The sequence below is a fragment of the Zophobas morio genome, unplaced genomic scaffold, assembly GCF_036711695.1.
Source record: "Zophobas morio isolate AGI-343-1 ecotype UQ-CSIRO unplaced genomic scaffold, CSIRO_AGI_Zmor_V1 ptg000021l, whole genome shotgun sequence".
NCBI lineage: Eukaryota > Metazoa > Arthropoda > Insecta > Coleoptera > Tenebrionidae > Zophobas > Zophobas morio.
Window position 1 is genome coordinate 25,527,263 of NW_026972126.1, and position 547,547 is coordinate 26,074,809.

General features: G+C 33.5%; 34 protein-coding genes and 1 long non-coding RNA gene across 49 annotated transcripts; 18 read left to right on the top strand and 17 right to left on the bottom strand.

The window, feature by feature from the left end:
- Nucleotides 1–23,891: 23,891 nt before the first annotated feature.
- Nucleotides 23,892–25,565, bottom strand: LOC135132606 (26S proteasome regulatory subunit 7). Its single transcript, XM_064060748.1, has 5 exons — nucleotides 25,378–25,565; nucleotides 25,278–25,315; nucleotides 24,911–25,224; nucleotides 24,689–24,857; nucleotides 23,892–24,638 (listed from the first exon to the last, which is right to left on the bottom strand). The coding sequence occupies exons 1-5, from the start codon at nucleotides 25,448–25,450 to the stop codon at nucleotides 23,928–23,930; spliced, it is 1,305 nt and encodes a 434-aa protein (XP_063916818.1). The 5' UTR covers nucleotides 25,451–25,565; the 3' UTR covers nucleotides 23,892–23,927.
- Nucleotides 25,566–31,576: 6,011 nt separating this feature from the next.
- F (forked) lies at nucleotides 31,577–125,885 on the top strand. Of its 4 annotated transcripts, none has more exons than XM_064059858.1 (11): nucleotides 31,577–31,893; nucleotides 56,956–57,135; nucleotides 83,973–84,156; nucleotides 91,767–91,949; nucleotides 92,005–92,109; nucleotides 92,362–92,531; nucleotides 92,582–92,727; nucleotides 101,239–101,847; nucleotides 112,710–113,338; nucleotides 113,387–113,583; nucleotides 125,344–125,885. In XM_064059858.1, the coding sequence occupies exons 1-11, from the start codon at nucleotides 31,685–31,687 to the stop codon at nucleotides 125,591–125,593; spliced, it is 2,862 nt and encodes a 953-aa protein (XP_063915928.1). In that variant the 5' UTR covers nucleotides 31,577–31,684; the 3' UTR covers nucleotides 125,594–125,885. The 4 variants fall into 4 exon arrangements, with proteins under 4 accessions (XP_063915928.1, XP_063915929.1, XP_063915931.1 ...); XM_064059859.1 differs by lacking the exon at nucleotides 31,577–31,893 and adding an exon at nucleotides 32,572–32,770; XM_064059861.1 differs by lacking the exon at nucleotides 31,577–31,893 and adding an exon at nucleotides 47,959–48,883.
- LOC135132782 (uncharacterized) lies at nucleotides 121,784–122,528 on the bottom strand. The gene is made up of 2 exons (XM_064060979.1): nucleotides 121,901–122,528; nucleotides 121,784–121,818 (listed from the first exon to the last, which is right to left on the bottom strand). The coding sequence occupies exons 1-2, from the start codon at nucleotides 122,526–122,528 to the stop codon at nucleotides 121,784–121,786; spliced, it is 663 nt and encodes a 220-aa protein (XP_063917049.1).
- Nucleotides 125,886–125,928: 43 nt separating the features above from the next.
- Nucleotides 125,929–138,855, bottom strand: LOC135131976 (HUWE1-associated protein modifying stress responses). Its single transcript, XM_064059862.1, has 4 exons — nucleotides 138,588–138,855; nucleotides 127,471–127,548; nucleotides 127,223–127,415; nucleotides 125,929–126,997 (listed from the first exon to the last, which is right to left on the bottom strand). The coding sequence occupies exons 1-4, from the start codon at nucleotides 138,763–138,765 to the stop codon at nucleotides 126,742–126,744; spliced, it is 705 nt and encodes a 234-aa protein (XP_063915932.1). The 5' UTR covers nucleotides 138,766–138,855; the 3' UTR covers nucleotides 125,929–126,741.
- Nucleotides 138,856–139,236: 381 nt separating this feature from the next.
- LOC135131826 (zinc finger protein 90-like) lies at nucleotides 139,237–140,536 on the bottom strand. The gene is made up of 3 exons (XM_064059676.1): nucleotides 140,504–140,536; nucleotides 140,335–140,425; nucleotides 139,237–140,269 (listed from the first exon to the last, which is right to left on the bottom strand). Exons 1-3 carry the CDS (start codon nucleotides 140,534–140,536, stop codon nucleotides 139,251–139,253), a joined length of 1,143 nt encoding a protein of 380 aa, XP_063915746.1. The 3' UTR covers nucleotides 139,237–139,250.
- Nucleotides 140,537–145,654: 5,118 nt separating this feature from the next.
- On the top strand, nucleotides 145,655–178,066 carry Stv (starvin). Of its 4 annotated transcripts, none has more exons than XR_010281035.1 (3): nucleotides 145,655–146,122; nucleotides 146,630–146,685; nucleotides 172,226–172,318. XR_010281035.1 is itself a non-coding variant. In XM_064060587.1 (3 exons), exons 1-3 carry the CDS (start codon nucleotides 165,583–165,585, stop codon nucleotides 177,494–177,496), a joined length of 1,677 nt encoding a protein of 558 aa, XP_063916657.1. In that variant the 5' UTR covers nucleotides 165,397–165,582; the 3' UTR covers nucleotides 177,497–178,066. The 4 variants fall into 4 exon arrangements, 3 of the variants coding, with proteins under 3 accessions (XP_063916655.1, XP_063916656.1, XP_063916657.1); XM_064060587.1 differs by lacking the exons at nucleotides 145,655–146,122; nucleotides 146,630–146,685 and adding exons at nucleotides 165,397–165,669; nucleotides 177,176–178,066 and having other exon boundaries at nucleotides 172,226–173,494; XM_064060585.1 differs by lacking the exon at nucleotides 146,630–146,685 and having other exon boundaries at nucleotides 145,745–146,122; nucleotides 172,226–174,256.
- On the top strand, nucleotides 174,295–175,265 carry LOC135132476 (methylglutaconyl-CoA hydratase, mitochondrial-like). Its single transcript, XM_064060590.1, has 2 exons — nucleotides 174,295–174,584; nucleotides 174,630–175,265. Exons 1-2 carry the CDS (start codon nucleotides 174,317–174,319, stop codon nucleotides 175,229–175,231), a joined length of 870 nt encoding a protein of 289 aa, XP_063916660.1. The 5' UTR covers nucleotides 174,295–174,316; the 3' UTR covers nucleotides 175,232–175,265.
- LOC135132478 (phosphomannomutase-like) lies at nucleotides 175,216–175,988 on the bottom strand. The gene has a single exon (XM_064060592.1). The coding sequence runs from the start codon at nucleotides 175,978–175,980 to the stop codon at nucleotides 175,252–175,254; it is 729 nt and encodes a 242-aa protein (XP_063916662.1). The 5' UTR covers nucleotides 175,981–175,988; the 3' UTR covers nucleotides 175,216–175,251.
- LOC135132475 (methylglutaconyl-CoA hydratase, mitochondrial-like) lies at nucleotides 178,055–179,075 on the top strand. The gene is made up of 2 exons (XM_064060589.1): nucleotides 178,055–178,394; nucleotides 178,440–179,075. The coding sequence occupies exons 1-2, from the start codon at nucleotides 178,127–178,129 to the stop codon at nucleotides 179,039–179,041; spliced, it is 870 nt and encodes a 289-aa protein (XP_063916659.1). The 5' UTR covers nucleotides 178,055–178,126; the 3' UTR covers nucleotides 179,042–179,075.
- On the bottom strand, nucleotides 179,026–179,808 carry LOC135132477 (phosphomannomutase-like). Its single transcript, XM_064060591.1, has one exon. The coding sequence runs from the start codon at nucleotides 179,806–179,808 to the stop codon at nucleotides 179,062–179,064; it is 747 nt and encodes a 248-aa protein (XP_063916661.1). The 3' UTR covers nucleotides 179,026–179,061.
- Nucleotides 179,809–179,841: 33 nt separating this feature from the next.
- Nucleotides 179,842–181,701, top strand: LOC135132473 (N-sulphoglucosamine sulphohydrolase). The gene is made up of 4 exons (XM_064060584.1): nucleotides 179,842–179,938; nucleotides 180,121–180,541; nucleotides 180,582–181,299; nucleotides 181,346–181,701. The coding sequence occupies exons 1-4, from the start codon at nucleotides 179,842–179,844 to the stop codon at nucleotides 181,634–181,636; spliced, it is 1,527 nt and encodes a 508-aa protein (XP_063916654.1). The 3' UTR covers nucleotides 181,637–181,701.
- Nucleotides 181,702–182,336: 635 nt separating this feature from the next.
- Nucleotides 182,337–182,987, top strand: LOC135132479 (small ribosomal subunit protein mS33). The gene has a single exon (XM_064060593.1). The coding sequence runs from the start codon at nucleotides 182,581–182,583 to the stop codon at nucleotides 182,920–182,922; it is 342 nt and encodes a 113-aa protein (XP_063916663.1). The 5' UTR covers nucleotides 182,337–182,580; the 3' UTR covers nucleotides 182,923–182,987.
- Nucleotides 182,988–187,897: 4,910 nt separating this feature from the next.
- Nucleotides 187,898–302,466, bottom strand: LOC135133085 (inactive rhomboid protein 1-like). Of its 3 annotated transcripts, XM_064061343.1 has the most exons (15): nucleotides 301,975–302,466; nucleotides 301,822–301,918; nucleotides 279,617–280,210; nucleotides 273,595–274,641; nucleotides 231,788–232,231; nucleotides 231,508–231,730; nucleotides 217,356–217,509; nucleotides 203,855–204,095; nucleotides 203,560–203,802; nucleotides 203,336–203,513; nucleotides 195,932–195,952; nucleotides 195,792–195,880; nucleotides 195,483–195,741; nucleotides 194,299–194,553; nucleotides 187,898–189,684 (listed from the first exon to the last, which is right to left on the bottom strand). In XM_064061343.1, exons 3-15 carry the CDS (start codon nucleotides 280,177–280,179, stop codon nucleotides 189,250–189,252), a joined length of 4,152 nt encoding a protein of 1,383 aa, XP_063917413.1. In that variant the 5' UTR covers nucleotides 280,180–280,210; nucleotides 301,822–301,918; nucleotides 301,975–302,466; the 3' UTR covers nucleotides 187,898–189,249. The 3 variants fall into 3 exon arrangements, with proteins under 3 accessions (XP_063917413.1, XP_063917414.1, XP_063917412.1); XM_064061344.1 differs by having other exon boundaries at nucleotides 203,855–204,077; nucleotides 301,822–302,466; XM_064061342.1 differs by having other exon boundaries at nucleotides 301,822–302,466.
- Nucleotides 302,467–308,938: 6,472 nt separating this feature from the next.
- Nucleotides 308,939–310,382, top strand: LOC135132205 (mitochondrial uncoupling protein 4-like). 2 transcript variants are annotated; one of them, XM_064060213.1, is made up of 3 exons: nucleotides 308,939–309,319; nucleotides 309,417–309,797; nucleotides 309,856–310,382. In XM_064060213.1, exons 1-3 carry the CDS (start codon nucleotides 309,223–309,225, stop codon nucleotides 310,332–310,334), a joined length of 957 nt encoding a protein of 318 aa, XP_063916283.1. In that variant the 5' UTR covers nucleotides 308,939–309,222; the 3' UTR covers nucleotides 310,335–310,382. The 2 variants fall into 2 exon arrangements, with proteins under 2 accessions (XP_063916283.1, XP_063916284.1); XM_064060214.1 differs by having other exon boundaries at nucleotides 309,236–309,319; nucleotides 309,398–309,797.
- A 16,396-nt stretch (nucleotides 310,383–326,778) lies between these two features.
- LOC135133091 (small ribosomal subunit protein uS2-like) lies at nucleotides 326,779–328,448 on the bottom strand. Of its 2 annotated transcripts, none has more exons than XM_064061351.1 (4): nucleotides 328,359–328,448; nucleotides 327,739–328,083; nucleotides 327,357–327,583; nucleotides 326,779–327,185 (listed from the first exon to the last, which is right to left on the bottom strand). In XM_064061351.1, the coding sequence occupies exons 2-4, from the start codon at nucleotides 328,052–328,054 to the stop codon at nucleotides 326,823–326,825; spliced, it is 906 nt and encodes a 301-aa protein (XP_063917421.1). In that variant the 5' UTR covers nucleotides 328,055–328,083; nucleotides 328,359–328,448; the 3' UTR covers nucleotides 326,779–326,822. The 2 variants fall into 2 exon arrangements, with proteins under 2 accessions (XP_063917421.1, XP_063917422.1); XM_064061352.1 differs by lacking the exon at nucleotides 328,359–328,448 and adding an exon at nucleotides 328,255–328,279.
- Nucleotides 328,449–328,559: 111 nt separating this feature from the next.
- LOC135133093 (growth factor receptor-bound protein 2) lies at nucleotides 328,560–330,365 on the bottom strand. Its single transcript, XM_064061353.1, has 5 exons — nucleotides 330,280–330,365; nucleotides 330,132–330,229; nucleotides 329,957–330,076; nucleotides 329,433–329,598; nucleotides 328,560–329,383 (listed from the first exon to the last, which is right to left on the bottom strand). The coding sequence occupies exons 1-5, from the start codon at nucleotides 330,355–330,357 to the stop codon at nucleotides 329,210–329,212; spliced, it is 636 nt and encodes a 211-aa protein (XP_063917423.1). The 5' UTR covers nucleotides 330,358–330,365; the 3' UTR covers nucleotides 328,560–329,209.
- A 475-nt stretch (nucleotides 330,366–330,840) lies between these two features.
- Nucleotides 330,841–333,801, top strand: LOC135133090 (mitochondrial uncoupling protein 4). Its single transcript, XM_064061350.1, has 3 exons — nucleotides 330,841–330,931; nucleotides 331,191–331,301; nucleotides 331,733–333,801. The coding sequence occupies exons 2-3, from the start codon at nucleotides 331,205–331,207 to the stop codon at nucleotides 332,593–332,595; spliced, it is 960 nt and encodes a 319-aa protein (XP_063917420.1). The 5' UTR covers nucleotides 330,841–330,931; nucleotides 331,191–331,204; the 3' UTR covers nucleotides 332,596–333,801.
- An 84-nt stretch (nucleotides 333,802–333,885) lies between these two features.
- On the top strand, nucleotides 333,886–347,391 carry LOC135133089 (sodium-independent sulfate anion transporter). The gene is made up of 7 exons (XM_064061349.1): nucleotides 333,886–334,153; nucleotides 339,639–340,031; nucleotides 340,085–340,624; nucleotides 340,744–341,046; nucleotides 341,096–341,241; nucleotides 341,346–341,513; nucleotides 347,107–347,391. Coding segments are annotated over exons 1-7 (1,773 nt in total). The 5' UTR covers nucleotides 333,886–334,152; the 3' UTR covers nucleotides 347,329–347,391.
- On the bottom strand, nucleotides 347,319–391,750 carry LOC135133086 (regulatory-associated protein of mTOR). The gene is made up of 13 exons (XM_064061346.1): nucleotides 391,455–391,750; nucleotides 391,303–391,405; nucleotides 391,013–391,254; nucleotides 390,585–390,964; nucleotides 390,439–390,539; nucleotides 389,869–390,386; nucleotides 389,745–389,819; nucleotides 383,287–384,398; nucleotides 383,059–383,220; nucleotides 382,859–383,006; nucleotides 372,588–373,081; nucleotides 372,422–372,541; nucleotides 347,319–348,112 (listed from the first exon to the last, which is right to left on the bottom strand). The coding sequence occupies exons 1-13, from the start codon at nucleotides 391,608–391,610 to the stop codon at nucleotides 347,917–347,919; spliced, it is 3,807 nt and encodes a 1,268-aa protein (XP_063917416.1). The 5' UTR covers nucleotides 391,611–391,750; the 3' UTR covers nucleotides 347,319–347,916.
- A 103-nt stretch (nucleotides 391,751–391,853) lies between these two features.
- On the top strand, nucleotides 391,854–393,672 carry LOC135133088 (DNA polymerase alpha subunit B-like). The gene has a single exon (XM_064061348.1). It carries the CDS (start codon nucleotides 391,869–391,871, stop codon nucleotides 393,645–393,647), a length of 1,779 nt encoding a protein of 592 aa, XP_063917418.1. The 5' UTR covers nucleotides 391,854–391,868; the 3' UTR covers nucleotides 393,648–393,672.
- A 21-nt stretch (nucleotides 393,673–393,693) lies between these two features.
- Nucleotides 393,694–397,188, top strand: LOC135133087 (vacuolar protein sorting-associated protein 11 homolog). The gene is made up of 6 exons (XM_064061347.1): nucleotides 393,694–393,793; nucleotides 393,843–393,911; nucleotides 393,961–394,134; nucleotides 394,215–394,411; nucleotides 394,466–394,724; nucleotides 394,771–397,188. Exons 1-6 carry the CDS (start codon nucleotides 393,779–393,781, stop codon nucleotides 397,144–397,146), a joined length of 3,090 nt encoding a protein of 1,029 aa, XP_063917417.1. The 5' UTR covers nucleotides 393,694–393,778; the 3' UTR covers nucleotides 397,147–397,188.
- On the bottom strand, nucleotides 397,135–397,842 carry Mrps21 (mitochondrial ribosomal protein S21). The gene is made up of 2 exons (XM_064061354.1): nucleotides 397,378–397,842; nucleotides 397,135–397,324 (listed from the first exon to the last, which is right to left on the bottom strand). The coding sequence occupies exons 1-2, from the start codon at nucleotides 397,522–397,524 to the stop codon at nucleotides 397,208–397,210; spliced, it is 264 nt and encodes an 87-aa protein (XP_063917424.1). The 5' UTR covers nucleotides 397,525–397,842; the 3' UTR covers nucleotides 397,135–397,207.
- Nucleotides 397,843–400,016: 2,174 nt separating this feature from the next.
- On the top strand, nucleotides 400,017–415,239 carry LOC135131986 (ubiquitin carboxyl-terminal hydrolase 16/45). The gene is made up of 4 exons (XM_064059884.1): nucleotides 400,017–401,153; nucleotides 401,387–402,567; nucleotides 402,619–402,817; nucleotides 414,249–415,239. The coding sequence occupies exons 1-4, from the start codon at nucleotides 400,677–400,679 to the stop codon at nucleotides 414,927–414,929; spliced, it is 2,538 nt and encodes an 845-aa protein (XP_063915954.1). The 5' UTR covers nucleotides 400,017–400,676; the 3' UTR covers nucleotides 414,930–415,239.
- A 6,367-nt stretch (nucleotides 415,240–421,606) lies between these two features.
- On the bottom strand, nucleotides 421,607–423,243 carry LOC135131897 (actin-related protein 2/3 complex subunit 2). Its single transcript, XM_064059752.1, has 5 exons — nucleotides 423,055–423,243; nucleotides 422,812–422,905; nucleotides 422,397–422,765; nucleotides 422,006–422,346; nucleotides 421,607–421,954 (listed from the first exon to the last, which is right to left on the bottom strand). Exons 1-5 carry the CDS (start codon nucleotides 423,126–423,128, stop codon nucleotides 421,927–421,929), a joined length of 906 nt encoding a protein of 301 aa, XP_063915822.1. The 5' UTR covers nucleotides 423,129–423,243; the 3' UTR covers nucleotides 421,607–421,926.
- A 65-nt stretch (nucleotides 423,244–423,308) lies between these two features.
- On the top strand, nucleotides 423,309–424,840 carry LOC135131898 (EKC/KEOPS complex subunit Tprkb-like). The gene is made up of 2 exons (XM_064059753.1): nucleotides 423,309–423,503; nucleotides 423,576–424,840. Exon 2 carries the CDS (start codon nucleotides 423,632–423,634, stop codon nucleotides 424,136–424,138), a length of 507 nt encoding a protein of 168 aa, XP_063915823.1. The 5' UTR covers nucleotides 423,309–423,503; nucleotides 423,576–423,631; the 3' UTR covers nucleotides 424,139–424,840.
- Nucleotides 424,841–424,921: 81 nt separating this feature from the next.
- Nucleotides 424,922–444,215, top strand: LOC135131895 (S-adenosylmethionine decarboxylase proenzyme). 2 transcript variants are annotated; one of them, XM_064059749.1, is made up of 7 exons: nucleotides 424,922–425,155; nucleotides 425,308–425,394; nucleotides 442,297–442,735; nucleotides 442,785–442,877; nucleotides 442,943–442,963; nucleotides 443,018–443,173; nucleotides 443,226–444,215. In XM_064059749.1, the coding sequence occupies exons 1-7, from the start codon at nucleotides 425,046–425,048 to the stop codon at nucleotides 443,361–443,363; spliced, it is 1,044 nt and encodes a 347-aa protein (XP_063915819.1). In that variant the 5' UTR covers nucleotides 424,922–425,045; the 3' UTR covers nucleotides 443,364–444,215. The 2 variants fall into 2 exon arrangements, with proteins under 2 accessions (XP_063915819.1, XP_063915820.1); XM_064059750.1 differs by lacking the exon at nucleotides 442,943–442,963.
- Nucleotides 444,216–447,658: 3,443 nt separating this feature from the next.
- On the bottom strand, nucleotides 447,659–448,804 carry LOC135131828 (inversin-like). Its single transcript, XM_064059677.1, has 3 exons — nucleotides 448,729–448,804; nucleotides 448,113–448,688; nucleotides 447,659–448,071 (listed from the first exon to the last, which is right to left on the bottom strand). Exons 1-3 carry the CDS (start codon nucleotides 448,802–448,804, stop codon nucleotides 447,659–447,661), a joined length of 1,065 nt encoding a protein of 354 aa, XP_063915747.1.
- A 67-nt stretch (nucleotides 448,805–448,871) lies between these two features.
- LOC135131829 (fatty-acid amide hydrolase 2-like) lies at nucleotides 448,872–451,638 on the bottom strand. The gene is made up of 3 exons (XM_064059678.1): nucleotides 450,168–451,638; nucleotides 449,204–450,123; nucleotides 448,872–449,156 (listed from the first exon to the last, which is right to left on the bottom strand). The coding sequence occupies exons 1-3, from the start codon at nucleotides 450,502–450,504 to the stop codon at nucleotides 448,872–448,874; spliced, it is 1,542 nt and encodes a 513-aa protein (XP_063915748.1). The 5' UTR covers nucleotides 450,505–451,638.
- A 5,191-nt stretch (nucleotides 451,639–456,829) lies between these two features.
- On the bottom strand, nucleotides 456,830–463,921 carry LOC135131569 (uncharacterized). The gene is made up of 2 exons (XM_064059380.1): nucleotides 463,681–463,921; nucleotides 456,830–460,397 (listed from the first exon to the last, which is right to left on the bottom strand). The coding sequence occupies exon 2, from the start codon at nucleotides 460,385–460,387 to the stop codon at nucleotides 456,893–456,895; it is 3,495 nt and encodes a 1,164-aa protein (XP_063915450.1). The 5' UTR covers nucleotides 460,388–460,397; nucleotides 463,681–463,921; the 3' UTR covers nucleotides 456,830–456,892.
- Nucleotides 463,922–464,007: 86 nt separating this feature from the next.
- LOC135131571 (uncharacterized) lies at nucleotides 464,008–465,204 on the top strand. The gene is made up of 4 exons (XM_064059383.1): nucleotides 464,008–464,113; nucleotides 464,171–464,374; nucleotides 464,428–464,777; nucleotides 464,826–465,204. The coding sequence occupies exons 2-4, from the start codon at nucleotides 464,330–464,332 to the stop codon at nucleotides 465,001–465,003; spliced, it is 573 nt and encodes a 190-aa protein (XP_063915453.1). The 5' UTR covers nucleotides 464,008–464,113; nucleotides 464,171–464,329; the 3' UTR covers nucleotides 465,004–465,204.
- A 99-nt stretch (nucleotides 465,205–465,303) lies between these two features.
- On the bottom strand, nucleotides 465,304–510,259 carry LOC135131570 (frizzled-4-like). The gene is made up of 4 exons (XM_064059382.1): nucleotides 509,652–510,259; nucleotides 490,090–490,364; nucleotides 474,227–474,393; nucleotides 465,304–466,315 (listed from the first exon to the last, which is right to left on the bottom strand). Exons 1-4 carry the CDS (start codon nucleotides 510,216–510,218, stop codon nucleotides 465,732–465,734), a joined length of 1,593 nt encoding a protein of 530 aa, XP_063915452.1. The 5' UTR covers nucleotides 510,219–510,259; the 3' UTR covers nucleotides 465,304–465,731.
- Nucleotides 466,567–467,927, bottom strand: LOC135131572 (uncharacterized). The gene is made up of 2 exons (XR_010280923.1): nucleotides 467,737–467,927; nucleotides 466,567–466,666 (listed from the first exon to the last, which is right to left on the bottom strand). It is a non-coding gene; the product is annotated as an uncharacterized LOC135131572 (long non-coding RNA).
- Nucleotides 510,260–529,663: 19,404 nt separating the features above from the next.
- LOC135132404 (fatty-acid amide hydrolase 2-A-like) lies at nucleotides 529,664–532,011 on the top strand. Of its 4 annotated transcripts, none has more exons than XM_064060482.1 (3): nucleotides 529,664–529,804; nucleotides 530,270–530,663; nucleotides 530,712–532,011. In XM_064060482.1, exons 2-3 carry the CDS (start codon nucleotides 530,333–530,335, stop codon nucleotides 531,905–531,907), a joined length of 1,527 nt encoding a protein of 508 aa, XP_063916552.1. In that variant the 5' UTR covers nucleotides 529,664–529,804; nucleotides 530,270–530,332; the 3' UTR covers nucleotides 531,908–532,011. The 4 variants fall into 4 exon arrangements, with proteins under 4 accessions (XP_063916552.1, XP_063916553.1, XP_063916551.1 ...); XM_064060483.1 differs by having other exon boundaries at nucleotides 529,664–529,800; XM_064060481.1 differs by lacking the exon at nucleotides 529,664–529,804 and adding an exon at nucleotides 530,011–530,217.
- A 3,061-nt stretch (nucleotides 532,012–535,072) lies between these two features.
- On the top strand, nucleotides 535,073–536,691 carry LOC135131830 (fatty-acid amide hydrolase 2-A-like). The gene is made up of 2 exons (XM_064059679.1): nucleotides 535,073–535,092; nucleotides 535,639–536,691. The coding sequence occupies exons 1-2, from the start codon at nucleotides 535,073–535,075 to the stop codon at nucleotides 536,585–536,587; spliced, it is 969 nt and encodes a 322-aa protein (XP_063915749.1). The 3' UTR covers nucleotides 536,588–536,691.
- Nucleotides 536,692–540,674: 3,983 nt separating this feature from the next.
- LOC135132038 (fatty-acid amide hydrolase 2-B-like) lies at nucleotides 540,675–541,717 on the top strand. Its single transcript, XM_064059957.1, has one exon. The coding sequence runs from the start codon at nucleotides 540,705–540,707 to the stop codon at nucleotides 541,611–541,613; it is 909 nt and encodes a 302-aa protein (XP_063916027.1). The 5' UTR covers nucleotides 540,675–540,704; the 3' UTR covers nucleotides 541,614–541,717.
- The last annotated feature ends 5,830 nt before the right edge of the window (nucleotides 541,718–547,547 follow it).

A 547,547-nucleotide genomic window follows, 5' to 3' on the forward strand; every position in this document is an offset into this window, starting at 1 on the left:
GAAAAAATTGAAAACTGACAAATTTGAAAAAGAAATCAAAATCGAAAAATTTGAAATTGAACATTCAAAAAAAAAGTAAAATGTTGAAAAATTAAAAATCAAGAAACTCGGACGTCGAAAATTTAAAAATTGGGAAACTTAAAAAACAAAAATTAAAAATCAAAAAACTAAAAAATTTAAAAGTTGAAAAATTTAATTCAAAACTGGAAAATCTGTAAATCTGAACACTAAAAACTCTAGAAATTAAGAATCTCGAAACTGAAAAATCGGAAATCGAAAAATTAAAAAACAGGAAAAATGAAAAAAAAAAGAAAAACTTAAAAAATCAAAAGCTGGAAAATCCAAAAGATTGAAAACTGCAAAATGAAAAACTGGAATAAACATAAGAAAGCAAAAATTAAAAAGCGAAAATCTGAAATTGGATACTCGAAAACTTGAATCGAAAAACCAAAAATCGAGAAAATAACTCACAAAACTAAAAATGGGAATTTTGAAAGAACACAAAATTATGTTAAATAAAAAAAATTAAAATTTAGAAACTAAAAAATCGGGCAGTTTCAAAAATGAAAAATTAAAAACCAAAAAACTGAAAAAATTGAAATTCAAAACTCGAAAAACTGTAAAATCAAAAGCTGAATATGTACTTGAAAAAGCGTAAAATTGAAAAATTAAAAATTATAAACTGGATATTCGAAAACTGTAAATCGAAAAGACAAAAAAGAGAAAATAAAAATGGTCAAACTCAAAAACCGAAAATTTAAAAAAATTCCAAAGCCGAAAAATCTAAAAATTGAAAAATTGAAAGTTGAACATTAAAAAACTCACATTTCGAAAAAGTAAAAATCGAGAAACATAAAAAACGAAAATTAAAAATTAAAAAACTGAAAAATTTTTAAGTTTAAACTCGAAAACTTGTAAATCCGAACACTGGAAGCTCGAGAACTTTAAAATAGCGAAACTGAAAAAATCAGGAATTGGAAAATCTAAAAATTTAAAAACGGGAAAAATAAAAAAATATATCGAAAAATTAAAAAAAACAAAAACTGAAAAATCGAAAAAAAAATGCAAATTGAAAATAAAACATTCGAAAAATTGAAAACTAAAACTGGAATATCGAAAATTTAAAAACCTAGAAACTGGAGAATCAAAAACACGAAATCGGGAAACATAAGAAAAAAAATTAAAAACGAAAATCTAGAAAAACCAAAATTTCAAAAACGTAAAACTAAAAAATTTTAAATTAGATACTCGAAAACTTAAATCGAAAAACCAAAAATCGAGAAAATAAAAGAAACCGAAAAATGGAATTTCCAAAAAATTAAAAATTGTATTAAAACAAAATTGAAAAAAGTAAAGTTGAAAATCGAAAACTGAAATATCGAAAAATTCAAAATCTAGAAACTGAAAAATCGGAATTTAAAAATTAGGCAATTTTAAAATGAAGAAAAAAAAACTGGGCACTCGAAAACTCAAAAAAGTGAAAATTAAGATCGTGAGACTGAAAAACTGAAAATTGAAAAAACGAAAAAATTGTAAAATCGAAGAACTGCAAATCAAGAAATTTAAAAAAATTCCAAAGCCTAAAAATCGAAAAATTAAAAAATGGCAAAAAAATGAAAAAATTAAAATTGTATCGAAAAATAAAAAAAATCAAAAGCTGAAAAAACGAAATAATTTAAAATTGAAAGTGAAACATTCGAAAAACTGAAAATTTAAAAACTGGAATATCGAAAAGTTAAAAACTTAGAAACTAAAGAATCGAAAAAATGAAATCGAGAAACATAAGGAACGAAAAATTAAAAAACGAAAATCTGAAAAAAACCAAATATAAAAAACGTAAAATTGAACATTTTAAACTGGTTACTCGAAAACTTAAATCCAAAAACCAAAAATCGAGAATATAAAAACAACGAAGCTGAAAAATCGTATATTGGAAAATCAACAAAACTGAAAAACGAAAATATTCAAAAAACAAAAAATTGCATAAAAAAAATTGAAAAAAATTAAAGTTGAACATTGAAAAATTGAAAATCCAAAATTGAAATATCGTAAAATTTAAAATGGAGAACCTAAAAAATCGGAAGCAAAAAATTGGGCAACTTTAAAAATGAAAAATAAAAAACCGAAAAATTGAAAAAATTAAAATTCAAAATTCGAAAAACTGAATAGTTAAAAAATTAAAAATTTAAAACTGATACTCGAAAAGTTGTAAATCGAAGAATCAAAAAAGCGAAAATAAAAATTGTGAAACTAAAAAACTGAAAAATGGAAAAACCAAAAACTGTAAAAATGTAGAGCAGCAAATCAAAAAATTTGAAAAAAATTCGGAGTCGAAAATTGCAAAAATGAAAAATTGAAACATTAAAAAACCTAAAAGTAGCAAAAACTGAAAACTAAAAAAATTGAAAAACAGAAAATTGTAAAATCGTGCAATTGCAAATCGAAAAATTTGAAAAAATTCAAAATTTTAAAAATCAAAAAAAAGAAAATTTTGAAATGTAAATCTGAACATTCGAAAAATTTGAAACTCAAGAAACTGAAAGAAACGAAACATTAAAAAATCAAAAAATTGAAATATTTAAAATATAAAACCGAAAAACTTTGTGTAAAATTGAAGAAATGTAAATCGGAAAATTTGAAAAAATTCTCAAGTCGATAAATCGAAAAATTGAAGATGGGGGAAATCGGAAAAATGAAAAATTGTAAAATTGAAGAATTACAAACAAGAATTTGAAATAATTCAATTTTGAAAAATCGAAAAATTGAAAATTTTAAATTTGAACATTCGAAAACGGAAAAAAAACAAATTTGAAAAATCAAAAAAGTTTAAATATTTTAAATTTTTACAATGAAATTTTTTCAGTTTTGAGAAATTTAAAATCAAGAAACTGTAAAATTGAAAACTGAAAAATGCACAAATCGAAAAAAAATGAAAAATCGAAAAATTAATAATTGAAAAATAATGGAAAAATCCAAGAATTTGAAAAATTTTAATTTGAATATTCGAAAAATTGAAAATCCAAAAACTGAAATATTGAAAAATAAAAATCGGAAAACTCAAAAACGAACAACCAAAATTTTAAAAATTGAAACAATTAAAATTCAAAACTGGAAAAACTTAAAAATTCAGATTCAATGTATTTAAAAAACGTATAATAATTGAAAAATTAAAATTTTCAAATCGGATACTCGAAACCTTGTAAATCAAAAAATCAAAAAAGAGAAAATTAAAAAGGGAAAAAATTAAAAAATAATGGAAAACTGAACAAAACGAAAACGTGTAAATTTGAAGAACTGAAAATCGAAAAATATGAAAAAAAAATCTAAAAGTCGAAAAGTCAAATCTCGAAAAAATTAAAAATTGAAAGCTGTACATTCGAAAAATTTAAAAAATAACATATAGAAAGATTAAAAGGCGGGAAAGCTGAAAGTTGAGAAAAAAGAAAAATTGAAAAAAAGAAAAATTCTAAAATCGAAGAAATGTGGCTCGAGAAATTTTAAGATTTAAAATTTGTAAAAAAAAAACGAAATTTTGATGCACAAAATTCAAAAATTTAAATTTGAACATTCGACAAATTGAAAATCGAAAAACTGAAAAATTCAACTGAGAAAAGCGAAAAATTGAAAAATCAAAAACTGAAAAGTCTAAAATTTGTGCAATGAAAAACTGAAAAGAATGACACTCTCAATTTTGAAAAATTGAGGAATTAACAATCAGGAAACTGTTAAATCAAAGACTGAAAATAGAATAAATAAAACCGAACATTGAAAAATTTGGAAAAACGAGAAATTCTAAAATTGGAAAATTTGAAAAAATTTCAAAAGTCGAAAAATCGAAACACTTAAAAATTTCAAGTTGAACATTCCAAAAACTGACAGTCGAAGCTTGAAAAAACGAAAAATTGAATTATAGAAAAATTAAAAATCAGGGAATCTGAAAAATGAAAAAATTAGAGAAAAAAAAAATTGTAAAATCGAAGACTTGCAAATTGAGAAATTTCCAAAGAATTCCAAAGTCGAAAGTCAAAAAAATCCAAAAATTGTAAAAACGAAATATAGAAAAATTAAAAGGCGTAAAAGCTAAAAAAATTAAAAAAAAAACTGTAAAATCGAAGAAACGCAAATCAAGAAATTTTGAAAGATTCACAATTTGGAAAATCATTGAATTGAAATTTTGAATCTGAATTGAAAAACGTAAATTTGAACATTCGAAAAATTGAAAATGCAACTAAAACAAACGAAAATCTGAAAATTCAAAAATTGAAATATCTAAAATTTCAATGAAAAATTGGAAATAAAATAATTCTCTTTTGAAAAATTGAGGAATTAAAAATCAGGAAACTAAAATCGAAAATTGAAAAATCGAATAATTAAAAATTGGCAAAACTGAAAATTGAAAAATTTGGGAAATCGAAAAATTGTAAAATTGAAGAACTGCAAATTGAAAAATTCCAAAGTCGAAAAGTCAAAAAATCGAAAAATTGAAAAAATAAAATATAGAAAAATTAAAAATTAAAAGGCGGAAAAGCTGAAAGCTCAAAAAATTGAAAAAATGCAAATCGAGAAATTTTGAAAGATTCAAAATTTGGGAAACACATTTAAAAATTGAAAAATCTAAATTAGAACATTCGAAAAATTAAAAATCAAAATTGAAATTGATAAAATTTCAATGAAAAATTGCAAATAAAATAATTCAATTTTAAAAATTGAGGAATTAAAAATCAAGCAACTGTAAATCGAATAATTGAAAATTGGCAAAAACGAGAATTGAAAAATTTGGAAAAACAAAAAATTGTAAAATTGGAATATATTTGAAAAAATTTGAAAATCGGAAAATTGAAAAAAATTAAAATTTCGAATTGAATATTCATAAAACTAGAAGTCGAAAAAATTGAATTATCGAAAAATTAAAAATCAGGAAATCTCAAAATGAAAAAATAAAAAAAAGATAAATTTTAAAATCGAAGAACTGCAAACTGAAAAAGTGGAAAACTGAAAATCGAAAAATGAAAAATTGGAACATCGAAAAATTAAAAGTCGGGAAAGCTAAAAACTGAAAAAATTGAAAATCTGAAAATTGTAAAGTCGAAAAATTTGGAATATAACATTCGAAAATTTGAAAAATTTAAATTAGAACATTCGGAAAATTGAAAACAGAGAAACTGAAAATAGAACTGAAAGAAACAAACAATTGAAATATTTAAAATTTGTATAATGAAAAATTGAAAATCTAAAAACTCAGTTTTGAAAAACTGAGAAATTAAAAATCAGAAAACCGTAAAATTTTAAATTGAGAAATTGAATAATTAAAAATCGACAGACCTGAAAAGTGAAAAAAAAAATCGAAAAAACAAAAATTGCGAATTAAAAAATTTGGAAAAATTAAAAAATTCGGAATTTAAGAAAACCAAAAATTAAAAATCGAAAAAATTGAGCATTTTAAGGGCTGCAACACCTGGAAAAAACGCAAAAAATCTAAAAACTCAGAAATTTGCAAAATCGACAAATTGGAAAACCAAAAAGTTAAAAAAAAGACTCGAAAAACAGAAAAATCAAAAAATAGAAGAAACGAAAAATTGAAAAATCGGGAAATTGGAAAAAATAAAAACTGAAGAAAAGAAAAGTTTAAGCATCTACAAATTAAAAAAATACCAAAAGCTACTTGTAATTTTTAGGCAAATGTAACAAATTCTGAATTGACATTTGTATTTCTTAACTTTCACAACTTAATAAACATTTTAACACTTTTTTTGGGTTTTTGGAATTTGATAATTTTCCCATATTTGACGTCTTTCAAAAAATATGTTTTAAGAATGAATTCACCTTGGCACTTATTTTAATGCAAATGGGCCTATTGTATTTCCACCAGCATAAAATAACTTGTATGCAGTTATCATTAATTTGAACAATATTGCATTTATTTGTCGTATGTAGTAATTACTCATGAAGGACAACTTCAGTTGTTTGTGACGTGTCAGGAGCTTCGCTCTGTCACATTTTGTTCAAAAAAAACCCTCAATTTACAGTAAAATGCATACCACCAGCCACCACATTATCGAATAAATTTATCTCCGGAGAAAACCGCGAACAAATTATGAAACATTACTTCCTAAAAACCACACAATATTCAAATCACTGATGGAAAAGTACTAAACTCTGCCAAACCTGCCTAACCCCAGACCGAAGAAAGTCTTCCCGAGATTACGTAAGCATCAATATTAGAAAACCGTGTTCCTTTCGAAGAATCGCAAGAACCTCAAACTAGGTTACACAATCCGCACACCGTATCTTCGTAACCCGGCGTCCATGAATCCGTTCCATAAGATCAAGGTGCCCCGGCACCCATAAAACCTCGTTTCTATGCACGCTAATGCACATTCGACGTACTCCCATCCATCGAACCCATCGCGCCCGCCCATAAATAATCCTCATTGTTTACCGCGCGAAATAAATCGTCCGCAACTCGAATCCCGCAATTTATGAGACAAGCATCGAGATCAACAAGCCATTAATCCCGAAGTTTGTTTAAAAAATCGCACAAATCACGGGCCCCCGAACGCAAAGCCCCTCAATCAAACGCATTTATAATTAAACCCACATTTTTAATAAATCTAAAAATATGCCAGTCAGCAGACAACGGATATGAGTATGAGTTCCCGCTAAATTTATCCAGCGAATCCGCCATTTTGCGTGCCGGAAATTCGCGTAAAGTACGAGAATGCGGCCGATTTACGCGCAAGAATGCGATAAAAATACGCGAAATCTGGATTCTTGCAATCAAGGACTCGAGGGCAAACAATGCGGCATGAATGGAGGACGCGAATAAACCGAAGAGGCGGCTGAATTCTAAATTCACGGGCGGTCATATTTATTTTTAATTACCCAATTATCCCGAAAATGCGGTCAACTGGAGTTTTCGAAAAAAGTTTAGCAGGCGCTGAAGGTCGATTTGCTGGAGTGTGCAGTGCTGCCAACTTGAAGGAAAATCCCTTGAAGTAGGGGGGAATATTTGAAAAAATCCAAAATTGAAAAATTTAAAATTTAAAACTCGAAAACTTGTAAATCCAAAAATCAAAAAAGTGAAATTCAAAATCGTGAAACTGAAAACCGGAAAATTAAAAAAACGAAAAAACTGCAAATCGAACTGGAATTTTCAAAATTTTCCTAACTTGAAAAATCGAAAAATTGAAATAATGGAAATTAATTGAAAACATGAAAAATTGAGATGTAAAAGAAAAATTAAAAGTGCGAAAAACTAAGAACCGAAAAAATTCAAAATTTTAAAATCAAAAAATTGAAAAATTTAAATTTGAACATCCGAAAGCTTGAAAATCGAGAAACTGGAAAACTGAAAGAAACGAACATTGAAAAATAAAAAATTTGAAATATTTAGAATTCGTACAACGAAAAACTTAAAACCGAGAAACATTTTTTGAAAAAATTGGGGAATTTAAAATTGAAAATTTCGAAAAACGAAAATTGTAAAATTGAATAGATGTAAATCACAAAAGTCTAAGAAATTCAAAAGTCGAAAAATCAAAAATCAGAAAACCTGAAAAATGAAAACACTGAAAGTAAAGAAAAATTATAAAATCGAAAAATTTTTAAAAATTCCAAAGTCAAAAAATCTAAAAACTGAAAATCGAAAAGTGAAAAGATGAAAAATTGAAACAGGAAAACTGAAAAAATTGAATTGAAGAATCACAAATCCAAGAATTTGAAAAAAATCAAATTTGTAAAATAGAAAATTAGAAAATTTAAATTTGCACAGTCGACAAACTGAAAAATTTTAATTGAAACATTTGAAAACGAAAAAATCGGGAAGTTGAATATTTGAAAAAATCCAAAATTAAAAAATTTAAAATTTAAAAGTGGATACTCGAAAACTTGTAAATCCAAAAATCAAAAAAGTGAAATTAAAAATCGTGAAACTGAAAACTGGAAAATTAAAAAAACGGAAAAGCTGCAAATTCGAAGAACTATAATTTTCAAAAATTTCCCAACTCGAAAAATCGAAAAATCGAAATAATGGAAGTTGAAAAAATGAAAAATTGAGATGTGAAAAAAAAATTAAAAGTGAGAAAAACTAGAAACCAAAAAAATTCAAAATTTCCAAAATCAAAAAATTGAAAAATTTAAATTTGAACATTCGAAAACTTGAAAATCGAGAATCTGAAAAACCGAAAGAAACGAACATTGAAAAATCAAAAACTTGAAATATTTAGAATTCGTACAACGAAAAACTTAAAACCGAAAGACATTTTTTGAAAAAATTGGGGAATTAAAAATCGGCCTAATGAAAATTGAAAATTTGGAAAAATGAAAATTGTAAAATTGAAGAAATGTAAATCACAAAAGTCTAAGATATTCAAAAGTCGAAAAATCAAAAATCAGAAAACCTGAAGAATGAAAACACTGAAAATAAAGAAAAATTATAAAATCGAAAAACTTAAAAAAAATTCCAAAGTCAAAAAATCTAAAAACTGAAAATCGAAAATTGAAAAGATGAAGAATTGAAACTGGAAAACTGAAAAAATTGAATTGAAGAATCACAAATCGAAGAATTTGAAAAAAATCAAATTTGTAAAATAGAAAATTAGAAAATTTAAATTTGCACAGTCGACAAACTGAAAAATTTAAATTTAAACATTCGAAAACGAAAAAATCGGAAAGATGAATAATTGAAAAAATCCAAAATTAAAAAATTAAAAATTAAAAGTGGATACTCGAAAACTTGTAAATCCAAAAATCAAAAAAGTGAAATTAAAAATCGTGAAACTAAAAACTGGAAAATTAAAAAAACGAAAAAAACGCTGCAAATTCGAAGAACTGCAATTTTCAAAAATTTCCCAACTCGAAAAATCGAAAAATCGAAATAATAAAAATTGAAAAAATGAAAAATTGAGATGTGGAAGAAAAATTAAAAGTATGAAAAACTAAAAACCGATAAAATTCAAAATTTCAAAAATCAAAAATTTGAAACATTTTAATTTGAACATTCGAAAACTTGAAAATCGAGAAACTGAAAAACTGAAAGAAACGAACATTGAATAATCAAAAACTTGAAAAATTTAGAATTCGTACAACGAAAAACTTAAAACCGAAAGACATTTTTTGAAAAAATTGGGGAATTAAAAATCGGCCTAATGAAAATTAAAAATTTGGAAAAACGAAAATTGTAAAATTGAAGAAATGTAAATCACAAAAGTCTAAGATATTCAAAAGTCGAAAAATCAAAAATCAGAAAACCTGAAGAATGAAAACACCGAAAATAAAGAAAAATTATAAAATCGAAAAACTTAAAAAAATTCCAAAGTCAAAAAATCTAAAAACTGAAAATCGAAAATTGAAAAGATGAAAAATTGAAACAGGAAAACTGAAAAAATTGAATTGAAGAATCACAAATCGAAGAATTTGAAAAAAATCAAATTTGTGAAATAGAAAATTAGAAAATTTAAATTTGCACAGTCGACAAACTGACAAATTTAAATTTAAACACTCGAAAACGAAAAAATCGGAAAGTTGAATAATTGAAAAAATCCAAAATTAAAAAATTAAAAACTAAAAGTGGATACTCGAAAACTTGTAAATCCAAAAATCAAAAAAGTGAAATTAAAAATCGTGAAACTAAAAACTGGAAAATTAAAAAAACGAAAAAAACGCTGCAAATTCGAAGAACTGCAATTTTCAAAAATTTCCCAACTCGAAAAATCGAAAAATCGAAATAATAAAAATTGAAAAAATGAAAAATTGAGATGTGGAAGAAAAATTAAAAGTATGAAAAACTAAAAACCGAAAAAATTCAAAATATCCAAAATCAAAAAATTGAAAAATTTAAATTTGAACATTCGAAAACTTGAAAATCGAGAATCTGAAAAACCGAAAGAAACGAACATTGAAAAATCAAAAACTTGAAATATTTAGAATTCGTACAACGAAAAACTTAAAACCGAAAGACATTTTTTTAAAAAATTGGGGAATTAAAAATCGGCCTAATGAAAATTGAAAATTTGGAAAAACGAAAATTGTAAAATTGAAGAAATGTAAATCACAAAAGTCTAAGATATTCAAAAGTCGAAAAATCAAAAATCAGAAAACCTGAAGAATGAAAACACTGAAAATAAAGAAAAATTATAAAATCGAAAAACTTAAAAAAATTCCAAAGTCGAAAAATCTAAAAACTGAAAATCGAAAATTGAAAAGATGAAAAATTGAAACATCGAAAAATTAAGAGTTGGGAAAATTGAAAAAATTGAATTGAAGAATCACAAATCGAAGAATTTGAAAAAAATCAAATTTGTAAAATAGAAAATTAGAAAATTTAAATTTGCACAGTCGACAAACTGAAAAATTTAAATTTAAACATTCGAAAACGAAAAAATCGGAAAGTTGAAAATTTGAAAAAATCCAAAATTGAAAAATTAAAAATTGAAAGGTGGATATTCGAAAACTTGTAAATCCAAAAATCAAAAAAGTGAAATTAAAAATCGTGAAACTGAAAACCGGAAAATTAAAAAAAACGAAAAAGCTACAAATCGAAGAACTGCAATTTTCAAAAATTTCCTAACTCGAAAAATCGAAAAATTGAAATAATGAAAACTGAACAAATGAAAAATTGAGATGTGAAAGAAAAATTAAAAGTACGAAAAACTAAAAACCGAAAAAATTCAAAATTTCAAAAATCAAAAAATTGAAAAATTTAAATTTGAACATTCGAAAACTTGAAAATCGAGAATCTGAAAAACCGAAAGAAACGAACATTGAAAAATCAAAAACTTGAAATATTTAGAATTCGTACAACGAAAAACTTAAAACCGAAAGACATTTTTTGAAAAAATTGGGGAATTAAAAATCGGCCAACTGAAAATTGAACTACAATACAATTTTTCAAAAATTTCCCAACTCGAAAAATCGAAAAATTGAAATAATAAAAAATAGAAATGTAAAAGAAAAATTAAAAGTGCGGAAAATTGAAAACCGAAAAAATTTTTAAAAATTCAAAATTTCAAAAATCAAAAAATTAAAAAATTTAAATTTGGACATTGCAAATTTGAAAATCGAGAAACTGAAAAACTGAAAAAAACGAACATTGAAAAATCAAAAATTTGAAATATTTAGAATTCGTTCAACGAAAAACTTAAAACCCTAAAAATTTTAAGAAATTCAAAAGTCGAATAATCAAAAATTTTAAAAATTGAAAGTTGAACGCTCAAAAAACTCACAGTCGAAAAGACGAAAAATTAAAAATCAGAAAACTTGAAAAATGAAAAACTGAAAATTAACAAAAATTATAAAATCGATAAACTTAAAAAAATTCCAAAGTCAAAAAGTCTAAAAACTGAAAATCGAAAATTGAAAAAATGAAAAACTGAAAGATGGAAAAATTAAAAGTTGAATTGAAGAATCACAAATTGGAGAATTTGAAAAAATTCAAATATGAAAAAAGAAAAATTAAGACATTCTAAAACGAAAAGTCGAGAAACTGAATATTTAAAAAACGAAAAACCTGTAAAATCGAAAAATTGAAAATCGGAAATTGAAAACGTGAAAAATTGAGATATTAAAGATAAACTAAAAGTAGGAAAAATTGAAAACTGAAAAAATCGTAAAAAAGAAAAATCGTAAAATCGCACAAATTGAAAATTCAAATTTTCATCAATCAACACATTGAAAATTTTGAATCCGAACATTCAAAAAAGTGAAAAATTTAAATTTCAACATACGAAAACTTGAAAATCCAGAAATTAAAAAATCCGACTAAAAAAAATGCAAACATTGAAAAATCCAAAAATTGAAATATTTAAAATTTGTACAACGAAAACCTAAAAATCGAAAAACTCAATTTTGAAAAATTGAAGAATTAAAAATGGACCAACTGAAAATTGAAAATTTGGAACAATGAAAACTGTAAAATTGAAAAAACGTGAATCGAAAAATTTTGAAAAAATTTGCAAGTCGAAAAATCCAAAAATTTAAAAATCGAGGGTTGAACATTCAAAATTTATATCAAAAATTAAAAATCAGGAACTCCGAAAAATGAAAAAACTGAAAATAAAGAAAAACTAAAATCGAAAAACTTCAAAAAATCCCAAAGTCGAAAAATCGAAAAAATGAAAATCGAAATTTGAAAAAATGAAAAATTAAAACATCGAAAAATGAAAAATCGGGAAAACTGAAAACTGAAAAAATTGAAAAATGAAAAATTGTAAAATTTAAGAATTACATATCGAAGAAATTTGAAAAAATTCAAATTTAAAAAACGAGAATTGAAAAAAAAACGAAAAACTGTAAAATCGAAAAATTTGAAAAAAAATCCAAAGTCGAGAAGTCAAAATATCGAAAAAATTAAAAATTCAAAGCTAAACATTCGAAAAATTGAGAAAATGAAATATAGACAGATTAGAAGTCGGGAAATTTTGAAATTTTGCATCTCCACATTCGAAAAATTGAAAATGGGGAAAATGAAAAGTCCAACTTAAAGAAAAGAAAATTTGAAAAATCAAAAATTGAAATGTTCAAAATTTGTACAAAGAAAATTGAAAACAAAAAAACTCAGTTTTGAAAATTAAGGATTTAAAAACCAGGAAATGTAAGATGGAAAATTGAAAAATCGAATAATTAAAAGTCGACAAAACTTAAAATTGAAAACTTTGGAAAAACGAGAAATTCAAAAATCGCGAATTATCAAAAATTAAAAATCAAGAAATCTGAAAAATGAAAAAATTGAAAAAAAAGAAAAATGGTAAAATCGAAGAACTGCAAATGGAAAAATTTCAAAAAAAAAACAGTCAAAAAGTCAAAAAATCGGAAAATTGAAAAATGAAATAGAAAAATTAAAAGATGGGAAATCTGAAAGTTGTAAAAACCGAAAAAAAAATACAATTGACAATGTAAAAATCAGATACATAATTGTAATTTACATAACTGAATAATCAATCGAAATTTTTAAAAATTTGGATAATTGAAAAATCAATATTTTACAAACGAAGAATTATAAATCTGAAAATTGTAAAAGCAATTCCTTAAAAACCTGAAATATAAAACTGAAAAATCTAAAAAATGCAAAAATATGAAATCGAAAATCGGATAATTTTAAAATTAAAACTTCAGATAATTATGAAAATGAAAAATTACAAAACTTAAAAACTGCAAAGTTGCGAAATTATGAAACTGAGAAATCAAGAGCTTGAAAAATTGAAAATCAAAATTTTGAAAAATTAAAAATCAAAAAAATTGGAAACTAATCGGAAAAATTTTAATAACGAAGAATTTTGGAAATTTAGAACAATTAAAATTCAAAATATTGAAAAATTTTAAAATTACACAATTAAGAAATTGGATAATTGTATATTGGAACATTTATAAAACTGTAAAAATAAAAAAAATCCAAGGATTCCAAAACCAAAAAATTAAATATTCCAAGTAGCAAAACTCAAAAATTGAATAATTGGAAAAATAAAAACTTTTATAACATGAACAACTATAAAATTTAAAATCGAATAATTTTAAAATGAGATTATTACGAAATGGAAAAATTACAAAACTTAAAAACCGCAAAATTGTGAAATTTTAAAACTCAATCAAGTACTTGAAAAATTGAAATTCGAAATTTTGAAAAATTAAAAATCAAAGAAATTGGAAACTTGAAAACCGAAAAATTGCAAATCGAAAAAATTTAATGCTTAACTGAAAAATTAAAAGTGAAATTTTGAACAATTAAAATTGAAAAATGAAAAATTGTGAAATTACAAAATCGAAAAATTGGAAAATTATTAACTCGAAAATGTATTCAACTGTAAAAATCAAAAATAGCAAAACTATAAAATTGACAAATCATAGATTGACTACATAATTAAAAAAAGAAAAACTTTTAAAAAATAAACAATTATAAAATTTAAAATTGAGAAATTGTCTAAAATTGAAAAATCTAAAAAAATGCAAAAATAAAATTGAAAATCCAATAATTTTAAAATTGAAAGTTCAGATAATTATGAAATGGAAAAACTGCAAAGCTGCGAAATTATGAAACTGAAAAATCAAAAGCTTGAAACACTGAAAAATCAAACAAGGGAAAATCGAAAAATCGGATACATTTAAAAAGAAAAGTTGTAAAATGAACTATTAAAATTCAAATAATTTAAAAATTGGATAACTCGAAAATTTATTAAACTACGCAAATTGCAAAATTATTAAATCGAAATTGAAAAATGGAAGGATTCCAGAACCAAAAATCGAATAATTGAATAAATTAAAATTTATAATGCACAAAAAATATATCAGGACTGAGATAGGGTGGGTGTGCGGGGCTTATAGTTTGCTTTTTTTTCTTAATATACATAGCCATCTTTTCACAACAAGAAACTAAAACATGGTTAAAATGTTACATTTTTGCAGGAATATACGGATTTTGTAATTAAGCCCCGCCCCTAGATCTGACAACCAATGAAAAATTCATCACAATTATTGAGAATTGAGATCGAGGCGGGTATGGGTGGGGCCTAAATTTTGGCTTTATTTTTTTCTTAGTATTCTTTGAACAACACGATACTAACAACATGTTTTTAATTTGCAGTTTTGCAGTTAAGCTCCGCCTTCTTGGCTCACGACGAATAAAAAAAATCATCACAATTGAGACAGGGTGGGTGGGCGGGGCTACAATTTTTTATTTTTCTTAATATATGTAGATTTATTTCAACAACAAGAAACTTAAAACATTAAAATGGTAAATTTTTGTATTAATTAAAAGTTGAACACCAAATTTACAATTGGCTCGGGCGCAACCTCGCGCACTCGTGCGAAAAGCGGCTCTTTGTTAAACACATTGTTTACAACCGATCCCGTTAGTAGCAAAAAACTGCCGCGTGGGAAAACCCGACCTGGTTAACACCTTCTGATTTACCGCTGCGAGGACAAATCGTCGAAATGTTATTATTTTCGGACGCCACCTTCATTTATTTTCATATTCACGTCATTATTCAGATATTCATTATCGTGCCCTTCTCGTCCCCGCTGTCGGTGCTCATTTCAAACACATTTTGAACAGCGCCCACGCGAATAACGTGACTTTTCCGTCACTTATTTATAGACGTGATTTACGGCGGTTATCTCAATTTTTTAACTATTATTAGTTATTTGAGAAAAATTCATGGCGTTTAATTAGAGCTATTAGTCATGATTTCGGTACTCTGCGTTTTTTCGCTTGTTACAAGGGAATCACCTTCTCGAAATAGCTCAGGTAGGTGTTCGAAAAAACAGCGGTTTCGCGCCCAATTTTGTAAGTACGTTCGGAAAACGCCGGGATTTACTTTTCTCAAGGTAAATATTTACGTTCGGGATGTTTATGCCAGTTGGATGTGACAGTTGGTGAGTAAACATTGCCCGATTTGGAGTAAGATGAGTTACAATGTTGGCAACACGGTTTCGGCGCCAAGGCCAATCAGAAATGTCCACCTGGCGTAGATGCAGTGGAATGAACACATATAAGGAATTTTTTGTACAATCTAATTGGTAGATTGCTTAGACAAAACTTTCCTCGTGTCTGAAGTATTCATCAAACACGTCTAGTTTTTTCGAAAAAAATTGATAAAACTAGTGACAGTGTAAGGAAAAAAATGGCAGATAATCAGATAAATTTTGGTCAACGTTTTAATATCTGCACGCTTTTCCTGAAATGCATATTAAATTTGACAGTCTGGTAGATGATACGAAAAATTGATAACTGAACTATTGAAAATTTTAAAAATCCGAAAATCGGAATATCAAAAAATTGAAAAATCGAAAATTGTAAAATTTAAACACTCTAAAATTGAAAAATCAAAAATACGGAAAACAATGGAATCGAAAAATATAAAATGTAAAAAATCTAACAACTGAAAGATCAAAAAACTGAAAAAACGAATCGACACATGAAAAAATTGGAAAACGTCGAAAAATCGAAAAATCCAAAAATTTAAAGAATTCATAGTTCGAAAATCAAAAGTGAAGAATTTTAAATAAAGGAAAAAAATCGAAAAATGGGAATATCGAAAAATCGGGAAATTGAACAATCGAATAATAATCGAAGCATCGATAAATCAAGAAATCGAAAAACTGAACAACTTAAAAATCGAAAACTGAAAATTCTAAAATTTGAAATATTGAAAAATAGAAAAATCGTAAAACTGAAAAATCAAGACATCGAAAATTGAAAGCGTCAAGAAGCTGAAGAAAAATTTAAAATTGAAAAATCTAAAATCGAGAAGTCGAAAACTCAAAAGACCAAAAAAATTAAACATCTAAAACTTTGAAAATTGGAAATATTGAAAAATAAAATAGCGTATGAACTGAAAAATCGAGAAATCGAAAATTGAAAATATTGAAAAACTGAAGAATCGAAAAACTGAAAAATCGAGAAGTCGAAGCGCCACAAAATCGAAAAATTGAAATATTTAAAATCGAAAAATATAAAATTTAAAAAATCGAAAAATTGAAAAGCCGAGAAATCGAAACCTTAAAAAATTAGGAACTGAAGAACCGAAAAACCCAACACTGAAATATGGAAAAATTGAAGAATCAAAAACCTGAAAAATCGAAAAATCAAAAACACAAGAAATAAAGAAATCGAAAAATATAAAATGTAAAAAACCTAAAAATTGAAACATCAAAGAAATCGAGAAATAGAAATAGTCCAAAATCGAAAAACTGAAAAACTTGAAATTGAACCAATCGAAAAATTGAATAGAGAAATGCAACGATCGAAACTAATTGAAAAATTGAAGGATCGAGCAACTAAAAAATTTGAAATATTGAAAAATAAAAAAAGCGAAGAACAGGAAAATCGAGACATCGAAAACTGAAAATGTCGAGAAACTGAAGAACCGAAAAATTGAAAATTGTAAAATTTTGAAAACTGGAAAGATTGAAAAATAGAAAAATCTATGAACTGAAAAATTGAGAAATCGGAAACTGAAAATATCGAGAGATTGAAAGTCTGGAAATCGAGAAATGAAATATTAAAAAATTGGAAAACCGAAAAATAGAAGAATTTAAAAATCGAAAATTTAAAAAACCAACCTTTTAACAATAATCGAAAAATTGAAAAACCGGAACATCTAAAATACAGACGTTGAAAAATCAGAATATCAACAAATTTAAAAATCTAATATTTTGAAAAAGAAATATTGAAAAATAGAAAAATCGATGAACTGAATAATCAAAAAATCGAGAAATCGGATTAAAAGTATCGAAAAATTGAAAAATTGAGAAATCGAAGTAATCGAAAAATCGTAAAATTTAAAATCGAAAACTTGAAAAATCGAAACTTCGAAAAGTGTGGAAATCGAGAAATGGGAAATAAAAAAATCGAAAGATCGAGAAATCGAAAACTTGTAAAAACTTGAAATTAAACCAAACGAAAAATTGAATTGAGAAATGGAACGATCGAAACTAATTGAAAAATTGAAGGATCGAAACACTAAAAACTCCTAAATTTGAAATATTGAAAAATAAAAAAATCGAAGAACTGGAAAATCGAGACATCGAAAACTGAAAATGTCGAGAAACTGAAGAACCGAAAAATTGAAAAATTTAAAATTTTGAAACTGGAAATATTGAAAAATAGAAAAATCTATGAACTGAAAAATCGAGAAATCGGAAATTGAAAATATCGAGAGATTGAAAAACCGAAAATCTGAAAAATCGAAAAGTCTGGAAATCGAGAAATGAAAAATTAAAAAATTGGAAAACCGAAAAATAGAAGAATTTAAAAATCGAAAATTTAAAAAACCAACCTTTTAATAATAATCGAAAAATTGAAAAACCGGAACATCTAAAATCCAGAAGTTGAAAAATCAGAATATCAAAAAATTTAAAAATCTAATATTTTGAAAAAGAAATATTGAAAAATGGAAAAAGCGATGAACTGAATAATCAAAAAATCGAGAAATCGGATTAAAAGTATCGAAAAATTGAAAAATTGAGAAATCGAAGTAATCGAAAAATCGTAAAATTTAAAATCGAAAACTTGAAAAATCGAAACTTCGAAAAGTGTGGAAATCGAGAAATGGGAAATAAAAAAATCGAAAGATCGAGAAATAGAAAACTCAGAAAAACTTGAAATTAAACTATTGAAAAATTGAAAAATAGAGAAATTGATCAATCGAAACGTTAATCGAAAAAGTGAAGAATTTAAAAATTAGAAAACTAAAAAACCAAAAATTTTAAAACTGAAAAACTGAAAAATCAACCTTTTAATAATCGAAAAATTGAAAATCCGAAAAAAAAATCGAGAAGTCGAAAAATCAGAAGATCAAAAAATTGCAAAATCTGAAATTTTGCAAATTGGAGATATTGAAAAATAGAAAAATCAATGAACTGAATGAAACATCAAAAAATCGAGAAATCGCAAATTGAAAATATCGAAAAACTCAACAACGAAAAACTGAAAAATGCGGAAATCGAAGCATCAAAAAATCCAAAAATCGAGAACCTAGAAATGCCAAAAATTAAAAAATTAAAAAACCGAAAAATTGATGAATCGAAAATTGAAAAATCGTAAAAGTCAAATATCAGAAAATTGAGAAATTCAAAAATCGGGGAGCAAAAATCGAAAAATTGAAAAACTTGCAATTAAAACATTCGAAAAATTCAAAAAGAGAGAAATTGAACAATCGAAACGTTAATTGAGAAGTTTATGAATTTAAAAATCAAAAATTAAAAAATGGAAAAATTTAAAAACCAACTTTTTAATAATCGAAAAATTGAAAAACCGGTAAATCAGAAAATAGAAATTGGAAAATATAAAACTTTGAGAATTGGAAATACTGAAAAATATAAAAATCGATGAACTGAAAAATCTAAAATTTGAAATATTGAAAAATAGAAAAATCGAAGAACTGAAAAATCGAGACCTCGAAAATTGAAAATATCGAGAAACTGAAGAATCGAAAAATTGAAAAATCGTCAAATTGAAACATCAAAAAATTGAAAAATCTAAAATTTTGAAAACTGGATATATTGAAAAATAGAAAAATCGATGAACTGAAAATTTGAAAAATCGCAAACTGAAAATATCGAAAGACTGAAGAACCGAAAATCTGAAAAATCGAAAATTCTGGAAATCGAAAAATGAAAAAATTGAAAAACCGAAAAATTGAAGAATTTAAAAATCGAAAAATTTAAAAACCAACGTTTTAACAATAATCGAAAAATTGAACCGGAAAATCTAAAAAAAATTAAAAAATTGAAAAACCCAAAAACTGAAGAATTTAAAAATCGAAAAATTTAAAAATCAACCTTTTAATAATCGAAAAATTGAAAAACCGGAAAATCTAAACTCCAGAAGTTGAAAAATCAGGAGATCAAAAAATTGAAAAACCTAAAATTTTGAAAATTGGAAATATTGAAAAACAGAAAAATCGGGGAACTGAAAAATCGAAAAATCGAGACACTGGTAATTGAAAATATCGAAAAACCGAAGAATCGAAAAACTGAAAAATCAAGAAATTGAAGCGTCAAAAAATCGAAAAAATGAAAGTCGAAAAAATCTGAAATTCGGCAAATCAAAAACTTGAAAAATCGAAACTTCAAAACGTGTGGATCGAGAAATGAAAAATCAAAAAAAGGAAACACCCAGATATCGAAAACTCGAAAACTGTAAAATATCGAAAAACGGAAGAACCGAAAAACTGAAAAAGCGAAGCATCAAAAAATCGAAAAATTTAAAATTTAAAAAGTCGAAAACATGAAAAATCAAAACTTTGGGAAATCGAGAATTGGAAAATCAGAAAATCTAAACATCGAGAAATCGAAAAATTGAAAACTTAGACATGCCAAAAATAAAAAATTGCGAAAACCGAAAAATTGATGAATCGAAAATTGAAAAATCGTGAAACTGAAATCCCGGAAAATTGAGAAATCGAAAAACAGGGAAGAAAAACATTGGGAAATCGAAATAGCCCACAATCGAAAAACTTGTAATTACAACAATTAAAACATTGAAAAATAAAGAAAATATAAGAAATCGAAAAATTTAAAAAACAAAAATTAAAAAACTATCTTGTAATAATCGAAAAATTGGAAAATTTAAAATTTTGAAGATTGGAAATATTGAAAAATAGAAAAATCGATGAACCGAAAAACCGAAAAATCGAGAAATCGGAAATTGAAAATATCGAAAAACTGAAGAACCGAAAAACTGAAAAATCGAAAAGTGGAAGCGTCAGAAAATCGAAAAATTGAAAAATTTTAAATCGAAAGATAAAAATTTTAAAAATATGAAAATTGAAAAACCGAGAAATCGAAATTTCAAAAATTTAGAAATTGAATCGAAAAACTCAAAACTAAAATATGAAAAAACTGAAGAATCAAAAACCCAAAAATCGAAAAATTGAAGAACTGAAAAACTGGAAAATCAAACACCGAAAAGTCTAGAAATTGAGAAATGGGAAAATCAAAAAGTCGAAAAAATGAAAAGTTAAACACAGAAATGCCAAAAATTAAAACATTGAAAATGTAAAAATCGAAAATCGAAAAATCGAAAACACGACTAATAGAAAATGTAAAAAATTAAAAAATTGAAACATCAAAAAATTGAAAAATCGAAAACGGACAAGTCGAAAAATCGAAAAATACAAAAAATTCGGAAAACAGATACATCGAGAAATCGAAACATGAAAAGACCGAGATGTCGAGAAATCGAGAAATTAAAAATTGAAACATTTTAAATTAAAAAAAATAGAAATATCGAAAAATCGGGAAATTGAACAATCGAATAATAATTATTATTACAATCGATAAATCGAGAAATCAAAAAACTGTACAATTTAAAAATGGAAAAACCCAAAAATCTAAAATTTGAAGTATTGAAAAGTACAAAAATCGAAAAACTAAAAAATCGAAACATCGAAAATTGAAAATATCGAGAAACTGAAGAAGTGAAAAACTAAAAAATCGAAAACTCAAAGCATCTAAAAATCGAAAAAGTTAAAATTGAAACCGAACAATCTAAAGTCGAGAAGTCGAAAAATCAAAAGATCAAAAAATTGAAAAATCTAAAATTTTGAAAATCGGAAATATTGAAAAATGGATAAATCGATGAATTGAAAAATCGAAAACTTGAAATTAAAACTATCGAAAAAATTGAAAAATAGGGAAACTGAACAATCGAAATGTTAATTGAAAAATTGAAGAATTTAAAAATCAATACCTAAAAAATCGAAAAATTTAAAACCGACAATTTAAGAACTGAATAAGTGAAAAGCCAACCTTTTAATAATAAAAAAAATTGCAAAATTTATAATCTTGAAAATGGAAATACCTATTGGAAAATAGAAAAATCGATGAATTGAAAAATCAAAATATAGAGAAATCGGAAATTGAAAAACGAAAAAATCGCGAAGTCGAAGCGTCAGAAAATCGAAAAATTGAAGAATTTAGAATACAAAAACATAGAATTTTAAAAATAGAAAAGTTGAAAAACCGAGAAGAAGTGAAATGCGGGAAAACTGAAGAATCCAAAACCGGAAAAATCCAAAATTGAAAACTTACAAATGCCAAAAATTAAAAAAGTATGAATCAAAAATTGAAAAATCGGACAACGAGAAATAAATAAATAAATCAAGAAATCGAGAATTTGAAGATTCGAGAAATGGAAAAGCTGAAAATCGAAAATTTTAAAAATAATTGTTATAGAGTTTTGACCATTTTCCAAAAATCTCAATCTCCAGGATAAAAATGCAACACTAATTCATGAACCACAATATTCGACAAAATCACAAGCGTTGATGATTGTCTTCAACTCCAAGAAGATATCAATATATTAATTAACTGGTGCTTAAGGAATCGACTCACTCTTAATATCCTAAAATGCATTGTCATGTCTTTCACACGAAAATTAAAACCTATCGTCTTCACGTACACAATGGGAACTTCGAAGCTTAAAAGAACAGATATCTATAAGGATCTCGGTGTCATATACGATACGAAACTTAGCTTTGTGAACCACATACAGGATACTGTTGCAAAAGCATTTAAAACCTATGGATTCATCTATAGGAATTGCAAAGAGTTTACGAACATTCGGTCTTTATCAGCTTTATACTATTCTCTAGTTCGCTCTAGGCTGGAATATTGTGCGTGTGTATGGTCTTCGATTTACGAAATACATATTAATCATGTTGAATCTGTTCAGAGGAAATTTCTGAAGTTTTTAAGCTTTATTGTTGATAGGACATATCCCCCACGTGGCACTGATCATACGTTGTTACGTGAAAGATTTCAGTTCACATCACTTAAAATTCGTAGAATATCATACGGCATTTCGTTTCTGTGGAAACTTTTGAACAATCGTGTAGACTGCACATCGCTTCTACAAAAGATCAACTTTTTAGTCCCCAGAACTCAGCATACTCGTCAAGTTTTTACATTTTATACACACCCCTGCAGAACAAATATTTTATGCAAGTCACCATTGCATGTAATATGCAATAATTTCAACAAAATTGCTCGGAACTGCGACATCCATCATGACGCTATTACAAAAATTAGACACTGCATCGTAACTTATTGGGACAATGAAAGTTAACTTAATTTATCATTAATTTTTTTTTTCCTTCTTTTTATTTTTATTTTAAGTAATTTCAACGTGTCATTTAACTAGCATGACTAATGTATATTTTCTGTAATTGGGTATAATACCTGTAGAAAATAAAGGTTTATTTATTTATTTATTTATTTATTTATTTATTTAAAAATTGTAAGATGGCATGATCAATTAACAATTTACAATACTTCCTATAATCTTGAAACGTTTGTAAGAGTTCAAAGCATTCGATTTTGCAATTTCAAAGTTAAATTGTAAAATGTTGTTTCAGTTTTGTTTTTCTTTTCCAAAAATGTGAATGCCTGGGGTAAAAACTAAACACGGATTCACAAACCACAAGTGGAGGAGTACGTTATTTTAGTAAAATTAAATTACATTTACTATTGTAAAATTTTGATTTTTGTCCACTTTAGACTAGCCAAGTGGCTATGGAATTATGAGAATCCGCAGAGAGGAGACAATTTTCGTTCAAAATGCCGTTCATGTGGTAAACTGTAAACTAAAGACTAACTTCATTTTTAAAAGCAACCAGTGTTTCTCCTTATGGCCGGACCCGCCTTAAACCGCGATGAAATCATGAACGACTTGGCAAAACGCACACTTAAAACCTCATAACACAACATTAAACCGGCCATAAATTATCCAACCGCTGCATCCATTGTCGCTTTTTTTCGGGCCATCTTGGCAGTGTTGCCACCAACGCCGACCAAAACCACCAGCTTAATTGTTCGAATTAAGCAAACGACCGGTGAAATTAAACGTCAATTACGCAACCATCTGCGCATTCCCCTTCATTTATTATTTTCCTAACTTAGGACGACACACGGAATTTTATTTTTTTGCTTTATTGTCTCTCCCTTGCCAAAACCATCGCAAAAACAACAATAATGACGTCAAACGCCTGCAATAAGTTAATATTCATTCTGTATTTTTGCGTGCGGAATTTGATTAATTCGACACATCTGCTCCCGACGATGATTTAACACATAATCCCCTGGTGACAAATATAATGCGCCGCTATTATTTACGAAATTGCCGCGTTGTCCATCGAAACATAGTCGAACCATCCGATAATTAAGTACATAATTCTAGCGCATCCGAGTCAAAAATACTCCGTATAGCTGTTTGCACCTGCGCTATTTTTGGAACATAATAATTAGGTTGTAGTCGAGTAGGCACATTTTTCTTCCGACAAGCCATTATACAACGTGAAAAATAAAAATTCAAGGGTCCGCACTCACACCGCAAACTTTCTCCCCTTTTGCGAGTGATCACCCAAATCCCGATGAAAAGGTCAGGTAAATAACACAACTTCGAAAAAATTATATTTAGAGTCACTAAAAAAAACCTAATTGTAAGTCATGTACCTCGGCGTGGCCGAGAACTTCGCATACGACTTGATAACCTTATTAACGGCCTCTAGAAAATCCTTCTCCGTCGCCACCTTCCTCCTCGCCCTAATAGCAAACATCCCCGCCTCCGTGCACACGCTCCGGATCTCCGCCCCCGTGGAGTTCGGGCACAGTCTAGCCAACAGCTCAAACCGAATATCCCTCTCCACGCTCATCGACCGCGCGTGGATCTTAAAAATGTGGGTGCGCCCCTCCAGGTCCGGTAACCCGAACTCCACCTTCCGGTCCAAGCGCCCGGGGCGCATGAGCGCGGGGTCCAAAGTATCGGGACGGTTAGTGGCCATTAAGACCTTGATATTCCCTCTGGGGTCGAACCCGTCCAGCTGGTTAATCAGCTCCAGCATGGTCCTCTGGACCTCGTTGTCGCCCCCAGCTCCATCGTCGAACCGCGCCCCCCCAATAGCGTCGATCTCGTCAAAGAAAATCAAACAAGCTTTCTTAGAGCGGGCCATCTCAAACAACTCCCGGACCATTCGGGCGCCTTCGCCGACGTACTTTTGCACCAGCTCGGAGCCGATGACGCGGATGAAGCACGCGTCGGTGCGATTAGCCACGGCGCGGGCGCAGAGGGTCTTGCCGGTACCTGGAGGCCCGAACAGAAGAACGCCTTTTGGGGGCTCAATCCCAAGCTTGACGAATTTCTCGGGCTAAAAATTGATCATTACTGAGGGAAACATAGTGTGAGAGTGAGTATTACGTGGAGTAGGGGGGTTTCCACGACTTCGCGCAACTTCTCGATTTGCTCCTTGCAGCCCCCCACATCACTATAAGTGACGTCAGGCTTCTCCTCCACTTGCATCATAGTGACAGTGGGGTCGATTTTCGGGGGGAGGGGGATGTGGATTTGGTACTTGTTGCGGTCCACCCTGAAACAATTTTGTCCAGTCAAACAAAAACCCAGGTCAAGGACTGGTCTTACCCAACTCTCATGCCTTCCTCAATATCCGTGGGGGCCACCGAATCCGCCAAATCCACCACAAACTTGGCGAACTGCTTCACGTTGATGATGTACTTGGGGTCGTCGGTGTCTGCATTGATAATTTTAGTGCACCGAGCCACCTGCAGCGGTTGTTCATTCTGCAGGGTTTGTTTATCGGCTGCCAAGTCCCATAACGCCGGTGGGGCTAAGCCCGTATCTGACTCTTTTATTCCCGTGAGTTCGTTCACCCGTTTAATTATAGTCTGGATGTCGTCCTCGACGGTTTTTATGGTTTTGGTGTATTGACCCTGGCCCTAAACATCGCCAATTTAGGGAAACTTAAACACACAGACGTCGACGTACTTACGTATGACTTCAAAAGGGCGATGTCGCCTTCGTCGAGGGCTGGAATTGGACAGTTTTTGTGAAAGTAGGCTATGACGACAGGTTAGGTTGAATGTACTCACATTTAATTTCCTTCTCGGGTTCTTCTTTGTCGGTTTTGACTTTTCGCATGTCTTCTCCTAAGTGGTCAGGCATTTTTGCGACTTTTCGGGTGTTTTAACACAACTTGAATTGTCTTGACGATTACAAGCAAAATTTTCAGGATTGACGTTTGTGGGGTTGTTTTGGTGGGTTTTGCGGTGCCAACTGTCGGGCGCCAACGATTGGTAGCGAAATCACTAACACAAAATGGACAGGAAAGTCACAAAAAAACGAAAAATCATGTTTTATAAACTTCAAACAGAAAAAGTTGTGTTGAAATTAAAACAACAATTTTAAAATGTAAATATAATTCGGGAAATTTAAGTCACTTATGCTGTTTCAACGGTTAGATGATTGTGTATTGCTGGTTGCATAACCGACGCGTACTAAAATTAAAGTAAACACAACAAAGAAATAGTTCTGTCATACGTTCTAATTTGTGGAAAAGTAAGCATTACAATGCGCATTTTTAATAAATAGGATTTTGAGATGACGTCATCAATTTTTTGATGGGAATAAATAAACATTCTTTTACTAGTGTCTTAAGGAAGAGGCACTATATTGTATTTCTTTTTTTCTATGATCAAATTATATTAATATTACAACAAACTGCAGTTTTTTTTATTGTCTAAACCCCTCTCAGTGAGAGCGAAAAATATCGTAAAAAAAGCACCATAGTCTTTCTAATTTATGACGACAAAATCGATTTTGTATATATACAAACTGTCCCGGAAGAATGAATGCTATTGTTCCGATTATTATATCAGTAACTGGTAGATTTGGAGTTATACCGGGTGTCTGAAAAATGGCGGATTAACTTTTCAGTACGTTATGTACAGGGGTATAGGGTTACTTTCTGATTTTTTAGTAACGATGGTGATTTAAATCCAACTTTTATTTTTTTAAAACAATAACCTTAACTAAACACTAGAGAAGACGTTAAAAATTCCTGCCTTGTGTATATAACTAAGCTCGTAATGTTTCCAAATTTTGATCATTTTTTGTAAAAGTTAATCATCAGTACTTGGTAAGATAAAACTGATTTTGGCAATGACATATATTCTAAGAAAAGAGAGGGTGGGTGTGCGGGGCTAGTACCTGCTAAGAAAAGACTGATTTTGGCAGATGAGATATCCTATAAGAAAAGAGAGGGTGGGTGGGCGGGGCTAGTACTTGCTAAGATAAGAGTGATTTTGGCAAATGACATACCTTCTAAGATAAGAGAGGGTGGGTGGGCGGGGCTAGTACCTTCTAACACAAATCTTATTTTGGCACATGAGATACTCTCTACGAAAAGAGAGGGTGGGTGGGCGGGCCCATGGTAGAAGGAAACATGGTATAGGCATCCGATGTACCAATTTAAAAATGGTCTGCGCATCCATTTGTGACGTTAGGTGGCATCAACGACCTTGTGACTCTTGTGAGCTTCGCTAGGGAAGTCTAGGGAATTTCAGATTGAGTTGTCAGTGCTCTGTCCAATACGTCAATTAGTTGTCGGATAACGAATTGTATTTTAAATTTCGCGCTAATTTCACCCCACTTGACGTCACACCCGATGCGTATGCCTATACCATGTCTCCTTCTACCATGGGCGAGCCTACTACTTGCTAAGATAAGAGTGATTTTGGCAAATGAGCAAATGACATACCCTGTAAGAAAAGAGAGGGTGGGTGGGCGGGGCGAGTACCTTGTAAGATAAGAGTGATTTTGGCAAATTAGATACTCTCTAAGAAAAGAAAGGGCGGGTGGGCGGGGCTAGTACCTGCTAAGATAAAAGTGATTTTGGCAAAGAGGTACCTTCTGAGAAAAGAGAGGGCGGGTGGGCGGGGCTAGTCTCTTCTAAGACAAAACTTACTTTGGCAAATGAGATACTTTGTAAGAAAAGAGAGGGTGGGTGGGCGGACCTAGTACTTGCTAAGGTAAAGAGTGATTTTGGCAAATAACATGCCCTGTAAGAAAAGAGGGGGTGGGTGGGCGGGGCGAGTACCTAGTAAGATAAGAGTGATTTTGGCAAATTAGATACTCTCTAAAAAAAGAGAGGGTGGGTGGGCGAGGCTAGTACCTGCTAAGATAAGACCGATTTTAGCAAATGACATATCCTCTAAGAAGTTTTATTAAATTATTATAAAAAAAAATACACTATACTGCGTACGGTGAGAGATTGAGTGACAGAAAAGTCACAAAATCTACGCGAAGAAAAGTGTACCCTCCGCGCGAAATTTGAAATTTCAAAAACATTCTAATCTTAAGCGCTACAAAACATAAGTTTTACATTATCTACTAGAACATTCATCTTTATTAGGGTACGTGTCCACTGGAGAGCAACTCTCACGAGAGTTCTGGTTTTGATTTTATACTATCTTTAGTTTTAAGAAACCCTGGGCAAGCGATACGCTTACCCAGTTGAGAGCAGGCCCGAGCATGGCCTTACGGGCTGATCTTGGGATTATTATTCGCAAGCGCCCTCTCAAATGGACACGTACCTTAAAGGAGCACTGGAGATGAGAGTCAGAAAAGTGACCTAACCTTAGTAATGGAACTTTCAGTAGTTTTAGATTTGTAACAGAGACAGTGACAGCCAGTTTTGAGTGACAGCGTAGGAATTTCAGTATATTTTATAGTGTTAGGTTGCTGCCAACTTACATCTCAACTGTCAAAATATCCCAATCTCTCGCCGGAATCACTATACTAGAGGTTTCAAAGCACTTTCAAATTCTTTCCAAATAGGAATACCTAGAACTTCAAAATTTTTTTAAATTGAAAAAAAAACGGGTCACAAAATTAACTCCAAACAGGTCAGGTCAGAATTTTCCAAAAATAGACCATCAAAGTCCTCTATTTTCTTAGAGAATATCTCATTTGCCAAAATCAGCTTTATCTTAGCAGGTACTGACCCCGCCTACCCACACTCGCTTTTTTTAGAGAGTGGGGGAACTAGGGGCTTGTTGTAACATTTTCTTATAAGGATTTCATTTGCCAAAATGAGCCTTATCTTAGCAGGTAGTAACCACGCCCACCCGCCCTCTCTTGTCTTAGGAAGTATCTCATTTGCCAACATCAGCTTTATCTAAGCAGGTACTAGTCCCTCCCACCCGCCCTCTCTTTTCTTAGAGAATACCTCATTTGCCAAAATCAGTTTTATTTTAGCAAATACTAGCCCCGCCCTCTATTTTCTTAGAAAGTATCTCATTTGCCAAAATCAGTTAAACTTATTAATACATTATTTGCTTTAGATGTTATCATAACTAACCAAAAAAATCTAATAAATTTTCTTCAATGATCAATCACCTACACTAAACTAAGTTCTCTTCTTTCAAATCCAAAACCAAATAAGTTTTATCTTAGCAGTACTAACCCCGCCCACTCGCCCTCTCTTTTCTTAGAGAATACCTCATTTGCCAAAATCAGTTTTATCTTAGCAAATACTAACCCCGCTCTACACCCTCTCCTTTTTTAGAAATTATCTCATTTGCCAAAATCAGTTTTATCTTAGCCCCGCCCTCCCACCCTCTCTTTCCTTAGAGAATATCTCATTTGCCAAAATCAGTTTTATCTTAGCAAGTACTAGCCCCGCCCTCTATTTCCTTAGAGAGTATCTCATTGGCCAAAATCAGTTAAACTTATTAATAAATTATTTACTTCAGATGTTATCATAACAAACCAAAAAAATTAAATAAATTTTCTTCAATGATCAATCACCTACACTAAACTAAGTTCTCTTCTTTCAAATCCAAAACCAAATAAGTTTTATCTTAGCAGTACTAACCCCGCCCACTCGCCCTCTCTTTTCTTAGAGAATACCTCATTTGCCAAAATCAGTTTTATCTTAGCAAATACTAGCCCCGCCCACCCACCCTCCCCTTTTTTAGAAAGTATCTCATTTGCCAAAGTCAGTTTTATCTTTGCCCCGCACGTCCACCCTCTCTTTCCTTAGAGAATATCTCATTTACCAAAATCAGTTTTATCTTGGCAAATACTAGCCCCGCCCTCTATTTTCTTAGAAAGTATCTCATTTGCCAAAATCAGTTAAACTTATTAATAAATTATTTACTTCAGATGTTATCATAACAAACCAAAAAAATCTAATAAATTTTCTTCAATGATCAATCACCTACACTAAACTAAGTTCTCTTCTTTCAAATCCAAAACCAAATAAGTTTTATCTTAGCAGTACTAACCCCGCCCACTCGCCCTCTCTTTTCTTAGAGAATACCTCATTTGCCAAAATCAGTTTTATCTTGGCAAATGCTAGCCCCGCCCACCCACCCTCTCCTTTTTTATAAAATATCTCATTTGCCAAAATCAGTTTAATCTTAGCAGATGCTAGCCCCGCCCACCCACCCTCCCTTTTCTTAGAGAGTATTTCATTTGCCAAAATCAGTCTTATCTTAGCAACTACTAACCCCGCCCACCCACCCTCTCTTTTTTAGAATGTATCTCATTAGCCAAATTCAGTCTTAACTTAGCAATTACTAGCCCCGCCCACGCACTCTCTCTTTTCTTAGAGAGTATCTCATTTACCAAAATCAGTCTTATCTTAGCAGTTACTAGCCCCGCCCACCCACCCTCTCTTTCTCATAGGGTACGTCCTTAGTAAAAATGAAACAGTATTTAATTAATTTTTCTGGTCGATCAGCAACTAAGATTACTGGGGTGCGATTTTGTTTCTCGATCGAAAAAAACTCGATAGCGATAAAATCTCGTTTGCTGATTGGTTGAGAGGCTGAGTTGGTGAGACATTTCTGTCACATTTCTCGATTCTGTCACGAAATCAAGTCTTCATGGAGTGATATTTTCTCGATAGCTCTGAATGAAGTGATAAATTTTTGAGACATAACCTCGAAATTTATGTCAAAATAGAAGTTCAAAATCGTAATTCTGAGTTATAAGTTCTTAAAGTTAAGGTAATTGTAAACTTTTGAGCATTTAATAAGCTTATATGCAAAGAATAAATGCAAACTTTGCATTTAAAAGCTACGCAATGACATTTATCGCAAGTGATAATTTATCACTTCGATCAAGAAACAAAATCCCACCCCTGATCCCAGAAAGCAAGTGTTAAATGTCTAGTAACTTTAAGTTTCTATGTCATAATTATCTAAAATATTAAACCATAATATCGTTACGAAAGGAACCCATACGCCTATGGGTCTTCTAGTGTTCGTTCTGGTAAGTACGGCGGTGATGACTCATCGGCTGGGCGGCGCGGCGTTCGCTGACGAAAAGCCTGGAAGCGGAAGTCGCGATGGGCAACCCAGAAAACCCTCGAAGCGGCGTTCTCGAGGTTTAAATCGAGTTCACGAGAGCACAGTCAAGTTGCGCCGGAATTATTTTGTACATAATCGCTGTGTGATAATCAGTCGTTGCAAATCTGATAAAAGAGTGTCGTGTTAATAAACCGAGAGGTATGTCGACGAGCTGAATTTTTTCAGTCTGTAGAAACTTCATTATTTGTGAAACTACAAAAAAATGGAAAATAAAACTCTTCAATAACAACTAATTACAACTCGTCTGTAATAAATAAGAGCACCATACATGGCTGGGTTGTAGAAAGTGCGTAACAAGAATCGAAAAAAATTACGATTAATGAGTGACAAGATGAAATAACAGTTTGAAAAACTTATTAATAAATTATTTATTTCAGATGTTATCACGACAAACCAAAAAAATCTAATAAAATTTCTTCAAAGATCAATCACCTACACTAAACCAAGTTGTCTTCTTTCAAATCCACAACCAAATCACCGTCTCCGCTCTTCCCCCTTTCATTTTACGTCCTCGAAGATCGATTAAACTGATTATAATTTAATTCCAAAGACAATTTAAATGATCAACACCGACCATAGAAAGTCGCCATCTGCCACTCAATCACCTCCACATCACAAACACCTGAATTAGACTTCGCCAATTTCCTTTCGATCTCTCGACACACATCCGAAGAGTTTTCGACCACTTTCGTCCGTTACGCCATCCTCAAAATTCCGCCTCAAAAATCTCCGATTTGGCTCGCTCTCGCCGCTATGACGCAACACCACAATACAAGGAAAACCGATCCATGCCAAACCGCACTTTTTCCCCCGAACCGTCGTCGTCACGCTCAACCAAAGCAGTACTTTCCTCCATTGGTCCAGTGGTACTTTCTTCAATTGTCGTTTTTTGTCCCAACATTTCGTGCGGAAATAATGGGCCAACTGGTGTCACTTGCTGTAACAGGAACCAGTCCCGAGGAAGATGTGCGCGACGGCGGTACCACCAGTACCCGGTCTTTGACACCCAAATTACGCGAAGATGTGTCTACTAGAACTGTTCCGACTTCACGTCACGCACAAGGCGATCAAGAGCCAGAAGTACCACCAAGCGAAGATCAGTACCCTTTATCCGGAGTTCATGCTACTGAAGGTGGGCGAGGAGAGTCTCGAAACGACGTCAACGAGTCTGCAGGAGTCGATCGATTCGCATGATTGTCTACATGTGCGGGTGCAGGGATATGAGCGAAGGTGAGTAGTGTCGCAATGTGGGTGTCGAGGGTATAATTTGTGGACAATTGCTCAACGTTGGTTGGGTACTTATAGGTAAAATTGGGTGTGTTGGTGCGTGAATGATGGGTACTAAAGGCGATGATTTTAAGCGACGTGCAATTGTTTGTGTGGTGGTACTTATCGAGTACCATGAGCACCAAAAGCAAAGATAGCGCCAAGTATGTGAGGTACGCGCGCAAAACGGGGTGCGTGGGGTTCGTGGGGGCCAAAGGCTGGCGCGGTGGTACCGAGACGCTGGACGTACCCTTGAGCGACGTCGAGATTTTGAAGTACTTTGTAGAGACGAGCAATTGGTTTCTGTTCAGGAAGGAGGACGGGGTTGTGGGCTTGATGGATATGTACCTCAAGTAAGTGTCGATTTACTGGTACTTCTTCAACTAGAACCAATCTCCAACCATACATCACACTCCAAAACTATCTCCCCCCCCCGAGTACCCACTGCGAGACACAATTGCTCACTCATAAGGCCGCTAATTGTTAAATAAGTACAGAATAAGTAAATTTTTAATCAGTGTGTATCAATTATGGGCTCTCTCGCCCCACTTGCCTGACCCACATTTTCCAATGTCATTGGCACGGCCACCACATCTCCACTCTCCGTCAGAAGAAAGGCTTTCTCGTGTTCTCGTGATAACTCTTCGGCCGATGCATCATTCGAGATTTATTAATCACTGCGTGAATTTCGGTCGATCGTCGTGTGCTTGTCGCTGCGGTGTAACCGAAAGTGCTCGGTCGTACTGTGGGTACTGTCGGTACTGTTTGTTTTGGTGGTTGCGCTCGATTGGGTCGAGGACGTTCGGGCTAGACGGGAGACGGGGTTCTGGAGGTGGTGCAGGTGAGGAGGGTTGTTGGGGGTGGTGGCGGTTTGGTTTCGGTACTGAAAGATGTGTGAGTCGAAAGTGGTCCTGGTTGTGGGGTTTGAGAGATTAGTACTGAGAAGGTTGAGATTCGCCAGAAAGTATTCGTAGTAATTAGTGTTCTTTGAGTTATGTACGGTACTTCTGCAAATGGTGTGTGAAAATTAACACCAAAATTTGCCCAGTAGTTTATTAGTAGCAACATCTGTGCACGAAGTTTTTGTTCCGTGTTACAAAGAAAGTTTTAAATAAGACTCCAGGTTGAAATACATAAAATATTGTTAAGTCGTTAATTTTTTAAGGTCGTGATAGAAAATAGTACTAAAGTAGTACTCAAATGTACATATAAATCGCCATTTCTGGTTAAATTAAGTAAATACAAAAGAAGTACATACGGTACTTCTTTTGTATTTATTTTAGTATATCTCAAGATTTTGGTGGTACCATCGTTGCAAAAATAAGTCTTCTATTACAATTCACAATAGAATTTTTGCATAAGTTTTCAAGTTATATTTTTCAAATTTTCAGAAAATTACATAAGAATTATTCTTAAATCGTAATTTTATAAAGTACTGCTGTAGTTCCTGTAAATATGAAAAGTCTCGAAAACACTCAAAGCACCAAATTAGTACTACCTCTGTATGGTTGGAATCTGGCGATAGTTTTTGAGTCATAAAAGTAAAAAATTTTGGAAATTGCGTACTACAGAAGCTTGATTTTTAGTACCACTTGCTTAAAAATAAAACTTCTGCCTTCAGAGGGAATTCGGAAAATCCTGAATGTTTAATGATGGAAAGCTTAAAACTGAGTAAGTTTATTATAAAGCAAAACTAAAAAAATTTAAAACCATGAAAATCTGATATCACTAAGGTACTATTTAAGTGTACATATTAATTGTCGTTTTTCGTTATATTAGATTGGGTACTTCTTCAAATAGTTTGTGAAAATCAACTTCAAAATTTTTTCCTGAAAATTATATCTCTTCAGATTTTGGTAGTACCATCTGTGAACATAAAGCTTCTGTTACACTTCACAATGAAATTATCACACAAGTTTTCAAGTAAAATTTTGCAAATTTTCAAAAAATTACAAAATAATTATTCTAAAATCGTATTATTTTTTAGTATTGCTGTAGATCGTATAAATATAGAAAATCTCCAAAGTATTTCAAGTACGATATGAGTACTATCGCTGAATAGTAGTGATATAGCAATTGTTTTTGAATCATAAGAACCAAAAATATTGAAAACTACGTACTACAAAAGCTTGATTTTTAGTACCACTTGCTTAAAAATAAAACCTCTGCTTTCAGAAGGAATTTGGAAAATCCTGAATGCTTAATGATGAAAAGCTTGAAACTGAATAAGTTTATTATAAAGCAAAAATAAAAAAATCTAAAAACCATGAAAAACTGATATCACTAAGGTACTATTTAAGCGTACATATTAATTGTCGTTTTGCGTTAAATTACATTGGGTACTTCTTCAAATTGCTCGTGAAAATCAACTTCAAAATTTTTTCCTGAAAATTATATCTCTTCAGATTTTGGTAGTACCCTCTGTGAAAATAAAGCTTCTGTTACACTTCACAATGAAATTTTCACACAAGTTTTGAAGTTAAATTTTTTCAAATTTTCAAAAAGTTACAAAATTATTATTCTAAAATCGTATTTTTTTTAAGTACTGCTGTAGATCCTATAAATATAGACAATCTCGAAAGCACTTTAAGCACGACATGAGTACTATCTTTCAATAGTCGCGATATAGCAATAGTTTTTGAGTCATAACAACCAAACATATTGAAAACTACGTATTACAAGAGCTTGATTTTTAGTACCACTTTCTAAAAAATAAAACTTCTACCTTTATACGAAGTTGGAAAATCCTGAATGCTTAATGATGAAAAGCTTAAAACTGAGTAAGATTATTATAAAGGAAAACTAAAAAAATCTAAAAACCATGAAAAACTGGTACCACTAAGGTACTATTTAAGTGAACCTATTAAATGTCGTTTTTCGTTAAATTACATTGGGTAGTTCTTCAAATAGTTTGGGAAAATCAATTTCAAATTTTTTCCTGAAAATTATATCTCTACAGATTTTGGTAGTACCATCTGTGAAAATAAAGCTTCTGTTACGCTCCACAATAAAATTTTCACACAAGTTTTCAAGTTAAATTTTGCAAATTTTCAAAAAATTACAAAATCGTTATTCTAAAATCGTATATTTTTTAAGTACTGCTGGAGATCCTATAAATATAGAAAATCTCGAAAGCACTTTAAGCACGACATGAGTACTATCTTTCAATACTTGCGATATAACAATAGTTTTTGAGTCATAACAACCAAAAATATTGAAAACTACGTACTACAAAAGCTTGATTTTTAGTACCACTTTCTAAAAAATAAAACTTCTACCTTTAGAACGAAGTTGGAAAATCCTGAATGCTTAAAGATGAAAAGCTTAAAACTGAGTAAGATTATTATAAAGGAAAACTAAAAAAATCTAAAAACCATGAAAAACTGGTACCACTAAGGTACTATTTAAGTGAATCTATTAAATGTCGTTTTTCGTTAAATTACATTGGGTAGTTCTTCAAATAGTTTGAGAAAATCAATTTCAAATTTTTTTCCTGAAAATTATATCTCTACAGATTTTGGTAGTACCATCTGTGAAAATAAAGCTTCTGTTACACTCCCCAATAAAATTTTCACACAAGTTTTCAAGTTAAATTTTGCAAATTTTCAAAAACTTACAAAATCGTTATTCTAAAATCGTATATTTTTTAAGTACTGCTGGAGATCCTATAAATATAGAAAATCTCGAAAGCACTTTAAGCACGACATGAGTACTATCTTTCAATAGTCGCGATATAGCAATAGTTTTTGAGTCATAACAACCAAAAATATTGAAAACTACGTACTACAAAAGCTTGATTTTTAGTACCACTTTCTAAAAAATAAAACTCCTACCTTTAGAACGAAGTTGGAAAATCCTGAATGCTTAATGATGAAAAGCTTAAAACTGAGTAAGATTATTATAAAGGAAAACTAAAAAAATCTAAAAACCATGAAAAACTGGTACTACTAAGGTACTATTTAAGTGAACCTATCAAATGTCGTTTTTCGTTAAATTACATTGGGTAGTCCTTCAAATAGTTTGAGAAAATCAATTTCAAATTCTTTTCCTGAAAATTATATCTCTACAGATTTTGGTACTACCATCTGTGAAAATAAAGCTTCTGTTACGCTCCACAATAAAATTTTCACACAAGTTTTCAAGTTAAATTTTGCAAATTTTCAAAAAATTACAAAATTGTTATTCTAAAATCGTATATTTTTAAGTACTGCTGGAGATCCTATAAATATAGAAAATCTCGAAAGCACTTTAAGCACGACATGAGTACTATCTTTCAATAGTCGCGATATAGCAATAGTTTTTGAGTCATTACAACCAAACATATTGAAAACTACGCATTACAAAAGCTTGATTTTTAGTACCAATTTCTAAAAAATAAAACTTCTACCTTTAGAACGAAGTTGGAAAATCCTGAATGCTTAATGATGAAAAGCTTAAAACTGAGAAAGATTATTATAAAGGAAAACTAAAAAAATCTAAAAACCATGAAAAACTGGTACTACTAAAGTACTATTTAAGTGAATCTATTAAATGTCGTTTTTCGTTAAAATACATTGGGTAGTTCTTCAAATAGTTTGAGAAAATCAATTTCAAATTCTTTTCCTGAAAATTATATCTCTACAGATTTTGGTAGTACCATCTGTGAAAATAAAGCTTCTGTTACGCTCCACAATAAAATTTTCACACAAGTTTTCAAGTTAAATTTTGCAAATTTTCAAAAAATTACAAAATCGTTATTCTAAAATCGTATATTTTTTAAGTACTGCTGGAGATCCTATAAATATAGAAAATCTCGAAAGCACTTTAAGCACGACATGAGTACTATCTTTCAATACTTGCGATATAACAATAGTTTTTGAGTCATAACAACCAAAAATATTGAAAACTACGTACTACAAAAGCTTGATTTTTAGTACCACTTTCTAAAAAATAAAACTTCTACCTTTAGAACGAAGTTGGAAAATCCTGAATGCTTAAAGATGAAAAGCTTAAAACTGAGTAAGATTATTATAAAGGAAAACTAAAAAAATCTAAAAACCATGAAAAACTGGTACCACTAAGGTACTATTTAAGTGAATCTATTAAATGTCGTTTTTCGTTAAATTACATTGGGTAGTTCTTCAAATAGTTTGAGAAAATCAATTTCAAATTTTTTTCCTGAAAATTATATCTCTACAGATTTTGGTAGTACCATCTGTGAAAATAAAGCTTCTGTTACACTCCCCAATAAAATTTTCACACAAGTTTTCAAGTTAAATTTTGCAAATTTTCAAAAACTTACAAAATCGTTATTCTAAAATCGTATATTTTTTAAGTACTGCTGGAGATCCTATAAATATAAAAAATCTCGAAAGCACTTTAAGCACGACATGAGTACTATCTTTCAATAGTCGCGATATAGCAATAGTTTTTGAGTCATAACAACCAAAAATATTGAAAACTACGTACTACAAAAGCTTGATTTTTAGTACCACTTTCTAAAAAATAAAACTCCTACCTTTAGAACGAAGTTGGAAAATCCTGAATGCTTAATGATGAAAAGCTTAAAACTGAGTAAGATTATTATAAAGGAAAACTAAAAAAATCTAAAAACCATGAAAAACTGGTACTACTAAGGTACTATTTAAGTGAACCTATCAAATGTCGTTTTTCGTTAAATAACATTGGGTAGTCCTTCAAATAGTTTGAGTAAATCAATTTCAAATTCTTTTCCTGAAAATTATATCTCTACAGATTTTGGTAGTACCATCTGTGAAAATAAAGCTTCTGTTACGCTCCACAATAAAATTTTCACACAAGTTTTCAAGTTAAATTTTGCAAATTTTCAAAAAATTACAAAATTGTTATTCTAAAATCGTATATTTTTAAGTACTGCTGGAGATCCTATAAATATAGAAAATCTCGAAAGCACTTTAAGCACGACATGAGTACTATCTTTCAATAGTCGCGATATAGCAATAGTTTTTGAGTCATTACAACCAAACATATTGAAAACTACGCATTACAAAAGCTTGATTTTTAGTACCAATTTCTAAAAAATAAAACTTCTACCTTTAGAACGAAGTTGGAAAATCCTGAATGCTTAATGATGAAAAGCTTAAAACTGAGAAAGATTATTATAAAGGAAAACTAAAAAAATCTAAAAACCATGAAAAACTGGTACTACTAAAGTACTATTTAAGTGAATCTATTAAATGTCGTTTTTCGTTAAAATACATTGGGTAGTTCTTCAAATAGTTTGAGAAAATCAATTTCAAATTCTTTTCCTGAAGATTATATCTCTACAGATTTTGGTAGTACCATCTGTGAAAATAAAGCTTCTGTTACGCTCCACAATAAAATTTTCACACAAGTTTTCAAGTTAAATTTTGCAAATTTTCAAAAAATTACAAAATCGTTATTCTAAAATCGTATATTTTTTAAGTACTGCTGGAGATCCTACAAATATAGAAAATCTCGAAAGCACTTAAAGCACGACATGAGTACTATCTTTCAATATTTGCGATATAGCAATAGTTTTTGAGTCATAGCAACCAAAAATATTGAAAACTACGTACTAAAAAAGCTTGATTTTTAGTACCACTTTCTAAAAAATAAAACTTCTACCTTTAGAACGAAGTTGGAAAATCCTGAATGCTTAATGAAGAAAAGCTTAAAACTGAATAAGGTTATTATAAAGGAAAACTAAAAAAATCTAAAAACCATGAAAAACTGGTACCACTAAAGTAGTATTTAAGTGAACCTATTAAATGTCGTTTTTCGTTAAATTACATTTAGTACTTGTTCAAATAGGTTGTGAAAATCATCTTCAAAATTTTTTCCTGAAAATTATATATCTACAGATTTTGGTAGTACCATCTGTGAAAATAAAGCTTCTGTTACACTCCCAATGAAATTTTCACATAAGTTTTCAACTTAAATTTTGCAAATTTTCAAAAAATTCCAAAATCATTATTCTAAAATCGTATTTTTTTAAGTACTGCTGTAGATCGTATAAATATTGAAAGTACTTAAAGCAGACTATGAGTACTACCTATAAATGTTTGCGATATAGCAATAGTTTTTCAGTCAAAAAATCTAAAATTTTGAAAACTGCGTATTATAAAACCTTAATTTTCTAGTACCACTTGCGTAAAAAATAAAACCTGTGTCTTAAGAGGGAATTTCAATAATCCTCAATGCTTTTAAAATTTTGGAATTTAATGAAGGAAAGTTTAAACCTTATTAAATTTATTATTACGCAACATTAAGAAAATCTAGAAATAATGGAATCTAATACCATAAGGTACTACTTAAGTGTACATAGTAATTGTCGTTTTCGTTAACTGACTTACGATAGTTCTTCATACACATAGTGTGTATAAATTAACTTCAAAATTTGTCCTGTAATTTAAAGATCTTCAGACTTTGGTGGTACCATTTGTGCAAAAATAAGGTTTTCAAGTTAAATTTTAAAAATTTTCAAAAAATTACCAAAGAATTGTTCTTAAATCGTAATCGCTAAGTATAAATAAAAAATTCCATATGGGTACTACTTTTTAACAGTTTCGATAATTATAAGAGTTCTTTGTTTCCTTGAAACAGTCTAGTTCAAACTTTAGTACCACTTCTTCAATGATCTTAAAAACTTGGAGTTTAGTGGAGAAAAGATTGAGAAGTGTACATATTAATTAGCGCTCTTGATTAGACTGGATACGGTACTTCTTTAAAAAGCGTGAAAATTAATATCAAAATTTCCCAGTTATTTGTTGCGCTCAAACTTCAGTAGTACCATCTGCACAAAAACAAAGCTTCCATTTCACTTTAAAGAGAAAGTCTCAATGTTTTAAATTTTTGAAGCATCTGTAGATCACGTAAATAAAACAGTTCTCGGAAATATTGAAAGTACGATTTGGGTACCACTTAGAATATTTATACAATGGTGACAGTTCTTTGTTTGCTTCGGTAGAAACAATGTGTTATTTTTCATCTTCAAACCACTGATCCACCTGAATATTCCAATATATCTTTTATTCGAATTATTTGAAACCTATACAACGTTACACTACTTAAAACCCAAAAATTGTTATACAACACTCATAAAACCTCTTCACCGCCTGTCATAACCCCAGCAATAAAATCCTCGACACCATGTCAAAGGTCTGCCTCAACCCGGACTATAATAGCTTTTTTCCTCCTAGTCTCTCCATTTAATTCGACCATAACTGTTATTAAAAGCATATTTTACGACAGCGATGATTCTCATAACGATCTAATTAACACACGACCCAATGGTACACTAACTGTAAAAACTACCGTTTACAACAAAATTAATCGCCGATCATGCTCGACTTGCCCATACACCACGACTCCACCACCATCATTTCCTCGCCCGTTTTCCTCCAAAACAAGCACTTTCACCCATTTCCGAATAATTAATGTAACAGCTCGTAATCCGAAGATTCTCACGTACGCCACACAAACTTGCACTGTTCAAAAATTAATACGCACTATAATACTGTGAGAAGCCGGGACCCAGCTTTCGCTTACGCTTCATTGTTTAATTGTCGGTTTCTGTTATCAGTTCTTTAATTGCCAGAAAAGGAAAAACGCTCTCGGGGAAAACTTTTACTGGAAGAGTTTTCGCGGCAGCTGAAAGAAATTCGAGAGGAAAGTCGGCCCGAGGCCAGGTATTTCACCGCCCGTCGAGTTTTTAGATGGGTGTGGCAGGGCTTTTCGCATATGGTTAAAAGTGATTAATTGGTCTGGGCGATGGGAAGCTTGCTTTCGAATGTAGCGACAAGTGTAAAACGAATTTACAAATTTTTTGCGCACCAGAACGTTTTTTTTTATTTTTTTACGTTATTACATTATTAAACAATGACAATTTCCAAACCCGGTATTGGAAAGCGACTGCTCCTATCTCTGCCCATCATCAACCTTCACGATCCGGCCGGCACAGCGTGAAGGCTTTTCACGCTAGTGCGAGTCATTAGCCATCGCCGGGTACCGTCATGTGCATGTCGATTTTCGTTTTCTTCGATTGTCTCTGGTCGCCGTTGCCGATCATGTGTGAGAGTCTGTCTCATCTACTTTCGTCCGATTTCTCCGCATGTAGGTCTCGAACAGCCTCTGGCCGGCTCCGCAAGAACAAGACATCCTTAATCAGATGAACCAATTACGCAACTGAAGAATTCAGACAACACACTGACACCCTTCCTGGTTTTAGGTGAAGAAGTAAAGGGAAAAAAAGGATGATGGATGGCGTGAGCGTGAATGTGTGTAATGAGGTTTTAGTTAAGTGGGGTTTGGTTATTTTGAAACACAGCTACCGATTACACGGCTGTAAAGTTTTATTGCTGCTTCAAAAACCTGAGATTGTGAGGTGTTAAAACTTATATGAATTGAAATGATGGACGATGAAAGCTAATACGAACGCATTAAATGAGGCTTTCTATATAAAGGTGCGAAATTTTTCGAAAATTTGCAAATTTTCGGAAAATTATAATTTTTTTCTGTAATTTTGTTCGTTTTTTTTCATTGCGCTTATTACTCTAGTTATGACAGTTCGAGAGGATAGTTATCATAACACTATTATTTAGTATTCAATATATTATTAAACCTGGCTTTTTCATTTCCCTACAGGTTTTCAAAATCCTCAAATCCCAAACCCTCAAAATCCTCGAAATCCTCAAATCACCAAATCCTCAAAATCCTCAAATCCTCAATCCTCAAATCCTCAAAATAATCCAATCCTCAAAATCCTCAAATGGTCAATCATCAAATATTCAGATCTTCCAATTCATCAAATCACCAAATGCACAAATCGTTAAATTACCAAATCCTCGAAATACTCAAATCATCAAATTCTCAAATACTCGAAATCCTCAAATCACCAAATCCCCAAATTGTCAAATTATTAAACCCCCAAAATCTTCTAAATCCCCAAAGCACCAAATCATCAAATCACCAAATCCCCAAATCCTAAAATCCTTAAATCACCAAATCCTCAAATCATCAAATCCTCAAATCCACGAGTTGCGAAATTCTCAAATCTTCATCCTCAATTTCTCAAATCTTCGAAATACTGAAATCACTAAATCCTCTTATCCTCAGTTTCTCGAAATCCTCAAATCACCAAATACTCAAATTCTCAACAACAAACCTTCAAATTACCAATTCTTCAGACCTGAAATCACCAAATCCTCAAATCCCCGTAATCTTCAAATCATCAAATCCTCAAATTGTCAAGTCATCAAATCCTCAAATCATCGAAATCACCAAATCATCAAAGCCCCAAATCATCAAATAGTCAAGTAATCAAATCCTCAAATCTTAGAAATCAGCAAATCCTCAAATTGTCAAATTATTAAACCCTCAAAATCTTCGAAATCCCAAAATTACCAAATCCTCAAGTTGCGAAATTCTCAAATCTTCATCCTCAATTCCTCAAATCTTCGAAATACTCAAATCACTAAATCCTCTTATCCTCAGTTTCTCGAAATCCTCAAATCACCAAATACTCAAATTCTCAAATCAACAAACCTTCAAATTACCAATTCTTCAGACCTCAAATCACCAAATCCTCAAATCCCCGAAATCTTCAAATCATCAAATCCTCAAATTGCCAAGTCATCAAATCCTCAAATCATCGAAATTATCAAATCACCAAATCCTCCAATCTTCGAACCCACCAAATCATCAATTCCCCAAATCCTTAAATAGTCAAGTAATCAAATCCTCAAATTGTCAAATTATTAAACCCTCAAAATCTTCGAAATCCCCAAATTACCAAATCCTCAAGTTGCGAAATTCTCAAATCTTCATCCTCAATTCCTCAAATCTTCGAAATACTCAAATCACTAAATCCTCTTATCCTCAGTTTCTCGAAACCCTCAAATCACCAAATACTCAAATTCTCAAATCAACAAACCTTCAAATTACCAATTCTTCAGATCTCAAATCACCAAATCCTCAAATCCTCGAAATCTTCAAATCATCAAATCCTCAAATTGTCAAGTCATCAAATCCTCAAATCATCGAAATTATCAAATCAACAAATCCTCAAATCTTCGAACTCACCAAATCATCAAATCCCCAAATCCTCAAATAGTCAAGTAATCAAATCCTCAAATCTTAGAAATCATCAAATCCTCAAATTGTCAAATTATTAAACCCTCAAAATCTTCGAAATCTCCAAATTATCAAATCATCAATTCACCAAATCCCCAAATACTAAAATCCTCAAATGCTGAAATCATCAAATCCTCAAATCTTCATCCTCAATTCCTCAAATCTTCGAAATACTTAAATCACTAAATCCTCTTATCCTCAATTTTTTGAAATCCTCAAATCACCACATGTTCAAGTCCTCAGATCAACAAATACTCAAGTTTTCAAATCAACAAACCTTCAAATTACCAATTCCTCAGACCTCAAATCACCAAATCTTCAGATTCGCAAATCACCAAATCATTAAAAATCCAAATCTTCAAATCCTTAAATCCCCGAAATCTCCAAATCACCGAATTATTAAGTCTATCCTCGAAATTTTCAAATCAACAATTCCTCAAATCCTCGAATCTCCAAATCATCAAATCATCAATAGATCCCCGAAATGCACAAATCTTCAAATCCCCAAATCCTCCTCAAGATTCGCACATCCTCAAATATTCAAATCCACAAATCTTCAAATCCTCGAATCTTCAAAATCCTGAAATCACCAAATCCTCAAATTCCTTAAATCACCAAATGCTCAAGTCACCAAATCCACAGATTCTTAAATCACCAAATATTTAAATCTTCAAATCATAAAAGTATCAAATCCACAAATCCTCGAGTTACCAAATTCTCATCATCATTATCGTCGATTCTTCAAATCTTCGAAATCCTCAAATCACGAAATTATCTTAAGCTCAAATTCTTGAAATCCCCAAACCACCCAATCAGAAAATTCTCAAATCACCAATTGATCAAATCACCAAATTCTCAAATCCTCAAAATCCTCAAATCAACAAATCCTCAAATTCTTGTCATCAAATTCTCAAATTTTCAAAATCACCAAATCACCAAATTCTCAAATTTTCTAAGTACCAAATCCTCAAATTTTCGAAATAACCAAATCCTCAAATCCTCAGATCAACAATTTTTCAAATAGTCAAGTAATCAAATCGTCAAATCATCAAATCCTCAAATCTCAAAATTACCGAATCCTCAAATACTAGAATTCACCAAAACCCCAAATCCTAAAATCCTCAAATCACCAAATTTTCAAATCCTCAAATCCTCAAATCCTCGAGTTACCAATTCCTCAAATCACTAAATCCTCTTATCCTCAAATTTTCAAATCAACAAACCTTCAAATTACCAATTCCGCAAACCTCAAATCACCAAATCCTCAAATCACCAAATCTCAAGTTCTCAAATCACCAAATCGTAAGATCCTCAAATCTCAAACCACGAAATCATTTAAAAATCCAAATCTTCAAATCATCAAATCCTCGAAATTCCTAAATTGCAACTCCCCAAATCCTCAAGATCCTCAACTCAACTAATCCTCAAATCCTTCTCCGAAATCCTCCAATCGTCAAATCCTCGAATCCCTAAATCACCAAATCAACAAATTCTCGAATCTCTAAATCACCAAATCAAATCTATCATCGAAATCCTCACATCATCAAAATCTTCAAATCACCAAATCCTTAAATGGTTATATCATCAAATCACCAAATCTTCAAATCGTCAAATTACCAAATCCTCGAAACCTCAAATCACCAATTCCTCAAATCCCAAGTTCCTCAAATCGTCAAATTACCAAATCTTCAAATCTTCGAAATCCTCAATTCAACAAATCATCAAACCATCTAATCCTCAAATCACTAAATCTTCTTATCCTCAAATTCTTAAAATTCTCATCTCACCAAATGCTCATTTCCTCAAATTACCAAATCCTCAAATTCTCAAATCAACAAAGCTTCAAATTACCAATTTCTCAAACCTCAAATCACCAAATCTCAAGTCCTCAAATCACCAAATCCTCAGATCCTGAAATCCTCAAATTCCCGAAACCCTCAAATCACCAAATAATCAAGTCCTCAAAACCTCAAATCCCCAATTCCTCAAATAACCAAATACTAAAACACTCAAATTATCAAATCCTCAAATACTTAAACACCAAATCCTCCAATTATCAAATCCTCAAATTCTCGTGGTACTAAATCCTCAAATCCTCAACTTTTCATCATCAATTCACAAATTTTCGAAATGCTCAAATCACCAAATCCTTAAATCCCTATATTACCAAATCCTCAGATCACCAAATCTTCAAATTTTCAAATCCTCGAAATCTTCAAATCACCAAATCCCCAAATTCTCAAATTGTCGGGTTACTAAATTCTCAAATCGTCAACTCTTCATCTTCAATCCACAATTTTTCGAAATAATCAAATCGCTAAATCCTTAAATCACCAAATCCTCAAATCATCAAATTTTCGAGTTAATAAATCCTCAAATCCTCAACTCTTCATCCTCAAATCACCAAATGCTCAAATCATCAAATTCTCATATTCTCAAGTTACTAAATCCTCAAATCCTCAACTCCTCATCCTCAATTCACAAATTTTCAAAATACTTGAATCAGCAAATCCTCAAATCCTCAATTCACCAAATCCTCAAATCCTCAAACTTTTGAGTTACTAAATCCTCACATCCCCAACTCTTCATCCTGAATTCGCAAATTTTCGAAATATTCAAATCTTCAAATTCTCAAATCCTAAATCATCAACTCCTCAAATTCTGAAGTTACTAAATCCTCAAATCCTCAATTTTTCATCCTCAATTCACAAATTTTCGAAATACTCAAATCACCAAATCCTCACATCCTCAAATCACCAAATCCTCAAATCAACAAATCCTCAAATTGTCAAGTCATAAAATCTTAAAATCTTTCTAAAACATCAAATCCCCAAATCCCCAAATGCCCAAATCCTCAAAATCTTCAAATCAACAAATCCTCAAATTGTCAAATCATTAAATCCTCAAATCATCGAAATCACCAAATCCTTAAATTGTCAAATTACTAAATCCTCAAATTCTGAAAATCAAATCATCAAAACCTCAAATCACTAAATCCCCAAATCCTCAAATTTTTTAAACCATCGTATCACCAAATTCTCAAATCGTCACATTACAAAATTCTTAAATTCTCGAAACCACCAAATCACCAAATCAATAAATCCTCAAATAGTCAAGTCATCAAATCCTCAAATCTTCTAAATCCTCAAATCCCCAAGCTACCAAATCCCCAACTCATCAAATCACTAAATCCTCTTATCATCAAATTGTTGAAATCCTCAAATCACCAACTCTCAAGTCCTCAAATCACAAAATCCTCAAGTTCTCATATCAACAAACCTTCAAATTACCAGTTCTTCAAACCTGAAATCACAAAATCACCCAATCTCAAATCACCAAATTTTCAGATCATCAAATCCTCAAGTCACCAAATCATTAAAAATCCAAAACTTCAAATCCTCAAATCCTCAAATATTCAAATCTTCGAAATTCTCGAATCACCAAATCCTGAAGTGCTCAAATCAACAAACCTTCAAATTACCAGTTCCTCAAACGGCGAATCACCATATCCTCAAATCACCAAATCTCAAGTTTTCAAATCCTCAAATCACCAAATCATTAAAAATCCAAATCCTCAAATCCTCGAAATCCTCAAATATTCAATTCCTCAAATCTTCGAAATCCTCAAATCACCAAATGGTCAAGTCACCAAATCCTCAAATAGCCAAATATTTAAATCTTCAAATCCTCGAATTCTCAAATCACCACATTCTTAAATTGTCAGATTCTTCAAAACTTCAAATCCTCAAATCACTAAATCCGTTCCAGATTCCTATATTATTATATACTTATATTAATGAAATGGGCGCAGACTTGTGTTTCTTGCGAAAATTTCCTATAAAATATCTATAGATATAGAAGAATAAAAACGGATATAGAAGGATATAGAAGGATATAGATGGACATGGGAAAATTCAGACAGAAATAGAGGAAAGGACGGATATAATAGACGGGTATAGACAGATGTGGGAAAATGTAGATGGAAATAGAAGGATATAGAAATATATATAATGTGATACAAGGATATACAATAGATAGAGGGATATGGAACGATATAGAAGATATAGACGGATATGGAAAGATATAGAAAAGATGCGGACGAATATAATAGATTGATATGAAAGGATATAGAAAGATACAGAGCGATTTAGAAGAACATCGATTGATACCGACGCCTATTAACAGATATAGATGGATATGGAAGGAAACAGACGGATATAGAAAGGCATAGAAGCACCAATTTTTGGGTCTGAGAAAATTTCTGATGAGATAGACGTCTTTCCAGACCGATTTGAGTACTTTTAAGAAGACGATAAAAAGCAAACAAAAAAGTTCAAAAAAGGAGGGCACGAAACAAATGACAAAGAAATTGATTAAAAAAGACGGTTAAAAAGAGCACAAAAATTGACCACAAAAAATGCACCAAAAAAAGATGAAGCAAGAAACGACGAGAGAAAAAAAAAGAAAAAAAAGCCAAAAAAAACATTAAAAGCAAAAGATGACAAAAAATAAAAAAGGGAGCTAAACAAACAAAATAAGTGGCGAAATATATTTCCAAAAAAATCACTAAAAGAGTGAAAGAAAGGCGACAAGAAAGGTGATTAAAAAAGGGAACAAAAACAGCGACAAAAAAGGGAACAAAAGAAAAAAACGAAGAAAAGGGGGACTAAATAAACGACAAAAAATATAAGGCTGAAAAAACTGTGTAAAAAAAAAAACGAAAAAAAAAGCAACCCAAACTTGAACCCAACCCGAGCATTTTTTCAAATCTATGCAAACTCGACCCTCGTTCCACTTAGTCGGCACCGACATAAACAAAGAGAAAAAACGCCATTGAGTCACAATAGGTGCCACATGAGTGAACAACCCATACCGAATATCCGTCGCACGTCCAGTAAAAACCCATCCGCGCCATGACAACCATGCCGATCCTGTCCGACATTCTGCGCTTTCTGTGCCTGTGCGTGGTGATCGAAAAGGGATCATGGACGCCCGCCAGGACCATCCCCACCAAGAAGAAGACGCCCATCAAGCCCGAGTGGCTCAAAGAGTGGACCATCAGCAAGGGCTGGGTGCACAACCGGTCGCACCTGCTCACCCTCGGCCAGGACAAAAAGGACGAAGAGAGCAGCTCCGTCTCGACGGACGACATCGAAGAGCTGATCTCCTTGGAGCATCAAGACGAAGAGGAAGATCTGAGTCTGGTGTTCCACCAAGTGTCCGAAAACTACCGCGAGAATTTTCCGGAAAACCCGGCCAGGTACACCGATCTCCAGCTCCCCACGATCTACAAAGAGCGTCTTCTTCTGGCGAAGGAAGAAAGCTACTTGAGCCGGATGTGGAAGATGCTCAAACCCAAGAAGAAGACCAAGACGTATGAGTGCAAGTTCACGGTGAACCAGTTGTACGAGCCCCAGAATTTCCGCACCAAGACGGAATCGTCAAAGAAAACCCGGACCAACACTTTGGGGAAAAATATAGCTCTGTACAACACGCTGAACTCCAAGACGAACTTGCACGAAGAGCCGATCTACGAGTGTTCGGAGGAGAGTATTAGTGTGTACAACAACCCCATCTACGCCCCCTTGACTCGCTACTACGACTTCCACTCCAACCATCTGCCCGAGTCCTGTTTCAACTACCAGAGGCATTCCGTGCGGAAATCACGTCTTCGGACCGAAAAATACATAATAAGGCATATCAAAGTCAGAATAATGTTGTCGTTGCGAATTGGTAATTTCAAGAAACGCTACAAGAAGAAGGGCGACGAGGTGGCACGGACTCACGACGAACAAAGGAGGATCGGTAATGGACGGACTTCGATTAAGATACAAAATCTGAGGTTAGGTTTGTTTTAACTGTAAGTGCGAGTTTAATTTAACAATTGGGTGGGCACGGAGCGGAACTGCTTCCGTTGGTGGGGGGGTGGGGGGTGATGGTAATTTCTCTCGACGTGTGTTGGGAAATGGGCTGAAAGTGGGGCGCTGCGGAGATGGTCGAGGTGTTGTTTAATTAGGAAAATTGCGACAGGTTGAGGATGCAGCTAATTGAATTATATTTAGTAGTATGGTAGTACCAAAACCATAAAAAATGGTTCAAGGTTATTTCGACAGAACTTCCCTCGCTCTTGAAGTATACACCCCAACTTTGAAGAATTCTAAATTGATATAAAAATTTAATTACGCCTCAAAACTAACACCAGTTCCTAATTGGCAATTATCCGGCCTCCGCCACCGGCTTATTCACCGCCGATCGCAACCGCCTCTTAGCTCGGCATTCATATGCACGAAGGCTGCGTTTGGATTTCCTAATTAAGTCGGATGCCTGTGCCGTTACGAGGCTTCTGTTTCTGTTTTCGAGATGCAGTGTACCATCGACCGGCCCATGGAACGGTTCGATGGTGGTTTCCGAGAGCGCGAGTGCAAGAGCACCATGAGTGATGCGTAAGCGTACCATGTGTTCGTGTTGGCATCTACCGTTGAGATCGCCAAGAGAAGTCACGGTATGTTGGGGGTGGGTTGGGGTTTTGCCACCTGTGGGTGCTTGCGGAGTTAATTATAAATAAATAGAAGGAACGGAGTTAATTACGGAATTTTCCGGGTGATTGGATGCCGTGGCGTGTTGAGGTATGAAGTGAAACATGTGTTGGGTGATGTTGATGAGATGGCGAATAGGAAGACGTTCGTGATAATTGAAGGTCACGGAGAATTTTTTGTTGAGTTTTTTTGAGTTGGGTCGAAATCGGTTGATGGGTTTCTAGTGGTAACAGTAGTAACAGGCTTCAGGATACGACAAATAAATGTGAAAAATAAAATTGAATCGATAATCGTTATAATAAAAATTTTTCCAATTTTGAAAAAGTAAAATTACAGTTATATTTATTTGGAAACTTGAAGAAACATGATGGTAAAAATTATTTCTAGACTTAAAAATGTTGATAGATTCGTCGATAATTCATTTTCCTGTTTTCAAAATTGCCGATTTTAAGTGCCGTAAACACAACTTACTATCAAAATTTTTCGATTTTACAATTTTTCAATTTCTTGTAACCCAAGTTTTCAAGTTCGTGATTTTGATTTTTCAATTTCTCGATTTTTTAATTTTTATTTTCTCGATTTTATGTCATAAATTTTCATTTTTTCATTTCCTTTGTTTTTACAATGTTTTTTCGATTCGTTTCTGCAGTTTTTCAAATTTTTTATCTTTGATTTTTCAATTCCTCGATTTTTCATTTTTAAAATTTTCAGTTTTAAAATTTTTGGATTTACAATTATCCGATTTCCAGATTTCTTTAATTTTCAATTCGATTTTAATTTTCTCAGTTTATAATCTTTCGATTTTTCAATTTTTTCTTTGTTCAGTTAAAAAAAAATTGTAAAAATAAAAATCGAAAAACTGAAAAGTCGAATAAATGGAAACATTTTTAAATCCAATAATTGAAAAATTCGAAAATCGTAAAATTAAAAACTGAAAATTTTAAAAATGATTATATTAATGAAAACTAGAAAAATTAAAAATCACAAAATTGAAGAAAATTTCACGTTGATAAAAAGAAAAATTATAAATCAGGGCACTGAAAAATCGAAAAACTGAAAATAAAAAATTGCAAAAAGATTGTACCAGTTTTAAATAACCAAAATTTCAATTACATTTTTAATAAATTTGGAAACTCGAAATGACAAAAAAAATGTTTAAACTTTAAAAAGTTGAAAAGTAGTCGTAGTCCATAATTGATTTTCCTATTTTCAAAATCGCTGATTTTAGGTGCCACAATTTTTCAGTTTCGCAGTTTTTCTGTACCTATTACAATTTTTCAATACTTCGATTTTTTGTTACTTCAATTTTTCAAGTTATTGATTTTGATTTTTCATTTTATCGAATTTTTAATTTTTATTTTCTCGATTTTATGTCACAAATTTTCGTTTTTTCATTTCCTTTATTTTTTTATGTTTTTTCGATTTAATAATTATTCATTTATTTAGTTTTTCAATTCCTCGATTTTTAAAGTTTTCAATTTTAAAATTTTTGGATTTCCAATTATCCGATTTACAGATTTCTTTAATTTGCAATACTTCGATTTTACAATATATATTTCGTTTTTTCGGTTTTTATTTTTCCCAATTTTTAATATTTTCAATTTTTTCTGTATTCAGTTTTTGGATTTTTCGAAGTTTTCATTTTACAGTTTTTTTTTTTATAATTTTTAAACTATAAATTTACAATTTTGTAATTATTACATGTTTGAAATGAAAATTAGGAAAAATTGCAAAACGAAATTGAAAAATTAAAAATCGAAAAACTGGAAAGTCGCGTAAATGAAAAAGTTTTTAAATCCAATAATTGAAAAATGAAAAAATTCAAAAATCGTGGAATTCAAAAAGTGAAATTTTTAAAAAAATATTATATTTATTACATATATAAAATGAAAACTAGAAAAATTGAAAGTCTAAATTGAAGGAATGAAAAGTTGAAAGATCATGAAAATGAAAACTTTTAAATTGAAAAAAAAAAACTAATAATTAAAAAATCTAAAAGTTGAAAAATTTCACGTTGATGAAAAGAAAAATTATAAATCAGGGCATTGAAAAACCGAAAAACTGAAAACAAAAAGAAAATAAAAAATCGAAACGAATAATTGCAATTTTTCGATTTTACAATTTTTCATCTTTCACTTTTCAAGTTTCACAATTTTTCGTTTCATCAATTTTTCAAGATCTGGATTTTTTTCATATTCCTCATATTTTTATTTTAATTTTCTCGATTTTATATAACAAATTTTCGTTTTTTCATTTCCTTTATTTTTTGATTGTTTTTTCGATTTTATAATTATTGGTTTATTCAGTTTTTCAAATTTTCAATTTTAAAATTTTTGGAATTCCAGTTATCCGATTTCCAGATTTCTTCAATTTTCAGTACTTCGATTTTTCAATACATTTTCCGTTCTTTCGATTTTTAACATTCACAATTTTTAATCTTTCGATTTTTCAATTTTTCCTTTATTCAGTTTTTACAGTTTTCGAAGTTTTCATTTTACAGTTTTTCTTTTTTTAATTTTTGGACTTTCAATTTTACAATTTTGTAATTATTACATGTTTGAAATGAAAATTAGAAAAATTGCCAAAGCCAGAAATTTTCAAATCTTGAAATCGGAAATCGAAAAATTGCAAAATTGGAAATTTTAAAATGGGTGAAATTGCAAAATCTAAAAATTAAAACACCCAAAAGTTGGAAAATGGAAAAACTGAAAAATTTTAAAATGAAAACTCGAAGGGTTGCTTGAAAACTAGAAAAATTGAAAATCAAAAAGTGAAGAAACGAAAAATTGAAAAATCATGAAACTGAAAAATCTGAAATTGAAAAAATAAATAATTAAAAAATCTAAAAGTTGAAAAATTGAAAAATTGAAAACCGAAAAATTGCAAATCGAAAAATTGAAAAATCCAAAAATTGAAAAATGTCATTAAATGAAAAAGTTTTTAAATCCAATAATAATTGAAAAATGGAAAAATTCAAAAATCGTAAAAGTGAAAATTTTTAAAAATAATTATATTTATTAGATATTTAAAATGAAACTGGAAAAATAAAAAAAAATGAAGAAACGAAAAGTTGAAAGATCACGAAACTGAAAAATCTAAAATTGAAGAAAGGAACCATTAAAATTGAAAAATCCAAAAATTGAAAAATTTTACGTTGATAAAAAGAAAAATTATACCTCAGGGTATTGAAAAACCGAAAAATTGAAAACAAAAAGAACATAAAAAATCGAAACGTATAATTCCAAAAAAATTGTTCCAGTTTAGAGAAAACAAAATTTCAATTACATTTTTAATAAATTTGGAAACTCGAAATGACAAAATAAAAGTTTAAACTTAAAAAAATAAAGTAGTCGATATTGATTTTCCTATTTTCAAAATTGCTGATTTTAAGTACCACAAGAGAACTTTGCAATTTCGTCGATTTTCAAATTTCACAATTTTTCAATTTTTCGTTTTATCAATTTTTCAAGATCTGGATTGTTTTTCATATTCCCAACTTTTTTATTTTCATTTTCTGGAATTTATATATGCACCACAATTTTCCGTTTTTCCATTTTTTTTCATTTTTCATTTTTCAATGTTTCGATTTCATAACTTTTCGTTTTTACAACTTTGGTTTTTAAAATTTTTCCATTTTTCGATTCGCAATATTTCAAGTTTTTGATTTTGGTTTTTCATTTTCTCGAGTTTTTAATTTTTATTTTCTCGACTTTATATTACAAATTTTCGTTTTTTCATTTCCTTTATTTTTTCAATGTTCTTTCGATTTTATAATTCAGTTTGTCAAATTTTCAATCTTTGATTTTTCAATTCCTGGATTTTTTAATTTTTTAAATTTTCAATTTTAAAATTTTTTGATTTCCAATTATCCGATTTTCAGATTTCCTTAATTTTCAATACTTCGATTTTACAATACTTATTTCGGTTTTTTCGATTTTTAATTTTCTCAATTTTTAATCTTTCGATTTTCCAACTTTTCCTGTATTCAGTTTTTGGATTTTTCGAAGTTTTCATTTTACAGTTTTTCTTTTTTTAATTAATTTTACAATTTTGTAATTATTACTGTTTGAAATGAAAATTGGAAAAATCGAAAATTTTTGCAACTCGTGAAATTGCTAATCGAAAAATTGCAAAATCTAAAAATTAAAACACCCAAAGTTGGAAAATGGAAAAATTGAAAAATTATGAAGTCGAATAAATGAAAAAGTTTTAAAATCCAATAACTGAAAACTGGAAAAAATCAAAAATCGTAAAAGTGAAAAATTTTAAAAATGATTATATTTATTACACATTTAAAATGACAACTAAAAAAATTGAAAATCAAAAATTAAAAACTTAAAAAAAATTGAAAAAGTAGTCGATAATTGATTTTCCTAATTTCAAAATTGCGGATTTTAAGTGCCACAAACAGAACTTTTTAATTTTTCAGTTTCGAAATTTTTCGACTTTACAATTTTTCGTTTCATCAATTTTTCAAGTCTGGATTTTTTTTCAAATTCGAGATTACAGTTTTTCGTTTCGATTTTTGAATTTTTCGTTAGCTCAATTTTTCAAGTTTTTGATTTTGATTTTTCATTTTCTCGATTTTTTTATATTTATTTCCTCGATTTTGTATTACAAATTTTCGGTTTTCATTCAGTGATTTTCAATTTTATTCGTTCATTCAGTTTTTCAAATTTTCAATCTTTGATTTTTCAATTCCTTGATTTTTGGATTTTTGGATTTTTGGAATTCCAGTTATCCGATTTTCGGATTCCTTTAATCTTCAATACTTCGATTGTTCAATATATTTTCCGTTCTTTCGTTTTTTAATATTAACAACTTTTAATCTTTCGATTTTTCAATTTTTCGTTTATCCAATTTTTAGATTTTTCAAAATTTTCAGTTTACAGTTTTCCTTTTTTTAATTTTTTAACTAAATTTTACAATTTTGTAATTACTACATATTTGAAATGAAATTTAGAAAAATTGCAAAATCTAAAAATTAAAACACCCAAAAGTTGGAAAATGGGAAAACTGAAAAATTTAAAAATGAAAACTCGAAGTGTTGCACGTCGTAAAACTGAAGAAACAAAAAAATGAAAAATCGAAAAATATAAAATTTAAAAATCGAAAAATTGAAAAACCGAGGAATCGAAATTTCAAAAAATTAGACATTGAAGATTCGAAAAAGCCCAAAACTGAAAAATGCAAAAACGTAAGATCGAAAAGTCGAAAAATCAAAATCAGAATCGCAATACTGGAAAATCCCAAAACTGGAATGTGGAAAAATTGAAAAATCGGAGAAAAATTGGATCATCGAAAAATTGAAAAATCGAGGTATCTAAACATAAAAAAATTGAAAAACTGAAGAATTGAAATATTGAAAAATTCCAAATCAGAAACATCGAAAATTGAAAACTCTAGAAATCAAAGTCAAAAAATCGAGAATGTAAAAACAGAAAATTTTAAAATCAAAAACCTAAAAAATCGAAAAATTGGATAATTGAAAAACTGGAAAACCAAAAATCGAGAAATGGGAAAATCAAACAATCGGGAAAGCGAAAAGTTGAAAACTTAGAAATACCAAAAAATAAAAAATTGTAAAAGTGATGAATCGAAAATTGAAAAACCGGAAAAAGAGAAATACATAAATCGAGAAATCGAAAAATTGAAAAGTCGAATAAATGAAAAATGGAAAAAATCAAAAATCGTGAAATTAAAAAAGTGAAAAATTATAAAAATTATTATATTTATGACATATTTAAAATGACAACTAGAAAAATTGAAAATCAAAAATTGAAAAAACGAATAAGTAAAAAATTGAAAAATTAAAAACGGAAAAATTGCAAATCGAAAAGTCCAAAAATTGAAAAATTTCACGTTAATAAAAAAAAATTATAAATTAGGGCATGCTGCAAACCGAAGTTATAATTAAATTTTTTACGATTTTAGAAGACCATAAACTTCAATTACATTTTCAATAAAAATGGAAACTGGAAGAAACATGTTGAACAAGTTCATTTTAAATTTATAAAATTGAAAAAGTCCTAAATAGTCAATTTTTCTATTTTCATAATTGTTGATTTTAAGTGCCGCAAACAGAGCTTATAATTAAAATTTTTCCAATTTCCAAAGATCATAATTTTAATTACATTTTTAATAAATGTGGGAACTGGAAGAAACATGATAACAAAAAAAGTGTTTAAACTAAAAAAAGGTTTAGTGCTGCATTTTCGTAACTCTAAGTTCGCGACAAGTTTACAAAAGAAAACAAAATAACAGCGTTCCACTACATTTCCCCCACTAAAAACGCAACCCATAAACTCAGTTAAACCCATGCAAATCCTGCCGGAAGCCGCATTTCTCGTCCAGCGACAACTTAATTACACTCCAGACACCACGCTTATGACAGCATTTCCCCACATAAAATACGACTCCGCAACATCACATTCCACTTATCCTCCTCAACTCGTACAAATTATCGACTAATCCCCGTTAGCACCCACTAACCATCACGACCCATTAAAACTTAACGACCCGGAACGGCCGGAGGATCCACGCTGGCTTGCGACCTTCGCACCGCATAAACAACGCAACACTCTAATCTGCCCTTACCCAACTTCCAAACCCACATTTCACAAACCCCGTCCAATTAGCACCCAAACGCCGCACCTCGACGCCACAAACCGAACCCAGAACTAAAACCGTTGCAGAACCGGTAAAAATGATTAATTCCGTAAAATATCGCGAAAGCCGATCATCTCGGCTTGCGAAACAGGTGGTTAGTTGGTTTAGTAATCGGGATTAGCTTCTGATGGTAATTGAAGACGTAGCATTTACCATTGTGGGTCGCCGAGATGGAGAAAGCGCACTGGACGCTAATCTAAAGGCCGTAATCTCGATTCGGCATTGTTGGGAGGTCCGAATGGGTTTAGAAAGCCGGGAAAAGTGCAGGATTTTTCTGCCGGGTTTTTGCTGGGCGAAATGGGCAACAGTCGGGAATGAAAGAAAGAGTTTTGAGTGAAACTGAGTCGGGATTTTTGTGGCGAGGTACCGTAAGTAATTTGCATTGCTTATCTGCACTTTCGTTGAAAGGTACTTTGTGTTGGAGGACTATTAATTATCGTTGAGAGCGTTTGTGGCGAATATTCTCAAGATTATTAATGGAATTTATAATGTGTCGAGCATGTGTCTAATAAATAACGTTATGAAAGGAGAATTTACCGAAAGTGAACGTTTTTAACTGTGGCGTGGCTGAAATAATAATGATTTAAAACTAAAACATTACTAAGTTTAAATTTTTCAGTTTTTTTTTTAATCTCAAATCTGCGAATTACTAGTGTTTAATAATTCGGGAGTCGGCAACCAGTAATACACCGGTGCGTATTCGTTGCAGATACGGCCGCCTCAACGTGCTCCGCTGGCTGCTGTGGGAGTCCGAGTTCCGCAACAGCGACAACATGCCGGCGCTGGAGCGCGCCGCCCCCAACAGCACGACGCTGGCGCTGCACTACGCCGCCGCCAGGGGCTGCCTGGACTGCGTCCGCCTCCTCGTGGACTCGACTCCGGAGCTGAGGTAGGCCGGAGTTTCTCCGTTATGCTCTGAATGTGGTAGTTGGGTCTTCGCGCTCGAGATGGGATTCGTTCGACTAATTGGCGCTGTTACCGCCAATTACGACGGATTTATGAGTGTGTGCGATGGCGAGGTGTTGCGTCACAAATGGGATTTTTATTGCGTGCTGATTATGTTGTTTATTGGGACTTCTTGGGCGGCGACGGGCTCTGGGAAGTCGAGTGATGTGGAAACTGGTTGTTAAGAGTCGGGGAAATTGATGGGTTCGTCAATGACATAACTGAATGGAGTAATTTGGTTTTGTAAGGTTGTGGGAAATTGTAGGCTGGGGGCTGGTGGTGCGTGGAAATGGGGAATTCGGACGTGCGGTGTGCGGGGTAACCTGGTTAAAGTTTGGCTATCATAAACCTAGAATAGATTTTCAAGTTAAATAAGTTCAAAAATCAAGAGTCACTGTTGCTATAATTTTTTAAATCATTTTCCAAAAATTTTCAAAAAAAAAAAATTTTAAACGGGCTCTGTTCAAATGGTAAAATGCATTAATTAAGTTAAGGACAATTCTTCCTAGAATGCTTATTAGAAACTAATGTTATTTTTGATACAATTTTTCACCTAATCGAGAAATAAAAGAAAACATATTTTCCAAAATTTCCTCCTCAAGAATGTTAAAATGGCCTTTATTTGAATGAGAAGAAAGTATCAAATTAAGGAGAATTTTTCGTAGGCTGCGTATCTGATATCATTTTTGCTTAACTCCCTCATAACAACTGAGAAAAACTGGAAAACAATTTTTCAAAATTTTTCAAAAAATATTAAAACGGCCCCTATTCCAATGGAAGAAGATTCTAGTTAAAGAAAATTTTTAGCAAATTGAGAATCGGAAGTTATTGCTGCTATAACTCTTCCAACTACCAAAAAAAAAAACGAAAAGCCATTTTCCAAAAATCTTCAAAAAAATTTTTAACCGAGCTCTGTTCAAATGGAAAAATGCATTAATTAAGTTAAGGAGAATTCTTCATAGAATACTTATTAGAGACTAATGTTATTTTTGATACAATTTTTCACCTAATCGAGAAATAAAAGAAGAAATATTTTCCAAAATTTCGTCCTCAAGAATGTTAAAATGACCCATATTTGAATGGGAAGAAAGTATCAAATTAAGGAGAATTTTTCGTAGACTGCGTATCTGATATCATTTTTGCTTAACTCCCTCATAACAACTGAGAAAAATTGGAAAACAATTTTTCAAAATTTTTCAAAAAATATTAAAACGGCCTCTATTCCAATGAAGAAGATTCTAATTGAAGAACATTTTTAGCAAATTGAGAATCGGAAGTTATTGCTGCTATAATTCTTCCAACAACCAAGAACAAAACCGAAAAGCCATTTTCCAAAAATCTTCAAAAACATTTTTAAACGAGCTCTGTTCAAATGGAAAAATGCATTAACTAAGTTAAGGAGAATTCTTCCTAGAATGCTTATTAGAGACTAATGTTATTTTTGATACAATTTTTCACCTAATCGAGAAATAGAAGAAGAAATATTTTCCAAAATCTCGTCCTCAAGAATGGAAATGACCTTTATTTAATTGAGAAGAAAGTATCAAATATAGGAGAATTTTTCGTAGGCTGCGTATCTGATATCATTTTTGCTTAACTCCTTCATAACAACTGAGAAAAACTGGAAAACAATTTTTCAAAATTTTTCAATAAATATTAAAACGGCCTCTATTCCAATGGATGAAGATTCTAGTTAAAGACAATTTTTAGCAAATTGAGAATCGGAAGTTATTGCTGATATAATTCTTCCAACTAGCAAAAAAAAGAAAAGCCATTTCCAAAAATCTTCAAAAAAATTTTTAAACCAGCTCTGTTCAAATGGAAAAATGCATTAATTAAGTTAAGGAGAATTCTTCCTAGAATGCTTATTAGAGACTAATGTTATTTTTGACACAATTTTTCACCTAATCGAGAAATATTCAATTTTCCAAAATTTCGTCCCCAAGAATGTTAAAATAACCTTTATTTGAATGAGAAGAAAGTATCCAGTTAAGGAGAATTTTTCGTAGGCTGCGTATCTGATATCATTTTTGCTTAATTCCTTCATAACAACTGAGAAAAACTGGAAAACAATTTTTCAAAATTTTTCAAAAAATATTAATAACGGCCTCTATTCCAATGGAAAAAGATTCTAGTTAAAGAAAATTTTTAGCAAATTGAAAATCGGAAGTTATTGCTGATATAATTCTTCCAACTACCAAGAATAAAACTAAAAGCCATTTTCCAAAAATCTTCAAAAAAATTTTTAAACGAGCTCTGTTCAAACGGAAAATGCATTAATTAAGATAAGGAGAATTCTTCCTAGAATACTTATTAGAGACTAATGTTATTTTTGATACAACTTTTCACCTAATCGAGAAATAAAAGAAGAAATGTTTTCCAAAATTTCGTCCTCAGGAATGTCAAAATGACCTTTATTTGAATGAGAAGAAAGTATCAAATTAAGGAGAATTTTTCGTAGATTGCATATCTGATATCATTTTTGCTTAACTCCCTCATATCAACTGAGAAAAACTGGAAAACAATTTTTCAAAATTTTTCAAAAAATATTAAAACGAACTTTTTTCCAATGGAAGAAGATTCTAGTTAAAGAAAATTTTTAGCAAATTGAGAATCGGAAATTATTGCTGATATAATTCTTCCAAGTACCAAGAAAAAAACGAAAAGCCATTTTCCAAAAATTTTCAAAACAATTTTTAAACAAGCTCTGTTCAAATGGAAAAATGCATTAATTAAGTTAAGGAGAATTCTTCCTAGAAAGCTTATTAGAAACTAATGTTATTTTTGATACAATTTTTCACCTAATCGAGAAATAAAAGAAGAAATATTTTCCAAAATTTCGTCCTCAAGAATGTTAAAATGACCTTTATTTGAATGAGAAGAAAGTATCAAGTTAAGGAGTTTTTTTTGTAGGCTGCGTACCTGATATCATTTTTGCTTAACTCCCTCATAACAACTGAGAAAAACTGGAAAATAATTTTTCAAAATTTTTTAAAAAATATTAAAACGGCCTCTATTCCAATGGAAGAAGATTCTAGTTAAAGAAATTTTTTACCAAATTGAGAATTGGAAGTTATTGCTGCTATAATTCTAGCCACAACCAAAAAAAAAAACGAAAAGCCATTTTCCAAAAATCTTCAAAAAAAATTTTAAACGAGCTCTGTTCAAATGGAAAAATGCATTAATTAAGTTAAGGAGAATTCTTCCTAGAATACTTATTAGAGACTAATGTTATTTTTGATACAATTTTTCACCTAATCGAGAAATAAAAGAAGAAATATTTTCCAAAATTTCGTCCTCAAGAATGTTAAAATGACCTTTATTTGAATGAGAAGAAAGTATCAAATTAAGGAGAATTTTTCGTAGGCTGCGTACCTGATATCATTTTTGCTTAACTCCCTCATAACAACTGAGAAAAACTGGAAAACAATTTTTCAAAATTTTTCAAAAAATATTAAAACGGCCTCTATTCCAATGGAAGAAGATTCTAGTTAAAGAAAATTTTTAGCAAATTGAGAATCGGAAGTCATTGCTGCTATAATTCTTCCAACAACCAAAAAAAAACGAAAAGCCATTTTCCAAAAATCTTCAAAAAAATTTTTAAACGAGCTCTGTTCACATGGAAAAATGCATTAATTAAGTTAAGGAGAATTCTTCCTAGAATACTTATTAGAGACTAATGTTATTTTTGATACAATTTTTCACCTAATCAAGAAATAAAAGAAGAAATATTTTTCAAAATTTCGTCCACAAGAATGTTAAAATGACCTTTATTCGAATGAAAAGAAACTATCACATTTTTCGGAGATTGCCTATAAGATATCATTTTTACTCAACTCTTTCAAATAACTGAAAAAAGCTGGAAAACAATTTGTCAAAATTTTTCAAAAAAATGTTTAAACGAGCTCTATTCGAATTGAGGAAAATTCTAGGTTAAAGAAAATTCTTCGCAGATTGAGAATAAGACGTCGTTCTTGATATAATTCTTCAAATTACCCTGAAAAATGAAAAATGTTTTTTTTAAATTTTCAAAAAAAAAAAAATTAAACGATCTCTGCTTAAATGGAAAAACGCATTAATTCGGCTAATGACGATTCTTTCTAGTTTAAGAATCTAGTGTTATTTTTGTTACAATTCTCCAACTAATCGAAAAAAAAAAGAAAAAATATTTTCCAAAATTTTTCTCCAAGAATGTTAAAGCGGACTTTATTCGAATTAAACAAAAGTATCAAATTTAGGAGAATTTTTCGTAGATTGCGTACGTGATATCATTTTTGCTAAACTCCCTCATAATAACTGAGAAAAAATGGAAAACAATGTTTCAAAATTTTTCAAAAAAAAATGTTAAAACGAATTCTATTCCAATTGAGGAAAATTCTAGGTTAAAGAAAATTCTTCACAGATTGAGAATCAGACGTTGTTCTTGATATAATTCTTCAAATTACCCTGAAAAATAAAAAATATTTTTCTTAAATTTTCAAAAAAAAAAGTTAAACGATATCTGTTCCAATGGAAAGACCCATTAATTCGGCTAAGGACAATTCTTTCTAGATGAAGAATCTAATGTTATTTTTGTTACAATTCTCCAACTAATCGAAAAAAAAAAGAAAAAATATTTTCCAAAATTTTTCTCCAAGAATGTTAAAGTGGACTTTATTCGAATTAAACAAAAGTATCAAATTTAGGAGAATTTTTCGTAGATTGCGTACGTGATATCATTTTTGCTAAACTCCCTCATAATAACTGAGAAAAAATGGAAAACAATTTTTCAAAATTTTTCAAAAAAAAAATATTAAAACGAGTTCTATTCCAATTGAGGAAAATTCTAGGTTAAAGAAAATTTTTCACAGATTGAGAATCAGACGCTGTTCTTGATATAATTCTTCAAATTACCAAGAAAAATGAAAAATATTTTTCTTAAATTTTCAAAAAAAAATAAAATAAACGGTCTTTGTTGCAATGGAAAAACGCATTAATTCGGCCAAGGACAGTTCTTCATAAATTAAGAATCTAATGTTATTTTTGTTACAATTCTCCAACTAATCGAAAAAAAAAGAAAACATATTTTCCAAAATTTTTCCCCAAGAATGTTAAAATGAACTTCATTCGAATTAAATAAAAGCATCAAATTGGGGAGAATCTTTCGTAGATTGCGTACGTGATACCATTTTTGCTTAACTCCCTCATAATAACTGGGAAAAAATGGAAAACAATTTTTCAAAATTTTTCAAAAAAATTTTAAAACGAGCTCTATTCCAATTGAGGAAAATTCTAGGTTAAAGAAAATTCTTCGCAGATTGAAAATCAGACGTCGTTCTTGATATAATTCTTCAAATTGCCAAGAAAAATGAAAAATATTTTTCTTAAATTTTCAAGAAAAAAAAATTAAACGGTCTGTGTTCCAATGGAAAGACATATTAATTCGGCTAAAGACAATTCTTTCTAGACTAAGAATCTAATGTTATTTTAGTTACAATTCTCCAACTAATCGAAAAAAAAATAAAAAATATATTCCAAAATTTTTCCCCAAGAATGTTAAAATTAACTTCATTCGAATTAAATAAAAGTATCAAATTGAGGAGAATTTTCGTGGATTGCGTACGTGATACCATTTTTGCTAAATTCCCTCGTAATAAGTGAGGAAAAATAGAAAACAAGTTTTCAAAAATTTTTCAAAAAAATGTTTAAACGAGTTCTATTCCAATTGAGGAAAATTCTAGTTTAAATAAAATTTTTCGCAGATTGAGAATCAGACGTCATTCTTGATATAATTTTTCAAATTATATTATATTATTAAAATAAAAAATATTTTTCTTAAATTTCAAAAAAGAATTGAAAATTAAACGATCTTTGTTCAAATGGAAAGACGCATGAATTCGGCTAAGGACAATTCTTTCTAGATTACGTATCTAATATTATTTTTGTTACAATTCTCCAACTAATCGAAAAAAAAGAAAACATATTTTCCAAAATTTTTCCTCAAGAATGTTAAAATGAACTTCATTCGAATTAAATAAAAGTATCAAATTGAGGAGAATTTTTCGTAGATTGCGTACGTGATACCATTTTTGCTAAACTCCCTCATAATAACTGAGAAAAAATGGAAAACGATTTTTCAAAATTTTTCAAAAAAATGTTAAAACGAGCTCTATTCCAATTGAGGAAAATTCTGGGGTAAAGAAAATTTTTCGCAGATTGAGACTCAGACGTTGTTTTTGACATAATTCTTCAAATTTCCAAGAAAAATGAAAAATATTTTTCTTAAATTTCCAAAAAAAAAAAATTTAACGATCTCTGTTCCAATGGAAAGACGCATTAATACGGCCAAGGACAATTCTTCCGAGATTAAGAATCTAATGTTATTTTTGTTACAATTCTCCAACTAATCGAAAAAAAAGAAAAAATATTTTCCAAAATTCTTCTCCAAGAATGTTAAAGTGGACTTTATTCGAATTAAATAAAAGTATCAAATTGAGGAGAATTTTTCGTAGATTGCGTATGTGATACCATTTTTGCTAAACTTCCTCATAATAACTGAGAAAAAACGAAAACAATTTTTCAAAATTTTTCAAAAAAATGTTAAAACGAGCTCTATTCCAATTGAGGAAAATTCTAGGTTAAAGAAAATTCTTCGCAGATTGAGAATCAGACGTTGTTCTTGCTATAATTCTTCAAATTACCAAGAAAAATGAAAAATATTTTTCTTAAATTTCAAAAAAGAATTGAAAATTAAACGATCTTTGTTCAAATGGAAAGACGCATTAATTCGGCTAAGGACAATTCTTTCTAGATTAAGAATCTAATGTTAGTTTTGTTACAATTCTCCAACTAATCGAAAAATAAAAGAAAAAATATTTTCCAAAATTTTTCCCCAAGAATGTTAAAATGAACTTCATTCGAATTAAATAAAAGTATCAAATTGAGGAGAATTTTTCGTAGATTGCATACGTGATACCATTTTTGCTAAACTCCCTCATAATAACTGAGAAATAATGGAAAACAATTTTTCAAAATTTTTCAAAAAAATGTTAAAACGAGCTCTATTCCAATTGAGGAAAATTCTAGGTTAAAGAAAATTCTTCGCAGATTGAGAATCAGACGTTGTTCTTGTTATAATTCTTCAAATTACCAAGAAAAATGAAAAATGTTTTTCTTAAATTTTCAAAAAAAAAAATTAAACGATCTCTGTTCAAATGGAAAGACGCATTAATTCGGCTAAGGACAATTCTTTCTAGATTACGTATCTAATGTTATTTTTGTTACAATTCTCCAACTAATCGAAAAAAAAGAAAACATATTTTCCAAAATTTTTCCTCAAGAATGTTAAAATGAACTTCATTCGAATTAAATAAAAGTATCTAATTAAGGAGAATTTTTCGTAGATTGCTTACGTGATTCCATTTTTGCTAAACTCCCTCATAATAACTGAGAAAAAATGGAAAACAATTTTTCAAAATTTTTCAAAAAAATGTTAAAACGAGCTCTATTCCAATTGAGAAAAATTCTAGGTTAAAGAAAATTCTTCGCAGATTGAGAATCAAATGTCGTTCTTGCTATAATTCTTCAAATTACCAAGAAAAATGAAAAATATTTTTCTTAAATTTTCAAAATAAAATAATTAAACGATCTATGTTCAAATGGAAAGACACATTAATTCAGCTAAGGACAATTCTTTCTAGATTAAGAATCTAATATGTTATTTTTGTTGCAATCCTCCAACTAATCGAAAAAAAAAAAGAAAAAATATTTTCGAAAATTTTTCCCCAAGAATGTTAAAATGAACTTCATTCGAATTAAGTAAAAGTATCAAATTGAGGAGAATTTTTCGTAGATTGCGTACGTGATACCATTTTTGCTAAACTCCCGCATAATAACTGAGAAAAAGTGGAAAATAATTTTTCAAAATTTTTCAAAAAAATGTTAAAACGAGCTCTATTCCAATTGAGGAAAATTCTAGGTTAAAGAAAATTCTTCGCAAAGTGAGAATCAGACGTTGTTCTTGCTATAATTCTTCAAATTACCAAGAAAAATGAAAAATATTTGTCTTAAATTTTCAAAAAAAAAAAAAAAATTAAACGATCTCTGTTCAAATGGAAAAACGCATTAATTTGGCTAAAGACAATTATTTCTAGATGAAGAATCTAATGTAATTTTTGTTACAATTCTCCAACTAATCGGAAAAAAAAGAAAAACTATTTTCCAAAATTTTTTCCCAAGAATATTAAAATGAACTTCATTCGAATTAAATACAAGTATCAAATTGAGGAGAATTTTTCGTAGATTGCATATCTGATATTATGTTTGCTTAACTCCCTCATAATAACTGAGAAAAACTGGAAAACAATTTTTTTAAATTTTCCAAAAATTATTAAAACGGCGTCTATTCCAATGGAGGAAGATTTTAATTAAAGAAAAATTTTAGTTGATTGAGAATCAGAAGTTACTGTGGCTATAACTCTTCAAACGACCAAGAAAAACCAAAAGCCATTTTCCAAAAATTTTCAAAAAAATTTTTAAACGAGCTCAGTTGAAATAGAAAAAGGCATTAATTAGGTTAAGGAGAATTCTTCCTAGAATATTAGAGACTAATGTTATTCTTGGTACAATTTTTCACCTAATCGAAAAATAAAAGAAAAAATATTTTCCAAAATTTTTTCCCCAAGAATGTTAAAATGCCCTTTATTCGAATGAAAAGAAAGTAACAAATTAAGGAGAATTTTTCGTAGATTGCGTATCTGATATTATTTTTGCTTAACTCCCTCATAATAACTGAGAAAAACTGGATAACAATTTTTTTAAATTTTCCAAAAATTATTAAAACGGCGTCTATTCCAATGGAGGAAGATTTTAATTAAAGAAAAATTTTAGTTGATTGAGAATCAGAAGTTACTGTGGCTATAACTCTTCAAACGACCAAGAAAAACCAAAAGCCATTTTCCAAAAATTTTCAAAAAAATTTTTAAACGAGCTCAGTTGAAATAGAAAAAGGCATTAATTAGGTTAAGGAGAATTCTTCCTAGAATATTAGAGACTAATGTTATTCTTGGTACAATTTTTCACCTAATCGAAAAATAAAAGAAAAAATATTTTCCAAAATTTTTTCCCCAAGAATGTTAAAATGCCCTTTATTCGAATGAAAAGAAAGTAACAAATTAAGGAGAATTTTTCGTAGATTGCGTATCTGATATTATTTTTGCTTAACTCCCTCATAATAACCGAGAAAACTGAAAAACAATTTTTCAAAATTTTTCAAAAAATATTAGACCGGCCTCTATTCCAATGGAGGAAGATTTTAGTTAAAGAAAAATTTTAGTTGATTGAGAATCAGAAGTTACTGTGGCTATAATTCTTCAAACGACCAAGAAAAACCAAAAGCCATTTTCCAAAAATTTTCAAAAAAAAATTTAAACGAGCTGTGTTCAAATGGAAAAAGGCATTAATTAGGTTAAAGAGAATTCTTCCTAGAATATTAGAGATTAATGTTATTTTTGATACAATTTTTCACCTAATCGAAAGATAAAAGAAAAAATATTTTCTAAATTTTTTCCCCAAGAATGTTAAAATGACCTTTATTCGAATGAAAAGGAAGTATCAAATTAAGGAGAATTTTTCGAAGATTTTGTATCTGATACCATTTTTACTCAACTCCTTCATATAATTGAGAAAAACGAAAACAATTTTTCATAATTTATAAATTCTAGGTTTAGTTTAATGTGCATTGAGGATATTTAATAATTCTGCAATTATGACAATAAAAACAACACTGTGAGAACTTGATAAGACTGTAGATTTTCTCAAATATTTCGATTAATAAACACTTTAACCTCAGGAAGTAAAGGAAAACCTTTCACAAACGGGCACTCAATTTCCTGCCCATCTTTGCAAATTACCACCATATTAATAACCCTAACTTTTCCGGTGGAAGTACATTCTACGACATGCAAACAAAGCAAAACCGCATTAGCATATCCCCGCTAATAACAACAACACAATTAAAAAAATCTCGTCATTGTGCGCTCCCAACAAGCAATTAATCCTCCATTAACAACCAAAAGAAAACTCGCCAAACCCGCACCTAACCACAAAACGATGTCTTCAAAGCCCAAGACATCAACCATTGTTGTAGTAGAAATCGCAAGTAAAGATAACAAACAATTTTGATCCAAATCTGAAACTGAAAAGTAGATCTTACTTTCGTTCCGGCACTTTCTATCGCGTTGACAATAATTCGCACCGCGATAAATCAGTACGAAATAATAAAACCGTCCAGTGGTAAAGGGCGCTAAGTGGTACATCCGCATGCAAAGCCGTCATTAAACTAATTAATTCGAGTCTCCATACTCTGATTCGCTTTTATTGGAAACGCACGAAAAAGAAAACCGCTAATTAATTATTAAACTCGGCATTGAACTTGCGTTTAAGGTAAATTCGGAGAAATTACCCAACGTCACGCAACTTTACCTTGACAGTGAAACATGTCCGAGCTTCCGAAAACCCAAAACCGACAGAGAAAGCGCAAAAGCACTCCATTTCGGATCTAAGCCATAAAACATCGCGGGATATTTAATTAAACGACGTCTCAATTTCTTCGTACGCTTTCCCTCGTATTTATTAATGTCATATCTCGTCTTTTCACAAACACCAGACGAACACAACGATGCGTTAAGCATACGCTTTAAATTAAAAGTACACTTAATAAGGCACAAAAAGTGCCGCGGAATCGCTGATCCGAATACGGTAAAAAGCGGCACTGATGTTTCGCTTCATTACGCGGCCGCTTTTTCCGCTGGGGGCTTTGATGGGCCGGGATTCCGTCCTGGGACAGTTGTAATGGGCGACTTTTTTTGTGATGGATGAGGCAATGGACGCCCCTCCAAGGATTACTTATAAACCGTGAACATTTCGTTGAAAGGTGAAAATGTAGTTTCGTTGCTTGACAGCGGCGGAATTTACGACACTAATGGAATAAAGAGTTGGAATCTAAAAGCATTTCAATTAAAATTATTATCTGCGTTATCTGTGTTAATTAAATGCTGCTTGCTTTTGAAAAAATCAACAAACGTTATAAATAATGCAAAGTATGGCTGTGAGCGAAAGGATTGTGATTATTTATGAAAGTACGCGTAATAGGTTTTTTAACTTTGGCGGGTATTTTCCAGACTGATAAAAGGTTTGTGACTGGTTTTAATTTTTCATTTGTGAACATAAACTATTCAATTATTCAAGGAATGTAGGAAAACGATTCACATTCTGTATATTTAATGAAGAATTTTCTACAACCAACCACTTCTAACATTTTTTTTTTTGGAAAATTTTTGGAAACTATTTTTCATTTTTTTGCTTATTTAAAGAATTATAGCAACACGAACGTCTGATTCACAGTCTGACAAGATTTTTCTTTAGCATACAATCTTCTTCCATTGGAAGAGAGTTCATTTTTGCATTTTTTGAAAAATTTTGACAAACTGTTTTCCAGTTTTTCTCGGTTGTATGAGGGAGTTTAGCAAAAATGAGATGAGATACGCAATATACCAAAAATTTTCCGTAACTGGGTGCTTTTTTTCATTCGAATAGACTTAGTTTTAACATTTTTTCGATTAGTTGATTTCCATTTGAACAGAGTTCGTTTAAATATTTTTGAAAATTTTTGGAAATTATTTTTTGTTTTTTTTTTGATTCTGTGAAAAATTATAGCAAGAGTAATGTCTGATTCTCAATCTGCGAAAAATTTTCTAAATAAATAAAGCCGATTTCATTTTTTCATAAATTTGTATTTAAATCTCCGAACGGTTGATGTATCATCATCAATTTTAAAACTGATATCTATCAACTCAGATTTAGATCTCCAGATTTATAGACTTATTCACTTTTTCAGAAATCTCAATGAAAATCTCTGAACAGTTGATGTATTATCATCAATTTTGTAATATCTATCAATCCATAGTTAGATCTTCAGATTTATTGATCGAAATATTTCAGAAAATATGCAGTTTTTAATCATATGTCCGCTATTATTTTTACTACGGAGCTTCAGATCTTAAATCAGATTATGTAAGTATTGACATATCGTTATTTCCAACTTTAGATCTTTTGTATTTGTTCTTTATTGTATAATATATTAAAAGATATAATTTTAGTTCATCATTTTCTAAAAAACATAATGATGATATTTATATTATAATTATAATTCCACTATTACAGAAATTTCAATCTAAATTTACAAACGGTTGACGTATTATCATCAATTTTAAATTTCATATCTAAATCAGATTATGAAAGTCTTAATAAATCGTCATTTCTAAAATTAAAAGATCCAAATTTATATTACACTTTTAGAACATTTTAGAAGATCTAGTTTTCGTTCCTAATTTTCTAAAAAACACAAAGATAATATTTATTTAATAACTCTAATTCCACTGTTACAGAAATTTCAATCTAAATTTACAAACGCTTGATGTATTATCATCAATTTTAAATTTGATATCTATCAACCCAGATTTAGATCTTCAGATTTATTGATGGAAATATTTCAGAAGATCTGCAGTTTTATCACATTTCATGTTTCTTTTTAACAACAGATACGATATCATCAATATTATTTTTATTATCGCAACTTCAGATATTAAATCTGTTTAATCAAATTAATAATTATCCTGAATCCAAATTAAACCAAAGCAGTCTTAAATTAGATTACGAAAGTCTTAATAAATCGTCATTTCCAAAATTAGAAAGTCCAAATTTATTATATATTCCCAATATTTTAGAAGATCTCATTATCGTGCCTCATTTTTGTAAAAAAAACAAAGATGATATTTATATTATAACTTTAATTCCACTATTCGAGAAATTTCAATCTAAATCTACAAACGATCGATGTATTATCATCAATTTTAAATTTGATATCTATCAACCCCGATTTAGATCTTCAGATTTATTGATCAAAATATTTCAGAAGATCTGCAGTTTTATTACATTTCATGTTTCTTTTTAACCACAGATACGATATCATCAATATTATTTTTACTATCGCAACTTCAGATATTAAATCTGTTTAGATCAAATTAATAATTACCCTGAATCCAAATTAAACTAAAGCGATCTTAAATCAAATTATGAAAGTCTTAATAAATCGTCATTTTTAAAATTAAAAAGTCCAAATTTATATTACCTCCCAATATTTTAGAAGATCTAGTTTTCGTTCCTGATTTTCTAAAAAACACAAAGAAGATATTTATTTTATAACTCTAATTCCACTATTACAGAAATTTCAGACTAAATTTACAAACGGTTGATATATTATCATCAATTTTAAATTTGATGTCTATCAAGTATCAATCCAGATTTAGATCTTCAGATTTATTGATGGAAATATTTCAGAAGATCTGCAATTTTATCACATTTCATGTTTCTTTTTAATCACAAATATGATATCACCAATATTATTTTGATTATCGCAACTTCTAATATTAAATCTGTTTAGATCAAATTAATAAATATCCTGAATCCAAATTAGACTAAAGCAATCTTAAATCAGGTTATGGAAGTCTTAATAAATCGCCATTTCTAAAATGAAAAGGTCGAAATTTATATTACATTTCCAACATCTTAGAAGATCTAGTTTTCGTTCCTCATTTTCTAAAAAACACAAAGATGATATTTATTTAATAACTCTAATTCCGCTATTACAGAAATTTCAATCTAGATTTACAAACGGTTGATACGTTATTATCAATTTTAAATTTGATATCTATCGAGTATCGACCCAGATTTAGATCTTCAGATTTATTGATGGAAATATTTCAGAAGATCTGCAATTTTATCACATTTCATGTTTCTTTTTAATCACAAATATGATATCACCAATATTATTTTGATTATCGCAACTTCTGATATTAAATCTGTTTAGATCAAATTAATAAATATCCTGAATCCACATTAGACTAAAGCAATCTTAAATCAGATTATGGAAGTCTTAATAAATCGTCATTTCTAAAATTAAAAGGTACAAATTTATATTACACTTCCAACATTTTAGAAGATCTAGTTTTCGTTCCTCATTTTCTAAAAAACACAAAGGTGATATTTATTTTATAACTCTAATTCCACTATTACAGAAATTTCAATCTAAATTTACAAACGGTTGATATATTATCATCAATTTTAAATTTGATATCTATCAAGCATCAACCCAGATTTAGATCTTCAGATTTATTGATGGAAATATTTCAGAAGATCTGCAATTTTATCGCATTTCATGTTTCTTTTTATAATCACAAGTATGATATCACCTATATTATTTTGATTATCGCAACTTCTGAAATTAAATCTGTTTAGATCAAATTAATAAATATCCTGAATCCACATTAGACTAAAGCAATCTTAAATCAGGTTATGGAAGTCTTAAGGAATCGTCATTTCTAAAATTAAAAGGTCTAAATTTATATTACACTTCCAACATTTTAGAAGATCTAGTTTTCGTTTCTCATTTTCTAAAAAACACAAAGATGATATTTATTTTATGGCTCTAATTCCACTATTACAGAGATTTCAGTCTAAATTTACAAACGATTGATATATTATCATCAATTTTAAATTTGATATCTATCAAGTATCAACCCAGATTTAGATCTTCAGATTTATTGATGGAAATATTTCAGAAGATCTGCAATTTTATCACATTTCATGTTTCTTATTAACCACAGATACGATATCATCAATATTATTTTGATTATCGCAACTTCTGATATTAAATCTGTTTAGATCAGATTAATAAATATCCTGAATCCAAATTAGACTAAAGCAATCTTAAATCAGATTATGGAAGTCTTAATAAATCGTCATTTCCAAAATTAAAAGGTCCAAATTTATATTACACTTCCAATATTTCAGAAAATCTAGTTTTCGTCCCTAATTTTCTAAAAAACACAAAGATGATATTTATTTTATAACTCTAATTCCACTATTACAGAAATTTCAGTTTAAATTTAGAAACGGTTGATATATTATCATCAATTTTAAATTTGATATCTATCAAGTATCAACCCAGATTTAGATCTTCAGATTTATTGATGGAAATATTTCAGAAGATCTGCAATTTTATCACATTTCATGTTTCTTTTTAATCACAAATATGATATCACCAATATTATTTTGATTATCGCAACTTCTGATATTAAATCTGTTTAGATGAAATTAATAAATATCCTGAATCCACATTAGACTAAAGCAATCTTAAATCAGATTATGGAAGTCTTAATAAATGGTCATTTCTAAAATTAAAAGGTCCACATTTATATTACACTTCCAATATTTTAGAGGATCTAGTTTTCGTTCCTCATTTTCTAAAAAACACAAAGATGATATTTATTTTATAACTCTAATTCCATTATTACAGAAATTTCAGTCTAAATTTACAAACGCTTGATATATTATCATCAATTTTAAATTTGATATCTATCAAGTATCAACCCAGATTTAGATCTTCAGATTTATTGATGGAAATATTTCAGAAGATCTGCAATTTTATCGCATTTCATGTTTCTTTTTATAATCACAAGTATGATATCACCTATATTATTTTGATTATCGCAACTTCTGAAATTAAATCTGTTTAGATCAAATTAATAAATATCCTGAATCCACATTAGACTAAAGCAATCTTAAATCAGGTTATGGAAGTCTTAAGGAATCGTCATTTCTAAAATTAAAAGGTCTAAATTTATATTACACTTCCAACATTTTAGAAGATCTAGTTTTCGTTTCTCATTTTCTAAAAAACACAAAGATGATATTTATTTTATGGCTCTAATTCCACTATTACAGAGATTTCAGTCTAAATTTACAAACGATTGATATATTATCATCAATTTTAAATTTGATATCTATCAAGTATCAACCCAGATTTAGATCTTCAGATTTATTGATGGAAATATTTCAGAAGATCTGCAATTTTATCACATTTCATGTTTCTTATTAACCACAGATACGATATCATCAATATTATTTTGATTATCGCAACTTCTGATATTAAATCTGTTTAGATCAGATTAATAAATATCCTGAATCCAAATTAGACTAAAGCAATCTTAAATCAGATTATGGAAGTCTTAATAAATCGTCATTTCCAAAATTAAAAGGTCCAAATTTATATTAAACTTCCAATATTTCAGAAAATCTAGTTTTCGTCCCTAATTTTCTAAAAAACACAAAGATGATATTTATTTTATAACTCTAATTCCACTATTACAGAAATTTCAGTCTAAATTTAGAAACGGTTGATATATTATCATCAATTTTAAATTTGATATCTATCAAGTATCAACCCAGATTTAGATCTTCAGATTTTTTGATGCAAATATTTCAGAAGATCTGCAATTTTATCACATTTCATGTTTCTTTTTAATCACAAATATGATATCACCAATATTATTTTGATTATCGCAACTTCTGATATTAAATCTGTTTAGATCAAATTAATGAATATCCTGAATCCAAATTAGACTAAAGCAATCTTAAAGCAGGTTATGGAAGTCTTAATAAATCGTCATTTCTAAAATGAAAAGGTCCAAATTTATATTACACTTCCAACATTTTAGAAGATCAAGTTTTCGTTCCTCATTTTCTAAAAAACAAAAAGATGATATTTATTTTATAACTCTAATTCCACTATTACAGAAATTTCAGTCTAAATTTACAAACGGTTGATATATTAACATCAATTTTAAATTTGATATCTATCAAGTATCAACCCAGATTTAGATCTTCAGATTTATTGATGGAAATATTTCAGAAGATCTGCAATTTTATCACATTTCATGTTTCTTTTTAATCACAAATATGATATCACCAATATTATTTTGATTATCGCAACTTCTGATATTAAATCTGTTTAAATCCAATTAATATAATACATATAACTCCAATTTCATTCGTTCAAAAATCTCAATTTACGTAAATTTCTAAACGATTGATGTATTATCAATTTTAAATTTGATATCTATCAAACCAGTTTTAGATCTTCAGATATTTTGAGCAAAATACTTTATATCTGCAGTTTCAAAAATTTTCATGTTTATTGACCATAAATATTATTTTAATACGTATTATTTTAACAGGTGCAACTTCAGATCTTCAAATCTATTTGATGATCAAACCGTCTGGACCATCTTCAAAATGAAACGATCTTAAATTTGATTATGCCGATGTTACGACATTTAAACTTGTGTATTTATTCCGATCAAACAAAATTCTAACTTCCTATTCTGTAACACCCATCATAAAATTTACTAACACCTTTACATTTAACTAAACCTCTAATTGCTAAATCAAACCCCGTTATAAGGACGTGATATTTGCACCATCATTAAAACCTCATCCGCATTGCAGCCCGCTAACATAAATTCATTAACTCCACAATAAATAATTATCCGTACTATTTCATCCTCTAATTTACCTTAAAAGTCACTCATGTAACACCCGTCCAGTTACAATAACGCGACTCCTAATTACAATCACGCTCCAATCTCCTAACCAAATCGACCAATTAAACCAATTTTTCCCCGCAGTACCACCCCGACCAGTTCCAACTTTTCCCCCATTTTCCGGTACTGCCCAACGACACCAAAAACAACAAACACTCCGTTCCGCGCTAATCGATCCCCACCATCCGAAGATCAAACTTTCTTCTTTACGAGTTCCTCTGAGCATTGTAATGGCAGTACCGTACTAACTGTCGGCACGATCCGGAGAGTACCGGTAATGACAGCTGAGTGACATGTGATGCGCGTAAACAAAGACTCCGACTGAGATTAAAGTGGTACGCGTAAAATGGGAAGTGTCCATCGGGCCGCCTGCAGGAAGCGGCACAGAAACGCCGGATCCAAAATCAGGTACCACCCGACTTTATTTTAATTTTCCAAATGTAGTACCGCTGAAGAAAATTCAGATAATTTAGTCAAATTTGGGTGGCTAAACGGTACCACGTCGTGTTTATGTTGAGACCGAGTAGTACCAAGAGTCCAAGAAAGTTTTCAGGGGCAACCACCGGCTTACTAGTGCATATAGCAACAAATTCTTAATTGCGGCTAATTATGGGACGCTACAGTCACGTGCTCGCTCTTGTCCAAGCACGCTCTGTTGGCTCCAAATCTGCACAGTACCGGTGACGTTCGCACCGAAAACCGTAACAAAGCAGTGAAAGTGCCGCATCTTGGTTATTTCGGATGGTTTTTTTGATTCTTAGTTAGAAAGTCGTGCGTAATTTCCATATTATTTGAATTTCGTTTGATTTTTTATATATCGGGTGTTATGCTTTCTGAGCTTTGTCGCTTCCTTGTGCGAATCGTGAAAAATAATTGCCCCAATTGACCGTGTTTATGGGTTCGGTGCATGCAACGAAATGCACTGATTGAGTAACTTGATGGTAAAATTGATGGGTTGGTGATTGGTGGGGGTAATTGAGTGTGGTGGTTGCATGGGCAGATACTCGTATATCCCGATAATGATCATAGTTTTCACTTTTCGACTTGAAATAATAAGTGCAAAAAATGCGATTACACACAATCTTTGTCGAATCAAAGTGAAAATGCGCTAATTTGGTCGTTTCGAGTTAATTGTAGAAAACAAAGGTTTCGTGGGTTTATCTAGCGGTTATTTTAATTGGTTTGTCACACGATTCAATTTTTGAACATGTAACGTTTTTGACGATCTCAGAAGGCCGGATTTGCTTCCACACTTGCAATTTAATCGGAAAAAAAATCAGAATTTTAATAAACCGGTGAAAGAACAAAGAAACGCAATTCCAGCAATGCATAAACAATTAATAATTTTTTGTTTCACTAAGTGACAGTTATACTGCGAAAATTAGCATAAACACACTTGATTTATATGCCACCAGTTTCTAACTTTCAATTAATAAATGCAAAAACAGATTGACTCATTAATAAAAATCTCGTTTAGCATAATTTCGCAATGTTGAATTCGCAACGCATCAGATAAATCCCGTTGACATAACTTCTGCAAACAAAAAAACCGAAAGTCGTTGAACCAAAAACAAAGCTTTGTCAGAAATTGGCGCGAAATTTGACACACTTATGCTCCAATAACAGAAAAATTATGAAAACTTGTCGCCTGACGTTTTTTCAGCGACTTAGATTATCCACTTGGAGCAAAAAATGCATAAAACATAAACCAGAAAACCACTTAACACGTAATGCGCAACGCTAGTTCCGTAACAGTTAGACATTTAAGCGAACGCCATTGTCAGAAGTCGAGTTTTCTCCGTCGAGTGTGATAAATCTTGCGAGGAAAGTGGCAAGTGCGTCTGGATTTTCTTGTTTACGGGAGCGCTTCACAGGCTAAGTTGTGGTGTAAGTAGGAAAATAATTGTCGGGTTTGGTTGTCGTGGAGTGCGGTCGGTGGCGACAGTTATTGATGTAAAGTGGGTTTAGGAGGTGATGTGTGGAGTGTGTTCTAGGTAAATGGGACGTTTGCTGGGTAATTATAAACTTGTTCGGATTTGTCACTTTGTTGTTTATGTGAGTTTTACTTCCCGAGCGTGAGTTAGTTTTTTTCATGTTTTCATAGGTGTCATGTAGGTTGTGATTTATGAATCCGTGTTGAGTTTACCTTAGGCATCCAGATTTTTGGAAAAAAAATTAAAGTTGTATAACAACATTTTACAAGTTAACTTTAAAATTGCAAAATCGAGTGCTTTTAAACCTTGGAAACGTTTTAAGAGTATCGAAAATATGGTCAATCGTTGATCAAAATGTATCCGTTCATGCTTCCTCAGTAATTGATGATGTCATCTTACAGTTTGGTCGAATAAATGATATTTAAATGTTAAAAAATCACATAGTCCTGAACTCGTTTATGAATTTTTATCCTAGACGCCAAAAAATTGAAACTGTAGAGATACAACAATTTTTCGATTTTTCAATTTTTTTAATTTTCGATTTTTCGGTTTCGATTCGATTTCTCGTTTTGTCAAATCCCGATTTCTCAACTCTTTGGTAATTCAGTTTTGGGTTTTTGATTCTTCATTTTCTCGACTTCTGATTTTTGACGTTACTAAATTTTCGATTTTTCGATTTCTCAATTTCTCGATTAATCGGTTTTTTGGATTGTAGACTTTCAGAGTCTCCACTTCCCGAGGTTCTGGATTTTTCCATTTTTCAGTTTTTCAGTTCTTCAATTTTGCAGGTTTTTGATTTTTCAATTTTTCGATGTTTCAGCTATGATATTTTTCGATTCTTCGATTTTTCAATTTTTAAATTCTTCTATTTTTGACGATCAAACGATTTTTTGGTTTCTGGAACCTATTCTCGACTTATCGATATCTCAATTTTTCCATTTTTAAGTATTTTAATTCTTCTACTTTTCAGGTTTTTGGTTATTCAATTTTTCGATTTCTCAATTTTAAGATGTTCCAGTTTTGGGATTTTTTAATTTTTCAAATCTTCAATTTTTCTTTGATTCTTCAATTTTTCGACACCTGTTTTGAGATTTTTCAACGTCTCGTTTCTTCCATTTTTCGATTTTTTGAAGTTTCGATTTCTCGATTTTTCAATTTTCCGATTCTTCAATTTTCTTCGATTTTTTAATATATCGATTCTTTGAGTTTTCGTTTTTTCCACTTTTCGGTCTATATTTTCCGATGTTTTTCGATATTTCAATTTTTCAATTTTTGGATTATTCGATTTTTAATTTTGCGATTTTCAGTTTTTCCATTTTTGACGTTTCTCAATTTCTCAACTCAGCAATTGTTTGGTTTTTCGATTTCCCGATTTTTCGATTTTTCAGTTTTTTCAATTTTACAATATTTCGACATTTCGACTTTTTTGGTTTTTGTTTTTTCAATTTGTCTCTTTTTTAAATTTTAGATTTCTCGTTTTTCTGAGGTTTCAGTTTTACGATTTTTCAATTCTTCGATTTTTAAATTTTTCAATATTTGACATTCCTAAAGTTCCAATTTTTCGATTTCTCAATATCTCGATCAATGGATTTTTTTATTGTTGAGGTTTTCCAATTTCTTGACTTCTCAATTTCTCGATTTTTCATTTTTCAGTTTTTTTAATTTTCAATTTTTCAGGTTTTTGCTTCTTCAATTTTCCGATTTTTCAGTTTTGGGATTTTGAGATTTCCCAATATTTCGGCACTTCAATTTTTGACTTTTCGGCTTTTCGATCTTACGATTTGTCGGATGTTTTAATTTTTTGATTTTCAAATATTCGATTTTTAATGTTTCGGTTTTTCAACTTTTCAATTTTTCAATTTTAAACTTTTTGGTTATTCGATTTTTAAATTTTTTTTATTTTTTATACTTCTCGACTTTGGTTTCTAGATTTTTCGATATTTTATGTTTCGTTTCTCCGTGTTTCAGTTTGTCAAATTTTCAATTTTTTGACTTTTCAGTTTTTAAATTTTTCGATTTTTACATTTTTGATTTTATTGTTTACGAATTTTAGATATTTCAATTTTTCGTTTTTCCAATTGTTCGAATCCACAATTTGCCAATATTTTAATTTTTCAATTTTTTTAAATTTGGATTTTTCGATTTCTCGATATGTCCTTAAATTTAAATTTTTCAAATTTTTCAATTTTTCGATTTTACGTTTTTAGATTTCTCAATTTTTCAAGTTTTCGACTTTTCAATTTTTCAAAATTCAATTTCTGGATTTTTAAATATTTCGATTTTTTGTTTCCTTGCTAGATCTTACGGTTTTTCGACTTCTCGGATTTCGTTTCTCAATTTTTCGATGTTTTAATTTTTCGATTTTTATTTTTTTCATTATTTCTAATTTTCAAATTTCCGAGTTTTCAATTTTTTGTGTCGACTTCTCAGTTTTAGATTTTTCGATTTTTCAGTTTTTTATATTCTTCAATTTTTCGATTTTTCTGGTTTTTCATCTTTCAATTTTTGTGTTTTTTAAATTTTTCGATTTTTTGACTTTTCGATTTCGCGATTTTTCAATTTTTCGATGTTTCAGAGTTAAGATTTTTCAATTTTTTGATTCTTCAGTTTTTCTTCGATTTTTCAATTTTTCGAAATTCCAGTTTTGGAATTTTTCAATATTTCGATTTTTTGATGTTTCGAATTCTCGATTTTTTATTTTCTCGATTCTCTAATTTTTCTTCGATTCTTTAATTTTCGATATTCTAGCGTTGAGATTTTTCAATTTTCTTCAATTTTTATTTTTTGGACTTCTCGATTTTTCTACTTCTCGACTTTTCAGTTTTTCAGTTTTTAACTTTTCAATATTTCGGTTTTTCGATTTTTCAACTTCTCGATCTTTTGTTTCGTTTTCCACACTTCAGATTTTTAATGGTTACGACTTTTTGTGATTTCAATTTCTCGATTTTCCAATTTTTCGAATTTTTGATTTTCAATATTTTAATTTTTCAGTTTTTTAAATATTAGATTTTTCGGTTTCTCGATTTTTCGGTTCTTCGATATGTATTTCAAATTCAATTTTTCCAATTATTAAATTTTTGATTTTTCAATTTTTCAATTTTTTGATTTCCCAGTTTTTCAACGTTTTAATTTTTGGATTTTTAAATATTTCGATTTTTTCCCTGCTAGATCTTACGATTTCTCGACTTTTCGGATTTCGTTTCTCGATTTTTCAATTTTTCGATATTTTAATTTCTCGATTTTTCTATTTTTCGTTATTTCGAATTTTAAAACTTTCGATTTTCCCATTTATTTATTCCATTTTTCGATTTCTCAGTTTTAGGTTTTTCCATATTTCATTTTTTTGATTTTTAAAATTTTTGATGCATATATTATTATCAGCTTTGCTGTAATCTGAAATTTTGTTCTATAGTGTATATTATCCTTATAGAACAATAAATGACTTATTATTATTATGTATTATTATTACTATTTTTTACTTTTTGAGGTTTCTAATTTTTGATTTTTAGATTTCTATATTTCTAGAATAATCGATTTTTCAAAATTTCAGTTTTTTATATTCTTCAATTTTTCAATTTTTGTGGATTTTGTTCTTTCGATTAATGTTTTTTAGATTTTCTATTTTTTGACATTTCGATTTTCCAATTTTTCAATTTTTCGGAATTCCAGTTTTGGAATTTTTCAATATTTCGATTGTTCAATTTTTCGATTTTTTTGATGTTTCGAATTCCCGATTTTTCAATTTCTCGATTCTCTAATTTTTCTTCGATTTTTCAATTTTCGATATTCCAGCTTTGAAATTTTTTAATATTCTTCAGTTTTTGATATTTCGACTTTCCAATTTTTCAATTTTTAACTTTTCGATTTTTCGTTTTTTCGATTTTTCAACATCTCGACTTTTTGAGTTCTCGATTTCTCGATCTTTTGTTTCGTTTCTCATAGTTTAAATTTTTAATGTTTACGAATTTTTGATATTTCAATTTCTCGATTTTCCATTTTTCGAATCTTTGATTTGTCAATATTTTAATTTTTCAGTTTTTTAAATTTTAGACTTTTCGGTTTCTCGATTTTTCGAGATTTCGGTTCTTCGATATGTATTTCAAATTCAATTTTTCCAATTATTAAATTTTTGATTTTTCGATTTTTCAATTTTTAGATTTCCCAGTTTTTCAACGTTTTAATTTTTGGATTTTTAAATATTTCAATTTTTTCCTTGCTAGATCTTACGATTTCTCGACTTTTCGGATTTCGCTTCTCGATTTTTCAATTTTTCGATATTTTAATTTCTCGATTTTTCTATTTTTCGTTATTTCGAATTTTAAAACTTTCGATTTTCCCTTTTTTTTATTCCATTTTTCGATTTCTCAGTTTTAGGTTTTTCGATATTTAAGGTTTTTGATTTTTAAAATTTTTGATGCATACATTATTATCAGCTTTGCTGTAATCTGAAATTTTGTTCTATAGTGTATTGTATATTATCCTTATAGAACAATAAATGACTTATTATTATGTATTATTACTACTATTTTTCAATTTTTGAGGTTTCTAAATTTTCGATTTTTTGATTTCTATATTTCTAGAACAATCGATTTTTCAAAATTTCAGTTTTTTATATTCTTCAATTTTTCGAATTTTCTGGATTTTGTTCTTTCGATTAATGTTTTTTAAATATTCTATTTTTTGACATTTCAATTTTCCAATTTTTCGATGTTTCAGATTTAAGATTTTTCAGTTCTTTGATTCTTCAGTTTTTCTTCGATTTTTCAATTTTTCGAAATTCCAGTTTTGGAATTTTTCAATATTTCGATTGTTCAATTTTTCGATTTTTTGATGTTTCGAATTCCCGATTTTTCAATTTCTCGATTCTCTCATTTTTCTTCGATTTTTCAATTTTCGATATTCCAGCTTTGAAATTTTTCAATATTCTTCAGTTTTTGATTTTTCGACTTTCCAGTTTTTCAATTTTTAACTTTTCGATTTTTCAACTTCTCGACTTTTTGAGTTCTCGATTTCTCGATCTTTGTTTCGTTTCTCACACTTCAGATTTTTCATGTTTACGAATTTTAGAAATTTCGACTCTCGATTTTCCAGTTTCCCGAATTTTTGATTTGTCAATATTTGTTTTCAGTTTTTTAAATTTTAGATTTTCCGATTTTTCGATTTATCAGTTGTTTGTTATGTCTTTCAAATTCAATTTTTCGAATTATTAAATTTTTGGTTTTTCAATTTTTCAATATTTAGATTTCCCAGTTTTTTTACATTTCAATTTCTGGATTTTTAAATATTTCGATTTTTTATGTTTCCCTGGTAGATCTTACGATTTTTCGACTTTTCGGATTTCGTTTCTCGATTTTTCATTTTTTGGTTTTCATTTTTCGACTTCTCAGTTTTAAATTCCTCGATTTGTCAGTTGTTTTATTTTTAAAGTTTTTGATTTTTCAATTTATATATATGATATATCAGCTTTGCTGTAATCCGGAATTTTGTTCTATAGGGTATTATCCTTATAGAACGATAAATGACTTATTATTATTATTACTATTTTTCAATTTTTGAGGTTTCTAAATTTTCGATTTTTTGATTTCTATATTTCTGGAATTTTTGGAATTTTTCAATATTTTGATTGTTCAATTTTTCCATTTTCGAATTCTCGATTTTTCAATTTCTCGATTCTCCAATTTTTCATCGATTTTTTCATTTTTCGACCTTTCGATTTTCCGAATTCTTACTTTTTCACTTTTTTAATTTTTACATATCAAATTTATCAATTTTTCGATTTTTATCTTTCTATTTCTCGACTTTTCAATTTCTAACTTTTGATTTTTCGGTTTTTCGATTTTTAAACTTCTCAGATTTTTCATTGTTTGCGAATTTTTGATATTTCAATTTCTCGATTTTCCAATTTTTCGAATCTTTGACTTGTTAATATGTTAATTTTTCAGTTTTTTAAATTTTTGATTTTTCGATTTTTCAATTTTTAGATTTCCCAATTTTTCAAGTTGTCGATGTTTTAATTTTTCAGCATTTCAATTTCTAGATTTTGAAATTTTTCGATTTTTTGATGTTTCTATTCTCGATCCTACGATTTCTCGGTTTTTCAAGTTTTCGATTTCTCAAGTTTTCAATATTTCAATTGTAGAACATTTCAATTTGTGGATTTTCCAATTTTTCGATGTTTAATTTTTGATTTTTCGGATTTTTTGCCTTGTCAGAATAGGAGTTTTCAGTTTCTCAATTTTTGAATTTATCGGTTTTTAAATTTTTTTAATTTCTCGTATTTCGATTTTTTTATATTTGTAAGACCCACAACTGACCCGGAAATAACCGGCATTCAGGCAAGACTTCTATCATTACGGGTATTAAGACCTAGTAATGATATGCATTGATTATTACTATTAACTACATTTTATTTCTTTATTTATTTATTTCTTGAAATGAATTAAAATCGCCATAAATTCAGACGTTTAAAAATTCTCAATAAATTGTCATTCATTCATGCTGCGGTTTGACCGAAAAACCGTCATTCAAATCTGCCTACGTTGCATTACAAAATCACAAAGTCATTTTCCGATTATTCCAATCCAGCCACTTTTTGCCTAATCGCTCGTTTCTCAGCAAACGGCAATGAAGAAATAAATACTTCCTACAGAATGCAGTCCACTAACAACAATTATTTGTTTTCTTTGAAAAACCGCCGCAAAAACCTTGCCTAAGTACCAACTAAACCCATTACGTCGACTTTTATTCCTCCGAGCCAATCCAGCGCGACCTTTCCAACAATTTTTCTTCTTTCACAAGGAAACGAATTCGTTTTTGCTTTAGAAAATTACGCAAACAAAATCGAAAGTCCCACAACCAAAACACCACGAATTCTTGCGTTTCTTCTAATATCTTCTAACAGTACTTAAACCGCGACATCTGCCATCAATCGCGCAATTCTCGTTCACGCGCTGACCTCCTTGTCAAAGGTACAAACAGGTTCATTTTTGCGCAAGGAAACGCCTTTCTAAAAAATGGCAAGCCTAGAAAATAATAGAACCTGTTGCGACACTGCCCACGGTTTTCGGGACAGGTGCTCGAGCGCACGGCCGAGAGCTCTTGCGCGCCGAAAAATGCGCTAAGTACGGATTGCGTAAATCCTCCAATTACGCGGCACCTATACTTGTAATTACGTTGTAAAATAAAGTCATATATTGATTAGTAGTTGTTTCGCAAAGCCAACCTTCTAAGCGGCGCTTTCGACCGTGCAGTTGCATTAATTAATATCGTTTACTTCCATAATGGCAAGTGTCGAAACGGAATCTTGAGGAAATCTTCGAAATGTCAAAACTGGTGGCGTTTCTTCACAAGTTGTTCGATTGTTTTAGTGCCAATACGCAGATGGACAATGACGTCACGCCGGTGTACCTAGCGGCGCAGGAGGGTCACCTGGACGTGCTCAAGTTCCTGGTTCTGGAGGCCGGGGGGTCGCTGTATGTGCGAGCCAAGGACGGGATGGCTCCCATACATGCGGCGTCGCAGATGGGATGCCTTAACTGTGTCAAGTGGATGGTGAGTAGTTGTGGTGGAGGGGGATTGAGGCGATTTTGTTTATATACTTTTGTGAACGACGTGTGTTAGTGAGGTGTAAGTGTACCAAAGTTTACAGTTAAAAATTACTGCCAATTTTTTTATTATTATTTATTTTTTTTACTTTTTTGAACTTTCGATTTCTTCTATTTTTTTAAAGTGTACGTCATTTTCTGTAATCAGTCTTATTTGGGCAAGTACTAGCTAAGATGAGACTGATTTTGGCAAATAACATATCTTCCAAGGAAATAGAGGGTGGGTGGGCGGTACTAGTCCTTGATAAGATAAGACTGCTTTTGGCCAGTGACCTCCTCTCTAAGAAAATTGAGGTGTTCATAAAATTTTAAACAGGTTGCCAACTTGTCAAAAAAATAACAAACATTAAAAATCGAAAGATCGTGAAATCGGAACATCAGAAAACTGACAAATGCTAAACAATGAAAAATCTCAAAACTGAAATATCGAAAAATTCAGGAATCCAAGAAATGAAGAATAGAAAAAGTGCAAAATCAAAAGAACGATTAATCGAGAAATTGAAAAATCCACAAATTTAATCGAAAAACTGGAAATTGATAAACTGAAAAAGTCGAAAAACTGCAGAATAAAAAAGTGAAAAATCCGAAAATTGATATATTAAATATTCAAAAATTTACCACCCTGCCTTAAAACGCCTGGAAGATTTCAAAGTATTCTATGTTGCAATTTCAAAGTTAAACTGTAAAATGTTATCAAATTTGATTTTTTTGCCAAAAATTTGGATGCGTTAACCTGAGCTGACCCGCCATGACCTCACAAGCATCAGGTCACCGCTCTGAGTACTGTATAAATTCTTTAGACCATTTTTTTTAAACATTTAGGTAGGCTATTTTCAACAAGACGGGACTACAGCGCATTCGCCTAGGACCACAATAACAACATAAATAATAATTGAGAGATGTTGAGGCAGGTGATATCTTAATAAAAAAATAAAAAAGGTTTTCCAAGGAGGACTCTTTTACAAATTATGTTGGACTTTAATTATTTAAATTTAATTTTTCGATATTTTGATGCTTTAATTTCTCGATCTTTCAATTTTTCGATTTTTTAACTTGTTTTCGATTTTTCAATATATTGATTCTTCAATTTTTCAGTTTTTGACTTCGATTTTGGGTAATTTCGACTTCTTAATTTTTCGATTTTTCGACTCCTGGACTTTTTCGTCGATTTCTTTTGATGTTTCGTTTTTCGACGTTTCAGTTTTTCAATTTTTTGATGTTTGAATTTTCAATTGGTCAATTTTTTTGGAATTTTTCAGTTTCTCGATTTTTCAATTTTTCGATTGTTCAATTTTCCCATTCGATTTTTCAAATTTTGAATTTAGCTGTTTTTCGATTTTTGGAATTTTTGATTTTCCGATTGTTTAATTTTTAGGTTTATCAATCTTTCAATTCTCGACGTTTCCAAAGTTCCGATTTCTCGATTGATCGATTTTTCGGTTTTTCGACTTTTTGATTTTAGATTGTCGGGTTTTTAAGTTTTTTGATTCTTGAATTTCTTGATTTTTCAAATTTCCGAGTTCTCGATTTTGTTATTTTTCGAATTCTCAATTGTCCGATGTTTCGAGTTTTCAATTTTTCAATTTTTGAGGTTTCTAAATTTCCGATTTTTCGATTTCTCAATTTCTCGATAAACGATTTTTTGGTTTTACAACTTTTTGATTTCTCGATGTCTCGACTTTTCGATGCTTCAGTTTTTCAGTTTTTCAGGTTTCTAATATTTTTCCGGTTTTAGATTTTTCGACTTCTCGATTCTCGATTTTTTACTTTTTCGATCTTTAAAGAGTAGATTTTTCAATTTTTCGATGCTCCAATTTCAAGTATTTTTTTTCATTTCTTCAATTTTTTTCGATTTTTCAATTTTTCGATATTAAAGTTTTGGAATTTTGCAATATTTCGATTCTTCAGTTTTTCGATTTTCCGATTTTTTGTTTTTTGGACTTTTTTTTGATCTTTCGATTTCTGTATTCTTCAATATTTTAATTTTTCAATTTTTTAAATTTTGCGATTTTTCGACTCTTTAGTTTCCCGTTCTTTTGATGTTTCGTCCCCCGATGTTTCAGTTTTTTCAGTTTTCGATGTTTGGATTTTTCAATTTGCCGATTTTTCGTTATTTCAGCTTTGTAATTTTTCAATTTTTCAATTCCTCGTTTTATCGAAACATTCATGTTTCAATTTTTCGAATATATTCAACTTCTCGATTTTTTTATTTTTATTCTCGATTTCTTAATTTTTGACTTTTCAATTTTGGGCCGTTTCGATTTTTTGACCACTCGACTTTTTTTCGATTTTTGATTTTTCGGTGTTTCGATTATTCAATTTTCTGATTTTTCATTTTTTGAATTTCAAATTTTTCAACTTTTGACGTTTCTAAAATTTCGAGTTTTCAATTTCTCGATTAATCGATTTTCCGTTTTTTCGACTTTTTGATTTTTCGACTTCTCGGCTTTAGATTTTACGGTTTTTGAATTTTGTGATTATTCAATTATTTGATTCCCCAATTTTTCAATTTTTGTGGTTTCTAAATTTGATTTTTTTCGATTTCTTAATTTGTCGATTAATCGATTTTTTGGGCTTACGATTTTTTGACTTCTCAACTTTTTGATGCTTTTTTCAATTCTTCAATTTTTCGGTTTTTTAAATATTCGATTTTCCGATTTTTCGAATTTTCGGTGTTTAAAATTCTTCAATTCCTTGATTCGTCAAATTTTCAATTTCTCGATTTTTTCATTTTTCGAGTTCTCAAATTTCCGATGTTTCAGTTTTACGACTTCTTAATTTTTTTTTAATTTTTCAATTTTTCAATTTTTGAGGTGTCTGAAATTCAGTTTTTTCGATTTCTCAACTTTTCGATGCTTCAATTTTTCCATTTTTAAATTTTAGATTTTGATGGCCCGATTTCTCGATTTTTCAGTTTTTCGATTCTTCATTTTTCGATTTTTTCAATTTTGGATTTTGCAATTTTTCAACTTTTAACATTTCTGATTTTCCGCTTGTTCAAATTTTACATTTTAAAATTTTTCAATTTCTCAATTTCTCGATTAACCGATTTTCAAGTTTTTCAACTTCTCAGTTTTAGAATTTTCGGTTTTTCAATTTTTCGATTCTTCAGATTTTCAATTTCCCGATTTACTCATTTTTCGAGTTCTCAATTTTCCGATGTTTCAGTTTTTCGTTCTTCGATTTTTCGATTTTTCAGGTTTTTGATTTTTCAATTTTTCGATTTTTCAAATTTCAAATTTTTTAAATTTTTTGATATTTCGATTTCTCGGTTTTTCAGTTTTTTTAATTCTCCAATTCCTTGATTCCTCAAATTTTCGAGTTCTCAATTTTTTTATTTTTCGAGTTCTCAATCTCCGACGTTTCAGTTTTACAATTTTTCAATTTTGTTATTTTAAAATTTTTCAATTTTTCAGGTTACTAAATTCCAGTTTTTTCGATTTCTCAATTTGTCGATGAATCGATTTTTTGGTTTTAGGACTTTTTGATTTTTCGACTTCTCGATTTCTCAAATTTTTGATGCTTTTTTGAATTCTTCAATTTTTCGGTTTTTTAAATATTCGATTTTCCGACTTTTCGAATTCTTCGTGTTTCAAATTTTCGATGTTTCAGTCTTGGGATTTTTCAACTTTTCGATTTCTCGATCTTTTACTTTTTCCATTTTAAAATTTTAGATTTTTAAGTTTTTCGATTTTTTTAAACTCCAATTTCCCAATTTTTCAGTTTTTCAATTCCTCGATTTTTTAAATTTTGGATTTTGCAATTTTTCAACTTTTAAAATGTTTGATTTTTCGAATTTTCAGGTTTTTGATTTTTGAATTTTTCGGTTTTTTAAATTTTCGATTTTTGGACTTTTCGATATCTCTTTTTTTCGATGTTTCAATTTTGGGATTTTTAAATTTTTTGATTTTTCGATTCCCTGATTTTTTATTTTTTCCATTTTTAAATTTTAGATTTTTCAATTTTTCGATTATTTTGTGCCCCGATTTCTCGATTTTTCAGCTTCTTGATTCTTTAATTTTCCAATTTTTAACATTTTTGATTTTTCGATTGTTCAAATTTTAGATTTTTAAATTTTTCGATTTCTCAATTTATGGACTAATCGATTTTTTGGTTTTAGGACTTTTTGATTTTTCGACTTCTCGATTTCTCAACTTTTTGATGCTTTTTCAATTCTTCAATTTTTCAATTTTTTTGTTTTTTAAATATTCGATTTTCCGACTTTTCGAATTCTCCGTATTTCAATTTTTCGATGTTTCAGTTTTGGGATTTTTCAACTTTTTCTCGATCTTTTACTTTTGCCATTTTAAAATTTTAAATTTTTCAATTTTTCGATTTTTTTAAGCTCCAATTTCCCAATTTTTCCGTTTTTCAATTTTTCAATTTTTTAAATTTTGGATTTTACAATTTTTCAACTTTTAAAATTTTTGATTTTCGACTTTTCAATTTTCGATTCTTTAGATTCTTGATTCTTCAGATTTTAGATTTCCCGATTTTTTCATTCTTTGTGTTTATCAATTTTCCGATGTTTCAGTTTTTCAATTCTTCGATATTTCAGGTGTTTGATTTTTGAATTTTTCGGTTTTTTAAATTTTCGATTTTTGGACTTTTCGATAATATTTCGGTTTTCTGATTTTTCGATGTTTCAATTTTGGGATTTTTTAATTTTTTGATTTTTCGATTCCCTGATTTTTTGTTTTCTATTTTTAAATTTTAGATTTTTCAATTTTTCGATTTTTTTGTGCTCCGATTTCTTGATTTTTCAATTTTTTGATGCTTCAGTTTTCCAATTTTTAGCATTTTTGATTTTTCGATTTTAGATTTTTAAATTTTTCATTTCTTCAAGCTTCCGATTTGTAATTTGTCGTTTGTTCCGATTTTATAATTTTTTGTTTTTCAATTTGTTTTATTCAATTTTTTGAATTGCAGTTTTTCGTTTCAGGTTCTTATTTTCATTATTTTTACAAAAATTTGATTTTGCAACGTTTCGATTTTATAATTTTGTTTTTCAAGGCGAAATTTTTCAGTTTTTGGATTTATCAACTTTTCGATTTTTTAATTTTTCTTTTTTTCCATTTTAGATTTTTCAAATTCTCGATTTTGAATGTCAAAATCATTTTAAATTTGTAATAATAGTTACAATTTCTAAAATTTTTATTTTTTCAATTTTGCGATTTTAAAATTTTTCCATTTTTCGTTTATTTCACTCTAACAGTTTTTCGACTTTAGAATTAGAATTTATCAATTTCACAATTTTTTACGCGTTCGCATTTTTTTTTTTTTTTGGATGCATTATTTTTTTCGATTTTTTAGTGTCTAGTTTTTTGTTTTTCATTGTTTTGATTTTTGTTTCTTCAGTTCTTCGATTTGCAATTTTCCGATTGTAAACTTTTTTGATTTTGAAATTTTTGGTTTTTGGAATTTTTCGATTTGACTTTCTCGGCTTATCTTTTTTAACTTTTCGCGATTTTTAATTTGTCATTTCTTTTTTTTTCTTTGTTTTACCAGTCATTCGATTTTTCAAATTTTTGTTTTTCAGTTTTAATTTTCGCAGTTTTTCGTTCAATTTATAAATTTTGCAATTTTTTAATTTTTCTTTTCTTCAAATTTTCGAGTTGCAATTTTTCGTTTGATCCGATTTTCTAGTTTTTTGTTTTTTAAATTTGTGTTTTCAATTTTTCGTTTCTTCAATGTTTCGATTTGCAATTTTTTGTTTTAAGTTTTTATTCATTATTTTTACAAAAATTCGATTTTTCAACGGTTCGATTTTACAATTTTGTTTTTCAATGTGACATTTTTCAGTTTTGGGATTTTTCAATTTTTGAATTTTTGAATTTTTAATTTTTCGTTTTTATAATTTAAGTTATTCAGTTTCTCGATTTTTCAATTTCTCGTTTCTTCAATGTTCTCAATTTTCATTTTAAATATGTAAAAATAATTATAAAAAATTTTTACTTTTTCAATTTTACGATTTCAGAATTTTTCCATTTTTCAATTGAAAAAGTTTTTCATTAATTCGATTTTTCAATTTTTCAATTTCTCAGATTCTCATTTTTTTTTGTATTTTCTATGTTTAAGTTTTTGGATTTTCCTATTTTTCTTCGCTTTGTCCATTTTTTGTGTTTTGTTTTACAGAATTATCACTTTTTGGATATTTCAATTTTAGAATTTTTCAATTTTTCTAGTGTTCATTTTAAATTTGTAATAATAGTTATAATTTCTAAAATTTTACTTTTTCAATTTTGCGATTTTAAAATTTTTCCATTTTTCGTTTATTTCACTCTAACAGTTTTTCGACTTTAGAATTTTGGCGATTCTACAATTTTTCACTTTTACATTTTTTTACGCTTTCGCATTTTTTTTTTAATTTTTGGATGCATTATTTTTTTCGATTTTTTAGTGTCTAGTTTTCTGTTTTTCATTGTTTTGGATTTTGTTTCTTCAGTTCTTTGATTTGCAATTTTTCGATTGTAAACTTTCTTAATTTTTCAATTTTTTTATGCTTCAGTTTTGCAATTTTTAACATTTTTGGTTTTTCGATTTTAGATTTTTAAATTTTTGGATTTCTCAATTTCTCGATTAATCGATTTTCTGGTTTTTCGACTTTTTGATTTTTCGATTTCCCGATTTTTCATTTTTCGAGTTCTCAATTTTCCGATGTTTCAGTTTCTCAATTCTTCAATTATTTAGATTTTTCATTTTTCAAATTTTCGGTGTTTTAAATTTTCGGTCTTCGGTCTTTTCGATTTCTCGATTTTTCAATTTGTTTTTGACTTTTCGATTTTTCAATTATTCGACATTTCTATTTCCAATTTTTCGAATTTTTAAATTTTATTACTTCCTAAGTTCTTCCTAAAGTATTTTCAGTCTACAAGAGTTCCATCGACTTTAATGATCACAGACATTTTGAATTTCACTTTTCTTTGAAATAAAATTGTTGTTATTTTTTGTCTCCCCTGTATTCTTAACTAAACCCATCCGGACGGTTTTACGTCCATTGCAACTTTTTATTGTCGTGTTCTTCTCAAAATATTTCCACTCTAATTTTTAACTAACCATTAAAAAATTACTTCAAACTTAACAGTTTTATTAAATTATTGACAATTGATTTATTTCGCTTAACTATTAATTGCTGTTAAAACATCACTTAACTATCATCCGTTTTATTTCTACGGCTAAAAATTAATTAGAGCATTACTTAAACTGTTACCTAACTATTTTCACTAATTCAAACATTAAAAAAAATATGGGTAACTTTGTTAGCTTCACTGGTAAAAATATCAGTTATAGTTAATCAACGGTGGCAACATTTTGAACCACCCGGAACCTATCACTCGTATAAATATAACTTTTATGGTTTCAGTTATTATTGTTGATAATCCCGGTAGTTTGGTTAATCAATATTAATTAAAGCGGCGAGGTGTTAAATTTGCATGACCCATATATTTATCAAACCAATTAACTTATTTGCCAAATATCACATTATTTCAACTAGAGTAGTTATAAACAACGGTTAAATCTCCAATTCTTGCTACAATGTAGCTTTTTAACCGCCAGATCCAGGAACAAAGCGTCGACCCCAACCTGAGAGACGGCGACGGCGCCACCCCCTTGCACTTCGCCGCCTCCAGAGGCCACCTCGAGACCGTCCGCTGGCTGCTCAAGCACGGCGCTCGCCTCTCCCTCGACAAGTACGGCAAGAGCCCCATCAACGACGCCGCCGAAAACCAGCAAGTCGAGGTAAACATCTGCGAAAGCCAAGTTTAACGACAAGTTGAGTTATCGTCCTTTCCAGTGTTTGAACGTCCTGGTGCAGCACGGAACCACTCCGGACTACAAGGAAGGCGAGCGGTCGTCCAAATCGTGCTCTTGCACTCGCAAAAGTGAACAATTGAAAAGGGTGAGTGCGTTTATATAACCGATAATCAACAAAATAGACTTCAAGCTTTAATTCGATCAATTAATAGTAACGAGCGATTATTAGAAAATATTCTAATGGTACCGTTCGGTTTTGAAACCGCAATTATAACCCGGAGAAATTGGTCCGATTTTGCTAAAACTAAACAGTTCGTTCGACATCTCCGCCATGGTGGGTTGTAGTGTAGCACTTTGGGGTAGGCGGAAGTACTGAGGAAGCGCTTGTCGGTTGCAGGGCAACAGCGTGGGCAGCGACTGCTCTACCTGCAAGCCGGTGCAGAGCAACGAGAATAATAATTCCGAGCCGTTCTACCTCCACCCGCCCTTGAACTCCAGGTCTATGGAGGCGCCGCACGCCCCCCAGGATGGCCTCTACATCAATCCGATGAACACGCACAGGCACAGGTGATCTATTAATGTTGGCGTTATCTCGTGTTCGATTGATTCGGTTGCAGCGCGTCGAGTGGCTCGGAAAGCAGTTCGAACGAGAGCGTCAACGGGGAGTCGTTCTATTTGCACAACCCGGAGGAGGTTATCTACAATAGAGTGAAGGATTTGTTCGAGGCGGCGCCGCAGAGGCAGCCTCTCTCTGCCCTCACAGGTGAGTCGAGGGATGAGGCGAAATTTTTGATCTTCTCCAAGGCACCTCTGAAAATTAAACTATAATAATAAATCAACAATTGGTCGAACTTCCCTTGTCTCTGAAGTGCAGCCCAACATTTCCGCTTCTTTGAAAAATTCTAAAATTTGTTTGTTTTTTTTTCTAACCAGCGACGTAAATAACACTCTCTCATCGTTTTTGAGATGAATTTTTCAATTATTCAATTTTAAATTTTTTTGTTTCTTCAGTTTTTTCCATCTGTGATTTTTCAATTTTTTATTTTTTAGTTTTTTCTTTTGCAATTTTTCGATTTACATATAATTTCTCGAGTTTTCAAATTTTTGATTTTTCATTTCTTCAATTTTTCATTTTTTTGTTGTTTTTTCATTTTTAAATTTTTCAGTTTTCGATTTTACGTTTTCTGATATGTCTGTCTAAATCGATATTTTGTTTTTGTAAGTGAACGTCAAATTGACAAAGAATTTTTTTACACCCGTGTAAAATTTTTATCCTAAACATCGAGATTTTTGCGAAAAAATCAAAATTGTGTAACAATTTTTGAATTTTCCGATTTTTCAAGTTTCGATTTCTCAATTCTTCGATATTTCAGTTTTGGAATTTTTCAGTTTATTGATTCTTCAATTTTTCAATTTTTTTTTTGTGTTTCAATCTTGGGATTTTCCAATTTTTCTTTGATTTGAATTCTCGATTTGATTTATTGAGATTCTGATGTTGCAATTTTTCGATTTTTCGATAGTTCGATTTTTCAGTTTTTTCTCGAACCTAGACTTGTGAATTTAATCATGTTTCATTGAAATGGTCGGTCATATTTTGAACACCTTGTATAATTTTTCAATTTTAAAATTTTTATATTTTGCAATTTTTCGATTTGGGTTTTTCGAGTTTTCAATTTTTAATTATTCGATTTGTAATTTTTCGTTTCTTTTTTTATGTTCTTTATTTTTTCAATTATTCGTTTTTTCAGTGTTGCGATATTATAACATTTTGCTTTTCAATTTGTCATTTTTTTTTCAGTTTTTAGATCTTTTTAGTTTTTTTATTTAAAGTTTCTCAAGTTTTCGATTTTTAATTTTTCGTTTCGATTGTTCATTTTGTTTATTTTTATAATTTTTCGATTTTGCAATGTTCCGATTTTTTTTTTCAATTTTTTGTTTTTTCAATTTTACAACTCTTCAAGTGTTCATTTTAAATTTTTCAGTTTTTCGATTTTCCAATTTTTGGATGTTTCAGTTTTTAGATTTAGCAATCTTTCGATTTGAGATTTCAATGTTCAACTTATAATTTTTCAGTTTTACGGTTTTTTATCTTCTGATTTTATAATTGTTCTTTTCTTCAATGTGAAATTTTTAAATTTTTCGTTTTTTCGACTCAAAATTTCTTAATTTTTCGTTTTTTTCAATTTTTGATTTTTCAATTTCTCGTTTCTTCAATTTTCTTAATTATCATTTTAAATATGTAAAAATAATTATCGTGTTCAAAAATTTTTACTTTTTCAAATACACGATTTCAGAATTTTTCCATTTTTCAATTATTGGATTTTAAAAGTTTTTCATGAATTCGATTTTTCAATTTCCCAGATTCATTCTCAATTTTTTTTTGCATTTTCTATGTTTCAGTTTTGGGATTTTCCAATTTTTCTACGATTTGTCAATTTTTTGGGTTTTGTTTTACGGAATTATCACTTTTTGGATATTTCAATTTTAGAATTTGTCAATATTTCGTTTCTTAAATTTTTGTACTTTTCGTTTTTTCGATTTCTCAATGTCTGCTTTTTCGATTATTCAATTTTTCGATTTTTTAAATTTTAGATTTATCGATTTTTCAGTTTTTCGATTATTCCAGTTTTCGATTTTTCAGTTTCCCGATCTTTTAACTTTTCGATTTTTCGACTTTTTAAATTTCAGATTTTTTGATTTGTCAATCTTTCCATTTTTCGACTTTTGATTTTTCAGTTCTTAATAATTTAGATTTTTCGATTTCTCAATTTTTCGACTTTTTACTATTTCGATTTTTTGATTTTTCAGTTTTTCCATTTATCGATTTTTTTAATGTTTTGATTTCTCAATCTTTCGACTTTTGGACTTATCGGCTTTACAATTTTTCGATTTTTTAAATTTTAGACTTTTCGATTTTTCAATTTTTCATTTTTTTTGGTGTTTCGATTTATCGATTTTTCAGTTTTTCGATTCTTCCAGTTTTCGATTTCTCAGTTTCCCTATCTTTTAACTTTTCGATTTTTCGACTTTTTAAATTTCAGATTTTTTGATTTTTCAATTTTTCCATTTTTCGACTTTTGATTTTTCAATTCTTAATAATTTAGATTTTTCGATTTCTCAATTTTTCGACTTTTTACTATTTCGATTTTTTGATTTTTCAGTTTTTCCATTTATCGATTTTTTTAATGTTTTGATTTCTCAATCTTTCGACTTTTGGACTTATCAGTTTTACAATTTTTCGATTTTTTAAATTTTAGACTTTTCGATTTTTTAATTTTTCATTTTTTTGGTGTTTCGATTTATCGATTTTTCAGTTTTTCGATTCTTCCAGTTTTCGATTTCTCAGTTTCCCGATCTTTTAACTTTTCGATTTTTCGACTTTTTAAATTTCAGATTTTTTGATTTTTCAATTTTTCCATTTTTCGACTTTTGATTTTTCAATTCTTAATAATTTAGATTTTTCGATTTCTCAATTTTTCGACTTTTTACTTTTTCGATTTTTTGATTTTTCAGTTTTTCCATTTATCGATTTTTTTAATGTTTTGATTTCTCAATCTTTCGACTTTTGGACTTATCGGTTTTACAATTTTTCGAATTTTTAAATTTTAGACTTTTCGATTTTTTAATTTTTCATTTTTTTGGTGTTTCGATTTATCGATTTTTCAGTTTTTCGATTCTTCCAGTTTTCGATTTCTCAGTTTCCCGATCTTTTAACTTTTCGATTTTTCGACTTTTTAAATTTCAGATTTTTTGATTTTTCAATTTTTCCATTTTTCGACTTTTGATTTTTCAATTCTTAATAATTTAGATTTTTCGATTTCTCAATTTTTCGACTTTTTACTTTTTCGATTTTTTGATTTTTCAGTTTTTCCATTTATCGATTTTTTTAATGTTTTGATTTCTCAATCTTTCGACTTTTGGACTTATCGGTTTTACAATTTTTCGAATTTTTAAATTTTAGACTTTTCGTTTTTTCAATTTTTCATTTTTTTGGGTGTTTCGATTTATCGATTTTTCAGTTTTTCGATTCTTCCAGTTTTCGATTTCTCAGTTTCCCGATCTTTTAACTTTTCGTTTTTCGACTTTTTAAATTTCAGATTTTTTGATTTTTCAATTTTTCCATTTTTCGACTTTTGATTTTTCAATTCTTAATAATTTAGATTTTTCGATTTTTTACTATTTCGATTTTTTGATTTTTCAGTTTTTCCATTTATCGATTTTTTTAATGTTTTGATTTCTCAATCTTTCGACTTTTGGACTTATCAGTTTTACAATTTTTCGATTTTTTAAATTTTAGACTTTTCGATTTTTTAATTTTTCATTTTTTTGGTGTTTCGATTTATCGATTTTTCAGTTTTTCGATTCTTCCAGTTTTCGATTTCTCAGTTTCCCGATCTTTTAACTTTTCGATTTTTCGACTTTTTAAATTTCAGATTTTTTGATTTTTCAATTTTTCCATTTTTCGACTTTTGATTTTTCAATTCTTAATAATTTAGATTTTTCGATTTCTCAATTTTTCGACTTTTTACTTTTTCGATTTTTTGATTTTTCAGTTTTTCCATTTATCGATTTTTTTAATGTTTTGATTTCTCAATCTTTCGACTTTTGGACTTATCGGTTTTACAATTTTTCGAATTTTTAAATTTTAGACTTTTCGTTTTTTCAATTTTTCATTTTTTTGGGTGTTTCGATTTATCGATTTTTCAGTTTTTCGATTCTTCCAGTTTTCGATTTCTCAGTTTCCCGATCTTTTAACTTTTCGTTTTTCGACTTTTTAAATTTCAGATTTTTTGATTTTTCAATTTTTCCATTTTTCGACTTTTGATTTTTCAATTCTTAATAATTTAGATTTTTCGATTTTTTACTTTTTCGATTTTTTGATTTTTCAGTTTTTCCATTTATCGATTGTTTTAATGTTTTGATTTCTCAATCTTTCCACTTTTGGGCTTATCGGTTTTACAATTTTTCTATTTCTAAAATTTTTGATTTTTCAATTTTTCATTTTTTTGGTGTTTCGATTTCTCGATTTTTCAGTTTTTCGATTCTTTCAGTTTTCGATTTCTCAGTTTCCCGATCTTCTACCTTTTCGATTTTTCGACTTTTTAAATTTTAGATTTTTTGATTTTTCAATTTTTCCATTTTTCGATTTTTGAGTTTTCAGTTCTTAATAATTTAGATTTTTCGATTTCACAATTTCTCGATTTTTTACTTTTTCGATTTTTTGATTTTTCAGTTTTTCCATTTATCGATTTTTTTAATGTTTTGATTTCTCAATCTTTCGACTTTTGGACTTATCGGTTTTTTCAATTTTCCCGTCTTTAAATTTTTTAATTTTTCAATCTATCGAATTTTAGCCATTTCGATTTCTCTACTTTTCATATTTCAATTTCTCGATGATTTTTTGACGTTTCAATTTTTCGACTTTTCGGCTTTTCGATTTTTCGTCTTTTCAACTTTTCGATTTTTCGTTTTCCCAATTTTTCGATTTTCCAGCTTTTGGACATTTTAATTTTGTGTTTTTTATTTCTTAATTTTTCCATTTTCCTATTCTTAACTTTTTCGATTTTTTAATTTCTCAATGTTATAATTTTTAAATTTTTTTGAACTCGATTTATCGAGATTCTGATGTTTTCAATTTTTCGTTTGTTCGATTTCTCGACAGTTTTTAGAATTTTCAGTTTTTTCTCGACTCTAGACTTACGAATTTTTTAAACACTTTGTATAATTTTTCCATTTTACAATTTCTCGATTTTCAATTTGTCGTTTCTTCTTTTATTTGTTTTTCCAGTTATTCGATTTTTCAATTTACTGTTTTTTCAATTATAACTTCTTCAGTTTTCCGTTTCAATTTTGCTGGAGTTTTAATTTTTAATTTTTCGATTTTTTAATTTTTCATTTCTTCAAGCTTCCGATTTGTAATTTGTCGTCTGTTCCGATTTTATAATTTTTTGTTTTTCAATTTGTTTTCTTCAATTTTTTGAATTGCAATTTTTCGTTTCAGGTTCTTATTTTCATTATTTTTACAAAAATTCGATTTTGCAACGTTTCGATTTTATAATTTTGTTTTTCAAGGCGAAATTTTTCAGTTTTTGGATTTATCAACTTTTCGATTTTTTAATTTTTCGTTTTTCCCACTTTAGATTTTTCAAATTCTGGATTTTGAATGTCAAAATCATTTTAAATTTGTAATAATAGTTACAATTTCTAAAATTTTTACTTTTTTAATTTTGCGATTTTAAAATGTTTACATTTTTCGTTTATTTCACTCTAACAGTTTTTCGACTTTAGAATTTTGGCGATTCTACAATTTTTCAATTTCACATTTTTTTACGCTTTCGCATTTTTTTGAAATTTTTGGATGCATTAATTTTTTCGATCTTTTAGTGTCTAGTTTTTTATTTTTCATTGTTTTGATTTTTGTTTCTTCAGTTCTTCGATTTGCAATTTTTCGATTGTAAACTTTTTTGATTTTGAAATTTTTGGTTTTTGGAATTTTTTGATTTGACTTTCTCGGGTTATCTTTTTTAACTTTTCTCGATTTTCAATTTGTCATTTCTTTTTTTTTTCTTTGTTTTACCAGTCATTCGATTTTTCAAATTTTTGTTTTTCAGTTTTAATTTTTGCAGTTTTTCGTTCAATTTATAGATTTTGCATTTTTTTAATTTTTCTTTTCTTCAAATTTTCGAGTTGCAATTTTTCGTTTGTTCCGATTTTCTAGTTTTTTGTTTTTTAAATGTGTGTTTTCAATTTTTCGTTTCTTCAATGTTTCGATTTGCAATTTTTTGTTTCAAGTTTTTATTCATTATTTTTACAAAAATTCGATTTTTCAACGGTTCGATTTTACAATTTTGTTTTTCAATGTGAAATTTTTCAGTTTTGGGATTTTTCAATTTTTCAATTTTTAATTTTTCGTTTTTTCAATTTTAGATTATTCAGTTTCTCGATTTTTCAATTTTTCGTTTCTTCAATTTTCTCAATTTTCATTTTAAATATGTAAAAATAATTATCAAAAATTTTTACTTTTTCAATTTTACGATTTCAAAATTTTTTCATTTTTCAATTAAAAAAGTTTTTCATTAATTCGGTTTTTCAATTTTTCAATTTCTCAGATTCTCATTTTTTTTTGTATTTTCTATTTTCAGTTTTTGGATTTTCCTATTTTTCTTCGCTTTGTCCATTTTTTGTGTTTTGTTATACAGAATTATCACTTTTTGGATATTTCAATTTTAGAATTTTTCAATTTTTCTGGTGTTCATTTTAAATTTGTAATAATAGTTATAATTTCTAAAATTTTACTTTTTCAATTTTGCGATTTTAAAATTTTTCCATTTTTCGTGTATTTCACTCTAACAGTTTTTCGACTTTAGAATTTTGGCGATTCTACAATTTTTCACTTTTACAATTTTTTATGCTTTCGCATTTTTTTTTTATTTTTGGATGCATTAATGTTTTCGATCTTTTAGTGTCTAGTTTTTTATTTTTCATTGTTTTGATTTTTGTTTCTTCAGTTCTTCGATTTGCAATTTTTCGATTGTAAACTTTTTTGATTTTGAAATTTTTCGTTTTTGGAATTTTTGGATTTGAGTTTCTCGGGTTATCTTTTTTAACTTTTCTCGATTTTCAGTTTGTCATTTCTTTTTTTTTCTTTGTTTTTCCAGTCATTCGATTTTTCAAATTTTTGTTTTAATTTTTGCAGTTTTTCGTTCAATTTATAGATTTTGCAATTTTTTAATTTTTCTTTTCTTCAAATTTTCGAGTTGCAATTTTTCGTTTGTTCCGATTTTCTAATGTTTTGTTTTTTAAATTTGTGTTTTCAATTTTTCGTTTCTTCAATGTATCGATTTGCAATTTTTTGTTTCAGGTTTTTATTTTCATTATTTTTACAAAAATTCGATTTTTCAACGTTTCGATTTTATAATTTTGTTTTTCAATGTGAAATATTTCAGTTGTGGGATTTTTCAATTTTTCGATTTTTCAATTTTTGAATTTTTAATTTTTCGTTTCTTCAATTTTTGGTTTTCAGTTTTTCTAGTTTTCATTTTCAGTTTGTAATAATAGTTGCTTTTACTTTTTGAATTTCACAATTTTAGAATTATTCCATTTTTACAGCTTTCGACTTTACAATTTTGACGATTTTACAATTTTTGGGTTTTCCAGTTTTTCGATTTTTCAATTTTTTCCGATTTTTTAGTTTCTCGACTTTGCAATTTTCCGAATCAAAAAGTGAAAAAATTGAATAAACAAAAAAATATAATATGAAAATTTTGAAACATCTAAAAATTGGAAAATAAGACTTGAAAAATTGAAAAAACGAGAAATTCAAAAACTGAAACATTAAAAATTGAGAAACCTAAAAATCGAAAACACGAAATGTGTATTGTAAGAAAAAAAGGAATCGGAAAATCGGACAAGTGGAAATCCAAAAATTGTAAAATTGAAAAATTTAAAAACTGCAAAATCGAGGAATTGCAAATTGAAAAATTGAATAAAAAATTATAAAATCAAAAAAATTACAATGAAAAATAAAAGAAAGGAAAAAACGAAAAATTGATGTAAAATCCAGAAAGTGAAAATTAAAAGTCGGGAAAACGAAAAATAAAAATCAAAAACTTGAAAAATTGAACAATCGAAAAATTATAAAACCGAAAGAAACATTGAAAAAAGATAAAAAAATATAAAACCGAAAAATTGCGGAATAAAATCGAGAAAATAAAAATTAAAAAAACGGAAAAATGAAAAATAAAAATTAAGAATTTGAGAAATTGAGGAAACGAAAAATTGTAAAAATCGAAAAATTAAAAGTTGACAACCTGAAAAATTGAAAAAGAAAAACTATAATTCCAAAATTTGGAAGTCGAGAAATTGAAAAAAAGTTAAATTGAAAAAACGAAAAATTATGAAATCAAAAAATTCTAAAATCTAAGAAAAAAAAAACGAAAAATCCTTATATCAAAGATTTTCGAAATTTCACAAATTCATACGTCACAAGTGCAGGAGTATCTTATTTTATAAAATTTAAAAAAAATTGTAAATTTTAGAGATGACGTTATCCCATTGGCGTTGTACATATGATTTGATAACAATCGGTCTAGTAGTTTCGGAGATTATGTGTCTAACAATTTCCTAGAACAATAAAATTCCCCGTTTAACCTTAAACAACCCACAATCCTCTCCATCTTCCATCGTTTTCCCATGCCCCAGCCGTGAAATCCTCCCCCCCCTCCCCCAGCCCACCCATTGTCCGCGCCGCACTAAAACCGTTCTCTGTCCCCAGTAAAAGTGGAAGTGCACTCCAGCAGCAGCGGAGCCGGGTCAGACGAGAACCTCTCCTCCTCAGACCTGTCCGAGCGCTCCGGCGACCACGAGCACGACTACGAAGACATCTACCTCGTCCGCGAGGAGTCGTCCAAGAAGCCCGACAAGCAGTCCAACATTCGCTCCCGTTCCCGCGACAGCGGCTCCCACAGCCGTTCGGGCTCGGCGAGCTCCTCCAACTCGGGCTGCAATGTGGTGGTCAAGCTCAACGGCGCCGCCCCCAAGAAGTCCAACGAGTTCCTGCCCAAGCCGCAGAAGTACGAGAAGAAGAGCAAGAGCCCGGACTCGTCGGCCGCCTCCAGCGCGTCCAACGACGACGACGGCGACAAGGCCAAGCTGGCGCAGCGGCACTCGATGCCGCCCAAGACCGCCGGCGGCGGCAAGGCGCTGAAGCGGGTGACGTCGGGGCCGGGCGACATCTGCCCGCCGCCGCCGCCGCCTCCACCGCCGGTGGAGCGCAGGGAGGAGGACGAGCCGCGCGGCGCCGAGGTGGTGGAGATCGTGGAGGAGCCGACGCTGAAGCCGTCGGAGGTGGCCAAGGGGAAGACGAAGACGATGGCGGCGTTGAGTGAGTGATGGGGATTTTTTTTCGGGACAATGGTTGAGGTTACATCCGTGATGTGCGGGAAGCACGGATTAGCGATGTCATGATTTTTATCGCCAATCGGATGGATCGAAAGTAAACAATGCCGACAATGTTTATCAAATCGGGTTTTGATTTACGCAGAAATAACGTTCTTTTTGATTTTTTTTATCGCTGTTTCGTCACGTTGTTATCTACATCGAGTTCAGTCATTGTTTAGGCGGAAAGGCAGTTCATTGTGCGCGACAAATTACATTGGTTTATGCTGGTAAAAAGAAAATCGTAAGTAGAATATACATTTTTGATAGGATTTTTGGAAATTTCAAAAAATTTTCACTTTTAAAAAAGTTGTCTAAAAATTGTGAAAAAATTCAGGGACGTAGATCTCGACGTGCTGATTCCAAAAATATTGCGTGTTGATAGTCACGGAGCAACATTTTCGAAAGAATCGGCACGAAATGCGAATTTTTGAAAATTTCTAAAAATTTCGATATTTCAACGGTCGATTCCGGAAAAACGCTTGCACCTATCAAAGAAACGATGCCGGAAGTGAGTTCTAGAGCTCGAAATCTACAAGAAAATGTGTTTAGTCAAGTTTCGAAAATGTCAAAAATTTGCCGAAATTTGAAGGGGTGACCATTGAAAAATTTTCACTTTTAAAAAAGTTGTCTAAAAATTGTGAAAAAATTCAGGGACGTAGAACTCGACGTGCTGATTCCAAAAATAGTGCGTGTTGATGGTCACGGAGCAACATTTTCGAAAAAATCGGTACGAAATGCTAATCTTTGGAAATTTCTAAAAATTTCGATATTTCAACGGTCGATTCCGGAAAAACGGTTGCATTTATCAAACAAACGAGGCCGGAAGTGAGTTCTAGAGCTCGAAATATACGAGAAAATGTGTTTAGTAAAGTTTCGAAAATGTCAAAATTTTGCCGAAATTAGAAGAAGGGGGGACCATTGAAAAATTTTCACTTTTAAAAAAGTTGTCTAAAAATTGTGAAAAAATTCAGAAACGTAGATCTCGACATGCCGATTCCAAAAATATAGCGTGTTGATTGTCACGGAGCAACATTTTCGAAAGAATTGGCACGAAATGCGAATTTTTGAAAATTTCTAAAAATTTCGATATTTCAACGGTCGATTCCGGAAAAACGGTTGCGTAAAGAATTTTTTATACATCCGTGTTAAATTCTTATGCTAGACATCGAAAATTTTGAGAAAAAATCAAAATTGTATAAATATTTTTAGATTTCTCAATTTTTCGAATTTTCAATTTTTCGACTTTTCGATTTCTCGATTTGTCAATGTCTCAATTTTTGATATTTCAGTTTTGGAATTTTTCAGTGTTTTGATTCTTCAATTTTTCAATTTCAGTTTTTCGGTGTTTCAGTTTTGGGATTTTCCAATTTTCTTCAAGTTTTCAATTTTTTGAATTTTATTTTACCGAATTGTCAATTTTTCGATTTTTCAATTTCTCAATTTTTGGATTTTTAAATTTTTTTGAATTCTCGATTTGTCGATTTATAGATTCTGATGGTTCAATTTATTTATTTCTCGATAGTTCGAACCTAGACTTTAATGTATCATTGAGTTAGTCCGTCATTTTTTGAACACCTGTATAATTTTTCCACATCACGAGTTTTAGATTTTGCAATTTTTCGATTTGAGTTTTTCGAATTTTCGATTTTTAATTTTTCGATTTGCAATTTTTCGTTTCGACTGTTCAATTTCTTCATTTTTACAATTTTTCGATTTTTTAATTTTTTGTTTTCCAATTTCAATTCTTTTAATTTTTTCTTTCATCAATTTTTCGATTGCGATTTTGCAATTTTTCATTTTCTTTTTCTTCAATTTTACAACTCAAGTTTTCATTTTAAAATTTTTCAGTTTTTGATTTTCCAATTTTTTGATGTTCCAGTTTTTACATTTAGCAATTTTTTGGTTTGCGTTTTCACGAGTTTTCAATCTTTCGGTTGCAGTTATTAAACAAACGATGCCCGAAGTGAGTTCTCGAGCTCGAAATCTACGAGAAAATGTGTTTAGTTAAGTTTCGAAAATGTCAAAAATTTGCCGAAATTTGAAGAAGGGGGGACCATTGAAAAATGTTCACTTTTAAAAAAGTGGTCTAAAAATTGCGAAAAAATTCAGGGACGTAAATCTCGACATGCTGATTCCAAAAATATAACGTGTTGGTGGTCACGGAGCAACATTTTCGAAAGAATCGGTAGGAAATCCGAATTTTTGAAAATTTCTAAAAATTTCGATATTTCAACGGTCGATTCCGGAAAAACGGTTGCGTAAAGAATTTTTTATACATCCGTGTTAAATTTTTATGCTAGACATCGAAAATTTTGAGAAAAAATCAAAATTGTATAAATATTTTTAGATTTCTCAATTTTTCGAATTTTCGATTTTTCGGCTTTTCGATTTCTCGATTTGTCAATGTCTCAATTTTTGATATTTCAGTTTTGGAATTTTTCAGTGTTTTGATTCTTCAATTTTTCAATTTCAGTTTTTCGGTGTTTCAGTTTTGGGATTTTCCAATGTTCTTCAAGTTTTCAATTTTTTGAATTTTATTTTACCGAATTATCAATTTTTCGATTTTTCAATTTCTCAATTTTTCGATTTTTAAATTTTTTTGAATTCTCGATTTGTCGATTTATAGATTCTGATGGTTCAATTTTTTTAGTTCTCGATAGTTCGAACCTAGACTTTAATGTATCATTGAGTTAGTCCGTCATTTTTTGAACACCTGTATAATTTTTCCATTTCACAAGTTTTAGATTTTGCAATTTTTCGATTTGAGTTTTTCGAATTTTCAATTTTTCGTTTCGATTGTTCAATTTCTTCATTTTTACAATTTTTCGATTTTTTAATTTTTTGTTTTCCAATTTCAATTCTTTTCATTTTTTCTTTCATCAATTTTTCGATTGCGATTTTGCAATTTTTCATTTTCTTTTTCTTCAATTTTACAACTCATTTTAAAATTTTTCAGTTTTTAGATTTTCCAATTTTTTGATGTTCCAGTTTTTACATTTAGCAATTTTTTGGTTTGCGTTTTCACGAGTTTTCAATCTTTCGGTTGCAGTTATTAAACAAACGATGCCCGAAGTGAGTTCTCGAGCTCGAAATCTACGAGAAAATGTGTTTAGTTAAGTTTCGAAAATGTCAAAAATTTGCCGAAATTTGAAGAAGGGGGGACCATTGAGACAATTTCACTTTTAAAAAAGTTGTCTAAAAATTGTGAAAAAAATCAGGGACGTAAATCTCGACATGCTGATTCCAAAAATATAGCGTGTTGGTGGTCACGGAGCAACATTTTCGAAAGAATCGGTAGAAAATGCGAATTTTTGAAGATTTCTAAAAATTTCGATATTTCAACGATCGATTCCGGAAAAACGGTTGCGTAAAGAATTTTTTATACATCCGTGTTAAATTTTTATGCTAGACATCGAAAATTTTGAGAAAAAATCAAAATTGTATAAATATTTTTAGATTTCTCAATTTTTCGAATTTTCGGTTTTTCGGCTTTTCGATTTCTCGATTTGTCAATGTCTCAATTTTTGATATTTCAGTTTTGGAATTTTTCAGTGTTTTGATTCTTCAATTTTTCAATTTCAGTTTTTCGGTGTTTCAGTCTTGGGATTTTCCAATTTTCTTCAAGTTTTCAATTTTTTGAATTTTATTTTACCGAATTATCAATTTTTCGATTTTTCAATTTCTCAATTTTTCGATTTTTAAATTTTTTTGAATTCTCGATTTGTCGATGTATAGATTCTGATGGTTCAATTTTTTTATTTCTCGATAGTTCGAACCTAGACTTTAATGTATAATTGAGTTAGTCCGTCATTTTTTGAACACCTGTATAATTTTTCCATTTCACGAGTTTTAGATTTTGCAATTTTTCGATTTGAGTTTTTCGAATTTTCAATTTTTAATTTTTCGATTTGCAACTTTTCGTTTCGATTGTTCAATTTCTTCACTTTTACAATTTTTCGATTTTTTAATTTTTTGTTTTCCAATTTCAATTCTTTTCATTTTTTCTTTCATCAATTTTTCGATTGCGATTTTGCAATTTTTCATTTTCTTTTTCTTCAATTTTACAACTCAAGTTTTCATTTTAAAATTTTTCAGTTTTTGATTTTCAAGTTTTTTGATGTTCCAGTTTTTACATTTAGCAATTTTTTGGTTTGCGTTTTCACGAGTTTTCAATCTTTCGGTTGCAGTTATTAAACAAACGATGCCCGAAGTGAGTTCTCGAGCTCGAAATCTACGAGAAAATGTGTTTAGTTAAGTTTCGAAAATGTCAACAATTTGCCGAAATTTGAAGAAGGGGGGACCATTGAAACAATTTCACTTTTAAAAAAGTTGTCTAAAAATTGCGAAAAAATTCAGGTACGTAAATCTCGACATGCTGATTCCAAAAATATAGCGTGTTGGTGGTCACGGAGCAACATTTTCGAAAGAATCGGTAGGAAATCCGAATTTTTGAAAATTTCTAAAAATTTCGATATTTCAACGGTCGATTCCGGAAAAACGGTTGCGTAAAGAATTTTTTATACATCCGTGTTAAATTTTTATGCTAGACATCGAAAATTTTGAGAAAAAATCAAAATTGTATAAATATTTTTAGATTTCTCAATTTTTCGAATTTTCGATTTTTCGGCTTTTCGATTTTTCGATTTGTCAACTTTCGATGTCCCAATTTTTGATATTTTAGTTTTGGAATTTTTCAGTGTTTTGATTCTTCAATTTTTCAATTTCAGTTTTTCGGTGTTTCAGTTTTGGGATTTTAAATTTTCTTCAAGTTTTCAATTTTTTGAATTTTATTTTACCGAATTATCAATTTTTCGGTTTTTCAATTTCTCAATTTTTCGATTTTTCAATTTTTTTGAATTCTCGATTTGTCGATTTATAGATTCTGATGGTTCAATTTTTTTATTTCTCGATAGTTCGAACCTAGACTTTAATGTATCATTGAGTTAGTCCGTCATTTTTTGAACACCTGTATAATTTTTCCATTTCACAAGTTTTAGATTTTGCAATTTTTCGATTTGAGTTTTTCGAATTTTCAATTTTTCGATTTGCAATTTTTCGTTTCGACTGTTCAATTTCTTCATTTTTACAATTTTTCGATTTTTTAATTTTTTGTTTGCCAATTTCAATTCTTGTAATTTTTTCTTTCATCAATTTTTCGATTGCGATTTTGCAATTTTTCATTTTCTTTTTCTTCAATTTTACAACTCAAGTTTTCATTTTAAAATTTTTCAGTTTTTGATTTTCCAATTTTTTGATGTTCCAGTTTTTACATTTAGCAATTTTTTGGTTTGCGTTTTCACGAGTTTTCAATCTTTCGGTTGCAGTTATTAAACAAACGATGCCCGAAGTGAGTTCTAGAGCTCGAAATCTACGAGAAAATGTGTTTAGTTAAGTTTCGAAAATGTCAAAAATTTGCCGAAATTTGAAGAAGGGGGACCATTGGAAAAATTTCACTTTTAAAAAAGTTGTCTAAAAATTGCGAAAAAATTCAGGTACGTAAATCTCGACATGCTGATTCCAAAAATATAGCGTGTTGATGGTCACGGAGCAACATTTTCGAAAGAATCGGTAGGAAATCCGAATTTTTGAAAATTTCTAAAAATTTCGATATTTCAACGGTCGGTTCCGGAAAAACGGTTGCGTAAAGAATTTTTTATACATCCGTGTTAAATTTTTATGCTAGACATCGAAAATTTTGAGAAAAAAACAACATTGTATAAATATTTTTAGATTTCTCAATTTTTCGAATTTTCGATTTTTCGGCTTTTCGATTTTTCGATTTTTCGATTTGTCAACTTTCGATGTCTCAATTTTTGATATTTCAGTTTTGGAATTTTTCAGTGTTTTGATTCTTCAATTTTTCAATTTCAGTTTTTCGGTGTTTCAGTTTTGGGATTTTCCAATTTTCTTCAAGTTTTCAATTTTTTGAATTTTATTTTACCGAATTATCAATTTTTCGATTTTTCAATTTCTCAATTTTTCGATTTTTAAATTTTTTTTAATTCTCGATTTGTCGATTTATAGATTCTGATGGTTCAATTTTTTATTTCTCGATAGTTCGAACCTAGACTTTAATGTATCATTGAGTTAGACCGTCATTTTTTGAACACCTGTATAATTTTTCCATTTCACGAGTTTTAGATTTTGCAATTTTTCGATTTGAGTTTTTCGAATTTTCAATTTTTAATTTTTCGATTTGCAATTTTTCGTTTCGATTGTTCAATTTCTTCATTTTTACAATTTTTCGATTTTTTAATTTTTTGTTTTCCAATTTCAATTCTTTTCATTTTTTCTTTCATCAATTTTTCGATTGCGATTTTGCAATTTTTCGTTTTCTTTTCTTCAATTTTACAACTCAAGTTTTCATTTTGAAATTTTTCAGTTTTTAGATTTTCCAATTTTTTGATGTTCCAGTTTTTACATTTAGCAATTTTTTGGTTTGCGTTTTCACGAGTTTTCAATCTTTCGGTTGCAGTTATTAAACAAACGATGCCCGAAGTGAGTTCTCGAGCTCGAAATCTACGAGAAAATGTATTTAGTTAAGTGTCGAAAATGTCAAAAATTTGCCAAAATTTGAAGAAGGGGGGACCATTGAAAAATTTTCACTTTTAAAAAAGTTGTCTAAAAATTGTGAAAAAATTCAGAGACGTAGATTTCGACATGCTGATTCCAAAAATATAGCGTGTTGATGGTCACGGAGCAACATTTTCGAAAGAATCGGTTGGAAATGCGAATTTTTGAAAATTTCTAAAAATTTCGATATTTCAACGGTCGATTCCGGAAAAACGGTTGCAGTTATCAAAGAAAGGAGGCCGGGAGTGAGTTCTAGAGCTCGAAATCTACAAGAAAATGTGTTTAGTTAAATTTCGAAAATGTCAAAAATTTACCGAAATTTGAAAAAGGGGGGACCATTGAAAAATTTTCACTTTTAAAAAAGTTGTCTAAAAATTGTGAAAAAATTCAAAGATGTAGATCTCGACATGCTGATTCCAAAAATATAGCGTGTTGATGGTCACGGAGCAACATTTTCGAAAGAATCGGTACGAAAGGCGAATTTTTTGAAATTTCTAAAAATTTCGATATTCAACCGTCGATTCCGGAAAAATGGTTGCAGTTATCAAAGAAACGAGGCCGGAAGTGAGTTCAAGAGCTCTAAATCTACGGGAAAATGTATTTCGTTAAGTTTCGAAAATGTCAAAATTTTGTAGAAATTTGAAGGAGGGACCACTGAAAAATTTTCACTTTCAAAAAAGTTGTCAAAAAATTGTGAAAAAATTCAGGGGCATAGATCTCGACATGCTGCTTCCAAAAATATAGCGTGTTGATGGTCACGGAGCAACATTTTCGAAAGAATCGGTAGAAAATGCGAATTTTTTTAAATTTCTAAAAATTTCGATATTTCAACAGTTGATTCCGGAAAAACGATTACAGTTATCAAAGAAACGAGGCCGGAAGTGAGTTCTAGAGCTCGAAATATACGAGAAAATGTATTTAGTTAAGTTTCGAAAATGTCAAAAATTTACCGAAATTTGAGGAAGGGGGGACCATCGAAAAATTTTCAGTTTTAAAAAAGTTATCTGAAAATTGTGAAAAAATTCAGGGACGTAGATCTCGACATGCTGATTCCAAAAATATAGTGTGTTGATGGTCACGATGCAACATTTTCCAAAGAATCGCTATGAAATGCAATTTTTTGAAAATTTCTAAAAATTTCGATATTTCAACGGTCGATTCCGGAAAAACGGTTGAAGTTATCAAAGAAACGATGCCGGAAGTGAGTTCTAGAGATGGAAATATACAAGAAAATGAATTTAGTTAAGTTTCAAAAAGGTCAAGAATTTGCCGAAATTTGAAGAAGGGGAAAATTTTCACTTTTAAAAAAATTGTCCAAAAATTGCGGAAAAATTCAGAGACGTAGATCTCGAGATGCTGCTTCCAAAAATATAGCGTGTTTATGTTCATCGCGCAAGATTTTCAAAATGTTCAGGTTTAAAATCAAATTTTTAAAAAATTCCACAAATTTCAATATTTCAACGGACGATTCTGGAAAAACGGTTGAATTTGTAGAGAAACTAAGACGCAAGTGAATTCTGGAGCTCGAAATCTATAAGAAAATGTGTTTAGATGAGTTTCGAAAATGCCGAAAAATTGGTCGAAATTTGAAGAATGGAAAGAATTCGAAAAACTTAATTTTTCAAAAAGTTGTCTAAAAATTCTGAAAACATTCAGTGATGTAAATTTCGAAGTGCTAATTCCAAAAATGTAACGTGTTTATTTTGATCGCGCAATATTTTCAAAATATTCGGGTTAAAAATCAAATTTTTCAAAAATTCCACAAATTTCGATATTTTAACGGACGATTCTGGAAAAACGGTTGAACTTGTTAAAGAAACGAAGACGCAACTGAATTCTGGAGCTCGAAATCGATAAGAAAATGTGTTTAGTTGAGTTTCGAAGATGACGAAAAATTGGTCGAAATTTAAAGAATGAATTGGAAAAACTTAATTTTTCAAAAAGTTGTCTAAAAATTCCGAAAACATTCAGGGATGTAGATTTCGAAGTGCTAATTCCAAAAATATAACGTGTTTATTTTTATCGCGCAACATTAGCAAAATGTTCGGGTTAAAAATCAAATTTTTCAAAAATTCCATAAATTGCGATGCTTATATTAAAAAAAAACCATAAGCCCCGCCCGCCCACCCTATCTCAATTGTGATTGAAAGTATTCTTTGAACACGATTTTCTTGTAAAGGAATAGGTATTTTGTAGTTAAGCTCCGCCCTCTTGGTTCACGGTGAATAAAAAAAAATCATCACAATTGAGATAGGGCCGGTGGGCGGGCTTAAGTTTGTTGTTGCGAAAAGAAGCCTACACATATTATTATTGAAACAAAAGGGCAAAATATAAGCCCCGCCCACCCACCCTGTCTCAATTGTGATTGAAAGTATTCTTTGAACAACACGATTCTCAAAAACATGATTTTAATTTCCTGTAAAGGAACAAGTATTTTGTAGTTAAGCTCCGCCCCCTTGGTTCACAGCGAATAAAAAAAATCATGACAATTGAGATAGGGCGGGTGGGCGGGCCTATGTTTCTTGTTGTGAGAAGAAGCTTACACATATTGAAACAAAAGGGCATAATATAAACCCCGCCCACCCACCCTATCTCAATTGTGATTAAAAGTATTGTTTGAACCACACGATACTCAAAAACATGATTTTAATTTCTTGTAAAGGAATAAGTATTTTGTAATTAAGCTCCGCCCTCTTGGTTCACGGCGAATAAAAAAAATCATCACAATTGAGATCGGGCGGGTGGGCGGGCTTATGTTTCTTGTTGTAAGAAAAAGTCTACACATATTAAAAAAAAAAGGCAAAATATAAGCCCCGCCCACCCACCCTGTCTCAATTGTGATGAAAGTATTCTTTGAACAACGCGATTCTCAAAAACATGATTTTAATTTCCTGTAAAGGAACAAGTATTTTGTAGTTAAGCTCCGCCCCCTTGGTTCACGGCGAATAAAAAAAATCATGATAATTGAGATAGGGCGGGTGGGCGGGCTTATGTTTCTTGTTGTGAGAAGAAGCTTACACATATTGAAACAAAAGGGCATAATATAAACCCCGCCCACCCACCCTATCTCAATTGTGATTAAAAGTATTGTTTGAACCACACGATTCTCAAAAACATGATTTTAATTTCTTGTAAAGGAATAGGTATTTTGAAGTTAAGCTCCTCCCCTCGGTTCACGGCGAATAAAAAAATCATCACAATTGAGACAGGGCGGGCGGGCGGGCTTAAATTTCTTGTTGTGAGAAGAAGTCTACACATATTAAAACAAAAAGGCAAAATATAAGCCCCGCCCACCCACCCTACCTCAATTCTGATGACTTTTTATTCGTCGTAAGCCGAGAAGTGAATAAAAAAAATCATCACAATTGAGATAGGGTGGGTGGGCGGGGCAACATTTTGCCTGTTTTTCATAATATGTGTAAACTTATTTTGACAACAAAAAACTTAAAACATTTAATTTTGTATTAAAGTAACTTCCATTCCAAAAATATAGCGGGTTTACAAAAATTCGGAGCAATATTTTCGAAATATTCGTACTGAAATTCGATTTTTTTTAAATTGAAAAAAAAGCGATATTTCGTGGGCAATTCTGGAAAAACTGTTGAAGTTATCCAAGAAATAAGACCGGAAATGAGTTCTGAGGCCAGAAATCTACAAGAAGAAAATTTTACTTGTAAATGGTTTAAAAAACCCGAACAGAATGCGAGCGCAGCGAGCACGTTTAGGAACCATTTAAAAATTGCTTACTGATGTCCCTGTGAAGCTAAATTGTTACCAATGCATTTGACAAAATTTTAGACTGACGTCATCAAATTTTGATTAGTGTTTTATTTCTGTCAAAATTTCTTTGACACTTCTCCGAGTGGCTATAAAGGTCAGGAGCGCCTCGTACCGCGTCCGCCGTCCCATCCGCCAATTTACTGTTAAATAACTTGCGCATAACTGGCGCATAAATATTAAACACCGAATGCTCCAAAAACTCCCGCCCGACCCAATTCGGTACCACCTTATTAACCCCACACACCGCACTAATTGGACCATCAACAACCAAAAAACGCCACTTCCCTACACACACGCCGTAATTAAGCATCCACAATTTCACTTATAACACTTACCAATCAAACCAGAAATACGAGGTCCACCGCACGTCGCCATCCGTCTCTTTCCGTTTCATTATAATTACAAATCCCGCGAGTGAGAGGCGAATAATTTCATGGTACCACTTCTTCGCAGCGAGCAAGCGGCTCAATTCCTCCTGCTCCGACCTCACCATCGTCAGTCTGAGCACCGACGGCGAGGAAGGCGAGAAACACGTCAACCTGGTGAACAAGCAGAGGGTGCTGCCCTTCATCCCGCCCAGCTTCCCCGGCTCCGCCGACTCCAACAACCTCATCAAGCCCTCGGAGTACCTCCGCAGCATCAGCGACAAGAAGCCCCGCGAGGACGCCATGACCGTGGAGGAGCGCGACGCCGACGCCCAGACGCCGGTGCCGCCGCCGCCGCCGCCCGAGCCCGCGCCGGTCGAGCCGCGCGAGGGCGGCGCCGACGCCGCCAAGAAGCAGCAGCAGCCGCTGTCGGCCATCAGCATCCAGGACCTCAACTCGGTGCAGCTGCGGCGGACGGACAAGATGGTGGCGGCGAAGACGTTCTCGGCGCCCACGCGCAGCGTCAGTCTGCAGTGCCTCCAGAGCGAGCCCTACCTGGCGCAGAAGACGGACCTGATCGCGGAGCTGAAGCTGTCCAAGGACATCACGGGGATCAAGAAGCTGAAGATCGAGCGGGCCAAGGTGGAGGAGTCGAAGGAGAAGGAGTTGTACACGGAGATTTCGAAGCAGTTCACGGCGAACAAGTTCGTGGAGAAGGTGGGGTGGTGCGGGGTTGGGGGCGGTGTTAATTTTTCTCGGTTGTAGATCCCGGATAAGGACAACACCGGGAACGTTATTCCGGCGTGGAAGCGGCAGATGTTGGCGAAGAAAGCGGCCGAGCGAGCGCGGAAGGAGCTCGAGGAGCAGATGTTGAGAGAAGCGGAAGAAAAAAGATTGCAGGCGATACCGCAGTGGAAGCGGCAGTTGATGGCGAAGAAGGAGGAAGCCGAACATAGGATGAGGTAATTTGCGCTAGTTCTTGTTTGGGTTGGTATGACTGGTTATAAATTCAAGTCAATGACAATGTGTGTATGTTAATTTTGTAAAGACATCCACATAAAATTTAGAATAAAGGAAACAGGTTTAGCATTTTTAGGTGAGAATCTAGTTTACTACAAACTGTGACCACTGCATACTAAAACGTATTTAGATTTAATTCAGTTTGTTATACTTTCACGTTGCTTTAAAAATAATGGTCGACTTTGGTATTGTTTTACCATTAAATAGTGTGAACAAGTATATTATGAAATTAAGAGGTGCAGTAGTTTCAAAAGAAATAATCAAGTCAACATCGCGTTTTTCAAAACCAAAAGTCCCTAAAATTGTTAAAAAACTGTTTGAAACAAAAATAGTAATAATCGCATAAATTCAACCAAAAAAAAAACTAAAATTCCTAGAATACACTTGAAAGGCCGAAATTTTACTTCGTTTAAAGTAAATAAGCACTTGCTAGCCCGCCCACCCACCCTCTCTTTTCTTAGAGGGTATGTTATTTGCCAAAATCGTTTTTTTTTAGCAGTTACTTTATTTTGCTTATTTTCAAAGGTGCTCCAAAAAAAACAAAAATTTTATACATTGAGGTATCGAAAAATTTATATTTTTTGTGATAATTGAAAAATTAAAACTGCCAAAGTAAGACTGATTTTGGCAAATGATACTTCTGAGAAAATAGAAGATACACCTTTTGCCATTTACCAAAATCTAAGTAAACTCTAGCCCCACCCACCCGCCCTCTATTTTCTTCTAGGTTATATCATCTGAAAAATTCAGTCTTCTCTTAGTAAATACTAACTCCGCCTACCCGCCCTCAAGAAAATAAAGGCAGGTGAGCACGGTTAGTACTTGCTAAGAAACGACTGATTTTGGCAAATCAAACACTCTCTAAGAAAACAGAGGTCGGGTGGGCGGGGCTAGTATTTACTAAGATGAGACTAAATTTTTCAAATGATATATCCCTGAAAAAAAGAGAGGGTGGGTGGGCGGGGCTAGTACTTGCTAAGATAAGATTCATTTTGGCAAATGTTACATTCTAAAAAAATAGAAATATCATTTGCCAAAATCAGTCTTATCTTAGTAAGTACTAGCCCCGCCCACCCATCCTCTCGTTTTTTTGGGGATATGTTATGCGCCAAAATCAGTATTATCTTAACAAGTAGTAGCGCCCACCCACCCGCCCTTATTTTCTTAGAGGATATGTCATCTGCCAAAGTCACGCTTATGTTAGCGAGTACTAGTGAAGTAGTTTGAAAGAATCTCGGAAATCGCTTGGGTTTTGTTTTTGAAGTACTTTGAAAGAATTTTGGAGACTTCGTGTGTTTGGTTTTTGAAGTCATTCGAAACACTCTCGAGTAACTTTTGTGTCTGGTTTTTGAAGTAGTTTGAAAGAATCTCAGGAACCTCTTGAGTTTTTGTTTTTGAAGTAGTTTTAAAGAATCTCGCGTATCCCTTGTGTGTGGTTTTTGAAGTAGTTTGAAAGAATCTCAGGGACCCCTTGTCATTTGTTTTTGAAGTAGTTTGTAAGAATTTCGGGAATCCATTTTGTCTAGATTTTGAAGTAGTTTGAACTAATCTAGAGGCGCGTTTTCTTTTGTTTTTAAAGTAGTTTTAAAGAATCTCGGGTACCTTTTGTGTTTGGTTTTTGAAGAAATTTAAAAGAATTTCGGGTGCCTTTTATGTCTGGTTTTTTAAAGTAGATCGAAAGAATCTCGGGGATTTCTTGTGTTTTTGAAATAGTTTTAAATGATCTCGGAGATAGATCTCTTGTGTGTCTAGTTTTTGAAGTAGTTTTTAAGAATCTCGAGTATCCCTTGTGTCTGGTTTTTGAAGTAATTTTAAGAATCTCGGGGATTCCTTGTGTCTGATTTTTTAAATAGTTTAAAGAATCTCAGGGACCCCTTTTGTTTTTGAAGTAGTTTAAAAAAAAAATCTCGGAGATCTCTTGTGTGTCTAGTTTTTAAAGTAGTTTTTAAGAATCTCGAGTATCCCTTGTGTCTGGTTTTGAGGTAGTTTTAAGAATCTCGGGGATTCCTTGTGTCTGATTTTTTAAATAGTTTGAAAGAATCTCAGGGACCCCTTTTGTTTTAGAAGTAATTTTAAAGAATCTCGGAGACCTCTTATGTGTCTTGTTTTTGAAGTAGTTTTTAAGAGTGTCGGGTACCTCTTGTGCCTGGTTTTTGAAGTAGTTTGAAACAATCTCAGCGACCCTTTGTCATTTGTTTGTGAAGTAGCTTGTAAGAATCTCGGAAACCCATTTTGTCTAGTTTTTGAAGTAGTTTGAAATAATCTAGGGAACCCGTTTTGTTTCGTTTTTGAAGTAAAAGTTTGAAAGAATTTTGAAGACCTCTTGTGTCTGGTTTTTGAAGTCATTCGAAAGAGTCTCTTACCCTTTGTGAATGGTTTTTGCAACAGTTTCAAAGATTCTCAAGTATCTGGTTTTGGAGGCAGTTTGAAAGAATCTCAGGAGACCTTTGAGTTTTTATTTTTGGAGTACATATTTTTAAAAAATCTCGGGTATCCCCCGTGTCTGGTTTTTGAAGCAGTCTGAAAGAATCTCAGGGACCCCTTGTAATTTGTTTTTGAATTAGTTCGTAAGAATCTCGGGGACTCATTTTGTCTAGTTTTTGAAGTAGTTTTTAAGAATCTAAAGGGACTCGTTGTGGTTTGTTTTTGAAGTAGTTTGAAAGAATCTCGGGTACTCTTTGTGTCTGGTTTTCGAAGAAGTTTTAAAGAATCTTGGCTACCTTTTGTGTTTGGTTTTTGAAGTAGTTTTAAAGAATCTCAGGTTCCGTTGATCTCTGGGTTTTTAAGTACTATGTAGTGTGAAAGAATCTCGGGGATTCCTTCTGTTTTGTTTTTGAAGTAGTTTTAAAAAATCTCAGGTTGCTTTTATCTCTGGTTTATTAAAGTATGTAGTTTAAAAGTATCTCGGGGATTCCCTGTTTTATTTTTGAAGTAGTTTTAAAGAATCTCGGGTACCTTTTGTGTTTGTTTTTGAAGAAATTTAAAAGAATCTCGGGGACCCCTTTTGTTCTGTTTTTGAAGTAGTTTTAAAGAATCTCGGGTACATTTTATGTCTAGTTTTTTAAAGTAGTTTGAAAGAATCTCGGGGGTTCCTTCTTTTTTATTTTTGAATTAGTTTTAAAGAATCTCGAGCCCCTTTTATTTCTGGTTTTTGAAGTGGTTTGAAAGAATCTCGGGAATTCCTTGTGTTTTGTTTTTGAAGTAGTTTGAAAGAATTTCGACGACCCGTTGTATCTGGTTTTTGAAGTAGTTTAAAAGAATCTCGGGTACTCATTGTTTCTGGTTTTTAAAGAAGTTTGAAAAAATCTCGGACACCCCTCGTGTTTTTCTTTCAAGTACTTTGAAAGAATGTCAGTGACCTCTTTTGTTTTGTTTTGAAGTAGTTTGATAGTATCTTATGGATCCCTTGTATGTTAGAAGTAATGTGAAATAATTTCTCTGTCCAGTTTTTGAAGTAGGTTGAGACATTGTTTGAAAGAATATCGGGGACCCTGTGTTTTGTTTTTGAAGTAGTATGAAAGAATTTTGAGGACCTATTGTGTCTGGTTTTTGAAGTCATTCAAAAGAGTCTCTGGTACCCTTTGTGTATGGTTTTTGCAATAGTTTCAAAGATTCTCAAGGACCCCTGGTTTTGGAGGTAGTTTGATAGAATCTCAGGAAACCTTTGAGTTTTTGTTTTTGGAGTACATAGTTTTAAAGAATCTCGGGTATCCCTTGTGTCTAGTTTTTGAAGTAGTTTTAAAGAATCTCGGAGATCTCTTGTGATTTGTTTTTGAATGAGTTCGTAAGAATCTCAGGGACTCATTTTGTCTAGTTTTTGAAGTAGTTTTTAAGAATCTAGGGGGACTCGTTGTGTTTTGTGTTTGAAGTAGTTTGAAAAAATCCCGGGTAATCTTTGTGTCTGGTTTTCGAAGAAGTTTTAAAGAATCTCGGGTACCTTTTGTGTTTGGTTTTTGAAGAAATTCAAAAGAATTTCGAATGCCTTTTATGTCTGGTTTTTTAAAGTAGATCGAAAGAATCTCGGGGATTGCTTGTGTTTTTGAAGTAGTTTTAAATAATCTCGGAGATCTCTTGTGTGTCTAGTTTTTGAAGTAGTTTTTAAGAATTTCGAGTATCCCTTGTGTTTGGTTTTTTGAAGTAATTTTAAGAATCTCGGGGATTCCTTGTGTCTGATTTTTTAAATAGTTTGAAAGAATCTCAGGGACTCCTTTTGTTTTTGAAGTAATTTTAAAGAATCTCGGAGATCTCTTGTGTGTCTAGTTTTTGAAGTAGTTTTTAAGAATCTCGAATATCCCTTGTGTCTTGTTTTTAGAAATAGTTTTATGAATCCTGGGGATTCCTTGTGTCTGATTTTTAAATAGTTTGAAAAAATCTCAAGGACCCCCTTTGTTTATGAAGTAGTTTTAAAGAATCTCGGAGATCTCTTGTGTGTCTAGTTTTTGAAGTGGTTTTTAAGAATCTCGAGTATCCCTTGTGTCTGATTTTTTGAAGTAGTTTTTGTGAATATCGGTTTTTGAAGTAGTTTGAAACAATCTCAGCGACCCCTAGTCATTTGTTTTTGAAGTAGCTTGTAAGAATCTCGGAAACCCATTTTGTCTAGTAGTTTGAAATAATCTAGAGAACCCGTTTTGTTTCCTTTTTGAAGTAAGAGTTTGAAATAATTTTGAAGACCCCTTGTGTCTGGTTTTTGAAGTCATTCGAAAGAGTCTCTAATACCCTTTGTGTATGGTTTTTGCAACAGTTTAAAAAATTCTCAAGGACCCCTTGTATCTGGTTTTGGAGGTAGTTTGAAAGAATCTCAGGGAACCTTTGAGTTTTTATTTTTGGAGTACATATTTTTAAATAATCTCGGGTATCCCTCGTGTCTGGTTTTTGAAGTAGTTTGAAAGAATGTCAGGGATCCATTTTGTCTAGTTTTTGAAGTAGTTTTTAAGAATCTAGGGGGACCTGTTGTGTTTTGTTTTTTTTTTTTGAAGTAGTTTGAAAGAATCTCGGGTACTCCTTGTGTCTGGTTTTCGAAGAAGTTTTAAAGAAGTAAGTAAGTAAGTAAGTAAGTAAGTAAGTATTTATTAATGACCGTTAGGGTACATAAGTCAAGTCAGATGAAATTACAATATAAAGAGTTTAAAATTATACAATTTACAAGATAATTCAAATCGAATGGTAAAAACTACACAGGACATCGCTACAATTTAAAAATTCATCGAGAGAGTAAAATGCGTTTTTTAATAAAAAATTTCTTATAGTACGGCTAAATTGCGAAAAAGGTAAGTTAGCAATACGTTTCGGTAATTTATTGAATAATTTGGGCCCATAATAATTGATGGCATTTCTACTTCTACCTACACGATAGAATTCGGTGTAAATGCTATGGGTAGATCTCGTGATTAATGACATATTTGTGAGATTATTATAAGTGGTGAGATTAGACTTCACATATAATAAAGCATATAAAATATAAAGACAGGGCACGGTGAGAATACTTTTTTCTTTAAAATAATTTTTAACACAAGCTCTGTAAGATAGACCTCCAATAATTCGAACTACTCGGCGCTGCAATTTAAAAACGGTTTTTAAATGACTGCTGTGGCCCCAGGTTATAATGGCATAGCTAAAAATACTTTGAAATAAAGAGTAGTATATCATCATAAGGATCTGCTCACTAACCTCATATTGCAAATTCCTAATAAGAAAAGTTGATTTGGACAATTTTTTACAGATATCAATGACGTGATTATCCCAGCATAATTTCGGGTCCAGTGTCACACCAAGAAATTTGACACACCTCGGATTGTCAATCTCAGAAATGTAACGAAGGGAAAACACCATTTTTTGAGTTTTCAGTACATTAAGCGTTAATCTGTTTGAAGTAAACCATTCACTAGCAGCATTAATATCTTGTTCCATCCTGTCCAAGAGAGACGGGATGTCTGAGTCCACACTATAGCAAGTAGTGTCATCTGCAAAAAGTATGATTTTATTGTCTAGATGTTTAGCCAAGTCGTTAATGTATAACAAAAAGAGCAACGGACCTAAAATCGAGCCTTGTGGCACTCCTATGTTAACTATTGTCATTTCGGAGTATACATTATTAAACAGAACAACCTGCTGGCGATTGTGGAGAAAACTAAAAATAAGCTGTAAGGCTCCATTTGACAATCCGTACAACTCAAGCTTGTTTATTAGAATGTTGTGATTAATACTATCGAAAGCTTTTGATAGATCACAAAATGTGCATCCTAAGAATTGTTTTGTTTCGAAACAGGTAATGACCTCATCAACAAGCCTATTAATAGCCATGGTTGTACTTTTGCCATGTTGGAAACCAAATTGGCGTTGGTTCAATATGTTTTGTTTAGTAACGTATTCCTCAAGTTGTTTAAGCATAATCTTTTCTAAAATTTTCCCAAAAATAGGCGTTATAGAGATTGGTCTATATTTATCAACATCATCTACGTTGCCCTTTTTGTGGATAGGGATTACTTTGGTCACCTTGAGACAGGATGGGAAAAGATTTTCATTAATACACCGATTGATCAATCTTGTGAGTGGAACTAGAATGAGATTCTTAATATTCCTAACAATGGTGATACTTATGTTGTAGTAGTCCTTACTTTTCTTTTTTTTGATGGAATCAATTGTATCTCTTACTTCATTAAATGTTATCTCTCTGAAATTGAAAACAGAGTTCACCGGAGTCAAATTTTTGTGCATTAGCTGAATTGGATCCGTATTTGATAATTTTAAATTATTCTCCAAATTATGTGGGATATCACCAAAAAATGTAGAGAAGTCCTCCGCAGTCAGTTTTTCTGAATAATTATTGCTACTAGCTAATCGTTTGCTATTGATTAATTTCCAGCTGTCCTTTGCTACATTAGTAGAATTTTTAATTAGGTTGTCATTAAAGGTTTTTTTTCTTTTCTTAACTTCGGTTCTAAACAATTCTCTATATTTTTGAAAATAGGTCACAAAAGTTGGGTCATTAGGATTTTGATTGTGTAATTCGTGTAGCAGGTCTACATTTTGTTTCATTTTATGTAATTTCTCATCATACCAGTAAATATCATCCTTTTTAACATTTTTTATTCTTTTTACTTTTATAGGAAAGGCCATGTTTACTTTATCAGAAATTAATTTGGTGAATAAGTTAAATTTGGTATTTGTATCAAGTCCAGCATCATTGATAAAATCAAAATTGCAATCACTAATAATATTAAAAAAATTAAAGAATCCTACTTCCGTAAAAGGTTGATATGATACAACTTTCGAGCAGTCTTTTGACTTATGACGATTATATAGAATTTCTACAGTAGCAGCACGATGGTCAGATAAATGAGTCTCCATGACCTGGTGCCTACAATCATGTGCGATATTTGTAAGTATATTATCAATACACGAATTTGCTCGCGTGTTCTCAAAGATTAGAGGTCTCAAATTATAAGATTTTAAAAAGTTAAGGAACTCTAGAGTCTGTTTGGTTTTGCGGTCAAAATGTATGTTAAAGTCTCCATTAATAATAACATCTGAATCGATTATATTGATAAAATTAAATAAATTAGTCAAATTAGAGTATAAAACTTCCAGATTGCCTTTTGGTGCTCTGTATACAGTTATTATGATTAGTTTGGGTTTATTAACTTTAATGGCTGCAAGCTCAATGTCAATTACATTACAAAACTTTGAAACATCAATAACTTGGTATTTAATTTTATCGTTTACTAGTATCACAACACCGCCATAACCATTATCTTTCCTGGTATAGGCAGAGGCTATCTTAAAACTACCCAATTTTAATAAATCCAACTCATAGTTTGTTAACCAATGTTCTGTAAAACATAAAACATCATAAGATTCTTCAATGTTATGTAAAACTACCTCTACTTCATCAACTTTGTTCCTAATCGATTGTACATTTAAATGGAAAATTGAAAAATAGCTATCACTAACTACCGCTTTACTCGTTAATTTTTTTAAAATGAAAAAACTTGCGAACACATGCTCCTACAGGCCAGATGTTGGGATCCAGGGCTTTTCCGAAATTGTCAGCATATACAGACAGCTTGAAAGATGAATATTCGCCTTTGTGTTTAGCTTCCAGTTCCTCGCATTTTGCTTCGGGAAAATGAGATTTAACAAACGTTAGTACGTCTTCCTTTTTGGTATCAGGGTGTAACCTATAAACATGCAGATCCATTAGTTTTGGTATAGCTTTCAAACTGCAACCTGCAGCAGCGAAACAACCAACTACAGCTTTACGTTTTTTCTTCTCAACTAGATTCCATTCATCATTATGGCGTTTTGGAAGAGCCTTTGGCTGTACTTTCATTGTGGGCTGTATAGATTTTATGTTGGGTGATGACATCACAGGACTTTTTGATGACATTGCAGGACTTTTAGATGACATCGCAGGACTTTTTGATGACATCGCAGGACTTCTTAAACCTTTGACAGAAACTTTGACAGAACTTCCACCATTTTCCTTGTTTACCTTTTGCTTATCTTGCTTAGCAGCGACTGGTGTGATAGAGGACTGGGAGAGTTTTTGCCGTTCTTTTTCCAGTTGTTCTAGAAGGCAAATTTTTTCTTGTAGGAGATCGATTTTAGACCGTAGTTCTTCAATGATCACATCTTTCTGCTGCATGACATACTTAAACATGGTCGCATCAACTGGTTCAGTGATGTTTGATAAATCGATGATATCATTTGGCTCAGGAGTAGTGTCTTCGGTAAACGGAGAACAGGGTCGATTACAGCACAATATAACATCTTCAGAATTGAACTTCCCTTTACTGAGCAACTTTCCACAACTTGTGTGATAATAAGACAAACAAACATTGCATTTTACACCACTTATTAAACTGGCTTTACACTTTTTGCATTTCATTTTTAATCGAGTAACTTGCAACGCGTCCACACTTTACGAGCTCTCGACACACAACTAAAGAATCTTGGCTACCTTTTGTGTTTGGTTTTTGAAGTAGTTTTAAAGAATCTCAGGTTCCGTTTATCTCTGGGTTTTTTAAGTATGTAGTTTGAAAGAATCTCGGGGATTCCTTCTGTTTTGTTTTTGAAGTAGTTTTAAAAATTCTCAGGTTGCCTTTATCTCTGGTTTTTTAAAGTATGTAGTTTTAAAGAATCTGGGGTACATTTTACGTCTAGTTTTTTAAATAGTTTGAAAGAATCTCGAGCCCCTTTTATGACTGGTTTTTGAAGTAGTTTGAAAGAATCTCGGGGATTCCTTCTGTTTTATTTTTGAAGTAGTTTTAAAGAATCTCGGGTACCTTTTGTGTTTGGTTTTTGAAGAAATTGAAAAGAATCTCGGGGACCCTTTTTGTTTTGTTTTTGAAGTAGTTTTAAAGAATCTCGGGTACATTTTATGCCTAGTTTTTTAAAGTAGTTTGAAAGAATCTCGGGGATTCCTTTTGTTTTATTTTTTAAATAGTTCGAAAGAATCTCGAGCCCCTTTTATGTCTAGTTTTTGTAGTAGTTTGAAAGAATCTCGAGCATTCCTTGTGTTTTGTTTTTGAAGTAATTTGAAAAAATCTAGGGGATTCCTTGTGTTTTGTTTTTAAAGTAGTTTTAAAGAATCTCGGGTATATTTTATGTCTAGTTTTTTAAAGTAGTTTGAAAGAATCTCGGGGATTCCTTCTGTTTTGTTTTTGAAGTAGTTTTAAAAATTCTCAGGTTGCCTTTATCTCTGGTTTTTTAAAGTATGTAGTTTTAAAGAATCTGGGGTACATTTTACGTCTAGTTTTTTAAATAGTTTGAAAGAATCTCGAGCCCCTTTTATGACTGGTTTTTGAAGTAGTTTGAAAGAATCTCGGGGATTCCTTCTGTTTTATTTTTGAAGTAGTTTTAAAGAATCTCGGGTACCTTTTGTGTTTGGTTTTTGAAGAAATTGAAAAGAATCTCGGGGACCCTTTTTGTTTTGTTTTTGAAGTAGTTTTAAAGAATCTCGGGTACATTTTATGCCTAGTTTTTTAAAGTAGTTTGAAAGAATCTCGGGGATTCCTTTTGTTTTATTTTTTAAATAGTTCGAAAGAATCTCGAGCCCCTTTTATGTCTAGTTTTTGTAGTAGTTTGAAAGAATCTCGAGCATTCCTTGTGTTTTGTTTTTGAAGTAATTTGAAAAAATCTAGGGGATTCCTTGTGTTTTGTTTTTAAAGTAGTTTTAAAGAATCTCGGGTATATTTTATGTCTAGTTTTTTAAAGTAGTTTTAAAGAATCTCGGGGATTCCTTTTGTTTTATTTTTGAAATAGTTTGAAAGAATCTCGAGCCCCTTTTATGTCTGGTTTTTGAAGTGGTTTGAAAGAATCTCGGGGACCTCTTGTGTTTGGTTTTTGAAGTAGATTTAAAGAATCTCAGGTTCCTTTTATCTCTGTTTTTTTAAAGTATGTAGTTTTAAAGAATCTCGGGTACATTTTACGTCTAGTTTTTTAAATAGTTTGAAAGAATCTCGAGCCCCTTTTATGTCTGGTTTTTGAAGTGGTTTGAAAGAATCTTGGGGATCCCTTGTGATTTGTTTTTGAATTAATTTGTAAGAATCGTAGGGACTCATTTTGTCTAGTTTCTGAAGTAAATTTTAAGAATCTAGTGGGACTCGTTGTGTTTTGTTTTTGAAGTAGTTTTAAAGAATCTCAGGTTCCTTTTATCTCTGTTTTTTTTTAAAATATGTAGTTTGAAAGAATCTCGGGGACTCCTTCTGTTTTGTTTTTGAAGTAGTTTTAAAGAATCTCGAGCCTCTTTTATGACTGGTTTTTGAAGTAGTTCGAAAGAATCTCGGGGATTCCTTGTGTTTTGTTTTTGAAGTAGTTTGAAGGAATCTCGGGGATTCCTTGTGTTTTGTTTTTAAAGTAGTTTTAAAGAATCTTGCGTACCTTTTGTGTTTGGTTTTTGAAGAAATTTGAAAAAATCTCGGACACCCCTCATGTTTTTTCTTTCAAGTACTTTGGAAGAATGTCGAGAACCTCTTTTGTTTTGTTTTGAAATAGTTTGAAAGCATCTTGGGATCCCTTGTATGTTAGAAATAATTTGCAATAATCTCTGTATCTAGTTTTTAAACTAGTTTGAAAGAATCTCGGGTATTTTTTGTGTTTGGTTTTTGAAGTAGTATGAATGAATCTCGGAGAATCTTTGGTTTTTTGAAGTAGTTTGAAAGAGTCTAAAATAAGGTGTTTTTACTAACAGAAACATTTTTGAAATCCATTTTTTTAAAGAATAAACTATGTTGTTTAGTGTCACACGAGTAGTGATAAACAAATTTTAATAATTCATAAATGAGCTCGCTGCGCTCGGGTTTCAATTTTTTTTTATAACAGTATACATTCACAAGAACATTTAGGGACAAAACAAGCACGTAAATCTTAAAAATCCAACTAGAAAAAAATCTAAAATCACTAGAGACACAAAGAGTTGAACTCAAGTATACATAATGAACAACGTAAATAAAATTGAAAATATGGATAAGGCGAGCGCAGCGAGCGTTAAGCTGTTAAAGTCCCTCGTTTTTAGTAATCAGAAGCATTTTTGAAGTTAATTCTTTTAAATAATAAAATATGTTGTTGATAATTTAGCGTCATAGGAGCAGTGATACACAAGTTTTTATAATTCCTAAATGAGCTCGCTGCGCTCGGGCTCCAATTCTAAAATCACTAGTTACAAAGAGTTAAGATACATTTCTAAGTTCCTTTTTTCGCAGATCCACCATCTACACCCCCAAAGTAGTCGACGACCCCCGCTCCTCGAAAATCCACGAGGCCCACGAGTGCCTCAAGCACTCCGGCCTCGTCCCCGACGACAAGAAGGAAGACATCAACAATAACGAAAGCGTAAAATCGGAGAGCAATCACCCGCAACAGGAAGAGGAAGAGCCCGACGAAGACACCAACATAATACCGTGGCGGGCGCAACTGCGGAAGACCAACAGCAAACTAAACCTGCTTGATTAGTCGCAATTATCGTGTAAAGTTATGTAAATCGTATCCATATTTAAGTCTCTATTTGTATGTACTTAAGGTTGACAGATGCAATACTAGGCTTAAGTTAAGACGAGTCAATTATGTGATGTATGTTTTATATTATTTTAATTTTAAGTAGGATAAGTGTGATTTTGCGATAAATATGACTGAGATTGAGTCGGCGAGACGCTTTGTGTAGGGTCGGGAATATATGCTGCAACGTGAGATGTATGTGCATGTACTATATGTAACTGCTTCAATAATAAAGTTACTATTATCATTAGATGAGACTGGTGATTGTGGAATGGGAGAGAACACAGGAAGCGTTTAGACCAATAGTATATTAGACCAATAATTTACATAATAATTACATCACTGAAGCACTTAAAAAACATGGTTGGTTTTAAAAATTTCATACTAAATCGAAACAAAGTAACAAGGATCTTAAAAAAAGTCAAATAAATATGTGCAAATATCCGTACAGTCTAGTAACACTTGTTGAAAATAAGAACCTCATATACATACCAGAAAACAACAATAGAAAATACAAGAGAAATCAATATAAACCTGCGTGTAGATCGTATTTGTCGGACCTGAGAGTCGGTACTTCTCGAACGTTTCTAAAAAATGGTACTTCAACCTCGCACGATACAAATAAAAATTAAGAACAATAATGGCAGTCTGTCTTGAATTATCGATTCTCACAAGTGGAAGGCTTCGCGTATATAAAAAATCCACCGAGGCACCTCTATAATATACATTTTATAATGATTTGTCTTATAGATGTAAAACGAAAAATTTTCAACAAGCATTCAACAAAAAAAAACCTTATTTACACGTTACGCAATGGCCATTTTTGAAATTTTTCATTGCCTTAATCTAGATTACTACTTCGAATATTTGAAAAGGTGTTTTAGTTTCCGCCGCTCCTGCACACGAGACCAGTTGGCGAGTCGAATGAAAACCAAAGCTGCGCGACCCCCGACGCGCCTTCCGGGTAAAAACAAAAGAATAGACATTCGGGCTTATCACAGACTGAAAACAAATCGGAGCACCAAAAACGAGAACGAAATTTCAACCTAGTGTACAAACGGAAGGCAACTTCAACTTGGAAATTCTACGGCAGGATCGACGGCGTTTCACATGTACCGAGGTCTTTTCTGTTGCGTGGGGCTGTCCATTGTGACGTCAGACGGACTCGCAGGTCTCTTGCAGTGCCTGGCCATCTCGCCGGTGATGAAGGCGCACAGGTCCGGACCGCGGGCGATGCAGGACAGGGGCGACCGCGCCAAGGCCTCTCTGAATGTGTGCAGTTCGGTGTTGAGACCGAGGGACTCCGGCGGCTGCACCCCCGGGGGCGGCGATATGTTCCTGGAGCGAGGAGACATGGGAATCCTAAAAACACCACACCTTTGTACCAACAAAATCCTTATTTATGAATCGTAAACGGTTTATGGGGTGCGAAGAACCCCAACTGCGAATATTAAACAAACGACTGACCGCAAGTACCTGCTAGGATTAGTATTTATCCAAAGAACTTTTGCTTTCGACGACCAGATTTTTGTTGACTTAAGCTAATTAAGGTAATTTAATCCCGATTATTCATGCAAGGTGACTGACCTGTGGTGGCTGTGGTGATGGTACTGATGGTGATTAGGTTTCGGCGGAAGTTTTCCTGAGAGATAGGCAAGCAGATCCTCCCTGCAGATCAAGCGTCGTTTCCTCTTCGCCCAATTGAGTATTTCCTTATTTCGTTTTTGGTATCCTGATTGTTTAGCCAAATCGCTTGATTTCCGTATACTATCTGAAGATTCTGTAATTTGTCCCATTACAACGACCTCTCGGCACCTCTCACCGACACCACAAACCTTTATACAAAGAAGTCACTGTTCCCGCGGCTGTCTGGAATTGCAGCCACAGCGTCGCGGGCTCGCCGGTCACACGATCTGAAACAATAAGATAACCTGTAAAGAAAAGGACCGAAAACGGGGTTAAGTACGACTTCAGTTTTAATTTATCAGGTTCTGTGATTCGTTTACTCGACAAAGTTTAAATTTTGGGGAAATTTTCGAAACGATTGAAATTGGTCGATCAAAGCAATACATTTTTTTAGTCCTTGATTTTTATCTTTTATTTTCCAGATTTTTGTATTATCATTTTCTCGATTTTGTATCACAATTCTTCGTTTCTTCATTTTCTTTGGTTTTCAATGTTTACTTCGATTTTGTAAATTTTCGTTTATTTTTTGTCTTTTCAATTTTCGATTTTACAATTCTTATATTTTTCAATTTTGAAGTTTTTGGATTTCTCAATGATTCGATTTTCCAATTTCCCAATTTTTAATCTTCGCATTTTTCAATTGGTCGTTTTTTCAAATTTTCGAATGGCAATTTTCCGTTATTACGATTTTTCATTTTTCGATTTCTCCATTTTTCGTTTCCTCAATTTATAAAGTTTTTGATTTTTACTTTTCATTTTCCCGATTTTAGATTACAATTTTTCCTTTATTTTTTCAATGTTTCTTTTAATTTTATGATTTTTCGTTTATTCAATTTTTCAAATTTTCAATCTGATTTTTCAATTCCTCGATTTTTTAATTTTTTAATTTTTCAATTTAGCATTTAATAATATTAATTGATTAATTAATTTGAAGTTTTCCTTAAGCATTTAGACCACTTGAAAAAATAAAATTCAATCTTCACCTCACAATAAACAAAATAAGCCAATGAAATTCAAAAGTGGAGGTGGGTGGGATTAGTTTTACAGTTGTTGTTTAGATTCCACAACTTTTCAACACAAATTCCATTTTTCATCCAATAAAATGAGTGATCAAGAAGAAAACTTGCCATGAAAAAATTGATTTTGGCAAATGATAAACCTTCTAAGAAAATAGAGGGTGGGTGGGCGGGGCTAGTATTTGCTAAGATAAGACTGATTTTAGCAAATGACACATCCTCTAAGAAAATATAATAATATAATAATTTTTCCACTTTTCAGTTTCTCGACTTCCAAATTTTTCAACTTTTCGTTTCTTGAATTTTTAGATTTTTTAAGTCCTTGATGTTTATCTTTAATTTTTCAGATTTTTGTGTTATCATTTTCTCGATTTTATATCACAATTCTTCGTTTCTTTATTTTCTTTGTTTACTTCGATTTTGTAATTTTTCAATTTTGCGGTTTTTGGATTTATCTCAATTATTCGATTTTCCGATTTCTTTAATTTTCAGTTTATCGATTTTACAATATTTCGCACTTTTTGTATTTTCAATCGTCGCGTCCTGTCGGCCTAAAAGTAGAGCAATTTCGCGAATTTCTAATTTATTATTAACAAATATTACGGAAAATGTGTTGTTATTGCTGTGAACACGGAAGAAAATGGATATTTTTCCGAAAAGGACCGAAAACAGGGTAAGTACGACTTCAGTTTTCATTTATCAGGTTCGGTGATTCGTTTACTCGACAAAGTTTAAATTTTGCGGAAATTTTCGAAACCACTGAAATTGGTCGATCAAAGCTATACACTTTTTTAGTCCTTGATTTTTATCTTTGATTTTCCAGATTTTTCTATTATCATTTTCTCGATTTTATATCACAATTCTTCGTTTCTTCATTTTCTTTGGTTTTCAAAGTTTACTTCGATTTTGTAAATTTTCGTTTATTTTTTGACTTTTCAATTTTCGATTTTAAAATTCTTACATTTTTCAATTTTGGAGTTTTTGGATTTCTCAATGATTCGATTTTCCAATTTCTGTAATTTTCAACATTTCAATTTTACAATATTTCGCACTGTTTCTATTTTTAAGTTTCCCAATTTTTAATCTTTGCATTTTTCAATTGGTCGTTTTTTCAATTTTTCAAGTTGTTGATTTCAAATTTTCAAATTTTCCAATGTTTTCGTCTTAAACTTTTTCGTTTTTCTGTTGGTTTTTTAATTTTATAATTTTGAAGTTTTTCATTTTTTGATTCGAAAATTTAAATTGTTGATTTTTCAAATTTTCAATTTCTCGACTTCCAAATTTTCAATTATTCGTTTTTTCAAATTTTCGAATGACAATTTTCCGCTGTTACGATTTTTCATTTTTCGATTTTTCCATTTTTCGTTTCCTCAATTTATTAAGTTTTTGATTTTTATTTTTCATTTTCCCGATTTTAGATTACAATTTATCCTTTATTTTTTCAATGTTTCTTTTAATTTTATAATTTTTCGTTTATTCAATTTTTCAAATTTTCAATCTGATTTTTCAATTCCTCGATTTTCCAATTTTTTAATTTTTCAATTTAGCATTTAATAATATTAATTAATTGATTAATTTGAAGTTTTCTTTAAGCATTTTGACCACTTGAAAAAATAAAATTCAATCTTCACCTCACAATAAACAAAATAAGCCAATGAAATTCAAAAGTGGAGGTGTGTGGGATTAGTTTTACATTTGTTGTTTAGATTCCACAACTTATCAACACAAATTCCATTTTTCATCCAATAAAATGAGTGATCAAGAAGAAAACTTGCCATGATAAAATTGATTTTGGCAAATGATAAACCTTCTAAGAAAATAGAGGGTGGGTGGGCGGGGCTAGTATTTGCTAAGATAAGACTGATTTTAGCAAATGACACATCCTCTAGAAAATATAATAATATAATATTTTTTCAACCTTTCAGTTTCTCGACTTCCAAATTTTTCAATTTTTCGTTTCTTGAATTTTTCGATTTTTTAAGTCCTTGATTTTTATCTTTAATTTTTCAGATTTTTGTATTATCATTTTCTCGATTTTATATCACAATTCTTCGTTTCTTTATTTTCTTTGTTTACTTCGATTTTGTAATTTTTCGTTTATTCAATTTTCGATTTTCCGATTTCTTTAATTTTCAGTATTTCGATTTTACAATATTTCGCACTTTTTCTATTTTTAATTTTCTCAATTTTTAATCTTTCCATTTTTCAATTTTTCAAGTTCATTCCAAATTTTCTGATTTTCCAAAGTTTTCGTCTTATTCTTTTTCGTTTTTCTTTTGATTTTTTAATTTTACAATTTTGAAGTTTTTCGTTTTTTGATTCGAAATTTTAAATTGTTGATTTTTCAATTTTTCGGCTTCCCAGTTTTTAATAATTCAATTTTTCGTTCTTGCAGTTTTTCGATTTTAAAATTTTTCAGTTTTTGGATTTTCCAGCTTTTGGATGTTTCAATTTTTTGATTTTGGAAACTCGAAGCGTTGCATTTCGTAGAATTGAAGAAACAAAAACGAAAAATTGACAAAGTTGAAATTAATAAAACCAAAAATTATAGAACCGCAACATTGAAAAATCTAAAAATTGCAAAAATAAAGAAAATAAAAACCGAACAGAAAATTTGGTGAAACGAAAAAATAAAGAACCGAAAAATTAAAAATTGAAAACTGCAGAAATTTTAATCGAAAAATGAAAAATTAAAAAATCGTAAAACGAGAAATTGAAGAAACGTAGAAATGAAAAAATTAAGAACTGAACGAAAAATTTCAAATCGGAAACCTAAGAAATAAGAAGAAAAAGAAAAGTTGAACAGAAAATGTAGCCCAAAATCGAAAAATTAAAAATTGACGAATTGAATAATTTAAAACTTAAAAAAATCGATAGATAAATCGAAAAATCGAAACATCAAACCTGAAAAATCTAAAAGTTAAAAATTCGAAAAAACTGAGATATGGAAATAACGAAGAAATGAAAAACCGAGAAATCGAGACACCCGTGATTCGTTTACTCGACAATGTTTAAATTTTGGAAAAATTTCGAAACGGTTGAAGTTGATCGGTCAAAGCTATACATTTTCACGATATAATTAAATAAAATTTAGACATGATTAATATTATTTATAATGCTCAAATATGGTAAGTAACTATTAATATATGATAAACCGAAAACGGTTTTACTAAAAACACGATGGTATTTAAAACAAAGCAATTTGTTTAAATATTGTTAAGTTAATCCTGAAAATGTCTAATTTTCCGGACAAAATATGAAAAATGATTTTTGCAATCTCATCGTGACGTGCGTTGACGTCACTGTCACGTGAGCTACCTGTCCAAAGGTCACGTCTTTCGGTTCTTTGTGTTCAGTTTTAATTTCTGTTTGATGGCGGCAAGATCGTCGCGTTCTCTTGGCGTAAAAGTAGAGCAATTTCGCGAATTTCGAATTTATTATTAACAAATATTACGGAAAATGTGTGGTTATTGCTGCGAACAGGGAAGAAAATGGATATTTTTCCGAAAAGGACCGAAAACAGGGTAAGTACGACTTCAGTTTTAATTTATCAGGTTCTGTGATTCGTTTACTCGACAAAGTTTAAATTTTGGGGAAATTTTCGAAACGATTGAAATTGGTCGATCAAAGCTATAAATTTTTTTAGTCCTTGATTTTTATCTTTTATTTTCCAGATTTTTGTATTATCATTTTCTCGATTTTATATCACAATTCTTCGTTTCTTCATTTTCTTTGGTTTTCAATGTTTACTTCGATTTTGTAAATTTTCGTTTATTTTTTGACTTTTCAATTTTCGATTTTACAATTCTTACATTTTTCAATTTTGGAGTTTTTGGATTTCTCAATGATTCGATTTTCCAATTTCTGTAATTTTCAATATTTCGATTTTACAATATTTCGCACTGTTTCTATTTTTAAGTTTCCCAATTTTTAATCTTTGCATTTTTCAATTGGTCGTTTTTTCAATTTTTCAAGCTGTACATTTCAAATTTTCAAATTTTCCAAAGTTTTCGTCTTAAACTTTTTCGCTTTTCTTTTGGTTTTTTAATTTTATAATTTTGAAGTTTTTCATTTTTTGATTCGAAAATTTAAATTGTTGATTTTTCAAATTTTCAATTTCTCGACTTCCAAAGTTTCAATGATTCGTTTTTTCAAATTTTCGAATGGCAATTTTCCGTTATTACGATTTTTCATTTCTCGTTTTTTCCATTTTTCGTTTCCTCAATTTATTAAGTTTTTGATTTTTATTTTTCATTTTCCCGATTTTTGATTATAATTTTTCCTTTATTTTTTCAATGTTTCTTTTAATTTTATAATTTTTCGTTTATTCAAATTTTCAATCTGATTTTTCAATTCCTCGATTTTCCAATTTTTTAATTTTTCAATTTAGCATTTAATAATATTAATTTATTAATTAATTTGAAGTTTTCTTTAAGCATTTTGACCACTTGAAAAAATAAAATTCAATCTTCACCTCACAATAAACAAAATAAGCCAATGAAATTCAAAAGTGGAGGTGGGAGGGATTAGTTTTACATTTGTTGATTAGATTCCACAACTTATCAACACAAATTCCATTTTTCATCCAATAAAATGAGTGATCAAGAAGAAAACTTGCCATGATAAAATTGATTTTGGCAAGTGATAAACCTTCTAAGAAAATAGAGGGTGGGTGGGCGGGGCTAGTATTTGCTAAGATAAGACTGATTTTAGCAAATGACACATCCTCTAAGAAAATATAATAATATAATAATTTTTCAACTTTTCAGTTTCTCGACTTCCAAATTTTTCAATTTTTTTTTAAGTCCTTGATTTTTATCTTTCATTTTTCAGATTTTTGTATTATCATTTTCTCGATTTTTATATCACAATTCTTTGTTTCTTTATTATCTTTGTTTACTTCGATTTTGTAATTTTTCGTTTATTCAATTTTCGATTTTACAATTTTTAAATTTTTCAATTTTGCAGTTTTTGGATTTATCTCAATTATTCGATTTTCCGATTTCTTTAATTTTCAGCATTTCCATTTTACAATATTTCGGACTTTTTCTATTTTTAATCTTCTCAATTTTTAATCTTTCCATTTTTCAATTTTTCAAGTTCATTCCAAATTTTCTGGTTTTCCAAAGTTTTCGTCTTATTCTTTTTCGTTTTTCTTTTGATTTTTTAATTTTACAATTTTGAAGTTTTTCATTTTTTAATTCGAAATTTTAAATTGTTGATTTTTCAATTTTTCGGCTTCCCAGTTTTTAATAATTCAATTTTTCGTTCTTGCAGTTTTTCGATTTTAAAATTTTTCAGTTTTTGGATTTTCCAGCTTTTGGATGTTTCAATTTTTTGATTTTGGAAACTCGAAGCGTTGCATATCGTAGAATTGAAGAAACAAATAAAACGAAAAATTGACAAAGTTGAAATTACTAAAACCAAAAATTATAGAACCGGAACATTGAAAAATCTAAAAATTGTAAAAATAAAGAACCGAAAAATTAAAAATTGAAAACTGCAGAAATTTTAATCGAAAAATGAAAAAATTAAGAACTGAACGAAAAATTTCAAATCGGATACCTCAAAAAATAAGAAAAGAAAGAAAAGTTGAACAGAAAATGTAGCCCAAAATCGAAAAATTAAAAATTGACGAATTGAATAATTTAAAACTTAAAAAAATCGATAGATAAATCGAAAAATCGAAACATCAAACCTGAAAAATCTAAAAGTTAAAAATTCGAAAAACTGAGATATGGAAATAACGAAGAACTGAAAAAACGAGAAATCGAGACACCCGGGATTCGTTTACTCGACAATGTTTAAATTTTGGAAAAAAATTCGAAACGGTTGAGGTTGATCGGTCAAAGCTATACATTTTCACGATATAATTAAATAAAATTTACACATAATTAATATTATTTATAATGTTCAAATATGGGAAGTAACTATTAATATATGATAATCAAACCCAAAACGGTTTTACTATAGCCCCTAGAAAATACATAGTATCGTCACCGTGGAGCAAACCTGGCGGAAACTTAACAAAAACAAAAATTATTAACACCATTTGACAGACCGCGAAATTTTAAATGGTTTTATGTTGGATTTAAAGTTTGTAGTTTATATACAAAATGTGGATTTTTAATTCGAATAAAATATAAAATTTAATCAAAAAAATCTTAGTTAATAATTGTTAGTTATATTAATTGACTTTAAACAAAAACATCAAGCCAAGACCACGTGACAACAACAGTTTACGCGCTGTCAACTCGCTGCTGACACAATTTGGTTCCAAACCCGGGGAATTTTTTGCATTACCAACTGCATTTGCTCCACTCGTACAACAATGGATGACGGTACTATGTATTTCTAGGGGCTATAGGTTTTACTAAAAACACGATAGTATTAAAAACAAAGCGATTTGTTTAAATATTATTAAATTAACCCCGAAAATGTTCAATTTCCCGGCCGAAATATGAAAAATAATTTTTGCAATCTCATCGTGACGTACAGCTTTTAGATTTCAATTTTGTTACTTTCCGATTTTCCACTTTTCGATTTTTTGATTTTTTTCGATCGTCGTTTTTTCGATTTTTTGATTTTTCAATTTTTAGGCCTTGCAATTTTTTTACTTTTTGCTTTTTCGAGTATTTGTTTCATCGAATTTTCGAGTTTTCGATTTTCGATTTTTCGGTTTTTCCATTTTCCGATTTTCGATTTTTCGATTTTCCACTTTTCTATTATTTTAGTTTCGGATTATTCGATTTTTGAATTTTCGTTTTTTTTTGAATTTTCGTTTTTTTTTCATTTTTCGATTTCCGATTTTTTAATTTTTCGATTTTTCGATTTTCCAATCTTCGATTTTTCAATTTCCAGTTTTCGATTTTCCACTTTTTGATTTTACGATTTTTCGATTTTTCTGTTCGTCAGTTTTTAGGCTTTGCAACTTGTTTACTTTTCGATTTTTCGATTATTTTTTTCCAGTTTTTTGATTTTTGAATTGTCGACTTTTAGAGTTTTCAATATTATGAATTTTCGAATTTTCGATTTTCCTATTTTTCGATTCTTGATTTTTCCATTTTTCGGTTTTTTGATTTTTCAATTCTCGGTTTTTCAATCTTGCAAATTTTCGATTTTTCAGATTTGTGAATTTCCAGTTTTTCGATCGACCTACGTATTAGATTCATTGAATTTTCGATTTTCGGTTTTTCCATTTTTAGGTTTTTGATTTTCCAGTTTTGTATTTTCAGATTTTCTGTTTTTCGCATATCTGATTTATCAAGTTTTCGATTTTTCGGCTTTTCGATTTTTCGATATTTGATTTTCGAATTTTCGATTGTTCAGTTTTCCAATTTCAGCTTTTAGACTTAAATTTTTTTACTTTTCGATTTTCCAAATTTTCGAGTTTCAATTTTCAGATTTTTGATTTTTCGATTTTCTTTTTAAATCTTTGAATTTTTCGGTTTTGATTTTTCGAATTTTTGATTTTTAATTTTTCCATTCTTCGGTTTTTAGACTTCAATTTTCTTTCTTTTAAATTTTTCTATATTCTATTTTCCGCTTTTCAGAATTTTCGATTTTCAGTTTTCAGACTTTCGATGATTAGAATTTTGGATTTTTCAGTTTTATGATTTTTCGATTTTTAGAAAATCTTAAATTGAAAAATTGAACATAGAAAAATCGATGAATTGAAAAATCGGAAATTCGACTACTCAAATTTTAGATTTTTCAATTCATCGATTTTTCTATGTTCAATTTTTCTATGTTCAATTTTTCAATTTAAATTTTGCGATTTTCAATTTGTCCATTGTCGATTTATAGAATTTTCGGTTTTTCAATTTTTCCATTCTCAACTGTTAGACTTCAATTTTGTTGCTTTCCGATTTTTTGGTTTTCGATTTTCCACTTTTTCGATTTTAGATTTTTCGAATTTTTTGCTTTTTCGATTTTCCTGTTCGTTTCAGTTTTTAGGCTTTGCAATTTTTTTTACTTTATAGATTTTGATTATTTTAATTTCCGATTTTTTTTATTTTTGTTTTTGATTTTTTTAATTTTCAATATTACAAATTTTTGACTTTTCGATTTTTTGGTTTTCCCGTTTTTCAATTTTCGATTTTTCGATTTTTGAGGTTTGTGAATTTCCACTTTTCGATCGACCTAGGTATTTGATTCATTGAATTTTCGATTTTTTGATTAGCCATTTTTAGACTTTCGATTTTTACGATTTGTATTTTTCGATTTTCTGTTTTTTGCATTAGTGAATTTCAGTTTTTCGAAAGTTACCATGCTTACAAAAACTTCAAAACATCTACAATTTTTCAAAGTATTCAGTTTTGCTATTCTTGATTTCTTCAATAAAATAAATTGAATCAGTCATTAACTTTTTTGAGACACCCTGCATAACCAAATCTAAAAAATATTAATCCAGTGATAAATCACAAGTATAAAACTCATCATATTTTATACATTTAAGATAGGATTTATTCTGCAAAATTTTGAGGTGACGTCATAAATTTTTTAGAGGGGATAAGCAAATATATTCTAATTAAAAATGTATCATGTTTATCATGATTTTAAAACATCTGCTAAAAATTCAAAATTAAATTGCAAAATATTGTTTGATAATTTTGATTTTTTTCCAAAAATCTGGACGTTTCGGATAAAAACTCAACACGGTGTATATATAACTAGTGTCCGTCGCGTTAAAATGTGAATTTCGTTGTAGTTTGAGCCTACCTACAAATTCTGCCCTTGAAGGATTCGGACCGCCTTCTTCCGTGAGGGCAGGCAAAAACGATCCGCCCATAGGCTCAAAACATTTGCGTGCGATTGTACCATGACATCCTCTCACGTTGGCCACCTGAGCAAAGGTCACATTTTCCGGCTCCTTGTGTTTGTTTAGATTTCGGTCTGATCGCAGCAACATCGGAGCTCCCGTTTGGCTTATTTTCGCGAATTTCTAATTTATTATTAATAAATATTAGTGAAAATGTGTTGTGTTGGTACTGTGAACACGAACGAAAACCGAAAACGGGGTAAGTACGACTTCAGTTTTAATTTATCAGATTCCGTGATTCGTTTACGCGACAAAGTTTAAATTTTGGGGAAATTTTAGAAACGATTGAAGTTGGTCCGTGAACGCTATAAATTTTCACGATATAATTAATAAATTGACCCAGTCATTAATTTTAATTTAAGGAGGATGAGCAAATACATTTTGATAAAAAATTTATCATGCTTATGGTAACGTTTCTGCGAAGATGAATTAACAAAGGAAAGTATTTAAAATGCGACCACAGAAAGGTGTCGTTAAAAATTACTCATCAAGGTTAAATTACTAACGAAAGAATTGTTATTTAAAGAAAGTGAACTTTAAAAATATGTGAGTTTAGGAAACTCGCTGCGCTCGCATTATTCATACCTGTAGTATCTTTTCGCATATTTTTCGATTTCAGAAGTACGAGGTCAATAAAATTAGCATTAAAAAATACTTACGACCTCACAACTTTGTGTAATAAAATTTTTAACTACATTTTCGACAAATCGTTTCATTGTTCAGTGTTTTTCAATTTATTTTATTAGTTTTGTCGACGGACCAGAAAAATACAAACTTTTTCCTAAATGTCAGGTTCATTACGAGGAATACAAATAATTTGAACTTTATTCCATTGTTTTGTGTGACGGTCTATCGGCAGCATTAATGTGGAACTATTTATATCCCAAATATCAAACGCCGATTATAAATCTGTTTTAAATTATTTAGCGATGGATTCCGACCCTTGTAACGCCTTGGGATACGGCTGAATTTACCTTTTTGCTTTAAATATAAATATAAATGTTTGAAATCTATAACGAAAATGCAACAGCTGTGTCAAAGGAAGATGGACTAATCAAACTGTCGCAAGATTTTGATAAATAGATGGCACGATTTTCGCCAAGAACCACTTTCGTAAGAGTGCCATTTCTGATAAGCTCTTTACTCTTCTGTAGTTCTTGTGTACACCAACCACTGGTAACCGCAAACACTTGTCCTGGTAGCCCCAAACTCTCCACCCCAAATCCAGGTACCAAACAACCCCCAGAGCCCACTTTCGCCGCGATCGCGTCTCCAACCTGGCCCCAAAGTGGACAAAGCCACGAGGCCTGTTACGTCAAACAGCTGATCAATGATCAATAGAGTGTCAACAAGATGTCGGTTGGGAAAAATCCGCCCACCGGGCTGCAGCGCGCCTCGGGCCCCCCGAACCGGCGCCACTCCAACTCACCGCGATACAACTGCGCTATAGCTGCGGCGGAGTCCTGGAAGGCAGTCCATATTCGCGTGTGAGAATCCTCGAATTCGTCACGTAGGGATTGCTCGAAGTCGGGCTGCTCGTCCACGGAGTCCGCACACTGTTGCTCCCATCCCGATAACCACGGTTCACTGTCCCCGTCACCGTTCATTTCACTATTTTCGGGATAATCTCGCGACCACAATGATTTCGGGAACTACGCGACAACTTTCAGCTACACACGGCCATGTTTGAAGAAATGACAGATGGCTTGGGGGAATCGACGCAGGTGGTGGCAGCAATGCGTAACCAAATCCACCAAATCCATGGAGTGGGTTTTTGAAAGGGACAATGGTACATGATGGTAGTCAGGTACCGGGATTACGATTTAGGATTTCATCCATTGCCTGGTCGTAAATTACTTAGTACGCTTTGACCAGGGATTATCTTTAAAACGAAAACTTGAATTTTATTATGCAACCAACAATACACTAAAGTAATTAAAATCGTGGTACATAAAAACTTTACCAACAAAAACGAAACTCCAATCATTCAAAACAACAAATAAAAAATAACATTCTTAAACTTAAAAATATTCTGAGATCATCTTTGGTTAAATAATAATAATAATACCTACACCGAATTTACAAAACCAAATCAGCGCACGAAATGGGCAATTTTCATGTGTCTTTCGTAGTCATAAATATAAAACTCCTGGTAACAAATATCACAAACGACTTTCATGAACATGTTCCGACTGTAATAATGATCATATGGATACGTCAAGAAAAATAAAATATTAGTAATATTGGAATAATAATCGCCTGACGCGAAATTCGTATTGCAAAACCCATACATGTTATAATCCTGCTCCATGTTTAAAATGTGTTCGAACGTCTGCTGCTCAAAATGGTACCCCAAGTGCCCGATCAACATGTCTTTGCAAATAAACTCGAACCCACACAAGTGGCAGACATAAATCCTCACAATGTGTTGATCCATGTGCTCCCTGTGGTTCGGAATATTGAAAATGAGGTTACACAATTTACAGTAGTACTGGTGCATATTCTCGTGCTGGGTCAGTTCAGCCACAGTTTGATACCCATTACCGCAAAAATTACAATAGAAAATTCTTCCTGAATCAGACCCTGACTCAGTATCCGACGACGTCTTCTGCGAACCCTTCTCCATACAGTGACACTCGTAAAACTCCCCCGTTTGTTCGTGCAACGATTTAGGGACTTCAGTCACTTTCTTGATACCAATCCGGAAAAGCTTCTTACTCTTTTTATTCTTACGGGATTTGCGTCTGCTTTGTCCCGCTTTGTCTTTAGCACTTCCTTGTTCTAAAACCGGAATAGTTAGGTTTTGGTTGTCGTCGAACGTCAATTCAATCAAGTTATCATCGGAGCTCCCATCTTCAATGATTATTGTATCATTACTGTAAGTAATTTGCACCTTGTCGTGCAGATACACCGTTTTGTACTTTTGCTGGATTTTGCGTCTGATGGACTTCGCCAGAAGGGCCGGAGTGGCGCTCAAAATGCTGCTTTTGAAGAGTTCCTTGATTATTTGAATTTTCGAATGTCTGGTGACATAGTGGGATTTTAGTGTTTTTAGGTTTGGTAACTGGTGCCGGCAGATCGTGCAGCGAACGCGTTTCATGGTGTTGGGGTCTGCGAAAGGGGTGGTTTTGAGTATTCGGGGTGGTTTTGGAGGTGCGTGGTTCGATTTGACTCACCTGATTCGATAAAGAGGGGGTACTTTTCGCGGAGACCCGCGTGCCGCCACCGGTTGAACCTGTCAAAAAAACGTGTCGGCGACAAAAGTCCCTAGATTGGAGTCATGACGGATTTTGTTCTTTTTGTGTGTTCGTGGTGTAGTCATAGATTCATGTAGATGCGACATACACGCTGATTTTGCGAAATCACCTTTATTGACATTGGAGTCCTCAATTGTCAAAGACAAGCGCCAAATTTAAATAGTCGATGCCAATAAAAAAAGTTAAACTAAGAATATTGTTGAAATCGTAATAACCCAATGGATTTTTTTCGGGAAAACGTTTTGGAAACACTGTTTTATTTTGTATGAATTTTTTTTTTGTTTTTAGTGACCACTTTTGTGGTTGTTTTTGATAGACTGTATGATGTTAACACTGAGAAAAAAATGAACAATTAAAATAATCGAAAAATCGAGAAATATAATAATTGAAAAATGCAAATCTCGATAAGTCGAGAAATCAAAAAGCTTAAAAATTTGAAAAATTGAACAATTGAGACATTGAAAGATCAAAAGAACGAGAAATCGAAAAGTGATGAAGTCGAAAAATCGAAAAATAGAGAAATCGACAAACAAAAAGTTAAAAGCTGAAAAATTGGAAAAACGGAAAAATCAAAAAACGAAAAAATGGAAAACTGGAAAAACTGAGAAACCGAAATAGGCCAAAATAAAAAATTGAAAAACTGATAAATCGAAAACCTAAACAATCAAATCTCGATAAATCGGGAATGAAAAATTAACAAATCGAAATATTGGAAAACAGAGCATCTAAAACCAGGAAGTCGAAAAATCGAAAGATTAAGAAATATTGAAAAATCTAAAATTTAAAAAACCAAAAATTGAAAAATCGAAAAAGTAAAAACGTAGACACATCGAAAAATCAAGAAGTCAAAAATACAAAAGCCGAAGAATTGAAATATTGAAAAATCCTAAAACTGAAATATCGAAAAATCAAAAAAGTGAAGTCGAAAAATAAAAACCTTACAAAATCGAAAAATTGAAAAATCAAAAACCTGAAAAATAAAAAAATAAAGAATTGAAGAACATGAAAATCTAAACACTCGAAGATCAAGAACTGGGAAAATCAAAACATCGATTAATTGAAAAATCGAAAAATTGAGAGTTTATAAAAGTCAAATTTGAAAAATTAAAAAATCGAAAATTTGGCAAAATGACAATTGAAAAACAGAAAATCTAAAACCGGGAGGTCCAAAAATCGAAAAAATAAAAAAATCGACACATCGAAAACTCCAGAAGTCAAAAATCGAAAAATCGAAGAATCAAAATATGTATTGAAAAATCCGAAAACTGAAATATCCAAAAACTGAGAACCTAAAAAGTCGAAAAATTGAGCAATCGAAAACTCCAAAAATTGAAGTCGAAAAATTGAAACCTTAAAAATCAAAAAATCAAAAACCTGAAAAATCGAAAAGTTAAAAATTGAACAATTTATAAATTGAGAAATTGACAATCAAAATATCGATAAATCGAGAAAACAAAAAACTTAAAAATTTGAAATTTTGAGATATTGAAACATCAAAAGAACGAGAAATCGAAAAGTGATGAAATCGAAAAACAGAGAAATCGACAAACAAAAAGTTATAAGTTGAAAAATTGGAAAAGCGGAAAAGTCAAAACATCGAAAAACTGGAAAATCGAAAAAACCGAGAAATCGAAAAATCAAAACATCAAGAAATCGTGGAGTCGAAAATCGGAAAGTTAAATATTGAACAATTTATAAATTGAGAAATCAAAAAACTTAAAAATTCGAAAAATTGAAAAATAGAAAAATCGACAAATAAAAAGTTAAACGTTGAAAAATTGGAAAAGCGGAAAAAAAATGAATTTCATAATCCTAAAATTTTAAAATTAAAACCGGAAAACTAAAAAATCCTAATAATTATTTGAAAAAAGTGAAAAATTAAAAATCGGGAAATTTAAAAATGAAACAATTACAAAATTGTAAATTTGAAAAAAAAAATAAAAACGTAAAATCGAAAATTTGCAACATTGAAACCTGAAAAAGTTATAAATTAAAAATTGAGAAATTGAAAAATCGGAAAAACGAAAAATTGTTAAAAGATGGAAAATCGAAAAATCAAAATATCTGCAAATTAAAAAATCGAAACATACAAAAATTTTACTGAAAAATAAAAATCATAATGAAAATCGAAAAACTAAAAAATCGAGAAATCGAAAAATGTAAAAACAAAAATTCAAAAACCTCGAATTGAGAAAATAAAAAATCGAAGAAACGAAACAACGTGGAATTACATATTTGGAAGTACTTTATTTTTAATTTTTAATTTTTTAATTTTTCAACAAAAGAACAAACTTATTAAAAGTGAAATTTTAAAAAATCGAAAAAGAAACATTGAAAAATTTAAAAATTGAGAAATCGAAGAACTGCAAAAATGAAGAAACTCAAAATCGAATAATTAAGAGGTCAACAATTGGAAAAGGAAAAATTGTAACCTTAAAAATGAAAAAACTGAAAATTTATAAAACAGAAAAGTCGAACAATTGCAAAATTTAAAATCAAAAATAGAAAAAACGAAACTTGACACACCGAAAAATTTAAAAATTGTAATCTTAAAACTTGAGAAACTCAAAACTTCGGTAATTGAAAAAACAATTTAAAATTTGAAAAAATTAAAAGTTGAAAAATTGGAAAAGCGGAAAAATCAAAAAACGAAAAAATGGAAAAACTGAGAACCCGAAATGGGCCAAAATAAAAAACAGAACATCTAAAACCAGGAAGTCGAAAAATCGAAAGATTAAAAAATATTGAAAAATTAAAATATCAACAAATTGAAAAATCGAAAAAGTAAAATAATCGACAGATCAAAAAATCCAGTAGTCAAAAATCGAAAAGTCGAAGAATCGAAATATTGAAAAATTCCAAAACTGAGATAATCGAATAACTGAAAAATGAAAGAAAAACTGAAAAATGGAAAACCTGAAAAATTCGTAAATTGAAATATCCAAAAACTGAGAACCTAAAAAGTCGAAAAATTGAGCAATCGAAAAATCCAAAAAGTGAAGTCGAAAAATTGAAACTTTAAAAACCAAAAAATCAAAAACCTGAAAAATCGAAAAATTAAAGAATTGAAGAACAGGAATATCGAAACCCTCGAAAGTAAGAAATGGGAAAATCAAAACATCGATTAATTGAAAAATCATAAAATTGACAGTTTATAAATGACAAATTTTAAAAATTGAAAATTTGAAAAAACGACAGTCGAAAAACAGAAAATCTAAAACCGGGAAGTCGAAAAATCGATTGATTAAGAAATCAAACTTTTGAAAAATTCGAAAACTTGAAAAACTGAAATATCTTTTTAATATTTGCTTATTTATAAGTAATTGTATGTTTATAATTCTATGTAAAGGTATATCCGTTAATAAACATTATTATTATTATTATTATTATTATTAACTGAAATGAAAAATCGAGAAATCGAAAAATCTAAAATTTTAAATGTTGAAAAATTAAAATATCAAAAAACTGAAAAATCTAAAATTTAAAAATCGAAAAATTGAAAAAACGACAATTAAAAAACAGAAAATCTAAAACCGGGAAGGCGAAAAATCGAAAGATTAAGAAATCGAAACATTTGAAAAATTCGAAAACTTGAAAAATTCAAATATCGAAGAACCGAACTGAAAAATCGAGAAATCGAAAAATCTAAAATTTTAAAAATTAAAAAATCTAAAATTTCAAAATTGAAAAAACATAAAGATCGAAAAAGTAAAAAAATAGACACATCGAAAAATCTAGGAGTCAAAAATCGAAAAGTGGAAAAATCGAAAATCCCAAAACTGAAATATTGAAAAACTGAAAAATGAAAGAAAAACTGAAAAATGGGAAACCTGAAAAATCCGAAAACTGAAATATCCAAAAACTGAGAACCTAAAAAGTCGAAAAATTGAACAATCGAAAAATCCAAAAAGTGGAGTCGAAATTCGAAACCTTAAAAAAACTAAAAAATGAAAAATCGAAAAATTAAAGACTTGAAGAACAGGAATATCGAAACCCTCGAAAGTCAAGAAATGGGAAAATCAAAACATCGTTTAATTGAAAAATCGAAAAATTGAAAAATCGAAAATTTGAAAAAACGACAATCGAAAAACAGAAAATCTAAAACCGGGAAGACGAAAAATCGATTTATTAAGAAATCAAAACTTTTGGAAACCTCGAAAACTTGAAAAACTGAAATATCGAAGAACTGAAATAAAAAATCGAGAAATCGAAAAATCTAAAATTTTAAATATCGAAAAATTAAAATATCAAAAAACTGAAAAATCTAAAATTTAAAGATCGAAAAATTGAAAACACAACAATTGAAAAATAGAAAATCTAAAATCGGGAAGGCGAAAAATCGAAAGATTAAGAAATCCAAACATTTGAAAAATTGAAATATGGAAGAGCTGAAATGAAAAATCGAGAAATCGAAAAATCTAAAAATTTTAAATATTGAAAAATTCAAATACAAAAAAATTCAGAAATGTAAAATTTAAAAATCGAGAAAGTAAAAAGTCGACACATCGAAAAATCCAAAAGTCAATGGAAAAGTCGAAAAACAGAAATATTAAAAAATCCCAAAACTGAAATATCGAAAAACCGAAAAATGAAAGAAAAACCGACGAATCGAAACTCTGAAAAATCCCAAAACTGAAATATCCAAAAACTGAGAATCTAAAGAATGGAAAAATTGAGATATCGAAAAATCAAAAAAGTGAAGTTGAAATATTGAAACCTGAAAAAATAGAAAAATTGAAAAACCAAAAAACCTGAAAAATCAATTGAAAAATCGACAAATAAAGAGTTTATAAAAGTCAAAAATTGAAAAATCTAAATATGTATTTAAAAATCGTAAAATTGAAGAGAAAAACTGAAAACCGAGAAATTGAAAAATTGAGAAATTGTAAAATCCAAAAATTGAAAAATAAATAGGAGTAAACTGAAAAGTTTCCAAACTAAAACTGAGAATTCGAAAGTTGAAACTTATAAATCAAATCGTCTCCGAACGCTTAGAGTCGACATTGGCCTGAGTGCGCTCTGGTCTGTAGATCAAACAAGTTCTCAAACGACGAACCGTAAATCGTGTGACCTGAATTAAAGTGAAGGAAAAATATTATGACATTTTTTCTATTGTAGTTAATTTTATTCCTAGTTAGAAACAAACACAAGTCGCGGAGTCCTCAACCGTCATTTAATTTAAACTATGACGCTTCTCTATGTTCTCTGGTATAGCGAACTGGACACCCGTGCGTCGTTGTTTGCGCCGGCCGTACGAAGAAAAAAGTGCCCAATTGAGGTAGTGTTTTGGAATGTTTGGTAGGTGGGGATCGAAAAACGCGTTTCGTAATTTTTGCGCTTTTTTGGCGTCGATTTTTGCGCTATTAATCAACTGGATTGCTTGTGGCGCCGCCTGTCAAAAAACGTGCGAGTCCGAAAGTCCCTAGTTTTCCCCAGAAAACCGTTCTCGCGCAAGTTACGACGCACTTTTTTCGTTTCGTGCGTTTGTTTTGTGGTGTGTGCAGCCGGCGTGTGTCGTTGCTCGCGCGAACGCGTTCCAGATGATTCCTTGCACTTCATCTTGCGAATTTCACAGCAATTCGTAAATCTGGCTTCCGCTAGGAAAACAACAGTGCGAAATTGTGTTTTCCGTTAGTTTCGGTGTGTGTATGTAGAGACAGCCCCCTTGGAGTCGAAGTCCAAGATGCCCTTCCCACGTTCAGCTTTCGTGAGTACCCCATTGACACAAATTTCGAACTAACCCCAAATTAACCCGATTTTCTCCAGGTAATGGTTTTTCTTTGCCAATCGCATGCGCGTTTTCTTTGAAAAATCACGGTGGAAGTTTCCTGGCCTAGTTGTGTTGGTTTTTCCAGTTGTTTGGTATTTATGCACTTTTGGCAGCCGGCCAGGCTCTCACGAAAAAGATTCATCGCGAGAATTTAACACGATTTGCTGAAATTACACTCCGGTGCTTCCGGTGGCTTATTTATAGAGCGAGAGTCATTCGATGACTTGGGTCCACCTGAGGCTTAATTACCTGCCAGGGTTATTTTCGACCATGCACTTTTGAATTTGCCGCCGATGCACATTGGCAAAGGATTATTCATTCAGAGTACGAGCTAAACATCTAACTGCACCTGCCGAACGTTCTGTATGCGTCCTACTAACAACTGGTGACAGTTACTCGAGTTCTGTACATGGTGTGATGTGTGGCGTTGTTTTCTTTTCACAGGATGCTGTCTAACCCCACGCACCTAGGTTGCTTCTACGCCACTGAGCTCAGGTGTAGTGAGTATTTTATAATCATGTTATTGCATAACATCCATTCATTTTTTTCACGCTTTTTGTGACATTGCCACGGCTGGTAGTTGGGTGTTTGTAGAATTGTGCTTGTGTTAATCACGGGCGGTGCATTTTTCGCTCGACCGCGACGGATTGCCAGTTTTTACAACGAGAAAGTACAAGTCACGGGTTAATTTGGAAGCTTGTTGGGTTTTCCCGTACAAGAACACCACACACTTATAATTTAGAAGATTGTTGACACAGTGATATTGTTGGAAATGTAAACACAAACAAACGTGTGTTGTTGCTTGCTGATTAAAATAACAAATTGGGGAACGGAAACTATTTAATTAGTTGTGGGTTGTTTTCGTTGTGTAATTTGGCTTTTGTCGATATTGAATGGGTCAAGTGGGGGCCTTTACAAAGTTTCGTCGTGCCAAATGTAATTTTAGGTCAGGCTTTTCGTGCACAAAGTTGAGTTTAGTTAATAAAAATATTTACACTGAACAGCAAAAATTAATACTATTTCAAATGTATTCTAATTCGTTTTCTTTCAATGAAGCGTTGTTGAAATTGTTATAATCAATTTCAGTTCACACAGGCAGCGTGGAAATAATTCCATATTTATTATTGTTATCATCAAATTTTGTAATATATTAATAAAAATATAAGTAGTTTTATAACTGGGTGCATTTGACGAATTTCAGGTTTTCGCGAAGTTTCATGACCTACTCTTAGATGCGAAAAAGTAGGTCTCCGTCAGTCTGTCGTCGGTGGTCTGTTTTATTGATCTGTTTACATAATGCGAAATCCCGAAACTACTAGACTGACTGTTGTGATTTTATATGTATTCTAGGAATATCGTGTCAATGGTGAGCCGCCAACCAAAATTTGCGTGGTCATCTTTACCAACAAATTGACAACGTCATCTCAAAATTTTTCACAGCAAAGTCTATCTAAATTTTATCAAAATAACAATAATTTGCGGTTTATTAATGGGCTATTATTTTTATCTACGACGTCTAGATTTTCGGGAAACAAAATCGATTGATCACTTTTTAGGTCTCTTTTCTAATCGATCTTTCTTGTCCATCTTTAGTCATCCTTTTTTCGCACCCTTTTCGTCCCTGTTTTTAATTCCCATTTTTTAATCGCCTTTTTTGTCACTTTTTGACGGGTATTTTTATCCCCCTATTTTTAACCGCCTTTTTACACCTTTTCTTTGCTCCCCTTTTTACTCTTTTGTTTTACCAATTCTGACCCATCCCCATCGCCTTTCCTTTCTTTTGGCCCCTCCTTTTTTTAACGTCCTTTTTGGCACTTTTTCGCCTTTTTTCTCATTTCTAGACTATTTTTTAATTGCCTTTTTTGTCTCATTTTGTTCTTTCAGCCCTACTTTTTTAAGGTCTTTTTTGCATTTTTTGTCTTTTTTAGCTTTTTCTTTTGTTGTTTTTTCCCTTTATTTTGTCCCTTTTTTGGTTACCCTTTTTATCAAGCCAATTTTTGGACACTTTGACGCCCCTTTTTGTTCTTTCCCAACGCCTTTTTTGCCTTTTCCTTTTTTTGTAATCGCTTTCTTTATAGTCATTTTCTCCTTTTTTTTGTCGTATTTTTTGATTGTTTTTTTTCTTACTTTTCTTCCCTTGTTTTTTGTCTTTTGTTTCGTTTTCTTTAACGCCATTTTTTGGGTCCCTTTTTTTCGTTAATTTTTACTTCTTTTTTTGTTGTTGTCGTTTTTTAACCTCTTCATTTATGCCTTTTCTTTGTCGCTTTTTTCAACTTTTTTTGTCACGCCTATTCCTCTTTTTTATTTTTTTTTGTCTCATTTTTTTTATTTCAGGCCCACTTTTTGTGGCTTTTTATTTTTCTTTTTTTATAGCTTATTTTTATCGCCGCTTTGTTCCCTTGTTTGTCATCAATTTTTGTTCTTTTTTATTCAATTTTTCTTCTTTTTTATTCAATTTTTTTATTCTCCCGTTTTTTAACCGTCTTTTTTGTCGATTTTTTCATTTTTTTTTTGAGCTTCTTTTGCCATCTTTTTCTCTTGTCTTTTTTCCCCGTTATTTTGCCACTTTTTTAATTCCCTTTTTTCATCGAGCCTATTTTTTGGACACTTTTTAACGTCTCTTTTTGTCCCTTCCCATTGCCTTTTTCGACCCCCTTTTTTAATGTTTTTTTTTTTCGTTGTTTAGTCGTTTTTTAATACGATTTTGACACCTTTTTGTTGACTTTTTGTCGATGTTTAATCTTTTTTTGTCGCCTGTCTTGTCCCTTTTTTTTGTCTTCCTTTCTCATTCTCGTTTTTTTTACCATTTTTTTAATCGTCCTTTTTTGTCCTCCCTGTTTTTGCCACTGAAAGTTCTTTTTTTTGAAGTCTCTTTGATACTTTTCCTTTTGTTTTTTTAGCCCTTTTCTTTCACTATTTAATCCTTTCCCTTTGTCCCATTTTTTACTTTGTATGGTCGATTTTTTCGCCTTTTTTTGTCGTTTTTTTTTTTTTTTTAGTTTCTGTGATGCCTTTTTTTTGACATCTTTGATTTTCCTTTTTGATGCCCTTTTCCCTTTTTTACACTTTTGTGCTTTGCCCCCTTCCGCTTTTTTGCTCCCCCTTTTTTAAATCATTTCTTTTTCCTCGCCTTTTTTGCCATCTTTTTGGCACTTATTTTTGTCCCTTTATCGTCTTTTGCTTATTTTTTTGTTATGCCATTTTTGATTATTTTTTATTCTCGCTCTATTTCCTGTTTTTTTTAAACGCTATTTTTTGATACCTTGGTTCCTTAATTTGTCTTCTTTTTTTATGCCCTTCATTACGTGCCTTTTCTTTGACGCTTTTTCACTTTTTCTGTGGCTTTTTATTTTTCATTTTTACAGCTTATTTTTATCGCCTGTTTTTGTCCCCGTTTTTTGTTCTTTTTTTTTTATTGTTTGTTTAATCCCCCTTTTTGTTACCTCTTTTTAAATAATCTTTTTGGCGTTTTTTCTTCGGTCCTTTTTTAATTTTTTGAACTTTTGGCGCCTGTTTTTTTGTCGCCTTCTTTTTTATTTCGTCGCCTTTTTTTGACCCCCTTTTTTTTAATAGCTCTTTTTTTCTTTGTTTAGTCGTTTTCTTAACTCACTTTTGACACTTTTTTTGTCGTCTTTTTGTCGATTTTTAATCCTCTTTTTATGGTTTATTTTTTTGTCGCCTGTCATTGTCCCTTTTTATCTTCCATTCTTATTCTCCTTTTTTTGTCATTTTTTTTAATCGTTCTTTCTTGTCCTCCCTGTTTTATCACTAAAAGTCCCTCTTTTTTGAAACCTGTTTGACATTTTTCCTTTTGTTGTTTTTTAGCCCTTTTATTTCACTTTTTTAGTACTTTCCCCTCCTATCGCCTTTTTTGTCGATTCCTTTTTTTAATCGCTTTCCTTACAACTTATTTTTTGTCGCCTGTCATTTCCCCCCTTTTTTGACCTTTTTTTTTTAGTTTCTATGATACCTTTTTTTTGTCGTCCTTTTTCCCCTTTATTTTTGTGCTTTTTGGATTCCCCTTTTTTCATCAAGCCAATTTTTTGGTCACATTATAACGCCTTTTTTGAACTCCCTTTTTGGTGACTCTTTTTTTGTTTAGTCGTTTTCTTAACCCACTTTTGGCACCCTTTTATCGTCTTTTTGTCCTCCCTATTTTTGTTACTAAAAGTTCTTTTTTAGCCCTTTTATTTCACTTTTTTAATACTGTGTCCCATTTTTTACTGTCGTATGGCCGATTCCGCTCCCATAGACTTTTTTGTTTACTCCCTTTTTTTTTTAATCGCTTTCTTTATAACTTTTTTTCTCACCTATCATTTTCTTCTTTTTATGTCGTTTTCTTGAGTTCCTTTGATACCTTTGCAATTGTTGTCTTTTTGATTCCCCTTTTTAATGCTCTTTTCTCTTTTTTACACTTTGGTGCCAATTTCCCCCTCCCCAATCGCTTTTTCCCCCCTTCTCTTTTTTTAAATCGTTTTTTGTTACTTTTTCAGCCTTTTTTTTTCGCCTTTTATGACATTTTTTGACGCTTCTTTTTGCTCCCCTTTTTCGCCTTTTGCTTATTTTTTTGTTAACCCATTTTTTTTAATTTTTTTTATCCTCACTCTTATTTCCTCGTTTTTTTGTTTTTTATTCTTTAACCTACATTTTTTGGTCCCGTTTTTTGTTCGTTATTTTTTTGTCGTTTTTGAACCCCTTTTCTTGCATGCCTTTTCTTTGTCGCTTTTTTCACCTTTTTTTTATTTCACTTGTAGCGTATTCTTAACTCCTCTTTTTTTATTGCCTTTTTTTGTCTCATTCTGTTGTTCAGGCCCACTTTTTTAAGATCTTTTTGTTGCTTTTTATTTTTCTTTTTTATAGCTTATTTTTATCGCCTGTCTTTGTCCCCTTGTTTGTCCTCGATCGTCCTTTTTTTGTTCCCACTTTTTTTAAGCGTCTTTTTTGTCGTTTTTTTTGTCTTTTTTGACTTCTTTTGGCACCTTTTTCTTTTGTTATCTTTTCCCCCTTTATTTTGTCGCTTTTTAATTCGCCTTTTTTGATCCCCTTTTTTTAATAGCTCTTTTTTTATTTTTTAGTCGTTTTGACACCTTCTATATTGTCGATTTTAATCCTCTTTTTATCTTCCATTCTTATTTTCCTTTTCATTTACCATTTTCTTTAATCGTTCTTCTTTGTCCTGCCTGTTTTTGTTACTAAAAGTTCTTTTCTTTTGAAGCCTCTTTGACACTTTTCCATTTTTTAGCCCTTTTATTTCACTTTTTTAACACTTTCCCTTTGTTCCATTTTTTACTGTTGTATGGCCGATTCTCCTGCGATTGTCTTTTTCATCTATTCCTTTTTTTCTAATTGCTTTCTTTACAGTGTTTTTGTCGTTTTTGAGTTTCCTTGATACCTTTTCTTTTGTCGTCTTTTTCATGTCCTTTTTTTGCCCCCTCCTCTTTTTTATCGTTTTTATAATGTTTTCAGTCCTTTTTGTTCCGTTTTTTAAACACCATTTTTGGTCCCTTTTTTCTTCATTTTTCATTCTTGTTGTCGTTTTTTAATCCCCTTTCCTTTATGTATTTTCTTTGTCGTATTTGAATCGTTTTTTGTCTCCTTTTTCATTCTTTCAATTTTATCGCCCCTTTTTTTCCAGTTTTTCGTGCCTTTTTCAAAAAAGATGATGACGTCATAATATAATTTTGTTATGAGAAACTCACCTGAAACATACACATAGCATGGTTTAAAATGCCCCTCTATGTTTTTATCAGGGAAAAAAATCCAAAATCCAATTTATTATAATAGTTTTTCTAAGAACCCGGATTAGCTTACTTGTACTTTTGTACTTCTAGGGAACTTCAGTTTTTTAAGGTCTTTTTGTGGGTTTTTATTTTTCTTTTTAATGGTTTATTTTTATCGACCGTCTTTATCCCCTTTTTTGTCCTCGATTTTTGTTCTTTTTTACTCAATTTTTTTATCTTCCTTTTTGTTCCCCCTTTTTAATTTTTTTATTCGTCTTCTTTTTAAACTTTTTTTGGCACCTTTTTCTTTTGTCGTCTTTTTTCGCCTTTGTTTGGTCACATTTTTGATACGCATTTTTTTCAACAAGCCAATTTTTTTGGTCACTTTTTGCCGCCTCTTTTTTCCCTTCCCATCGCTTTTTTGACCCCCCTTTTTAAATAGCCTTTTTTTTCTTTGTTTAGTCGTTTTCTTCGCCCACTTTTGACATCTTTTTTTATCGACTTTTTGTCGATTTTAATCCTCTTTTTATGACTTATTTTTTTGTCGCCTGTCGTTGTCCCTTTTTTCCTTTTTTAATTTCTTTTTTTTATCATTTTTTTTATCGTTCTTCTCTGACCTCTTTGTTTTTGTCACTGTGTTCTTTTTTTGAAACCTCTTTGACACTTTTTCTTTGTTGTTTTCTCCTTCCCATCGTTTTTTTTGTCTATTCCTTTTTTTTAAATCGCTTTCTTTATAAATTTTTTTGTCGCCTGTCATTTGTTTTTTTCCTTTTTTTTTTGTCGTTTTTTGAGTTTCTTCACCTTTTCTTTTGTCGTCTTTTTGATTTCCCTTTTTGATGTCCTTCTCCCTTTTTTACAGTTTCGTGCCAATTCTTCACTTTTTCAGTCCTTTTTTCTCACCTTTTTTGCTATTTTTTGGATGCTTATTTTGGTCTGCCTTATCGCCCTTTACTTATTTTTTATTCTTATTTCTTCGTTTTTGTTCAATTTTTTTTAAACGCCATTTTTTGGTCCTTTTTTTCGTTAATTTTTCTTTTTTTTTTTTTTTGTCGCTTTTTTAACCCCCTTTTCTTTGTTGCTTTTTTAACCCTTTTTTCACCATTTTTTATGTTACTTGTCGCCTATTTTTAACTCCTCTTTTTTAATTACCTTTTTTGTCGCATTCTGTTCTTTCAGGTCCATTTTTTTAAGTTGTTTTTGTGGCTTTTTATTTTCCTTTTTTATAGCTTATTTTTATCTCCTATCTTTGCCCCTTGTCTGTCTCCGATTTTTGTTCTTTTTTTATTCAATTTTTTTAATTTTCCATTTTTTGACGTTTTTTATTTGGCCTTTTTTTTTGTCTGTTCTGAGCTTTTGGCACCTTTTTCTTTTGTCGTGTTTTGTCCCCTTTATTTTGTCGCTTTTTTGATTCCCCTTTTTTCATCAAATCAATTTTTTTGACCACTTTTTGACGCCTTTTTTTGTGTCTTCCCATCGCCTTTTTTGACCCCCCTTTTTTAATCTCTTTTATTAGCCTTTTATCGTCTTTTTGTCGATTTTTAATCCTCTTTTTATGGCTTTTTTTGTCGCCTGTCATTGTCCGTTTTTTACCTTCCATTATTTTTTGTCCTCCCTATTTTTATCACAAAAGTTGTTTTTTTTTTGCCTTTTTTTAACCCTTTTTGACACTTCCTTTTGATGTTTTTTAGCCCTTTTATTTCACGTTTTTAATGTTTTTCCTTTGTCTATTCTTTCCCCTCCCATCCCCTTTTTAGTCTACCAACCGCTTTCTTTATAGTTTTTTTGTCACCTGACAATTTTTTTTCTTTTTTTTGTCGCTTTTTTGAGTTTCTTTAATTCATTTTCATTCCTTTTCTTTTGTCGTCGTTTAGATTCCTCTTTTTGATGCCGTTTTCCCTTTTTTACACTTTGTTGCCAATTTTTGACTCCTCCTTTTTTTAATAGTTTGTTGTTACTTTTTCAGTTCTTTTTTCCTCACCTTTTTTGTCATTTTTTTAAACCGTTTTTTTTTATTCAAACTCTTATTTCCTCGTTTTTTGTTCCTTTTTTTTACGCCATTTTTTGGGCCCGTTTTTCCGTTAATTTTTGTTGCTTTGAACCCTCTTTCCTTCATGCCTTTTCTTTGCCGCTTTTTTCACCTTTTTTTTTTTCTTTTATTTCACTTATCGCCTATTTTGTTGCTTTTTGTTATTTTTTTATAGCTTATTTTTATCGCCTGTCTTTGACCTCTTGTTTGTCCTCGGTTTTTGTTCCTTTTTTATTCAATTTTTTAAATCTTTTTTAACCGTCTTTTTTGGCGTTTTTCATTCGGCCTTGTTTTGTCTTTTTTGACTTCTTTTTTCACCTTTTTCTTTTGATGTCCTTTTCCCCCTTGTTTTTTAATTGCCATTTTTTAATCAAGCCAATTTTTTCTTTTTTTTTAAAGCCTCTTTCACACTTTTCTTTTTTTTATTTCACTTTTTTAATACTTGCAAAAAAGATGATGACGTCGTAATGTATTTTTTTATGAGAAACTCACCTGAAACATTCACATAGCATGGTTTCAAATGCACCTCTATGTTTTTATCAGGAAAAAAAATCCAAAATCCAATTTATTATAATAATTTTTCGAAGAACCCGTATTTGCTTACTTGTACTTTTGTACTTCTAGGGAACTTCAGTTTTTCTTAGTAAACAAATCACGTTAGTAATTGTCATCCGATTAGAAACCTTAAAAAGTCAACCTTACACAGTAAAATCGCAAATACATAGTGCACTAAAAGTGTCGGTTATGAGAAGGTGAAGGCCGAATTTAGACTATCTTCCAACAAAATAAAGCCACTTTATCACGTCCGTCATACTTATTTTTGAACAACTGATAAATTAATTATTTATTAAAAAATCATAATCTAATAAATATTGCGAACTTTTCGCACAACTATTAAAATTAATTTACTTATGTGACGACTGGATAAGTGTTCTGTCAATACTAATACATAATGCGTTTTATCACTTGGCATTTTACAATACAATCAAGTTTTAAAATAACTCTGATTCCACTACATTATCGCTGCAAACAGCAATCTTATCTGTCTTGTGGAACCACGTCGAGATGAAAAAAATTCTTACGTCAGTTTTACAGCTTTGGGTGGACTGAAATTGAAGTGTCGGAAACGTAATGGAAACGAAAGCAGCTCGCTGCGCTCCCTCTATACAGTTATCGTTTCATCGTGGGTAGCCGAACGCGATGATAAATATGGTATGAATTAGCTTAAACGACCCAATTTACACCGAATTCGATAAAATCGACGATGAATGCACCGCTTTGTTTGTACATACTGTAAATAAATATCTCGATTTCATCCAACTCCAGCGTTAACATTACTTTCGCTTGATGACATGTTCCTCTTCGTCTAATTCTATGTCCTTGCTGTCCACTTCTCAGAAACACTCGGTAATTATTTCGCAAGCGCTAAATAACCATAACAGGTTATTAAATACGAGCTGATTGCTGGTGGGCAGGCACCTACAGAGTACCAACGTACAAAATTAATATATTCACATCGTGTTTCTTCTCCTTTCGCGGGCGTCTGATTCATGACTTCGAAAGTCGATCATTGCAGAGAAATTCCGAGTTTTCTCCTCCTAAAACGGGCGAAGGAGAGAATTTGGCGGTTGGCGCGGTGATATCGAGCGATTTAGCGTCCTTTCTTTATTGATTTTTGTCATTATCGCCGCAGCGGTCGGACGAAAACAGACTTAGTCAATTCCTCAATTAGAGTTGTTGTTCAGGGTCTATTTTTGGAGAGCACAGGTGTAGACGAGATAGGGAAAATTCGTGGTCGTGAGTGAGCGGCGCTTGTTTGGTTATTGGATGACGAGAGGCTGTTGACGATTGGAAGACGGTGGAAATGCGAAAATTGGGGATTTTTTCGAGACGCCATAAGTTATTGGAGTTGCCTAATATGGGTAACGCTTGCAGTTGCAATGTTAACGTGTTCGTAAAATTCTAGAATTATGGGTAAAAATATTGGTAAAAATAAAGCGATCGCGTGAATGTTAACTGGAAATTCAAGGGGATTGAGCGAGAGAGGACAAGCGATTTTATTGAGTCGGTCGAGTAATCTTCAAGATTTATGGAAAAAATTGTCTGAGCGGTTTGAGTAGTCGTATTTAAAATTTGCTAAATAATACGCTTGTGTAGTTGCGATATTAATCCACGCCTTACTTTATTTAACCATGTCTAAGTAGTTTGTTTTATTTTTGTAGGATTGTTCTAAATTAAAAATGGTTCGTCAAATTTTATCAAAATTCTGCTAATACGGTACTGTGTTTCTTAGTATACACTGTACATGTCAAAATTTATTTGTTTATCCCATTTAAGACGTTTATGACGTCGTTGGAAAACTTTTCTAAGAAAACCTTGATGTCATTTTTTTTTAATAAAAATTTCTTGCCAAAGATTTTTTTGAATATACAGAGTGAGTCTCTAACTCCTGGATTTTTCAGTTGCGGATTACAGTTGAAATTCCGATGCGACGTTGCCACGTTATTCTAAATTTTAACAATTTGGAGAAATCAAAATACTGTCAAAACCGAAAAATTTAAAAATCGAGAATTTCAAAAATATAAAAAATCTAAAAATTAAAATATCGAAAAGATGAAAATGCTGAAAAATGTAAGATTTAAAAACTCGCAAAATTTTGAAAAACCCAGTAGAAAAAATCGAAAAATTTAAAAATCAAAATTTTGAAAAATCCCAAAACTTTAATAGAAATGGAAAAATGGAAAAATCTGAAAATAAAAAATCGATTAATGGAGGAATCAAAATATTGTCACAACCGAAAAATTTAAAAATCAAGAGTTTTAAAAATCTAAAAAATCCAAAAATCCAAAAATTAATACATCGAATAGATGAAAATGTTGAAAAATGTAAGATTTCAAAACTCGCACAATTTTGAAAAATCGAGTAAATAATAAATCAGAAAAACAAAGACAAAAATTTTAAAAATTTAAAAATCGAAATTTTGAATAATGCCAAAATTAATAAATCCCAAAACTACAACAAAGAAATGGAAAAATTGAGAAATGGAAAATCGGAAAATTAAAAAATCGATTAATGGAGGAATCAAAATATTGTCAAAACCAAAAAAAAAAAACTAAAAAATCCAAAAATTAAAATATCGAATAGATGAAAATGTTGAAAACTGTGAGATTTAAAGACTCGCGAAATTTTGAAAATTTGAGTAAGAAAAAATCAGAAAAACAAAGCCGAAAAATTTTAAAATCGAAATTTTGAAAAATACCAAAATAAAAAATCCCAAAACTTCAACAGAGAAATGTGGAAATTGAGAAATCGAAAAATCGGAAAATTAAAAAATCGATTAATGGAGGAATCAAAATATTGTCAAAACCGAAAAATTGAAAAATAAGGAATTTTAAAAATTAAAAAAAAAAAACAAAAATCCAAAAATCAATAGATCGATTAGATGAAAATGTTGAAAAATGTAAGATTTCAAAACTGGCACAATTTTGAAAAATCGAGTAAATAATAAATCAGGAAAACAAAGACGAAAATTCTAAAAATTTAAAAATCGAAATTTTGAATAATGCCAAAATTAAAAAATCCCAAAACTACAACAGAGAAATGGAAAAATTGAGAAATCGAAAAATCGGAAAATTAAAAAATTGATTAATGGAGGAATCACATTATAGTCAAAACCAAAAAATTGAAAAATTGAGAATTTTAAAAATCTAAAAAATCAAAAATTAAAATATCGAATAGATGAAAATGTTGAAAAATGTGAGATATAAAAACTCGCGAAATTTTGAAAAAACGAGTAAGAAAAAAGTCGAAAAATTTAAAAATCAAAATTTTGAAAAATCCCTAAACTTAAACAGAAATGGAAAACTTGAAAAATTGAAAAATTTGAAAATGAAAAAATCGATTAATGGAAGAATCAAAATATTGTCAAAACCGAAAAATTGAAAAATCAAGAATTTTAAAAATCTAAAAAATCCAAAAATCCAAAAATTAATACATCGAGTAGATGAAAATGTTGAAACATGTAAGATTTCAAAACTCGCAAAATTTTGAAAAATTGAGTAAGAAAAAAATCAGAAAAACAAAGCCGAAAAATTTTAAAACCGAAATTTTGAAAAATGCCAAAATAAAAAATCCCAAAACTTCGTCAGAGAAATGTAAAAATTGAGAAATCGAAAAATCGGAAAATTAAAAAATCGATTAATGGAGGAATCAGAATATTGTCAAAACCAAAAAATTGAAAATCGAGAATTTTAAAAATCTAAAAAATCAAAAATTAAAATATCGAATAGATGAAAATGTTGAAAAATGTGAGATTTAAAAATTCGCGAAATTTTGAAAAATTGAGTAAGAAAAAAATCAGAAAAACAAAGCCGAAAAATTTTAAAATGGAAATTTTGAAAAATGCCAAAATAAAAAATCCCGAAACTTCAACAGAGAAATGTTAAAATTGAGAAATCGGAAAATTAAAAAATCGATTAATGGAGGAACCAAAATATTGTCAAAACCGAAAAATTGAAAAATAAAGAATTTTAAAAATCTAAAAAATCCAAAAATTCAAAAATTAATACATCGAATAGATGAAAATGTTGAAAAATGTAAGATTTCAAAACTCGCACAATTTTGAAAAATCGAGTAAATAATAAATCAGAAAAACAGACGAAAATTGTAAAAATTTAAAAATCGAAATTTTGAATAATGCCAAAATTAAAAAATCCCAAAACTACGACAGAGAAATGGAAAAATTGAGAAATCGAAAAATCGGAAAATTAAAAAATCGATTCATGGAGGAATCAAAATATTGTCAAAACCAAAAAAATAAACTAAAAAATCCAAAAATTAAAATATCGAATAGATGAAAATGTTGAAAAATGTGAGATTAAAAAACTCGCGAAATTTTGAAAATTTGAGTAAGAAAAAAATCAGAAAAACAAAGCCGAAAAATTTTAAAACCGAAATTTTGAAAAATGCCAAAATAAAAAATCCCAAAACTTCCTCAGAGAAATGTAAAAATTGAGAAATCGAAAAATCGGAAAATTAAAAAATCGATTAATGGAGGAATCAGAATATTGTCAAAACCGAAAAATTGAAAAATCGAGAATTTTAAAAATCTAAAAATCCAAAAATCCAAAAATCAAAACATCGAATAGATGAAAATGTTGAAAAATGTAAGATTTCAAAACACGCACAATTTTGAAAAATCGAGTAAATAATAAATCAGAAAAACAAAGACAAAAATTCTAAAAATTTTAAAATCGAAATTTTGAATAATGCCAAAATTAAAAAATCCCAAAACTTCATCAGAGAAATGTAAAAATTGAGAAATCGAATAATCGGAAAATTAAAAAATCGATTAATGGAGGAATCAAAATATTGTCAAAACAGAAAAATTGAAAAATAAGGAATTTTAAAAATTAAAAAAAAAAAACAAAAATCCAAAAATCAATAGATCGATTAGATGAAAATGTTGAAAAATTAAAATTTCGAATAGATGAAAATGTTGAAAAATGTGAGATTAAAAAACTCGCGAAATTTTGAAAATTTGAGTAAGAAAAAAATCAGAAAAACAAAGCCGAAAAATTTAAAAATCGAAATTTTGAAAAATGCCAAAATAAAAAATCCCAAAACTTCAACAGAGAAATGTGAAAATTGATTAATGGAGGAATCAAAATATTGTCAAAACCGAAAAATTGAAAAATCAAGAGTTTTAAAAATTTAAAAAATCCAAAAATCCAAAAATTAATACATGGAATAGATGAAAATGTTGAAAAATGGAAAATTTCAAAAAACTCGCACAATTTTGAAAAATCGAGTAAGTAATAAATCACAAAAGCAAAGTCGAAAAATCTAAAAATTTAAAAATCAAAATTTTGAATAATGCCAAAAGTGGTTCATTTTTGAAATTCCGTTGCTACCTTGCCGCGTTATTCTAAATTTTAACCATGTTTATCTATGCAAGAGTTTTTTAAGTTTTTCGATTTTCTATTTTATACATTTTTCGATTACTTCACTTTTGATTCTTTTCAGTTTTTTGATGTTTATTTTGAAAATTTCATATTTTACTAATTTTGATTAGCATTTTTTTGAATTTTTTTAGTTTTTCTTCTTTGTATTGCAATTTTGCAAGTTTTTAATGTAAAATATTTTCATTATTAATTTTTTAATTTTTCAGTTTTTCGATTTTTCTGATTATTGAACTTTTAGATATTTTCATTATTGTTTTTTCAGTTTCTTGATTTTTAATTTTCCAATTTTCTATTTTTCACATTACCCTTTTTTTTTTGTTTTTCGATTTCTATTTTGCAACCTTTATATTTATAGAAGTTTTGAATTTGCAATTTTTTATATTTTTCCTCCTGAATTTTCGAAATCTTTCAAGGTTTTTCAATTTAAAATTTTTAGAATTCAACTTTCGAAAATTTCAATCTTCCGATTTGTATTTTGCAATTTTATGACTTTTGAAGTCTTTGACTTGCAAATTTTTTTATTTTTCTAATTCCTTGAGTTTTCAGTTTAAATTGTCTCAATTTTAATTTTTCGTTTTTTCAATTTCTTGATATTTTCGTTTTACTTTTGAATGTTCGCATTTTTATTTTTTTTTAATTTTCTTATTAATTTTTGATTTCGAAATTTCCTATTTTAGATTTCGATTTGCATATTTTTGATTCTTCTAATTTCAAATTTTTCGATTTTTTGAATTTGAAATTTTCGGTTTTTTTTGCTTTGAATTTTTTGATTTTTAAATAATTCCATTATTCGATTTTTTAGGTCTTCGATTAGTTTTCAATTTTTTATATTTTCATTTTTCGTTTTTCCAAATTTTCGATTCAACTTTTGAACAGTTTTTCGATATTTTAATTTTACGATTTAACAATTTTTTTATTTTTCTCCTTTTTGTTTTTTTATTTCTTTTTAATATTTTAGTTTTTTCAATGTTGCAGAGTTTCTGGAATTTTAATTTTTCGATTTTTTAGTTGTCTACTTTGGAAATTTAAATTTTTCAAGTTTTCATTTTCAATTTTAAGCATGGTAAGATGCAGTGATAAAGTACAAGATATTCTATTTGAAAATTATAATACACATATATTTCCTCCCCTTTGGAACCCTTTTTAGTCCTTTTTTTAAGTCTTTTTTTCACATTCTTTTTTGTTTTGTTTTTTTAACCTTGTTTAGTATTTTCTTTTATTGTCTTTTTCAACTCCTTTTTCTTACTCCCTTTTTTATTGGTATTTTTTGTCTCCGCTTCCACCGCATTTTTTGGGATTTTTTGTCGTCTTTTCTTCCTTTTTTTTTTTTGTTTTATTCGATCTTTTTGTCGCCTATTTTTGTCCCCCTTTTTTGAATAATTTTGTATCGTCTTTTTCGGACCGTTTTTGGCTGCGTTTTAACTCTTTCTACAACCTTTTTTGCCGATTGTTTTTGTAGTCCTTTTTTATGCCCCTCTTTGGTACTCCCTTTTTCGCCTTTTTTGTCCGTTTCTCCCCTTGTCTTTCTTTTCTTTAAAAGTCATTTTTTTATCGCGTTTTTATACGCCTTTTTTCTCTTATTATTTCGTCTTTTTTCGTAACGGTTTTTGATGCATTTTAATCCTGTTTTTATAGCCTATTTGTTGTGGCATATTTTTGTTTTCTTTTTTATGGTCTTCCTTTTTTATTTTTTTTATTTTTGGTATTCTTTTTTAAATCGCCCTCTTGTCGTTTTTAATGGCCTTTTTTGGCTTTTTTCTCACTCTTTTCTCGGTTTTGGGCACCTTTTTTGTTTTTTTTTGCCTTTTTTTTAATTGTCCTTTTTTAGTCGCTCTTTTTCTGCTTATTTTTCTGATCTTTCGTCGCCTTTGTTTTTTTTTGACCTTGTTTGCTACCTTTTCTTTGTTGTCTTTTTTCGCCCCTTTTTTCCCCCACTTTTTTGACCTCCCTTTTTAATAAGCTTATTCGTCTCCTATTTTTGCCACTATCAGCTTTTTTGATATATTTTGTTGTCTTTTTTTCATTCTGTCCCCTTTTTTTAATCGTTATTTTTTGTCTTTTTTCCCTTAAATCGGCCTTGTTAATCGCGCTGTTAGTCGTCATTTTACGCACCTTTTTTTTCCTGCTTTTTTCGTTGCTTTTTGTGCTTTTTGTTTCACACTTTTTCTTTTGTCGCTTTTTTGTCCCTCGTTTTTAGTTGCCTTTAGTTGATTTTAGCCTCCTTCTTTTGGTATTTTTTATCGTCTTTTTTCGGACCTTTTTTGGGGGGTTTTTATCCTGTTTTTTTATAGTCCATTTTTTCCTCCCCTTTTTATTCTCCTTTTAGTACCCTTTGTTAATCATCCATTTTCTCATTTTTTAATCAACCCTTTTTTGTTTTTACTTCCTGAGCCTAAGCAAACCCTCTACTTTTACGTTTTATTCGACCCTAAAATATTGATGACGTTATCCCAAAATGTTGCCAAATAAATTCTACCCAAAATGTGCAAAATATGATGAGTTTTTACTTGTGATTAATGATTACATTAATATTTTTTTCTGTTTTCTCAGAGGATATGTCATTTGCCAAAATTAGTCTTATCTTAGCAAGTACTAGCCCCGCCCACCCACCCCCCTATTTTCTCAGGGGATTATGTCATTTGCCAAAATCAGGCTTATCTTAAGAAATACTACTTTTTCGAATTGTCGTTTTCTTGATCTTTTACTTTCTCGATTTTTGAATTTTAGATTTTTCAAATTTTCAGTTTTTGGTTTTTCGAGATTTCGATTTCTCGATTTTTCAGTTGTTCGGTTCTTCAATTTTTCTTCGATTTTTTAATTTATCAATTTTTAGATTTTTTTGTTTGAATTCTTCGATTTTTTAATCTTAAATTTGTCGATGTTTTAATTTTTTTATTGTTACAATTTCATATTTTTCGATTTCTCAGTTCTTCGATGTTTCTAATTTTCAATTTTTGGATTTAGATTTTTCAGTTTTCGATTTTTTCGAATTTTCAAGATTTATATTTTTCGATTTTTTCATTTCAGTTTTGGCATTTTTCAGATTTTTCGATTATCCAATTTTGGATGTTTTAATTTTTCAATTTTTAAAATATTAGACTTGGATTTTTCGACGGTTTTTCTATAAATCTAGTTTTCAACTTTCCGGATTTTTAAATTTTGGTTTTTTCAGTTTTTTGATGTTTCAATTTCTCGATCCTTCGAGTTTTAGACTTCTTAATATTAGATTTTTTTCGGTTTTTCAGTTTTTGATTTTTAAAATTTGAATTTTCCATTTTCAACTTCTGACGTTTCTAAATTTTCGAATTTTCGATTTCTATTTTTTGGATTGTTGACTATTTGATTTCTCGATTTCTCTATTTTTCGACTTTTCGTTTTTCGAATTTTCCATCTGTAGATTTTTCACTTTTTCAGTTTTTTGATTTTTAAATCTTACTTTTCGATTTTTTTATTTTTCATTTTTAAAATTTAAATTTTTTTGTTGTCTCGATTTTCAGTTCTGATTTGTCAATTTTTCAGTCTTTCGATTTTCGATGTCGGTACTAAGTTTTTCGATTTTTAAAATTTCGGAAATTTCAGTTGTTCAATTCTTCGGCTTTTAAATTTTCCGATTTTTCGATTGTTCATTGTCAATTTTTGGATTATTCAATTTTTGGATTAATGATTTTTTTTTTTCAATTCAAATTTCTGGATTTTTCGACTTTGGGCTGCTTTGATTTTCCAATTTTTCGACTTTCGATTTCAGGATTTTTCGATCTTTTGATGTTTCGTCACTTGAATTTTGTAATTTTCAGATTACTTGAGCCGCCCACCCGCCCTCTATTTTCATAGAGGGTGTGGCATTTGCCAAAATCAGTTTTATTTTAGCAAGTTGAAAATAATTTTTGTTTGCTAATTAAAGAACCTTACAACTTTGGGCTTGAATTTTTTTAGTAATAATTAATGAGAATCGCGCGCACTTAGTGACTCACCCTGTATATTCAACTGTTAATTAAAATTTAAAAATACCACCAGCAAATGTGCGAAGTTCCAACATAAATTTCGTTTTACTGTTGACATTCATCGTTATCCCTTCGGATTCACGGAGGATTAAGCTGGAAGGAATCCGTCCAAACTTCGAGAATTTTCTAGGCAATTATCGACTCGGGAAATCAATAAAGTCGCTCGCATTGAAGCAACAGGTTGAAAATGCGTCTGAAGTAGCGAGTTCTGAAGTAGATTTAAATAAATATACAGTCAAAAAGTCGACAAATATTCCGTATCGTTATCCTTGGCAATTTCGTCAAGCTTAGAGCGAATTAAGCCGTAAGGACTTCGAGAATCCTCTACAACATTATCAGGCGCTGAGAAATCAATAGTTGCTCATATAGAAGCAACAGGTTATTAATGGTACAAGACACACCGTCTACGCATTAATTAAAATTTGAGGAGAAATTTAATTGGGGATAAAATGACTGCAACCGTTTGGGTATTGCTCACTTATTTTTATTACAATTCGCGTTACTTTACACATAAACGCGGAATGAGTAAGTGGTGCGATAATGAACAACGTAACGAGTAATTTTATTCTGGATTTTAAGAATGGAATAGGACGTAGTATATCCGAAATAAAATTTATTATTATTGTGGCTAGACTCTTCTTTATACAATCGTACGTTATTTCCCGTGGTAATTAAACTAATACAACTTTGGCAACACATCGGGCTTGCTGAATAAATGTGTTCAGGGCCAAATCTAATAGTTTGAATTCTCATCCGCTCTTTGCTTTAATTTTTAAAGTGTCACTAAGACGAACGAGCTTTTTTCTAGGTTTTGTCCGAGATAATTTTTTCGCAGCAGTTGTTTGAACGCAACGAAGATTTTTTTTAAGACCAAGGTAAGCCCTGGGATCACAAGGCGGCGTTAACCCCCCCAATAACCCACCGCTTTTACCATCTCATACCACTTATTAAATCTAACATCTAGTCGCCGTGTCTGCAGTCCAAAAAGCCAACCTTGACACCTTTCAATGCTCCAACACGAGTCCGCAGCGATTCTATTTGAGGAAAGTTTCACAATCGATTTTTAATTTCTGATTCATTAGCGGCTCCACTTATCTACATCTGTTTTATGTATCGAAAACCCAGAGTTCGTGCTAGAACCTCGGTTTCGGTTGGCAAGCGCTCCGTATCAAAACTATGCATTTTTCCCCGATGATGGGTCCACTATCTCTAAATAAACGCACCGAAAATAAGTTAATCGTGCGAATTAGCGTCACCATAACCATAAATATGCAAATGTGGGTATTATTTAACGGCTAGTCATCGCCCGACACGTTAATTCCATAAAAGGTGCGCGCAGATAGGTAAACACTAACAATGTCGTTCCAGATTTCGAACAACCAAGGACGCTGCTCACAAAGTCGCGCATAAATGCCAAATAATCACACGCGTCGCTTGACTCATTTATTTATATCGGGTCTGCGTGCATCCAGAACGTTCCGGAAACTTTCCGGAACGCGTCGCGCTCGCTGGAACACTCCGGAACCCCCCACCACCGATCATACACCGGTCATATACGCGATCGGAGCGCGGCGCGTAGCAATTTCGACTCGACGCGACAGCGAAGAAGTGATAGTGCGAAGTCCACGAAGTACATTCCGAGTTTATTTATAAGTGTGAATCAGTGTTGTTGGTTATTTTGGTTATTATGACGACGCCGATGGTTGATACGGTGCGGAGTATTCCGCTGGGGGAGAGGGATGTGTGCGAGCCCATGGAGGCCGGAACTGAGGATGTAAGTAATCGAGATCTTTCGCCGGAAGCGTTGACGGTGACCGTGTGTAGGCGTGCGACGTCATGATTAGAGAGCGGAGCAGCACAGGGGTTTTAAGGAAAAAAAAAATAAATCGGTAGAAGTTTCTTCATGAAAATTGTTTTGCGATTTTTTTCGCACTGTGGAAATATCGAGAAAACATGAAAGTGGCAAGTCGCCCGATAGACTCGATTAAGTCGGATTTATAAACTTGCTGTTGACGTTGAAGTTAAAATTTACTATTTTAATTAGACTTGATTTAAGTTTCTTTTTGTCGGAATAAGTCTACACATATTAAGAAAAACGGGCAAAATGTAAGCCCCGCCCACCCGCCCTATCTCAATTCTGATGATTTTTTTTATTCGTCGTTAGCCAGAGGGCGGTGCTTAACTGCAAAATTCCGATTTCTCTACGAGAAATTAAAAACATGTTTTTGAGTATCGTGTTGTTCAAAAAATACTATATATATTAAGAAAAAAATAAAGCCAAAGATTAGGATCCATTCTCAATAGTTATAAATTCTACCAGATTTTCTTGGATTCCTTCATATACTCTTGAATTCTCTCGTATTCTCTAGGATTCTTCCGGATTCTCTCTTATTCTCTCGGAATTTGGTCATTCTCTTGTATTATTTCGAATTCTTATATCCTCTAGAATTCTTTTCGTATTTTTTCGGATTCGTTCGGATCTCCGATTCCCTTGGATTCTGTCCTACTTTTCATATTCTTGAGCGTATTATTTTCCATTATGTTGAATTCTTTCGAATTATTTTCTGATTTTCTATCATTCACTCGTATTCTTCTGGATTCTGTCAGATTTTCTCGGATTCTCTGCAGTCCTCTTGGAATTTGGTCAGATTCTCTCATATTCTCTTGCCTTCTTCGGGATTCTTGTATATTCTTTGGGATTCTGTTGAATTCTTAAGAATTATTCTAGGATTCTCTTTGATTCACTCGGATTCTTCCGGATTCTGTCAGTTTTCCTCGGATTCTCTGCGGTTCTCTCGGAATTTGGTCGGATTCTCTCATGTTCTTTTGCATTCTTCGGGATTCTTTTATATTCTTTGGGATTCGGTTGAATTCTTAAGAATTATTTTACGATTCTCTTTGATTCACTCTGATTCATCCGGATTCTCTGCGGTTCTCTCGGAATTTGGTCGGATTCTCTCAGGTTCTCTTGCATTCTTCGGAATTCTTTTATAATCTTTGGGATTCTGTTGAATTCTTAAGAATTATTTTACGATTTTCTGTTATTCACTCGGATTCTTCCGGATTCTGTCAGATTTTCTCCGATTCTGAAGGATTCTTCCGGTTTCTCTGCGGTTCTCTCGGAATTTGGTCGGATTCTCTCATGTTCTCTTGCATTCTTCGAGATTTTTTTATATTCTTTGGGGTTCTGTTGAATTCTTAAGAATTATTTTACGACTCTTTTTGATTCACTCGTATTCTTTCGGATTCTGTCAGATTTTCTTGGATTCTTAAGGATTCTTCCGGATCCTCTGCGGTTCTCTCGGAATTTGGTCGGATTCTCTCATGTTCTCTTGCATTCTTCGGGATTATTTTATATTCTTTGGAATTCTGTTGAATTCTTAAGAATTATTTTAGGATTCTCTTTGATTCACTTGGATTTTTCCGGATTCTGTCCGATTTTCGCGGATTCTTAAGGATTCTTCCGGATCCTCTGCGGTCCTCTCGGAATTTGGTCGGATTCTCTCATGTTCTCTTGCATTCTTCGGGATTATTTTATATTCTTTGGGATTCGGTTGAATTCTTAAGAATTATTTTAGGATTCTCTTTGATTCACTCGGATTCTTCCGGATTCTGCCAGATTTTCTCCGATTATTAAGGATTCTTCCAGATTCTCTGCGGTTCTCTCGGAATTTGGTCGGATTCTCTCATATTCTCTTGCATTCTTCGGGATTCTTTTATATTCTTTGGGATTCTGTTGAATTCTTAAGAATTATTTTAGGATTCTCGTTGATTCACTCTGATTCTTTCGGATTCTGTCAGATTTTCTAGGATATTTTTGCAATCACCCAGATTCTTTCAAATTCTCTAGGATTCTCTGGTATTTTCCCCGATTTTTCCGGATTCTCCCCAATCCTCTGGGAATTTGGCCGATTCTCTTATATTTTCTTGTATTCTCTCATATTTTTTCGAATCCTTTGTGTATTATTTAAAATTCTGTCAAATTCTCTGCAATTATTTTCAGATTCTCTCTGGTTCACTCGGATAGTTATAAATTCTACCAGATTCTCTTGGATTCTTTTAGAAACGTCCGAATTCTTTCATATTTTCTCATATTCTTTTGGTTCTCTCGAATTCTTTGGATTTTTTTTTTTGTATTCTTCCGGATTCTCTCGGATTTAGAATTTTTTCGGATTCTCCTGTATCTTTTCGGATTCTTCTGTATTATTCAGAATTGTGTCTATTTCTCTTCAATTATTTTCGGATCCTTCGCGAATCACTCGGATACTTCCAGATTCTGTCCGATTTTCTCGGATTCTTTCATATATTCTCGAATTCTCTCGTATTCTCTAGGATTTTTCCAGATTCTCTCTTATTGTCTCGGAATTTGGTCATGGTCATTCTCTTGTATTATTTCGAATTCTCTTATATTCCCCAGAATTCTTTTCGTATTCTTTCGGATTCGTTCGGATCTCCGATTCCCTCGGATTCTGTCGTATCTTTTCAGATTCTTCAGCGTATTATTTCCCATTATGTTGAATTCTTTCGAATTATTTTCTGATTTTCTCCAATTCACTCGGATTCTTCCGGATTCTGTCAGATTTTGTCGGATTCTCTGCGGTCGTCTCAGAATTTGATCGGATTCTCTCATATTCTCGTGCATTCTTCGGGATTCTTTTATATTCTTTGGGATTCTGTTGAATTCTTAAAAATTATTTTAGGATTCTCTTTGATTCACTCGGATTCTTCCGGATTCTGTCAGATTTTCTCGGATTCTTAAGGAATCTTCCGGATTCTCTGCGGTCCTCTCGGAATTTGGTCGGATTCTCTCATATTCTCTTGTATTTTTCTGGATTCTTTTATATTCTTTGGGATTCTGTTGAATTCTTAAGAATTAATTTAGGATTCTCTTTGATTCACTCGGTTTCTTCCGGATTCTCTGCGGTTCTCTCGGAATTTTGTCGGATTATCTCATGTTCTCTTGCATTCTTCGGGATTCTTTTATATTCTTTGGGATTCTGTTGAATTCTTAAGAATTACGTTACGATTCTTTTTGATTCACTCCGATTCTTCCGAATTCTGTCAGATTTTCTCCAATTCTTAAGGAATCTTCCGGATTCTCTGCGGTTCTCTAGGAATTTGGTCGGATTCTCTCATATTCTCTTGCATTCTTCGGGATTTTTTTATATTCTTTGGGATTCTGTTGAATTCTTAAAAATTATTTTAGGATTCTCTTTGATTCACTCGGATTCTTCCGGATTCTGTCAGATTTTCTCGGATTCTTAAGGATTCTTCCGGATTCTCTGCGGTCCTTTCGGAATTTGGTCGGATTCTCTCATGTTCTCTTGCATTCTTCGGGATTCTTTTATATTCTTTGGGATTCTGTTGAATTCTTAAGAATTGTTTTAGGATTCTCTTTGATTCACTCGGATTCTTCCGGATTCTGTCAGATTTTCTCGGATTCTTCCGGATTCTCTGCGGTTCTCTCGGAATTTGGTCGGATTCTCTCATGTTTTCTTGCATTATTCGAGATTCTTTTATATTCGTTGGGATTCTGTTGAATTCTTAAAAAATATTTTAGGATTCTCTTTGATTCACTCGGATTCTGTCAGATTTTCTAGGATATTTTTGCAATCACCCAGATTCTTCTGGATTCTCCCCAATCCTCTCGGAATTTAGCCGATTCTCTTATATTTTCTTGTATTCTCTCATATTTTTTCGGATCCTTTGCGTATTATTTAAGATTCTGTCAAATTCTCTGCAATTGTTTTCATATTCTCTCTGGTTCAGTCGGATAGTTATAGATTCTGCCAGATTTTCTTGGATTCTTTCAGAAACGTCCGGATTGTTTCATATTATTTTGTATTCTTTGAGATTTTTTTCGTATTCTTCCGGATTCTCTCGGATTTAGGATTTTTTCGGATTCTCTTCTATCCTTTCGGATTCTTTTGTATTATTCAGAATTGTGTCTATTTCTCTTTAATTATTTTCGGATCCTCCGTGATTCACTCGGATACTTCCAGATTCTGTCCGATTTTCTCAGATTCTCTCTTATTCCCTCAGAATTTGGTCATTCTCTTGTATTATTTCGAATTCTCTTATATTCTCTAGAATTCTTTTCGTATTCTTTCGGATTCGTTCGGATATCCGATTCCCTCGGATTCTGTCCTATCTTTTCAGATTCTTTAGCGTATTATTTCGCATTATGTTGAATTCTTTCGAATTATTTTCTGATTTTCTCTAATTCACTCGGATTCTGCCGGATTCTGTCAGATTTTCTCGGATTCTCTGCGGTCCTCTCGGAATTTTGTCGGATTCTCTCATATTCTCTAGCATTCTTCGGGATTTTTTTATATTCTTTGGGATTCTGTTGAATTCTTAAAAAATATTTTAGGATTCTCTTTGATTCACTCGGATTCTTTCGGATTCTGTCAGATTTTCTAGGATATTTTTGCAATTACCCAGATTCTTTCAAATTCTCTAGGAGTCTCTGGTATTTTTCCCAGATTCTTCACGATTCTTCCGGATTCTCCCCAATCCTCTCAGAATTTGGCCGATTCTCTTATATTATAAATTCTACCAAATTTTCTTGGATTCTTTCAGAAACGTCCGGATTCTTTCATATTCTCTCATATTCTTTTGGTTCTCTTGTATCCTTTGGAATTTTTTTCGTATTCTTCCGGATTCTCCCAGATTCTGTCCGATTTTGTAGGATTCTTCCAGATTCTCTCTTATCCTCCCGAAATTTGGTCATTGTATTCTTTCGAAATCTTTTTTATTCCCTGGAATTCTTTTCGTATTCTTTTGGATTCGTTCGGAAGGCAAAGTAAACCCCGCCCACCCACCCTGTCTCAAATGGGATAAATTTTTTTAATTGAGAGCCAAACGAGCAGAATTTAATTGCAAAATCCTTATTATTTCTTACAAGAAATTACCATGTAAGACATGTTTTCGAGTACCGTATTATTCAAAAATTATAGTCAACGATTAAACCCCACCCAAACTTGTCCTGATCTAAGTAGTAATGCAGTTTTCATTCGTTGGAAGACCTAGGGGCGGAGCTTAACTGCAAAATCCATGTTTCCTTACAAAAATTTACCATTTTAAACGTGTTTTAAGTTGATAAGAATAAAAAAAATCAACACAATTGAGACGGGGTGGGTGGGTGGGATCTATATTTTACTTTTTTTCTTAATATACATAGTATTCTTTCTTGTAAAGAAATAAGTATTTTGCAGTTAAGCTCCGCCCCTTTGGTTCACGGCGAATAAAAAAAATCATCACAATTGAGATAGGGTGGGTGGGCGGGCTTATAATTTGCCTTAGTGTTTTAATGTGTGTAGACTTCTTTTCACAACTTGAAATTTAAAACATGTTTAAAATATAAAATAATTGCAAAATCCATATTACTTTGCAAAAATGTAGCATTTTAACCATGTTCCAAGTTTCTTGTTGTGAAAAGAGGCTATGTATATTAAGAAAAAAAGGGCACAATGTATGCCCCGCCCACCCGCCCTATCTCAATTCTGATGAACATGTTTTTGAGTATCGTGTTGTTCAAAGAATTTATGTATATTAAGAAAAACACAAGCCAAAAGTTAAGCCCCACCCATAGCCAACCCAAGCTTTATTATGATGAATTTTTCATTCGTTGTCAGACCGAGAGGCGGAGCCTAAATGCAAAATCTATACTTTCCTACATAAATTTACCATTTTAAACATGTTTTACTTTTCTTGTTGTGAAAAGAAGACTACACATATTAAGAAAAAAAGGGCAAAATGTGAGCCCTTTTAGTTATAATACCTAATCTGTTTTTGAGACGAATAGTAATAAATCTTAATGGTCGAGAACTATCTTTAACGATGCATAAGTACTGATAGAAATCTAGAATGTAAGAAAATGATGGCAGCTATTTAAAATATGAGGGTTTCTGTGAATAGGTCATTAAATGGCTAAAATGGACCTCATTATCTCTATCAAAATGTCATTTCGTGGAATTACTTCAGGGGATTTTCCTTCAAGTTGGCAACACTGCACACTACCGCAATTTGATTGGTTGAAAAGCCAACGTCGACGGAACGTAACGGCGAAAGTTAAAAGTTGGTCATTTCGAACGTCATTCCAACGACGTACCAACTTTCAACGGCAAGTGTATAAATCGACCTTTGGTGATTCTATTCTATTCATTACTTAGTAAGCGAAGCAATTGTTTAAAAAACGACTAGATTAAAACTGCGCGCATAAAATGTGTAGATATACCTTTATAGACACCCCGACGCCTTTCATTCTTTCATTTTCACGCTTTCTCACCCCCTTCGTACAAACCCCTAACGTTCCCGTTTTCTTCCAGAGTGGCTTCTCCTTCGACCGCGACGACAGGGACGACCACTTCCGTAGCCAGCTCGACGACATCGCCAAACGCCACCCCGAGCTCGCCGAGCACCTAGACGGCTTCCCGTTCCGCTCAGAGACCCTCGGCCGCCGGCGTCCGCCGCGGCCCGCCGACCAGGACTTCCACCGCTTCGCGAGCAGGCCCTTCGCCTCGGGCCGCTTCGAGCGCTTCGGCTTCCCCTTCAGCGACCCTTTCGACGAGGACCAGCCCCCGCAAACATCGCCGCCGCCGCAACCCCAGCCCGAAGAGGACAAACCCCGGCCGGAGCGCGGCCGCAAGCAGAACATCCAGCAGAGCAACACCGTCGACTTGGGGCAGAAGCAGGAGCCGGTGAATGATAGAAACCAAAGATCGATGTCTGCGCCGCCCCCGGACAACCGCCAGAGATACGTTTCGAGCATCCACATCCCGATCAACCGGGACGGGGGAATGGGAGACATGGGCAAAACGCAGTCGCAGCCGCAGCAGACCCAGGACAAGCCCGTGGAGCGGGTGATTCCTATACACGTAGAGGGGAGAGACGAGCCGGTGGTGCCGAAGCACACGGGGGCGAGCTTCAGCCAGCCGCAGCCCGAGAGGATCTTCGGGCATTCGCCGAGCCACTTTACTCAGTTTGTGGGGAAGCCGCCCCCGGAGAGACAACACGGGGGGTTCGGGCCGGAGGTTAAGAAACAACCACAACCACAGGCGCAGGCGCAGCCCGAGCGACAAGCACCACCGCAGAAGCCCCAAGAGAAGAAGGAAGAGAAGCCGAAGGAAGTCCCTAAGCCCAGCACCCCGATAGATCTCATCCAGCTGATACAGAAGGACGTGTCGGAGTTGATGGGGCAGGTGGAGAAGTTCGACGGGTTGCCCAGGGACAAGCAGTACCTCTACTTGGACGAGATGCTGACTAGGAATCTCTTGAAGTTAGACAATATTGATACTCAAGGCCAGGAGAATATCAGACAAGCGCGGAAGGAAGCGATCAAGTGCATCCAGAGTTGCATCACTATTTTAGAAGCCAAAGCGGCAGCCAACGTTCCAAAACCCCAGGAGAAAATCAGCGAGGACGAGAAAGTGGAGACGAGTCCTCCGACTGAAGGGGAAGTGGAGAAGATGGACGTCGAAGACAAGGAGAAAGTAGAGGAGGTTGAACAGAAAGGGGAGACTGAAGCTAAAGTTGAACCGGTCGTGGAAACAACGGAGACGAATAACCCCCCCGTCGTCGTCGAAGAGAAAATGGAAGTGGCGCCCGAGGTGGTGGCCGCGGAAGACAAACCCCAAGAGAGTCAGGTTAGCGAAACGACGGACGCTAAACCAGACGAAGAGATGCAGGATGAAGAGAAAAAGAGCGACGAGAAGGAAGCGAGTCAAGACGACAGTAGCGACGATAAAAAAGAAAAGAAAAAGGGAAAGAAAAAAGTTGTTAAGAAGTAAATAGATTTATTAATGCCTTATTGTTGATAATCTTGCTTTTACAAAGCGTTAGTTGTAACTAAACTTTTTTTTTTCTTTTAGTGAGACTGATTCGCTTTTAGAAGCTCACTATTTTGTGTAGCGACATGGTTTTATTTGTGTGGTCATTGTTTTGACTGTGATTGATGTTCTTTTCGTTAACCGTCCTTTTATTTATTGTAAATAGATGATTGTACATCGTACAATTAAGACCTGGAGTATTAATTGTGCCATGCATGATTTGTACAAAATAAATTATATTATTAATCGACTCGTCTCATTTGTTGTAAACGCAAGATTATTTTTTAGTCAATAACATTTCATATCAAAGTTTTGGATATTTTACGCACAGTATTTACTTTAACATCAGAAGTTAGCACGCAGGTTGTAAATAAAATACGTATATTATTTATTTTAAATAAAAGCCTTAGCGTAAGAGTTTCCATGTTAAGGATCAGCTTATGTGTGTTCTTGAGATATTAATACCTCAGTTGTGTACATTATTTGTTATTGTTATTTTACTACAGCGCAAATAAATGGTTTTTTACCAAACGCGATCAAACTTTGACCCCTGTAGATAACACCCGAGTAACCTAACCTAACTTTTTGACCATGTTCGCTTTGAGACACTTACAAAAATTACCCAAAAACCCCGTCTACACACACCGAAAAATCTCACAAACCAGCGACTTAGTCACCCAAAACCTCCCCAACTCCGACGAAGGTATCACAGTTTTCGGTTTCAACCGACTCCAACAGAAAAATTCCTTCGGGACGAAGCTAGTCCGGGAATTGCAAAATGCCATCCAGAAAATCAATTTTGATACAACCGCCCGAGTTTTGATCGTTCGGAGTTTAGTCCCTGGGGTCTTTTGCGCAGGTGAGACTTAAAACTAGTTTGAACCCGCTCTAATCTTGTCATCAGGTGCGGACTTGAAGGAACGATTATCCATGCCCCAGGAGCTGGTGGCTCAATTCGTGTCAAATCTGCGCAGTATTATGGACCAAATCCAGAATTTGCCCATTCCGGTCATAGCCGCGCTGGATGGAGTAGCCGTGGGCGGCGGGCTCGAACTGTCACTCGCGTGCGACATTCGAGTGGCCGCCAACGACGCCAAAATGGGTCTAGTAGAAAGCAAACTAGCCATAATTCCAGGGGCTGGAGGTACCCAAAGATTGCCTCGTTTGGTTGGACCATCCATTGCAAAAGAGTTGATTTTCACGGCACGAGTGATCAATGGAGACCACGCCTACAAACTAGGCGTGGTTAACCACGTGGTTCCACAAAACACCAATCGAGATGCGGCTTATCTTAAGTCGCTTGAGCTAGCCAGAGAGATTTTGCCGAACGGGCCTGTGGCGATACGCATGGCCAAGAAAGCCATCAATAGAGGACTCGAAGCTGATTTAAGTACGGGTCTAGCGATAGAAGAAGCCTGCTATGCCCAGGTTATTCCAACGAAAGACCGACTGGAAGGGTTGCAAGCTTTCAACGACAAAAGAAAGCCGAATTACATTGGACAATAATTTTTAATAAACAATGAATCTCATAAGTTGAAAAGTTGCACAAGCTGTTTTCTCGTGTCCTCAGGACTGGTGACTTTGTGTCCGATGGTCCTCGGGTCGTTGAAAATCTCGTGGTCGTTCCCCCCTTCGTCAGTCTTATCCCCGAAAAAGTGTATTTCGTCGAACCCTTCAGTCTCCAGGTGTCGCAAACAGTAAGTCTTGTCCCACCCGTGCGGGAACACGTCGAAGCTAATCTGCCCCCCTATCGCATACGATAACCCAATATCGGGAAACTTTTTCTTGAGGACGTCAATCATGGTCTGCCGCACCTGAAACTCCTTGTCGTACTTCTCAAAACTGTCCCTTTCCTCCTGCGAGCACGACCTTCCAATCGGGCAGATATTCAACATCCCGGACCGGAACTCAATGAAGGTGCCCCTTTTCACGGGTAGAACCACCTTCGCTAAGTATCCTAACGAGAAATTAATAATCGTCTGCAGTTTCTCTTCACCCATGAATTTCTGGATACTTTGTCGTCCCACTTCTTTCCCGAACTTGAACTGCACTAGCCCGTTTTCCGGGAACACGTAGTCAAAGCGGAAGATCATGTCGTCGCCGTTGAGTTGTTCAGCGATTTTCTTGAAGTCTGACCCTCCGACCACGCCCAGGGTGCACAAGGGTTTGATTTTGGTCTGGATGAACTCGTCGAAGGCGGGGTCTATGGTCCGGCGGGCCTTGGTGAGGGTGCCGTCCACGTCGAACAGACACATAATCTTCTTGGGTGTTTTAATTTGATAAGAATAAAAAAAATCAACAAATTGAGATAGGGTGGGTGGGTGGGGTCTATATTTTACTTTTTTTCTTAATATACATGGTATTCTTTCTTGTAAAGAAATAAGTATTTTGCAGTTAAACTCCGCCCCTTTGGTTCACAGCGAATAAAAAAATCATCACAATTGAGATAGGGTGGGTGGGTGGGCTTATAATTTGCCTTAGTGTTTTAATGTGTGTAGACTTCTTTTCACAACTTGAACCTTAAAACATGTTTAAAATATAAAATAATTGCAAAATCCATATTACTTTGCAAAAATGTAGCATTTTAACTATGCCCAATATATGCCCCGCCACCCGCCCTATCTCAATTCTGATGAACATGTTTTTGAGTATCGTGTTGCTCAAAGAATACTATGTATATTAAGAAAACAAACAAGCCAAAAGTTAAGCCCCACCCATATCCAACCCAAGCTTAATTGTGATGAATTTTTCATTCGTTATCAGACCGAGAGGCGGAGCCTAATTGCAAAATCGGTACTTTCCTACATAAATTTACCAATTTAAACATTTTTTACCTTTCTTGTTATTGGAAAGAATACTACACATATTAAGAAAAAAAAGGACAAAATGTGAGCCTTTTTAGTTATAATACCTAATCTGTTTTTGAGACGAATAGTAAGAAAATCTTAATCGTCGAGAACTATCTTTAACGATGCATAAGTACTGATAGGAATCTACAGTGTAGAAAATGATAGCAGCTATTTAAAATATGAGGGTTTCTGTGAATAGGTCATTAAATGGCTAAAATGGGCCTCATTATCTCTATCAAAATGTCATTTTCGTGGAATTACTTCAGGGACTTTCAGCACCCCGATAGATCTCATCCAGCTGATACAGAAGGACGTGTCGGAGTTGATGGGGCAGGTGGAGAAGTTCGACGGGTTGCCCAGGGGCAAGCAGTACCTGTACTTGGACGAGATGCTAACCAGGAATCTCTTGAAGTTAGACAATATCGATACTCAAGGCCAGGAGAATATCAGACAAGCGCGGAAGGAAGCGATCAAGTGCATCCAGAGTTGCATCACCATTTTAGAAGCCAAAGCGGCAGCCAACGTTCCAAAACCCCAGGAGAAAATCAGCGAGGACGAGAAAGTGGAGACGAGTCCTCCGACTGAAGGGGAAGTGGAGAAGATGGACGTCGAAGACAAAGAGAAAGTAGAGGAGGTTGAACAGAAAGAGGAGACTGAAGCTAAAGTTGAACCGGTCGTGGAAACAACGGAGACGAATAACCCCCCCGTCGTCGTCGAAGAGAAAATGGAAGTGGCGCCCGAGGTGGTAGCCGCGGAAGACAAACCCCAAGAGAGTCAGGTTAGCGAAACGACGGACGCTAAACCAGACGAAGAGATGCAGGATGAAGAGAAAAAGAGCGACGAGAAGGAAGCGAGTCAAGACGACAGTAGCGACGATAAAAAAGAAAAGAAAAAGGGAAAGAAAAAAGTTGTTAAGAAGTAAATAGATTTATTAATGCCTTATTGTTGATAATCTTGCTTTTACAAAGCGTTAGTTGTAACTAAACTTTTTTTTTTCTTTTAGTGAGACTGATTCGCTTTTAGAAGCTCACTATTTTGTGTAGCGACATGGTTTTATTTGTGTGGTCATTGTTTTGACTGTGATTGATGTTCTTTTCGTTAACCGTCCTTTTATTTATTGTAAATAGATGATTGTACATCGTACAATTAAGACCTGGAGTATTAATTGTGCCATGCATGATTTGTACAAAATAAATTATATTATTAATCGACTCGTCTCATTTGTTGTAAACGCAAGATTATTTTTTAGTCAATAACATTTCATATCAAAGTTTTGGATATTTTACGCACAGTATTTACTTTAACATCAGAAGTTAGCACGCAGGTTGTAAATAAAATACGTATATTATTTATTTTAAATAAAAGCCTTAGCGTAAGAGTTTCCATGTTAAGGATCAGCTTATGTGTGTTCTTGAGATATTAATACCTCAGTTGTGTACATTATTTGTTATTGTTATTTTACTACAGCGCAAATAAATGGTTTTTTACCAAACGCGATCAAACTTTGACCCCTGTAGATAACACCCGAGTAACCTAACCTAACTTTTTGACCATGTTCGCTTTGAGACACTTTCAAAAATTACCGAAAAACCCCGTCTATACACACCGAAAAATCTCACAAACCAGCGACTTAGTCACCCAAAACCTTCCCAACTCCGACGAAGGTATCACAGTTTTTGGTTTCAACCGACCCCAACAGAAAAACTCCTTCGGGACAAAGCTAGTCCGGGAATTGCAAAATGCCATCCAGAAAATCCATTTTGATACAACCGCCCGAGTTCTGATTGTTCGGAGTTTAGTCCCTGGGGTGTTCTGCGCAGGTGAGACTTAAAACTAGTTTGAACCCGCTCTAATCTTGTCATCAGGTGCGGATTTGAAGGAACGATTATCCATGCCCCAGGAGCAAGTGGCTCAATTCGTGTCAAATCTGCGCAGTATTATGGACCAAATCCAGAATTTGCCCATTCCGGTCATAGCCGCGCTGGATGGAGTAGCCGTGGGTGGCGGGCTCGAATTGTCACTCGCGTGCGACATCCGAGTGGCCGCCAACGACGCCAAAATGGGTCTAGTAGAAAGCAAACTAGCCATAATTCCAGGGGCCGGAGGTACCCAAAGATTGCCTCGTTTGGTTGGACCATCCATTGCAAAAGAGTTGATTTTTACCGCGCGAGTGATCAATGGAGACCACGCCTACAAACTAGGCGTGGTTAATCACGTGGTTCCACAAAACACCAATAGCGATGCGGCTTATCTTAAGTCGCTTGAACTAGCAAGAGAGATTTTGCCGAACGGGCCTGTGGCGATACGCATGGCCAAGAAAGCCATCAATAGAGGACTAGAAGCTGATTTAAGTACGGGTCTAGCGATAGAAGAAGCCTGCTACGCTCAAGTTATACCAACGAAAGACCGACTGGAAGGGTTGCAAGCTTTCAACGACAAAAGAAAACCGAATTACATTGGACAATAATTTTTAATAAACAATGAATCTCATAAGTTGAAAAGTTGCACAAGCTGTTTTCTCGTGTCCTCAGGACTGGTGACTTTGTGTCCGATGGTCCTCGGGTCGTTGAAAATCTCGTGGTCGTTCCCCCCTTCGTCAGTCTTATCCCCGAAAAAGTGTATTTCGTCGAACCCTTCAGTCTCCAGGTGTCGCAAACAGTAAGTCTTGTCCCACCCGTGCGGGAACACGTCGAAGCTAATCTGCCCCCCTATCGCGTACGATAACCCAATATCGGGAAACTTTTTCTTGAGGACGTCAATCATGGTCTGCCGCACCTGAAACTCCTTGTCGTACTTCTCAAAACTGTCCCTTTCCTCCTGCGAGCACGACCTTCCAATCGGGCAGATATTCAACATCCCGGACCTGAACTCAATGAAGGTGCCCCTTTTCACGGGTAGAACCACCTTCGCCAAGTACCCCAGCGAGAAATTAATAATCGTCTGCAGTTTCTCTTCACCCATGAATTTCTGGATACTCTGTCGTCCCACTTCTTTCCCGAACTTGAACTGCACCAGCCCGTTTTCCGGGAACACGTAGTCAAAGCGGAAGATCATGTCGTCGCCGTTGAGTTGTTCAGCGATTTTCTTGAAGTCTGACCCTCCGACCACGCCCAGGGTGCACAAGGGTTTGATTTTGGTCTGGATGAACTCGTCGAAGGCGGGGTCTATGGTCTGGCGGGCCTTGGTAAGGGTGCCATCCACGTCGAACAAACACATAATCTTCTTGGGTGACATTGCGGTTTGAATTTGGCTCCCAAATTGCCAGGAATGAAGATGGAGGCGGCCGGTTTGCTCTTCGTACTGCTGATTTTGGCGCAAAGTTCAGCCGGAAGCGACGACAAACTGAACGTTTTGCTGATTCTGGGTGAGTTTGTTTACGGAGGACACGTCACTGCATTATTTCATTGCGGGGAATTGTGCAATTGAGGAAAGTGAGGTTAGGGGTGCACCATAGGCGGCGCAGCGCACACTCGACTAGGGGTTTTAATATGTTGCGGTGTATTTTGGGTTGCCTATTTTTGACATTTTGTTGATAACTATGTGTAGCTGACGATGGAGGTTTCGAAATGGGTACATACAGGAATAGAATCTGTCAAACACCAAATCTGGATGCTTTAGCCCATAAAAGTCTAATTTTCAACAACGCCTACACGTCTGTCAGTAGTTGCTCCCCCAGCCGCTCCGCTCTGTTAACCGGGATGCCGTCACACCAGAACGGGATATACGGTCTGCACCAGGGTGTTCACCACTTTAACTCGTTCTCGGACGTCAAATCCCTCCCCAATATCCTACGGGAGCACGGAATCGCCACCGGGATAATCGGGAAAAAGGACGTCGGTCCGAAAGACACCTACAAGTTCGACTACGAGCAAACTGAAGAAAACCACTCGGTTCTACAAGTGGGGCGCAACATCACTTTCATGAAACTACTAACCCGCCAGTTTTTGCAAAACTACACCCAACAAAAGTAAACAATTTTGTACAATACACACAATATTGTCTCTCAGGCCGTTTTTCTTGTATGTAGCGTTCCACGACCCTCACCGCTGTGGCCACACTAATCCAGAGTACGGTAATTTTTGTGAAAGTTTCGGGAATGGTGATGAAGGGATGGGTCTAATTCCCGATTGGCAACCCATTTATTACCAGTACGACGAAATCGACTTGCCGTACTTCATCCCGGATACCATCCAGGCGAGGAAAGACGTAGCGGAACAATACACGACAATATCGCGACTGGACCAAGGGGTTGGCTTAATCCTGAAGGAACTCAAGGATGCAGGGTTCGACAACAACACTCTAGTTATATATAGTTCGGATAACGGGATTCCCTTTCCGAACGGACGCACGAACTTGTACGACTCGGGAATCGCTGAGCCGATGTTCATTTCGTCTCCGTTGCATAGAGAGAGATGGAATCAGGTTACGTATTCGTTGACCAGTCTACTCGATGTAGTGCCGACGATTCTTGATTGGTTCGGGATTGACGACAGCAATGACGTCGCACCAATCGAATTAACAGGAAAGAGTCTGTTACCACTTTTAACTAAAGAACCCAAGAATGTGACCAATGAGAGGGTGTTTGCGAGTCACTCGTTACACGAAGTGACCATGTACTATCCCATGCGCATGGTCAGAACCCATCGCTACAAACTAATACACAATTTGAACTACCAAAGCGCGTTTCCGATTGACCAAGATTTCTACATTTCACCCACGTTTCAGGTGAGTTTTATTTCATAATTAGCGACGTTTTCACAATTTTTCCTAGGACATTTTAAACCGCACAATCAACAAAGAAAATACTTATTGGTTCAAAACCTTGAAACAATATTATAACAGACCTGAGTGGGAACTGTACGACTTGAAACATGACCCTGAAGAACTAAACAACTTAGCTGGGAAGCCTGATTACAAAAAAATAATGCAAGACCTCGAGACACAGTTGTATGATTGGCAAAACAAAACTCGCGATCCTTGGATTTGCTCCCCGCACGCCGTTCTCGAAGACAAAGGCGCCTATAAAAATAACCCCCAATGTATGACCCTGGACAATATGTAAATCCCTAACACAAAAATATATTTATTGTCACATTTTCTAAACAATTTATAAAACATCTATATAAATATGGCAATTTTTCGTCACTCTAGAATTTGTGCTAGTTCCATATACAACATTCCCATAAATTAATAACAACGTCTAAAATTCCAACAGATCAACAAATTAATTAAAAGTAGATTTAAAGCAGTTAGTGGTGTAGAATTGACTTGAAGCTTAATCATAGGTGGTTTCATTCCGGTCAACTCTTGAATTTGCCCCTGCGGCTTTTTTGTCTCACAGTCCGCCGCAGTTTACTGATTAGCACGTTGGTGGAGTTCGCCACACCCTCGACGGTGTGTAGATTCACAGCAAGCTCAGTCATCTACGAAACAAAATTAAAAGCGCTCAAGAACGCTATTCGAACCCACCCTTTCCTCGATTTCCTGTATCCTTAGTTGCTTCTGGTGATTGTTATACAACACTTTGAACTGTAACATAAAGCCTGCACACAGCATCAACGTACAAAAAATCAACAAATTATTGGATTGCCGGAAATGCCACATCACAGAAGTAACTCATCTTAAGGACTAGATAACTGCAAAAAAGTCGTGAGTTGGAGTCTGGGATGGCACGCACTCACCTAATCCCGTCTTTAAGACATAACTGAGTAATTTGTAAACAATTAAGGAATTTGGGATAACCTCAAGTTTGACGTTGACGTTGACATTGACGTTTGCGCCGGCAATGCAGGTTTCTACACCAATTACTTTGTAATAATTCGAAATAAAATTGTCCCTGTTGGTTTAATCAAATAAGAGTATTCGAGGATGTGTATTTGTAATAAATTCGTGAGTATTGGTTACGAATAAGCGCATTTTTTGCTGTTTTGGGGTTCGCATAAGTGGCGCCATCTATCACGCCTGTTTACCTAACCTCACTTTTGGTTTCGCTACGAGTCGCTTAAAATGAGTAAATACGCCAAGTACGCCGATTTAACGAAACTTTCCACAGAATACGCCCGCAGGATGTTGCGACTGAGTAATCGAATTTTTGGAGAAGTGGCGCGACCGACGAATTCCAAGTCCATGAAGGTGGTTCGAATGTACAGTGAGAAACCTTTGAATTTGAGGAGAGAAGTCACGCATTATTATCCCCGACACATCGAAACTGGCTGGCTGATGAGGTATTTGAGACACTACGGGCTATATAGGGACGAACATGAAGATTTCAAAGAGGAAATGGAGAGGATGAGGCTGCTTAGGGGCAAGGCGAAGCCGAAAAGACAGCCGGGGGGCAACAAGAAGTGAGCGTAGATTAGGGAGCGTTGTAATGTATAGTGTGTAATAAATTATCGAGAAAAAAGTGGTTTAAATTCGACGTTTTGTATCTAGGGGTTTTGGCTGAGGTTGGTACTACCAGAGAACATAGATAAGCGAATTATGTTGGCAACAGTGTTTGTTTCTAACAAGGAATAAAATTAACTACAATATTTGTTTCAACTTTCGAAATTTTAGTTTGGGGACTTTTCAGTTTAGTCCTATTTATTACTCAATTTTTGGATTTTACAATTTCTCAGTTTTTCAATTTCTAGGTTTTCAGTTTTTCTCTTCAATTTTACGATTTTTAAATATTTCGATTTTTCAATTTTTGACTCTTATAAACTCTTTATTTGTCGATTTTTCAATTGACTGATTGTTCAGGTTTTTGGTTTTTCAATTTTTCTATTTTTTCAGGTTTCGATTTTTCAACTTCACTTTTTTGGTTTTTCGTTTTTCCATTTTTTCTATTTTTTAATTTCTCAGTTTTTGGACATTTCAGTTTTGGGATTTTTCAGTTTACTTATTATTCAATTTTTCGATCTTCCGATTTTGCAGGTTTTTGGTTTTTCAATTTTTCGATTTTTTTAAGGTTTCGATATTTCGACTTCACTTTTTTCATTTTTCGATTTCTCAATTTTTCGATTCTTTAGAGTCTCAGTTTTGGGATTTTTCAGTTCGTCAGTTTTTCTTTCATTTTTCAGTTTTTCGATATTTCAGTTTTGGGATTTTTCAATATTTCCATTTTTGACTTCTGGAATTTTCGATGTGTCGACTTTTTACTTTTTCGATTTTTAAATTTTAGATTTCTCAATTTTTTGGTATTTTAATTTTTCAATATTTAAAATTTTAGATTTTTCGATTTCTCGATTTTTCATTTCAGTTCTTCGATATTTCCGTTTTTCATGTTTGCGAATTTTTCAAATGTTTTGATTTCTTAATCCGTCGATTTTTCGACTTCTCAGTTTTAGATTTTCTGTTTTTCAATAGTCGTTTTTTCAAATTTTCGATTTTTCAATTTTCAAAATCAAAGAACTGAAAAATGGTGAAACTGAAAAATGGAGAAATTGAAAAATTCGGTAACTGAAAATTTGAAAATCGACTACTCCAAAAATCAAAAAGCTGAAAAATTGAAACATCGGAAAATTAAAACTTGAAAAGATCAGAAATCGAGAAGTCGCGAGGTCAAAAAATCGACAAATCGACAATGAAAAACTCAAAAATTCAATAATCGAAATGTCTCACCCGATAAATCGGGAAATCGAGAAATTGGAAAAATTGAATAGTCAAAAATTTGAAAATTCGAAAATATGTACCGAAAAGTAAAATCTTCAATTTTCTGCTTTTCGTTTCGATTTCTTGATATTTCAAGTGTTTCGATTTTTCGGTTTTTCGATTTCCCAATTTTTCGACATTTCAGTTTTGGGATTTTTTCAATTTCTGGATTTTTCAATTCTCCGGTTCTTAAATTTTTCCATATTTTAATTTTTCGTTGTCTTGTTTTGCAGTTCTTCGATTTTTCTACTTCTCAGTATGTATTTCGAATTTTCAATTTTTTTTACTTTTAGACTTTTCAATGTTCTCGATTTTTCAAGATTTTCGACTTTTTAATTTTTCAATTTTTCGATTTTGGGCTATTTTGATTTGTCGATTTTTTAACTTCCCGACAGCTCGATTTTTCGCTCTTTTCAGGTTTCGATTTGTCGATTGTCAAATTTTCCGATTTTTCGATTTGTCAGTTTTTCGAATTCCCAATTTTTCGACATTTCAGTTTTGGGATTTTTAAATTTCTCCATTTTTCAGTTCTTCGATTTGTCTTTTTCATAATTTCGAATTTCGAATTTTTTAATGTTTTGATTTCTCGATCTTTCGATTTTTGAACTCCTCGGTTTTAGATTTCTCAATTTTTTGGTATTTCAATTTTTTAATATTTAAAATTTTAGATTTTTCGATTTCTAAATTTTTCATTTCAGTTCTTCGATATTTCAGTTTTTCAAGTTTTCGAATTTTTCAAATGTTTTGATTTCTTAAACAATCGATTTTTCGACTTCCTTGTTTTAGATTTTCTGTTTTTCAATTGTCGTTTTTACAAATTTTCAAATTTAACAATTATAAACTGTCAATTTTTCGATTTTTCAATTAATCGATGTTTTGATTTTCCCATTTCTTGACTTTCGAGGGTTTCGATATTCCTGTTCTTCAATTCTTTAATTTTTCGATTTTTCATGTTTTAGTATTTTTAAGGTTTTGATTTTTTGACTTCACTTTTTGGATTTTTCGATTGCTCAATTTTTGGACTTTTTAGGTTCTCAGTTTTGAAATTTTTCAATATTTCGATTCTTCGACATTTCAATTTTACTTCTTCGATTTTTCGATTTTTGGTTTTTTAAATTTTAGATTTTTCAATCTGTTGATATTTTAATTTTTTAATATTTCTTAATCTTTCGATTTTTCGACTTCCTGGTTTTAGATGTTCTGTTTTTTATTTTGGCCGATTTCGGTTTCTCAGTTTTTCCAGTTTTCCATTTTTTTGTTTTTTAATTTTTCCGCCTTTCCAATTTTTCAACTTTTAACTTTTTGTTTGTCGATTTCTCTACTTTTCGATTTTTCGACTTCATCACTTTTCGATTTCTCGTTCTTTGAATCTTTCAATCTCCCAATTTTTCAATTTTTCGAATTTTTAAGTTTTTTGATTTTTCGATATTGATTGTCAATTTCTCAATTTATAAATTGTTCAATTTTTAACTTTTCGATTTTTCAATTAATCGATGTTTTGATTTTCCCATTTCTTGACTTTCGAGTGTTTCGATATTCCCGTTCTTCAATTCTTTAATTTTTCGATTTTTCAGGTTTTTGATTTTTTATTTTTTTAAGGTTTCAATTTTTCGACTTTACTTTTTGGATTTTTCGATTGCTCAATTTTTCGACTTTTTAGGTTGTCAGTTTTCGGATTTTTCAGGTTTTCCATTTTTCAGTTTTTCGATATCTCAGTTTTGGAATTTTTCAATATTTCGATTCTTCGACATGTCGATTTTTGACTCCTGGATTTTTCGATTTTACTTCGATTTTTCAATTTTTCGATTTTTAAATTTTAGATTTTTTATTTTTTTTAATTTTAGATTTTTCTAATTCTCGATTTTTCAGTTCAGTTCTTCGATATTTGAATTTTTCAAATGTTTCGATTTCTTAATCTTTTGATTTTTCGACTTCCCGGTTTTAGATTTGCTGTTTTTCAATTGTCATTTTGTCAAATTTTCGATTTTTTGATTTTTCAAATTTGACTTTTATAAACTCTCAATTTTTCGATTTTCCTGTTCTTTAATTTTTTGATTTTTCAGGTTTTTGATTCTTCAATTTTTCGATTTTTTAAGGTTTCTATTTTTTGACTTCGCTTTTTGGATTTTTCGATTTTTCAATATTTCAATTCTTCGGCTTTTTTATTTTTGACTTCTGGATATTTCGATGTATCTACCTGTTTACTTTTTCGATTTTTCTATTTTTGGATTTTTAAATTTTAGATTTTCCAATCTTTTGATATTTTGATTTTTCAATATTTCTTAATCTTTCGACTTTTCGACTGCCTGGTTTTAGATGTTCTGTTTTTCAATTTTTCGATTTGTTAATTTTTCATTCCCGATTTAGCGGGATTTGATTGTTTAGGTTTTCGATTTATCAGTTTTTCCAGTTTTCCATTTTTTTTTATTTTTACGCTTTTCCAATTTTTCAACTTTTAACTTTTTCAAATTTTCAATTGTTTTTTCAATTATCAAAGTTTTCAATTTCTCAAGTTTTAACATTATAATTTTTAAATTTCTCGGTGTGTCAAATTTCGTTTTTTCTATTTTTGATTTTAAATTTTGCAATTGTTTGATTTTTCTGTTTTTTAAATTTTCAGTTTTTTCATTTTTAAGGTTACAATTTTTCCTTTTCCAACTGTTGACCTTTTAATTATTCGATTTTGAGTTTCTTCATTTTTGCAGTCCTTCGATTTCTCAAATTTTAAATTTCTCAATGTTTCTTTTTCGATTTTTTAAAATTTCAGTTTTAATAAGTTTGTTCTTTTGTTGAAAAATTAAAAAATGAAAAATTAAAAATAAAGCACTTCCAAATATGCAATTCCACGTTGTTTCGTTTCTTCGATTTTTTATTTTCTCAATTCGAGATTTTTGAATTTTTGTTTTTACATTTTTCGATTTCTCGATTTTTTAGTTTTTCGATTTTCATTATGGTTATTTTTATTTTTCAGTAAAATTTTTGTATGTTTCGATTTTTTAATTTGCAGATATTTTAATTTTTCGATTTTCCATCTTTTTACAATTTTTCGTTTTTTCGATTTTTCAATTTCTCAATTTTTAATTTATCACTTTTTCAGGTTTCAAAGTTACAAACTTTCGATTTTACGTTTTTATTTTTTTTTTCAAATTTACAATTTTCTAATTGTTTCATTTTTAAATTTCCCGATTTTTAATTTTTCACGTTTTTCAAATAATTATTAGGATTTTTTAGTTTTCCGGTTTTAATTTTAAAATTTTTGTATTATGAAATTAATTTTTTCCGCTTTTCCAATTTTTCAACTTTTAACTTATTTTTCAGTTTTTCGATTTTCCAGTTTTTCGATGTTTCGATTATTAGATTTTTCGATTTTTCGATTATTTTAATTTTTTCTTTTTTTTTGTCACTGTTAATATCGAAAACAACCACAAAAATTGTCACTAAAAACATTTAAAAATTCATACAGTGTTTCTAAAACATTTTCCCGGAAAAATCCATTGGGTTATTACGATTTCAACAATATTCTTAGTTTAAGACGTTTTGCGCTTGTCTTTGGCGGTTGAGGACTCCAATGTCAATAAGGGTGGTTTTGCAAAATCAGCACACGTTTCGTGCATAGGCAGTGGCGTAGAGTAAAATCGGGATTAAATTAAAAAAAAAAGGGTAAAGAAGACACTTGTGTCAGTTATGTGCAGAAGTAATTTATTATATTATTATAATGTTAAGGCTTGGTCTTAGTGATAACACCTGATTTTATAATATTACAATGTAACTGTACAATTGTTGAAACGTAATATAATCGTCAGTCGTAATACACAATGCAACGTCTGTTTGGAAAACGATCAAGACGGCCCTGTCGACCGACTGATTTCGGTAAAAAGCGTTACAAAAGTCGTAAATTTATCATCCGAAAAGAACCAGCGCAACTTTTGTACAATTGCAGTGTACATTGATATTGAATATCAGTCAAAATGTCAAAAAATCAAAGCCTACACAAATATAAATAGCTACTGTAGTTATAAAATCGATTTACATCACTGGCTATGATACGGACAAAATTCAAATGCTCGAGGAGATCACATGATGGATTCGTCAAAAATCGAAACGAGAGCAAGACCATGCGGTTGGGGCAAACGATAAACGCAACTCTACAGACGTTACGATCATTACATTATAATATATATCGTGGGTAGTCGGCTCGGCCGATCTCGGCAACGTTCGCCAAACCGAGAAGACGAAGCACAAATGATTTCGAATTTTGGCAATTTTGTTAGAATATCGTCGGAACGTTGGCGGGCCGGCCGGTGGGGGTGTGCGCGTCGCGCACACCGAAACGCAGCACCCGGTCATGGGTCCGGGTACAGGTATCGAGTATGGGCTCGCCGCCCCCCTTGGATACAACAAAGTGAAGTTTTTATGTAGACAAATAAAGACTTTTATCTCAGAGGGGTAATCTTACAAAAATTAACATTAACACCACCATACTGCGTATATACACATCATCCATGCTTATATAATTTATACAGAGTTTCTATAGTAGTGATGAAAATATCTCTTGATAAATTTATAATTAAACACATATAAATGAGTCTATTGTAAATGGTTACATATCCATCGATCTGCCGGTCGCTGTTTGCTTCAATAAGTTCGGGGATGCCCCCTGAGGGTGATCCCAGCACGAAAGGGTAAAAACAGAACCGAATGCCTAAACGAGTAAACATGAAAGGGCACTTTTTGGTAACTCCATGAAGCAAACATCCAAGCTTGTTCGGGTAAACGTCGGAACCAAGCCAAAGCGAACCGAGTTCATTGTAGCTGAGTTTCGTTGCCAACATAAACAAATTCATTGCACATATCTTAAAATGAACGTCTTAAATATACCGATATAGTCTGTATCACATGTTTTAAATCGCAGTTTCTGCACTGTCTTGTATTATCACAACACCACTTTCCACCGCGCCGCGTCAGGTCAGGGTAAAACCAAAAGCAACAAAACCCATCGAACACAACAAAACTCAAAACGGTTACAAACCGTGAAATCTTTCGTCATACTACGGGCTCCTCCCGCTTGAAGTGGATGTTCTGCGAGGCGCAGAAGTCCCGCGTGAAGGGGATGCAGTTGAAGTACGAGCAGATCTTGCAGTCGTACACGGGAATGAAGTAGAAGAGCCGCACCAGCGAGATGAAGAGGAACCCGGCGGATAGCAAGCAGACCCAGATCAACACGACCTTCTTCCGCCTCTCGTACGCCCCGAACGAGATGAACGGCAGCAGGGCGTACGACAGAATGAAACCGAAGACGAAGCCGAAGAGGTGGGCGTAGTTGTCGACCCAGGGCAGCAGACCGATGAGGAAGAGGAGCAGAGTGATGGAGAGGAGCTTGCACAACGCCTGGGTGGGGTGCTTGAGCAGAGGCCACGCGTTCAGCACCTCCACGATCAAGCACGCCAGCAGACCGAAGTGCGAGCCGGCGGGGCCCACCTGCAAGACGCATTCGCAAGTGCAAGGATGAAAAAACGACAACACAATTGACGTGACCATTGTTTAAGTATATTATAGTTGGACAACCTATACGGACAATCACTTTACCATGTAGAAAAGAATGAATATATATTTTACATCTCACTCGCTTCACTATGAAGTGGCGGTACCTTACGAAAGGGGGTAAAAATAGTCCGTAAGCACGTGATGTCGATAAGGTAGTAAACGGACGTATTAATCACTACGTTGTACGGGGAGCAGTCACAAAATAAGCAAACGTACGTGTTGAAGACTTTACATATATGTAATATATGTATATGTAGTGCATACCTGTTTCAAGGTTAAGGTAACAAAAATTTAATATTATCGCAGTATACCTTCTTACGTATTTTTTTCATTAGCAGTAGTCAAATCATTAAATACATATTATCTTTGAAACTAAAATGCATTTTATCCTAAGATTGCATCACAAAATATTCATCACCATTTAAATATATACGATTTAGACATCAAGAAATAAATTTAAAATTGCAAAAATTATATCTAGCAGACTTAAAACAGCCTTAAATGTGTCTTGTATGTACGTGCTTATCAGTATGTAGGCATTTTAACGCACAGCAATTATCGTTCTTTATGAGTAATGACTGATGACTACTGTGACACAGTAAATCCTCGAAATCGAAAATTTAAAACACTAAAAAATTCAAATATGGAAAAATTGTACAATCGAGAAATCGAAACATAAAAGAATCAAAAAAATAAAAATTGGAAAATCTAAAATTTAAAAATCGAGAAATTGAACAATCAGTTAATTCAAAAATCGAAACATCGAAAAATAAAAAAAAATTGGACAATCGAAAATTTAAAAATTCCGAAAATTGAAAAATTGAAATATAGAAGAACTGAAAACTCAAAAAATCGAAAAAAATTAATAATTTAAAAATTGAAAAGTTAAAATTGAGAAATCGAAAAACTGAAAAATCACAAAATTGAACGAAATATCAAAAAATTAGGAAATTAACAAATTGAGAAACAGAAAAGTCAAATAAGCAGAGTCTAAAAATCGCAAACTTAAAAAATCGAAAAAGTGAAAAACAAAAACCTAAATAATAGAAAAATTGAAGAACTGAAGAACTGAAAAATCAACGAATCGAGAAGTCGAATTGGACAATTGAAAAATCGGATAAACCAAAAATCGAAACATCGAAAAATCGAGAAACCGAAAAGCAAAAAATCGAAAAACCAACAAATCGAAAAATCGAAACATTGTAAAATTCAAAAATTGAGACATCGAGAAATCGAAAAATCAAAAGACAAAAAATCGAGGAGTCGAAAAATCGAGAAGTCGAAAAATCAAAAAATTGAGAAACCGAAATAGGCCAAAATCGAAAAATCGAAAACTTAAATATGGAAAAATTGATAAAGCGAGAGATTGAATAATCAAAACATCGAAACATCCGAATGTCAATAAATTGAGATCTCAAAAAATTTAAAAATTCGGAAATTTAAAAAATTAAAATATAGAACTGGAAACTCGAGAAACCGAAAAATCGAGAAATTTAAAAATTAAAATACGGAAAAGTTGAAAAATTGAGAAATTGAAATAAAAAACAAAAAACTGAAAATCCAAAAATAAAAAATAGAAAAATCTTGAAGTCGAAAAATGAAAGAATCGAAGTATTGAAAAATATCAAAACTGAAAGAAATATCAAAAAATTGAGAAATCGACAAACCAATAAAGCGAAGTCGGAAAATCGAAGAATTGAAGAACTGAAAAATCGAAACTTTGAGAAGTGGGAAAATCAAAAATAGATTAATTGAGAAATCAGAAAACTGAAAATTTAACGCAAAAATTTGAAAAATTGAAAAATTGAAAAATCGGGACATTGAAAAATTGGAAAATCCAGAAATTGAAAAGCTCAGAAGAAAAAAATCGAAAAACCGAAAAACCCAAAAATCGAAACATCGAAAAATTCAAAGACTGAGACTTCGAGAAATCGAAAAATCGGAGGATCGAGAAATTGAGGAGTCGGAAGCCGAAAAGGAAAGTTAAAAATTGAAAAATTGAAAAATTGAGAAATTGAACAATCAAAACAACGAAACATCTGAATTCGATAAATTGAGAAAATAAAAATTTGAATAATAGAAAAATTTTAGAAAAGAAAAACTGGAAAATCGAAAATTAAAATTAAAAAAATCGAAAAATTGAAAAATTGAAATATAGAAGAACTGAAAACTCGAGATATCGAAAAACCTAGAATTTAAAAAAATGAAATATTAAAACATCGAGAAGTTTAAAAATTGAGAAATCGAAGCATTAAACAGTCGCAGAATTGAAAAATCTAAAGTTTACAATAAATTGAAAATTCAAAAAGTAAAAAATCGAGAAATCAAAAAAATCCGTCAATTCAAAAATCGAAAAGTCGAAAAATTGAAATATTGAAAAATCTCATAACTGAAAGAAATATTCAAAAAATTGAGAAATGAAAAAATTGGAAAACTGAGAAATCGAAAATCTAAAAAAGCAAAATTGAAAAATCGTAATCTTAAAAAATCGAAAAATTGAAGAATTGAAGATGTGAAAAATCTAAACTTTAGGAAGTCCAGAAATGGAGAAATAAAAAAAAATACTTTAGAAATCGGCAAACTGAAAATTTAGAAACGTGAAAATTTGAAAAATTGAAAAATCGAAATATTTAAAAACCGTAAAATTGAAGAGGACAAAAATTGAGAAATCGTATCATTGAAACATCGAAAGATTGAGAAATCGAAAAATAAAAAAATCAAGAAATAGAAAATTTAAAGAATGGAGGAATCGGAAAAGCCCAAAATTGAAATATTGAAAAATTGAGACATTTAAAGTTGAAAAATGGAGAAATCGACAAGACGAAAAATCCCAATAGCGTATTTAGGTATAAATCACAAGATCAGGACTATTCTACTTTTTAAAATTTAAATAACATTATAAATTGGAAAACGTTGATTTTTTTTTCCAAAAATCTTGACGTCTAAGCTGAAAACTCGACACGGATGCATAAACCGTAAACGGGGCGAAACTACAATTTTACTATTGTAAAATTTGACAAATTTTGGAGAGCGTAATTTGATAATACAATTTGAAATGTAAATTTTGTCATTCGGGAACATTATGTATTAAATTGTTAAGATGTTCAAGAACTTTGTTCACTTATTCGTTGTAAAGTCCAATGGTCGAAATGGGTTAGTTCTTCGTAGTGGATGTGTATTAGATCAACTCTAACGAATATCGGTTTATAGATAAATCGCTTAAAGCCGATATTGGCCTGAGTGTGCTTTGGTCTGTAGATCAAACAAGTTCTCAGGTGACGAAAAATTGCATGTGGAGGGAGACTTCGGATTACAAATCGTGCCAAGAAAGACATATTTGGGAGAGATGGATTTTCATGTGCTTGACTAGCGGTAATTTTAAATTGTTTGCTGTCGTTCGCGAAGTGAAGAACACAATTAATAAATCATCCCATCGGTTGAAGAACGTTGGGTCGGTGCACTGATGTCGATGTTATATCCCGAGAGGGGCCCAATACACCCAATAAAATCGAACAGACAAAATAAAGCTTCAAACATGATTATATTTTTACTAAAATTCTGAAGTTTATAAACTGCACATTTTATTTCTTTATTTATTTATTTTATCTTGTTTTCGAACTATAATAAACATTTCAAACAATGTCCGTAACTTATTTTAATGTAAATTATATTCATGTGGTTAACAAAATCAGATGTAATATTAGTGTGATTTTGACCTTATTCTAGATTTTATTACAGCAGAACGGCGTATCCTTTTTAAATTTTAGAAGTTACGGAAACTAGTTCAAGAAACAATTAGCTATCTCGTATTTTTTTAACAAAATCTACCAAAATGTCGGATAACAGCAATTGTTTTTCATAGAAACAAACAGTCTTCAAAGCAGCCTTTAACAACTCGATATTACAAACATGCCTCTAAAGTTCTTAATGCGTTTTTTTCTCTCTTGTAATTATTTGTAATGTTAACGCCGAAAGTTTATGTCATTCTGTTATTTACTTTGAACATATATTTTCATTTTGTGTTAATATTTTTGTAAAACCACGAATCTACATTTTACTTAAAATCTTGTTTTACTTTAATCTTGTAAAACTAAACAATTATACCAGTTTAAAAACCCTTGGAAAGTTTCTGTCAGTCTTCAGATATAGTCAAATAAAAATAGGAGTCAAATGCATTTAAATTAAATTCTTTCGTATCACGTTACAACGCGTTGCTTCATATTTTTTATGTCAAGCATATTTTCAGATTTTGTACGTATATGTTTATACACATTACTGTTTACGGAACAATGTTAATTATGGATTTATGGATAACTCCTCGTATAAGAGCAGAGTGAAGGGTGTTTGCCTTTGCTAATGTTTGATGGCGCCATCTGATGTAGAGTAAAATAAACCTAATACGTTGGCTCACTGTAGTGAAAATGTGCGTTGACGAAAAATTTGTCCCACGCCCCCTGGATTCCTTGTCCTAAAGCTCACTATTTAGGCGAAGTAAAATTTGTATTAGGTTGTCCAACTATAATATACTTAAACAATGACGTGACTTACGTCGGCTCGATACGGCACGAAGATGGCGCTGGCCAGGTTGCCCGCCGCACCTGAGCCGATGTAGATGATGGCGATGCGGAGGCTGCCGGTGAGCTTCTCGAGGTCGCGCATCAAGAAGTACTGGATGAGGATGGTCACGACCAGGTGGAGTTTGCCGGCGTGGAGAAACAGCGAGCTCCAGACCCTATAGAACTGATCGGGCGTTTCGGGGAAATAGAACGGCAGCATTCCGCACACGTCGTTGAGGCAAGACACCTGCGAAATTTATCATAAAGGCAGGCCGAAGTTTCGCAATAAAAATTTGATGGTGTATTTTGTTCCTTAATTAAATCCCGACGCTTCCCGAGAATATTAATTAATGTACGTAGTTTTTGACTGACGTGGAGTTTGTTTGCGCTCGAAAACAATTGCGGCGTAGCCGGGGGCTATGGTCGAATTTTGAAGGCGCGGAATTATTTATTACGATTGGGGTTGTTGGCTTGAAAAATTTACTGTTTACATGATTTCTGCATTTACCGTTCCATAAAAGTTACAGGGGTTCGGAAATTGACGGCGATCGATTAGATGTGACGTGGCTGGACGATATCTTTGACTCGGAACAAAAAAAAGTTAATTTCGTTGCACGATTCGGATTTGATGTCGCCTGTTTTATCGTCCATGAAAGCGTAGGAGCTTTTTAATTTGCAAAAAGTTGTATCGTCTTTTAGAGAACTTGTTGAATTTTAAATTATCTGTCAGTGTATTTAAAACTTTTTTTATTTAGGACGAGCTTAAATAGCAATAACGTGAACTTTTCATGGTTGATTTGGCCCAACTTTCCGTCTTGTAAATCCGCAACGGCGATATTTTTCACACGCGTTTGATATAATTAAAGTATCGATGGAACGTTACTCGCTCAAGTCGCACAGTCAAAACAACTTTTTATGGATCGCAGAGGCGTTCTAGAACTTTTAATGAAAACTCGAAAGTACTTTCAAATCATAGTAAAAATCCAGCTGACGCACTAAATTAACTTTTAAACAAACTTATTTCTATAAATCACGAAACAAAACACAACAAAAAGCGCGAAAAATTCATTTAAGTTCATTATATTCAAAGCGCGACTGGAAACACAGTGTTAAAATGGCACAGTCGGTAGGATTAGCCAACTTGGCTAGTCTGTATGTAAATTAAGGCCACTTTACCTGTGAACACAATGACGCCTCCTCGTGAAACGTCCCCCGCACGAAGTCGCAATACTCTTTCGTCGTTATTTTACACTGTCCCTGAATTCCTATACAGCACGGATGACCGATGACCTCACAAATCATATGCTCGGCGCTTTTGTCCCTGCTTCCACTACGCTTCGTGGAGAAAGCCGTGTTAGTTTTGCGACAAATCGGCCATTTTGTGATGTCGTCGGGCCATTCGTAGGGGTGCACGTTGGCAGGTGCGTCGCAAAATCTAAACGAAAAAATTCGATCAAGGTTCGACGCGTCGTTTAACATACGTACTTCGGGTCCAGTCCACACACGGACCCCGAGATTCGGCCGCCCGGGCCGGCGTCCCCGGCGCTCCATTTTTTCCACTTTGGAATGTTTTTCTGGGGAAAAAGAGCTGTATAGAGGAGAAGGTAATAACGTCGCAGGCTTACCGATGGTCGTAATCCTCTCAACTGAAGGAAAGCCAAACACAAACACACATTTATTAGAGTCTTTTAAAGTTAAGTCGTTAGCGGTGAAAATATCTACCGTTTTTGTGCAAGCGCGCAACTGGTCGCAAAAAATATTGTTTGTTGGGGATACAGCGAGGAACAATTTTCCAAAAATTCAGCCAATTTTGCTGACTTTTAACGGCTTATCACACTCATTATTATTATTATTGTTTTTTGACCGCCTCCGAAAATTATCTAGAAGGATATTTTTGTTAATTTTTATTTTTGTCCAGTTGCCATTTTTTTTCCTGTAATTGGGTGTAATACCGTTGGAAAATAAAGATTATTAGAATATGGTAATTTTTTGATTTCTCAAAAATTTGATTCTGAAACCGAATATTTCGAAAATTTTGTCCGAAAAAAGTCAATACACATTTTTTTTTTTCGAATCAGCATGTTGGTTATTCTAGATTTTTTGCGGATTTTTAAGGCAATTTTTCCACATCTCGATTTTTCAGTGCTCCTCCCTAATGCAATTTTTTCAACCATTTTCCAAAAATTAGTTAAAGTGTTTTTTGAAAATCGCAACATCTCGAAGTTGTTCTGGATTTCTGTTTTTTGAAAATTCTTATCGTTTTTCCAGAATCGTTAAATAAAATATAAGAATTTTTGGAATTTTCAAAAAATTTTGAATTTGAAAGCAAATTTTTCGAAAACTTTGGTCACAAAGAATACCGTTTTCGAAAATTACTTAAAGGGATATTTTTGTAGATTTAGAACTCCAGAAATCATTTTCGGCTTCATTTTTTTAAATTCCTACAATTTTTCCAGAATCGTGAAATTTTTTGTTTTTTTTTAATTTTCACACTCTTGTAATTTTTAATTTTTAATTTTGTCTTCTTTCCATTTTTCTTTTTCCTGTAATTACAGGCGAAATACCGTTGGAAAATAAAAATTATTAGAATATTTCGTAATTTTTTTTAATTTTCCAAAAATTTGATTCTGAAACCGAATACTTATTTCGAAAATTTTGGTCGAAAAACCAACACGCAATTTTTTTCGAATTAGCGTGTTGAGATCTTTATTCTAGAGTTTTTACGGATTTTTTGGCAATGTTTTCAAATCTTGATTTTTCAGTACTTCTCCCTTATTTCAACCATTTTCAAAAATTACTTATTAAAGGGTTTTTTGTAGATTGCGACATTTGGAAGTTGTTGTAGGCTTCAGTTTTTCGATAATCCATATCAGTTTTCCAAAATAGACAAATAAAATATAACAATTTTTGAAATTCTCAAAAAAATTTGAAAGTGAAAATTTTGAAAAACTTGGTCCCAAAGCATCATCAGCACGTCGAAATCTATATTCTAAAATTTTTTGCGGATTTTTATACAACTTCAAAAATTTCGATTTTTTAATTATTCTTTAATATGAAGATATTTTTGAAGTTTTTCAACTATTTTCGAAAATTATTTTTTCGAATTTTTCGTAGATTGCGACATCTAGAAGTTGTTTTCGGCTTCATTTCTTCTAAAATTCTTATTGTTTTCCCAGAATCGTCAAATAAAGTATGACAATTTTTAGAATTTTCCAAAAAAATTCAGTTTGAGAGCGAATATTTAGAAAATCTTGGTTTGAAAGCATGAGCACGCTATATTTTTTGAATCAGCACGTCACCATCTACATTCTAGAAATTTTGTGTGAATTTTCAGACAAATTTTTCAAAATGTCGATTTTTCAAAATTTTTTCTCTAAAATTTTCGAACTTTTTTTGAGCATTTTCGAAAATTATTTGGAGGGTTTTTTTTGTAGATTACATCTAGAAGTCGCTTTCGGATTCATTTCTTCAAAAATTCTTACCGTTTTTCCAGAATCGTCAAATAAAATATAACAATTTTTAGAATTTTCAAAAAATTTGGTTTGAAAGCGAAAATTTTGAAAATCTTGGTACCAAAGCATCACCACGCTGTATTTTTCGAATCAGCATGGCGACTTCTCTATTCTAAAATTTTTTACGGATTTTTACGCAACTTTTCCAAAATCTCGATTTTTCAATACTCCTTCAATTTGAAATTTTTGGACTTTTTTAGAATCTTTCGTAGATTACGACATCTAGACGTTGTTTTCGGCTTCAGTTCTTGGAAAATTCTTAGCGTTTTTCTAAAATCGTCAAATAAAATATGACGATTTTAAAAATTTTCAAAAAAAAAAATCAACTTGAAAGCGAATGTTTCGAAAATCTTGGTCCGAAAGCGTTAGAACACTACATTTTTCGAATCAGGACGTCAACATCTACATTCTAGAATTTTTTGAGAATTTTTGACTAACTTTTTCAAAATGTTGTTTTTTCAATACACTCGCCCCTCTAAAATTTTCGATTTTTTTTACCATTTTCGAAAATTATTTAAAGGAATTTTTCATAGATTGCGACATCTAGAAGGTGTTTTCGCCTTCAGTTTTTCGAAAATTCTAGAATCGTCAAATAAAATATGAGAAATATTTGGAATTTTCAAAAATTTTGAATTTGAAAGCGAATTTTTCGAAAACCTTGGTCCCAAAACATTAGCACCTATATTTTTGGAACCAGCACGTCGGCATCTCTATTCTATAATTTTTTCCGAATTTTAAGACAATTTTTCTATCATCTCGCTTATTTAATCAATATAAAATTTTTGAACTTTTTTCTACCGTTTTCGAAAATTACTTAAAGGGATTTTTTGTAGATTACGACGTCTAGAAGCCGTTTTCGGTTTTAGTTGTTCGAAAATTCTAGAGTTTTTTCCAGAATCGTCAAATAAAATATAACAATTTTTAGAATTTTCAAAAAATTTTGTTTCAAAAACGAAAATTTTGAAAATCTTGATCCTAAAGTATCATACGCTATATTTTTCGAATCAGCACGTCGACATCTATATTCTAGAATTTTTTACGGATTTTTACACATGTTTTCCAACATCTTGGTTTTTCAATACTCCTTCAATTTGAAATTTTTGGACTTATTTCGACTATTTTCGAAAATTATGTTCTCGAATTTTTCGCAGATTGCAACATCTAGAGGTTGTTTTTGGCTTCAGTTCTTGGAAAATTCTTACCGTTTTTCCAGAATCGTCAAATAAAGTATAACAATTTTTGGAATTTTTAAGAAATTGTGATTTGAAAGCGAAAATTTTGAAAATCTTGGTCCCAAGGTATTAGCACGCTATATTTTTGAAATCAGCAGGTCAATATCGACATTCTAGAATTTTTTGCGAATTTTTAGGAAACTTTTCCAAAATGTCGATTTTTCAGTACACCTCTAAAATTTTCGAAAGTTATTTAAAGGAATTTTTTGTAGATTGAGACATCTAAATGTCATTTTTGGCTTCATTTCTTGGAAAAGTCATAAAGTTTTTTCAGAATTGTGAAAATGTGACAAAGTTTTGGAATTTTCAAAAATTTGGAATTTGGAAGCGAATATTTTGAAAATTTTGGTCCGAAAGCATTAGCACGCTATATTTTTGAAATCAGTACTTCAATATCTACATTCTAGAATTTTTTGAGAATTTTTAAACAACTTTTCTAAAACCCCAATTTTTCAATTCTCCTTCAATATACAATTTTTCAACTTTTTTGGACCATTTTCGAAAATTATTTAGAGGAAGTTTTTGTACATTGCGACATCTAGAAGTCGTTTTCAGCTTCAGTTCTTCGAAATTCTTACCATTTTTCCAGAATCGTCAAATAAAATATCACAATTTTTAGAATTTAAAAAAAAAATCGATTTTAAAGCGAATATTTCGAAAGTCTTGGTCTAAAATTGTTGGCACGCTATATTTTTCGAATCAAAATGTCAGCATCTACATTCTAGAATTTTTGCGAATTTTTAAACAACTTTTTCAAAATGTCAATTTTTCAATACTCGTCCCTCTGAAATTGTTGAGCTTTTTTGACCGTTTTCTAAAATTATTGAGAGGGATTTTTTGTAGATTACGACATCTAGAAGCGGTTTTCGGTTTTAATTGTTCGAAAATTCTTAGCATTTCTCCAGAATCGTCAAATAAAGTGTAACAATTTTTAAAATTTTCAAAAAATTTAGTTTTAAACACGGAAATTTTGAAAATCTTGGTCCTAAAGCATCATACGCTTTATTTTTCGAATCGGCACGTCGACATCTATGTTCTAGAATTTTTTACGGATTTTAACACAAGTGTTCCAACATCTCGGTTTTTCAATACTCTTCCAATTTGAAATTTTTGGACTTTTTTCGACTATTTTCGAAAATTATGTTTTCGAATTTTTCGCAGATTGCGACATCTAGAAGTTGTTTTTGGCTTCAGTTTTTGGAAAATTCTTACCGTTTTTCAAGAATGGTCAAATAAAGTATAACAATTTTTGGAATTTTTAAGAAATTTTGATTTGAAAGCGAATATTTAGAAAATTTTGGTCCCAAAATTTTAGCACGCTATATATTTCGAATCAGCTCGTCAAAATCTACATCCTAGAATTTTTTGGAAATTTTTAGCCAACTTTTCCAAAATGTCGATTTTTCAATACACCTCTAAAATTTTCGATTTTTTTTACCATTTTCGAAAATTATTTAGAGGCATTTTTTGTAGATTGGGACATCTAAAAGTCGTTTTTGGCTTCATTTCTTGCAAAAGTCATACCGTTTTTTTTAAATTGTCAAAATATGGCAAAGTTTTGGAATTTTCAAAAATTTGGAATTTGGAAGCGAATATTTCTAAAACCTTGGTTCCGGAGCATCAACCCGCTATATTTCTGGAATCAGCACGTCGACAACTCTTTTCTAGAATTTTTTGCGGAATTTTAGGCAACTTTAAAATTTCGATTATTCAACATGAAATATATGAACTTTTTTCTACCGTTTTTGAAAATTACTTAGAAGGATTTTTTGTACATTGCAGCATCTAGAAGTTATTTTCTGCTTTAGTCCTGCCAAAATTCGTATAAACTTTCCAGAATCGTCAAATAAATTTTACAAATTTTTAGACTTCCCAAAAAATTTGGATTTGAAAGCAAATATTTTGAAAATCTTGGTACGAAAGCATCAATACGCTATGTTTTTCGAATCAGCACATTGACATCTATCTTTTAGATTTTTTTGTGCATTTTTAGTCAACTTTTTCAAAATGTCGATTTTTCAAGTTTGAAATTTTTGACATTTTTTCGACCATTTTCGAAAATTACTTAAAGGGATTTTTTTTAAATTACCCCATTTAATAGTCGTTATCGGCTTCAGATGTTCGAAAATTCTTACCGTTTTCCCAGAATCGTTAAATAAAATATGACAAATTTTTGAATTCCCAAAAAATTTGATTCTGAAACCGAATATTTCGAAAATTTTGGCCGGAAAACGTCAACACGCATTTTTTTCCGAATCAGCATGTTGAAATTCTAGATTTTTTTGCGGATTTTTGGGCAACTTTTCCGAATCTCGATTTTTTAGTACTTCTCCCTTATTAAATTTTTTTTCAAGCATTTTCCAAAAATTACTTATTTAGAAGGATTTTTTGTAGATTGCGACATCCGGAATTTGTTTTCGGCTTCAGTTCTTCGAAAATTCTTACCGTTTTTCCAGAATCGTCAAATAAATTATAACAATTTTTAAAATTTACAAAAAAATTCGATTTGAAAGCGAATATTTCGAAAATCTTGGTCTGAAAACATTAACACGCTATATTTTTCGAATCAGCACGCCAACATGTACATTCAAGAATTTTTTGGGAATTTTTAGACAACTTTTCCAAAATGTTGATTTTTCAATACACTTGCCCCTTTAAAATTTTCGATTTTTTTTACCCTTTTGGAAAATTATTTAAAGGAATTTTTCATAAATTGCCACATTTAGAAGTCGTTTTCGGCTTCATTTCTTCGAAAATTCCGACCGTTTTTTCAGAATATGATAATGTATTGGATTTTTAATTTGGAAACCTTTTTCAAAAACCTTGGTCCCAAAGCATCAGCATGCTATATTTTTGGAACCAGCACGTCGACGTCTCTTTTCTAGATTTTTTTGCGCATTTTTAGTCGACTTTTCCAAAATGTCGATTTTTCAAGTTTGAAATTTTTGACCTTTTTTCAACCATTTTCGAAAATTAGTTAAAGGGATTTTTTGTAGATTGCAGCATCTAGAAGTTATTTTCAGTTTCAGTTCTGCAAAAATTCGTATCATTTTCCAGAATCGTCAAATAAATTTTGCAAATTTTTGGACTTTTCCAAAAAATTTGGATTTCAAATCAAATATTTTGAAAGTCTTGGTATGAAAGCGTCAGTACGCTATGTTTTCCAAATCAACACATCGACATCTACATTCTAGAATTTTTTGCGAATTTTTAGATAATTTTTCCAAAATGTCGCTTTTTCAATTTTTTTTTTCGGATGAACATCTTGAAATCTATATTTTAGATTTTTTGCGGATTTTTAGGTAACTTCCAAAATTTGTTTTTCAATACTTTTTTTTTCGATCATTTTTGAGAATTACTTAAGGGGATTTTTATATATTTTGACCTCTAAAAGTCGTTTTACTTCAGTTCTACAAAATTTCTTATCGTTTTTCCAGAATCGTCAAATGAAATAAGACAAATTCTCTTTCTTCTAGAATTTTTTGCGAACCTTTAGGCAACTTTTCCAAAGTATCGATTTTTCAATTTTAAAATGTTTGACCTTTTTTCAACCATTTTCGAAAATTACTTAAAGGCATCTTTTGTAGATTGAGACATCTAGAAGTCATTTTCGGCTTCAGTTGTTCGAAAATTCTTACCGTTTTTCCAGAATCGTCAAATAAATTATGACACTTTTTAGAATTTAAAAAAAAAATCGATTTGAAAGCCAATATTTCGAAAATCATGGTCCCAAAAGCTTACCGATGGTCATAATTTTTTCAACTGAAGGAAAACCAAACACAACATACATTTGTTGGCCTCTTTTGAAAGTTAAGTCGTTATAGTTGAAATTATCCACCGTTTTTGCGCAGTCGCGCAACCACTCCCAAAAAAATATTGTTTGTTAGGGATACCACGACGACCATTCTTGCAAAAATCCAGCCAATTTTGGCGACGTTTCGCGGCTTTATCACACTCATCATCATTATTATTGTTTGAATGAAATTCAAATTTCCGGATTTTTTGCTCCGGCTCTCGTTTCGTACTCGCCTCGAGCCCAAAAGTTTGAAATTTTGTTTAGTTCGGTGCGGCCGTTTGCCCATAAATGTCAAAGATGCAAAAACCGCCATTTCATTACTGGTTCCATCATTGTGTAAATATTTACAAATAGTTATCGTCCCACGTATGAAAATTGGCCGGTGTTCGTGGCTACATACATTATCGATCCCCTGTGCGGGTGGCAGACGTGCCCTAACCCTTCTCCGTCGTCTAGGCTAAAGTTTACAATTTAAATTAGAAAACTCACTGAGCAATCCGCCTGCGACGACTGCACGCACCCGGAGCCGTCGTTCCTGATACAGCACGCCGTTTCCCGCTCCTTCGCCCTTATCTTATCAATCTGGTGCGCTATCCTGTCGTCTACCCTCATGCACGGCGCGAACTTCGCCCCCAGATGGATCAAGTCGCTGGCTCTGGGTCCGCCCCTGCAACGACGCGTCAAACCCGGCACGTTTTTCTAGAGCGACTCACCAAAAATTCGCCGGCTCGGTGTAGTCGACCTGCTGGAGCGACAGACTCGCCACGAGGACCTGCCCGGACCGCGACTGCATGTCGACCCCGAACGGGGCGAAGCCGTAACACATCAAAGTTGTATACAATACCAAGATTTGTACTATGGTGACCCAGTAAGTGAACATCGGTCTGTGGTCCTCCATGTGGTCGACGTGGCGCGAAGTCTTTTCTTCTTGAGCAAGGGGTTTCTGCGTCGATTTCCTAAAGGAAAAAAAGTAGAGGTGGTACTGATTAGTGTGTGGGTGGGGGTTACCCGAACATTCGCCCGACCCAGCCCATTCCGTACTGGCGCCGGTTGGAGTTGTCTAAGACGTTGTCGAGGAGGGAGGAGTATACTCTCGATCCGCCCACCGAGGGCCGGGTTTGGCCTTCGTGGCGGGGCACCACGTGGGGGTCTCGTCTCCAGCCGCCGGAGCCGGGGCGCACCACTGGACGCTCTCGGTACGGCTGGTGGGCGGTGGACTCGTGGACGCCACCTCGGTCGGATGTATCACCTAGTTAACCGTTCAAGTTTGCTCCAACCATTGTTTAAGTATATTATAGTTGGACAACCTATACGGACAATCACTTTCCCATGTAGAAAAGAATGAATATATATTTTACATCTCACTCGCTTCACTATGAAGTGGCGGTACCTTACGAAAGGGGGTAAAAATAGTCCGTAAGCACGTGATGTCGATAAGGTAGTAAACGGACGTATTAATCACTACGTTGTACGGGGAGCAGTCACAAAATAAGCAAACGTACGTGTTGAAGACTTTACCTATATGTAATATATGTATATGTAGTACATGCCTGTTTCAAGGTTAAGGTAACAACAATTTAATATTATCGCAGTATACCTTCTTACGTATTTTTTTCATTAGCAGTAGTCAAATCATTAAATACATATTATCTTTGAAACTAAAATGCATTTTATCCTAAGATTGCATCACAAAATATTCATCACCATTTAAATATATACGATTTAGACATCAAGAAATAAATTTAAAATTGCAAAAATTATATCTAGCAGACTTAAAACAGCCTTAAATGTGTCTCGTATGCACGTGCTTATCAGTATGTAGGCATTTTAACGCACAGCAATAATCGTTCTTTATGAGTAATGACTGATGACTACTGTGACACAGTAAATCCTCGAAATCGAAAATTTAAAACACTAAAAAATTCAAATATGGAAAAATTGTAAAATCGAGAAATCGAAACATAAAAGAATCAAAAAAATAAAAATTGGAAAATCTAAAATTTAAAAATCGAGAAATTGAACAATCAGTTAATTCAAAAATCGAAACATCGAAAAATTGGAAAATCGAAAAATAAAAAAAAATTGGACAATCGAAAATTTAAAAATTCCGAAAATTGAAAAATTGAAATATAGAAGAACTGAAAACTCAAAACATCGAAAAAAATTAATAATTTAAAAATTGAAAAGTTAAAATTGAGAAATCGAAAAACTGAAAAATCACAAAATTGAACGAAATATCAAAAAATTAGGAAATTAACAAATTGAGAAACAGAAAAGTCAAATAAGCAGAGTCTAAAAATCGCAAACTTAAAAAATCGAAAAAGTGAAAAACAAAAACCCAAATAATAGAAAAATTGAAGAACTGAAGAACTGAAAAATCAACGAATCGAGAAGTCGAATTGGACAATTGAAAAATCGGATAAACCAAAAATCGAAACATCGAAAAATCGAGAAACCGAAAAGCAAAAAATCGAAAAACCAACAAATCGAAAAATCGAAACATTGTAAAATTCAAAAATTGAGACATCGAGAAATCGAAAAATCAAAAGACAAAAAAATCGAGGAGTCGAAAAATCGAGAAGTCGAAAAATCAAAAAATTGAGAAACCGAAATGGGCCAAAATCGAAAAATCGAAAACTTAAATGTGGAAAAATTGATAAAGCGAGAGATTGAATAATCAAAACATCGAAACATCCGAATGTCAATAAATTGAGATCTCAAAAAATTTAAAAATTCGGAAATTTAAAAAATTAAAATATAGAACTGGAAACTCGAGAAACCGAAAAATCTAGAAATTTAAAAATTAAAATACGGAAAAGTTGAAAAATTGAGAAATTGAAATAAAAAACAAAAAACTGAAAATCCAAAAATAAAAAATAGAAAAATCTTGAAGTCGAAAAATGAAAGAATCGAAGTATTGAAAAATATCAAAACTGAAAGAAATATCAAAAAATTGAGAAATCGACAAACCAATAAAGCGAAGTCGAAAAATCGAAGAATTGAAGAACTGAAAAATCGAAACTTTGAGAAGTGGGAAAATCAAAAATAGATTAATTGAGAAATCAGAAAACTGAAAATTTAACGCAAAAATTTGAAAAACTGAAAAATTGAAAAATCGGGACATTGAAAAATTGGAAAATCCAGAAATTGAAAAGCTCAAAAGAAAAAAATCGAAAAACCGAAAAACCCAAAAATCGAAACATCGAAAAATTCAAAAACTGAGACTTCGAGAAATCGAAAAATCGGAGGATCGAGAAATTGAGGAGTCGGAAGCCGAAAAGGAAAGTTAAAAATTGAAAAATTGAGAAATTGAACAATCAAAACAACGAAACATCTGAATTCGATAAATCGAGAAAATAAAAAATTGAATAATCGAAAAATTTTAGAAAAGAAAAACTGGAAAATCGAAAATTAAAATTAAAAAAATCGAAAAATTGAAAAATTGAAATATAGAAGAACTGAAAACTCGAGATATCGAAAAACCTAGAATTTAAAAAAACGAAATATTAAAACATCGAAAAGTTTAAAAATTGTGAAATCGAAGCATTAAACAGTCGCAGAATTGAAAAATCTAAAGTTTACAATAAATTGAAAATCCAAAAAGTAAAAAATCGAGAAATCAAAAAAATCCGTCAATTCAAAAATCGAAAAGTCGAAAAATTGAAATATTGAAAAATCTCATAACTGAAAGAAATATTCAAAAAATTGAGAAATTAAAAAATTGGAAAACTGAGAAATCGAAAATCTAAAAAAGCAAAATTGAAAAATCGTAATCTTAAAAAATCGAAAAATTGAAGAATTGAAGATGTGAAAAATCTAAACTTTAGGAAGTCCAGAAATGGACAAATAAAAAAAAATACTTTAGAAATCGGCAAACTGAAAATTTAGAAACGTGAAAATTTGAAAAATTGAAAAATCGAAATATTTAAAAACCGTAAAATTGAAGAGGACAAAAATTGAGAAATCGTATCATTGAAACATCGAAAGATAGAGAAATCGAAAAGCAAAAAATCGAAAAACCAACAAATCGAAAAATCGAAACTTTGTAAAATTCAAAAATTGAGACATCGAGAAATCGAAAAATCAAAAGACAAAAAAATCGAGGAGTCGAAAAATCGAGAAGTCGAAAAATCAAAAAATTGAGAAACCGAAATGGGCCAAAATCGAAAAATCGAAAACTTAAATATGGAAAAATTGATAAAGCGAGAGATTGAATAATCAAAACATCGAAACATCCGATTAAAAAACAAAAAACTGAAAATCCAAAAATAAAAAATAGAAAAATCTTGAAGTCGAAAAATGAAAGAATCGAAGTATTGAAAAATATCAAAACTGAAAGAAATATCAAAAAATTGAGAAATCGACAAACCAATAAAGCGAAGTCGAAAAATCGAAGAATTGAAGAACTGAAAAATCGAAACTTTGAGAAGTGGGAAAATCAAAAATAGATTAACTGAGAAATCAGAAAACTGAAAATTTAACGCAAAAATTTGAAAAATTGAAAAATTGAAAAATCGGGACATTGAAAAATTGGAAAATCCAGAAATTGAAAAGCTCAAAAGAAAAAAATCGAAAAACCGAAAAACCCAAAAATCGAAACATCGAAAAATTCAAAAACTTAGACTTCGAGAAATCGAAAAATCGGAGGATCGAGAAATTGAGGAGTCGGAAGCCGAAAAGGAAAGTTAAAAATTGAAAAATTGAGAAATTGAACAATCAAAACAACGAAACATCTGAATTCGATAAATTGAGAAAATAAAAAATTGAATAATCGAAAAATTTTAGAAAAGAAAAACTGGAAAATCGAAAATTAAAATTAAAAAAATCGAAAAATTGAAAAATTGAAATATAGAGGAACTGAAAACTCGAGATATCGAAAAACCTAGAATTTAAAAAAATGAAATATTAAAACATCGAAAAGTTTAAAAATTGAGAAATCGAAGCATTAAACAGTCGCAGAATTGAAAAATCTAAAGTTTACAATAAATTGAAAATCCAAAAAGTAAAAAATCGAGAAATCAAAAAAATCCGTCAACTCAAAAATCGAAAAGTCGAAAAATTGAAATATTGAAAAATCTCATAACTGAAAGAAATATTCAAAAAATTGAGAAATTAAAAAATTGGAAAACTGAGAAATCGAAAATCTAAAAAAGCAAAATTGAAAAATCGTAATCTTAAAAAATCGAAAAATTGAAGAATTGAAGATGTGAAAAATCTAAACTTTAGGAAGTCCAGAAATGCCTGTGGGTTGAGTTACCTATCAGGCGCGTCCCCAGTGTTGCGGATAGGGGGAGACCGGCATTGTCTGGGGAAGGGGGGTCTGGGGAGGGCGGATATGCCCCCGGGAACTAAACACTCTTGGGGGTGGTGGAAGTCCGACCTGGATTTTTCCCTTCTCCAGATATGTAGGTTAGGGCTGAGGCTCGTCTTGCCTGGACATGCCTTGGTGGTTGTCGGCTTAGACGGCCGCGAAGGCGGTTCAGTAGAGGAGGGCTGGAAATAAACGTGCCCCCCCGGGATTAAACCCCTGGTGTGGGGTCGTCAAAACAGCCCCGCGGACAAGCTCCCGCGTGTTTGTGCCGTGCGTGGAGACCCGTAAGGTGGGATGAAGGAATCCTGGAGGTTGAGCCCCCCTTGGTGCAGTGTGTCACCAAGGCTGGGCAACACGCCTCTTTGGCCTGGATTTCCACCAAAACGGGAGGTCGAGACTAACCCATCTCAGATCAATCGGCTGTGTCGTCGGGTCAGACCGCCGACAGGGTGAGTCCTTGGGGGAAGTGTAGTCTGAGCACGAGTAACCTCACTAGTTGAGGCTGCGTACTGCAGGATGAGCTTCCCTGGGGGCTATATCCTTCTGCTAGCCCTGACGTCGAAGTTCGGCGTCCCCTTGTTGGACTCCGTGGTGGGTGGGGACGCAGGAGGACGAAATCAAAATCCAGATTATGGAAATCGAAAACAATAAAAAAACCACTGAGGAAGTGCCTTCGGGTGCACCTCAAACAGGAAACCCAGCCAATGTGGGGTCGCAGCCTCCTAGGAGGAAGCGAATCTGCGGGGCTGAGGTAAAAAGGCGGAGGAAGGCTCGTTTGCAGGCGGAGGCGGCGAATACCGACCCGCCGAAACCGGGTCCATCCTCCTCCGGGATAAACCTCAAGGGTAAAGGGCAGGCTACGATAGCCAACCCTAAACAACCCGCGGGGAAAAAGACCTCAGGGTCAAAGAAGAGAGTGAGGTCTTCAACCTCCACACCTCCGGCAGCTGAGAAGCAAAAGAGGATGAGGAGGCAGGAGACTACCTCTAGAGAACAGAGCTACAGGGAGGCGGCTGCAAGTCATCTCCGTGTAGCTGTGATTGATGTGCAGCATCCACTTGGTAAGCTGACTGCTGGCCAGGTGGATATAGTACAAAAGGGCCTGATGGGAGCGCTGGACAGGCAACTGGACCAGTGCTTGGCATCGGGTAGACAAGCAGCCACTTTCAGGGGCATGAAGTACACAGGGGAAGTCCTAAGGATAACCTGTGAAGACGAGTTGTCCCTGAAATGGCTACAACAAACAGTGCGCTCCCTAACACCCTTGTGGGAGGGCGCACAACTTAACGTGGTCCCCTTGGCTGAGCTACCAAGGCTGGTGAGGGCGACCCTGTGGATACCGGGACCACCGGTGGATGCAGGAGTCGTACTTCGCCGCCTGGAGGGTCAGAACCAATGGGCCCACGTCAAAAAATGGCTTCTTTTCCATCGCGAGGCCAAACCCGAGGCTGCCTCTCCAGGCAACCTCTTTGTGTTTGGTCTTGGGATGGAAGAGGCCAAGATAATCAGGGAGAGAGAGGGCAGAATTAATTATATGCTGTCCTCTTTCAACCTGAAACTCAAGGAGAACGAGGCGTCGGCTCAGGAAGGGCGGACCCCTATGGAAGAGGTAGAAACCCCAGGGGATGAAGCCTCTACCAGTGGGGGCGGGCCCGCCTGAGAATGTGCCTCGTGTCTCCTAGGACAATTATGGGATTTTTGGTTGCAGAGATGGCGCTGCAGCAGATAAATTTCATTCAGATCAACCTGCAGCATTGTCGCATGGCGACGACTGTTTTGTGTCGTCGTCTAGACAAGATGCAGAACACTATAGCAATAATCCAAGAACCATGGATTGTAAAATCCAGGATCGCAGGGTTGAGCAATTTAAATGGCACTGTTGTTTCAGGTACCACAATAGAATCTCCAAGGACATGCGTCTACATTCCGAGGAAAATCAAAGCCGTCCTCCTACCTCAGGTCAGCTCCAGGGATGTGACTGCGGTAAATGTTAAGTGTAACATAGGAAGAGGCGAAGAGCAACTGGTAATAGCATCTGTGTACTTACCACAGGGAGCACAGGAACCATGTCCAACATGGGAAATGGCGAACTTGGTGGAACACTGTGATACCGGAAATATAAACCTCATCATCGGTGCCGATGCGAATGCCCACTGTCTGTTGTGGGGGAGCAAAGACACTAATGATAGAGGAAGAACACTAGCTGAATATCTTTTATCAACAAATCTAGAGATTCTCAACCGAGGCTGCGAACCAACTTTCGTAACATCACGTAGTCAGTCAGTAATAGATATTACACTGGCTACATGGGATATCTCACAATATATAATGGGATGGCACGTCTCTAAAGAGGCGTCAGTGTCAGACCATAGATGGATCATGTATACATCAAAATGTATAGACATGGAGATAAAGACGTACAGGAACCCTAGGCTGACGAACTGGGCTTTATACAACGAAGAACTGGACGACAGACTGGGGACCTCCGTGCAGTCTATACCAACGGAATACATTTCGACAGAAGACATAGAGAAAACCTTGACCATTATCAACGACTCTCTAATGTCAGCGTATGAGAAAAGTTGCCCCCTAAAGAAGGAAGGTCTGGGCAAAGGTACACCATGGTGGAACCGAAGGCTCAGCCTACTTCAATCGGGGCTAAGAAAACTTTTCAATAGAGCAAAAAACACTAAGAAAACTGAAGACTGGGAAGCCTATAAAGAGCACCGGAAAGAGTTTAAAAAAGAATTAAGAAAGAGGAAACGGGAAACGTGGAGATCCTTCTGCAGCGACATAACGTCGACTGCTTCGGCCGCAAGGCTGAAGAGAGTTCTCTCGAAGGACCACACACATCAACCAGGTTTCCTAAAGAAAGAAGATGGCACCTTTACAGCCACCTTAGAAGAGTCCGCAGAACTTTTGCTGCAGACCATGTTTCCAGGCAGCACACGGACTACCTCCCATTCCAAAAGGGATGTAGTCGGTACTCAACCTTCCCCGAAGGACTGGGCGCTGGCTGCAAAGGTAGTCACGGAGGCAAGACTGGAGTGGGCAGTGGACAGCTTTTCCCCATACAAATCTCCAGGAGTTGACGGTATTTATCCCGCCCTCCTGCAGAGGGGAATGAGCAGACTACGCCCTATTTTGTTGCCAATGCTTCGGGCGTGTCTGGCCTTCAGCTACATACCGAATGCATGGCGAAAAGTAAAGGTTATCTTTATACCTAAGCCAGGACGACAAGATTACACCTTGGCTAAATCCTACAGACCAATTAGCTTAACATCATTCTTGCTGAAAACGCTAGAAAGACTAAGCGAAAAAGAGATTCGGGAGACTGCTTTGAGCAAGCAACCTCTACATCCGAACCAACATGCCTACATCCAAGGAAGATCCACCGATACGGCCCTACACACAGTTGTAAACCGTATAGAGTGGGCGATGGAGAACAAACTCTTCACCTTAGGAATGTTTTTGGATATTGAAGGAGCGTTTGATAAAACGACCTTCAAAAGCATAGAACTAGCCCTACGAAAGCACGACGTGGACCCCACCCTAAGTAGGTGGGTGGCCAGTATGCTGAGGAACAGGGAAGTAATGATTAATGTAGGTGGCACTGAGATCGAGGCTGTTGTAGACAGGGGATGTCCTCAGGGAGGAGTTCTCTCTCCTGTACTGTGGGATACTGTCGTTGACAGCCTGATACGACGCCTCAATGATCTTGGCTACCACACAATTGGATACGCGGACGATCTAGTCATTCTGCTAACAGGAAAAAACGCAGATACATTATGTGAGATAATGCAAGCTGCAGTAAAAATAGTCGAGGAATGGTGCAACAGACATACCCTCTCCGTTAATGGAGAAAAGACGAAACTAATCCTGTTCACCAGGAAAAGGAAAATTGGCACACTACAGATGCCAAAAATATTTAACACAACGCTTCAACTTTCGGACGAAGTCAAATACCTGGGAGTTGTATTGGACTGGCGACTGAATTGGAAGAAGCATGTAGATGATAAAGTAGAAAAGGCACGCTCGGCTCTCTGGCAATGTCGTAGGGTGGTGGGAAGGTCGTGGGGTTTAAATCCCAAGATCGCCCTTTGGATCTACACGGCAATAGTCAGACCGATGCTGTGCTATGGAGCTTTAGTTTGGTGGCCCAGAGCCAGACAAAAAACAACAGCCCTGCAACTTGAACACGTTCAGAGAATGGCGTGTCTCAGTGTTACAGGAGCAATGAGGACCACTCCCACAGCGGCTCTGGAGACTCTTCTTTGCTTAGCACCTCTCAACCTTTACATAGAGGAAGCGGCAATGACGACGTCTCTAAGACTTCACTCTCTGGGAGTATGGAACAAGCAAGGCCGCACAACGAAGCACACTCGGATCTTAACGGAGGCGTTCAACAGAATACCCTTGTTGAGGATGGGTTGTGACCGAATGGGCACAAAATTAATATATGAGAAGACATATAGAATATCAATGAGTGATAATTCAGAAGGACGAGCCGACATAGATATCTATGTCGATGGTGCCAAAACAGATAGTGGTTCAGGAGCCGGCATCTACTCCGAACAACTGAACGCACAAATCAGTGTACCTCTCGGCACCCACACGTCTGTCTTACAAACAGAATTGATGGGAATAATGCTGGGAGCTAGAATCATTGCTGAACGTGAAATCGGCAACAAATCAATACGCATACTTACTGACAGCAAGTCTGCACTACTAGCCCTGGACAGCTGTATGGTTCGATCCGGGCTGGTTTGGGAGTGCAGACAAACGCTAAAGTATGTAACGCAGAGGAATAGTGTGGTACTTTGTTGGATCAAAGGACACAGTGGCAACGAAGGAAACGAGAGGGCAGATGAGATGGCGAAGCGAGCCGCGCGTATGCCCTTCTGGGGACCCGAACCGGCAATCACGCCTTCGGTCGCCCTCTCGAACGAACTCGTAAAGCAATATACCCATAGACGCCATGAGCAGATATGGGCGACGTTGAGCAGCTGTCGGCATAGTAGAGCTTGTATGGCGACACCAGACCGTAAGTTGACAAAATTTTATCTCTCACTTTCAAGGGACAAACTGCGTAAACTGGTAGGATTCCTTACGGGACATTACCAGTTTAACAAACATCTACATACGATAGGGGTAGCAACAGACCCAATCTGTCGTGGATGCAATGAAGAAGAGGAAACAGCTGAGCACATTCTTCGTGAGTGTCCAGCCCTAGCCTCCTACAGGGAATCCATACTAGGGGACATCTGGCCTAGTATGGCAAATATCAGGGAGTTTCCACCCTCTGCATTACTCAAGTACATTCAAGCAGTTGGATGGCTTGACGAGTAGAGGAGCGGGAAAACACCCTGATATGGACTTGGGGAAGGTACAATGGGCCCAAAGGCGAGGCCTAAGTGCCGGCTGGCTACGGTCAGCCCCCATAAATTAAGAATCCAGAATCCAGAAGTCCAGAAATGGACAAATAAAAAAAAATACTTTAGAAATCGGCAAACTGAAAATTTAGAAACGTGAAAATTTGAAAAATTGAAAAATCGAAATATTTAAAAACCGTAAAATTGAAGAGGACAAAAATTGAGAAATCGTATCATTGAAACATCGAAAGATTGAGAAATCGAAAAGCAAAAAATCGAAAAACCAACAAATCGAAAAATCGAAACATTGTAAAATTCAAAAATTGAGACATCGAGAAATCGAAAAATCAAAAGACAAAAAAATCGAGGAGTCGAAAAATCGAGAAGTCGAAAAATCAAAAAATTGAGAAACCGAAATGGGCCAAAATCGAAAAATCGAAAACTTTAATATGGAAAAATTGATAAAGCGAGAGATTGAATAATCAAAACATCGAAACATCCGAATAAAAAACAAAAAACTGAAAATCCAAAAATAAAAAATAGAAAAATCTTGAAGTCGAAAACTGAAAGAATCGAAGTATTGAAAAATATCAAAACTGAAAGAAATATCAAAAAATTGAGAAATCGACAAACCAATAAAGCGAAGTCGAAAAATCGAAGAATTGAAGAACTGAAAAATCGAAACTTTGAGAAGTGGGAAAATCAAAAATAGATTAACTGAGAAATCAGAAAACTGAAAATTTAAACCAAAAATTTGAAAAACTGAAAAATTGAAAAATCGGGACATTGAAAAATTGGAAAATCCAGAAATTGAAAAGCTCAAAAGAAAAAAATCGAAAAACCGAAAAACCCAAAAATCGAAACATCGAAAAATTCAAAAACTGAGACTTCGAGAAATCGAAAAATCGGAGGATCGAGAAATTGAGGAGTCGGAAGCCGAAAAGGAAAGTTAAAAATTGAAAAATTGAGAAATTGAACAATCAAAACAACGAAACATCTGAATTCGATAAATTGAGAAAATAAAAAATTGAATAATCGAAAAATTTTAGAAAAGAAAAACTGGAAAATCGAAAATTAAAATTAAAAAAATCGAAAAATTGAAAAATTGAAATATAGAAGAACTGAAAACTCGAGATATCGAAAAACCTAGAATTTAAAAAAATGAAATATTAAAACATCGAAAAGTTTAAAAATTGTGAAATCGAAGCATTAAACAGTCGCAGAATTGAAAAATCTAAAGTTTACAATAAATTGAAAATCCAAAAAGTAAAAAATCAAGAAATCAAAAAAATCCGTCAATTCAAAAATCGAAAAGTCGAAAAATTGAAATATTGAAAAATCTCATAACTGAAAGAAATATTCAAAAAATTGAGAAATTAAAAAATTGGAAAACTGAGAAATCGAAAATCTAAAAAAGCAAAATTGAAAAATCGTAATCTTAAAAAATTGAAAAATTGAAGAATTGAAGATGTGAAAAATCTAAACTTTAGGAAGTCCAGAAATGGACAAATAAAAAAAAATACTTTAGAAATCGGCAAACTGAAAATTTAGAAACGTGAAAATTTGAAAAATTGAAAAATCGAAATATTTAAAAACCGTAAAATTGAAGAGGACAAAAATTGAGAAATCGTATCATTGAAACATCGAAAGATTGAGAAATCGAAAAATAAAAAAATTAAGAAATAGAAAATTTAAACAATGGAGGAATCGGAAAAGCCCAAAATTGAAATATTGAAAAATTGAGACATTTAAAGTTGAAAAATCAAGAAATCGACAAGACGAAAAATCCCAATAGCGTATTTAGGTATAAATCACAAGATCACGACTATTCTACTTTTTAAAATTTAAATAACATTATAAATTGGAAAATGTTGATTTTTTTTCCAAAAATCTTGAGTCTAAGCTGAAAACTCGACACGGATGCATAAACCGTAAACGGGGCGAAACTACAATTTTACTATTGTAAAATTTGACAAATTTTGGAGAGTGTAATTTGATAATACAATTTGAAATGTAAATTTTGTCATTCGGGAACATTATGTATTAAATTGTTAAGATGTTCAAGAACTTTGTTCACTTATTCGTTGTAAAGTCCAATGGTCGAAATGGGTAGGTCTTCGTAGTGGATGTGTATTAGATCAACTCTAACGAATATCGGTTTATAGATAAATCGCTTAAAGCCGATATTGGCCTGAGGGTGCTTTGGTCTGTAGATCAAACAAGTTCTCAGGTGACGAAAAATTGCATGTGGAGGGAGACTTCGGATTACAAATCGTGCCAAGAAAGACATATTTGGGAGAGATGGATTTTTAGATGCTTGACTAGCGGTAATTTTAAATTGTTTGCTGTCGTTCGCGAAGAATTGACACAAAATGGCGCGCAAGTTATCAGTTGATTTCGTTAATAAATTCATAGAAACCTATATGGGATTTTTTCATGCCTTAGAAAATTAAAAAGTAAAAAATACAATAACAAAAATTTTAAAATGCGGTTTACGAAAAATTAGTTGAAGAGAAGAAAATTTTGGAAACGCTGACAAATATGACATCTTAAAAAAAATAACACTTGAAGAAGTGCTTTCGGGGTAATATTTTTGATGCTCGCGTGAACAAAATACTCTATGTCACTGTGCAGATCTAGCCGAAAATCTGAAAACCAAATCGCTGTGTGTAGGGCCAGCATAACGGAAGTAATAAATCATCCCATCGGTTGAAGAACGTTGGGTCGGTGCACTCATGTCGATGTTATATCCCGAGAGGGGCCCAATACACCCAATAAAATCGAACAGACAAAATAAAGCTTCAAACATGATTATATTTTTTTACTAAAATTCTGAAGTTTATAAACTGCACATTTTATTTATTTATTTATTTATTTTATCTTGTTTTCGAACTATAATAAACATTTCAAACAATGTCCGTAACTTATTTTAATGTAAATTATATTCATGTGGTTAACAAAATCAGATGTAATATTAGTGTGATTTTGACCTTATTCTAGATTTTATTACAGCAGAACGGCGTATCCTTTTTAAATTTTAGAAGTTACGGAAACTAGTTCAAGAAACAATTAGTTATCTCGTATTTTTTGAACAAAATCTACCAAAATGTCGGATAACAGCAATTGTTTTTCATAGAAACAAACAGTCTTCAAAGCAGGCTTTAACAACTCAATATTACAAACATGCCTCTAAAGTTCTTAATGCGTTTTTTTCTCTCTTGTAATTATTTGTAATGTTAACGCCGAAAGTTTATGTCATTCTGTTATTTACTTTGAACATATATTTTCATTTTGTGTTAATATTTTTGTAAAACCACGAATCTACATTTTACTTAAAATCTTGTTTTACTTTAATCTTGTAAAACTAAACAATTATACCAGTTTAAAAACCCTTGGAAAGTTTCTGTCAGTCTTCAGATATAGTCAAATAAAAATAGGAGTTAAATTCAATTCTTTCGTATCACGTTACAACGCGTTGCTTCATATTTTTTGTCAAGCATACTTTCAGATTTTGTACGTATATGTTTATACACATTACTGTTTACGGAACAATGTTAATTATGGATTTATGGATAACTCCTCGTATAAGAGCAGAGTGAAGGGTGTTTGCCTTTGCTAATGTTTGATGGCGCCACCTGATGTAGAGTAAAATAAACCTAATACGTTGGCTCACTGTAGTGAAAATGTGCGTTGACGAAAAATTTGTCCCACGCCCCCTGGATTCCTTGTCCTAAAGCTCACTATTTAGGCGAAGTAAAATTTGTATTAGGTTGTCCAACTATAATATACTTAAACAATGCTCCAACTTAACCCAATCACACGTTACCTTCTTCCTGCGGCCTGGGCGACGTCGGAGCCATCGGCTTCTGAAAAAACGTCTCCTCGTCTATGCTGGTCGTGCTATACGGGACGTCCGGAGGGAAACTCCTCGACATCCTGTTCTGCTGCCACCGCCTCCTCGGTCTGGCCCCAGCCACCGCCTGCACAACACATTTTTGTCAAGTCATTCATCATTGCAACGCAAGAAAGTCCCTCGCACCTAAGAGACCGCCGGGACCCTTAAATTCATTCCGGGAACGCGCGCAGGACACTTTTTGTAGGCGCTTTTTCCCGCATAATAAATCACGAGGGCATTCCGGGAATCAAACGAAACAAGCGCCGTCGAGGACGCGAGTTCTTTGCCCGCTCTTGTGCCCTGTTTTTTTATTAATATCTTGATGCGGCGCCCGAAAGGGTTCGCTTTATGAGCATGAGCATTAAAAAAGTACACGGGGCACGAATTAATTATTGAGCTCTTTTTTTTTAAAGGCTGACTTTAATATTTATGAGATGCCCGAGCAGCGATTACTTTTTTCTGAGTCACTGGGACGACAATCGGGCCGATGAATTATTCAGATACTTGAAATGCGCGCTAGGCTCATTATGGGTAGTCAGATTTCGGAAAATATTGCCAATGGGGGGGGGGGGGTGATGGGGTTTGAAGGGTAAACGGTGTTGGCTGGGGTGGCGATTTTTTCCAGTTCTGCTCGCGGTGGTTTTGTGTATTACAAAGAAAGCTGGAAAAGGCAGTTGACCGCAGTTGCAGTGAGATTTGAGTATGTTCCAATTTTTTAAAAATACCTAAATACCTTTATTGGAGACACAATTTTCACTATCACAATATTTTTATAGTGGAAAATATTATATTTAAAATTTTTAACTCTGGTGGCGCAAATAACACGTCCGCAACTTTTTAGACTTACATTTTTCAAATCGTCATTTTTTTTGTTGAGTTTTCTGTTTTCACATTTTGCAATTTTCCGATTTTTCAATTTCTCATTTCTTCAATTTTTCGCGTTTCAGTGTTTGATTTTAGAATTTTCCTTTTTATTCAAAGTGAAATTATTAATTTTTTTTATTTTTTTGAAATTTTTAATTTTTGGGTTTTCCAATTTTTGGTTTTCGTCTTTTTTTTCGATTCGACTTTTTAATTAATTTATTTTTTCAATTTTTGGTTTTCAGTTTTTTTTTCTCAATCTCAAATTTTTTCAATTTCTGGATTGTTCAATTCTTTGATTTCCAATTATTCGATTTTCCAATTGAAGATTTTTTAATTTTTCTTTTTTTCAATTTTAGATTTTTCCATTTTCCATTTGCAATTTTTCTAGTTTTCATTTGTTTTAAATATGTAATAATAATTAGTTTTTTAAAATTTTCACTTGTTCAGTTTTATGATTCTAAAATTTTTCCATTTTTTTGTTATTGGATTTTAAAACTTGTTCATTTATTCGATTTTGCTATTTTTTTCGATTTTTTCTATTTCTTCTGATATTTTAATTTCTGGAGTTTTCAATTTTTACACTTTGCAATATTTCGGTTTTCAGTTTTTCGTTTTTCAATTCTAATTTTTTTAATTTTTCGTTTTTTCAGTTTCTGGATTTTTCAATTTTTGATTTCTTCAATTTTTGATCTATGGCTTTTCTAGTTTTCATTTTAAATATGTAATAATAATTATGTACTAAAAATTTTCAATTTTTTAATTTTATGATTCTAAAATTTTTCCATTTTTCAATTACTGGATTTTTTCTTTTTTATTTATTCGATTTTCAATTTTTCGATGTTTAAGTTTTCGATTTTTGATGTTTCAGTTTCTTGATACATAATTTTTAATTTTTTTTTCTTTCTAATTTTTCGATTTTGCATTTTTTTTTCGATTTTCTATTTTTTTCGACTAAGATTTTGACGATTTTATAACTTTTTGATTTTAGATTTTCCAATTTTTCGATTCAATAAAATTCTTTGCGATTTTTAAATTTCTCAATTTTTAGTTTTCCAAAGTCTCCATTTTTTTTTCTTCCATTCTTTGATTTGCATTATTTCGATTTTCCGCTTTTTTCATTTTGCAATTTTTGGTTTTTTCAGTTTTTATATTTTCCAATTTTTTAGTTTTTCCGTTTTTGATTTTAAAATTTTTCAACTTTTCGAATAAAAAAAACTGCAAAATTGTATAACTGAAAAATCAAAAATGAAAAAACGACGGAGTACAAAATGGAAATGAAAACTTCGATTTGTTTTTTCTTATTTCCAATTTTTCGATTTTCCACTTTTTTGATTTTGTAATTTTTTGTTGGATTTTTTCGATTTTTCAATTTCTTCCGATAATCTAATTTTTTTAATTTTTCAATGTTTTTCGATAATTTTGACGATTCTCTAAATTTTCGATTTTAGGTTTTCCAATTTTTCAATTTGCCACTTCGTCGATATTGCAATTTTTTTCGATTTTTTATTTTTTTCCGATTTTTTTATTTCTTCCAATATTTTAATTTTTCGATTTTTCAATGTTTTTCGACTACATTTTTGACGATTCTATAACTTTTCGATTTTAGGTTTTCCAGTTTTTCGAGTCGATTCGGTTTTTCGTCATTCCAATTTTCCAATTCATTAATTCCTTGCGATTTTTAAGATTCTTGATTTTTAGTTTTCCAATTTTCCACTTTTTCGATTTTGCAATTTTTCGTTTTTTCAGTTCTTAGATTTTCCAATTTTTTAGTTTTTCCATTTATAATTTAAAATTTTCCAACTAACTGGAAATATTGCAAATTGGAAAAGTCAAAAATCAAAAAACAAAAAAGTATAAAATGAAAACTTCGATTCGTCTTTTCATCTTCCCCATTTTTTGATTTTCCACTGTTTCGATTTTGCAATTTTTTTTCGATTTTTTTTCAATTTTTCAATTTCTTCCGATATTTTGATTTTTTGATTTTTCAATTTTTTTCGACTACAATTTTCGATTTTAGATTTTCCAATTTTTCGATTGGATTCGGTTTTTCTTCACTCCATTTTTTTTATTCATTAATTCTTTACGATTTTCAAGTCTGTCGATTTTTAGTTTTCCAATGTTTCAATTTTTTTGTCTCTTCAATTCTTTCATTTGCAATTTTTAGATTTTTCAGATTTTAGTTTTTTCAATATTTTAGTTAATTTCCATTTGAAATTTTTTAGTTTTTCAACTTTTCGAATCAAAAATCTGGAAAATTGTAAAATTGTGTAATTTAAAAATCAAAAATGAAAAAACGGAAGAGTTTAAAATGAAAACTTCGATTCGTTTTTTCTTCTTTCCAATTTTTCGATTTTCCACATTTTCGATTTTTCAATTTTTTTCGACTGCAGTTTTGATGATTCTATAAATTTTCGATTTTAGGTTTTCCAATTTTTGATTCGATTCGGTTTTTCTTCATTCCAATTTTCCGATTCATTAATTCTTTGCAATTTTTAGTTTTCTAATGTTTCAATTTTTTGTTTCTTCAATTGTTTTTGCACTTTTTCGATTTTGCAATTTTTCATTTTTTCAGTTTTTAGATTTTTCAATTTTCAAAATCAAAAAAACTGGAAAATTTGCAAAATTGTAAAACTGAAAAATCTTCTTCCCAATTTTTCGATTTTCCACTTTTCGAATTTTGCCTTTTTTTTTGATTTTTCAATTTTTTCCGACTTTTCAATTTCTTCTGATATTTTTTTTTTCCAATTTTCTAAGTTTTTTTTTTTTATTACAGTTTTGACGATTCTATAACTTTTTGATTTTAGGTTTTTCAACTTTTCGATTCGATTATTTTTTTCTTCTTTCCTATTTTTCCATGTTCCACTTTTTCGATTTTGCAATATTTTTCCGATTTTTTTTCGATTTTTTAATGTCTTTTAATATTTTAATTTTTTGGTTTTTCAATTTTTTTGACTACAATTTTGATGAGTCTATAACTTTTAGATTTTCCAATTTTTGGTTTTTTCAGTTTTTATATTTTTCAATTCCATTTGAAATTTTTTAATTTTTCAACTTTTTATTTAATTTAAAAATCAAAAATGAAAAAAGGAAAAAGTTTAAAATGAAAACTTCGTCTTTTCTTCTTTTCAATTTTTTGATTTTCCACATTTTGATTTTGCAATTTTTTTCGATTTTTCAATTTTTTTCGACTTGACGATTCTCTAAATTTTCGATTTTAGGTTTTCCAATTTTTCGATTCGATTCGGTTTTTCTTCATTCCAAGTTTCCGATTCACTAATTCTTTGCGATTTTTAGTTTTCTTATGTTTCAATTTTTTGTTTCTTCAATTCTTTTTTCACTTTTTCGATTTTGCAATTTTTCGTTTTTTCAGTGTTTTCAACTTTTTAGTTTTTCCGTTTGTAATTTTTCAATTTTTCGACTTTTCGAATCAAAAAATCTAGAAACATTGCAAAATTGTAAAACCATAAAATTGGAAAATCAAAAATGAAAAATGAAAGAGTATAAAATGAAAACTTCGATTCTTCTGTTCTTCTTCGCAATTTTTAGATTTTCTGCTCTTCCGATTTTGCCATTTTTTTTTGATTTTTCGATTTTTTCCGATTTTTCAATTCCTTTCAATATTTTATTTTTTCGATTTTTCAATGTTTTTATTACAGTTTTGACGATCCTATAACTTTTCGATTTTAGGTTTTCCAGTTTTTCGATTCATTAATTCCTTGAGATTTTTAAGTTTCTCGATTTTTAGTTTTCCAATGTTTCAATTTTTTGTTTCTTCAATTCTTTGATTTGCAGTTTTTCGATTTTCCACTTTTTCAATTTCGAAATTTTTCTTTTTTTTAGATTTAGTTTTTAGATTTTTCAGTATTTTAGAGTTTCCATTTTTGATTTTTAAATAATAATAATAATAATAATAATAATTTATTAATGCATATAAACGTACAAGTTTTTTGCATAAGTCACATATACATATACATACTACACAGAATAAACAATAAAAGAGAAATGACAAATTAATTGACATACTCTTTTGACATACACATTTTCGGGGATGCTACATAAACTTTTCTTTAATAAAATCGTCAAAACAATAATACGCCTTTCCTAATAACTATTCCTTCTTTTATTCAAAAAAACTGGGAAAATTGTAAAATTGGAAAATCAAAAATGAAAAAACGAAAGAGTATAAAATGAAAGAAATCGGAAAATCAAGTAACTGGGAATCCAAAAATTGCAAAATTGGAAAATCGAGGAATTGAAAAATCAAAAATTGAAAATCTGAAAAGGTAAATAACCGAAAAATCGGTGAAAACATGGGTACAGGAAATAGTGAAAAAATAAAGGAAATGAAAAAACGAAAAAATGGGATATAAAACTGAGAAAACGAAAAATAAAAATCGAGAAGTTTAAATTAAGGAAACAAAAAATTTGAAAAAACGAAAAATCAAAAATGGGAAACTGAAAAATCCAAAAATCGTCAAAATCGTAGTCGAAAAAAGGAAAAATCGAAAAAAAATTGGAAAGAAAAAACAAATCGAATCGAAAAATTGGCGAACCCAAAAATTGAAAAATTGTATAACAAGAAACTGAAACATCAAAAATCTAAAAATTAAACATCGAAAAATTAAAAAATCGATTAATGAAAAAGACAAAAATCCAGTAATTGAAAAATGGAAAATTTTAGAATCATAAAATTGATTAATAAAAATTGTTATTATTATTAAATATTGAAGAAACCAAAAATTGAAAAATCGAGAAACTCAAAAAATCTAAAACTGAAAAAACGAAAAATTAAAAAATCGAAGAATTGAAAAATCTAGAAATTGAAAAAAATTCAGATTGAGAAAAAAAACTGAAAACCAAAAATCGAAAAAATAAATTAATTAAAAAGTCGAAACGAAAAATTGTAAATCGAGAAATTGAAGAAGCGAAAATCTGAAAGGTTTGGAAGTCGAATAATGGAAAAATCCTAAAATCGAAGAAAAGCAAAAACGAAAAATTATGATATCGAAAAAATTAGTCGAAGGTAAATAAATCCAGGTAAATAAATTGCTCATTTTGTATATTTCAGAGAGGATTTATTCGGCAAAATTTCGAAATGACGTCATCAATTTTTTTTCGCTAGAACACAGAACTTTCGATTTTGCAGTTTTAAAGCTTAATTGCAAAATGTCATTATACAATTTTGATTTTTTTTTTCCAAAAATCTGGATGTCCAGGGTGATACACTTAGTATTTGTAGCATCTGTGTCCATTTACATAAACTAAAAATAGAAATTCCACCCCTTGATAATTACCCTCAAACGAGCTTCAACCCTCGCATCCCCATCCCTCATCCCTCCGTTAGCAAAATTTTTGCAACTGCCCCAGCAACAATATTTACACAACCTCTCCCCATCCCGAACATCCACTTCCCCAATTTCCCCATTTTTTATCAAGTGGCAACAGCATCCCGCCGCTGCCGCCACCCCCTCCACCCCCATCGCCCCACCCCCGCCTTATTCATATTCCTCGAATTAATCTCCTCGCCACACGAAAGACTATCTCGAACAATAAATCCCCCACAACACAATATGAAATTACTGCTCTTGACAATTTCTCTCCCATTATCGAACATCCACCGGCCGAAGAGCGTGCGCACGAGGACCGAAAAAGCCCGAATCAAAACCGCCCCCTAATTAATACCCCTAAACACAGGTGTAACGAAATTCGCGGCGATAATTGGCGCCAAAACAAATGAATGCGGCGCGAAAAAGGCCAGTCGTCAAGTGAAATATGGCGCGCGGGGGCGGGGTCGCACCTGTTGGGGGCGGCGAGGAAAAAACCGGTCACATTCAGGGGTGCCAACTACACTTTGTCTTGTCAAAATCTCGATTTTTCCGAAATTGAGATTTCGACTCGACAAAAAAAAATGGTAGCTCTTTGGGTGTGCGCCATTGTTTGCTAGCACACGTCAAACTCATTATTAATTAGGAAAGTCTGTGACACGAGCCGTAGACGCGACATTCAGTTCTGTTCGTTTAGTGGAAAAGGGTATTCATAACGGATGACGTTAATCGCGAAGTTGGCAGGCCTGTTGGATTTACCTGAAAACTTTGTATTTGTTTTATCAACAAACGAACAAATATACAGTTCGCGAGATAATGAGAATGTAAGATTGAAGCGAGCTGCTCTAAGTAAATAACTGTCAAAATTTCTCTCAGACGTATAATATTAAACGGATCTCGGAAATGGCTGGCGTGCCCGGAGAAAAGCGCTTTTATTTCGTCTATTCGTTTCTATCCGAGCTGCGACCTTTCAATGCATGATCGACGACGCGAGTTTGCCAAAGATACATATTTTTGATTAAAACTTTTCCGGAGTAATGCGTTTTTTGTCGTGTATCGAACGAGTTTGTAGAAATGTGTCTCGCATGTGGCGACGTTTTAATTAAGCGGAAAAATTGTTAGTTCGACGTGGAGTAATTCTCTCGGACGCTTATTACGATAGCTTTTATTGTAAATTGCTCGGATGTTTCGCCTGTTTGGACGTTAGCAAAATACTGAAATGTTTCCACTATTTAATTATTGCTTTGTTGGGTTTGTATTAAATTTTTCCAGCTGTTTAAATACGGCTGAATAAATGAATAACAATGTGTGGTGTGGATGAGTTCGCCTCGGGCCGGATAATAATGTTGTGATTCTGACAGTTTCTATTGTGTAGCGGCATCTGTAAATATTGATTTAAAAGTTCTTGGGGTTTTATTTATGCGTAATGTAAACAAGAAGTGTTCGAACACGCGATTATGACGAAGAAAAAAAATCGAGAGCTCGAATTAATATAGCGTGGATTGTGTAAGTAAAGAAGCATCGTATGCATGTGTTTCTAGTGAGTTTTTCAGTTAGAAACTTTTTTGAATTGGTGCAGTGTAATACTATTAATAACAGTAGGTACTGTGTCCTCAAAATTTCAGGAAAGTATAAGCAATTAAATAAATATGAACGATTTATTCAGTAAAATTTTGAAACATCAACTTTTCTTGATATTTTTTGTTATCTAATTTTGATGGAATCTGTCAATGTTTGGAACGCTTTATGGCTTAGACGAGCGTTAAATTATGATTAATTTTCGTTAAATCGAAAAATTCAGAAATCAAAAAATTGTAATAAGCGGAAAACTGGAAAATTGCGAAAATCAGAAAAATCATGAATTTTTAAAATTCCTACAATCGAAAAACAGACACATCGAACAACTGATAAACCGAAAAATCGAAATCCGAAAAGTCCAAAATTCGAAAGATCGAGGAAGCTAAACACCAAAAAATCGAAAAATTTAAATGTAGAAAAACTGAAAATTCCAGAAATTGAGAAATCTAAATATCGAAAAGTGTGAAAAATTTTAAAAATCGAAAACCGAGACATCAAAAAATTGCAAAGTAGAAAAAGGGGAAAATCGAAAAATTGGAAAGAAGAAAAAACGAATCCAAAAGAAAAATGTTGCAATTTTTCTAGTTTTTTTGATTCGAAGAGTTGAAAAATTTAAAAATGCAAAAATCAAAAAAAGTGAAAAATCTAAAAACTGAGAAAACGAAAAATTGCAAAATCCAGAAGATGGAAAATCGAAAATTTGAAACATTGTAAAATTAAAATCGAAAAACTTAAAAATCGCAAAGAACCTATGAGTCGTAAAATTGGAACGAAGGAAAAACGAATCCAATCGAAAAATTGGAAAATATAAAATCGAAAAGTTATAGGCTCGTCACCACAATTGTAGTCGACAAAAATTGAAAAATCGAAAAATCAAAACATCGGAAGAAATAGAAAAATTGAAAAAAATTGCAAAATCGAAGAAGTGGAAAATCAAAAAATTGAAAAACTAAAAATCGAAAAAATTAATGATTTGAAAAATTAGAAGAAAAAAAAATGCCAAAGCGAAAAATTGGAAAACGTAAAAATTGTGAAAACAAAAACAATGGAATTGTCAAAAAAAGTAAAAATTTCAAAAAACTCAACTTTTAAAAATCAAAAAATTGAAAAATCGAAAAACCGAAAAATGTAAAATCCATATTTAAAAGTTGAAAAACTGATGAATCGAAAAACTGAAAAATCGGGAAATTGAAAAATCGAGAGATGGAATTAGAAATTCGAAATCCCGAAAAGTCGAAAAATCGAAAAGTAAAATTTGAAAAACTGAAAAATCAAAAATCGAGAAATCGAAAAAAAAAATGAAAAGTCAAAAACTGAACAATCGGAAAATTTAAAAACCGAAAAAACTGCAAAATCGAAAAAGCTAGAAAAAAAATCTAACATTTTAAAAATTGAAAATTCAAATACATATCGAAAAATTGAAAAACCGAAACATTAAAATCCCAAAACTGAAATATCGAAAAATTAAAAAATGAGAATTTGAAGAATCGAAAATTTGAAAAATACTAAAACTGAAACATGGAAAAATTGGGAAATCGAAGAATTGAAAAATCCAGAACTCAGAAAATCGAAATCTTAAGAAATCGAAAAATCAAAAACCTGAAATATGAAAAAATTGAAAATTAGAAAAATCGAAAAGCAGAAATCGAAAGAGGCCAAAATTGAAAAGTTAAAATTGAAAAACTGAAAAATCAAAAATCGACAAATCAAAAAATTGAAAAATCAAAAAACTGAAAAATCGAAAAATTCGGGAAATTGAAAACCCAAAAAATCAAAAATTTTCAAAATCGAAAAATTGAAAAATTGAATATTGGAAAAATTGAATTTAAAAACCGAAAAATCGAAACAATTAACTAAAAGTCGAGAAATCACAAAATGAGAAAATAAAAAAAATGATTAATTGAGAAATTGAGAAACTGAAAAATCCAGAAATCGAAAAATGAACAATCGAAAAATTTAAAAATCAAAAAAACAGCAAAATCGAAAAAGCTAGAAACAAAAAAAATCTAAAATTTTAAAAATTGAAAATTCAAATACGTATCGAAAAATTGAAAAGCCGAAACATTAAAAAACCCAAAACTGAAATATCGAAAAATTAAAAAATTAAAAATCGAATAATCGAAAAATTGAAAAATTCTAAAACTGAAACATCGAAAAATTGAGAAATCGAAAGATTGAAAAATCCAGAACTCAAAAAATCGAAATTTTAAGAAATCGAAAAATGCTGAAATATCAAAAAATTGAAAATTAGAAAAATCGAAAAGCAGAAATCGAAAGAGGCCAAAATTGAAAAATTAAAATTGAAAAACTGAAAAATCGAAAAATAGACAAACCAAAAAATTGAAAAATCAAAAACTGAAAAATCGAAAAATTTAAAAATCGGGAAATTGAAAACTCAAAAAATCAAAAATTTTCAAAATCGAAAAATTGAAGAATCCCAAAACTGAAACATGGAAAAATTGAAAAGTCCAGAACTCGAAAAATCAAAAATCTGAAAAATCAAAAAATTGAATATTGGAAAAATTGAATTAAAAAACCGAAAAATCGAAACAATTAAAAGTCGAGAAATCGCAAAATGAGAAAATAAAAAAATCGATTAATCGAGAAATTGAGAAACTGAAAAATCCAGAAATTGAAATATGGAAAAATTGCAAAATCAAACTGAAAGATCGATAACCTGAGAAGTCTAAAAATCTGAAAATCCCAACAGTGAAAATCGGGAAATTGAAAAATTGGAAAATTGAAAAACTGAAAAATAAAAAAACGCAATAATCCCAAAACTGAAAAATCGAAAAGTTAAAATGGAAAAACTGAAAAATCGAGACACCGAAAAATCTTAAAACCGCGAAGAGTAAAATCCAAGATTTAAAAGTTGAAAAATCAGAAAACTGAAGACCGAAAAACTGAAAAATCGAGAAATTGAAAAATTGACATATCGAAACGTGGAAAAATTAGAAAATCGAAATGCCGGAAAATCGAAAAACCGAGAAATCGAATGAGGACAAAATGGAAAAATCGAGAAGTTAAAATAAAGAAAAATTCAAAAAATTAAAATTTAAAAAATCAAAAAATTGAAAAATCGAAGAGCTAAAAATCGAAAAACCGAGAAATGTGAAAATCCAAGATTTATAATAGTTGAAAAACTAGAAAACTGAAAATTTCGTAACTGAGCTGACGAAAAATTGGGAAATCGAAAAATTGAAAAATCGAGAGATGGAAATAGAAAATCGAAATGCCGAAAAGTCCAGAAATCGAATGAGTCCAAAATGGAAAAATCGAGAAGTTAAAATTGAAAAATTTAAAAACCGAAAAATTGAAAACTCAAGAAATTAAAAATTTTCAAAATCGAAAAGTTGAAAAATTTAGAACTGAAAAATCGAAAGACTGAAAAATGGAAACATCAAAAAACCGAAAAATCGAAAAATATAAAAATTTGTTAAATTGAAAAATAAAAAAATTGTAAAAGTGCAAAATTGAAAAATCAAGAAATTGAAATAACGAAACAATAAAAAATGGAAGGAACATTGAAGAATCAAAAAATTGAAAAAAATTCCAAAACTGAAAGATCGAAAACTTGAAGAATCGAAAAATTGAAACATCGAGAATTCGAGAAATGGGAAAATAAAAAAAAATGATTAACCGAGGAATTGAGAAATCAAAACACTGAAAAATCCAGAAGTCGAAAAATGGAAAAACTGAAAAATCAAAAACCTGTACAGTCGAAAATCTGAAAAATTAAAAAGCTAAAAAATCAAAAACCTAAAAATTGGAAAAATTGAACTGAAAGACTGAAAAAACGAAACACTGAAAAATCGAGAAATTGAGAAATGAGAAAATAAAAATCAACTATTCGAGAAATTGTGAAATTGAAACACAGAAGGGTCGAAAAATTGAAAAATCTCAGCAATGAAATATCGAAAAATTGGGTAATCGAAAAAGTGAAAATCGAAAAATTGAAAAATCCAGAAATGGAGAAGTGGGAAAATAAACAATCGACTAATCGAGAAATTGGAGTATCGAAAAATTAAGTGACCGAAAAAGTGAAAATCGGGAAATTGAAAAACTAAAAAATCGAGAAGTTAAAGAATAAAAGCTGAAAAATTAAGAAATCTAAAATTGAAAAATCAAGACATTGAAATATCGAAACAATAAAAAATGGAAGAAAAATTGAAGAATCAAAAATAAAAAAAAATTCCAAAACTGAAACATCGAAAAATTGAAAAATCTAGAACTCGAAAACTCGAAAAATCAAAGACCTGACAAATCAAAATATTAAAAATTAGAAAAATGGAATTGAAAAACCGAAAAATCGGAACATTGAAAAATCAAGAATTCGAGAAAAAAGTCGAAAAATGGAAAAACAGAAAAATCAAAAACCTGTAGAGTCGAAAATCTGAAAAATCAAAGAGCTACAAAAAATCAAAAACCTAAAAATTGGAAAAATTGAGTAATCGAAAAAGTGAAAATCGAAAAATTGGAATATCCAGAAATCGAAGAATTGCAATCTTACAAAATTGAAAAATTCAAAAATCAAAAACCTGAAAAATCCAAAAATTCAAAACTAAAAAAAATGAGTCGAAAAGCCGAAAAATCAAAACTTTGAAAAGTCGAAAAAATAAACAATCGACTAATCGAGAAATTGGAATATCGAAAAATTAAGTGACGGAAAAAGTGAAAATCGGGAAATTGAAAAACTAAAAAATCGAGAAGTTGAAGAATAAAAAACTGAAATACCGAAAAATTGAGAAATCGAAAGTTGAAAAGTCGAAGAGTCGAAAATTCAAAAAATTAAGAAATCGAAAAATTGTTATATCAACAATTTTGATTTTTTTCCACCAAAAATCTCGATGTCTAAGATAAATGTTCAACGCCGATTCATAAACCACACGTTCAGGACTATGTTTCTTTCTACCATTTTAAATAACATTTATTTGATAAAATTATGAGACGACATCAATTCCTGAGGCAGCATAAACGGATAAATTTTGATTAACGATTTACCATGCTTCCGATAACCTTTTGCAATTTTAAAGTTAAATTGTAACATGTTGTTACACAATTTTGTTTTTTTTTTCCAAAAATCTGGATGCCTAAGGTGAAAACTCAAAAGGGATTCATAACCCACGAATAGAGGACAAATTTTGCTTAGCGTTTTACTATCTACATGATATTCCTAACACACACATAGAAAAAATAACAACAATCGATACTGTATTATCTGTCTAGTACAAATCCAGATAGACAGACAGATAGACGAGAGACCTATTTTTTGTACTCTAGGGTACGAAACGTCGAGAAAACATGAAAGTAGCCAGTCGTTCGATGGACTCGATTACAATATCTCCTAAGCTAACACTCAGGGCGTAAAACCAGAAAACGAAACGACTTAACTTAGTCATTACCCGAAAAACTAGAGTCGACAAGTTTAAAACTAATCTTTTACACAGCCGCCAGTCGAGTAAATCAAACGCGACCCTTCCAAGCCTTCCTAACATCAGCATTCACTTTTTCCATACTTTCTCCTGCATTTAATCCGGGAAAAGTGCACCCCGCTCGCGTAACGTTGAAATATAGTCCGCTCGACGCTTTTTCATTTATTAAACGACCAAAGACAAGCGTTCTATTCCTGCATAATCAGATTTATTCCGTTTGCGGAATGCCAATGCTGCATCCGGGAGATTTATGATAGGGATTTCTGTCACGACGAGTGAGTTTTTCCCAAGGGCGCAAAGTGTTAAACTCGGAAAGAAAGAGACGAAAAACCGAATTAAACATTCGCGAATCCCGTTTCCAAATTGTTTACAATAAGCGCGTTTGGGAATTAACAATAATAGAATTTTCGGGCGAACGCAAGATTGGCAGTTGAAAATATCACGCGAGGCTTAATTCTGTCATGTCGAAGCTTTGGAATTATTTCCGTGGAATTACGGGCTTTGCGAGTTCAAAGGGGCGATTTTTAACGTGTGTTTGCCGGAATTAAATATTCAGTCGCTGGGTCTAGACAATGATTATTAGGAGTTGTTGGGTTAAACAGATGGAATAGGTAATTCGGATGTTTTGGAAAGTTTCGCCGGGTATTGATTTTAGGCGAACATGGAGGCTGGCGTGGCGCAAAGGGGTTTAGACGTGTGTAACCCTTAAAGGAGGATTTTTAATAAATTATGGGGGCTAATAGGGCTGCGCCGCATTGTGCGAATCAAGCACAGGAAACAGAAAGCCTCCCTCTACCTGCATCTCCCTCCAACTAGACTCTAATCCTCGTCAATGATAAAAAAATCAATACGGTGTTCACCCAAAGTTATTAAAAACCTACTCACCGTAACAAGATACGAAACTCCGTCCCACGTCATCTTCGCCACCGATTCCTTCCTCCGTCTCGATCCCTCGTTCAGCCGCTCCTGACCCGTGTCCGGCACGTCGTTCGGCCCCGGAAGAACGTCAGGCCTCTCGGCCTGCAGTTGCCCCGAAGCCGCCTCCGAAACCGCCCTTCTGTGCGTTTGTCCCACGTTCCTGTACTCGTCCTTCAAGGGCCCGTAACACCTGCAACACACGCGCCAATTTGCCACCTCGCCGCACCCTTTCCCCGCCCCCTCGTACCTGGCCGCCATCCTCAGCCTCCTCTCGAACCACCTCCGCTGCTGGCGCTCCTCGCTCTCCTTGTCCACGCCGAAAAAAAGCGCCGTCTCCTTCTTCACGTACTTCTTCACCACCTCCTTGCGCGACCTCAGCCGCGCCAGCGGCGGCCGGTTCGCCACCAGGTTCTCGTTCTGCGGGTACCTTGCCTGTATCCGCGACCTCTCGGCGGGCGGCGTCGACGACACCGGCCTTTGTGCGGGCGACGGAAGCTTGGCGGCGGCGGGCGGCGAGAGCTGGGCCTGTCTAAGTTCTGGTGTTTCGGTTGGTTTCGGTTCTGATGATGATACATCATCAGCGACTGGTGTAGCTGTACGCTGTTGTGGCGGCGATGCTTGGCTGGGTTGCTGCGGTTGCTGGGGCTGGGGCGGCGGCGGCTGCTGCTGCTGCGGCGGGGCAGTTGCACGCCTGTGGAGGGCAATTAGCGGTTTAGTAAGACGAGGTGCTGCGTTGCTTGCGGCGGGAATTAAAACGCATAGATCATTTTAGTCGGAAAAAACGTAGGCCGTCAATTAGCCCCGAAATTTAATGGAACGGTCCATCTGGCTTCGGCCACTCACGTCGGTCAAACCGCCCTCGGCTGACCGCAGCTCTGACGTATAAGCGGCTAAACAGGACTCCGGAAACAATATATAGAAAGGAGGCAACTCCGACAATCCGTCAGAGACCGACAAGGGTCAGCGCCGAAGAAGATCCGGCAATTCCTTCATACCGGAAACCGTTTCATGCGAACATTTCCGTTCCAGTTTCCTCGGTAATTGTCTCCCGGTCGTTCCCGTCTCTTTACGAGCAATCGTTTAATTTTCATCGCGATTCAATTGAGACATAAGGGGGCTCTCGTCGAACGTCAACATCCGGCAGTGTTTAATGTGTTGCCTTAAATAGCTTTCGGATGGGTGAATTACGTTGCTGTGTAACGTGTAGCCCCGGATTTATCGACGACACAATTAAAATGCGACACTCGTGAGTAGAAAGAATGTGGCGCCGACGTCACGCTTCTGGCGCCAAATTCAAAATTTCTGCCTCCGCTCTAAACAAACGCGATCCCGGCGGCACATGTGTGACGCGTTATGACCGCCCCTCCGCCTTCCATCCTCATCACTTTTGCCATTTCGCATTCGAGACAGGAGCCCCATCTAAGTCATTCGGCGGTTTCTATCCGAACGTGCTTTTACTTAAGTGCAACTTCCTTTATTCCCCTGACTATAAACTTGCCGCTTTTGTTCTGAGTAATAAAGATATCGAAGTCGGTTTGAGTTGCTTGTTTAATATACCTGAAGTAAGGGTTGGAGTCGGTCGTGCGGAAATTTTAACAAAAGTGACTCGGAGAGGTACAAGTGCAGTAAACCGTCAAAATAAACAATCTCGAGAGTGGCACGCGCTCAAAACCAGCCCCGTAGCAGTTGTGGTTGCCCCCCCTGGAAGACTTATACATTATAAATTTCAAATTAGTAATAAAATTTCAATATAATGCCGATTGCCGAAGCATATTAACTGGCCCCACCCGCCCCACCTTTATTTTCGTACAGGGTATATTATTTGGCAATATCACCTTACCGTTGATGTTGACCGTATAAAAAAATGAACATGTCACATTTTATTCCATAGCCTACTATGTAGGTTCTTGAGAAAAGTCAAAAATATTATATGGATTTTCTAAAAATTGAGCTTTTATTGAAATGGACAAAAAATAGACAAACAATTCTGAGATGTAGATCTCGATGAGCTTAATCAAAAAAGATAAGGTCTTGATGGTCCCAGACCAAGATTTTTCAAAAATTCGGTTCCAAAGTCGACATTTCAAAATTTCTGAAAAATTACGTTTCTTTTGGCGGCTCTGGAAAAATTGTACGAATTTTCGAAAAAATAAAACCAAAAAAAAAACATTTGGAGATCGAAATCAATAAAAAGATCCCTTCTGCTAGTTTTCGAAAATGCGTGGGAAAAGTCAAATTTTTTTTATAGATTTTCAAAAATTGAGCTTTTCTTGAAATTGGCTGAAAATCTACAAAAAATTCTGAGATGTAGATCTCGACGAGTTTAGTCAAAAAACATAAGGTCTTGCTGCTATTCGGTTTCCAAGTCGAATTTTTAAAATTTCTCAAAAATTATACTCCTATTTCTTTTGACGATTCTAGAAAAATTTTACAAATTTTCGATCAAATAAAACCAAAAACAACATCCGAAGATTGAAATAAATAAAAGAATGACTTTCGGTAATTTTTGTAAATGCTAAGAAAAGTCAAAATTTATTTAGTTTTCAAAAATTGAGCTTTTGTTAGAGTTGACAAAAAATTCTGAAATATAGATCTCGATGAGCTTAATCGAAAAACATGTTCATGCCCCCGGAGCAAAATTTACGAAATATTGGGTTCTACCTAAAATTTCTAAAAAATCGCAAAAGTGACTTAAAAAAAAGTTATTTCTTTATGCGATTGTGGAAAAATTCGACGAAATATCAAAAAAATAAAACCAAAAATAACATCTGTAAATCGAAATCAATAAAGAGATCCTTTTTGCTAATTTTCGAAGATGCTTGGGAAAAGTCAAAAAATGTATATGGATTTTTAAAAATTGAGCTTTTGTTGAAATTAACAAAAAACCAACAAAAAATTCCGAGATGTAGATCTCGATGAGCTTAATCCAAAAACATAAGGTCTTGATGGTCCCAGACCAAGATTTTCGAAAAATTCGGTTTCAAAGTCGACATTTCAAAATTTCTCAAAAATTACATTTCTTTTGGCGGCTTTGGAAAAATTGTACAAATTTTCGAGAAAATAAAACCAAAAACAACATTTGGAGATCGAAATCGATAAAGAGATCCCTTTTGCTAATTTTCGAAAACGGTTGGGAAAAGTCATAAACATTTTATAGATTTTCAAAAATTTAGCTTTTGTTGAAGTTGACTAAAAATCCACAAAAAAAATCTGAAATGTTGATCTCAATTGAGTCCAAAACGATTTTTGGAAATCGAGATGAACAAAGGAGTCTCTTTTGATAATTTTTAGAAATGCTTGGGAAAAGTCAAAAATTTTATATGGGTTTTCAAAAATTGAACTTTCGTAAAAGTTGACAAAAAATTCTGAAATATAGATTTGGATGAGCTTAAAAAAACATGACAGGTTCATGGTTCCGGATCAAAATTTTCGAAATACTCGGTTTCGAGCTCGAATTTTCAAAATTTTTCAAAAATTACCATATTTCTTTTGGCAATTGTGGAAAAATTGTACGCATTTTCGAAAAAACAACCAAAAACAACATCTGGAGATCGAAATCAATAAAGGAATCCCTTTTGGTAATCTCGAACGTGCTTGAAAAAAAGTCAAAAATTTGACACAGGTTCTCAAAAATTGCCATATTTCTCCCGTCGATTCTGGAAAAAAGTTAGAATTTTCAAAAAAATTGAATCCAAAACGATTTCTGGAAATCGAGATGAACAAAGGAATCTCTTTTGGTAATTTTCGAAAATGCTTGGGAAAAGCCAAAAATTTTATATGGGTTTTCAAAAATTGAACTTTCGTAAAAGTTGACAAAAAATTCTGAAATATTGATTTCGACGAGCTTAAAAACACATGACAGGTTCAAGGTTCCGGATCAAAATTTTCGAAATTCTCGGTTTCGAACTGGAATTTTCAAAATTTCTCAAAAATTACCATATTTCTTTTGGCGATTATGGAAAAATTGTACGAATTTTCGAAAAAACAACCAAAAACAACATCTGGAGATCGAAATCAATAAAGGAATCCCTTTTGGTAATTTCGAATGTGCTTGAAAAAAGTCAAAAATTTGATACAGGTTCTCAAAAATTGCCATTTTTCTTCCGTCGATTCTGCAAAAAATGTAAGAATTTTCAAAAAAATTGAATCCAAAACGATTTTTGGAAGAAATCGAGATGAACAAAGGAATTCTTTTGGTAATTTTCGAAAATGCTTGGGAAAAGTCAAAAATTTTATATGGGTTTCCAAAAATTGAGCTTTTGTTAAAGTTGACAAAAAATTCTGAAATACACACCTCGACGAGTTTAAAAAAACATGACGAGTTCATGGTTCCGTACCAAAATTTTCGAAATATTTGGTTTCGAAGTCGGATTTTTAAAATATGTACTAAACATGCAAAAAAATAAACTCAAACAAATTGGATGTTACCTATATGGTCACTACACAAATTTTTGGATGCAGTACAGCTGTTTGTGAATCTACATTCTCTGTTTTAACCAGCATTTTAACCAAGTACCGTACTAATTTTTTGGACTTCGACAGGTTTTTACGAAAATTTAGCGTGAAAAATCGACGTTTCCAATTATTTTAATGTTCTTTCAAATATAGAAACTCAGAAAAAATAAAGTAGTTATCTGAGTGTATTATTAAAATATAAATATTTACATGAAGTCCCCTCTGTCGACAAACTTGCCCCCCCTGAATAAGTTTTCTAGCTACGGGGCTGCTCAGAACGCCAAAAATTGGTTAAATAGTCAACATTTTGTCTTTTTGGCAAAATATGTGTAGACTTCTTTGCACAACAAGAAACTCAAAACATGTTTAAAATGGAAACCTTCTCGGGGATGCCAAGTGTTTTTTTTTTAATGCGAAACCTTCTCGGGGCTCCCAACTGTCCTTTTTAAAAAGGTGAAACCTTCTCGGGGGTCCCAATGTACTTTTTTGAAAATGTAAAATCTGCTAGGGGCGCCAAATGTCTTTTCTAAGAATATGAAACCTTCTCGGGGGGCCCAGATGATTAAAATTATTCATAAGCCCTGAATGTTATTATTATAATTCTTACCTTATCATTATTTTATTGTTATAAAGACGAGCGTATTCTCATATTTTCCAGAAAATGGGGTGGCTTGTTCTTAATTTGTTCAATAATAAATTGACTGATTCGTTAATTTTTTTGAGTCACCTATTTAAGCAAATCCAAAAAATATTTATGCCGTTATAAATTGCAATTATAGACTCATCATACTTTGCACAATGCATATCTAAGATAGCATTTTTTCCGAAAAATTTTGGAGCTAGTAGCTGCTAAGATAAAAGAAAAAAAGATAATTTTGGCAAATGACATCCTCTAAAAAAAGAGACTTTGGGTGGGCGGCGCTATTACCTGCTAATATAATCTCAATTTGTCTTATCTTGGCAGCTGCTAGCCCCGCCCACCCACCCTCTCTTCTCTTACAGGGTATCTCATCTGCCAAAATTACTCTTATCTTAACAGGTGCTAGCCCCGCCCACCCACCCTCTCTTTCCTTAGAGGGTATCTCTTTTGCCAAAATTACTCTTATCTTAGCAGGAACTAGCCCCGCCCACCCACCCCCTCTTTTCTTAGAGGGTATGTCATTTGCCAAAATCAGTTTTATCTTAGCAAGTACGGATGGCTAACTTTTAAGAAAATTATCAAAATTTGGAAAAATTACGAGCTTACTTATGCGCACAAGGCTGGAATTTTTAACATTCCCTCTAAGAAAAGAGAGAGTAAGTGGGCGGGGCTAGTAGTCGCTAAGACTGATTTTGGCAAATGACATACCTTCTAAGAAAACTTTGGATCCTTTGGATTTTTCCGACTTTTTTCGAATTTTTTGTAATTTTTTGATTTTCTGCACTTTTTGGAATTTTTGGAATTTTTTATATTTTCTAGATTCTTTGATTTCTTTTGATTCTTTGGATCTTTTGAATCTTTGGATCCTTTGATTCTTTGGATTCTTGGGGTTTTTTTATTTTTTAGAACTTTTGGGATTATTTGGATTTTTTGGATCTTTTGGATTTTCTAGATTTTTTAGATTTTTTTGTAGTTTTTCGATTATTTGAATTCTTTGGATTTTTTAGATTCTTTGGATTCTTCGGATTTTTTCGACATTTTTCGAATGTACGAATTTCTGTATTTTCTAGATTTTTTGGATCTCTTGGATTATTTGGATCCTTTGGATTTTTTCTTTAGATTCTTTGAAATTTTTCGATTTTTTTCAAATTTTTTGGAATTTTTGGATATTCCAAACTTTTTGGAATTTTTGGACACTACGAATTTTTTGGATTCTTTTGATTTTTAGAATTTTTGTATTTTCTGGTTTCTGTGAATTGTTTGGATTCTTTGAATCTTTTGGATTCTTTGCATTCTATGGACTTTTTAGATTCTTTGGAAGCTAAGAATTTTCTGGACTTCTTGGATTTTTTGGATTCTTTGCGGATTTTTTTAATTTTTTTGTATCTTCTCGATTCTTTGAATTCTTTTGATTCTTTGGATTCTTTGGAGTGTTTGGATACTTTGGATTTTTTGGATTCTTTGGATTCTTAGGATCCTTTGGATTCTTTCGATTCCTCGAACTCATTAGATTATTTGGATTCATTGGATTTTTTTTATAATTTTTCAGATTATTCGGATTTTCTGAATTTTTTGGCTTCTTTCAATTCTTTGGATTCTTTGGATTCCTTGGACTCCACGGATTCTACGGATTCTTTAGTTTTTTGGATTATTTGGATTCCTTGAACTCTTTGGATTTTTTCGAATCTTGGGGTTTCTGGATTTTCTAGATTCTTTGGATCCTTTGGATTATTTGGACTCTTTGGATCCTTGAGATTCTTTGGATTCCTTGGACTCTTGAGACTCTTCGATTTCTCCGATTTTTTCCGTATCTTTTGGAATTTTTTGATTTTCTGCACTTTTTGGATTTTTTGTATTGTTTGAATGTTTTTAATTTTTTTGTATTTTCTGGATTCTTTGGTTTCTTTTGATTCTTTGCATCATTTGGATCGTTTTGATTCTTTGGATTCTTTGGAATCCTTGGACTCCTTAGATTCTTCGGATTCTTTGAATTTTTTACTTATTATTTTTTTTAATTTTTTCGGATTATTTGGATTTTCTGGATTTTTTGGATATTTTGGATTTTCTAAATTTTTTGGGGGTATGTATTTCTTTGAATTGTTATTTGGATTTTCTGAATTTTTTGGGTTTTCTGGATTCTTTGAATTCTTTGGATTCCTTCGACGCCATGGATTCTTGGGATTCTTTGGATTCTTGGGATTTTCTGGACTTTTTAGATTTTTTGGATTTCTTAGATTCTTTGGATCCTTTGGAGTGTTTGGATTCTTTGAGTTTTTTGGTTTCTTTGGATTCTTGGGATTTTTCGAATTATTTGGATTTTCTGGATTCTTTGAATTGTTTGGATTGTTTGAATTATTTGTATTCTTTAGATCCTTTGGATTCTTTGGATTTCTAGAATTTTTTGGATTCCTTTTCGATTTTTTTTTATTTTTTCCAATCTTAGGATTTCTGAATTTTCTAGATTTTTTTGATTTTCTGGATCGTTTGGATTTTTTGGTTTCTTTGGATTCTTGGGATTCTTTGAATTCTTGGACTCTTTGGATTCTTTGAATTTTTTAGATGTTTTTGAATTTTTTTTTAAATCTTTTGGAGTTTTTGGATTTTCTAGACTTTCTTTTTTGGACTGGATGGATTCTTTGGTTTTTTAAATTTCTGTATTTTCTGATTTCTTTGAATTCTGTATCCTTTGGATTCTTTTGATGTTCTGGATCTTTTGAATTTTATCGACTTTTTGGATTCTTTGGATCGTTTGGATTTTTTCGATTCTTGGGATTCTTTGGATTCCTTAGAATCCTGAGAATCTTTGGAATCTTTGGATTTTTTATTGTTTTTGTTTTTTAAAATTTTTCCGATAATTCGGATTTTCTGGATTTGTTGGATACTCTGGATTTTCTAGATTTTTTAGATTTGTTTGGATTGTCAGTTTTGTCTTAGCAAGTACTGATGGCTAACTTCTAAGAAAATTATCAAAATTTGGATTACGAGCTTACTTATGCGCACAAGGCTGGAATTTTTAACATCCCCTCTAAGAAAAGAGAGAGTAAGTGGGCGGGGCTAGTAGCCGCTAAGACTGATTTTGGCAAATAACATACCTTCTAAGAAAAGAGAGGGTGGGTGGGCGGGGCTAGTACCTGTTAAGATAAGAGTAATTTTGGCAGATGAGATACCCTCTAAGAAAAGAGAGGGTGGGTGGGCGGGGCTAGTACCTGCTAGTATAATGTTATTTGCCAAAATTAGTCTTATCTTGTTGCACTAGTGAGCAATAAAAATCTGCTGGGACTTATCTGGAGCTGGCTTTTAAAATACAAATTTAGGAGAGGAGCGGAGCACCTTTATCTGGCTCGAAGAGGGGTGTTGCGGATATCCGGCAGCCATTTTCCATTAAATCGACGAGGTGCATGGGTCGAGCTGGTTTTAGGGAAATAATCGTGTAGAGAGATGATCAATATTCAGATTCGGTTTTGCGCAAAAAAGCCAATTCTAACTTTATTTTGTCATTACGGGTCACTATACAGTGTCAGAATAATAATTCTAACAATGTTAAGTCAATCGCTCGATCGCCTTGATGGAGGTTGCAGCGATTTTTAATACACTACTTTTAAGCTTCAAACTTGTATTATTTTCGTTTTTCCCGACCTCTCCTGTCATTCTTAATTCCCGAACAAAACAACTTTGGCAAACTTTAAACCGAATCCCACTGATTATTTCCTCTTTTACCTACAATCAAATCTTTCACTGTCGGAACAAATTCTGAACGCCACTTATATTTCGGCATTCTCCCCGAACTTAATTTAAAATTCTCCCCATATCGATGAAAACTTTCGACTGCAACAACACAACTCCCCGTCATGTCCTCGAAAAATACGCAAATTTAAATTTTTAAGCGAGTGTATCCTGCATCACATTATACGCCGCGCGATGTTAATTTCCCTTTTGTTTTGATAGTTGACGAAACCGCATCCGATTAATTCCCTCGATTCGGAATACAAAGTGGGGCTCGGAATAAACGGACTGACTGCGAGCCGGGACACACGACCTAAGAAAATAGAGGAAAGACGGAACGAGTATAGAATTCCGAACTTGACATACGTATATGGAGTCCTTTTCAGGGAATATATCGGTTCCTGTTGTGAGCAAGAAATAAAATTGAATATACGAATTGAAATAAACTCACAAAAAGTTGCGTTGAAGTCGGCGAAATAACGCTGAAATATGATACGGCTCTTCCTGCAGCGGAGAAACTCCATTTTCCATTCACGGAGCGAAACGTAATTGCTTGATCTAATAAGAAACGGTTTGTCCGAAACGTACCTGTTGGGCTGTCGCGAGCAGAGAACAGAGAGAAGCGTCATAGTTTAAATTAAATGTTCTAACTAGGAATAAAATTAACTACAATAGAAAAATGTCATAATGTTTTTACCGACGCGTTTTACTTTCGACAAATTGGCACTAGATTTACCAGAACATTACAAGCTGCTTACTGTTTCCTTAGATTTAATTCAGGTCACACGAATTACAGTTCGTCGTCTGAGAACTTGTTTGATCTACAGACCAGAGCGCACTCAGGCCAATGTCGACTCTAAGCGTTCGGAAACGATTTGATTTATAAGCCATGATCCGTGATCTGATACACATCCTAACCGGTTTCGACCATAATTTCTGCTGTTTCAACTTTCGAATTCTCAGTTTTTCGAAATTCTAGTTTGGGGATTTTTCAGTTTACTCCTATTTATTATTCAATTTTTGGATTTTACAATTTCTCGGTTTTCGGTTTTTCTCTTCAATTTTTAAATATTTCGATTTTTCAATTTTTGACTTTTATAAACTCTTTATTTGTCGATTTTTCAATTAATTGATTTTTCAAGTTTTTTGGTTTTTCAATTTTTCTATTTATTCAGGTTTCGATTTTTCAACTTCACTTTTTGATTTTTCGATTTCTCAATTTTTCAATTTTTTTTTCGGACATTTCAGTTTTGGGATTTTTCAGTTTACTTATTATTCAATTTTTCGATCTTACGATTTTGCAGGTTTTTGATTTCTCAATTTTTCGATTCTTTAGGTTCTAAGTTTTTGGATATTTCAGTTTTGGGATTTTTCAGTTTTTTGGTTCGTCGGTTTTTCAATCATTTTTCAGTTTTTCGACGTTTTAATTTTGGGATTTTTCAATATTTCTGTTCTTCGACTTTTCCATTTTTGACTTTTCGACTTTTCGATGTGTCGACTTTTTACTTTTTCGATTTTTAAATTTTAGATTTCTCAAATTTTTGGTATTTTAATTGTTCAATATTTAGAATTTTAAATTTTTCGATTTCTCGATTTTTCATTTCAGTTCTTCGATATCTCCGTTTTTCATGTTTTCGAATTTTTCAATGTCTTGATTTCTTAATCCATCGATTTTTCGACTTTCCGGTTTTAGATTTTCTGTTTTTCAATTGGCGTTTTTTCAAATTTTCGATTTTTCAATTTTTCAAATTTGACATTTATATACTATCAATTTTTCGATTTTTAAATTAATCGATGTTTTGATTTTCACATTTCTTGACTTTCAAGTGTTTCGATATTCCTGATCTTCAATTCTTTAATTTTTCGATTTTTCATTCATTAGTTTTTGGAAGGTTTCGATTTTTCGATTGCTCAATTTTTCGACTTTTTAGGTTCTCAGTTTTGGGATGTTTCAATATTTCGATTCTTCTACTTTTCAATTTTTGACTCCTGGATTGTTCGATGTGTCGATTATTTTACTTTATCGATTTTTCAGTTTTTAGATATTTCAGTTTTAGGATTTTTCAATATTTCAATTCTTCGGCTTTTCTATTTTTGACTTCTGGATTTTTCGATGTGTCCACCTTTTTATTTTTCCGATTTTTCAATTTTTAGATTTTCAAATTTTAGATTTTTCAATATTTTGATATTTTAATTTTATCAATATTTCTTAATCTTTCGATTTTTCGACTTCCTGGTTTTAGATGTTCTGTTTTTCAATTTTTCGATTTGTTAATTTTTCATTCCCGATTCATCGAGATTTGATTGTTCAGGTTTTCGATTTATCAGTTTTTCAATTCTTTATTTTGGCCGATTTCGGTTTCTCAGTTTTTCCAGTTTTCCATTTTTTCGTTTTTTGATTTTTCCGCTTTTCCAATTTTTCAACTTTAACTTTTTGTTTGTCGATTTCTCTATTTTTCGATTTTTCGACTTCATTACTTTTCGATTTCTCTTTCTTTGAATCTTTCAATCTCTCAATTTTTCGAATTTTTAAGTTTTTTGATTTCTCGATTTATCGAGATTTGGATTTTTCGATATTTTGATTGTCAATTTCTTAATTTATAAATTGTTCAATTTTTAATTTTTCGATTTTGGCCTATTTCGGTTTCTCAGTTGTTCGACTTTTCGATTCCACAATTTCTTGATCTTTTGATTTTTCGATTTCTCGGTTTTTCGATTTTCCAGTTTTTCGATTCTTTAGGTTCTCAGTTTTTGGATATTTCAGTTTTGGAATTTTTCAGTTTTTTGGTTCGTCAGTTTTTCAATCATTTTTCAGTTTTTCGATATTTTAATTTTGGGATTTTTCAATATTTCTGTTTTTCGACTTTTCCATTTTTGACTTCTGGATTTTTCGATGTGTCGACTTTTTACTTTTTCGATTTTTCAATTTTTGGATTTTCATAAATTTTAGATTTCTCAATTTTTGGTATTTTAATTTTTCAATATCTAGAATTTTAGATTTTTCGATTTCTCGATTTTTCATTTCTGCTCTTCCATATTTCAACTTTTCAAATGTTTCGATTTCTTAATCTTTCGATTTCTTAATCTTTCGATTTTGCGACTTCCCGGTTTTAGATTTTCTGTTTTTCAATTGTTGTTTTTTCAATTTTTCGATTTTTAAATTTTAGATTTTTCAGTTTTTTGATATTATAATTTTTCAATATTTAAAATTTTAGATTTTTCGATTTCTCGATTTTTCAGTTCAGTTATCCGATATTTGAATTTTTCAAATGTTTCGATTTCTTTCAAGTTTTCGAATTTTTCAAATCTTTCGATTTGTTAATCTTTTGATTTTTCGACTTCTCGGTTTTAGATTTTCTGTTTTTCAATTGTCATTTTGTCAAATTTTCGATTTTTTAATTTTTCAATTTGACTTTCATAAACTTTCAATTTTTCCATTTTTCAATTAATCGATGTTTTGATTTTCCCATTTCTGGACCTTCGAGTGTTTCGATTTTCCTGTTCTTCAGTTCTTTAATTTTCTGATTTTTCAGGTTTTTGATTTTTCAGTTTTTCGATTTTTTAATATTCCTATTTTTCGACTTCACTTTTTTGATTTTTCGATTTTTCAGTTTTCAGATATTTCAGTTTTAGGATTTTTCAATATTTCAATTCTTCGGTTTTCTATTTTTGACTTCTGGATTTTTCGATGTGTCTACCTTTTTACTTTTTAGATTTTTCAATATTTTGATATTTTAATTTTATCAATATTTCTTAATCTTTCGATTTTTCGACTTCCTGGTTTTAGATGTTCTGTTTTTCAATTTTTCGATTTGTTAATTTTTCATTCCCGATTTATCCAGATTTAATTGTTCAGGTTTTCGATTTATCAGTTTTTCAATTCTTTATTTTGGCCGATTTCGGTTTCTCAGTTTTTCCAGTTTTCCATTTTTTCGTTTTTTGATTTTTCCGCTTTTCCAATTTTTCAATTTTTAACTTTTTGTTTGTCAATTTCTCTATTTTTCGATTTTTCGACTTCATTACTTTTCGATTTCTCTTTCTTTGAATCTTTCAATCTCTCAATTTTTCGAATTTTTAAGTTTTTTGATTTCTCGATTTATCGAGATTTGGATTTTTCGATATTTTGATTGTCAATTTCTTAATTTATAAATTGTTCAATTTTTAACTTTTCGATTTTGGCCGATTTCGGTTTCTCAGTTGTTCGACTTTTCGATTCCACAATTTCTTGATCTTTTGATTTTTCGATTTCTCGGTTTTTCGATTTTCCAGTTTTTCGATTCTTTAGGTTCTCAGTTTTGGATATTTCAGTTTTGGAATTTTTCAGTTTTTTGATTCGTCAAGTTTTTCAATCATTTTTCAGTTTTTCGATATTTTAATTTTGGGATTTTTCAATATTTCTGTTTTTCGACTTTTCCATTTTTGACTTCTGGATTTTTCGATGTGTCGACTTTTTACTTTTTCGATTTTTCAATTTTTGGATTTTCATAAATTTTAGATTTCTCAATTTTTGGAATTTTAATTTTTCAATATCTAGAATTTTAGATTTTTCGATTTCTAGATTTTTCATTTCTGCTCTTCCATATTTCAATTTTTCAAATGTTTCGATTTCTTAATCTTTCGATTTTTCGACTTCTCGGTTTTAGATTTTCTGTTTTTCATTTGTCATTTTCTCAAATTTTCGATTTTTTAATTTTTCAATTTGACTTTCATAAACTCTCAATTTTTTCCATTTTTCAATTAATCGATGTTTTGATTTTCCCATTTCTGGACCTTCGAGTGTTTCGATTTTCCTGTTCTTCAGTTCTTTAATTTTTTGATTTTTCAGGTTTTTGATTTTTCAGTTTTTCGATTTTTTAATGTTCCTATTTTTCGACTTCACTGTTTTGATTTTTGGATTTTTCAGTTTTTTGATATTTCAGTTTTAGGATTTTTCAATATTTCAATTCTTCCGTTTTCTATTTTTGACTTCTGGATTTTTCGATGTGTCCACCTTTTTATTTTTCCGATTTTTCAATTTTTGGATTTTCAAATTTTAGATTTTTCAATATTTTGATATTTTAATTTTATCAATATTTCTTAATCTTTCGATTTTTCGACTTCGTGGTTTTAGATGTTCTGTTTTTCAATTTTTCGATTTGTTAATTTTTCATTCCCGATTCATCGAGATTTGATTGTTCAGGTCTTCCATTTATAATTCTTTATTTTGGCCGATTTCGGTTTCTCAGTTTTTCCAGTTTTCCATTTTTTCGTTTTTTGATTTTTCCGCTTTTCCAATTTTTCAACTTTTAACTTTTTGTTTGTCGATTTCTCTATTTTTCGATTTTTCGACTTCATTACTTTTCGATTTCTCTTTCTTTTGATCTTTCAATCTCTCAATTTTTCGAATTTTTAAGTTTTTTGATTTCTTGATTTATCGAGATTTGGATTTTTCGATATTTTGATTGTCAATTTCTTAATTTATAAATTGTTCAATTTTTAACTTTTCGATTTTGGCCTATTTCGGTTTCTCAGTTGTTCGACTTTTCGACTCCACAATTTCTTGATCTTTTGATTTTTCGATTTCTCGGTTTTTCGATTTTCCAGTTTTTTGATTCGTCAGTTTTTCAATCATTTTTCAGTTTTTCGATATTTTAATTTTGGGGTTTTTCAACATTTCTGTTTTTCGACTTTTCCATTTTTGACTTCTGGATTTTTCGATGTGTCGACTTTTTATTTTTTCGATTTTTCAATTTTTGTATTTTCATAAATTTTAGATTTCTCAATTTTTGGTATTTTAATTTTTCGATATCTAGAATTTTAGATTTTTCGATTTCTCGATTTTTCATTTCTGCTCTTCCATATTTCAATTTTTCAAATGTTTCGATTTCTTAATCTTTCGATTTTTCGACTTCCCGGTTTTAGATTCTGTTTTTCAATTGTTGTTTTTTCAATTTTTCGATTTTTAAATTTTAGATTTTTCGATTTCTCGATTTTTCAGTTCAGTTATACGATATTTGAATTTTTCAAATGTTTCGATTTCTTTCAAGTTTTCGAATTTTTCAAATCTTTCGATTTCTTAATCTTTTGATTTTTCGACTTCCCGGTTTTAGATTTCCTGTTTTTCAATTGTCATTTTGTCAAATTTTCGATTTTTTAATTTTTCAATTTGACTTTCATAAACTCTCAATTTTTCCATTTTTCAATTAATCGATGTTTTGATTTTCCCATTTCTGGACCTTCGAGTGTTTCGATTTTCCTGTTCTTCAGTTCTTTAATTTTTTTATTTTTCAGGTTTTTAATTTTTCAGTTTTTCGATTTTTTAATGTTCCTATTTTTCGACTTCACTGTTTTGATTTTTCGATTTTTCAGTTTTTAGATATTTCAGTTTTAGGATTTTTCAATATTTCAATTCTTCGGTTTTCTATTTTTGACTTCTGGATTTTTCGATGTGTCCATTTTTTTATTTTTCCGATTTTTCAATTTCTGGATTTTCAAATTTTAGATTTTTCAATATTTTGATATTTTAATTTTATCAATATTTCTTAATCTTTCGATTTTTCGACTTCCTGGTTTTAGATGTTCTGTTTTTCAATTTTTCGATTTGTTAATTTTTCATTCCCGATTCATCGAGATTTGATTGTTCAGGTTTTCGATTCATCATTTTTTCAATTCTTTATTTTGGCCGATTTCGGTTTCTCAGTTTTTCCATTTTTCCATTTTTTCGTTTTTTGATTTTTCCGCTTTTCCAATTTTTCAACTTTTAACTTTTTGTTTGTCGATTTCTCTATTTTTCGATTTTTCGACTTCATTACTTTTCGATTTCTCTTTCTTTTGATCTTTCAATCTCTCAATTTTTCGAATTTTTAAGTTTTTTGATTTCTCGATTTATCGAGATTTGGATTTTTCGATATTTTGATTGTCAATTTCTTAATTTATAAATTGTTCAATTTTTAACTTTTCGATTTTGGCCTATTTCGGTTTCTCAGTTGTTCGACCTTTCGACTCCACAATTTCTTGATCTTTTGATTTTTCGATTTGTCGGTTTTTCGATTTTCCAGTTTTTGGATATTTTAGTTTTGGGATTTTTCAGTTTTTTGATTCGTCAGTTTTTCAATAATTTTTCAGTTTTTCGATATTTCGATTTTGGAATTTTTCAATATTTCTGTTTTTCGACTTTTCCATTTTTGACTTCTGGATTTTTCGATGTGTCGACTTTTTACTTTTTCGATTTTTCAATTTTTGAATTTTCATAAATTTTAGATTTCTCAATTTTTTTGTATTTTAATTTTTCAATATCTAGAATTTTAGATTTTTCGATTTCTCGATTTTTCAGTTCAGTTATCCGATATTTGAATTTTTCAAATTTTTCGATTTCTTTCAAGTTTTCGAATTTTTCAAATCTTTCGATTTCTTAATCTTTTGATTTTTCGACTTCCCGATTTTAGATTTTCTGTTTTTCAATTGTCATTTTGTCAAATTTTCGATTTTTTAATTTTTCAATTTGACTTTCATAAACTCTCAATTTTTCGATTTTTCAATTAATCGATGTTTTGATTTTCCCATTTCTGGACCTTCGAGTGTTTCGATTTTCCTGTTCTTCAGTTCTTTAATTTTTTGATTTTTCAGTTTTTCGATTTTTTAATGTTCCTATTTTTCGACTTCACTGTTTTGATTTTTCGATTTTTCAGTTTTTAGATATTTCAGTTTTAGGATTTTTCAATATTTCAATTCTTCGGCTTTTCTATTTTTGACTTCTGGATTTTTCGATGTGTCCACCTTTTTATTTTTCCGATTTTTCAATTTTTAGATTTTCAAATTTTAGATTTTTCAATATTTTGATATTTTAATTTTATCAATATTTCTTAATCTTTCGATTTTTCGACTTCCTGGTTTTAGATGTTCTGTTTTTCAATTTTTCGATTTGTTAATTTTTCATTCCCGATTCATCGAGATTTGATTGTTCAGGTTTTCGATTTATCAGTTTTTCAATTCTTTATTTTGGCCGATTTCGGTTTCTCAGTTTTTCCAGTTTTCCATTTTTTCGTTTTTTGATTTTTCCGCTTTTCCAATTTTTCAACTTTTAACTTTTTGTTTGTCAATTTCTCTATTTTTCGATTTTTCGACTTCATTACTTTTCGATTTCTCTTTCTTTTGATCTTTCAATCTCTCAATTTTTCGAATTTTTAAGTTTTTTGATTTCTCGATTTATCGAGATTTGGATTTTTCGATATTTTGATTGTCAATTTCTTAATTTATAAATCGTTCAATTTTTAACTTTTCGATTTTGGCCTATTTCGGTTTCTCAGTTGTTCGACTTTTCTATTCCACAATTTCTTGATCTTTTGATTTTTCGATTTCTCGGTTTTTCGATTTTCCAGTTTTTCGATTCTTTAGGTTCTCAGTTTTTGGATATTTCAGTTTTGGAATTTTTCAGTTTTTTGATTCGTCATTTTTTTCAATCATTTTTCAGTTTTTCGATATTTTAATTTTGGGATTTTTCAATATTTCTGTTTTTCGACTTTTCCATTTTTGACTTCTGGATTTTTCGATGTGTCGACTTTTTACTTTTTCGATTTTTCAATTTTTGGATTTTCATAAATTTTAGATTTCTCAATTTTTGGTATTTTAATTTTTCAATATCTAGAATTTTAGATTTTTCGATTTCTCGATTTTTAATTTCTGCTCTTCCATATTTCAATTTTTCAAATGTTTCGATTTCTCAATCTTTCGATTTTTCGACTTCCCGGTTTTAGATTTTCTGTTTTTCAATTGTCATTTTGTCAAATTTCGATTTTTTAATTTTTCAATTTGACTTTCATAAACTTTCAATTTTTCCATTTTTCAATTAATCGATGTTTTGATTTTCCCATTTCTGGACCTTCGAGTGTTTCGATTTTCCTGTTCTTCAGTTCTTTAATTTTTTGATTTTTCAGGTTTTTGATTTTTCAGTTTTTCGATTTTTTAATGTTCTTATTTTTCGACTTCACTGTTTTGATTTTTCGATTTTTCAGTTTTAGGATTTTTCAATATTTCAATTCTTCGGTTTTCTATTTTTGACTTCTGGATTTTTCGATGTGTCTACCTTTTTACTTTTTAGATTTTTCAATATTTTGATATTTTAATTTTATCAATGTTTCTTAATCTTTCGATTTTTCGACTTCCTGGTTTTAGATGTTCTGTTTTTCAATTTTTCGATTTGTTAATTTTTCATTCCCGATTTATTGAGATTTGATTGTTCAGGTTTTCGATTTATCAGTTTTTCAATTCTTTATTTTGGCCGATTTCGGTTTCTCAGTTTTTCCAGTTTTCCATTTTTTCGTTTTTTGATTTTTCCGCTTTTCCAATTTTTCAACTTTTAACTTTTTGTTTGTCGATTTCTCCATTTTTCGATTTTTCGACTGCATAACTTTTCGATTTCTCGTTCTTTTGAATCTTTCAATCTCTCAATTTTTCAATTTTTCGAATTTTTACGTTTTTTGATTTCTCGATTTATCGAGATGTGGATTTTTTGGATATTTTGATTGTCAATTTTTAACTTTTCAATTTGTCGATTTTGGCCTATTTCGGTTTCACAGTTGTTCGACTTTTCGACTCCACGATTTCTTGATATTTTGATTTTCCAGTTTTTCAGTTATCCGATTTTTTAAATTTTTGAATAATGATGTTTCATTTTTCGATTTTCAGTTTTTCGATCTTTCGATTTTTCAATGTTTCGGTTTTACGATTTTTTAAGGCTTCAATTTTTCGATTATTACATTTCTCCATTTTTCGAATTTTCGATTATTTTAATTTTAATTTTTTTTTGTCTCACTGTTAATATCATACAGTGTGTCGAAAACAACCACAAAAATTGTCACTAAAAACATTTAAAAATTCATACAAAATAGAACACAGTGTTTCCAAAACATTTTCCCGAAAAAAATCCATTGGGTTATTACGATTTCAACAATATTCTTAGTTTAAGACGTTTTGTTAGTATAAAACACAAATAAAGAATTAATTCTTAGTTAAAAAATATTCACTTTGTCGTTATAAAAACCGACCAAACAACTATTTCCCGTAGAAATTATAGTCCAAACCAACCAAATCGCTTCTGTACGCTTAGAGTCGACATTGGCGTGAGCGCGCTCTGGTCTGTAGATCAAACAAGTTCTCAGGCGACGAGTTGTAGTGAAAAGTGTTTTTATTGTTTGTTGCTTGTCTTTGGCGGTTGAGGACTCCAATGTCAAGAAGGGTGGTTTTGCAAAATCAGCTTGTATGTCGCATCTATATTAATCTATGGTCGCGACTAACGGCAGTCGAGGTTCCCATAAACGTTGGACGTTGCTGCGCGTTTTTCCCTAATCGATGACGAGGTCGTGCCGCCACTCCACACACTACACAATCATAATAATAGTAATTCGAGGGAAGCTATGAAGTGGCGGGAAATCCGCCGGACCGGATCGCCCCCTGAGGGCTTATTACGACCGTTCTCCTACTCGTATTACATTTAATGACCAAATGAACGCTATCACGTTCCTCGGATAACAGTTGAACTCATCGTTCAACTGGTAGCCGAAAGCTCTCCGATTATTCCCCCCATAACTGTTGATATCGAAAAACGATGATGTTTTCTTATCCTTGACGACAAATCAGAGCGGAATCCGGGACTGACCTGCGACCGCAGCCATCAATCATCGTGATGCTCGGATCGAGATCGACGAAAATGTCACCTGATTTCCCAAACCAAACTTTCATTGTTGCTTCTCGCCAACCGGGTCCGAGTTTTCTACAAACGTTGGACGTCCAGGACTTTCCGCTTCCAAACATTCTCATTATTTCGTATTACAACCCGCCCCGAAATCGATCATATTTCGCCCTCTCCTTTGCCCTTTATCACTTTATCTCCCGGCGTGCCTTTCCTCAATTTTTGCACTTCCCCCCACCACGAAATCGTACGATCTCGCCGAAGCCATATCCAACTCGGAGTTAATTAGCTCATGTCGTCGGCCAATTAAATTTTTGATCGAGTCCGGGAACATAGAAGTGTAATTGACCCGGATTTCTCCGGCATCTCTGCAGCAGCAGGTCCTTATTATTCCATGAGCGTACGGTGATAGCGACCGGCTTCCACTATAAAAACATGATTGATTTCCGGTCTCCATAGATTCCTTTCGTGCTGTTTTATTTGCAGTAGTGATCGTAAATTAGCTCTGGAAATGACCGGACAGTGGCGTGGACGATGGACTGGCCATGAATCGGGTTACGATTCCAATTATGGGGGCCGGAATTCCGGTTTATACAAGGCATTTCGGACGAGGGCTGCTTTGTGGCGGACTATTGGAAAGCGAGAATGCTTCTGGATAATGAGAGACGCGTTTTTAGTACCACCGACGATATCCTAGAGCATTGTTTAAGTATATTATAGTTGGACAACCTATACGGACAATCACTTTCCCATGTAGAAAAGAATGAATATATATTTTACATCTCACTCGCTTCACTATGAAGTGGCGGTACCTTACGAAAGGGGGTAAAAATAGTCCGTAAGCACGTGATGTCGATAAGGCAGTAAACGGACGTATTAATCAGTACGTTGTACGGGGAGCAGTCACAAAATAAGCAAACGTACTTGTTGAAGACTTTACATATATGTAATATATGTATATGTAGTGCATACCTGTTTCAAGGTTAAGGTAACAAAAATTTAATATTATCGCGGTATACCTATGTCAACCTGATAAAAGAAAATCATAAATATTAATAATCACTAGGAATAGTATAATAGTCATGCGTCCGTTAAGTAGTGAACATTTTTAAACACCCTGTGAAAAAACACTTAATTTAAAATTTGCCCTAGAACTATTTTTTGGTCCACAGACTTTAGCAACTTTTTTCACAATCTGTCTACCCATGGAGGAAGATTACGGAGTGACTATTAATGACTGAATCAAATTATTGTGTTGGTATTCCTGAATTGTTGGCAGCACTGTTAGCATGTGAGTGTATATTTGTTAATTTTGAAATGATCGCGCCTGACAAACGTCATTAGAATATGGCAGCTAATGACTTTGTTGACATTTTGGATTTGACAGTCAGGTATGCCATCGTAAAATTTCAAATATGTTGTCAACCTGACAAAAAAAAATCACTCACTATAATATAATTTTCATTCGGCCTTGCCAAAGTAGGATCCGCCAAACAGTGACCATTTTTAGACACCCTGTGAAAAAATATTAAATTGAAAATTGGCCCTAGAAATATTTTTTGGTCTACAGACTTTAGTAACTTTTTTTTCACAATTTACCTACCATACATAGGGTATAAAGTATCATGTAACTGTTGTAAATTGGGAAACTGAAAAATCAAAAATTGAGAAAACGAAAAATTAAAAACTCTAAAATTGAAAAATTTCACATTGAAAAAATTTATAAAGTCAGATCACTGCAGAACCGAAAAATTTGAAATCAAAAATAAAAGCTTGTGAAACTCAATTCGAAAAACTACAAAATTTAAAAATTTAAAAATTGCAAAGCGACAAACTGAAGAAACAAAAAAAAAATGAAAAATTGAAAAATTGCATAAGTGAAAATTTGAAAACTGGTGAAATTGCATATCGAAAAATTGCAAAACCCGAAAATTGCAACCGGAAGCTAAATACAGAAAATCTGAAAAAACGTAAAACTGAAGAAATAAAAAAAAAAGAAAAATCAAAGAATTGATAAATCGAGAAATTGAGAAACTGTTAAATCCAAAACTGATAAAAGGAAAAATTAAAAACTCTAAAATTGGATGATTTTGCATTGAAAAAAAAATTATAAAATCAGATCTTGAAAAACTCCAAAACGTAAAACTGAAGCAACAAAAAAAACAAGAAAAATTGAAAAATCGAAAAACTTGTAAAATAAAGAAATAATAAAGAAAATAAAAACTGAAACGAAAATCCACAAATTGAAAAATTGAAGAACTGAAAAATTGCAAAATTGAAAACTCTAAAATAAAAAATTTCACTTTGAAAAAAAAATTGTAGTCAGATCACTGTAAAACTTTAAAACTGAAAAAATAAAGTAAATTCAAAATTAAAAGTTCGGAAACTCAAATCGAAAAGTTGCAAAATCTAAAAATTGAAAAATTCAGAATTTGGAAAATTGAAATACACAAAATTTAAACTTAACTCGGAAAATTGCAAATAGAAAAACTGAAGAAACAAAAAAAAAATGGAAAACTGAAGTATTGAGGAATTGAAAAATTGAAGACTTGATAAGGTGAAAAACTGAAAAATTGAAGAATTGAAAAATTGAAAAACTGAATTGAAAAATTAAAAATTGGGAAACTGAAAAATCAAAAATTGAGAAAATTTTCATGTTGGTATTCCTGATAATGATTGAAGCAAATTTTTGTGTAGGTATTCCTGATTAATTGGTAGCAATGTTAGCAAATCAGTACATAGCTGTCAATTTTGAAATGAGCACGCCTAACAAACGTCATTAGAAGATGGCAGCCACTGATTTTGTTGACATTTTGGATTTGACAGTCAGGTATGCCATCGTAAAATTTCAAATATGTTGTCAACCTGACAAAAAAATCACAAACATTAATAATCACTCGGTATAATATAATTTTCATTCGTCCATGCCAAAGTAGGATCCGCCAAACAGTGACTATTTTTAAACACCCTGTGAAAAAATACTAAATTTAAAATTAGCCCTAGAAATATTTTTTGGTTTATAGACTTTAGTAACTTTTTTTTCACAATTTACCTACCATATATAGAGTATAAAGTATCATGTAACTATTGTAAATTGAGAAACTGAAAAATCAAAAATTGAGAAAACGAAAAATTAAAAACTCTAAAATTGAAAAATTTCACATTGAAAAAATTTATAAAGTCAGATCACTGCGTAACCGAAAAATTTGAAAATAAAATTTAAAAATCGAGAAATTGAACAATCGGTTAATTCAAAAATCGAAACATCGAAAAATTGGAAAATCGAAAAATAAAAAAAAATTGGACAAACGAAAATTTACAAATTCCGAAAATTGAAAAATCGAAATATAGAAGAACTGAAAACTCAAAAAATCGAAAAAAATTAATAATTTAAAAATTGAAAAGTTAAAATTGAGAAATCGAAAAACTGAAAAATCACAAAATTGAACGAAATATGAAAAAATTAGGAAATTAACAAATTGAGAAACAGAAAAGTAAAAAAAGCAGAGTCGAAAAATCGCAAACTTAAAAAATCGAAAAATTGAAAAACAAAAACCTAAATAATAGAAAAATTGAAGAACTGAACAACTGAAAAATCGAAACTTTAGGAAGTGGAGAAATGGGAATATAAAAAAATAGATTAATTGAGAAATCCGAAAACTAAAAAATCAGAAACGTCAAAATTTAAAAAATAAAAAAATATTGAAGAACTGAAAAATCGAAAAATCTAAAATTTAAAACATTGAAAAGTTAAAATATCCTAAAACTGAAAAATGGAGAAATCCAAACATAAAAAACTTTTAAATTTAAAAATCGAAAAACTGAAAAATCAACGAATCGAGAAGTCGAATTGGACAATTGAAAAATCGGACAAACCAAAAATCGAAACATCGAAAAATCGAGAAACCGAAAAGCAAAAAATCGAAAAACCAACAAATCGAAAAATCGAAACATTGTAAAATTCAAAAATTGAGACATCGAGAAATCGAAAAATCAAAAGACAAAACAATCGAGGAGTCGAAAAATCGAGAATTCGAAAAATCAAAAAATTGAGAAACCGAAATAGGCCAAAATCGAAAAATCGAAAACTTAAATATGGAAAAATTGATAAAGCGAGAGATTGAATAATCAAAACATCGAAACATCCGAATCTCAATAAATTGAGATCTCAAAAAATTTAAAAATTCGGAAATTTAAAAAATTAAAATATAGAACTGGAAACTCGAGAAACCGAAAAATCTAGAAATTTAAAAATTAAAATATGGAAAAGTTGAAAAATTGAGAAATTGAAATAAAAAACAAAAAACTGAAAATCCAAAAATAAAAAATAGAAAAATCTTGAAATCGAAAAATGAAAGAATCGAAGTATTGAAAAATATCAAAACTGAAAGAAATATCAAAAAATTGAGAAATCGACAAACCAATAAAGCGAAGTCGAAAAATCTAAGAATTGATGAACTGAAAAATCGAAACTGAGAAGTGGGAAAATCAAAAATAGATTAATTGAGAAATCAGAAAACTGAAAATTTAACGCAAAAATTTGAAAAATTGAAAAATTGAAAAATCGGGACATTGAAAAATTGGAAAATCCAGAAATTGAAAAGCTCAAAAGAAAAAAATCGAAAAACCGAAAAACCCAAAAATCGAAACATCGAAAAATTCAAAAACTGAGACTTCGAGAAATCGAAAAATCGGAGGATCGAGAAATTGAGGAGTGGGAAGCCGAAAAGGAAAGTTAAAAATTGAAAAATTGAGAAATTGAACAATCAAAACAACGAAACATCTGAATTCGATAAATTGAGAAAATAAAAAATTTAATAATCGAAAAATTTTAGAAAAGAAAAACTGGAAAATCGAAAATTAAAATTAAAAAAATCGAAAAATTGAAAAATTCAAATATAGAAGAACTGAAAACTCGAGATATCGAAAAACATAGAATTTAAAAAAATGAAATATTAAAACATCGAAAAGTTTAAAAATTGTGAAATCGAAGCATTAAACAGTCGCAGAATTGAAAAATCTAAAGTTTACAATAAATTGAAAATCCAAAAAGTAAAAAATCGAGAAATCAAAAAAATCCGTCAATTCAAAAATCGAAAAGTCGAAAAATTGAAATATTGAAAAATCTCATAACTGAAAGAAATATTCAAAAAATTGAGAAATTAAAAAATTGGAAAACTGAGAAATCGAAAATCTAAAACAGCAAAATTGAAAAATCGTAATCTTAAAAAATCGAAAAATTGAAGAATTGAAGATGTGAAAAATCTAAACTTTAGGAAGTCCAGAAATGGACAAAAATTGAGAAATCGTATCATTGAAACATCGAAAGATTGATAAATCGAAAAATAAAAAAATCAAGAAATAGAAAATTTAAAGAATGGAGGAATCGGAAAAGCCCAAAATTGAAATATTGAAAAATTGAGACATTTAAAGTTGAAAAATCAAGAAATCGAGAAGACGAAAAATCCCAATAGCGTATTTAGGTATAAATCACAAGATCACGACTATTCCACTTTTTAAAATTTAAATAACATTTTAAATTGGAAAATGTTGATTTTTTTTTCCAAAAATCTTGACGTCTAAGCTGAAAACTCGACACGGATGCATAAACCGTAAACGGGGCGAAACTACAATTTTACTATTGTAAAATTTGACAAATTTTGGAGAGTGTAATTTGATAATACAATTTGAAATGTAAATTTTGTCATTCGGGAACATTATGTATTAAATTGTTAAGATGTTCAAGAACTTTGTTCACTTATTCGTTGTAAAGTCCAATGGTCGAAATGGGTAGGTCTTCGTAGTGGATGTGTATTAGATCAACTCTAACGAATATCGGTTTATAGATAAATCGCTTAAAGCCGATATTGGCCTGAGGGTGCTTTGGTCTGTAGATCAAACAAGTTCTCAGGTGACGAAAAATTGCATGTGGAGGGAGACTTCGGATTACAAATCGTGCCAAGAAAGACATATTTGGGAGAGATGGATTTTTAGATGCTTGACTAGCGGTAATTTTAAATTGTTTGCTGTCGTTCGCGAAGAATTGACACAAAATGGCGCGCCTAAGTTATCAGTTGATTTCGTTAATAAATTCATGGAAACCTATGTGGGATTTTTTCATGCCTTAGAAAATTAAAAAGTAAAAAATACAATAACAAAAATTTTAAAATGCGGTTTACGAAAAATTAGTTGAAGAGAAGAAAATTTTGGAAACGCTGACAAATATGACATCTTAAAAAAAATAACACTTGAAGAAGTGCTTTCGGGGTAATATTTTTGATGCTCGCGTGAACAAAATACTCTATGTCACTGTGCAGATCTAGCCGAAAATCTGAAAACCAAATCGCTGTGTGTAGGGCCAGCATAACGGAAGTAATAAATTATCCCATCGGTTGAAGAACGTTGGGTCGGTGCACTGATGTCGATGTTATATCCCGAGAGGGGCCCAATACACCCAATAAAATCGAACAGACAAAATAAAGCTTCAAACATGATTATATTTTTACTAAAATTCTGAAGTTTATAAACTGCACATTTTATTTATTTCTTTATTTATTTTATCTTATTTTCGAACTATAATAAACATTTCAAACAATGTCCGTAACTTATTTTAATGTAAATTATATTCATGTGGTTAACAAAATCAGATGTAATATTAGTGTGATTTTGACCTTATTCTAGATTTTATTACAGCAGAACGGCGTATCCTTTTTAAATTTTAGAAGTTACGGAAACTAGTTCAAGAAACAATTAGTTATCTCGTATTTTTTTAACAAAATCTACCAAAATGTCGGATAACAGCAATTGTTTTTCATAGAAACAAACAGTCTTCAAAGCAGCCTTTAACAACTCGATATTACAAACATGCCTCTAAAGTTCTTATTTCGTATCACGTTACAACGCGTTACTTCATATTTTTTATGTCAAGCATATTTTCAGATTTTGTACTTATATGTTTATACACATTACTGTTTACGGAACAATGTTAATTATGGATTTATGGATAACTCCTCGTATAAGAGCAGAGTGAAGGGTGTTTGTCTTTGCTAATGTTTGATGGCGCCATCTGATGTAGAGTAAAATAAACCTAATACGTTGGCTCACTGTAGTGAAAATGTGCGTTGACGAAAAATTTGTCCCACGCCCCCTGGATTCCTTGTCCTAAAGCTCACTATTTAGGCGAAGTAAAATTTGTATTAGGTTGTCCAACTATAATATACTTAAACAATGCCTATAGTAAAAAAAAACGATGAACGGGGTCGAACTATCGGAAAGTAGGGCTAGTTTTTTCGGTCGGAACGCTCCGATAAGTTGGGACGTCAAGTGCAGAGTTTTCAACTATTCGCAACTGGAATTACAGTTCATAACGGTGGAGAAAATGAAATATCTGAGGAAGTCGAGTGGAGCAATGCGGCAGCGGCGTTGTCAAATAGCTGCCACTAGCAGAGCGCGAAGTGCTACCAATATTGAAATTGTTTATTAAGGTGGGGTAAATGCCTCCAACCAATTTCAGTGTATAAGTTTTTGTTGTCCGGATGCTGCCAACGCTGCAAAAACGCTTTTAACAATGTGCAGGTGTATTTTTCTTTAATTTAGCCACTCCGCCTCGCTCTGCGTTCCCCTGCAATAAAACAAAGCCACCTTCCTCAATAAACCAGCGACGTTTCCGATGTCTTTCCGATCGACACCGTGAATAATTTATTCGCCGCCAAGTCAACTTTGGCGCAACTAAAATACACTCTTTGTAAAATCTCTCAATAAAAGATGGTCCTCCCAGCGGCGAATCCCCGTCTAATTCTCGTCACAAGCCGGGCATAAAAAAGCCATCTCCTGATCCGACCACGCGCCATTTATTTATCCAAAACTTTCGCTTAAAAAAGTCGAACGAGGTGCGAAGTCTAACTGCTCGGGAAGGGAAGCTAAGAGACCGTTCATTAATAACTCGGTTCTTATTCACTTTCTTCTTCGAAAACTAAACGACGATTCGGCGAAGCAAATCGCGCTGAAAGGTCCCATTGGGCGTCGATAAGAAAACTTCCACTTTCGTTTTGTTACTTGTAAAGTGATTTTGTGGATGATGTTCATTCATTTAGTTCCCCTCGGCGCACGGCTTTTCACTGCCGAAAATTAAATTCCTAGACCCTTGCTGACCGGCGAAAAGAAATTTGACACGGAAAATGGATTCGCCGGCCCACGGAAGCCCCGAACGCGGCGGAAATTCACGCCTCTCGTGATTTTAATTGGACCAAATAGTAATTTTATACAGAAAACACACACTTCTAAAGCGTTTTGTTCACGTTACTAGGGGGGTTTCAGCATCGAGCAGTGATTTACCTACAATAATTAACGTGGCGCATGATTTATGTTCAGACAATATAAAACTAGCAATCAAAACCGGTAACAAAGATGTGAATTTGTTCGTTTTCCCGGTAATGATTTTACGAGCTTAATGTCATTATTTCCCTATACACTCCAGGGATCAAAGTTTTGAATTAAGTTCAGCGCATTGCAGCACCATTAATTTCCGACCTGTGGAAGTTTTTCCCCGGCGAGGTGTATCTATCTATGTTTATTCAAGCATATGTGGGAATATTATAGCCCCATCAACGTGCATTGTTATCGGCAGAATTTCAGCACCAGTTAGGAACTAATCCAGTGGATTTGAGTGATCTACTTCTGGCGCTGTCTCTGAAATTAATTAACGCACACACAAATCGCCGATTAATTCGCTTTGGTTATTAAACAAAGACAGTGCGCGTTTTTCACTTCAACGGGCGCTTTTTGCGTAAGCGGTAAGTTGCTACCGCCATTGTTTAAGTATATTATAGTTGGACAACCTAATACAAATTTTACTTCGCCTAAATAGTGAGCTTTAGGACAAGGAATCCAGGGGGCGTGGGACAAATTTTTCGTCAACGCACATTTTCACTACAGTGAGCCAACGTATTAGGTTTATTTTACTCTACATCAGATGGCGCCATCAAACATTAGCAAAGGCAAACACCCTTCACTCTGCTCTTATACGAGGAGTTATCCATAAATCCATAATTAACATTGTTCCGTAAACAGTAATGTGTATAAACATATACGTACAAAATCTGAAAATATGCTTGACAAAAAATATGAAGCAACGCGTTGTAACGTGATACGAAAGAATTGAATTTAAATGCATTTGACTCCTATTTTTATTTGACTATATCTAAAGACTGACAGAAACTTTCCAAGGGTTTTTAAACTGGTATAATTGTTTAGTTTTACAAGATTAAAGTAAAACAAGATTTTAAGTAAAATGTAGATTCGTGGTTTTACAAAAATATTAACACAAAATGAAAATATATGTTCAAAGTAAATAACAGAATGACATAAACTTTCGGCGTTAACATTACAAATAATTACAAGAGAGAAAAAAACGCATTAAGAACTTTAGAGGCATGTTTGTAATATCTAGTTGTTAAAGCCTGCTTTGAAGACTGTTTGTTTCTATGAAAAACAATTGCTGTTATCCGACATTTTGGTAGATTTTGTTCAAAAAATACGAGATAACTAATTGTTTCTTGAACTAGTTTCCGTAACTTCTAAAATTTAAAAAGGATACGCCGTTCTGCTGTAATAAAATCTAGAATAAGGTCAAAATCACACTAATATTACATCTGATTTTGTTAACCACATGAATATAATTTACATTAAAATAAGTTACGGACATTGTTTGAAATGTTTATTATAGTTCGAAAACAAGATAAAATAAATAAATAAATAAATAAAATGTGCAGTTTATAAACTTCAGAATTTTAGTATAAAAATAATCATGTTTGAAGCTTTATTTTGTCTGTTACACACAGCGATTTGGTTTTCAGATTTTCGGCTAGATCTGCACAGTGACATAGAGTATTTTGTTCACGGGAGCATCAAAAATATTACCCCAAAAGCACTTCTTCAAGTGTTATTTTTTTTAAGATGTCATATTTGTCAGCGTTTCCAAAATTTTCTTCTTTGCACAGGTTAACTAATTTTTCGTAAACCGCATTTTAAAATTTTTGTTATTGTATTTTTTACTTTTTAATTTTCTAAGGCATGAAAAAATCCCATATAGGTTTCTATGAATTTATTAACGAAATCAACTGATAACTTGCGCGCCATTTTGTGTCAATTCTTCGCGAACGACAGCAAACAATTTAAAATTACCGCTAGTCAAGCATCTAAAATTCCATCTCTCCCAAATATGTCTTTCTTGGCATGATTTGTAATCCGAAGTCTCCCTCCACATGCAATTTTTCGTCACCTGAGAACTTGTTTGATCTACAGACCAAAGCACCCTCAGGCCGATATCGGCTTTAAGCGATTTATATATAAACCGATATTCGTTAGAGTTGATCTAATACACATCCACTGCGAAGAACTAACCCATTTCGACCATTGGACTTTACAACGAATAAGTGAACAAAGTTCTTGAACATTTTAACAATTTAATACATAATGTTTCCGAATGACAAAATTTACATTTCAAATTGTATTATCAAATTACACTCTCCAAAATTTGTCAAATTTTACAATAGTAAAATTGTAGTTTCGCCCCGTTTACGGTTTATGCATCCGTGTCGAGTTTTCAGCTTAGACGTCAAGATTTTTGGAAAAAAAAATCAACATTTTCCAATTTATAATGTTATTTAAATTTTAAAAAGTAGAATAGTCGTGATCTTGTGATTTATACCTAAATACGCTATTGCGATTTTTCGTCTTGTCGATTTCTTGATTTTTCAACTTTAAATGTCTCAATTTTTCAATATTTCAATTTTGGGCTTTTCCGATTCCTCCATTCTTTAAATTTTCTATTTCTTGATTTTTTTATTTTTCGATTTCTCAATCTTTCGATGTTTCAATGATACGATTTCTCAATTTTTGTCCTCTTCAATTTTACGGTTTTTAAATATTTCGATTTTTCAATTTTTCAAATTTTCACGTTTCTAAATTTTCAGTTTGCCGATTTCTAAAGTATTTTTTTTTATTTGTACATTTCTGGACTTCCTAAAGTTTAGATTTTTCACATCTTCAATTCTTCAATTTTTCGATTTTTTAAGATTACGATTTTTCAATTTTGCTTTTTTAGATTTCCGATTTCTCAGTTTTCCAATTTTTTAATTTCTCAATTTTTTGAATATTTCTTTCAGTTATGAGATTTTTCAATATTTCAATTTTTCGACTTTTCGATTTTTGAATTGACGGATTTTTTTGATTTCTCGATTTTTTACTTTTTGGATTTTCAATTTATTGTAAACTTTAGATTTTTCAATTCTGCGACTGTTTAATGCTTCGATTCCTCAATTTTTAAACTTTTCGATGTTTTAATATTTCTTTTTTTTAAATTCTAGGTTTTTCGATATCTCGAATTTTCAGTTATATTTCAATTTTTCAATTTTTCGATTTTTTTAATTTTAATTTTCGATTTTCCAGTTTTTCTTTTCTAAAATTTTTCGATTATTCAATTTTTTATTTTCTCAATCTATCGAATTCAGATGTTTCGTTGTTTTGATTGTTCAATTTTTCAATTTTTAACTTTCCTTTTCGGCTTCCGACTCCTCAATTTCTCGATCCTCCGATTTTTCGATTTCTCGAAGTCTCAGTTTTTGAATTTTTCGATGTTTCGATTTTTGGGTTTTTCGGTTTTTCGATTTTTTTCTTTTGAGCTTTTCAATTTCTGGATTTTCCAATTTTTCAATGTCCCGATTTTTCAATTTTTCAAATTTTTGCGTTAAATTTTCAGTTTTCTGATTTCTCAATTAATCTATTTTTGATTTTCCCACTTCTCAAAGTTTCGATTTTTCAGTTCTTCAATTCTTCGATTTTTCGACTTCGCTTTATTGGTTTGTCGATTTCTCAATTTTTTGATATTTCTTTCAGTTTTGATATTTTTCAATACTTCGATTCTTTCATTTTTCGACTTCAAGATTTTTCTATTTTTTATTTTTGGATTTTCAATTTTTTGTTTTTTATTTCAATTTCTCAATTTTTCAACTTTTCCGTATTTTAATTTTTAAATTTCTAGATTTTTCGGTTTCTCGAGTTTCCAGTTCTATATTTTAATTTTTTAAATTTTCGAATTTTTAAATTTTTTGAGATCTCAATTTATTGACATTCGGATGTTTCGATGTTTTGATTATTCGATCTCTCGCTTTATCAATTTTTCCATATTTAAGTTTTCGATTTTTCGATTTTGGCCTATTTCGGTTTCTCAATTTTTTGATTTTTCACTTCTCGATTTTTCGACTCCTCGATTTTTTTGTCTTTTGATTTTTCGATTTCTCGATGTCTCAATTTTTGAATTTTACAATGTTTCGATTTTTCGATTTGTTGGTTTTTCGATTTTTTGCTTTTCGGTTTCTCGATTTTTCGATTTTTGGTTTATCCGATTTTTCAATTGTCCAATTCGACTTCTCGATTCGTTGATTTTTCAGTTTTTCGATTTTTAAATTTAAAATTTTTTTATGTTTGGATTTCTCCATTTTTCAGTTTTAGGATATTTTAACTTTTCAATGTTTTAAATTTTAGATTTTTCGATTTTTCAGTTCTTCAATATTTTTTTATTTTTCAAATTTTGACGTTTCTGATTTTTTAGTTTTCGGATTTCTCAATTAATCTATTTTTTTATATTCCCATTTCTCCACTTCCTAAAGTTTCAATTTTTCAGTTGTTCAGTTCTTCAATTTTTCTATTATTTAGGTTTTTGTTTTTCAATTTTTCGATTTTTTAAGTTTGCGATTTTTCGACTCTGCTTTTTTTACTTTTCTGTTTCTCAATTTGTTAATTTCCTAATTTTTTGATATTTCGTTCAATTTTGTGATTTTTCAGTTTTTCGATTTCTCAATTTTAACTTTTCAATTTTTAAATTATTAAGTTTTTTCGATTTTTTGAGTTTTCAGTTCTTCTATATTTCGATTTTTCAATTTTCGGAATTTTTAAATTTTCGATTGTCCAATTTTTTTTTATTTTTCGATTTTCCAATTTTTCGATGTTTCGATTTTTAAATTTTATTTTCAAATTTTTCGGTTACGCAGTGATCTGACTATAAATTTTTTCAATGTGAAATTTTTCAATTTTAGAGTTTTTAATTTTTCGTTTTCTCAATTTTTGATTTTTCAGTTTCCCAATTTACAATAGTTACATGATACTTTATACTCTAGGTAAATTGTGAAAAAAAAGTTACTAAAGTCTATAAACCAAAAAATATTTCTAGGGCTAATTTTAAATTTAGTATTTTTTCACAGGGTGTTTAAAAATAGTCACTGTTTGGCGGATCCTACTTTGGCATGGACGAATGAAAATTATATTATACCGAGTGATTATTAATGTTTGTGATTTTTTGTTAGGTTGACAACATATTTGAAATTTTACGATGGCATACCTGACTGTCAAATCCAAAATGTCAACAAAATCAGTGGCTGCCATCTTCTAATGACGTTTGTTAGGCGTGCTCATTTCAAAATTGACAGCTATATACTGATTTGCTAACATTGCTACCAATTAGTCAGGAATACCTACACAAAAATTTGCTTCAATCATTATCAGGAATACCAACATGAAAATTTTCTCAATTTTTGATTTTTCAGTTTCCCAATTTTTAATTTTTCAATTTTTCAATTCTTCAATTTTTCAGTTTTTCACCTTATCAAGTCTTCAATTTTTCAATTCCTCAATACTTCAGTTTTCCATTTTTTTTTGTTTCTTCAGTTTTTCTATTTGCAATTTTCCGAGTTAAGTTTAAATTTTGTGTATTTCAATTTTCCAAATTCTGAATTTTTCAATTTTTAGATTTTGCAACTTTTCGATTTGAGTTTCCGAACTTTTAATTTTGAATTTTCTTTATTTTTTCAGTTTTAAAGTTTTACAGTGATCTGACTACAATTTTTTTTTCAAAGTGAAATTTTTTATTTTAGAGTTTTCAATTTTCCAATTTTTCAGTTCTTCAGTTTTTCAATTTGTGGATTTTCGTTTCAGTTTTTATTTTCTTTATTATTTCTTTATTTTACAAGTTTTTCGATTTTTCAATTTTTCTTGTTTTTTTTGTTGCTTCAGTTTTACGTTTTGGAGTTTTTCAAGATCTGATTTTATAATTTTTTTTTTCAATGCAAAATCATCCAATTTTAGAGTTTTTAATTTTTCCTTTTATCAGTTTTAGATTTAACAGTTTCTCAATTTCTCGATTTATCAATTCTTTGATTTTTCTTTTTTTTTTATTTCTTCAGTTTTACGTTTTTTCAGATTTTCCGTATTTAGCTTCCGGTTGCAATTTTCGGGTTTTGCAATTTTTCGATATGCAATTTCACCAGTTTTCAAATTTTCACTTATGCAATTTTTCAATTTTTCATTTTTTTTTGTTTCTTCGGTTTGTCGCTTTGCAATTTTTAAAATTTTTAAATTTTGTAGTTTTTCGAATTGAGTTTCACAAGCTTTTAATTTTTGATTTCAAATTTTTCGGTTCTGCAGTGATCTGACTTTATAAATTTTTTCAATGTGAAATTTTTCAATTTTAAATTTAGTATTTTTTCACAGGGTGTCTAAAAATGGTCACTGTTTGGCGGATACTACTTTGGCAAGGCCGAATGAAAATTATATTATACTGAGTGATTTTTTTTTTGTGAGGTTGACAACATATTTGAAATTTTACGATGGCATATCTGACTGTCAAATCCAAAATGTCAACAAAGTCATTAGCTGCCATATTCTAATGACGTTTGTCAGGCGCGATCATTTCAAAATTAACAAATATACACTCACATGCTAACAGTGCTGCCAACAATTCAGGAATACCAACACAATAATTTGATTCAGTCATTAATAGTCACTCCGTAATCTTCCTCCATGGGTAGACAGATTGTGAAAAAAGTTGCTAAAGTCTGTGGACCAAAAAATAGTTCTAGGGCAAATTTTAAATTAAGTGTTTTTTCACAGGGTGTTTAAAAATGTTCACTACTTAACGGACGCATGACTATTATACTATTCCTAGTGATTATTAATATTTATGATTTTCTTTTATCAGGTTGACATAGGTATACCGCGATAATATTAAATTTTTGTTACCTTAACCTTGAAACAGGTATGTACTACATATACATATATTACATATATGTAAAGTCTTCAACACGTACGTTTGCTTATTTTGTGACTGCTCCCCGTACAACGTAGTGATTAATACGTCCGTTTACTACCTTATCGACATCACGTGCTTACGGACTATTTTTACCCCCTTTCGTAAGGTACCGCCACTTCATAGTGAAGCGAGTGAGATGTAAAATATATATTCATTCTTTTCTACATGGGAAAGTGATTGTCCGTATAGGTTGTCCAACTATAATATACTTAAACAATGGTACCGCTTACGAGCATTTTTCGTTCCTGCCGCCTACGCGGACTTATCACTACCTCGCCGTCGTGCTCCCTCCTCCCAGCATCCCCCGAGCATGTCTTATCTCGTCCATATCGGGCATTCTTTCCTCCATCCGCCCAGCATATCGATGCAAAACGTCAATAAATTCCAACTGGGTCTCCGATATTTTACGTGACATGTTCCGAGAATATAAAATATGACTTCCATTAAAACTCCGCCGTGGAACACGGGTAATTACGGGCGCAACTCCGCCTAATGGACAGATTAAGTAGTCACAACATTTTTATTGTGAGCGTCTTTCAAAGCCGATTATGCGTCCACATTTCCGAAGGGCCCCTTTTAATCTCCGCTTTGTATTCGCGAGATGGCGTCCCGATTTTAATTAATTATTGACGCCGTGTCCGGCGATTTTTGACCGGGCCGAGGCACGTTTCTTGCTGCGTGTGTTCCCGTGTAACCTCGAAGAGGGAGGATCGATCGGCCGGGGAGAGAGACGGAGCACCAGCGCCCCATATTTGCTTGATGCGACGGGCGAAAGTTCCCCATTTGCACCGTCATTTACAACCGGCCGCAAGGAGGGCAGCGGTTATGAAAAATGGACGGAAGCGGCGGCGATTTGCTGAAAACTCCAACTTGCGTTAATAAATATTGCGCCACTAGTAAGTAGTACGGCACCGAAGTCGTGTGCGATGCGTCGCATTCGAGTATTCCTTCACTCGGCTGCTCACTGGAGCGACTACGTGTCAAACCAAAAGTAAATTGAAAGCACCTTTTAGCGTATTGGTGCTTGTCCGAGCGTAGTTCGCGTAAAACACGAAAGAGTTTCCTATCAAGTGCGATTTTTAAGCTCGGGGAGTAATTTAAGTCTCTCCATCACGCTATTAACCTCTTTTCCTCGAGTTATTTACAGAATCGATGTTCCATTTCGACTGCACGCTTTATTAGTTTTTTGCACTAGATGGTGATGGACTGATGCATTTTGCTAGAGTAATCTAGACGGCGTCGCGATCGATCGCAGCACACTAGATTACTTCAGTCACAAACGTCGCGTCGTGTTTGCTAGAAGACGCTTACCATCAAACTTATATTATGTAAGTCGTCTCGTTAACCACCTTTCGGCGCAAATCTCCAGACCCAATATTTAAATTATCCACTATCGCCGCACAAAGCCTCAAATCTTCTAGACGTCACCCCATTACTTCAGTACAAAGCCCCCTTTAACGATGCAGAGGTCGCACGTGCCCAGCTCTTCTCCTCACTGTTATTGTCATCTCTTGCAAAAACCCCAGATAGAAAACTCGGCTCGAATGATGAATTTTTATGCGTATTTTCTTATTCAAATTGGTCCGACAGGGAAGCTAATGTCTCGCGATAAGTCTTATTTATAATGCCGTAATTTGCATTGCACACCGGGATATTATCGCGGCTTACTGCTGACTCGCTCCCGAGATCTTCGATGTAATGCTGGCGTGTAAGCCAGCCTTCTAAATTAATTTAGGAGTCGCGTAACGGTTGCATCTGCCGTTGGCAAATTCCAGCGTGGTGTTTTTCGGAAGATATCGGAAAAGCAATCAGCGTCAGTCCATTCCACTTACGTAAACATATATTTATAAGATAATGGAGGGTTGCAAGGGGCTCATTACGCTACCCCTATCGCACGTCGGGTAACATCGTTGACGTTTAACCAGTATGATTAAGGACATTAATACCGATCTGTTTGTAATACGTCCCGTTCTGCAAACATTTGATAAAACGACCCAATTCAAAGACCGGCGACGGCTCCATTGTGTCCGAAACCCCACGTACCGACCACTTCGGACTTCTTTTGTTTGGTCGAGGGATTAAACGTGATGGCGGGACGACCGAAAAATTTGACACTGTCATTTTCCCCCGTCGGAAGGAAAATATGGAAGTAGGCAACCAATAATACTTGCGGGGGTTCGGAATGGCGAGTGGGTGTATCAAAGCGGCCATATTTATCAAAACATTCAAGTTTAATTAATTTCTAGGTGGTCCGCGGGGATGTCTACATAATAAATTCCCCCATTACTTGACTAATAAATATCCAGGAGAAGAATGGAAACGCAAGTACGAAATTTCCTTAATTGCGATTAATAATTTAAGCCTGATAAAATATTAAGGTCCGCAGTCGATGGAATATTTAGTCAGTAATTATTCCGGCCGAAGTGAGGACTCGTATTAACTATTAAAGATGTCATTACCGAAGTTCTAAGTGTATCACGAGTTCTCTAACTTCCCCAAATCGCAATTTTTTGTTTCTCGTTCGCCCCCCGACAAAAACAACGAGAAATATTAGCCGTAGGAATCATGTCTGCGACGTCCCTATATCGTCAACGAAAAACTCTTAAAAATGACGGTCATTTGAGATGACAGGTGCGCTATATTAATGTCGCAGCCTACTAACAACCAGACGACTTTTTCGCACCGCAATCAATAACCACCGTTCAAAATTTTCCGATCGCGAATTAGAGCGCGACCTCAACTTTCGCCACGAAACCAGCCCCGTAGCTAGAAAACTTATTCAGGGGGGGCAAGTTTGTCGACAGAGGGGGCTTCATGTAAATATTTATATTTTAATAATACACTCAGATAACTACTTTATTTTTTCTGAGTTTTTATATTTGAAAGAACATTAAAATAATTGGAAACGTCGATTTTTCACGCTAAATTTTCGTAAAAACCTGTCGAAGTCCATAAAATTAGTACGGTACTTGGTTAAAATGCTGGTTAAAACAGAGAATGTAGATTCACAAACAGCTGTACTGCATCCAAAAATTTGTGTAGTGACCATATAGGTAACATCCAATTTGTTTGAGTTCATTTTTTTGCATGTTTAGTACATATTTTAAAAATCCGACTTCGAAACCAAATATTTCGAAAATTTTGGTACGGAACCATGAACTCGTCATGTTTTTTTAAACTCGTCGAGATGTGTATTTCAGAATTTTTTGTCAACTTTAACAAAAGCTTAATTTTTGGAAACCCATATAAAATGTTTGACTTTTCCCAAGCATTTTCGAAAATTACCAAAAGAATTCCTTTGTTCATCTCGATTTCTTCCAAAAATCGTTTTGGATTCAATTTTTTTGAAAATTCTTACATTTTTTGCAGAATCGACGGAAGAAAAATGGCAATTTTTGAGAACCTGTATCAAATTTTTGACTTTTTTCAAGCACATTCGAAATTACCAAAAGGGATTCCTTTATTGATTTCGATCTCCAGATGTTGTTTTTGGTTGTTTTTTCGAAAATTCGTACAATTTTTCCATAATCGCCAAAAGAAATATGGTAATTTTTGAGAAATTTTGAAAATTCCAGCTCGAAACCGAGTATTTCGAAAATTTTGGTACGGAACCATGAACTCGTCATGTTTTTTTAAACTCGTCGAGATGTGTATTTCAGAATTTTTTGTCAACTTTAACAAAAGCTTAATTTTTGGAAACCCATATAAAATTTTTGACTTTTCCCAAGCATTTTCGAAAATTACCAAAAGAATTCCTTTGTTCATCTCGATTTCTTCCAAAAATCGTTTTGGATTCAATTTTTTTGAAAATTCTTACATTTTTTGCAGAATCGACGGAAGAAAAATGGCAATTTTTGAGAACCTGTATCAAATTTTTGACTTTTTTCAAGCACATTCGAAATTACCAAAAGGGATTCCTTTATTGATTTCGATCTCCAGATGTTGTTGTTGGTTGTTTTTTCGAAAATTCGTACAATTTTTCCATAATCGCCAAAAGAAATATGGTAATTTTTGAGAAATTTTGAAAATTCCAGCTCGAAACCGAGTATTTCGAAAATTTTGATCCGGAACCTTGAACCTGTCATGTTTTTTTAAGCTCGTCGAAATCAATATTTCAGAATTTTTTGTCAACTTTTACGAAAGTTCAATTTTTGAAAACTCATATAAAATTTATGGCTTTTCCCAAGCATTTTCGAAAATTACCAAAAGAGATTCCTTTGTTCATCTCGATTTCCAGAAATCGTTTTGGATTCAATTTTTTTGAAAATTCTAACTTTTTTTCCAGAATCGACGGGAGAAATATGGCAATTTTAGAGAACCTGTGTCAAATTTTTGACTTTTTTTCAAGCACGTTCGAGATTACCAAAAGGGATTCCTTTATTGATTTCGATCTCCAGATGTTGTTTTTGGTTGTTTTTTCGAAAATTCGTACAATTTTTCCATAATCCCCAAAAGAAATATGGTTATTTTTGAGAAATTTTGAAAATTCCAGCTCGAAACCGAGTATTTCGAAAATTTTGATCCGGAACCATGAACCTGTCATGTTTTTTTAAGCTCGTCCAAATCTATATTTCAGAATTTTTTGTCAACTTTTACGAAAGTTCAATTTTTGAAAACCCATATAAAATTTTTGACTTTTCCCAAGCATTTTTAAAAATTATCAAAAGAGACTCCTTTGTTCATCTCGATTTCCAAAAATCGTTTTGGATTCAATTTTTTTGAAAATTCTTACAATTTTTCCAGAATCGACGGAAGAAATATGGCAATTTTTGAAAACCTGTATCAAATTTTTGACTTTTTTCAAGCACGTTCGAGATTACCAAAAGGGATTCCTTTATTGATTTCGATCTCCAGATGTTGTTTTTGGTTTTATTTGGTTGAAAAGTCGTAAAATTTTTCAGCAATCGCCAAACGAAATGTAATTTTTGAACTTTGAAACCGAATGTTTCGAAAATCTTGGTCTGGGACCATCTAGACCTTGTGTTTTTTGATTGAGCTCGGCGAGATCAACATTTCAGATTTTTTTGTGGATTTTGGAACTTCAACAAAAGCTAAATTTTTGAAAATCTATAAAATGTTTATGACTTTTCCCAACCGTTTTCGAAAATTAGCAAAAGGGATCTCTTTATCGATTTCGATCTCCAAATGTTGTTTTTGGTTTTATTTTCTTAAAAATTTGTACAATTTTTCCAAAGCCGCCAAAAGAAATGTAATTTTTGAGAAATTTTGAAATGTCGAGTTTGAAATCGAATTTTTCGAAAATCTTGGTCTGGGACCATCAAGACCTTATGTTTTTGGATTAAGCTCATCGAGATCTACATCTCGGAATTTTTTGTTGATTTTTTGTTAATTTCAACAAAAGCTCAATTTTTGAAAATCCATATACATTTTTTGACTTTTTCCAAACATCTTCGAAATTTAGCAAAAGGGATCTCTTTATTGATTTCGATCTACAGATGTTATTTTTGGTTTTATTTTTTTGATATTTCGTCGAATTTTTCCACAATCGCATAAAGAAATAACTTTTTTTTAAGTCACTTTTGAGATTTTTTAGAAATTTTAGGTAGAACCCAATATTTCGTAAATTTGCTCCGGGAGCATGAACATGTTTTTCGATTAAGCTCATCGAGATCTATATTTCAGAATTTTTTGTCAACTCTAACAAAAGCTCAATTTTTGAAAACTAAATAAATTTTGACTTTTCTTAGCATTTCCAAAAATTACCGAAAGTCATTCTTTTATTTATTTCAATCTTCAGATGTTGTTTTTGGTTTTATTTGATCGAAAATTTGTAAAATTTTTCTAGAATCGTCAAAAGAAATAGGAGTATAATTTTTGAGAAATTTTAAAAATTCGACTTGGAAACCGAATAGCAGCAAGACCTTATGTTTTTTGACTAAACTCGTCGAGATCTACATCTCAGAATTTTTTGTAGATTTTCAGCCAATTTCAACAAAAGCTCAATTTTTGAAAATCTATAAAAAAAAATTTGACTTTTCCCACGCATTTTCGAAAACTAGCAGAAGGGATCTTTTTATTGATTTCGATCTCCAAATGTTTTTTTTTTGGTTTTATTTTTTCGAACATTCGTACAATTTTTCCAGAGCCGCCAAAAGAAATGTAATTTTTCAGAAATTTTGAAATGTCGACTTTGGAACCGAATTTTTGAAAAATCTTGGTCTGGGACCATCAAGACCTTATGTTTTTTGATTAAGCTCATCGACATCTACATCTCAGAATTTTTTGTCTATTTTTTGTCCATTTCAATAAAAGCTCAATTTTTAGAAAATCCATATAATATTTTTGACTTTTCTCAAGTACCTACATAGTAGGCTATGGAATAAAATGTGACATGTTCATTTTTTTATAGGGTCAACATCAACGGTAAGGTGATATTGCCAAATAATATACCCTGTACGAAAATAAAGGTGGGGCGGGTGGGGCCAGTTAATATGCTTCGGCAATCGGCATTATATTGAAATTTTATTACTAATTTGAAATTTATAATGTATAAGTCTTCCAGGGGGGGGCAACCACAACTGCTAGGGGGGGCTCAGCCCCCTCTTACCCCCCCGTAGCTACGGGGCTGCACGAAACTCCTTCCTCTGCGAAATCGGGTCGCGAACCCCTCATGCAAATTTTTATGTGTTCTTAGTTGGTACAGCTGCGCGTAATGGCCTCCCTGTGTATGATTTCCGGTGTAGGTGCGGCATTTATTGTTTCTAATTGGTGCGATTTAGTTTGAGAGGGTGCGCTGGATGAAGGGGAGCGTTTTGCTGACGACGTCTTTTCAACGGGAATATCCGAAATGCCCTGCGTAGTTGAAGAGTGTAAGTAGCTTTGCTCGCACTTTATCGGAGCCCGTGTGACAGCAGTTCCTTTGACGTTAAGTCTAATTACGTATAAAATACCGCCAACCTGACGGCGAGAATGCCGCTTCAGCGTTTTACCATTCCACTTTTGCCGCGTATTAAACCATTACTCACTTCACTTCTGAGACGCTCATAATATCCGGATGAGGGCAGACGACTGTTAAACAACACTGCGGAAGCGGAAGGGAATTAAAAAGCGCCACCGGGGCGAGGCTACATTCACACACATCGAAAGAAAACGCCGATTTTGACGCAACCCCGAAGGTCATCCCGACTGAAAATACCATTTTGACGACTCTATTCCGTCGCGCAATGCAGCCGTGCACGCAGTTCCTCAAATATCGACATTTTTAACCTCTAACCTTTACGATTTTCAGAGGTAAGCGTTGCCATTTATCGCTTAAATCAAATATTATGGAACTGCTACCGCTCACCCGAACGTCGCGTTGACTAAAAATGCTACTTTGACTATCATATTCCCTCATATGATGTACCCGTGCACGCGTTTCCTCCAAAATCGACTTTTTAACCCTCTAACCTCTACGTTTTCACTTACCAGACGGCGACCGTGAGGGAGTTCTGCGCCCTCCTCGCGCAGCAGTTGTCGTTGCACACGGCGCCCTCCGCCGAGCCGATGCTGCCCCTCGGGGGCGGCGTGGCGCACACGTGCCTGCCGCCCGACGCCCCCACGTACTCCACACTCGGACTGGCGCAAATACTGTGCCGGCATTGTCCTTTCGCTCGTAAGTTAGGCGACACAAACCCGACGCTGCACTCTTTCCCGCACTGCGTCCCCTTCTCCTGCTGGTACGCACACGTCTGGTAGCTTTGGCACTGCATTTCTTGAAGACTCGAGTTGTTGACGCACGGTACTTCCTTCGGGTGCAAGTCCTTGTTGGTTTGGCTCGTGACCGAGCTGCTCGAGCTCGAGCCCGGACTGGACTTGGACAGCTGGTAGCCGTCCTGGTACTGGCAGCACTTGACGCGGTTCGGGGTGCCCATGTGCGAGTAGCGCATCCGCTGGTACTGGTTGGAGGGGTAGGGCAAGGGCAGTCGGTAGTGGAAGGCGAGGTCGCGCCGCATGTAGGGGTCGTTGGCGTTGTACTTGGGGTAGCGCTCGTACGACTGGTAGTTGTAGTAGGGTTCCTGCTGCTGGGGCACGTACCGTTCCACCGGCATGTGCGCGTTGGGAGGGATGTATCTGTCGTTGCTGACGAAGCGGTCGGTATTCACGTGGTAGCGGTCGTTCGGGTAGTACTGTCTGTGGTACCGGTCGTAGTAGCGCTTGTCGTACCGGTCTAGTTTCTTGGGGGAGTACTTCTCCGTGGGCGAGGGTGACAGCGGCGGCGGTGGGATGAAGCGATCGGGCGGTGGGACCGTGTTGGTGGGAGAAGGGAAAGCGTTGTTGGGGAAACAGTCCGGACTAGGCGTGTTTTCTGGAGACAGCGGCGGCGGCGGCACGAACCGGTCGCTCGCCGGAGCCGGAGAAGGTGGTTCCATGTAAGGTACTTGCGTAAAGGGCACCCGCTCGGCTCGTTCTTGGGTCGCGAAGCGCTCGGGGCACGGGATGGCGGGGAACCGGTCCGGGACGTACTGCTCGTACCTGCAAACAAAAACATCATTACTATCTCGCTTCAATTACTATCAGCATTGTTTAAGTATATTATAGTTGGACAACCTATACGGACAATCACTTTCCCATGTAGAAAAGAATGAATATATATTTTACATCTCACTCGCTTCACTATGAAGTGGCGGTACCTTACGAAAGGGGGTAAAAATAGTCCGTAAGCACGTGATGTCGATAAGGTAGTAAACGGACGTATTAATCACTACGTTGTACGGGGAGCAGTCACAAAATAAGCAAACGTACGTGTTGAAGACTTTACATATATGTAATATATGTATATGTAGTGCATACCTGTTTCAAGGTTAAGGTAACAAAAATTTAATATTATCGCAGTATACCTTCTTACGTATTTTTTTCATTAGCAGTAGTCAAATCATTAAATACATATTATCTTTGAAACTAAAATGCATTTTATCCTAAGATTGTATCACAAAATATTCATCACCATATAAATATATACAATTTAGACATCAAGAAATAAATTTAAAATTGCAAAAATTATATCTAGCAGACTTAAAACAGCCTTAAATGTGTCTTGTATGTACGTGCTTATCAGTATGTAGGCATTTTAACGCACAGCAATAATCGTTCTTTATGAGTAATGACTGATGACTACTGTGACACAGTAAATCCTCGAAATCGAAAATTTAAAACACTAAAAAATTCAAATATGGAAAAATTGTAAAATCGAGAAATCGAAACATAAAAGAATCAAAAAAATAAAAATTGGAAAATCTAAAATTTAAAAATCGAGAAATTGAACAATCAGTTAATTCAAAAATCGAAACATCGAAAAATTGGAAAATCGAAAAATAAAAAAAAATTGGACAATCGAAAATTTAAAAATTCCGAAAATTGAAAAATTGAAATATAGAAGAACTGAAAACTCAAAAAATCGAAAAAAATTAATAATTTACAAATTGAAAAGTTAAAATTGAGAAACCGAAAAACTGAAAAATCACAATATTGAACGAAATATCAAAAAATTAGGAAATTAACAAATTGAGAAACAGAAAAGTCTAATAAGCAGAGTCTAAAAATCGCAAACTTAAAAAATCGAAAAAGTGAAAAACAAAAACCTAAATAATAGAAAAATTGAAGAACTGAAGAACTGAAAAATCAACGAATCGAGAAGTCGAATTGGACAATTGAAAAATCGGATAAACCAAAAATCGAAAAATCGAGAAACCGAAAAGCAAAAAATCGAAAAACCAACAAATCGAAAAATCGAAACATTGTAAAATTCAAAAATTGAGACATCGAGAAATCGAAAAATCAAAAGACAAAAAAATCGAGGAGTCGAAAAATCGAGAAGTCGAAAAATCAAAAAATTGAGAAACCGAAATAGGCCAAAATCGAAAAATCGAAAACTTAAATATGGAAAAATTGATAAAGCGAGAGATTGAATAATCAAAACATCGAAACATCCGAATGTCAATAAATTGAGATCTCAAAAAATTTAAAAATTCGGAAATTTAAAAAATTAAAATATAGAACTGGAAACTCGAGAAACCGAAAAATCTAGAAATTTAAAAATTAAAATACGGAAAAGTTGAAAAATTGAGAAATTGAAATAAAAAACAAAAAACTGAAAATCCAAAAATAAAAAATAGAAAAATCTTGAAGTCGAAAAATGAAAGAATCGAAGTATTGAAAAATATCAAAACTGAAAGAAATATCAAAAAATTGAGAAATCGACAAACCAATAAAGCGAAGTCGAAAAATCGAAGAATTGAAGAACTGAAAAATCGAAACTTTGAGAAGTGGGAAAATCAAAAATAGATTAATTGAGAAATCAGAAAACTGAAAATTTAACGCAAAAATTTGAAAAATTGAAAAATTGAAAAATCGGGACATTGAAAAATTGGAAAATCCAGAAATTGAAAAGCTCAAAAGAAAAAAATCGAAAAACCGAAAAACCCAAAAATCGAAACATCGAAAAATTCAAAAACTGAGACTTCGAGAAATCGAAAAATCGGAGGATCGAGAAATTGAGGAGTCGGAAGCCGAAAAGGAAAGTTAAAAATTGAAAAATTGAGAAATTGAACAATCAAAACAACGAAACATCTGAATTCGATAAATTGAGAAAATAAAAAATTGAATAATCGAAAAATTTTAGAAAAGAAAAACTGGAAAATCGAAAATTAAAATTAAAAAAATCGAAAAATTGAAAAATTGAAATATAGAAGAACTGAAAACTCGAGATATCGAAAAACCTAGAATTTAAAAAAATGAAATATTTTTAAACTTTTCGATGTTTTAATATTACATCGAAAAGTTTAAAAATTGAGAAATCGAAGCATTAAACAGTCGCAGAATTGAAAAATCTAAAGTTTACAATAAATTGAAAATCCAAAAAGTAAAAAATCGAGAAATCAAAAAAATCCGTCAATTCAAAAATCGAAAAGTCGAAAAAGTGAAATATTGAAAAATCTCATAACTGAAAGAAATATTCAAAAAATCGAGAAATTAAAAAATTGGAAAACTGAGAAATCGAAAATCTAAAAAAGCAAAATTGAAAAATCGTAATCTTAAAAAATCGAAAAATTGAAGAATTGAAGATGTGAAAAATCTAAACTTTAGGAAGTCCAGAAATGGACAAATAAAAAAAAATACTTTAGAAATCGGCAAACTGAAAATTTAGAAACGTGAAAATTTGAAAAATTGAAAAATCGAAATATTTAAAAACCGTAAAATTGAAGAGGACAAAAATTGAGAAATCGTATCATTGAAACATCGAAAGATTGAGAAATCGAAAAATAAAAAAATCAAGAAATAGAAAATTTAAAGAATGGAGGAATCGGAAAAGCCCAAAATTGAAATATTGAAAAATTGAGACATTTAAAGTTGAAAAATCAAGAAATCGACAAGACGAAAAATCCCAATAGCGTATTTAGGTATAAATCACAAGATCAGGACTATTCTACTTTTTAAAATTTAAATATCATTATAAATTGGAAAATGTTGATTTTTTTTTCCAAAAATCTTGACGTCTAAGCTGAAAACTCGACACGGATGCATAAATCGTAAATGGGGTGAAACTACAATTTTACTATTGTAAAATTTGACAAATTTTGGAGAGTGTAATTTGATAATACAATTTGAAATGTAAATTTTGTCATTCGGGAACATTATGTATTAAATTGTTAAGATGTTCAAGAACTTTGTTCACTTATTCGTTGTAAAGTCCAGTGGTCGAAATGGGTTAGTTCTTCGTAGTGGATGTGTATTAGATCAACTCTAATGAATATCGGTTTATAGATAAATCGCTTAAAGCCGATATTGGCCTGAGGGTGCTTTGGTCTGTAGATCAAACAAGTTGTCAGCAGGCGACGAAAAATTGCATGTGGAGGGAGACTTCGGATTACAAATCGTGCCAAGAAAGACATATTTGGGAGAGATGGATTTTCATGTGCTTGACTAGCGGTAATTTTAAATTGTTTGCTGTCGTTCGCGAAGTGAAGAACACAATTTCATTAAAATGATAATTATAAAATTATCATAATCACTATTGGTATTAATTAACACAAACTGGCGCGCAAGTTATCAGTTGATTTCGTTAATAAATTCATAGAAACCTATATGGGATTTTTTCATGCCTTAGAAAATTAAAAAGTAAAAAATACAATAACAAAAATTTTCAAATGCGGTTTACGAAAAATTAGTTGAAGAGAAGAAAATTTTGGAAACGCTGACAAATATGACATCTTAAAAAAAAATAACACTTGAAGAAGTGCTTTCGGGGTAATATTTTTGATGCTCGCGTGAACAAAATACTCTATGTCACTGTGCAGATCTAGCCGAAAATCTGAAAACCAAATCGCTGTGTGTAGGGCCAGCATAACGGAAGTAATAAATCATCCCATCGGTTGAAGAACGTTGGGTCGGTGCACTGATGTCGATGTTATATCCCGAGAGGGGCCCAACACACCCAATAAAATCGAACAGACAAAATAAAGCTTCAAACATGATTATATTTTTACTAAAATTCTGAAGTTTATAAACTGCACATTTTATTTATTTATTTATTTATTTTATCTTGTTTTCGAACTATAATAAACATTTCAAACAATGTCCGTAACTTATTTTAATGTAATATTAGTGTGATTTTGACCTTATTCTAGATTTTATTACAGCAGAACGGCGTATCCTTTTTAAATTTTAGAAGTTACGGAAACTAGTTCAAGAAACAATTAGTTATCTCGTATTTTTTGAACAAAATCTACCAAAATGTCGGATAACAGCAATTGTTTTTCATAGAAACAAACAGTCTTCAAAGCAGCCTTGAACAACTCGATATTACAAACATGCCTCTAAAGTTCTTAATGCGTTTTTTTCTCTCTTGTAATTATTTGTAATGTTAACGCCGAAAGTTTATGTCATTCTGTTATTTACTTTGAACATATATTTTCATTTTGTGTTAATATTTTTGTAAAACCACGAATCTACATTTTACTTAAAATCTTGTTTTACTTTAATCTTATAAAACTAAACAATTATACCAGTTTAAAAACCCTTGGAAAGTTTCTGTCGGTCTTCAGATATAGTCAAATAAAAATAGGAGTCAAATGCATTTAAATTCAATTCTTTCGTATCACGTTACAACGCGTTGCTTCATATTTTTTATGTCAAGCATATTTTCAGATTTTGTACGTATATGTTTATACACATTACTGTTTACGGAACAATGTTAATTATGGATTTATGGATAACTCCTCGTATAAGAGCAGAGTGAAGGGTGTTTGTCTTTGCTAATGTTTGATGGCGCCATCTGATGTAGAGTAAAATAAACCTAATACGTTGGCTCACTGTAGTGAAAATGTGCGTTGACGAAAAATTTGTTTGGATTCCTTGTCCTAAAGCTCACTATTTAGGCGAAGTAAAATCTGTATTAGGTTGTCCAACTATAATATACTTAAACAATGCTATCAGTTAATAGTCGACTTACCTGTTTTGGTACTGGTAGCGCTGCTCGCCCTTGCGTTCCGAGCTGGCCGACCGCTCCCTGATCTTGCCCGTCCTGTGTCGTTCCGTGGGCGTGTACCGCTCGATCGAGCATACGCTCTGCGCCGAGTTGTGCCTTTCGCCCTCCTGGTACTTGTCGACGGGCGTGTAGCGGTCGGCCGCGGCTCTATCCGTGGGCGTGCTCGTGCGCGAGTAGCGGTCCACGGTGTGGTACCTATCCAGACTGCCCACCGGCGCGTACCGCTGGCACGTGGCGTAGTGGTACCTCTCCTGGAAGTCCCCCCTCCTCTCCTCCGGCTGCAGGCGCTCGGACGACACGGACGTCTGCGGCCGCTCCCCCAGCGGGTACCGCTCCGACGCGCCCTGGTACCGCTCGCCCGACGGCAAACGATCCGAGCCGCTGCGCTCCGAGCCGAACCTGTCCGAGTAGCGGTCGGCCGGCTCGAGCAGGTTCTTGTCGCTGGCGTAGCGGTGCTCGCACTGCGCCGGCGCCGGCGACTGCTGTAGCGCGATCTGTCTTCGGCCATAATCCTCTTCCACCGGCATTCTGGAGGCCCTGGCCCCGCTGTCAGGACATCTGCAACAATAACGTGCGTCAGCGACGGGACATTTGTCTGGTGTCGCTTAACGCCGGCCTAGCGCTAATCGATACCCGGAGTCTGGCTAACGGCCGTTATTTATTTCGGTTTTGGGACTGTGACACCGTGACAGACATAAACTAGCGAATGGATCGCGGAACTGCCGGAGGCGGCTTTCAATTAATTTTAACGATAACTAATCGAAATTTAAATTACGCCAATCGGAAATTCCTAATTGCACCTTCGCCGCGATTAACCGACGACAATGGGAGTTTAACCGAGCGAGGATGAGACGAAGAAAAGTTGGAGGCTTTGCCGAGACGCTGCAGCGGCGGGGATTTGGGGCAACGGGCTATTTATTACTGCGAAGAGAAAAAATGGCCTGGCGACATTTGGGACGCCAGGACACGCAGGCCACGGCAAAGACACTTTCGGGGCTTCGACACCTCGTTGCAAACTTTATGCGTACTTATTCGGAGCCCAGAGGAGCGAAAGTGGCGCAGTCGGCGGGATTTCTGATAAAAACGCACGTTATGACTAAATGAATCAACCCGTGACAAACAAATAAGCGAAGTAAAGTTAATACCGAACGGGGCGTCGGTTTCAAGAGGGAGAGGTCAATAACTAGACGTCACCTAACTTTCACATCACCAACATTTAAAAGCTCCTTAGAAATTTTTGTCAGGCTCACGAAACTTCACGAAAGCGACAAAAAAATTGTTCTCGATTAATTCGGGAAGTTATTTTCATGCATGAGTTATTTATCGGAATGCTTAAATTGTAAATACTTAACTAATTAACTTTAAATTTTCTAATAAGTAGTTCGACGACGAGCGAATGCGACTGCGAGAAAGATCCTCGACACGCAAATGGAGCAGTCGGTAGGATGTAAAAAGAAAGACGAGTTTGCCATTTTTACAGCTGTAATATTAATTTAATGGGTCGATATATCCGTTCTAGGAACGCTAACGCCCAATCATCTTTAACGACTTTGCACAATCCGAACCGAAGTAATGCGATTTTAAATTCACTTGCAGTGAATAGTTTATAAAGAGATCGAGCAATAAATGAAACGGATTGCCCATTTGCATGCAACAATCAACTTTTATGCTGCAGTTCCACGAAAACTCGCCGTGTTCCTGATCCCCTAGCGCCGTGAATGCACTCAACGGGAGAGCATATGCAGGCCGTAATATAGTGGTGTCATAATAGGAATATTTCGAAGTCTGGAGGGACAAAATGTGGAGCAATATTCGCAGATTCGGCCAATACTATTTAAATCGTGTTGCATTTACATACATACAAATTTTTACTTTTAAGCAATCCTTTCCTTTCGCGAGATTTATGTCCCATCTGCAGCAGAGCGCGGCTGAAATTAAGAAATATGACAACGGTGATGGACTCTCCATCTTTGAAGTAAGAATTTTTCATCTGGAGATCGATGCCGGTCCTTTGTGATGCTGTTACATTTCGAGAGGCTAAGCCCACCCTCCTGACGTAAATCTTACGTTTGTTTTGCGAGAGCTTCACTCAAACTTTTATATTTGGATTTTTTTCATATAAATTAAATTCTTTAGGAAGCCGTATCGAGTCGAAGTGGAAGTGAAATTTGATTACATTCTTTAGTTCATTTTATAAAATTATATTTTTGTTTGGAAATGAGTCATCTGTGTTTCGGGCGAGTGTCGTTCCTGGAGTGGATAACGTAATAAGGGAAATTATGAAGTAATAGTACAAAGGAAATAATAAAAGTGAGCACGGCCTGGAATGAGTTAGTCGTGATGAGTTTTTTCCTATTAATTTCTGGTAGTCGCGCTGCTTCGACAAGCCATAAAACGTCATTTTCACGAGCATAAATAAAACTATGAATCTCGGGAGTAATTAAAATCGCGCTTAATTGCTGATACTTAAATGGAAATAATCTTTTTCTTTCGTTAATGGCCGACGTAATTTATATTTGCTTCGCTCTGTCTCGAGTGGAAACAAATTTCAAACTGCAAAGCTACTTACATGGCGGAGTCGTGAAGTTCTCGGGAAATCTAGAGAACTTACCGTGCCGCGTTACATGGGATTTATCAAAGAACGGGTTTCCGACTAATGTTTTCTACAAGACCTAATTTCTGCACCGCAGCTTCTTTAATTACTGAGATTAAACCGCGGACTGGATTTCAAGCGGAGAGCTTTTTCATTAAACACTGCAATTGCATCGCGATTGTAGTGCGGTTTTTATCCGAAAGGACACATTCCTGCACTTTAATTGTGTCGAGGAATCATGCATTATTAACGAGATATTTTCGTTATTTATGGCATCCCACCGACTGCGCCATTTTCGGGTCCAGCAACAAAATCACGTGTATCTTCAAGTTTAAAAAGCGGAGCGAACGATACTAACGAGATTCTTGTTCTTGTTGCAAAATCCGACAACGTTTTTGCCTCATATTTGCTTAAGTAAAAGCATTATTATTTAAAATATAGTAGACGTAGCCTTGTTTGTCTCTTTACAAGTTTATTCTCATGACAGACAATGTGAGACTAATGAGGCTCATGTTCGCAAAATCCTGCCACTAGTCCTATGCGCGCCGAATTTTAATTGATGGCAAGAAATGAAGCCGTCAAATCGTTGTTTAAACCCGATTCCGCATCCTACCACTACAACACAAATCATCACTAAAAAAGCCATGATTTACGAGTAATCAATTCCACTTTTTATGAGCTCTGTTTGGGCGATTTTATTTTTATTGGGGGCGAATAAATATCGGCGCTCATAATTTTTGTTTGATTGCGAATGAAAAAAATCTCATTACGACTACTTTAAATGTGAATTTCTGAAAACGTATTTATTGGGAACATCAAGGGAATTAATGCGATGGGTTGTAAATTTTACGCTCGACTGCTCAGCCCGCAGACCAGATTTTATGCGGATATTTATGAAAATTTCAGCCGGCTTCGATTCTAGATCGCGGTTTTGTTATCGAAAAAACCCAACTATTTATAAGTGCGATGATTTATTCAGAGGCCGTTTCTTTACATTTTCGAGGGTGTTTCCGCAAGATATCTCACTGATTATGGCCCTCCGTGAACCGGTCAGCAAAAAAAGTATCGGGGAATTTTTAGTGAAACGAAGAGACTATTTGTCACACATACACCATTTAACCTCAGCCTCTTGTCTGGGCCGGAAAGACAAATTAAGGTGACGTGTCGGGCATTACGGCAACATGGCGGACGATATTTCCACCGCGGCGAGATTATATATTTACAGGAGACGAAAAATACATATAAAACGCCGTTTTTAATCCTACCGACTGCGCCACTTTCAGCCTTACCACGTGCGGAGATCTACGCTGCGTCTAAGATCAACATTTACTTCGAAATAACAGCAAAACCTGGAGCCGTGCTTGTTTAGTAAATATGATTTAGAATCCTACCGACTGAACCAATTAAACTTTATTTGTTTATTGTAACTTTATTCCTAATGACATTTATTTCGTTTTATTTATTTTATTCGATGATTTGCTGGCGACTGCGCCACTTTCGCATCTACAGGCCGTCCCGAATCGCGCTCTCAACAACAATGCGGCGGTTGCTTGTTTGGTAAATATGGGGCCGATTTCTTGGCTGTTTTGCGCTACCACAGTTTCATGAACAAACACTTACCGTGTGTTTACACAACATAACTTAGCAAGAATTAGGCCTGAAGCCGCAAAATTTACTAATTGGGCAAATGGCGGCGAAAGCACGATACCGACGAGCTAAATCTGGAACGGTTAGCCAAATTAATTTGGCTTCCTCTGCGAGTTTAATTATTTCTTTTGGAGGCATTTGTTTCCCCGACTGGAAGTTTCAAAGTTAATCGTTAAATATTGACCGGTTTTTGTGTGTTGTGGCTGAGTTCTCATGGTAAAATTTCGGCTTTGTTTTCAAAACAAATCAACGACTTTTTTGTTCTCGATTCGCGTCCTGCGTCCTCAATTATTAATAAAATCAAAGCCGTAAAAATTATTTCGCAACTTTCCCATTCGCCGATTCACGAACAAAGTTTTTTATTTCATTTCTTTGTTCGACGACATTTGTGAATTGCTACGTTGTGGTTTTATAGCTGAAGCGTTGTTTTGCTTCTTTCGACGGTTTTACTTATTTTAACGCAACTATGTTGAACGGTAATTGAATGGTTCGAAATCCCACCGGCTGCGCCATTTGCGCTCTCGGGCTCGGGGGCTATGCAAGTCGTTTTCTTTCAAGGCTGAAAGAAGCGCCATCTACCAATAAAAAGTTCAAGGCTGATCAAAGCGTTGTTAATGTGGGCGAAATGTACTTAACATATAATTTATCGCTTCGATGGCGGGAATGATAACATATTTTACTGTGTATGGCCGAATTAGGACGCCAACTGCCGAGCAAGGAATTCTAAAATTTCAATTTAGGTCGCAATCAGCGGTTAAATAAAGCTTGTTTATAAATGATTTCTCGTCACATGTCTGTCACACGAGCTATGCAAGCAATATTTATTGATGTTTGTATCAATTATATGTTGTACACACAAGCAAATAAATAATACTTTGACTGAAGACGACTCTTCCCCCATGAGTTATGATTCATTAAAACTAACGATGATAAAACCGCCGATTTCAATTATTCGCCCGCCAAATCACCGAATTTACGATATTCAGCTCGTGATTGTCATAAAAATTAATGAAGCGTTCCCTGTACAAAATCCACCTCTAAAACTAGCAATATTTTTCGTACTTGGCAAAGCAAGCATTAAAATTAAACGAGATCCAACGAGAAAATTAAAAGGGAATCGTCGCGCTGATAGCCTATTATTAAAATTACTAAACTGAACCATTATCCGAGTTTCTTTAAGCATTTAAATTTGTAAATGTAGCTTTAAACACCGTCACGCCATCTACATAAAAGGTAATTTGCGAATGCCGCACGGAATAAAATTACCTTTTATTAGCAATATGTGATTTGTTGGATCTAACTTCACCCTTCTCCTAATTTTAAACCCGTGATTGATGAACACCCCGTATCGGGCCGATCTCGTCATTGTGATAATCGCCCCCCCCGAACTTAAAAACTTCCCCCTTTCTCGGCCTAATTTGCGTGCGCGTTTAATAATGGATGCGTACCGCATACGACTCCCCGGATCACCGGAACTCGGACCGGAACCGCGACATCCCGCTCCCCTGAAAAAATTAAATTTTACGGTCAATTCGCACCTGCGACCCTCGCGAACCTCCCGAATTTCGGTCTATTACTCCCGGAATTTAGTTAACCGGCGTTCTGTCGTTCCTTCTGTTCAGCGCCTGGTAATTTCGAGTCTTAGGAGATGTTTTACGGGATGTTCTCCGACTCATGGTCTTGTCTTCCCCGGCTTTAACTCGCGTAATTACTTGTTGGGACTTCGGTTCGGGAATTTCCAAAGGGAACGCGTTACTCGAGTTTTCTTTCTCGACCAGAATTAACGCGCAATGGGAGCGGGATAAGTGGACGGGGACGCTTAAACAAGAACAAATAAAAAGGGACGCTGAAGACAATCGAAAGTGCTTTAAATTTGCTCCAAATACAGAAAAAAATTCGCGTTGTAATTAAAGAGGGTAAAAGGGACACCCCGAGTCGATACGCCACTGGTTGCGATCAAACTCGTTTCGAAACTGACGAGACGGGGCGAGATAGACCGAAACTCGTTTAAACTTCCGAAAAATTGTTTCCAAGCTTAAAGATTGTTTTCAAATTGCTTTCCTTCCTCTGGTTTAATGGGGTTGCACACACGCCACTTCTACATCTTTTGCGAGGGTTTTTTTTTTAATTTTGTTTTGTCCTTTTGAAGGTGAGATAAAATCATTTCGGTGGAAACTTCAAAGGGGTCGTGATGGATATATGATTACGTTTAAAATGCGGAGTTAAAAAACACGCAAACATTGAGGCTAAGTTAATAGAGAGAGCGGCGAGAAGTAGAAAATTAGAATTATGGAGATTTATTTTTGAGGAGATAGCCGCGGTTTAAAGCGAGAAGGAGGGGCGAATGTCTCGAAATGGTGGCGAGAAAAAGGGTTAATTAGCTTTACTCATGTATAGGATGGGGCTAATTTCGGGTCTCGAGCAATCTGTCCCGGTTTTTCTCTAGTACTTGAATCAAACTGAATTTGGAAATCTTGTGATGGATTGAATTATAATTGTGTTAACGCCGGCCAGATGTAGCAGACGTTTTAAATAATATAAATATAACATAAAACGCATCAGTTATGCCCAACCAACCGCGATTTGGTGGTAAATTAAACGGGAAAACTAGCAAAACAGAAACCCAATTTATTCAACTCGTGCTAAATAAATTACAATTATTTGTCAATATGAGTTCGAATTTGATCATTGGAGTGTCCTGACCAATAAATTTGCGCCATTCATAATTACCTGTGCATCAAATGTACAGGGAGGTGCAAAAGTGGCTTTTCGACACATGCATAAACACTGAGGTGAATTAAAATTCGTGTTTTCCCGGCGCCTCCGCCATTTTTGGACAAACATTTAAAATTCCCAGATGGGTTTAAAAATAATGTATTTTATAGAAAATTTTACCAGGAAAATTAATCTGTGATTGTTTTCGCCGTATCTATATTGACGGGGAAAAATAGTTTCACACAAAGCGATAAATTGATCAAAATGTTTCGCTATATGGGTGAAAATCTTGCAGATATTTTAAGGTTATGATAGGCATGATAACTTTTTCATCAAAATATGTTTGCTTATCCCCTACAAAAATTGATGACGTCAGCCCAAAATTTTGCCGAAAAAATCCTATCTAAAATGTACAAAATATGATGAGTTTGTACTTGTGATTGACCATTCCATTCATATTTTTTGGATTTGCGCATACAGGGTGACCCAAAAAATTATCATTGTATTTCAGGAGCGAGCGAAGTTCTGTCGAAACAACTTTTGACCAATTTTTTAAACATATAATAATTAATATGGCAATTCTTTAAAAATTCTCGAGATAAACTGATATCAAAATTTTTACTTTCCCGGCGCCTCCACCATATTTTGTGAACATTTAAAATTCCTAAATAAGTCTGAAAAATAATATATTTCATACAATTTCCCAGGAAAACTAATTTACGATTATTTTCTTCTTGGCTTTAAATACGATGGAAAAAAGTCGTTCCTACTGAAAGCAATAAAATGATCAAAAGTTTCCAAAAATAAGTGATTATTTTTCCTTCAAATCTTCATTTGTCCAGTTATATTGTGTTGATATTAGGATATTTAAGGCATAGTGTCACTCCTCTAAAAAAGATTAATACATGCGGAAATTATTTAACAATTCTCGAGATAAATTTATCTGAAATTTTTATTATCCCGGCGCCTCCACCATTTTTCTCCAAATAATTAAAATTCCCAAATAAATCTGGAAAATAATTTGTGTTTATTTTTTGCTTCAATTTTTTTTATTCTGTTGGTATTAGGATATTTACAGCATACTTTCATTCTTTTAAACATATATTATTAAACGTGGAAATTCTTAAAACATTCTCGACATAAATTTATATCAAAATTTTTATTTTCCACCTTTTTTGTGGAAATAATTAAAATCCACAAATTGATCTGAAAAATAACATATTTTATAGGAAATTTTCAACGATTGTTTTCGCCGTATCTATACATACGATGGAAAAATTAGTTTCAACACAAAAAAATAAATTGGTCAAAATGTTTCCAAAAACATATTTCGATTTTTTATTATCAAAAATCATCACAATTGAGATCGGGTGGGTGGGTGGGGTTTACATTGTGCCTTAATTTAGCTTAATATATATAGCCATCTTTTCACAACAAGAAACTTAAAAATCATGCTTAAAATGATAAATTTTTTTCCATATACAAATTTTCCATTTTATATATGTTTTAAATTTCATGCTGTGAAAAGAAGTATACACATGTTAAAATAAAAAGGCAAAATTTAAGCCCGCCCACCCACCCTATCTCAATTGTGATGAATTTTTTTATTCGCCCTGAACCAAGGGGGCAGAGCTTAACTGTAAAATCCTTATTTATTTACAAGAAATTAAAAATATGTTTTTGAGTATCGTGTTCAAAAACGCTATGTATATAAAGAAAAAAAGCCCAAAATATAAACCCCGCCCACCCACCCCATCTCTATTGTGATGATTTTTAGTCCTAGAAACTTAAAACGCGTTTAAAATGATAATTTTTTCGTAAGGAAATATGGATTTTGTAATTAAGTTCCGCTCCTGTGGCTCTCGACGATAAAAAAATATTATCACAATTGAGATAGGGTGGGTGGGCGGGGCATATATTTTGTCTTTTTTCTTAAGATATGTAGTCTTTTCACAACAAGAAACTTAAAACATCGTCAAAATGGTACATTTTTGCAAGGGAGTATGAATTTTGCAATTTTGGGGCGGAGCCTAATTGCAAAATCGTTATTTCCTTACACAAATTTTTCATTTTAAATATGTGTCTCATGTTGTGAAAAAAAGTCTACACATATTAAAACAGAAAGGCAAAATTTAAGCCCGCCCACCCGCCCTATCTTAAATGTGATGATTTTTTTTTATTCGCCGTAAACCAAGCTTAACTCCAAAATACTTATTTCTTTAAAAGAAATTAAAAACATATTTTTGATAACGTGTTGTTCAAAGAACATTATGTATATTAAGAAGGAAAAACAAAATATAAACCCCGCCCACACACCCCTTCTCAAGTGTGATGATTTTTTTTATTCTTAGAAACTTAAAACTCATTTAAAATGGTAAATGTTTGAAGGAAATATGGATTTTGCAATTAGGCTCTGCTCCCTTGGCTCACGACGAATAAAAAAAATCATCACAATTGGGATAGGGTGGGTGGGCGGGGCTACATTTTACCTTTTATTTTCTTAATATGTGTAGACTTATTTCGACAAGAAACTTAAAACATGTCTAAAATGATAAATTTTTGGGAAACTAATCTACGATTGTTTCCACCTTATCTCGACTACAACGAAAAAAATTATTTTTTGCACAAAGCAATAAAATGATGAAAATATTTCCAAAAATTGCTATTTCTTTTATCTTCAAATCTGAATTTGTCCCGCCATATCGTGTTAGTATTGGAATATTTTTTTAAATTGTGGGTATAAATTCATATCAAAATTTGTATTTTCCCGGCGCCTCCACCATTTTTGTGTAAACATTAAAAATTGCCAAATAGGTCCGAAAAATGATGTATTTCATACAAAATTTTCCCAAGAAAACTAATTTATTATTATTTTTGTCCTATTTATACATAGAATGGAAAAAGTCGTTTCTACACAAAGCAAAATTTAAAATTACCAAATAATTCCGAAAATAATACACTTAAAATGGTAAATTTTTGTAAGAAAATATGGATTTTGCAATTAGGCTCCGCCCCTAGCTCTGCCAACGAATGAAAACTTCATTACTATTTAGACCAGGGCAGGTATGGGTGGGGATTTAATTTTTTCTTAATATACACAGTATTCTTTGAATAACCCAAAACTCAAAAACATCTTTTACATGGTAATTTCTTGTACAGAAATAATAACGATTTTGCAATTAAAAATATCACCACAATTGAGATAGGGTGGGTGGGCGGGGCTTATATTTTGCTTTTTTTCTTAAGATATGTAGTTGTCTTTTCAAAACAAGAAACTTAAAACATGCTTAAAATGGTAAATTCTTGCAGATAAATATGGATCTTGCAATTAAGCCCCGCCCTTCGATCTGACAACGAATGAAAAATTCATCACAATTGAGAATTTAGATGGGGGCTTTATTTTTTCCTTAATATAAATAGCATTCTTTGACCTACACGATACTCAAAAACATGTTTTTAATTTCTCGTAGAGAAATAGGAATTTTGCAATTAAGCTCCGCGCGTTTGGCTCACGACGAATAAAAAAATGACCAGAATTGAGATAGGGCGGGTGGGCGGGGCTTATATTTTGTCTTTGTTTTTTAATATACATAGCCACCTTTTCACAACAAGAAACTTAAAACATAGTTAAAATGGTACATTTTTTGAAGGAAAGATGGATTTTGCAATTATGGGGCGGAGCCTAATCACGAAATCGATGTTTACTTACACAAATTTTACATTTTAAACATGTGTTTCACGTTGTAAAAATAAGTCTACACATATTAAAACAAAACGGCAATATGTAAGCCCGCCCACCCACCCTGTCGCAATTGTGATGATTTTTTTAATTCGCCCTCAACCGAGAGGGCGGAGCTTAACTGCAAATACTTATTTCTTTAGAAGAAACGATAAACATGTTTTTGAGTATCATGTTGTTCAAAGAATGCTAGGTATTTTAAGAAAAAAACGCAAAATATATACCCCGCCCACCCAGCCCATCCCTGTTGTGATGATTTTTTTTATTCTTAAAACGCGTTTAATGGTAAATTTTTGTAGGGAAATGTGGATTTTGCAATTAGGCTCCACCCCTAGGTCTGCCAATGAAAACTTCATTACTATTTAGATCAGGGCAGGTATGGGTGAGGCTTTAATTTTTTCTTAATCTACCTAGTTTTCTTTGCATAATCCGATACTCAAAAACACCTCTTACATGGTAATTCCTTGTACAGAAATAATAACGATTTGGCAGTTAATCTCCGCCCCCTTGATTCACGACGAATACAAAAATGATTAGAATTGAGATAGGGTGGGTGGGCGGGGCTACATTTGGCTTTGTTTTCTTAATATGTGTAGTCATCTTTTCACAACAAGAAACAAAACATGGTTAAAATGGTACATTTTTGGAAGGAAAGATGGACTTTGCAATTATGGGGCGGAGCCTAATCACAAAATCGATGTTTACTTACACAAATTTTACATTTTAAACATGTGTTTCACGTTACAAAAAGAAGTCTACACATATTAAAACAAAACGGCAATATGTAAGCCCGCCCACCCACCCTGTCGCAATTGTGATGATTTTTTTTAATTCGCCGTCAACCGAGAGGGCGGAGCTTAACTGCAAATGCTTATTTCTTTACTAAAAATTAAAAACATGTTTTTGAGTATCGTGTTGTTCAAAGAATACAACGAATGTTAAGAAAAAAGGCAAAATATTTAATTAATTTAACTACAAAAGTTTAATGGTAAATTTTTGTAGGGAAATGTGGATTTTGCAATTAGGCTCCACCCCTAGGTCTGCCAATGAAAACTTCATTACTATTTAGATCAGGGCAGGTATGGGTGAGGCTTTAATTTTTTCTTAATCTACCTAGTTTTCTTTGCATAATCCGATACTCAAAAACACCTCTTACATGGTAATTCCTTGTACAGAAATAATAACGATTTGGCAGTTAATCTCCGCCCCCTTGATTCACGACGAATACAAAAATGACCAGAATTGAGATAGGGTGGGTGGGCGGGGCAACATTTTGCTTTGTTTTCTTAATATGTGTAGCCATCTTTTCACAACAAGAAACATAAAATATGGCCAAAAAGGTACATTTTTCGAAGGAAAGATGGATTTTGCAATTATGGGGCGGAGCCTAACCACAAAATCGATGTTTACTTATACAAATGGTACATTTTAAACATGTGTTTCAGGTTGTCAAATAAAGTCTACACATATTAAAACAAAAAGACAAAATTTAAACCCGCCCACCCGCCCAATCTCAATTGTAATGATTTTTTTTATTCGCCGTGGACCAAGAGACACAATACTTATTTCTTTAGAAGAAACGAAAAACATGTTTTTGAGTATCGTGTTGTTCAAAGAATACTAGGTGTAATAAGAAAAAGCGGCAAAATATATACCCCGCCCACCCACCCCACCTCAATTGTGATAATTTTTTAATTCTTAGAAACTTGAAACGCGTTTAATGGTAAATGTGACCCCTAGGTCTAGCAACGAATGAAAACTTCATTACTACTAATATACATAGTATTCTTTGAACAACATGATACCCAAAAACATGTCTTACATGGTAATTTCTTAAGGAGAAATAAGGATTTTGCAATTAAGCTCCGCCCTCTTGACTCACAGCGAATAAAAAAAATCATCAGAATTGGGATAGGGCGGGTGGGCGGGGCTTATATTTTGTCTTTTTTTTAACATACATAGCCATCTTTTCACAACAAGAAACTTAAAACATGGTCAAAATGGCACATTTTTGCAAGAGAGTATGGATTTTGCAATTTTGGGGCGGAGCCTAATTGCAAAATCGTTATTTCCTTACACAAATTTTTCATTTTAAATATGAGTGTCATGTTGTGAAAAAAAGTCTACACATATTAAAACAAAAAGGCAAAACTTAAGCCCGCCCACCCGCCCTGTCTCAAATGTGATGAATTTTTTTTATTCGCCGTAAACCAAGGGGGCGGAGCTTAACTGCAAAATACTTATTTCTTTAAAAGAAATTAAAAACATGTTTTTGATAACGTGTTGTTCAAAGAACATTGTGTATATTAAGAAAGAAAAAACAAAATATAAACCCCGCCCACCCACCCCTTCTCAATTGTGATGATTTTTATTCTTATAAACTTAAAACTCATTTAAAACGGTTTGTAAGGAAATATGGATTTTGCAGTTAGGCTTCGCCCCTTTGGCTCACGACGAATTAAAAAAAATCATCACAATTGAGACAGGGTGGGTGGGCGGGGCTACATTTTACCTTTTTTTTCTTAATATGTGTAGACTTATTTCAAGAAACTTAAAACATGTCTAAAATGATAAATTTTTGAGAAACTAATCTATGATTGTTTTCGCCTTATCTGTACATACAACGGAAAATATTTGTTTCTACACGAAGCAATAAAATGGTCAAAATATTTCCAAAAACTGCTATTTATTTTATCTTCAAATCTGAATTTGTCCCGTCATATCGTGTTGGTATTGGAAATGTTTTAAACATTGTCGGCATAAATTCATATCAAAATTTGTATTTTTCCGGCGCCTCCACCATTTTTGTGCAAACATTTAAAATTCCCAAATAAATCCAAAAAATAATATATTTTATAGAAAACATTTCGAAGAAAACTAATTTACGATTGTTTTCGCCTTATCTATGGAAAAAGTCGTTTCTATAAAAAGCAATAAAATCATCAAAATGTTTTCAAAGACAGATCTTATTTCTAGAAACAATAAAAAACTCGAAACGAGTAGACAATTTATCGAAAGCACTAGAGGGCCGAAGTAAGTTTCGAGTAAATAAACATTTAGTAAAATTCTTAACACCCCAAATACAAATAAACGTTCCTTACATTTCCCATAAAAAAATTGAATAATAAAAACCCTCGCGAAAACCGCTAGTGCACAAATATGTATAAAATGTCCCATTTTTTTTTAAAGTCCGGTTGATTGCAGACCGCGATCCACACGCACAATCGGCGCCCCGCCATAAAAGAAACCAACCCCTTATTAAAACAAAAACCACCAATTTCCCATTGTACAATGTTTACGTCACTTCCAAGCCGTTAGCTCGTTATTTACAACGTATGCAAATTCCGGCTGTCAGAAAATTTTATTCGTCGGCCGGTGGAGGCGCCACTTGTCATTCACCGGCTCCATTACGTTCGATAAATGCCGCTTTTATTTTGAATGGACTCCGGCCGTCCGCTTTTCCTGCAACTCGCTGCAGCGAGTTTTACCGCTGCAATGGAACCCGAAAGCGCCACAGCTCGAGCCGCTTTTCACTAAACTCGTTAATAATTGATTTGATTGGAAATATGAATCGATATAATTTGCATAATAAAAAGTCTTAGCTTTGTTGTAGTCATGCATTATTTATCGAATGTGTCACCGCGAAGACAATCAATACCGGTCTTGTCATATGAGCATGTTGCTGCTTTTCTCACCATGTCGTATTTATGGTGGCTTTATTTGATTTGCTGTCGGCCAATCCGGCGGAATTTTTTCCTTGATGTTAACGTCTTTTTTGTTTTGTTTGGGTTTTACTTATTTATGAAGGTGCTCTCGCGTTTCTTTGGAACCCCGTGATTGATTTTCATGTTGTGAATATTTATGAGTGTTCGGAGGAATGCGGACGGGATGTGTGCGCCCCATTTTCGTTGACTTTCTCAAAGCAATCGGCTCGCTAGTTCGGCAAAAACCCAGCTTTCCGCGTCACGAAATCACGGCCCGCTTACGCAGCTTAATAATAAATAGAACTGCAAAAAGTGACCATATTTCACATTTTCACTGACGAGGGAAACATGCGTTAAGCTCTGAGGCCTACCCAATTACGACCCTGTCATAAGGGAATTATCCCCTAGCCTCAATTCTCTAATAAAGAACAAAAACTCGCCGGTATTAAATTCGCGAAAATTGCTTCATTAAAAAAAGATTCCTGTCAGGAAAACCTCCATTAAAGCCTGCGTTCTTCGCACCGACTTCTTCCGGCCCTCGATCTGCAAACGTCGATTCCCCGAAAATTAGTCGTTCGAGCTTATTTTGGGGGAGGCGGCTTCCATATGGCGTGACCGCCGAACGGCATAAATGAAATTTTCAGCCAACTTTCGCAGCGACGTGGAAGATGTGTGCTAGTGTGTCATTCCTGATAGTGTTGGGTTTCTTAAGCCTTCATCAAGCCTCTATTATGTGCTTTCTGGGCCAGTGAAAACGTCAGAAAATCGCTTCGTCTTATCGCACATCCGATCTGGACTCTATACGCTGTTGAAAATCCCAGATATAAGTCGGGGAAGTCGAGGAAGGTAATTGTTTGAGATGGCAATCAATGCGACACAATTACGGTTGGAGACCGTACTTCGGCGCCAAATTCGAATATGGAGAATGGTTAAAGCGGAGGCGTTAAATATAAATGTGGCGGGGAGAAAGTCCAATTTTTAGAAGTGAAAATAAATGCGCTTGTTATTCGGTCTAAGTAGTTGATTAATAGTCGCAAGTCTGAGCACGAGTCCATTAGATAAATGTTTATCTGCTGCAAATGTAACTAAGGATCTACCGTTACGTTCTACTTTTTTGTCAGCTCGAATTGATAATTTAGTTACTGGGGTTTTAAACCCATTTATCAGACCTAAGAGCATCGGTACGTCGGATGCAGCAGTTTTTCGTTTTATTGGACGTGTACAACTACAAAAAATGCTAAAACACTCAAGTGAGCAAATAAGTAAAATTTGTTGCGGTGAAAGACAAAGTTACAACACCCTGAGGAAGTAATACCTATTTTCATTTTTAATGAAATTTTGGTTGCTAATATGCTAGGGAAAAATTCAACACAGGTTCATAAACTACAAGTAGAGAAATATGTTATTTCATAAAATTTGAATAACATTAACAATAAAAAATGTCGGATTGATTATATTCTAGGAAACCAAGACGAAGAAAAAACACAACATTTTAGAAAAATTCTGAACAATAAATTTCTTGAGTTTTTGTTTATGCTTTGTTCTTAGCCGACTATTTTTCTTATTTCTTATTCTAAGCAAAATTGTAGTCCTTTGTTCTCCATATCGATCTTGCGAGCATTTATCATCACATGTTTTTTTACCCTTTATTGCTCTTCTTTTCTCCATGAATTTAACTTTTATCTAAATCGCTTCTATTTTTTGTTCATTATTCTTTTCTTGTTTCCTTTTATATTTGCCATTCATACATAACGGGAATATATATAGCGTGAGTTATTATTAGAGATACAAAAAAGTCAAAGACTACGGTTCTTTGAGGACTATACTTACTCTAAAATTATTTTTAACCATCTAGAGTTACATTATCCCAATTTTCTTGAAATTTCACAAAAAATCTTAGTAGCATTATTTTTAAAATCAGTCTGTTTTCCGGAAGGATAAATAAAAGTAGCTGCTTTGTTGTAATATCAACTAAATCAAATTTTAATACACAGAGTGTTTATAAAAAAGATCTCAATTTTACAGTTTTCAAATATGTATATTTTAGTTATTTTTAAATGTATCTTACTCGATTTTTTGTCCTCATTCTTCTAATATGTCGATGTGTCTCCTAAAAAAGTAAAAAATCGCAGTAACTATCAACTAATGTACAACAATAGAATAAGATGCAGTAATAAAATATAGGGTGTTTCGTTTAAAAGAACTAGAATATCGATATTTGAAAATTGTAATAAGTGATACATTTTTTATAAACACACCATAAACGATGTAAAACAGATTTTAAAAATAACCCCCTGTGATTTTTTATGAATCCAAAAAATTTCAAGAAATCAAGAAAATTGGAATAATGTGGCAAAGTCGTAACGTAATATCCAAAATAAACTGCGGTTGACAATTAAGACCCGCCCCTCGGCTCACGATGAATAAAAAAATCATCAGAATTTAGACAGGGCGGGTGGGCGGGCTTTATATTTTGCCTTTTTTTTCTTAATATATGTAGCCATCCTTTCATAACAAGAAACTTAAAACATGACTAAAATGATAGATTTTTACAAGGACATATGGCCGCAACCTAATTATACAAATTTTCCATTTTAAACATGTTTTAAGTTTCACGTTGTAAAAAGAAGTCTACACATATTAAAACAAAAAGGCAAAATGTAAGCCCGCCCACCCACCCTGTCGCAATTGTGATGATTTTTTTTATTCGCCGTCAACCGAGAGGGCGGAGCTTAGCTGCAAATACTTATTTTTTGACTAAAAATTAAAAACATGTTTTTGAGTATCGTTTTGTTCAAAGAATACAACGAATGTCAAGAAAAAATGTAAAATATTAACCCCTCCCACCCACCCCTTCTCAATTGTGATGATTTTTTTATTCTTAGGAACTTAAAATACGTTTGAAATGGTGCATTTTTGTATGGAAATATGGCTTTTGCAATTAGGCTCCGCCCCGGGTCCAACAACGAGTGGAAAATTCATCACAATTGAAACCGGGGTAGGTATAGGTGGGGCTTAATCTTTGGCTTCTTTTACTTAACACATATAGTTTTCTTTGAACAAGATGATTCCTTTCACATGGTAATTTCTCGTAGAAAAATAAGGATTTGACAATTAAGCTCCGCGTCTCGGCTCACGACCAATAAAAAAAATCGTCAGAATTGAGATAGGGCGGGTGGGCGGGGCTTATATTTTGCCTTTTTTTTCTTACTATACATGGCCATCTTTTCACAACAAGAAACTTAAAACATGATTAAAATGATACATGAAATATTAATTTTGCAATTATAGGTCGCAGCCTAATCGCAAAATCGATTATTTCCTTATACAAATTTTCCATTTTAAATATGTTTTAAGTTTCATGTTGTGAAAAGAAGTCTTCACATATTAAAACAAAAAGACAAAATGCAAAGCCCGCCCACCCGCCCTATCTCAATTGTGATGATTTTTTTATTAATCGTCAACCAAGGGGGCGGAGCTTATCTGCAAGTACTTATTTCTTTACATGAAATTAATAACATGATTTTTAGTATCACGTTTGTCAAAGAATACTATGTTTATATTAAGAAAAAAAAGGCAAAATATTAACCCCGCCCACCCACCCCACCTCAATTGTGATCATTTTTTTACTCTTAGGAACTTAAAACACGTTTAAAATGATAAATTTCTGTAGAAAAATATTAATTTTGCAATTATACTCCGCCCCCGGGTTTGAATGAAAAATTATTCACAATTGATGCCGGGGTGGGTATAGGTGGGACTTAATCTCTGTCTTTTTTTTACTTAACACATACAGTTTTGTTTGAACAACATGATTACTAAAGAACATATTTCACATGGTAATTTTTCGTAGAAAAGTAAGGATTTAATAATTAAGCTCCGCCCCTCGGCTCATGTCGAATAAAAAATATCATCAGAAATGAGATAGGGTGGGTGGGCGGGGCTTATATTTTGCCTTAAAACTTAAAACATGCTTAAAATGGTAAATTCCTGTAGATAAATATGGCTCTTGCAATTAAGCCCCGCCCTTCGATCTGACAACAAATGGAAAATTCATCACAATTGAGAATTTAGATTGGGGCGGGTATGTGTGGGGCCTAATCTTTGGGTGGGGCTTATTATGTGCCTTTTTTTTCTTAATATACATCGCCATCTTTTCACAACAAGAAACTTAAAACATGATTAAAATGATACATTTTTGCAAGGAAATATGGATTTTGCAATTATGGGACGGAGTCTAATTGTTAAATCGATATTTCTTTATACAAATTTTCCATTTTAAACATATTTTAAGTTTCTTGTTGTGAAAAGAAGTCTACACCATGTTAAAACAAAAAGGCAAAATGTGAGCCCGCCCACCCACCCTGTCGCAATTGTGATGATTTTTTTTATTCGTCGTCAACCAAGGGGGCGGAGCTTAACTGCAAATACTTCTTTCTTTATACAAGAAATTAAAAACATATTTTTGAGTATCATGTTTTCAAAGAATATTATGTATATTAAGAAAAAAAAAAGGAAAAATATATATACCACCCACCCACCCCATCTCAATTGTGATGATTTTATTAAACATAGGAACTTAAACCACGTCTAAAATGTTAACTTTTTGTAGAGAATTATGGATTTTGCAATTATGCTCCGCCCCCAGGTTTGAATGAAAACTTCTGATACCGGGATAGGTATAGGTGGGGCTTAATCTTTGGCTCTTTTCTACTTAACACATGTAGTTTTCTTTGAACAACATGATTACTTAAGAACATATTTCACATGGTAATTTCTCGTAGAAAAATAAAGATTTTGCAGTTAAACTCCGCCCCTCGGCTAAACGACGAATAAAAAAAATCATCAGAATTGAGATAGGGCGGGTGGGCGGGGCTTATATTTTGCCTCTTTTTTCTTAATATACATCACCATCTTTTCACAACAAGAAACTTAAAACATGATGAAAATGATACATTTTTGGCAAGGAAATATGGATTTTGCAATTATGGGACGGAGTCTAATTGTTAAATCGATATTTCCTTATACAAATTTTCCATTTTAAACATATTTTTAGTTTCTTATTGTGAAAAGAAGTCTACACCATGTTAAAACAAAAAGGCAAAATGTGAGCCCGCCCACCCACCCTGTCGCAATTGTGATGATTTTTTTTATTCGTCGTCAACCAAGGGGGCGGAGCTTAACTGCAAATACTTATTTCTTTATACAAGAAATTAAAAACATATTTTTGAGTATCGTGTTTTTCAAAGAATATTATGTATATTAAGAAAAAAAAGGAAAAATATATATACCACCCACCCACCCACCCCATCTCAATTGTGATGATTTTATTAACCTTAGGATTTTAAACCACGTCTAAAATGTTAACTTTTTGTAGAGATTTATGGATTTTGCAATTATGTTCCGCCCCCAGGTTTGAATGAAAACTTCTGATACCTGGATAGGTATAGGTGGGGCTTAATCTTTGGCTCTTTTTTACTTAACACATGTAGTTTTCTTTGAACAACATGATTACTTAAGAACATATTTCACATGGTAATTTCTTGTAGAAAAATAAGAATTTTGCAGTTAAACGCCGCCCCTCGCCTCGGCTAAACGAGGAATAAAAAAATCATCAGAATTGAGATAGGGCGGGTGGGCGGGGCTTATATTTTGCCTCTTTTTTCTTAATATACATCGCCATCTTTTCACAACAAGAAACTTAAAACATGATTAAAATGATATATTTTGTGCAAAATTGCAAAATCGATATTTTCTTACACAAATTTTCCATTTTAAACATGTTTTAAGTTTCATGTTGTGAAAAGAATATTAAAACTAAGAGGCAAAATGTAAACCCGCCCACCCCCCTATCGCAATTGTGATGATTTTTTTATTGGCCGTCAACCAAGGGGGCGGGGCTTAACTGCAAATACTTATTTCTTTACATGAAATTAAAAACATGTGTTTGAGTATCGTGTTGTTCAAAGAAGAATGTACATATTAAAAAAAAACACGGTAAAATATAAACCCCGCCCACCCACCCCACCCCAATTGTGATGATTTTATTAACCTTAGGAACTTAAACCACGTCTAAAATGTTAACTTTTTGTAGAGAATTATGGATTTTGCAATTATGCTCCGCCCCCAGGTTTGAATGAAAACTTCTGATATCTGGATAGGTATAGGTGGGGCTTAATCTTTGGCTGTTTTTATTTAACACATATAGTTTTCTTTGAACAACATGATTACTTAAGAACATATGTCACATGGTAATTTCTCGTAGAAAAATAAGGATTTTGCAGTTAAACTCCGCCCCTCGGCTAAACGAAGAATAAAAAAATCATCAGAATTGAGATAGGGTGGGTGGGCGGGGCATATATTTTGCCTTTGCTATTCTTAATATGCGTTCTTGTTTTCATAACACAATGTTTAACATGTTTAAGTTTGTAAATTTTTCTAAAAAGTGTCGATTTTGCAATTAAGCTCCTCCCTCCGCTTTGACAACGAATGAAAAATTCGTAACAATTGAGATCGGAGCAGATGACTTAATCTATGCTTTTTTCTTAAGTTATATAGTTTTCTCAAGATTTTGTATTTTTACTCTTTTATTTCATTAGAAACATCTGGCAACACTGCGCCACACATATAATTACCTCAAAATTAATATACTTAACAATTTTTACTGTCGCACGAGATTACCATAATCGAATTCTTCCTCATAAACGAAACGAAAAAACGCCACAAATTTTTAGTAATGAAAAATAAATTAGGTTTTTAGCAGCAAAAAATCAATGTTTTAAATGCGAGCGCAGCGAGCACGTTCAGGACGTTTCACTTTCACAGACATTGGTGATCACTTATCACAAACAATCTTTAAATTCATATTTTAATCACGATAATTTTTTTCTTAATAAGTTAGCTTCTCAGGGACGCCAATGACTACATTTCTTTAATAACACCTGACCGTGCTCGCTGCGCTCGCATTTTAAAAGCTTTCTATTATTTCATAGAATACGAGCGCAGTGAGCACGTTTAGACTGCCTCCGCACATTCTTGTGAAAGGAAAAACGAACAAAAACTGTTTATCTTGTTAATTCTCATATATCATCTTTCCGCGAAAATTCTGTTTTCCAAAGCATAAAACGTCTAGTCCGAGTTCCGAATTTTTCAATGTTTTTTAAACGTCGTCGTCTGGATCCGAACGTTTTTTTTTCTTCCATGCACACGTTGGGATAATTTATTAACAATAAATAAATGTTATACGACATTGTGCTGACCCGGCCTAATAAACAACCTTCGATTGGATCGGACGTGGAACTGTGCCAAACCTCTACCAAAAACGTAACACTTACTAATATTTTTCGACAATTTCACAAATTTAAAAACCTTTTGTTGAATTTGTAGCTCCTTTTCTTCTGATTTTGTTTATATTTACTCTGTAAATTTCTTTTGTTGGGTATTTTCAAGAGCGAGAGTTTTCGGATTAAAATTCCAGAAAGATCCACTCGTCCCTTTCACCACCACCAGACAACAGAGAAAAGTTTACAATCACCTTGACCTCCCCGCCTCTCTTTTTATCCCTTTTTGTAAATACCCTCCCCGTGTAAATATGTCCTCACCGAAAGCGTCTTTGCGTGTCTTTCCGCCACACTTTCCACTTTCCACAACAGTAATTAACCACCCGATGCAGCACAGAGGGCGCCCCCGAACATATGTTACGTCCTATATTTACGACTTTCCCCCCACGTGCCCCCCATCCCGCCGATATTTATTAATTACCCCATCTTACCTGTGACGGTCGCCGTGGTGATCCGTGATGGCGGCGCCAGTTCTACAGGGGGGCTACACCCCCCAGCCCCGCCTACCACATGATCCCGCTTCCGGCCCTGCAACACAACAGCGTTAGGCCGAGTCCGGCCCTGGCCCGAAACCGTCTACTGACTTCAAGAGGAGCGAAGGGCCCCGTCCATTACAGGCCGCCGGGCGTAATCCCACACTTATCCATGCATACGATATAAACCGGTCACTGCTTTCGCACCACGGAAATTTCGACCCAGTTCCGAGAACCCACTCCCAAGCTGTTGTTATTTGTGTCAACACGGCTGTATACGCCTAGAGCACAAAATGGCGAAGGCGCTGGGCTGAAATTTCCGCGAGAGCGGCCGACGCACCCAACGCACTATGGATTAGCGGGAGACGGGCACTGGCCGGCATGGGCACTGGGTTTAGCACTGGCGATGGACGCCCTCAAAACAAAGCCGTGGCGGAGGCGCCGGGGGCCGAGATGGCGGCGCGGATCGCGGGCTCCGGGCCGGATTCCTCCGGGGAGCTGCACCGAAGGCTCGCTGGGCGGCCTAGACGCGGCTGGGTCGGGCTGGTACCCACATATTTAACAAAAATGGCGAAATATCGCGACTTGTGGCCGACTACGCGACATACATTACGGACCTACGGTCGGAGAATCGATGTGCGCGCGAGGGTGAGCTGGGGTGGGGAGTTCAATGACCAAGTAGGGGGAAATGGCGCCAGATTGAAACGACAAAGCACTCCACACTCAAAGAAAATCATCCACTAACTTGCTAAAGCCCTAAATAAATATAAAAATCGTAGCACTGTGTAAGCAAAACCACCCCATTTTACATCTTCATGCGCATATATGTGGAAGCGCACGTCATCACTCCATCTGTTCAGTAAACCGACTATAGTTTCGGTTCACATGACGCTCTTGATTAACACATACAACATCCGTCCATTAAACCGTCAGTCTCAGTTATTGCGGCTAATTCAAATAATAATCGTCGACGACAAGCTTAATCTGTCCCTGACGTCACCCAGCGATAAATTTTTCTGAAATAAGTGAAGCGAATATCACATTATGCATCCACAGGTGTTCCGATAAAGGTTATAAGTGCGGACTTTTTCCACTTAATATAATTTCTTGCAAGTTATAAACTCTCGACTTGGAAATTATGGATCTTCGGAAAATGCTTTTGACAGGACTAAACTGAATGCAAAAGGGTTGTTGCAATACTCAGTTAAATGAATACGAGCCTTTTTAACTCCATTACCACCTTATAATTCGTTTAAGTCAGATGAGCTACATTACCGCACTAGTGTCATAACATTAATTGCCGCACCCGACGCATATATTTTTGTTAAATCGATTCCGAGCCACCTACATGGCCGCAACCTCCCCCCAAATTAAGAATTCCTAAAAATACAAAACAAAACAATTCGCATAAACTTTCCCGGCGCCTCCGCCATTATCGACTTTCCCTAATGACCCCCAAAATATCGAGACCCCTCGACTTAAATTTATCTTTATTATCGACGCCGCCCGAAATAAATACGACCATAATGCGTTTTGAATGACAGTTTTCAATAATTAATCGGCCGAGTAGTAACAGTCGAGTAGCCGCCCCCGAGCCGGCCAGCCAACTTGTTGATAAATAATTATCGCAGTTGCTACAATTTCCCCATAAAATATTAACCTCTTCGGGCTTCCATCAAGCGGAACAACCCTAAATCACGTTAATATTTGTTTAAGCTCTTACCCAAAAATAGTTTAATTACCCCGAAAACACACAATAATTGCTTCTCGGAAAAGGCGGCGCAGACCAAATAATACCAACAACAACACAAGCAAGGAAAAAACCAAAACTAAATCAAAAGTATGACCTCGCGCCCTCCTGATTTCCGTTGGCGTTAATCCGAATTTCTTTCAAAAATAAGTCTTTAAAACTTTAAGTGGGGTGTTTTCGGCGCATCCGCCGGGCTGGTTCCCTCTGGCGGCGGTTCGGCGAAGGGGATCAAGATGGCGGCGGCGAGTCGATAGGGGCGGCGTTTGCGCGCGTGTGTACAGGCGGCGGTATAAGGGTTTGTTGTTGTTTGGTACAGTCGATGGGACGGAAGTAGGACACGTGAATATGTGGGTAATCCGTGTAATTAAATTGCCCTAAGGTCGTCGAGGATATTGGTTTGGGTCTCTTGTGGATATTTTCGCTTAAGTAATGTCTTGGAGGAAGCAGGGCGAAGGGGTGATTTATTTAGGGCGGTTGTTTTGCGGAATCGGCGAAATATGACTGGGGGTGGGAGGATTTGTTCGTTTTGTACAGGTTGTTACTGTGTTAATTATACACCGGGTGTTTTTCTTATTGTAACAAGTTCTTGGTTAGTTGATGGTTACGGATTTCGTTATATACTTTTGTTGGTGTATACTCAAAACGTTATTTTTGTATTCATTGAAGTTTTGTTCCCTGTGAAGTTAAAGACCTCAAATGGCGCTGTATGTCGCAGTAACAGGTAAAATCTCGCGCCAGGGGCGTATTTGAATTTAAATTTTCCAAAAACTTAAAAAAAAAATTACAAAGGAAAAATTACATGCGCATGCATTTTTTAGACACATCGTTAGGGCTGATTAAAGTAAAAACTTTTAAAAGAACGCACAAAAATCTAAAAAAAAAAGGGCACAAAAATTTGCAAAAAATGGGACCAAAAAAGTGACAAATGATGCCTTAAAAAATTACAAAATAAACGACAAAGGCAACCAAAAAATGGAGGAAAAAGACGGTTACAAAAAAGACAAAATACGCGACAAAAAGCAGCAAAAAGTGAAAAAAAAAGGCGCAAACAAAAAATGCCATAGAAATGGGGTAAATAAAAAGACAACAAAATGGAGACAAAAAAATGCAAAATTAAAAAAAAAAGCGACAAAAGGGACAATGGCAACAAAAAAATTCAAAAACACGGACAACAAAAAATTACCAAAAACTGCGATTAAAAAAAAACAAAAAAAAGGTAAAAGATAAGATCTTTATTTTTGTATTTTTCTCACTTTTATATCTTTTTGTTTGTTAATTTTTTTGTGGCCCTTTTTTATCTTTTTTTTTTGGTTTTTGTCTTTTGTCGCCCTATTATTTGTCGCTTTTTTTGTTTGTTTTTTAACTGCTTTTTGCCATTTTTTTTTCGATTTTGTAATCACGTTTCTTTGTCCTTGTTTTTATAGTCCTTATTGTTTCTGGGGTCTTTTTCACTAGTCATGAAATGTGACAGAAACAAAGTGATTAAAAAAAGTAAAAAAAGTGCAAAAAGGAACAAAACACTTCAAAAAACATCCACAAGCGAAAAAAGGAGCAAAAAAAAACGGAAACAAAAAATGCGAAAAAGAAAGGGCGACAGAATGAAGTGACAAAATGGTACAAAAAGCAAAAAAAAGGCAAAAAAGACGACAAAGAAGCAATAAAAAAAGCGTCTAAAAAACAGACGACAAAATCCGACAAAGAAAAGGGCTACAAAAAAAACAAAGGGCAAAAAAATACAAAAAACACAACAACAAAAATTTACCACAAGAAAAACGCAACTAAAAAAACAACAAAGAAAGAGATTAAAAAGCGACAAAAAAAGGGACAGTTGCAACAAAAATACAAAAATAAAGGCAAAAAAAAGCATACAAGACTTGAAAATACCAAAAAACGAGTAAACAAAAAAGTCGACAAACGCAAGGGTGACAGAATAAAGTGACAAAAGAGACAAAAATGCAAAAAAATGACGACAAAAATAAAACATAAACAAAGCGTTTAAAAAACAGGCGACAAAAAACAAAAAAAAAGACGACAAAAAGGAATGAAGGCGAAATTTCAATGCAACAAAGAAAAGGGCGACAAAAAAGCAAAAAAAAGACAAACAAATGCAACAAAAAACGACCTTAAAAAACGCAAATTAAAGAAAACGCAACAAAAAAGTAGTTAAAAAACTACGAAAAAATAGAAAAATAAAGGCAATTAAAAAATGTGACAGAAACAAAGTCACAGAAAAAAATATATAAAAAAATATAAAACAGTAAAAAAAATAAAAAATCACGCCAAAAGCGAAAAAAATACAAAAAGAGTAAATAAAAAAGGCAACAAACGAAAGGCCGACACAATTAGTTGACAAAAAGAGACAAAGCGCAAAACAAAAGGCAAAAAATGGATGATAAAAATACAACAACAAAAAAGGCAAAAAAATTATAAAATGACAAAAAATGGATAAAAAGAATGACTCAAAAAAGTCTATTTAAAAAGCCAAAACACGGGATAAATCATCGAAAAAAGGCAAAAAAAGCCGTGAAAAAATGACACAAACAAAGCGAGAAAAAAAAAGACAAAAAATACTAAATATAACAAAAAAGTGACAAACGAAAAAATGCGATAAAAATGTGACAAAAAAGCATACATAAATTGCCAGAAAAAACAAAGACTGTCCAAAAAAGGGCGAAAAATACTATTAAAATAGGGTCCAAACAACAAAAAGATGGAAAAGGACAAAAAAGGAAAGAAAAATGAGACAAAAGAAGGGAGACAAAAATGGAACAAAAGAAAAGGCAAAAAAGGAAGACAAAAGAAATGAAACAAAAAAACAACCACAAAAAAACGCAGCCAAAAAACGCAATAAAAAATAAATAAAAAAGCGACAGAAAAAGACGACAAAAAGGACCAAAAACGACAAAAAAAGACGATAAAATTAGCGACCAAAAATGGGAAAAGATGTAATAAAAAATGACGAGTGTAAAAAGCCAAAAAACAATAAGGGCCATAAAAAGGACAAAAAGACGTGATTACAAAATCGAAAAAAAATGGGAGAAAAGGCGTTCAAAAAAATGTGACAAAAACAAAATAACACAAAAATTTCAAAAAAAAGGAAAAGAAATCAAGAAAAAACTTAGCGCTAAAAAATGGAAGAAAAAAGATGTCTAAGAACGGGCCAAAATCCGTCATAAAGAAGCGACAAAAAACGTCAAAAAAAAGAGCGACAAAAAATTAAAAAACAAGACGAAAGGGCGAAAAAAATATTTTAAAAAAGCAAAAAAAAAGGCGACAAATAAAAGAGCGACTAAAGAGACAGAATAAAAAAAAGGTAAGAATGGGAAAAAAATCAAGAAGAAATGATAAAAAAACACAAAATAAGTGCGATAAAAAAACAAAAAAACGACAAAAATGAATGAAGGGGACACAAATAGGCGATTTCAAAAAAAGACAAAAAATGCAACAAAAAAACGACCATGAAAAAACGCAATTAAAAAAAGCGCAACAAAAAAGATATTAAAAAGCTGCAAAAAAGGGACAATAGCAACAAAAAAATAGGAAAAAAAACAAAAAGAGACAAAACGCAAAACTAAAGGCAAAAAAGAGGATGAAAAACAACCAACAAAAAAAATGCAAAAAAAGTGACAAAAAAGATCAAAAAATGGAAAAAAAATGGCAAAAAAAAGGATGCTAAAAATTACAAAAAAAAACAGTGTCCAAAAAAAGTCTATTAAAAAAGCCAAAACACGAGCTAAAATATCGAAAAAAGGCAAAAAAGCTGTCTAAAAATGACAAAAACAAAGTGAGACAAAAAATGACAAAAAAGTATTAAATATGGCAAAATAGTGACAAAATCGAAAAAATGCGAAAAACAATGTGACAAAAAAAGCATTAAAAAATGCTAAAAAAATAAAGACTGACCAAAACAGGGCGAAGAAAACATAATAAACACCAAAAAAGGGGGAAAGGGACAAAAAATGCTAAAACAGTGACAAAAAGGTCAAAAAATGGATAAAAAATGACAAAAAAAGATGCTAAAAATTACAAAAAAAAACAGTGTCCAAAAAGTCTATTAAAAAAAACAAAACAGGAGATAAAAAAATCGAAAAAAGGCAAAAAAAGCTGTCAAAAAATGACAAAAACAAAGTGAGACAAAAAATTACAAAAAAAGCACTAAATATGGCAAAATAGTGACAAAATCGAAAAAATGCGAAAAACAATGTGACAAAAAAAGCATTAAAAAATGCTAAAAAAATAAATACACCAAAAAAAGGGCGAAAAAAACATAATAAACACCAAAAAGGAGGGAAAGGGACAAAAATGAGACAAAAAACGGAGACAAATATGGGGCAAAGGAAAGGACCAAAAAAGGCAAAAAAGGAAGACAAAGATATATAAAAAAAAAACTACGACAAAAACCCAGTTAAGAAAAACGTAACAAAAGAAATAAATAAAAAAGCGACAAAAATGGAGACAATAATAAAAAAGACGACAAAAAGGACCAAAAAACGACAAAAAAGACCATAAAATAAGGGCATAAAGAGGTGATTACAAAATTAAAAAAATGGCAAAAAAGCGAGCAAAAAATGTGACAAAAACAAAGTGGCAGAAAAATAAAAAAAAAACAAATCTAGTAAAAAAATTGCACGAAAAACTGAGCGTTAAAAATTGGGAAAAAACACGTCATAAAAAAGTGACAAAAAAACGTCAAAAAGAAGAGAGACAAAAAATTAAAGACACCACGAAATTCGAAAAAAGATAAAAAAAGGGACAACAGCGATAAAAAAAACAAAATAATTGCAATCAAAAAGGACCAAACAACGCCAGTAAGAAAGCGGAAAAAGCCCAAAAAGAGGCACAACGTGGCAAAAATAAAATGACCCAAAAGTTATTTTAAAAAACAACCAAAAAAACGAAAAACGTACAAAAAAAAGATTAAACAAAAAAGGCGACAAACGAAAGGGCGGCAGAATAAGTTGGCAAGAAGAGACAAAAAAACCAAACCAAAAGACAAAAAAAAAGGATGACAAAAATACAATACAAACAAAGCGACTAAAAACAGACAACAAAAAACAAAAAGGCAAAAAGCGACAAATAAAAATGCCACAATGACGCTGTGTCAGTAGCAGGTAAAATCTCATGCCGGAGGCGTATTTGCATTTAAATTTTACTAAAATTTATATTTCCTTAAAAAAACATTACAATATAATACAAATTTAAAGAGAAAATTTCAATGGGAAAATTGCAAACACGTGCACATTTTTAGACACGTCATTAGCGCTGATTAAAGTAAACTCTTATCAATTACTTTGTCGTTATTTACTTTAGAGCGATAACGCAAGCTACACTAAATAAACAACCGACGAATCTACTTTTAACCTCCCGACCTCAATTCATCAGTCTGGCGTGGTTAATCTCAGGTCATTTTTGAGGTTAGGTTTGTGTGGACACTCAAATTGCCATGTTGACATTGCCAGTTAACATCAATCAAATAAATCAATTCCATCTTGAACCGTCGTGATGATAATTCGTCGAATTTTCGCCACACAGTAGCGACAAAATGTTTACCGAATCACCTTGCGTTCGTTAAAAGTGTGGCTCGCCGTGATGACATTCATTAAGTAACAATGAGCTCCAACTCCGAGAAGAATGAGAAGAAAATCGTGAATTCGTTATGGTTTATTTACATAGTGTCAGTGGCATCTGCATGGAACGCAGAACTAAGTAAATATGTTTTATTAAAAAACACACTCTGTTTCATTTGTGGAATTACGTAATTTCGACACAGGTAACCTTTTATAGATCACTTTTTCTCTTGTAGTAACCTACCCCCTGGACCTAGTCAAAACCCGTATGCAAATCCAGGGCGAGCTCGCCAACATCAAAGAAGAAAAACTCATCAAAGGCCCCTACAGGGGCTTCCTCAAGACCGGCGTGGGCATCGGCTCCGAAGAGGGCTTCTTCAAGCTATGGCAAGGCATCTCAGCCATCTTCGTGCGCCACCTCATCTACTCAGGCACCCGCATCGTCGTCTACAAGTCCCTCAAAGAAAAATTCTTCGAGGTAGGCAAAAACGACCCCTTCCCCTTCTGGAAGTCCGTCACGTGTGGGATCTCCGCTGGAGTCATCTCCCAGTACATCGCCAGCCCTGCGGACCTCATCCGCGTGCAGCTACAAATGGAAGGCAAGCGCCGCCTCAAAGGTACCTCACCACCCTACTCCAAACCCAAGTTAAAAGTAAAGTAAGAATTTCTCCCAAGGGCTTCCCCCACGTGTGCACGGCTTCTACGACGCCTACAAGAAGACCGTCGCCGCCGCGGGGTACACGGGGCTGTGGAAGGGATCGGTTCCGAATATCCAGAGGGCCGCTATGGTCACTCTGGGGGACGTGACCGTGTACGACGTCTCCAAGAGGTTTATCCTGGAGCACACGTCGCTGCCGGATAACCATGTCGTGCACACGATGGCTAGTGTGTGCGCGGGCTTTGCGGCGGCGGTGCTGGGGACTCCCCCGGATGTGCTTAAGACGAGGATTATGAACCAGCCGCTGGACGAAAAGGGGCGGGGGTTGCTGTATGCCGGGACGGTCGACTGTGTGAAGAAGACGGTGGTGAACGAGGGCGGTATGGCCTTGTACAAGGGGTTCGTGCCCATTTGGATGAGGCTGGCGCCGTGGTCGCTGGTGTTCTGGTTGACGTACGAGGAGATCGTGAGGCTGTTGGGGGCGGACCAGTTTTAGGGGATGGGGTGATGTGTTATTTAATTTAATAAATAATAGAAATATGTGTTTAGATTATTACTACTGAGCTAATGACAAAAAAAAAACAGATAAAAAAGCTACACAAAAAGCTCAAAAAAATTTACCGAAAATTGTGATTAAAAACAAGGAAGGCATCAAAAAAGAAATAAAAAAAAGCAAAAAAGGTCAAAACGCGTTTAAAGAGAAGCCAAAAAAAACAAAAAAATGGCAAAAAGAGACAAAAAAAGACGAGAAAAAACAAATGTACAACTAAGAGGCTTAAAAACCGCCAAAAAAGCAAGAAAAGCAGTGAATATAAAAGAACTACATAAAAAAACCGAACAAATAAACTAGAAAACAACAGACAATAAAAAGAGAAATAAAAACCGCAAAACGAAATTACAAAAAAAGCGACAAAAAAGGCGACAGGAAAGAAAGAGATAAAAAGCAACAAAAAAGACGACAAAAATCGCTTAAAAAAAAGAGGAACAAAAAATGAAATACAAAACTCAACCACAAAGAAAAACACAAGTATAAAAAAATGCACCAAAAAAAGGCATCCAACACAAAACAACAAAAAAAAAGTAAAAAACCGACAAAAAACGTGTGAAAAATTCAAAAATTAGGGCGATAAAAAAAGGGATAAAAAAAATGATCGAAAAAAATGTCAAAAAAAAGCAATCAAAAAAAAGGGTTGAAGATTAGGAAGAAATGCAACAAAAAAGATGACACAAAAAAAGCTGAAAAAACAACGACCAAAAATGCAGAAATAAGAGCATTAAAAAAAGGACCAAAACAATGCGATTAAAAAAATTGAAAAAAAAGGCAAAAAAAAAATTGAGAAAGACAAAGTGACACAAAGAAAGGAAAAATGGGACAATAAAGACTAAAAAACGCGAAAAACGTCACAAATGTTGAAAAACAAACCGCCAAAAAAAAAAACAAAGAGTGACCAAAACAGTCGATAAAAAAAAGCTCAAAATACGAGATTTAAAAAATTGAAAAAGCGGTCAACAAAAACGAAGTGTGACAAAAAAGAATACAAAGGGACAAAAAGGACCAAAAAAGGAAAAATGTGACTTAAACAAAAAATGGGATAAAAAATGTGACAAAAAATGATTAAAAAAAATCGAAAAGAAAAAACAAAAATGGCGAAAAAAAAGACCACTAAAAAAAGGCCAAAACAAACAACAAAAGAAAAAACTTAATAAACACCAAAAAAAGGGGGAAAAAAAGGACAAAAAAAAGAGAAAAAAAATGGATAAAAAAAGAGACAAAAATGAGACAAAGAAAAGGGCGACAAAAAGGAAAAAAAGAGGGAAAAAATGCAACAAAATAAAGCAATCACAAAAAACCGTAGCTAAGAAAAACGCAACAAAAAAAGGAATAAAAAAGCGACAGAAAAGGAGACAATAACTACAAAAAAGGCTATAAAAAGGACCAAAAAAAAACGCGATTGAAAAAATAAGATAAAAAAAGGATATAAAAAAACGAACAAAAAATAAGGGAAAATGTCATAAAAAATGACTAGCGAAAAAAGCTACAAAAATAATAAGGACGGTAAAAACAAGGACAAAAAATTGGTCTAAAGAGTTTAGACAGTACTTCCCTCGCTGTCGGAAACTTGACGACTGCATGCCTATTGTGTGTGTGAGTAAAGTAAATTTACGCTTTCATTTATTTTCTTGAATCACCCTGTATATGCAAATCCAAAAAATATGAATGGAGTGATAGATCACAAGTACAGACTGATCATATTTTGTACATTTTAGATATGATTTATTCGGCAAATTTTCGAGCTGACGTCATCAAGTTTTTGGAGGGGATAAGCAAATATATTTTGACTAAACATTTATTATGCTCTTTATAACCTTAAAACATCTGCAAGATGTCAGAGCATTCCGTTTTGTAGTTCCTGATTAAATCAATAAAATATATTTACGCATTCATTAATTTTTTTGAGTCACTCTGTATATGCAAATCCAAAAAATATGAATGGAGTGATAAATGACAAGTACAGGCTCATCATATTTTGTACATTTTAGATATGATTTATTCGGCAAACTTTCGAGCTGACGTCATCAAGTTTTTGGAGGGGATAAGCAAATATATTTTGACTAAACATTTATTATGCTCTTTATGACCTTAAAACATCTGCAAGATTTCAGAGCATTCGGTTTTGTAGTTCCTGATTAAATCAATAAAATATATTTACGCATTCATTAATTTTTTTGAGTCACCCTGTATATGCAAATCCAAAAAATATGAATGGAGTGATAGATCACAAGTACAGACTCATCATATTTTGTACATTTTAGATATGATTTATTCCACAAACTTTTGAGCTGACGTCATCAAGTTTTTGGAGGGGATAAGCAAATATTTTTTGACTAAAGATTTATGATGCTCTTTATAGCCTTAAAACATCTGCAACATTTCAAAGCATTCTGGTTAGCAGATTAAAAATTAAATTTCAAAATGTTGTTTTATAATTTTGATTTTTTTTTCAAAAATCTGGACGTTTCGGGTGAAAAGTCGATTCAGAGTTGTAAACTAAATGTGTAGGACTATGTTATTTTATACAATTGAAAACCCATTTACTATGTACAATTTTGAAGTGACGTCATCGCATTAGTGGTGGGGATGATTAGACAAATTTTGGTTAGCGTTTTACCATCTACATGATATTCTTAATATAAGTACAAAATTTCACAACAATCGGTCGAGTACTTTCGGAGATTATCTGTCTAATAAAAATCCGGGACAACAGACGGACAGACGGACGGACAGACGGACAGACGGACAGACGGACAGACGGACAGACGGACGGACAGACGGACAGACGGACAGACAGACGGAAATGGGAGACCTATTTCTTCGTCTTCTAGGGGTCATGAAAGATCGAGAAAACGTAAAAGTAGAGAGTCGGCCGACGGACTCGATTACAATACTTCCTTTGCTTACGCTCGGGAAGTAAAAACGTGATTAAAAAAAAGTGTCAAAAAAACGGATTACAAAATGTATCAAAAATGACAAAAGCACCTTTAAAAAACAGGCAAAAAATGCGATATAAATATAAGAAATAAAGAAAGCAGGGAAAAAGTGATTAAAAACAGACCATAAAAGAAGGGACAAAAAACGTCCAAAAAATAGACTGAAACTTAAAAGAACAAACAAAAAAGGCGACAAAAGACAAAAACTAAAAAAAAGATACCAAAGGACGACAAAAAATTCAACAAAAAAAAAGCGACCACAAAAAAAACTATTGAAAATTGCACCAAAAAAGGGCAACCAAGATAAAACAACAAAGGCAAAAAAATGACAAAAAAACGTGTAAAAAATTAAAAAAAAAGTAAATTAAAAAGGCACAAAAAATACAGAATTAAAGGCCTTAGAAAAAAGACCATAACAATGCGATTTAAAATAAAAATCGAATAAAAAAGGTAAAAAAAGTGTGTAAAAATATTTGGCAAAAACAAAGTGACACCAAAAAAAGAAAAAAAGTTGACAATAAAGACTAAAAAATGCAAAAATGTCACAAAAATAAAAAAATGGAGTTCAAAATGTAAAAAGTAGGCTATAAAAATCGCCAAAAAAGCAGTCATTAAAAAAGTGGTTTAAAAAGGTCAAAATACGCGATAAAAAAAAACGAAAAAAAGGCAAAAAAAGGAACCAAAAAAATTGAAGAAACATAGTGAGGCAAAAAAAGAAAAGAGACAAAAAGAACTAAAAAAGCAAAATAGTGACCAAAACAAAAATGCGATAAAAATGTGACAAAAAAACCATTAAAAAAAATCGCAAAAAAACAAAAATGGTGAAAGAAAGACAACTAAAAAGAAGGCCAAAAAGCAATAAAAATAACTAGAAAAACAAACAAAAAAATGACCAAAAAAAGACGAGAAAAAACAAATATGCAACAAAAAAGCGAGAAAAGCGGTCATAAAAGAGCGAAAAAAACTAGGAAAAGAAAGATACAACAAAGAGAGAAATAAAGGCGACAAGAGAGATAAAAAGCAACAAAAAAGACGATAAAAAAGGCAAAAATGTGGCAAAAACGAAAAAATGTGACCAAAAAAAAAGATAAAAAAACCGCCAGAGAAAACAAAAGTGACCAAAAAGGGCGAAAAAATACGATAAAAGAAGGCCAAAACAAGCGAAAAAAAGAGGGAAAATGCTATAAAAAATGAGGGAAAATGTTATAAAAAAATGACTAGTGAAAAAATCCACAAAAAAATTAGGGTAATAAAAACAAAGACAAAAAAAAGTGATTACCAATCCAGAAAAAAAAGGCAAAAAAAGGAGCCAAAAAAATTGAATAAACATAAGTGAGACAAAAATAGAAAAGAGACAAAAAGAACTAAAAGAAGCAAAAAAGTGACAAAAACGAAAATGCGATAAAAATATGAGAAAAAAACGAAAAAAAACAAAAATGGCGAAAGAAAGACAACTAAAAAAAGGGCAAAACGCGTTTAAAAAGAGGCCAAAAAAGCAATAAAAATAACTAGAAAAACAAACAAAAAAATGACAAAAAAAAGACGAGAAAAAACAAATATGCCACAAAAAAGCGATTGAAAAAGGCTTAAAAACACCCAAAAAAGCGAGAAAATCGGTCATAAAAGCAGCTACATTAAAAGAGCGAAAAAACTAGGAAAATAAAGACACAACAAAGAGAGAAATAAAGGCGACAAGAGAGACAAAAAGCAACAAAAAGACGATAAAAATCACTAAAAAAGAGGGCCAAAAATAAGCAGCCAACACAAAACAACAAACAAAGGCAAAAAAACGACAAAAAACGTGCAAAATTCAAAAATTAGGGTGACAAAAAAGAGTCAAAAAACATGCATTAAAGGGCATTGAAGAAAGGACCAAAACAATGCGATTAAAAAAAATCCAAAAAGAAGTGGGTAAAAAATTTAACAAAAACAAAGTGAAGCAAAAAAAGAAAAAGGAAACAAAAAAGACAAAAAAAAACAAAAATGAGACAAAAAACCGATAAAAAACCACCAGAGAAAACAAAAAGTGACCAAAAAGGGCGAAAAAATACGATAAAAAAGGCCAAAACAAGCGAAAAAAATGAGGGAAAATGCTAGAAAAAAATGACTAGAAAAAAAATCCACAAAAAAATGAGGGCAATAAAAACAAAGACAAAAAAAGTGATTGCGAAATCGCGAAAAAAAAAAGCAAAAAAAGCAAATAAAAAAAGTGACAAACAAATTGCCACCAAAAATATCAAAAAATACAGTGAAACTAAAAAACACGAAATGGGGAAAACAAGAGCAAATAAAAAAGGCGACAAAAGAAAAAAAAAAACAAAAAAAAAATAAGAGAGGTCGACAAAAAATTCAACAAAAAAAAGATAAAGCCACAAAAATATACAAAAATAAAGGCGCTAAAAAAGGACCAAAAAACACAAATGAATAAAAAACAACGAACAAAAATGCAAAAATAAGGCAAACAAACAAATGACAAAAAATGCAACTGAAAAGACGATAAAAATCACAAAAAAAGAGGAACAAAAATAAGCAGCTAACACAAAACAACAAACAAAGGCAAAAAAACGACAAAAAACGTGCAAAATTCAAAAATTAGGGTGATAAAAAAGGGTCAAAAAAGATGCATTAAAGGGCATTGAAGAAAGGACCAAAACAATGCGATTAAAAAAAATCCAAAAAGAAGTGGGTAAAAAATTTGACAAAAACAAAGTGAAGCAAAAAAAGAAAAAGGGTACAAAAAGGACCAAAAAAAGGCAAAAATAAGACAAAAAAAACGATAAAAACCACCAGAGAAAACAAAAAGTGCCAAAAAGGGCGAAAAAATACCATAAAAGAGGCTAAAACAAGCGAAAAAAATGATGGAAAATGCTATTAAAAAATGACTAGTGAAAAAATTCACAAAAAAATGAGGGCAATAAAAAACAAAGACAAAAAAAGTGATTGCGAAATCGAGAAAAAAAAGCAAAAAAGCAAATAAAAAAAGTGACAAACAAATTGGCACAAAAAATACCAAAAAATACAGTGAAACTAAAAAACACGAAATGGCGAAAACAAGAGCAAATAAAAAAGGCGACAAAAGAAAAAAAGAGAGGTCGACAAAAAATTCAACAAAAAAAAGATAAAGCCACGAAAATATACAAAAATAAAGGCGCTAAAAAAGGACCAAAAAACACAAATGAATAAAAAACAACGAACAAAAATGCAAAAATAAGGCAAACAAACAAATGACAAAAAACGCAACTGAAAAACGGAAAAAAGCCAAAAAATGGGGGCAAAAAGTGACAAAAATAAAGCGACCCACAAATTATTTTTAAAAAATCCAAAAAATGTAAAAATCGACAAAAAAACAGAGGGACCACAAAAAGTCGATATAAAAAGGTTAAAATACGCGATTTAAAAAATCGAAAAAAGCGAACAAAGCTGCCAAAAAATGACAAAAACAAAGTGACTTAAAACAAACAACAAAAAAGACTAAAAATTGGCAAAAAAGCGACAAAAACGAATAAATGCGATGAAATATAACCAAAAACCGATTAAAAATCGCCCGATAGAACAAAGAGTGACCAAAAAAGGACAAAAAAAGCGAAAACAGTGACTTAAAACAAACGACAAAAAAGACTAAAAATTGGCAAAAAAGCGACAAAAACTAATAAATGCGACAAAATATAACCAAAAACCGATTAAAAATCGCCCGATAGAACAAAGAGTGACCAAAAAAGGACAAAAAAAGCGAAAACAACCGACAAAAAAAAACCCAAAAAAGCGGCGACAAAAATTCAAAAAATAGGATAAAGAATGCAACTAAAAAACAACCACAAAAAGGAAACAACAACAAAAAAGAAATAAAAAAAACGATAGAAAAGGTGACAACAACGATAAAAAAAGGCTATAAAAACGACCAAAAAACGGGTCTCAAAAAAAATATATGAAAAGGGCAATAAAAAAGCGAACAAAAATGAGAGAAAATTCTATAAAAAATCACTAGTGAAAAAACAAGGACAAAAAACGTGATTAAAAAATCGAAAGAAAATGTCAAAAAAATACAAACAAAAAAGCTGACAAATAATAGGGCGACAAAAGACAAAAACTAAAAAAAAAAAAAGTGACCCAAAAATTATTTTAAAAAATTCCAAAAAAGACGATAAAAAATCGCATTCAAAAAAAAGCTGAAAAGGGGGCCAAACACGCTATAAAAGAAACGAAAAAAAAACGACAAAAAGGCAACAAAAAAGGGAATTAAAAGTATACACATGAAACAGCTTTTGGAATGGTTTTATTTTAGAACATATTAAAATGCGTCGAAAAATGTTGGAACCCTTACACTAATCACATTTTCACATAATTTATCATCATGTCATAACTTTTTGCCTCCTCTTCTTCGCCCACTTTCCTCGTTCTCGTCTCCAGACCCTTCCAAGCCTCCCTTCTTGTGCGCGTCTTTCATCGCATTTTTGTCCCTCGCCCTGTTTCTATTTTTGTGCAGTTAATTAGCACTAAAAGCAACCCATTACCCATTTCTTTTAAACCGAAATCCCGAAAGCCCCAATTTAATTTCCCTACTCCTCGCGTATACAGCACTTCCTTTGTAGTTTTAGTGATGATTTACTTCCTGCTAACGCAGCACTCTGAAAATCCTCTTATGCACTAAATGTTGGCCGAACTCGCGTCTAACCGTTTCAAACTTCGAAATTGCAAGACGTCACCGCCAATTAATTAGAGTGACCATGATAAGAAACCCAATTAAGCAATACAATGCCTCGATCGACCCCTCGTACAATTACATTTCCACCTCAAATCGGTTTACGAGCGACGCAAACCGTCCATCGCGCGCTTCCAATTAATAATTTTAATTTAATCTTTACGATAAACGCCGGGATAAAGTCGCCCATCAATCATGGAATTATTTCATTGTTGCAAACTATCCGACTATCCGGAGCACTTAATAAGGCCCGAAGTTATAATCATGCAAATGCGCGATGATAAATGATAGTTGCGTCGTATTTAGTTTTATTTACATTGTTGACATAGCTGCGATGAATAATGAGAATAAAAACACCGACCAACTGACCTGGTAGTTTTTTATTGTTGCTAAAACGGCGATGTCGACAAATGAAATATTCGCTAAATGTGCATTTGTTCGATGGCACAGAAACACCGACGTGCCGTATATTTAAATTAATAAATCGCCCGTATTAAAATAAACGGCGAGCACCGAAAATCGTTAACACCGACCTGGCTTTCGTCGAACTAAAAACAACGGCGTTCACGAAATCCAACATTAATAAAGAAGTTAGGGCACTTTTACCTCGCTATTGATTTATGCGACGCTGAAAATTGGAGCCCGGCCAAGATAAGCGTGTGGACAATGAACACATTGCAGAATATCGAATCCTTGAGGCAATATTTGTCTTTGATCAGATTACGGCGCAGGTAGGAGGACCGCTCAAAGTTAAATAAAGTTTGCTGAGTGGCCAGAAGATGTTTTGCTTACACTCAATCATAAAGCACGAAAAAATCAAATAAAAATCCACGACTCTTTTGCGCCTCGCGTCTAGACAAACCAACACGATTCGAAAAAAATTAACTCGCCAAGAAATCGCGGAATGGAAAACGGGCAAAAAACCGTCTGCTTTACCTCGCAATGATTAAAACTCGGGCCCGCAATCAATTATTAAATAAAAGGCTGTAGCCCGAGGTTGTTAAGATAAATCTCGGCCCTGTCAGAAGCAAACACTCAACAAATTATTGAATTGCTAAGTGTGTTCCGAGGAAGCGATTTATTAGTACACAGGAAATTAAACCCGTCAAGGCGACGATTGTTCGCGAAATAATACCGAGATAATTTACAATTATTGGGTGCAAGGATCCGGCTCGAAGGACCGAACACCCAAAAACCGACTCGACTTCTAACTAGAGTAAAAATGTGCACTTCCGACAATCGTTGTGCAATTCCGCAAGTCTGCGTTTTAAACGCCCCAATTAAACCTGCAATCATCATACCACAGTCTATAACAAGCACCAAAATGAACACGTTCCACTTAAATTGTCTGCTATTTTTCGCGAGTTTGACCAAAAGTGCCTCCATCCCTCCCAGAAACGACACCCTCGAAATCATCAAGACCGACGTGTCGCAAGTTGGCTCCGCCATCGAGAATTTCACGTTCGACATCATCAGAGAGATTGTCGAAGACGAAGAAACCACGACAAGCGCACGCCGCAGACGTTCCACTGAAGATGACGTGAGGCAGCTGTGTCAGAAACGTTGCGAAGAAAACGAGCGCGCGGAGACGCAACAAATCAAAGATTTGAAGACCGAAGTGAAGAAACTTCAAGACATGGTGCAGCTGCTCAAAAACCAGCAAAAAATAATCGACATACTTGACTACAACGCGACCAAGCAAACCCGCGAAGAAACCGAAGACAACGAAAACTTACCCAACAGTGAAGAACTAGCCAAGATGAAGACCGACTTGAAGAACGTGATCGCGAGTTTGAACGAAACGCGGGAAGTCATCCAGCTCCAAAAAGCGAAGGACGAAATTCTAGAGGAAGAACTGACGAAGCAGAAAAAAGAAATCATGGTTCTGAAACGCACGGTTGAAGATATTCTTCGCAAGAACGACAAAACAGGTATAATAAAACGTAACAAAAATAATTTAATCAAGTTTTGTGTGACAGGTCAGAATGGTGACGTTTTGAGAGAAGCCGCGTCCCCTCGCGCTAGCCAGAAATCTAGCGAAACGTCCAGCCTCCGCAAGCTCCTGAAGTCGCTCCCCGACGACGACGACGCCGACGGCGACGACGAGCTCCGTTCCAAGCTGCTGGACCTGCAGAAGCACCTAGACAAGAAGCGCCGCCAGCAGAGTCTTCTCACCGACCTGAAACACCTGGAGAAGACCCTTGACGACGGGACCGGCGGCGACAGCGACCTGTTGCGCCAGATCATCGACGCTATCAAGAAAACCGAGCCCAAAGGGCGCTCCGACGACATCACCACCCTGTCGGATTTGCAAGACGCCATCGAGAAGCTGCGCCCCAAAGAAGACCAAGCGTCCCAATTCCAGGTACTTAGTTATTTTTTTAATTTGTGGATGCTCATCGTGCGTAATTTCGACACACTTGCAGGCTATGCTGAGCACGTTAATTAATAAACCGGCAAACCAGAGGCCGTCACAAATTGCAATAACCCCCCAACAAATGAGCGAGCTTACCAAGAAATTAACCCCAAATAATTACGGCTACATTTGCATAGTTGATGACGGTGGGGCTAAAAATAATGGCTACAGGGTGCAGGGTAATTCTCGTAATTTTCAATCGCAGGCTATTGATTACGCGAAAGGTCAGCAATTTTTTCCGGGACAGTTTACGCAACCGAATTATTACGCTCAGGGGAATGCTAATGCCGGAGGTTATGACAAGGGAGGCTCTTATCAGGGGGAAGTTGATCAGAGGTATCAAGACGACTTGAGGGTGCAGATCGAGGGGTTGCAAAACGCCATTGATAACCTGAACAGACCGGAGTACATGGCCATACCCGAAGATAAGGCGATAGTGGACGATCTGGAACGACAGATCGGAGATCTGAGGAATATTGTCAATAATTTGAACTACGACGGGGGTTACCAGAGGAGTAGACGCTCTCTAGACGACAACGAAGTCACCAACAGCCAGGAAATACTCCAACAAATGATAAATTCACCCAACAGTAGCTACGTTTCAGAGAAACAGAGGGGAAGCGCCACGAGTCAAAAATCCGGCTCTACCGTCACAGAAAGCGACGAAATCGTCAATCAAATGTCGACTTTAATCAACAAACTACTGGACACCGACGCCAAAACCACCAACAGCACGAGTCGTAAGTCCGACTCGCAGAAGAAGACGGAACTCGCCACAATCCAGACCAAAATAGACGCCATTAAAAATCAGTTAGGTACACCTATTCCTCTTTACGTGACACAGATCCATAAAGTATTGTTTTCAGGTGGCAGCAACCCTAAAGCGCGCACTGCCTCCTTCGACCCCCCCTTCCCCCAGCTCTACTCCACCGACCCCGCCGCCAAAGAACTCAAACGCAGCTTCAAAAGCGACTTTCTCTCCGTAATAATCGGCAAAATTTTTGACAAAATCATAGACGCGCTTCCGGTGATTGTCCAAAAGCTCTTCAGTTTCAGTTTTGAGGAGCTGTCAAAGTACGACAACCAGGATTACGACGCGCAAGTTTTGTTCAAGAATTTGGGGATTTTTGCGTACTTGCCGGTGATTCTTTTGCGGGTGGTTAAGGGGATTAGCGCGTTTTTGAATATGTTGCGTAAAAATAGTCTGATAAAGAACTTTATAGTACCGGCGATTATTTTGGGGACGGTGGCGGGGTCGGTGCTTTTCTTGATTTGGTGGCTGCAAGGGGACGACGGATATTCGGCTAATAATTATCAAAGCTCCGACCAGAATTATCAGTATTCGCAACAAAATCAGTATCCACAACAAAATCAATATCCACAGAATCAATATCCCAGTAGTTATAATTCTCCAGTGTATAGCAGGAGTTACTTTAATAAATAATTTTTTTACCGCAACTTTTTGTTTATTTTGACGTGTTGATGAAAAGAAGTCTACACATTTGAAAACAAAAGGGCAAAATGTAATCTCAATTGTGATGATTTTTTTTTTATTCGCCGTGAACCAAAGGGGCGGAGCTTAACTGCAAAATACTTATTTCTTGACAAGGAAATAAAAACATGTATATTCAGAAAAAAGACCAAAATATAAACGAAAAATCTAAATTGAAAAATCAAAGTCGAAAAATCAGAAATTTAAATAATCTAAAAACTGGAAAATCAAAAACCTAACAAACAAAAATAGAAAATTCGAAAAATCGAACGACTAAAAAACTAAAAATCAAAAAATTGAAAATCATAAGTCAATAATAATCAATCGAAAAATCGAAAAGTCAAGAAAACAAAATCGATTAATCGAGAAATCAAAAAATCTAAAATTTAGAAACGTCAAAAATCGAAAAATTGAAAAATCGTAAAACTGAAACATCGGAAATTTGAGGAATTGAAATATGAAAAAATCGAGAAATCGAAAAATTGAAAATTGAGGAAATGGAAAACTGGGGAATAAAAAAACTGACCTAAAATTAAAATATCGAATAATTGAGAAATTAAAAAGTTGAAAAACCAAAAAATCCATTAATCGAGAAACCGAGAAATCAACAACCGAAAATTTAAAAACCTCAAAATTGGGAAAATTTCAAAATCGAAAAATCCAAGCATCAAAAATTCGAAACATTTAAAAATTGAGAAATCTAAAATTGAAAAATTTTAAACTTAAAATTCGAAAAATTGGAAAATTGAAAAAGTAGAGATCAGGAAATCGAAAAGTTGAAGAATGGAAATATTGAAAAATCCCAAAACAGAAACATCGAAAAATTGAAAAATCGCAAAATTGAAACATCAAAAAATTAGACATCGAAAAGGCAAAAAATTTGAAAAACTGACAAAGCAAAAACCTAAAAAAACAAAAATTGAAAAATCGAAAAACTGTAGCATTAAAAAACTAAAAAATCGAAACATTGAAAAGTCCAGAAACGATAAAATCAAAAAATCTAAAATCAAAACATGAAAAATTGAAAAGTCGAAAAAACAAAATATCGATTAATCGGGAGATTGAGAAATCAAAAAATCGAAAATTAGGATCGTCAAAAATTGAAAAATTGATTCGAAAAATTTTGAAGCGAAATATTGAAGAATCGAAAGTCGGGAAATGAGAAAATAAAAAAATCGTAAAACTGAAACATCGGAAATTTGAGAAATTGAAATATGAAAAAATCGAGAAATCGAAAATTTGAAGAATCGAGAGATTAAAGAATCTCAAAATTGAAAAATCCCAACACTGAAACATCGAAAAATTGGAAATTGAGGAAATGGAGAATAAAAAAACTGACAAATCCTAAAATTAAAATATCGAATAGTTGAGAAATCAAAAAATTCATTAATTGAGAAACCGTGAAATCAAAAACCGAAAATTTGGAAATCTCAAAAATGGGAAAATTTAAACACCGAAAAATAAAAAAATGGAAAAATCGAGAAATCCAGAAATCAAAAATTCGAAACCTTGAAAAACTGAGAAATCTGAAATTGAAAAATTTTAAACTCAGGAAATCGAAAAGTCGAAAAATGGAAATATTGAAAAATCGTAAAACTAAAATATCGAAAAATTGAAAAATCCCAAAATTGAAACATCAAAAAATTTGACATCGAAAAACTGAAAAATCGAGAAATCGAAAAGGCAAAATTTTGAATAACTGAAAAATCAAAATCCTAAAAAAAATTGGAAAATCGAAAAATTGAAACATTGAAAAATGCAGAAATGAGAAAATCAAAAAATCGAAAATCAAAACGTGAAAAATCAAGATATCGAAAGGTCGAGAAACCAAAAAATCGATTAATCGAGAAATTGAGAAGACAAAAAACTGAGAATTTATGGAAAAATTAAAGAATCGAAAAATCGAGAAATTAAAGAATCGAAAAATCACGACACTGAAATAACAAAAAATTGAATAAATGAAAAATTGAAAATCGAGAAATTGAAAAATTGAAAATTCGAAAAATTGAACGACTGAAAAACGAAAAACTAAAAAAATTGAAAATCATAACGTGAATAATCAATCGAGAAATGGAAGAGTCAAGAAAACAATTCGATTAATCGACAAATTGAGAAATCAAACAATCGAAAATTTAGAAACGTCAAACATTGAAAAATCGAAAACTTTAATAATCGAAAAATTGAAAATTCGTAAAATTGAAACATCGGAAATTTCAGAAATTTTAAACTAAATCGAAATATTGCAAAATTGAAAAAGTAAAGATCAGGAAATCGAAAAGTCGAAGAATGGAAATATTGAAAAATCCCAAAACTGAAATATCGAAAAACTGAAAAATCCCAAAATTCAAACATCAAAAGATTAAACATCGAAAAATTGAAACAGCAAAAAATTAGACATCGAAAAATTGAAAAATCGAAAACGCAAAGAACCGAAAAACTGAAAAATCAAAAACCCAAAAAAACAAAAATCGAAAAATTAAAGGATTAAAAAAATAAAAAATCGAAAAATCGAAACATTAAAAAGTCTAGAAATGAGAAAATCAAAACGTAAAAAATCAAGAAAACGAAAGGTCCAAAAAACAAAAAATCGATTAATCGAGAAAGATCGTCAAAAATTGAAAAACTGAATCGAAAAATTTTAAAATCGAAATATTGAAGAATCGAAAAATAGAGAAATCAAAACATTGGAAAGTCGAGAAATGAGAAAATCAAAAAATCGATTTATTAAGAAATTGAGAAGTCAAAAAACCGAAAATTTATAGAAAAACTAAAGAATCGAAAAATTGAAAAATCGAGAAATTAAAGAATCGAAAAATCACAACATTGAAATATCGAAAAATAAAGGAATAAAAACTGAAAAATCCGAAAACTGAAACATTGAAAATTTCAGAAATCGAAAGTTGAAAAATTGAGAAAAAAAAAGTCGAAAAATCAAAAATTTATAAAATCGAAAAATTGAAAATCAAAAACCTAACAAACAAAAATTGAAAATTCGAAAAATTGAACGACTGAAAAACTAAAAAAAAATGAAAATCAATCGAGAAATCGAAAAGTCAAAAAAACAAAATCGATCAAACTAGAAATTCAGAAATCAAACAATCGAAAATTTAGAAACGTCAAAAATTGAAAAATCGAAAACTTTAAAAATCGAAAAATTGAAAATTCGTAAAACTGAAACATCAGAAATTAGAGAAACTGGAATATGAAAAAATAGAGAAATCGAAAATTTGAAGAATCGAGAAATTACAGAATCGCAAAATTGAAAGAAAACTGAGGAAACGAAAAACTTGATAAATTAAAATATCTAATAATTCAGAAATTAAAAAGTTGAAAAATCAAAAAATCCATTAATCGAGAAACCGAGAAATCAAAAACCGAAAATTTAAAAACCTAAAAAATTGAAAAATCGAAAAACCGAGAAATCGAAGCATCAAAAATTCGAAACATTGAAAAACTAATAAGAAATCTAAAATTGAAAAATTTTAAACTTAAAAATCAAAATATTGCAAAATTGAAAAAGTAAAGATCAGGAAATCGAAAAGTCGAAGAATGGAAATATTGAAAAATCCCAAAATTGACATCGAAAAATTGTAAAATCGAAAAGGCAAAAAATTTGAAAACTTGAAAAGCCAAAACCTGAAAAAAACAAAAATTAAAAAATCGAAAAACTGAAGGATTAAAAAAATAAAAAATCGAAAAATCGAAACATTGAAAAATCTAGAAATGAGAAAATCAAAATATCGAAAATCAAAACGTGAAAAATCGAGAAATCGAACGGTCGAAAAAACAAAAATCGATTGATCGAGAAATTGAGAAATCAAAAAATCGAAAAATCAGGATCGTCAAAAATTGAAAAATTGAATCGAAAAATTTTTAAATCACAATATTGAAGAATCGAAAAATGAGAAAACCAAAAAATCGATTTTTCGGGAAATTGAGAAGTCAAAAAACCGAAAATTTATAGGAAAATTAAAAAATCGAACACTGAAATACCGAAAAATTCAGTAATTGAAAAATTGAAAAACTGAAAAAAATCGAAAAATTAAGGAATAAAAAAACTGAAAAATCCAAAAACTGAAACATTGAAAACTTCATAAATCGAAAGTTAGAAAATCGAAAAATTGAAAATCAAAAATCAGAAAAATCGAAAAATAAAATTTCCATATTAAACATGTTTTAAAGTTCATGTTGTGAAAAGAAGTTTACACATATTAAAACAAAAAGGCAAAATGTAAGCCCGCCCACCCGCCCTATCTCAATTGTGGTCATTTTTTTATTCGTCGTGAGCCAAGGGGGCGGAGCTTAACTGCAAAATCCTTATTTCTCTACGACAAATTAAAAAGATGTTTTTGAGTATCGTGTTGTTCAAAGAATACTACGTTTATTAAAAAAAAAAAGGCAAAATATAAAGCCCACCCACCCACTCCGTCTCAATTGTATTTTTTTTTATTCTTAGAAACTTAAAACACGTTTAAAATGGTAAATTCTTGTAGACAAATATGGATCAAAAAAAATAAACTTCAACTTCACTTTGTTCGAACACATAAGACGAGGGGAATCGCCACAGTACTACCACTCACTACGTCAGCAGCTCATCATTAGTTAATTAAACAAGATGACCACTGACTCATTAGTCATTACATATAAAATAAAAAGAGGGTTTCCTTTAAAACGAATACCACCTACCTGTTGCCTTACCAAGTCCGAACTGTTTGCAGCGGGGAATCGCCGCAGCCTCTTCAAGTTCAAAACTTGCAAAAGAAGGGAATCGCTAGTCACTTAGACATAACTTGGATGGATAAACAACTGGAAGGACAAGGTTTCTTTCTATTCTAACACTCCCATCCTCAAATTTCTTTTATTGATCTTTAAAACAAGTCAGATAAAATTAATGCCATTCGGAGGCAGTGCCGCCCCAGTTGGGTTGTGCGGCGGGCTGCGTGGCTGTAGCGTTGGCCCCCCACTCTTCCTGCACCTGGGCGGCCCAGTCGTCGGTCGTCGGCGCCGGGAACGGTCCAGCCGCGGGCACAGGCACAGCAGGCTGCGGCTCGGTGGCCGTCCAGTCCTGGTTTTCAAGGGTATTCCACTCGAGGTCCTGGGGCTCGTGTGTGACCACCTCGGGCTTCACCACGACGGCCTCTTTAGCCGCTTGCTCTTCCTTCTCGGCCTCTTCGGGCTCCCTGTAGAAGAACAAATCGACGACTACGTCCCATTTGGTCTCGCGGGGGATGAGCCCACGCAGACGGAGAACCTATCAATAAAGCACCATTTTAACAAAAGTACAACACACCATGGTGAACACAAAAAAACTAAACAAATCAGGTGGAAAAATTTACGATCATGGATGATCAAAAATTGTTTGGGAACAGTTTTCTCATCATTTTATTTTATTAATATTAGTGGTGACCAAAGCGATAGTTACCTCACGGGCGAGCATCCACCACAACAGTCCAATACTGTGTGCCGCCTTGTTGTTACCGGGGATCGCGATATCCACGAACCTTAGGGGCGAGTCAGTAATGCAGAAGGCAATGACGGGAATGTTGACATACGAAGCTTCCGTGATGGGTTGGTGGTCGTAGGCTGGGTCGGTCACGATGAGGAGACGGGGCTCTCTGAACGCGGCCTGAATTTGATTGGTGAAGGCACCTGTAACAAAAATTCGTCAGAAACACGAAACTAGCTTTAGCGCTATCTAATTACTATAGTGTAATCAGTTATTGAAGTAAAATCATGACTCATAGGTTCCTTAGTAGTATCATCACGTGGTTTCGGGGTTTGTGTATATCAAAATGGTAACTCACCGGGGGTGAACCTTCCAGCGATGGGGGTAGCCCCAGTGTGAGCGGCAAACTTCAACACAGCCCTCTGTCCGTAGGGTCTGGACGAAATCACGAAAACTTCAGACGGGTGTTCGATTGCGACGATAGCACGTGCCGCCAACAGCAATTTTTCCCAAGTTTTGCGTAGATTGATGATGTGGATGCCGTCAGCGCGGCGTTTGTAGACGTACTGTTCCATTTGGAAGTCCACGTTGGAGGTGCCGAGGTGGGTTCCAGCGGCTAACATCTTGGTCACGTCATCCTCTTTGAGGCTGAGGACTTCTAGACCTCCCGACATCTTTGCGTTAGATTTGAGTTACGACTAACCTGGAAATTGGAGGTTAGGTTTGAATTAATTGCTGCGATATTCGTGACGATGGTTAGTGTGTTTGAGCCGAGTTTCGACTACAAACATCAAAAAACATGTAATGTGCAACTTATAGGTTATGTTGATTCGTAAAAAGTTTTATCAAATTTTCGAAAAATTCAACAAAATACCTGATTATATGGATGAAGTTAGCACTATTTGGGTTTGAGGTGTCCGTTAATGGTAGAAACTAAACGGATGGGTTAGATTTTTGTGGAAAATGATAAAGACTTACGTGAGCTGATGCCACAGGGATTCGATTCTTGCCGAAAAGAGATGGTGGGGAATTGTGAGGTTGTTATGTTGGTGGCTGTGAAAATGACAGAACGCGGCGCGCGCAATTCAAATGAAACTAGAGAATTTGAAATGAATTGCGATTCGCCGAAAATTTATGAAGAGTAGCCAAACGACACGTTTTGGGTAATGAAACTAGTGCTCTTTATATAACATATATTTCCTCGTATTCACTTATAATAATGCAATGTTGTAATAATAAAACTATGTTAGTATTTACATACAAAGTCTACTGTCAAAGCAAGAAAATGCCAAATAATTCGCAGAACTCAGATTAGAAAAAAAAAATCTGGCATAATCTCGTGTCATTATATACAAATAAAAATTTGAAAGGACTTCAAAACTTCATTAAAATTAACGAAATAAAATAATAAAAATGGCATCTGTTTTACTAAAAAATACGATATTGTAGTGCTATAGGAAAAAGTCGTATGTATAACTCTGGACGCAAAAGGAAACTTTCACTCCTACGAACTTTCGTTGCTTATTGGAAAAACAATGCAAAGATCAAGCAAACTGTCATTACACTACCTAGAAATTAAGCGCTATATATCCATAACCTATCAAACTGAAGATTAATAAATTTACGCTTTTTCAGTACAATTCGATCCAATATAAAAATACCTGATCTTAAATCTACGTTAAAAAGATTCTTTTCCAAATTAATGAGCAATTAAAAGAGAAATTAAAATCACATATAACTTTAAAAAAGGTAATATCTGAAACCGAAAAGCCTACAGTTTGCAGGTTGTAACAGTGAATAATGCCTTCAAATCAACCCTATCTTCTACATTATGTGTGATAAGGCGTTACGTAAGTCGCCGGGAACAGCCCCCGACGATGTCCGATCTCCCCGTGCCACCAGTGCTGATCCGAGCGATCCGTCACTGTTATGACGTCGCCTCGTCTGAACTCCAGCTCGCCTGCTTCTTGGGGGGTGAAATCGTATAAGGCTTGCACTAGGCACTAAAATCAACCATCGTTAGACAAAGCGACAAAAACACCCAAAACAAACCTCTTCAGCTATCATGTCTCTGAGCTTCACGTCTTGTGAACGCGAGACTGAGGACGTTCGGTGATATTCAACTAACTCGTTGAGACTGTTGAATTTGACCACCCAGAGGAAGAACTTACCCTGGGCGTCCCTTAGCACCTTGAAATGTTGGACGCCGTCCGAACACCTGCAAACATCAAACGGAGATTCCGCATTTGGACCTGGTTTATCCCGAAAATTACGCTAAAAATGTTTACTGATAACAAACACCCACTCCCAGTTCCGGATTACAAAAAATCCCACTGTTATCGTGTCAACCTTGCACAATATCTGAAACCACAAGTATGACGTTTCAATGACGTTTGCGACAGTTGCGCCATCTGCTGGCGCGTGCGAAAGACTTCTAACCCATGCTGTTTTGTTATAGTACAAATATGCACTTCAACCGTTTTGGGTTATCTTCTAGTATTTGTTTGATTGCATAGTTTTTTCAAGTATGTCAATTGTTGCTTGTTTTTTGGGGTTTTGCACGTGTGAATACTCACTTTACGGACAAGGAGAAGTCTCCAGGACTGGACTCGCTAATACGTATCAAAAAGGCCCCTTCATGTTTGTTTAATAATAGTTTTTCGGCGTCGGCTCTCGTAATGCGGCCATAGTACCAGCTGTTGAAGCAGCAATTGTTATTGTCATGTGACCTGTCAAGGTGTTGTGATTTACCTGTGGTTCTTCATTTCAATGTAATTGCTCGGGATTAGGCCCTCTCTGCCGTCGAGTTCGGCCCTGTACCAGTTCATGTCGTCTTCCATGTTCAGGATCTGCGAAAATTTGGTTATTTTTGGCAGTCTTTGCGAACGGGAGGGGGTACCTTTAGGACCTGGGACCTCTTAAAACTGAGTTCATCGTCAGCCGTTGCGTTGAATTCGTGTTTCGCTATCGCTTCCATTGTGAAACCCCGACTTTGTCCTTATCACAAATAAAAGTAAAAGCACAAGAGCGAAAAAGTCAAACAGCACCGGTCGCGTCCCTAGCGATTTTTATCACTCGGAGCACTAAAAGTCTGCTTCATAGTCCGAAATAAAGCACATTTCGAGGAAGTGCAGTCACTTTATTTGGTGTTTTTGTTGGGTTTTTACACCTAAACGAGAACCCTCCCTTCTGTCAATGGTGAAATTCAACACTGGCCAATGGCGGCGTAGGAATATCTTATCAGCAGTATCACCTCGCGATAACTCCGAATTCCACAAACCCACTAATCCCACAATCGCTGGATATTATAGCCGCGCGAGTTCGAACACCCACCGATAACGACAGCTGCCAAAAAAGCGAAATTGTCGTAAATCAGCCCGGACTACTTTTCGCCGCGCCGGATACGACCTGTCACGACACACTGCAGCCAATCCACGTCACACGTCACCAACAACCCGCCGCCAAAGTCCCTACCATGCTAATTGTTATCTACCACCGATTCGTTATTTACTTTAACTAATGAAGTTGCGGAAGTCGCACCGAAATAAATGGTGAGTTCGCCCCCCGAGCCGCCGTCGCGTCACCCCGGCACCCGCCAACCCCCCCCCCCACGTCACACTTCTAGGTTATGTTGTCGTGTTGACATAACAGTGTTTTTCGCGATTTTTACCCAGCAGAGAAAGCTTTTCCGCTTTTTCCGACCCCGTTCCGCTCGCTCGTGTCGCCGGGCAAAGTGCACCGAGCCCTCATGTCATTCACTTGTGCGGGAAAGTTTGAACTTTGCCCCCCTTTGACTCAGTGTCTTTGCAGGATTTTTGGTGAAGATGCCGCCCGTTCCGCCCCAGAAGGAGTTCAAGTATGTCAATTCGCTATGGTGTACCTATATGGTGTCCGTGGTGGCCGCCTGGAACGCGGAGTTAGGTAAAAATAGATTTTTGTCAGTGCTAAGTTTAGGGAATGCAGATTGAATTGACTTGTGAAAAATTGTCCTTCCTCCGCTTGAACACCTTTGTACGAACCGTGGAAAGTTTGAGCTATTTTTAGACGAACATTTGGCGTGGTGCTGTTGTTCCTTAATTTATTTTGATTTATACTTGTATCCTTGAGAGATGACTTTGACCTGGAGAGACTTTGTTCCACTGCAATTTAATTGGGGGCTTATCAGAGGCACTTTCGGGGTTTTAAGCGTACCGAAATTGAGTATTTATCACTTTATTTTTAATTTTTTTGTTAATAACTTTAATAAAATGAGTGAAAGAATTGAAAACCCTCCTCCTTGGCTCCGCCCCTTGTGGCTCCTCCCCTCCCGCCCCGCCTCTCGTGTCACGCCTAACTCCGGCTTTGAATTGCAGTGACTTACCCCTTAGATTTAACGAAAACAAGACTGCAAATACAGGGTGAAATCGCCAACGAGAAGGACTCGAAGATGGTCCGCGCCCCCTACCGGGGTCTCTTCAAGACCGCCCTCGGCATCGTCAAAGAGGAGGGCTTCCTCAAGCTGTGGCAAGGCGCCCACGCCGCTTTGTACCGCCACCTCATCTACTCCGGGACTCGCATCGTCACCTATAAGACCCTCAAGGAGAAGCTCTTCGGTAAGAACCACTCCGAGGAGTACTTCCCGGTGTGGAAGTCGGCCGTGTGCGGCGTGTCCGCCGGCGCGTTCGCCCAGTACATCGCCAGCCCCACGGACTTGCTTAAGGTGCAGCTGCAGATGGAGGGCAAGCGCAAGATCCTGGGGCTGGCGCCGCGCGTGGACGGCTTCTTCGACGCTTTTCGCAAGACCGTGGAGGCGGCGGGCTACCGCGGGTTGTGGAAGGGTTCCATCCCGAACGTGCAGCGGGCGGCGTTGGTCAACCTGGGGGACCTGACGACGTACGACTCGGCGAAGCGCTTTATCTTGCGCAACACCTCGCTGGAGGATAACCACTTCGTGCACTGCTTGGCCAGCTGCTGCGCCGGCTTTGTCGCCGCCTCCATGGGCACGCCGGCCGACGTGGTGAAGACGCGGGTCATGAATCAGCCAATGGACGACAAGGGGCGGGGCTTGCTGTATCGGTCGTCAATCGATTGTTTCCAGAAAACGGTGCGGAACGAGGGTTTCGGGGCACTTTATAAGGGGTTCCTCCCGATCTGGATGCGAATGGCGCCGTGGTCACTAAGCTTCTGGCTGACGTACGAGGAGGTGCTTTCGGTGCTAGGGGCGGAGCAGTTTTAGGGGAGGTGCAATGAGGGTTTCGCAGGTGGCGCTTGAAGCTAACCTACTTGATTTATTGTAGCTTTATCAGGTCAGAGGAGCTTTTGGGAAGATAAGGTTACCGGAAGTGAGGTTAGTTTTATAATAAGTCGTTATTAGTGACCGTGGCCTAAATTAGAGCTGTGATGTCTTCATAGACTGTGAAGGTTATCTGGAACAAAAGGTTACCCTGAGCTGTGGATAAAGAGTTGAAAAAAATATGGTGATTAATTCAAATAATTATTGAAAGCAGTGCTGCCAACCACTTTTTGCTGTACTATTTTAATAATCACCCATATTTTTTTAGTTAAAACGTCAACGACCCGACTTGTTTTTTTTTTCCACGTAGACTCAAGTTCAGGGTAAGCCATTCGTATTAATTCGAGTAAATATTAAATGTTGTTGCTTTCATGGCCACGTCCTATAAAATCAGTCCGAAGCAGTACTGCCAATAGTAGTCGTAAAATCACCAACGTATTTTCAACGAAGCTGGACCAAAAACAATGTTTCTACATACGTAAAACGCAACAAACATCGGCTTTTCCTAATCCTATACTATTTCGAAACAATACAATAACCCCAAGACTGCTGTCTCTTATCTTAGCAACAAAGTATTAAGGTCACCTTGCACCTTCCGGCCTAGACAAGCCACCGAAAGCCCGTGCGAAGCCTGTAGTTTTAGTACAAAGTGTGTTCACTAGGAGCCGAGCTGCTCAAAATCCAGCAGAGACAAAAATCGGTCGCTAGTTTTAGCGTAGTAAGACTGCTAGTAATGTGTCAAACGAATATCGCACGCACAGTATACCATATTTACCTTCAATACGCGGAACTAGTCAGACTAGCTCAGTGAATATAACCCGAAAGTTACTAAAGTCACCAGATCTAGTTCCGCGTATTGCGACAACGAGTGTAATCGCAACAAAGTCCCTAGAATAGCCCAGTGTACACGAGCAAAGCCTAGCTCTCTTCCTTTCCCCTGTACAGTGCCACAGTTTTAACAGAGCGTACTATTTTTTTATATTTATACAAACGACAATGTACTTTTTTCCTCGTACTTTTAAACAACTGTTTAGTTAAGATTTTGTTGAAGGGAGGTAATGTTGAGTTGGGTGTCGGATCAGCGGTGATACTTAATGGTTTTGTTATTTTAAAATTGTGGCTTGTTGATAATAAATTGTTACTGATAAAGATTCGTTTTATTTTGACGACGTGGAGCGCGGTTTATTCCGTAACGAGAACAGATAAAGGCGGAATTTCGTATGTGGAGCGTGGTGAAGAGACCGAAGAAGGCTTATTGTTTACGACAAGGTTTCGAAGATTTCAGTCATGGAAAAAAATTCCAGAGAACGGGAGTTAAGATCTGAGCAAATAGTGGACTAATATTGGTCTTAACCTTGTCGGTTAAAGCGATGTAATAAATTGTAACGTCTTGTTGTTGATTCTTTACTTAATTCTACTTAAATTTACTTAAAATTTCACGGTCTGTTTTATTACGGCTCATTTGGTTGTGTGATTGTGCTGAAAGAAAACTTTCACAAAAGTAAGTATAATTTTTTTTCGTTTTTAATATTGCTAAGGGGTTGCTTCGAATTAATTAATTATATTAATTAAGGATGTTGGCTGCTTGTGGTATTGACGTACGATTGATTGATTTGGAAAATTTAATTAAAAAAAACTTGCGTAATCATCCAAAAAGTTATAAAATTGTCAAATTAACAACAATTCTCAGAATTGCGGAGATTAAATAAATGATTTACCTGCAACACCGTGTAGTATGATAAATCGCTAATCAGACTGCATCAGTTCAAACCTCCCAAAAACCCAGTGACGACATCGTAAAATTTGTCTATGTCAGTCGTGTTGAAATTTATATATTTTTAATGATAAGTATCAGAATTATCGTAAAAATAAATCAAATTTGTGGAAACAAACTTTACATTACAATCTGTTGTGTGTTTTAGAGTTTACACAGGAACTATTTTGAAATGTTGACAATTTATTAAGATTAATTTCACTATAACAGAACAATGATTTTTATTTTTAATTTATTTGTTCAGCCCTTCCACAAAGTTAATGACGTCAATCAAAAATTGTGCAACCCCTATTGTGTTTTTTAAGGAATGTGGAATAATTCTTTGGAGCCCTTAGTGGTTTTTTTGGAAGTCCCTTTCTGTCTTGTTCTTAAAACCAACCTTTGTGTCTTTTAAAAATGAGAAAGAATCTCGGGGGCTCTTTAAGTCTTGTTTTTAAAAGATTTTGAAATATTTTGAGGCTCCTAATGCCTTTTTTTTGAAAGAATAATCTTGCGGCCCCCAAGTACCTGTCTCAAAAATTTTGGGAGTCCCTGGTGTCTTCTTTTTAAAAGAGTTTGAAACAATCTTAAGAGGCCCCACTGTATTTTTTCAAAGAGTGTAAAAAAATTTTGGGGTCCCTTGTGTTCTGTTTTTGAAAAAGTTTGAAACAGTTTTGGGAGCCCCTAGTGTCTTTTTTTTTTTTGGAAGCCCCTTTGTGTCTTCTTTTTAAAAGAGTTTGAAACAATCTTAGGAGGCCCCACTGTTTGTTTTTTTTTTTTAGAGTGTGAACAAATTTTGGAGTCCCTTGTGTTTTGTTTTTGGAAGAGTTTGAATCAGTCTTGGGAACCCTTGGTGTCCTTTTTTTTTGGAAGCCCCTTTCTGTCTTCTTTTTAAACGAATTTGAAGCAGTCTTGAAGCTCCTTAGTGTCTTGTTTAAAAAAAATGTGAAATATCTTGCAGGCTCCTAGTGCCTTTTTTTAAGAATGTAGAATCTCGCGGGCCCCAAGTACCTTTTTCTTTAAGAATGTAAAACATCTTAGGAGTCCCTGCTGTCTTCTTTTTAAAAGAGTTTGAAACAATTTTAGGAGGCCCCATTGTATATTTTTTTAAAGAGTGGGAAAAAATTTTGGGGTCCTTTGTGTGTTGTTTCTGAAAAAGTTTGAAACAGTCTTGGTATCCCTTAGTGTCTTTTTTTTGGAAGCCCTTTTGTGCCTTGTTTCTAAAAGAGTTTGAAGAAGGGTCTTGAAGATTCTTAGTGTCTTGTTTTTAAATGATGTTGGAAAATCTTGGAGGTTCCTAGTACCTTTTTTTAAGAATGTAGAATTTCGCGGGCCCCAAGTACCTTTTTCTTTAAGAATGTAAAAAATCTTGGGAGTTCCTGGTGTCTTCTTTTTAAAAGAGTTTGAAACAATTTTCGGAGGCCCCACTGTATATTTTTTTAAAGAGTGGGAAAAAATTTTGGGGTCCTTTGTGTGTTGTTTCTGAAAAAGTTTGAAACAGTCTTGGGATCCCTTAGTGTCTTTTTTTTGGAAGCCCCTTTGTGCCTTGTTTCTAAAAGAGTTTGAAGAAGGGTCTTGAAGATTCTTAGTATCTTGTTTTTATAAGAGTTTGGAAAATCTTGGAGGTTCCTAGTACCTTTTTTTAAGAATGTAGAATCTCGCGGGCCCCAAGTACCTTTTTCTTTAAGAATGTAAAAAATCTTGAGAGTCCCTGGTGTCTTCTTTTTAAAAGAGTTTGAAACAATCTTAGGAAGCCCCACTGTATATTTTTTTAAAGAGTGGGAAAAAATTTTGGGGTCCTTTGTGTGTTGTTTCTGAAAAAGTTTGAAACAGTCTTGGGATCCCTTAGTGTCTTTTTTTTGGAAACCCCTTTATGCCTTGTTTCTAAAAGAGTTTGAAGAAGGGTCTTGAAGATTCTTAGTATCTTGTTTTTAAAAGAGTTTGGAAAATCTTGGAGGTTCCTAGTACCTTTTTTTAAGAATGTAGAATCTCGCGGGCCTCGGGTACCTTTTTCTTTAAGAATATAAAAAAATCTTGGGAGTCCCTAATGTGTGATTTTGGCAAATGACATACCCTCTAGGAAAAGAGAGGGTGGGTGGGCGGTGCTAGTACCTGCTAAGATAAGAGTGATTTTGGCAAATAACATACCCTTTAAAAAAAGAGAGGGTGGGTGGACGGCGCTAGTACTTGCTAAGAAAAGAGTAATTTTGGCAGATGACATACCCTCTAAGAAAAGAGAGGGTGGGTGGGCGGGGCTAGTGCCTGCTAAGATAAGGCTGATTTTGCAAATGACATACCTTCTAAGAAAAGAGAGGGTGGGTGGGCAGGGCTAGTACCTGCTAAGATAATACTGATTTTTGCAAAGAACGTACCCTATAAGAAAAGAGAGGGTGGGTGGGCGGGGCTAGTACCTGCTAAGATAAGAGTGATTTTGGCAAATAACATACCCTATAAGAAAAGAGAGGGTGGGTGGGCGGGGCTAGTACTTGCTAAGATAAGAGTAATTTTGGCAAATAACGTACCCTTTAAAAAAAGAGAGGGTGGGTGGGCGGCGCTAGTACTTGCTAAGAAAAGAGTAATTTTGGCAGATGACATACCCTCTAAGAAAAGAGAGGGTGGGTGGGCGGGGCTAGTGCCTGCTAAGATAAGGCTGATTTTGCAAATGACATACCTTCTAAGAAAAGAGAGGGTGGGTGGGCAGGGCTAGTACCTGCTAAGATAAGAGTGATTTTGGCAAATAACATACCCTATAAGAAAAGAGAGGGTGGGTGGGCGGGGCTAGTACTTGCTAAGATAAGAGTAATTTTGGCAAATAACGTACCCTTTAAAAAAAGAGAGGGTGGGTGGGCGGCGCTAGTACTTGCTAAGAAAAGAGTAATTTTGGCAGATGACATACCCTCTAAGAAAAGAGAGGGTGGGTGGGCGGGGCCAGTGCCTGCTAAGATAAGGCTGATTTTGCAAATGACATACCTTCTAAGAAAAGAGAGGGTGGGTGGGTGGGGCTGATAGCTGTTAAGATAAAACACCCTCTCTTTTCTTAGAAGGTATGTCATTTGCCAAAATCAGCCTTATTTTAGCAGGCACTAACCCCGCCCACCCACCCTCTCTTTTCTTAGAGGATGATCAGAGACTTAATCTAACGGAATTGGAAGCACTTTTGAAACACGTTTTGAAATTTAAGCTACGATTTGGGTTTAAACTCTTGCATAATCAAATAGACTGTCCACAGCTTTTGTTGCTTTTAAATTTCAAAGCGCCTTTAGTTAATAACAGAAACCGCGATATATTTGTTTGTCCCTTTAGAAAAACTAATTTTGGTTTAAATAGCTCTGTTGTTAATAAAATTAATATAAACAATCTGCCAGTTAATTTAGATATTTTTAATTGTAAGGAGAGTACATTTAATGTAGCCATCAATTCTCTTATATTTTTTAGTGTCTCTATTGGAACAGTTCTGTTTGACAATAAACTATTATTATTATTATTATTATTATTATTGATATCTCATCTGCCAAAATTACTCTTATCTTAACAGTTACTAGCCCCGCCCACCCACCCTCTCTTTTCTTAGAGGATATGTCATCTGCCAAAATTAGTCTTATCTTAGCAGGTATTTGCCCCGCCCACCCACCCTCTTTTTTCTTAAAGGGAATTTCATTTGCCAAAATCAGTCTTATCTTAGCACGTACTAGCCCCGCCCACCCACCCTCTCTTTTCTTAGAGGATATGTCATCTGCCAAAATTAGTCTTATCTTAGCAGGTACTAGCCCCGCCCACCCACCCTCTCTTTTCTTAGAAGATGTGTCATCTGCCAAAATCAATTTTATCTTATCAGGTACTAGCCCCGCCCACCCACCCTCTCTTTTCTTAAATGATATTTCATTTGCCAAAATCAGTCTTATCTTAGCACGTACTAGCCCCGCCCACCCACCCTCTCTTTTCTTAGAGGATATGTCATCTGCCAAAATTAGTCTTATCTTAGCAGGTATTTGCCCCGCCCACCCACCCTCTTTTTTCTTAGAGGATATGTCATTTGCCACAATCAGTTTTATCCTTAAAAAGTACTGATGACCAAATTTTACAAAAAATTATCAAAATTTGGAAATAGCACGCGCTTACTTACATGCGCAAGGCAGGAATTTTGAAAATTTTCTCTAGTATTTGCTAAGATAAGACTGAGTGTGGCAAATGATATACCTTATAAAAAAATAAAGGGCGAGTGGGCGGGGCTGGTACTTGATAAGAAAAGACTGACTTTGATAAATGACATATCCTCCAAGAAAATAAAGGGTGGGTGGGCGGGATTAAAATTTGCCAAGGCAGAACTGAACAATATTAAGAATAGTCACTGAAATGACGAGGGGGTGGGTGGGTGGGGCTACTGTTTGCTCATAAAACTAGAAAAATGCTAAACTTAGCTTACTTTTACAAAAAATGATCAAAATTTGGAAACATTATGGGCTTACTTATATGCACAAGGCAGAAATTTTGAACATTTTCTCTAGCGTTTGGTTGGTTATGTTTCAAGTTTTTTATCTTTTGTTGGTTTTGTTTTTTGTTATAATTTACAAATGTCTTATTAAATTTTTTTTTTGGTTTATTTATTAATGAATGGTTATTATGGCTATTGTTCTAAAAAAAATAAAAGGTGGACTTCAGTCACCATCTTTACTAAGAAATCAGAAATTAAGCTACAGGTATTCACGCATTATGTGCGTGCAGTGTTGCCAATTTTACTTTTATACATTTTCTGTATTATTTTTTGGGACTCCTAAAACCCCCGAAGGGTTAATTCGCCATTTTCCGGACACACGGTATAAGCTAATTGTCATAAAAATTTAATTAAATTGTAGAAAAAATGAAGCCTGTTTTATGTTAATTAACTTCAGTATTTTTTTGTGTGAAAAGGTTATTAGTTTTAAAGATTTTTAATTATTTAATTTGAAATATGAGAACTAGCGTCAAAAATCCATTAATAAAAATTTACAAAGAAATAAACAAAACTATAAAATTGTTCAAGTTATGTCTGAAGATAACAAAGAAGGGCAAAGAGGTTATTTTCGTGCTGAGTACGCCATAACATCATAAAAAAATAACTATATCAAAGTAGTTCATAAAAATTTAAAATTCCATCTTAAAATTTACTGCTCTCTCAAAATGACAAAACAATTTTTAAGCAAAAAAGTACTTAAAATACTGTGTGTAAAGAAAAATCTCATAACCCAATTCTCAGTGTCAAAACCCATCGAAAAACCCAAGAACAAATTCTCTTTAAAAACCCAACTCTTCCGTCGGATTCGCATCCTGCAATGGCTTCCGAAGTACACAAAATCCGACATAGTGGCAGACTTCATAGCCGGACTCACAGTAGGCCTCACCATGATGCCCCAATCCATAGCCTACGCAAACTTGGCAGGCCTCGCGGCACAATACGGCCTCTACACCGCCTTCATCGGCTCCTTCACCTACGTCTTCTTCGGAACCATCAAAGAAGTCTCCATCGGCCCCACTAGCTTAATGGCGCTGCTAACTTTCTCGTACACCGAAGACCTCCCCGTCGAATACGTCATCCTCCTCACCTTTCTGTGCGGCTGCGTGGAGTTCCTCATGGGAGTCCTCAAACTAGGTGAGGTAGTTCGACCCACTGAACTATTTTTTAGAATGTGGGGTTACGAATAGGGTTCTTGGTGGATTTCATCTCCCCGTGTGTGACTTCGGGCTTCACCTCCGCCATGTCCGTCACCATCGTCACCTCGCAGCTCAAGAACCTCCTCGGCTTGCGCAAACTCACCAACCACGGCTTCTTCGACGTGTGGCACAAGATCTTCGTCCGCTACCGCGAAATCCGCCTCCCGGACACCCTCCTCGGCTTCGCCTGCATCGCCTTCCTCTTCGCCTTCAAGCAGCTCCCCAACATCCGCACCCACAACCCCGTCGTCAAGAAAACCCTCTGGCTGCTCTCGATTTCCAAGAACGCCCTCGTCGTCCTGCTGACTTCGCTCGTCGCTTTCTACCTCCACGAGTACGGCGACGGCTCGCCCTTCGTGCTGTCCGGCGCCGTCCCCTCGGGCCTGCCCAGCGTGCACCCGCCCCCCTTCAGCTCCCAGAACGGTAACCACACCGTCTCGTTTTTCGAAATGGTGCAAACTCTGGGTTCCAGCATCGTCGTGCTCCCCATCGCCGCCGTGCTGGCCAACGTGGCCATAGCCAAGTCGTTCGGTAAGTCCAGGAGGCCTTGAGGAATCCCGCTTTGTGTGTTGTCGACGCAAATATTTGCTGATGTGCACGTCACGAACTAAAATTGATTTAAATAAATATTTGCGGTGCTATTTTTGAAGCGAGCGGAGTAATTGTGGACGCTACGCAAGAGATGATGACGCTGGGGCTTTGTAACGTCTTCGGGGCGTTCGTGCAGGCGATGCCCAGCTGCGGGGCGTTCACCAGGTCGGCGGTGGCGAGCAGCAGCGGGGTGCGCACCCCGCTACAGGGGGTCTACTCGGGGACGGTTATCCTGCTGGCGCTGAGTTTCCTGACCCCGTATTTCTACTACATTCCGAGGTCGACGCTGGCGGCGGTTTTGATAGCGGCGATTGTGACGATGTTTGATTACAAAATCTTTCCCAAGCTCTGGAAGTGTAGCAGTGGGTAAACAAGCAGGTGCATTAAGTGGGATTTACTGGTTTTTTTTAGAATTCGATTTTGTTTTGACGCTTTCTACACTGATAGTAGGAGTTTGCTATGGCGTGGAAATCGGGATTATCGCAGGAGGGCTTATGAATTTGCTGATTTTGCTTAAAGCGTGGGCGAGGCCACAAATTCTGAAGGAAATTCGTCTAGTGAGTTTTTATATTATAACAAATATTACTTAGATTATAGCGCGTTTACCGAACAGATGGAGTTATCACGTGTCTTCATAACGCTGTTTTATTGGTGATTTTAGGACCACCACGGAAACCAATACATTTACATAAAACCCGAAATTGGTCTATACTACGCCGCCACCGACCACCTCACCACCACCATCCTCGAAGCTTACAACATCACCAACAACCTCCCCATCGTCTTGGACTGTTCGAATGTCATCCGGGTGGACTACGCCGCCTGCGAAGTAAGTTGACACATGGCCAACTAAAATCTGGCTTCGCTGCGATCTATATGAATTCCCGTGACATAATATCTAGTATCTTCAGTTTTGGTAAAAAAATTATATGCAATTTAAATTAAAAAAATATCCTCTCCAACCTTGAAAAATGAAAATAATTTGAATATCACAAATTTAAAAAAATGGTCGGAAGTTATTTCGACTGAACTTCCCTCGCTTCTGAAGTACAGTCCAACAAATAATACTTTTCTGAACAATTATAAAATTTGATTTTTGCCGAATTTTAATTTTTCGCGATAACCTCTATGGAATCAAAACAATATAGAAGGTACTAGTGACAGTGTAATAGACAAAAAGGAGGTCAAACGGAAAGTTGGTAATCCTGAGAAGGTTTCACATGCTCAATACAGACATTTGGGGCCCCTGAGAAGATTTTACATTTTTAAAAAAGATAGTTGTAATCCCCGAGAAGGTTTCACATTAAAAAAAAGACATTTGGGACTCCCGAGAAGGTTTTACATTTTTAGAAAAGACAGTTGTGACCCCCGAGAAGGTTTTACATTTTTACAAAGGACCGTTGGGACCACCGAGAAGGTTTCACATTAAAAAAAAAGACAGTTGGGACCCCCGAGAAGGTTTTACATTTTTAAAAAAGACGGTTGTGACCCCCGAGAAGATTTTACATTTTTAAAAAAGACAGTTGGGACCCCCGAGAAGGTTTTACATTTTTGAAAGACACCGTTGGGACCCCCGAGAAGGTTTTACATTCAAAAATATATATTTGGGGCCCCCGGGAAGGTTTTACATTTTTAAAAAAGACAGTCGGGACCCCCGAGAAGGTTTCACATTAAAAAAAGGAGAGTTGGGACCTCCAAGAAGGTTTTACATTTTTAAAAAAGACAATTGTGACCCCCGAGAAGGTTTTACATTTTTACAAAAGACAGTTGGGACCCCCGAGAAGGTTTTACATTTTTGAAAAAGACCGTTGGGACCCCCGAGAAGGTTTCACATTAAAAAAAAAAGACAGTTGGGACCCCCGAGAAGGTTTTACATTTTTAAAAAAGACGGTTGTGACCCCCCAGAAGGTTTTACATTTTTAAAAAAGACAGTTGGGACCCCCGAGAAGGTTTTACATTTTTGAAAAACACCGTTGGGACTCCCGAGAAGGTTTTACATTAAAAAAAAAACATTTGGGGTCCCCGGGAAGGTTTTACATTTTTAAAAAAGACAGTTGGGACCCCCGAGAAGGTTTTACATTTTTGAAAAACACCGTTGGGACTCCCGAGAAGGTTTTACATTAAAAAAAAAACATTTGGGGTCCCCGGGAAGGTTTTACATTTTTAAAAAAGACAGTTGGGACCCCCGAGAAGGTTTTACATTTTTGAAAAAGACCGTTGGGACCACCGAGAAGGTTTCACATTAAAAAAAAAGACAGTTGGGACCCCCGAGAAGGTTTTACATTTTTACAAAAGACAGTTGGGACCCCCGAGAAGGTTTTACATTTTTACAGAAGACAGTTGGGACCCCCGAGAAGGTTTTACATTTTTAAAAAAGACAGTTGGGACCCCCGAGAAGGTTTTACATTTTTGAAAAACACCGTTGGGACCTCCGAGAACGTTTTACATTAAAAAAAATATATTTGGGGCCCCCGGGAAGGTTTTACACTTTTAAAAAAGACAGTCGGGACCCCCGAGAAGGTTTCACATTAAAAAAAAGAGAGTTGGGACCTCCAAGAAGGTTTTACATTTTTAAAAAAGACAATTGTGACCCCCGAGAAGGTTTTACATTTTTAAAAAAGACGGTTGTGACCCCCCAGAAAGTTTTACATTTTTAAAAAAGACAGTTGGGACCCCCAAGAAGGTTTTACATTTTTGAAAAACACCGTTGGGACTCCCGAGAAGGTTTTACATTAAAAAAAAAACATTTGGAGTCCCCGGGAAGGTTTTACATTTTTAAAAAAGACAGTTGGGACCCCCGAGAAGGTTTTACATTTTTGAAAAACACCGTTGGGACCACCGAGAAGGTTTCACATAAAAAAAAAAGACAGTTGGGACCCCCGAGAAGGTTTTACATTTTTACAAAAGGCAGTTGGGACCCCCGAGAAGGTTTTACATTTTTACAAAAGACAGTTGGGACCCCCGAGAAGGTTTTACATTTTTACAAAAGACAGTTGGGACCCCTGAGAAGGTTTTACATTTTTAAAAAAGACAGTTGGGACCCCCGAGAAGGTTTTACATTTTTGAAAAACACCGTTGGGACCTCCGAGAACGTTTTACATTAAAAAAAATATATTTGGGGCCCCCGGGAAGGTTTTACACTTTTAAAAAAGACAGTCGGGACCCCCGAGAAGTTTTCACATTAAAAAAAAGAGAGTTGGGACCTCCAAGAAGGTTTTACATTTTTAAAAAAGACAATTGTGACCCCCGAGAAGGTCTTACATTTTTACAAAAGACAGTTGGGACCCCGAGAAGGTTTTACATTTTTGAAAAAGACCGTTGGGACCCCCGAGAAGGTTTCACATTAAAAAAAAAGACAGTTGGGACCCCCGAGAAGGTTTTACATTTTTAAAAAAGACGGTTGTGACCTCCGAGAAGGTTTTACATTTTTGAAAAACACCGTTGGGACCTCCGAGAACGTTTTACATTAAAAAAAATATATTTGGGGCCCCCGGGAAGGTTTTACACTTTTAAAAAAGACAGTCGGGACCCCCGAGAAGGTTTCACATTAAAAAAAAGAGAGTTGGGACCTCCAAGAAGGTTTTACATTTTTAAAAAAGACAATTGTGACCCCCGAGAAGGTCTTACATTTTTACAAAAGACAGTTGGGACCCCGAGAAGGTTTTACATTTTTGAAAAAGACCGTTGGGACCCCCGAGAAGGTTTCACATTAAAAAAAAGACAGTTGGGACCCCCGAGAAGGTTTTACATTTTTGAAAAACACCATTGGGACCCCCGAGAAGGTTTTACATTAAAAAAAAACATTTGGGACCCCCGAGAAGGTTTTACATTTAAAAAAAAAAGTTGGGACCCCCGAGAAGGTTTTACATTATTGAAAAAGACAGTTGGGACCCCCGAGGTTTCACATTTTTGAAAAATACAGTTGGGACCCCCGAGAAGGTTTTACATTTTTAAAAAAGACAGTTGGGACCCCCGAGAAGGTTTTACATTTTTACAAAAGACAGTTGGGACCCCCGAGAATGTTTTACATTAAAAAAAAGACAGTTGGGACCCCCGAGAAGGTTTTAGATTTTTAAAAAAGACAGTTGTTAGCCCCGAGAAGGTTTTACATTTTTGAAAAAGACCGTTGGGACCCCCGAGAAGGTTTCACATTAAAAAAAAGACAGTTAGGACCCCCGAGAAGGTTTTTCATTAAAAAAAAAAACATTTGGGGCCCCCGGGAAGGTTTTACATTTTTAAAAAAGACAGGTGGGACCCCCGAGAAGGTTTTACATTTTTAAAAAAGATAGTTGTGACCCCCGAGAAGGTTTCACGTTAAAAAAATGACATTTGGAACTCCCGAGAAGGTTTTACATTTTTAGAAAAGACAGTCGGGACTCCCGAGAAGGTTTCACATTTAAAAAAAGACAATTGGGATCCCCGAGAAGATTTTACAGTTTTAAAATAGAGAATTGGGACCACCGTGAAGATTTCACATTTTTAAAAAATTGGTCGAAAAGTATAAAGAATCTGTATAAGCAAATCTAAAAAATATTAATTCACTGATAAATCCCAAGTAAAAACTCATGGGGGTATGTCATTTGCCAAAATCACTCTTATCTTAGCAAGTACTAGCTCCGCCCACCCACCCTCTAGATTCTTAGGGGATCTCATTTGCCAAAATCAGCCTTATCATAGCAGGTACTAACCCCGCCCACCCACCCTCTCTTTTCTTAGAGAATGTCATTTGCCAAAATCATTCTTACCATAGGAAGTCCTAGCCCCGCCCACCCACCCTCTCTTTTCTTCGAGGGATCTCATTTATCAAAATCAGTCTTATCTTACCAAGTACTAGCCCCGGCTACTCACCCTCTAGATTCTTAGAGGGATCTCATTTGTCAAAATCAGCCTTATCTTAGCAGGTACTAGCCCCGCCCACCCACCCTCTCTTTTCTTAGAGGAATCTCATTTGCCAAAATAAGACTTATGTTAGCAAACACTAGCCCCGCCCACCCGCCCTTTATTTTCTCAGAGGGTACTACTTGCTACAATAAGCTTTGCTTTGGCAAATGACATATTCTCTGAGAAAATAGGGGCGGGTGGGCGGGGCTAGCACTTGCTAAGACTGATTTGCCCCTATTAAGCTTATTACCTTGTAAAAACTTGTTAAATTTAAACGGTGTTAAATTGCGTATTTCCATAAAAACGAGTTAAATTCCTAAATCTGATTGGATATTTATTTTTTAACAATTCAGTCAATCATTTTTATGAGACACTCTGTACACGCAAATTTAAAAAAATATTTATTATATATTAAAAATAAATCACAAGTATAGACTCATCATATTTTGCACATTTAAAATAGGAATATTCAAAAATTTACAATGCTTATGATGACTTTAAAACATCTCCAAGATTTCAAAGGATTCGGTTTTTCAGTTCCTAATTAAATCAATAAAATAAATTCACGCATTCATTATAGGATTTATCCGGCAAAATTTTGAGCTGACGTCATCAATTTTTTGGATGGGATAAGCAAATATATTTTGATTAAAAGTTTATTATGCTGCCCAAAATTTTAAAACATCTGTAACATTTCAGAGCATTCAGTTTGGCAGATTCAAAATTAAATTGCAAAATGTTTTATAATTTTGATTTTTTTTCCAAAAATCTGGATGAAAAGTGATTCTGAGTAAAAAAATAAAACCCTGAGATCTAATAAGAACCAAATAAAACAGGGAAAATGTTAAAATTACATCTACATATTTTAATGTTTCCTAAACAAATTTTAAATTGTCCGCACTTGTACCGACTGTGTGTCCTTGGAATTAATAACCAAAGAATAAAATTATGGGAAGGTTTTAGAAAAAGTTAAAGAAATATATTAAAATACTATCTAAATTCACCACTTACCTTTTTCCATGACATAAACTAAACATGTGACGTCATTTGACAGTTTAATCATAATAACATTTTAACAAGGCGGCAAAAGTCAGTGCCCACTTCGCTGTGGCAGCATTTCTAAATAGATGAAAATTATTTTTTAACACGCTTTATAACGTCTGTAATATTATTTATTAAATAACAGTTGTTTGTCTTTATAATATTTATAAAAACTTGTAAATTCTCTAACCTTTCGCAATTTAATTTGTTCAAAAACAACAAAAACACACAAATTGCAAATTTTTCGAGAATAAATGTTTAAATCAAGTCGCAAAAATATTATTAAATTAAATTATTAAACTTAGAAAACAATTAATAATTAATTAGTTTGAATATATGTTTAACGATTTTCTTAATTTACTTCAAATTGTTCATTGCGGTTTCGCGGCGAAATTTGAATTTCAATTGGGACACCACAACCTAAACAATAAAAATTTCTAGGCAGATCTTAGTTGCCTTTGATTAATGCTGTGTGGCGCCATCTACACTACTTTTTTCAGACTATCGACCACCTTGTCAAAACCTTCCACAAAAAGGGTCAAGTGGTGTCGCTCCTCAACGTCCGGCCTGACATCTTCAGGATACTGAGAGCCACGATTGACTTTCACAACTTGAGGATTTGCCAGAAGAGCGTCGAAGACCTCAATCTGACCGAATCCGAGGCCCCCTTGATCGCCCCGCCCCCACAGGAAAGAAAACTGTCTTACTACGATAATGTTTAAATTGTGATATATTTATTATTCGTAACATAAGTTTAAATAAAATAAAGACTTATTGGCCACAAATGAACGACTTTATACAAAAAAAGGAACCTTCAATTCTAAGTAGAGACGGCTTAAGCCCTCGACAGTCTCGTTTTGTGCATGTACGTGTGCTGTGCTCGACTAAGCGTACTCCTCGAGGGTTTAAAACCAAAAATTGTTTCGAAGGCTCAGCTATGTGCTGCATTGAAGTTATCACAATCGGAACCAAATCGCGCGCCTTAAAATTACTCAACAACGCTCCTACGTATGAATACCCCCCTAGGCCTACCTCTCTCACCCCTTATCTACGAAAATAAAAAGATGTCAAGTTCCATAAAAAAATAACAATCAGTCTTAAAGAACTAACAACAAAATTCCCTGTACTGTACTATTAAACCGGGTAATAGCTACATGATGCTAAAGCGTCCTCAATTAAAATTTATATATACACGATAAAATGTGACTAACGTAAATATGTACAATAGCTCGAAAAAGCAACGAAAATTTCACTAGCTAATAGTAGTAGCCCAGGAAGCTCCATATCGAAGCCTAGGGCTGAGAATCGCGTCACCTCTTGCTCTCCAAGCAGTAGACGCTGACGGAACAGTCGGACGTTCCCGTCGCCAGCGCCACCTTCAGCGGGTGGTAGTTCAAGCAGGTGACGTTCCCGATGCGGTGGCCCATGAAGCCCTCGTAGAAGCGAATGGTGTTCAGGAAACACCCATTAAACATGAACACGCTGACGTTCTGGTTCATGGATGCGCTAAACAAAAAATAATAATAATAATAATAATAATAATAGTAATAATAATAACATTCTTTAAGTATATTATAGTTGGACAACCTAATACAAATTTTACGTCGCCTAAATAGTGAGCTTTAGGACAAGGAATCCAGGGGGCGTGGGACAAATTTTTCGTCAACGCGCATTTTCACTACAGTGAGCCAACGTATTAGATTTATTTTACTCTACATCAGATGGCGCCATCAAACATTAGCAAAGGCAAACACCCTTCACTCTGCTCTTATACGAGGAGTTATCCATAAATCCATAATTAACATTGTTCCGTAAACAGTAATGTGTATAAACATATATGTACAAAATATGAAAATATACTTGACATAAAAAATATGAAGCAACGCGTTGTAACGTGATACGAAAGGATTGTATTTAAATCAATTTGACGCCTATTTTTATTTTACTATACCTGAAGATTATTCAGGTTTTTGATTTTTCAATTTTTCGATTTTTTAAGTTTGCGATCTTTCGACTCTGCTTTTTTGACTTTTCTGTTTCTCAATTTTTTAATTTCATAATTTTTCGTTCAATTTTGTGATTTTTCAGTTTTTCGATTTCTCAATTTTAATTTTTCAATTTTTTAAATTGAATTGGATTTCTCGATTCTTCAATTTTGCGATATTTTAATTTTTCAGTTTTTCAGTATTTAAATTTTTCAATTTTTCAAATTTTTACGTTAAATTTTCAGTTTTCTGATTTCTCAATTAATCTATTTTTGATTTTCCCACTTCACAAAGTTTCGATTTTTCAGTTCTTCAATTCTTCGATTTTTCGACTTCGCCTTATTGGTTTTTCGATTTCTCAATTTTTGGATATTTCTTTCAGTTTTGATATTTTTCAATACTTCCATTCTTTGATTTTTCGACTTCTAGATTTTTCGATTTTTTATTTTTGGATTTTCAGTTTTTCGTTTTCTATACTTTCGATTTTTCAATTTTTCGATTGTCTTATATTCCAATTTCTCAATTTTTCAACTTTTCCATATTTTAATTTTTAAATTTCTAGATTTTTCGTTTCTCGAGTTTCCAATTCTATATTTTAATTCTTCAAATTTCCGAATTTTTAAATTTTTTGAGATCCCAATTTATTGAGATTCGGATGTTTCGATGTTTTGATTGTTCAATCTCTCGCTTTATCAATTTTTCCATATTTAAGTTTTCGATTTTTCGATTTTGGCCTATTTCAATTTCTCAATTTTTCGATTTTTCGACTTCTTTTTTGGTATTTTGATTTTTCGATTTTTGCTTTTCGGTTTCTCGATTTTTCGATGTTTCGATGTTTGATTTATCCGATTTTTTAATTGTCCAATTTTTTAAATTTTCGACTTCTCAATTCGTTGATTTTTCAGTTTTTCGATTTTTAAATTTTAGATTTTCGAATTTTTATTTTTTTGATTTTTTGATGTTTGGATTTCTCCATTTTTCAGTTGTAGGATATTTTAACTTTTCAATGTTTTAAATTTTAGATTTTTCGATTTTTCAGTTCAATATTTTTTTATTTTTCAAATTTTGACGTTTCTGAAATTTTTGTTTTCGGATTTCTCAATTAATCTATTTTTTTATATTCCCATTTCTTCACTTCCCAAAGTTTCGATTTTTCAGTTCTTCAGTTCGTCAATTTTTCGATTATTCAGGTTTTTGATTTTTCAATTTTTCGATTTTTTAAGTTTGCGATTTTTCGACTCTGCTTTTTTGACTTCTGTTTCTCAATTTTTTAATTTCCTAATTTTTCGTTCAATTTTGTGATCTTTCAGTTTTTCGATTTCTCAATTTTAACTTTTCAATTTTTAAATTGAATTGGATTTCTCGATTCTTCAATTTTGCCATATTTTAATTGTTCAATGTTTTAAATTTTAGATTTTTCGATTTCTCGATTTTTGACTTTTCAGTTCTTCAGTATTTAAATTTTTCAATTTTTCAAATTTTTACATTAAATTTTCAGTTTTCTGATTTCTCAATTAATCTATTTTTGATTTTCCCACTTCACAAAGTTTCGATTTTTCAGTTCTTCAATTCTTCGATTTTTCGACTTCGCCTTATTGGTTTTTCGATTTCTCAATTTTTGGATATTTCTTTCAGTTTTGATATTTTTCAATACTTCCATTCTTTGATTTTTCGACTTCTAGATTTTTCGATTTTTTATTTTTGAATTTTCAGTTTTTCGTTGTTTATACTTTCGATTTTTCAATTTTTCTATTGTCTTATATTCCAATTTCTCAATTTTTCAACTTTTCCATATTTTAATTTTTAAATTTCTAGATTTTTCGGTTTCTTGAGTTTCCAATTCTATATTTTAATTTTTCAAATTTCCGAATTTTTAAATTTTTTGAGATCCCAATTTATTGAGATTCGGATGTTTCGATGTTTTGATTGTTCAATCTCTCGCTTTATCAATTTTCTCATATTTAAGTTTTCGATTTTTCGATTTTGGCCCTTTCGGCTTCTCAATTTTTCGATTTTTCGACTTCTTTTTTGGTCTTTTGATTTTTCGATTTGTTGGTTTTTCGATTTTTGCTTTTCGGTTTCTCGATTTTTCGATGTTTCGATTTTTGATTTATCCGATTTTTCAATTGTCCAATTTTTTAAATTTTCGATTTCTCGATTCGTTGATTTTTCAGTTTTTCGATTTTTAAATTTTAGATTTTCGAATTTTTATTTTTTTTATTTTTTGATGTTTGAATTTCTCCATTTTTCAGTTTTAGGATATTTTAACTTTTCAATGTTTTAAATTTTTCGATTTTTCAGTTCTTCAATATTTTTTTATTTTTCAAATTTTGACGTTTCTGAAATTTTAGTTTTCGGATTTCTCAATTAATCTATTTTTTTATATTCCCATTTCTTCACTTCCCAAAGTTTCGATTTTTCAGTTCTTCAGTTCGTCAATTTTTCGATTATTCAGGTTTTTGATTTTTCAATTTTTCGATTTTTTAAGTTTGCGATCTTTCGACTCTGCTTTTTTGACTTTTCTGTTTCTCAATTTTTTAATTTCCTAATTTTTCGTTCAATTTTGTGATTTTTCAGTTTTTCGATTTCTCAATTTTAACTTTTCAATTTTTTAAATTGAATTGGATTTCTCGATTTTTCAATTTTGCGATATTTTAATTTTTCAATGTTTTAAATTTTAGATTTTTCGATTTCTCGATTTTTGATCTTTCAGTTTTTCAGTATTTAAATTTTTCAATTTTTCAAATTTTTACGTTAAAATTTCAGTTTTCTGATTTCTCAATTAATCTATTTTTGATTTTCCCACTTCACAAAGTTTCGATTTTTCAGTTCTTCAATTCTTGGATTTTTCGACTTCGCCTTATTGGTTTTTCGATTTTTCAATTTTTCGATTGTCTTATATTCCAATTTCTCAATTTTTCAACTTTTCCACATTTTAATTTTTAAATTTCTAGATTTTTCGTTTCTCGAGTTTCCAATTCTATATTTTAATTTTTCAAATTTCCGAATTTTTAAATTTTTTGAGATCCCAATTTATTGAGATTCGGATGTTTCGATGTTTTGATTGTTCAATCTCTCGCTTTATCAATTTTTCCATATTTAAATTTTCGATTTTTCGATTTTGGCCTATTTCAATTTCTCAATTTTTCGATTTTTCGACTTCTTTTTTGGTATTTTGATTTTTCGATTCTTGCTTTTCGGTTTCTCGATTTTTCTATGTTTCGATGTTTGATTTATCCGATTTTTTAACTGTCCAATTTTTTAAATTTTCGACTTCTCAATTCGTTGATTTTTCAGTTTTTCGATTTTTAAATTTTAGATTTTCGAATTTTTATTTTTTTGATTTTTTGATGTTTGGATTTCTCCATTTTTCAGTTTTAGGATATTTTAACTTTTCAATGTTTTAAATTTTAGATTTTTCGATTTTTCAGTTCTTCAATATTTTTTTATTTTTCAAATTTTGACGTTTTTGAAATTTTAGTTTTCGGATTTCTCAATTAATCTATTTTTTTTATATTCCCATTTCTTCACTTCCCAAAGTTTCGATTTTTCAGTTCTTCAGTTCGTCAATTTTTCGATTATTCAGGTTTTTGATTTTTCAATTTTTCGATTTTTTAAGTTTGCGATCTTTCGACTCTGCTTTTTTGACTTTTCTGTTTCTCAATTTTTTAATTTCCTAATTTTTCGTTCAATTTTGTGATTTTTCAGTTTTTCGATTTCTCAATTTTAACTTTTCAATTTTTTAAATTGAATTGGATTTCTCGATTCTTCAATTTTGCGATATTTTAATTTTTCAATGTTTTAAATTTTAGATTTTTCGATTTCTCGATTTTTGATTTTTCAGTTTTTCAGTATTTAAATTTTTCAATTTTTCAAATTTTTACGTTAAATTTTCAGTTTTCTGATTTCTCAATTAATCTATTTTTGATTTTCCCACTTCACAAAGTTTCGATTTTTCAGTTCTTCAATTCTTCGATTTTTCGACTTCGCCTTATTGGTTTTTCGATTTCTCAACTTTTGGATATTTCTTTCAGTTTAGATATTTTTCAATACTTCGATTCTTTGATTTTTCGACTTCTAGATTTTTCGATTTTTTATTTTTGGATTTTCAGTTTTTCGTTTTTATACTTTTGATTTTTCAATTTTTCGATTGTCTTATATTCCAATTTCTCAATTTTTCAACTTTTCCATATTTTAATTTTTAAATTTCTAGATTTTTCGTTTCTCGAGTTTCCAATTCTATATTTTAATTTTTCAAATTTCCGAATTTTTAAATTTTTTGAGATCCCAATTTATTGAGATTCGGATGTTTCGATGTTTTGATTGTTCAATCTCTCGCTTTATCAATTTTTCCATATTTCAGTTTTCGATTTTTCGATTTTGGCCTATTTCAATTTCTCAATTTTTCGATTTTTCGACTTCTTTTTTGGTATTTTGATTTTTCGATTTTTGCTTTTCGGTTTCTCGATTTTTGGATGTTTCGATGTTTGATTTATCCGATTTTTTAATTGTCCAATTTTTTAAATTTTCGACTTCTCAATTCGTTGATTTTTCAGTTTTTCGATTTTTAAATTTTAGATTTTCGAATTTTTATTTTTTTGCTTTTTTGATGTTTGGATTTCTCCATTTTTCAGTTTTAGGATATTTTAACTTTTCAATGTTTTAAATTTTAGATTTTTCGATTTTTCAGTTCTTCAATATTTTTTTATTTTTCAAATTTTCACGTTTTTGAAATTTTTGTTTTCGGATTTCTCAATTAATCTATTTTTTTTATATTCCCATTTCTTCACTTCCCAAAGTTTCGATTTTTCAGTTCTTCAGTTCGTCAATTTTTCGATTATTCAGGTTTTTGATTTTTCAATTTTTCGATTTTTTAAGTTTGCGATTTTTCGACTCTGCTTTTTTGAGTTTTCTGTTTCTCAATTTTTTAGTTTCCTAATTTTTCGTTCAATTTTGTGATTTTTCAGTTTTTCGATTTCTCAATTTTAACTTTTCAATTTTTTAAATTGAATTGGTTTTCTCGATTCTTCAATTTTGCGATATTTTAATTTTTCAATGTTTTAAATTTTAGATTTTTCGATTTCTCGATTTTTGATTTTTCAGTTTTTCAGTATTTAAATTTTTCAATTTTTCAAATTTTTACGTTAAATTTTCAGTTTTCTGATTTCTCAATTAATCTATTTTTGATTTTCCCACTTCACAAAGTTTCGATTTTTCAGTTCTTCAATTCTTCGATTTTTCGACTTCGCCTTATTGGTTTTTCGATTTCTCAATTTTTGGATATTTCTTTCAGTTTTGATATTTTTCAATACTTCCATTCTTTGATTTTTCGACTTCTAGATTTTTCGATTTTTTATTTTTGGATTTTCAGTTTTTCGTTTTCTATACTTTCGATTTTTCAATTTTTCGATTGTCTTATATTCCAATTTCTCAATTTTTCAACTTTTCCATATTTTAATTTTTAAATTTCTAGATTTTTCGGTTTCTCGAGTTTCCAATTCTATATTTTAATTTTTCAAATTTCCGAATTTTTAAATTTTTTGAGATCCCAATTTATTGAGATTCGGATGTTTCGATGTTTTGATTGTTCAATCTCTCGCTTTATCAATTTTTCCATGTTTAAGTTTTCGATTTTTCGATTTTGGCCTATTTCAATTTCTCAATTTTTCGATTTTTCGACTTCTTTTTTGGTATTTTGATTTTTCGATTTTTGCTTTTCGGTTTCTCGATTTTTCGATGTTTCGATGTTTGATTTATCCGATTTTTTAATTGTCCAATTTTTTAAATTTTCGACTTCTCAATTCGTTGATTTTTCAGTTTTTCGATTTTTAAATTTTAGATTTTCGACTTTTTATTTTTTTGATTTTTTAATGTTTGGATTTCTCCATTTTTCAGTTTTAGGATATTTTAACTTTTCAATGTTTTAAATTTTAGATTTTTCGATTTTTCAGTTCTTCAATATTTTTTTATTTTTCAAATTTTGACGTTTTTGAAATTTTAGTTTTCGGATTTCTCAATTAATCCATTTTTTTATATTCCCATTTCTTCACTTCCCAAAGTTTCGATTTTTCAGTTCTTCAGTTCGTCAATTTTTCGATTATTCAGGTTTTTGATTTTTCAATTTTTCGATTTTTTAAGTTGGCGATCTTTCGACTCTGCTTTTTTGACTTTTCTGTTTCTCAATTTTTTAATTTCCTAATTTTTGGTTCAATTTTGTGATTTTTCAGTTTTTCGATTTCTCAATTTTAACTTTTCAATTTTTTAAATTGAATTGGATTTCTCGATTCTTCAATTTTGCGATATTTTAATTTTTCAATGTTTTAAATTTTAGATTTTTCGATTTCTCGATTTTTGATTTTTCAGTTTTTCAGTATTTAAATTTTTCAATTTTTCAAATTTTTACGTTAAATTTTCAGTTTTCTGATTTCTCAATTAATCTATTTTTGATTTTCCCACTTCACAAAGTTTCAATTTTTCAGTTCTTCAATTCGTCGATTTTTCGACTTCGCCTTATTGGTTTTTCGATTTCTCAATTTTTGGATATTTCTTTCAGTTTTGATATTTTTCAATACTTCCATTCTTTGATTTTTCGACTTCTAGATTTTTCGATTTTTTATTTTTGGATTTTCAGTTTTTCGTTTTCTATACTTTCGATTTTTCAATTTTTCGATTGTCTTATATTCCAATTTCTCAATTTTTCAACTTTTCCATATTTTAATTTTTAAATTTCTAGATTTTTCGTTTCTCGAGTTTCCAATTCTATATTTTAATTCTTCAAATTTCCGATATTTTAAATTTTTTGAGATCCCAATTTATTGAGATTCGGATGTTTCGATGTTTTGATTGTTCAATCTCTCGCTTTATCAATTTTTCCATATTTAAGTTTTCGATTTTTTGATTTTGGCCTATTTCAATTTCTCAATTTTTCGATTTTTCGACTTCTTTTTTGGTATTTTGATTTTTCGATTTTTGCTTTTCGTTTTCTCGATTTTTCGATGTTTCGATGTTTGATTTATACGATTTTTTAATTGTCCAATTTTTTAAATTTTCGACTTCTCAATTCGTTGATTTTTCAGTTTTTCGGTTTTTAAATTTTAGATTTTCGAATTTTTATTTTTTTGATTTTTTGATGTTTGGATTTCTCCATTTTTCAGTTTTAGGATATTTTAACTTTTCAATGTTTTAAATTTTAGATTTTTCGATTTTTCAGTTCTTCAATATTTTTTTATTTTTCAAATTTTGACGTTTTTGAAATTTTTGTTTTCGGATTTTTCAATTAATCTATTTTTTTTATATTCCCATTTCTTCACTTCCCAAAGTTTCGATTTTTCAGTTCTTCAGTTCGTCAATTTTTCGATTATTCAGGTTTTTGATTTTTCAATTTTTCGATTTTTTTAAGTTTGCGATCTTTCGACTCTGCTTTTTTGACTTTTCTGTTTCTCAATTTTTTAATTTCTTAATTTTTCGTTCAATTTTGTGATTTCTCAGTTTTTCGATTTCTTAATTTTAACTTTTCAATTTTTTAAAATGAATTGGATTTCTCGATTCTTCAATTTTGCGATATTTAAATTTTTCAATGTTTTAAATTTTAGATTTTTCGATTTCTCGATTTTTTGACTTTTCAGTTCTTCAGTATTTAAATTTTTCAATTGTTCAAATTTTTACGTTAAATTTTCAGTTTTCTGATTTCTCAATTAATCTATTTTTGATTTTCCCACTTCACAAAGTTTCGATTTTTCAGTTCTTCAATTCTTCGATTTTTCGACTTCGCCTTATTGGTTTTTCGATTTCTCAATTTTTGGATATTTCTTTCAGTTTTGATATTTTTCAATACTTCCATTCTTTGATTTTTCGACTTCTAGATTTTTCGATTTTTTATTTTTGGATTTTCAGTTTTTCGTTTTCTATACTTTCGATTTTTCAATTTTTCGATTGTCTTATATTCCAATTTCTCAATTTTTCAACTTTCCCATATTTTAATTTTTAAATTTCTAGATTTTTCGGTTTCTCGAGTTTCCAATTCTATATTTTAATTTTTCAAATTTCCGAATTTTTAAATTTTTTGAGATCCCAATTTATTGAGATTCGGATGTTTTGATTGTTCAATCTCTCGCTTTATCAATTTTTCCATATTTAAGTTTTCGATTTTTCTATTTCTTTTTTGGTATTTTGATTTTTCGATTTTTGCTTTTCGGTTTCTCGATTTGTCGATGTTTCGATGTTTGATTTATCCGACTTTTTAATTGTCCAATTTTTTAAATTTTCGACTTCTTAAATTTTAGATTTTCGAATTTTTATTTTTTTGATTTTTTGATGTTTGGATTTCTCCATTTTTCAGTTTTAGGATATTTTAACTTTTCAATGTTTTAAATTTTAGATTTTTCGATTTTTCAGTTCTTCAATATTTTTTTATTTTTCAAATTTTGACGTTTTTGAAATTTTTGTTTTCGGATTTCTCAATTAATCTATTTTTTTTATATTCCCGTTTCTTCACTTCCCAAAGTTTCGATTTTTCAGTTCCTCAGTTCGTCAATTTTTCGATTATTCAGGTTTTTGATTTTTCAATTTTTCGATTTTTTAAGTTTGCGATCTTTCGACTCTGCTTTTTTGACTTTTCTGTTTCTCAATTTTTTAATTTCCTAATTTTTCCTTCAATTTTGTGATTTTTCAGTTTTTCGATTTCTCAATTTTAACTTTTCAATTTTTTAAATTGAATTGGATTTCTCGATTCTTCAATTTTGCGATATTTTAATTTTTCAATGTTTTAAATTTTGGATTTTACGATTCCTCGATTTTTGACTTTTCAGTTCTTCAGTATTTAAATTTTTCAATTTTTCAAATTTTTACGTTAAATTTTCAGTTTTCTGATTTCTCAATTAATCTATTTTTGATTTAACCACTTCACAAAGTTTCGATTTTTCAGTTCTTCAATTCTTCGATTTTTCGACTTCGCCTTATTGGTTTTTCGATTTCTCAATTTTTGGATATTTCTTTCAGTTTAGATATTTTTCAATACTTCCATTCTTTGATTTTTCGACTTCTAGATTTTTCGATTTTTTATTTTTGGATTTTCAGTTTTTCGTTTTCTATACTTTCGATTTTTCATTTTTTCGATTGTCTTATATTCCAATTTCTCATTTTTTCAACTTTTCCATATTTTAATTTTTAAATTTCTAGATTTTTCGGTTTCTCGAGTTTCCAATTCTATATTTTAATTTTTCAAATTTCCGAATTTTTAAATTTTTTGAGATCCAATTTATTGAGATTCGGATGTTTCGATGTTTTGATTGTTCAATCTCTCGCTTTATCAATTTTTCCATATTTAAGTTTTCGATTTTTCGATTTTGGCCTATTTCAATTTCTCAATTTTTCGATTTTTCCACTTCTTTTTTTGGTATTTTGATTTTTCGATTTTTGCTTTTCGGTTTCTCGATTTTTCGATGTTTCGATGTTTGATTTATCCGATTTTTTAATTGTCCAATTTTTTAAATTTTCGACTTCTCGATTCGTTGATTTTTCAGTTTTTCGATTTTTAAATTTTAGATTTTCGAATTTTTATTTTTTTGATTTTTTGATGTTTGGATTTCTCCATTTTTCAGTTTTAGGATATTTTAACTTTTCAATGTTTTAAATTTTAGATTTTTCGATTTTTCAGTTCTTCAATATTTTTTTATTTTTCAAATTTTGACGTTTCTGAAATTTTAGTTTTCGGATTTCTCAATTAATCTATTTTTTTATATTCCCATTTCTTCACTTCCCAAAGTTTCGATTTTTCAGTTCTTCAGTTCGTCAATTTTTCGATTATTCAGGTTTTTGATTTTTCAATTTTTCGATTTTTTAAGTTTACGATTTTTCGACTCTGCTTTTTTCACTTTTCTGTTTCTCAATTTTTTAATTTCCTAATGTTTCGTTCAATTTTGTGATTTTTCAGTTTTTCGATTTCTCAATTTTAACTTTTCAATTTTTTAAATTGAATTGGATTTCTCGATTCTTCAATTTTGCGATATTTTAATTGTTCAATGTTTTAAATTTTAGATTTTTCGATTTCTCGATTTTTTGACTTTTCAGTTCTTCATATTTAAATTTTTCAAATTTTTACGTTAAATTTTCAGTTTTCTGATTTCTCAATTAATCTATTTTTGATTTTCCCACTTCACAAAGTTTCGATTTTTCAGTTCTTCATTTCTTCGATTTTTCGACTTCGCCTTATTGGTTTTTCGATTTCTCAATTTTTGGATATTCCTTTCAGTTTTGATATTTTTCAATACTTCCATTCTTTGATTTTTCGACTTCTAGATTTTTCGATTTTTCAATTTTTCGATTGTCTTATATTCCAATTTCTCAATTTTTCAACTTTTCCATATTTTAATTTTTAAATTTCTAGATTTTTCGTTTCTCGAGTTTCCAGTTCTATATTTTAATTTTTCAAATTTCCGAATTTTTAAATTTTTTGAGATCCCAATTTATTGAGATTCGGATGTTTCGATGTTTTGATTGTTCAATCTCTCGCTTTATCAATTTTTCCATATTTAAGTTTTCGATTTTTCGATTTTGGCCTATTTCAATTTCTCAATTTTTCGATTTTTGGACTTCTTTTTTGGTATTTTAATTTTTCGATTTTTGCTTTTCGGTTTCTCGATTTTTCGATGTTTCGATGTTTGATTTATCCGATTTTTTAATTGTCCAATTTTTTAAATTTTCGACTTCTCAATTCGTTGATTTTTCAGTTTTTCGATTTTTAAATTTTAGATTTTCGAATTTTTATTTTTTTGATTTTTTGATGTTTGGATTTCTCCATTTTTCAGTTTTAGGATATTTTAACTTTTCAATGTTTTAAATTTTAGATTTTTCGATTTTTCAGTTCTTCAATATTTTTTATTTTTCAAATTTTGACGTTTTTGAAATTTGTTTTCGGATTTCTCAATTAATCTATTTTTTTATATTCCCATTTCTTCACTTCCCAAAGTTTCGATTTTTCAGTTTTTCAGTTCGTCAATTTTTCGATTATTCAGGTTTTTGAGTTTTCAATTTTTCGATTTTTTAAGTTTGCGATCTTTCGACTCTGCTTTTTTGACTTTTCTGTTTCTCAATTTTTTAATTTCCTAATTTTTCGTTCAATTTTGTGATTTTTCAGTTTTTCGATTTCTCAATTTTAACTTTTCAATTTTTTAAATTGAATTGGATTTCTCGATTCTTCAATTTTGCGATATTTTAATTTTTCAATGTTTTAAATTTTAGATTTTTCGATTTCTCGATTTTTGATTTTTCAGTTTTTCAGTATTTAAATTTTTCAATTTTTCAAATTTTTACGTTAAATTTTCAGTTTTCTGATTTCTCAATTAATCTATTTTTGATTTTCCCACTTCACAAAGTTTCGATTTTTCAGTTCTTCAATTCTTCGATTTTTCGACTTCGCCTTATTGGTTTTTCGATTTCTCAATTTTTGGATATTTCTTTCAGTTTTGATATTTTTCAATACTTCCATTCTTTGATTTTTCGACTTTTAGATTTTTCGATTTTTTATTTTTGGATTTTCAGTTTTTCGTTTTTTATACTTTCGATTTTTCAATTTTTCGATTGTCTTATATTCCAATTTCTCAATTTTTCAACTTTTCCATATTTTAATTTTTAAATTTCTAGATTTTTCGTTTCTCGAGTTTCCAATTCTATATTTTAATTTTTCAATTTCCGAATTTTTAAATGTTTTTGAGATCCCAATTTATTGAGATTCGGATGTTTCGATGTTTTGATTGTTCAATCTCTCGCTTTATCAATTTTTCCATATTTAAGTTTTCGATTTTTCGATTTTGGGCTATTTCAATTTCTCAATTTTTCGATTTTTCGACTTCTTTTTTGGTATTTTGATTTTTCGATTTTTGCTTTTCGGTTTCTCGATTTTTCGATGTTTCGATGTTTGATTTATCCGATTTTTTAATTGTCCAATTTTTTAAATTTTCGACTTCTCAATTCGTTGATTTTTCAGTTTTTCGATTTTTAAATTTTAGATTTTCGAATTTTTATTTTTTTGATTTTTTGATGTTTGGATTTCTCCATTTTTCAGTTTTAGGATATTTTAACTTTTCAATGTTTTAAATTTTAGATTTTTCGATTTTTCAGTTCTTCAATATTTTTTAATTTTTCAAATTTTGACGTTTTTGAAATTTTTGTTTTCGGATTTCTCAATTAATCTATTTTTTTTATATTCCCATTTCTTCACTTCCCAAAGTTTCGATTTTTCAGTTTTTCAGTTCGTCAATTTTTCGATTATTCAGGTTTTTGAGTTTTCAATTTTTCGATTTTTTAAGTTTGCGATCTTTCGACTCTGCTTTTTTGACTTTTCTGTTTCTCAGTTTTTTAATTTCCTAATTTTTCGTTCAATTTTGTGATTTTTCAGTTTTTCGATTTCTCAATTTTAACTTTTCAATTTTTTAAATTGAATTGGATTTCTCGATTCTTCAATTTTGCGATATTTTAATTTTTCAATGTTTTAAATTTTAGATTTTTCGATCTCTCGATTTTTAATTTTTCAGTTTTTCAGTATTTAAATTTTTCAATTTTTCAAATTTTTACGTTAAATTTTCAGTTTTCTGATTTCTCAATTGATCTATTTTTGACTTTCCCACTTCACAAAGTTTCGATTTTTCAGTTCTTCAATTCTTCGATTTTTCGACTTCGCCTTATTGGTTTTTCAATTTCTCAATTTTTGGATATTTCTTTCAGTTTTGATATTTTTCAATACTTCCATTCTTTGATTTTTCGACTTCTAAATTTTTCGATTTTTTATTTTTGGATTTTCAGTTTTTCGTTTTCTATACTTTCGATTTTTCAATTTTTCGATTGTCTTATATTCCCAATTTCTCAATTTTTCAACTTTTCCATATTTTAATTTTTAAATTTCTAGATTTTTCGGTTTCTCGAGTTTCCAATTCTATATTTTAATTTTTCAAATTTCCGAATTTTTAAATTTTTTGAGATCCCAATTTATTGAGATTCGGATGTTTTGATGCTTTGATTGTTCAATCTCTCGCTTTATCAATTTTTCCATATTTAAGTTTTCGATTTTGGCCTATTTCAATTTCTCAATTTTTCGACTTTTCGACTTCTTTTTTGGTATTTTGATTTTTCGATTTTTGCTTTTCGGTTTCTCGATTTTTCGATGTTTCGATGTTTGATTTATCCGATTTTTTAATTGTCCAATTTTTTAAATTTTCGACTTCTCGATTCGTTGATTTTTCAGTTTTTCGATTTTTAAATTTTAGATTTTCGAATTTTTATTTTTTTGATTTTTTGATGTTTGGATTTCTCCATTTTTCAGTTTTAGGATATTTTAAACTTTTCAATGTTTTAAATTTTAGATTTTTCGATTTTTCAGTTCTTCAATATTTTTTTATTTTTCAAATTTTGACGTTTCTGAAATTTTAGTTTCCTGATTTCTCAATTAATCTATTTTTGATTTTCCCACTTCACAAAGTTTCGATTTTTCAGTTCTTCAATTCTTCGATTTTTCGACTTCTTTTTTGGTCTTTTGATTTTTCGATTTGTTGGTTTTTCGATTTTTGCTTTTCGGTTTCTCGATTTTTCGATGTTTCGATGTTTGATTTATCCGATTTTTTAATTGTCCAATTTTTTAAATTTTTGACTTCTCGATTCGTTGATTTTTCAGTTTTTCGATTTTTAAATTTTAGATTTTCGAATTTTTATTTTTTTGATTTTTTGATGTTTGGATTTCTCCATTTTTCAGTTTTAGGATACTTTAACTTTTCAATGTTTTAAATTTTAGATTTTTCGATTTTTCAGTTCTTCAATATTTTTTTATTTTTCAAATTTTGACGTTTCTGAAATTTTAGTTTTCGGATTTCTCAATTAATCTATTTTTTTATATTCCCATTTCTTCACTTCCCAAAGTTTCGATTTTTCAATTCTTCAGTTCGTCAATTTTTCGATTATTCAGGTTTTTGATTTTTCAATTTTTCGATTTTTTAAGTTTGCGATCTTTCGACTCTGCTTTTTTGACTTTTCTGTTTCTCAATTTTTTAATTTCCTAATTTTTCGTTCGATTTTGTGATTTTTCAGTTTTTCGATTTCTCAATTTTAACTTTTCAATTTTTTAAATTGAATTGGATTTCTCGATTCTTCAATTTTGCGATATTTTAATTTTTCAATGTTTTAAATTTTAGATTTTTCGATTTCTCGATTTTTGATTTTTCAGTTTTTCAGTATTTAAATTTTTCAATTTTTCAAATTTTTACGTTAAATTTTCAGTTTTCTGATTTCTCAATTAATCTATTTTTGATTTTCCCACTTCACAAAGTTTCGATTTTTCAGTTCTTCAATTCTTCGATTTTTCGATTTCGCCTTATTGGTTTTTCGATTTCTCAATTTTTGGATATTTCTTTTAGTTTTGATATTTTTCAATACTTCCATTCTTTGATTTTTCGACTTCTAGATTTTTCGATTTTTTATTTTTGGATTTTCAGTTTTTCGTTTTCTATACTTTCAATTTTTCAATTTTTCGATTGTCTTATATTCCAATTTCTCAATTTTTCAACTTTCCCATATTTTAATTTTTAAATTTCTAGATTTTTCGTTTCTCGAGTTTCCAATTCTATATTTTAATTTTTCAAATTTCCGAATTTTTAAATTTTTTGAGATCCCAATTTATTGAGATTCGGATGTTTCGATGTTTTGATTGTTCAATCTCTCGCTTTATCAATTTTTCCATATTTAAGTTTTCGATTTTTCGATTTTGGCCTATTTCAATTTCTCAATTTTTCGATGTTTCGATGTTTGATTTATCCGATTTTTTAATTGTCCAATTTTTTAAATTTTCGACTTCTCAATTCGTTGATTTTTCAGTTTTTCGATTTTTAAATTTTAGATTTTCGAATTTTTATTTTTTTGATTTTTTGATGTTTGGATTTCTCCATTTTTCAGTTTTAGGATATTTTAACTTTTCAATGTTTTAAATTTTAGATTTTTCGATTTTTCAGTTCTTCAATATTTTTTTATTTTTCAAATTTTGACGTTTTTGAAATTTTAGTTTTCGGATTTCTCAATTAATCTATTTTTTTTATATTCCCATTTCTTCACTTCCCAAAGTTTCGATTTTTCAGTTCTTCAGTTCGTCAATTTTTCGATTATTCAGGTTTCTGATTTTTCAATTTTTCGATTTTTTAAGTTTGCGATTTTTCGACTCTGCTTTTTTCACTTTTCTGTTTCTCAATTTTTTAATTTCCTAATTTTTCGTTCAATTTTGTGATTTTTCAGTTTTTCGATTTCTCAATTTTAACTTTTCAATTTTTTAAATTGAATTGGATTTCTCGATTCTTCAATTTTGCGATATTTTTATTGTTCAATGTTTTAAATTTTAGACTTTTCGATTTCTCGATTTTTTGACTTTTCAGTTCTTCAGTATTTAAATTTTTCAATTTTTCAAATTTTTACGTTAACTTTTCAGTTTTCTGATTTCTCAATTAATCTATTTTTGATTTTCCCACTTCACAAAGTTTCGATTTTTCAGTTCTTCAATTCTTCGATTTTTCGACTTCGCCTTATTGGTTTTTCGATTTCTCAATTTTTGGATATTTCTTTCAGTTTTGATATTTTTCAATACTTCCATTCTTTGATTTTTCGACTTCTAGATTTTTCGATTTTTTATTTTTGGATTTTCAGTTTTTCGTTTTCTATACTTTCGATTTTTCAATTTTTCTATTGTCTTATATTCCAATTTCTCAATTTTTCAACTTTTCCATATTTTAATTTTTAAATTTCTAGATTTTTCGGTTTCTCGAGTTTCCAATTCTATATTTTAATTTTTCAAATTTCCGAATTTTTAAATTTTTTGAGATCCCAATTTATTGAGATTCGGATGTTTCGATGTTTTGATTGTTCAATCTCTCGCTTTATCAATTTTTCCATATTTAAGTTTTCGATTTTTCGATTTTGGCCTATTTCAATTTCTCAATTTTTCGATTTTTCGACTTCTTTTTTGGTATTTTGATTTTTCGATTTTTGCTTTTCGGTTTCTCGATTTTTCGATGTTTCGATGTTTGATTTATCCGATTTTTTAATTGTCCAATTTTTTAAATTTTCGACTTCTCAATTCGTTGATTTTTCAGTTTTTCGATTTTTAAATTTTAGATTTTCGAATTTTTATTTTTTTGATTTTTTAATGTTTGGATTTCTCCATTTTTCAGTTTTAGGATATTTTTACTTTTCAATGTTTTAAATTTTAGATTTTTCGATTTTTCAGTTCTTCAATATTTTTTTTTTTTCAAATTTTGACGTTTCTGAAATTTTAGTTTTCGGATTTCTCAATTAATCTATTTTTTTATATTCCCATTTCTTCACTTCCCAAAGTTTCGATTTTTCAGTTCTTCAGTTCGTCAATTTTTCGATTATTCAGGTTTTTTAAGTTTGCGATCTTTCGACTCTGCTTTTTTGACTTTTCTGTTTCTCAATTTTTTAATTTCCTAATTTTTCGTTCAATTTTGTGATTTTTCAGTTTTTCGATTTCTCAATTTTAACTTTTCAATTTTTTAAATTGAATTGGATTTCTCGATTCTTCAATTTTGCGATATTTTAATTTTTCAATGTTTTAAATTTTAGATTTTTCGATTTCTCGATTTTTGATTTTTCAGTTTTTCAGTATTTAAATTTTTCAATTTTTCAAATTTTTACGTTAAATTTTCAGTTTTCTGATTTCTCAATTAATCTATTTTTGATTTTCCCACTTCACAAAGTTTCGATTTTTCAGTTCTTCAATTCTTCGATTTTTCGACTTCGCCTTATTGGTTTTTCGATTTCTCAATTTTTGGATATTTCTTTCAGTTTTGATATTTTTCAATACTTCCATTCTTTGATTTTTCGACTTCTAGATTTTTCGATTTTTTATTTTTGGATTTTCAGTTTTTCGTTTTCTATACTTTCGATTTTTCAATTTTTCGATTGTCTTATATTCCAATTTCTCAATTTTTCAACTTTTCCATATTTTAATTTTTAAATTTCTAGATTTTTCGGTTTCTCGAGTTTCCAATTCTATATTTTAATTTTTCAAATTTCCGAATTTTTAAATTTTTTGAGATCCCAATTTATTGAGATTCGGATGTTTCGATGTTTTGATTGTTCAATCTCTCGCTTTATCAATTTTTCCATATTTAAGTTTTCAATTTTTCGATTTTGGCCTATTTCAATTTCTCAATTTTTCGATTTTTCGACTTCTTTTTTGGTATTTTGATTTTTCGATTTTTGCTTTTCGGTTTCTCGATTTTTCGATGTTTCGATGTTTGATTTATCCGATTTTTTAATTGTCCAATTTTTTAAATTTTCGACTTCTCAATTCGTTGATTTTTCAGTTTTTCGATTTTTAAATTTTAGATTTTCGAATTTTAATTTTTTTGATTTTTTGATGTTTGGATTTCTCCATTTTTCAGTTTTAGGATATTTTAACTTTTCAATGTTTTAAATTTTAGATTTTTCGATTTTTCAGTTCTTCAATATTTTTTTATTTTTCAAATTTTGACGTTTTTGAAATTTTTGTTTTCGGATTTCTCAATTAATCTATTTTTTTTTATATTCCCATTTCTTCACTTCCCAAAGTTTCGATTTTTCAGTTCTTCAGTTCGTCAATTTTTCGATTATTCAGGTTTTTGATTTTTCAATTTTTCGTTCAATTTTGTGATTTTTCAGTTTTTCGATTTCTCAATTTTAACTTTTCAATTTTTTAAATTGAATTGGGTTTCTCGATTCTTCAATTTTGCGATATTTTAATTTTTCAATGTTTTAAATTTTAGATTTTTCGATTTCTCGATTTTTGATTTTTCAGTTTTTCAGTATTTAAATTTTTCAATTTTTCAAATTTTTACGTTAAATTTTCAGTTTTCTGATTTCTCAATTAATCTATTTTTGATTTTCCCACTTCACAAAGTTTCGATTTTTCAGTTCTTCAATTCTTCGATTTTTCGACTTCGCCTTATTGGTTTTTCGATTTCTCAATTTTTGGATATTTCTTTCAGTTTAGATATTTTTCAATACTTCGATTCTTTGATTTTTCGACTTCTAGATTTTTCGATTTTTTATTTTTGGATTTTCAGTTTTTCGTTGTTTATACTTTCGATTTTTCAATTTTTCTATTGTCTTATATTCCAATTTCTCAATTTTTCAACTTTTGCATATTTTAATTTTTAAATTTCTAGATTTTTCGGTTTCTCGAGTTTCCAATTCTATATTTTAATTTTTCAAATTTCCGAATTTTTAAATTTTTTGAGATCCCAATTTATTGAGATTCGGATGTTTCGATGTTTTGATTGTTCAATCTCTCGCTTTATCAATTTTTCCATATTTAAGTTTTCGATTTTTCGATTTTGGCCTATTTCGGTTTCTCAATTTTTCGATTTTTCGACTTCTTTTTTGGTCTTTTGATTTTTCGATTTGTTGGTTTTTCGTTTTTGGCTTTTCGGTTTCTCGATTTTTCGATGTTTCGATTTTTGAGTTACCCGATTTTTCAACTGTCCAATTTTCTAAATTTTCGATATCTCGATTCGTTGATTTTTCAGTTTTTCGATTTTTAAATTTTAGATTTTCGAATTTTTATTTTTTTGATTTTTTGATGTTTGGATTTCTCCATTTTTCAGTTTTAGGATATTTTAACTTTTCAATGTTTTAAATTTTTCGATTTTTCAGTTCTTCAATATTTTTTTATTTTTCAAATTTTGACGTTTCTGAAATTTTAGTTTTCTGATTTCTCAATTAATCTATTTTTTTTATATTCCCATTTCTTCACTTCCCAAAGTTTCGATTTTTCAGTTTTTCAGTTCGTCAATTTTTCGATTATTCAGGTTTTTGAGTTTTCAATTTTTCGATTTTTTAAGTTTGCGATCTTTCGACTCTGCTTTTTTGACTTTTCTGTTTCTCAATTTTTTAATTTCCTAATTTTTCGTTCAATTTTGTGATTTTTCAGTTTTTCGATTTCTCAATTTTAACTTTTCAATTTTTTAAATTGAATTGGATTTCTCGATTCTTCAATTTTGCGATATTTTAATTTTTCAGTTTTTCAGTATTTAAATTTTTCAATTTTTCAAATTTTTACGTTAAATTTTCAGTTTTCTGATTTCTCAATTAATCTATTTTTGATTTTCCCACTTCACAAAGTTTCGATTTTTCAGTTCTTCAATTCTTCGATTTTTCGACTTCGCCTTATTGGTTTTTCGTTTCTCAATTTTTGGATATTTCTTTCAGTTTTGATATTTTTCAATACTTCCATTCTTTGATTTTTCGACTTCTAGATTTTTCGATTTTTTATTTTTGGATTTTCAGTTTTTCGTTTTCTATACTTTCGATTTTTCAATTTTTCGATGTCTTATATTCCAATTTCTCAATTTTTCAACTTTTCCATATTTTAATTTTTAAATTTCTAGATTTTTCGGTTTCTCGAGTTTCCAATTCTATATTTTAATTTTTCAAATTTCCGAATTTTTAAATTTTTTGAGATCCCAATTTATTGAGATTCGGATGTTTCGATGTTTTGATTGTTCAATCTCTCGCTTTATCAATTTTTCCATATTTAAGTTTTCGATTTTTCGATTTTGGCCTATTTCAATTTCTCAATTTTTCGATTTTTCGACTTCTTTTTTGGTATTTCGATTTTTCGATTTTTGCTTTTCGGTGTCTCGATTTTTCGATGTTTCGATGTTTGATTTATCCGATTTTTTAATTGTCCAATTTTTTAAATTTTCGAGTTCTCAATTCGTTGATTTTTCAGTTTTTCGATTTTTAAATTTTAGATTTTCGAATTTTTATTTTTTTGATGTTTGGATTTCTCCATTTTTCAGTTTTAGGATATTTTAACTTTTCAATGTTTTAAATTTTAGATTTTTCGATTTTTCAGTTCTTCAATATTTTTTTATTTTTCAAATTTTGACGTTTTTGAAATTTTAGTTTTCGGATTTCTCAATTAATCTATTTTTTTTATATTCCCATTTCTTCACTTCCCAAAGTTTCGATTTTTCAGTTCTTCAGTTCGTCAATTTTTCGATTATTCAGGTTTTTGATTTTTCAATTTTTCGATTTTTTAAGTTTGCGATCTTTCGACTCTGCTTTTTTGACTTTTCTGTTTCTCAATTTTTTAATTTCCTAATTTTTCGTTCAATTTTGTGATTTTTCAGTTTTTCGATTTCTCAATTTTAACTTTACAATTTTTTAAATTGAATTGGATTTCTCGATTCTTCAATTTTGCGATATTTTAATTTTTCAATGTTTTAAATTTTAGATTTTTCGATTTCTCGATTTTTGATTTTTCAGTTTTTCAGTATTTAAATTTTTCAATTTTTCAAATTTTTACGTTAAATTTTCAGTTTTCTGATTTCTCAATTAATCTATTTTTGATTTTCCCACTTCACAAAGTTTCGATTTTTCAGTTCTTCAATTCTTCGATTTTTCGACTTCGCCTTATTGGTTTTTCGTTTCTCAATTTTTGGATATTTCTTTCAGTTTTGATATTTTTCAATACTTCCATTCTTTGATTTTTCGACTTCTAGATTTTTCGATTTTTTATTTTTGGATTTTCAGTTTTTCGTTTTCTATACTTTCGATTTTTCAATTTTTCGATGTCTTATATTCCAATTTCTCAATTTTTCAACTTTTCCATATTTTAATTTTTAAATTTCTAGATTTTTCGGTTTCTCGAGTTTCCAATTCTATATTTTAATTTTTCAAATTTCCGAATTTTTAAATTTTTTGAGATCCCAATTTATTGAGATTCGGATGTTTCGATGTTTTGATTGTTCAATCTCTCGCTTTATCAATTTTTCCATATTTAAGTTTTCGATTTTTCGATTTTGGCCTATTTCAATTCCTCAATTTTTCGATTTTTCGACTTCTTTTTTGGTATTTTGATTTTTCGATTTTTGCTTTTCGGTTTCTCGATTTTTCGATGTTTGATTTATCCGATTTTTCAATTGTCCAATTTTTTAAATTTTCGATTTCTCGATTCGTTGATTTTTCAGTTTTTCGATTTTTATTTTAGATTTTCGAATTTTTATTTTTTTGATTTTTTGATGTTTGGATTTCTCCATTTTTCAGTTTTAGGATATTTTAACTTTTCAATGTTTTAAATTTTTCGATTTTTCAGTTCTTCAATATTTTTTTATTTTTCAAATTTTGACGTTTCTGAAATTTTAGTTTTCGGATTTCTCAATTAATCTATTTTTTTATATTCCCATTTCTTCACTTCCCAAAGTTTCGATTTTTCAGTTCTTCAGTTCGTCAATTTTTCGATTATTCAGGTTTTTGATTTTTCAATTTTTCGATTTTTTAAGTTTGCGATTTTTCGACTCTGCTTTTTTCACTTTTCTGTTTCTCAATTTTTTAATTTCCTAATTTTTCGTTCAATTTTGTGATTTTTCAGTTTTTCGATTTCTCAATTTTAACTTTTCAATTTTTTAAATTGAATTGGATTTCTCGATTCTTCAATTTTGCGATATTTTAATTTTTCAATGTTTTAAATTTTAGATTTTTCGATTTCTCGATTTTTGACTTTTCAGTTCTTCAGTATTTAAATTTTTCAATTTTTACGTTAAATTTTCAGTTTTCTGATTTCTCAATTAATCTATTTTTGATTTTCCCACTTCACAAAGTTTCAATTTTTCAGTTCTTCAATTCTTCGATTTTTCGACTTCGCCTTATTGGTTTTTCGATTTCTCAATTTTTGGATATTTCTTTCAGTTTTGATATTTTTCAATACTTCGATTCTTTGATTTTTCGACTTCTAGATTTTTCGATTTTTTATTTTTGGATTTTCAGTTTTTCGTTTTCTATACTTTCGATTTTTCAATTTTTTGATTGTCTTATATTCCAATTTCTCAATTTTTCAACTTTTCCATATTTTAATTTTTCAAATTTCCGAATTTTTAAATTTTTTGAGATCCCAATTTATTGAGATTCGGATGTTTCGATGTTTTGATTGTTCAATCTCTCGCTTTATCAATTTTTCCATATTTAAGTTTTCGATTTTTCGATTTTGGCCTATTTCAATTTCTCAATTTTTCGACTTTTCGACTTCTTTTTTGGTATTTTGATTTTTCGATTTTTGCTTTTCGGTTTCTCGATTTTTCGATGTTTCGATGTTTGATTTATCCGATTTTTTAATTGTCCAATTTTTTAAATTTTCGACTTCTCAATTCGTTGATTTTTCAGTTTTTCGATTTTTAAATTTTAGATTTTCGAATTTTTATTTTTTTGATTTTTTGATGTTTGGATTTCTCCATTTTTCAGTTTTAGGATATTTTACCTTTTCAATGTTTTAAATTTTAAATTTTTCGATTTTTCAGTTCTTCAATATTTTTTTATTTTTAAAATTTTGACGTTTTTGAAATTTTTGTTTTCGGATTTCTCAATTAATCTATTTTTTTATATTCCCATTTCTTCACTTCCCAAAGTTTCGATTTTTCAGTTCTTCAGTTCGTCAATTTTTCGATTATTCAGGTTTTTGATTTTTCAATTTTTCGATTTTTTAAGTTTGCGATCTTTCGACTCTGCTTTTTTGACTTTTCTGTTTCTCAATTTTTTAATTTCCTAATTTTTCGTTCAATTTTGTGATTTTTCAGTTTTTCGATTTCTCAATTTTAACTTTTCAATTTTTTAAATTGAATTGGATTTCCCGATTCTTCAATTTTGCGATATTTTAATTTTTCAATGTTTTAAATTTTAGATTTTTCGATTTCTCGATTTTTGACTTTTCAGTTCTTCAGTATTTAAATTTTTCAATTTTTCAAATTTTTACATTAAATTTTCAGTTTTCTGATTTCTCAATTAATCTATTTTTGATTTTCCCACTTCACAAAGTTTCGATTTTTCAGTTCTTCAATTCTTCGATTTTTCGACTTCGCCTTATTGGTTTTTCGATTTCTCAATTTTTGGATATTTCTTTCAGTTTTGATATTTTTCAATACTTCCATTCTTTGATTTTTCGACTTCTAGATTTTTCGATTTTTTATTTTTGGATTTTCAGTTTTTCGTTTTCTATACTTTCGATTTTTCAATTTTTCTATTGTCTTATATTCCAATTTCTCAATTTTTCAACTTTTCCATGTTTTAATTTATAAATTTCTAGATTTTTCGGTTTCTCGAGTTTCCAATTCTATATTTTAATTTTTCAAATTTCCGAATTTTTAAATTTTTTGAGATCCCAATTTATTGAGATTCGGATGTTTCGATGTTTTGATTGTTGAATCTCTCGCTTTATCAATTTTTCCATATTTAAGTTTTCGATTTTGGCCTATTTCGGTTTCTCAATTTTTCGACTTTTGCTTTTCGGTTTCTCGATTTTTCGATGTTTCGATTTTTGATTTATCCGATTTTTTAATTGTCCAATTTTTTAAATTTTCGACTTCTCGATTCGTTGATTTTTCAGTTTTTCGATTTTTAAATTTTAGATTTTCGAATTTTTATTTTTTTGATTTTTTGATGTTTGGATTTCTCCATTTTTCAGTTTTAGGATATATAGCAAATATACGTGCTACCACACACATGAAACAGGTATGCACTACATATATAAATATATTACATATAGGTAAAGTCCTCAACACGTATGTTTGGTTATTTTGTGACTGCTCCCCGTACAACGTACTGACTAATACGTCCGTTTACTACCTTATCGACATCACGTGCTTACAGACTATTTTTACTCCCTTTCGTAAGGTACCGCCACTTCATAGTGAAGCGAGTGAGATGTAAAATATATGTTCATTCTTTTCTACATGGGAAAGTAATTGTCCGTATAGGTTGTCCAACTATTATATACTTAAACAATGATAATAATAATAGTGTCACTCACCAGGCATAAGTGGCAGTTCCTCGATGCAACGCAAAACACGACATCGTATTCTGGATTGCTTGTGTGCTATGAACAACAGTGTGGTTTCGGATATCGTAAACTTTAACAGACCCGTCGGCACTGCAACACCCTGTATAAAACCCGCCTTTCGACTCGTGCGACTCACCTTCCGCTGTAGAACGTGTTCCCGAGCAGGTGCACCCCCAACACCGCCCCCGAGTGCTCCATGAACACCCCGACCCTTGCCTCCGTCGGACTGCATCTCCTGTCGTACACCCGGATCGAGCCGTCCTGGTAGCCGGCCACCACCATCCCGTACCGGTACGACTTGATGTCCTCCTCGCCGTCTATGCTGATCCCTTCGTCGTCCTTCTCCCGCTCCAGGTACGCCTTGCTGTAGTTCTCGTGCGACACCCCCGAGAAGGAGGAGTCGATGGACGTGATGGGGCAGTCCGAGCCGGTGAGGATGTCGAAGGCGAAGAGCTCGCGCTCCGCGTCCCAGAAGCGGATGACGCGCGAGTCCCCGGTGGCGATGGCCGTCTGGGTGTACTGCTCCCAGGAGAGGAGCGTCCCCGAGTGGCGCCACTTCATCTCGGTGAGGGCCTGCCACGCGCTGATGAGGGTGGGCTCGCGGCTGTGGCCCGTGTTGGGCTTCCACACCTTACCAACAAAAAATTGATCTCATTCTATAAATTTTTTTTCATTAATTTTTTTTTGGTCACCCTGTATAAGCAAATGTAAAAAATGTGGATGCAATGATAAGTTACAAGTCTAGTTTGATCATATTTTCAAAAGAATTTATTCAGCAAAATTTTGGGGCGACGTCATCAATTTTTTAGGGGGGATGAGCAAATACATTTTGATCAAAAATTTACCATGCTTATTATTTATTAACTTTAAATTTCGAAAATTGAAAAATTCAAATATAGAAGAACTGAAAACTCGGGAAATCGAAAAACTTAAAATTTTAAAAATTGAAAACTTAAAATATCGAATAGTTGAAAAATTGTGAAAACGGAAAGTTCAAAAAACGACAATTGAAAATCCAAAAATTGGGAAATTAAAAAATTGGGAAATGGAAAATCCGAAAAATTGCAAACCTAAAGAATCGAAAAATTGAAAAATTCAAAAACTGAGACAATCAAAACATCGAAACATCCGGATCTCGATAAATCGAGTTTTCAAAAAATTGAAAAATCGAAAAATAAAAAAATTCGGAAAAAAGAAAAAATAAAATATACAAGAACTGAAAACTCGAAAAATTCACAAATCGAAATATATATAAAACAGTCGAAAATTGCAAAATCCAAAGTTTAAAAAACGAAAAACTGAAGAATTGAAGAACTGAAAAATCGAAACTGCGAATTCGAGAAACGGGAAAATTGTAAAATAGAAATACTGAAGAATTGGAAAATCAAAAAATTCAGAAATCGAAAAATATAAAATTTAAAACATTGAACAATTGAAATATCGCAAAATTGAAAAATGGAGAAATACAAACATCAAAGAATCAAAAAAGAAAAATTCGAAAATCTAAAACTTGAAAATCGAAAAACTGAAAAATCGACAAATCGAAACTCCAGAATTTAAAAAAATTGAAAAATCGGATGACTGAAAAATCGAAACATCGAAAAATTGGGAAATTGATAAATTGAACAATCAAAACATCTAAACATCTGAATTCGATAAATCAAGAAACAAAAAAAATTGAAAAATTTAAAAAAAAAAGAAAAATTAAAACATCGAAAAGTTGAAAAAAATTAAGAAATCGAAGTATAAAACTGTCGAAAATTTGAGAAATCTAAAGTTTAACGAAAAATTGAAAATCCAAAAAGTAAAAAGTAACAGCAAAGAATCAAAAAAGAAAAATTCGAAAATCTAAAACTTGAAAATCGAAAAACTGAAAAATCGACAAATCGAAACTCCAGAATCTAAAAAAATTGAAAAATCGGATTACTGAAAAATCGAAGCATCGAGAAATAGAAAAAAAATTGAGAAATTGAACAATCAAAACATCCAAACATCTGAATTCGATAAATCGAAAAATAAAAAAAATTGAAAAATTTTAAAAAAGAAAAATTAAAACATCGAAAAGTTGAAAAAAATTAAGAAATCGAAGTATAAAACTGTCGAAAATTTGAGAAATCCAAAGTTTAACGAAAAATTGAAAATCCAAAAAATAAAAAGTCGAGAAATCGAAAAATCCAGAACGTGAAAAATCCAAAAATTGGGAAATTAAAAAATTGAAAAATTGGGAAATCGAAAAGCCGAAAAATTGAAAAATCTGGAGCCTGAAAAATCTAAATAATAAATAATAATAATAATAATAACATACACAAATTCAAAAACTGAGACAATAAAAACATCGAAACATCCGAATCTCGATAAATTGAAAAATCGAAAAATAAAAAAATTCGAAAAAAAGAAAAATTAAAATATACAAGAACTGAAAACTCGAAAAATTCACAAATCGAAATATATACAAAACAGTCGAAAATTGAAAAATCTAAAGTTTAAAAAACGAAAAACTGAAGAATTGAAGAACTGAAAAATTGAAACTGCGAATTCGAGAAACGGGAAAATAAAAAAAAATGATATTAATCGAAAAATCGGAAAACTGAAAATTTAACAACATCAAAATTTGAAAAATTGTAAAATAGAAATACTGAAGAACTGGAAAAAAAATCTAAAATTTAAAACATTGAACAATCGAAAAATCGACAAATCGAAACTCCAGAATTTAGAAAAATTGAAATCGAAATCGAAATCGAAACATCGAGAAATAGAAAAAAATTGAGAAAGTGAACAATCAAAACATCCAAACATCTGAATTCGATAAATCGAGAAATAAAAGAAATTGAAAAATTTTAAAAAAGAAAAATTAAAACACCGAAAAGTTGAAAAAAAAAAATAAAAAATCGAAGCATAAAACTGTTGAAAATTTGAGAAATCTAAACTTTAACGAAAAATTGAAAATCCGAAAAGTAAAAAAGGGGTGGAAACCCAAAAAATTAAAAAATTTGATAATCGACTAACTGGAATCGATTGGCCTGAAAATTTGAAAAATTGAATAAACGAAAAATTGGAAAATCGAAAGATACAACAAAAATTAAGGAAATGAAAAAACAAAAAATTGTGATATAAAATCGAGAAAATGAAAAATAAAAAATCAGGAAAATGCAAAATAAAAATCGGGGAGTTGAAAAATTGAAGGGACGGAAAATTGAAAAAGGGCACAATTAAAAATCCAGAATGTGAAAAATGGAAAAATGAAAAAATTGAAAAATTTGGAAGTCGACAAATTCTAAAAAATTGAAAAATCAAAAATAAAAAAACGAAAAAGTGTATAATAAAAACTTGAAAAATCTTAAGAATCGAAAAAGTGAAAAATAAAAAAAAAATATGTATTATGAAATAGAAATATTTAAAATTAAAGAAATTGGAAAATCGGAAGACTGGAAATCCAAAAACTGCAAAGTGAAAAATTTAAAAATTGAAAAATGGATGAACTGAAAATTCAAAGCCTGAAAATTTGAAAAATTGAACAAATGAAAAAGTGTAAAACACAGAAAATAAAGGAAATGAAAAAACGGACAATTGTGATATAAATCGAGAATATAAAAATTAAAAATTCCCCACATTGAAAAATAAAAATCGGGAACATGAAAAATTGAGAAACTGAAAATTCGAAAAATTGAACAAACGAAAAATTGAAAATTTGTGACATAAAATCGAGAAAATGAAAAATAAAAATCGAGAACTTGAAAAATTGAGGAAACGAAAAATTGAAAATGACAAAAATTAAAAACTGAGAATGTGAAAAAACAAAAAATGAAAAACTGTAATATCGAAAAATTGCAAAATTAAAAAATTGCTAATCGAAAAATTTAAAAATTGGAAAATCGACGAATTGGAATCGATTAGCCTGAAAATTTGAAAAATTGAATAAACGAAAAATTCGAAAATCGAAAGAAACAACAAAAAATTAAGGAAATGAAAAAACAAAAAATTGTGATATACAATCGAGAAAATGAAAAATAAAATTCGGAGAGCTGAAAAATTGAGGGGACGGAAAATTGAAAAAGGGCACAATTAAAAATCCAGAATGTGAAAAATGGAAAAATGAGAAATTGTAATACTGAAAAATTGGAAAATTTGGAAGTCGACAAATTGTAAAATTTAAAAATCAAACATAAAAAAACGAAAAAGTTTATAATAAAAACTTGAAAAATGTACAAAGTGAAAATCAAACTGGAAAATTTAAAGAAAAATTGCTAAAAACCTGAAAATTTGAAAAATTTAATAAAGGAAAATTGTGATATAAAATCGAAAAAGTGAAAATTAAAAAATCGAGAAAATGAAAAATAAAAATCGGACACAAAAAATTGGAAAAGGGAAAAATTAAAAATGAGAAACTGAAAAATCGAAAAATGAAAATCTGTAATATTGAAAAATTGCCAAATTGAAAAACTGATGCTAACCGAAAAATTGAAGGAACGAAAAATTGAAAATTTTGGAAGTCGAGAAATTGTAAAATTGAAAAATCAAAAATAAAAAACGAAAAATTACAAAATGAAAACTTGAAAAATTTTAAGAATCGAAAAAGTGAAAAATCAAAAAAAAAAAAAAAGAAATATGTATTATGAAATAGAAATATTTAAAATTACAGAAATTGGGAAATCGAAAAGCCGAAAAATTGAAAAATCTGGAGCCTAAAAAATCGAAAAATTGGGGAACTGAAAAACTGAAAAATCGAAACCTTGGCAAGTCGAAAATGGAAAAATAAAAATATAGATTAATTGAGAAATCGGAAAACTAAAAATTCAGAAACGTCAAAACTTGAAAATTGAAAAAATTGGAAAATTGAAAAATCGGAAAATTCAAAAATTGAAAAGCACCGATAAATAAAAAAATGAAAAACCGATAAATCGAAAAATCGAAACATTGAAAAAATCAAAAACTGAGACAATCAAAACATCGGAACATCCGAATCTCGATAAATCCAGTTCTCAAAAAATTGAAAAATCGAAAAATAAAAAAATTCGGAAAAAAGAAAAATTAAAATATACAAGAACTGAAAACTCGAAAAATTCACAAATCGAAATATATACAAAACAGTCGAAAATTGAAAAATCTAAAGTTTAAAAAATTGGTCTAAAGAGTTTAGACAGTACTTCCCTCGCTGTCGGAAACGTGACGACTGCATGCCTATTATGTTTTTTTTTTCGCAGTGGATTTCAAAGAATTCGGTTTTGTAGTTCCTGATTAAATCAATAAAATATATTTACGCATTCATTAATTTTTTTGAGTCACTCTGTATATGCAAATCCAATAAATATAAATGGAGTGATAAATGACAAGTACAGACTCATCATATTTTGTACATTTTAGATATGATTTATTCGGCAAACTTTCAAGCTGACGTCATCAAGTTTTTGGAGGGGATAAGCAAATATATTTTGACTAGACATTTATTATGCTCTTTATGACCTTAAAACATCTGCAAGATTTCAGAGCATTCGGTTTTGTAGTTCCTGATTAAATCAATAAAATATATTTACGCATTCACTAATTTTTTTGAGTCACCCTGTATATGCAAATCCAAAAAATATGAATGGAGTGATAAATTACAAGTACAGACTCATCATATTTTTACAGTTTAGATAGGATTTATTCGGCAAACTTTCGAGCTGACGTCATCAATTTTTTGGAGGGGATAAGCAAATATATTTTGACTAAACATTTATTATGCTCTTTAGAACCTTAAAATCATCTGCAAGATTTCAAAGCATTCGGTTTTGTAGTTTCTGAGTAAATCAGTAAAATAAATTTACGCATTCATTAATTTTTTTGAGTCACCCTGCATATGCAAATCCAAAAAATATGAATGGAGTGATAGATCACAAGTACAGACTCATCATATTTTGTACATTTTAGATATGATTTATTCCACAAACTTTTGAGCTGACGTCATCAAGTTTTTGGAGGGGATAAGCAAATATTTTTTGACTAAAGATTTATGATGCTCTTTATAGCCTTAAAACATCTGCAACATTTCAAAGCATTCTGGTTAGCAGATTAAAAATTAAATTTCAAAATGTTGTTTTATAATTTTGATTTTTTTTCCAAAAATCTGGACGTTTCGGGTGAAAAGTCGATTCGGAGTTGTAAACTACATGTGTAGGACTATGTTATTTTATACAATTGAAAACCCATTTACTATGTACAATTTTGAAGTGACGTCATCGCATTAGTGGTGGGGATGATTAGACAAATTTTGGTTAGCGTTTTACCATCTACATGATATTCTTAATATAAGTACAAAATTTCACAACAATCGGTCGAGTACTTTCGGAGATTATCTGTCTAATAAAAATCCGGGACAACAGACGGACAGACGGACGGACAGACGGACAGACGGACGGACAGACGGACAGACGGACAGACGGACGTACAGACGGACAGACGGACAGACGGACAGACAGACGGAAATGGGAGACCTATTTCTTCGTCTTCTAGGGGTCATGAAAGATCGAGAAAACGTAAAAGTAGAGAGTCGGCCGACGGACTCGATTACAATACTTCCTTTGCTTACGCTCGGGAAGTAAAAACGAAAAAGTGTATAATAAAAACTAGAAAAATGTACAAAGTGAAAATCAAACTTGAAAATTTGAAGAAAAATTGCTAAAATCCTGAAAATTTGAAAAATTTAATAAAGGAAAAATTGTAAAATCGAAAGAAACAACAAAAAGTAAAGGAAATCAAAAAAAGGAAAATTGTGATATAAAATCGAAAAAGTGAAAATTAAAAAATCGAGAAAATGAAAAATCGAAAAATGAAAATCTGTGATTATTGAAAAATTGCCAAATTGAAAAACTGATGCAAACAGAAAAATTGAAAATTTTGGAAGTCGAGAAATTGTAAAATTGAAAAATCAAAAATAAAAAACGAAAAATTACAAAATGAAAACTTGAAAAATCTTAAGAATCGAAAAAGTGAAAAATAAAAAAAAAAGAAATATGTATTATTAAATAGAAATATTGAAAATTAAAGAAATTGGAAAATCGGAAGACTGGAAATCCAAAAACTGCAAAGTGAAAAATTTAAAAATTGAAAAATGGATGAACTGAAGAACTGAAAATTCAAAAAATCCAGAAATCGAAAAATGGAGAAATCCAAACATCAAAGAATCAAAAAAGAAAACATCGAAAATCTAAAACTTAAAAATTCAAATATAGCAGAACTGAAAACTCGAGAAATCGAAAAATTTAAAATTTTAAAAATTGAAAACTTGAAATATCGAAAAGTTGAAAGATTGTGAAAAGCGAAAGTTCAAAAAACGAAAATTGAAAATCCAAAAAGTAAAAAGTCGAGAAATCGAAAAATCCAGAACGTGAAAAATCCAAAAGTCGAAATACTAAAAAATCCGAAAATTGAAAAATTGAAGAATTGGGAAATCGAAATGCCGAAAAATTGAAAAATCTGGAGCCTGAAAAATCGAAAAATTGGGGAAGTGAAAAACGGAAAAATCGAAACCTTGGCAAGTCGAAAATGGGAAAATGAAAAAATAAATTAATTGAGAAATCGGAAAACTGAAAATTCAAAAACGTCAAAACTTGAAAATTTAAAAAATTGGAAAATTGAAAAATCGGAAAATTAAAAATCGAAAAACCGAAAAGTATAAAAAACGAAAAACTGATAAATCGAGTTCTCAAAAAATTGAAAAATTGAAAAATAAAAAAATTCGGAAAAAGGAAAAACTAAAATATACAAGAACTGAAAACTCGAAAAATTCACAAATCGAAAACAGTCGAAAATTGAAAAATCTAAACTGAAAAATCGAAACTGCGAATTCGAGAAACGGGAAAATAAAAAAATATATATATTAATTGAAAAATCGGAAAACTGAAAATTTAGCAACGTCAAAATTTGAAAAATTGTAAAATAGAAATACTGAAGAACTGGAAAATCAAAAAATCCAGAAATCGAAAAATCTAAAATTTAAACAATTGAAATATCGCAAAATTGAAAAATAGAGAAATCCAAACATCAAAGAATCAAAAAAGAAAAATTCGAAAATCTAAAACTTAAAAAAATTGAAAAATCGAAAAACCGAGAAAACCAAAAATCGAAACATCGAGAAATAGAAAAAAATTGAGAAATTGATAAATCGAGAAATTGAATATCAAAAAGAAAAATTAAAACATCGAAAAGTTGAAAAAAAAAAATTAAGAAATCGAAGTATAAAACTGTCGAAAATTTGAGAAATCTAAAGTTTAACGAAAAATTGAAAATCCGAAAAGTAAAAAAGGGGTGGAAACCCAAAAACTACGAATTCGAGAAACAGGAAAATAAAAAAATAAGATATATTAATCAAAAATTCGGAAAATTGAAAATTTAGCAAGGTCAAAATTTGAAAAATTGTAAAATAGAAATACTGAAGAACTGGAAAATCAAAAAAATCCAGAAATCGAAAAATCTAAAATTTAAAACATTGAACAATTGAAACATCGCAAAATTGAAAATGGAGAAATCCAAACATCAAAGAATCAAAAAAGAAAAATTCGAAAATCTAAAACTTAAAAATCGAAAAACTGAAAAATCGACAAATCGAAACTACAGAATTTAAAAAAATTGAAAAATCGGATAACTGGAAAAATCGAAACATAAAAAAATTGAGAAATTGATAAATTGAACAATCAAAACATCTAACAAAAAATTGTAATATAAAATCGAGAAAATGAAAAAAAAAAAAATCAGGAAAATGCAAAATAAAAATCGGGGAGTTGAAAAATTGAGGGGACGGAAAATTGAAAAAGGGCACAATTAAAAATCGAGAATGTGAAAAATGGAAAAATGAGAAATTGTAATATTCAAAAATTGGAAAATTTGGAAGTCGACAAATTGTAAAATTGAAAAATCAAAACCAAAAAAAAACGAAAAAGTGTATAATAAAAACTTGAAAAATATACAAAGTGAAAATCAAACTTGAAAATTTGAAGAAAAATGGCTAAAAACCTGAAAATTTGAAAAATTTAATAAAGGAAAAGTTGTAAAATTGAAAGAAACAACAAAAAATAAAGGAAATGAAAAAACGAAAAATTGTGATGATATAAAATCGAAAAAGTGAACATTAAAAAATCGGGAAAATGAAAAATAAAAATCGGAAACAAAAAATTCGAAAAGGGAAAAATTAAAAATTGAGAAACTGAAAAATCGAAAAATGAAAATCTGTAATATTGAAAAATTGCCAAATTGAAAAACCGATGCAAACCGAAAAATTGAAGAAACGAAAAATTGAAGTTTTGGAAGTCGAGAAATCGTAAAATTGAGAAATCAAAAATAAAAAACGAAAAATTACAAAATGAAAACTTGAAAAATCTTAAGAAGCGAAAAAATGAAAAACAAAAAAAAAAGAAATATGTATTATGAAATAGAAATATTGAAAATTAAAGAAATTGGAAAATCGGAAGACTGGAAATCCAAAAACTGCAAAGTGAAAAATTTTAAAATTGAAAAGTGGACGAACTGGAAATTCATATCCTGAAAATTTGAAAAATTGAACAAATGAAAAATTGTAAAACACAGAAAACAAGAGAAATGAAAAAACGGACAATTGTGATATAAATCGAGAAAATAAAAATTAAAAATTCGCCACATTGAAAAATAAAAATCGGGAACATGAAAAATTGAAGAAACGAAAAATTGAAAAATCGAAAGAACCAACAAAAAACAAAGGAATTGAAAAAATGAAAATTTGTGACATAAAATCGAGAAAATGAAAATTAAAAAAATCGGGAAAACGAAAAATAAAAATCGAGAACTTGAAAAATTGAGGAAACGAAAAATTGAAAATGACAAAAATTAAAAACTGAGAATGTGAAAAATCGAAAAATGACAAACTGTAATGCCGAAAAATTGCAAAATGAAAAAATTGCAATTCGAAAAATTGAAAAATCAAAAATAAAAAAACGAAAAAGTTTATGATGAAAACTTGAAAAATGTCAAAAGTGACAATCAACCATGAAAATTTGAAGAAACGAAAATTTGAAAAATCGAAAGATTAAAAATTGAAAAACTTAAAATTCGAAAAAGTGAAAAATAAAAAAAAAAGAAACATGTATTGTAAAATCAAAATATAGAAAATTAAAGAAATTGAAAAATTGGATGACTGGAAACCCAAAAACTGCAAATTGAAAAATTTCAAACGTGGAAAATCATGGAATTGAAAAATCAAAGCCCGAAAATTTGAAAAATTGAATAAATAAAGAATTGTAAAGAGAAAGCAACAACAAAAAAAATAAAGAAATTGAAAAAATGAAAATTTGTGACATAAAATCGAGAAAATAAAAGTAGAAAGTCGGCCGGCGGACAATATTATTGTAAATTTTGGAGATGACGTCATCCCATTGATGGTGGGGACGATTAGCCACTTACCTTGACACTACCATCGTCCGAAGCGACCATCAGCATCGCGACGTCGTGGGCGTTGATCCATTCCAAGGCCGTGATGCGACTAGAGGAGAACTTGGCGGACTTGTTATGACAAACGGTGGTCTTGGCGCCCGTGCCCCAGTCCCATATTCTGGAACAACGGGATTAAATAAAGCGAATGGTAGGTATCATGGCGGTTGTACCCGAAATGGTCCTTCCCAGCGACGGCGATCTGCTGGTCGAATGGGTGGAATTGTAACACACTGGGAGGCAAAGACGTCCGAGTATTGAAAACTTGAGACTCGAGTTTCGCCGACTGGATCCGGGAGGTCTCTTCTAGCGCTTCTTTACGAATATTGTTATTCCTGTGCCAAAAAAAAAAAACACCAAAAAAAATTAGCTTTAGCCGACTCAGCACTGGGTTCAATCACCTCGTGTACCTCCAATCTTTCTCGTAAAATACCGCCGACTCCACGTCCATCATGGCCCCCTTTTTTTTCGACTGTGCAAACCTTTTGCAAGCCCACTCTATGAACTTCGTGCCCACCAGCGGCTTCCTCTGCTTCATTTTCACGTCCGTTTCCTCGTTGATGATATTCGGGTGTATTTTCCTTCCTCTGCTCCCTAGTGTCCTGGTGTACTTGGGTATATCGGCTGCGGGGTGCAGCGTCGGGGGGCTCTCCCCCGACAAGTAGTTCCCCCTATTGGGACTCGGGGGCAAACTCGCACACCTATTATCCGCAAACTCCCTCGACTCCTTCACTTTAGCAGCGATGTGTTTCGTAATAGTCTTACACATGCTCTCCACCTCTGGATGCGGATCGCTCTCCAACATACACAACGCATCCCAGATCTTCATATATATCGACCCGTACCCCAACCCCGGCAACGTCCCCAGACTCCCCGTATGACTCAACGAACTCTTCATGTGTCCCATGTTATTAATCGACGAACTCGACGACACCCTCTTCATCTTATCCATCCCATCCTCCGACGTGCGCAACCTATCCCTACTCCCCGTGCGCTTCAACCCCGGCGACGCCACCACCTCCTGCAAATTACTGAGCGTCTCCTTCATGGCTAGCGTAAGAAAAACGTGCTCGAAGGCGATGACGACCCACTGCAGCGCGTTGACTAGCTCCTTGCGCACCAGGTGACTCATGTCGTTGCTCACCCTCTTCACCAAGGTCATCACGATGGCGTGGTCGATGTTGTTGGCGTGCTCGGATCGCTCGGTCACCGAGTTTATGAAAGTGCCCAAAGCGTAGACGGCGGCGGCGCGCACCTCGGGGCAGGGGTCGTTCAACAGGCTGTAGAGCTTCTCGTGGGCGATGTCGCGGACGCCCGTCCAGCGGGCGTTCTCGTAGTGGTCCCACAGTTTACCCAAGCAGATGGCCACCCACTGGCGCAGCTGCGAACTGGGGTCGTTGAGCTGCTCCAAGCAGATGCTGACGAGCGAGCCCTTCAAGGCCGCCTCTTGGCCGTCGTGGAAGTTGTTGACGATGGAGGCGAGGACGAACGCCGACTGGGTGCGGTACTCAGACTGGAAGCAAATCATTAACAAAGAGTTAACTTGGTGTTGACGTTGAAGCTGCTGTTCCCGCTGACGTTGCTTTTAGAGCTGAGAATTGTAGTAATTTATAAACTCCGTTATCTGCACATATTAAGAAAAAAAAAAGGGAAAATGTAGACCCGCCCACCCACCCTATCTCGATTGTGATGATTTTTTTAATTCGTCGTGAGTCAAGAGGGCGGAGCCTAACTGCAAAATCCTTATTTCTTTACGAGAAATTAAAAAAAAAAAAAACAAATGATAAGCCCCACCCATCCGTCTCGATCTCAATCGTGATGAATTTTTCATTCGTTGTCAGATCGAGGGGCGGGGCTTAATTGCAAAATCCATATTTGCCTCCAAGAGTTTACCATTTTAAACATGTTTTAAGGTTTTATATTTTGCCTTTTTGTTTTCTTATTATACGTAGTATTCTTTGAAAACACGATACTCAAAACCATGTTTTTAATTTCTTGCAAAGAAATAAGTATTTTCAGTTAAGCTCCGCCCCCTTGGTTCTTGGCGAATAAAAAAAAATTATCAAATGGAAAATTTGTATAAGGAAATATGGATTGAGAAGTTGAAAAATCGAGAAATTTGGAGATTTAAAAATATCAAACTGAAAAATGAAAAAAATATGCAAATTACAAAATTGAAAAATTACAAAACTAAAACTGGAAAATCAAAAAAATGAAATATTGAAAATCGAAATTTTGAAAACTTAAATATCAAGAAATTGCAAAATTACAAAATTGGATTATTGTAAAATTGAGTAATTACAAAATTAAAAATCGAAAAATGGGAAATTATGAAATTGAAAAAATAAAAAAAAAAAAAATGAAAAATCTAAACAATGAAATTCGAATAATAAAAAAATATATAAAATTAATTACCAAATTGAAAAATTGCATAATTGTGAACTCGTAAATTTATTAACATGTAAAAAAGAAAAATTGCAACATTATTAAATTTGAAAAAATGAACAATTTAAAAATGAAAAATCGAGAAATTGAAAAAATATTAAACTAAAAAATCAAACAAATTGTAAAATTACAAAACTGAAAAATCGCATAATTTTAAAATTCAAAAATTCAAAAATCGGACAATTGTGAAATAGATTAATTACAAAATTGAAAAATCGAAAAAGGGAAAAAAATGAAATCCGAAAATCAAAAAATTAGAAAATCGAAACAATGAAATTCGGATATCTTTAAAAACGGAAAATCAAATTTAATTTTAATTTTTCAAGTTTTGGGTTTTCCGTTTAATTATTTTATAAAACTTCCGTTTATAGAGGTATCCGAATTTCATTGTCTCGATTTTCTAATTTTTGATTTTTAATATTTGAAAATTTCAATTTCCAATTTTCCAAGTTTTTGATTTATCAATTTCACAATTTGGCACTTTTACGATTTTTCAGTGTTGTAATTTTTCTATTTTACAATTGTCTGATTTTACAATTTTTCCATTTTAAAACTGTACGAATTTTCAGTTTTATATTTTTACAACTCAACACTTTCTCAAGTGTCCATTTTTTAATGAATCAGTTTTTCAAAATTTCCAATTCCTCGATTTTCAATCGTTCGTTTTAAATTTAATAGTTTGCAATTTTTCGTTTTCATACTTTGATAAATTTCCAGTTTACACTCATCAAATTTTTTAATTTCCTAATTTTACAACTTTTCAATTTCTTGATTTTTAATTATTCCAAATTTCAATTTTTAATTTTTCAATTTTTTTATTTTTCCGTTTAATTCAATTATGTGGTTTTTAATTACTCAATCATTCAATTCTTGTTTTCTCAATATTTCGAAATTCATGGTTTCGATTTTTCAATTTTTTGATTTTTAATTTTTCAAAATTTTGATTTTCAATTTTTCAAGTTTTTGATTTTCATTTTCACAATTTGGAAATGTTTCGATTTTTAAATTTAGTATTTTTCAATTTTACACCTTACTGGTTTTTCAATTTTTCCGTTTTAAAATTATTCGATTTTCAATTTTACAATTATCCAATTTTGCAGTTCTGTAATTTTGCAATTTTTTGATTTGCCAGTTTTATATTTTTACATTTTTCGATTTCTGAATTGTCCGATTTTTAATGAAGCATTTTTTCAATTACTCGATTATTGTTTGATTTTTTTTTTTATTCAAAATTTCAAAGTTAATTTTACACGTTTTCGATTTTTCATTTTCATAATTTTTCCCAATTTTTCGATTTTTAAATTTTTATTTTTCCAAATTTTCAATTTTGTAATTTTGCACTTTTTTTGTTTTTCAGTTTTAATGTTTTACAACTTTTTCAATTTTCCGATATTTCAGTTTCGGGATTTTTCAGTCATTTTGATTCTTCAAATTCTCGACTTTTCAATTTTCCCATTTCTCGATTTTCACTTTTTCGATATTTCGAACTATTTTGGGATTTTTCAGTTTTTTGATTTCTCAATTTTTTGATAAGTATGTCGATTTTTCGATTTTTCACTGTTGTAATTTTTCTATTTTACAATTGCCTGATTTTTCAATTTTTCCATTTTAAAACTGTACGAATTTTGTTTTATATTTTTTACAAATCATCACTTTTTCAATTGTTCATTTTTTTATGAATCAGTTTTTCAAAATTTGATTTTTCAATTATCGGAATTTCCAATTCCTCGATTTTAAAATCGTTCGTTTTGAATTTAATAGTTTGCAATTTTTCATTTTTGCACTTTGATAAATTTTCCAGTTTACAACTATCAAATTTTTTAATTTTGTACTTGTACAACTTTTCAATTTCTTGATTTTTAATTATTCCAAATTTTAATTTTAATATTTCAAATTTTTTATTTTTCCGTTTAATTGTTTTACAATTTTCGTTTTTAAAAGTATGCGGTTTTCCACTTTTTCGATTTTACCCTTTTATGATTTTTCAACTTTCCAATTTTACATGCGGTTTTTAATTACTCAATTTCTCAATTTTTCTAATTCTTCGTTTTTAAAATTTTTCGTCATTTCAATTTTTTGATTTTCGATTTTTCAAAATTTTTAACTTCAATTTTTCAACTTTTTGACTTTTCATTTTCACAATTTGGCAATGTTTCGATTTTTAAATTTAGTATTTTTCGATTTTGCAACTTACTATGTATCTGGTTTTGCAATTTTTCCGTTTTAAAATTATTCGATTTGTCAATTTTATATTTTTACATTTTTCGATTTCTCAATTGCCAATTTTTAATGAATCATTTGTTGAATTACACGTCAGATTTTCGAATTTCTCAATTATTTTTTGATTTTTTTTTTTTTTATTCAAAATTTCAATGTTAATTTTACACGTTTTCGATTTTTCATTTTCATAATTTTTCCCAATTTTTCGATTTTTAAATTTTAATTTTTTCAAACTTTCAATTTTGTAATTTTCCAATTTTTTTGTTTTTCAGTTTTAATGTTTTACAACTTTCGCAATTTTCTGATATTTCAGTTTTGGGATTTTTCAGTAATTTTGATTCAATTTCTCGACTTTTAAATTTTTCCATTTCTCGATTTTCACTTTTTCGATATTTTTAACTACATATCTTGGGATTTTTCAATTTTCCGATTTCTCAATTTCTCAATTGTCCGATTTTTAGTTAATCATTTTTTTAATTACACGTCAGATTTTCCAATTTCTCGATTATTTTTTGATTTTTTTTTTTTAATTCAAAATTTCAATATTAATTTTACACGTTTTCGATTTTTCGTTTTCATAATTATTCCCAATTTTTTCGATTTTTAAATTTTTATATTTCCAAATTTTCAATTTTGTAATTTTGCAATTTTTTTGTTTTTCGGCTTTAATGTTTTACAACTTTCGCAATTTTTCGATATTTCAGTTTTGGGATTTTTCAGTAATTTTAATTCAATTTCTCGACTTTTCAATTTTTCCATTTCTCGATTTTCACTTTTTTTTTTAACTACATATTTTTGAGATTTTTCAATTTTCCGATTTCTCAATTTCTCAATTGTCCGATTTTCAGTTAATCATTTTTTTAATTACACGTCAGATTTTCCAATTTCTCGATTATTTTTTGATTTTTTTTTTATTCAAAATTTCAATATTAAGGTTACACGTTTTCGATTTTTCGTTTTCATGATTTTTCCCAATTTTTCGATTTTTAAATTTTTATTTTTCCAAATTTTCAATTCTGTAATTTTGCAATTTTTTTGTTTTTCAGTTTTAATGTTTTACAACTTTCGCAATTTTCCGATATTTCATCAGTTTTGGGATTTTCCAGTAATTTTGATTCAATTTCTCGACTTTTCAATTTTTCCATTTCTCGATTTTCACTTTTTCGATATTTTTAACTACATATTTTGGGATTTTTCAATTTTCCGATTTCTCAATTTCTCAATTGTCCGATTTTTAGTTAATAATTTTTTTAATTACACGTCAGATTTTCCAATTTCTCGATTATTTTTTGATTTTTTTTTTATTATTCAAAATTTCAATGTTAATTTAACACGTTTTCGATTTTTCGTTTTCATAATTTTTCCCAATTTTTAGATTTTTAAATTTTTATATTTCCAAATTTTCAATTTTGTAATTTTGCAATTTTTTTGTTTTTCAGTTTTAATGTTTTACAACTTTCGCAATTTTCCGATATTTCAGTTTTGGGATTTTTCAGTAATTTTGATTCAATTTCTCGACTTTTCAATTTTTCCATTTCTCGATTTTCACTTTTTCGACATTTTTAACTACATATTTTGGGATTTTTCAATTTTCCGATTTCTCAATTTCTCAACTGTCGTATTTTAAGTTAATAATTTTTTTAATTACACGTCAAATTTTCCAATTTCTCGATTATTTCTTATTTTTTTTTTAATTCAAAATTTCAATGTTAATTTTACATGTTTTCGATTTTTCATTTTTATAATTTTTCCCAATTTTTCGACTTTCCAATTTTTATTTTTCCAAATTTTCAATTTTGTAATTTTGCAATTTTTTTGTTTTTCAGTTTTAATATTTTACAACTTTCGCAATTTTCCGATATTTCAGTTTTGGGATTTTTCAGTGAATTAAGCTCCGCTTAATTGCAAAATCGATACTTTCCTACAAAAATTTACTCATTATCTTATCAAAATTTGATTTTCGTGGGATTATTGCTGTCAACCAGAAAAATGTCCCCTCTACTTCAGGGGATTTTCCTTCAAGTTGGCAGCAGTGCACACTACCGCAATTTGATTGGTTGAAAACCCAACGTCAACGGCTTAATTTTTCATTAGGGATATTTGCATAAAATTGGTTGCCAACCAAATCACTAAATCACTAGATTTCATGACCTACTTTGTCTAAAACACCCTGAACGCTATATACTACACTCACCGACAGAGAGGTATCCTGGAGCACCGACAAGAAGTACTTGTGACCATTATCCCTCACCAGGTCCCCCTGACAAGTCTAAATAAACCCAATTAATACCACTGTCAAAATCAAACCCGCAACTTACATTATCCACAGCCAAGATTTTCGCCCAAATGAACACCAACAATGGTCTCAACTCCTTCGCGCTGCTCTGCAACAACTTCAACACGTAGGGAAAAATCCCTACCGACAGAGCGAGATTCACAGCCCACGGACCCAAATCCAGAAATCTCCCTAGTAGTTCCAGCGCCCGCATCCGGTGCACCTGACTCAGCAGCACCTGCAGGACTATGGGCAGCTGCTCCGGGGGACTCCTCTCCTCGCACCCCAGCTCCAGCCACACCTGGAACGCCGTCAGCTGCTCCTCGAAGAACGGCAGATTCCGGAACGGCTCGTTCTTGTTGATGATTCCCGGCAACTGGCCGAGACTGAGGTCGAGCGCCAAATCCCACGCGTTCCACATGGGATGCTGGGAGGTGGGCGGCAGGAGCGGCGAGCTCACGGGGGTGCAATCGCACGATTTGAGTATTCTTTCAGCGAGGAGGAAATTGCGGAAAAGACTGGCGACTAGCAGGTCTTGGCGGAAGAGTTTTTGAAACAAGTCTGAAAGCGGGAGATGAGTAGTGGGGGGCGGGTGGGTGGGCGGGCCGAATACCTCTCTGGAGGGTGTTCCAAGCGATGGTGTCTGTTATTGCTGTGAAAATCCAGTTGAGTTCGCCGAGCATCGTGCGACGATCGGTGATAAGGCCCGGGATTCTGCAAGGAGAAGGTCAAATTTGCCCGCGAATTTGGGGCTCTTACTTGTCAATTAAATCCAACGTGACTTTGGGCACTAGTTTCGAGGTAGACTGTAAAACAAACCATCGTAAGGCGACCTTGATGGGCGTTGTAAGGCAAGACGTGAACAGATCCGCCGGCAGATCTGGGTTCATGGGCAGCACCTCCTTGGCTCCGCACGCCGCCAACTGAATGCAACTCTTGTACGACGGCAGGGGGGCGACGACGGCCGTCTGCCTCGTCTGAGTCGTCGCCTGCTCGTACTCCCGCTCGTGCTGAATCGCGAAGTGCTCGAACGACTCGATAATGATCCCCGCATTCGAGCAATCGTACACGTAAATCGAGGGCGCCCCCATCCACGTCTGTAGATCGTAAATGGACAGAGGAATATATTGCGTGTATGTCTGAAAACGTCAGTGAGCCTCGCACGTTTCACAATCCGGTTGCCTTACTCGATTGAACACCCAGATCTCCCCGTTCTCCGTGGGCTTAGGAACTCCATGACCGTTGTAGTGGAACAGAACGCGTTCCTCTTTGGCGTTTCTGCGCAACGACGTGCACAGTTTTTTTACTTCTTCGGAGGTGGGGTCGAGGGACTGTTTGTAGCGGGCGCGGGGCTGCCACCGCTCGTACTGCGCCTGCAGGTTCTCCCCGATTTTCTGTATGGATTTGGGGGCGGACAGGGTGAGGGGATCTGGAACGTGACCCGGTTAGACGAGCTCGGGGGCGGCGCGGGGCTCACCTATCCAGCACTCGAGGCGGGCGCAGGGCTGCGTTTTGAGCACGTCGGGGGGGTCCACGCCTACGTTTAAGCACAGGACGAGGGCTACACTGACGGTTTTCATCTAAAACGTAACAATAAAAGGGCGTGCAGAGGGACAGGGGACGACTTACGCGCTCCTTCATGCGCCATGTCTGCGTTATGCACTCGACGCCTTCGATGGGCCCCAAGTGCCTGTCTTGCATGAAACTCAGGGGCAAGTCCTTGTCGGAAACTGTCTCTTTTTCGTGCTCGTTTTCGTCGTTGCCGTTCACGGTCGACTCGGTCATGGTCGCGGAAGTGTGTTTAGACGGGTGTTTGCCGAAATTGATTTTAAATTGGTTCGATCACATCAAAAACGAACTCGACACCTAAATTTTAGACGCATGGCACGACAACAGTAGCCATTGTGCTACCAACCGATGCGGGTTCGGGGATTTTTCTGTCAAATAAACGGAACTAATTACAAAAGTCGAAGAAAAATTACAAAAATACAAACATAGAACTTGTTTGGAATTTTCTCATATAAAAAACGTTCGTGATTAAAAATGAACCAAGACTTGATTTGCTCATCACGTAAAACGACTTGTCAAGTTGGGGATTTTTGCTGTCAACTTAGTACGATTTGCCATTGGCAAGCCCCAATTTTCGCGCGCTTTTTCACGTCAACATTTCAATTTGACAAAACCAGCCCGAATTCCACGATGTCAACATCAGAAGACCTCTCGCTCCAGTTCAAAGTGCTCAACGTATCCGTGGCCCCCAGGATCCTCCAGCGGTGCGAAGAACTCTGCCTGGTGCACTCCATCCCTGCGGAGGACTTCATCGACCAATGGCTCGCCTACGCCGCCTCCAATTCGCACGCACTGGCCCCCAGTGTCGACGCTCTGGATCGAATGGAGCGCACCGAGCTCCAGAAGCAACCAAAACCCCAACCAGTCACCCCCCAGTCCCATCGGATGATTATGGAAACAACCCCGATTCACACGCCAGTGCGGCAAAACCTGCAGGTGGAAATGACTGAAAGCCCCCAGAGGGTGGAAAGCACGCCACTAAGTGTGCTTTCAGAGAGTTTCAGCAACCGGAGCGACGCAGGGGCTGCCGTCCACTCGTTCGGAGAATCAACTGACTTCAAAGAGCGTTGCAGCCGGAATTTAAGCATAAAAATGCACAACTCAAGCGTGAAAGGCAAGTACATGCATGAGAAATTTCTGGCGAAAAGGGGCTGTCTGGATGCCATGTCTGCATGGGTCGTTGGCGATATTTGCAGACGCCACAGTCTCGAATTGAGTAAGGAGAAGCTTAAACAGTACTCGGGGGAAATGACGATTTGCGGACGGATTTGTTCACAAACGCAAGGCAAATTAGATGAGAGTTCGATTTTTTGCGAGGGGCTGCTGGAACCTTATAGAGGCCAACGGGTGAAACTCAATTTGAATAAAATCAAAAACGTGCGACTGTTTCCGGGGCAAAGTGTCGCTCTTAGTGGCAATAACACCAAAGATTGGTTTAGTGTGGCGGAGGCGTTCACTGTGGCCCCCTTACCTCCATCGCAAGCCCCTAATCTAGAAGAAACTGTTCAGATAATGGTGGCAGCGGGCCCGTTCACTGTTCCAGAAAACTTACTATATGAACCTCTGGAGCCCCTTTTAAACCACGTACTGGAGTCCAAACCCAACATTTTGATTTTAATGGGACCGTTCTTGGATGCAGGACACCCCCACCTGGACGACTTATGTGAAAGTTTCGACACCTTCTTTGAAAGTATTATTGACAGAATCATGCAACGGGTTCCCGGGGGTATGAGCGTGGTGTTAGTGCCGTCACACAAAGACGCCCACAACCACGTCGTTTTCCCTAGTCTACCCTACTCTTTGAAGAGATCGTACGACAACTTGTATTTAGCCCCAAATCCGTTCATGCTTGACGTGGAAGGCGTGGTGATCGCGGGGTCCACGGCAGACGTGCTCTTCCACCTAGGCAAAGTCGAGTTTGCAAAAGGGGCCTTCCAGGACCGAATTGGACAAATAGTGTGGCACATTTTCAACCAGAGGAGTTTCTACCCGCTGCACCCCCCGAACTCGGAGCTGCGAGTCGACTACCAACTCCTCGAACAACGCGCGATGCTGGAGAAGGCCCCCCACGTCATGATCCTTCCGTCAAACTTCAGACACTTCGCCAAGGTCATGGAGAACTGCGTGATTGTCAACCCCGAACGGCTAACGAAAGGCAGCGGCGGGGGCACCTTTGCCAAAATCGAGGTTAGGGCGGGCCCCAAAGACAACAAAGTGTGCGAACGGGTGTCTTGTTCGATAATTCGTGTATAGTTGAATAAAGTATTCAAGTTGTCAATCTAGGGATTTTTCAGTTTTCACGTCTCAAATGTCACTCTGTTTTGACACATTCAACAAAATGTCAACACCGTGGGGTTAGCAACAAATCGTGAAAATTCACCGAAATGGCATTCCTAGAGGTATTTCAACCCATTTCGACTAGTTTTTGCCCTAAACACGTTGTTTCAGTGGCGCAAGTTCCACTTCTTCGACCTCAAGAAGGACGTCGACGAGGGAAAAATCGCCGAACTTTTTAAGGTAAAGGGGCGTATGGTGGCGTTGTTTTGGGGCTGATTTGTGCTTTCAGGAGTCGAAAGTGACGGTGACGTCGAGCGGGAACAACCACATAGTCCTGGGGGACTCCAACGGACAGGTTTTTTTATTGTCGCGGTCATGGCACGTCAGAGTCTTCAGGGCGTACGAAATGACCATAGAACTAGCCCATCAGCTACGAAACTCGCCGCTGTTGGTCACTGTCGGGGTAAGATTGAACTTTCGCCAACACACTTGAGTGGCTGTTTACCCGTACTAGCTTGAAACTGTGATTATTTTTACTTTAAGCAAGACGAGCCCGGGATCAACCCCCTGATCAAGGTGTGGGACACCAGCAGGTTTGACAAGAACGGCATACCCTATTGCTGCCGCATCTCGCGGGCCATCCCCGGAAATCGCCCTGTACATGCGTCGTGTTTGTGCGTCCACGATGGGCTGCAGTTGATGGCCGTGGGTTTTGTAGACGGCTCTCTAGTTTTATACAGGTACTAAGTAACAACTCAACAAAATAAAAAAAAACAATCAATTGAATCATTCAGGGGCGACATCACCCGAGACCGCAGCTCCAAGCAAAAACTCCTGCGGGACGCCAGCTCGACCGTCACGGGGCTCGCTTTCAAGACCACTTCCACCAACATTTTCCTCTTTCTGGCGACCGACAGTTCCGTCATTGTTTACAACATCACCCACAAGGACAAAGAAGTTAAGTTCCAACTGGACAACATCGGCTGCGGCAAGAAATGCAGCGTCTTGGCGGAGTCCATGGTCGAGAGTCACTTCATGGTGGGCCGCAATGACGTAAGTAGCCCCCTTGTCAAACCCCAAGTGACAATTCGCCCCCCAGGCTATCTACTGCTACACAGCCGACGGTCGTGGTCCCTGCTACGCCGTGGACGGCGAAAAGGTCATGCTAGAGTGGTTCCGCAGCTACCTCGTCATCATTTCTAAAACCAGCCGCCCTAGTTTGTCCATTCCCGAGAACCAACCGACTATCCAAGGCGACTTAATCACGGTTCTTGACATCCATAATAAATTCATCGTGTTTACAGCAACCGTGAGCTCCATCAGAGCCGTACTGAGCGAATGGGGCGCCTTCTATATTCTCGACAAAGACAACCGCTTATACCACTTAGACGAAAAAGACTTACAATCAAAATTGTCGCTTCTGTTCAAAAAAAATCTGTATGATGTAGCCATACGGATCGCCAAATCGCAACAGTACGACTCCGACGGGTTAGTAAATATATTTAGACAGTACGGGGATCATTTATGCGACAAGGGGGACTACGTGGGGGCTATCGAACAATACATTAAAACGATCGGGAAATTGGAGCCGAGCTACGTAATTCGAAAATTCTTGGATTCGCAACACATCGAAAAATTGACGATGTATTTGGAAGCGCTACACAAGCAAGGACACGCGACCGAAGACCATACAACATTACTGTTGAACTGTTACACCAAACTCAACAACACTGTCGGTCAATCTAATAGCTTGAAGGAGTTCATTTTGATGAAAGAGGGCGACTTGAACTACGACGTGGACATAGCGATCAAAGTATGTCGACAAGGAAGTCCCGCAGAGGCACTAATGTTAGCCAAAAAACACGAAAAACACGACTGGTACATCAAACTCCAAATAGAAGACCACCAGAAGTACGTGGAAGTGTTGGACTACATTTCCAACTTGAATTTTGAAAACGCGGAACTCTTCATGAAAAAATACGGAAACATTTTAATTCAAAACGCCCCGTATGAAAGCACCCAATTTTTGAAACGACTTTGTACCAACTACAAATCAAACAATTCCCTAGATAACTCACTGATAGGTAGCTTTGACTTAAACCAAAAGTCGGACCCAGAGGACTATATTCACCTTTTTTTGAACAACTCGGAGCGTTTGGTTGAGTTTTTGGAATATTTGATTAGCGAGGGCTGCATTTTGAGCACGCCGGTATACAACACACTGCTAGAGCACTATTTGCACGTCTGGGGGAACTTGGAAAACGTCTCAGAACGTAACAAATACGCCCAAAAGACACTCAAACTCCTACAAAACCCCGACATTAAATACGACAAAAGTCAGGCTTTGGTTGTCTGCCATATGCACTCGTTTAGCGACGGAATTCTCTACCTATACGAAGAACAAAAACTCTATCAACAAATTCTGAGACACCACATCTCCAAAAACGACGCTAGTTCGATTTTGGCGTGTTGTCGACGTTTCGGCCACCAAGAACCCACCTTGTGGGTGCAGGCGTTGTGGTCTTGCGTCAGAGACACCAAAAACCCGTCGATCGACTTACTCAACGAAATCTTGACTGTTATAGCCAAAGAGAGACTGCTGTCGCCCCAACTAGTCGTAGACGCTTTGGGTACAGGCAGCGCCGACATCACACTAGGACACATCAGGTCGTACATAGTCAACGAGTTGCAACAAGAGCAAAAGAAAAGCAAAGAAATTTCGGAGTTGACTCAAAACTATAAGAAAGACACCGAGAAATTGAAGGAGCAGCTGGAGACTCTCAAGAGTGGGACTATAGTGATTCAGGGCTCGAGGTGCGCCGCTTGCCATCACCCCCTCGAACTGCCCACTATACACTTTTTGTGTCAACACAGCTACCACCAACACTGTTTCCAGAGCTTCTGCGAGGAGGAAAACGAGTGTCCTGCGTGCCAACCCGAAAATAAGAATCTACTAGAGCTTTTGAAAGCGCGAGAGTACAATAAGGATCTCCACGAGACGTTTCATTCCCAATTGGAGAAAGCGCACGACGGGTTTTCAGTAGCGGCTGAGTATTTCGGCAGAGGGGTTTTTAATAAGTATAAAGTGATTCGGGACGACGTCCCCGAGAAGGCCATTCCTGAGAAAAAACTAATCATAGAGCCGGAAATCAGAAATTACGGGCTAGGGGCGGAGGCTAGGTTAAGACAGTCGGAACGACAATCGGGACAAGTGCTCATTCCGATTCCCGAAGGAAGGATACGCCTGCAGGAGACTCGCTACAGCTCGTCCCTTGAAGCCAATATAAGTTACGTCCCGAAAAATTACGAAACGCGGAAGCGAGATTACAGTGTGGATGTCGCCGGCACGAATCCGTTTGAGAGCGAGTACGACGAAAGCAAAAACCCTTTCGCCAAGGACGAGGAAGAGGATTTTGATGAGAATAACCCATTTAGGGATGATTGTGATAAGAATTCTAATCCATTTTATAAGTAAGGCTATGTATTAAGTAACAATAAATATGTATGCTTAAGCTTACACATCTCACTATGTTGGATTACGGGTTGCCGGGGAAGGGCTCCATCCGGTTTTTCCGGAGCACGAACTGGATTTTGCGGTCCATGTCTTCGTTGTAGATGGCTTTGCACCGTTCAAAATTAATGCGGCGGCGGAACTAGACCCAAATTGGTTATTTTTGCTAGCAATTAATATAAAATTATACATTACCTGGAAGGGTTTTTCGAAAAAGCGGGTCCGTCGGAATTGGTCCAAAATTCCCTCGCGCCCCAAAATTCGGTTCAGGATGCGAAAAGCCGCCTCTACGTCGTTGTTCTGGACAAAAACGGTCCGTGCGATGAAACTTACGTGCCGCATCCTGGGGGCACTAAAGTGAGGTTATGTTTCCTAGTTACAAAAAGACGTGAGTTATCGTTGCAAAATGAGCTGGCGCGTTTTAGTACAAACGGATACTGCCGTTTTCGCTCCTATTATTTTTTTTATTATTATTATTGTTATTACTATTGTTAATTTGTGAAAAAATTAACCAAGAAATTGTGCTCTTTTGCAATTGGTGTAGTCGCGTCACGTGACTCACTCATAACGTCAATCATTGGTGACATTCCGGCGGCGCGTTTGAATTTCGCATTTTCCTAGCTGTCTGACGCCTAATTTCTGTCCGGTCACGGCCAACTGTATTAATACATATGGCCATCCCAATTCGTATAAAAAGTTGATTCTTTGACGTTTCCAAAATCGTTAATCAGGCAACGACATCTGTTGAGTACAATTATGAACTTGGTTGGCAAATAATTGTCAAAATGACGTTTTAAAATATCACGTTTTTCTGAAAGTGTAGATAATGGTACAAGAACATTAATGATATTACTCCTACTATTTAGTTTTGAAATAAGATAGATATATTTTTACAAAACGAAAATTATTTAACAAAAAGGAAGGTACATATTCATAATTTTAAAACTTTTCTGCTGGTAGGTTTGTTACAAATCGTTATTTTCTTCAACCAGTCTGTTTGTTCCAAACAAATATTATCAATAACTGGTTTCACCGTTGCTCGAATAATTATATCACAAACTCTTGATTTATGTTCCAAGCAACAAAATAACGGATTTTGGTCCAAAGAAGGATGGAGCAGATTACATATTTGTTGACATGTCTTTTTAGAGTTTAAAAACGGTGGTATTAGAAAGTTTTTTAAAAAGGGTAACATTTAGATTCAGTTATTTGAAGACAAATCGTGAAAAATATTTTAGATTCGTAATCTGCGAAAAATTATCTATAAGCCAACTATTTTCCGTTGGATCAGATCGTCTTTTAACTGTTTCAGACAAAAAATTTTTGGAAATTACAAAAAAATGTCTTCAACTAATTTTCTGAAATAGTTGAAAAATAGTTGAAAATGTCAAAAGTGCGAAAATCAGTTTTATCTTATCAAATACTAGCCCCGCCCGCCCACCCTCTATTTTCTTGGAAGGTATGTGATTTCCCAAAATCAGTATTATCTTAGCAAGTACTATTTAATTATTGTTTAATCATTTATTTTGCCATTTCAATATACAATATAGTACTTGCTAAGATAATACTGATTTTGGCAAATCACATACCTTCCAAGAAACTAGAGGGCGGGTGGGCGGGGCTAGTACTTGCTAAGGTAAGACTAACGGTGGCAAATGACATATCCTACAAGGTAAGAGAGGGCGGGTGGGCGGGGCTAATATTTGCCAAGAAAAAAACTGATTTCAGTAAAAAACATCTCTAAGAAAATACAGGATGGCTGGGTGGGGCTAGTACTTGCTTAAATAAGGCAATTTTTGGCAAACGACATACTCTTTAAGAGAATGGAGGGTGAGTGGGTGGGCGGGACTAGTATTTCATAAGGTAAATTTGCGATTAGTATTCTATAAAACTAGAAACTCAATGTTTTTCTCTCAAATAAAGCCATTTGGAACGGTTTAAAATTTTTTGGAAATATTGGGAATTTTTGGACTCCTTTTCTCGCATTTCTCAGTTATTTGAAGAGAAATCGTGAAAAATATTTTAGATTCGTAATCTGCGAAAAATTATCTATTTATAAGCCAACTATTTTCCGCTGGATCAGATCGTCTTTTAACTGTTACAGACAAAAAATTTTTGGAAATTACAAAAAATGTCTTCAACTAATTTTCTGAAATAGTTGAAAAATAGTTGAAAATGTCAAAAGTGCGAAAATCAGTTTTATCTTATCAAATACTAGCCCCGCCCGCCCACCCTCTATTTTCTTGGAAGGTATGTGATTTGCCAAAATCAGTATTATCTTAGCAAGTACTATTTAATTATTGTTTAATCATTTATTTTGCCATTTCAATATACAATATAGTACTTGCTAAGATAATACTGATTTTGGCAAATCACATACCTTCCAAGAAACTAGAGGGCGGGTGGGCGGGGCTAGTACTTGCTAAGGTAAGACTAACGGTGGCAAATGACATATCCTACAAGGTAAGAGAGGGCGGGTGGGCGGGGCTAGTATTTGATCCAACGGAAAATAGTTGGCTTATAGATAATTTTTCGCAGATTACGAATCTAAAATATTTTTCACGATTTGTCTTCAAATAACTGAATCTAAATGTTACCCTTTTTAAAAAAAACTTTCTAATACCACCGTTTTTAAACTCCAAAAAGACATGTCAACAAATATGTAATCTGCTCCATCCTTCTTTGGACCAAAATCCATTATTTTGTTGCTTGGAACATAAATCAAGAGTTTGTGATATAATTATTCGAGCAACGGTGAAACCAGTTATTGATAATATTTGTTTGGAACAAACAGACTGGTTGAAGAAAATAACGATTTGTAACAAACCTACCAGCAGAAAAGTTTTAAAATTATGAATATGTACCTTCCTTTTTGTTAAATAATTTTCGTTTTGTAAAAATATATCTATCTTATTTCAAAACTAAATAGTAGGAGTAATATCATTAATGTTCTTGTGCCATTATCTACACTTTCAGAAAAACGTGATATTTTAAAACGTCATTTTGACAATTATTTGCCAACCAAGTTCATAATTGTACTCAACAGATGTCGTTGCCTGATTAACGATTTTGGAAACGTCAAAGAATCAACTTTTTATACGAATTGGGATGGCCATATGTATTAATACAGTTGGCCGTGGTCCGGTAGTCCTTTTTTGGTTTGGCGTGGTTGCAGTTCGTGCATTTCTGGGTACTTTTCCGCTCGTCACGCCGCCGCGGGTATTTCCTCGGCGGCCGCCGCCGTCATCTAGGGACTTTTCCTCCCCCCCAACTGTCACCCTCCATCGTAAAACCTTCTTGACAAGTGAAGTGTCATGTTATCGTCGTCGTGATTTTCTCCCGATTTCTCGCAATCTTCAATGAACTCTCAGTGAAGTCCGCGCCCAATATCGCCGCCGCCCCGCAATCTGCGCCCCCAGCGCGTCCCGCCGCCGCCTGCGCCTTCCCGCATGTGAAGGTTAAAACGTGTTAATGTGATTAGTTGAAGGGCAAGCATGAGCAAGAAGAAGCACCAAGGCGACCCCGCCGGGGACGAGTCGACGGAGTCCTGCGACGAGAACGACAACATGACCGAGTGCCGGCACGTGCGCCAGGCCGTGGACCTGCAGCGCGTCAAGAAGGCCCTGATCAAGTCGGGTCTGGCCAGCGACTGCGAGCTGTGCAAGCGGCTGCCCAAGCCCGAGGACATGGACACCGAGTTCGAGTTCGACCACTCGCTGTGGCTGTGTCTGCGGTGCGGCAACCAGGCCTGCGGCCGCTCGCGCAACAAGCACGCGCTCGAGCACTACAAGACCCCGCACTCGGACTCGCACGCGATCTGCGTGGACACGAGCACCTGGAGCGTGTGGTGTTATGACTGTGATGAGGTTGTCAATGTTACGTGTAAGAAGAAGCTGCTGGAAGCGGTGGAGTACCTGCAGAAGCAGGCCGAGAACAAGAACACTGTGATGGCCAAGCCGATGGAACAGCCTGTAAGTGGGGCCATGGGGCTTATCGCGGGGTTTCCTCCGCAGATTGCGCTTATCAGACAGGATAAAATTAGCACTTTTTCGATACGTCACATGACCTGGTATTTACTCACAAATCAGTGATGGTTTGTGGAGCGGAAACGAGGTGGCGCTGATGGTCGCGACGTCACCGATATTTTTTAAATAGTCACTCTCTCACTTTAACATTTAAATTGACTGAATTTTTTGTCCCCCAGGTGATGGACTTAGTCCCGATGTCTTCGAACATGCTCTTCGGGGGCATGTTCAACTTCACCGCCTCCAGCCTACCGCGCCCCCGCGGCCTCATGAACCTCGGCAACACCTGCTTCTTCAACTCGGTGGTCCAGTGCCTCGCCCAAACTCCCTACCTCCTCGACCTCCTCCGGGAAACGTCCGAACCAGGTCAATATTTTCGGTTGCCGGGGGGTAAGATCAACTCTCAGGACAACGACTCGCCGGTGGTGGAGCCACTGACTGGTCAGCTGGAAAAGTGGCGCCCGCTCACGTGCACTCTAGCCGAAACGATAACGGAGATCCAGAACGGGCGCCAGGAGGCGTACGTGCCGAGGATGCTTCTGGCGAAGCTGACCAATCGCATGCCTCAGTTCGGGGGCGGCGACCAGCACGACTCTCACGAGTTGTTGCGGCACTTGTTGGAGGCCGTGCGCGAGGAGGACTTACGAAGATACCAGTCGGTGATCCTCGACCGTCTGGGGCTCAACACGAAGACGGACCCCAGCACGGTCGAAGGCGAGAAGAAGAAAATCATCAAGTTTTATGGACAACAGGCGTCGGAGTTGTTGCTGCCGACCGAGCAAGTCTTCAGGGGGGTGCTGGTGAGCACGCTGCAATGTCAGGACTGCCAACACACCTCCCACCGGGACGAATTCTTCCTCGACCTCAGTCTACCCATCACCGAAAAACAACTGCCTCCAGTGCTGCGGCGAAAAGCCGAAGAAATCGACGACAACAAGCCGTCGAAGCACCAGATCAAGAAAGAGAAACGCGCGGAGAGGAAAAAAAACAAGAAGCAGAAATCCATCAGGAACATGAACGTGACGATAGGCCCCAACCCGGCGCCGTCGGGACTGGACGTCAACATGGACAAGTCGGACAGCGAGTCGGACGCAGACGTGGAGGACAACGTCGAAGCTTCCGAGGAGGTGCCGAAGGGGATGGAGTCGGGGTACAATTCGGACAAGGTCGACAACAGCAGCCCCGACTCGAACAACCGGGGGATTTCGCCGGAGATGCGAATCGACGACAGTGGAGTCCCGAGTCCGGCGATCGGGATGCTGAGCGCGTCGCACGGAACCCCCGACAACAGCCCGGCGTCCAGCGAGACGAACATCGACATGGGGAGCCCCCTAATCGGGCACTGCAGTCCCGAAGAGGAGTAAGTACTGGGGGATTTCGAGATTTGGGTTGGTAACGGGTGTTGTTTCAGCGCCAACGAGTACTTCGAGCGCCCCGAGTCGCGATTGGCTTTCGTCAACAACAAGAACGTCGATCTGAAAACGGGACTGTCGAAGTTGAGTTTGCTCAACGACGGGGACTCGACGAAGGTGAATTTGCTGTGCGACAAGATGGAGGACGACGACAGCTTCGAGGGGGCGTGCGGGGGCGAAGTCCCCAAGGACGAGAAGGTTGGTGGATTTCGGTCTAGGGAGCCATGACACTTTGTTTGACAGTTATTTGACCGCAAAGTCCCTAGATTTTGTCATGGCCCACCAAGATCTGCCCTGTCCATCTAAATCACGGTGGTGTTCGGCGACATTAGTAGGTCTTGACATAACTGTCAAGCGCTGATGATGCCAACATTATAACACTAAATTTCACCGATTGTTACTAACTAGATGTAAGTTACGGGGGAACGCTAGACGAGAGACAAGTTTGAATTGGGCGCCATTTGTTGCCTTAAACGCAACCAGCAATTCTTCTTTAAATCTACCTGACGCGCTGGGATAGTAATTTTAATATTCGAGATAATTATTATATTATTCAAACACAATTTAGACACTGTAGAGCAAACAAGGCTTATCAAGCCCATCTACTTATTAGTTTATTCGCCTAAATGTATTATTAATACCGTTTTCAAATTAGACCAAAATTGAAAAATCGAAAACTTAATAATTGAAAAATTGAAACATTTTAAATGAAAAAAATCGGTAAACCGAAAAATTGAAAAATTTATAAATCGAGAAATTAAACAATTTAAAAATCGAAACATCAAGGAAAACAAAAAATTAACGGAACATCTAGAACTTAAAAATTGAAAAATTAAAATACCTATCGAAAAATTGAAAAACCGAGAAATCGAAACATCAAAAAATGGAAAAATTGAAGAACCGAAACATTGCAAAATCTCTGAAAAACTGAAAAATGGAAGGAAAATTGAAAAATCGAAAAAGTGAAAAAATTCAAAACTGAAATCTTGAAAAACTGAAAAATGGAAAGAAAATTGAAGAATCGGAAAAGTGAAAAAATCCAAAACTGAAACATTGAAAAATCCAGAAATGGAAAAATTGAAAAATCACAATTGAAGAAAGAATTGAAAAATCAACAAATAGAGAAATGGGAAAATCAAAAAATCAGTTATTCGAAAAATTGAAAAATCGAAAAATTTAGAAACGTCAAAAATTGAAAACTGAAAAATAAAAAAAATTAAAAATCGTATCAAAAACTGAAAATTCAAAAAATCGAGATATTGAACAATCAAAAAATCAAAACATTGAAGGCCCAGTAAGTTGATAAATAGGAAAATTTAAAAAACAAAAATTTTAAAAATCCAAGAATTGAACAAAAAAAAAATCTAAGCCTGAAAACTCAGAATTTGATAAGATAAGACTGATTTTGGCGCTTTTGACATTTTCGACCATTTTTTCAACTATTCTCAAGTATAACAAAAAAACTTACAACTAGTGCTTTTTTTTAGTTTTTTCACATCCTAGATTCTGTTATTAGTTTCCACTCCCATTCGACAGAAGAACATAATTAGCCCCGCCCACCCACTCGGCCTTCTTTACACTGATTAATTTTATCCGATCTGAATAAAATCAATATTTTTATATTGAACAGATATAAAATTCGTCGTTAAAATCGGAAAAAAGGGAGTGGTCGGGGCTAAAACTTGTTAAAATAAGACTGACTTTCGCAAATGACATATCCTATAAGACACTAGAGGGTGGGTGGGCGGGGATAGACTTGATAAGATTAGACTCTTTTTGGCAAATAACATATCTTCCAAAAAATACAGGGCGGGTGGGTGGGGCGAGTACTTGCTGCAATAAGACTGATTTTGGCAAATGACATATACTGTAAGAAACTAGAGGGTGGGTGGGCGGGTCTAGTATTTGATAAGATAAGACTGATTTTGGCACTTCTGATATTTTCGATCAATTTTTAACTCTTTTTCGACAGTTTTGGCTTCGTTTCTTCGGAAATTTCTGCCGTCTTTCCAAAATCGCTGATTGAAATATAGCAGTTTTTACAGTTTCATCAAAATAGCTCGAAATAAAAATTTTGTAGCGCTTGTTTTATCTTGTCACCTCCTAAATTCTATTATTATTTTCCACTCCCACTTGACAGAAGTTTATAATTAGCCCCGCCCACCCACCCTGTCTGCTTTTCAGTGATTTATTTTATCAGATTTGAATGAAGATTAACAAAAAATTTTGAGATGCAAATCTCAACGTGCTAATTCGAAGAATATAAGAGTTTTTTGTTCCAGAGCAAGCTTTTTGAAATATTCGGTTTAAAAAAAATTTTTTTTTTATGATCCTGAAAATTGCCATTAGTGAGTTCGCGATTCTGCAAAGATTGTACTGAAAAATTAAGTTTTGAAAAAATGGCCTAAAAGTCCACAAAGAGTTCTGGGATATCGAGATGTCGATCCCAACGTGCTGATTTGAAAAATAATCCAGTTTTTATGGTTCTAGACAAAATTTTTTTAAAGATTCGGCTGCAACGTCAAATCTTTAAAAATTCGAAAATTTCCAACATTTCAATTGTATTTTAGTTTGCACTCTCACGCGACCGAAGAACATAATTAGCCCCGCCCACCAAAAAAATTTAAAAATCGTATCAAAAACTGAAAATTCAAAAAATCGAGGAATTGAACAATCAAAAAATCAAAACATTGAAATCCCAGTAAGTTGATAAATAGGAAAATTTAAAAAACAAAAATTTTAAAAATCGAAGAATTGAACAACAAAAAAAATCTAAGCCTGAAAACTCAGAAAATTGAATGATCGAGAACAAAAAATCTAAAATTTAAAAATTCGACAAATTGAAAAATCGTGCAACTGAAAAATCGAAAAGTCGAAATAGTGAGAAATCTAAAAGCCTAAAACTTTAAAAACTGAAAAATTAAAAAAAAACGAGAAAACAATATCAAAAATTTGAAAAATTGAAGAAACGAAATATTGCAAAATTCCAAAGCTGAAATATTGAAAAACCTAAAAATGGAAGGAAAATTAAAGAATCGAAACAGTGAAAAAATCCCAAACTGAAACATTGAAAAATTGAGAAATGGAAAAAGAGAAAATCAAAAAAATTAGTCTAAAGAGTTTAGACAGTACTTCCCTCGCTATCGGAAACGTGACGACTGCATGCCTATTATGTTTTTTTTTTTCACATTAGATTTCAAAGCATTCGGTTTTGTAGTTCCTGATTAAATCAATAAAATAAATTTGCGCATTCATTAAATTTTTTGAGTCACCCTGTATATCCGAATCCAAAAAATATGAATGGAATGATAAATTACAAGAAGAGACTCATCATATTTTGTAAATTTTAAATAGGATTATACGGCAAACTTTTGAGCTGACGTCATCAATTTTTTGGAGGGGATAAACAAATATATTTGGACTAAAAATTTATTATGCTCTTTATAACCTTAAAACATTTGCAAGATTTCAAAGCATTGGGTTCTGTAGTTCCTGATTAAATCAATAAAATAAATTTACGCATTCATTAATGTTTGGGGTCATCCTGTATATGCAAATCCAAAAAACATGAATGGAATGATAAATCGCAAGAAGAGACTCATCATATTTTATACAATTTAGGTAGGATTTATTCAGCAAAATTTTGAGGTGACGTCATCAATTTTTTAGAGGGGATAAGTAAATATATTGTGATTAAAACGGTCCTGGTTTAATAACAAAAAAATATTGTTCGTCTATAAAACAAGCTCGTCTTAGACAAAGTATTCATAAAAAAATATGTCGTAAAAAAATTTACGTACGCTGGTCCCGACTGCGATTATAGTTTAAATATTTTTTAGATAATCCTGTCATGGATGTAGAAACATTTGTGACAGCCAAAGAGGTTTTTTTGAGAAAATTATCTTTGAATTTAGACCAAATTGGGCGGGGCTAGTACTTGGTAAGATAAGACTGATTTTGGCAAATGACATATCCTCTGAGAAAATAGGGGGTGGGTGGGCGGGCCAAGTATTTGTTAAGATAGAACTGACTTTGCCCCTATTAATCTTGTAAAAACTTGTGAAATCTAAAGGTGTTAAATTGCAAATTTCCATATTAACGAGTTAAATTCCTAAATCTATCTGAAAAAGTTTTTACAAGTTTAATATGGGCAAAATCCGTCTTATCTTAGCAAGTGCTAGCCCCGCCCACCCGCCCTCTATTTTCTTAGAGAGTATGTCATTTGCCAAAATACGTTTTACCTTTGGAAGTACTAGCTCCACGTATCCGCCCTCTATTTTCCCAGAGAGTATGGCATTTGCCAAAATCAGTTCTATCTTAGCAAGTACTAGCCCCGCCCACCCGCCCTCTATTTTCTCAGAAGGTATAGCGTTTGCCAAAATCGGTCTTATCTGAGCAAGCGCTAGCCGCGCCCACCCGCCCCTATTTTCTCACAGGATAGCTCTCTAGGACAGTTCTAACAAGTACTACCCTCTGAGAAAATAAAGGGCAGGTGGGTGGGGTTAGTACTTGCCAACATAAGTCTTATTTTGGCAAATAATATGTCCCCTGAGAAAATAGGGGCGGGTGGGCGGGGCTAGTATTTGGTAAGATAAGACTGATTTTGGCAGATGACATATCTTCTAAGAGAATAGGGCTGGGTGGGCGGGGCTAGTACTTGGCAAGATAAGACTGATTTTGGCAAATGACATATCCTCTGAGAAAATAGGGGGAGGGCGGGCGGGCCAAGTATTTGTTAAGATAAAACTGACTTTGCCTCTATTAATCTGGTAAAAACTTGTGAAATTTAAAGGCCTTAAATTGCAATTTTCCATATTAACGAGTTAAATTCCTAAATCAACCCAAAATGTACAATATATGATGAGTTTATACTTGTGATTTATTTTTAATATATAATTAGTATTTTTTTAATTTGCTTATACATATCTCTCAGAAAAATTAATAACTGTATTAAAAAATAAATATCAAATCAGATTTAGGAATTTATCTCGTTACTATGGAAATATGCAATTTAACACTTTTAAATTTAACAAGTTTTTACAAGTTTAATAGGGGCAAAATCAATCCTATCTTAGTAAGTACTAGCCCCGCCCACCCGCCCTCTATTTTTCAGAGGATATATCATTTACCAAAATCAGTCTTATCTTAGCAAGTACTAGCCCCGCCCAACTACCCTGTATTTTCTCAGAGGATATGGCGTTTGCCAAAATCAGTCTTGTCTGAGCAAGTGCTAGCCCATAGACAATAGGCAACAGGCACATTTGGGCAAAAGAAAGAGAAATTAGGGTTACGGCTTCAAATTTTGGACGTATTTACAAACTTAGACCGACTACAACAACAGCTAAAACTGTGGAGTCTCTGTTGTACAGTACATTTAGAGGTAACAGTTATACATACTATAGACAGCAAAGTGAGGAAAAAGCTGTCAAGTGTTTTGAAATAAATAAAAATATAAAAACTGAACGGTGTGGCTTGTTTATTTCAAAACAACTTCCTTACTTGGCTGCTAGTCCAGACAGGGTTCTAGAGGATAGGAGTTCATTAGTCGAAATTAAGTGCCCTTCAAAATCGCAAGATTGTCTCCCGAAGAAGCGGTTAGAAAAAAAATAATCAAATTTTGTACATTGACAGACAGAGAATTGAAACTAAAAAAAAATCATGATTACTACTTTCAAGTCCAGGGACAAATGCTTGTTACGGGTATTTCACAAGTTTATTTTGTTGTATGGACACCCAATGGAATAAATATAGAAAAAATTTATAAAGACGAAGAAATATATGTAAAAAGATGGCAGATAAACTTGGCAGATTTTGCTTTGGCGCATTATTGCCCGAAATAATTGATTCAAGAAGAAAGAGGAACCTGCCTTTGCGAGAGATTTTTTTTAAATAAATAAAATTTGTTTCTATTTTTTTTATGTATTTTAATAATTTATTAGGAGTACATTTTTCATCACCAAGACTAGCATATTTTTATTATAAATATATTTTGAAAATGATCTCTCGGCAAATGAAAACATATACGAGCACTTTTTTCGAGTAAACAATGAAGGGAGAAGTTACTGGGCGTAGGGCTTTTTTAAAACACCTCCTTTTTGGGATAAGTAGTAGATACACTTAGCTACTTATACGTGTTAAACAAAAGCTGTATTTTATATATTTTTTATTATTATTATAAATATGTTTATTAGTTTTATTAATTAAGAAAGCAAAGTATATATTAACAATAATATTACAATGAATTTTTAGTAATCATGTGTATTGAATTCAGGATCCTGAGTGGAGTAAAAATATTATAGTTCCCCAGTTTTAATTCGGTTTTATGATAGTACCTCATTGCGTAAAAGTTAATTTTCGTAACAATAGATTACTACGGCAGGTCCTGGCGGCTTGTTATAAAACTGAGTTCCTTGCCATAAATTAGAAAAATCAGCCGAGAACTCTAACAATCAGCTTATGGTAAAGCAGGCGATAAGGGTTTTACCTGGAAAGTCGCTTCCGTAAATTTTAGTGGCGCTCCTATCGACAAAGCACTGAACTAACTGCTCAAATTCTGTCGAATTGATACCCATTTTTTTCAATAATTGTTAGTTTTTGTTAAAAACTCTGCTAACCAATAGATCATTAATTTTCCTCTGATATTCCTGCTAAAATTATTCGACGTATTTTGCATTAATTTGTGGTATATTTTGATTTTAATAAACACATTATTATTTTAACAAATTGTACCACTAACAAACATTTAATGACTCTGCGCCCTGTAAAAAGTGATGTTTTATCCATGTGCGAATTTTCAAGCGATTCTATGATGGTTATGACTCAAAAAACTTGAAAAGAAAACATAAACTTTTCATTTTGCCTTTTTGTTTTAATATGTGTAGACTTCTTATCACAACATGTAACTTACAACATATTTAAAATGGAAAATTTGTATAAGGAAATATCGATTGAGAAGTTGAAAAATCGAGAAATTTGGAGATTTAAAAATATCAAACTGAAAAATGAAAAAAAAAATGCAAATTACAAAATTGAAAAATTACAAAACTAAAACTGGAAAATCAAAAAAATGAAATATTGAAAATCGAAATTTTGAAAACTTAAATATCAAGAAATTGCAAAATTACAAAATTGGATTATTGTAAAATCGAGTAATTACAAAATTAAAAATCGAAAAATGGGAAATTATGAAATTGAAAAAATAAAAAAAAAATGGAAAATCTAAACAATGAAATTCGAATAATAAAAAAAATATAAAATTAATTACCAAATTGAAAAATTGCATAATTGTGAACTCGTAAATTTATTAACATGTAAAAATTAAAAATTGCAACATTATTAAATTTAAAAAATGAACAATTTAAAAATGAAAAATCGAGAAATTGAAAAAATATTAAACTGAAAAATCAAACAAATTGTAAAATTACGAAATTGAAAAATAGCACAGTTTTAAAATTCAAAAATTGAAAAATCGAACAATTGTAAAATAGATTAATTACAAAATTTAAAAATCGAAAAAATAAAAAAAAATGAATTTGACAAATCAAAAAATTATAAAATTTAAACAATGAAGTTCGGATATCTTTAAAAACGGAAAATCAAATTTAATTTTAATTTTTCAAGTTTTTGGGTTTTCAGTTTAATTATTTTATAAAATTTCCGTTTATAGAGGTATCCGAATTTCATTGTCTCGATTTTCTAATTTTTGATTTTTAATATTTGAAAATTTCAATTTCCAATTTTCCAAGTTTTTGATTTTTTTTTTTTCAGTGTTGTAATTTTTCTATTTTACGATTGTTTGATTTTTCTATTTTTCCATTTTAAAACTGTACGAATTTTCAGTTTTATATTTTTACAACTCATCGCTTTCTCAATTGTCCATTTTTTAATGAATCAGTTTTTCAAAATTTCTAATTCCTTGATTTTTCAATCGTTCGTTTTGAATTTAATAGTTTGCAATTTTTCGTCTTTATACTTTGATAAATTTTCCAGTTTACACTCATCAATTTTTTTATTTTTCTAATTTTACAACTTTTCAATTTCTTGATTTTTAATTATTCCAAATTTCAATTTTAATATTTCAGTTTTTTAATTTTTCCGCTTAATTCAATTATGCGGTTTTTAATTACTCAATCATTCAATTCTTGTTTTCTCAATTTTTCGAAATTCATGGTTTCGATTTTCCAATTTTTTGATTTTTAATTTTTCAAAATTTTGATTTTCAATTTTTCAAGTTTTTGATTTTCATTTTCACAATTTGGAAATGTTTCGATTTTTAAATTTAGTTTTAGATTTTTAATTTTGCAGTTCTGTAATTTTGCAATTTTTTGATTTGCCAGTTTTATATTTTTACATTTTTCGATTTCTGAATTGTCCGATTTTTAATGAATCATTTTTTCAATTACTCGATTATTGTTTGATTTTTTTTTTAGCCAAAATTTCAATGTTAATTTTACACGTTTTCGATTTTTCATTTTCACAGTTTTTCCCAATTTTTCGATTTTTAAATTTTTATTTTTCCAAATTTTCAATTTTGTCATGTTGCACTTTTTTTGTTTTTCAGTTTTAATGTTTTACAACTTTTTCAATTTTCCGATATTTCAGTTTTGGGATTTTTCAGTCATTTTGATTCTTCAAATTCTCGACTTTTCAATTTTCCCATTTCTCGATTTTTACTTTTTCGATATTTCTAACTATGTATTTTGGGATTTTTCAATTTTTTGATTTCTCAATTTTTTGATATGTCGATTTTTCGATTTTTCACTGTTGTAATTTTTCTTTTTACTTCCCGAGCGTAAGCAAAGGAAGTATTGTAATCGAGTCCGTCGGCCGACTCTCTACTTTTACGTTTTCTCCATCTTTCATGACCCCTAGAAGACGAAGAAATAGGTCTCCCATTTCCGTCTGTCTGTCCGTCCGTCTGTCCGTCTGCCGTCCCGGATTTTTATTAGACAGATAATCTCCGAAAGTACTCGACCGATTGTTGTGAAATTTTGTATTTATATTAAGAATATCATGTAGATGGTAAAACGCTAACCAAAATTTGTCTAATCATCCCCACCACTAATGCGATGACGTCACTTCAAAATTGTACATAGTAAATGGGTTTTCAATTGTATAAAGTAACATAGTCCTACACATGTAGTTTACAACTCTGAATCGACTTTTCACCCGAAACGTCCAGATTTTTGGAAAAAAAATCAAAATTATAAAACAACATTTTGAAATTTAATTTTTAATCTCCTAACCAGAATGCTTTGAAATGTTGCAGATGTTTTAAGGCTATAAAGAGCATCATAAATCTGTAGTCAAAAAATATTTGCTTATCCCCTCCAAAAACTTGATGACGTCAGCTCAAAAGTTTGTGGAATAAATCATATCTAAAATGTACAAAATATGATGAGTCTGTACTTGTGATCTATCACTCACTTCATATTTTTTGGATTTGCATATACAGGGTGACTCAAAAAAATTAATGAATGCGTAAATATATTTTATTGATTTAATCAGGAACTACAAAACCGAATGCTCTGAAATCTTGCAGATGTTTTAAGGTCATAAAGAGCATAATAAATGTTTAGTCAAAATATATTTGCTTATCCCCTCCAAAAACTTGATGACGTCAGCTCGAAAGTTTGCCGAATAAATCATATCTAAAATGTACAAAATATGATGAGTCTGTACTTGTGATCTATCACTCCATTCATATTTTTTGGATTTGCATATACAGGGTGACTCAAAAAAATTAATGAATGCGTAAATATATTTTATTGATTTAATCAGGAACTACAAAACCGAATGCTCTGAAATCTTGCAGATGTTTTAAGGTCATAAAGAGCATAATAAATGTTTAGTCAAAATATATTTGCTTATCCCCTCCAAAAACTTGATGACGTCAGCTCGAAAATTTTCCGAATAAATCATATCTAAAATGTACAAAATATGATCAGTCTGTACTTGTGATCTATCACTCCATTCATATTTTTTGGATTTGCATATACAGGGTGATTCAAGAAAATAAATGAAAGCGTAAATTTATTTTACTGATTTACTCAGGAACTACAAAACCGAATGCTTCGAAATCTTGAAGATATTTTAAAATTATCATAAGCATGGTAAATTTTTGATCAAAACGTATTTGGTGGTCCCCCCTAAAAAATTTATGACGTCACCACAAAATTTTGCTGAATAAATCCTATCTAAAATGTACAAAATATGGTGAGTCTCTTCTTGTGATTTATCATTCCATTCAAATTTTTTCGATTTGCATATACAGGGTGACTCAAAAAATTAATGAATGCGTAAATTTATTTTATTGATTTAATCAGAAACTACAAAACCGAATGCTTTGAAATCTTGCAGATGTTTTAAGGTTATAAAGAGCATAATAAATTTTTAGTCAAAATATATTTGGTTATCTTCTACAAAAACCTGATGACGTCAGCTCAAAAGTTTGCCGAATAAATCGTATCTAAAATGTACAAAATATGATGAGTCTGTACTTGTGATTTATCATTCCATTCATATTTTTGGATTTGCATATGCAGGGTGACTCAAAAAAATTAATGAAGGCGTGAATTTATTTTATCGATTTAATCAGGAATTACAAAACCGAATGCTTTGAAATCTTGGGAATATTTTAAAGTTATTATAAGCATGGTAAACTTTTATTCAAAATGTATTTGTTCATCCCTCCTAAAAAAATTGATGACGTCACCCTTAAATTTTGCTGAATAAATCCTATCTAAAATGCAAAAAATATGATGAGTTTGTACTTGTGATTTATCATTCCATTCATATTTTTTAGATTTTGTTAAGAGGTGCTTCAAAAAAATTAATGAAGTCAATTTATTTTGATTAAATTAAAGGCAACACTTATTATTAGTATTACACCCCAACCAACCCAATTTGGTAGACACAAAATTTGTTAAAGGAAAAACTCGGTTGAAACATAAGGGTAGCACGCTTATTTAGATCGACTTTAACATTACAGACCTGCATTTGTTTTATGCGTTCCGCGAATGTGAAATAGACATGTTTATAATCAACCAGTTGTGAATTTCACCGTCAAGAATTAAAATAAAACCCAATGTTTTATATAATAAGCGGAAGTCGAAGCAATAAAATCGATGGTCGTTTTGTTTACAGTTTCTCTGTTTGACTCTCACGTATGCTGTTACGCCTGTCATCTTAAATTAAGAATGTTTATACATACACGATTTTCAGTTGCCTCTGATACGTAGGTATACATGAGTAAATTGTTTCGTTATTTTATTGATTATTACAAATCAATATTCAAAACGACCCAATTCATTTTCCCGAAAATTTGAGAATATAATAATTTTATTCTTACTATTACACTACATCTATCCCAACTGATATACGTGTCCTTGCAAAAATGTTGATGACGTCATCGCATTTTTTTTTAAATTCCCACTACAAAAATGTAATGAGAAAAAAAACACAATAGGCATGCAGTCGTCAAGTTTCCGACAGCGAGGGAAGTACTGTCTAAACTCTTTAGACCAATTTTTTCATACAAAAAACGAAAAAAATGTTATACCTCGTCTAGCGAGTCCCCTTACTCATAAATTGCTGATGAATTGATTAATTAAATGAGTATCGTCTTCAGATGGACGAAGACGACGAGGACGTCGACCTGTGGACGAACACCATCTCGGCGCGCTACCAGTGCGAAGAGGGCGAATATTCCGTGCAGTCGTGCCTCAACCAGTTCACCGCCTGCGAGCTCATGACCGGCAACAACAAGGTCAGCTGCGAGTTGTGTACCAAGCGTCACGGCGGCGCCGACAAGAAGACCGTCTACACGAACGCGACGAAGCAGCTGCTCATCTACAACCCGCCCGCCGTGCTCATCCTGCACCTGAAGCGCTTCCAGGTGTACCGCTTCCGGTCGGCGAAGGTGCCCAAGTTCGTCAAGTTCCCGACGCTGCTGGACTTGGCGCCGTTCTGCTCGAAGCGCTCGCAGAACTTGCCGACGTTCGAGGCCGGGCAAACCAAGGTGCTGTACTCGTTGTACGGGGTGGTGGAGCACAGCGGCTCGATCCACGGGGGCCACTACGTGGCCTACGTCAAGGTGCGGCCCAAGCTCGAGGAGAACAGCTACCGGTGGCAGTTCCTGCCCAAGAACCAGAAGAGCGACAAGGCGCAAGCGCCCAAGGGGGCGCAAGGCGAGCCGGAGGCGCCCGCCGGCAAGTGGTACTACATCAGCGACTCGCACGTGTCGGAGGCGAGCGAGACGCGGGTCTTGAGTGCTCAGGCTTATCTGCTGTTCTACGAGCGGATCTTGTAAGCGGCTTTTTATTTATTTTAAGGCGGTTATTTATATTTTGATGGGTTTGTGGTGGATTTTATTGTACATTTGGACGTTTTATCCGAGGGATGCAAATTCAAGTCAGCCAAAATGATAGACGACGCTTCGCTAGTTGTGACCGGTCTTTATATGACACTTTAGGTTATGTTCAGTTTTCGGGTTCTTACTTATCTAATGTCTTATGTACACTGTAAACTTTGATCTGTGCATATTAGTGTAATATTATTTTTTTTAAGTGATTTTTTCTTCGAATGTATTCTGCAGATTCAATAAAATATAATGGAAACGACTTTTTTTGACATGGAATTTACATCACGCATCAGTGTGTTGGATTTTGCAATTAAGCTCCGCCCCCTTGGCTAGCGACGAATAAAAAAGTCGTCAGAATTCAGACAGAGCGAGTGGGTGGGGCTTATATTTTGCCTTGTTTTCTTAATATACATGGCCATCTTCACAACAAGAAACTTACGACATGGTTATAGTTTGGTGCAAAACGAAAGGGGCCATCACGTGATCTGCGCATGTCAATTTATTGCGGTCGAGTCCATTCTTCGTTCGAAGGGGAGAACGTCTTTGCAGTGGCGTGCACCCAAACTCACAATATATTATTTGTGCCACATTTAATAAATAATAGTAACAGTTTTAAGAATTATTATACAATTTAGATTTTCTTTAATATTTGAAATTCCGTAACCTTATGCAGCAATCGTTGCGCCACTGTAAAATGGTACATTTTGTCAACGAAATATGGATTTTGCAATTATGGGGCGGATTTTAAATATGTTGTAAGTTTCATGTTTTGAAAAGAAGTGTACACATATTAAAACAAAAAGGCAAAATGAAAGCCCGCCCACCCACCCTGTCTCAATTGTGATGATTTTTTTTATTCGCCAAGAACCAAGAGGGCGGAGCTTAACTGCAAATACTTATTTCTTTACAAGAAATTAAAAACATGGTTTTCAGCATCGTGTTTTCAAAGAATACTACGTACATTAAGAAAAAAGGGGCAAAATATAAACCCCGCCCACCCACCCCATCGCAATTGTGATGATTTTTTTTTATTCTTAGAACACGATGCTCAGAAACATGTTTTTAATTTCTCGTTTACAAATAAGGATTTTGCAGTTAAACTCCTCCCCCGTGGCTCACGACGATTAAAAAAAAATAATCACAATTGAGACAGGGTGGGTGGGCGGGGCTACATTTTGCCCTGTTTTCTTAATGTGTGCCAGTCATCTTTTCACAAAACTGAAATATCGGAAAATTGCGAAAGTTGTAAAACATTAAAACTGAAAAACAAAAAATTGCAAAATTACAAAATTGAAAATTTGGAAAAATAAAAATTTAAAAATCGAAAAATGGGAAAAATTATGAAAATGAAAAATCAAAACGTGTAAAATTAATATTGAAATTTTGAATAAAAAAAAATCAAAAAATAATCGAGAAATTGGAAAATCTGACGTGTAATTAAAAAAATTATTAACTAAAAATCGGACAATTGAGAAATTGAGAAATCGGAAAATTGAAAAATCCCAAAATATGAAGTTAAAAATATCGAAAAAGTGAAAATCGGGAAATGGAAAAACTGAAAAATCGAGAAATTGAATCAAAATTACTAAAAAATCCCAAAACTGAAATATCGGAAAATTGCGAAAGTTGTAAAACATTAAAACTGAAAAACAAAAAATTGCAAAATTACAAAATTGAAAATTTGGAAAAATAAAAATTTAAAAATCGAAAAATTGGGAAAAATGAAAATGAAAAATCGAAAACGCGTAAAATTAACATTGAAATTTTGAATTAAAAAAAAAATAAAAAAATAATCCAGAAATTGGAAAATCTGGCAAAAATTGACAATTGAGAAATCGAAAAATGTAAAAATATAAAACTGACATCAAAAAATTGTAAAATTACAGAACTTGGATAGTTGTAAAATTGAAAATCGAATAATTTTAAAACGGAAAAATTGAAAAACTAGACACATAGTAAGATGTAAAATCGAAAAATACTAAATTTAAAAATCGAAATATTGCCAAATTGTGAAAATGACAATCAAAATCTTGAAAAATTGAAAATCAAAATTTTGAAAAATTCAAAATCAAAAAATTGAAAGATCGAAACTAGGAATTTCGAAAAAGTGAAAAAACAAGAATTGAATGATTGAGTAATTAAAAACCGCATAGTTGTAAAATTGGAAAGTTGAAAAATCATAAAAGTGGAAAATCGCAAATTGTAAAAGAATTAAACGGAAAAATAAAAAATTTGGAATAATTAAAAATCAAGAAACTGAAAACTTGTAAAATTACAAAATTAAAAAATTTGATCATTGTAAACTGGAAAATTTATCAAAGTATAAAGACGAAAAATTGCAAACTATTAAATTCAAAACGAACGATTGAAAAATCGAGGAATTGGAAATTGTGATAAGTGAAAAATCAAATTTTGAAAAACTGATTCATTAAAAATGAACAATTGAAAAAGTGATGATTTGTAAAAATATAAAAGAAAATTCGTACAGTTTTAAAATGGAAAAATTGAAAAATCAGACAATTGTAAATAGAAAAATTACAACAGTGAAAAATCGAAAAATCGACATATCAAAAAATTGAGAAATCAAAAAATTGAAAAATCCCAAAATAGTTAGAAATATCGAAAAAGTAAAAATCGAGAAATGCGAAATTTGAAAAGTCGAGAATTTGAAGAATCAAAATGACTGAAAAATCCCAAAACTGAAATATCGGAAAATTGAAAAAGTTGTAAAACATTAAAACTGAAAAACAAAAAAAGTGCAAAATGACAAAATTGAAAATTTGGAAAAATAAAAATTTAAAAATCGAAAAATTGGGAAAAATTGTGAAAATGAAAAATCGAAAACGTGTAGAATTAACATTGAAATTTTGACTAAAAAAAATCAAACAATAATCGAGTAATTGAAAAAATTATTCATTAAAAATCGGACAATTCAGAAATCTAAAAATGTAAAAATATAAAACTGGCAAATCAAAAAATTCCAAAATTACAGAACTGCAAAATTGGATAATTGTAAAATTGAAAATCGAATAATTTTAAAACGGATAAATTGAAAAACCAGACACATAGTAAGATGTAAAATCGAAAAATACTAAATTTAAAAATCGAAACATTTCCAAATTGTGAAAATGAAAATCAAAAACTTGAAAAATTGAAAATCAAAATTTTGGAAAATTAAAAATCAAAAAATTGAAAAAGCGAAACCATGAATTTCGAAAAATTGAGAAAACAAGAATTGAATGATTGAGTAATTAAAAACCGCATAATTGAATTAAACGGAAAAATTAAAAAATTGAAAAATTAAAATTGAAATTTGGAATAATTAAAAATCAAGAAATTGAAAAGTTGTAAAATTAGAAAATTAAAAAAATTGATGAGTGTAAACTGGAAAATTTATCAAAGTATAAAAACGAAAAATTGCAAACTATTAAATTCAAAACGAACGATTGAAAAATCAAGGAATTAGAAATTTTGAAAAACTGATTCATTAAAAAATGGACAACTGAGAAAGTGGTGAGTTGTAAAAATATAAAACTGAAAATTCGTACAGTTTTAAAATGGAAAAATTGAAAAATCAAACAATCGTAAAATAGAAAAATTACAACACTGAAAAATCAAAAGCTTGGAAAATTGGAAATTGAAATTTTCAAATATTAAAAATCAAAAATTAGAAAATCGTGACAATGAAATTCGGATACCTCTATAAACGGAAATTTTATAAAATAATTAAACTGAAAACCCAAAAACTTGAAAAATTAAAATTAAATTTGATTTTCCGTTTTTAAAGATATCCGAATTTCATTGTTTAAATTTTGTAATTAATCTATTCCACAATTGTTCGATTTTTCAATTTTTGAATTTTAAAATTGTGCTATTTTTCAATTTCGTCCTTTTACAATATGTTTGATTTTTCAGTTTAATATTTTTTCAATTTCTCGATTTTTCATTTTTAAATTGTTCATTTTTTTAAATTTAATAATGTTGCAATTTTTCATTTTTACATGTTAATAAATTTACGAGTTCACAATTATGCAATTTTTCAATTTGGTAATTAATTTTATATTTTCTTTATTATTCGAATTTCATTGTTACGATTTTCCATTTTTTTTTATTTTTTCAATTTCATAATTTCCCATTTTTCGATTTTTAATTTTGTAATTACTCGATTTTACAATAATCCAATTTTGTAATTTTGCAATTTCTTGATATTTAACTTTTCAAAATTCCGATTTTCAATATTTCATTTTTTTGATTTTCCAGTTTTAGTTTTGTAATTTTTCAATTTTGTAATTTGCATTTTTTTTTTTTCATTTTTCAGTTTGATATTTTTAAATCTCCAAATTTCTTAATTAAAAACATGGTTTTGAGTATCGTGTTTTCAAAGAATACTACGTATAATAAGAAAAAAAAGGCAAAATATAAAGCCCGCCCACCCACCCCATCGCAATTATGATATATTTTTTTATTGTTAGAAACTTAAAATACGTTTGAAATCGTAATTTTTTTTAAGTATCTATGGATTTTGCAATTAGGCTCCGCCCCTAGGTCTGCCAACGAATAACAACTTCAATACTATTTAGATGAGGCCAGCTATGTAGAGAAATAATAAGGATTTTGCAGTTAAATTCTGCTCGTTTGGCTCTCGACGATAAAAAAAAAATCATCACAATTGACACAGGGCGGGTGGGCGGGGCTTATATTTTGATTTTTTTCTTAACGTACGTAGTTTTCAGAACAAGAATCTTAAAACATGTTTAAAATGGTAAACTCTGTAGGCAAATATGGATCTTGCAGTTAAGCCCCGCCCCTCGATCTGACAACGAATGAAAAATTCATCACGATTGAGATCGAGACGGATGGGTGGGGCTTCCCATTTGTTTTTGTTTTTTTTTTAATTTCTCATAGAAAAATAACGATTTCACAATTAAACTCTGCCCCTCGGCTTACGACGAATAAAAAAAAATCATCAGAATTGAGATGGGGCGGGTGGGCGGGGCTTATATTTTGCCCCTTTTTTTTCTTAACGTACATAGCCATCTTTTCACAACAAGAAACTTAGAACATTGGATTTTTTCAAGGAAATATGGACTTTGCAATTATGGGGCGGACCCTAATTACAGAATCGATATTTCCTTATACAAATTTTCCATTTTAAACATGTTTAAAGTTTCATGTTGTGAAAAGAAGTCTACAGTTATTAAAGAGAAAAGGGCAAAATGTAAGACCGCCCACCCGCCCTATCGCAATTGTGATGATTTTTTTTTATTCTTAGAAACTTAAAACACATTTAAAATGGTAAATTTTTGTAAGTAACTATGGATTTTGCAATTAAACTCCGCCCCTCTGGCTCACGACGAATAAAAAAAGTCATCACAATTGAGATAGGGTGGGTGGGAGGGGCAACATTTTGCCTTGTTTTCTTAATGTGTAGTCATTTTTTTACAACAATAAACTTAAAATATGTTAAAAATGGTAAATTTATATAGAAAAACATCGATTTTGCAATTAGGCTCCGCCCCTAGGTTTACAAACGAATGAAAACTTCTATTACTATTTTTACGATTTAGATCAGGTCAGGTGTAGGCGGGGCTTAATTTTTGGCTTTAATTTTTTTTTTTTTAATATACATAGTATTCTTTGAATTACATGATACTCAAAAAAATGTCTTACATGGTATTCTATTATACAAAAATAATAAGGATTTTGCAATTAAATTCTGCTCTTTTGGCTCTCGATGATTAAAAAAATCATCACAATTGAGACAGGGCGGGTGGGCGGGGCTTATATTTTGTCTTTTTTCTTCATATACGTGGTCGTCTTTTCAGAACAAGAAACTTAAAACATATTTAAAATGGTAAACTCTTGTAGACAAATAAATAATAGACAATTAAGCCCCGCCCCTCGATCTGACAACGAATGAAAAATTCATCACAATTGAGAATTGAGATCGGGGCGTGTATGGGTGGGGTCTAGTCTTTGGCTTTATTTTTTTTCTTAATATACATAGTATTCTTTGAACAACACAGTACCCAAAAACGTGTTTTTAATTTCCCGTACGAAAATAAGTATTTTGCAGTTCAGCTCCGCCCCTTTTGCCTAACGACGAATAAGAAAGAATCGTCACAATCGAGATAGGGTGGGTGGGCGGGGCTTATATTTTCCCGTTTTTTTTAATATGTGAAGGCTTATTTCGACAACAACTTTTTATTGGACACTAATATCCGAAACTACTGGATCGATTGTTGTCAAATTTGGTGTGTATGTCGTCAGGGTGAATTCACAAGCAACGCATTTATTTTAAAATAACATTTTATTTTCTAAATTCAAGTAAACAGTGTTTTGTTGTTTCGTTAACTGTAACCGTAATAAGAAAACTGTAAATATAATCTGCAAACGCATCTATTGTCTAGAAATAAAAAAATAAATATCGGAACTTGCTATTGAAATTGACAATTTATTAACTATTAATTTATTAACCTATGTTATATCATTTGGCGATGATGATGACTTTCGTAAAACTCGAATAATTTAAACAGCAACGAATGAATTAAAATGATATTAAATAAGCGGATACACAGTACAAAAAGGGAAAAAACAAGGATTTAAAAAATAGTAAAAATCTATAATAATGGCTAATAAATTTGATGAATTAGAAATATACAATTCACAATAATGTGCTCACCCATATCTCCAGGAAGCACAGTTAAAAGATTGAATCCTATGTACATCGCTGAAAATCAGCACCATACAACTATAAAACTGAACTGTACCATTCAGTGACCGGAGCGAACTTCATAATTGACTTAATAAATAAAATTACATTGCAAGAGAGGCTGTGCACATCTGACTGGAACAAAAACGTGTCGAATGAAACAGTTAAGTTTAGTAATTCGTCGGCAGTTATTAGTCCTTTGAGCTGATCTTACAAGCACTAGTACTACACACATCAATCCCTGCGGACGAACGTGCGCCCCCTGAAACCAAAAAATTAATTTTAATTAATTAATTAATTAAAATCAACTCACGTTATAGTCTTTTTATCTGTGGACTTGTTCTCCGGCCGAGCCCTGTTCAGCACCTTCAAAAAATCCGAAGTCTTGGCCCGCATCCTACTGTGAATGTACGCCTTCGAACACTTAATATGGTAATGCAAGTAGTGGCGAAACATGTGGATCAAATTAATCGTGTTGTCCCTCGTGTTCCTCGCCGTGTGTCTCGGAAACAACACAAAAGTAACATAACCTACGTTGTTATCCACCTTCGCGTCCGTGTTCTGCAGCTCCCGAGGGGGCTCCCTGTGGCTGAACAGCACCGGAGGCGCCGTATGCGACGCCCTCAGCCCCTCCTTCAGCTCCTGCATGAACACCTTCCGACAAAAATTATCAAACGGAAACTCATCCCACAATCTGTCATTACCTTCCCGATCACGACATCATCCTCATCGCGAAACCGCGTCGAGAACACCACCGTGACCCGGTCGGCCTTCGCCTCCACGTACATGGTCTCGTCGTCGCGGTAGTGGATAACGGCGCGCTTCTGCCCCTCATCCCCGTTCTCCTGGAAGTCAAAGTACTTCTCGAACACCGACGCGAAACAATTGCGCTTCAGCAACCCGATCTTCTTGATCACGTCAGGCCAGTCCGAGGGGATGTTCTCGAGGTCGAACAGCACCGACACGTTGTAGCCGTCCTCGGGGGGCACCAGCAGGGGCCCGTACTCGCGCTTGAGCAGCTCGTCGGCGCCGTGCTCCTGCAGCTCCTTGTAGAACTTCAGCGAAATGCTTATCTGCAACGAGAGGGTCACGGGGGCGGCTGCAGGCGCTGCGGCTTACCCTAATTTTGGTTTTGTCGCCGTTGAGGTTGGAGATGTGGTAGAGGACGCCGTCGAAGTCGGAGACGGTGATGTCGATGGACTCGTTTTTTAACCTGGGGGAAATCGGGATACATAGAAAGCAAAATTGGGGTTTTTGGGAGGGTGTGGTGGAGAGGTAACGGGATGAGTTGGTTGGTGATAAGGCGAGTGATAACGGCGCCTCACCCGAAAAGAGCCGGTTTTTCCAGGAAGTCAGACTTACCCAGCTTGTGCCCCCCTGATTTTGACCGTTAGGGTTTCCTCGACCACTCGGTTGTTGGTTTCGAGCAAAATCATTCTGAACACCTAAAAAGTACGATTTATAACCAAAAATTACATTTACAAAGAGGTTTGATTGCTCATGGGAGGTGCTCACTATCTCGGTGCTAAACCTCGTTGACGTTAACTGCGTCGGTAAGGTAGAAACCCACGGGACGCGCCAATTTCAAAACACAAACATTATTTTTGTATTTCTATCAGAAAAAAAAAGCGTCTGCTCACTTTTATAGTTACAGCAGACAATAATTCACGAACTGACGAAATTGCATCCACTTTTACAACCTTTTAGTTGTTGTTGCTTCGTGTCGGTAAGTCAGTAATCTGTAACGCAGCGAAATCGTTTAACGACATTCCGCTTTTTTTCACTTTAATAACCCCTTTCACTCAATTCGTGTAAGTTAGGTGCAAATTTACCGCACTGCGAACTTCGCACCCTATAAAATATAATCCATTAACACTTTTTAGGTTGTAGCAACATAACCTCACTTTTTCATGCCATTGGTGCTTCGCCCCCGAACACCATGACTACCGTCGCTCTGGACCCCACCGTCGAGCTCCCGTTAACCGTCCAGTTGTACAGAAACGTCAAAAACGTGCCCGAGTTGCGCCAGAAAGTCATCGCCGGACAAATCAAGTGCTGTTTCATAAACCCCAAATATATATTGGATCCGTTTCAGTTAATCGTGGCTGCCAATAAAGCTCTCACTTGTGAAAATCGAATAACGAAGACTGTGTTCACCGAAATTTTATACAATTTGTCGATATCTAAGAACATTACGAGGAGTTTGCAGCAGTTTGGGATCACTGATGACTGCAGAGATTTGTTGGTTGTGATGGTAGGGGGCGAAAGTGATGGTGCGGCGGCTCAAATTGACGGGGAGGAGGCGGACTTGGGGGTGCTGGAGGAAATACGGGATTTGGGGGCTATCAGGAAAGCCTACAAGATTAAGGAACTGGAGGAGAAGAATACAACGCTTCTGGATTCAGTTGTTAGTAGAATAGCGACAAAGGATTTTATAGTGCATTAGAATAGTATTTAATTGTATTAATCTTTAAGAAAATGTTGGAAATATTTTTGGCTTTGGATCATTTTCCAGAGTTTCACTGATTTACATTTAAAAAAAAAAAAAACCAAGAAAAAAGCCGAAAACTAAAGTTCCAATACGTTGTGATTGAAATCCAATTAGATTTTTCAAAGTATTGTTGGTTGCCTATCCTTTTGACTTTGACGTGTGAACAATTTGGCAACGTTGATTTTTTTGTTTATAACTTGCAAACAACACGAAAAACCATAACATAGGAAAACCTTTTATGTCATATTAAGTAAACTCTGGATAGTAGGTGTTAATTATAGGACGAATTATTTATGTTGGCAAGCATGAAGGTTTTACCTGCCCCGTTGTGGAACTGTGGTTGTCACCCTTAAATACAGGGTGCTGACAGTACTGCCAACCCGTCAGATTCACCCTTCACCAGCTTCATTTCGCTAAAGTACCATTTGTACAGTTGTAAATTTGTCAAGCAAGCTTGAGACACGGTAAATTACGTGTTCTTGATAAATGCAGGCCTGTGTAACCCTCCCCTAACCACCCAAAAGTAACTAGGTAAAAATTCCAATATTTCTAACTAATCAATAATAACACAGTGTTAATGTTTTTATTTAACGTTATTTTCCACGCTTCAAGGTCGCTTCGTAGTGTAAGCAAATAAAATTCACCTTCTTTTCTCGATTTTTCTGCGATTTTTTCTCTAATAAGTCCATTTTCCGGTTTTCCCAGCCCCCAGTTCGCCGTTTTCTCCCGCCCCCACCGCCGCCCCCCAGTCTCTGTTGACACTGCGCGCGCACCGCCTCTCCTCGCATCGAATTTTGCTCATTCCTCGTCGAACCCAGCTCCGACCAGTCGCAGACGTCAGTAGCCGTCCCGACGCCGCAACATGAGTGAAGAAAGTGTCCAGTTTTTCGAGGGCGTCGAAAAGCTCCTCGAGATTTGGTTTACCGGCGACGGCGCCGCCTCCCAGGCGGCCGACCTCCGAAAAATCCCCAGGTTTGTGAGCCCCGGCCCGGTTAGACTGTGACGGCACCGCGCTGCCAGATCGATGTCGGCGGCACGCCGGCCGGCCGCCGCACAATCTAAGCGCGCCGCCGTCAGCTGACGGCGCCCACGGTGCCGACGTCTTAGGCAGGTTTTTCTTCCAGGGGCAAGCTGGAGTCGCTGCTGAAGATCGTCCGCTGCGAGATCATCAGCTTCATGAAGAACGAACAGGTGGACGCGTACGTGCTCAGGTGAGTTGTCGGTGGCTAAAAATAGGCGGCGCGGGTATAAATAGGCCGGGGGCGGGGGGCATCGGCGGAGGCCTTGAGGATGCCGGCGATGGGCGGCTGCGAGGGAAAGTTTGCTGGGAGATTTGGGGGTTCGAGGCAGAGGCGCGAGCGAGGCAAGGATTCGGTGCGGATTTGTAGCGGAATTTTAACCTAATTTTAATCGCAAATGTCAAGGTTTTATCTTGGCGGAGTTCACGGTCCGCGAGTATGAATGTGTTCATCCGGGGTAGATTAAGTGCGTGGTGGTAGACCCCGGGTTTGAAAAAAACTAAGCTGTTGGTTCGTTAGTTCTATTATTTAATAAAGAATGTCAAACAAAATTTTCCAATATTTTCATATGTATGATATCTAGAACCCTAAACTGTTTATCTATAGCATATTTCTAAGTACAAGATTAATAAATTGTAAACACAATGCATCAAAGCTTGATAACTAGGATCATTATTTAGCAAACAAATGCAAGTTATTTTTGGAAAAATGCTGTCATTAATCTAATAGTCACAGTACAACCATTTAAACTTATTTGTTGATCCCATCTAGAAAGATAATGACGTCATCGCAACAATTTATTGGAAGATGTTTAAAAAAAATCGTGAATTAATTACTGGTCAGTCAAAATATTAAGAATGTACCTAGTCAATATTTTTTTGGCGCAAGCAATAAAACAGCTTCAAATTATTGGATAAACTATAAAATCTGATTTTACAAATTTTATTTAATTTAATTAATTTTACATAGTATGCACTTGTTGATCACGTTGTATTTAATACTAGGTGACTATAACAGATCGTGTTTTTTTGCCAGGTTGGCAACAATTGAAAATTTTATTACAGCACACCTGATTGTCAAAATGAAAGTGAAATTTAGAACTTCGTGTCAACATTGACAACTGTACCGTAAATTGACATATTAACATTGCTGCCAATAATTCTAATTCAGAATTACCAACGCTAAAATTTACTCGGTTGTTAAAAAAAGATCAAAAAGGCACGTTTTTTTAATTCTTGCAAAAACAACGAAGGGGCCATCAAACTTTTTGAAAAATGAAACACAAGTGTCCCCCAAGGTTCTTTCTCATACTTAAAAAAGACACTTGGGGCTCCCAAGATTTAAACTCTTTCATTAAAAAATACTTTCAAAAAGAAAACGCAAGGGTCCCCCAAGATTAACGCCTGGAGCCCCCAAATTTTTTCATATTCTTAACAAGAAAAGAACAAGAGGCCCCTCAAGGTCAATTTCTTCAAAAAACTTGTTTTTCAAGTAATTTGTTTTTGAAGTAGTTTGAAAAATCTCAGGAACCCCTGGTTTTTGAAGTCCATGGTTTGAAAGATTTTGGGGGCCCCTTTTGTTTTGTTTTTGAAGTTGATCCAATTGTGCCTGGTTTTTGAAGTAGTTTGAAAGAGTGTCTGGGATTCCTTTTGGTTTGTTTTTGAAGTAGTTTGAAAGAATCTCAGGATCTTCGTGTGCCTGTCGTTTAAAGTAATTTGAAAAATCTCAGGGCCCATTTTTGTTTTGTTTTTGAAGCAGTTTTAAAGAATCTCGGGGGCCCAGTTTGGTTTCTTTTTGAAGTATGTAGTTGTAAAGAATCTCGGGGACACCTTTTGTTTTGTTTTTTTAACTAGATTGAAAGAATCTCGGGGATCTCTTGTGTCTGGTTTTTGAAGTAGTTGAAAAAAATCTCAGGAACCCCTTGTGCCTGGTTTTTGAAGTACATGGTTTGAAAGATTTCGGGGGCCCCTTTTGTTTTGTTTTTGAAGTAGTTTGAAAGAATCTCAGAATCTTCGTGTGCCTGTTTAAAGTAATTTGAAGAATCTCAAGGCCCTTTTTTGTTGTGTTTTTGAAGTAGTTTTAAAGAATCTCGGGGGCCCATTTTGGTTTGTTTTTGAAGTAGTTTTAAAAAATCTCGGGGGCTCATTTTGGTTTGAATTTGAAGTATGTAGTTTGAAAGAATCTCGGGGACACCTTTTTTTTTTTGTTTTTTAAGTAGATTGAAAGAATCTCGGGGATCTCTTGTGTCTGGTTTTTGAAGTAGTTTGAAAAAAATCTCAGGAACCCCTTGTGCCTGGTTTTTGAAGTACATGATTTGAAAGATTTCGGGGGGCCCTTTTGTTTTGTTTTTGAAGTTGTTCGAAAGAACTCGGGGTCCAATTGTGCCTGGTTTTTGAAGTAGTTTGAAAGAATGTCGGGGACCCCTTTTGTTTTGTTTTTGAAGTGGTTTGAAAGAATCTCGGGGACCCCTTTTGGTTTGTTTTTGAAGTAGTTTGAAAGAATCTGGAGTACTCCTTGTGTCTGGTTTAAAAAATTCTTTGAAAAAATCTCTGGGGCTCCTTTTGGTTTGTTTTTGAAGTAGTTTTAAAGAATCTCGGGGGCCCATTTTGGTTTGTTCTTGAAGTAGTTTGAAAGAATTTCCAGGGCTCCTTTTGGTTTGTTTTTGAAGTAGTTTTTAAAGAATCTCGAGTACATGTTTTGTTTTTTAAGTAGATCGAAAGAATCTCGAAGATCTCTTGTGTCTGGTTTTTGAAGTGCATAGTTTGAAAGAATGTCGGGGACCTCTTTCGGTTTATTTTTGAAGTAGTTTCAAAGAATCTTGGTGGCCGCTTTTGGTTTGTTTTTGAAGTCGTTTGAAAGAATCTGGGGTACTCCTTGTGTCTGGTTTTAAAAACACTTTGAAAAAATCTTCGGGGCTCCTTTTGGTTTGTTTTTGAAGTAGTTTTTAAAGAATCTCGGGGGCCCATTTTGGTTTGTTTTTGAAGTAGTTTTTAAAGAATCTCGGGGGCCCATTTTGGTTTGTTTTTGAAGTGGTTTGAAAAAATATCGGGGTCCACTTTTGTTTTGGTTTTGAAGCAGTGTGAAAGAATCTGGGGGAGGGGGGGGGCACTTGTGTCTGGTTTTTGAAGTACTTTCAAAGAATCTCCGGGGCCTCTTTTCGTTTGTTTTTGAAGTAATTTTAAAGAATCTCGGGAACTCCTTTTGGTTTGATCTTGAAGTAGTTTTAAAGATTCTCGGAGACCGGTTTTGTTTTGTTTTTGAATTAGTTTGAAAGAATCTCGAGGACTTCTTTTGGTTTATTGTTGAAGTAGTTTTAAAGAATCTCGAGGACCGCTTTTGTTTTGGTTTTGAAGTGGTTTAAAAGAATCTCGGGGGCCCTTTTGGGGTTTGTTTTTGAAGTGGTTTGAAAGAATCTCGGGGACCTCTTGTGTCTTGTTTTTGAAGAAGTTTGAAAGAATTTCCAGTGCTCTTTTTGGTTTGTTTTTGAAGTAGTTTTTAAAGAATCTCGAGAACATCTTTTGTTTTGTTTTTTAAGTAGATCGAAAGAATCTCGAAGATCTCTTGTGTCTGGTTTTTGAAGTGCATAGTTTGAAAGAATGTCGGGGACCCCTTTCGGTTTATTTTTAAAGTAGTTTCAAAGAATCTTGGTGGCCCCTTGGTTTGTTTTTGAAGTCGTTTGAAAGAATCTGTGGTACTCCTTGTGTCTGGTTTTAAAAATACTTTGAAAAAATCTCCGGGGCTCTTTTTGGTTTGTTTTTGAAGTAGTTTGAAAGAATCTTGGGGGGCCACTTGTGTCTGATTTTTGAAGTACTTTCAAAGAATCTCCGGGGCCTCTTTTCGTTTGTTTTTGAAGTAATTTTAAAGAATCTCGGAGACCGCTTTTGTTTTGTTTTTGAAATAGTTTGAAAGAATCTCGAGGATTTCTTTTGGTTTATTGTTGAAGTAGTTTTAAAGAATCTCGAGGACCGCTTTTGTTTTGGTTTTGAAGTAGTTTGAAAGAATCTTGGGGAGCCACTTTTGTCTGGTTTTTGAAGTACTTTCAAAGAATCTCCGGGGCCTCTTTTGGTTTGTTTTTGAAGTAGTTTTAAAGAATCTCGGGAACTCCTTTTGGTTTGATCTTGAAGTAGTTTTTAAAGAATCTCGGGGGCCCATTTTGGTTTGTTTTTGAAGTGGTTTCAAAGAATCTCGGGGGCCCCTTTTGTTTTGGTTTTGAAGTAGTTTGAAAGAATCTTGGGGGCCACTTGTGTCTGGTTTTTGAAGTACTTTCAAAGAATCTCCGGGGCCTCTTTTGGTTTGTTTTTGAAGTAGTTTTAAAGAATCTCGGGAACTCCTTTTGGTTTGATCTTGAAGTAGTTTTAAAGAATCTCGGAGACAGCTTTTGTTTTGTTTTTGAATTACTTTGAAAGAATCTGGAGGACTTCTTTTGGTTTATTGTTGAAGTAGTTTTAAAGAATCTCGAGGACCGCTTTCGTTTTGGTTTTGAAGTGGTTTAAAAGAATCCCGGGGACCCCATTTAGTTTGTTTTTGAAGTGGTTTAAAAGAATCTCGGCGGTCCTTTTGGGGTTTGTTTTTAAAGTGGTTTGAAAGAATCTCGGGGACCTCTTGTGTCTTGTTTTTGAAGAAGTTTGAAAGAATCTTCGGGGACCGCTTTTGTTTTGGTTTTGATGTGGTTTAAAAGAATCTCGGGGACCCCTTTTTGTTTGTTTTTGAAGTGGTTTGAAAGAATCTCGGGGACACCTTTTGTTTTGTTTTTGAAGTAGTTTTTAAAGAATCTCGGGGGCCCCTTTTGGTTTGTTTTTGAAGTGGTTTGAAAGAATCTTGCGTACTCCTTGTGTCTGGATTTTGAAGTAGATAGTTTGAAAAAATCTCCGTACTCCTTTAGGTTTGTTTTTGAAGTAGTTTTTAAAGAATATCGGGGGGGCCCTTTTGGTTTGTTTTTGAAGTGGTTTGAAAGAATATATTATATTATAGCTATTATTCCTTGTGTCTGGTTTTTGAAGTACTTTGAAAAAATCTCCGGGGCTCCTTTTGGTTTGTTTTTGAAGTAGTTTGAGAGAATCTTGGGGGGCCACTTGTGTCTGATTTTTGAAGTACTTTCAAAGAATCTCCGGGGCCTCTTTTCGTTTGTTTTTGAAGTAATTTTAAAGAATCTCGGGGACTCCTTTTGGTTTGATCTTGAAGTAGTTTTAAAGAATCTCGGAGACCGCTTTTGTTTTGTTTTTGAAGTAGTTTGAAAGAATCTCGAGAATTTCTTTTGGTTTATTGTTGAAGTAGTTTTAAAGAATCTCGAGGACCGCTTTTGTTTTGGTTTTGAGGTAGTTTGAAAGAATCTTGGGGAGCCACTTGTGTCTGGTTTTTGAAGTACTTTCAAAGAATCTCCGGGGCCTCTTTTGGTTTGTTTTTGAAGTAGTTTTAAAGAATCTCGCGGACTCCTTTTGGTTTGATCTTGAAGTAGTTTTTAAAGAATCTCGGGGGCCCATTTTGGTTTGTTTTTGAAGTGGTTTTAAAAAATCTAGCGTACTCATTGTGTCTGATTTTTGAACTACTTTGAAAAAATCTCCGGTGTTCCTTTAGGTTTGTTTTTGAAGTAGTTTTAAAAAATCTAGCGTACTCATTGTGTCTGATTTTTTAACTACTTTGAAAAAATCTCCGGTGTTCCTTTAGGTTTGTTTTTGAAGTAGTTTTTAAAGAATCTCGGGGGGGGGGGGGGCTTTTGGTTTGTTTTTGAAGTGGTTTGAATGAATCTAGCGTACTCTTTGTCTGGTTTTTGAAGTACTTTGAAAAAATCTCGGTGTCCCCTTTTGGTTTGTTTTTGAAGTAGTTTTTAAAGAATCTCGGGGGCTCCTTTTGGTTTGTTTTTGAAGTGGTTTGAAAGAATCTAGCGTATTCCTTATGTCTGGTTTTTGAAGTACTTTGAAAAAATCTCCGGTGCTCTTTTAGATTTGTTTTTGAAGTAGTTTTTAAAAAATCTTCGGGGCCCCTTTTGGTTTGTTTTTGAAGTGGTTTGAAAGAATTTAGCGTACTCCTTGTGTCTGATTTTTGAAGTACATACTTTGAAAAAATCTCCGGGGCTCCTTTTGGTTTGTTTTTGAAGTACTTTGAAAAAATCTCCGATGCTCCTTTAGGTTTGTTTTTGAAGTAGTTTTTAAAAAATCTCCGGGGCTCCTTTTGGTTTGATTTTGAAGTAGTTTTTAAAGAATCTCGGGGACACCTTTTGTTTTGTTTTTGAAGTAGTTTTTAAAGAATCTCGGGGGCCCCTTTTGGTTTGTTTTTGAAGTGGTTTGAAAGAATCTAGCGTACTCCTTATGTCTGGTTTTTGAAGTACTTTGAAAAAATCTCCGGGGCTCCTTTTGGTTTGTTTTTGAAGTAGTTTTTAAAGAATCTCGGGGGCTCCTTTTGGTTTGTTTTTGAGTGGTTTGAAAGAATCTAGCGTACTCCTTATGTCTGGTTTTTGAAGTACTTTGAAAAAATCTCCTGGGCTCATTTTGGTATGTTTTTGAAGTAGTTTTTAAAGAATCTCGGGGGCCCATTTTGGTTTGTTTTTGAAGTGCTTTGAAAGAATCTAGCGTACTCCTTGTGTCTGGTTTTTGAAGTGCTTTGAAAAAATCTTCGGTGCTCCTTTAGGTTTGTTTTCGAAGTAGTTTTTAAAGAATCTCGGAGGCCCCTTTTGGTTTGTTTTTGAAGTGGTTTAAAAGAATTTAGCGTATTCCTTGTGTCTGATTTTTGAAGTACATACTTTGAAAAAATCTCCGGGGCTCCTTTTGTTTTGTTTTTGAAGTACTTTGAAAAAATCTCCAGTGCTCCTTTGGGTTTGTTTTTGAACTAGTTTTTAAAAATCTCCGGGGCTCCTTTTGGTTTGTTTTTGAAGTACTTTGAAAAAATCTCCGGTGCTCCTTTGGGTTTGTTTTTGAAGTAGTTTTTAAAAGATCTCCGGGGACACCTTTTGTTTTGTTTTTGAAGTAGTTTTTAAAGAATCTCGGGGACCCCTTTTGGTTTGTGTTTGAAGTAGTTTAAAATAATGTCGGGGACACCTTTTGCTTTGATTTAGAAGTAGTTTTAAAGAATCTCGGGGACCCCTTTTCGTTTATTTTTGAAGTAGTTTGAAAGAATCTCGGGGACACCTTTTGTTTTCTTTTTGAAGTAGTTTGAAAGAATCTCGCGGACCTCTTGGTATGCTTTTTGAAGTAGTTTGAATGATATCGAGGACCCCTTTTGTTTGGTTTTTGAAGTAGTTTTTTGGTGTGTCGACTTTTTATTATATTTTGTTAATAAATAAAATAATTGACACTTTTTGATGGTGACAGTTTTATTATTTAGGGAAATTTAGATGTTTCCATTGCGAGTGGTAGCACTGTTACATTTTTGGCGCTCATTTCGATTCAATTACATAATATACATATTTATCTATACATACATAATTCTGGAACCTGCAGAGTTATATAATGTATGTAAAATCCAAGTTGAATAGTATTAAACAATCTTATCTATGTAAAGTTCTTGCAGTCGTAGCAGCCTTGTAGTTGTTTTTCATTTTCCAGATACTGATTAAATAACAAACTTGATATACCAGTTGTCACTATCAAATCTAGTGTCAAAGTTCGGGAAAGCAACGTAAATCATAGGAAAATTAATGTGCCCTTCATTCGACGCAAACAAATTATGATTTCGCGTGCAGACCTGCCTCGATTTCCGAGTATCTCGATCCCACTCAGCAGCGCATCATCACGCTACATTATCTAATCAGGAAATCAGACACAACAAAGCCACGCCAACTAGATCCCCAAGTGTCCGTTTTCCCCCAGGTCCATCTCCGAAATTTTGCGCCCAGACGCCGTCCACCACGATAACGAGGTTGTTAATCTTGCGACCTTTCAACTCGTTTCGATTATTCGGTGTCTCGAAGCGCGATAATTTGTTCATTGAAATTTTATTTTTAAATCTTGGGCATTCTGGTTTACTATACAAGATAAATAAATGTTTTCACTCGATTTATTGCGCCTGATAACCGCCGCTATATATAGATGGGTCGGTCTATATTTAAACGTGTTTCCTAGTTCGCTTTTGTTGCGGCTTGGAAATGGAGCACCGAACTTTGTTTTCGCTGACTGGATTTTTGCGAGAACGATGTTTCATTATTACGTGTGTTATCAGCGGATTTATTGATGAGGGGTTTCCGTTTAATAAATAACGAGCGATAAGTTATGCAAAGAAAATGGGTTTTAGATAAGGGGCTATCAGTGGAAGGTTTTCTTAGTGGACTGATGATGGGTCTTTGGACAATTTTTCGGGTGATGGAACAGAAGTTTTCTTTTCTTGGCATTTGAACTCGCGAAGGTTATCGGAAAGGAAAAGATATTTAGATCTCGGAATGAATGCATTGAATTAAATGAAACGAAATATGCAGGATAAAGTGCATAAGGAGGAATTTTATCACGGAAAGTACAGTTGTGTTATGCAGTTGTTGATAAATTTGTTTGGAAAATGTAGTCCGGTGTTATCACACTATTCATGTCAGTGGCGATTTATTGATTAGTCGCTTAAATAGCTGTTATTGACACGCGTTACGTCATTTTGGTACTGGAGAACACAATGTTGGATGGACTGTTGGCAAAATTGAAAATGATTGAACAAAATGTTTATGTTGGCACTTCTGAGTTATTGACAGCTGCCATTAACGTCACTTTGACAATCAGGCATGCCATCACAAAATTTTAAAAACAAAAAGCTCCACTGTGTGAATTCTGCGTTGTACCGAAACTCAATCCTCTGCTTGCAAACCTCGACAGTCCAGCGGGTACCTCCTTCAGTCAGTATTTTTACTTCCCGAGCGTAAGCAAAGGAAGTATTGCAATCGAGTCCGTCGGCCGACTCTCTACTTTTACGTTTTCTCGATCTTTCATGACCCCTAGAAGACGAAGAAATAGGTCTCCCATTTCTGTTCGTCTGTCCGTCCGTCTGTCCGTCTGCCGTCCCGGATTTTAATTAGCCAGATAATCTCCGAAAGTACTCGACCGATTGTTGTGAAATTTTGTACTTATATTAAGAATATCATGTAGATGGTAAAACGCCAACCAAAATTTGTCTAATCATCCCCACCACTAATGCGATGACGTCACTTCAAAATTGTACATAGTAAATCGGTTTTCAATTGTATAAAATAACATAGTCCTACACATGTAGTTTACAACTCCGAATCGACTTTTCACCCGAAACGTCCAGATTTTTGGAAAAAAAAATCAAAATTATAAAACAACATTTTTAAATTTAATTTTTAATCTGCTAACCAGAATGCTTTGAAATGTTGCAGATGTTTTAATGCTATAAAGAGCATCATAAATCTTTAGTCAAAAAATATTTGCTTATCCCCTCCAAAAACTTGATGACGTCAGCTCAAAAGTTTGTGGAATAAATCATATCTAAAATGTACAAAATATGATGAGTCTGTACTTGTGATCTATCACTCCATTCATATTTTTTGGATTTGCATATACAGGGTGACTCAAAAAAATTAATGAATGCGTAAATATATTTTATTGATTTAATCAGGAACTACAAAACCGAATGCTCTGACATCTTGCAGATGTTTTAAGGTCATAAAGAGCATAATAAATGTTTAGTCAAAATATATTTGATTATCCCCTCCAAAAACTTGATGACGTCAGCTCGAAAATTTGCCGAATAAATCATATCTAAAATGTACAAAATATGATCAGTCTGTACTTGTGATCTATCACTCCATTCATATTTTTTGGATTTGCATATACAGGGTGATTCAAGAAAATAAATGAAAGCGTAAATTTATTTTACGGATTTACTCAGGAACTACAAAACCGAATGCTTCGAAATCTTGAAGATATTTTAAAATTATCATAAGCATGGTAAATTTTTTATCAAAACATATTTGGTCGTCCCCCCTAAAAAATGTATGATGTCACCACAAAATTTTGCTGAATAAATCCTATCTAAAATGTACAAAATATGGTGAGTCTCTTCTTGTGATTTATCATTCCATTCAAATTTTTTCGATTTGCATATACAGGTGACTCAAAAAAATTAATGAATGCGTAAATTTATTTTATTGATTTAATCAGGAACTACAAAACCGAATGCTTTGAAATCTTGCAGATGTTTTAAGGTTATAAAGAGCATAATAAATTTTTAGTCAAAATATATTTGGTTATCTTCTACAAAAAACTGATGACGTCAGCTCAAAAGTTTGCCGAATAAATCGTATCTAAAATGTACAAAATATGATGAGTTTGTACTTGTGATTTATCATTCCATTCATATTTTTGGATTTGCATATGCAGGGTGACTCAAAAAAATTAATGAAGGCGTGAATTTATTTTATCGATTTAATCAGGAATTACAAAACCGAATGCTTTGAAATCTTGGGAATATTTTAAAGTTATTATAAGCATGGTAAACTTTTGTTCAAAATGTATTTGTTCATCCCTCCTAAAAAAATTGATGACGCCACCCTTAAATTTTGCTGAATAAATCCTATCTAAAATGCAAAAAATATGATGAGTTTGTACTTGTGATTTATCATTCCATTCATATTTTTTAGATTTTCTTAAGAGGTGGTTCAAAAAAATTAATGAAGTCAATTTATTTTATTGATTAAATTAAAGGCAACACTTATTATTAGTATTACACCCCAACCAACCCAATTTGGTAGACACAAAATTTGTTAAAGGAAAAACTCGGTTGAAACATAAGGGTAGCGCGCTTATTTACATCGACTTTAACATTACAGACCTGCATTTGTTTTATGCGCTCACTTGGTTCCGCGAATGTGAAATAGACATGTTTATAATCAACCAATTGTGAATTTCACCGTCAAGAATTAAAATAAAACCCAATGTTTTATATAATAAGCGGAAGTCGAAGCAATAAAACCGATGGTCGTTTTGTTTACAGTTTCTCCGTTTGACTCTCACGTATGCTGTTACGCCTGTCATCTTAAATTAAGAATGTTTATACATACACGATTTTCAGCTGCCTGGGATACGTATACGTGAGTAAATTGTTTCGTTATTTTATTGATTATTACAAATCAATATTCAAAACGACCCAATTCATTTTCCCGAAAATTTGAGAATATAATAATTTTATTCATAGTATTACACTACATCTATCCCAACTGATATACGTGTCCTTGCAAAAATGTTGATGACGTCATCGCAATTTTTTTTTAAATTCCCACTACAAAAATGTAATGAGAAAAAAAACACAATAGGCATACAGTCGTCAAGTTTCCGACAGCGAGGGAAGTACTGTCTAAACTCTTTAGACCAATTTTTTGTAACACAATTGTGTTTTTCTGCGCCATTCGAGACTCAACACATGACATCATACTCCGCATAAAAATAGCTCGCAGAGCAAAGATCGCTTAATTAAAAAAAAAATGCACACCATTTGCATAACACACCATTAAAACTGGTTAAGCGTGCCTTACCGATCGCCCGAATCGACAAATAATTATTCTAAAACGTATTACGTAACGCTACACATTAGAATCTCGGGTCATCGCATCAAAAAAGCGACCTCCGCGAATACTAGACCTGGGTCACTTACTGCCCTACTTGCTGATAAGATTTATAGATAAACCCGTCCAAACTTGTCGGATTCCGCAACTCCTGCCAACAATGCAAAGAATTCCGCCGAACGACTCATTTGTGAAATTCGAATCGCTCTTCCTTGAAACACTAATTGACTCAGCAATTGGCAAATGTTTGTTTTGTTAATTTTTTATTGTTAACGACCAGTTGCAATTAACTTGCAAGCGTCTTCCAGACCAGTCGACTCAGCATGTAAACAAAACGGGATTCGCTTGGTTGCGCCTTTCCCAGTCAAAACAGCCTTTTGCGTCGCGGCGTTGACTTAGGACGACCTTGCCCTTGCGGGATCGATTCGCGTCCCCACGCTGATTTTTGACGAGCCGCCCTTCCATAAATCCCACCATTTTGTTGCGCAACGGGCTCTTGCAGCGACCTTGATCGGGTTCAGGTCTTCCACACGAGACTACAGGTTCACGAGACGCGGCAGGAAAGGTTGGCAGGAAAAGCCGATTCGGGGCCAGAAATAATCCGAGTTGGCAGCCCCAAAAAAAAAAAACGTATTTTCGGAAAGTCGATCGATGCACTTGGTGGACTCGCGATTGTGATATACAGGGTGATTGACAGTAATGTGAGTCGAAGATGATGATTGACTAGTGTTAAGTGGGATTTATAAACTTGCTGTTGACGTTAAAGTTCCCGCTGACGTTGCTTTTACAGCTGAAAATTGTCATTTATAAACTCCGTTGCCAAGTTGCCATTGATAGTTTCTTGTTGTCGAAATAAGTCTGCACATGTTAAGCAAAACAGGGCAAAATGTAGCCCCGCCCACCCACCCTGTCTCGATTGTGATGATTTTTTTATTCGTCGTGAGCCAAGAGGGCGGAGCTTAACTGCAAAATCCTTATTTCTCTAGGAGAAATTAAAAACATGTTTTTGAGTGTCGTGTTGTTCAAGAATACTGTGTATATTAAGAAAAAAATTTTGTTAAATTTCGAAAATTCTCAAAAGTGAGTCGAAATTTGCATCAGGGAAAATTCTTTTTTGAAAAAATTCAGTCATGTAAATTTCGACTTGCTGATTCCAAAAATATAGTGTGTTGATGGTCACGGAGCAACATTTTCGAAAGAATCGGTACGAAATGCGAATTTTTGAAAATTTCTAAATATTTCGATATTTCGACGGTCGATTCCGGAAAAACGGTTGCAGTTATCAAAGAAACGATGCCGGAAGTGAGTTCTAGAGATCGAAATCTACAAGAAAATGTGTTTGGTTAAGTTTCGAAAATGTCAAAATTTGGCCGAAATTTGAAGAAGGGGGGACCATTGGAAAAATTTCACTTTTAAAAAAGTTGTCTAAAAATTGTGAAAAAATTCAGGGACGTAGATCTCGACATGCTGATTCCAAAAATATATTGTGTTGATGGTCACGGAGCAACATTTTCGAAAGAATCGGTACGAAATGCGAATTTTTGAAAAATTCTAAAAATTTCGATATTTCCACTGTCGATTCTGGAAAAACAGTTGAAGTTATCAAAGAAACGATGCCGGAAGTGAGTTCTAGAGATCGAAATCTACAAGAAAATATATTTAGTTAAGTTTCGAAAATGTCAAAAATTGACCGAAATTTGAAGAATTGGAAAAATTATCACTTTTAAAAAAGTTGCCTAAAAATTGTGAAAAAATTCAGGGACGTAGATCTCGACATGCTGATTCCAAAAATATAGTGTGTTGATGGTCACGGAGCAACATTTACGAAAGAATCGGTATGAAATGCGAATTTTTGAGAATTTCTAAAAATTTCGATATTTCAACGGCCGATTCCGGAAAAACGGTTGCAGTTATCAAAGAATCGATGCCGGAAGTGAGTTCTAGAGCTCGAAATCTACAAGAAAATGTATTTAGTAGAGTTTCAAAAATGTCAAAATTCGCCGAAATTTGAAGAAGGGGGGACCATTGGAAAAATTTCAATTTTAAAAAAGTTGTCTGAAATTTGCGAAAAAATTCAGGGACGTAGATCTCGACATGCTGATCCAAAAATATAGTGTGTTGATGGTCACGGAGCAACATTTTCGAAAGAATCGGTATGAAATGCGAATTTTTGAGAATTTCTAAAAATTTCGATATTTCAACGGCCGATTCCGGAAAAACGGTTGCAGTAACTAAAGAATCGATGCCGGAAGTGAGTTCTAGAGCTCGAAATCTACAAGAAAATGTATTTAGTAGAGTTTCGAAAATGTCAAAATTTGGCCGAAATTTGAAGAAGACCATTGGAAAAATTTCACTTTTAAAAAAGTTGTCAAAAAATTGTGAAAAAATTCAGGGACGTAGATCTCGACATGCTGATTCCGAAAATATAGCGTGTTGATGGTCACGGAGTAACATTTTCGAAAGAATCTGTACGAAATGCGAATTTTTGAGAATTTCTAAAAATTTCGATTTTTCAACGGTCGATTCTGGAAAAACGGTTGCAGTTATCAAATAAACGATGCCGGAAGTGAGTTCTAGAGATCGAAATCTACAAGAAAATGTGTTTAGTTAAGTTTCGAAAATGTCAAAATTTGGCCGAAATTTGAAGAAGATTGAAAAAAATTTCACTTTTAAGAAAGTTGTCTTAAAATTACGAAAAAATTCAGGGATGTAGATCTCGACATGCTGATTCCAAAAATACAGCATGTTGATGGTCAACAAGCAACATTTTCGAAAAAATCGGTACGAAATGATGCAAATTTTTGAATAATTCTAAAAAATCGGTATTTCAACGGTCGATTCCGGAAAAATGGTTGCAGTTATCAAAGAAACGATGCCGGAAGTGAGTTCTAGAGCTCGAAATCTCCAAGAAAATGTGTTTGGTTAAGTTTCGAAAATGTCGAAAATTTGGCCGAAATTTGAAGGGGGTACCATTGGAAAAATTTCACTTTTAAAAAAGTTGTTTAAAAATTGTGAAAAAAATTCAGGGACGTAGATCTCGACACGCTGATTCCAAAAATATAGCATGTTGATGGCCAAAGAGCAACATTTTCGAAAAAATCGGTACGAAATACAAATTTTTCAAAAATTCTAAAAATATCGATATTTCAACGGTCGATTCCGGAAAAACGGTTGCAGTTATCAAAGAAACGAAGCCGGAAATGAGTTCTAGAGCCCGAAATCTACAGAAAAATATCTTTAGTTAAGTTTCGAAAATGTCAAAATTTGGCCGAAATTTGAACAAGGGGGGAACACTGAAAAATTTCACTTTTAAAAAAGTTGTCTGAAAATTACGAAAAAATTCAGGGATCTCGACATGCTCATTCCAAAAATACAGCATGTTGATGGTCAACGAGCAACATTTTCGAAAAAATCGGTACGAAATACAAATTTTTCAAAAATTCTAAAAATATCGATATTTCAACGGTCGATTCCGGAAAAACGGTTGCAGTAATCAAAGAAACGATGCCGGAAGTGAGTTCTAGAGCTCGAAATCTCCAAGAAAATGTGTTTAGTTAAGTTTCGAAAATGTCAAAATTTGGCCGAAATTTGAAGAAGACCATTGGAAAAATTTCACTTTTAAAAAAGTTGTCAAAAAATTGTGAAAAAATTCAGGGACGTAGATCTCGACATGCTGATTCCAAAAATATAGTGTGTTGATGGTCACGGAGCAACATTTACGAAAGAATCGGTATGAAATGCGAATTTTTGAGAATTTCTAAAAATTTCGATATTTCAACGGCCGATTCCGGAAAAACGGTTGCAGTTATCAAAGAATCGATGCCGGAAGTGAGTTCTAGAGCTCGAAATCTACAAGAAAATGTATTTAGTAGAGTTTCAAAAATGTCAAAATTCGCCGAAATTTGAAGAAGGGGGGACCATTGGAAAAATTTCAATTTTAAAAAAGTTGTCTGAAATTTGCGAAAAAATTCAGGGACGTAGATCTCGACATGCTGATTCCAAAAATATAGTGTTTTGATGGTCACGGAGCAACATTTTCGAAAGAATCGGTATGAAATGCGAATTTTTGAGAATTTCTAAAAATTTCGATATTTCAACGGCCGATTCCGGAAAAACGGTTGCAGTAACTAAAGAATCGATGCCGGAAGTGAGTTCTAGAGCTCGAAATCTACAAGAAAATGTATTTAGTAGAGTTTCAAAAATGTCAAAATTCGCCGAAATTTGAAGAAGGGGGGGACCATTGGAAAAATTTCAATTTTAAAAAAGTTGTCTGAAATTTGCGAAAAAATTCAGGGACGTAGATCTCGACATGCTGATTCCAAAAATATAGTGTGTTGATGGTCACGGAGCAACATTTTCGAAAGAATCGGTATGAAATGCGAATTTTTGAGAATTTCTAAAAATTTCGATATTTCAACTGCCGATTCCGGAAAAAAGGTTGCAGTAACCAAAGAATCGATGCCGGAAGTGAGTTCTAGAGCTCGAAATCTACAAGAAAATGTATTTAGTAGAGTTTCAAAAATGTCAAAATTCACCGAAATTTGAAGAAGGGGGGACGGACCATTGGAAAAATTTCAATTTTAAAAAAGTTGTCTGAAATTTGCGAAAAAATTCAGGGACGTAGATCTCGACATGCTGATTCCGAAAATATAGCGTGTTGATGGTCACGGAGTAACATTTTCGAAAGAATCTGTACGAAATGCGAATTTTTGAGAATTTCTAAAAATTTCGATTTTTCAACGGTCGATTCTGGAAAAACGGTTGCAGTTATCAAATAAAGGATGCCGGAAGTGAGTTCTAGAGCTCGAAATCTCCAAGAAAATGTGTTTAGTTAAGTTTCGAAAATGTCAAAATTTGGCCGAAATTTGAAGAAGGGGGGACCATTAGAAAAATTTCACTTTTCAAAAAGTTGTCCAAAAATTGTGAAAAAATTCAGGGACGTAGATCTCGACATGCTGATTCCAAAAATATAGTGTGTTGATGGTCACCAATCAACATTTTCAAAAAAATCGGTACGAAATGCGAATTTTTGAGGATTTCTAAAAATTTCAATATTTCGACAGTCGATTCCGGAAAAACGGTTGCAGTTATCAAAGAAATGAGGCCGGAAATGAGTTCTAGAGCTCGAAATCTCCAGAAGAATGTGTTTAGTAAGTTTCGAAAATGTCAAAATTTGGCCGAAATTTGAAGAAGGGGGGACCATTGGAAAAATTTCATATTTAAAAAAGTTTTCTAAAAATTGTGAAAAAATTCAGGGACGTAGATTTCGACACGCTGATTCCAAAAATATAGCCTGTTGATGGTCACGGAGCAACATTTTCGAAAAAATCGGTACGAAATGCAAATTTTTGAAAAATTCTAAAAATAATATTCTATATTAGACTTATTTCGACAAGAAGAAGCTTAAAACTTTTGCTAAAATGGTTATCCAACAGCGTGCCAACTTTAACGGCAACGTCAACGACAAGTTCATTCGGCGAAACGTTGAGGATTTTATTTCAGATAGGCAACCCATAACACATCTGTTTTGTTTTCGTTTGTAAATATGCAACCCAAACTACACCTGTACGGTATATACAAACTTGTTATTGTTGTTCTTTCAGTGAAAGCTCGATGTTCATCTCGAAGCGGCGCTTCATCCTCAAGACCTGCGGCACCACCACGCCTCTGCTCTGCCTGGAGCCCCTGCTGCTGCTCGCCGAGCAGTACGCCGGCTTCACCGAGGTGGAGGACTTGTTCTACTCGCGCAAGAACTACAAGCGGCCCGACCTTCAGGTCACTCCCCACAAGCACTTCGACCAGGAGGTGGCTCTCCTGGACTCGCTGTTCCCCGACGGCGTGGCCTATTGCATGGGGGCCGTGAACAAGGACTGCTGGTACTTGTATACCTTGAACCCCTTCACGCGCAGGGCGCCTCGCCAGCCCCTGCCCGTGCTGGACGAGCCGGACCAGACGTTGGAGATACTCATGACCGACTTAGACCCCGAAGTCATGAGCATCTTCTCCAAGGAGGAGTCGCTGAACGCCACTGAAGCAACCAAGGTAACGTCTTCGTTTCGCTATACATAGTGTTGACAGTTTTGTTGTGCAGAGGTCCGGCATCGACAAGATCATCCCCAACATGATCATCGACGACTTCCTGTTCGAACCGTGCGGTTACTCCATGAACGGGGTCACAAAAAATGTAAGTGCGTACGTACGAATGCGAAAATGAGACGTTGTTACTGTGTCTGTTTGCATGTCTGTCAGATAAGCGCTGAAATGTCCGACGTAAGTAGCCTGCGTCGCGGTGACGTCATTAATTTTGAGACCGATTTCCATTAGGGCTGTTACATGACGATCCATATCACTCCCGAGCCGGAGTTCTCGTACGTGAGCTTCGAGACCAACGTTCCGTGCAGTTCGTACCGCGAGATCATCAATAAGGTTCTGGATACGTTCCTGCCGGGGAAGTTCACCGTGACGGTGTTCGCCAATCAGGTGAGAGCCACGCCCTAAATTCACTAAGCCCCGCCTGACGTTGTCGTCGTAGGCGTCGCCCACGAAGGACACCGCCGAGGAGCTGCAGTACCTCAGCACCATCGGCGAGTGGCAGCGCCGCGACGTGCAGCACTGCCGCTTCAAGAACTACGACCTCATCTACACCTTCTACTCGAAGTTCCCGAGCTGAGGGTGTCAGGTAAAGTTGTACTTTAGTGCAGCTGTCTCTCCACCCCCCCTATCATTGCTCCGCCTCCTTCTCGTCATCCGATCGCTCGTCTTCCTCGAACTCTCCTCCGAGTACAAAATTCTCCAAGCGCCGCTCTACCGCGGCTACTCCAAGTTCTCCAAACATATCTTCGGCCCGTTCTCCTTCATCCACATCTTCTTCTTCCTCTTCGCTCCCGTCTTCACCTTCACCGCGTTCGAGTCGCCACTGGTCTTGTTCTCGTGGTGGCGCAACAAGATCTCGTGAGATTTGCTTAAAAACTTTTAAAGCCAGTAGGGTGCATAGTGGACGTATGTGTTGTTTTTACCTTTTACCTATGAGGGTTAGGAGAAACATGCATGAGAGTTTTTTTCGTTTTCATCTGTCCAACACTATGTCGATGCTGCTTTAAGAGTTTTTTCTGATTTCTTTGTTACAAATTTTAAGCTAGAGTGGCCAAGGGCACTTTCTATTTACCTTTCAAGGACCTTGAGGGATATTCGACCTGTATTTTAACTTTCTTTTTCGTTGTCGAAATTACTGTTTACAAGCAGGGTTGCAAAGGTCCATTCAAAAAGTAAGCTATTGTGACTTGACGCTGGTCCCGGCGCGTCAGGGGCTGCTGAGCGAATAATAGCTTATTTTTTACATATTGAGAATTCCGTATTTTTTATCTAGGGTTATAGCATTTTTTAACACTTTATTTACGTTAGTGTAATGTTAATTATATAGAGAATCATTTTAAAATAACGGCTAGACTAGATTTAACCTTGGGACATATACAAAATGTTGATGTTTAAGATACTTTAACATAATAAAGTTTACTTCAATTTATTGTTGTCTTTTCTTAGCACCCAACTTCACCCATCTACACAACAGTTTAATAACTTCTAATAAAAATTGGTCTAAAGAGTTTAGACAGTACTTCCCTCGCTGTCGGAAACTTGACGACTGCATGCCTATTGTGTTTTTTTTCTCATTACATTTTTGTAGTGGGAATTTAAAAAAAAATTGTGATGACGTCATCGACATTTTTGCAAGGACACGTATATCAGTTGGGATAGATGTAGTGTAATACTAAGAATAAAATTATTGTATTCCCAAATTTTCGGGAAAATGAATTGGGTCGTTTTGAATATTGATTTCTTATAATCAATAAAATAACGAAACAATTTACTCGCGTATACGGCAACTGAAAATCGTTTATGTATAAACATTCTTAATTTAAGATGACAAGCGTAACAGCATACGTGAGAGTCAAACAGAGAAACTGTAAACAAAACGACCATCGGTTTTATTGCTTCGACTTCTGCTTATTATATAAAACATTGGGTTTTATTTTAATTCTTGACGGTGAAATTCACAATTGGTTGATTATAAATATGTCTATTTCACATTCGCGGAACCAAGTGAGCGCATAAAACAAATGCAGGTCTGTAATGTTAAAGTCGATGTAAATAAGCGTGCTACCCTTATGTTTCAACCGAGTTTTTCCTTTAACAAATTTTGTGTCTACCAAATTGGGTTGGTTGGGGTGTAATACTAAAAATAAGTGTTGCCTTTAATTTAATCAATAAAATAAATTGACTTCATTAATTTTTTTGAACCACCTCTTAAGAAAATCTAAAAAATATGAATGGAATGATAAATCACAAGTACAAACTCATCATATTTTTTGCATTTTAGATAGGATTTATTCAGCAAAATTTAAGGGTGACGTCATCAATTTTTTTAGGAGGGATGAACAAATACATTTTGAACAAAAGTTTACCATGCTTATAATAACTTTAAAATATTCCCAAGATTTCAAAGCATTCGGTTTTCTAATTCCTGATTAAATCGATAAAATAAATTCACGCCTTCATTAATTTTTTCGAGTCACCCTGCATATGCAAATCCAAAAATATGAATGGAATGATAAATCACAAGTACAGACTCATCATATTTTGTACACTTTAGATACGATTTATTCGGCAAACTTTTGAGCTGACGTCATCAGTTTTTTGTAGAAGATAACCAAATATATTTTGACTAAAAATTTATTATGCTCTTTATAACCTTAAAACATCTGCAAGATTTCAAAGCATTCGGTTTTGTAGTTCCTGATTAAATCAATAAAATAAATTTACGCATTCATTAATTTTTTTGAGTCACCCTGTATATGCAAATCGAAAAAATTTGAATGGAATGATAAATCACAAGAAGAGACTCACCATATTTTGTACATTTTAGATAGGATTTATTCAGCAAAATTTTGTGGTAACGTCATAAATTTTTTAGGGGGGACGACCAAATACATTTTGATCAAAAATTTACCATGCTTATGATAATGTTAAAATATCTTCAAGATTTCGAAGCATTCGGTTTTGTAGTTCCTGAGTAAATCAGTAAAATAAATTTACGCTTTCATTTATTTTTTTGAATCACCCTGTATATGCAAATCCAAAAAATATTAATGGAGTGATAGATCACAAGTACAGACTAATCATATTTTGTACATTTTAGATATGATTTATTCGGCAAATTTTCGAGCTGACGTCATCAAGTTTTTGGAGGGGATAAGCAAATATATTTTGACTAAACATTTATTATGCTCTTTATAACTTTAAAACATCTGCAAGATGTCAGAGCATTCCGTTTTGTAGTTCCTGATTAAATCAATAAAATATATTTACGCATTCATTAATTTTTTTGAGTCACCCTGTATATGCAAATCCAAAAAATATGAATGGAGTGATAGATCACAAGTACAGACTAATCATATTTTGTACATTTTAGATATGATTTATTCGGCAAATTTTCGAGCTGACGTCATCAAGTTTTTGGAGGGGATAAGCAAATATATTTTGACTAAACATTTATTATGCTCTTTATAACCTTAAAACATCTGCAAGATGTCAGAGCATTCCGTTTTGTAGTTCCTGATTAAATCAATAAAATATATTTACGCATTCATTAATTTTTTTGAGTCACCCTGTATATGCAAATCCAAAAAATATGAATGGAGTGATAGATCACAAGTACAGACTAATCATATTTTGTACATTTTAGATATGATTTATTCGGCAAATTTTCGAGCTGACGTCATCAAGTTTTTGGAGGGGATAAGCAAATATATTTTGACTAAACATTTATTATGCTCTTTATAACCTTAAAACATCTGCAAGATGTCAGAGCATTCCGTTTTGTAGTTCCTGATTAAATCAATAAAATATATTTACGCATTCATTAATTTTTTTGAGTCACTCTGTATATGCAAATCCAAAAAATATGAATGGAGTGATAAATGACAAGTACAGACTCATCATATTTTGTACATTTTAGATATGATTTATTCGGCAAACTTTCGAGCTGACGTCATCAAGTTTTTGGAGGGGATAAGCAAATATATTTTGACTAAACATTTATTATGCTCTTTATGACCTTAAAACATCTGCAAGATTTCAGAGCATTCGGTTTTGTAGTTCCTGATTAAATCAATAAGATATATTTACGCATTCATTAATTTTTTTGAGTCACCCTGTATATGCAAATCCAAAAAATATGAATGGAGTGATAGATCACAAGTACAGACTCATCATATTTTGTACATTTTAGATATGATTTATTCCACAAACTTTTGAGCTGACGTCATCAAGTTTTTGGAGGGGATAAGCAAATATTTTTTGACTAAAGATTTATGATGCTCTTTATAGCCTTAAAACATCTGCAACATTTCAAAGCATTCTGGTTAGCAGATTAAAAATTAAATTTCAAAATGTTGTTTTATAATTTTGATTTTTTTTCCAAAAATCTGGACGTTTCGGGTGAAAAGTCGATTCGGAGTTGTAAACTACATGTGTAGGACTATGTTATTTTATACAATTGAAAACCCATTTACTATGTACAATTTTGAAATGACGTCATCGCATTAGTGGTGGGGATGATTAGACAAATTTTGGTTAGCGTTTTACCATCTACATGATATTCTTAATATAAGTACAAAATTTCACAACAATCGGTCGAGTACTTTCGGAGATTATCTGTCTAATAAAAATCCGGGACAACAGACGGACAGACGGACGGACAGACGGACAGACGGACAGACGGACAGACGGACGGACAGACGGACAGACGGACAGACAGACGGAAATGGGAGACCTATTTCTTCGTCTTCTAGAGGTCATGAAAGATCGAGAAAACGTAAAAGTAGAGAGTCGGCCGACGGACTCGATTACAATACTTCCTTTGCTTACGCTCGGGAAGTAATAATAATAATATTAATAACAATAAGTAATCTAGAAAGATATTTTTGATTTTGAACGGAACTTTATCTGACGCTCTTCATCTAATTCCTCCTCGGCCTGCTTTTTGGCGATCCTTGACTTAACTTTATTCGACCATAAATAGAGAAACGGAAGCGTCTTCAGGACGTGGGGCGGCCTATACCCCTTCCGTAAATAATCTGCAAGAATGTAGTGTCCGTGTTGCTTGGCCGCCGCCACCGCAGTCCGATTCATGTGGTCCATCGAAAAAGGGTCAGCTCCGTGTTCAACCAAAACGATAGCCACCTCCACGTATCCCGTCACTGCCGCAAAATGCAGACAGTTCCTCCCCGAAGCCTCCTCACGTGTGTTAATATCAAATCCATTCTTCAGAAACGCCACCACAAAATCGATGTCGTCCAAGCAGTGACAGCTCAAAATAAGTTCTACAAGCCACAAACTCAACCTCCCTGCCCCCAAACCTTACCAAAAAACAAATGCAGTGACCGCTCCTCTTCGAAATTCATATCGGCCCCATTGTCCAATAGAATCTTCGTGATCGGCAGATTCCTCACCCGGAGAACGCTATAAGACAACGGCGTGTTCTCGTAGTAGTCCATCACGTTAACAGCGGCCTTCTTCTTCAGCAACGTGAGGACCATCCCGTCGTACTCTCTCTCCACCGCCAGGTGCAAAGGAGTCCGCCCGAAGCGGTCCCGGATGTCGGGATTAGCGCCGTTGTTGAGGAGCAACGCCGCGAACTTCTTGCAGTTGAAGTAAGAGGTCAAGTGCAAGGCGGAGTAGCTGTGGACGGTTTTGGCGTCGAGGTCCACCTGTCGATTCAACAGCACCGAGTAACCCAAAATGGAGTCGTTCCTTTCGGCTAGGATGTGAATGGGAGCCACTCCGAAGTCTCTGTTGAGCACATTAGTGTCTACCCCCTTGCTCAAGCAACGCTTGATTTCCGGGACGTTCCTGGTGTAAACAGCGTAGAAGAATTTGTCCTGGAGGATGCTAGCGCCCATATAGGGCATGATGTCGGCTACTTTTGCGCTGAAAGTGACTAGGAGGAGGTGGAGGAAACGAACATATGACGGGTTTACGTTTAGCAGGGCTGCCGTCGAGGTGCGAGCTCAGAGGTTTCTTTTTTTTAGACATTTTCTGATCAGGGTTTGACATTTTGGCACTAATTTGACTGACAGCGTTACGCGGTTTCTATAGTTTATTCAAACAAATACAACAATAGTTATTGTTTAAGTTCAAAAGGTGGTACGTAACCCCCGAATGCCTTCTCAAGTTCGGCCGCCACCGCGATGGTCAAGTGGTCCTGGTGCGGAGCTGCCACCACCTGAAGTCCTAAAGGCACCCCGTGTTTGTCCAAACCCATGGGCACTTGAGTAACGCAGAAATCCAAAGCGTTCCACACGTTAAACAAATTCAAGTTGAAGGGTCTGAAAAGGGACGCGTAGTGGTAACTCGCGGGGAAGGGGGCAGACGGGTATAAAAGTACCCCGTGAGTCCCCAAGGTGTCCTAAAACCAACAAATCAACCAGAACAAAGTTAACAGAACAAACGAACCAAGAGCTTGTTTTTTAAAATTGAAACCACTTCTTTAGCCCAGTTGAGGTTCTCCTTTGGTGCCACGTCCGCTAAGAGACCCATCATGACGAACACGTTAAAGTCGCTCCGGCGCAGTACAAACTTGACTATTTCTTTAAGAGGGTTAACAACCCCTTGGCGGTTCGTCAAATCCTTTCTGAAATTGCAATCAAGAGCGCGGTTCAAAAGCGGGAACCAAACCCTCCCTCCGTACTTCAATTCTTCAATAGTCAACAGATGAGGTTCTTGTGGGAGTACCTTTTTCAAGTACCCGACGGCTTTCAACATCAGTTGGGTCATTTCGTCCCTAAACGGACTAACAAAAAAATCGCCTGGGTCCAGCACGTAGTGGACCTTCACTCCTTCCAAATCCACCCTATCGTCCAAGTTAAGTCTACGTACATTCTCCCCCACCATGACCTTCAAAATGGGCGCAATATCCCCACTTGTCCTCACAAAAATACCAAAACTTGCCATATCCATCTTTCTATCTTGGGTATTAAACATGATCCCTTTTAACGAGACCAAGTGGCTGCAGGTTTTGTGCCCGAATAACCCACACATGAAAGCTGGCAGCCGCACGGACCCACCCATCTCCGTACCAACCCCAAACCCGGACCCACAAGCCGACACGACGGCGGCTTCGCCGCCCGACGATCCCCCCACGGTCCTCCTCGTATCGTAGGGGTTGTTGGTGGTACCGTAAACAGGGTTGCTGGTTTCGGACCAGCCGTTGAGTTGCGGTACGTTGGTGACACCCAACGGGATAGCGCCTGCGCGTTTGAGTAGCAGGATGACGTCGGCGTCGAACGGGGCGGTGTGAGACTTCCGGCTGACAAGTCCCAAAGTGTGGGACAAACCTTTCACGGAAATGGCTTCTTTAGCGGTGAAAGGGACACCTAAATTGGACTTTAGCGAGTTCAAACGCATCGTAAAGAGTTACCTAGGAGTGGTTGACGTTGGAAGTCCTCGTCAGACATGGTACCACTAGCGATTTGTTTATCGATGGTTTGGGCTTCCTGGATGGCTTCGCTGAAGCGATCGTCGACGACTGCGTTCAAAATGGGGTTGGTTTGTCGGATTTGGGTGATGAAGGCACGTACTACTTCCTCGGAGGTGATTTGGCGGGTTTTGATTTGTCGGGCGAGGCTTGAGGCGCCTTCGAGGACGATTTTGGTATTAGGTGGCTGGATTTTCTCGATTTTCCACATAAATTTGTAGTAGAAGGCGAAAATGAAGTCGACGACGAAGTCGAAGTAGTACCGCAGGAGCAAGAACATGGTTTTTGTGAGTGTTCAATTGGTACTAAACGATATCGGTGGTCGTACCATAGAGGTGTTTATACTTATCGCACCTGTAGCTAATTGTTATGGTATTCAACTTGACTTATGAAAAGGAATGTGATAAGGCGAAATGGAAGTGTCTAGTTACGGATAAGGCGTTTTTTTCGTGCTGGTGGTACCCATTTTGGCATTTATTGTTTTCTTTGGCAGTTCTGGGGTCAAGTTTGAACGTCAGTTAGTGAAATTTTCTTAAATGTCAGACAGTGGCGGCTCGTGAGGTTAAATCTCCATTTCTTCGTCGATGTCCACACGTGGAAGCACAGGTTTCGCTTCGTCTTTACACTGCAAACACACTTGCACTCCAAGATCTTCAATAGTCCTGACGTGTTCAATAAAAAGATGAAACGCTTTAGTGGCTTCTGGGTGAAATTTGCTTGTCGTAGTAGTCCGCAAACGGCTGCATATTTTGTAAATTCTGACTCCCCGAATTCATAATTTTGCTACACCAACGATGAAGAAACTCGAAAACTTTGTCTTTGCTTGGACAACGGTCAACAAGTGTGAAGATTGTTGCGAAAATAAGTTGCTTTTCGTCGTTTGTGGTTAACACTTTGAACATGAATGAATACATGGTGTTTAAGTCTCTGGAACCATTTTCCGTCATGAAGTGCTGCTGGATAACCCGTATGCAGAATTCTAGTGGAAGTTCTCCAGCTATTTCCAAGCTCACGCTTGTAAGAATCTTGTTTTTCCCAAATCTCGACGGTGTTTTCCAACCGTTCCCAAGCATATATAACGTACCGAGCTTGGTACTTCCGTGGTATCTTCCCCACGACTTCTGCTACACTTTTCAACGATTCCTCATCAGCTTGGAGGAAAGCTCCTCAGTGATGTAATTAACCACGTTGCGAGATAAATGTCTGGGTGATGTGGTAATGATACGACGATAATAACGATGATAATTGCCTAAGGAGAGAAATCTTTAATCCCCCCGTACCTCAGTCCACGCTGTTTTCTACGGTCTTTTTCCACAGTGGGGCAACATTAGGTTAAATTAATTCCTGATTGTCAAATTGCGTTGGAACTAGTTAACGATTAAACTCCTAACATGAACTGTGAATTTACAAACAATAAAACCAATTTACACTTGTATTAGAAGAATTAGTTACGGGTGTTGGGGAACCTGTGGCGTCGTCGTCGGTACGATTAATTGTCGTTAAACAAAGGCTTCCTCCCTTTTATTAACTACCAAACCAACTAAATTAACCTACCTAACGCACCACGTGGTTTTCACTCACACCACACAACACACAACACACAGTGAAGTCTCTCACCCCTCTCTACAAAGCAAGCCGACATCTTCTAACAACCCTCTACTAAAATTCCAAGCAGCACTACCCACTACCCAAACAGCGTTAACGTGCACATGGTTGCCTCTGTTTAACGATTTTTTGAATGATTTTTTTTTTTCAAATTAAAATTATTCAAATGTTTTTTCAGGACGAAATTTTAATTCAAATTCGGTCGCCACATCGTGACGATTATTTTTATTCTTAGAAACCTAAAACACTTTTGAAAACTTCATTACTATTTAGATAAGGGCAGGTATGGGTGGGTCTTCATCAAATTTTTCTTAATGTACATATTTGAATGATACTCAAAAAAATGTCTTACATTGTAATTTCTCGTAGAAAAATAAGGATTTTACAATTACCTAATCTCCGCCCCTCGGCTTACAACGAATAAAAAAAATCATCAGAATTGAGATAGGGCGGGTGGGCGGGGCTTATATTTTGCCTTTTTTTTCTAAATATACATAGCCATCTTTTCACAACAAGAAATGTCGATTTTGCAATTATAGGGCGGAGCCTAATTGCAAAATCGCTATTTCCTTATACAAATTTTCCATTTTAAACATGTTTTAAGTTTCATATTGTCGAAATAAGTCTGCACATGTTAAGAAAAAAAAAGGCAAACTGTAGCCCCGCCCACCCACCCGGTCTCAATTGTGATGATTTTAACTGCAAAATCCTTATTTCCCTAAGAAAAATTAAAAACATGTTTTTGAGTATCGTGTTCAAAGAATACTATGTATATTAAGAAAAAATTAAGCCCCACCCATACCTGCCCTGATCTAAATAATAAAGTTTTCATTCGTTGACAGACCTAGGGGCGGGGCCTAATTGCAAAATCGATATTTCCTTATACAAATTTTCCATTTTAAACATGTTTTAAGTTTCATATTGTGAAAAGAAGCCTACACATATTAAAACAAAAAGACAAAATATACGCCCGCCCACCCGCCCCGTCTCAATTGTGATGATTTTTTTATTCGTCGTGCGTCAAGAGGGCGGACCTTAACTGCAAAATATTTATTTCTTTACAAGTAATTAAAAACATGTTTTTGAGTGTCGTGTTATTCAAAGAATACTATGTATATTAAGAAAAAAAAATCAAAATATTAACCCCGCCCACCCATCCCATCTCAATTGTAATGATTTTTTTATTGCTAGAAACTTAAAACACGTTTATATGGATTTTGCAATTAGGCTCCGCCCCTAGGTCTCCCAACGAATGAAAACTTCATTATTATTTAGATCAGGGCAGGTATGGGTAGGGCTTAATTTCTTTTTAATATAAACAGTATTATTTGAATAAAACAATACTCAAAACAAATAATTCTTACATAATAATTTCTTGAAGAGTATTAATAACAATTTTGCATTTAAATTCCGCTCCTTTGGCTCTCGACGATTACAAAAAATCATCACAAAATAGACAGGGCGGGTGGGCGGGGCTTATATTTTGCCTTTCTTCTTAATATACGTAGTCGTCTTTCAAAACAAGAAACTTGAAACATGTTTAAAATGGTAATCTTTGCTTTATTTTTTTCTTAATATACATAGTATTCTTTGAACACGATAATCAAAAACAAGTTTTTAATTTTTCGTAGGGAAATAAGGATTTTGCAGTTAAAACTCATCACAATTGAGATATGGTGGGTGGGCGGGGCTACATTTTGCCTTTTTTCTTCTTAACATGTGCAGACTTATTTGACCAAATTCGGTCACCACATCGTGATGATTATTTTTATTCTTAGAAACCTAAAACATGTTTAAAACCGCCAATTTTTGAAAACTTCATTACTATTTAGATTAGGGCAGGTATGGGTGGGTCTTCATCTTTGGTTTTAAATTTTTTTTATGTACATATTTGAATGATACTCAAAGAAATGTCTTACATTGTAATTTCTCGCAAAAAATAAGGATTTTACAATTAATCTCCGCCCCTCGGCTTACAACGAATAAAAAAAAATCATCAGAATTGAGATATGGCGGGTGGGCGGGGCTTATATTTTGCCTTTTTTTTCTAAATATACATGGCCATCTTTTCACAATAAGAAATATCGATTTTGCAATTATAGGACGGAGCCTAATTGCAAAATCGCTATTTCCTTATACAAATTTTCCATTTTAAACATGTTTTAAGTTTCATATTGTCGAAATAAGTCTGCACATGTTAAGAAAAAAAAGGCAAACTGTAGCCCCGCCCACCCACCCGGTCTCAATTGTGATGATTTTAACTGCAAAATCCTTATTTCCCTAAGAAAAATTAAAAACATGTTTTTGAGTATCGTGTTCAAAGAATACTATGTATATTAAGAAAAAATTAAGCCCCACCCATACCTGCCCTGATCTAAATAATAAAGTTTTCATTCGTTGGCAGACCTAGGGGCGGAGCCTAATTGCAAAATCGATATTTCCTTGTACAAATTTTCCATTTTAGACATGTTTTAAGTTCCATATTGTGAAAAGAAGTCTACACATATTAAAACAAAAAGACAAAATATACGCCCGCCCACCCGCCCCGTCTCAATTGTGATGATTTTTTTATTCGTCGTGCGTCAAGTGGGCGGACCTTAACTGCAAAATATTTATTTCTTTATAAGTAATTAAAAACATGTTTTTGAGTGTCGTGTTATTCAAAGAATACTATGTATATTAAGAAAAAAAAATCAAAATATTAACCCCGCCCACCCATCCCATCTCAATTGTAATGATTTTTTTATTGCTAGAAACTTAAAACACGTTTATATGGATTTTGCAATTAGGCTCCGCCCCTAGGTCTCCCAACGAATGAAAACTTCATTATTATTTAGATCAGGGCAGGTATGGGTAGGGCTTAATTTCTTTTTAATATAAACAGTATTATTTGAATAAAACAATACTCAAAACAAATAATTCTTACATAATAATTTCTTGAAGAGTATTAATAACAATTTTGCATTTAAATTCCGCTCCTTTGGCTCTCGACGATTACAAAAAATCATCACAAAATAGACAGGGCGGGTGGGCGGGGCTTATATTTTGCCTTTCTTCTTAATATACGTAGTCGTCTTTCAAAACAAGAAACTTGAAACATGTTTAAAATGGTAATCTTTGCTTTATTTTTTTCTTAATATACATAGTATTCTTTGAACACGATAATCAAAAACAAGTTTTTAATTTTTCGTAGGGAAATAAGGATTTTGCAGTTAAAACTCATCACAATTGAGATATGGTGGGTGGGCGGGGCTACATTTTGCCTTTTTTCTTCTTAACATGTGCAGACTTATTTGACCAAATTCGGTCACCACATCGTGATGATTATTTTTATTCTTAGAAACCTAAAACATGTTTAAAACCGCCAATTTTTGAAAACTTCATTACTATTTAGATTAGGGCAGGTATGGGTGGGTCTTCATCTTTGGTTTTAAATTTTTTTTATGTACATATTTGAATGATACTCAAAGAAATGTCTTACATTGTAATTTCTCGCAAAAAATAAGGATTTTACAATTAATCTCCGCCCCTCGGCTTACAACGAATAAAAAAAAATCATCAGAATTGAGATATGGCGGGTGGGCGGGGCTTATATTTTGCCTTTTTTTTCTAAATATACATGGCCATCTTTTCACAATAAGAAATATCGATTTTGCAATTATAGGACGGAGCCTAATTGCAAAATCGCTATTTCCTTATACAAATTTTCCATTTTAAACATGTTTTAAGTTTCATATTGTCGAAATAAGTCTGCACATGTTAAGAAAAAAAAGGCAAACTGTAGCCCCGCCCACCCACCCGGTCTCAATTGTGATGATTTTAACTGCAAAATCCTTATTTCCCTAAGAAAAATTAAAAACATGTTTTTGAGTATCGTGTTCAAAGAATACTATGTATATTAAGAAAAAATTAAGCCCCACCCATACCTGCCCTGATCTAAATAATAAAGTTTTCATTCGTTGGCAGACCTAGGGGCGGAGCCTAATTGCAAAATCGATATTTCCTTGTACAAATTTTCCATTTTAGACATGTTTTAAGTTCCATATTGTGAAAAGAAGTCTACACATATTAAAACAAAAAGACAAAATATACGCCCGCCCACCCGCCCCGTCTCAATTGTGATGATTTTTTTATTCGTCGTGCGTCAAGTGGGCGGACCTTAACTGCAAAATATTTATTTCTTTATAAGTAATTAAAAACATGTTTTTGAGTGTCGTGTTATTCAAAGAATACTATGTATATTAAGAAGAAAAAAAATCAAAATATTAACACCGCCCACCCATCCCATCTCAATTGTAATGATTTTTTTATTGTTAGAAACTTAAAACACGTTTATATGGATTTTGCAATTAGGCTCCGCCCCTAGGTCTGCCAACGAATGAAAACTTCATTATTATTTAGATCAGGGCAGGTCTGGGTGGGGCTTAATTTTTTCTTAATATACATAGTATTCTTTGAAGACGATAATCAAAAACATGTTTTTAATTTTTCGTAGGGAAATAAGGATTTTGCAGTTAAAAATCATCACAATTGAGATAGGGTGGGTGGGCGGGGCTACATTTTGCCTTTTTTTTCTTAACATGTGCAGACTTATTTCGACAAGAAGAAACTTAAAATATGTCTGAAATGGTTAATGTTTGTTAATCAGCTTAAATCTTCCATATTTCTTCTGCAACCACTTTAAATACGGCCAAAGTTGCTATCAAGGGCAACTTGGCAACAGAGTTTATAAATGACAATTTTCAGCTCTAAAAGCAACGAGCGGGAACTTCAACATCAACAGTAAGTTGCTAACGTCATTAAAACCAAATGTTCATAGCATAGTTCCAAATCTGACAAAAATCTACGACGAATTTTCTGCAGAGGACAAAATTTTGGAAATTTTATGACTGAAAGCCGCCAGCATTTCTTCTCAAGACGTGGTTCAGTGAGCTAGAGGAATCAGTGTTGCCACAAGCAAAAAAATAATTGCTCTAGGAACGTTATCAACGTTGCTGATTTATTAATACCATAAAATTGCAAAGATTCTACAACGAATTCTATAAATAGTTTGACTGGTTTGTTCACGCTTCTATTTCATCCTCTGTTTCCATACATGAGGGGCAATCCGTAGTCCATAGCGCATGATCGACTTTGTCTGTACACCTTAAACACACTTGCACTCCGAGATCTTCAATAGTCTTGACATCTTGCAAAAATTTCTTCAAAGCTTTGTTTTCTGACGAACTGTGCCATGGCTTCTTTGAAACTACTTCTAACAGCAGAATTGCCACGTCAGCACTGGCACGTTGCTTCAACATACTGTAATAAACCGCTTCATTTTCGAACCAGTGCCTTTTAAGGTAAATCAAGTTCGAATCCATTTCTTGTGCAAACAGACGAACTACACACGGACCACATTTTGAAACCACTTCTTCGAAGATGATTAAAGTTTTCAATGCCAAGTCGTCGACAGTCCAGAACGGCGATTCCAGTTTCAATCGTAAGAAAAACATCTTAATGAAGTCGGGAAAATTGTCAACGAGTGAAATTTGCTTGTCGTAGTAGTGCACAAACGGTTCCATGTATTTTAAATTCGTACTTCCCGAGTGCATAATTTCGCTATAGAAACCATGGAGAAACTTGAAAACTTCGTTTTTGCTTTGACAACGGTCAACAAGTGTGAAGATTGTTTCGAAAATAAGTTCTTTTTCGTCCTTCGTGGTTAACACTTTGAACATGAATGAATACATAGTGTTTAAGTCTTTGGCATTATTTTTCGTCATGAAGTGCTGCTGGATAACCCGTATGCAGAATTCTAGTGGAAGTTCTCCAGCTATTTCCAAGCTCACCCTCTTAAGAATTTTGTCTTTCAATAGTGACAACTTTTCACAAACCTCCACAGTGTTTTCTAACCGTTCCCATGCGTACACAACGTACCGAGCTTGATACTTCTGTGGTATCTTCCCCACAAGTTTTGTTATACTTTTCAACGATTCTTCATCAGCTTTGCTAATAAAGAGCATGTTCAACTTAACCAGTTCAAACAAAGACTCGGTCGGATTTTTCACAAAGTACTGAATCGTAGCGACAAACATATACTTCTGAAGCGACTCCACCGTTTCGTGCTTATTCAACACCCGAAGCATAGTTTCAACGTTCGCCGGAGTACTAAGCTCACAAGTCATGTAGACGGCATGCTTTCGTACCGACACTGCCTTGTCCGATAGGTAGTTCAAGTACTGAGGAAGTTCGTTTTCTGGTGTTCGATACAACAAGCTGTTCAACGATTTCAGGGCATATTTAAAATAATCTCCCGCGCAGTAACCCAACAACGAAGGAACAACCCTATAGGTCCTCGTGTTTCCAAAACACTTAGCGATGGCACACTGCAAGTTATACAACCTGAGTTGTTTTCCGTCGTGCATGTCCAATTTTCTGTCCGCGGGCTTGTAGGCGTCCCCTAATGCCGCAAAATCGTCAGGTTTCATCAAAACAGACAACGCTGGAACGAGCTTGGGTTTCATTTCGGTGCAATTGTCGTCATGGAGCTTTATTAAACACATCTGGAGCGATTTTTCGTCGAGTTTTAAGTGACTGAACTTTTTAATTTCGCTCCATATTCTGAAACAACTAGAATTAGTACATCTTCTGGTTAAAATATCGAAAATGGTGCTAAACCAAGTGGTAGCTGTAGCGAGGTCGTGTTTCAAAAACCAACAAAAGTCACTCAAGTTGCCAAAGTGTTTGAAACGTTCCCAGTAAATCTGCATATATTCGTTCCTGTGAGGGTTTTCTTCATTGGTGAAAATTTTGCTACGGAACAAAGTGCGTACTCGAGGAAAAAACACAGTCTTACGATTTTTAATAATGTAGTTAAACGCGTCAAGTAGCAGCGGAAAATCATAAAATGTTAGTTGGTCGTCTTTAAAGTCTTCATTCCACTTATCAATCTCAAGAATTAAGTTGTAGTAAGCGTTTAAACTTTCGAGTCGAAGGGTGTCTCCAAGTCGCTTTATACTAAACTCCAAAAAGTATTTGGCAAAGTTTTTATCGTACTCTTTGTATTCAGGGTACGCAAAATTTCGATTGAAATATTGTTCAAATAACTTATCTATGGACTGGTTCTTTTTGAACACACTCTCCATATAAGAAAACTTCAAGTGAGCAGAAGTTCTTGTATCGAAATATTCGAAATCAAGTAGAAGCATTGGCTGAGTGTGCAGCAACACACTTAACATGTTCCACATTTCTTCAGTCAAGTTTTGAAAACCTACAACCTTTCGGATGTTACGGATAAATTTTAAACGAAATGAGATGTCCTCGTGTACGTAATTCAAACTAAAATATTTTATAATTTCAAGTAAAGCGTCCATGTTTTTGTTAATCTCGCACGTTTCCAGTAGCGATTTTGTTAGTTTACTTTTTTCGGTGATCCTCGACGCTGAGTCGATTTTTTCTTTGATACGTGGAACAGATTGTTCAGTGGGTAAGTACTTGAGGTATTTGTGGTGGCCTGCGTCGACTTTAACTCTTGCTAAAGCTGCTCGTTCCGCGTCGTCTGGTATAACTTTTAGTAGATCTTCATCAATCAGTGACGGATAATCAGCAAACTCTATATTGTAGTGGGCTTGAAAAGTTTGCACGAATAAGCTATAGTGGTACTTTTTGTCGAAACTGCGAAAGAGCCAGTCGATGTTAAAGCAGTTGTTAATTTGAAGAGGGAGAGCATTGGTGAAGATTTGTACACAGTCGGTACCAATTTTTCTTAAGGCGGCTTTCATGTCTATGTGTTCGAAGGCGTAAGGGTCCTTAAGTATTTCATCTCTTTTGACCGCTACGTACTTCTTTGTAGCTCGTCGGCCAAGTTTTGGCCACAAATTATACTTATCTTTCAGATACTTAAACAAGTCGTGGTCGGTACCACCAATAAACTTAACCAGACTATAGTAACAGCAGTCATTCAACGAATTTTTGCTACAACTAAAGTAAAAATCGACAAGTCCGGGGTCCTTCTCGTACATAATTCGCAACTGTTTTGACTTCAATTGTACAGGATAGTCCACTATAACTTGTTTTATTTTATCAGGACCACACCCAGTAATAAACTGCGCCGCCAAATAAATCCCGTATCGACGGACAACCGCGTCAAACACTTCACCGAACTTTTCACACCCAGCGTACCTACTCATCTTCCTCAGTACCTTCATACGAACCGAAAAAGACAAGCACGGTAAAATTTCATTCACCAGTTGCTCCCCCGACACGTCCTCGAACCCATCCTTGAAAAACCAAGTCTGCTTCACCACTTTACTGACAAACACGTCGTTTCCTTCCTTCAATAACTCCCACAATTCGCGCCTCCGTCGAAAGTAAATCAGAAAATCCACTCTAAATAAGCTCTCGAGGTGCGTTCGAGGGTTTAAGTTTGCCGCGATGGCATCCAGCGCCCCCACGTTGTCCTTCAGCGCCGGGGCGAGCTGGTGCAGAAGCTTGAAGAAGTTTCGATGTCTGTGGGCAATGGTGTCTCCTTCGAGGCGGTGGAAGCCGTCTAGGAAGTGGTCGACGACGGTTGCCATTGCTTCGATCCTGAAAAAATACGTGGGTTGGGTACAAAAGTGTATTAGCGTCCTTTCGAGCTGAAAATTGTATGCAAATAAAATTGAATGTTGCCGAAATAAGTCTACACATATGAAGAATAAAAGGTGATAAATCCCGCCAGCTCGACTAGGAACCGCGCCCTCCGCTTCTGCCAGGTATTTCGGTGTTATTTGATCTCAATTCCATTTAAATGTTCAATTTCTATGACTCTGATATTAAACTACAACTGGACAAGTGTCAAAGTTTCAAAATGAGCAATAAACAACATTCGTCATACACTCTCGTGAAATATTAAACAGCAAAGATTTGTAAAAACAAAAAGACAAAAAATTACGTAAGGTTAGAAACTGCATAGCATGAAAATTTTAGTTCAATTTAAATTACACTGTTTATCCCAAACAAAACACATGATAAATGAACAACACAAAATTTATCAGGCGTTGCGAGGAAAGCTCCCACGATAATAACGATAATAACTGCCTAAGAAGAGAAATCTTTAATTCCCCCGTACCTCACGCAGTTTTCTACGGTCTTTTTCCACAGTGGGGCAACGTTAGGTTAAATTAATTCCTGATTGTTAAATTGCGTTGGAACTAGTTAACGATTAAACTCCTAACATGAACTGTGAATTTACAAACAATAAAACAAATTTACACACGTGTTAATGTCGGTCAAAAATCCACATTTTTCCGCTTCGAAAGCCGAAATAATTAGTTACTCACCAACTAAATTAACTTAGCTAACTACCACGTGGTTTTCACTCACACCACACCACACACAGTGAAGTCTCTCACCGCTTTCTACAAAGCAAGCCACCCTCGTCAAACAACCCTCTAACTAAAATTCCAAGCAGAACTACCCACTACTCGAAAAGCGTTAACGTGCACATGGTTGCCTATGTTTAACGATTTTTTTTCAAATAAATTATTCAAATGTGTTTTTAATTTCTCGTAGATAAATAACGATTTTGCAGTTAAGCTCCGCCTTCTTGGCTCACCCTAGCGACATACACACCAATTTGACAACAATCGATCCAGTAGTTTCGGAGATTAGTGTCCAATAAAAAGCTGATTACTACAAAAATTTACCATTTTAGACATGTTGTAAGCTTCTTGTTGTCGAAATAAGGCTTCACGTATTAAGAAAACAAGGCAAAATGTAGCCCCGCCCACCCACCCTATCGCAATTGTGATGATTTTTTTTTATTCGTCGTGAGCCAAGGGGACAGAGTTTAATTGCAAAATCACTTACAAAAATTTACCATTTTAAATGTGTTTCAGGTTTCTAAGAATAAAAAAAATTATCACAATGGAGATAGGGCGGGTGGGCGGGCTACATCTTGCCTTTTTTCCTTAATATGTCTAGCGAGACGGATGGGTGGGGCTTCTCTTTTGGTGTTCTGTTTTAATTAATACATTTATTAAGAACATATTCACATGGTAATTTCTCGTAGAAAAATAAGGATTTTACAATTAAGCTCCGCCCCTCGGCTTACGACGAATAAAAAAAATCATCAGAATCGAGACAGGGCGGGGGGGTGGGGCTGATATTTTGCTTTTTTTTTTCTTAACATACATAGCCAATTTTTCGCAACAAGAAACTTAAAACGTGATAAAAATGGTTCATTTTTACAAGGAAATATCGATTTTGCAATTATGGGGCGGAGTCTAATTGCAAAATCGATATTTCCTTATACAAATTTTCTGCTTTAAACATGTTTTAAGTTTGTTGTTGTGAAAAAAGTCTACACATATTAAAACAAAAAGGCAAAATGTAAACCCGCCCACCCGCCCTGTCTCGATTGTGATGATTTTTTTTATTCGCCGTGAATCTAGAGGACGGAGTTTAACTGCAAAATACTGATTTCTTTACAAGAAATTAAAACCGTAGTTTTGAGTATCGTGTTGTTCCAAGAATACTAGGCATAATAAGAAAAAAGAAAAATTATACACCCCGCCCACCCACCCCATCTCAATTGTAACGATTTTTTTATTGTTAAAAACTTAAAACACGTTTAATACGGATTTTGCAATTAGGCTCCGCCCCTAGGTCTGCCAAAGAATGAAAACTTCATTATTATTTAGATCAGGGCAGGTATGGGTGGGGCTTAATTTTTTTTTAATATAAACAGTATTCTTTGAATAAAACAATACTCAAAACAAATTCTTACATAATAATTTCTTGAAGAGTATTAATAACAATTTTGCATTTAAATTCCGCTCCTTTGGCTCTCGACGATTACAAAAAATCATCACAAAATAGACAGGGCGGGTGGGCGGGGCTTATATTTTGCCTTTCTTCTTAATATACGTAGTCGTCTTTCAAAACAAGAAACTTGAAACATGTTTAAAATGGTAATTTTTGGCTTTATTTTTTTCTTAATATACATAGTATTCTTTGAACACGATAATCAAAAACAAGTTTTTAATTTTTCGTAGGGAAATAAGGATTTTGCAGTTAAAAATCATCACAATTGAGATAGGGTGGGTGGGCGGGGCTACATTTTGACTTTTTTCTTCTTAACATGTGAAGACTTATTTGAACAAATTCGGTCACCACATCGTGATGAGTATTTTTATTCTTAGAAACCTAAAACTTGTTTAAAACCGCCAATTTTTGAAAACTTCATTACTATTTAGATTAGGGCAGGTATGGGTGGGTCTTCATCTTTGGTTTAATTTTTTTTTTATGTATATATTTGAATGATACTCAAAAAAATGTCTTACATTGTAATTTCTCGCAAAAAATAAGGATTTTACAATTAATCTCCGTCCCTCGGCTTACATCGAATAAAAAAAAATCATCAGAACTGAGATAGGGCGGGTGGGCGGGGCTTATATTTTGTCTTTTTTTCTAAATATACATAGCCATCTTTTCAGAACAAGAAATATTGATTTTGCAATTATAGGGCGGAGCCTAATTGCAAAATTGATATTTCCTTATACAAATTTTCCATTTTAAACATGTTTTAAGTTTCATATTGTCGAAATAAGGCTGCACATGTTATGAAAAAAAAAAAAGCAAAATGTAGCCCCGCCCACCCACCCGGTCTCAATTGTGATGATTTTAACAGCAAAATCCTTATTTCCCTAAGAAAAATTAAAAACATTACTGGTTGCCATTACTGCAGCTGAAAAGCGCAATTTGGTCGAGTGTCACTGCGCAAAAGGTCATCAAACGTACTAGAACTTTGAAAAATTTGCAAGTGTTTTCACTGTTTTCGTATTAACTAAATTTAAATTACGATAAGTGAGAACAGTAATATACTTACCACACTATTATTATTATTATTATTATTATTGTTGTTCTAACTGGTTCTAGTTTGACGTTGACCTCAAAGATTGTCACTATGGATTATTATTGAAAGAATTATACACAATATCACTTTAAAAATGCACAGATACTATTTATTTTTAGCACGACAGGACCGTCATTGGGATTTTTACGCCCACCTAGACAAAGTCGAATGCGCAGTTCTGTGTATAATGGGTTGCATAATAACGTGTAATATGAATTTTCCAATCACGCTTTTCTAATCAGTTTTTTTCTGTTGCCTTTAATGTCTTTATTATCCTCCAGTTTTCACAGACGTAAACACTAAGCCCCATACTTTACATAAAACCTTGAAACTCGTACCCAGTCTACAATTATCTTCAATGTTCATTATTCATTAAACGTATGACAACAGGATCATTTGCGTTAATGTAAGTTCCAAGAAAACCATAAATATTTATTAGCACTGAATTTATATTAAAAAACAGAAGTCTAAAAACTCCTCACACACAGAACAAACCTCATTCCGGAAATAAAACCTCCATCAATCCCTAAAAACACTCCATATCGCTTTAAACGGAAGCTTACTGACCGCACCAGAAAAACTGTGAAACCAACACCCAACACATTCACCGCCAGTTCCAACCATGAACACCAAACTCGTCCTCCTCCTCCAGGTGGTCCTCCTCGTGGTAAGCGCCCCCAAAGCACAAACCCATAAACCCTCTGTCACTAAACCCCCCAGGACGCCTCGTCTCGTTCCCGCTACAGCCACCGCACCCACGAAGCCGTCAAGCAACCCGACAGCTTCGACTGCATGTTCAACATCTGCGAAAGCGACCCTCACTACCCCGAGGAGGCCGTGAAACGCATCGTCAACCAGCACCGCTCTTTCCACTCCTTCCTCACCGGGAGGGTCATCGAGCCCATCCAGGGCGTCTCGATTTCCACGCGCTCGCACAAAGAGTCCAAGCCGTTCTGTAAGATGGTGGACGTCCAGGTGACCCCGAAGATGATGACGGACGTGGAGAACGTGAAAAGGCGCATCGTGAATGTGAAGAACCATAGCCAGATTTTGAAGTTCCAGAAGTGCAAGTAGGTGGGTGGCGTCGATGGGGTGGTTATTTATGGGTTGTTTTTTAGCTTGGAAGGGGGCGATCAGTGCTACGAGGAGAGGATTTTGGATATTAAGACCAAGTGCGTGCAGATGTATAGCAATATTAAGCTGGTGACGGCGGATGTTACCAACGAGGTGTTGGAGTATCACATCTTCAGGATTCCGACGACCTGTGTTTGTACTTATATTAAGAAGTTTACTTAAGTTGAGGAAGGGCTGTTAATTAATTAATTATGATTAGAGTGCTTGTTTTCAGATTTTAACAGTGTAGTCTGGGTTGCATACTTACGAGAAAAATGAATTGGTGTATTTTGGGTTGCATACCTAAATGAACAATCACTATTTCCATTGTTATCTCTTATTTGGATGTAATAATAGTAATAATAATAAACAAAATTGGTCGAAGGCTTTTTCGTCAGTACTTCCCTCGCCCCTGAAGTTTCGATTTTTTATTTATTTATTTATTTCAATTTTTTGTGCCCAGGAAGTAATAATAAATGCTAGTTATTTTTATCTTATATTTTATTAACTATCTACAAAATCTTGACACGTATCACATATATGAAACAATTGTACATCCTTACATCTAAATAAATATAAATACAAAGATCTATAAAAGTACGAAAATAAAAAACACTGGAAATTTAAAAGCCTCGCCTCGCTCCTAACCTCGACGCTCTACAAAACAATGGCACTTTTATGTACATCCGTTAAAAATTCAAGGCACATTTACAAGGAATCTAGTACTGAAAACCCGCAGTCCGTCTCTCTCCTTCCTCCACGAGAAAAACTCCCACAGACTCCACGTAAACATCAATATCCACGTTTATTTTCCTACATCACGTAACGACATGTTATGACATCCCATAAACATCGGCACATTCCCATGCTCCGCGATCACAGCGTATGTACACCAGGCCGCCGCCGGCGGCTCAGATGACCGTCTCGCCGCCGCCCCGCAGGTGGTGCACCCTCGGCTTCCTGTGCGCGTGCGAGCGCGCCGAGTGCCGGCTGCCGGTGCTCATGTTGCTGACGCTGGGGTGCGCCGGCACGAACCGCAGGGCCGGCATGGACTGCATCTTGACCGGGAGCTGCTTGCGCGGGCCCATCCGCCGCAGTACCGCCCGCCACGCCGTCACCGTCTTCATGGACCAGATCCAGAACACGGTGCTCACGCCGATGAACAGGGACATGAGGTGGCGCAGAAGGAAGGCCCACAGGGCGGGTTTGCTCTCGCCGCTGAGCCACTGCCGCCGGTTGCTGTACTCGTAGTAGATGCTGGCCAGGACGCAGAACGTGGGGATGGCGTAGAGGGTGCACACGGCCCCCAGGAAGTCGCTCTCTTTGCGCGGCGTGGAGGCGGTGAGGGGGGCGGCGGCCGACGGGCGCGGCTTGCGCACGACGTAGACGCAGCCGAGGACGAGGAGGAAGGCGCCGAGGAGGAAGTAGACGAAGTCGGGGATGAGCACAAGGGCGAGAAGGGTTGTGGAGTTGCGGTTGCCGATGTAACAAGTGCCTGCAACAAGAAGGGGATTAAAATTAATTAACAATTATTCAGTTGTATATCGAAATTTTAATTTGTATTTTTGTAAATACTGACAAGGATGAGTCGATTACAAATTATGTTGTTTGCCCGATATTTAGTTATGTATAATATTTATTTGGTGTAAACTGGAGATATTGTAACAAATAAATTAACTATATTAGCAAAAAACGCAACAGAATGCGGCAAAAATTTAAATTTATTCAACCCGCAATACTTCATAATTTAGCTACTCTACTCAAACACAGAGGGCGCTGTGGCAAAACCATGACACCACCAATTGGATGTCGCACTCTTCAAGAACTTGAAAGAATTTTGAAGAGTCTCGGTGACTCTTGAGGCCTTCAAATATCTTTTTTTTTAAGAACCTTAAAGAATCATGACAGGGTTAAAGATTGTGGAAGAATTTTAGGAGGCCCTGATGTTTTGTTCCAGAAAAAAATTTAAAGAATCTCGGGGCCTCTGGTATTTTATTTCCGAAGAAATTTGATAGAATCTTGAGATTCCTCATGATCTTGGTTTTAAAGAACATAAAAGAATCTTGGGGCCCTCAAGTATCTTTTTTCTAAGAACCTGAAAGAATCTTGAAGGGCTCAAACTTGTGAAAAAATCTTGGAAGCTTCTGATCCTACGCTTGAGAAAAAAAATCAAAGAATCTCTGGAGCCTTCGACGTTTTGTTTTCGAAGAAGCTTGAAAAAATCTTGAGATTCCTCATGATCTTGGTTTTAAAGAACATAAAAGAATCTTGGGGCCATCAAGTATCTTTTTTCTAAGAACCTGAAAGAATCTTGAAGGGCTCAAACTTGTGAAAAAATCTTGGAAGCTTCTGGTCCTCCACTTGAGAAAAAAAATCAAAGAATCTCTGGAGCCTCCGACGTTTTGTTTTCGAAGAAGCTTGAAAAAATCTTGAAATTCCTCATGATCTTGGTTTTAAAGAACATAAAAGAATCTTGGGGCCCTCAAGTATCTTTTTTCTAAGAACCTGAAACAATCTTGAAGGGCTCAAACTTGTAAAAAAATCTTGGAAGCTTCTGATCCTACGCTTGAGAAAAAAAATCAAAGAATCTCTGGAGCCTTCGACGTTTTGTTTTCGAAGAAGCTTGAAAAAATCTTGAGATTCCTCATGATCTTGGTTTTAAAGAACATAAAAGAATCTTGGGGCCCTCAAGTATCTTTTTTCTAAGAACCTGAAAGAATCTTGAAGGGCTCAAACTTGTGAAAAAATCTTGGAAGCTTCTGGCCCTCCGCTTGAGAAAAAAAAACAAAGAATCTCTGGAGCCTCTGACGTTTGGTTTTCGAAGAAGTTTGAACAAATCTTGAGGTTCGTTAATGTCTTGGTTTTAAAGAATGTGAAAAAATCATGAGGCCCTCAAATATCTTTTTTTTTAATAACCTTAAAGAATCTTGAAAGGGTTAAAGATTGTGGAAGAATTTTAGGAGGCCCTGATATTTTGTTCCAGAAAAAAATTTAAAGAATCTCGGGGCCTCTGGTATTTTATTTTCGAAGAAGTTTAATAGAATCTTGGGATTCCTCAGGTTCTTAGCTTTAAAGAACAAAAGAATCTTGGGGCCCTCAAGTATCTTTTTTTTTAAATCTGAAAGAATCTTGAAGGGCCCAAACTTGCGAAAAAATGTTTGGAACTCCTGGACCTACGTTTCACAAAAAAATTTAAAGAATCTCGGGACGCTCCTGTGTTTTATTTCCGAAGAAGTTTGAAAAAATCTTAGGTTTCTTAGTGTGTTGATTTTAAAAAATGTGAAAAAATCTTGAGGCCCTCAAATATCTTTTTTTTTTTAATAACCTTAAAAAATCTTGAAAGGGTTAAAGATTGTGGAAGAATTTTAGAAGGCCTTGATGTTTTGTTCCAGAAAAAAATTTAAAGAATCTCGGGGCCTCTGGTGTTTTATTTTCGAAGAAGTTTAATAGAATCTTGAGATTCCTCAGGTTCTTAGCTTTAAAGAACAAATGAATCTTGGGGCCCTCAAGTATTTTTTTTAAGAATCTGAAAGAATCTTGAAGGGCCCAAACTTGCGAAAAAATCTTGGGACCTCCTGGCTCTACGTTTCCGAAAAAAAATTAAAGAATCTCGGGAACCTCCCGCGTTTTATTTTCGAAAAAGTTTCAAAAAATCTTAGGTTTCTTAGTGTGTTGGTTTTAAAAAATATGAAAAAATCTTGAGGCCCTCACATATCTTTTTTTTTTTAATAACCTTAAAAAATCTTGAAAGGGTTAAAGATTGTGGAAGAATTTTAGAAGGCCTTGATGTTTTGTTCCAGAAAAAAATTTAAAGAATCTCGGGGCCTCTGGTGTTTTATTTTCGAAGAAGTTTAATAGAATCTTGAGATTCCTCAGGTTCTTAGCTTTAAAGAACAAATGAATCTTGGGGCCCTCAAGTATTTTTTTTAAGAATCTGAAAGAATCTTGAAGGGCCCAAACTTGCGAAAAAATCTTGGGAGCTCCTGGCTCTACGTTTCCGAAAAAAAATTAAAGAATCTCGGGAACCTCCCGCGTTTTATTTTCGAAAAAGTTTTAAAAAATCTTAGGTTTCTTAGTGTGTTGGTTTTAAAAAATATGAAAAAATCTTGAGGCCCTCACATATCTTTTTTTTTTTAATAACCTTAAAAAATCTTGAAAGGGTTAAAGATTGTGGAAGAATTTTAGAAGGCCTTGATGTTTTGTTCCAGAAAAAAATTTAAAGAATCTCGGGGCCTCTGGTGTTTTATTTTCGAAGAAGTTTAATAGAATCTTGAGATTCCTCAGGTTCTTAGCTTTAAAGAACAAATGAATCTTGGGGCCCTCAAGTATTTTTTTTAAGAATCTGAAAGAATCTTGAAGGGCCCAAACTTGCGAAAAAATCTTGGGAGCTCCTGGCTCTACGTTTCCGAAAAAAAATTAAAGAATCTCGGGAACCTCCCGCGTTTTATTTTCGAAAAAGTTTTAAAAAATCTTAGGTTTCTTAGTGTGTTGGTTTTAAAAAATGTGAAAAAATCTTGAGGCCCTCACATATCTTTTTTTTTAATAACCTTAAAAAATCTTGAAAGGGTTAAAGATTGTGGAAGAATTTTAGGAGCCCCTGATGTTTTGTTGCAGAAAAAAAATTTAAAGAAACTCGGGGCCTCTGGTATTTTATTTTCGAAGAAGTTTAATAGAATCTTGAGATTCCTCAGGTTCTTAGCTTTAAAGAACAAAAGAATCTTGGGGCCCTCAAGTATCTTTTTTTTTAAGAATCTGAAAGAATCTTGAAGGGCCCAAACTTGTGAAAAAATCTTGGGAGCTCCTGACCTACGTTTCAGAAAAAAATTTAAAGAATCTCGGGAGCCCCCTGTGTTTTATTTTCGAAGAAGTTTGAAAAAATCTTAGGTTTCTTAGTGTCTTGGTTTTAAAGAATGTGAAAAAATCTTGAGGCCCTCAAATATCTTTTTTTTAATAACCTTAAAAAATCTTGAAGGTTTTAAAGATTGTGGAAGAATTTTAGGAGACCCTGATGTCTTGTTCCAGAAAAAAATTTAAAGAATCTCGGGGCCTCTGGTATTTTATTTTCGAAGAAGTTTAATAAAATCTTAAGATTCCTCAGGTTCTTAGCTTTAAAAAACAAAAGGATTTTGGGGCCCTTAAGTATCTTTTTTTTTAAGAATCTGAAAGAATCTTGAAGGTCCAAACTTGTGAAAAAATCTTGGGAGCTCCTGGACCTACGTTTCAGAAAAAAATTTAAATAATCTCGGGAGCCTCCTGTGTTTTATTTTCGAAGAAGTTTGAAAGAATCTTAGGTTTCTTAGTGTCTTGGTTTTAAAGAATGTGAAAAAATCTTGAGGCCCTCAAATATCTTTTTTTTTAATAATCTTAAAGAATCTTGAAAGGGTTAAAAATTGTGAAAGAATTTTAGGAGGCCCTGATGTTTAGTTCCAGAAAAAAATTTAAAGAATCTCGCGGCCTCTGGTATTTTATTTTCGAAGAAGTTTAATAAAATCTTGAGATTCCTCAGGTTCTTAGCTTTAAAGAACAAAAGAATCTTGGGGCCCTCAAGTATCTTTTTTTTTAAGAATCTGAAAGAACTTGAAGGGCCCAAACTTGTGAAAAAATCTTGGGAGCTCCTGGCCTTGCGTTTCCGAAAAAAATTCAAAGAATCTCGGAAGCCTCCTGTGTTTTATTTTCGAAGAAGTTTGAAAAAATCTTAGGTTTCTTAGTGTCTTGGTTTTAAAGAATGTGAAAAAATCTTGAGGCCCTCAAATATCTTTTTTTTAATAACCTTAAAGAATCTTGAAAGGGTTAAAGATTGTGGAAGAATTTTAGGAGACCCTGATGTTTTGTTCCAGAAAAAAATTTAAAGAATCTCGGAGCCTCTTATTTTCGAAGAAGTTTAATAAAATCTTTAGATTCCTCAGGTTCTTAGCTTTAAAGAGTAAAAGAAGCTTGAAAAAATCTTGAGGTTCCTTAATATCTTGGTTTTAAAGAATGTGAAAAAATCTTGAGGCCCTTCAGTCTTTTTTTTTAAGAACATTAATCTTGGGGGTCTCTGGTATTTTATATCTGAAGAAATTTGATAAAATCTTGAAATTCCTCATGAACTTGGTTTTAAAGAACATAAAAGAAATCTTGGGACCCTCAAGTATCTTTTTTCTAAGAACCTGAAAGAATCTTGAAGGGCTCAAACTTGCGAAAAAATCTTGGAAGCTCCTGGTCCTGCGCTTGAGAAAAAAAATCAAAGAATCTCTGGAGCCTCTGAGGTTTTGCTTTCGAAGAAGCTTGAAAAAATCTTGAGGTTCCTTCATGTCTTGGTTTTAAAGAATGTGAAAAAATCTTGAGGCCCTTCAGTCTTTTTTTTTAAGAACATTAATCTTGGGGGTCTCTGGTATTTTATATCTGAAGAAATTTGATAAAATCTTGAGATTCCTCATGATCTTGGTTTTAAAGAACATAAAAGAAATCTTGGGACCCTCAAGTATCTTTTTTCTAAGAACCTGAAAGAATCTTGAAGGGCTCAAACTTGCGAAAAAATCTTGGAAGCTCCTGGTACTGCGCTTGAGAAAAAAAAATCAAAGAATCTCTGGAGCCTCTGATGTTTTGTTTTCGAAGAAGTCTGAACAAATCTTGAGGTTCCTTAAGTCTTGGTTTTAAAGAACGTCAAAAAATCTTGAAGCCCTTAAGTATCTTTGTTTTTAGAACCTGAAAGAATCTTGAAGGGCTCAAGATTGTGGAAGAATTTTGGGAGGCTGTGATGTTTTGTTCCAGAAAAAAATTTAAAGAATCGCGAGGCTTCTGGTATTTTATTTCTGAAGAAATTTGATAGAATCTTGAGATTCCGCATGATCTAGGTTTTAAAGAACATAAAAGAATCTTGGGGCTCTCAAGTATCTTTTTTCTAAGAACCTGTAAGAATCTTGAAGGGCTCAAACTTGTGAAAAAATCTTGGAAGCTCCTAGTCCTGCGATTGAGAAAAAAAATCAAAGAATCTTTGGAGCCTCTGACGTTTTGTTTTCGAAGAAGTTTGAACAAATCTTGAGGTTCCTTAATGTCTTGGTTTTAAAGAATGTGAAAAAATCTTGAGGCCCTTAAGTATCTTTTTTTTAAGAACCTGAAAGAATCTTGAAGGGCTCAAGATTGTGGAAGAATTTTGGGAGGCTGTGATGTTTTGTTCCAGAAAAAAAATTACAGAATCTCACGCCCTCTGGTATTTTATTTCCGAAGAAATTTGATAGAATCTTGAGATACCTCATGATCTTGGTTTTAAAGAACATAAAAGAATCTTGGGGCCCTCAAGTATCTTTTTTCTAAGAACCTGAAAGAACCTTGAAGGGCTCAAACTTGTGAAAAAATCTTGGAAGCTCCTGGTCCTGCGCTTGAGAAAAAAAATCAAAGAATCTCTGGAGCCTCTGACGTTTTGCTTTCGAAGAAGCGTGAAAAAATCTTGAGGCCTTTAAGTATCTTTTTTTTTTTAGAACCTGAAAGAATCTTGAAAGGCTCAAGATTGTGGAAGAATTTTGGCAGGCTGTGATGTTTTGTTCCAGAAAAAATTTAGAGAATCTCGGGGCCTCTGGTATTTTATTTCCGAAGAAATTTGATAGAATCTTGAGATTCCTCATGATCTTGGTTTTAAAGAACATAAAAGAATCTTGGGGCCCTCAAGTATATTTTTTCTATGAACCTGAAAGAATCTTGAAGGGCTCAAACTTGTGAAAAAATCTTGCAAGCTCCTGGTACTGCGCTTGAGAAAAAAAATCAAAGAATCTCTGGAGCCTCTGACGTTTTGCTTTCGAAGAAGCGTGAAAAAATCTTGAGGTTCATTGATCTTTTGGTTTTATACAATGTGAAAAAATCTTAAGGCCTTTAAGTATCTTTTTTTTTAGAACCTGAAAGAATCTTGAAGGGCTCAAGATTGTGGAAGATTTTGAGAGGCTGTGATGTTTTGTTCCAGACAAAAATTTAAAGAACCTCGGGGCTCCTGGTATTTTATTTCCGAAGAAATTTGATAGAATCTTGAGATTCCTCATGATCTTGGTTTTAAAGAACATAAAAGAATCTTGGGGCCCTCAAGTATCTTTCTTCTAAGAACCTGAAAGAATCTTGAAGGGCTCAAACTTGTGAAAAAAATCTTGGAATCTCTGGAGCCTCTGACGTTTTGTTTTCGAAGAAGTTTGAACAAATCTTGAGGTTCCTTAATGTCTTGGTTTTAAAGAATGTCAAAAAATCTTGAGGCCCTTAAGTATCTTTTTTTAAGAACCTTAAAGAATCTTGAAGGGCTCAAGATTGTGGAAGAATTTTGGGAGGCTGTGATGTTTTGTTCCAGAAAAAGAATTTTGGGCCCTCTGGTATTTTATTTTCAAAGAAGATCTTTAAATTCCTCAGGGTCTTGGCTTTAAAGAATATAAAAGAATCTTGGGGCCCTCACGTTCAAAGAATTCTTTAAAAACTTGAAAGAATCTTGACGGAATTAAATTTAAAGAATCTCGGGGACCCATGGTATTTTGTTCTTGAAAAAGTTTGAAGTTGTAAATACAGACAAGGATGACTCGATTACAAATTATATTGTGCGCCCGATATTTAGTAATATGTAATAGTAATTATTTGGTGTAAATTGGTGATACCGTAACAAATAAATTTTTAAAAAGTGCTTTATGCAACCCACAATACTTCGAAATTTAGTTCCTCTATTCAAACACAGATGTCGCTCCGTGTTAAAACCATAAATTCCACCCATTCCGCCCACTGGACCTCCTGCTATTCTTCAGAATGAACATTTTCGTATCTTCAACATACTGAACAAGAAAATAGCGGCCTGCACCCTCAAGAAATGCCAAAAACTCAATATCCCCTAATGTCAATTATGCAACCAACAAGGCGGTTCCATCCCCTCGTCCGACCCTGTCCCGTGATTTATCCCAGCAACAGGTCGCTCCGTGGGCAGACAAAGCCAGCCCAGATCTCCCAGCTGTTTTGCATGCCAGCCGATTCGCGCTTGTTACCGGTCGTGCTGGTGACAGTCGAATGCCCCGACCCATTAATCACGGCCGCAACCAGCGACCCACAAAAGTTGCCGAGAGGCGAGCAACAAGGGTCGACTTTGAAGCCGCTTCGGAGAACTCTTATCAGATCCAAAGTCGCCCGTTATAATTTGCTTTTCAACAAAGCGCTGGCTGGCCGGGCACCGGCTGTAATTTATTACAGATTCGGATCTCGCATTTTTGCGGCCATCGGTCGGGGGAGGCTCGGTCGGCGGGAATTCCGGGTGGCGGCAAAAAGCGGCAGGCACGCGTTGACGCGCTCGTTCGGCATTCCGGCCGATTTTTACCAACGTGCTAATGGCTCTATCGAGGAAGCGCAAGAATCCGGGCAAAAACTAGCCGCGCTCTGTCAGTCAGTAGGGCGATTCGGGGGCGGCACTTACCGGTGAGTTCGTCGGAGTCCACGTCCCGGCGCACGAGGGCGGCGACGGTCTGGGCGGCGGGGACGCTCCAAGCGCACACGTGCAGCGCGGAGCCCAGGCTGCGGAGCCTCTCGGGGGACCAGGACAGCCCCACGCGGGCGACCCACCAAGCGCACAGGCAGACCCACCTAGAACAAAAAAGAACAAAATAGAAAATCTAGACACAAGTCCAAGTAAGTGAGTTTACCGAACAGATGGAGCCAGTATTGCAAGTCCATCTGTTCGGTAACCGGCGTGCCATGTGTCGGCCGTCCTCTCTCCTCTTCCGTCACGTCAACACCTCGCCGGCGACGGGTTAATGGGAGCGAAGGACGGACGGCTCGGACGTGCACCGGTGTCTTGCGGGACGTAATCTAGTTAAGAATGAGTCAGGTAAGAATTCGAAGGCGTTCCGATCGAGTTGGCCGTTGCGTCACAGAACAATGGAGCATCTTATTAAGTCGACGAGCTCGTTTGTTTTGGTCGTGTTCGGCCGCTTTCCCTCCAGCCAACTGTATCTCGTAAATCTGCTTCGCAAAGAAAGCTCGCGGAATGCGCCAGGGCGGGAATGAATCGCGGAAAAAGGGCCCTCTGTTCCGGCTCCCCTCGACTGTGATATATCAAACCGAAAATACTTTTATCTGAGAGTATTAATCGCGGATCAAAAGCAGCCGAACGATAGCGCTATCGCTCGAGTGCTCCTCGATTGCCGGTCTTTGGCAAAAACGCCGGTTGCGATAAGCGGCTTTTGGCGGCGGCGTTATCGCCCAATTAAGTTGATCTGCGGAGACAAATATTTATGAATTGTAACGAAAGCATCGGAAGCGACTACGCGACGAGGTGTCAAACACGTCGTTAGGTAAAGATAATTCAAGCAGCGGCGGTCTTCCAAATATTTGACTTGACAGTCACCTGCCTGCTTGTTTGCTCGACAGGGAGAGGGCGCGAGTCACTGAACCGTAAACAAATTATTTGAATAAATACAGCGCGGACGAGAAGTGCTTCTTTCTCCTCCGGGGTGGCCGGATTCGTGGTCATGCGAGCGTGGCTCAGTTGGACCCACGGTTGGTTAGCGATGGTCTAATTAACCAGAATAATTCCTGATGATGGGAATTAAGTCGTAATGAACGCGAACAATAAGAAACGGGCTGTGGCAATTACTGAAATAATCAATGATTGTAGAACCGATCAGAGCACAATTGAGAGGCTTAATCGCGCAATAATCGCCGTTAGGAAATGTCAAAGTAATTTAGAGCGACGTTATCAGCTGGAGAGGATTCCACAAATTGGGTATTAATGATGATTGCGATGGAGATAAAAAACGTGCTTTAAAAAACGTCCCGCGACGAAAAAATTGGACGTTTTTTTTGTTACACCTTTCGTTACGCAATCGTCAACTCTAAATTAATTCTGATGGCTATAATCTAGCACTATCCTCCTCCTCGCGAAGGTTTTTCTGCGGATTTTTTTTATTTGAATCGCGTTGTCCTCCAGATTGCGCTTTTTTGCTCTAGCCTTCGAATAAGTGCTACTGGAACTGTTTAGAAGAGTCTAAGGGCACTCAAATATGTACCTTTCTTTTTAAATATTAGCAATAATAATCTTTTGGGTGGATTCCCAATTGAGCAAGCAAGCAAGAGATCAACTACGGGAGCAAAATCAAGAAATTAGAGATAAGTATGAAGAATGGAAGAGAGCTAAGGAATAAATGGGAAAGAGAGTGGGTGAAGTAGAAAGAGAGGGCAGACTCAAGAAGGAAACAAGGCAAAAGAAAAGGAATAAAGGATGCAGATAGGGAAATCGGAAAAAAGGAAGCTGGTACAAAATTAGGAGAAAAAGGAGTTCTGGGACTACGTGGGAAAATTTGATGTTGTGGGGCTAGTAGAGACTTGGGTACAAAGAGAAAATTGGGAGAAATTGGAAGAGATACTACCACAAGAAAATGTGTGAGAGTGTCAAGGGGCGACAAAGGAAAATAAAAAGGGGAGAGCAAGCGGGGGAATAGTAATGGGAATTTGAAAAGAAATGCAAGAATTGGAAAAGGGAAGTAATAATAAAAACGAACTAATGAAGAAGTAATACAGCTGGATAACAATCGATGGGAAATAAGCAAGAAAATGGAGGAAACCAAGATAAACATAGAAAAGAAAACAAACGGGACAAAAATAATAAATAAAGAAAATGGAGAGAAAAAAGAATCAAAATATAAAGCAAATAACAAAGAAGGGAAAATATTGTGGCAGATAACAGAAGAAATGGGATGGGAAATTAATTATAGACTATGGGATTGTCAACGAAGAGGCGTGGGAAGAAATAGAGAGTTTCTAAGTGGGGGAAAGGGTAGAATCAGACCACATGCCACTAGAAATAAAAATCAAAGGAAAAGAGCAAGAGTACGAAAAACAAGAGAGAAGAAACGAAAGAAAAGAAATAGAAAAAAGAATATGGGATTAAGAAGGAATTCAAAGATACAGAAGTAGACTAGAAAAAAAGAAATTCGAAGTGAAAGAAGATATAGAAGCTATGATAGCAGAACTGATCAACTTACTTAAATTGAGAAGCTACCGAAATAAGAAGGATATACATATGGCAAGGGAGGAATAATGGATAGAACGGGGAGTGTAGTGAGTTGAAGAGAAAAGCAAGGGAAAATTAAGAAAATGGAAGAATAACAAGGGAAGGCAAGAAGACTACCTAAAAGCAAGAGAGAATTATAGGAGAAAATGGGAAGAAAGAAAAAGAGAAAAACGAGAAGAAGAAGAGACGACAATACAGTCCCTGAAAACAAAAGAAGTTTCAAAGTGGGGGAAAGGGTAGAATCAGACCACATGCCACTAGAAATAAAAATCAAAGGAAAAGAGCAAGAGTACGAAAAACAAGAGGGAAGAAACGAAAGAAAAGAAATAGAAAAAAGAATATGGGATGAAGAGGAATTCAAAGATACAGAAGTAGACTAGAAAAAAAGAAATTTGAAGTGAAAGAAGACATAGAAACTATGATAGCAGAACTGAGCAACCTAATTGTAGAAGCTACAGAAAAAAGAAAGATATACATATGGCAAGGGAGGAATAATGGATGGAACGGAGAATGTAGTGGGTTGAAGAGAAAAGCAAGAGAAAAATTAAGAAAATGGAAGAATAACAAGGGAAAGAAAGAAGAGTACCTAAAAGCAAAAGAGAATTATAGGAGAAAATGGGAAGAAAGAAAAACAGAAAAACGAGAAGAAGAAGAGAAGACAATAAAGTCCCTGAAAACAGAAGAAGAAGAATGGAGATATATTTATAAAGAAGGAACGGAGAAAGAAAACTGAAGTCAGTAGGAAAATCAAAATACATGAATGGAAAAGACACTTTATGGAATTATTGTCGGTTATGAGGAAAAATGTTGTGAAATAAATATAATATAATAACCAATTAAACACTAGAGAAGATGTTCAAAATTCCTGCCTTGTGCATATAAGTACGCTCGTAATGTTTCCAAATTTCGATCATTTTTTTGTAAAAGATCCATCACAACTTGCAAAGATAATAATGATTTTGGCAAATAACATACCCTCTAAGAAAAGACAGGGTGAGTGGGCGGGGCTAGTACCTGCTAAGATGAGAGTAATTTTGGCAGATGAGGTATCCTGTAAGAAAAGAGAGGGTGGGTGGGCGGGGTTAGTACCTGTTAAGATAAGAGTAATTTTGGCAGATGAGATATCCTCTAAGAAAAGAGAGGGTGGGTGGGCGAGGCTAGTACCTGCTAAGATAAGAGTAATTTTGGCAGATGAGGTGTCCTCTAAGAAAAGAGAGGGTGGGTGGGCGGGCTAGTACCTGTTAAGATAAGACTAATTTTGGCAGATGAGATACTTTCGTTCTAAACAAAAGAAATTATAAAATTTGAGCTAGTGTACTCTTTTTCACATAACATGGGTGACGCTTGGTTGTTTTCATTACACGTATAGTCTACAGTAGAACCTCGATAATCCGAATTAATTGGGAAAAAGGTGTGTTCGGATTGACGATTTGTTCGGATCAGCGATTTTCCCAAAAATCGGAAAGGGAATTGAATAACAACTTCATACACAGTTGAAAACAAACTTCAAGAAATAAACCTTAATTTTATTAAACAAAATTAAAGAATTCTTAAGCAACAATGGATAAGAGGTACATTCTAAAAAAATATTACTCCGTGACCATAAACACCCTATCTTTTTGGAATCAATACGCCGGGATCTATACTCTGAATTTTTTCATTAATTTTTCAAAAATGAAATTTTCCATTATGTATTACCACCATTATGAAATTTCGACCCATTCTCGACGATTTTCGAAATTTAAGTAAGTACATTTTCTTGTAGATTTTGGGCCTCAGAAGTCACTTCTGGCTTCATTTCTTCGATAACTTAAACCATTTTTCCAGATTCGTCCAGTTGAAATATCGCAATTTTTAAAAATTTCGAAAAATTCGAATTTCACACCGAATTTTCCGAAAATATTGCTCGGTTACCATTAACATGCTATATTTTTGGAATCAGCACGTCGGGATATACATACATATCCCTGAATTTTTTCAGAATTTTTAGGAAACTTTTGCAAAAATGAAATTTCCCTCATGCAAATTTCGACCCATTTTCGACAATTTTCGAAATTTAACTAAATACTTTTTCTTGAAGATTTCGATAACTTCAACCTTTTTTCCAGATTTAGTTACCTAAATCAGTGCATTGAAATATTGCAATTTTTAAAAATTTCAAAATATTCCATACAACATATGCAGAAAGATCTTGCGTCATTTTTGCAAGTAGGTGCGTGTTTCCAAGTTCAGTTCGGATTGCAGAGTTTTTGTTCGGATTAAAGAAGCATCGCAATTGCACCCACTCCCCCCCCCCCCTGGATCCGCGCCTGCTAAGAAAAAAGAAGGTGGCTGGGTGAGTCTACGTTTTGCAATTTTTTTTTGTTAATATGTGTAGACTTATTTCGACAACAAGAAACTTAAAGCATGTTTAAAATGGAAAGTTTGTACAAGAAAATATCGATTTTGGGCTCCACCCCATAATTAAAAATTCATATTTTTTTGCAAAAATGTACCATTTTAACCAGGTTTTAAGTTTATTGTTGTCGAAATAAGTCTACACATATTAAGAAAAAAAAAAGCGAAATGTGGTCCCGCCCACCCGCCCTATGTTAATTGTGATGATTTTATTTATTTGTTGTGAGACAAGGGGGCAGAACTTAATTGCAAAATTCTTATTTCTCACCGGGAAATTAAAAACTTGTTTTTGAAAATCGAATTGTTCAAAGAATGCTGTGTATATTAAAAAAAATTAAGCCCAAAAATTAACTAGGCTGCGCCCCATATTTGCAAAATCCATTTTTCCTTGCAAAAATGTAGCATTTTGACTGTTTATAAGCTCCGCCCACCCGCCCTATCATTCTCATGATTTTTTTTATTCGTCGTGAGCCGAGGGGCGGAGCTTAACTGTAAAATCCTTATTTTTCTACGAACAAGTACTATGTGAAATATATCCTTTAGTAATCGAGTTATACAAAGAAAACTAAATGTATTAATTAAACAAGAAAACCAAAAGAGAAGCCCAGAGTCTTGGTTATCCATGGTATATTATTTGGGAGCCCGTGGAGATTTTTTTGTAAATTATATATTTAAAACAATTTTGGAGGACTTTGGTGTTCTATTTTTGGAAAATTCTGACCTGACCTGTCTTTGAGTTAATTTTGGGATCCCGTTTTTTTTTTTTGAAAATTTAAAACAATGTTATGATTCAAGATATTCCTGTTTGGAAAGAATTTGAAAGTGCTTTAGAGCCCATAGTGTCTTTTTTTATAATAATTTAATTAAATTTCTTAGAGGATAACTCATCTGCCAAAATCACTCTTACCTTAGCAGGTACTAGCCCCGCCCACCCACCCTCTCTTTTCTTGGAGGGTATGTCATCTGCCAAAATTATTCTTATCTTAACAGGCATCAGCCCCGCCCACCCACCCTCTCTTCTCTTAGAGGGTATCTCATCTGCCAAAATTACTCTTATCTTAACAGGCATTAGCCCCGCCCACCCATCCTCTCTTTTCTTAGAGAGTATCTCTCCTGCCAAAATCACTCTTATCTTAGCAGGTACTAGCCCCGCCCACCCACCCTCTCTATTCTTGGAGGGTATCTCATCTGCCAAAGTTACTCTTCTCTTAGCAGGTACTCGAGAAATGTGGAGAGGTTCAGAAATAACAGAAGATGAAATCGGAAGACAGACTGAAAAACTGAAAATAGGAAAGGCACCAGGAGGGGATGGAATCCAGAACGAAGCGTGGATATTCGGGACAGAAGGAGTGAAAGAAAGCATATGGGAAGTGGTAGATGGAGTGAGACAGCGATGCCCACTCAGCCCCGCATTGTTTGCAGCTTATCTAGGAGATATAGATAAAATGTTAAGAAAAGCACAGTCAGGAGGGGTGGTAGTGGGCAAAGAAAAGAAAAGAGAAGAAACGAAAACAGTGATTAAAAGTTTCGAGAAGCATGTAAAAAAAAAGGAATTGGAAGTGAATGTGGAAAAAACAAAAATGGTGGTGTTTGGGAAGAAAGTAAGAAAGGAGAAGGAAGAGTGGGCATGGAGAGAGAAGTACATTAAACAGGTGCAAGAATTCCAGTACTGAAACAGCAGTAACTCGGATAGAGCGCATATTCAAGAAATGGTCCGAAAAGCGAACAAAGTGATAGGAATAGGAGAGAAAAAATTTGGACATGATTATAAGAGAAGAATGATGATCTTTGATAGTTTGATCAAAAGTGTATTTATGTACGCAGCTGAGATTTGGGGATGGAGGGAATATGAAGAAGTAAAGAGTGCTAGAAAAATACTTGAAATGGACATTGGCAGAGAGAGAAGAAACAAAAAGGGAGAAAATGAGAGTGGAAGCGGGAAAAGGGCGGTCGGATTTGAAGAGAAGTTTAGTGAGAGAAGTGATTGCAAAATATTGCAAGAATGTTGGAAAGAAATAAGAAAGGAAGGGGGAAAACATGTTTGGAACGAAAGAGACAAGTATTATGCATGTGAATAGAGAGAATGGGAGAAATGGGAAGGAGTATGAAAGAAGAACTGAGTGTAAGAGATAAGGATATAGATAATCAAGAACGCAGATCGAGAATATCGAAGTCTAGATATAATGCAGACTATAGAAAAATAGTAAAGGATGAAGTACCAAAGTACACACACAGAAAGAGTATAAAGGAGAAAAGAATGATGGCGAGATTTAGGTGTGGAAGTGAAAAGAAAGAGAATACTTTTTGGATGGATGAAACTGACAGAAGTAGGATATGTTGGAGAGAGGGATCTTTTGGGATCTTGGTTTATGTTTTAAGTAATTTTCAAAGACCCCGGGAAGCCTCGTGGTGTTATTTCTGAAATGATAAAGGGATCTTCGGAATTACTTGAAAAAATTTAAGAGTCCCGAGTATGTATCTTATTTCTTTAATAAGTGAAAGAATCTTTGCAGATTTTGTTTTATTTTTGGGAAATTTGACAGGTGTGTAGTTTGTTGAAGCGAGTTGTGTATGTTGAACGCAGCTCGCGACCGTCTCGTCCCACGCTCACATTTCACCTCATCCGAATTTTTCGAGTCGTGCCGCAGTCCTCGCCACATCTAACAAGATAACTCTCCGGCTCTTCTTCGGGTATGCTAAGTCGGTATTCAGTGACCTGTAGTAACCCAAGACACGTACAATAAATTCCCATTTTTAAAGAACAATCTTGCCGGTAATGGAGCATTAAACATGTCCATTGATTTCCATGAGACGTTTACAGCATACGTAACGAATTAAGTGCGTTTCTAGCACGCAACTTTCGATTTATTAACATTATAAAACTATTAAATGCTTGTAAGTTGTTGGATGGGTTTGAGAGACGAAGAAAACGCTTTATAGACGGAATTTCGTTCGATGGAAAACGCTCTTATCGCGAACAGCAAGCACTAAAGATAAAGTGGCCATTGATCGCTGGGTCCACAGGGAAATGTTCTGCTACCAGTTGATCGAGATAGCTAGAACTCGTGTTTATTGTCCGTAAATTCTCCGATAATAACACGGAGATTAAATGTTTAGGGCCAGTCGGCCCAAGGGGACCATAAAACCGTCTCACGAATTATACCTGGAGTGACTTTGGAGGAATTACCTTTTTATGGCAACCCCTCATCAAAGCTATAAATTACGTCGACTATTTGCTTTGGGTTGACGCAGCTGTTTCGTCACGAACAGCACTCTCTGTACTTTTGCATGGTGTGAAGCCGCCTTTTCGCTGTCAAATCGCCGCGTAAAAGTGAGGTTAAAATTACCGGCAGTGATTCCGCCGCACATCTGCTCATTAACAAAGCGTCTTGCATTAATTTGCAATCCTCCCGCTCGTAAATAAACTAAATACAGCGTCGTTTGTGCGCGCGTGTGACAAATTTTGTCGCCCATAACGCTATAAATCCTTATCTATATCCGTACGTAATCGTTAAAATTTTATTGAGCTTGTAAACTGACGTATGGCAGCAACATCCGGATTTTTACTGCGCTACTAAATTTGCTTTTGCGCGAAATTCTACTACCACCCTCGATTTACCGCACCGCTACCGTATTCGTTACCGCATCCCACGTGATCCAAGTCGTCGGGCGACTTTATCACCCGCGACCGTGTCCAGACCCATGTAAGTAAATTCCGAACGATATTTACATCCAGTGTAAACCCGTCCGACGCGCTTATTTATTTTCGTTTCGAACGTTTAATAATGGACGTTTATTGCCACCGTTCCGGGACCGCTGTAAACAATTTTCTTCGTCGGGCTTTTTGACAGTTCAATATTTACCAGCTAACGAGCATCTGCCCGTAGTAAATTCATCAAGTCATCTTACCACCGGTCCCCCACCCGTTATGACGCTTTCACACATAATCAATCGCTTGTTAGCGTGTTACACAACGGTGGGAGAGGCTTGACCGACGTTTACCTCGTCGTGGACACAAGAGGTTTTTGTTCGAAAACCACGTGTGAATTCACTTATTTTTGCAGCTTGATTTGAACATTTATTCCCGACGGGGCTGCTCTTCGCCAAGCGTAGTTATCAATTGTGGCGCCACCTATCCAACAATAGCGAAATTTTTTGACTTATTTATCGTTTCCCTAGTCCGTCACTTATTATTATTATTATTATAATCCCCCGTCATCTCCCGCTAATTAATACCCTCCCTAAAAAAGTCGACAGCATCGTTTTACCGATTTTATCGCGATGATAAACGAGCCTCGGTCTTGACACGTGATTGGTCCTCCCAGCGTGATGCTGCGAGGTAAACGCACTTTCCGTACGCCCGAACGGAGCAATCTGCATTAAACGAGAATCCAATTAACAGTTCCCGACGAAAAAACGTTTAACATAAAAGACACGGCCAACAAAGGCCGCATTTGAATAACGACGTAGAGATGGGATCTCGCGCACAAATCACTGTTAGACGCCACGGACAACCTGTCGAGAACGGCCCGTACCTGCTTAACGCCTCGTTAAGGTCGGGGGCAAAAAACGAACGATGAATATTTTACACTTGTTACGGAGGTCTTGCTCGACTCCACTTCCAATGTTGCGTGCTCTCGCCGGGCTTTGCTTTTCTTTCTCCTCGGTTTCTTCGCGATTATCGAACCGGCTCAAAACCAAACATGCCAATTGACGACGTTAATGCGCGTGCGAGGCGTACCGAGAACGCAATTATGGGGCAGTCGAGCGCGATGATAGCGAATGGGTAAAGGTTTGTGGGGGTGGTGGTACTTGTGGTATCGAACACCAGGACGATAAATTCCTTTGGTAGGAAAGTTTCTTCTGTTCCGTCTCTATCTTTCTTTGGAAAGTGGTGCTAATAAGTTGTGATTTAATTTCTGGTTGCTTTGGTACTAACTGTATTGCTTTACATATTTGTGCTAAGTTTCTTTCAAAAATTAAAAACGGGTCTTCCAGATGGTCTAAAATTGCTTCAACATTTCAAACACAAGAGATCTCGAAGATTCTTTCCAAATTTTTCCAGAGAATTTTAAAAGATCCTTGACGGCCCCAAGATTCTATCAAACTTTTTCGTAAAAAAACTTGTGCCCAAGACTTTTTCAAAGATTTGAAGAAATTGTTTAAAATTTCATAACATTCTTTCAGATTTAAAAAAAAGGACCTTTGAAGGCCACAAGATTTTTTCAGACCTTTCCAAAAACAAAACTCTAGCAGCCCCAATTTTTTTGCAAATTCTTAAAAAAAGCTTCGGGCCCTTTCTTTCAAAAATTTTTGGGGCCACAGGTATTTTATTTTTGAAAAAATTCGAAAAAATCTAGAGCTTTTTTGTTTCTTTAATATGTAAACATCTTTTGGGAACATTCATGTTTCATTTTTTTGTTAAAAAATGTGAAAAATTATTAAGGAACCTTTGTCTTTGTTGTTGAAAAAAAATTTAGAATATTTTCGAGACCTCTGGTATATCATTTTTGAAAGAATTCGAAAATCTCGGCCCCCTCGGTGTCTCCTTTTAAACATGTAAAAAAATAATGGAATCCCTTTGTACATATTTTACTTCTGAAAGAATCTGAGTTCCCCAAGTTTTTTTTTTTATGATTGCGAAAGAATTTTTAGAACCATTAATATTTTATTTTGAAAAACTTCGAAAAAATCTGGAGCTTTTTGGTGTCTTTAATATGTGACGATCTTTAAGGACATTCATGTTTCATTTTTTTTTAAATCAAAGGGATTGTTTTTTTTTTCAAAATGTGAAAAATTATTAAGGAATCTTGGTTTTTGTTGTTGAAAAAAAAAATGTAGAATATTTTCCAGAGCCCTGGTACCATTTTTGAAAGAATTCGAAAATCTTGGGCCCCTCGGTGTCTTTTTTTAAACATGTAAAAAAATAATGGCATCCCTTTGTACATATTTTACTTAAGAAAGAATCTAAGAGATCCTTAATTTTTTTTTTTTTAAGAATGTGAAAGAATTTTTAGAACCATTGACATTTTATTTTGAAAAACTTCGAAAAAATCTGGAACTTTTTGGTGTCTCTAATATGTGACAATTTTTGCATGTTTCATTTTTTAAAAAATCAAAGGAATCTCAAGCGTTTTTTTTTTCAGAATGTAAAAAATTATTAAGGAACCTTGATTTTTGTTGTAGAAAATAATAACTCTGTTATTGGTTAAACTAAAGCCTATAAATATCACTTTGGGCTTCTGGTGTTTTGTGAAAACAATCTTGTATCTTAGCAACTACTAGCCCCGCCCACCCACCCCCTATTTTTTTGGAGGGTATATTATTTGCCACTATCAGTCTTGTCTTAGCAAGTACTAGCCCCGCCCACCCGCCCTCTATTTTCTTAGAGTGTATGTCATTTTGCAAAATCAGTCGTAATTTAGGAAGTAGTAGAATATTTCTTGAAATAATTCAAAAAAATCTTGGGCCCCTCGTGCCTTTTTTTAAATATGTAAAAAAATAATGGCGTCGTTTTGTGCATATTTTACTTTTGAGAAAAAATGAAAAAGTGTCAGGGGGCGCGGTTGTTTAGTTTTGAAAGAGTCTGAAAGAATCTAAGAGATCCCTAATGTCTTTTTTAAGAATGCGAAAGAATTTTTGGAAAAGTCCATTAAAACATAACCAAGTAAACACTAGAGAAGATGTTTAAAATTCCTGCATTGTAAGCTCGTAACGTTTCCGAATTTCGATCATTTTTTGTAAAAGATCCATTACTACTTGCTAAGATAAAACTGATTTTAACAAATGACATACCTTCAAGAAAAGAGAGGGTGGATGGGCGGGGCTAGTACCTGTTAAGATAAGAATGACTGCAGATGAGATACCCCTAAGAAAAGAGAGGGTGGGCGGGCGGGGCTAGTACCTATTAAGATAAGAATGATTTTGGCAGATGAGATAGCATCTAAGAAAAGAAAGGGCGGGTGGGCGGGGCTAGTACCTGCTAAGATAAGAGTAATTTTGGCAGATGAGATAGCCTCCAAGAAAAGAGAGGGTGGGTGGGCGGGGCTAGTACCTGTTAAGATAAGAATGACTTTGCAGATGAGATACTCTCTAAGAAAAGAGAGGGTGGGCGGGCGGGGCTAGTACCTATTAAGATAAGAATGATTTTGGCAGATGAGATAGCATCTAAGAAAAGAAAGGGTGGGTGGGCGGGGCTAGTACCTGTTAAGATAAGAGTAATTTTGGCAGATGATGTAGCCTCCAAGAAAAGAGAGGGTGGGTGGGCGGGGCTAGTACCTGTTAAGATAATCTGCCAAAATTACTCTTATCTTAGCAGGTGCTACCCCGCCCACCCACCCTCGCTCTTCTCACGGGATATCTCATATGTCAAAATCAGTGGTAATTTAGGAAATAGAATAATTTTTGAAAAAATTTAAAAAAATCTTGGGCCCCTCGGTTCTTTTCTTAAATATGTAAAAAAATAATGGCGTCCTTTTGTGCATACTTCATTTTTTAGAAAAGATGAAAAAATCTCAGGGAGTGCGGTTGCTTTGTTTTGAAAGAGTCTGAAAGAATCTAAGAGCTCCCTAATGTTTTTTTTTTAAGAATGCGAAATAATTTTTGGAACAATCGATATTTTATTTTTGAAAAATTTCGAAAAATTTACAGCTTTTTGGCGTCTTTAATATGTAAAAATCTTTCGAGGCGTTCATGATTCATTTTTTAAAAAATCAAAGGGACCCCAAATGTATTTATTTTTCAGAATGTGAAAAATTATTAAAGGACCTTAAAATAATAAGACAGATTTGGTTAATATTCATGGTACTTTGCCATTAGTTAAACTAAAATCTATAAATATCACTTTGGACTTCTGGTGTTTTGTAAAAGAGTTTGAAAAAATTTTGGAAGCTCCTGACAATTTTGAAAAAGTTTGAAATAATCTTGGGTTCCCCTAGTGGTTTATCAATGTCAAACAATCTTGTATCTTAGCAAATACTAGTCCCACCCACTCACCCTCGATTCTCTTGGAGGATATATCATTTGCAAAAATCAGTCTTATCTTAGTAAGGTACTAGCCCCGCCCACCCACCCTCTCTTTTCTTAGAAGGTATGTCATCTGCCAAATCATTCTTATCTTAACAGGTACTAACCCCGCCCACCCACCCTCTCTCTTCTTAGGAGTTATCTCATATGTCAAAATCAGTGGTAATTTAGGAAGTAGTAGAATAATTTTGAAAAAATTAAAAAAAATTTTGGGGCCCTCGGTGCCTTTTTTTAAATATGTAAAAAAATAATGGCGTCCCTTTGTACATACTTTACTTTTAAGAAAATATGAAAAACCCTCAGGGGGCGCGATTGTTTTGTTTTGAAAGCGTCTAAAAGAATCTAAGAGATCCCTAATGTTTTTTTTTTAATAATGCAAAAGAATTTTTGGAACAATCGATATTTTATATTTGAAAAAATTCGAGAAAACGCCAAAAAGCGTCTTTAATATCTAAAAATCTTTCGAGACATTCATGTTTCATTTTTAAAAAATCAAAGGGACCCCAAGTGTAATTTTTTTTTCAGAATATGAATGGATTTAAAAGAGTTTGGGGGCTCCTGGCAATTTTCAAAAAGTTTGAAATAATCTTGCATTCCCCTAGTGGTTTATTAATGTCAAACAATCTTGAATGTTAGCAACTAATAGCCCCGCCCACCCACCAGTATTTTCTTGGAGGGTATATCATTTGCCAAGATCAGACTTATCTTAGCAAATACTAGCCCCGCCCACCCACCCCCTATTTTCTTAGAGGGTATATCATTTGCCAAGATCAGTCTTATCTTAGCAAGTACTAGCCCCGCCCACCCGCCCTCTATTGTCTTGGAAGGAATGTCATTTGCCAAAATCAGTCGTATTTTAGGAAGTAGTAGAATAATTTTTGAAAGAATTCGAAAAAATCTTGGGCCCCACGGTATCTTTTTTTAAATATGTAAAAAAAAATAATGGCATCCCTTTGTACATATTTTAAAAGAAACCCTAATGTTTTTTTAAGAATGCGTAAAAATTTTTATAATCATTGATATTTTATTTTGGAAAAAATTGAAAAAATCAAGAGCTTTTTCATGTTTCATTTTTGAAAGAATATTTAGGGATTTTGTTGTTCGTTGCAAAAAAATTTTAAAGAATTTTCGACACTCTTGATATTTTATTTTTGAAAGAATTCGAAAAAATCTTGGACCTCTTTGTGTCTTTTTTTAAATACGTAAAAAAATCATGGGATGCGCTTGTATTTTATTTTTAAAAGAATTTGAAAGAATTTTTGGAACCAGGAATTGGAAAAACCTTGAGGATTCCTGGTGTTGTGTTTTCGAAACCGTTCGAAAGAATCTCTGAATCTCTTTTTAATATGAACGTACATTTTGATTTATGATTTACTTACGAAAATGAACTTGTTTTATTGTCTGTGCTGCAGTGTCAAGGGAAGTTCGATCTAAATAATTTTAAACACATTTTTCTAAAGTTATTTTAAAATGGTAAACGATAAAGAAGTTTTTTTTATTTTAAAAGTGATCTTAAAAGTTAGTGAACTTTTATTTATTTACTTATTATTTAATTACTAGAAGGCTATAAATAAAATTAAAAAAAAATATAACGACAAATGTTTATTTTTCAGCAGATGTTAAACTCCACTTGATCCGGCTGTTGAAAGAAAAACGGTCAAATATATTTTTAGATCCCGAAGTTGTTGTTAAAATAAAAAAAACAACACCTTTTAGAACAAATACACAAATCACATTTTGGAAGAACTGAAACCCAGCTCGCTTCGCTCGCTACATTACCACCTGTAAAATCTACATCCATCTTTCTCAATCCGAGAAAAAACCAACCACAACACGATTGTGTAATAAATATCAAAGCAACTATGCCCGACGGACTTCACAGAATAATAAATCCCACTTCCCAGCTCTTTAACGTCACACGAGCACACCATAATCGCTCTCTACATAAAATCCCACCAGCTAACGCCAAGTAGCTGCATTCCCTCCATAATTAGCAAAAACTGGCACTTACACCGTTCCTCGACCATATTTATCACTGCCGGTTTATGTCCCCGCATATAAATAATTTACAACCGGCTACCGGTTTCGGCCGACCTTCGCCCGTCAAAACGTCCATCTCGGCCCCTTTGTCCCTACCTGTCACTACTCCGACGTTTCTCCGAATCCCTTTCTCGATCGACAGCCCGATAAATAAGTTAATTAAACTCGAGTCCGTCGAAATATTTTAACAAGCCGATCGAGAGCTGGCTATAATGTCCGATCGTCATTAAATATTTAATTTACTGTAGCAGGCAATTAGTGCTCTTGTGTAAATAAACAGTCCGGCCGGACCGTAAAGCATAAATTACGGCGAATTATTAATATTTCTTTTTGGGTAACGACCATGGGTCGGGCCATAAATTACGGCCGAACGGGCCTGTCCAGCAGGTAGACAAGGACCCTTCGAGTCCCAGACCGCTTTCTAAATTTACTCCGAAATAGTTCCTATAATAAATAGTTTGTCTAGGAAAAAACTGGCCACTTCCATCTTTCATCAATATTGATTTTTTTGCTCCCTCCAAGTTAATAATTATTAACATTAATTAACAAATCTTCACGATTTATTGCGTTCTTGTAAATTTTAAACCAAACGGTTGGCTAAAGCCAAATTCCCCACGTCGCTCTCCGTCAGCAATCACGTCAAGCGCGGAACTTCACGGCGCGGCGATGGCGTGAAATCCGCGTGAAATTGGAATTAATTTCCAATTATCGCGGGCGGTTATGGGAGGCGATGCCGCCGGAGGCGGCAACTGGGTCACGTGAGTTCCCGCGGGACGGGCGCCAAGAGGTGCGATAGTCGCGCTTACCAGGCGTTGGCGGCCATGCCGAAGTAGTAGATGAGCAGGAAGACGAAGGCACAGTTGACGTTGGAGAGACCGTCCTCGGGGGCGGCGGCCGAGGAGCAGTAGGGCGACATGCGGCCCGAGAACATGCGGAGCGCCCAGCCGGCGCTCACCATGCAGTAGCACAGGGCCAGGCTGATGAGGGGGCGAGCCTTGACGCGCCCGCCCCCGATGGACAGGGTGAGGGCTGAGGCTAGGCTGATCACGAAGCAGATCATGGCCCACACGGTCACCCAGACCTGAAATACACGAATTTAAACAAAAACACTAACTATAATGACGCACTTATAGTTAATAAATTATCTGCGAACATGTCAATTATTATTTTAATATATAAATAAATTATTTGGAGATCTATCTAGAGCAGTTTGATTATACCGTCTTGTAAGAAAGCTAAGAATTTTAAAAATTTTCTTTGTACAGACTCAATCTCCTTGCGTAAATGGGGTACCAAATAACTGTTCTGTACTCCAGTCTTGATCTCCTCCAAGAAAAAAAAATCATATGATAAGAGTTCGCTGATTCACAAATTCTGTACAATTGCATTTGCATTTACAGATATTCAACATTAATCTATTTCAAATACACCAATGGTAAAGAAAAATTAAGCAAAACTGAAGATACCTTAGTAACAATCATTAATAGAATTAAATTCCATATATAAATTGAGATCATCACTCTACATAAGTTTATTGCAGGGAATAGCATCAGGAAGATCATTAATAAAGAGCAAAAACAACAAGGGTCCGAAGTTCGATCCCTGTGAAACTCCAGAAGAAAAAATGGTTTGGAGCTAAAATTTCTGTATTTCACAAATAAAATTCGACCGGTCAAATAAGAGATTAAGGGCCGGTTTATAGAACAGCGAGTTAAATATTTAATCCTCGATTAGTTTAACAGAGAATTAAAAGGTGGAATATGAGTCCGTGATTGGTTAAAATATCCGCGTTACCTGGCAACGGACCTCAGTTAAAAGTTAATCGCGAATTAACTTTAACTTCGCTTTCTGTAAATCGGGTCTAAAAGTTTCAATAACAGATTTGTGAAGTCAATATTACAGAGCTTTTGCAGTAATAAACAATGATCTATTTTATCGAAAGCCTTTTCGAAATCAGTATATATGACATCACATTGTCCATTACCATTCATTACTTCCGATATACCGGGTGTCTGGAAAATGGCGGATTAACTCTTCAGTACGTTATATAGGGGTGTTTCGTGAGTCAAAAAAAAATAATAATAATAATAAAAAAATCTTCATGATGTAGATTACAGAAAAAAGTGATTTTATAAAAGTAAAATTGGCAACACTGCACGCACCTAATGTGTGAATACCTCCCTAATGATTTCAGGACAATGACCGTAACAACCAGTAGTCATTAATCGTTGGGCATTATTATTATTATTATTATTATTAAAACAAGTTGTTATTTTTCATTAATAAAGAATCCAAAAAAAACATTTACTCAGACATTTACAAATGATAAACAAAAACAAAACCAACAAAAGAAAAATACATTAAAGCATTACCAACTGAACACTAAAAAAGATGTTCAAAATTGATGCCTTGTGGATATAAGTAAGCTCGTAATGTTTCCAAGTTTTGTTTTTTTTTTTGTAAGAGTTAGCCATCAGTAAGAAAAGAGAGGGTGGGTGGGCGGGGCTACTACTAGCTAAGACAAGAGTAATTTTGGCAGATGACATATCCTCTAAGAAAAAAGAGGGTGGTTGGGCGGGGCTAGTATTTGCTAAGGTACAAGATTGTTTGACATTAATAAACGACTAGGGGAACCCAAGATTATTTCAAACTTTTTCAAAATTGTCAGAAGTTCCCAACATCTTTTCAAACTCTTTTACAAAACACCAGAAGCCCAAAGTGATATTTATAGATTATAGTTTAATTAATATCAAACTACCAGGAATATCAACCAAATCTCAGTCTTATTATTTTCTACAAGAAAGACCAAGATCCTATAATTATTTTTCATATTCTGGGAAAAAAAATACATTTGGGGTCCCTTTGATTTTTTAAAAATGAAACGTGAATGTCCCGAAAGATTTTTACATATTAAAGACGCCAAAAAGCTGTAGATTTTTTCGAATTTTTTCAAAAATAAATTATCTATAGTTCCAAAAATTCTTTCGCATTCTTAAAAAAAACATTACGGATCTTTTAGATTCTTTTAGACTCTTTCAAAACATAACCACGCTTCTGAGATTTTTTCATATTTTCTCAACTTATATATTTAAAAAAGGCACCGCGGGGCCCAAGATTTTTTTGAATTATATCAAAAATTATTCTACTACTTTCTAAAGTACGACTGATTTTGGCAAATAACATACTCTCTAAGAAAATAGAGGGCGGGTGGGCGGGGCTAATATTTGTTAAGATAAGATTGATTTTGGCAAATGACATACCCTCCAAGAAAATAGGAGGTGGGTGGGCGGGGCTAGTAGTTGCTGAGATACAAGATTGTTTAAAATTAATAAACCACTAGGGGAACCCAAGATTATTTAAAACTTTTTCAAAAAATCGATAGCGATAAAATCTCGTTTGCTGATTGGTTGAGAGGCTAAGTTGGTGAGACATTTCTGTCACATTTCTCGATTCTGTCACGAAATCAAGTCTTCATGGAGTGATATTTTCTCGATAGCTCTGAGTGAAGTGATAAATTTTGGAGACATAACCTCGAAATTTATGTCAAAATAGAAGTTCAAATCGTAATTCTGAGTTATAAGTTCTTAAAATTAAGGTAATTGTAAACTTTTGAACATTTAATAAGCTTATATGCAAAGAATAAATGCAAACTTTGCATTTAAAAGCTAGGCAATAACATTTATCGCAAGTGATAATTTATCACTTCGATCGAGAAACAAAATCCCACCCCAGGGGTGGGATTTTGTTTCTACCGATACGATACGAAGCGATAACGAAGCGATAAATGACAAGGATGAAAATATAAATTTTAGATGCTAAAGAAAAAGACGACCACATTTTATCGGTATCGATATTTTATCGTTTTAGAAACAAAATCCCACCCCAGGTCCGAATTTTCCAAAAATAGAACACCAAAGTCCCCCAAAATTGTTTTAAATAATTTACAAAAAAATCTCCACGGGCTCCCAAATAATACACCATGGATAACCAAAAGTCCGGGCTTCTCTTTTGGTTCTCGTGTTTAATTAATACATTTAGCTTCTTTGTATAACCGGATTACTAAAAGATATATTTCACATAGTAGTTACTCGTAGATAAATAAGGATTTTACAATTAAGCTCCGCTCCTCGGCTCACGACGAATAAAATCATCAGAATTGATAGGGCGGGTGGGCGGGGCTTATATTTTGCCTTCTTTTTTCTTAATATACATAGCCATCTCCTCACAACAAGAAACAGTTAAAATGGTACATTTTTGCAAGGAAAAATGGATTTTGCAATTATGGGGTGGAGCCCAAACTTTCCATTTTAAACATGCTTTAAGTTTCTTGTTGTCGAAATAAGTCTAGACATATTAACAAAAAAAATTGCAAAATGTAGACTCACCCACCCGCCCTACGCAAAATCTTAACAAGGACTAGCTAGAAAGCTGTAGATTTTTACGAATTTTTAAAAAAATAAGTTATCAATGGTTCCAAAAATTCTTTCGCACTCTTAAAAAAAAAAACGTTAGGGATCTCTTTGATTCTTTTAGACTCTTCCAAAACAAAACAACCGCGCCCCCTGAGATTTTTTCATATTTTCTCGAAAATAAAGTATGTACAAAAGAACGCCATTATTTTTTTACATATTTAAGAAAAGGCACCGAGGGGCCCAAGACTTTTTTGAATTCTTTCAAAAATTATTCTACTTCCTAAATTACGACTGATTTTGACATATGAGATATCCTCTAAGAAGAGAGAGGGTGGGTGGGCGGGGCTAGTACGTGTTAAGATAAGAATAATTTTGGCAAATCACATTTCTTCTAAGAAAAGAGAGGGTTGGTGGGCGGGGCTAGTACCTGCTAAGATAAGAGTAGTTTTGGCAGATGACATACCCTCTAAGAAAAGAGAGGGTGGGCGGGCGGGGCTAGTATCTGCTAAGATAAGAGTAATTTTGGCAGATGAGATACCCGCTAAGAAAAGAGAGGGTGGGTGGGCGGGGCTAGCAGCTGCCAAGATAAGACAGATTTTGATTAACAAAAAAAAAAGCAAAATGTAGACTCGTCCACCCGCCCTACGCAAAATCTTAACAAGTATTACCTTGAGGGTATCTCATCTGCCAAAATTACTCTTATCTTAGCAACTACTAGTCCCGCCCACCCACCCTCTCTTTTCTTAGAGGGTATCTCATCTGCCAAAATTACTCTTATCTTAGCAGGTACTAGCCCCACCCACCCACCCTCTCTTTTGTTAGAGGGTACCTCATCTGCAAAAATTACTCTTATCTTAGCAGATACTAGCCCTGCCCACTCTTTTCTTAGAGGGTATCTGATCTGCTAAAATTACTCTTATCTTAGCAGATTCTAGCCCCGCCCACCCACCCTCTCTTTTCTTAGAGGGTATATCATCTGCCAAAATTACTCTTATCTTAGCAGGTATTAGCCCCGCCCACCCACCCTCTCTTGTCTTAGAGGATACCTCATCTGCCAAAATTACTCTTATCTTAGCAGATACTAACCCCGCCCACTCTTTTCTTAGAGGGTATATCATCTGCCAAAATCATTCTTATCTTAGCAGGTACTAGTCCCGCCCACCCACCCTCTCTTTTCTTAGAGAGTATATCATTTGCCAAAATCAGTCGTACTTTATGAAGTAGTAGAATCATTTTTGAAAGAATTAAAAAAATCTTGGGCCCCTCGGTGCCTTTTTTAAAAATGTAAGTTGAGAAAATATGAAAAAATCTCAGGGGCGCGGTTGTTTTGTGTTGAAAGCGTCTAAAAGAATCTAAGAGAGCCCCAATATTTTTTTTTAGAACGCGAAAGAATTTTTAGAACCATTGATATTTTAATTTGAAAAACTTCTAAAAAATCTGGAGCTTTTTGGTGTCTTTAATATGTGAAAATCTTTGGGGACATTCCTGTTACATTTTCAAAAAAAATCAAAGAGCCCCAAGCGTTTTTTTTTTTATTCAGAATGTGAAAAATTCTTAAGGAACTTTGGTTTTTGTTGTTGAAAAAAAAATTAGAATATTTTCGAGACCCCTGGTATATTATTTTTAAAAGAATTCGAAAATATTGGGCCCTTCGGTGTCTTTTTTTAAACGTGTAAAAAAATAATGGCATCCCTTTGTACATATTTTACTTCTGAAAAATTCTGAGAGATCCCCAATATTATTTTTAAAAATGTGAAAGAATTTTTGGAACCATTCATATTTTATTTTTGAAAAAAATCTAGAGCTTTTTGGTGTAATATGTAATAATATGTAAAAATCTTTCGGGACATTCATGTTTCATTGTTTAAAAAATCAAAGAGACCCCAAGTGTTCAACTAAAATCTATAAATATCACTTTGGGTTTCTGGTGTTTTTGTGAAAGAGTTTGAAAATATTTTGGGGCCTCCTGGAAATTTTGAAAAAGTTTGAAATAAACTTGGGTTCCCCTAGTGGTTTATTAATGTCAAGCAATCTTGTATCTTAGTCAAAATCATTCTTATCTTAAGGCCGTTTTACACCATCAATAATTATAGCCAGAATTCTGGTAGTAAATTTGTAGACAAAATTGTGGGTCGTATAATACATGAATTGTCGTTATGACCAATTTTGTGCCAGGAAAAATATGAACCTTTTCTAACTTTACGAACAGAACTTCAGAACACAAAAGTACCATAACGACAATTCATGTTTTATTTACACGACCCACAATTTTGTCTACAAATTGACTGCCACAATTCTGGCTATAATTATTGATGGTGTAAAACGGCCTTTCGCAAGTAGTGATGGATCTTTTACAAAAAAATCATCGAATAATAATAATAATAATGCACAACGAGAAATAAGAATTTTGCAGTTAAGTTCCGCCGTTTTGGCTCACGACGAATAAAAAAAATCATCACAATTGAGACAGGGTGGGTGGGCGGGGCTTATATTTTGCCATGTTTCTTAACATAAGTAGTCGTCGTTTCAGAACAAGAATCTTAAAACATGTATAAAATGGCAAATCCTTGTAGGCAAATAAGGATCTTGCAATTAAGCCCCGCCCCTCGATCTGACAACGAATGAAAAATTTATCACAATTGAGAATAGAGATCGGGGCGGGTATGGGTGGGGCCTAATCTTCATCTTTATTTTTTTCTTAATATACATAGTATTCTTTGAACAACACGATACTCAAAAAACATGTTTTTAATTTCTTGTAGAGAAATGAGGATTTTGCAGTTAAGCTCCGCCCCTCCGCTTACAACGAATAAAAAAAAATCATCACAATTGAGATAGGGTGGGTGGGCGGGGCTACATTTTGTCTTTTTTTTCTTAATATATATAGCCATCTTTTCACAACAAGAAACTTATTGTGTAAAATGGTAGATTTTTGTAGTAATCAACTTAAATCTGCCATTTTTCTTAATATCTTAGTATCATAAAATTTGGAACATGCTTCTTTCACATTATCACGTTATTTATGAAACCCCAATCAACAGTCAAAAGTTGTTAAAGTTGACGAAAATTCGCTTTTTTAATAATGTTATTGTTCAAGAACCATCATGAAACCAAAAATCAATGAAATTGAGGAGCACTCCAAAACACGTGTGTGTCGTCTGCATTATAGTTAAAGACAGCCTTGGATGCCGTTTATCAGTTATAGTTAAACGTTCAATCATTTCCACAGCCATAACAGTTACGACGACGCACATTTCCAAAACTACATCAGTTTATAGTTAACCACCCGCCCAAATGCCGTGCCTCCTCGCCTTCTGGATCCGCCGCCGGCCCAGATTCCCCTTCCTCCGGCTCTGTTTACAAACACAACAGAAATATTTTTAACGACCTGCCTCGTCTCCGGAATCCCAATTGATTATTATTTCTGTCGGCATCTGCCACCGTCTCCTTTCTTTGCTTCCAACAAAGTCCATACTCGCGGCTCGCACCTAATAATGCTTTTCCAATAAGCACTTGTTCGCTGGGGTCAGCAGTTTTTTCAAGCCGCCGTTCTTTTGTAATTCCATCGCCAACCGCAAGCCAACAATCGTTTGCAGGCTCTTTGTGTAATCCAGGTTTAATGGCTCTCGGATTTGCGTTTTTTCCTCGATCCAGGACGCGACGCACCAAAAGATTACCAACAGACGCTTCCGGTTTTTGAACTCCGATTGAGAAATCGTTACTTATTCCGTCGTTGGTGTCTGTTTTCCCAATACGAATGAAAATTATGCAATTGGATCTCGTTATGGCGGCGGCGTGATTGATCTGGTTGACATTGTGTGTTTATCTTATTGTTTAATCAAGTTTCAATCAAGTTGGAATTCAGTTTGAGTCGCCGGATGAATAATCAGCGGCGTGGAGAGCAAAAAGAAGAGGTTTTTGTGGAGGTTGACACTAACTATACACAGTTGGACTGGTTATAACTACTAACTATAATTGATATTTAGTGTCAATGTGTTAATCAAGTTAATTGCGGGCTAAAATTAATGACAGTTACGGGTAAAAATATGCTAATTCTGGTTTAAAAGGATTATGTCAAAGAAATGTCAAACACAGGCAAGTTGGCTGTCTCTGCTTGCCATAAACCGTTCAACATGATTGACGGGGTTGTCGAGTGGTATTTAAAATTTTGTACCGGACACAAGTCTTTATGCTCGTTTAGCACAAAAGCCAATTTTCGCGGAAAGGTTTACATTAGGCATTCACTACCCGTTTGGCTTTAAAGTTCGGTCGAGAAAGCGGTCGTAAAAGCTTTACAACACTAAAACCGCTTTCGTTCTACACTGGCAGGTAGTAGAAGCTTATGGTTTATGACAAGAAGGTCCAGCTTGCTTTGTTAGTATAGCAGAATGTATCGTTTTTTAACAGATAACTTAACATTTATGTTAACTATTTAATTGCTGCAGAGGGAATCAACAAACACATTTCTAGATTTTTAAACATTATAAGGATACTCTACATGTTTAACTATAACTGATAAACTGGCAACTTGATTATACAAGAAACAAAGAAAAATTTTCACCCAACATTTTTATGGCTGTTTGATGAGGCGCTGATTTATACATTTAACTATCATAGTGATTATAATTTTGATGTAGATTTTTTCATGCATTAATTTAGATTTATAACTATAATTGATAAATAAGCAATTAAAGTCTGTACAGAAATGTAAACACGTCGATAGATTTCTAAACAGTGTCTATGCAATTTTATGAGAATACTTTCAATGTTTAACTAAGTATAACTGATAACTAAATCGGAAGTTATATGTCATTATTAATTATTACTTTCAGTCACACTATTATGACAGTTAGAGCTATTTGATGAGGCGCTGATTTCAACATTTAACTATAAATGTGGACACGAAATCACAAATTAGTAAATCAAAAAATATTAGCTATTTTTTTTGAACATTTTCCTCACAAATGATAGTTAAAATGATCACACACACACCGTGTTTTATGTAAAAACTGTTACTTTCCTGATTTTTTCAGTGGTTTTTTGGTTAATTCTTTCAAAATTTAATGTAATTAGTAATTATAGTTACCGGAAAATATGAATTTAACATAATCGTTTTTAGCAGTTAACTGCATTAATATTATTGTTGGTAAATATACTTCAAGTCTCTAACTACCTACTAAATCTATGATTAAAGGTTGCACGGTTATTATAAATTTAAGGTTGATTTTATCACGATTTAGATAACTATAATTGATAAATGAGCAATGAAAGTCAGCACAGAAAATAATAAACATTTCGATAGATGTACATTAACGGCAAATTCCTACATTTCCAAACAATGTCAATGCAATTTTAAGAATACTTCCAACATTTAACTATAACTGATAAATTGGTAACTAGATTATACAGACAACGACAAAATCGTAAATATAACAATAACCATCAGCGATTTTTACCCAACGTGTTCATAATAGATCAATCCAGAAGTTAGCTGTCATTACTAACTATCATTTTCACATTTTTGTCCAAAAAATAGGACTTCGATGTTGATCGTCGAAATATTTCCGAGTTAACTATCTTATCAAATCCTTATTATTTCTCTACAAGAAGTTACCATATAAGACATGCTTTTGAGTATCGTGTGATTGTAAAAATACTCTGTATATTAAGGCAAAATGAAAGCCAAAGATTAAGCTCCACCCATACATGCCCTGATTTAAATAGTAATGAAGTCTAAAGTGGGATCTATAAACTTGCTGTTGACGTTAAAGTTCCCATTGACGTTGCTTTTAGGGCTGAAAATCGTCATTTATAAACTTTAGACATTTTTGAGTTTCTTGTTGTCGAAATACGTCTACACATATTAAGAAAAAAAAGGCAAAATGAAGACCCGCCCACCCACCCTATCGCTATTGTGATGATTTTTTTTATTCCTCGTGAGCCAAGGGGGCGGAGCTTAACTGCAAAAACATGTTTTTGAGTATCGTGTTGTTCCAAAAAAATTATGTATATTAAGAAACAGTATTTTATAGTTAAGATCCGCCCCCTTGGTTCACGGGGAACAAAAATATATATATTATTCTTTTAACAACACTATATCGAAAACATGTTTTTAATTTCCTGTAAAGAAATAAGTGCTTTTTCAGTTAAGCTCCGCCCCCTTGGTTAACGGCTAATAAAAAATATCGTCACAATTGAGATAGGGCGGGTGGGCGGGCTTAGATTTTGTCTTTTTGTTTTAATATATGTAGACTTTTTTCACAACATGAAACTTAAACATGTTTAAAATGGAAAATTTGTATACTGAAATATCGAATTTTAACCCTAAGTTTCTTGTTATGAAAAGATGACTATCTATTTTAAGAAAAAAGGCAAGATATAAGCCCCACCCACCCGCCCGATCTCAATTCGGATGATTTTTTTTTATTCGTTGTCAGACCGAGGGGCGGAGCGTAATTGTAAAATCGATATTTCTCTATAGAAATTTACTTTAGTTAGCCCCACCCACCCACCCTTTTTTTTTCTTATAGGACATGTCATTTACCGAAATCAACATTTATTTCTTATATATGAAGAAAAAATGAGAGAACGGGTGGGTGGGCGGGGCTTAATTTAACTTTTTCCAACACAATCTTTTATAAGCAAGCAATACAATAAACACGTCGATAGATTTTTAAACAATGTCTCTGCAATTTTATGACAATACTTTCAATGTTTAACTATAACTGATAAACTGGTAACTAGATTATACGAACATATAAAAAAAAATTACCCAACATTTTTACTTCACAAAAAAAACATTATGGTAGAACTATTTGGTGAGCCGTTGATTTCAATATTTAACTATAACTGTGGATAGGAAATTACAAATATGTAAATAAAAAAATATTAGCGACCTTTTTGAACATTTTCTTTACATTACAAAAAGTTCAAAGTCGATCTGGACGTAGTTTAACTATGAATATTGTAAATCCGACAATGTTACACAAAAACCCTTTTTTTTAACTATAAATGACATCGTCGTAGATAACTACAGTTAATTGCGACTTAAACTAAAAAATAATAGTTAATGAATACACTACAGTTAATATTAGTTAAAACGAACGCACACTTTGTAATTATAGTTACCGGAAAATATGAAAATGTCAAATAAAAAGAAATTATAGTTACTTAACTTCTAAAATTCTTCTTTTCAAATTACAACTAACATGTTCATTGATAGTTACAATCAGCTAAATATTATCGAAATATTTCCAAGTTGACTATCTAATTTAACATAATCATTTTTGGCAACTAACTGTGATTAATATTACTGTTGGTAAATATATTTCAAGTATTTAACTACCTACTAAATCGATAATTAAATGCTACCGTTATTATAATTTTGATGTTGATTTTATGACTTATTAATTTGAATTTAGATAACTATAATTGATAAATGAGCAATTAGAGTCTATACTGAAATTAATAAACACGTCGACAGATAAATATCCACCAGATTTCTAAACAGTGTCAATGCAATTTTATGAGAATACTTTCAACGTTTAACTATAATTGATAAATTGGTAACTAGATTATACCTACAGGAAACGACAAAACCGTAAATGTAGCAATAATCATCCGCTATTTTCAGCCAACATTTTCACAATAAATTAATTCGGAAGTTAGCTGTCATTCCTAACCATTATTTTCACATTGCAAAAGTGACTTTTTTGGTTGAACGAGAAAGAATATCCGACAATTTAACTGAATGTAGGAGCTAATACCGGAAAGCTAGGAGTAAATTAGGGTACTAACTAACATGATTATTAGCTATAACAATGTTCAGTGATAGTTACAGATATAGTTAAAGATAATAATGTTGATCATCGAAATATTTCCGAGTTAACTATTTAATTCAACTTAGTCGATTTTGGCAGCTAACTGTAATTAATTTTATTGTTAGTAAATATACTTCGAGTCTTTAACTACCTACTAAATCTATGATTAAAGGCTGCACAGCTATTATAAATTTAAGGTTGATTTTATCACGATTTAGATAACTATAATTGATAAATGAGCAATTAAACTCAGCACAGAAAAGAATAAACATTTCGATAGATGTACATTAATGGCAAATTCCTAGATTTACAAACAACGCCAATGCAATTTTAATAATACTTCCAACATTTAACTATAACTGATAAATTGGTAACTAGATTATACAGAAAAGGACAAAATCGTAAATATAACAATAACCATCAGCGATTTTTACCCAACGTGTTCATAATAGATCAATTCAGAAGTTAGCTGCCATTACTAACTATTATTTTCACATTTTTGTCCAAAAAATAGAACTTCGATGTTGATCATCAAAAAATTTCCGAGTTAACTATCTAATTCAACATAATCGCTTTCGGCAACTAACTGTAATTAATATTATTGCTAGTAAATATACTTCAAGTCTTTAAATACCTACTAAATCTATGATTAAAGGCTGCACAGTTATTATAAATTTAAGGTTGATTTTATAACGATTTAGATAACTATAATTGATAAATGAACAATTAAAGTCAGCACAGAAAATAATAAACATTTCGATAGATGTACATAGGATTTCGATGTTGATCGTCGAAATATTTCCGAGTTAACTATCTTATTCAACAGCTAACTGTAATTAATATTATTGGTAGCAAATATACTTCAAATCTTTAACTGCCTACTAAATCGATAATTAAATGCTGCATAGTTGTTATCACTTCGATGTTAACTTTATCGTGCATTAATTTAGATTTATAACTATAATTGATAGATGAACAATTAAAGTTTACAAAAATTTAAAAACGTCGATAGATTTTTAAACAGTGTCTATGCAATTTTATGAGAATACTTTCAATGTTTAACTATAACTGATAAATTGGTACCTAGATTATACGAACATACAAAAAAAATCAACCCAAATCGGAAGTTATATGTCATTATTAACTATCACTTGCACATTCACACTATTATGGTAGTTAGAGCTATTTGATGAGGCGCTGATTTCAACATTTAACTATAACTGTGAATAAGAAATCACAAATATGTAAATCAAAAAATATTAGCCACCTTTTTGAACATTTTCCTTACATTATAAAAAGTTCAAAATCAATTTGGACGTAATTTAAATGTGAATATTGTAATCCGACAATGTACACTAAAACCCCTTTTTAACTATAAGTGAGTAAGTTAATTTCAACTAGTTAATGAATACAATTTAGATAATATTAGTTAAAATGAACGCACACACCGTGTTTTGTGTAAAAACTGTTAAAATGTTTAAATTTAGTGTACTTAGTAATTATAGTTACATAACTTCTAAAATTGTTCTCTTCAAATTACAACCAACATGTTCATTGATAGTTACAATCAATGAATATTATCGAAATATTTCAAAGTTAACTATCTAATTTAACATAATCATTTTTGGCAACTAACTGTGATTAATATTACTGTTGGTAAATATATTTCAAGCATTTAACTACCTACTAAATCGTTAATTAAATACTACCGTTATTATAATTTTGATGTTGATTTTATCACTTATTAATTTGAATTTAGATAACTATAATTGATAAATGAGCAATTAGAGTCTGTACTGAAATTAATAAACACGTCGACAGATAAATATCAACCAGATTTCTAAACAGTGTCAATGCAATTTTATGAGAATACTTTCAACGTTTAACTATAATTGATAAATTGGTAACTAGATTATACCTACAGGAAACGACAAAACCGTAATTGTAGCAATAATTATCCGCGATTTTCAGCCAACATTTTCACAATAAATCAATTCGGAAGTTAGCTGTCATTCCTAACCATTATTTTCACATTGCAAAAGTGACTTTTTGGTTGAACGAGAAAGACTGTCCGACAATTTTACTGAATGTAGGAGCTAATACGGGAAAGCTAGGAGTAAATTAGGGTACTAACTAACATGATTATTAGCTATAACAATGTTCAGTGACAGTTACAGATATAGTTAAAGATAATAATGTTAGTCATCGAAATATTTCCGAGTTAACTATTTAATTCAACTTAATCGATTTTGGCAGCTAACTGTAATTAATTTTATTGCTAGTAAATATACTTCAAGTCTTTAACTACCTACTAAATCTATAATTAAAGGCTGCACGGTTATTATAAATTTAAGGTTGATTTTATCACGATTTAGATAACTATAATTGATAAATGAGCAATTAAAGTCAGCACAGAAAATAATAAACATTTCGATAGATGTACATTAACGGCAAAATCCTGGATTTCCAAACAACGTCAATGCAATTTTAAGAATACTTCCAACATTTAACTATAACTGACAAATTGGTAACTAGATTATACAAAAAAGGACAAAATCGTAAATACAACAACAACCATTAGCGATTTTTACCCAACGTGTTCATAATAGATCAATTCAGAAGTTAGCTGCCATTACTAACCATCTTTTTCACATTTTTGTCCAAAAAATAGGACTTCGATGTTGATCATCGAAATATTTCCGAGTTAACTATCTTATCAAATCCTTATTATTTCTCTACAAGAAATTATCATATAAGACACGCTTTTGAGTATCGTGTTATTGTAAAAATGCTCTGTATATTAAGACAAAATTAAAGCCAAAGATTAAGCTCCACCCATACATGCCCTGATTTAAACAGTAATGAAGTTTTCATTCGTTGGCAGACCTAGGGGCGGAGCCTAATTGCAAAATCTATTTTTACTTACAAAAATTTACCATTTTAAACGTGTTTCAAGTTTCTAACAATAAAAAAATCATTACAATTGAGATAGGGTGGGTGGGCGGGGTTTATATTTTGCCTTCTTTTCTTAATAATCATAGTATTCTTTGAACAAAACGATACTCAAAAACATGTTTTTTATTTATTGTAAAGAAATAAGTATTTTGCAGATGAGCTCTGCGCCCTTGGTTCACGGCGAATAAAAAAATATCGTCACAATTGAGATAGGGCGGGTGGGCGGGCATACATTTTGCCTTTTTGTTCTAATATGTTTAGACTTTTTGCACAACATGAAACTTAAACATGTTTAAAATGGAAAATTTGTATACAGAAATATCGAATTTTTAACCCTAATGATGACTTTCTATATTAAAAAAAAAAACGGCAAGATATAAGCCCCGCCCACCCGCCCGATCTCAATTCTGATGATTTTTTTATTCGTTGTCAGACCGAGGGGCGGAGCGTAATTGTAAAGTCGATATTTCTCTATAGAAATTTACCTTAGTTAGCCCCACCCACCCACCCTTTTTTTTTTCTTAGAGGACATGTCATTTACCAAAATCAACATTTATTTCTTATAACTGAAGAAAAAATGAGAGAACGGGTGGGTGGGCGGGGCTAAATTTAACTTTTTCCTACAGAATCTTTTATAAGTAAGCAATAGCCCCGCCCACCCACCCCTGCGTCATTCCAGTGACTACTCTTAATACTGTTCAGTCCTATTTTAGCAAGTTTTACGTAATTGTTTTGTTATACCACTTATCTGCAATAACATTTATTTCTTATTTCTGCAGAAACAATAAGAGAACGGGTGGGTGGGCGGGGCTTAATTTAACTTTTTCCAATAGAATTTTTTATAAGCAAGCAATACAATAAACACGTCGATAGATTTTTAAACATTGTCTCTGCAATTTTATGACAATACTTTCAATGTTTAACTATAACTGATAAACTGGTAACTAGATTATACGAACATACAAAAAAAATCACCCAACATTTTTACTTCACAAAAAAAAAAACATTATGGTAGAGCTATTTGGTGACCAACATTTAACTATAACTGTGGATAGGAAATCACAAATATGTAACTAAAAAAATATTAGCGACTTTTTGAACATTTTCCTTATATTATAAAAAGTTCAAAGTCAATCTCGACGTAGTCTAACTGTGAATATTGTAAATCGGACAATGTTACACTAAAACCCTTTATTTTTAACTATAAGTGACATCTACAGTTAATTGTGTAGTGGTTTCTTCCACCAGTTATTTTAATTTCCAGTAAAAAATGATAGTTAAAATGAACACACACACCGTGTTTTGTGTAAAAATTGTTACTTTTCAGTGTTTTTTTGGTTAATTCTTTCAAAATTTAATGTAATTAGTAATTATAGTTACCGGAAAATATGAAAATGTCAAATACAAGGAAATTATAGTTACATAACTTCTACTTCTAAAATTGTTATCTTCAAATTACAACTAACATATTCATTGATACTTACAATTAGCTAAAGGTAATAATGTTGATCATTGAAATATTTCCAAATTGACTAACTAATTTAACATAATCGTTTTTGGCAGCTAACTGGAATTAATATTATTGTTGGTAAATATACTTCAAGTCTTTAACTACCTACTAAATCTATGATTAAAGGCTGCACAATAGGGTGACCCATCAGACGTGACATAAAACGAAACTTTTAAAATACATTGCTCCTACCCCTTCAATGGGTGCATTCGATTAATACGTAATTGCAGAAAAAAATGTAACACATTTGTTGACCTCTAAAAGGTCGCTCAAACTGTTTGAAATTTTAAAATCACTGAGTTAATGTATAAGCATACAAAACATGTGTTAAAAAACTTGTATAAAAAACATGACAAAAATTTATCAGTATTTTTTTATCTTCAATGTATTTAGGGGAAGAACTCGTGGGAGTCGCATTTTTTGATAGCGAAATTTCTGTGGTACACAAAAAGCTAATTTTTAAAGCTCTCACAAAACCACAAAAGAACTCAAGGAAAAAAGCGACAGTTGCCCAATCTGAAATGCTGGGAAATAAAATTTCGCTTGACTATTTTGTCACTGAAAAAACAAAATGCTTCTTTGATAAGCTAGGGTTAAGTTCTAATTTTTTAAATATACATCCTTTACATTGGGAAAATGATAACGAATATCAACAAAATGTTGAATGTATCAGTAAACTAAAAGTAGTAAATGACTGTGCTGAGCGAGGTGTGGCGCTTGTACAAGAATATAATACTTCATTATCGAAAAACGAAAGTGAGAAACAAAACGTACTACAAGTGGTACCTACAAGCTCATCGAAAAGTCTATCCGAATTGCAACAAAAACACATTGATGAATAATTCAATTAACTGTTTGCTTTAGTTTTACTTATTATACCGTTTTATAATTTGTTAAACTGTGTAATATGTGAAATAGAGTAATATATATTTTTGGTATTCGTACTTTAGTTATTCTCTTTGAGCAACCTTTAAAACTTATTTTATATGAATGTGCTTTAACATACAGTTTTTTTAACTCATTTAGCAACTGTTCCGAAGGTAGGACAGATAATTTTTTAATTTTTAATTTTTGGGTCAGCCTACTGCACAATTATTATACTTAAATTTAAGGTTGATTTTATCACGATTTAAATAACTATAATTGATAAATGAACAATTAAAGTCAGTACAGAAAATAATAAACATTTCGATAGATTTCCAAACAACGTCAATACAATTTTAAGAATACTTCCAACATTTAACTATAACTGATAAATTGGTAACTAGATTATACAGAAAAGGACAAAATCGTAAATATAACAATTACCATCAGCGATTTTTACCCAACGTGTTCATAATAGATCAGTTCAGAAGTTAGCTGCCATTACTAACTATCATTTTCACATTTTTGTCCAAAAAAATAGGACTTCGATGTTGATTGTCGAAATATTTCCGAGTTAACTATCTTATTCAACAGCTAACTGTAATTAATATTATTGGTAGCAAACATACTTCAAATCTTTAACTGCCTACTAAATCGATAATTAAATGCTGCATAGTTGTTATAATTTTATTAACTTTATCATGCATTAATTTAGATTTATAACTATAATTGATAAATGAACAATTAAAGTTTACAAAAATTTAAAAACGTCGATAGATTTTTAAACAGTGTCTATGCAATTTTATGATAATACTTTCAATGTTTAACTATAACTGATAAATTGGTAACTAGATTATACGAACATACAAAAAAAAACCCAAATCAGAAGTTATATGTCATTATTAATTAACATTTTCACATTCACACCATCATGGTATAGTTAGGGCTATTTGGTAAGGCGCTAATTTCAACATTTAACTATAACTGTGGATAGGAAATCACAAATATGTAAATCAAAAACTATTAGCGACCTTTTTGAACATTTTCTTTACATTATAAAAAGTTCAAAATCAATTTGGACGTAATTTAACTGTGAATATTGTAATCCGACAATGTTACACTAAAACCCTTTTTTTAACTATAAGTGACATCTTCATTGATAACTACAGTTAGTTGCGACTTACCAGTTTTATGATTCTACAAGCGATTATCACAGTTAATTTCAAGCAAAAAATTATAGTTAATGAATACAATACAGTTAATATTAGTTAAAACGAACGCACACACCGTGTTTTGTGTAAAAACTGTTAAAATGTTTAAATCTAATGTACTTGGTAATTATAGTTACCGGAAAATATGAAAATGTCAAATAAAAAGAAATTATAGTTACATAACTTCTAAAATTGTTCTTTTCAAATTACAACTAACATGTTAATTGATAGTTACAATCAGCTAAATATTATCGAAATATTTCCAAGTTGACTATCTAATTTAACATAATAATTTTCGGCAGCTAACTGTAATTAATATTACTGTTGGTAAATATATTTCAAGCATTTAACTACCTACTAAATCGATAATTAAATGCTACCGTTATTATAATTTTGATGTTGATTTTATCACTTATTAATTTGAATTTAGATAACTATAATTGATAAATGCGCAATTAGAGTCTGTACTGAAATTAATAAACACGTCGACAGATAAATATCAACCAGATTTCTAAACAGTGTCAATGCAATTTTATAAGAATACTTTCAACGTTTAACTATAACTGATAAATTGGTAACTAGATTACGAGTACTTAGGAAACGACAAAATCGTAAATATAACAATAACCATCAGCGATTTTTATCCAATTAGGGTGTTAACTAACATTATTAACTATCATTATCATCAAATTTACGTCGTAACAAACAATTTTTTAGGATTGTAAACAATGCAAAAGAATTTAAAGAAATGTTAACTCACTTTGAGTTATGTAACTACCGTGTAACTGCTAACAATAACTAATCTTTTCAATTATAGTTTCGTACGTAGATTTTCTAGACATTTATTTAAACATTTAACTATAATTGATTAGTCGGAAAGTAACAAACAATTTTTTGGTTCATAAACAGTAGAAACGATAGACGAAGGATAATACAAACAGTTTGAACGGACTCTAAAATTATGCAATATTAATTTTAGTGTTAGTTTTATTACGTCATTAAAATTTTGAACAACTAACTATAATTCAAATTTTTATTGGACTGTTATGCTCTTAGATTCAGCTGTAATTCACACCAGATGTTTGACAAATTGTATAAAATTACAAACGTGTTTGTCGATAATTTTACATGTTTGAAAAGAAATTTATGAGACGTTATTTGTGCATTCTTAACTATAAGTGATAAATTGAGACCCCGATATTAAAAATAATGCTGTAAATAGAAAAATAGAACTGTTTATTCGGAAGCTGCGACTGTTGGTTGATTTTGTGTTATAACTATTTTTTTTTTGTGTTTAACTATAGTTAGTTCTTTGTCCGTCCAACTATATATGAAATGATCATTTTGATAAAAACACTCGAAGCCCATTTTCCCTCCGCAAAACTAGCATCGATTTGATCTTTCCTCCACCCATCTATCTGTTATCAGATTGCGATATACCGTATGATTTATTGCCCTCTAACCTTTCTAATCTATTTTCTATTTTTACACTTGATCCCTCATTAAATTTACATTCCCCTCAGGAATGTTCCCACAACCGCTCCTTCCAACCCCAAGCCACCAGAAAGGAAGCATCCATCCACATCTGGCACTCACCTCAGCGAAATTCTTCTCCGACTCGTCGAACATCCTCTGGCCCTCGCACGCCGGCACGCAGTTCCCCACGTCGTTGGCCACCAGGTTCCTCCCGCACTCGAACCTCTGCACCGCCGCGTCCACCGGCGCCGTGATGTCAATCCCCCGGTCCTTCGGGCCCTCCATGCACATGTGCTCGTGGTTGTTCTCCGTCGGGAAGCGGCTGCAGTTCAGGGCTTCCGGCCACGAGAATCCGAACCCCTTCAGCACCGGGTAGCACCTGGAGCGCACGCTCTCGCACAGCCCCCGGCACGGCCCGATGGGGCTGGCCACCTTCTCGGTGCACATGGGCACGTAGACCGAGCACAGGAAGAGCTTCAGCTGCGCGCTGCAGCCGTACTGGATCAGCGGCGAGAAAGACTTGAGCGTGTAGTCGGCCTCCTGCTGGAGGTCGTTGCCGCCGAGGTTCGGCATGCCGGTGAGGTTGTAGCCCAGGCCCGTGCACATCTCGACGCGGATGGGCTCGCAGGAGCGCAACAGGGGCTCGGCGGACGCCGTCGCCACGGCTAAAACCACCACGAGCAGCATCTTCGACGGCGCGCGGACAACTGAGATGTGCCGCGACGGAGCGCAGCGAGATGGCTGAGGAATGTCGAGCGCAACCGAGCGCGCACGAGCGGGAACCGGATATAACACATGCTTTAAAGTGGTGTGTTGTAGTTGGAGCACCTTGCGCTTATAAACATTTGGAGGTGTTTACTTTGGGATGCGGTAGATAACGCCACGAGGTAATTGTGGCGATTGGGAAATGGGCGACGGGAGATCAAAAGATGGGTTGGATGGGTGCCGACACCTGATGACCTGACGAGGACGGGCGGATTTGTTGGCTTTGGAGAGTGTTTACGTTGGGGTATTTTGGGGGGCCAGGTTGGTTGGCGAATTGGGTAAATATTTGGTAATTTATTGGAGTGGGATTAATCATTTTTTAAATCAGCGTTGTGTGGAATGGCTTTAACGCGGTAAATATTTACAACAAGACGAAAATTGTTTTGTTTGAAAAGTACACAGACCGCCGGCTTTTCGTGAACAGACGTAAACGGACTGACGCACGTGTAAAAGTAGGCTGTGATGACCAAAAGTCAAGGCGGATTCATAAAGCACAACTACATTTCGTAAAAATTCTTGAAGATCCACAATCGCATTCACATAAATATTTCTAGCATTTCACGTCTGAATTCTCCCACCCGTTACAAACCATCCGTTTATTTTCAAGCCTAACCATAATCACCCAACTAAACGCAGCACTCTTTGATGTAGCTTGGAAAAAATCAATTAGACGTTTCTGAGTAATTTACGAACGCCAGATCTCACTCCACTTCACCCAGTTTTCCTTGACGTATGTACAGCTGACCTAAAATTATCGCAGTGTTTTGGCTTTGATTTAACGAATTTTTACGTCTAAAATTCGATGAAACCACATCTGCATAATCTGCATGAAGATAAACTATCGTTAAAATGGTCCTATTAGACTGCTCGCTAATTTGCCACGCGAGCCGCGGGCGAGCGTTGCAAATCGCTTCCGCGTAAGTAATTGCCGTCATTATACGGTTGCTAAATAAGACACTATCACTCAGGTACAAGCACTTTTTTAGTAGTAATGAAAGACACACACGTAGATGCGAGTGTTTCAGTTTGGTGATGATGACAATTTCGCCGGATTTTTTCGGTCTAGAGAAACCAGTGTTTTTGTATTCTATGTCCAAGAAGGGTCCATTTGGTTTTCACAAAGGCTACGTTTTAGAAAATACTGTGAATATTTCGAACTTACCCAAAGGTATTCAAAAATAACCTTCCTTTGACACCAGGTTTCTTAAGGTTTATTGTAACCATAATTCCAAAAAATCAGTCTGAGAGAGAACTTCCCTCACCCTCAAAGCAAAACCAAACCAATCTAGTTCCACAAAAAAATTTAAAAAAAGCGGAAAAAGTACAATACAAACAAAAATTCGAAAACGAAAAAAAAAGGTAAATAAAGACGAAAGAAGGGTGTTACGAATAATGAGACAAAAAAGGCTACAAAAAAGTCGATGAAAATAAAAAAAGCCGAAAAAAAGCATTAAAAACAGTGAAACAAGAATCGCGAGAAAAAATAATCGATAAAAAAGAAGACAAGAAAGAAAGGTGCTAAAAATGAGTAAAAAAGGGAACAAATAAAAAAAGATGAAAAGGGGCAGAAAAGAAGGCGAAAAATAGGTTGAAAGAGACTTAAAAATGTTACAAAAAACCAGGGAACTGAAAAAAAGTGCGTTAAAAAAGGCTATAAAAAGATGCAAAAAAAGTACGCAAAAAGGGGGCGCAAGAAAATGTGACAAAAAAAAGGGCAAATAAAAAAAAACGATGGTGTAAAAATATTACAACGATAAAACATGAAACAAAGAAACGAACCCAAAAAAAAGGCCATTAAAAAACTAAAATAAAAAAGTAGGTGGAAAAAAATAGACGAATTAAAGAAGTTAAAAATAGTTAGATAAAAAATTAGATCAATAAAATCGATAAAAAAGAGACAAAAGAAATGGCAAGAAAATCTCCAAAAATAAGCGATTGCTGTTGCAAAAAAAAATATTAAAAAAAACGAAAAAAAAAGCAGTAAAAATTATAACACAAAACATAGATAAAAAAAATAACAAGAAAACCGCCACAAAAAAAACATTAAAAATTCAATTAAAAAGAGACTAAAACGATAAAAAAGACCACAAAAAAGGCGTTTAAAAATTATACCAAATAACGGGACAAAAAGGTAGCAAAAAGAACGTCAAAAAGCGAACGAAAAAGGTGACAAGAAGTGTCACAAAAAATGCAACAAAAAAAAAAAATTAAAAAACAGCGAAAGAAAAGCGTTAAAAACAGTGAAACAAGAAATGCGAAAAAAAAAAGAATCGATAAAGAAGAAGACAAAAAAACTGAGACAGAGATTAAAAAAGCGACCAAAAAAAAGCTAAAGAAAGGTAACAAAGAATCAAGTAAAAATGGGACAAATAAAGATAAAAAGGGGCAAAAAAGATTGAAGGGAATTAAAAATGTTACAAAAAACAATTGAAAAAAACCGGCTTTAAAAAAAGGCTAGAATTGGGGAAAAAGAGAACAGAAAAAGAAGGGGACAAGAGGGGCTCGCAAGAAAATGTGACAAAAAAGTCGCAAATAAAAATGTAAAAAAGGCGACAAGAAGCATTAAAAAATACGACAAAAAAAGACGGTTAAAAAAAGACCAGAAAAAGAGCATAAAAACAATGAGACAAAAAACACGAGAAAAAAAAGAATCGATAAAAAAGGACAAGAAAACTTCGACAAAAAAGACAAAAACAAAGGCGATTAAAAAAACTAAAATATAAAAAAAGTGAAAAAAAGACGAACAAAAGACGTTAAAAATAATGAAACAAAAAAACTAGACCAATAAAATCGATAAAAAAGACCAAAAAAACGTAAAAAAAGAGTAACAAGAAGGAATCGCAAGAAAATGCCAAAAAATAGGCGATCAATATTGCAAAAAAAAAGGAAAAAATGTTTTTTTAACGAAAAAAGAAGGCAGTAAAAACTATAACACAAAACATAGATAAAAAGATAACAAGAAAATTACGACAAAAAAAGCCATTAAAAATGCGATTAAAATGAGGCGACCAAAAAAAGCCCGAAGAAAGGCAATAGAACAAAACAAAAAAACGATAAAAGGACAAAAAAGGCAAAACATGTTGAAGGGGTCATACAATTTTTACAAAAAAAACCGACTGAAAAAACTATAATAAAAAAAGGGGAAAAAACGGACGAATGAAAGACGTTAAAAATGAGAAAAAAAAAGAACCTTGATGGAGTCGCAAAACATGTTAGAAAAAACAAAAAAATAAAAAAAAACCAAAGAAGGTAAAAAAAGACGAAAGAAATACGTTAAAATGAATCAGATAAAAAAATGCGACAAGAAAAGCGCGACAAAAGGCCATAAAAAATACGACACAAAAACGACCAAAAAAAAGTCGAAAGAAAGACGATAAAAATTGAGACGAAAAAAACGAAACAAAAAATTGGATTAAAAAAGTGTTAAAAAACGACCAAAAAAAAATGCGACAAGAGCAGAAAAAATAGCATAAAAAAAAGACCAGAGGAAAAGCTATAAAAACAATGAGACAAAAAACACGAGAAAAAAGTAATTGATAAAAAAAGGACAAGCAAATCACGACTACAAAAGACCACTAAAAAAGGCGATTGAAAATAAGCGACCAAAAAAAAGCCCAAAGAAAGGCGATAAAACATGAAACAAAAAAAGGAGACCAAAAAACAATGAAAAAAACCAAAATAAATGAAATACGTTAAAAATAATGAGACAAAAAATTAGACCAATAAAATCAATAAAAAAAGACCAAAAAAAAACATAAAAAAGAGTGGTGACCAAAAAAACCCAAAGAAAGGCGATAAAATATGAAACCAAAAAACGGGACAAAAAGGACAAACAAGACAAAAAAATGTTGAAGGGGTAATAAAAATTAAAAACAAGGCGATTGAAAAAACCAAAATAAAAAAAAGTTGCAAAAAAAGACGAATGAAAGACGTTAAACATAACGAGACAAAAAAAAGCAAAAAAGAGTGACAAGGAATCGCAAGAAAATGTGACACAAAAGGGGCAAACAAAAGAAAGAAAAAACATGTTGATGGGGTCGTAGAAAATGTTACAAAAAACAAAGAAAAAAATAAAGAAAATAAGAGATGGTGAAAAAAAAGACGAAAGAAAATCGTTAAATTTAATGAGATAAAAAATGCGACAAAAAAGAATGTAAAAAGATGACCAGAGCATAAAAAAATACGATAAAAAAAAAACAGAAAAGATCGATAAAAACAATGATACAAAACACATGAGAAGAAAAAAAGAATCGATAAAAAAGCACAAGAAAACCACGACAGAAGCAGACCACTAAAAAAAGGTTACCACAAAAGGACCGAAGAAAGGCGATAAAACATTAAACAAAAAAAACAGAACAAAGAAAGAACGATAAAAAGGACAAAAAGGCAAAAAATGTTGAAGTTGTCATAAAAATTGTACAAAAAAAAGCCGATTGATAAAACTAGAATGAAAAAAGGTGAAAAAAAGGACGAATAAAAGACGTAAAAAATAATGAGACAAACACTAACATCGTAAAAAAAAAGAGGTAAAAAAAAGTAACAAGAAGGAATCGCAAGAAAATATGGCAAAAAAGGGACAAACAAAACAGAGAAAAAACGTTGATGGGGTCGTAAAAAATCTTACAAAAACAAGGCGATTAAAAAATAACGAAAATAAAAGAAGGTGAAAAAAAGACGCAAGAAAGACGTTAAATTGAGAAAAAAAAATGCGAAAACAGTCGATAAAAAAAGAGGACAAGAAAACCGCGACAAAAAAGACCGTTAAAAATGCGATTAAAAATAAGCGACCAAAGAAAAAAGTACAAAGAAAGGCGATAAAACATGCAAAAAAAAGGAGACCAAAAAACAATGAAAAGGACAAAAAAGGCAAAAAATGTTGAAAGCGCCGTAAATATTTTACAAAAAAATTAGGCAATTGAAAAAACTAAAGTAAAAAAAAAAGAATGAAAGACGTTAAAAATAATGAGACAAAAAATTAGACCAATAAAATCAATAAAAAAGAGACCAAAAAATACGTAAAAAAGAGTGACAAGAAGGAGTCTCAATAAAATGTCAAAAATAATATGATCAGTGTTGCAAAAAAGGCACAAAAAAAGTTATTTTAAAAAACGAAAAAAAAAAGCGACAAAAAGGCAGTAAAAATTATAACACAAAACATGGATAAAAAACATGACAATAAAATCACGACAAAAAAAGGCCATTAAAAATGCGATTAAAAAGAGGCGAAAAAATGTTGATGGGGTCGTAAAAAATGTTGTAAAAAACAAAAAAAAAAAAGAAAATAAGAGATAGTAAGATAAAAAATACGACAAGAACGCCAAAAAAAGCGATACAAATTTAGAGAAAAAAAGAAACAAAAAATGGGACAAAAAAGAATGTAAAAAGACGACAAGAAGCATAAAAAAATACGGTCAAAAAAGTCCCGAAAAAAGCGGTAAAAACAATGAGACAAAACACATGAGAAGAAAAAAGGAATCGATTAAAAAAGGACAAGAAAACCACGACAAAAGAGGACTACTAAAAAAGGCAATTAAAGGAAGGCGACCACAAAAAGCCCGAAGAAGGGCGATAAAACATGAAACCAAAAAATGTGACAAAAAAAAAGATAAAAAGGACAAAAAAGGCAAAAAATGTTAAAGTTGTAATAAAAATTTTACAAAAAAAAGCTGATTGAAAAAACTAAAATAAAAAAAAAGGTGAAAAAAGACGAAAGAAAGACGTTTAAATTAATGAGATAACAAATGCGAAAAAACGCGAAAAAAAGTCGATAAAAAAAGAGAACAAGAAAACCGCGACAAAAAAGGCTGTTGAAAATACGAAAACAAAAATCGAAAGATAAAAAGTGAGACCAAAAAAACGAAACAAAAAATGGGATAAAAAAATAATGTAAAAACATGCAACAAAAAAGAGAAATAATGAGACAAAATACACGTGAAAAAAAAAAGAATCGATAAAAAGGACAAGAAAATCACGACAAAAAAGACCTTTAAAAATGTGATTAAAAAGAGGCGGCCAAAAAAAGCCCAAAGAGAGGCGATAAAACATGAAACAAAAAAACGAGACCAAAAAACCGCCAACAAGGGCAAATAAGAGAAAAAATGTTGAAGGGGTCATAAAAATATTACAAAAAAATAAAGGCGATTGAAAAAACTAGAATAAAAAAAAGGTCAAAAAAAGACGAATAAAAGATTTTGAAAATAATGAGACAAAAAAATAGGTCAATAAAATTGATAAAAAACGACAAAAAAAGAACGTAAAAAGGAGTGACAAGCAATCGCAAGAGAATGTCACTTTAAAAAATGAAAAAAAAATAATAACACAAAAAATGCGACGAAGTAAATGACCAAAAAACTATAAATCAGACCAAAAAAACAAAAAAGGCAACAAAAAAGTGTAAAATTTCAGATTTCCATCTTTAAATTTGGCAGACTTAAGAAACTCAATGAGAAGTGTTTTTTCATTAAGAAAAATTTACTCTGGTATTAAACTGTAAGAACTACCGTTTCCCCAATAACACGTGGTGCTTGGGTTTAAAATTTAAGTAGCTTTGTATACAATAATGTAAATATGTCTTATCTTTCGTCTACCTGCCCTATGCTCCTACTTTCTCTTCCGGTTTCTAGAATTTCTAAACTTTTTTTCTTTACCTGCTTAAATTACTGGCACCAAGGGGTCTTCTCAGACTTTGTATTTTGTTAAATATTTTGAAAGAGAGGAAAACTACACAATAAAAATCTGTTAGCTGCGATTAATTTACAAAAACAAGAAACCCCTTTGACATCTTGGTAACACAATTAAGCTTAATCTAGTGATTACTGAATATAGAGTAATATCCATCACTTAATCCCCTCCAGAAATTCGATGACATCACCTCTAAAAATGTTTACATAAACATTGATTAAAAATATTTTCAACTGAATTACATACACATGGTGACTACAAAAAACAACAAGTGAGGCAGTTTCTACAGCGTGATTAACAAAAACTGTTTAAGTAGACAACAGAATTCCAACAGGACGTAAATCGGGGTCACAGGAAATCTTTAGAAAAATTCAGAATCCAAAATTCTTGTCGACTTTTCGTTCGGTTCCATACAGCTCTCCTCCCCCGCATCCTGTTACCGCAGACTCTTTGCCGCTGCCGCGGGCCTCATCACAGCCTGCCGCCTGATATATGCCCCTTCGCGGGCGCAACTCGATCCGTTTACCGAAATTTCCCAACAAAAGGCGTTTCGTAAAGCAAAGCAAACATGTTGCTCGTCTCGGTCTCGGCCCGCAACGCAATTAGAAAGGCACCGCCGCTTTGGGCCGTCCCGCGGCGTGTTTGGACAAGCCTATAACTACCATACATCAAGCTAGAGTCGGGACGGGGAAAAAAGCGGTTTAATCATGATTTATAAAACAAATATACAGTCGACAATTTGCATACTTCTCGAGGTATAATGAGGCAGAGAGGAGCCCGCCTCCAGTATACCTGCAGCACTACACAAATAAATAACGAGATAAGTTGAAAACTCGTTAACTCCGGTGTTATTATTCTTTGTTGACATACAAATTATACGTTACAGAACGGACACTCCCCTAAGAGCCGGAGGATATCGACCCCGCTCGGCCCCCCTAAACGCCGGACCACACAGCAGTTTACCAGCGGAGGAGATGGACGTCTGGATGGGGGCGCTGGAGCAAAAAATCGAGCTCTAGCAGAGAACATCGTACAATGGAAGTAGGCAAATTCCTCAACACACCTGAAAAAGCCATTATTGTTTGTGTATTCTGATTCTGATTACAGCCATCTCGCCCGCATTGATTTTTTCCTCTCTCTTTTTTCCGCTTTCGAGCACCACGAAAAAGAGAAGACAAGTAAGTATGTGATTAACAAGCCACCGTAATAACAGCTTCAATAATAATACACACAAAATTACCGAACGTTCGAGGATGATCAACAAGAACTTGCAGACTTAATGATGTTTTGAGCCGGTTTAAATTGGGTGCCTTAACGTTGTTTGCTTTTTTGCTACACACATTGGTGCAGTTGGCAGCAGTGATAGTGCAGTCAAAAAAATTGGTCTAAAGAGTTTAGACAGTACTTCCCACGCTGTCGGAAACTTGACGACTGCATGCCTATTGTGTTTTTTTTTTCTCATTACATTTTTGTAGTGGAAATTTAAAAAAAAAATTGCGATGACGTCATCAACATTTTTGCAAGGACACGTATATCAGTTGGGATAGATGTAGTGTAATACTAAGAATAAAATTATTATATTCTCAAATTTTCGGGAAAATGAATTGGGTCGTTTTGAATATTGATTTGTAATAATCAATAAAATAACGAAACAATTTACTCACGTATACGTATCAGAGGCAACTGAAAATCGTGCATGTATAAACATTGTTAATTTAAGATGACAGGCGTAACAGCATACGTGAGAGTCAAACAGAGAAACTGTAAACAAAACGACCATCGGTTTTATTGCTTCGACTTCCGCTTATTATATAAAACATTGGGTTTTATTTTAATTCTTGACGGTGAAATTCACAATTGGTTGATTATAAACATGTCTATTTCACATTCGCGGAACCAAGTGAGCGCATAAAACAAATGCAGGTCTGTAATGTTAAAGTCGATGTAAATAAGCGTGCTACCTTTATGTTTCAACCGAGTTTTTCCTTTAACAAATTTTGTGTCTACCAAATTGGGTTGGTTGGGGTGTAATACTAATAATAAGTGTTGCCTCTAATTTAATCAATAAAATAAATTGACTTCATTAATTTTTTTGAACCACCTCTTAAGAAAATCTAAAAAATATGAATGGAATGATAAATCACAAGTACAAACTCATCATATTTTTTGCATTTTAGATAGGATTTATTCAGCAAAATTTAAGGGTGACGTCATCAATTTTTTTAGGAGGGATGAACAAATACATTTTGAACAAAAGTTTACCATGCTTATAATAACTTTAAAATATTCCCAAGATTTCAAAGCATTCGGTTTTGTAATTCCTGAATAAATCTATAAAATAAATTCACGCCTTCATTAATTTTTTTGAGTCACCCTGCATATGCAAATCTAAAAATATGAATGGAATGATAAATCACAAGTACAGACTCATCATATTTTGTACATTTTAGATACGATTTATTCGGCAAACTTTTGAGCTGACGTCATCAGTTTTTTGTAGAAGATAACCAAATATATTTTGACTAAAAATTTATTATGCTCTTTATAACCTTAAAACATCTGCAAGATTTCAAAGCATTCGGTTTTGTAGTTCCTGATTAAATCAATAAAATAAATTTACGCATTCATTAATTTTTTTGAGTCACCCTGTATATGCAAATCGAAAAAATTTGAATGGAATGATAAATCACAAGAAGAGACTCACCATATTTTGTACATTTTAGATAGGATTTATTCAGCAAAATTTTGTGGTGACGTCATAAATTTTTTAGGGGGGACGACCAAATACGTTTTGATCAAAAATTTACCATGCTTATGATAATTTTAAAATATCTTCAATATTTCGAAGCATTCGGTTTTGTAGTTCCTGAGTAAATCACTAAAATAAATTTACGCTTTCATTTATTTTCTTGAATCACCCTGTATATGCAAATTCAAAAAATATGAATGGAGTGATAGATCACAAGTACAGACTGATCATATTTTGTACATTTTAGATATGATTTATTCGGCAAATTTTCGAGCTGACGTCATCAAGTTTTTGGAGGGGATAAGCAAATATATTTTGACTAAACATTTATTATGCTCTTTATAACCTTAAAACATCTGCAAGATGTCAGAGCATTCCGTTTTGTAGTTCCTGATTAAATCAATAAAATATATTTACGCATTCATTAATTTTTTTGAGTCACTCTGTATATGCAAATCCAAAAAATATGAATGGAGTGATAAATGACAAGTACAGGCTCATCATATTTTGTACATTTTAGATATGATTTATTCGGCAAACTTTCGAGCTGACGTCATCAAGTTTTTGGAGGGGATAAGCAAATATATTTTGACTAAACATTTATTATGCTCTTTATAACCTTAAAACATCTGCAAGATTTCAAAGAATTCGGTTTTGTAGTTCCTGATTAAATCAATAAAATATATTTACGCATTCATTAATTTTTTTGAGTCACCCTGTATATGCAAATCCAAAAAATATGAATGGAGTGATAGATCACAAGTACAGACTCATCATATTTTGTACATTTTAGATATGATTTATTCCACAAACTTTTGAGCTGACGTCATCAAGTTTTTGGAGGGGATAAGCAAATATTTTTTGACTAAAGATTTACGATGCTCTTTATAGCCTTAAAACATCTGCAACATTTCAAAGCATTCTGGTTAGCAGATTAAAAATTAAATGTCAAAATGTTGTTTTATAATTTTGATTTTTTTTTCCAAAAATCTGGACGTTTCGGGTGAAAAGTCGATTCAGAGTTGTAAACTACATGTGTAGGACTATGTTATTTTATACAATTGAAAACCCATTTACTATGTACAATTTCGAAGTGACGTCATCGCATTAGTGGTGGGGATGATTAGATAAATTTTGGTTAGCGTTTTACCATCTACATGATATTCTTAATATAAGTACAAAATTTCACAACAATTGGTCGAGTACTTTCGGAGATTATCTGTCTAATAAAAATCCGGGACAGACAGACGGACGGACAGACGGACAGACGGACAGACGGACAGACAGAGGGAAATGGGAGACCTATTTCTTCGTCTTCTAGGGGTCATGAAAGATCGAGAAAACGTAAAAGTAGAGAGTCGGCCGACGGACTCGATTACAATACTTCCTTTGCTTACGCTCGGGAAGTAAAAACCAAAACATCGACAACCTGCGAAAAATAAAGTAATAACGCATAACCGAGATTCCTCCAATTTTTCCAAACTAAAAAAAAAACGGTCATCTCGTTAGTAATTTTCTATTTATAAATATTTTCGGCTTAAATTCTTCAAATCTGACGTAAAACGTGCTTCTGTAATTTGTTAAAAATCCGTGTTAAGAATGCTTATAATCTTCTCGAAATGCGAGAACTTCATTTCTTTCCTAGTCGAGTCAGTTCAATATCTCATTTTCTCATCACGTAACAGTACATTAATTGCTTCTCACTTAGTACGAGTCAATTTTTGTCGATTCCACCGACTAATTGCGGAGCTATTTGACCTGTTGGCCTCACCGGCCGAAAAATCTTCTATGTACCGGCACGAAAGCCAGCTTACCGCACGACCGCAAAACAAACAGCGCCATTTTTATAAAAATCATGGTGACAACGGTGTCTTCATCATTTATCGTCTATATAACGTGTTTAACACGTTCCAAGAGCCGGGAATGCTGGAAATGTAAATTCCTGGCGTGCCTCGATAACTATCAGATTGTTACCGAATCTCACGCTTCTTCATGAATTTCAAATGATGTCATTCTGTAAAATGAGTGAGTGACGGCCGATAAGAGCTATGTGCGAAAATTGGGGATTTCCTCATTCGGAAAAAATTCGGATAATTCTGAGAAAGGCGATAAATTGTGAATAATAATCGTAAATTTTACCAAGAGAGGTGGAAATTTTTTTCCGATGCAAATGTTTTAGTTTGAAGTTCTTTCCTCAGGAATGTCCAAATCGTCCTCTTGACCAACTTCAACGAAGAACCGCCATCACGTTTCGGTTGCCACAAACATACTAATGTGTAACTGTGACTCTGGGTCGAGATATAAATTTTCATGTTTTTTTTCTGGCCAACAAAGGAAATGATAATTGTCCATATGATTTTTGAAGTTCGACAGTTTTGATAAATAAGTCTTTCAAAATTAGTTGTATGATGGGGGTTCTAGGAGAGTTTGACCTCATTTGACCTGTCTTAGGAAGATAAAAAATAATAGGGGTCCTACGACATGTCAAATTGGTAGACAAAAAATTATGGGGGTTCTAAGACAGGTCAAACTTCTAAAGTCCCCTTAACATAGCTGCTATAAAAAATAAAATTCGCATAATCACGTTTTAAAATTTATCTAATAAATTGGGTTTGTTTAACATTTTAGACATGTTTTAAGTTTCTTGTTGTCGAAATAAGTCTGCACATGTTAAGAAAAAAAAAAAGGCAAAACGTAGCCCCACCCACCCACCCGGTCTCAATTGTGATGATTTTTTTATTTGTCGTGAGCCAAGAGGGCGGAGCTTAACTGCAAAATCCTTATTCCTCTACGAGAAATTAAAAACATGTTTTCGAGTATCGTGTTATTCAAAGAATACTACTCATGTATATTTAGAAAAAAATATAGCCAGAGATTAGGCCCGACCCATACCCGCCCCAATCACAATTCTCAGTTGTGATGAATTTTTCATTCGTTGTAACATCGAGGGGCGGAGCTTAATTGCAAGATGCATATTTCTACAAGAATTTACGATTTTAAATATGTTCTAAGTTTCTTGTTCTGAAAAGACGATTGCGTGTATTAAGAAAAAAATATATATAAGCCCCGCCCACCCACCCTGTCTCAATTGTGTTGATTCTTTTTTTAATCGTCGAGAGTCAAATTTAATTGCAAAATCCTTATTAAAATTACAATATAAGATATGTTTTTGAGTATCGTGTTATTGTAAAAATACTCTTTATATTAAGACAAAATTAAAGCCAAATATTAAGCGCCACACATACATGCCCTGATCTAAATAGTAATAAAGTATTCATTCGTTGGCAGAGCTAGGGGCGGAGCTTAATTGAAAAATCCATATTTCCTCACAAAAATTTACCATTTTAAACGTGTTATAGGGTTATGAAAGTTACAATGGAGATAGGGTGGGTGGGCGTTATTACATTTTGCCTTTTTGTTTTAATATGTGTAGACTTTTTTCACCACATGAAACTTAAACATGTTCAAAATGGAAAATTTGTATACAGAAATACGAATTTTGACCCTAAGTTTCTTGTTATGAAAAGATGACTATCTATATTAAGCAGAAAAAGGCAAAGATATAAGCCCCGCCCACCCGTCCGATCTCAATTCTGATAAAAATTTACAATAAGTTAGCCCCACTCACCCCCCCTGTTTTTTTCTTAGAGGACATGTCATTTACCAAAATCAACATTTATTTCTTATATCTGAAGAAAAACTGAGAGAACGAGTGGGTGGGCGGGGCTAAATTTAACGTTTCCCTACAGAATACTTTATAAAGAAGCAATAGCCCCGCCCACCCACCCCTGAGTCATTCCAGTGACTACTCTTAATACTGTTCAGTCCTATTTTAGCAAGTTTTACTTAATTGTTTTGTTATACTACTTATCTGCTATAACATTTATTTCTTATTTCTGCAGAAACAATGAGAGAACGGGTGGGTGGGCGGGGCTAAATTTAACTTTTTCCAACAGAATCTTTTATAAGCAAGCAATAGCCCCGCCCACCCACCCCTTCGTCATTCCAGTTACTACACTTAATACTGTTCAGTTCTATTTTAGCAAGTTTTACTAAATTGTTTTGTTATACTACGTATCTGCTATAACATTTATTTCTTATTTCTGCAGAAACAATTAGAGAATGGGTGGGTGGGCGGGGCTAAATTTAAATTTTTAACAGAATCTTTCATAAGCAAGCAATAGCCCCGCCCACCCACCCCTTCGTCATTCCAGTGACTACTCTTAATATTGTTCAGTCCTATTTTAGCAAGTTTTACCTAATTGTTTTGTTATACTACTTATCTGCTATAACATTTATTTCTTATTTCTACAGAAAAAATGCGAGAACGGGTGGGCGGGCGGGGCTAAATTTAACTTTTTCCCACAGAATCATTTATAAACAAGCAATAGCCCCACCCACCCCCCCTTTCTTAATTCCAGTGACTACTCTTAATATTGTTCAGTTCTATTTTAGCAAGTTTAACTGAATTGTTTTGTTATACTACTTATCTGATATTACATTTATTTTTTATTTATGAAGACAAAATGAGAGAAAGGGTGGGTGGGCGGGGCTAAATTTAACTTTTTCCAATAGAATCATTTATAAGCAAGCAATAACCCCGCCCACCCACCGTCGTCATTCCAGTTACTACTCTTAATACTGTTCAGTCTTATTTAAGCAAGTTTTACTTAATTGTTTTGTTATACTACGTATCTGCTATAACATTTATTTCTTATTTCTGCAGAAACAATGAGAGAACGGGTGGGTGGGCGGGGCTAAATTTAAATTTTTCCAACTGAATCTTTTATAAGCAATTAGTAGTCCCGCCCACCCACCCCTTCGTCATTCCAGTGACTACTCTTAATACTGTTCAGTCTTATTTTAGCAAGTTTTACTTAATTGTTTTGTTATACTACTTATCTGCTATAACATTTATTTCTTATTTCTGAAGACAAAATGAGACAACGGGTGGGTAGGCGGGGCTAAATTTACTTTTTCCAACAGATGTTATATTACTTATCTGCTATAACGTTTATTTCTTATTCCTGAAGACAAAATGAGACAACGGACGGGTGGGCGGGGCTAAATTTACTTTTTCCAACAGAATCTTTTATAAGCAAGTAATAGCCCCGCCCACCCACCCCTTCGTCATTCCAGTGAATACTCTTAATTCTATTCAAACCTATTTTAGCAAGTTTTACTTAATTGTTTTGTTATACAACTTATCTGCTATAACATTTATTTCTTATTTCTGCAGAAACAATTAGAGAACGGGTGGGTGGGCGGGGTTAAATTTAACTTTTTCCAACAGAATCTTTTATAAGCAAGCAATAGCCCCGCCCACCCACCCCTTCGTCATTCCAGTTACTACACTTAATACTGTTCAGTTCTATTTTAGCAAGTTTTACTAAATTGTTTTGTTATACTACGTATCTGCTATAACATTTATTTCTTATTTCTGCAGAAACAATTAGAGAATGGGTGGGTGGGCGGGGCTAAATTTAAATTTTTAACAGAATCTTTCATAAGCAAGCAATAGCCCCGCCCACCCACCCCTTCGTCATTCCAGTGACTACTCTTAATATTGTTCAGTCCTATTTTAGCAAGTTTTACCTAATTGTTTTGTTATACTACTTATCTGCTATAACATTTATTTCTTATTTCTACAGAAAAAATGCGAGAACGGGTGGGCGGGCGGGGCTAAATTTAACTTTTTCCCACAGAATCATTTATAAACAAGCAATAGCCCCACCCACCCCCCCTTTCTTAATTCCAGTGACTACTCTTAATATTGTTCAGTTCTATTTTAGCAAGTTTAACTGAATTGTTTTGTTATACTACTTATCTGATATTACATTTATTTTTTATTTATGAAGACAAAATGAGAGAAAGGGTGGGTGGGCGGGGCTAAATTTAACTTTTTCCAATAGAATCATTTATAAGCAAGCAATAACCCCGCCCACCCACCGTCGTCATTCCAGTTACTACTCTTAATACTGTTCAGTCTTATTTAAGCAAGTTTTACTTAATTGTTTTGTTATACTACGTATCTGCTATAACATTTATTTCTTATTTCTGCAGAAACAATGAGAGAACGGGTGGGTGGGCGGGGCTAAATTTAAATTTTTCCAACTGAATCTTTTATAAGCAATTAGTAGTCCCGCCCACCCACCCCTTCGTCATTCCAGTGACTACTCTTAATACTGTTCAGTCTTATTTTAGCAAGTTTTACTTAATTGTTTTGTTATACTACTTATCTGCTATAACATTTATTTCTTATTTCTGAAGACAAAATGAGACAACGGGTGGGTAGGCGGGGCTAAATTTACTTTTTCCAACAGATGTTATATTACTTATCTGCTATAACGTTTATTTCTTATTCCTGAAGACAAAATGAGACAACGGACGGGTGGGCGGGGCTAAATTTACTTTTTCCAACAGAATCTTTTATAAGCAAGTAATAGCCCCGCCCACCCACCCCTTCGTCATTCCAGTGAATACTCTTAATTCTATTCAAACCTATTTTAGCAAGTTTTACTTAATTGTTTTGTTATACAACTTATCTGCTATAACATTTATTTCTTATTTCTGCAGAAACAATTAGAGAACGGGTGGGTGGGCGGGGTTAAATTTAACTTTTTCCAACAGAATCTTTTATAAGCAAGCAATAGCCCCGCCCTCCCACCCCTTCGTCATTCTGGTGACTACTGTTAATACTGTTCAGTCTTATTTTAGCAACTTTTACTTAATTGTTTTGTTATACTACTTATCTGCTATAACATTTATTTCTTATTTCTGAAGACAAAATGAGAGAACGGGTGGGTGGGCGGGGCTAAATTTACCTTTTTCCAACAGAATCTTTTATAAGCAAGCAATAGCCCCGCCCACCCACCCCTTCGTCATTCCAGTGAATACTCTTAATTCTATTCAAACCTATTTTAGCAAGTTTTACTTAATTGTTTTGTTATACAACTTATCTGCTATAACATTTATTTCTTATTTCTGCAGAAACAATTAGAGAACGGGTGGGTGGGCGGGGTTAAATTTAACTTTTTCCAACAGAATCTTTTATAAGCAAGCAATAGCCCCGCCCTCCCACCCCTTCGTCATTCTGGTGACTACTGTTAATACTGTTCAGTCTTATTTTAGCAAGTTTTACTTAATTGTTTTGTTATACTACTTATCTGCTATAACATTTATTTCTTATTTCTGAAGACAAAATGAGACAACGGGTGGGTAGGCGGGGCTAAATTTACTTTTTCCAACAGATGTTATATTACTTATCTGCTATAACGTTTATTTCTTATTCCTGAAGACAAAATGAGACAACGGACGGGTGGGCGGGGCTAAATTTACTTTTTCCAACAGAATCTTTTATAAGCAAGTAATAGCCCCGCCCACCCACCCCTTCGTCATTCCAGTGAATACTCTTAATTCTATTCAAACCTATTTTAGCAAGTTTTACTTAATTGTTTTGTTATACAACTTATCTGCTATAACATTTATTTCTTATTTCTGCAGAAACAATTAGAGAACGGGTGGGTGGGCGGGGTTAAATTTAACTTTTTCCAACAGAATCTTTTATAAGCAAGCAATAGCCCCGCCCTCCCACCCCTTCGTCATTCTGGTGACTACTGTTAATACTGTTCAGTCTTATTTTAGCAACTTTTACTTAATTGTTTTGTTATACTACTTATCTGCTATAACATTTATTTCTTATTTCTGAAGACAAAATGAGAGAACGGGTGGGTGGGCGGGGCTAAATTTACCTTTTTCCAACAGAATCTTTTATAAGCAAGCAATAGCCCCGCCCACCCACCCCTTCGTCATTCTGGTGACTACTCTTAATACTGTTCAGTCTTATTTTAGCAACTTTTACTTACTTAATTGTTTTGTTATACTACTTATCTGCTATAACATTTATTTCATATTTCTGCAGAAACAATGACAGAATGGGTGGGTGGGCGGGGCTAAATTTAACTTTTTCCAACAGAATCTTTTATAAGCAAGCAATAGCCCCGCCCACCCACCCCCTCTTCACTCCAGTGATTACTCTTAATATTGTTCAGTCCTATCTTAGCAAGTTTTAGCCCCGCCCACCCGCCCTCTATTTTCTTAGACATAAGTGTCAATTTTTCAAGTTACTAGAGTGTCATCAATAAATATGAATTTTTCGTCTATTTCATTGAATAACTTTTTAAGTATGATTTTAGAATATTGATTGCTTTTGAGGGTTTCCAAAAAAAAAAAACAATCTTTACATTTATAAAAAAGTATACCTAGTGTTCTATAAAAAAAAAAGTTGACGCATTTTCCGTTCCTACCGGAAGTGCTAATAACAATGTGAGCTTGTCATCACATAGATCTTTTAAAATGATACCAAGTTGTTTAAGAATAAGAAATTTACAAGGGTTGTATCAAATGAAAGAAACACCCTGTATGTTCTTATGTAAAATGGGAATAGGGACTAATAGAACGTGAGCTGTTAAAAAAAGCGTTAATCGTAAATTTTTGTTATACTACTAATTTTCTGCAACATTAATTTCTTATTTTTGCAGAAACAATGAGAGAACGGGTGAGTGGGCGGGGCTAAAATTAAATTTTTCTTACAGAATCTTATAAGATAGCAATAGCCCCGCCCACCTGCCCTCCTCTATTCCAATGATTTTTTTACGAGAAATTACCATGTGAAATATGTTCTTAAGTAATCGTGTTACACAAAATAAACTAAATGTATTAATTAAAAATGAAAAACCAAAACAGAAGCCCCACCCATCCGTCTCGATCTCAATCGTGATGAATTTTTCATTCGTTGTCAGACCGAGGGGTGGAGCGTAATTGGAAAGTCGATATTTCCCTATACAAATTTTCCATTTTAAACATATTTTAAGTTCCATGTTATGAAAAGAAGTCACATATTAAAACAAAAGGGCAAAAAGTAAGCCCGCCCACCCGCCCTATTTCAATTGTGATGATTTTTTTTATTCTTCGTGAGCCAAGAGGGCGGAGCCTAACTGCAAAATACTTATTTCGTTACAATAAATTAAAAACATGTTTTGAGTATTGTGTTGTTCAAAGAATACTAGATATATTAGGAAAAAATGCAAAATATAAACCCCGCCCACCCACCCCATCTCAATTGTGATGATTATTTTACTTTTAGAAACTTAAAACACGTTTAAAATGGCAAATTTTTGTAAAGAAATATGGATTTTGCAGTTAAGCTCCGCCCTCTTGGCTCACGACGAATAAAAGAAATCATCACAATTGAGACCGGGTGGGTGGGCGGGGCTATATTTTTCCTTTTTCTTTCTTAACATGTGCAGACTTATTTTGACCACAAGAAACTTAAAACATGTCTAAAACGGTAAATTTTTGTAGTAATCAGTTTAAATCCTCCACTTTGCTTCTACAACCCTTTTAAATACGGCAAAAGTTGAACTTCAAAGTTAGTATCAAGGGCAACTTGCCAACGGAGTTTATAAATGACAATTTTCAGATGATCGATTACAAATTTAGGTAGTGAGTATGCAACCCATAATACACAGTTGTTTTTTGGGTGCTCGTATTCAAGTAAGTCAAGTTATAATTTATTTGAATAAAATTGTAAAATTGGGGGATACAGCACACAACACTTTCTAAAGGATGTTGCCCTGTTTTTAAAAAATGAATAGAAAATGTGTATGACTAACGACTAAGCAAATTCGTTACAAAATTTACATTTTTATTACCTAAAAAAAAACGCTTAATATCTAAACGACGTACGCTTATCAGCAGTTGAAAGCGACTTTTTTTTTAGTGTTTGTGGGTTACAAAAATACGCAGATAACTGAAAACTTGAAGGATTTATACGTGTTATAGTATTATACGTAGGCATAACACAACTGCATGTTCAAGGTATATTCATTTTTTCATTAACAAACGGAACTAAAAACCATTGTGTGTTTATCTAACAATGGAAACCCCACGGAAAATTATCTCCAATTGTTAGGATTATTCCTTTGCTCTTATCACCTGTATCAACGTCTACAAATCAGTCTGATCACAGTTGTTTACACCGTTGTACGAAGATTCCTTAGAGAACAATAAGTAGTAGGTAATATTTTTAAATCGAATTATCTGATTATTTAGTAAAATGGCAACGACAGCCCCCCTTTTAAACTCCTCATTTTTTAAATTTCTCCAGTGAACCCATTTTTTACCAACGTATAAAACCCCGGCTTGTTTTTCAAATTTGCAAATTTCCTTGTTTTAAATTCGTCCGATAACCCGCGATAACCTCAAATCCCCCTTGACAAGTGACAAACGCCACGTGACACACGCATTGCCAACCCACCGCCGAAAAATGTAAAAATTCCACACCTGTCTAACGCAGTTCCGGTGCTAATTATTAAAAAAACATGAATAATGTATGAATGACCACACGATTCCCCATTTGCGTAGTGCTGTTAGTGCTTATCACCTCATCCGATAACCCAATTCGTCCCCATTCCATGAAAAATGGCCAAAGTGAAGGTGACTCCTCGACCCCGAAAACCACAAATTCACGCTTGTTTTGCAGGAATACAAAGGTAAACCGCGCCGCAGGAACGTGTGTAGGCAGCTGCGAGTCATCGCGCTCATCATGTTCGCCCTCCTGAGATACTACTTGGATTTTCTCATCGACAAGCTCTTCGGGCTTTATTACAACTCGAAAGTCAAGATAATCGACAAACCGCAGAGTAAGCTGGTGGTGGAGAGCGTGACGACGCTGGCGAGGAAAATCCGGAAGCGGGAAGTGACGTGTGAGGAGGTAGTCCGGGCGTTCATTGACCGGATCCACCAGGTGAATTCCCTCTTGAATGCAGTAGTGGATGAGCGCTTTGAGGAAGCGATTGAAGACGCGCAAGCTCTGGATAAAGACATCGCGGACGGGAAGATCAAGCAAGCGGATTTTGATAATAAACCGTTTTTGGGTTAGTTAAAACGCGAAACTTGAAAGTCAGACTAATTTATTTTCACAGGGATTCCATTCACCACTAAGGAAAGTACGGCTTGTAAAGGTTTGTCCAACACTTTTGGTCTTCTCGCGCGCGAGTCTTTCAAGGCCGAATTCGATGCCGACGTCGTCGACAAGGTCAAAAACGCCGGCGGGATTTTAATCGCGGTGACTAACGTTCCTCAGTTAAATTTGTGGCAGGAGACTTTCAACCCCATTTATGGTATCACGAACAACCCTTATAACACCACTAGAACCACCGGGGGTTCGTCCGGGGGCGAAGGCTCGATTATTGCGGCTTGCGGCTCCCCCATGGGCATTGGTACCGACATTGGAGGGTCATTGCGCATTCCCGCTTTCATGTGTGGGCTTTTCGCCCATAAACCCAGCTGCGACGTCGTGTCCACGCACGGGTTGACATTCCGCACCGGCGAAGAAAAAAACACCATGGTGGTGGCCGGACCCATGGTGCGACACAGCGAAGATATCATTCCGTTTTTGAAAGTATTAGGTGGGGAGAACGTCGCCAAGCTCAAACTAGACGACGAAGTCGATATTTCCAGTATTAAAGTCTACTACGTGACGGACCCCAAGGACCCCAAAGTCAGTCCCATCCGGGACGAAATGAACAAAATATTACTCCGAGTCGTGCGCCACTTCACCCAAACCAACTCAAAACCGGAGCTGGTGAACTTCGAGGAGTTGAGTTACGGGGGCAAGATTTGGAGGTACTGGATGACCCAAGAGCCCGACACCAATTTCAACCGGGACTTGACCAATCGCGAGGGCGAACTCAACTCGGTTGTCGAGTTGTGTAAATACGTCATCAGATGCAGCGACTTTAATATCGCGATTATGTTTAATCTGATTAATGGGTTGTTGCCTGCAGAGAACGAAGAGTGGGCTGTGGAGACAACTAATATTATTTATAACAAGTTGTCGACCCTGTTGGGGACGAACGGCGTCCTTATTTACCCCTCGGCCCCCTGGCCTGCCAATTATCACTATTCTGCTGTTCTCAGGCCGTGGAACTATAATTTGTTTGCGATTTGGAACGCGGTCAAGTTTCCCGTGACGCAGGTTCCTTTGGGGTTGACTGACGAGGGGCTGCCGCTGGGGGTGCAGGTGGTGGCGCCCCCGGGCCAGGATCGACTCACCATCGCGGTGGCCAAGGAGTTGGAGAAGGCGTTCGGGGGGTTCGTGCCCCCGTTTGAAATGTAGATGCTTGGTTTGGTGGGGGTGGGGGTAAAGGGTGAACAAGTACTACTTAATTAGGTGCTAAGTAATGTGATGTTTGCTTGATATTTAATAAAGTATTTTAACTAGGGGTAGTTTAATGGGGGTCCTTTTTTGGATGTGCTAGTGTAGTGCGATGTGTGAGATAGGCAACCCACTATTCACATTTACGACGTTTGGTATAAAAAGCTCTTGTCAATTTTACTTCCTGAACGTAAACTAAACGTTAAAATTTTCGCAAAAATATTTGCGACTACTTTTATTTTGTTCTGTAACTAGTATTACCCATGTTGATGACGTCATCACAAATTTTTTGTTAGTCAAATTAAGAACGAGTCACCCGATTTTCTCGAAAATGTGATAAATACGCACGTCTTTAAATTATAATAATGATAAAATAAGAATTATAAAATTGAGAACATGTTCGATTGTGTTTTGAATACGTGACATTCTTTCGATGTAAAAACCTAAATAAACACTCGAGCTTCAGATTGCTATTACCTACTGCTGAAGGACAAGGGGTGTTATTTACGTCGATTTTCTGTTGGATTTTTTGTTTTTCCGATTTTTTATTTTTTCTAATTTTTGGGTTTTCTGGATTTACCAGATTTTTCAGATTTTCTAGTTTGTCTGAATTTTTTAGATTTTTTGGTTTTCTTGGTTTTTTTGGATTTCTTGTACATTTTTAAGTGTTTCAGATTTTTTTTTTGATTTTTTGGTTTCCTAAATTTTCTAAATTTTTCAAATATTCTGTAATTTCCAGATTTTTCAGATTTTTGCATTTCCAGAATTTTCCAGATTTTTCAGATTGTCTAGATTTTCCCAATTTCTTGGATTTTCCAAATTTTTTTGATTTTTTGAATTTTCCAGATTTGTCACATTTTTCAGATTTTCCATGCTTTTCTGAATTTTTCGGATTTTCTAGATTTTCCAGATTCTCCGGATTTTTCAGATTTTCTTGATTTTTTTGGATTTTGTTTGATTTTTTGGATTTTTTATTTTTGATTTTTGGAATTTTTTGGTTTTGATTAAATTTTGTGGACTTGTTTCTATTTTTTGGATTCGCTTGGATTTTCTGGATTTTCCAAATTTTCCAGATTTTCTAGATTTTCTAGATTTTGTGGATTTTCCAGATTTTGAGGATTTTCTAGATTCTGCGGATTTTCCAGATTTTCTGGTTCTTCAGACTTTTTCAGATTTTGTGGGGTTTCCAGATTTTCTAGATTTTTTGGATTTTTCATATTTTCTAGATTTTGTCTGGATTCCTAGAATTTCTGGATTCTTGGACTTTCTGAATTCTTGGTTATTGTGGATTTTTCAATTTTTCTGGGTTTTCAAGATTTTTCAGATATTCCAGACTTTCTGGATTTTATAGATTTTCTGAATTTCCTGAATTTTCGAATTTCTGGATTTTTGGGTATTATGGATTTTCTGGATTTTTCAGATTTTTTTGATTTGGTTGGAATTTTTGAATTTCTTGCATTTTTTTTGTTTTTTTTTTCGATTTTTTTTATTTTGCAATTTTTGGATTTTCTGGATTTTCCCGATTTTTCAGATTTTCTAGATTTTCTTAATTTTTTATTTTTTTTTTGGTTTTTGTTGGATTTTTTGGATTCTTTGAACTGTCTTAAATTTTTCAGAATTAATAATAATAATAAGAATTATTTTGATTTTCTGATTTTTTCTTTTGGATTTTTTGCAATTTCAGATTAGATTTTTCAAAATTTCCAGGTTTTGGGGAGTTTCCAGATTTTCTGAATGTTCCGACTTTTCCAAATTTTGTGCAGTTCCCAAATTTCTTGGATTTTGTGGATCTTCTGAATTTTCGACATTTTCCATATTTTTCAGATCTTCTGATCTTATCAATTTATGAAATCAATGCAAAACTAATGTGCTTTTCCTTTGTTAGTTATGATTTAGTATTAAGCTTTTGTTAATTATTTTATGACGTGTGTAAATATTTTGTATGGTAACACAAATATATATTACTATTACTATTACTATTACTATATAAATTTTCTGAATTTTCCAGATTTTCAAATTTTTTTGGATTGTTTGAATTCCCCGAATTTTCTGGACTTTCGGATTTTCTGCATTTTCCAGATTTTTAATTTTTTTCAATTTCTTGGATTTTGTTCGATTTTTTGTAATTTCTTGGATTTTTTTAAATTTTTTCGATATTTTTCGATTTTTTTTTTATTTTTTGCAATTTTTGGATATTCTAGATTTTCCGGACTTTTCAGATTTTCTAGATTTTCTTATTTTTTCTTTGGATTTTTTGCAATTTTTGAATTTTCTGGATATTCTGTTTTCCAGATTTTTCAGATTTTCTAGATTTCACAAATTTTCTGGTTTTTGTGAATTTTCCAGATTTTTTTGGATTTTCTGTATCTTCTGAATTTAACAGAATTTCCAGATTTTCTGGATATTGTGGATTTTCCACATTTTCTGGATTTTCTAAATATTCTGGATTTTCCAAATTTTTCAAATTTCTTGCATTTTCAGAATTTTCAAGATTTTTAGTTTGTCTAGATTTTCCAAATTTCCTGGATTTTCTAGATTTTTTAGATTTTCTGGATTTTCCAGATTGGGCAGATTTTTCAGATTTTCTGTTTTCTGAATTTTCTAGATTTCTGAATTTTTTGGATTTTCTAGATTTTCCAGATTCTCCGGATTTTTTTGGATTTTGTTTGATTTTTTGGATTTCTTGGATTTTTTCAATTTTGTGTTATTTTTTCCAAATTTTTAGATTGTCTAGATTTTCCAAATTTCCTGGATTTTCCAGATTTTTTAGATTTTCTGGATTTTCCAGATTGGGCAGATTTTTCAGATGTTCCATGTTTTCTGAATTTTTTGGATTTACTAGATTTTGCAGATTCTCCGGATTTTTTAGACTTTCTTGAGGTTTTTGGATTTTGTTTGTAGATTTCGTGGATTTTTTCGATTGTTTCGATTTTTTGTTTTTTTTTTGGATATTTTGTTTTTTTCAATTTTTGGAATTTTTTGGTTTTGATTAAATTTTCTGGACTTGTTTAAATTTTTTGGAATTGCTTGGATTTTCTGGATTTTCCAAATTTTCCAGATTTTGGGGATTTTCCAGATTCTGCGGATTTTCCAGATTATCTGGTTCTTCTGACTTTTTCAGATGTTATGGAGTCTCCAGATTTTTTGTATTGTTTAAATTTGCTGAATTTTCTGGACTTTTGGATATTCTGCATTTTCCAATTTCCTGGATTTTTTCCATTTTTTGGATTTTGTTGGATTTTTTTTATTTATTGGATTTTTTTAATTTTTCAGATTTTTTTGATTTTTTCCTTTGGATTTTTTGCAATTTTTGAATTTTCTGGATTTTCTATATTTTCCAGATTTTTCAGATCATCTACATTTTCCAAATTTTCTGGATTTTATATATTTTTCAGATTTTCTGGATTTATCAGATTTATTTAGATTTTCTGTATTCTCCGGATCTTCTGGATTTTTAAGATTTTGTGAATTTTCCAGATTTTTTGGATATTCTATCTTCTAAATTTTACAAAATTTTCAGATTTTCTGTATATTGTGGATTTTCCAGATTTTCTGGTTTTTCTGGATTTTGCAGATTGTCCATATTTTCTGGATTTTCTATATTTTCCATATTTTCTGGATTTTCCAAATTTTTCAAACATTCTGGATCTTTCAGATTGATTCAGATCTCTTGGATTTTCAGGTTTTTCCAGATTTTTCAAATTTCCTGGCGAAGGCTCGATTATTGCGGCTTGCGGCTCTCCCATGGGTATTGGAGGGTCATTGCGCATTCCCGCTTTCATGTGTGGGCTTTTCGCCCATAAACCCAGCTGCGACGTCGTGTCCACGCACGGGTTGACATTCCGCACCGGCGAAGAAAAAAACACCATGGTGGTGGCCGGACCCATGGTGCGACACAGCGAAGATATAATTCCGTTTTTGAAAGTATTAGGTGGGGAGAACGTCGCCAAGCTCAAACTAGACGACGAAGTCGATATTTCCAGTATTAAAGTCTACTACGTGACGGACCCCAAGGACCCCAAAGTCAGTCCCATCCGGGACGAAATGAACAAAATATTACTCCGAGTCGTGCGTCACTTCACCCAAACCAACTCAAAACCGGAGCTGGTGAACTTCGAGGAGTTGAGTTACGGGGGTAAAATTTGGAGGTACTGGATGACCCAAGAGCCTGACACCAATTTCAACCGAGACTTGACCAATCGCGAGGGCGAACTCAACTCGGTTGTCGAGTTGTGTAAATACGTCATCAGATGTAGCGACTTTAATATCGCGATTATGTTTAATCTGATTAATGGGTTGCTGCCTGCAGAGAACGAAGAGTGGGCTGTGGAGACAACTAATATTATTTATAACAAGTTGTCGACGCTGTTGGGGACGAATGGCGTCCTCATTTACCCCTCGGCCCCCTGGCCTGCCAATTATCACTATTCTGCTGTTCTCAGGCCGTGGAACTATAATTTGTTTGCGATTTGGAACGCGGTCAAGTTTCCCGTGACGCAGGTTCCTTTGGGGTTGACTGACGAGGGGCTGCCGCTGGGGGTGCAGGTGGTGGCGCCCCCTGGCCAGGATCGACTCACCATTGCGGTGGCCAAGGAGTTGGAGAAGGCCTTCGGGGGGTTCGTGCCCCCGTTTGAAATGTAGATGCTTGGTTTGGTGGGGGTGGGGTTAAAGGGTGAACAAGTACTACTTAATTAGGTGCTAAGTAATGTGATGTCTGCTTGATATTTAATAAAGTATTTTAACTAGGGGTAGTTTAATGGGGGTCCTTTTTTGGATGTCGTAGTGTAGTGTGATGTGTGAGATAGGCAACCCACTATTCACATTTACGTTTGGTATAAAAAGCTCTTGTCAATTTTACTTCTTGAACGTAAGGTAAACGTTCAAATTTTCGCAAAAACGTTTTATTTTGTTCTGTAACTAGTATTATCCATGTTGACGACGTCATCACAAATTTTTTGTCACTCAAATTAAGAACGAGTCACTTGATTTTCTCAAAAATGTGATAAATACGCACGTCTTTATATTATAATGATGATAAAATAAGAATTATAATATTGAGACATGTTCGATTGTGGTTTAAATACGTGACATTCTTTCGATGTAAAAACATAAACACTTGAGCTTGAGATTGCTATTATCTAGTGCTGAAGGACAAGGGGTGTTATTTACGTCTCTGGTTTTTACTTTACAGCGGTTATCACAAAACGAAAATCGTAAAATCAAATTTTATAATTTTCTGGATTTACCGAATTTTCCAGATTTTTTCGATTTTTTGGATTTTTTCATTTCATTGAATTTTGTTGAATTTTTTGGATTTCTTGAATTTTTTTTAATTTGTGAGTTTTCAAGATTTTCCAGATTTACCAGATTTTCTGGATTATCTGGATATTTCGAATTTTTCAGATTTTCTGATTTTCCAAATTTTTCAGATTTCCTAAATTTTCCAGATTTTTCAGATTTTGCGAATTTTCGAGATTCTGAAGATTTTCCAGATTTTCTGGACCCTTTGACTTCTCCAGATTTTCTGAATTTTCTGGATCTTTTGTACTTTCCACATTTTCCAGATTTTCTGATTTTCCAAATTTTATGGTTTTTTCAGATTATTTGGATATGATTTATTTATTTTCCAGATTTTTTAGATTTTCCATGTTTTCTGGTTTTTCTGGATTTCTGGATTTTCTGTTTTTTTTTGGATTTTGTTGAATTTTTTGTTTTTCCGATTTTTTATTTCTTCTAATTTTTGGGTTTTCTGGATTTACCAGATTTTTCAGATTTTCTAGTTTGTCTGAATTTTTTAGATTTTTTGGTTTTCTTGGTTTTTTTAGATTTCTTGTACATTTTTAAATGTTTCAGATTTTTTTTTGATTTTTTGGTTTCCTAAATTTTCTAAATTTTTCAAATATTCTGTAATTTCCAGATTTTTCAGATTTTTGCATTTCCAGAATTTTCCAGATTTTTCAGATTCTCTAGATTTTCCCAATTTCTTGGATTTTCCAAATTTTTTTGATTTTTTGAATTTTCCAGATTTGTCACATTTTTCAGATTTTCCATGCTTTTCTGAATTTTTCGGATTTTCTAGATTTTCCAGATTCTCCGGATTTTTCAGATTTTCTTGATTTTTTTGGATTTTGTTTGATTTTTTGGATTTTTTATTTTTGATTTTTGGAATTTTTTGGTTTTGATTAAATTTTGTGGACTTGTTTCTATTTTCTGGATTTTCCAAATTTTCCAGATTTTCTAGATTTTGGGGATTTTCCAGATTTTGAGGATTTTCTAGATTCTGCGGATTTTCCAGATTTTCTGGTTCTTCAGACTTTTTCAGATTTTGTGGGGTTTCCAGATTTTCTAGATTTTTTGGATTTTTCATATTTTCTAGATTTTGTCTGGATTCCTAGAATTTCTGGATTCTTGGACTTTCTGAATTCTTGGTTATTGTGGATTTTTCAATTTTTCTGGGTTTTCAAGATTTTTCAGATATTCCAGACTTTCTGGATTTTATAGATTTTCTGAATTTCCTGAATTTTCGAATTTCTGGATTTTTGGGTATTATGGATTTTCTGGATTTTTCAGATTTTTTTGATTTGGTTGGATTTTTTGAATTTCTTGCATTTTTTTGTTTTTTTTTCGATTTTTTTTATTTTGCAATTTTTGGATTTTCTGGATTTTCCCGATTTTTCAGATTTTCTAGATTTTCTTAATTTTTTAGTTTTTTTTTGGTTTTTGTTGGATTTTTTGGATTCTTTGAACTGTCTTAAATTTTTCAGAATTAATAATAATAATAAGAATTATTTTGATTTTCTGATTTTTTCCTTTGGATTTTTTGCAATTTCAGATTAGATTTTTCAAAATTTCCAGGTTTTGGGGAGTTTCCAGATTTTCTGAATGTTCTGACTTTTCCAAATTTTGTGCAGTTCCCAAATTTCTTGGATTTTGTGGATCTTCTGAATTTTCGACATTTTCCATATTTTTCAGATCTTCTGATCTTATATAAATTTTCTGAATTTTCCAGATTTTCAAATTTTTTTGGATTGTTTGAATTCCCCGAATTTTCTGGACTTTCGGATTTTCTGCATTTTCCGGATTTTTAATTTTTTTCAATTTCTTGGATTTTGTTCGATTTTTTGTAATTTCTTGGATTTTTTAAAATTTTCTCGATATTTTTCGATTTTTTTTTTATTTTTTGCAATTTTTTTGGATATTCTAGACTTTTCCGGACTTTTCAGATTTTCTAGATTTTCTTATTTTTTCTTTGGATTTTTTGAAATTTTTGAATTTTCTGGATATTCTGTTTTCCAGATTTTTTGGATTTTCTGTATCTTCTGAATTTAACAGAATTTCCAGATTTTCTGGATATTGTGGATTTTCCAGATTTTCTGGTTTTTCTGGACTTTGGAGATTCTTCATATTTCTGTACTTCTTGATTTTCCAGATTATCTGGATTTTCTAAATATTCTGGATTTTCCAAATTTTCCAGATATTCTGGTTTTTCCAGATTTTTCAAATTTCTTGCATTTCAGAATTTTCCAGATTTTTAGATTGTCTAGATTTTCCAAATTTCCTGGATTTTGTAGATTTTTTAGATTTGCTGGATTTTCCAGACTGGGCATATTTTTCAGATTTTCTGTTTTCTGAATTTTTTGGATTTTCTAGATTTTCCAGATTCTCCGGATTTTTTTGGCTTTTGTTTGATTTTTTGGATTTCTTGGATTTTTTTCAATTTTGTGTTATTTTTTCCAAATTTTTAGATTGTCTAGATTTTCCAAAATTCCTGGATTTTCCAGATGTTTTAGATTTTCTGGATTTTCCAGATTGGGCAGATTTTTCAGATGTTCCATGTTTTCTGAATTTTTTAGATTTACTAGATTTTGTAGATTCTCCGGATTTTTTAGACTTTCTTGAGGTTTTTGGATTTTGTTTGATTTTTAGATTTCGTGGATTTTTTCGATTGTTTCGATTTTTTGTTTTTTTTTTGGATTGTATGTTTTTTTCAATTTTTGGAATTTTTTGGTTTTGATTAAATTTTCTGGACTTGTTTAGATTTTTTGGAATTGCTGGTATTTTCTGGATTTTCCAAATTTTCCAGATTTTGGGGATTTTTCAGATTCTGCGGATTTTCCAGATTATCTGGTTCTTCTGACTTTTTCAGATGTTTTGGAGTCTCCAGATTTTTTGGATTGTCTGAATTTGCTGAATTTTCTGGACTTTTGGATATTCTGAATTTTCCAATTTCCTGGATTTTTTCCATTTTTTGGATTTTTTTTATTTATTGGAGTTTTTTAATTTTTCAGATTTTTTTGATTTTTTCCTTTGGATTTTTTGCAATTTTTGAATTTTCTGGATTTTCTATATTTTCCAGATTTTTCAGATCATCTACATTTTCCAAATTTTCTGGATTTTATACATTTTTCAGATTTTCTGGATTTATCAGATTATTTAGATTTTCTGTATTCTCCGGATCTTCTGGATTATTAAGATTTTGTGAATTTTCCAGATTTTTTGGATATTCTATCTTCTAAATTTTACAAAATTTTCAGATTTTCTGTATATTGTGGATTTTCCAGATTTTCTGGTTTTTCTGGATTTTGCAGATTGTCCATATTTTCTGGATTTTCTATATTTTCCATATTTTCTGGATTTTCCAAATTTTTCAAACATTCTGGATCTTTCAGATTGATTCAGATCTCTTGGATTTTCAGGTTTTTCCAGATTTTTCAAATTTCCTGGCGAAGGCTCGATTATTGCGGCTTGCGGCTCTCCCATGGGTATTGGTACCGACATTGGAGGGTCACTGCGCATTCCCGCTTTCATGTGTGGGCTTTTCGCCCATAAACCCAGCTGCGACGTCGTGTCCACGCACGGGTTGACATTCCGAACCGGCGAAGAAAAAAACACCATGGTGGTGGCCGGACCCATGGTGCGACACAGCGAAGATATCATTCCGTTTTTGAAAGTATTAGGTGGGGAGAACGTCGCTAAACTCAAACTAGACGACGAAGTCGATATTTCCAGTATTAAAGTCTACTACGTGACGGACCCCAAGGACCCCAAAGTCAGTCCCATACGGGACGAAATGAACAAAATACTACTCCGAGTCGTGCGCCACTTCACCCAAACCAACTCAAAACCGGAGCTGGTGAACTTCGAGGAGTTGAGTTACGGGGGCAAGATTTGGAGGTACTGGATGACCCAAGAACCCGACAGCAATTTCAACCGAGACTTGACCAATCGCGAGGGCGAACTCAACTCGGTTGTCGAGTTGTGTAAATACGTCATCAGATGCAGCGACTTTAATATCGCGATTATGTTTAATCTGATTAATGGGTTGCTGCCTGCAGAGAACGAAGAGTGGGCTGTGGAGACAACTAATATTATTTATAACAAGTTGTCGACCCTGTTGGGGACGAACGGCGTGCTCATTTACCCCTCGGCCCCCTGGCCTGCCAATTATCACTATTCTGCTGTTCTCAGGCCGTGGAACTACAATTTGTTTGCGATTTGGAACGCGGTCAAGTTTCCCGTGACGCAGGTTCCTTTGGGGTTGACTGACGAGGGGCTGCCGCTGGGGCTGCAGGTGGTGGCGCCCCCTGGCCAGGATCGACTCACCATCGCGGTGGCCAAGGAGTTGGAGAAGGCCTTCGGGGGGTTCGTGCCCCCGTTTGAGATGTAGATGCTTGGTTTGGTGGGGGTGGGGTTAAAGGGTGAACAAGTACTACTTAATTAGGTGCTAAGTAATGTGATGTCTGCTTGATATTTAATAAAGTATTTTAACTAGGGGTAGTTTAATGGGGGTCCTTTTTTGGATGTGCTAGTGTAGTGCGATGTGTGAGATAGGCAACCCACTATTCACATTTACGACGTTTGGTACATATAAAAAGCTCTTGTCAATTTTACTTCCTGAGTGTAAGCTAAACGTTCAAATTTTCGCAAACTGATTGAGACTACTTTTATTTTGTTTTGTAACTAGTATTATCCATGTTGATGACGTCATCACACATTTTTGTTAGTCAAATTAAGAACGAGTCACCCGATTTTCTCGAAACTGATATATCCGCACGTCTTTATATTATAATGATGATAAACTAAGAATTATAATATTGAGAACATGTTGTTCGATTGTGATTTAACTACGTGACATACTTTCGATGTAAAAATATAAATAAACACTTGAGCTTCAGATTGCTATTACCTACTTCTGAGGGACAAGGGGTGTTATTTACGTCTCTGGTTTTTACTTTACAGCGGTTATCATAAAACGAAAATCGTAAAATCAAATTTTATAATTTTCTGGATTTACCGAATTTTCCGGATTTTCTGGATTTTTTCATTTCTTTGGATTTTATTGGATTTTTTTAATTTTTTTAAATTTCTGATTTTTCCAGATTTGCCAGATTTCTTGGATTATCTGGATATTCCGAATTTTTCAGATTTTCTGGATTTTCCAAATTTTTCAGATTTTGCGAATTTTCGAGATTCTGAAGATTTTCCAGATTTTCTGGACCCTCTGACTTCTCCAGATTGTCTGAATTTTCTGGATCTTTTGAACTTTCTACATTTTCCAGATTTTCTGAGTTTCCAAATTTTCTGGTTTTTTCAGATTATTTGGATATGATTTATTTATTTTCCAGATTTTTTAGATTTTCCATGTTTTCTGGTTTTTCTGAATTTCCTGAATTTTCTGGATTTCTGGATTTTCTGTTTTTTTTTGTATTTTGTTGGATTTTTTTAATTTCTTGGATTTTTTAAATTTTTTCCAATTTATTTTTTATTTTTTCTAATTTTTGGATTTCCTGGATTTACAGGATTTTTCAGATTTTCTAGTTTTTCTGAATTTTTTTGGTTTTTTTTGGTATTCTTGGTTTTTTGGATTTCTTGTACTTTTTTAAATGTTTCAGGTTTTTTTTTATTTTTTGCTTTGGATTTTTTGAAATTTTTGAATTTTTCAGATTTTTTGGATTTTCCGGATTTCCTAATTGTTCTAAATTTTTCAAATATTCTGTAATTTCCAGATTTTTCAGACTTCTTGCATTTCCAGAATCTTCCAGATTTTTCAGATTATCTAGATTTTCCAAATTTCTTGGATTTTCCGATTTTTTCTTGATTTTTTGAATTTTTCAGATTAGCCAGATTTTTCAGATTTTCCATGTTTTTCTGAATTTTTAGGATTTTCTAGATTTTCCAGATTCTCCGGATTTTTCAGATTTTCTTGATTTTTTTGGATTTCGTTTGATTTTTTGGATTTCTTGGATTTTTTTGATTTTTTCAATTTTTTGTTTTTTTTTTGGATTTTTTATTTTTAATTTTTGGAATTTTTTGGTTTTGATTTTTTGGATTGGCTTGGATTTTTTGGATTTTCTGGATTTTCTAGATTTTGGGGAGTTTCCAGATTCTGAGGATTTTCCAGATTTTCTGGTTCTTCAGACTTTTTCAGATTTTTTGTGGAGTTTCTAGATTTTTTGGATTTTTCATATTTTCTAAATTTTGTCTGGATTCCTGGATGTTCTGGTTTCCTAGAATTTCTGGATTTTCTGGATTTTTCAATTTTTCTGGGTTTTTAAGATATGTATTTCAGATATTCCAGACTTTCTGGATTTTCTAGATTCTTCTGAATTTTCTGAATTGTCGGATTTCTGGAATTTTGGATATTCTGAATTTTCTGGATTTTTCAGATTTTTTTGATTTTGTTGGATTTTTTTTAATTTCTTGAATTTTTTAATTTTTTCCATTTTTTTTATTTTTTCAATTTTTGGATTTTCTGGATTTTCCCGATTTTTCAGATTTTTTAGATTTTCTTAATTTTTTAGAACTTTTTGGGTTTGTTGGATTTTTTGGATTTCTTGAACTTTTTTAAAGTTTTCAGATTTTTTTGATTATCTGATTTTTTCCTTGGGTTTTTTTGCAATTTTTGAATTTTATGGATTTTCCAGATTTTTCAGATTTTCTGGTTTTTCCAGATTTCTTAAATTTTCCAGATTTGCTGGATTTTCCAGATTTTCTGGATTCTTGGACTTTCTGGATTCCTGGATTTTCTGGATTTTTCAAATTTTCTGGATGTTCTGACTTTTCAAAATTTTGTGCAGTTCCCAGATTTCTTTGATTTTGTGGATCTTATGAATTTTCCACATTTTTCATATTTGTCAAATCTTCTGATTTTATATAAATTTTCTGGATTTTCAAATTTTTTGGATTGTTTGAATTCCCCGAATTTTTTGGGCTTTTGGATTTTCTGCATTTTCCAGATTTTTTGGATCTTTTCAAATTCTTGGATTTTGTAGATTTTTTTTAATTTCTTGGATTTTTTAAAATTTTTTCGATATTTTTAGGTTTTTTTTTTGGATTTTTTGCAATTTTTGGATATTCTAGATTTTCCGAACTTTTCAGATTTTCTAGATTTTCTTATTTTTTGTGATTTTTTGATATATTTCTTTAGATTTTTTGCAATTTTTTAATTTTCTGATTTTCCGGATTTTCTAGATTTTCCAGATTCTCCGGATTTTCCAGATTTTCTTGATTTTTTGGATTTTGTTTGATTTTTTAGCTTTCTTGGATTTTTTAGATTTTTGGAATTTTTTGGCTATGATTTTTTGGATTGGCTTGGATTTTTTGGATTTTCTGGATTTTCTAAATTTTCGGGATTTTCCAGATTCTGCAGATTTTCCAGATTTTCTGGTTCTTCAGACTTTTTTTCTAGATTTTTTGGATTTTTTATATTTTCTAGATTTTGTCTGGATTCCTAGAATTTCTGGATTCCTGGATTTTCTGGATTTTTTAATTTTTCTGGGTTTTCAAGATTTTTCAGATATTCCAGATTTTCTGGATTTTCTAGATTCTTCTGAATTTTCGGATTTCTGGATTTTTGGATATTCTGAATTTTCTGGATTTTTCAGATTTTTTTTTTGGATTTTTTTGAATTTCTTGCATTTTTTAGTTTTTTTTTCGATTTTTTTATTTTTTGCAATTTTTGGATTTTCTGGATTTTCCCGATTATTCAAATTTTCTAGATTTTCTCAATTTTTTGGATTTTTTTGGTTTTTGTTGGATTTTTTGGATTTTTTGGATTTCTTGAACTTTCTTAAATTTTTCAGAATTTTTTTTATATTCTGATTTTTTCCTTAGGATTTTTTGCAATTTTTGAATTTTCTGGATTTTTCAGATTTTCTAGATTTTCCAGATTTTCTCGATTTCCCAGATTTTCTGGATTTTTTGGATTCGTGGACATTCTGGATTCCTGGATTTTCTGAATTTTTCAAATTTTAGGGATTTTCTAGATTTTGCAAATTTTCCAGGTTTTGAGGATTTTCCAGATTTTCTGGATCTTCTGAATTTTCCATATTTTCCATATTTTTCAGATCTTCTGATTTTATATAAATTTTCTGGATTTTCCAAATTTTCAAAGTTTTTGGATTGTGAATTCCCTGAATTTTTTGGATTTTGGATTTTCTACACTTTCCAGATTTTTTGGATTTTTTTCAATTTCTTGGATTTTGTTGGATTTTTTTAATTTCTTGGATTTTTTAAATTTTTTCGATATTTTTCGTTTTTTTTTTTAATTTCTTGCAATTTTTGGATGTTTTAGATTTTCCTGACTCTTCAGATTTTCTAGATTTTCTTATTTTTTGTGATTTTTTTATTTATTTCTTTGGGTTTTTTGCAGTTTTTGAATTTTCTGAATTTTCTATATTTTCCAGATTTTTCAGATTTTCTAGATTTTACAAATTTTCTGGATTTTACAGATTTATCAGAATTTTTGGATTTTTCAGATTTGCCAAATATTCTGGATTGTGTGAATTTTCCAGATTTTTTGGATTTTCTGTATCTTCAGAATTTCCAAATTTTCTGGATATTGTAGATTTTACAAATTTTCTGGTTTTTCTGGATTTTGCAGATTGTCCAAATTTCAGGATTTTCTTGATTTTCCAGATTGTGTGTAGATTTTCCAAATTACCTGGATTTTCCAGATTTTTCAGATTTTCCATGTTATTAGTATTTTCTGGATTTCTGATTTTTTGGGTTTCCTATATTTTCCCGATTCTCCGGATTTTTTAGATTTTCTTGATTTTTTTGGATTTTGTTTGATTTTTTTAATTTCTTGGATTTTTTCGATTTTTTCGGTTTTTTGTTATTTTTTTGGATTTTTTGTTTTTTCAATTTTTGGAATTTCTTGGTTTTGATTAAATTTTGTGGACTTGTTTAGATTTTTTGGATTTGCTTGGATTTTATGGATTTTCCAGATTTTCTGTATTTTCTAGATTTTCCAAATTTTCCAGATTTTGGGGATTTTCCAAATTCTGTGGATTTTCCAGATTCTGCACGGATTTTCCAGATTTTTTGGATTTGCTGGATTTTTTAGTTTTGTTTGATTTTTTGGATTTCTTGGATTTTTTCGATTTTTTGTTTTTTTTAATTTCAGGAATTTTTTGGTTTTGATTAAATTTTGTGGATTTGTTTAGATTTTAGATTTTTTGAATTTTCAGGATTTTCCAAATTTTCAGATTTTCTGGATTTTCTAGATTTTCCAAATTTGCCAGATTTTGGGGATTTTGCAGATTCTATGGATTTTCCAGATTCTGCGGATTTTCCAGATTGTCTGACTCTTCTGACTTTTTCAGATTTTGAGGAGTTTTCAGATTTTTTGGATTTTCTGGATCTTCTGGATTTTCCATATTTTTCAGATTTTTTGGATTGTCTGAATTTCCTGAATTTTCTGGACTTCTGCATTTTCCAAATTCCTGGATTTTTCCATTTTTTGGATTTTTTTAATTTCTTGGTTTTTTAAATTTTTGAGATTTTTTTTAATTTTTTTGATTTTTTGCTTTAGATTTTTTGCAGTTTTTGAATTATCTGGATTTTCTATATTTTCCAGATTTTTCAAATCATCTAGATTTTTCAAATTTTGTGGATTTTATAGATTTTCAGATTTTTTTAATTTGCCAGATTTTTTAGATTTTCTGCATTCTCTGGATCTTCCGGATTATTCAGATTTTGTGAATTTTTCTGATTTTTCGGATATTCTATCTTCTAAGTTTTACAAAATTTCTAGATTTTCTGGTTTTTCTGGATTTTGCAGATTGTCCATATTTTTAAAATTTCCTAGATTTTACAAATTTTTCAAATATTCTGGATCTTCCAGATTTTTCAGATTTCTTGGATTTTCAGGTTTTTCCAGATTTTTCAAATTTCCTGAATTTTCCAGATTATTTAGATTTACTGAATTTTCCAGATTTGCCAGATTTTTCAGATTTTCCATATTTTCTGTATTTTTGGATCTTCTGGATTTTCCAGATTTTTTGGATTTTTTCGATTTTTCGGATTTTCTAGATTTTTTCGTCTTCTCGGACTTTGTTGAATTTTTTTGTTTTTCTTGGATTTTTTTTTAAATTTTTTGAGAACCTAATTTTTTACATTTTTAAATTAATAATAAATAATAAAAATTAATGAATCAGTCAATTTATTTTATTCAATAAATCAAGAATTTCAAAACTGAATACTTTGAAATCTTCTTGGAAAATTATTAAACAGAATCTATCTGTTTAATTCCCACCAAAAAATTGATGACGTCATCTCAAAATTTTGCCTAATAAATTCTACCCAAAATGTGCAAAAT

What these genes read in the sequence shown, in the direction of transcription:
- LOC135132606 (XM_064060748.1), bottom strand. Translation starts at nt 25,450, where the DNA reads ATGCCTGACCACTTAGGAGAAGACATGCGAAAAGTCAAAACCGACAAA. An exon ending in ACCCGAGAAGGAAATTAAAT is followed by an intron (nt 25,316 to 25,377) that starts GTGAGTACATTC and finishes GTCCAATTCCAG; the next exon opens with CCCTCGACGAAGGCGACATC. An exon ending in GAGGAAGGCATGAGAGTTGG is followed by an intron (nt 24,858 to 24,910) that starts GTAAGACCAGTC and finishes AAATTGTTTCAG; the next exon opens with GGTGGACCGCAACAAGTACC.
- F (XM_064059861.1), top strand. Translation starts at nt 47,964, where the DNA reads ATGCCGATCCTGTCCGACATTCTGCGCTTTCTGTGCCTGTGCGTGGTG. An exon ending in AAAGTGAACAATTGAAAAGG is followed by an intron (nt 92,110 to 92,361) that starts GTGAGTGCGTTT and finishes TGTCGGTTGCAG; the next exon opens with GGCAACAGCGTGGGCAGCGA. An exon ending in CGAACAAGTTCGTGGAGAAG is followed by an intron (nt 113,339 to 113,386) that starts GTGGGGTGGTGC and finishes TCTCGGTTGTAG; the next exon opens with ATCCCGGATAAGGACAACAC.
- LOC135132782 (XM_064060979.1), bottom strand. Translation starts at nt 122,528, where the DNA reads ATGAAATGCAAAAAGTGTAAAGCCAGTTTAATAAGTGGTGTAAAATGC. An exon ending in TCTAGTTGAGAAGAAAAAAC is followed by an intron (nt 121,819 to 121,900) that starts GTAAAGCTGTAG and finishes GCATGTTTATAG; the next exon opens with GTTACACCCTGATACCAAAA.
- LOC135131976 (XM_064059862.1), bottom strand. Translation starts at nt 138,765, where the DNA reads ATGAACGGTGACGGGGACAGTGAACCGTGGTTATCGGGATGGGAGCAA. An exon ending in TATAGCGCAGTTGTATCGCG is followed by an intron (nt 127,549 to 138,587) that starts GTGAGTTGGAGT and finishes TTATTGTTTCAG; the next exon opens with ATCGTGTGACCGGCGAGCCC. An exon ending in CATCACCACAGCCACCACAG is followed by an intron (nt 126,998 to 127,222) that starts GTCAGTCACCTT and finishes TGGTGTTTTTAG; the next exon opens with GATTCCCATGTCTCCTCGCT.
- LOC135131826 (XM_064059676.1), bottom strand. Translation starts at nt 140,536, where the DNA reads ATGTCAATAAAGGTGATTTCGCAAAATCAGCGT. An exon ending in TGATTTCGCAAAATCAGCGT is followed by an intron (nt 140,426 to 140,503) that starts GTATGTCGCATC and finishes ACTCCAATCTAG; the next exon opens with GGACTTTTGTCGCCGACACG. An exon ending in CCCCCTCTTTATCGAATCAG is followed by an intron (nt 140,270 to 140,334) that starts GTGAGTCAAATC and finishes CCCCTTTCGCAG; the next exon opens with ACCCCAACACCATGAAACGC.
- Stv (XM_064060587.1), top strand. Translation starts at nt 165,583, where the DNA reads ATGACGACGCCGATGGTTGATACGGTGCGGAGTATTCCGCTGGGGGAG. An exon ending in TGGAGGCCGGAACTGAGGAT is followed by an intron (nt 165,670 to 172,225) that starts GTAAGTAATCGA and finishes GTTTTCTTCCAG; the next exon opens with AGTGGCTTCTCCTTCGACCG. An exon ending in TCGTCGAAGAGAAAATGGAA is followed by an intron (nt 173,495 to 177,175) that starts GTGGCGCCCGAG and finishes GAAGTGGAGAAG; the next exon opens with ATGGACGTCGAAGACAAAGA.
- LOC135132476 (XM_064060590.1), top strand. Translation starts at nt 174,317, where the DNA reads ATGTTCGCTTTGAGACACTTACAAAAATTACCCAAAAACCCCGTCTAC. An exon ending in CCCTGGGGTCTTTTGCGCAG is followed by an intron (nt 174,585 to 174,629) that starts GTGAGACTTAAA and finishes TCTTGTCATCAG; the next exon opens with GTGCGGACTTGAAGGAACGA.
- LOC135132478 (XM_064060592.1), bottom strand. Translation starts at nt 175,980, where the DNA reads ATGTGTCTGTTCGACGTGGACGGCACCCTCACCAAGGCCCGCCGGACC.
- LOC135132475 (XM_064060589.1), top strand. Translation starts at nt 178,127, where the DNA reads ATGTTCGCTTTGAGACACTTTCAAAAATTACCGAAAAACCCCGTCTAT. An exon ending in CCCTGGGGTGTTCTGCGCAG is followed by an intron (nt 178,395 to 178,439) that starts GTGAGACTTAAA and finishes TCTTGTCATCAG; the next exon opens with GTGCGGATTTGAAGGAACGA.
- LOC135132477 (XM_064060591.1), bottom strand. Translation starts at nt 179,808, where the DNA reads ATGTCACCCAAGAAGATTATGTGTTTGTTCGACGTGGATGGCACCCTT.
- LOC135132473 (XM_064060584.1), top strand. Translation starts at nt 179,842, where the DNA reads ATGAAGATGGAGGCGGCCGGTTTGCTCTTCGTACTGCTGATTTTGGCG. An exon ending in CAAAACTACACCCAACAAAA is followed by an intron (nt 180,542 to 180,581) that starts GTAAACAATTTT and finishes ATTGTCTCTCAG; the next exon opens with GCCGTTTTTCTTGTATGTAG. An exon ending in ACATTTCACCCACGTTTCAG is followed by an intron (nt 181,300 to 181,345) that starts GTGAGTTTTATT and finishes AATTTTTCCTAG; the next exon opens with GACATTTTAAACCGCACAAT.
- LOC135132479 (XM_064060593.1), top strand. Translation starts at nt 182,581, where the DNA reads ATGAGTAAATACGCCAAGTACGCCGATTTAACGAAACTTTCCACAGAA.
- LOC135133085 (XM_064061343.1), bottom strand. Translation starts at nt 280,179, where the DNA reads ATGCCGGTGGAAGAGGATTATGGCCGAAGACAGATCGCGCTACAGCAG. An exon ending in GTGTGTGGACTGGACCCGAA is followed by an intron (nt 195,742 to 195,791) that starts GTACGTATGTTA and finishes TTTTTCGTTTAG; the next exon opens with ATTTTGCGACGCACCTGCCA. An exon ending in TCGTGCCGTATCGAGCCGAC is followed by an intron (nt 189,685 to 194,298) that starts GTAAGTCACGTC and finishes TGCGTCTTGCAG; the next exon opens with GTGGGCCCCGCCGGCTCGCA.
- LOC135132205 (XM_064060213.1), top strand. Translation starts at nt 309,223, where the DNA reads ATGAGCTCCAACTCCGAGAAGAATGAGAAGAAAATCGTGAATTCGTTA. An exon ending in TGCATGGAACGCAGAACTAA is followed by an intron (nt 309,320 to 309,416) that starts GTAAATATGTTT and finishes TTTCTCTTGTAG; the next exon opens with TAACCTACCCCCTGGACCTA. An exon ending in AGGCAAGCGCCGCCTCAAAG is followed by an intron (nt 309,798 to 309,855) that starts GTACCTCACCAC and finishes ATTTCTCCCAAG; the next exon opens with GGCTTCCCCCACGTGTGCAC.
- LOC135133091 (XM_064061351.1), bottom strand. Translation starts at nt 328,054, where the DNA reads ATGTCGGGAGGTCTAGAAGTCCTCAGCCTCAAAGAGGATGACGTGACC. An exon ending in CGCTGGAAGGTTCACCCCCG is followed by an intron (nt 327,584 to 327,738) that starts GTGAGTTACCAT and finishes TTTTTGTTACAG; the next exon opens with GTGCCTTCACCAATCAAATT. An exon ending in GGTGGATGCTCGCCCGTGAG is followed by an intron (nt 327,186 to 327,356) that starts GTAACTATCGCT and finishes CTTTATTGATAG; the next exon opens with GTTCTCCGTCTGCGTGGGCT.
- LOC135133093 (XM_064061353.1), bottom strand. Translation starts at nt 330,357, where the DNA reads ATGGAAGCGATAGCGAAACACGAATTCAACGCAACGGCTGACGATGAA. An exon ending in AGAGGTCCCAGGTCCTAAAG is followed by an intron (nt 330,230 to 330,279) that starts GTACCCCCTCCC and finishes AAATTTTCGCAG; the next exon opens with ATCCTGAACATGGAAGACGA. An exon ending in ATTGAAATGAAGAACCACAG is followed by an intron (nt 330,077 to 330,131) that starts GTAAATCACAAC and finishes CTGCTTCAACAG; the next exon opens with CTGGTACTATGGCCGCATTA.
- LOC135133090 (XM_064061350.1), top strand. Translation starts at nt 331,205, where the DNA reads ATGCCGCCCGTTCCGCCCCAGAAGGAGTTCAAGTATGTCAATTCGCTA. An exon ending in CGCCTGGAACGCGGAGTTAG is followed by an intron (nt 331,302 to 331,732) that starts GTAAAAATAGAT and finishes TTTGAATTGCAG; the next exon opens with TGACTTACCCCTTAGATTTA.
- LOC135133089 (XM_064061349.1), top strand. An exon ending in CATGGGAGTCCTCAAACTAG is followed by an intron (nt 340,032 to 340,084) that starts GTGAGGTAGTTC and finishes GGTTACGAATAG; the next exon opens with GGTTCTTGGTGGATTTCATC. An exon ending in TGGACTACGCCGCCTGCGAA is followed by an intron (nt 341,514 to 347,106) that starts GTAAGTTGACAC and finishes TACTTTTTTCAG; the next exon opens with ACTATCGACCACCTTGTCAA.
- LOC135133086 (XM_064061346.1), bottom strand. Translation starts at nt 391,610, where the DNA reads ATGACCGAGTCGACCGTGAACGGCAACGACGAAAACGAGCACGAAAAA. An exon ending in CCGCCTCGAGTGCTGGATAG is followed by an intron (nt 391,255 to 391,302) that starts GTGAGCCCCGCG and finishes GTCACGTTCCAG; the next exon opens with ATCCCCTCACCCTGTCCGCC. An exon ending in CGGACGATGGTAGTGTCAAG is followed by an intron (nt 373,082 to 382,858) that starts GTAAGTGGCTAA and finishes TTTGTTGGTAAG; the next exon opens with GTGTGGAAGCCCAACACGGG.
- LOC135133088 (XM_064061348.1), top strand. Translation starts at nt 391,869, where the DNA reads ATGAACCAAGACTTGATTTGCTCATCACGTAAAACGACTTGTCAAGTT.
- LOC135133087 (XM_064061347.1), top strand. An exon ending in AAATCGCCGAACTTTTTAAG is followed by an intron (nt 393,912 to 393,960) that starts GTAAAGGGGCGT and finishes TTGTGCTTTCAG; the next exon opens with GAGTCGAAAGTGACGGTGAC. An exon ending in CGCTGTTGGTCACTGTCGGG is followed by an intron (nt 394,135 to 394,214) that starts GTAAGATTGAAC and finishes TTTTACTTTAAG; the next exon opens with CAAGACGAGCCCGGGATCAA.
- Mrps21 (XM_064061354.1), bottom strand. Translation starts at nt 397,524, where the DNA reads ATGCGGCACGTAAGTTTCATCGCACGGACCGTTTTTGTCCAGAACAAC. An exon ending in TTTTCGAAAAACCCTTCCAG is followed by an intron (nt 397,325 to 397,377) that starts GTAATGTATAAT and finishes ATTTGGGTCTAG; the next exon opens with TTCCGCCGCCGCATTAATTT.
- LOC135131986 (XM_064059884.1), top strand. Translation starts at nt 400,677, where the DNA reads ATGAGCAAGAAGAAGCACCAAGGCGACCCCGCCGGGGACGAGTCGACG. An exon ending in CACTGCAGTCCCGAAGAGGA is followed by an intron (nt 402,568 to 402,618) that starts GTAAGTACTGGG and finishes GTGTTGTTTCAG; the next exon opens with CGCCAACGAGTACTTCGAGC. An exon ending in AAGTCCCCAAGGACGAGAAG is followed by an intron (nt 402,818 to 414,248) that starts GTTGGTGGATTT and finishes TATCGTCTTCAG; the next exon opens with ATGGACGAAGACGACGAGGA.
- LOC135131897 (XM_064059752.1), bottom strand. Translation starts at nt 423,128, where the DNA reads ATGATTTTGCTCGAAACCAACAACCGAGTGGTCGAGGAAACCCTAACG. An exon ending in ATGATGTCGTGATCGGGAAG is followed by an intron (nt 422,347 to 422,396) that starts GTAATGACAGAT and finishes TTTTGTCGGAAG; the next exon opens with GTGTTCATGCAGGAGCTGAA. An exon ending in ACAGATAAAAAGACTATAAC is followed by an intron (nt 421,955 to 422,005) that starts GTGAGTTGATTT and finishes TTTTGGTTTCAG; the next exon opens with GGGGCGCACGTTCGTCCGCA.
- LOC135131898 (XM_064059753.1), top strand. Translation starts at nt 423,632, where the DNA reads ATGACTACCGTCGCTCTGGACCCCACCGTCGAGCTCCCGTTAACCGTC.
- LOC135131895 (XM_064059749.1), top strand. Translation starts at nt 425,046, where the DNA reads ATGAGTGAAGAAAGTGTCCAGTTTTTCGAGGGCGTCGAAAAGCTCCTC. An exon ending in GTGGACGCGTACGTGCTCAG is followed by an intron (nt 425,395 to 442,296) that starts GTGAGTTGTCGG and finishes TTGTTCTTTCAG; the next exon opens with TGAAAGCTCGATGTTCATCT. An exon ending in TGACGGTGTTCGCCAATCAG is followed by an intron (nt 443,174 to 443,225) that starts GTGAGAGCCACG and finishes TTGTCGTCGTAG; the next exon opens with GCGTCGCCCACGAAGGACAC.
- LOC135131828 (XM_064059677.1), bottom strand. Translation starts at nt 448,804, where the DNA reads ATGTCAAACCCTGATCAGAAAATGTCTAAAAAAAAGAAACCTCTGAGC. An exon ending in CGACGGCAGCCCTGCTAAAC is followed by an intron (nt 448,689 to 448,728) that starts GTAAACCCGTCA and finishes ACCTCCTCCTAG; the next exon opens with TCACTTTCAGCGCAAAAGTA. An exon ending in GTCACTGCATTTGTTTTTTG is followed by an intron (nt 448,072 to 448,112) that starts GTAAGGTTTGGG and finishes TGTGGCTTGTAG; the next exon opens with AACTTATTTTGAGCTGTCAC.
- LOC135131829 (XM_064059678.1), bottom strand. Translation starts at nt 450,504, where the DNA reads ATGTTCTTGCTCCTGCGGTACTACTTCGACTTCGTCGTCGACTTCATT. An exon ending in CCAACGTCAACCACTCCTAG is followed by an intron (nt 450,124 to 450,167) that starts GTAACTCTTTAC and finishes AGTCCAATTTAG; the next exon opens with GTGTCCCTTTCACCGCTAAA. An exon ending in TTTTAAAAAACAAGCTCTTG is followed by an intron (nt 449,157 to 449,203) that starts GTTCGTTTGTTC and finishes TGTTGGTTTTAG; the next exon opens with GACACCTTGGGGACTCACGG.
- LOC135131569 (XM_064059380.1), bottom strand. Translation starts at nt 460,387, where the DNA reads ATGGCAACCGTCGTCGACCACTTCCTAGACGGCTTCCACCGCCTCGAA.
- LOC135131571 (XM_064059383.1), top strand. Translation starts at nt 464,330, where the DNA reads ATGAACACCAAACTCGTCCTCCTCCTCCAGGTGGTCCTCCTCGTG. An exon ending in TCCAGGTGGTCCTCCTCGTG is followed by an intron (nt 464,375 to 464,427) that starts GTAAGCGCCCCC and finishes TAAACCCCCCAG; the next exon opens with GACGCCTCGTCTCGTTCCCG. An exon ending in TTGAAGTTCCAGAAGTGCAA is followed by an intron (nt 464,778 to 464,825) that starts GTAGGTGGGTGG and finishes GTTGTTTTTTAG; the next exon opens with CTTGGAAGGGGGCGATCAGT.
- LOC135131570 (XM_064059382.1), bottom strand. Translation starts at nt 510,218, where the DNA reads ATGCTGCTCGTGGTGGTTTTAGCCGTGGCGACGGCGTCCGCCGAGCCC. An exon ending in GGCATGGCCGCCAACGCCTG is followed by an intron (nt 474,394 to 490,089) that starts GTAAGCGCGACT and finishes TTTTTGTTCTAG; the next exon opens with GTGGGTCTGCCTGTGCGCTT. An exon ending in GGACTCCGACGAACTCACCG is followed by an intron (nt 466,316 to 474,226) that starts GTAAGTGCCGCC and finishes TTCTTGTTGCAG; the next exon opens with GCACTTGTTACATCGGCAAC.
- LOC135132404 (XM_064060479.1), top strand. An exon ending in TGATAATAAACCGTTTTTGG is followed by an intron (nt 530,664 to 530,711) that starts GTTAGTTAAAAC and finishes TTATTTTCACAG; the next exon opens with GGATTCCATTCACCACTAAG.
- LOC135131830 (XM_064059679.1), top strand. Translation starts at nt 535,073, where the DNA reads ATGGAGTCTCCAGATTTTTT. An exon ending in ATGGAGTCTCCAGATTTTTT is followed by an intron (nt 535,093 to 535,638) that starts GTATTGTTTAAA and finishes AGGTTTTTCCAG; the next exon opens with ATTTTTCAAATTTCCTGGCG.
- LOC135132038 (XM_064059957.1), top strand. Translation starts at nt 540,705, where the DNA reads ATGGGTATTGGTACCGACATTGGAGGGTCACTGCGCATTCCCGCTTTC.